We start from the raw sequence: 465,527 nt of genomic DNA on the forward strand, positions 1-465,527 counted from the left end.
AACAACAGATGGAAAAGAGATATTTTAAAAATGAATGGATCCCCAGGGACCTGTGGGATAGTAACAGAAGATTTAACATTCATGTTATCAAAGTTTCAGGAGAAGAAAAAGAACACTGAGCTGAAAAATATTTGAAGAAATAATGGCTCAAATTTCTCAAACTTGGCGAAGGACATAAACCTACAGATTCAAGAAACTGAATGTACCCCAAACAGAATAAACTTTTAAAGATTCACACACAGACATGTCATAATCAAATCTCTGAAAAGGAAAAACAAAGAAAAACTTTTGAAAGCAGCCAGAGCCAGAGAGAAACAACGCATTCCCAACTGGGGAACAATGAATCAAATGATAGCAGATTTCCCCTCCTTGAAGAACAGAAGGAAGAGGCAAACATTTTCCAAGTTCTGAAAGAAAGACATTGTCAACCCAGAATTTTTTATCCCGTAAAATATATCCTTCAAGAAAGAAGGTGAAGAAACACTGAGAGGCTGTATCTTCAGCAGACTTGCTTTAAAAGAATGGCTGAAAAACTATTCAGATAGAAAGGAAATGGCAATGAAAGGATTCTTGGAACATCATGAATGGAAAAAAAGATCAGTGGAATTATACAGATTGCATGCTACAGAACATTCTGGAAGTGACAAAATTATAGTGATGGAGACTAGATCAGTGGTTGCAAGGGTTAGGGTCAGGAGAAGGTGTGATTATTATTTAAAAAAATATTTTTTAATGTTTATTTATTTTTGAGAAAGAGAAAGAGGGAGAGAGAGACACACAGCACAACCGGGGGAGGGGCAGAGAGAGAGGGAGACACAGAATCTGAAACAGGCTCCAGGTTCTGAGCTGTCAGCACAAAGCCAGACATGGGGCTCAAACTCACGGAGTGCAAGATCATGACCTGAGCCGAAGTTGGATGCTTAACCAACTGAGCCACCCAGATGTCCCAGGAGAAGTATATTAAAGTGTAACACAAAGAAGTTTCTTTCTGGTGATTGGGTGATAGAATAGTTTTGGATCCTGTTTGTGGCAATCGTTACGAAATCTATGCATGCAGTAAGATTTCAAATTTCACCATTCAAAACGAGTGTATGTAAAGAAAGACTGGTGAAATCCAAATAAAATCTGAATTTGATTGAACAGCATTGTACCAATGTGAATTTCCTGGTTTTGGCATTTTATTATGGTTATAGAAAATATTACCACTGGGGCAAGATTGGGTACACAGAAACTCTCTTGTAATATTTTTACAATTTTTTATCCTAAACAATTTCAAAATAAAATGTTATTAGGACCTGTATCAATGGTTTTTAAAAATCTGATAATTGATAAAGGTCGGATAAGAACAGGTGAATGCAGGATTTGGAGAAAATCAGCTGAACTGGTATACGATAGATTTTGGTTGGTTCAGTGAGATCATTATTTGCCACACTCCCACTAATCTATACACACAAATGTACATGTGCATACTCGCAAACACACACAAACACAGTTATACTCACCTAGATTTCAGCATTTCCTTATTATCCTTCTAGCATTCTCTTTCTAGCCATTTACCTTATTTTTCTGTGCTTAGCATTAGGAAAGATCTGTCAGGAGATCTGACCCATTTAATTCCTCTCTGTACCTACTTCTGCTTCAACTCCTAACCCTTTCTGAAACCCTTATAGCTCTTGTTAGCATAAAATTCTAACCTCTATTTCTAACAATTATTTGCCAGCAGCCTACTTAACATTGCAATATTTACTGAGCCTTATTAGGTATGATGGGTATGATGAGAGGACACAGGCCTGACACAGAGGCCTGACTCAGCACTAAGTGGTGTGAAACAAAGGAGACACCCTAAAGCTGCCACATCTCACTGTCACATTTCTGGGAATCATATGTCCTCTGGATGGCAGGGGCTGGAGAAGAACTTCTCCATAAAAGTCTGCGGAAACCATTGCAGGTGAGTAGGAAGTTGGAGGAGAGGAAAAGAGTGGTGAGAAGGTAGCTTATTTAGGAGAACGTTATCCAGCTCAAATCCTTTGGTGATCAGGCTAGGACTGAAAAAGGATAAGAGAAGTCAAAATAATAGAAGGAACAGAACATTTCTTATAGCTAAAGGCTCTATTCCCATCTTGTTCTCAGGCTAAAGGGAAAAGAGGGTCAAGAATGGTAGACCCAGTTCTGAGGCCACTGGGAGAGGGAACAGAGAGAGCTCAGTTGCTGTGGATAACTTTGTGGATCCAGTCTGTATAGCAGGAAACCTTGGTGTAGTAGCCAATATCACCTTTCAAAATACACCCTGCTGACCAAGATAGGATCCCATGGAGCTGATTTTGGCACAGGATTGGGACAGCATCTAATTCCTGTTAGAAAAAGGACAGATGGGTCAGACAGGATAGCCAAAACAAAGATGACCTAGTGCCAAGTCCCTGAGGGGCCCAGAATAGAAAGACTTAGGGGATAAGGACAGGGAGAAATGTCTGGTGGACATCTTGGGCCCACCCAACTACTTCTAGGCCACATCAGAGTTAGCCATAAAGAAATAAGAACACTCTGAGATGTTTCCACCCTAGCATCTAAGTTCATTCATTATTGGAAGGACACAGTCCTTCCTGGATCCCATATACATTGATCTCTTCTTGAATGTAGAGACAGGAGATTGGAATGGTTGAGGGAAATATGTGGACCCCAAAACAGCCCCAAACTCAAATGGGCAGAGAGAAAAGAGTTACCTTACATGAGTGTGTGTTCTCCAGAGATGATCCTGCACAGAACATGTTTTCTGTGATTTTAATAGGAATTTGTCTTACAAGGGACTCTTGGCAGTCATCATTAGAAAACCAAAAGACAGTCTGGTTTATCTGGATATCAGGTTCTGGGTCTGAGCACATGAGTGTGCACACACGTGCACACACAAACACAGAGGGAGAGAGACAGAAGAGGCTTTGTTTCTCTTTGATCCTTCACATATTCATCTTTCTTTCTTCTCCCCTTCCCTCCCTCTTTTCTGTTATTAATCTCTCCATCATTCAGTGAATCATCATTCAGAAAAAGCCAACATGAAAAGGAACCAGAGAGGAAGAAAAAATAATGAAATGAATAAACCAAGTCTGGTCCCAGTGTTGCAAAACTGCATGCCTTGGGCTTGTGTGTACATGCTTTTATTTGTGAATGCTTGTCTATAAGTTACTAATGAATGAGCCACACTCAGCATCACCAGTAGGATTACCTGCCAGTCTCTTCCTCACCCAGACACCCATTCACCCTCACCTGGGTGATGAAGCAAGAACACTGGATTCCTTTAACAGCTACGTTACCAATTGGGGCCTCAATTTCCAAATGAATAAAACTAGAGGTTGAGATATTATAAGTTCTCAGGGCTCTTCCAGTTCTCATAATCTATAATAATAGTTATATGATAATCCTCTTTGTGTGGGTATGCAAGGAGCACTAAGGGTCTGTCTTGGGAGGGTTACTCACTGAAATTCCTCCATTCCCAGCCCCAGCCAGAGACAGTGCACTTTTCCCCTCTTCTGTCATTCGTGGTGTTGGGTAGAACCACCAGCTTGACCTGATCCTTGAGCTCTACGGGATGATTCAGCTTGATGAGCATGAGGTCATGCTCAGCAGAATCCCGGGTAAAATCTGGGTGTTGGACAATAAATGTGGGTCTTAAGTTCCCCATCTTGTTTTGAAAATTCTCTTTTGAAGCCGCAACGTTTATCTCAAGAAATCTGGAAAAGGCCATGAAGGATTAGTAGAAGAAGGAGATATTTTCCTATTGTTCAACTTGTATCTTTTCTACCCCAACTTGCTTTGTGACTTTGCATGAGTTCCTTCCATAACTTGGCAAGACCTCCATCTCCTTGTCTGGCAAATGAGCAATCGCTACTGCAGTTCTATAATTCTTTGATCTGTACCACATTGTATATAGGCTTTTTATCCCAATGGATTCATCCCCTAGTCCTCAGCTTCCCCAGATCCCTCAGTCTACATCATCCCACCCAAAAATCGAACTCATAACCACCTACATCTACTTCCTGCCTCCTTCCAATAACTTCTCAGGCTTGAGAGCCCCTGGGCAAGTCTCTTCAGGGCTGAGCCTCAGTACCCCTTTAACAATCTCAGTGACTAAGGGGGACCACTTTTCCCTCTAGGACTCCATTACTCACGGTAAGAAGCAGTGGGCTGCAGTGAGAACCCACTGTTTGTGGATCAGGGTCCCCAAACAAGGCTCATATTCTGAGTTCAGGAAAACCAGAAAGGTTGGTGCAGTTTCTATGCTCATCTGGTTGAACTGCTGGGCTAATTTTACTTGTGTTGGTGTTGGTATTACAATTATTGTTGTTACCACTGTCAGATAAGGGAAAGGAGAGCAGAATTTTAGAGACAGGTGCAGACATTCCAGAGGATAGAAGTTTGGAATATTTTATGTGGAAGTGCTTTGAAATGGTCAATGTGTTACTGATATAGGAGGTGTTATTGGACCATTCAGGGTCCTTCTGCTAATTTTCCCTTAGGCTTTCCTCTGAATTTATATACTCCTTATTCACTCCTCTTCTCCTTCCTTCCTTCTTCTTGATACCTCTCTATTTTCTTCAAGCTTTCTTCCTAGCTATATAGCAAAATCACATTCTTTTGCCAAGACCCACCATCCTTTGTGTCAAGTCTTATTATCTCAGTCTGAATCTTCTCATGCACCCATGGAGCCAGAGGAAAATCAGTGGGCTCTAGATATCTCTGAGTGTTCTAGGAAACTTCTAATCACTGGGTTCCTAAATTCTTATCTAAGTAATGTACTCTCTACCCACCTTATCTAGACCCATTTCCTACACTTTCCTCCAATATGACCTTTTCAAAATTTAAGCCAAAATAGAAACCTGCACTCACCAGTCACTGTCAGAATGCTGAAGACTAGAAAGAGGCGGTTCATATCTGTGATCTCCATGCTCTCTTGCAGTAAGAAGATCTGGGAAGGGAGTGAACTACAACAAACCTGGTCTCCTGGAAGCTTTGCAAAGGGAGAAATATCAAAGAGGTGTAGGGACATCCAAGGGAGCAAAGTTCGCTCAACCAAGGTAGTATGCCACCAAAGGGAGGAAAGATAGCCAGGCCAGATCCTATCTCTCTAGAGTGTCTGTCCTCCCATTGTAGCATGTGAAATTTCTCCAAGGTGAAATGCCTGACCACTGAGGGATGGCCTATAAACCAAGAGCTTTGCTATACTTTATTAGCAAAGAGAAATCTCAACTGGCCAGTTGTGTCTGCCTTATTCCACTGTCTCCCATAATACTTCAGCTCCCTGGTTCCCTTACATTTACTTACCTGTCCTTAGTGTGGCTGATCTTCACCTCTCTGTGTGACATTCACTAGCTCTCAACTTTCAAATAAACTCCCTCCTCTCTGAGCTACAGATCCCTCTCACCTAACAAGCTGAGTCTTCCCCCATGTCACATTGACTCTTGCCCTAATGTCACACTGGCTCCACCCCATGGCATCCTCTCATGTCACATTGTCCCCATACTATGTCATCCTCCCTCTAACCCCTAGATACCACTGGCCTCTCCCTGAAACTTTGCAGAGCCAAGTAGAGACAGGCAGGGCTCAATATGGAGTTCCCTTGGAATAGAGTCAAAGGGATACCAAAAAAGAATGTATCAGTTGGTTTTTGCTGCATAGAAATTTTCTTAAAACTTAGTGGCTTAAAATGGTAATCAATTATTTGTTCACAATTCTGTGGGTTGCCAATTTGGGATGGGCTTAGCTGGGAAGTTCTCTCAGCAGGACTCATTGATGTGTCTGTGATCAGCTGGCCATCAATGGTCCCACAAACATGTCTAGTGGTTGGCTGGCTGTCGGCTTTAGAGTGATGAGAGTAACAAGGTCATGTGCCTATCATCCAACAAGCTAGTCCAAGATCATCTATATGATAGCAGTTGCAAGGTTCCATAGATCAGAAAAATGGTAAACCCCAATGCTCAAATGTTCAAGCCTGTGCATTATCACATTTGCTAATGTCCCGCAGGCCAAATCAAGTTGCGTGGCCGACTCAGATTCACAGGGTAGAAAAGAGTCCACTGTTTGATGGGAAAATCTGTAAAATCGTATTACGAGGGCACAGATAGAAGAAGGGGATTAGTTTTTGGCCATTTTTTCTTGCCATTTTATTGTGTAAATTTTCAAACATGCAAAAAATTTAAAAGCACTGTACCATGAAGACTGCATGCCACCACCTATTTTTTCAGCTAACACTTTACTATATTTGTGTTACTACATAGCTATCCATCTATAGTTATGGCTTTTGTTACCATCTACCACATACAGTCAACCAGCTCATCACCTGCAATCTGGCTTCATCTCCCACCTCTCTGACAGCAACTCCTTTTCTCACAGCTGCTTCCCTCACCATATAAGTCCTGAGTTGCTGTAATAGCTTTTAAACTGGACTTCCTTAACAAGCTCTCTCTTTCTCTACCCAGTTTGCCAGATTGATTTTTTTTTCATTTGTTGTACTCTTGCTTAAAAGCTTGCTGTGGTTCCTAGTGCCCATTATTCCATGTCTAAACTCCTTTGCTTTGCTGCCAAGGCCCTCAGTAATCTGGTATTAATCCATGACTGTAGGAATATGACATAATGGGCAGAGTCAGAGTTCCTTGGCAATCTCAAAAGTAGCCTGTGTCCTTGAGAGATCTGTTGGTAAATTTCTCATCTCTCTCTGACCAACTTTAAAATTGGCTGTAATCAATGGCTTTTAGGCCTTTTAGCTTGGCCCCACCTGAACATCTCCCATCAGCACCCCATAAAAATCAGTTTCTGCTCTGACCTGGATATCTTCTTCTCCTTGGCTCTTGGTCAAAATCCCATAGAAGACTTTCATTCTTCTATGGTCTCTGTGTCCCTACTGGTGAGCAAGGACTGGCTCCTCCCCCTGGCATTTTGTCAAACAGTGGCCTTGTTTTGAATATATTCTTCTGATTGGCTATTAGTCCTTCTATCCTTGCTGGGTTCATACAAGAAAGGATTCCCATCCATCCTCTGATATGACTATACCCCTCACTACACTGAAGAGTAGACTTTACTCCCTATCTGTGCTAATTCCTGTCTGGTACCCACTGAGCTCCACTTATTTAGACTAGGTTTTAAGAGGCCCTCAGATTCCAGTTTGTGTCCACTGTCCCTCTCACCAAAGTGTTCCCTGGTACATTATTTTTCTCTCTTATGTACTATAGACTTTTCACTCTGGGCCAGGTAGTTTCTTCAGTGTTATTTTTAATTTTTTTTTTAATTTAATGTTTATTTACTTTTCAGAAAGAGAGAGAGATGGGGGGGGGGGGTGGGCAGAGAGAGAGAGGGAAACAGAATCCGAAGCAGGCTCCAGGCTCTGAGCTGTCAGCACAGAGCCTGACATGGGGCTCGAACTCACAAGGTGCAAGATCGTGACCTGAGCCAGTCAGACACTCAACCAACTGAGCCACCCAGGTGCCCCTCTTTGGTATTCTTCACATTGATCATTTTCCTACATGCTTCCTTTCATTCTTTGGCTCACTGTACAGACACATTTGGGGGCATCTACCCAACCCCACCTCTTGTTAGGGAGTCTGCTCCTGCCCACAACCCTTGCTAAGTGACTCAAGCTTGGATATCAAAGGGTCAGAATCTGGAGACACCTCAGAGACACCTCCTGGATCAATGTAGCTCTACTTCAGTGCCCAAACCCAGTTCTGCCTAACCTGGGTCTGACCTTTCCACATTCATAGCTCATCCCATCCTCACATGCTTCTGGATGGTCTCAGACTTAAGAAGTTCCATTTACCTGGACATACACTTTCTTGGGATGAATGAGTGAATACCACCTATCTCCTGACTTACAACTCCCAATAGGCTTCCACACTGACCTGACCTAAAGATAATCTAAGCTCCCTGGCTTGCCTCGGGTCACTTCCTTGAGTGTTAATGGGAAAAGCATTTCCAGATTATGGTCTTTGATCCCAAGGATCAGGTACTTGACACCATTGGCATGAGATTAAATCTTTTTTCTTTTAAAAGTTAATATAATGACATACAATAAATTGCACATATTTAAAATGTACAATTTGGTCATTCCTGAAAGATTTCTTAAGCCCTTCTGTGATTCCTCCTCTTTCCCTCCAACCCACCACACTATCACCAGGCAACCACTAATCTCTTTCTGTTACTATAGATTAATTTATATTTTCTAGAATATTGGATAAATAGAATCATTACAGCACAGTCTTTTTTGATCTGGCTACTTTCACTCAGTGTAATTAGTTTGGATTCATACATGTTGTTGTGTGACTCTAGAGTTCATTTATTTTCACTGCTGAGTAGTATTCCATTGTATTGATCTACCAAAATTTGTTTACCTGTTGATGGATATTTGGGTTGTTTGCAGTTTTGCATTATACAATTAAAGCATCTGTGAACACATAATATATGTGGGTCTTTATGTAAGCATATATGTGCATATGTGTCTTTATGTAAACAAATGCTTCCTCTTCTCTTGGGTAAATAAATAGAGGCAAAATAGATGGATCATATATAGTAAGTGTACATTTAACTTTTAAAGAAACCGCCAAATTGTTTTTCAATATTTTACATTCTCAACGTTTATTTATTTTTGGGACAGAGAGAGAGACAGAGCATGAACGGGGGAGGGGCAGAGAGAGAGGGAGACACAGGATCGGAAACAGGCTCCAGGCTCTGAGCCATCAGCCCAGAGCCCGACGCGTGGCTCGAACTCACAGACTGCGAGATCGTGACCTGGCTGAAGTCGGAAGCTTAACCGACTGCGCCACCCAGGCGCCCCTCAATATTTTACATTCTCACCAGAGGTGAAAGAGTTCCAGTTACTCTTTATCTTCACCAGTACTTGGTATGTTCAGTCTTCTTTTGAAAAAAAATTTAATTGAGATATAATTGATATATAACATTGTATTAATTTTAAGTGTACAGTGTGTTCAGTCTTTTTAATTTCAGCTATTCTCCTGTGGAATAGTGTTTCATTTCCTTATGACTAATGATTTTGAACATATTTTCATGTGCTTATTTGTCATCCATATATCCTCTTTGATAAAGTGTCTGTTCAAATCTTTTGCCCATTTTAAAATTGGATTGTTTCATTCCTTATAATTGAGATGTGAAAGGTTTTTAATATATTCTGGATAGGAGTCCTGCAATACTTCCAACAGCTGGAAGAATGAACTCCTGTAGATCTATCCACATGCTTCTTCTCTAGACCTGCTTGTTCCCAATTTTTGAATCTTTCTTCCAAACCCCTGACTAAGCAGATACACTATTCATCACATGAATCTTATATTTTAGGCTACTTTTCTTTCCATATAATATAGATGACCAGGTGTACCACTAAAGCTCTTCCAATTACTGCTACCTTCTAGGGCCATCTTTGAATGAGGATTATAATATAGTGGCTCATTTCTTGCTTCACCATATACCAAGCTGATCTATCTGTATATCAAAACAGGTTTTTTTCTTTTCCATGAAGTGATCATAGGGACTTGCCTGTCCTCCTTTCTACCATTCCCCATCTCCCAAAAAAACTACATGAGTGTAACCTGAGAGAGAGGCAATGGTGCCATAGAGGTGAATGAACCAGAAGTCTAAGCCACCTACATATGCAGCTAACTTGACCTCTGGCCCTGCTCATGACTAACCCTAAATGTACAATTTCCATCTCACTATGGACTTCTATTGGGCTCACATGACCTTATGACTTAGTGGATCTGACAGAACACACCTTGTAATGAAGAGTTCTGGCTGCATAGCCACTGTATGTCCCAAGATCAGGTGTTCTGTCTATACCAGGGCCTAGTAGCACATCAGAAACCATACTTTTAATGATGTCTGCTGTAGATGGTATAACATTGTTCCAGAACTCTAAAGTATACATAGTGATTCTCTTACTAGGGCTTGCTGTAAATTCTATAAAATGTCTTTTCCCATCACAGATACCTCTTACAGCATAGATCTGCCAGGAAGTATAGCTTAAGGTCTCTCATGAAGTTATAGGCAAGATGCTGTCCAGGGCTGCAGTCATCTGAAGGCTTGACTGGGGCTGGAGGATCTGCTTCTGACATGGCTCATTCACATGGCTTTTGACAGAAAGCCTAGATCCTTTCCACATGAATCTCTCTGAAAGGGATGCTTCAGTGTCCTTATCGTATGGTACCTGACCTCCTTCACAGTAAGTGATCCAAGAGAGAACAAGGAATAAAGCTGTAATGTCTTAGAAGACACATACTATCACATCTGCAATATTTTATTTGTTAGAATTAAGTCACTAATGCCAGCCCACACTCAAGGGAACAGGCATTAAGCTCTCTTGAAGGAAGAAATATCAAAGAATTTGTGGGCATATTTAAAACCACCACACATGGTACCTTCAGTATAGTGGATCATAGTGATATGCAGAATGCCCAGGCAGTCCAGGTTCCTTGGGTTATATTATGACAGAGGGTGAAAGATTTAACCCTTGTCAGGAGTGTAAATGTCTCTGTCATTCATATATTTCTGTTCCCATTCCTTGATAGCAATAGAAATGAATGTATTTGCTAATCAATGCAAGGTACCAGAGGCTGGAACCTCTGTTCCAGCAGAGATTACATCTGGCATAGCAACTGCAATCAGGGCAACTGTATGGCTGACTTTATTATTCCTTAGGATCAGACATTTTTTAAGGGCCAGACTGGTGAATTAAATGGGGATAAATGAGGGCCAGTATTCTTTAGGTCTTAAACGGTAGCATAAAACTCTGCCATTCCCTCAGGACATGATATTGTTTTTAGTTACTATCATGTGAAGGTGCAAATCAGTTTCAGATATTTCACTTTGTCTTCCCCACTAATACAACTTTTATCCCACAGTGCAAGAAATCATGGGGTGCCTGGCTGGCTCAGTCAGTTAAATGTCTGACTTTGGCTCAGGTCATTATCTCATGGTTCATGAGTTCGAGCCCCACATTGGGTTCTGTGCTAGCAGCTCAAATCCTGGAGGTTGCTTCCGATTCTGTCTCCCTCTCTCTCTGCCCCTCCCCTGCTCATGCTTTGTCCCTCAAAAATAAACATTAAAAAATTTTTTAAAGGAAAAAAAAAGAATAAACATTAAAAAAAGGAAAGGAAATCAATGTGGAGGTTCTGCCAGTTACCATGTATTCTATTCCAATTATACACTGGAGAACCAGAGAAATTATTCTTTCTTACTTTAGTTTTCTCCATAGCATTTATCACCATCCACTAATAGTACTTTATTAAGTATAACTTAATATACTTAATTCATTATACTTAATATACTTATTCATCTTATTTATTATCTGTCTCCCCAATGAATCTAATTTCCATAAGTACAGGCATTTTTTTCTTTGTTAAAAAACTGATTTATTTCCAATGCCTACAAAGTGTCTAACACATCACAAAAACATAGTTCTAGCATATAGCAGGCATTCAGTAGATATTTGTTAAATGAAAGATTATATAGTGCCTCTCAACATAAGTTCATTACTGTTATTGTTATAATTGCCCTAAGATTGATTTTTCCATCTCTCCCAGCAAGTACGAATTCAAGTGTGGAATGTTCACTCTGGAGCAAATTAGGGAAAGGTTTCTATAAGTGGATCAGGGATGACTGATGGCACTAAATGTCCCACAGAACAATGTATGCACTGGTGGTGGACTGAGAGGTGGAAGGCAGCCTGTGAGGGACACCACTCCAGGGTTCTCAGTACTTTTGCTCTCTCTCCTCTCCTAATGTGAACTGAAGTACATATATTTAATCTCTCACATTTTCCAGTGGTAATTGTTGGTGTTTTTGGCCTCTTAAAATGGCATTTCTTGTTTTTAAAGCATTGAATCATAAAATATTTAAATATTTTCAGGCTTTCTCTTGAAAATTTGGAATATATGGCTATTGACATATTTACTGGTGCTTAGCAGTGTACCCTCATATTAAATGGGCATGTGCTTTCCTATTTCATCACAGTCTTCACCACTCTTCATTGCCTTTTCCACTTGAAGGCTAAGTGAAAGTTGTCATTCACCAATGTATGAAAGAAGTGAAGAAAAAGTGATGGAGCTTTTATATCCAAGTCCATATAAAAATTTGGAAAAATAAAATGTAGACAGAGAAATACACATTTCAAGAAAAATGGGGAGAGAGTTTTTAGGAGGTAAGAGAGAACAGAGACTATTCCTAAGCATTTAATATGTAACATGCAGGGGTGCCTGGGTGGCTCAGTCGGTTAGACGTCTGATTCTTGATTTTGGCTCAGAGTATGCTCCCATGGTTTGTGAGATTGAGCTCTACATCAGGCTCTATGAATGGCAGCTCAGAGCTTGCTTGGGATTCTCTCTCTCTCTCTCTCTCTCTCTCTCTTTCTCTCTCTGCTCCTCCTCCACTCATGCCCTCTCTCTCTCTCAGAATAAATAAACATTTAAAAAATATATACTATGCAAACAAAGTAAGACTAGGAACATGAGTGCAATTCAAGATAAAAGGACCATGAATTTGCAACCCTTATTCTAATCCAATAAAGAGGAATAAATAATATATTCTACCTACTGTATAATTTGCAAGGTACTGATTTCTTTTCTTAAAAATCTGTAATTCACATTATTATGCCTGGAAATTTTAGTATTTTTATCATATTGACATTTTACCCCCAAGATACATACTGTGCCATTTCAACCCCCCAAATTTTCCCTTTAGGAATGAAAATACAGAAAGATTATTGCTAATTCATATGCTTCATCACTGTTGCTTTCTTGTTTACTTAAAGGTTTTGTAATTCTAGCTGAAGAAATATTTATTTAAATTCTTAACTAAGGACCCTCATTCTTTTCAATTTCAATTTGGGGAAAAGTAATTTACTCTTACTGTTGCTTTCAGTTGATGGTTTTCAGATCCAATAACAGTAAAAGTAAAATTGCATATTGTAATTCTGAATTCTGGGGTGTCTTTAGCTAGCAAATATACATGATGACTAAAAAAAGTAACAACATCATCTGGATGTTTTTTAAAAGGTCAAAACCAAATCCATCACAATCCCAGCATTAAGCTCAGTTTAAATGGTAGTTAGGGTATTGGCACATAGTTGTCAAACTCTCTTAAGGAAACAAGAGTGTTCTTATATTTATCTCAGTATGTCTTTCTCAGTCCACCACCTTTCTGATCTTCATTGAAGCAAGTTATAAAAATAAGGCAGTTATTGAGCCCAATATTCACTGATAGCCAAGCAGGAAGCTTCTGGATGTGAACCAGACTGGGGATGACTCATTGAAAGCCAAATGTTTGTATGGAAAGCTTCTCCTGAAATCGCACAAAAGCAAATATTTATAAACATGCTAAAAAAGCATTTTGGAACTCTTGGGAGAAAGGGTTAAAATACTGCCACCCATTCCTAATGACACCATTTTGATAAAACGTTGCATCGTGCTGACCCAGGCACTAAGTCTTTCAGAAACAAGTTTGCTATAATTGGTAGGGCTGTCCTGACTCACAGTATTTCTTATTTTGAAATATGATTCTATTTTGATAACCTCACCAATCTGTATTTTGAATGCATCAAAAATTCATGTGCTACTTGTGAAAGTTTTAAGTTTCCTATAGATATGCCTCAATTGCAATCTACATAGAATTCATAAGAAAAGAGTGGTTACAAATGGAAATTTGTTTCTTGCTGAGCAAACTTTGACCTCAAATGGTATAAGCATATATTGAAATTCTGTACTTTAACGTTGTCTGTTGTTTTAAAAAACAAGCAAATAAGAAATCGTTGTTTTTATTCTAACAGATATTTTTGGCACACATCAGGTTCCTGCTTAGATTTATCAGGCCTTCCCTTGCGACCCTAGAGCCCATGACTGAGACTGATTTGGGGCCTATGGGAAGTCAGCTCCTGTTAGAGGCTACCTCTGCAGATGATATGATGGTAGCAGTGGAAGTTTGGTGCTTTTTCTATCTGGTGCAGACAGGAAGTAGTCAGGCCAAGAGGCTAGCCCCTCCTGCTAAACCATGTGCAGGGGCCATGCTAATCTCTATAGTGTTCCAATTTTAGTATTTGTGCTGGTGAAGTGAGCACTTGTTGGCATAATTTAAAAAGGACATTGAGCCACACAGGCATCAATGATTGAACTCATCTTTGAAATAAACAGTGGTACTCTTGAAGAATTTTGTCTTATATCCAAAAAACCAATGAGAAGTAGTTAGAACAGTGGTTATAAAGAGATGTGAATACAGAGGCTAGTATCAAGGAGAGATAATACCATCTTTGATCTCCATATTTAGGGCTGGTATTATCTTTTTCTGTAAGAAAACATCCTAACCAGATTAGTGTATGGGGACTGTGGTTATAGATATAGCCCTGCTACCTTTAGCCAAGATCACGAGAAAATGGGTTCTCTAGATAAATGAATTTCCTAGATTTCTGGGGTTTCCCCCATTAAGTACCAAAATGTAAAAAAAAAAAAAAATTAACTATAGAAAATGGAAGGACATCTGTGAAGTATGATTGAAGGGGTAGGGGCAGTTAAACGAAAAGTTTTTACTTCTCTATGCTCTTTTATAAAGAATGAAGTTTTAAATAAAATGAATACATACTACTTTGTTATTTTTAAAAATTTACTTGAAGGGCACCTGGGTGGGGTGGCTCATTCGGTTAAGCACCCGACATTGGCTCAGGTCATGATCTCACTGTTTGTGGGTTCAAGCACCACATTGGGTTCTGCACTGACAGCTCAGAGCCTGGAGCCTGCTTTGGATTCTGTGTCTCCCTCTCTCTCTACCCCTCCCCCACTTGTGCTCTCTCTGTCTCAAAAATAAATAAATAAACTTAAAAAAAATAAATTAAATAATAATAAAAATTTACTTGAAACTTTTTCTTTATTTTTTTCTTTTCTTCCTTCCTTCTTTTTTTTTTTTTTTTTTTTTTTAGAGAGAGAGAGAGAAGAGAAGGAAGAAGAGGGGCAGAGGGAGAAAGAGAATCCCAAGCAGGCTAGCATGGAGCCCTACGTGGGGCTTAATCTCAAGACTGTGAGATCATGACCTGAGCAGAAATCAAGTCAACCAAATGACTTGCCACTCAGGCACCCCTGAAACTATTTCTACATAAATAAGTGGGTTACATATTTCTAACCTCCCAAACAGAGCCAAACTGAGTTTTCTACTGAAGATTCATTATCAGAATTATAAAACTCAATTCTCTATACTATAAAGCAATGATACCCTCAGGTAGTCCTGGAATGTACTGAATGGTTCATTCCTACACTGAATGTCCTCAGACTTTTAATTTATTTCTCACAAATTTCTTGCTGTCTGCTTTGAGATTGTCAGCTGTCATTTCAGACTGACAGAATTCCACCTATCTTTAGCAGCCTCTCTTTCAAATTTGTTGTTTTAATTTGATGCTCCTAATTGGCTGACTGGTTGGTAAGTCACATAAACAAACTTGTTAATAATCTATGTAAAATTAAATTAAATGGGCATAGAGTATATGTCCACGGGTCACTCCTATGAGCAATGTACCCCCCCCCCCCAAAAAAAAAGCTTTAGTGCATTTACTTGGAGATTTCAGTCTTATCCTTTCTATCTGGATCCCAGCTGTGATTCAGATACTAGATGACACTGGATAAAAGAGATATATGAGTGAAATGATGCTCTGCTGTCATTTAATGAAATGAAGTACATCCTTTCTTCCTTCCCTCATGAAAGTGCTCAATAGTCCAGGTAGATGCATGTGATATTAAACTGGAGCTATTCTCATTCTTCAGGCTAACCGAAATGATAGCCATGGACTTGTTGCCAGTTCTAGAATAATATTTTAAATTAGAAATAATTGCCAGCATTTGGATAAGAATTAATTTATAGTAAATGTTACCAAATGTGATAAATGTATATTTGGTCTTTGTGGTTCTTGACATAGAGCTTCTACTCTTAGAATTTCCTGAAACAGGTGCCAGGAGCACCCCTCTTAAGAATATCCTTTCAATCACACCTGAGTTGTATATGCTAATGAGATGACTCTGGTGGGCCCCTATGTGGCTTTAGCATGTGGGCTTGCCAGAGGAGCCAACCTTGTTAGTGAGCTAGAACTTTCAGCCCCACCCCGCTGACCTCCAGGGAGGGGAGAGAAGCTGGAGATAGACTTAGTCACAACCATGCCTATGTAGGGCAATCTCCATCAAAACCACTAAATGATGAGATTCAGAGAGCTTCGTGGCAGATAAACATATCAAGGTATTGGGAGGGTGATATGCCCAGAGATGGCATGGAAGCTCTTTGCCCTCCCAATCCCACCTTGTATCTTGCCCAACGTATCTCTTCCTTTTGGCTGTTCCTGAATTGTATCCTTTGTAATAAACCAGTAATAGCAAGTAAACTGCTTCTGACATTTGTGGGCCATTCTAACAAAATTAATGGAACCTTAGAAAGGGGTCATGGGAACACCTAATTTATAGCCTATCGCTCAGAAATATGGTTGGCCTGGGATGTGTGATTGGTGTCTAAAGTAGGGCAGTCTTGTGGGAATGAGCTCTTAACCTGTTGGGTCTGTGCTAACTCTGGTAGTTAGTGTCAGAATTGCATTGTAGGACACACCGTTGGTGTTTGGAGAGTTGGAAAATTGGTTGGTGTTAGGAAAAAACCCACAGATTTGATGTCAAAACTGTTGGGAGTAAAAAACTGCTCACCAGGCTTTTATGATCTCAAATGCTTGAATATGTATCAGGTTTGCCAAATCCATATTAAAAAAAAAAAAACATACATGTAGGCTCTCATCTGCTGGGTAGATCAGACAAGACTTAACTGACTCACAGATACAGGGAAATAGATCAAACAAGTAGCATGTGTTTGAAAGGAACATTTTAGTTAGACAAGGAGTGGGGATTTTTTGACAATTGTTCTAAATGTGAGTCAGAGTGTAGGTTTGCGTGGGTGAGTGTGTGGGTGGATACATCTGTGGGTGTCAGAAAGAGACAACCAGAGATAAATGGCTGTAGTTCTGTAGCTAGTAAAATGACTATAATAGTAAAGTAAATTTAAAGATATAGCACTGCATGAAACCCTTTAAAATAGTTTTAGACAGTCAACAGAAGGCTTATTTAAAATACCAATTGCTTCCCACAAAGAGTTTAAATTACCCCTCCTTACACAATACCAGGCAATTTTCATTTACCACTTACTTGAAATTTGGTAATTTATCACAAATGAAATCTTATGCTCCTGGTAGCCAAAACTTTTTAAAAATGGGAAAATTGAAATAAATTGGCTGAATTTCTTATTTAGAAAATGACCTTCAGCTGTTCATAGACTAAGGCATGGCAGCAAATAACTTGCAAAGGAAAAAGGAGCTAAAATGGGTAACAGGATAACAAGAATTTTATCTATAGCTATAACAAGATGATTTCTGATGTACTTACCTACATGTAGTAATTGGGCAATACAAAAGTATAAAAAGATAGGGAACTGGTGTTATAATTGGTTTCCTGTTTTTTTCTGGGAGAGTAATGATGCCAGTGAAGCGGAGTCTGTGCACAGAGACTCCATTTAACAAGAAATTCAGATGCTGTTTTTGGCAATTCTATTATTGCATCGCTGGACCCTGTTAAGTGTGAACTTACGGGCCAGTCCAGAGCCCATAAAGCTCTTTGGAATATTACTTGAAACAGAAGCAGATAATCCCAGAAATGAAAGAGATGATAGGTAAATATGCACCGTGTAGGTACAGTCATTCAATAGGCAACTCACATATTTGAGCCTCCATGAGGTGCCCCCTCACTGTGTTTGCTTCTCAAATTCCAATCCTGCATCTGCCCTCAAAGAATTCAGCTTTGAATTAAACAGTTAAAGAAGCTGATAAGCATTGTTTGTGTTAGGTGCTCTTGAATACAGGTCAGTGGAGGAAACAATTACGCATTCTTCATTCACTAACAGTGATTATTTTTCTTTTCAAAATAGAAATACATTTTTCTAATTATAAAAATAGTGCAAGTTCATTATAAAAAATTCAGATACAATAGAGAAGTATCATTCATTGATTTAAGGAAAATTCATTTAAAGCTATTAGATACTAAAGGAGCAAAGCAACAGTGCTTCATTTTGTATCTCTCTTTTGTAAACTAATTTCTCCACTCCTTGCCATACATCACTTTTCATTATTAATGGGTGGAAAATAGGTGATACATGTACTTGCCTAGCAGGGCAAGAAATCCCACTCATTCTTTGTCATTACTGTATGTCTCTACACCATCATCGGTTCTCACATAGAGTAAGTGTAATTTAAATTTATTTCATAGGTTACTTGGGGCTCAAAAAATCAAAACAACTACATCTACCTCTTGTTTGTGTTGGTAAGATCACTCTTGCACTCACAAGAAGGGAACTCTTAACGTCTCTCTATTCTAAAGTCCTATTCTTTACCTCATGTTTTCCCTCACAGCTAGGAAATCAAATCCCAGGTAATCAGTCTCAGGATGATGAACGGTGGCTTTGAGCTGCTGCTGTGGAGGGTGCAAGATACAGAGAATTGTATGAGCCTTGTATTTAGGACAAGATAGGTTTATGTTGCAGTTATCCAATTAATCTGAAATCCCAGTGTTTTTTTTAATAAAGTGTATTTATTTTTGAGAGATAGAGAGCCAGTGAGCAAGCATGAGCAGGGGAGGGGCAAAGAGAGAGGAGAGAGAATCCCAAGCAGGCTCTGCACTGTTAGCACAGAGACCAATGCAGAGCTGGATCCCACAGACTGCAAGATCATGACGTGCGCTGAAATCAAGAGTAGGATGCTTAACTGACTGAGCCACCCAGGCACCCCTGAAATCTTGTTTAACACAAGAAAGGTTTAATTCTTGCTTATGCCACATATGCATTACTGATGGGGAGGCAGTCTCACTTACGGTTGAGGATGATGGAGGCTCTGCCATCTTGTGGCTGCACAAGCTTGTTGGTCACTGCAGCAGAGAAACAGAGACAAGAGGATCTCAGGTACTTTTTTCACTACTTCCAACCAGAAGGAATATCTGGGGCTTCTGCTCACACTTCATTGGCCACATGGTCTTCCTAACTTCACAGGAGCTAGGAATTTGGGGAACAAATGGAATGATTAGTTAAAACTGTTTCCCTCGGGGTGCCTGGGTGGCTCAGTCGGTTGAGTGTCCGACTTCGGCTCAGGTCATGATCTCGCAGTTTGTGAGTTCGAGCCCCGCATCAGGCTCTGTGCTGACAGCTCAGAACCTGGAGCCTGCTTCAGATTCTGTGTCTCCTCCTCTCTCTGCCCCTCCCATGCTCATGCTCTGTCTCTTTCTGTCTCTCAATAATAAATAAACGTTAAGAAAAAAAAATAAAAAAAAAACAACTGTCTCCCTCAAACCTAAGTGTACATTTCTGACCACAGGCTGACAACATCCAAAATCAAGTAAGTGATATTAAGTTATTTACTTATGTCAATGTTCTACTCCTTTGGCATGAATATATGAATGTGAGATGTATGTATAGAAAAATACACCTTCCACATAAACACAGTTTTCTCTATATAATTACTGTATACATAATAGCTTATTATTTTCCACAATAGGTATTCAAAACAGAGGATGATGTTGTGAAAGAGAAAATAATACCAAGCCCTCTTTTTTTTTTTTTAATGTTTATTTACTTTTGAGAGAGAGAGAGAGAGACAGAGTGTGAGTTGGGGAGGTGCAGAGAGAGAAGGAGACACAGAATCTGAAGCAAGCTCCAGGCTCTGAGCTGTCAGCACAGAGCCCAACGCGGGGCTCCAACTCACAGACCGCAAGATCATGACCTAAGCCAAAGTTGGACGCTTAACCAACTGAACCACCCAGGGGTTCCTAAGCCCTCATTTTTTTTTTTTAACACTAATTCCAATGTGGGTTGACTAAAAGCAGCAACATGCCTGGATTTGTCAGAGTAGACTAATTTCTGTAACAATTAGTTAACTTCTGGTCTTCAGAATTCTGGGTAATTTTTTCTTTTCAACGTTTATTTATTTTTGGGACAGAGAGAGACAGAGCATGAACAGGGGAGGGTCAGAGAGAGAGAGGGAGACACAGAATCGGAAACAGGCTCCAGGCTCTGAGCCATCAGCCCAGAGCCCGACGCGGGGCTCAAACTCACGGACAGCGAGATCGTGACCTGGCTGAAGTCGGACGCTTAACCGACTGCGCCACCCAGGCGCCCCTCTGGGTAATTTTTTCTTTCATTTACCTAAATTTTACAGTTTTTCTATAATCTCGGTGGTTAAGAAAACATATTAACTGCATATGTTACAATTTAGTATGATGGGGATTTGACAAATGGTCTTCCATGAAGTGATTTAAGGACCTGGGCTCCTTCTTTCTGGGATGTTTCCATCTTCCAAAGTTTCAGAGGCCTCTGCATCAAGCAGACAAAAAAAGAGAACTGAGGAGAGGATCAGGGGCCAGGCTTCACAACATATGAGCATTCCCACCCACATTCTGCTAGACGGAAGTCATGATCATGCTTAGCCTCAAGGGAGCCTGGGAAATGTAGTCTGGCTGTTTGCATAGGAAGAAAAGAAATCAGTTTGGTGAGTGTCTACTACAATGTCCCTAACATGACCTAAATAAATAAATAAGAGGAAGAAAAACTAAGGAATCTGATTAGAGTTAGAGGTGTCTGGGAAAAAGAACATTATTTCTCCTGCCTTATCCTTATTTCCTTCATTTATAGTTATATGTTTCTTTTCCACAAGTCTTCATTTTATTTTCTTTTGAAAACAGTTTTTTAAGAATTTTAATATTCTGTTTTGTTGACAGTGTATAGAAATGAACATGATGACACTCAGTTGGTTGGAATGTAGATTGATAATAATCTTACTTTAGGGAAATTTATCTAAATGAATCAAAAACCTTAAAAAGAGTATAGTTAACAATTCTTCTAGAATTTTATCCTGGGGAAGTAAACAGTTCATATAAACAGATGCACGTACAAGTATGTTTTAGCATAGTACTGCAAATAATGGTGAAACACTTTTACGACATGTGTCCAGCAATTGAAGGTAAATTAATAATGCTACTTCTAATAAAATATCATGTGCCCATGAATGAGATTATAAATGTCTATATAGTGATATCGAAGAATGTTCCTTATATATTCTGTAAAAAATTATCAGTTTACAAATTTCTATGTCTGGAATATTACCATTTTTATTTTTTTAAAAATGATTATATATACACACAATATATATCTAATCAAATCAAAATGGAAATATTCTAGACATAGGTTTATAAACTGATATTTTATATATATATATAATTTTTTTGCTTATCTATGTTTCTCTGTTTTTAAATTTTTTTTAATGTTTATTTAATTATTTTGAGAGAGAGAGAGCGAGCAAGCCAGGGAGGGTCAGAGAGAGAGGGAGAGAGAATCCCAAGCAGGCTCCATGCTGTCAGCACAGAGCTGGATGTGGGGCTCGATTTCACAAACCATGAGATCATGACCTGAACCAAAATCAAGAGTCGGACGCTTAACTGACTGAGCCACCCAGGCACCCCTGCTTATCTATGTTTTCTAATTTTTCTATGCTTTTCTATGTTTTCTAAACAAGTGTTATTTTCCTAAAAAAGACATTTTGTTTTTACTTCAAAGCAAAAAATGAAAACTCCTAACATTTAAAACAGAAACACAGACTTTTAATCCATATACATCTTACAGAAAAACGCAAAACAAAATACCACCTGGTTATCCACACTGGCTGTATGTTTCAGGCCTCCTGGCCGGAGCACCTGGAGTAGTCCCTGTCATCAGGGTAGGGGGAACTGGGCAGGATGGGGGTTGGGGAATGAAGTTGGTAGGCCCTTGTCTCAGTGAGGGCTTAGGCGAACCGTGGAGTCCATGCCTAGCTGCTGGTCTTCATTCCTCACCTCCTTCACTCTGACAATGGTCTGCTTTCTTTCCTCTGAATAGGAAACCTACAGAGGCAGCTGGCTTGTGATATTTTGTGTAGGCATGTGAGTTATATGCAAATCACATGGAAAGACAGTCAGAATCTTTTCTCAGATGGTTCAAGTCAAGAATATTTGTCTTGAGTTTGTACTATATCTAAAAGAGGGGACATACTTCTAATGTTTCTCTTCCTTAATTTCTTCCAGAATTAAGTTAAGCTGCTGTCAGAAGAGGTTTCAGCTTTTTAAGTTCACTATTCATTTTGGAGTTATCCATGCATGCATGCTTACAAAAGTTAAATTATTTTCAAAGATAGAATAATTTTTCTACTACAATTAAATTCAAAGTAAGGGAAGAGCCAGAACATGATAATTTTATCTAAGAATCAACATCCTTTATGTTCAAATAACTTGTACTATGGACTTATAACAGCCGAATGACAAAAACATTTTTTAACTGCTCTCGGTATTGAGAATAGTGATTTCATGAACCATAGACTTCACCCAGCAAAATCATATATCTCTGGCACTTACATACACACAAACACCCATCCCAAATGTTATTAATATCTGTTAAAATTATAACAGTTATACTCGTTTAAAAATTCACTGAAAGTAGTGTACTTTGGGGGTGCTTGGGTGGCTTAGTCAGTTAAACTTTCAACTTCAGCTCAGGTCAGGTCATGATCTCACATTTCATAGTTTGTGAGTTCTACCCCACGTTGGATTCTGTGCTGACAGCTTAGAGTCTAGAGCCCCCTTGGATTCTCTGTCTCCCTCTCTCTCTGCCCCTCCCCCCCCTGCTCACGCTCTCTCTCTCTCTCAAAAATAAATAAACATTTTTTAAAAAGTACTGTACTTTTTAAAAAAAGATAATACTTATAGTCAAAAATCAAAGTCGATCTTGGCTTTCTATTAAAGACCAACTTCTATTCAATCCGTATGCTCTCTTCAGAAAATTACTGTATTATGAAACTCAGGAAAAAACAGAACACACCAAGATGTCACTTTGTTTGCTAAATTGTAACACCCTATACTAGCCTAGGCTGTTTTTCAGCGTTTCAAAACAGGTTAAAAAAGAGGAAGTACTGATAATTGTATGTAACTCATTCTGCTTTTATTGGTTGGTGGTGAGGATTCTCTTTCCAAACAGAGAAGGATAAGACGTTAATTCTCATGGTCATTCAAGATTTTAATAGGAGGTAGAAGGGAATTAGTTTCTGAAGAGAGAAAAATAAAGTGCCAGTGCTGAGGTGAAAAGGCCCAGGAAAGAGACTAGAGGCAGAGCCCTTGTGCCTCCTTCGTGATTTCCTGGCAGGCTCTAGCTAAGTACTGCCATAAGCAACTCTCTGCTGAGGTACAGCTTGTTTTCTGTTGTTCTTTTTTAAAGGTTTTATTTTTGAAAGAGAGAGAGAGAGAGAGAGAGAGAGAGAGAGAGAGAGAGAGAGAGAAACAGAGAAAGAGGGGGGAAGAGGATCCAAAGCAGGCTCTGCACTGACAGCACAGAGCCCAATGTGGGGATCCAACTGACAAAACGTGAGATTGTGGCCTGAGCCGAAGTCAGACGCTTATCCAACTGAGTCACCCGGGTGCCCCAGGTACAGCTTTTGCCTCCACAAAGGACACCAGGACCAACACAATAGGTATGTCCTGGGGGAAGTCTTGTGCTCAGGCCTCACTCCTGCTCGTGTTGAAGATCTTGTTTCTCTTCTCATTGGCTACTCCCCTTGAATGTCAGCTCTAAATGCTGATCACTGGCTCCTGACTCACCATTCCCAGATCACTTCCTCAGCTCAACCATCAGTAAAAAGATCTTGGTCAGTCTGGGACGTCCCTCCTCATCCACCACCCCCAGCTGGAGGCCAGTGGGCATGGGGCCTTCCCACTGCTGAATTCAGACAATGTATGAGGAGGATTCATTGTATCTGGGCAGAAAGAAGACAGCAGGAAGCTCACTGAACTCACCCGAGAACTCCTCTATAATTGTGTGGGGACCAGCTGGAAGGGCTAGTGTAATTATAAAGGTAATTGAATATATAGCTTGTTCTCTGATAACCAGAGATCATATAGTAACAGGTGAGAGAAAGAGTAAAACTTGGCAACTCAAGCTTATTCTGATTTGAATCTCTTTGACAAAGAAGCCGTATGATGTTTTCTTATGACAGCCACTCATCTTCCCACTCACCCATTTGACCCATCCTCCAATTCCCTCCTTTCCATACAACTCTTAGCTCCCAATATTTATCTTTTTTAAAAAAAAAATTTTTTTTCAACGTTTATTTATTTTTGGGACAGAGAGAGACAGAGCATGAACGGGGGAGGGGCAGAGAGAGAGGGAGACACAGAATCGGAAACAGGCTCCAGGCTTTGAGCCATCAGCCCAGAGCCTGACGCGGGGCTCAAACTCACGGACTGCGAGATCGTGACCTGGCTGAAGTCGGACGCTTAACCGACTGTGCCACCCAGGCGCCCCTCCCAATATTTATCTTTTTGCTCACTACCCAGATTCTCCTACCTATCAATCAGTGAATCCATTACATGCCCTTGAACCCTTTTGCTGTTACATCATCCATCATGGTTTCTGTGGGATGTCTTTCTGTGTGTGTAGGCATGTAGAACATGTGTTTCTGTAGGTTAACAGGTTCTTTGGCAACCTTTGTAGCTATGTTACATAATGTAGTGTGTAGGTGTGTGCACCTTTGTGTGGATGGTTGAATTCTGATGGAGGTTTAAAATCAACCATCTTTATATTTCAAGTGCAAATTGTAGGTATGTAACTCTTGTGTTCATCTGGCTATCAGTGTTTAGGTACTTAGTTGTGTTTGTGCATGTATAAGTCTGCGTCTGTATACATCTGCATGCATGTCTCAAGGCATAGCCAATAGCTTCCTATAATGTGAGAGCATCTGTCTCCAAATCTTCTTACCTAGCTGTGTTACCTTCTCATTTTTATTTTTTGGCAAAATGTTTATTGTGGTTAGAATATATGTAACATAAAATTTACCATTTTAACCAATTTTAAGTGTACGATTCAGTGGCATTACATTCACAACACTGGATGAATAATCACCATTTCCTATTGTCTCAATTTTTCAACACCCAAACAGAAACTCTGTGACCATGAATCAACAGTTTCCTTCTCCCAACCTCTAATCTACTTTCTGCCTCTATGAATTTGCCTATTCTAGATATTTCATAGAAGATATTTCATATTCTAATATTTCATATAAAGTGGACAATGGTATTAATTGTCCTTTTTGTGTCTGGCTTACTTTAATTCACATGTTTTCAAGGTTCATCCATATTGGAACATATAGCAGAATTTCATTCCTTTTTATGGCTGAATAATACTCCATTATGTGCATAGGCTGATGCAATCATTTGTTGATGGACACTTAAGTCATTTCCACTTTTTAGCTGTTGTGATAATGCTGCAATGAACATTGGTATACAAATATTTATTAAAATTCCTGTTTTGGGAGAGCCTGGTGGCTCAGGTGGTTGAGCATCTGACTGTGGCTCAGGTCATGATCTCACAGTTCATGAGTTTGAGCCCCTCATCAGGCTCTGTGCTAACAGCTCAGTGCCTGGAGCCTGCTTCAGAGTCTGTGTCTCCTTCTCTCTCTGCCCCATCCTCTACTTGCACTTTCTCTCTTTGTCTTTCAAAAATGAATAAACGTTAAAAAAAAATTAAAGTCCCTGTTTTTAATTCTTTTGGCTATGTACCTACAAATGGAATTGCTGAGTCATATAGTAATTTTATGTTTTGTGTTTTGAGGAACGACCAGTCTGTTTCCATAGTAGCTATACCATTTTACATTACCAACAGCAATGGAAGTTTCCAACTTCCAATGTTTGCCAACATTTTTTATTTTCCTTTTTTTTTTTTTTCTGGGGGTGTGCAGAGGGAGAGGGAAATGGAGAGAGAGAGAATCTCAAGCAGGCTCCATGCCCAACACAGGGCTTGATCTCATGACCAAGAGATCATGACCTGGCTAGAAATCAAGAGTCCAATGCTTAAGCAACTGAGCTTCCCAGGCACTCCTTCTTCTTTTTTTTTTTTCAATAATAGGCATGTTAATGGATGTGAAGAGTGGTATCTCATTGTGGTTTTTCATGACGATTTTAATGATCAGTGATGTTGAGCATATTGGCCATCTGTATTTCTTCTTTGGAGAATTTTCTATTCAAGTTCTTTGCCCATTTTTTAATTGGGTTGTTTGGTTTGTTTTAGTGTCAAGTTGTAGGAATTCTTTTTTATATTTTACATATTAATTCCTCATCAGATATATGATTTGCAAATACATTCTCCCATTCTGTCAGTTGGTTTTTCACTTTCTTGATAGTGTCCTTTGATGTACAGAAGTTTTTTATTTTGATGAAATCCAATTGATCTATTTTTTCTTTCATTGCTCATGCTTTTGGTGTCATATTTAAGAATCCATTGCCAAATCCAAGGTCATGAAGACCTACCCCTGTTTCCTTCTAAGTTTTATGGTTTCGGTGCTTATATTTAGTTCACTAAGCCGTTTTGACTTAATTTTTATATATTATGTGAGGTAGATGTCCAACTTCATTCTTTTTACATGTGGAAATCCAGCTGTCTCAGAACTTTTTGTTGAAAAGACTGCTTTTTTCCAATTAAATGGACTTGGTACCCTTGTCAAAAATCAATTGGTCATAGATGCATGGGCTTATTTCTGACCTCTCAATTCTATTCTATTGGTTCATATGTCTATCTTTATGCAAGTACAACACCATTTTGATGATTGTAGCTTTATAGTAAATTTTGAAATCAGGAAATGTGAGTCCTCTTACTGTTCTCTTTAAAAAAATTTTTTTTAAATGTTTATTTTTGACAGACAGATAGAGACAGGGCATAAGCAGGGAGGGGCAGAGAGACACACACACAGAATCCGAAGCAGGCTCCAGGCTCTGAGCTGTTGGCACAGAGCCCATCACAGGGCTTGAACTCATGGACCATGAGACCACGACCTGAAGTGAAGTTGGACGCTTAACTGACTGAGCCACCCAGGCGCCCATTACTGTTCTCTTCTTAAGACTGATTTTGGCTAATCAAGGCCCCTTGCAATTCCATATGAATTTGAAGAAAGGGCAGTTGGATTTTTGATAGAGATTGTACTGAATCTGTAGATTGCTTTGAGTACTGTCGCCATCTTAACAACATTAAGTCTTGCTACCCATGAATATGAGATGTCTTTCCATTCATTTAGCCCTTTAGTTTCTTTCAGCAATGTTTTGTAGTTTTCAGTGTATAGGTCTTTCACCTTTTGTTTAAATTTATTCCTAGGTATTTAATTTACTTTCTCCTTTTAATTGACTTGAAATCCCCCCTCATTATAATTACTAGACTATAATGTGTTCATAGTACACATAATAGTGCCTGATACATAGCAGACATTGAACAAATACTAACTGAATATAAGAATATCTAAAATCATAGGATCTTGAAACTTAGAGGAAACACTAATACCGACCTCATTCTTCTAAAAATGGGGAATGATGTTCAGAGAGGCTAAGTAAATTGCTCTAAATAGCACAGTTAGCTAGTGGTAGAACAAGAAGTTCATATCTCCTGAGAATTTTCTGTGGATCAAAATGCAACCATTATATGCCAAGATTCTGTCTGCTGGAGTAAATAAATGGGTGTATTCATAAACTTGGATGTTTGTCTTTATGTCTGGAAATTTTTCAGTATCTAGTTCCCTATTCTCTGAAATGAATCTTAAATAATTGGGTCCTTACAAAAGTAGCTTGCATTTAAGACAAAAGAATAATGAATAATGTACATATTTCAGCAAATGAGGTTACTCAAATGGACAAGTAGCTGAATTAATGGTTATTTGGATATATGTATCTATGCGGGCATCATTCGTGAAAGTCTCTATGAGTGTGTGTGTGTGTGTGTGTGTGTGTGTGTGTGTGTGTGTTAGATGAGATGACTGAGGGCCATTTTGGAAATGAATTTAGCCCATTAGATCTTTCCATGCTGAGAACAGATGATCTTCTGCTAGATTTTATCTCCTCAAGAAGTTGTTCCATTATAGGATTACTTCCATTTGGAGAAAGAGTGGAGAAAAGAGCAAAGATATGATAATAACTATGTCCTTGTTTATAAACTAAGGCATTCCTTAATGTGCTTTTTGTTTTTCTTAAAAAAGAACTATTTATTTGCTTTTTGGCCCTCTCCTGAGATAAGGGTCAATCAGCCTGGGACAATTTTCAGTCTTGCTTTATTCTTGCCCTCTTCTATAGTTGGTTAGTCCCTCTGTCGTTCTCTTACCTCTCTTGATATAGGCTTTCCTAGAGCCTCCCAAAGATGGCCAATAGTCATGGGTCTGGGAATTGTTTCTGAGTCAATGGTGCAAGACCAGCAACTCTTGACTCTGGAATTTGGGAGCTGTAGAGGAGAATTGTTAGTTGCCTACTCAGTATCCTTTTCCTTATTAATAGCTCCCCAATTTTGTTATGGGCAATAAGGTACTTAGGAAAACAAACAAAAACCCTAAAATGAACAAAAACTACATTTCCCACTTTTGCTTGCAGCTAGAGATTATCATTAACTCAGCCCTGGACAATTAGGCATAAGCAAAAGTTTTTGGATGCGGTTTTTAGTAAAGATCCTTAAAATGGAGCTGACAGTCCACAAACGCCTTTTGCCCTTTGCATTTTGTCCTTCTTCCTGGCTGGATTCTAGATGTAATGCTAGAGGTGGAGCAGCCTTATTACAACTATGGCAACAACAAGGAAAGGGTTAAGATGTCACAGAGATATCAACACTGACATTGCTATGCTGCTGAGCTAATGCCCACTACCCCCTACTTCTTGTTACACAAGAAAGACCCCTAATTTGTTTAAACCATTGGTTTTGGGGTCCCCTCAACCAGCAGCTCAATTGAATTCTTAACAGATACAGAAGCTTAAACAGAAAGATAAGATAATTTGAGTCAATGGATTCCTATATATCTTGTTGGTAAATTATATTTAGAGTAAACATTATGGAAGAATTTGAAGTAGCCAACACAACGGTGATGGCATCAATCTGAATCTACTAACATACTCCCTGACTCAAAAAAAAGAAAGAAAGAAAGAATGAGAAGATCAAATAACACTAGATAATGCCCATGCCTTCAACATAACTAGAAAACAGAGAATGTTCAAATTTCAAATTAACTTTACATAGGAAAATAAACACTGAAATCCAGCAAGCTGCCCCCACACTCTTGATGCAAGCCTGTCAGGAAAACAAATCAATTTGAGAAAAACTGTACAGAGTGTAGAAATGGGGGACTAGTGGTGGACTTAAGATTGATCTGAAACCACCACCCAAAGGAGAAAGCCCACCCTAAGTTTGAAAACACTGAAAAAACATGCTGGTAGATCAGAGCACTTACTACAAGGAAGGCACTTAACTGTGTGTGGAGGGTGCAAGAAAGCAGTTTTGGAAAGATAAAGTTTTGGGCAGAGGGATCAAACAAAAGCAGCGGTGAGTTTCAGAAATCTTGTAGGATGAAGGGAAAAAACTTGAGGGGTAAATTTAGGAACCTATCAGACCTTCTCTCCCTCTAAAATGGAAGGAAGCACAATAATTCCTCTTCTCCTATCATTCCTCTTCCATAAAATAATGATCAATCAATTAAAAAAAGAAAAAGAAAACAAAACAGTATACTTTGCTACACTAACAGAAGAGGGCACTCTTGATCTGGAAATCTTTCATCCACCCCACCATTCAGCCCTGTCCATGGAAATGCAGATCAGTCTTCATCTAAGCAAAATCATTATAATAGAAATAAAAATAATCCAAACAATAGAACTCTGTATCTATTTCTATATCAACTGAGAAAAACTCATCCCCCAAATAATGGCAAAGTGAAAGAAAACTCTCCTACTGTAACACAATTCTCCAAACTGAATTATTTATCCTTAACCCAGCATTTGGGACTATGAGAAACATTTTGAATCATAAATTCAAAAACTAAGTACAAAAACAGACAAAAAGTCAGTAAGAAATAAGACAAGAGCTGAGTGAACTCAGGAAAGAAATAGAATAACATTACACTGAACTACCTGTAAGATTTTAGATATGTATACTAAGACATTTTATATACACACATACATAAAATGCCATCCTTCAAGGTACATTCAAATGATTTTTCCATCATGTAGCTTTTCAGAATTCATCCTAATTGGGTATGACCTTTGAGACATGCAATAAATTGTGGCCATTTATTGTGCGAAGTATTACCATTATTGGTAAATGTGCCAATTATTACCATTATTGGAAAATGATTGTTTGAAGACAGCAGAGGAGTGAAGGGAATCTGAATAAATATATCTAAAGCAAAAAAAATAAAGAGTTTATCATACTCTAGTGACCACCTAGGCATAGGCTTGACTTTATGGATGAGGAGACTTTATGGATGAGGATTCAGGGAGGCTTTACATAGTGGCCCAAAGCCAGTTAGTGACAGGGCAATGGAAAAAAACCTTCCTTTCCTTCTCTCTCCTCATCTCTTCCTCTTGCTTCAGAAGACAAGGAGTGCTTCCTCCTCTCTGGATCCACCTTCCATCACCCCCCAGATGCTAGACTGCCCCCCTTAGCAGGATTTCTCTTTTATGTTCACTCTCCCCTTTTCCTCTGTTCCACCCCCCCCCCCCCAAACAGAAGTTAGATGCCTGTCACTCTCATTCTCAAAAGCAAATAAACCAAATCACCTTCCATTGATTCTGTCATCTCTCCATCATTAAAACTTCTGAAAGTGAATTATACTAGCTGTCAGCTCCCCTTCCCTACTCACTCCTAAACCTCTTGCGGCTCTTCAGAGAGAACCGCATTCTCTCTGAAAGCAGTCTTGTTCAGAAACTGCTGGTTATTATCTTTTAGACACTCTTTTTCCTTGTCTTCTTGGACCCACAATCTTTTTTCTCTAGGCAATTCTATAACTATTCATTCTCCTTTTCTGGCTTATCTACCTCCCTCTTAAATACAGGTATTCCCTATAGTTCTCCACTACCTTCTTTTTCTGCCCTGACAGCTAGATCTCCAGGCCCACCAGTTTCTTGGGTGCCTCTCTCAAGTGACCTACTAGACATTATCCCATCCCTCAGTTCCAGGAGACACCGGGGGCTCAACATGTCTGAAACTGAACTCCATACCCCCTTGAATTCTGCACCTCCTCCTATTTTCCAATCCAGCCTCAAGTGGTTCTTGATACCATCCTTTCCTTTACCTTCTGTACCAAATCATTCACAAATTAAACTAAAAACACCGAATACTTAGTACGTGCAGGCATTGGTCATGGGGCTGGGAATAGGAGGTGAATAAACCCACTTCCTACATTTGTGCTTACAGACTCAGTGAAAACATGTCCAATCAGCATACACAACTTTCATTCCATTCTCCCTGCTATCCTTTTCACCCTCACTGTCACCCTCCAAGTTCAAGTCAGCATTACCTCTTTCCTAGACTAACAAATCAGCCCCTCTGAAGCCAGCCTGGTTGAGCTGAGTTGATCTCTGTCCTCCTTGTACATTTTTCTAGTTTAACACATCTATTCCTGTTTTGATGTCTCCCCCTAGATGGAATGCTCTCCTTGATCTCCCCATGCTACACCTTATCTGCCCTTTAAGGCCCATCTCAAATTCTAGGTCCTCTGATGCTTTCCCTGACTTCTTGAGTCAGGAGTGTATCTTCATTTTCTGAACTCAGGCAGACTTGCCCTCTGCACCTATGATTTACGAGCCATCCCTTTTGCCCAAGCTGCTTCCTTCACAAATTATGATTAGAAGGTAGAAACCTCTTTCGTGTGATAGGAAGATGGATCAGTGATCAACTTCAAGAGAGATTATTCTATCATAGGCTTATTTGTATAATATCTTTTTTTGCCTAGAGATTTGATCAACTAAACTGCTAGAGAAGGTGAATATGCTTTTGTCCAGTGCTTCAAAAAAAGTAATGTGTGACTTCAAGAAAGTCACATGAGTTCTCTCGGGGTGCCTGGGTGGCTCAGTTGGTTAAGCGTCCTACTTGATTTTGGCTCAGGTCATGATCTCAAGGTTGTGAGATCAAGCCCCACTTCAGGCTCTGTATGGGGGTGTGGAGCCTGTTTAAGACTGACTCTCCCCCCCCCCCCCGCCTCTCTCTCTCTCTCTCTCTCTCTCTCCCTCTGCCCCTCCCCCACTTATGCTCACTCTGTGTCTCAAAAAAAAAAAAAAAAGAAAGAAAGTTACATGAGTTTTCTGGACCTTAGTTTCATTATCTAGAAAACTGAAAAGTACTAAATGATTTTCAGTACTCTTCCAGATCTAACATTCTATAATTAAGTTTCGAGGAGATTTGACAGGTGGCATGGTCTGTTGATACACTAATCCAACATCCATTTCCAGCCCATCTCCTTTTCTTGCCTTCTTTATAGAAGGTAGAAAAGCTAGATATCTTCTTCACCAGCTGTCCTTGTAATTAGCAGTGGACATGCAATATAGTTCTGGCCAATGAGAGACAAGCAGAACCGTATTAAGAGGAACTCTAAGAAGCCATTTGCTTTTCAAATGAAAGAGAGAGGCACAGATGACATCACTTCTGCAGTAGGCAGAATTCTCAGATGACATGCCCTGTAGGATCCTCTCCCTTTGATTCCCTCCCCATGGGGGATATCACCACCATGATTATGTTACCAATTGGTCAACTTTGAGTCAATCAAAAGGAAGATTATTCAGGGTGGGCCTGACATAATCAGGCACGCTTTTCAAAAGAGATCATTTCCCGTTGGCCTCATAAAAGAAAGCAAACATAGGGGCACCTGGGTGGCTCAGTCAGTTAAGTGTCCGACTTTGGCTCTGGTCATGATCTCATAGTTTGTGAATTCAAGCCCAGCATCAGGCTCTGTGCTGACAGTGTGGAACCTGCCTGGGGTTCTTTCTCTCCCTCTCTCAGCCCCACCCCCACTTGCACACACTCACACTCTCTCTCCCTCTCTTTCTCTCAAAATAAATAAATAAACTTTTAAAAAAGACACTCCCTTCTAAAAAAAAAAATAAAGCAAGCAGACAAATGGTCATGTTGTGAACTGCTTGGGAGCAGCCTCTAGCTGATGAGAGCCTCAGCCCTAGGAACTGAATTTGACCAACTATCAGTGGGCTTCTAAGAGGATCCTGAGCCTCAGATGGCATGCAGCCCCTGCTGACACTGTGCTCTCAATCTGGCGATTCTTTGAGCAAGAACTCAATTAACCACTGACCAGACTCCTGACCCACAGAAACTGGAGATAACAAAATTTGTGTTGTTTAAGTTTCTATATTTGTGGCAATTTGTAACACAGCAATAGAAAACTGATACAACTCTCTCCCACTTAATTTCAAAAGTTGGGCACTTAAAAAACCATCTTGTGGTCATAAAGGAAAGGCCAAGTAAATCACAGAATCTCTGGCCTTGACCTCTTGCATGTCTAAAACATGGTCAGCAGCTGCTTTTTTCCAAACCTTTTTTTTTAATGCCAGAAAAAGAAACATCTATTTGTATAAGCTAATACAAGTTAGCAGGTTTTTCTTTTTCTTGCAGTTGAAATCATTTGCAATCGAGAAAGCAAACTTCTGAAAGTAGCATGAGCAAATTTTTATTGGTTCATTGGTAAACATTTATAAGGAATCTATAATGTTCCAGATACAACGCGCGCGCGCGCACACACACACACACACACACACACACACACACACACACACAATTCTAAGGGCACCTGGGTGGCTCAGTCAGTTAAGCATCTGACTTTAGCTCAGGTCACAATCTCACAGTTTGTGAGTTCGAGCCCTGTGTCAGGCTTTGTGCTGACAGTTCAGAGCCTGGAGCCTGCTTCAGACTCTGTGTCTCCCTCTCTCCCTATTCTTCTCCCCCCACCTCTCTCTCCCTCTTAAAAATAAATAAAGATTAAAAAAAACAAAACTTTGCCTTCAATAGGCCCATAGGGTACTGTTGGAGGAGGGGTGGTGAGCAATAGTGGGCAGGGGTGGAGGGCACAGAAATCAGGATACAATTAAACTACAGAGTGATTTAGGCTATAATAGGTATAAGAAGAAGGTCTTAGGAAAGTTCAAAGAAGGGATACCTAGAACAGATTTTAGGGCTGGCTAGGAGGGAAAGGCTGGCTCTGGAGGTTCAGGATGTATAGCAGAATTATAAGGGATGAGTACAAGTCCCTCAGTAGGAAGTCTTGGCATAGATAGGAGTGGAGGTCAGTCAAATAATTGACAACTACCAAGCACCCAGTGTGAGGCTGGGGAATGTGCTAGATGCTATAGGCAAATAGAAACATAGGGTACATGGTGCTGGCCCCAGGTTCTTATAATCATCCCTCATTCCCTGATGGAACAGCATGAGTGCTCTCCCTTGTCAACTAGAGAAATGTAAATGGCACCTGACACCCCCACCCTGCTGCCCGCTCCCCAGATCAGCACCCTCAGTAGCTGCCCCAGATGTAACCACATCCAGACAGTGGCTTACCCACGGGAGAATCAAGGACAAGGTTCTTCAGGAATGTGTTGTGCACAGGGAATTCAAGAGAATAGAAGTGGAGTTGACAGGGAAGACAAGCCCTCCAGCTTTTGAAGTAGAATGTTGGAGGCGTTCAGGCTTAGTCAAACCACGTCATCTCTCCTCTCAACTTAGGGTTCTTACAGCCTAGGATTTTGCTTGGAAATTAGAAAGCTCCTATAAATCTCCTTTAAATAAATAAAGGAAGAAATATGTCAAAATAATAAAATGTGAATTCTGAAACAGGGCCTAGAGAAAAACACCGGAGGTAAAAAGACTTAAGGCAGATACTGTTGCAGGAAGTTGAGAGCAACAACAAAACAAACCTTATTTCATCCATTGACCTGTTTCCATCATATCAGAAGAACAAAGATGATTTGGAATGCTAAAAATAATAGGCAACTCAGGGGCAGAGGGAACTATGTGTTCTTACCTCAGAGGATGTCCAGCCCAGCCTCCCCTGGTTTTCCCAGGATGCTGGGGAAACTTCCTGTGTGGTGGCATGCAAGGAGCTTGCCTGAGACCTACAGGTTGTTTTTATTTTTCAACTTTTTAAACCATCAGATTTACTGAGGTTTAATATGTATATATATATATATATATATATATATACACATATATAAAAATATATAAATTATATATAAATATATATTTTATGAAACTTTTATATATTATATAAATATAATATAAATATTATAAATATATTATATATTATAAATACATATATCATATATAAAATATATATGTATACAGTAAAATTCACCCTTTTTCCATATACAGTTTGATGATATTTGACAAATGTGGACAGTAGTGTAACATACTATGAAGACAGAGGGCATTTCCATCACCCCCACAGATTCCCTACTGCCCCTTTGTAGTACCCCCTACTTGTAAGGTTGTAGTAACCCCCAACCTTACAACTACGGACTTAATTTCTATCCATATACTTTGTTTTTTTCCAGAATGTCATATAAATGGAATCAGAGTATATAGCCTTATATGTCTGGCTTCTTGCAGTTAGCGTAATGCAAGACCAATTTTTAAAAGCTTTAATGTTGTCTGCCAAGGTCATCTTTCCTTGTGATCTCAGACTAAGTGGATGAGCATCAATGTGCCTGCTTGCTTTAACAAATTCACTGGAGTATGACTGTAGACCCTAAAACAAACCTGCTGAATACTAAGTAGTTTCTCTTTGTCCTCTATTCATATGTGTGTCAAGCTACCCTTGTACAGTGAAAACATTAAAGGAGTAGTGAATTTATACATGAATGTTGCTCTATTTATTAGCACTTCAAAATGCATAATTGCATTTCAATTAATCCGGAGCTTTTATAGGTCTATACTATTGGCCTCAAGGAACTTGCAAAGATAATTAAAAAGACAGCATATAATTAGCTCATAGGATTTTATTGCTCAAAGGAGTTTTAGGAACCATCTAGTCATGGCATCACAGAATTTCACAGTTGGCAGTGTCCTCCAAGACTTCCCAGACCTACCCACCATCTTAGATTTGAATTTCCTCCACGGCAGCAAATTCTAAGAGAAGACAAGTAATGCAAATGTGTGAAACTAGCAGCAGAGAGTGATAGGACTTGAGGCAAACTGAAGAGGGCATGGTAGTATCTATGGTCATTCAAATTCAATTTGGAAAACAAACACTGTGAAAAACCGATAAATACACCTCTCTGGGCTTGCTCCCTCCTTGGGTTATCAAATTACAATCTATTTTCTACATTAGCCTTCTCAAGTTTTTAGCTAATTTATCAGATACTACTGAGACCCTGCCTCACACTCTTTCCTTCTTAGCAGTTCACTGTGGGCCAAATTGGCTTTCAATTGCCAGCATAGCACCAGGCAGGCAGAAAGTGGCAGAGGACTAATGGTTTCCTGGGGTAATTTTCAACCTCTACTGACGGAAATTTGTGTGTAAATATCTTAGCCCTCTCAGTTTGTTGGCAGGATAACAGGTGACTATTTTACACTGGCCTCCAGAATTTCCAAGTGGGATTAGAGTTCCTGTTTCCATATGGGACTCTCATGTGAACAATATATCCTTTCCTTGTCCTGCTTCTATATTTCCTACCACTCTTTTCTGGGATCACCTGCCAGATAAACTACCCTGGATCCTCATCTCAGGGTCTACTTCTGTGAGAAAAATCTCAAGTTAATGTAGCCACTGAATACTCAAACACCTCCAGAGATAAGGGACTTGCTGCATCTCAAGATGCTTGAGGCTGTTTTGGTAAATCTCTGACCTACAGAAATAACTTCCCCTTAACTGAAGTGAAACTGTCCTTCTATGACTGGCATCTAATGGCTCACTCTAGGGGACTATATACTGTTGTCTGGAAATAGCCCTCTTTAGAAAGAATCATTCAAGCCAATTCTTAAATTGTTTAATTATTCTTCAATATGTTCAACATTTCTTTCACTTATCTATGAAAGAAAAATTGTTAACTAGTACATAAAACCAGTAGTGAGAATCTGGAATGAAAAACGCCCAGGAGAGGGAAGGCTGGAAGAGGATAATGGACTTTCCTCATTACATGAGATGGAAACTAGATCCATAGCTAAATGTTAAAGGAAGGATCAATCCAGAAGACTATAGAATAAGAGATCATTTTGTTTACATATATAACGCATGTATTATGTGTACAATTTAGGGTCGCAGTTTCTCTCTTAGGAATGGATAATGAAAAAATGTGCTATGTCATCATTTTTAGCCTGACAGTTTTCTGCTACCTATGTTTCCCAGTCAAATGTTTAATGTTTGTTCTCACATATACTACCTAACAAGGCATCAGGCACTTTGTAAAGGTGCTGGTATGGTATTAAATTCTCACTTTCTTTCCAAGAGGCATCTTTGGGCCTCTTAAAAAGCAAGAAATCTTCTCAATTGCCTAAGCAATGTCCTGATAACATCTCTACCTATTCCTTCCCACCTTACAAGAGAAAGAGAGCTTTGAGAGAACAAAGAGCTGGGCGAAATGGAGTGCAAAACAGTATGACAAGTAGATTTCATGATGAACATCCCTTCTGACATTCTGTTTGAAAAAAGGTTCTTATCGAAGAGTTCAATGTACTAGTTTCTAAATTTTGAGAGTGTTTTGAGGACATACATGGCCATTTCCCCACAACCTGTTTCTGGGACACACTGAAAGGACTGATTACTTGTTAATATTTTTTTTCTTATACAAAAGTACTCTGTGAATATGCATTCTTGAGTATTTATGAATAGTTTTTCTTTTAAATTTTTTGAAAGAGAGATAAACAAGTAATTATTGAATTCAAGGCTACACCTATTCCTCCCACTTCTCCATCTGATATAATTACAATAAGTCTGGGTTGTACATATCTGAACATTTTCTGGTTTTGATTGTCAAGCAATCAAATAGCATTTCTCGCCCCCATTCAGACCCATAATTTAGAAGCTTCTCTACAGTGACACTTGGTACAGTTTAATTATAATGCTCTTCAATCCAGAAAGCTATTTAAAGGACGATGGAAGCTGTGCATTTTCCGTCCTTTCTCTTAAAAAAAGATTCAGAAATGTATGTGTAGCTGATCCCACATTGAAACTTGATACTTGTGTTGTGCATGACTTTGAACAGCAATACTTTTTCCTTTATGGAATGGCTGATATTTTAAAATATATGTTTCTTTCCACGAAAGAGTACCCAGCACAATTATATCATTTTGAAACATTTTCACCACGACACTAGAAGAATGCACGTAAAATTTCACAATCATCTGTATTGTTTTCAGCAAATACTTTTTCATTTCAAAATGAGATTCTCAAAGTCCCCCATGGGTAGGTGTTTTAATTCAGCACTGAAATAAAGAACTGCTTTTTCTGGACATATTCTCTTCCCTTCCGTGGCAGCTACTGGTACCAACTTGCTCTTAATTATCTCCCATTCAATGCTAGTCATAACCACCCGCCCATTTCACACTCAGGCAGGCCAGCCCACAGGACTCACCCAGCCCCCTCTGGCTGAATCATCTCCTTCCACCCACGTCCTTCTACTGCCGTTTCCTTCCTCACTTCAGTGCTCTTTTCAGAGGGACAGTCTTGCTTTTCCAAAGCTTTTTTCTTTATTCTATGTTATGCCCCCTTTATATTCTAGAAAACCACAACTCTAAGGGAACTTTCTTCCCGTTACTGAAGACAAATCATGCTTAACACATCACAGACTCTGTGCTTATTATTAGCTCCCCATTAATTCTTGTGTACTTTAGGGAAAAGGAGGATTTGAGAAACTGGACGTTCATTACCTTCACTCTAACATGCAAAAGGTAAAACTGAATCATTTTTTGGAAGTTTCTACCTTAGCATAGACAAAGGAAATCCCAGGCCTGGGCAATTTAAACAGTCAACCTACACCTGTTTCAACACCCAACTCTCACTGACTTTTTTAAAAAATCTGCAGGTTAAATCCTTTCAAATCATTAACTCTCAAGTCTCCGTATTTTTTTTTTTTTTAAGGCATAAATACTGACTAAATGGCTCCAAGTGTGGGAGCCTGACTAGGATCTGATACCTGAAGGTATCCAAGCTCTGATGAACAGAAACTTTGCGCTAATCCTAGTCCAGACCATGAAAACACAATTAAACGTTTCATCTGTATGCATTATTTGCTTAGTTAAGTTCAACATTTTCAAGAGGTATCCATGCATGAAGATAAATCCTGGGCATGTACAGGACAAGTCATTTGTCATTATCTCACAAAGGTTGCTTTTTTTCCCCCAAGGTTTTCACAAAGGTCTATGTCATTATTAGTAGGCAGTGCATTTAACAGTCAAATACATTTAAATAATTTACAAGTGACTGCATGACTGCAGCATTGGTTACTAGATAGATAACCAATCCAATAAGAAACCAGCTAACAAATAACTGTCTGAATATTTAAAATACAGCTCTTATTTAGATCATCCTTTTTTTGATCACCTTCTTGGAGGGAAGAAGTCTGCTGGTCACACTGGAAATATATTAAGGCCAAATCTTTTCTTTTTTTTTTTTTTAATGTTTATTTATTTATTTTGAGAGAGAGGGCACAACGGGGGGAGAAGCAGCTACCCCGGCTGGAGGGTGAAGTGAAGGAGACACCGTTCTGCCTGCTGCAACCCTCTATCCCATAAAGATTCCTAACACAGGGCTTGCAGTGACCCCAATAAGCAAAGGGGGAAAAAAGGGAGCCAAGGTCAAATAGTCAGTGATGGCCCCATTGAGGGGCTCCCTAGAAATTTACAGTTAAAAGAGAAACTACTTGGCCCAACTCTCCATTTTATATGAAAAAAATGAGCTTTAAAGGCCTAACTGATACAAGGTCATTAGGGAATCAGTTTAAAAAAAAAATTAGGGATGCCTGAGTGGCTTAGTCAGTTGAGTTCCGATTGCTGATTCCAGTTCAGGTCGTGATCTCACGGTTGTGAGACCAAGCCCTACATCGGGCTCTGCGCTGAGAGTGGAGCCTGCTTGGGATCTCTCCCTCTCCCTCTCTCTCTGCCCTTCCCCCACTTGCTCTCTCTCTCAAAATAAATAAATACATTTAAAAAATTAGAAATAGAACCCAAGTATTTCCACCGATAAAAGGAAATAGCTCTGTGAGTACCCAGTAGTATGTCCTTCCCTTTCATCATTTCACCAAATCCTCACAACAACCCCATGGAAAGCGCATCATTATCCCCATTTGATGGATAAAGAAACTGAGGGTCATAAAGGTAAGTAATTATCCCAAGTTCATAAGCAGATGGGGCAAGTGGTACTGCTACATGGAACTTCTTGCCGATGTTCACAGCTAACGTCTTACAGCTTTGTGCGCACTCACACAGGAAGTGCCAGGCAGTAAACTGAGCTCTTTACAATATCATCTGACTAAAGTCTCACAACAACCCCTGCGTTGTTATTTATGCGTTGATAATGTTATTGCCTTTATCTCCATAATGAAAGCATGGGGTTTTAGGTTTCTTTTGTGCCTTTTCCACTGTTTTGTTGTTGTTATTTTTTGTTTTGCTTGTCTCTTTAGACACAAAGACCATTCCAATATATACATATACATATAGCAAGCGGGCTCTTTCACATGTTATTGGCTGGAGTCCAAACTGCCAGTATGTTTTAGGAAACAAGAAAATAATCATACTCTTACAACCCTTAGCACTGAATGGAAAGTATTTCTGAGGGAAGATGGATGAGGGGTGAAAGATGGCAGCCGTGCCTATCCTTGGAAGTTTGCCAGGGGCGAAATGAACTGAAAGGAGGTGCGTAAGATCTTTGCTCTAGGTCTGACTGAGTGAGAATACTGAGATAAAGGGATGTGTTTTTACTGTTTTAATTTATATGCAATTACCAGGATATACACACAGCACAATCCCAACTGCTTAAGTTTTGACTTGTGTCACTAACAACCGACACATCAATAACTAAGTAGGGAAAATTAGGAGATACAGGTAATAAAAGTAATAAAATTTAATGTGTAGTTTCTTTGAAGATTTGTGAACAGACCTTCCAAATCACAATAATGCATTTTAAACGTGCACACATTAACTTGGTACTCACTTTATTCAGTCATCCCCCTCTGTCTCCAAACCTTTTCAATGCCCCACCCAATGTCTGGAACACATTCCCCTTCTCAGCTCTATGAGCTCATGCCTTTCAATTGTTCAATCATCCCTAAAATTATTACCTTTCAGGATGTTTTTTTGTACCAACTAGAAGCGTGGTGGTGATTTCCTTTGAACATCTGTCTAAACCAACCTTTTATTCACTTATAAAATGAAAGTCTAGATTACATCATCGGTAAAGTGTCATCCGGGTCTTAAATTTTATGTGTTTCTAGTGTAATGTATTAAATCAACAAACATGTATTGAGCACCTACTAAACGTCAGGCACTATACCAGAAACTAGGGGAACCAAGATGCAGTCCCTCCCCTCAACCACTTTATTCTATGGCAGGGGAGAGAGGATCAGAGATGACTATCACTCAAAATTAAAAATGATAAAATCAAGGAGTGCCTGGGTGGCTCAGTTGGTTAAGTGTCTGACTGTGGCTCAGGTCATGATCTCATGGTTTGTGAGTTCAAGCCCCATGTCATGCTGTGTGCTGACACCTCAGAGCCTGGAACTTGCTTTGGATTCTGTCTCCCTCTCTCTCTCTCTCTCTCTCTCTCTCTCTCTCTCTCTCTCCTCTTCTCCCACTTTCTCTCTCTCAAAACTAAATAAACATTTCAAAAATGATAAAATCGAGGTAGCTGCACAAGGATCAAGTGGCTAATTCTGTCTGGATGGTTGATTAAGTAAAAACACAGAGAAGATGGCATCTGAGCTGAGCCTTGAGAAATGAGTTGATGGGCCCAGATAAGAAGGAAAGAACTTTCTCTTTTTTTTTTTAATTTTTTAATGTTTACTTATTTAAAAAAAAATTTTTTTTCCCAATGTTTATTTTTGGGACAGAGAGAGACAGAGCATGAACGGGGGAGGGGCAGAGAGAGAGGGAGACACAGAATCGGAAACAGGCTCCAGGCTCTGAGCCATCAGCCCAGAGCCTGACGCAGGGCTCAAACTCACGGACCGCGAGATCGTGACCTGGCTGAAGTCAGACGCTTAACCGACTGCGCCACCCAGGCGCCCCTAATGTTTACTTATTTTGAGAGAGAGAGAGAGAGAGAGAGCAAGTGAGGGAGGTGCAGAGAGAGAGGGAGACACAGAATCTAAAGCAGGTTCCAGGTTCTAAGTTGTCAGCACAGAGCCCAACACGGGGCTTGAACTCATGAACTGTGAGATCATGACCTGAGCCGAAGATGGATGCTTAACTGACTGAGCCACCCAGGCACCCTAGAAAGAACTTTCTACATAGAAGGAACAGCATGAGTGATGGCATAGAAACATGTGAATATCTAGGTATAGCAAAGAGAGCATAGATGAGTGTAGAGGTGGGGCAGTAGGACTAAGACCATATCCTCTGAGAAGTCAGTTATCCAGTGTATTAATAATCTGGGGCTGCCATATAAAATACCACAAACTGAGTGGCTTTACAACAAAAATTTATTGTCTTACAGTTCTAGAGCCTGGAAGTCCAAGATCAAGGTCTTGTCAGGTTTGGTTTCTCCCCAGGCCTTTCTCCCTAGCTTGTAGACAGCCACCTCATAGCCTTTTCTCTGTGTGGACACACCTATTATCTCTTCCTTTTCTTATAAAAACACCAGTCCAATTGGATTAGAGCTCCACCCTATGACCTCATTTAACCTTAATTAGCTCTTTTCAAAACAATTTTTTTAAGTTTATTTACTTATTTTGAGAGAGAGAGGAGAGCAAGAGAGTGAGCACAAGTGAGGGAGGGGCAGAGAGAGGAGAGACAGAATCCCAAGTAGGCTCCCTGCTGTGAATCCAGAGCCTGATGTGGGGCTCAAACTCACAAACTGTGAGGTCAAGATCAAGAGTTGGACACTTAACCCACTGAGCCACCCAGGTATCCCCTAACCTTAATTAGCTCCTTAAAGGCCCTATCTCCAAATACGTTCACACTGGGGGTTAGGGCTTCAATGTATGAATTTGGGGCAGGGCACAATTCAGTTCATAACATCCAGCCACCTGCACTACAGACATTTATCTTTTTTGTTTTTTGTTTTGAAAGGGAGGGGAGGGGCAGAGGAAGAGGGAGAGAGAGAATCCAAAGCAGTTTCCATGCCCAGCACGGAGCCTGACTTGAGGCTCTATCTCAGGATTGTGAGATCATGACCTGAGCTGAAATCAAGAGTTGGATGCTCAACCAACTGAGCTATCCAGGTGCCCCTAGGCATATATCATTTTATTGCACATTGCTTTATTGTGCTTTGCAGATAACTGCATTTTTTTTTAACAAATTGAAGGTTTTGTGTCAACCCTGCATTGAACAAATTTTTGGCACCATTTTCCTAGCAGTACTTGCTTATGTCATTGGTGCTTCTTGCAATATTTCAAATATTTTCATTATTAGTATATGTATTTGTTATTGTGATCTGTGATCAGTGATTATGACTTGCTGAAAGTTCAGATGATGGTTACTATTTTTTAGTAATAAAGCTCTTTTAAATTAAGGTATGTACATTATTTTTTTCGACATAATGCTATTGGACACTTAATAGACTAAAGTATTGTTTAAACAAAAGTGTTATAAACACTGGGAAACCAAAAAATTCATTTGACTTGCTTTTTTGCAGTGATCTGGAACTGAACTCACAATATCTCTGGGGTGGCAGCAGATCTCTGGTGTCGGCAGGTTTGTTTTCTCCTCAGGCCTTTCTCCCTGGCTTACAGGCAGTCACCTTCTTGCTGCAACCTTTCATAGTCCCATGGCAGCCAGACTAGCTACCATCAGGTCAGTGTATTAAAACTCAGTCACCCCGTTCATGAGAAAATGCTTTGACCTCACCCAAATGATTGCATATTCTGATTTTACATTTAATTCTTAAAAGATAGCTTATTTGTTTTGCTATTTTAGAACTGAAACTCTACACTAAGTATGCGGAAAGCCTAGACGGAAAAGACATTGTTAATAGCAATAAAAATGGCTGCTGACAGACTGTATTTTCCAAAGATGGCTGCAACAATCTCTCCCATCCCTCATGCTCTCTCCCGGTGTAATATTGCCACTCACTGCCCCATCAAGAAGGGAAGTCTAAATCTTGTCCCCTTGAATCTGGGGCTGACCTCACACCTCACCTGTTACTAAAATGGCATGGTATGATTTCTGAGGCCATGAGAAAAGACCATGAAACTTCCACCTGTTTCCCTTGGAACAGTCATCCTCAAGAAGCCCGTCTTTGGGGCCTTCCCTCTCAGAACCCAATCACAAGCTGTGAACATCGCAAGCCACATGAAGAGGCCCTGTATAGGTGTTCTGGTCAATAGCCCCAGCTGAACCCGGCCGTTAGCTGTTCTAGTCCAGGTGCCAGGCAGGCGAGTGAGATGTCATCATGAAACTAGATGCTCTAGTCACAGCTGGTCCAGACTTCATCTAGTAAAGTCACTCCTACTCATCTGAGTGTTCCTAGATGAGGGGCCAGACATCACAGAGCAAAGAAGAGCTCTCTCCACTTGCCCATTCTGAATTCTGAGAATCAGAATCTGAGAGCATAATAAAAGGATTTTTTTTCATGCCACTAAGTTTGGGGTGACTTATTACATAGCAATAGTAACTGGCCCAGAGAGTTAAACCACTAAGGCAACAAGATTTTTTAAAATATTTTTTAAAAATTTTTATTCTTTTAGTAATCTCTACACCTAATGTCAGGCTTGAGTCCAAGACCCTGAGGTCAAGAGTTGCACGCTTCACTGACTGAGCCAGCCAGGCACCCCAGGAAACAAAATTAAAAAAAAAAATACTTATAATAGATGTATGGAATTGTGGAATCACTATATTGTATAGCTGAAATGAATATAACACTGTATGTTAACTATATTGGAGTTAATAAAAATTTTTAAATAAATATTTTAAAAAAATTATAAATTCTTATAGTAAATAAACAGATAAGCCAAAAATATAGTCTGAGTCCATTTAGTCTACAGAAAAATAGCCCTGCACACCTCAATATTCTTCCTGAAAAGCTCCCTATTTATAATACAGCAAACTATTTGATGTTCACAATAATATCCCAGTTTCATTAAGAAAATGTTAAATTTGGTTCAGGATACACACCTTTAGAAGGCAGAAGAAATAGATGATACATTTTAGAAAGATATACCTCAAACTGATTAATATTTAAAATGCTTTGGTGCTTTAAAAAATGTGTTTCCAATATCAGGAAAATTAAAACACATATATATTCTTTGATAATACTGGATAAATTAGGCTTTACTATAATTTTTAACTGAATCAATTTCATATTTATTGGTGTTTGTGTTTCTTGTCAAGAGTAAATCTTGGGAACTAGCATATTATTATTTATGTATGTACATTCTTTTTTTCAAAAAAAGATTTGAGCAGTCTTTGAGATTTGCTTACTCAGTTTTATACCCCATTAGGCATAACACATATGATAGAATCATTAAGAAATACACTTTGACAATAATAATGATGTTATGTTATGACCTCTTTAGAGACGAGGGCCATGCCCTATTATTCATTTGTGTATTCCCAATATTGCCTAGTTCCATCCTTTGTATGTAATAGAAGCTCAAAAGAGAGTTAATGAGTTGAATTAAATTGACATAATTGTGATTAGATCTTTAAAATAAATTATGCCTAAATTTTTCTTCCATATGCTATAGAGAAATCAGCAAAAAATTCTGAAATAATTATCCCCAAGTAATACAAAAAAGCCATGTAAAATACCACCCACTTCTAAAATGGATATATTTATGCATTACAATAAACACACTACATGATAGACTTTTCTAATTTTATTTCCATGGAGTTTCACACCATTAAAGTAGTATTATAAAGAGCCCAACTGCAGTTCAGCTCAGGACTAACATTGAATGAGGACTGTGCATATGGTTATATATGGCTGTATATATATGTATGTGTGTGTGCCTGTGTGTGTATGTTTAGAAGGGAAGAAGATTTTTTAGCAGAGGTAGAATTTCAGGTCTCATATGCCCATCACAAATATTCTTTGCAGAGAGCAGACAGAGACTGGGGCAAAGCAGGGTCTGATGGATAGCTCTAAGGAGACACAGGGCACAAGTAACCATGCTAACATTAAGAGTCCTAGCTTTCCTCCTGGAGACCAGCAAGGCCAAACTACTCTTCCCACCCCTTGAAGGCTCTCACCCTGAAGCTCCATATAGGACCCCCACTTAGCATTCATCCTAGTAGGACTGGGCCCCTGACTAGAGACACATCAGGTAGAGATTCTCTCTCAAATTGTTCTATTGTACAAATCAAGATTGCAAGGATGGGGTGCCTGGGTGGCTCAGTCGGTCAAGCGGTTAGGCATTGGACTCTTAATTTCAGCTTAGGTCATGATCTCATGGTTCCTGAATTTGAGCCCCACGAAGAGCCCTGCATTGGCGTTCGGCACTGACAGTGCAGGAGCCTGCTTAGGATTCTCTCCCTTTCTTCTCTCTCTGTCCCTCCCCAGCTTGCTTGCTTGCTCGCTCTCTCTCTCTCTCTCTCTCTCTCTCAAAATAAATAATAAATTTAAAAAAGAAAAGATTGCAGGGATAAACTGTTGACTGAAATTTTATCTTGACTGATAATTTAACTATGTGCAGACAGTATAATTGCAGCCAGGGATGCAATTAAAATTCAGTTAAAGCATTGTCCATATCCTCCACAATTTATAATCCAGTGAAAAAGATAGGCTCAGTCATTTGTAGCTAGCTAGTCATTTCTGACCGTAGAAGTCAGATGCTAGTCTATATATATGAGTAAAGTGCTGCATGGGGAAACTGAGGAGGGAGGCCATTACCTCTGATACTATGGAGGAAGATATACATTTCATTTGAATCTCACCTTTGGCAAATGGTTCTGTTTGTAACAACTAGCACTATGAATATATAAAATTCTTTTTAAAAAATTTTTAAGTATTTATTTTTGAAAGAGAGAGAGAGAGGGAGAGAGAGACAGAACACAGGTGGGGAAGGGGCAGAGAGGGAGACACAGAATCCAAAGCATGCTCCAGGCTCAGAGCTGTGAGCACAGAGCCTGACGTGGGGCTCAAACCCACGAGCCATAGGATCATGACCCAGGCCAAAGTTGGATGTTTAACTGACTGAGATACCCAGGTGCCCCTAAAATGCTTTAAAAAAAAATGCTTTTAATAAAACAATAATAAAATTGTTTAATTTATTTAATTTATACAAAGTCCAAGATACCAGCACTATGCTATACACTCTACTGCATTCCTCATTTTACCCTTAAAGAGCCCTAGAAGTTATTATCCTTGTTTTACAAATAAAGAAACTGAAGTTCAAAGAATCAACTTACTTAAGGTCATATGGTTAGAAAATGGTGGAGCCAGGATATCAGCCCACAACTGACTCCAGTGCTCAAGATTTAACTAGTATGAAATTCATGTGTATGTGAATGTGTATGTGTGTATGTGTGTATGTATGTGTGTGTAGAGTGTATGTGTATCTGTTTATGTGAACTCTATTTTATAGATGAAGAAACTGAGATTTGCAAAAGTCTAATGACTTCCCTATTTCCCCATCACTGGAATTTTTGACAAAGAAAGCCAGAAGACATTAAACAAACATAGAACACTATCTTCATAGAGTATATCCACAGAGATCAGGGTATTTCAAACCAAAGTTTGCATTGCTCAATGTCAAGAAAATCTCTGTGTTCCTTGTCTCCACAATACATGATTGATGTTTAAAAATATTACTGTGTTCTTATTTCCCCTTACCCTCAAGAAAGAAAAGAAATTTAACACAAGACTTAATTTGTAACTCAAGATTAATTTGCCTTTATCTACCTAAGAATATTAGTTTTCTGGAAGCTTTTCTAGTTAATTCCTAATTAATTATATATTTCAAATTGCATGTAATATGTCTCTTTAAAGAGTAGAGAGACAGCTTTATTGGTAGGTTACAATTATAAGATTATACAGTTCCCACAACTGATTTAAAAGTAATTAATGAAGTCTAAAGTTTTCAAAATGGCAAGAATATTATTTCAAAAATGTTAATTTCTAGCTCATTGGGAGCAGCAAGAAGTCTTCCAATATTTATCTTCAAAAGTGTCATAAAATTTCTTATATCAAAATACACAGACCACAATTTGTGAACAAGATTTTTATGACATTCTAGTGGCACAATGAGTTATATACCATACCATATCAACCATCCCACCCACCTGGAATAGGAGCAAGGAACTTTCTGTAGCTTGTATTATTTCCTTTGAACCACAGCAGACCATAATTTCTCTCCACTTGAGAAAAGAATTATAGCCTTGAACCAGAAAGTTAGTCAACTGATTCCTGGTGTCCAAATTAATCAACAAGAATACAAGTAGGGTACAATGCTAAAGAAAATGTACAAATGGACATCTGGTATCCCAGACCGGATTAAGCAAAGAGCAAATTTAAATATGTGCTTAGGGTACCACAAAATGCCAAAACAGATTATAAGTAGTCATTAGGGGGTGAAAGTAGACTTTAATGAACTATATTACACTGACTTTATGAATCATATTAAAAAAATTTTAAATACATATATGAGAGGTTGGGGGGGTAGGGAGGGCATCATAACCTTTTCGGTGGTTGAGGCTGCTAAAGGCCATCAACCTTTGTTTATATCTCAAAACAGAACTTGACATAACATACAATTCATCAGCCAGAATGCACAAACAAGTCTTTATTCATGACAAATATTGGAAACTTTTAATTCAGTTCATAAAATGGTTCTAGGCAACAACAGGGCCTATTTCTAAGTTACTGTCCTCATGTGACTCAGTGTTTAAACAAGGGGTTGTTTAAACAGAGGTTTCAATAGAGATTGCAGACATAACTTCAGTGGATGTTTGTTGAATGCATAAATGACAGAATGAACTAGAAGCAATAGACCTGGATTCAAAACACAGTTTTTTCCCCTTAAGCTGTGACCTTGGATCACTTACCTTGAGCTTAGGTTTTTATAGCCATAAAATGAAAATCAAATGCCATATATACTTCACGGAATTATTACAATGACTAAATGAGATAATGTAAGTAAGATGATCTCATTAAGGTAGTTAAATCTCTTATTTGGATGTGGGAGGATTAAGAATGAGACACCTTTTTGAGGAATTGTATTAAAATCCTTCATAATTTTCCCATAATCATTTATTCATCAAATAGATATAGAATTCCACAGGCATAGTATTAGGTAGAGAAGCTTTTGTGATAAAGCCTCAGGAAATAAGATGTTTTATGTCCATTTTGACATAGTCTACAAACTATGTTGTCTTTGATACAGTCTACAACAATTCATTGTACTTTCAACCTAACCATCTCTCCCTGGTGCCCCCTCCATCTCTAGAATAAGAGAGGAGGTGAGAGGGTCTGTTTTACAAATTGCCTAGTGATTTTCATAATCAAAGTTTAATGGTTTGAAGTTTTTTTGGAGTCATAAATAAGTGTGAATGTCACTATTGTTCAACCAAAATGTCACCCCCTCCATGATCTTGCAACCAACATATCATCTCCTCTTGAAGGCACCATCCTTCTCTCTGGTCTCTAAGATTTCACAAAAGCTGTCTCATGTCTGGATCACTCTCTCCTGACCTCTCTGCTCCAGCTCACTTGGCTCCTAACCCAACCTTCAGCACTCTCTGCAGTCATTCCCTATCCTGCACAGCTTCTCCATCCTCACTCCCTCCTGCCCCTAGTCTGGATAGGGGCCTTCCTCATCTCTATTAAATGAAATCAAGTTTTTTTTTTTTAATTAACTGAAAAACATCATCTCAAATGTATTAATGGAAACATTAATTCACCTTTGGAGCAGATTCTTTTACTTTAGGAAAAACACCAGAATACTTTTATAAACATAATAACCACCTATTGTTCTTAGACAAAAATGTTAAGTCCCCATTAATCTGAAAGCTAATACTTCAGATAAACATGTTAAATGTGCCATTGGTCAAGGTACATTTTGCTTTGTTTAGCATAAATACACCTTTGCAGAGACAGAGGCAGATAATATTTTTTTTCCTAAATATGGATTTAGCCTTGTACCTGAAAATGGCCTCCTTCCCTTGGGATATATGAATGTCTTTTATACAAGGATTTGCTCACAGATTGGTTTAGAATAGTCTATATCAGGAGCCAGGTCTTACCTTCTCTTAACATCATGCTTCAGTGAAGACCTAGAACAGCCTTGGAACAGCTGTACCTTGCCTTAACTGTTGGCAACCCACCCATGGGTTTTTTAAATTGAATAACCCAGACTTTGAGGTATGCCATTTAAATTGTTACTATCACCTTGCCTAAGGCTAAAGAGTACCTGGTGGATGAGGTTGAAGGAATTGGATGTTTCTATTGTCAATCATTCTAGGGTAGAAGATGAGGCAGGTCTGGGAATGGACTGGAAGAGGCCAGACTTCTCCCTAGTTATAGACAAAGGAGAGGTTTAAGTGTACGAACTCCACAATGGGAAGATGTCTGGGGGAACTGCCACATGGAACAGTCTCCAACTCACAGTATCAATTAATTTACATATAATATTCCTGGAAGATCCTAAGAGTTGTAAGTCTCTTTTAGGGGCAGCTAAGTTGCAAGTTATTTTCTGTATGGTGCTTGAGTTATCCTTAAACCTTCAGTTAAGTCTTAAATGTTATGATGGGTTTGGCTGTGCTCCAGGAATTAAGGGAGAACTTTGTGTACGCATCTAGTGTGAAACAAAAAAGAGCAGCAGCAGCATGGAAAGGCATTTACAGGATATCAAAAAATAAGTTGTGGGATCTGGAGCTATAATATCTATATTAGGATGGCTGGTCAATTGATCAGTGACCACCTGGATAGACTGTGGAACATGAAGTAATCCTTGGGGATTTATAGAAATTATTCAGGAAGAGAGTCCAGTAAAAGAACAGATTTCTCACAATTCTTGCTGAGGACCATTGCTATTGTTTGGGGGAGTATTGATGGAATAGCATGTACCTTAAAAAAATTTTTTTTTTGAGAGAGAGAGAGAGAGAGAGAGCACAAGTGAGGGAGAGGGGCAGATGGGAGAGAAAGACAGTATCTTAAGCAGGCTCCACACCCAGCACAGAGCCTGACATGGGGCTTGATCTCACAACTGTAAGATCATGACCTGAGCCAAATCAAGAGTTGAACACTCACCCAAACGACCCACATGTCCCTTTTAAAGGTTAAAAGAATTTGGATTCCATTCTTCAAATTCACTTTGTCTTTTCTACAAAGCCATCAATTTGTTGTAAATAAGGGACTGTGTCTTCTTTATCTTTGCATCATCACAGTTTCTAGAACAGTGTCTACAACACAATAGTTGCTTAAAAAATGTTTGCTGAATTATAACATTGTCTTCAACTTGATGACGTGACTTAAGAGCCTTATTTAAAACTGGTTATTAGGGGGCGCCTGGGTGGCGCAGTCGGTTAAGCGTCCGACTTCAGCCGGGGCACGATCTCGCGGTCCGTGAGTTCCAGCCCCGCGTCGGGCTCTGGGCTGATGGCTCAGAGCCTGGAGCCTGTCTCCAATTCTGTGTCTCCCTCTCTCTCTGCCCCTCCCCCGTTCATGCTCTGTCTCTCTCTGTCCCAAAAATAAATAAATGTTGAAAAAAAAAAAAAAATTAAAAACTGGTTATTAGGAATACACCGAAACAGCATTAGTAAGATGCCTTGATCCTCTTTATTATGAGGTTATTGCTGTAACTTATAAATTAGAAAATATGTTCTAAGCACAGATTTTTGCAAAAATCTGTACAATCATATCGCCAATCAGAAACTAGAAGTGGCCTGCAGGCCATATACTTCCTTCATCTAACACATGAGGAAATCAAAGCCCCAAGTGATAAAATATGTCACACAACTTACAAATTGTGGAGTCAGGGTGAGAATGTACCTGTTCTGATTCATTGCTCTCCTTAGTACTACATCATATGCTTCTACTAAATCCCACCAGTCACAGGTCCACGTCACTCTGAAACAATAGTTGGTGTAGAGATATTTTTACCATCACACTTTAATTTTATGAGCATTGCAGATGTTTAAAAGTCTTAAATACTGGTTCTCAAACCTAACTGCAAAAAGACCTATGCCAGGGTCTCATCCCAAGCTAGCAGGACTCAAGCATTGGTATTTAAAAAAAAAAATCCCAAATGATTCTAATTGCAGCTAGGATTAAAAATCATTGCCCTAAAATAGTTTTATTAAATGTCTTATCCATTTTCCAGTCCTTCTTTCCCACCCTCCCAATTTCTCCCTCATGCCCCACTCTATGATTAACTAGGATACATGAAGAATGCACGTCCTCATTTTGGGTTTTACTAATGACCAGTGGGAACTTCCTAAATTAGTGAAGTTCAATGCTAAAAATATTTAATTTGCATTAACCACAAAAGACATCACCAGTTGTGTGGGACAACACAGTATTGCATTATTTTGGAGAATAGATTTCCATAGAATCATGACCAGCAAGAAGCATATAATTTATATTTGAGCCACCAAGGAAATCTTTGCCTACAGATGTATGTCCTCTTTGTTAAAATTCTTCAAGGAGAAGTATTCCATATTTTCCTTCATCATTCTTTTTTTTTCTTTCAATGTTTATTTATCTTGAGAGAGAGAAAGCATGAGGGGAGCCAGTGGGGGGGAGGTTGCAGAGAGAGAGGCTCTCGAGAGAGAACCCCAAGCAGGCTCCGCAGTGTGGGGCTCGAACTCACTGACCATGAGATCGTGACCTGAGCCCAAATCGAGTCAGGTGCTGAACCAATTGTGCCACCAGGCGCCCCTTCCTTCATCATTCCTAGCCACATTGCTAAGAATGTTCTTTATTTAACCAATTTAAGTTGCTGTCTTCAGTGGCAATGAAGAACAATGAATACATTGCCTGTTTACTTATCTTTTGTTTAGTTGTGGACTAATGAAGTCAGAGCTTAGACTTTTTTCCTTCAGGGTAATAATAAATAACTTAACCTGTCATTATGGCCTATATTTTACAACCATTCAAATGTTTTCATTCTTCTTCTCTGAACATAATCAGACCACTGTATGATAAAGTATTTACCTTTGCTTTAACAACTCATCTGAAGATGGAAAATGTAATGAGGTCATTACTTTTAAGTATTATTACATCCATATTCCAGTACTTTCCATTTTTTCCCTTACTTTTCAGTTTTAAGACATAAAATATAGTCACTGGGTCATAAATTATAATTACCTTGCCTTGTATCTGAAAGCAGAATGCAAACATACTGTGCTTTCTTCTTTTGGTAATTTCTATAATTTACACATAGCATTAATAAGGCTCTGGGTATAACTCAAATACACAGATTGCACCCACAATATCATAAACATAAGCTTTTCTCAGAGCAAATTGTCACTGAAGCACCAACTCAGATAACAGAATTAGTCATTAACTCTTCATGCAGCCTTTACATTTCTTTATGTAGTATTTTCTATACCCGTCGTAATATTGTGCCATTTTTACCAACTAGTTAAGATTTCATTGTATAAACAGTAGCTGAATATATTCATGTCAAAGATAATCATTCCTTTAAAAGGTTTCTTTGTCAGGTATTCATTAAAGTAGGTTTCACTTCAAAATGATAGTCACTAATATAGGGCAAACATCTTACCCATTTGGCAGGTTTTCAAAAAATAATTTAATTTTATTAGCACTGTATCAAATCCTCAGCTTATATTATGCCTCCTATATTAATAGCACAAAGATCTGTTTTATGAATGCACACCATTGGCTGGAATACAAAATGAAATAATCTGTGTATCATATAAAAACCGCAAAACAGGAAACCACAAAAGAGATGATGTTCATGGGTACATCAGAAATTAATTATTGGACGTATCTATCTGCACCAATGCTATACTGTGTAAAGAGTGCTTCCACTTTCTTATATTGGCCTTCAGAAATTCATTTAGCGATAAATTCCCCACATAAAAGCTTCTCCCCAGCTGATGTTTACCACTCCAGGCTGCATGGAGGAAGTACTGGCATTTTGCTTCAAGACAGGAGGTAATAGGAATAAATACAGTGCCAGCTACATTTCCTCCAGATCAGATATGTGACTGTTATGAGCATTGTAATGGGTAGCGTGGGTGACACAGGATTTCACAAAAGCTCCTACACAGAATGCAGCTCTTCTTCAGAAGGCACAGCAGACACCATTTTGTCTCATTCCAGAGCAGTTCGCAATCTTCTCCGGTTTTTCAGTTGAAGCTTTCAGATACATTTTTTTAAAAATCTAAACCTGATATGATGTGATGAATTTTTAGGAGGGCAATTTGACTTCTAGACAGTGGGAGAGGGAATAGACAGGTACAAGAATTGAGGTCACAGCTGTAAATATACCTGAATTCTCTGAAAGAGTAAATAAAAGTGAGAATAGCCTTTATGTATAGTCACGTAGACACTGATAATCATCGATTAACACCAGTATAAAAATAAACCTCCATTCTTAGATTACTTCATAGGAGAAACCCTATTTGCCCTGGGGGCTTAGTGACAGGGGCGGGGAAGGGAGTTATGGGAGGAGTAAATTATGAATCCCTCCATGTCTTTCTGTGGAGATAAGTGAGAAACCAGCTGTGACTGCTCCGTAGGAAGCCCCACCCCCTGAGCTGACCTACTGGGACTCTGGCCTGTGAGTACAGTTAGCTGTTTATCACAAGATTATACGTTATTATTGGCTTTGTGTGCTTTTGCTTTGGGGGCGGGGGTTGATGTTGTTTTGTTGTCTTTTTGGCAAGCCAAAGCATGTATACAAGTCAAAGTTGGCTTTCAACACTGAAACCTGACATTTTCCCAAATTTAGTGTCACCCCTTAAAACACATTGGGGTGTATCTCTTAGAATTCCCTTCAACCCCAGTGGCACATTCTTTTCTATATCCTGAATACTATCCATCTTCATCCTTTGAGGGGAGATTTTATTTTATTCTATTTAACTTTATGTATGATTTGTTATTGTGGTAAAATACACATAACATAAAGTTTACCATTTTAAAGTATACAATTCAGTGGCATGCTATACTTTCATAATGTTGTATAACCATCACCACCATCTAGTTCAAGAACATTTTCATCATTCTAAAAGGAAACCCCCTACTCACTAAACAGTCACTCCACATTACCCCTTCTCCTGGCTTCTGACAACCAGTAATCTGCTTTCTATCTCTATCCGCTTTCTATGGATTTGCCTATTCTGGATATTTCACATAAATGGAACCATACAATATGTGTCCTTTTGTGTCTGGCTTCTTTCACTTATACTGTTTTCCAGGATCATCCATGCTATATCTGTATCTATTTTGAAGCAACAGGAAGTCATATGGAGCCCGGTCTAGTTAATAGCTAGATACGTATTATTTGAAAACAAGTTTAAGTTCTATTACAAGGTAATGATATTAATTTTCTTATGTGTCTCATGTTTTGTTTTTATGCCTTTGAGTATATAGGTTCTATCTACACTAAAAATACACAAAACTAAGTAAATATGACAGTACATTATAACCTACACTCGGAGTATTAAGTATTGCTCGGTTATCGTTGAGTAGACTTCTATAAGGTTGTCTTTGCAGGATACAGGAGTTGGTTAAAGGATATTATACTGAAGATGTTATACTGAAACTATGACATCTCCTTAATGAATAATGTGAGGTGTCCATATATCATATCTCAGAAGCAAAGCATTCAAATTAGGCTTTTGTAGTCTCTCTTCAAACATCATTCCTGTTTAATTGTCCCCTTTCCTAGTTCTCCTACAAAGGTGAAGTACCTAGTTAATAAAAAAAAAATCAGTCTAAAATATTTATGGCTCAATGAACTTGGAATCTAATGGAGACATCCTTGCTTTATTCTATAAAATTAATTGATTTTTGGTCAAGCAGTAGATAAAATATTAAGAGCAAGATCCTTCCTAGTCCCCTCAAATAACACCACATGGATCAGCATGGTCCTCAAACTTATATGTGTCTAAGAGTCACTGGGATATTTGTAAAAAAAATACCACAAAATTTTGTGTAAAAAAATACCATACTTTGTGAAGCACTGTCTTTGATAATTCTAAAATAACTGTGCCTGGAGACATGCTGATAAACTCATCACACTTCTGTAAATCAGGCTAAGCTGTGTGGTAGCCCGTGATAAAATAGCATGGCTTTCACAATGATGGAATAAAATAAAGTTCTGTCCCTAGCTGGGAAGTATCAATAAATTTCACAAACAATTTTAATAGGGTGCTATTTTAATATAAAAAAAAAAGCAGTTAAGGACCTAAAACAAATGCATACAAAATAATATTTTCTTTTCACTTTCAGGTGCATATAGAAATTTACAAATTATTATTGTAGATTCCATTTAAAGTAATACATCAAAAAAACCACCTGAAGCTCTAAGAAAAATCAGTTTAATGGCTCTGGGTTTCAATTAGAAAACTGATTCAGGAGTACAGCCTACTGGATATTTCTGATATTGCAAAGGAAAAAAATTGTCATGAAAGTTTTAGCATTTAATATCTTTCTTTTATGCATTAATTTCTTTCCATGTTTCTTTATAAGCATGGAATGATGGAAATGTCATGGATTTTGGAGGGTTCAAGCTCTTTATTTGCTATGTTATGTCACCTTGGGCAAGTTACTTAAGCTTTGGGTTCCTACACTGTATAATCGTGGAACACAATAATTTCCATCAGCAGGACCATTGTGAAAATTAGGGAATAAAAGTTAAACTCCCAGTACAATGCTGGACTTGTTTTAGAACCTATGACCTTTACACAGATACATGTACAGTGCATATATACATATCACCAAACAAATTTTTTAAAAAATCAATTTCTGATTTTTCTATGAGTTCCCCAAGTTTAATTCTGCTTCAAAGCAACATTTACCCGAACATGTGGGGGCTCCATGTTAGTGCTCCTCTGCATTTTGATTTCTGGTAGTTCTATGCATTAATGAATTAGGGAAGACTAGTCCCAGGTGTCAGGTGAAGTCACATGATTTTTGCTGGTATTAAAACTCAGTAATGAAATGATGCATTCCAGATAAATAATTTCTGGTAAGTAAGTTATATAAGCAGAATCCATACTTGGTGCCTTCAGTCAATTAATTCTTTGCTGTTTTCCCTAGAAGAGGACATTTGTAAGCTGGTCCTTACTTAAGATAAGCAACAGGAAATGACATCACATTAATGTCAAGGCCCAAACTGTAACGTCTCTGGACCATAGTTGTGCTTAGGAACTCGTCACATCTCCAGGCCCCCACACCACCCTTTTGATTCATAGAGTGTCCATGGTGGTCTCTTGTGTGCTTGGGAACTGGTCCATTCATGGTTTTTGCTCTAGCCTCCTGGTCAAACAATCGAGATGTGATTCAGTGACCTATAGTAGGGCTCCAGAATGTTCATTAAAACAAGTGATTCAGGAGATTCTGATGAGAGGCATTGAAGGGTTATACAGTATAGAAAAAAAAATCCTGCATTGGGAGCATTGCCCCAATGGTTTTCTGTTCCTGCTTGTTGTACTTATTGAAATAGAATTGAGCAGTACTTCTACATTCAGTGAGAACTCTCATTAGCTAGGTGGAATATCAGTTATGGTTACCAGGGGGCACTGTGGTTCAAGTTAAGTGTCCTTTTGATTCTAATGCTGCAAACAACCATGATTTATGAGACCCTTGTTGCAGTAAAAGACCATTACTGAAAGTGATACTATTCCTGCCTCCTTACCTGCTGCCCCAATATTAGAGTCAGATTGTTTAAGCTAGCTCAGGGCCCAGCACAGAGTGTGGCCCAGAGAAGTCATTCAATAAATACCTGTTGAATGGAATCCTTGTGGCGTCATAGTACCAGTTACATCAAAGAGCTGCGTTTATTTGGAAGACATATTTACTTGGCTCTGCATTCATGATCAAGCAGTCTTTCCAAGCATTGGTGCCTACCCAATGAAGCTCTACTCCAGGTAACTCAGAACTAGGGATTTGGGGAAGTTTGAGACCTGGTGTACCCAGAAAAGACTAGCTGAATTTTTATAATATAGCTCTGGCTCCTCATCATTTACTTATGGCTGCTTATCAAAATTCACATTCCGTCAACATTCTTTTTTTTTTTAATTTTTTTTTTCAACGTTTATTTATTTTTGGGACAGAGAGAGACAGAGCATGAGCGGGGGAGGGGCAGAGAGAGAGGGAGACACAGAATCGGAAACAGGCTCCAGGCTCTGAGCCATCAGCCCAGAGCCTGACGCGGGGCTCGAAATCACAGACCGCCAGATCGTGACCTGGCTGAAGTCGGACGCTTAACCGACTGCGCCACCCAGGCGCCCCTCCGTCAACATTCTTAAAATAGAGTTAGACTAGGGCTGTGTGAGGTTCACATGAAGAAGAAATTCATTGGGATTCAATGTTTTGAATAATTATATGGGTATTAGACAGGTTCTGTAATTAAAGGTCAAGTGATAGAGAAGTAAGTATGATTTCTTTTTACCTTGAATAATATGTGTTAGTGTTCTTAAGGTAATGTGGACTTACTTACACAGGTCATGTGATATTTCCCTCTTACTCCTAATCAGTAAATATAGATTGCTTCACTTTGGATTGCTCTATAAAATCTGTAAGTGGTAGATGACGGTCTACTAGGGTCACAATAATACAGAGTTATTAACTTTTATTTTCTTCCCCAAGTCAGGAATCTCTGAGAGTGATATCACTAAGACAAACCCTGACTTTGGCTCTCCAAGAACCCATATGGAAAAATGCTAGCCTGGAAAAATTAAAAATGAATAAAAAACAGCTTGATGAAAAAAGAATGGTTTTAATCTATTTTAAAAAGAGTTTAATAAACTTTCATCATATTCTCCTATTTACTATCAATTTTAAACCACATATATTTATTACTGCTTAGAAATAAATCATTATTAAAGAAGAAACATAATTACAAAGATATTACTTATAGAGTATTTGCTTTTAATAGAAAATACTCAGAATCATTCAACCATAGAAGCAGAAACTTCTTTTTATTGACTCTAGCATGAGAATTAGGTATTGTTATTCTAGGTTCTTCCTATGCCATCTAGTGGGAGATTCAAATGATTTAATCTGAGTTTTGTGTAGATTATCTACCATCAATTCATTCAACTTTTCATTTGTAGCAAATCAACCACATTACACCTACTAAATGGTGCACATTAAATTCTAGGTTGAACTCTGGAAAACAGTGTGGAGGTTCCTCAAAATATTAAAAATAGACCTACCCTATGACCCAGCAGTAGCACTGCTAGGAATTTACCCAAGGGATACAGGAGGGCTGATGCATAGGGGCACTTATAGCAGCACTCTCAACAATAGCCAAATTGTGGAAAGAGCCTAAATGTCCATCAACTGATGAATGGATAAAGAAATTGTGGTTTATATACACAATGGAGTACTACGTGGCAATGAGAAAGAATGAAATATGGCCCTTTGTAGCAACGTGGATGGAACTGGAGAGTGCTATGCTAAGTGAAATAAACCATACAGTGAAAGACAGATACCATATGTTTTCACTCTTATGTGGATCCTGAGAAACTTAACAGAAACCCATGGGGGAGGGGAAGGAAAAAAAAATGAGGTTAGAGTGGGAGAGAGCCAAAGCGTAAGAGACTCTTAAAAACTGAGAACAAACTGAGGGTTGATGGGGGGGTGGAAGGGAGGGAAGGGTAGGTGATGGGCATTGAAGAGGGCACCTTTTGGGATGAGCACTGGGTGTTGTATGGAAACCAATTTGACAATAAATTTCATATATTAAAAAAAAAAGAGTCAAATTCACTCTTGGGGCACCTGGGTGGCTCAGTCGGTTGAGCTTCTGACTTCGGCTCAGGTCATGAGCTCGCAGTTCACGAGTCCAAGCCCCACATCGGGCTCTGTGTTGACAGCTCAGAGCCTGGAGCCTGCTTCAGATTCTGTGTCTCCCTCCCTCTCTCCCTCCCTCCCTCCCTCCCTCCCTCTCTCTCTCTCTTTCTCTGCCTCTCCCCTGCTCATGCTCTGTCTTTCTCTCTCTCTCAAAAGTAAATAAAAACATTTAAATTCTAGGTTGAAAATGAAACTAAAGCAGATAAAACAGTGTAAACACTCCCTTATGTTACAAATAACTTTATGATAGAATACGCTCAGGTTTCCAGCTCACATCACTAATGACACCAATGAGAGATTCCATGGTTAAAATATAGGCCATTGCTGCTATTGGTAAATCATTATATTATGGTATGATGACACATACTGATTTATTCAGCCAAGAATATCCTCAGGACATAATTCCTAGATATCAATAGAATATAATGTCTTTTCACATTCTGTTTCCTGTCTTTCCTCTCCTCAGCCCTTTCCCTTCCCTGAATGATGAAATCTTACCCATCTTTTGAGATTCCTCTGATAGCATGTTCTCTGTAAAGCCTGCCTTTTGTCACAGTTTACCTGCATACACACAGACATAAACACACAGACCTGCATGACTAACTGGTCCTCTTTGTTGCATCCAGAGTACTTTGTTCTCACACTTCTGTTACCACAGTAACTTATATTATTATTTTCACAAATAGAGCTCCTTGAGGACAAGGGCTATGTCTTTTTCATCTTTGGATTAGACACCATGAATGAATGAATGAATGAATGAATGAATGAATAGAAGTATAGAGTCATCACTACTGCTCATTTCTCTTGGTTGCAGAAGTCACTCATATTCAATTCCCAGTGACTGGCTGGAAACAGATGGAGAATTATAGAGTGTGTGTGAAGGCATGGGTGGAAGAGTAGGAAGTGACAGATCAGAAGGAATAGTTTTCCAAGGGATACATAATGAGTTTCCCCTTTCTGCACCTTCTCCCTTCACCCTCTGTCCCTTTCTCCCTAAGACTGAAGAGACATCTCACAGTTGGGGACTTGGCTTAGTTCCACTTGGGCATGCTTATGGATGGCAGTGACAGTCACAGAAAACTCAAATGCTAACAGTGACAGTTCAGTTGGAAGTGAAGGAAAAAAACTGGAGTACTTCCCCTGAACCATAATGCATATTCATAAGCAAAGCCTATTTCTTGAGTCCAACTCCAGCTATCCAATCTTTCTGGGGGTTCTCTTTTACTTGCCCCAAGTAGACATTACAGCTATTACCATGACCATGTTCAAAAGGAAGTAGCCACCTCTCTTGAGAGCCCAGGGGAGAGCCATCATTGGCTGACCGCTCTAGCCTGACAGAGCTGGTTCATCTCCAACCCCTAGGGCATTTACAGAACCCTGACCTGGAGACACTGTGACCCTGAGTGCACCCACATTCAGAGGACACAGAGAGGAAAGGATCAATAAACATAAATCTCACCAGAGCTATGTGGTTATAAAGTATGTTGTAACCATACTCCAAATCAAGGTTAGCCCAGAACTACAGACATTTGTGATTAACATCATCACCTTTACTTCTTAATTGCAGACATAAAATACACAGTTCTTCTCTATCTTTCCTCTAGCTTGGTAAGAATGAGAAAAAAAAACAAACAAACAAAAAAACAAAACAAACAAACAAAAAAGAATGAGAAAAACAACTTAAATCCATATGAGGTTAAAACTGCCACTTTCATGTTTTTGAGTTTTACTTTATCAGATGTTCAGGCTGAGAGAGTGTAGGTCAAGTTTTTTCCTGAGCGTTAATGTGTGAAGTACACGTAAGATCTGTAGCATGTGGATCAGGCCACAGGTGATGAATAACGTGGTCTAAGGGCCACAGCTAAGAGATCATTCAGGACAAATGGAGCTAACTGGGAGAACTGCAATCAAGGGAGGATTTTGACAGTTCTGGTCTCCATCTCAGAAAATGGCATCTCTATTTTTTTCAGTGAGTTCAAGCCAAACCCCTTGCAGTCCTTGGTTCCTTTCTTTTCACACCCTTTCTTGTTCCTTTCTTTTGTCACACCCAACATCCAATGCACTCATACACCTTGCTAGTTTCACACACACACAAAATTTCTTCCAGGGTCACCCAGGTGGCTCAGTCAGTTAAGCATCTGATTTTGGCTCAGGTCATGATCTCATGGATCATGAGTTCGAGCCCTGCACTGGGCTCTCTGCTGTCAGCACAGAGCCCGCTTCAGATTCTCTGTCCCCCTCTCTCTCTGCTGCTCCCCACTCATGCTCTGTCAAAAATAAATACCTAAAAAAAAATTCTTCCAGAGTATATCTAGTATCTCCACTTCATATCACTCCAGTGCCACCAACCTAATCTAAGTCACCATCAGTCCCATTAGAACCACCTAAGTGGTCTCCCTGCTCCCACCCTTGCTGCCATCTCCTCCCACCCCCAGACTATCATCCACCCAGTAGCCAACATAATCTCAGCAAAGCATAAGTCATATGATTTGTATCATTTGAGGGAGCAGTAACTACTATAACAAAGAAACCCCCATATTTGAGTAATGTGGATTCTATCTCTCATTTGCCTAATAGTCCCATATAGGGTTTTTTTTGTCAGGGCCATGCTAGGATAGGGCAAAGCCTACTTATCTTCAATATGAAGTTAACATCCATCTGGCTGGTAGAAGAGGAAGAAAAAGTGAAGCAGGTACATCTATTTCTCTGATACTTGTGCCCAAGAGTGACACATAAATCACTCCTGCTCACTTTCCAATTGCAAGAATTCATCGATGGTCTCTCTTGATGAAAGGAAGATGCCCTGGCTGGGGAGCTGCTTCCCTGAAACAACTCCACCATCCTACAACTCTTTAGTGGGCAGCTGCCATCTGTTAAACTATAAGGCAGAGCTTATTCATCTGTTTACAACTGTCCTAGAGATTCCTGTCTAACTAAACGAATATCTAAAGCTTCCAGATCCTCAGGAGCTGACCCCTTCTACCTCTCTGGTCTCATTGTCCTCCAGCTTTACTAGCCTTTATTCTGATCCTTGCTTATTGCCCTTCTCAGGGTTTGCTGTTCTCTCTGCCTAGAAGATTCCTTCATTAGATCTTTATATAACTGATTCCTTTTCATCATTTACATAGATAAGGGGTGGGACCCGGGAATCTGCACTTTAAATGACACTCCATGAGACCCTGATGCAGGTGGTCAATGACCCATATCCTGAGAACATTGGGACAGTGGTTGAGAGTATGAACAGAGACACCTAATTCAAACACCACTAAGACCCTTATTAAGTCTATAACTTTGGGCAACCTACTTAGGTCAAATTAACTACATAGCATGGAGTCTGGCACATAGTAAGTAGCAGAAGGAGTCACTATATATGTATCATGTAGTTTTAGAAAAAGTAGGGATAGAATTAGACAAAAGGAGATTTGAGCAAGTGAATCTTCTTTTTCTCTTTTTTTAGAGAGAGAGAGAGAGGGAATATGTGCAAGGGAGGGGCCAAGGGTGAGGGAGAAAGAGAGTCTTAAGCAGGCCCCATGGTGTGGAGCCAGATATCACAACCACAAGATCATGACCTAAGCCAAAATCTAGAGTTGTATGCTTAACCAACTGAACCACCCAGGTGTCCCATAAGCAAATGAATCTTAAATAAGGAAGCGATGTGACTCCTGGAAAACAGTTTGGATATACTTTGAGGGATTATTGAAGGCCACTACAGAGTCTTAGGGAGTGGAGTGATGTTAGATGAGTGGTTTGAGATGTCCACTGTTACTCTGAGAAGCGGTTATAGAAGATTAGATCTGGAGGGGAGAGCCTACCCAAGAGCTTATACCAGTACTCAGGATAAAAGAAGATCCCATTGTATGGACTTAACAAATAAATGGATTGGAAAGAGGCAAAAAAAGAAAGAAGCAGCCAAAGAGGTTGGCATGAAAACTGAGGAGAAATGATTGAAGAGAAATATGTGTGATCTCAGTACGGGCAGAGCCTAATTGAATAGGAGGGCAGTGATTCCTAGCCTAGATTACACCCAGGAGAAAAAAGACTAAGGAACTCCAATAGATACAGAAAATAGTAAAATAGAATCCTGAAAGCACATGATCATGATCCCACAGAAGCCAGAGTTCAGTGGCCAAGCTTTTGAAGAAGTCATGTTAGTCACGACTGAAGGGAGAACTGGTGCACTGGTGAGGCAACAAGTCAGAAATTGAAATGACAATATTGGAAATTGTCCTTTGACTTTTCCATAAAGTTGCTGTTAATACCCGAGTTGAGGGGCAGCTCCTAGGGATGAGAGGGATACAGAAGGAAGGGGAACAAAGTTGATTAAAGAGAGTCAAAGCCATAGATGTAGTTGAGAGTTGGACACATAATTTTTTATTCTCAATTTTTTTAAAGTAAACTCTATAACCAACATGGGGCTTGAACTCACAACCCTGAGATTAAGAGTAACATGTTCCATTGACTGAGCCAGCCAAGACTCTGAGGTGGATACACCTTGTATAAAGTGTGTGTTCAAGGAACACTTATGTGGGGGAGAGAAATGGAGCAGCAGCCAAAAGGTGGCGAAGAATAGTAAACTTTGATTCCTTGATGCCTGTTTGCTAGTAGATAGGAGCCATTCTTTTATTCACAGATAAAACCTACATACGTGCTCACTCTCTCTCTCATGAATAAACTTTCCATTGTAAACATACAAAATCCCTGTGACTCTCCATACCAAAGCCATCCACTCTCCTGCATTATAAACAGATTGCTGACCTAGTTTTGAGTATAATGAAAATTCCACATAGTTAGGGTGGATCCAGGTTTTGTGAGGGCTAAAGCTTATATTACTTGGTTGATTCTTCTTAAGAAAAAAAGAATATAAAATACAAAATACAAATACAAAGTTGGGTACAAAAAATGAATATTTATTAAGGATAAGAAAAGGATTCATGACAAATTACCTTGGAACTTTGGAACTTTGGAAGGCCAAATCTCTTCCTTGTGACACTTCTCTGGGCAATTTACTAGAAATGTTTACATAGAAGTGCAATCTGGCTTCCCTCCCCCACTTAGAACATTCTACCAACCCCAGAAACTCCCAACATTCACAGAGGTCCAAGCAAGGGACCCCAAAGCTTAAGCTTCAATTACTTCAGAGTGAAACTGCCTTTCTGTCTAGATGTTTCTCCTTTGCTCTAAAGTGGGGAAACTCTAGCACCTGACTAAAAGGAAGGACTTCTACATGTCTTTTTTTAAATAAAATTACCATGTGTCCTTTCCTTGAAGGTGGAGGGGACTAAACACTGACCATCAGGAAAAACCTTGCAGAAAACTGTAATTCTGACAGGCACGACCTCAGGGTGGCTAGCAGAGGGTGGAGGCCTTAATTAAGTTCTTCCAAGATACGTTGCCGCATTCCTAACAGTACAGAAACTGCTTAAGCGCCAGCTGTACCTTAGGGAGGAATTTGCTTTCTGTGGTTTCTTCCATTAGCCTCTCCAGACTCCTTCTCTCCTCAGTTCTGTCCTGCTCTGTGCCCCAGGAGGCTGACCCATACAGATGTCAGCTGGCTCCCTTCATGCCCAGCTCATGGTCAGGTTTGGCAGTGAGAGGCACCAGCAGAAGAAAAGTGAGGCTGGGTTATTTCTTTCCCTGGCTCTCTTGCTGTGTGTTGGCTGCAAACTCTCCTTTCAGGCAGTCCTCTCCGTACAACCACCCTCTCCAGGGTGTGGAAATAGCTCCATATTCTCCATCTTCAGGCCTGCAGTAGTAATGCCTCTCCCTATCACAAGTCCTGGGGATGGTGCCATCCCTTGTTGGTTTCTGTAAATAGTGTCCACACCTTTGTGACCAGTTTCTTTATTGAATTCTCCTCAAATTACTCTGTTTGAATGCTCATCTGTTTTCTGCTTGGACTCTGACTGATACCATGTTATAATTAACAAGGAGGGGAAAGGCCTTCAAAAACTTTTGCTTGGGGGCCCAGAATTAATAATAAAGAGAAGTAAAAAAAAGCAGTAGCTGACACTCAATGTACCAGCAACAGATTGTGCCAAAAGGATGGTCATAGCAAGTACCTCTGGCTTCCTCTCCTCCTGGCAGGTGGGGGTGTTGGGAAAGCAGCAACTCTTGTAAAAGAGCAAAGTGCAGCATCAGGGCTATGAGGCCTTGGGTTCACTGTCTGCAAATCACATGATCCTCCAGACAAAAAGGACCTTATAAGGTAAAAGAAACCATTTGATTAGTTAGTCAGGTTATTGCATATTTTCTGCTTGAATACTCGCAAAGATGGAAAGTGTTACTGTACAAATAGCCCATTCTGTTATAGGGGCATGTCTAATTGTTAGAGCATTATATTAAGCAAAATCTGCCTTCCTCTAACTTTCCTTAGGTCTATTTCTTTCTTTTGAACGATATAGACTCAAATGTGATCTTTCTTCCTTATGGCAGACCTACAGATATCTGAGGAGAGCTGCCATTTCTCACCACCCTGGTGTCTTGAATGACCTCTGGTTCATCAATGTGCCAATAAAAGTACGGTGCACCCAAATGGTCATAATACTCTACGCAGAATCTTGCTTGAAATAGCCATATAACACTCAACTAGGCTTTTTCCATCATTCTTTCCCCACCCCTTAAAAAATATTTCTCTTACTTCTGGGACACATTTAAAATTAATCCTCTCTTTTAGCACCCATAGCTGCTACTTCCTTTAACTGTACTAAAATTATCTTCTCCTCTCACATCATTTCCTATTTCAAATGCCTCTTTTATAGCTACCCATGGTTTTTTCCATCATATTCAAGTTTCTTGATTTTACTGTTACTGCCTGACCCCAATCATTATTTTTACTGCTTGCTGATTTTCCTTTTCTCCTTTTTCCTCCACATCTTTGTTCCCTGTCACCTCTACTGAATATACTACTGATTTCACACTGAACTTTGTTTGAAATGTTCAGCCCATTTTCATCATCCTTTTCTATTTTAGAAGTCCCTTTTATGTAACTACCTCATAAAACTTAGAGAAAAATACACACATAGACACTAAATCCAAATGATCTTTTCTCCTTCAGAGTTCATGAGCATCCTCATGATCCTTGATCCTCATCAAGATCCTCTTGATCTTATTCTCTGAATTAAATACCAGTGTCAAGAATAAACTGTTAGAATCAAAATCATATCTTACAATGTTTCATAATAATGTTAGGCCCTTTACAATTATGTAAAACCTATAGAACTTGAAGTAACAGGTGAATAACACTCAAAATAATATTGATAATCATTTCATTGAAAGATGCATGATATCAATAATTTAAGTTATGTATAAATTTCTCATTAAAATACTTGTCACACAGGACTCACCTATACTTAGTTTTACTTCTCATTGTGAGGGAGGCCTACAGTTAAGGTCCCTGATGAAAATCTACTCGTTGTCCTTATTATTTTTTTTAATGTTTATTTCTTTATTTTGAGAGAAAGAGAGAGAGAGAGAGAGAGAGAGAGAGAGAGAGAGAGAGAGAGAAGGTGAGAGGGAGACAGAGAGCACGGCATGCACATGCATGTGTGCATGCACAAGTGAGCAGGGGAGGGGCAAGGGCGGGGAGAGAATCCAAAGCGGCTTCATGCTGTCAGGACAGAGCTAGGAGCTGGATCTCACACACTGAAATTGTTACCTGAGCTGAAATCAAGAGTTGGACGTTTAACCCACCGAGCCACCCAGGTGCCTCTCCCGGCCCTTATTTTAAAGGAAGGGATTGAGTTAAAAAACCCAATACTGGGCATATTCTGTCTATACCATGCCTACTTCTGGACCCAAGCCAAGTTAAAAAAGAATCTGAAAACAGACACAAAAGACTGATATACAATATTGCCATGTTTGTCTACCAGAATTCCTTTGGTTTATATGTATACAAGATTTTTACTGATGGAGCTCAAAGTCCTCCAGAGATATTACCTCTAGCATCCTCATAACATTCTCTTTAAGCAAGTAGAAACCAGAGATGATTGCATTCTTTTTTTCTTTTTTGTATCCATTGTTTTTTTGTTTTGTTTTGTTTTGTTTTGTTTTGAAGAACAGTCTTTAAGTAGAGGCAGCAGGGCCTTATCCCTGGGGTCATTCCTCTTGACAGGTTGATGGCTAGCCTTAGGTCAAGGTCACACACTAAGGTATTGGTGTTCCAAGAAAAGAATTCCAGTTTAATGATCCACCCAGGAGATCTGGCTGACTTCCATATGTACAAAGTCAGTCCTAAGACACTGCAGAGTAAGATATTCACTAGGGCTCTGTCTACAAAACTCACTAAGTTTTCTATTTAAATGTTTCTGGAAGAAGAATCAAACTTACAAGTCATATATAAGTACTAATCACATAGTCATGACTGCCACAGGCCCCATCCTTCCATGATGTCAAGCTCTCATGGATTAGTTATCTTCTCTGTTCTAGACTTCTGTATATGTACCCCCATCTTACCATCCCATTAACCTTGGATTTAGCTTTTCCCTGAACTATCAATGTTTGCCCAGAATGAGTCTGAATTTGCTACTCTCTTATCAGGACTTGCTCATGGAAAGCTAACCTTCTCCATGAATACTGTAGCCACCATTCCCATTTGGCTCAAGTTCATGTTAATTTCTTACTAACCCCTCTCTCTCCTGACTTACTTCCTCTTCCTCCTTGCTCCCCAAATGCCCTGCCACAAACGTCATAAAAGGGTATTATACTCCTTGTGGGTAGGCCAGACAGAGCCACCCCCACAGTATGTATATTGGGCTATTCATGCACTGCAAGTGGTTCTTCCCTAACCAGAAGTATATAAAAGAACCACGGCTGGGCCAGAACTTCTGTCTCGGAATGAGGTTCACAATTCAGCATTCTCATTGTTGACATGTTGCCCTAAATTACTCAACTGCCTGGATTTGGGACCCTTTATTGCCCCTGAATGCAAGTATTTCCTACTTAAGAACTGCTTCTTCACTGGGAAAAAAAGATTTGCAAAATATGTATCTGATAAAGGACTTCTATCCAGGATATTTAAAGAACTCACAGGTTAATAAAGGCAAACAACCCAATTAAGAAATGGCAAAAAAAAAAAAAAAAAGCAGATTTAACAAAAGAAGATATTCGAGTAAGTTCATAAAAAAGATGCTCAACCTCATTAATCATTAGGGAAATGTAAATTAAAACCATAATTAGGCACCACTACACATGCATCAGAATGCCCAAGTTGAAAAGACAAATAATACCACGTCCTGTCAATAATTAGAGTCTTTGGAACTCTCATACATTGCTGTGGAAATGCAAAATGCTACTTTGGAAAGCAGTTTGACAATTTCATACAAGATTAAACATGCACTTAACACATGACCTAGAAATCTTACTCTTAGGTGTCTACTCAAGATAAAAGAAAAAATATGCTCCATACAAAGATCTGTACTTTAATGTTCATAGTAGTTTTGTTTACAATAGCCCCAGACTAGAAACAATCCAAATATTCATTAACTGGTGAATGGATAGATAAGTTGTGGCATATACATACAATGATATACTACATAGCCATAAAGAGAAGTGAATTGTTGATACAAGCAACAAAATCAATTAATCTCAAAAGTGTAATTATGCCCATTGAAAAGAGACGGACAGAAAAGATCACATACAGTTTATAGAAAATTCTAGAAAAGGCAAAACTATAGTGGTGGAAAGTTGATCAGCGGTTTCTAGGGGCAGATGAGGAGAATGGATTGGCTGTAAAGGGAAATGAGGGCATTTTTTTTAGGTTACATAAGTGTTCTATATTGTGATTGTAGTGGTAGTTTTTAATAGGGTTTTTGTTTTTTGGGTTTTTTTAGAAAACTAAATTGCATGCTCAAAATTGGCAAATTTTGTTAAAGGTAAATTATATTTCAATAAAGATGATTTTTTGTTGTTTATTTTTGAGAGAGACAGTGGGAGCAAGGGAGGAGGGGACAGAGGAATTCAAGCAGGCTCCATGCTGAGAGCTCAGACCAGATGCAGGGAGAGGCTCAAATTCACTAACCGAAATGCGAGATCATGAGCTGAGCCAAAGTCAGACACTTAACCAATTGAGCCAGCCAGGTAGGTACCCCTAAAATGTAGGGTTTTTTTATTATTCAGGTATAATGAGGTCAATAGATCAAGAAAATGGCTGACACTAAAAAGATTGTTCCTCACAGTTCCCAAGAGGGAGGGACATCCAGGGCACAGAGGGCACATGGAGAAGTGTCAGGGTTGGTTAGGAGGCAGAGAGCCAGGGGGAAATGTGGGCAAGGGCTTTTATTGTGGCTCCCAGGGCAGGCAAGGCAAGGCAGGACAAACAGGTTTAGGATTGGCTAGTTTGAGTAATTTCAGCAGGCTCTGAGGTGTAGAGAGCTCGCTCTCTCTCTCTCTCTCTCTCTCTCTCTCTCTCCCTCTCTCTCATTGCCTGATACCTGGCCCTGGGGTGATTACAACAGAGAAATAGTGGCCCTGAGAGTGAAAGCCCCATAGAGGAGGTAGTCGGGGTGTGGGCTCTGGATTAATTGATTAGTTAGCAAATGAAAGGCAAGTCACTTTACTATCTCTAGGAATTGGCTAGTGCTGGGAGGGGCAGGCTCTCCAGATCAGCAAGGCAAGACCCCAGATATCAAAACATCAGGGATACAAAAAATAAAAAGGCATGAATAGAAAGATATGTGATAAAATAAATATACCAAAATGTTAATCATAGTATTGAGGTGTTAGGTATATGGGTGTTCCCTGTTTAATTCTTTCAACTTTTCAGTAGCCTGAACAATAAAAGTTGAGGAAAACATGCTTCTTTAGATATCTGAGCTCTTACCTAGTCATGGCTTCTAAAAGCCAGTTTCTCCACCTTTGTCTTACCTGTCCAGATTCCTGACTTCCTGCTTGTTTTGAACATTACTGTTGCCTGACTCTTTTAGTTATAAAATTTAGCTGATTCTCCTGATCAGCCAACTTTTTTGATTCTAGGAGTTACACCTGAACTAGCCATGACTTCTTAGTGGCCAAAGTCACTAAATAGGCAGGGCCATCCCAGGGCATAATGTGAATTAGGTAAATTCTATTTTCAAGTGCCTTAGATACTTTCTCCCTCAGACTCCAGCCCAACACACAAACACACACACACACACACACACACACACACACACACACACACGTGCGCGCTCTCTCTCTCTCTCTCTCATACACACCTCTGTTATAGATTGAATTGTGTCCTCCCCCAGAGTCTTATGATGGAGTATTAACCCCTAGGTCAAAATGTGACCTAATTTATGAAGACAGGAGTTTTATAGAACTAATCAAGTAAAATGAAGCCATTAGGTTGGGCCCTAATCCAATAAGACTGGTGTCCTTATAAAAATTGGAAATTTGGACACAGAGATACAAAGGGAAGATAATATGAAGAGACACAGGGAGAAGATAGCCACCTGTAATCCAAGGAACACCTGAGAATACCAGAAGCTAGAAGACAGGCCTAAAACAGATGCTCTCCCAGCACCTTCTGAAGACTATATGGTCTTGCCAATGCCTTGATTTTAAATTCTGCCCTCTAGGGGCGCCTGGGTGGCGCAGTCGGTTAAGCGTCCGACTTCAGCCAGGTCACGATCTCGCGGTCCGTGAGTTCGAGCCCCGCGTCAGGCTCTGGGCTGATGGCTCAGAGCCTGGAGCCTGTTTCCGATTCTGTGTCTCCCTCTCTCTCTGCCCCTCCCCCGTTCATGCTCTGTCTCTCTCTGTCCCAAAAATAAATAAACGTTGAAAAAAATTTTTTTTAAATTCTGCCCTCTAGCACTGTGACACTAATATCTTTTTGCTCTAAGCCATCCGGTTTGTGGATATTTTCTTATAGCAGGCCTAGAAAACTAATACAACTGCTATAGGCTATCTTCCTCTTTTCCTAGTCACCCAGTGCCCTTGTATCTTCTAAGGTACCCCACCCAGACTTGCAGTAAAGGACAGTGTCTCAAGTACCCATTCATGAAAACTCTAATTTCCAAAATGCCAGCACCTTGGCAAGTTACCAGGGAAGAACTAAGGTCTAATAAGCTAAAGTCAATGTGGGACCCAAGGAATTTAACAAAAATCCCCTACTCCTGGACAAGCAGAGCAAGACTAACTCCATTTTGTGCTACACCCACCATCTCATGTATAACCTCCACATGACCTACTTATTGCTTAAGACACTCCCCCACCCTAGTCAAGCCGCTGAGCACACCCTTATTGGAAACCGGCTCATATAGGAATGCGGAACCCCTAACTGCCAAAGAATGTAAACCCTGCCTTTTGCCCGCCAAACTTGCATGCCAATTCTGACCAGAGTGATAGGCTAGTTCAAACAGTTACTATAGGGTAAATTGTAATTCAATTGGCCATCTGCGTGTGGACTGACATGACTACGCAACTTTCTGTGTGTGTTACAATCTCATTGGCCACTGGCCCCTATAAAACTGCTACGCCTCTTAACCTAGGGGTCCAAGTCCCTGCTCCGTTGTGTCGGGTATACTTGGGCCCAAGCTCAAGCTTGCAAATAAACCCTCATGCGTTTGCATCGGTATCGGCTCCTTGGTGGTCTCTCAGATTCGAAATTGGGGGTATTACATCAAGCCAAAGAGTACTGACACCATTACAATGTGCCATAACTCTTATGGGGACTGGTCCAGATGCTTGTTAATTCATAGGAATAAGTCTATAAAGATGCAATCTCAGACAGTGTAAGAGGTGGGCAAGGAAAATAAGGGCTGTAGGAAACATCTCATAGTTTCTCAAATCACACCAGTTAAATGGCCATGCATTTTTATTCATAAGTATTCATGCTGGCAAAGCGACAACTTCTCACCCAGAAAAAGGTGCAGGTTAATGCACAGGTCAACAATTAAATGCCTGATTGCCGCCAGGGTGCTGCTCAGTGTATAAAGGTATTCTAATCTGTGGTAAACCATCCAAAAAATCCATATTGTCATTAGCCAACCTCTTATTCCCTTTGCTGCCATGCTAACATGAAATGCTGAGACCAGAATGGCATGTGTAAAAATGCTTTGCTGGTTCTATTTTGCCAAGGGAAGGGGAAAGTTAAAAGACTTTATCTCGTCTCAGCTTGCAGAGAGTTGTAAAATGTCTGTACAGAGGATTGGGGACACATTTGTCACATATAGCCAAAAGAAAGCATTTGGCAGAAACAAGCAGCAAAAGTGAGAAAATATAGAAATGACTGTTTTCTGTAGATTAAAAAAAATTAGTGAAGACTGACATTGAATTTCAGAGAAAGTACTCACCACTTCCAATAAAATTTTTTTTTTTAAAGCGATGTCTTAAAGAAAAAAGATGAGGTTCTAATCCACTACAGTGCTTTCAATCTAGAGATTTTGCCCTTTTGGCTATGTGGGGGGAAGAATAAGAGGCAATTCTTGGTCTTTTGGGTGCCCATATTAGATTTGGATGTTGGATTTTTTGGATTCCGAGGACAGATCTGTGAACATGACATGTTATGGTCTCCTAACAAGAGCAAAAGGGAGACATTTTGAAAGAACATGGCTATATTTAATTAAAGATAATATAAGTATACTTCTGTTTCCATCAGTGATGTCATTACTTTTTCAACACCTCATCCTTTGAACATTACTCAACACTTTAATGTTTTCAAAATAATAGTAGTTTTGCCATTTCAACAATCTTATTGTTTAATTTTACACCTACATGTATTTGATCCTATTCTCCTAGTTGAGGATGTAGTGTCAATTCACAATGGAAAGATAATTTGTTGATCATTTGCATGCATTCTTTGGTCACTCATTAGATGTGACCATATTCCATCCTGAATGAAGTACAGAACTTGAGAGCTTGTAATCCAGTGAGGTCACCAGAGTGATCAGAGGTCAGTTGTCACTTATGTCTTCTTTCCCTGGAGATCAGAATGACTGGCTTCTCCCTTCCTTCCATCCTTTCTCCCTCTCTCATTCCAGTTTGTGCCTGGCATGAGGATATGTGATCATTTAAGACACAAAGTCCCTGCTCTATAACCACTTACTGTTAGAACTTCCAATCCACTCCCAAGATTCAGTTAAAAGAATTCAGCCTTTCTCCCAAACTCCATGTGTCCCAATCCTACCTTAACTTCAGTGTCCTTTCAAGTCCTTTTGAACTAAAAGCTAAAAGCTTTTCTTTCCCACCTAATTCTCCTTGGAACAACCATGGTCACTAGTTATTTTACTTTGTACCATCATCTATTCTTGCATCTTGTTTTGCAGTTTTTAATCTTGTCTCCCATACTTGACAGTGAACTCCTGGGGGACAAGATTCATCTTCATATCCTCCCAATGGCTATTATATTGTTTTCTTCATAGTAGGTGCTTAAAGAATACCTACTGAATGACTGGGTACATCCAAAAATTAAATATTAAAAAGCAACATATACTTTTTTTGATAGACTACATCTTTAGTCTGACAATTTGCTCATTCCTAGAAGTCCTTGAATGAAAAGCACCAGGTGAAAAAGGTCTCTTAGAATTAGTGTGTAGTAATTTCAATGCCAACAAAATTCTAGCACATTGGCTTCACTTTCTGGAATTGGGTCAATTAAGGCTCTTGAGCTCCTGAGCAGGGATGGAGGGGTGTAGAATTCCAACTTGGTGTGTTCAGGTTAGTGAAAACGTATTCATCTAAAATACAATACTTAACTAAAGGTGGTTTCCTGATGCATAGTGATGAGGATAATGTTTGATTATTAGCAGTTCTTTAAAGTCACTCACTCCTAACAGAATTTTAGTTATCCCATTATTTTTCAGAGAACAATGTTCCAGTTAATAGATCAAACTTAGCATTATGCTTCACCAGTTAAACCTTAAGCTCTTTTCCTTAAAGACAAATTTGCACAATATTATCCTGCTGCTAAAGACCACTAATCCAGGAATGGGAAGCACATTGAATTTTGTTGCATAGTTAACTCTGGTGAACAAGGCTGAAGTTTAGTATTTACACCTCAGAGACTCTAGAGCCTTGTTGCCTGGATTCGTATCCTGCTCTCCAGTCTCCCAGTTTTATAATCTTTGTAATTTAGTTAGCCTTTTTGTCTCAATCTCTTCATGTTTAAAATAAAGATAACTGTCGACCTGTGCCGAAGATTAAATGAGTTTATGTAGCTTTTGGAACAGTGCTCAGAGCATAGTAAACACCATGTGAGTTATTGTTTAGGGTCTAATGGTAGACAGGAATGTGAATCCCTTCTCCTTGAATTGGAGGGATAATTCAGATGAAGCTGAATCTCAGTTTAAGGTAGGAAAGTGGTTCTTGGTAAAGGTTTCATCCTTTTTCTGACATCTGAACAAAGCTACCCCTAAGGCCTGAAAGCTATTTCAGCCAATGGAAGTCTTATCACTGGTATGTCTCCCTACTTCTTTTTAACGCTCTCTATGACATCTCTGTTCAAAGTGCTGTGCTCCCCCAGGGAGCATAAAGTTCTGTACAGGGGAAGCAGAACTGCAGTGTCACATAACAGACTATAAACCTATGTTACATATCACCTCTCTGATCTCCTGTGGCTCCCATTCACAGGTGAAAAATAAAATTGTAGCTATTTCTTGAGTATCAATATTCACAGGGCTTAAGCGGAATTAGCAGGATCTTTTAATATCCCAACCATTCACTCCATATTTTTCATATATAAAAAGAAGCAAATTAATGCCAATATTACCTAATTTAAAAATATTAAATAAAGAGTTTCAGAGATAGAAGTAACCGATGGCAACTGAGGTACCTCGTAGCTCACAGGCACAGGAGAGAAAAGGGCCCCTGATTTCTTGTGGGTGATTAGTTTCCAGACCTTGTCAGTGTTTCTCAATTGTTTGGCTTCCTTCTGTAAAATGTTGATTTCCAGGGCTCACCCATGCAAATAGGATTTCTGGTGGTAGGACCCAGCATCTCCACTTTTTTTCTTTCATAAAGACTTAAGTTTATTTATTTACTTTGAGGTGGGGGGTAAAGACAGAAAGAAAATCCCAAGCAGGCTCCACAAGTTCAGCACAAAGCCCAGGGTGGGGCTTGAATTCAAGGACTGTGAGATCATGACCTGAGCTGAAATCAGGAGTTGGATGCTTAACCAACTGAGCCACGCAGGTGCCCTCCCTGTGTCTCCATTTATAATATGTTCTCCTCAGGGGATTCTAGTGCCCCCAGCTCTACTGCTGCTGCCTCATTTCTCAGAGTGATGAATTAAACACCAAAAATTTGGGAAGAGGGGAGGTCTTAGAGGTTATCTGGGGTGCCCCCCTTCATACACAGGACTAGAAGGTAGTTAAAGCACTGGCCCAGAGTCAGATTGAATACTGTTAGCGCTTCTGAAGGGTTCCAAGAACTAAAGAATTGTGCACTCACAAAACCTGCCTGAAGTGCAAATTATGTGTTTTGCCAACACACATAGCATTTCCCCAAATATCAAGACAATGTTGTTTTAAAAGACTGCCACTGGCCAATGCATATATCTACATAATTCAAACCTCCCATAAGTAGTATGTCTTGGGAGTTTTCTAATTAGCTTTCTTTTCTTTTTAAAAAAATCAACATAACCTTATACTCTTTTTTGGTTTCTGTAGGTCAGGACTGCAGGGAGGGGCTCAGGTAGATAATTCAGGATCAGGGTCTTTTTAAAAATATCTTTATTGAAATATAATTCACATATAAAATTCAGCCATTTAAAGTAAAATTCAATGGGGGTGCCTGGGTGTCTCAGTTAGTTAAGTGTCAGACTCATGATCTCATGGTTTGTGAGATCAAGCCCTGCATTGGGCTCTGTGCCAACAGCATGTGGAGGCTGCTTGGGTTCTCTCTCTGCCTCTCTCTGCCCCTCTCTAACTCATGCATGCACTCTCTCAAAATAAATAAAAAACATTTTAAAAATCCTTAAAAACTAAGTATAATTCAATGGTTTTTAATGTATCCACAAAATTGTTCAATAATCACCACAATGTAAGTTTACAACATTTTCAACATCTCAAAAGGGAACTCTTAAGTCCCACCCCATTCCTCTGCAACTTCTCCCATGCCCCCAATCCTACCACCAACTACTATCTACTTTCTGTTTCTATAGATTTGCCAATTCTGGGCCTGTCATATAAATAGAATCATAATATACATGGCCTTTTGTAACTGGCTTCTTTCACTTAGCATGACATTTTCAAGGTTTATCCATGTTGTAACATACATCAATACTTCATTTCTGTGGCTGAATAACATCTCATTGTATGGATACACCAAATTTTGTTTACTCATCCATCATTTGACAGGCACTTGGGTTGTTTCCATCTTTTGGCTATTTTGAATAATGCTGCTATGAACACTCAAGTACAAGTATTTATTTAAACACCTGTTTTCAGTTCTCTTGGGTATATACCTAACAGAGGAATTGCCAAATCAGATGGTAACTGTATGTTTAACATTTTGAGGGACTGCCAAATTATTTCTCTAAAGGACTGCACTTTGTATTCCCATCGCCAATGTATGGGTTCCAATAGTTCCACGTTGTCACCAACATTTATTATTGTTGATGTTTTTATTATACCCAGATGGAATGTTTTGCTAGGGTTGCTATAACAGACTACCACAAACTGAGTGGCTAAAACAACAGAAAGTGTCTTATAGTTCTGGAGGCTAAAATTTTTAGATCAAGGTGTCTGCAGAACCATGCTCCCTTCAAAGATGCTAGGGAATTATCTGTTCCAGACCTTTCTTCTAGTTTTTGGTAGTTCCTTGGTTAGTGATAGTATATATATCTAATCTTCACACAGTGTTTTATCTGTGTGCATGTCTGTGTCTAAATTCCCTCCCCTACCCCACTTTAAGTAGGCTTCACGCCCAGCATGGAACCCAACTCAGGGCTTGAACTCATGACCCTAAGATCAAGACCTGAGCCAAGACCAAGAGTCAGCTGTTTAACTGAGCTACCTAGGTACCCCATAAGTTTCTCCTTTTTATAAGGACATTGGCCATATTGGATTTGGGGGCCACCCTGTTCCAGTATGATCTCATCCAAACTAACTACATCTGGGTTGCCTGAGTGGTTCAGTCAATTGAATGTCTGACTCTTGATTTCAGCTCAGGTCATGATCCCAGGGTCATGGGATCAAGCCCCACATTGGGCTCCATGCTGAGTGTGGAGCCGGCATAAGATTCTCTCTCTCTCTGCCCCTCTCTCCTCCTTGTGTGCACTCTCTCTCTCTAAAAATAATAATAGAAAAATAAACTACATCTACATTGACCCTACTTCCAAATAAGGTCATATTCCAGGGTTAGGACTTCTACATAGAATTTTAGGGGGACGCAGTTAAACCTATAGCACCATATTCATAAAGATAATTAAAGGATTTTAGTTGTGGTTTTGATTTGCATTTTCCAATGGCTAATGATGTTGAACATCTTTCTATGTGCTTATTTGCCACTTGTGTATCTTCCTTGGAGAAATGTCTGCTGAAATCTTTTGTTCATTTAAAAAATTGGATTATTTATCTTCTTATTGTTGCATTTTAGGAGTTCTTCATAGATTCTGGATACAAGATCTTTATCAGGTATATGATTTGCAAAGCTTTTTCTCCCATTCTGTAGGTCTTTTTACTTTCTCTCTTTCTTTCTTTTTTTTTCCTAACCTTTATTCACTTTCGAGAGAGAGAGAGCAAGCATGAATCAAGGAGAAGCAGAGAGAGGGAGACACAGAATCCGAAGCAGGGTCTAGGCTCTGAGCTGTCAGCACAGAGCCTGACATGGGTCTTGAACTCACAGACTGCAAGATCATGACCTGAGCTGAAGTCGAACACTCAACCGACTGAGCCACCCAGGTGCCCCTCTTTTTATTTTCCTAATAGTATCCTTCCATGTACAAAAGATCTTAATTTTGATGAAATCCAGTTTTTTTGTTTCTTGTGCTTTTGGAGTCATTTATAAGAAATCATTATCAAATCCAAGGGTCCTAAGATTTCTGCTGTGTTTTCTTCTAAGAGTTTTATAGTTTAAGAATTTAATTTTAATTTTAATTTTGAGTAATTTTTATATATGGTATGAAGTAAGAGTCCACTTCTTTCTTTTATTTGTGGATATCTAGTTGTGCCAGCACAGTTGATGAAAAGGCTATTCTTTTCCCATTGAATTATTTTGAAATTCTCATCAAAAATGAATTAACCATAATATAAAGATTAATTTATGGACTCTCATTTCTGTTCCAATGATCTGTATTTTTAACTTTATGCCACATTGTCTTGATTACTATAGCTTTTCTTGAATTTCCATATGAACTTTAGGATAACCCTGTCAATTTCTGCACAAATTCTACTTGGGCTTTTGACAGAGATTGCATTGAATCTGTGGATAATTTGAAGAGTACTGCCACTTTAACAGTAAGTTTTATGACCCAGGAAAATAAAATGTGTATATTTATTTTAGGTTTTTCTTAATTTCTTTCAACAAAGTTTTACAATTTTCAGTATATAAGCCTTGCACTTAATTTTGTTGAATTTATACCTATTTTATTGTTATTGACGCTATTATAAATGGAATTGTTTTCTTTATTTCATTTTTAGATTTATTGTTACTATATAGAAATCAAATTTATTTTTTTTAATTTTTTTTTAATGTTTGTTTATCTTTGAGAGCGAGAGAGACAGAACATGAGCAGGGGCAGAGAGAGAGAGAGTGGGAGGCACAGAATCCGAAGCAGGCTCCAGGCTCCGAGCCTTCGGCACAGAGCCCGATGCAGGGCTCGAACCCACGAGCCGTGAGATCATGACCTGAGCCGAAGTCAGTTGTTTACCTGACTGAGCCATCCAGGTGCCCCTCAAATTTATTTTTTAATATTAATCTTGTATCCTGCAACTCTACTAAACTTGTTTAATTCTAATGTCTTTTAATGGGTTACTTATGTGGATATAATAAAAATATATGTATTTGGTCTTTGCCCCTGGTTCTTGGCACAGAACTCAAAAACTCTTGGAATTTCCTGAGTGATAGGAGTGTCTTTTGTTATTCATAATCATATCTGAGTTTATGATAACAAGGTGACTCACGGTGGGCCCTCAGATAGTTTCAAGGAAGAAGCTCGCCACACACATAATTAGAAGGTTGGAACTTTCAGCCCCACCCCCCAATCTCTGGGGATAGGAGAGGCACTGGCAATTGAGTTCAATCATGTGGCCAATGATTTAATCAGTCATGCCTACATAATGAAACCTCAATAAAAATTCTTGAATAATGAGATCTGGAGAAGGCTCTGAATTCATAAAAACATTGATGTGCTGGGCAGGTGGTGCTCCTGGAGAGAGAATGGAAGCTCTCTGTTCCCATTTCCATACTTTGTCCAATGCATCTTTTCCATTTGTCTGTTCCTGAGTTATATACTTTATAATAAAAGTGTAATTATTAATGCTTTCCTGAGTTCTGTGAGTTGTTCCGGCAAATTATCAAACCTGAGTGGGGATCATGGTAACCCTCAAACTTCAGTCTGCCTGAGTCCCCCACTTGGGTTTGGTATCTAAAGTGGCAGCAGTCTTGTGGCAGCGAGCTGTTAACTTGTGGGGTTTGCATTACCCCTGGGTAGTTAGTGTCAGTATTGAATTAAATTGTTGGACACTAAGTTCATGTCAGGGAATTATTGTTGGAGGAATGTAACAATGTAACCTATTAAATTTACTAATTCTTATAGTCTTTTAATGGATTCCATAGGATTGTCTACACTTAAGATCATGTGATCTGCAAATAGAGATAGTTTTACTTCTTTCTTTCCAACCTGGATGTGTTTTATTTCTTTTTCTTGCTTAATTGCTTTGTGTAGAACCTCTAGAGAGGTTAAAAGATGCTAGTTTTATAAAATGCTTTTTCTGCATCTATTGAGATTATTGATTTTTGCCCCTCATTCTATTGTTATCTTGTATTACACTAATTTATATCCAGATGTTAAACCAACCATTCCTAAAATAAATCTCATTTGGCCAGGGAGTGTAATTATTTTTATATGTCACTGGATTTGGTTTCCTGGTGTTTTGTTAAGGACTTTAGTGTTTACATTCATAAGGCATATTGATAAGCAGTTTTCTTTTTAGGTAGTATTTTCATCTATGTTTGGTATTAGGCTAAAACTGGCTTCAATAGAATTATTTGGGCCATATTCCCTCATCTTCCTTTTCTGGAAGTGTATATAAGGGACTGGCATTAATTCTTCTATTAATGTTTGGTGGAACTCACCAGCAAAGCTGTCTCGTTCTGAACTTTTCCTTGTGGAAAGTTTTTGATAACTAATGTAGTCTCTTGTTATAGATCTACTCAGATTCTCAATTTCTATTTGAGATAGTTTCAGTAGTTTGTGTCTTTGTAGGAATTTGTCCATTTCATCTAAGTGATGATGTTGGCATATGCTTGCTCATGGTTTGTTGGCATATGCTTGTTCATAGTTTCATTTTTGTTGTTGTCAAAGTATTTTCTAACTACACTTGTGATTTCTTTCTTGACCCATTTGTTATCTAGGACTTTGTTGTTTAGTTTCCACATATTTATGAATCTCCCATATTTCTTTGTTATTGATTCTTAATTTCATTCCATTTTGGTTGGAGAACATACTTCATATTATTTCAATCCTTTTAAATTTATTGAGCCTAAAATAAGGTATACCATATAGTTTATCCTAGAAAATGTTCCATGTGCACTTAAGGAAAAAAAATTCTGTTGTTGGGTAGAATGTTCTATAGACTCATTCATATTCATGATCTATATGAATATATTTTATGTTAGATATGTTTAAATTCATATCTACCATTTTGTTTTTTTCCCCTAAATTTCATGTCACATTTCTCTTCCTCCTTACAGATTTCTTTTGTATTAAGTGGATATTTTTATAATGTAACATTTTAATTCCTTTAATGATTTTTTAAATTCTATTTTTGAGCTATTTTCTTAATGGTTATTCTATAGATTGTAATATACCTCTTAAAATCTACTTCATATTTTTAGTAAACAAATTCTAGTTAAATATGGAAAGGTGTGCTGCCATTACTACTATATAACTTCATGCCCCACCCCATTTTTGTGCATCATTTATAGTTATTGCATTTGCTTATTAATACCAATGTCATGGAGCTAACAGCACCCTCTCAATTGTTCTCCAACTAAAATTTTCTTTGTTTTGGACAATACCTTTAAGCATGAAGTTTCCACATTATGTTCCAAATAAACTCAGTCCCCTGAGGCAGAGGTGTGGGGCCCTTTGTCCTTATGGCTTGCCTCTTCCCCTGAACAGAATCTCAGAACCATTGCACAGGAGATGGGAGGAGGGACAGTAACTTGATTCTCCCGGAATGACACCCAGCAATATGTGCAGATGCTGGAAGTGGGGATGGTAGCCCTTGGTCTTCTCAGCTTGCCCTTGCCAATGTGGAACATCTGTAGGAGTAGTTCAGGTAGCTCGGGCAGGAGTAAACAAGGCCCCAGTAATTTGTGCTTGCTAAACCTAGGTTAAAGGTTCTGCTCTTAGGAAAATTTCAAGAGATATTAAGTGATTTTTTATAATATTTTTCACTAGTTATATAGTTGTTTTGCTGGGAAGAGGGTTTGCAGAGCCCCTCATTCTGGAAGTTCCAATCGCCAATTTACTTTTAACATTTTTTTAAAAAATGCTATTTTAGAGAGAAAATGAGAGAGAGAGAGTAAGCACAAGTGGGGGAGAAGGGCAGAGGGAGAAAGAGACAGAATCTTAGGCAGGCTCCATGCTCAGCATGGAGCTTAACGCAGGGCTTGCTCCTACAGCCCTGGGATCACGACCTGAGTCAGAATCAAGAGTCGGACACTCAACCAACTGAGCTGCCCAGGCACCCCAATCCTTAATTAGCTTTTAAAAAGGTACCTTTCATAACCTCCACTGGCCTGGGAAGTTTCTCCTATATTCCTCTGACAATATTAACTACAAATCTTATAAAATGACATCATTAAGCAGAGAAAAATAATCTGTACATTAGGAGGAGAGAGATTGCTGACTCAAGTCTGGACTGGGCCATGTCCCTAGGGATTAGTCACAACATCATGGGGAAGAATGCAGCTACAAACAAATGAATAAGTACATTGGTAGAACATGGTGTACAGAGTATAGTGAAAAGCAAGAGGAGGTAACCCAAAGTAGGGTTTAGTATCAGAGTAGTCCCAGAAGGTACATGTGTGAAACAATCTAATAAGTAATTTGTGAAAATCCAGAAAAGACCATACTATTATGTAGTAGTAATACCCATAAACACAAGGATGCAGGATTCTGCAAGACAGATAGACAGATGGACAGACAGACAGAAAGAAAAAAAGAAAGGGAGAGGAAAGGAAAGGAAATAAAGGAAGAAAATAAAAAAGAAAGAAAAAAAAGAATAAAATGGAGGATTTTGTGTTGTGAAAAAGGCAGAAGTCCAGTTTTTGGAATTGAAGAAAGAGGTAAGAACCAGCAAAGTAGTGTGCTCTGGACCAGAAGTCATTTTAGTTCTCCAGTCTAGGCTTAAATTACTCAAAGCCAGGAACAGTGCTTAGTCCCTGCCTGCACATTAGAATCATCTGGGGAGCTTTAAAAACATCCCAGTGACAAATCAATTACTTTAGAACTTCTGGAGTAGGGCTCAGGAATGAGTAGTTTTTAATGTTCCCCAGATCATTTCAAGGTACAGCCAGTTTAAGAACCATTATGATATGTGGGTGGGTAGGGAGTTCAGCTGCAATCAAAGGAGTGTTAGAAAGGGAGAGAACAGGCAGATTGTCTGTGGTTTTTTTCTTTTTGAAAATCTCACCCAAGGATTCTTTACACTTCCTGCCTTAGATTAATAAATTTCTATATATGTATGCCAGCCTTCTAAATTGATTGTGTTGTTACCTTACGTCTTATACTCTGCTTATTTTGAATGTTTACTTTTCCATTAGATATATAATTTATGGATTATGTAATTTCTAACATCATAATTTTCATTTCAAACAAATGTGACTTTATTATGTACATATTTTATTGACATACCCTATTATATAGCTATCCAGCAGGAATTCCAGAAGAAATTTAGGCACATATGGAAATGGCTATTAAGTTGGTAAGGATGGCCTATGCCAACAAATTGGACAACCCAGAAGAAATGGATAAATTTCTAGAAACATACTCTAGAATCTCTCTAGATCTTTCTAGAATCTCTCAAAACTGAATCAGAAAGAAATAGAAAATCTGAACAGGCCAATTACTAATTAAAAATTGAATTAGTAATTGAAAAAATGCCAACAAACAAAAGTCCAGAACTAGATGGACTGAGGAAGGAAATCTTCTAAATACATTATATAAGGCCAGTATTACCCTGATACAGAAACCAGACAAAGACACACACACACACACACACACACACACACACACACACACACACAAATCTACAAATAAATACCCCTGGTAAACATAGATGTGAAAATCCTCAACAAAATATTAGCAACCACATTCAACAATACATTAAAAGGATCATTCACCACAATCAAATAGAATGTATTCCATGGATGCAAGGATGATTCAATATTCACAAATCAAACACATGACACACCATGTTAACAAAACAAAGGATAAAAATTATATGACCATCTTTCTAGATGAAGAAAAAGCATTTGACAAAATTCAACATCAATTCATGATTAAAAACTCTCAACAAAGTGGGATTAGAGGGAACATATTTTTTTTTTAATTTTTTTTTTCAACATTTATTTATTTTTGGGACAGAGAGAGACAGAGCATGAACGGGGGAGGGGCAGAGAGAGAGGGAGACACAGAATCGGAAACAGGCTCCAGGCTCTGAGCCGTCAGCCCAGAGCCCGACGCGGGGCTCGAACTCACGGACCGCGAGATCGTGACCTGGCTGAAGTCGGACGCTTAACCGACTGCGCCACCCAGGCGCCCCAGAGGGAACATATTTTAACATGATAAAGTCCATATTTGAAAAACCCACAGCTTCATACTCAATGGTGAAAAACTGAGAGCTTTTCTCTAAGATCAGGAACAAGACAAGGATGTCCACTCTCATCACTTGTATTCATCTTAGTACTAGAAGTCTTAGCTACAGCTCAGACTAGAAAAAAAAAAAAAGGCATCCATATTAATAAGAAAGAAATTAAACTGTCAGTATTTGCAGATGACATGGTACTATACATAGAAAATCCTAAAGACTCCACATAAAAACTATTAGAAGTAGTAAGTAACTTTTATAAAGTTTCAGGATACAAAATTAATATGCAGAAATTGGTTGCATTTCTGTATACTAATAACAAAGTAGCAGAAAAGGAAATTAAGAAAACAATTCCATTTACAGTTGTACGAAAAATAATGAAATACCTAGGATTAAACTTAGCCAAAAAGATAAAGGGTTTGTACTCTGAAAACTATAAAACATTGATGAAAGAAATCAAAGGGGAGCCTGAGTGGCTCAGTCAGTTGAACATCTATTTGATTCTTGATTTTGACTCAGGTCATGATCCTGGGGTCATGGGATTGAGCCCCATGTTGGGCTCCATGCTGAGCATGGAGACTGCTTAAGATTCTCTCTCCCTCCCTCTGGCTTGTGCTTTCTCTCTCTCTCTCTCTCTCTCTCTCTCTCTCTGAAAGTAAAAATAAATAGGTAAATAAATAAAATTTAAAAAAAGAAGTTGAAGACAACATACACAAGCGTAAAGATATGCTCGTGGATTAGAAGAATTAATATTGTTAGAATGTCCATATCCAAAGCAATCGACAGATTCAATGCAATCCCTATCAAAATACCAACAGCATATTTCACAGAACCAGAACAAATACTAAAATTTGTATGGAACCACATAAGACCTTAAATAGCAAAGCAATCTTAAGAAAGAAGAACAAAGCTGGATGTATCACAATTCCAGATTCAAGATATATTATAAAGCTGTGGTGACCAAAACAACATGATACTGGCACAAAAATAGATACATAGATCAACAGAACAGAATAGAGACCCCAGAAATAAAACCGTGATTGTATGGTCATTTAATATACAATAAATGAGGCAAGAATGAAAAAATACAGTCTCTTCAATAAACGCTGCTGAGAAAACTAAACAGCTATATGCAAGAGAATGAAACTGGAGCACTTTCTTACCCCACACACAGAAATCAATTCAAAATGGATTAAAGATCTACACATGAGACTTGAAACCATACAACTCCTAGAAGAAAACTCAGGCAGTAGTTTCTTTGATATTGTCCATAACAATATTTTTCTGTTGTGTCTGCTTAGGCAAGGGAAACAAAAGCCAAATAAACTATCAGGACTACACCAAGATAAAAAGCTTTTGCACAGTGAAGGAAACCATCAGCAAAACAATAGGACAACCCACCAAATGGGAGAAGACATTTGAAAATAATTATATCCAATAAAGGGTTAATAGCCAAATTATATAAAGGGCTTACTTTTACAACTCAACACACACACAGACACACACACACACACACACACACACACACACACGCACGCACGCACACACATACATATTTAAGAAGAGCAGATGACCCAAATAGGCATTTTCCCAAAGAACACATAAGATGGCAAACAGATACTTGAAAAGATACTCAGTATCACAATTCATGTGGGAAATGCAAATCAAAACCACAATGAGCTATCACCCTACACCTGTCAGAATGGCTACAATAAAAAAGACAAGAAATAACAAATGTTGGTAATGATGTGGAGAAAAAGGAACCCTCAGGCACTGTTGGTGGAAATGCAAACTGGTATAGTCACTGTGGAAAACAGTATGGAGAGTTCTCAAAAAGTTAAAAATAGAAATACTCTATGATCCAGTATTCCACCACTGAGTATTTACCCAAAGAAAATGGAAACACTAATTATAAAAGATATATGCAATCTTATGCTTATTGCAGCATTATTTACAATGACCGAGACATGGAAGCAACCCAAGTGTCCATTGATTAAAAAAATGGATAAAGAAGATGTGGAATATATACAATGGAATATTACTTGACCATAAAAAAGAATGAAATATTACCATTTGTGACAACAGGGATGGACCTACAGGGCATTATGTTAAGTGCAGTAAGTCAGACAGAGAAAGAAAATGATTTCTCAAAACAAACAAAAATCAGAGATAGAACCATAAATACGAAGAATCAACTGAAGATTGTCAGAGGGGAGAGGAGTGGAGGGATGAGAAAAATGGGTAAAGGGGAGTGGGAGATACAGGCTTCCAGTTACAGAATAAATAAATCATGGGAATAAAAGATACACCACAGGGAATATAGTCAATGATATATAAATAGTGTTGTATGGTGACAGGTTGTGGCTACACTTATGGTGAGCATTGCATAATGTATAAACTTGTCAAATTACTATGTTGTACACCTGAAACTAATGTAATATGGTGTGTCAACTATATGTCAATAAAAAGAAAAATTGGTTAGGATGGTCTAAATGAAGTCTGCTCAAGGAGAGTAAGAGCTTCCTGGAGACAGCCTACCATCAGCAAGGAAATTATGGGGGTAATTTTATATATTAAATATTGACACACATTTGTCAGTATTTGATATATAAATATACCTTGAAAATCAATTAAAAATTGAACACCCCCATCTAAATGGGCAAAATACATGAACAAGAAAACTACAGAATTAACAAATATGGAATGTCACTAATTTTTTTAAAAAATTCAAATTAAAGAAAGAATGAAGAATCATTTTTTAAGCCTTTTATACTGGCAAAGATAAAAGAGTGGTAATATGGATATTATCTAGTGAAAATGAGCCTTATTTACTAGCCTTATTTCAAATAGCCTTATTTACATCTAACTAGCCTTATTTACATCTAACAGAGGGTCTCAGACCTTCCCAACCTGTCCTCCACACTGGTACAAACTCCAGATAATTCTCTCCTATATCCATTAAAATCATAATATTTATTTGCCATTGATTCACCAAATTTTCTAAGAATTTCTCCTAAGGAACTAATAGATGCATGTACAAGATATTTGCAACAGCATTGCTTATATTAGGCAACTATAAACAAAATAGAAGACCATTAAAAAGGATCTTACCATTTGCAACTACATGGGTGGAACTAGAGGGTATTATGCTAAGCAAAACTGGTCAGAGAAAGACAAATATCATATGACTTCTCTCATATGTGGAATTTAAGATACAAAACAAATGAACATAAGGGAAGGGAAGCAAAAATAATATAAAAACAAGGAGGGGGACAAAACATAAGAGACCCTTAAATACAGAGAACAAACTGAGGGTTGTTTGAGGAGTTGTGGGAGGGGGGATGGGCTAAATGGGTAAGGGGCATTAAGGAAGACACTTGTTGGGATGAGCACTGGGTGTTATACATAGGAGATGAATTGCTGGAATCTACTCCTGAAATCATTATTGCACTATATGTTAACTAACTTGGATGTAAATTTGAAAATTAATTAATTAAATTAAATTTTAAAAAAAGGATCTCACTGAATAAGTTATGACACATCTGACAATAGAATACTACATGACCATGCAAAAAATAATATGTAGATCTTTAATCTGAAATAAGTTTATAGAATATGATGATTCCATTTATATAAAAATTATAAATATATGTTTATATAGACAGTTAAGTGTGTGCCAAATTGTTAGTCCATTTTCACCATATTATCTTAAAAATTTCTTTCTATGTTCACATAGAAATCAGCAAAAAGGAGTAATGATGGAAGAGGTGGTTCTGAGCCATTTATCCCTGGTCCAGCCAGTCATATTCCTGTCTGTTAAAGCTGAAAGAGTTTTTTTGCTAACCTATGTATTATTTTTTGCAGAGTCATGTAGTATTCTGTTGTTGAATGTACAGTATGACATTCAGACACAGGCAGCTCCTTCTCATAAAAGAGTGTAAGGTAAGATAGAGAAAGGTGTCCTCCCCTACTTTGCCCCAGATCATAGCACAAATCTGGCTCCTCATGGGAAGGAAACTGAATTAGTCAGTGTTCTCCAGAGAAACAGAACAAATAGGATATATACAGATATATATAAGAGGAGATTTATCGTAGGAATTGACTCATGCAGTTATGGAGGCTGAGAAGTCCCACAGTCTGCCATCTGTAAGCTGCAGAACCAGGAGAGCCAATGGTATACGTTAGTCTGAGTCTGAAAGCCCAAAAACCAGGAATTCAGATGTCCAAGGGAAGTAGAGGATGAATGTCTTAGCTTAAGAAGACAGAGCACGAATTTGCCTTTCCTCTGCCTTTCTGTTCTATTGGAGCCCTCAGTGGATTGGATCATGCCCCACATTGGTGAGGGTGGATATTTTATTTTAGAGAGAGAGAGAACAAGAGCAAGGGAGAGCAGCAGAGGGAGACAGAGAGACAGAGTGAGAGAGAGAGAGAGAGAGAGAGAGAGAGAGAGAGAGAGAGAGAGAGAATCTCAAGCAGGCTCCACACTCAGCATGGAGCCTGAGGTGGGGCTTGATCCCATGACCCTGGGGTCATGACCTGAGCTGAAATCAAGAGTCAGATGTTCAACCAACTGAGCCACCCAGGTGCCCCACTCTCACCACTTTCATTCAACATAGTACTGGAAATCCTTGCCACAGCAATTAGACAACAAAAAGAAATAAAAGGCATCTAAATTGGTAAAGAAGTGTAACTTTCACTATTTGAAGATGATATTCCATATAGAAAACCCTAAAGACTCCACCAAAAAACTACTGGAATTGATAAATAAATTCAGTAAAGTCACAGGATACAAAATTAATGTGCAGAAATCTGTTTCATTCCTATACACTAATAATGAAGCAGCAGAAAGAGAAATTAAGAAAACAATCCCATTTACAATTGTACCAAAAATTATAAAGTATCTATGAATAAACCTAACCAAAGAGATAAAAAACCTGTACTCTGAAAACTATAAAACACTGATGAAAGAAATTGAAGATGACACAGAGAAATGGAAAGACATTCCATGCTCATGAACTGAAAGAATAAATATTGTTAAAATTACTATACAAACCAAAGCAATCTACAGATTTAATCAAAATACCAACAGTATTTTTGGGGGCATCTGGGTGGCTCAGTCAGTTAAGCATCTTACTCTTGGTTTTGGCTCAGGTCATGATCTCACAGTTTTGTGAGTCCGAGCCCCACATCAGGCTCCAGGTTGGCAGCACAGGGACTGCTTGTGAGTCTTTCTCTCCCCCTCTCTCTACTCCTCCCCCACTCATGCTGTTTCTGTCTCTCTCAAAATAAATAAATAAACTTTTAAAAAATTAAAAAAATACCAACAGTATTTTTTCCAGAGTTAGAATAAACAATCCTAAAATTTGTATGGAACCACAAAAGACCTTAAATTGCAAAGCTTGAAAAAGAAAAACAAAGCTAGAGATATCACAATTCCAGACATCAGGTTATATTACAAAGCTGTAGTAATCAAAACACTATGGTACCGGCACAAAAACAGACACATAGATAAACAGAACAGAAAATAGAACAGAAAATCCCATTATGCAATGGGAAAAGGACAGTCTTTTCAGCATGTGGTTTTGGGAAAACTGGACAGGCACATGCAAAAGAATAAAACTGGACTACTTTCTTATACCACACAAAGAAATTAACTCAAAACAAATTAAGGGCCTAAATGTGAGACCTAATCCACAAAATTCCTAGAAAAAAGCACAGGCAGTAATTTCTCTGACTTTGGCCATAGCAACATTTTTCTAGGTATGTCTCCTGAAGCAAAGGAAATAAAAGCAAAAATAAACCATTAGGGCTATATTAAAATAAAATGTTTCTGCACAGTGAAGGAAGCTACCAACAAAACTAAAAGGCAACCCACTGAATGAGAGAAGATATTTGCAAATGAATAAGCAATAAAGGGTTAGTATCCAAAATATATAAAGAACTGATACAATTCAACACCCCAAATAACCAAATAATCTAATAAAAAATGGGCAGAAGGCATGAACAGACATTTCTCCAAAGAAGATATACAGATGGTCAACAAACATATGAAAAGATGCTCAATACCACTATCAGAGAAATGCAAAGTAAAACTACAATGAGATATCACCTCACATCTGTCAGAATGGCTAAAATAAAAAACTCAAGAAACAACAAGTGTTGGCAAGGACATGGAGAAAAAGGAACCCTTGTGCACTATTAGTGGGAATGCAAACTGGTGCAGCCAGTATGGAAAACAATATGGAGGTTCCTCAAAAAGTTTAAAATAGAACTACCCTATGGTTCAGTATCACACTACTGAGTATTTATCCAAAAAATACAAAAACACTAATTCAAAGGGATATATGCACCCCAATGTTTATAGCAGCATTATTTATAATAGCCAAATTATGGAAATAGCTAAGTGTCCATTGACAGATGAATGGATATATATATATATATATATATATATATATATGGTGAAATATCACTCAGCCATAAAAAAGAATGAAATCTTGCCATTTGCAATGATATGGATGGAGCTAGAGTGTAATGCTAAATGAAATGTCAGTCAGAGAAAGACAAATACATCTGGTTTCACTCATATGTGGACTTAAAGAAACCAAATGAGCAAAGGGAAAAAAAAAGGGAGAGAGAGAGAGGGAGACAAACCAAGAAACAGACTCTTAACTATAGATAACAAACTGGTAGTTACCAGAGGGAAGGTGGGTGGGAAGATGGGTGAAATAGGAGATGGAGATTAAGGGGTGCACTTGTCATGTTGAGCACTGGGTGATGTGTGGGATTGTTGAATCACTATATTGTACACCTGAACTACTGTAACAGGGCATGTTGACTATACTGGAATCAAAGTTAAAAAGAGAAAATAATCTGTTTGGTGTTAATCTGGTAATATAGGAATGGCTAGTCACCCATCAACTATTCTTCTAATGGTATTAGCAAATAATTTTACTACTCATCATCATGTAGTGATATGTTGCCTGGTCTATAAAATGGGCTTGGATAAGATCATCTTAAATATCACTTTAAACTAAAATATTATTTTATTCTTTTAGTCTAAAATGTTGACTTTATTGAATCAAGCCATAACTTTTATCTAGTTTTATTGAGAAATAATTAACATACACTGTTGTGTAAGTTTAAGTTGTACAGCATGATGGTTTGATTTACATATATTGTGAAATGATTACAGTAGGTTTAATTAACATCCATCATCTCATATAGATACAAAAAAAACTAAAAAAAAAATTCCTTATGATGAGAACTCTTAGGATCTACTCTCCTGACTTTCCTCTATATCATACAGTAGTGTGAACTATGGTCATCATATTGTACATTACATCCCTAGTATGGATTTATCTTATAACTGGATACTTGTGCTTTTCAACCACCTTTCTCCAATCCCCCCCAACCACAAATTTTGTCTCTTTTTTCTATGAGTTTTTTTGTTTTTGTTTGTTTTGATTCCACATATAAATGAGATCATACAGTATTTTTCTTTCTCTGCCTGACTTATTTTATTCAGCATACTATCCTCAAGGTCCATCCATGTTCCTGCAAATGGAAGGATTTTTCTCATTTTTTATGGCCGAATAATATTTGATTGTATTTATATACCACAGCTTCTTATCCATTCGTGTATCAGTGGATACTTGGTTGTTTTCATGTCTTGGCTATTATAAATAATGCTGCCCATATATTAAACATGATATCTTTTCGAGTTAGTGTTTTCATTTCTTTGAATCTATTCCCAGAAGTGGGATTTCTGGATCATTTGGCAGTTCTATTTTTATTTTTTTGAGGAAGTTCCATACTGTTTTCCATAGTGGCTGTACAAATTTATAATCCCCAAAAAAGCGCGCAAGGGTTCTCTTTTTTTCACATCCATACCACATTTGTTATCATTTATTTTTGGATGATGGAAATTCTAACAGTAAAGTCATATCTTCTTTTGCTCTGATGTAATAAAACAAGACTGCTACTTCAAATGACTTTTTAGACCACTTCAAATGACCACTCAGAGTTTCATATTTTAAGGTCATGGCACTAAACATTTGTGGCACCAAGTCCAACCTCTGGAAAAAAAGTGAAAAGCTGGCTTTTTTGAATGTCAGCATTATGACTGATAGAGATTTTGTCAGGATTTTCCTAGAGCTTTAGGAATGTTTTGAAGGAGGAAGAATGGAGAAGACCACAGAGAGATAAAATAGCTGTTCTAAGAATCTAGAGGTCCAGACCTAGACCTCAGGAAACAGACCTAGTCTTTGCAGAATTAAGAACAATGGGTGGAATTTTTTTTAATCTTTATTTATTTTTGAGAGAGAGACAGAGTGCAAGTCAGGGAGTAACAGAGACAGAGGGAAACACAGAATCCGAAGCAGGGTCCAGGCTCCAAGCTTTCAGCACAGAGCCTGAGGTGAGGCTCGAACTCATGAACCGTGAGATCATGACAAGGAACTGAAGTCAGCCACTTAACTGACTGAGCCACCCAGGTGCCCCAAGAGCAACGGGTGGAATTTAAGGGCAGGCAGGTATCAGGTCATTGTAAAGAAGCTCTCTCTAAAATCCAAGCCGTCCTGATTGAAGCAGGCTGTTGCTTTGTGAGTCAGACAGCTTCCATGCTTGGAAGGGTCCCAACAGAGGCTAGTGAGCCATCATTTGGAAATGCTATGAATGAGACTCCTGAATTTAGGTCAAAAGTAGGATGAAACAAATCTAAGACTCTTTCCATACTTAGAAACCTTGGAATCATCTTCATCTTCTTCTTCCACATTATTAAGATGTACCCGTCATTTCACCTCCTCAACACCTCTCGTTTCCATTTTTAGCTCTGCTGCCACAGAGGCTAAAATCGCCTACTAAATCTTTACATAAGCTCCATGCTCAAGGCAAATTTTACTAGAGTCAGTGCTCATGCCTCCCCCTTGGTTGTGAATTCCACTATTTCTCATCATTCAGCTCAAAATCTCTTCCCCAGGGAAGTCTTTTCTGCCCCAGACTGGCAAAGTCCTTGACTACCTCCATTTAACAAAACAGTAGTCTACACATACTTCCACTATGCACTTATTCTATATTACAATTTTATATTTACACATTAGGCTTCCCTACTCAATGATAACCTCCCCCAGGGCAGAGATCATGCCTTATCTTTGTATTATCAGCACTTGGAAGAGTATTTTTCAAGGAAGTTGCTCAATAAATATTTAGTGAGTAAATAAATCAATAAATTAGTCATTGGGATTCCATATTTCCATTAAGACTTCTTATACTCATATGACACCTTTAAGAATGAAAATGGAATGTCTGGTATTTTTATATCTAAAGTAGTACCTCTCAGATTTAAAATTTTATGTTCCCCATATTTTGTAGGGGGAATTTGCTACAAATGACTAAAGGTAAGTATTGACTACAACAGTAAGGGGAAAAGTGAAAAGTTATTGCCATGAGCTTTTGGCTCTGACATGTTCCACCTGAAGGGTTACTTAACACTGATGAGGAAGAGGAGAAATCAGTAGATATAAAAGGAGAAAGGTAAGGGAAAGGAAGAAGAAAAGAAAGACAGTGAAGAACATACACAGACAGGAAAATATAAACATCGGAGGACAGAGTGAAATGAACCATAATTTTAGATTATATATATGAGTATTATTTGTGACACTCTGATTAGAAAGTGATGCTTAGAAGATCCTGGAAGTTCTCAGTCTATGGTCAAGAATAGAGCAGGAAGGGGTACAACACTGCTTCTGGGAAGGCTTTATGAAAGCAAATGAAGATGAGCCTGGAGACGTATGCTATGAAGGATGTTGAAACTCCTGATGCCTTCCTCTCCTCTGGCATAAGTAGAATCCCTTTCTCCCTGTACCATAAGAGGTAATTTTTGGCTCTCTTGGCCAGGAGCAGCCTGAGGGAAATTTTGGAAGTCAACAAAATTTAAAATTTATCCATTCTCTTTTTACAGCTCCTCCTTCCTTTAAAAAATTTTTTTTTAATGTTTATTTATTTTTGAGAGAGAGAGAATGTGAGCCAGGGAGGGGAAGAGAAGGAGACACAGAATCTGGAGCAGGCTTCAGGCTCTGAGCTGTCAGCACAGAGTGCGACATGGGGCTCAAACCCACGGAACTGCAAGATCATGACCTGAGCCGAAGTCGGACGCTTAAGTGACTGAGCCACCCAGGCGCCCCTCCTCCTTCTTTTTTATACCCCTACCATTATCTCCAGTTTTCTCTAACTTTCCCACTGCCTCTTAATTTCATGAGCTTACCCAGTTCTCGCTCCCCTATCTGTGACACCCCATCAGATGATCCCAGTTACTCCATTCTCTGGGTTTATTCTCTCCTAACCCTCTATGATGGCCATGGCACCATGTCCATCTTTTCTGCCAAAGCTGCTTGGCCAATCTGAGCTGAATTGTCAATGACTTTGATTCTCAATGTGTTATTCTTCACACACATGCATTCTGCTAGAGATTTTTAGTGGCTTAATCAAAACATAGAATAAATATTAAACACTAAATAAAGGAAACCATTTAAAATGCTAACCCTCACTATGCCTTAAAATGAAGGTCTCATCCTTAAGGAGCTTGAGACCTTTAAGAAATAGATTTCATATTTCATATTTCATTGAAACAAACAGGACACAGTACTTCAGATTTTCATTTCATGCTAGTTATTTTTTTTTTCAACGTTTTTTTTTTTTTTTTTTTTTTTTTTTTATTTTTTATTTTTGGGACAGAGAGAGACAGAGCATGAACGGGGGAGGGGCAGAGAGAGAGGGAGACACAGAATCGGAAACAGGCTCCAGGCTCCGAGCCATCAGCCCAGAGCCTGACGCGGGGCTCGAACTCATGGACCGTGAGATCGTGACCTGGCTGAAGTCGGACGCTCAACCGACTGCGCCACCCAGGCGCCCCCATGCTAGTTATTTTTGATAGCAGCTGTTGTTAATAAGGGAGGAGTATATTTGTCAAAGCAGCTCATTATATATATATATATATATATATATATATATATATATATATATATATATATAGTGCAACAGGAATTTGGAAATCTGCCCAGTATGCATTTCGAGACATGGATGGCAATGGTTGACATCTCTTTTTTGTGCCTCTTCCTGATACTCCCTCAGAAGGACACACCCTGCCTATTCTCAGGATGAGTCTACAGACAGTGTTGTCTAATACTGTAATGGCACAGAAATGTGTTGTCTCCAAACCATACTGAAGGAGAATCAAATGAGGCAACCATAAATTAACAGCTGCTCTTATCAACCTGCTCTTCAAGAATATAATACTGGCTGCTTTTATTTGTGCCTAAAAATTCTTTCCTCTGTGTTAAGAGCAAATGAAAAAAAAAAAAAAAAAGGAAAGAAAGGGAAAGTGAGAAAAAGAGGGAGGGACAAAATGAAGGAAGGAATACCCCACCTCTTTACTGATGAACAGTTCTATATCCCTGAGATGTCAACATTTTGAAATGAAAGCTTCTTAGAATATTTATTTTTCCCCCAAGATTTAGCCAACAAGGGCCTTGATTGGCAGTACTTGCTTACTTTATTTTCCATATATTTTTCAATAATAATGTACATATTTCCATGTTTCATTTTATCCTTTTGGGTGGCTCTGTGTTGGACATCTGTAATAGCTATTTCAGGCATTTGCTTTTCCTTTCTAATGAAGGAGATCTCCAATTTTCTTATGTATTTATTTATTTTTAAATTTATTTATTTAAATTCAAGTTAGTTAACATACAGTGCAGTACTGGTTAAAGGAGTAGAACCCAGAATTTCATCATTTACATTAACACCCAGTGCTTATCCCAACAAGTACCCTCCTTAATGCCCATCATCCATTTAGCACACTTCTCCACCCCTCAGTTTGTTCTCTGTATTTAACAGTCTCTATGGCTTGCCTCCCTCTTTGTTTTTATCTTTTTTTAATTTTTATTTTTTTTTAAATTTTTTTTTCAACGTTTTTAATTTATTTTTGGGACAGAGAGAGACAGAGCATGAATGGGGGAGGGGCAGAGAGAGAGGGAGACACAGAATCGGAAACAGGCTCCAGGCTCTGAGCCATCAGCCCAGAGCCTGACGCGGGGCTCGAACTCACGGACCGCGAGATCGTGACCTGCCTGAAGTCGGACGCTTAACTGACTGCGCCACCCAGACGCCCCCCTCTTCGTTTTTATCTTATTTTTCCTTCCCTTCTCCTTTGTTTTTCTGTTGTGTTTCTTAAATTTCTCATATGAGTGAAATCATGATATTTGTCTTTCTCGGACTTATTTTGCTTAGCATAATAGATTCCAGTTCCATCCATGTTGTTGCAAATGGCAAGATTTCATTCTTTTTGACTGTTGAGTAGTATTCCAGTGTGTGTGTGTGTGTGTGTGTGTGTGTGTGTGTGTGTGTGTGTGTGTGTATCACATCTTCTTTATCCATTCACCTGTCGACAGACATTTGGGGCTCTTTCCACAACTTGGCTATTGTTGATAGCGCTGCTGTAAACATTGGGGTGCATGTGCCCCTTCAGATAAGCATTTTTGTATCCTTTGTATAAATACCTAGTAGTGCAATTTCTGGGTCATAGTGTAGTTCTATTTTTAATTTTTTGAGGAAAAACCATACTGTTTTCCAGAGCAGTTGTACCAGTTTGCATTCCCACCAATAGGACAAAAGGTTTCCCCTTTCTTTGCATCCTTGCCAACATCTGTTGTTTCCTGAGTTGTTAGCCAATCTTAGTACATTATTATTGAAAATCTTGACCATTCTTAGCCATTCTGACAGGTGTGAGGTGGTACCTCATCGTAGTTCTGATTTCCAATTTTCTTTGGCCTTTGCCTATATTCTTTTGACATTAATCAAAAAACAGACCTAATAATGAAGTTTGAGGAGATGAACCTCAGAAATGGCCTAGGATTCAGAGGCCAGCATGCTATGGCCCACAAACCAAATCTAGCTGGCTGCCTATCTTACAAATAGTTTCACTGGAATGCTGCCATGCCCATTCCTTTACACATTATCTGTGGTGGCTTCCTTGATAAAATGACAAAGTTGACAGAAACTATATGGCCCTAAAATGTTTATTATCTGGCTCTTTATATAATAATTCATTGACCTCTAAGCCTTAGTTCATTGCTACCAAAAGTATGGTTCACTGACTGCAACTGGAAACCAAATATGTCATTATGCACATTATTGAATTCAGCTGATGTCCTTTTTGTGGCAAGATTTTCTTAATGAAGGAAGCAGTGTAGAGATTTATATTCTGGTGCAAGCTCTTTATCTCTCTATAGATGAGCATTTTCAGTGGCAGTGGCTTAGGTGACTCTATAAAACTTTATCTTACTTTAAGGAAGTATTTACTTTGTAACATTTAAAAAAAATTTTTTAAATGTTTATTTATTTTTGAGAGACAGTGAGAGACAGAGCATGAGTGGGGTAGGGGCAGAAAGAGAGGGAGACACCGAATCTGAAGCAGGCTCTAGGCTCTGAGCTGTCAGCACAGAGCCCGACGTGGGGCTCGAACTCATGAACCGTGAGACAGTGACCTGAGCTCAAGTTGGACACTTAACTGACTGAGTCACCCAGGTGCCCCAACTTTGTAACATTTTATAACTGTGTGGTTCATGGAGATACGAACTATACAACTACACGTTAGCTTTTGCTGTTTAATAAATTACCTCCCAAAACTTTGTGACTTAAATGGCAGTTTGGCAATTTGGACAGGACTCAGCTTAGTGGTTCTGGCCTTCACCAGTGCCCTGGGCTTGCTCATGTATCTGTGGTCAGCTGGTGGCTCAGCTGGGGTTGGTTGTCCTAAGATGATTCAAACAGAAAAGCCTTCTGCTCCACACAGTTTCTCAGGATGCTCAGGCTATGCTGGGCAAGAGTCTCAAGAGCAGAAAAGAGAAAGCTGGCCTCCCAGCTTCTTGAGGCCAGGTTTGAAACTCACAAAATATCATTTCCATCACATTCTTGTCCAAAGTAAATTATAAGCGCTGCCCACTTGATCTTTGGGTAGGGATACAGACTCCATCTCTCAATGTAAAGTACTATAGCCATTTTGCTTTGTTTTGTTTTAAATGTTTATTTTTGAGACAGACAGAGAGAGAGAGAGAGAGAGGGAGTGCACCAGAGGGGAAGGGACAGAGAGGGGGGGTGGACAGAAGATCGATCTAAAGTGGGCTCTGCGCTGAGAGCAGTGAGCTATATGCGGGTCTCAAACTCAAGAACTGCCAGATCATGACCTGAGCTAAAGTTGGACACTCAACTGACTGAGCCACCCAGGTGCCCTATAGCCATTTTTTTAATCAACCACGAGGAGGGAGGGAGAAAGATTACTATTCCTCTTCGCCCGTTCTTACATTTTTCCAAATTTTGATCACATTTCACTGTTCTCGTGACCATTATAATATTAGTTGGCCTGATCCAGTTTCAAAGTTATATGGGATCTTTTTGAAAGATTCTTATATCAAAACCATATATCTGATTTATAATAAGAGCAATAGAAACAAAGCTGAGGTCTGGAGTCCAGGCCTCTCTATCGTAGAACTTAAACTTCACAGTATTTGAAATCATAGGATTATAAACCTCATATGAAACATATCTTTATGTTGGATCACCTTTAGCAGATTGGCAGTGATTATCTATACAGCCCCCAGTGTAGTCTCTCCTACATGCCACATTGTGGAAGCACCAACCTTAAATAATGTGAACAGAAAATGCTAGATAATTAATAATATATCTTAGGCAGTTCTTTGAACTTCCTACTCCTATCACCTGGGTGGTATACTTCACATAAGTGTATATGACTAAATGTTTGGAGTGTTTGTTTCTATGGTAATATATGTGAGGATGTGTCAGTATTTTCACAAATATCTGAGAGGGAAGAAAGAACAGATGAAGGTTGGACACTGTATAACTTAGCATTCCTCACTTTTTTCATACTTGGAAACTTCTCTTAAGGCCACTGTGTTTCTTCAGGGAAATTAGTTACATGGACTATTTCTGGGGAATATATTCAGTTCTGTATTACTTTTAAGATGATCTGAAATGTTAGGTCCTTTTAACACAAAATTTCAGAAGGAAGATAATAGAAATACTACATACATATCCAGTATTAATCAAAATAGGTATAGCAGGAAGTCTAATTTTTACCCAAGTCAAATTTCTGCTTCCCAAGTATTCCTGACTGCTGCTCTGTTCTTCTGCAAGTCCAAGTTCATTACTGTCAGCCACTGAAGCCTCCTCTTCACCACCACAGAGATCCCAGGCCCTTCATTCCAATCTCTACGGTGATATCTAACACCAGGCTATAATCCTTGACAAGACTTGCCTGGTGGTTTAGTGAGTAATAGAAAGGAACTTCCCTGAGAGTTTAAACCTTTATGCCGGATGTAGTCATCCTCAGAGTCCACAGCTGAGGCCCCTCCACAGGAGTCCTCTGCTAGACATCTCTCACTTAGGTCCTTGGCTTGCCCACATGTTGTAGGTTGGCTTACTCCCGCGACATTGAGATTTTTCTTGAGTACCTTAATCTTTTCCAGAGCTGAGGCCCTAAAGGTCAAGGCCAAGAGAATGCAAATTTTTTCTCCTTGTCCTATTTCTTTTTCCAAGATCCTCTTTTCCAGTGACAGGACATCCAGGAGACAGGACATAAGCTACAAAGGGCAGTGATTTTTTAGTCTGTTTCATTACTGATCTATTTGCAGGTCTTCAATAATAATTGGAAGATTAAATAAATGGCTTTCATTAAAATTAATCAAGACTCAATAATGGACATTTCCAGAGTTCAGTTATTTCAGAACAGCACCACAAAAGCCTGGTCTAACTTGGGAATTTGCAAGACCATTCTCCCAATAATGGGAAATTTGCCTTCACAAAGATATCACAGAAGAATGGACATTAAACATATCAACTAAAATTTAGACTTGTCAAAAAAGAACTCAAGAAGAACACTTAAATGCCTTGATGGACTCAAAGACCAAAATGAAGACATTCTTTAAAATGGCTAAATGACAGTTCAGTTAAAGTATAATGACCACAAATTTGATTAATGTTTCTTTTAGGGGGGATTAGAGGATTTTAAGCCCCAATTTTTTTTCCCCAACAACCAAGTTAGAGTGATTAGATCAAACTGTGTTAATGCTCCTTCTGCCTTGCTCTAGCCAAAAGGTGCCATCTCTTGCTTCTTTAAAAAAAACAACAACAAATTTTCCAGTGGGTCCCATCTTTATGCCCAACTCTGTCTTGCTACAGCCAGTAGGCCTCTCCATGTTATCCCTCTGCAGTGCTCCAGGATGCCAGTATCTCCCAGAGGGAGCTCTTACATGTATCTGGTGCCCTGGTTTTCTCATCTGGTGTCCTAGTTTTTGTAGCTGCTACCCAAGGGATGGTCCTTGACCACCTGGCTCTGGTGGTCGGGTGGGGCTGTGTTCTGGATCCCACATTACTGTAACAATAGGAGAGACAGTTCCTGGCAGGCTACCATCCCCAGGGCACTGCACAGAAAACAAACTGAAGCACATCTCCAATCTTTTGATGAAAGAGGCCTATTTGCACATGTGGAAGCTTTGGCCTGAGGGGCAGGCCTTAGGTTTGGTGCACATCTAGGGGTCTACCGAGTTGCTCTCAGGGAATATTGGCCTATGGATGATGGATGCCATCTTTGGGCTCTTCCTCTGCCTTGCTACAGTTGACTGGTATCTCCCAGGAAAGAGCTTATACACTTGTCTGGAGTCCTGATTTTTGTGATTGCTACCCATAGGACACCTCCAGATCACGTAGCTCTGGTAGACAGCAGGGCTTACACTTGTGGTCCCACAGGACTTTATAAATTTGCGTACTTTAAAAGCTGTTGCCGGGGTGCCTGGGTGGCTAAGTTGGTTGAGTCGGACCTCAGTCGGTCTGACTTCAGCTCAGGTTATGATCTCGTAGTTTGTGAGTTCGATCCCCGCGTTGGGCTCTGTGCTGACAGCTCAGAGCCTGGAGCCTGCTCCAGATTCTGTGTCTCCCTCTCTCTCTGCCCCTCCCCACCTCACAGTCTGTCTCTGTCTCTCTCAAAAATAAATAAACATTAAAAAAAAAAAAAGCTGCTGCCTGAGGGTCTGCTTTCCAGCTAGCCTGAATAATTTAAGTGCTGATGGATATCCTCTCCTTTGGGACACTGACAGGTCTTGGCCATCCTCAACAACTTGAAGCTATTTAAAATATTAGAGGCTGCTTGGACCATAACAAGGTTTAAGAGACAGCCAAGAGCTAGGGCAGGGTCGAATGAGATATGGTTCATTTCCTATGCCAAGTCCAACCCTTTAAGATTCAAAAAGGTAGCTGTTTCATCTAATGGTGTAGAAACCAACACACAATTTCAGGCAAAATGAAGAAACAGAGGAATATATGAAAGAAAAAAGATAAAACTTCAGGAAAAAACCTTAATGAAATGGAGATAAACTAAAAAAGAGTTTAAAGTAAAAGTCATAAAGATGCTCATTGAACTTGGGAAAAGAATGAACACAGTGAGAACTTCAACCAAGAGATAGAAAGTATAAGAAAGTACCATTCCATCCAAAGACATTCAAAAAGGTCACTCCTGACTCCCCAAATAACCATAATTTCTGTTGTTATCCTTCTTGACATCTTTACATCATTTGACTCTATTGATCTTCTTTCTATAAACTTTCTCCTCCACTGGCTTCTTTGAGACCACTACCTCTCTGACTTCAATTTCTTAGTTTATCACTCTGGCTTTTATTGATTTAAAAAAGCCAGGGGGAGCAACACAATCTCACCTCTATCTAAGCTTTAGAGATGAATTTACCATAGAGTATAAGATCACTGAAAACTTGTATAAACTTGACATATTGATAGAAAATATATTTTATTTTATTGAGAGGAAATCATATCTAAGTAATGTATTAGGCTTCTTTTAGAGCAAAATTAAATATCTTAATGAAAGTACACCAGTAAATGTAATGTTTTTATCAGTCTTTGATAAGATTCCACACTAAAAACATTTCACAAACAAAAATCATCAGAGAAAAAAATTTTATGGATAAAGAGCTGTCTAAAAGCACTAAATAAAAGGTAAGGATAAATGGGCCCTTGCATGTATAATTAGTGCATTGAACAAGTACTAACTTATAGTCAGAAAAACTTTTTTTCTTTCATTGTCCACTTACGTTTATTCAATAGTTCTGGTCCTTCCCCTGCTTCTCTATAGAAACTTAGCTTTTCTTCTTACCCTTCATAAGAAGAGTTTACTTTGCTGATTTACTTTAAAATTAACTCTTGACTTGAGATTAAGGGGGTAGAGCTGACACTTCACAACTCTCTCTCTCTCTCTAAAAAATAAAAAAATCACTTTTACAAAGGCCCATTAAAACCACCCTTTTATACCCCTGATGTGAGGGAAGCACTGTAAGAGTGCTGTAACTCTAAAAGTCATAAGTTTACAATTAACTTAGGTACCTGATACCTAGGACATCAGCTGAAACGTTCACTTAACATTCCATTCCCCCTGAATGAAGAGGTTTAAACAGTGGGGTACACCAGGGATAGGCTCTAAGGCATTCTTATGAAATAGTTTGGTAAATGATTCAGAGGTGAGCATATGTGTGAAATCTCCAAAGTGGCATATGACATGAAACTTCCAGTTAGTAAAATGCCAAGTGCAGGACAGCCTACAGGAAGATGGCACCAGACTGGGCGAGTGGGCAGAGAAGTGGCAGATGAATGTTCAAGGATGAGACAGAAGGTACTTTCAGGGCAAATAATCCCAACACCATTCTCAGGGTAATTATCTCCAGCATACCGGCCATGACCCTCTGGAAGGACAGCCTTCAGAAAGGTACAAACCTGCACAGAAAATGAGGTCCCTACTTATAGTTCTTAAGTTACTGGAATCTTTTGCATGTTTGAACTAAGGATTTTTATCTTCATTAAAGTCATTCTTCTTTAATGACTTCATTAAAGTCATTCAAGTACAAGGTGCTTGAATTTTGAAACTGAATTTCAGACTGCATTTTCTTTATTTTTTAAGATTTTTTTGGGGGGTGGGGAGAGAGAGAGAGAGAGAGAGAGAGAGAGGAAGATGGAGTGGGAAAGGGGCAGAGAGAGAGGGGAGAAAGGATTCCAGACAGGCTCTGCACTGTCATCACAGAGCCTGACGCAGGGCTCCAGATCTGTGAGATCATGACAAGAGTGGAAACCATAAGTGGGATGCTTAAACTGACTGAGCTACCCAGGTGCCCCTATTTTATTTATTTTTAAATATTTTAGAGGGAGAGAGAGCATGCAAGTGGGGAAGAGGGGTGGAGGGAGAGAGGAAGAATCCCAAGCTCCATGCTCAGCCTGGAGCCAGATGTGGGGCTCAATCCCACAATCCTGGGATCAAGAGCCATATGTTCAACTGACTGAGCCACCCTGGCACCCAGGCTGTATTTTATAGTAGGAATTTACTTCAGTTTATATTTCCATATAAATTTGTAATTACTATAAGGTTTTGAAACCTAAATTTATTCTTCTTCACATAGAACTACTTAGATCTTTATTATGAATGTGCTAAGAAATTATTTTTGTCTCTATGAAGATGTGTTTGTATATCTTTCTCCATGTATTTTCTCTTTATTGTGCGCATGGGTGCACATTTGGTAATACAAGTATGTAATTACTTGAGGTATAATTAAAAGTCTTTAGGAGACTGTCTCAAGATCTTTTTTTTCTCCACTAAGAAGGTGAGACATTGGATAGCTGGTACAATTTCCACGATTAAAAATAAATGCCCTTCAGACAAGAATTAGATAAGCAGCTTGTTTCTGCAAAAGCTGAACAGCAGCCAGCTTCACACAAACTCATTTCATAAATATTTCTCTTCCAAAAAAAAAAAAATGAGAAGATGGATGGATTCAAAATTTTCCAGGAAGGTGCTGAGGATTCTGCTCAGGATTATCTCAGGGGGAAGCTTCCATCTGTTTGCTCTAATAGCTTAACTTGTTCTCCTCTGCTTCATATTTCTTAAAGAGGACTTTGGAGTTTCTGCATATCATCAAATATTTTTCTCATTTTCCTGTTTTGTTAAAATACACATTTATTTGAAAAGTCATTACCCTGTTCTATTGCTTACATTATTATCTTAGGGCAGAGAAAATATTTTGTCACAAAGATTTCATGGTATCTCTATGGCTACAAAAATATTTATGTATCTTTTTAAATGCCTTGATTGATTGATTTTAGATCATCTCAGATTCCATCTGATTTCTCTGCCTCCCTAACAAACCTTCTTCAATCCCTGTATAACTTCCTATTTAATCCCGTTCCCTGGCCCACAAAGGTCACCCTCAAAATATTGTCACCTTTATGTAATGGTCACGCACAAACCTAACCATCCCCTAAATGATTTCAATATGAACCATGACCATAAACTAATGTGGGTAATTTTCAAAGTGAACGGGATTTGAAGACAGTTCAGTAAAACAACTCCACAAATCTTAGCATTGGAACAAGTGTGTAACTTTTTTCTGCTGAGTCCTTTGAATACATAAATGTTGTAATATTTATTTACAAAGTCATTCACAGTGTTTATATTTTCATTTTGTACTTGGTATTAATATGCTGTACGTGTCTTCTCTTTAGAGTAAAACACTTTCTCATTTTATTTTTATTTTATTTTATATAATTTATTGTCAAATTGGTTTCCATACAACACCCAGTGCTCATCCCAACAGGTGCCCTCCTCAATGCCCATCACCCACTTTTCCCTCTCCCCTACCCCCCATCAACCCTCAGTTTGTTCTCAGTATTTAAGAGTCTCTTATGGTTTGCCTCCTTCCCTCTCAGTAACTTTTTTTTTTATCCCCTTCCTTCCCCCCTGGTCTTTTAAGTTTCTCAGGATCCACATATGAGTGAAAACATATGGTATCTGTCTTTCTCTGCCTGACTTACTTCACTTAGCATAACACACTCCAGTTCCATCCACGTTGCTACAAATGGCCAGATTTCATTCTTTCTCATTGCCAAGTAGTATTCCATTGCATATATAAACCACATCTTCTTTATCCATTTGTCACTTGATAGACATTTAGGTTCTTTCCATAATTTGGCTATTGTTGAAAGTGCTCTATAAACATTGGGGTACAAGTGTCCCTATGCATCAGCACTCCTGTATCCCTTGGGTAAACTCCTCGCAGTGCTATTGCTGGGTCATAAGGTAGATTTATTTTTAATTTTTTGAGGAACCTCCACACTGTTTTCCAGAGCAGCTGCAAACACTTTCTCATTTTAATATTCATGTTAACAACTCTCATAACAGAAGTGGGTAGATTTTAATTTTTAGAGGGTTTTTTTCTTTAATACATTCTCAATTTAAATATGAAAGTCATGAGAGTAAATGTCTAAAAGAATTTTTTTAATTTGGGGAATTTCTTGTATTATGTTTGTTTGCAAAGAAACTCTTGAGCACAGTAATCCATGGTTTTAAATTATTTGTTTGGAACTTTAGGTAATTTTCTACTGTTTTATTCTCCCAATTAAAAAAAAAGAAAAAGTAAGCAAAGTCCATATGAAGGCACTCTCAACATCCCTCTGGAAGATAATACTTTATAATAATACTTTTCTGATGGATTCCTGTAATTTTCATCACAAATTAGTATTCAAGTTCTTTTCAGGCAGACACAACTTTAATGTTCTCTAATACATGCTTGACTTTGGGGTAGGAATGGAAACCAGCCCAAATCACGTTGTACTCTCCCACTTTCTGCTCCAAACATTTTTATATGGGAACATCAGGTTAAAAGAAATCAACCTTAAAAGAGAATGAGGAAGCCCCAGAAAGTCACACCCAGTCTAGCCAGAGGGTATAAATGGAAGATAAGCCAGTCTTACCTGTCTGCCTTGCTGACCAAAGGTATGGCAGTATGTTGGACACTACATTCATATGTAAGAAATAGCCTCCCTGAAGTGTATTGAGAACATCAAGTTTTTATAGCCCTATAAGGCAGGTAGTATTATATCTCCATATTTTACAGATGAGAAAACTATATTTCAGGTCATTTTTAGCACCAGTTGGGGAATTGGCCAACTGCCTGAGTGAGTCATGGTCCAGATGCTCTATCCTACAGCCATGAGGGCTGAAGATAATTACCCAGTGTTTCTGGCACTCCTTGCTTTAGCTGTGCCCAGAACACACCCTGAATATTTGGTAATAAATGATTTAAAAACACTTCCATATTGTATTGATTATCATTCAAATATCTGTGTTATTGATACTTATTTTCAGTATTTGAATCACCAACTCCCATTTCAGTACTGATTTTCACTTTGGCCATTTGTGCCAATATAAGGAAGCATTGGCATGGATGTTGGAAGTAGGCAATTTGCCCACCCAGCAGGACCATGCTCCTCACACAAATGAGCCAAACACTGAAATTCACTATCGCCTCATCCCTTAAAACTGAAACTAGAATTGAGGAAAGCTACCACCAGGGGGCAATAAATATCACGTGGTCAGAAAAGGCAACCATGTTTTGTTAAAATGACATTGCACCATCAAGGAATACAATAATTGAACACCAATAGAGGGATCAACATATTTTTAAATGACAAAAATTGAGTTATAATTTGATATTTTAATTAATTATAATTTTATACTTTTTATAATTTGATATTTTAAACTAATATTTTTATTAATATTAATTTAAATTAGCTTATTCTAACTCTGTTCTTATCCACTGTTTGAAACAGAAATTTGGATATTCATCCTAAGTCCACATGCTGAAGGAATCAGGTTCTTCCTAGAGAGGCTATATATTTTGTTACTTCAAATGAGTTTGGCATCTGCTCATTCTTGTAATTGCAGGTAAAAGCAAGAATTGTTCAGTGGCCATGAGAAACTTGCTTAGATGGAGTTTCCCAACTTCTTACTTATCTTGTTCTCTCTCTAGCAGGTGGAAGAAACTGCTGGAGGGAACAAGAAAGACTGCATCCTCTTCCTTTTTTGCCTTCTCACTCTTCTGTGAGGTCATTCATAATCAGAACAGGCAGAGGGAGCAAGTGATGGTCTCCAAGGTCAAGGATGCCTTGGCTGTGATGATATTTCTCATTCCAGACACCAGACTGTTCTCATTGTTCAGGGTCAAACTTTCAGGTATTATAGAGAGATAGTTTGGGGTGGCAGACAGAACCCTAGTTTTTAATAAGAAGTTATTGATTTATTACTCTATTGCTCACTGAATATCCATTACTATTTACTGTAGTTTGAGGCTCAATTTTCTTGACTATAAGAGGGTAATAATACTATTTGCTCTTACAACTTCCCCCATGTTATTGTAAAGAATCAAAACCATACATGTGATGAAAACAAAGTGTAGAACACTATATACTACAAGGAAAGTATTACAATTTTGAAAATGCCTGAGAGGCAAACTGACCAAAGATTGCTATTTTTATAATCTTGAGGGTTTAGTAATTAGGATGCAGATAAACAAGATCCTTATAGTAAAAAAGACTTTTAGGTAAGAATTAGTCTTAAAGGGCGCCTGGGTGGTTCAGTCGGTTGGGCGTCCAACTTTGGCTTGGGTCATGATCTTACGATCCATGAGTTCGAGCCCGTGTCGGGCTCTGTGCTGACAACTCAGAGTTTGGAGCCTGCTTTGGATTCTGTGACCCTGCCTCTCTCTGCCCCTCCCCCACTGATTCTCTGTCTCCCTCTGTCTCTCAAAAATAAATAAATGTTAAAAAAAAAAAAAAGAGGGGCACCTGGGTGGCTCAGTCGGTTGAGCGTCTGACTTCGGCTCAGGTCATGATCTCACGGTCCCATCCGTGGGTTCGGGCTCCGCGTCAGGCTCTGTGCTAACCACTCAGAGCCTGGAGCCTGTTTTGGATTCTGTGTCTCCCTCTCTCTCTGACCCTCCCCCGTTCATGCTCTGTCTCTCTCTGTCTCAAAAATAAATAAATGTTAAAAAAAAAAAAAAGAATTAGTGAGTCATTGGGGAAGATGGGGCAGAAATCTGTCTCCCTACCTAGAAAACAACTGCACTTGCAGAATCCGTCTAATGTAACTATTTTGATATTATAAAGTCTATTGAAGGCTTAAAGCTTCCAGGGGAAAGCTCACTTAGTAAATTGTGGTTAATATTGAACAAGATCAGCTCTTAGCACAGTAGCATTTCCCATCCCCCACTCCTCAGACCTGTGGCAGACAGCTGTATACATGTTCTAGAAGAGCATGCATGTAGCTTGCCAGAACCAGGATGGGGGAAAAAAAAAGACATGTTCTCCAAATATCCGGGATCTGTTCTCTGATTGCTGTTTCTGACCTTAGAGGCACAGGCAAAGAGGCAGTGATCATTGTTGTTACACCTCTCCCATTTTTGCAAGACTCTCTCCCTTCAGCCAAAGGGGCTTCTGGGGACTTAAAGAACTGGAAAACTTTCTTCCCCTTTATTTTTTTCCTTTTCCCTTTTGGAAGCCATACACTAAAGACTAGGATATTCAAAAGCAATCACATATACAGGAGAAACTGAAAAGTCACCACACACACCCATGCAAGGCACAGGCTCAGAAAAGACCTGAAAAGACCTTAAATTTACACTTTAGACTGATTCTCAGCATAGAGACAGACTACAGCAAGCTATAATAGCAAACCTTGGGGAATGAGGGGAGAATCTTACTTTTCAGAGTTGCCAAATTATTAGATTCAAATGTCCATTTTTGAACACAAAAATCATAAGGTATAAAAACATAAAGGAAACTGTGGCCCATTCAAAGGAAAAATTAAACCAACAGAAACCGTCCCAGAAAAAGAACAGATGATGGATCTACTAGACAAAGACTTTAAAACAACTGTCTTAAAGATGCTCAAAGAACTAAAGGAAGGTGTGGAAAATATTAAGAAAATTATATATGATAAAATGGAAATATCAATAAAGAGAAAAGCTAAAGGAAACAAAAAAGAAATTCTGGAACTGAAAAGTACAATAACTGAAATGAAAAATTCACTAGAGAGATTCAAAGGCATTTTTGAGCAAGCAAGAAGAATCTATAAACTTGAAGATAGGACAATGGAAATTATTGAGCCTCAGGTACATAAAGAAAAAAGAGTGAATAAAAGTGGACAGACTGTAAGGGACCCATGAGATACCATCAAGCAGACCAACATACAGATAGTAGAAGTTCCAGAAGGAGTGGAGAGAGAGAAAAGGGCAGAGACAATACCTGAAGAGACAGTGCCCCAAAACTTCCCAAATTTGATGAAAGACATGAACATAAACATCCATGAAGCCGCAAGACCCAAGTAGGAAGAATTCAAAGAGATGCACACTGAGACACATTATAATCAAATTATCCAAAGCCAAAGACAGAGAGATTTTTAAGAGCAGCAAGAAAGAAACAACTTATCAGAAACTATGGAGACCAGAAGATAGTAGGCTGATATCTTCGAAGTGCTAAAGGCAAAAAAAAAAAAAAAAAAAAAAAAAAAAATCCCTGTTAACCAAGAATATGCATCTGGCAAAATTCCTTCAAAAGTGAGGGAGACAGGAGCACCTGGGTGGCTAAGTTGGTTGAATGTCTAACTTCGGCTCAGGTCATCATCTCCCAGTTCATGAGTTTGAGTCCCACATTGGGTTTGCTGCTGTCAGAAAAGAGCCTGCTTTGGATCCTCTGTCCCCCTCTCTCTCCCCCTCTCCCACTTGTGCTCTCTCAAAAATAAATAAACATAAAAAAAAGTGAGGGAGACAAAATGGATGACAAACCTAAATGTAAGACAGGAAACCATCAAAATCCTAGAGGAGAATACAGGTAGCAACCTCTTTGACCATGGCCACAGCAACTTCTTACTAGACTTGTCTCTGGAAGCAAGGGAAATAAAGCAAAAATGAACTACTGGGACCTCATCAAGATAAAAACTTCTGCACAGTAAAGGAAACAATCAACAAAACTATAAGGCAATGGACCAAATGGGAGAAGATATTAGCAAATGACACATTGGATGAAGGGTTAGTATCCAAAATCTATAAAGAAATTATCAAACTCAACACCCCAAAACCAAATAATCCAATGTAGAAATTGGCAGAATAAATGAATAGACACTTTTCCAAATAAGACATCCACATGGCTAACAGGCACATGAAAAGATGCTCAACATCACTTATCATCAGGGAAACACAAATCAAAACCACAGTAAGATATCACCTCACACCTGTCAGAATGGCTAAAATTAACAACTCAGGAAACAACAGATGTTGGCAAGGATGCAAAGAAAGGGGAACCCTTTTGCACTATTGGGCTTGCAAACTGGTACAGCCACTCTGGAAAACAGTATGGAGGTTCCTCAAAAAATTAAAAATAGAACTACCCTATGACCCAGCAATTGCACTACTAGGTATTTATCCAAAGGATAAAAAATGCTGATTTGAAAGTATACATGCACCCCAATGTTTACAGAAGCATTATCAACAATAGCCAAATTATGGAAAGAGCCCAAATGTCCATTGACTGATGATGAATGGATAAAGAAGATGTGGTATATACACACACACAATGGAAACCTACTTGGCAAACAAAAAGAATGAAATCTTGCCATTTGCAACAACAAGGATGGAACTAGAGTGTATTATGCTAAGTGAATTAAGTGAGGCAGAGAAAGAGAAATACCATATGATTTCACTCATATGTGGAATTTGAGAAACACAACAGATGGACATGGGGAAGGGAAGAAAAATAAGATAAAAACGGACAGGGAGGCAAACCATAAGAGACTCTTAAATACAGAGAACAAACTGAGGTTGTTGGACAGGTAGTGGGTGGGGGAATGGGCTAAATGGGTGATGGGCTTAATTAAGGAGGGCACTTGTTGGGATAAGCACTGGGTGTTATATGTAAGTGATGAAGCACTAAATTTTACTCCTGAAACCAATACTACACCATATGTTTACTAACTTGAACTTGAAGTTCAAAAAAAAAGTAAGGGAAAAATTAAGACATTCCTAGATAAACAAAAGTTGAAAGGGTTCATGACCACTGCTTGTCCTGCAAGAAATGCTCTTGGGAATCCTTCAGGTTGAAATGAATGAACACTACATGGTAACTTAAAGCCATATGAAGAAATAAAGATCTCAATAAAGGCAAATACATGGGCAAATCTAAAATCTAGTGTTATTGTTGCAATGAGTTGTAACTCCACTTTTTTCTACATTATTTAAGAGATCAACACACTTTAAAAATTATTAGCTTATGTTTTAAAAACACAATGTATAAAGGTATGATTTTGTGACATTAACAACTGAAAGGAGTAGGGATGGAGATGTAAAGAGTTACTGTGTGCTACTGAAGTTAAGCTGGCAAAAATCCGTATTAGAATGTTATAACTTTAGACTATTAAAGGTAATCCCCATGGTAATGACAAATAAACTGATATAGAATATATACAAAAGGAAATGAGGAAGGAATTTAAACATTTCACTACAAAAAATCAACTGAACACAAAAGAAGACAGTAATGCAGGAAATGAGGCACAAAAAAGCTATAAAGCATATAGAAAGCAAGGAGTAAAATGACACAGGTAAGCCCCTTATCAGTCAGCCTTAAAGCATGGATGAAACTTGCAGACACTATGCTAAGTGAAATAAACCAGTCATAAAAGGACATTGTATAATTACTGTGTTCATTTCTTTATGTGCTTGCTGATGTTTCTACCTCCATTCAGTATGAGCTGTATAAGAGTGGCTTACGGTGTGAGCTCTATAAGACTGTGATCTTTCTGCTTTGTTGACAGCTGTTTCTGTACCACATAGAATATAGCGGCATATGATAGGGATTAAAAAATTATTTGTTGAATGAATAAATGAAAACAAAGTTGATTCTGTTTTCAAGATGTAGTATCTTTTGACTTCATCCACAATTTATTTTTTTTTTAATTTTTTTTTTCAACGTTTATTTATTTTTCGGACAGAGAGAGACAGAGCATGAACGGGGGAGGGGCAGAGAGAGAGAGGGAGACACAGAATCGGAAACAGGCTCCAGGCTCTGAGCCATCAGCCCAGAGCCCGACGCGGGGCTCGAACTCACGGACTGCGAGATCGTGACCTGGCTGAAGTTGGACGCTTAACCGACTGCGCCACCCAGGCGCCCCCATCCACAATTTAAAGACCTAATGACTGACCTGTCACCTTGTTCTGTTATTCTTGGTTTATGGTTAAAAAAAAAAAAAAAGTGTTTTATATTAAATCCCCTATTTTGGGCCCTCATTTACAGCCCCAGCCTCCATATAACATTTTTTAAGTTGGCTTCACACCTTGTGTGGAGCCCAATGTGGGGTGTTAACTCAGGATCCTGGGATCAAGACCTCAGCTGAGATCAAGAGTCAGATGCTTAACCGACAAAGCCACCTAGGTGCCCCATAATATAATAACATTTCTAATCAATTACCTCCTCTTCCAACATATTATTTTCAAACCTATAAAATACTCAAAAGAAAAATACAAAAAGTATCCATATATTTTTCACATAGACTTAACACTTTTTAACATTTTGTCACATTTGCAATCTCTCCCTCTTTCTACACACACACACACACACACACACACACACACACACCTCTCAATAAATTATTACAGTGCTAACTATAAGTTGGTAATTTTCTTTTTTCTATCATTCCTTCCATATTTAATATCTGGCATTAGTCATAACCAACAGCTTCTTGACAATGGATCATATGGAAGAAGTAGACTCAGAAAAAACATATTTTGGTGGTCCTGATGCACTTTTGAATCAACCCCATTAGTACGGTCCCCAAACAGAGAAAGTGTGTGGAGCTCAAAAGCTCTGAAAACTGGAATTTACCACTATCAGAAAAAATGAAATTCTGGAATATTCATTTTTCTTCTTTCGTATAACAGTGTAAAAGTGTCCCTGTATTATTCCATTGTTATTCTATTGGATCATCTAATCTGGAGACATTTTAAGCTATTTTGCTATTAACATTAAAATAAAAAGGAAATAAATTGATATATGTTTGAGGTATGAGAAACATTTTGAAATTGCAAGAAAGCTCATTTTAAATGTACATAACATTTTCAAATGGCCCCAGAGAACTGAAGAGGAAAATTCAGAGCCAACATTTCATTATTGACACTAATTCTGGGAGGCACTAATGCATTACTTCCAGAATGCAGTCTAGATAGTCCCAACATAATTTCTTGTGTTTAAATATATTAAGTGGAATATTCCCCCCAGCAAGTTTGAGTAACTAGTTAATTTTTGCACAGGTTAGTATTAGAACTAGTTTGATGGAGAAAGCTGTCTGGAAGAGGAGTCAAGAAGAGTCAATCTGGAATTTGAATCCTCACATGTAATCTACTAGACTAATATAGAAATTGCTTATTTTCAGGGTTTTAATATTAAATTTACCACTAGTCAAATTATGTAAACTTGGCTTGCTTAATAGGGAGATAATATTTAGTTATAAAATGTATTCATTCATTCATTCATTCATTCATTCATTCATTCATCAAACATTAGCATTTCCTTTACATGTCAGATATTGGGAATCCCTGGGTGAATACTACAGTTCCTGCCATCAAGTGTCATCAGTCTCTTTTGACTCTATGTAAGTATCTCTCTAAGGAAGCTAAGGAAGCAGGATGGGGTGCAGGTAAGTATAGGAAAGGATTAAAGGGGGGCAGACAAGAATACTAAGGGGTCAACAAAGAGTCAAGGTAAATATAAAGATTAACAGAAAATGAAGATGGACCTCAGAGGTGAGAAGTCTTGAACTATGAGATATAAGTATGGCTTGCCACAGACAGCACTTTAGTCTGGGCATTATGCAGATGCTTGATGGAGAAGCCAGGTGAACTGAAATCCAGACTCAGTTTCACTTGCCAAACCTCACACTCCGTGAGGCATTAGAATTGGGGGGAGGATTTGATCTGCTAAAAACAGGCAACTTTTTTCCAATTCACAAAAAGACACTACGTAGGCTATTCATGTACTCGGATCTAAAGTTGTGCCTTTAACACTAAAAATATTTTTTGAGGGAGGTTGGGAGAGGCAGAGAGAGAGAGGAAGAGAGAGAATCCCAAGTAGGCTCCACACCCAGCACAGAGCATGAGGAGGGGCTTGATTTTATGACTGTGAGATCAAGACCTGAGCCAAAATCAAGAGTTGGATGCTCAACCAATGGAGCCACCCAGGCGCCCCTAAAACTAAAAATATTAAAGAGAATGACAGTGGTGCTGATAATCTATACTCAGTCAAAGGTCTGCTTGACAATTTTCTCACAAGTACAGGATTTAGGAGTATATTTTCAAGACTTGTAGGTGTATATCTTGGGCTTATAATGAGCTATAGCAATAGATTTTTTTAACATGGAGCTTAAATTCTTCATCCACTTTAAGAGTATACTTTAAGAATATTTGAGATGTAATATGTTAAATAAAACAAAATACTCATGTCTTGTTTACCTTTGTAGTGTGACATATTAAGAATCATCTTGTTGAGGCACCTGGGTGGCTCAGTTGGTTAAGTGCCTGCCTCTTGATTTCAGCTCAGGTAATGATCCCAGGGTCATGGGATTGAGCCCAGCATTGAGCTCAGTGCTGAACGTAGAGCCTGCTTGGGATTCTCTCTTCCTCTCTCTCTCTCCCTCTCTTTCTCTCTCTCCCCCCTGCCCCTCTCCCCTACTTGTGCTCTCCCTCCCTCTCTCTCTCTCTCTCTCTCTCTCTCTCAAAAAAAGTCATTTTGTTATTATTACTACTATCTATGACTTGAGAAAAATACCAAGTTTCAATGTAAACCATGGTCATTTATTATTTGAACAAGATTATTTTCATTTACATGGTTTCATATTTTAAAATGTGTGGTTCTATATAAAATAAGAGAAAGTGGGTTAATATTTTTAAATATAGAATATTAATGTGGAGTTTAAGGTCCATTTTTACAAATTTAAGTTTCCTCTGAAATACCTGGAAGCACTCCTCACACTTAAAGAAAACAGCTTGCACCTTCATGTTCACAAAAACTGTACTGTGAAACTAAAACACAAAACAAAGCGTTGTGTGGCCGTGTATTTTATTGAACCTAGAATCTAATAGCTGTTTGGCAAGTCAATCTAAGACATAATATTTTTGATTCCTTAAGTGTCAAAATGTATTAAGTGTTCACTGTACAAAGCATTGTGGAATTAAGCAGATAACAGAAAATATACTGTTTCTGCCTTCAAAGGGATAAGGTTATTTTGGCATTGAAATATTTCTTTTCAGAAAGCTGACAGCAGTGGCAATGTGGGTAGAATATGGGCAAGATCGGTAGGTGTCTTCTCCTGTTTGGATCTCTCTTTGAGGCACCTGTTAGCTCTCCTGGTCTCTTAGAGTTGCCTGTAGCTCACCTCTGGAAATTCTTCCCTTTCCAATTCCTTCTTTTATTATGCCCATATCAAAATTACTTGCTTATAATCTATTTTCTTAGGGATTAATTGCCACAGTGACCGCTAACTAATCTGATAAACTAATCCATGCTAAGGTATGTTCTAGTTTTATCCCTTTGAGTAACATATTTATGTTTTACTCTCTTTTTAGAGACATACCTTAATGCATTAAAGTGATTCTACTGGTAGGGATTTCTACATGAGTGATGGATCTTTTAGTGTCCCTTAAATTAACCTTTTGAGGGGCTGCCAACATTGTTTCCCTGTCCTGAGGGTAGAAGAGGGAAAAAAAATGGGCTAAGTCTTTGCATTGCGTGGAAGAGTTCTTAATTACATGCTTACCAAAATCCATGAGGGGGCAGGTGGTTTCTTCTCCACTTTGTAGGATCCTCTGTTTCAACAAGCCCAGCCCAGTTTTCCACAATTCTTATTGGAAGAAAATGTATTTTTCAAAATAAGGGTGCAAGCAGCATTCTGGGCAGGACAATTCTTTGTATTACAGGATAGTATTGTACATGGCAGGAAATTTTAGCATCCCTGGTCCCAACCCACTAGACTCCAGTAGCATCTCCCCTGCTACCCCACCTGCCCAGTCACTATGACAACCAATATACCACCCCCACATTTCCAAATGTGTGGTGATGATTATTAGGCAACCCTTTTAGAGCCAGTTAGAACCTTCTCTGTAGGAAGCACAACATACCCCATTAGCCACATCCTCAAAGGAGGCGAGTAGTGGTCAACCTCTAGTGACCATGTCTCTGTTCAGGAATACTGTGTACGACTGGGGAAAAGGCAGACATAAACTTTCCCCTCAACATTTTTCCAGTCAACTATTTTACCCTAAATCAGGTATTCAGACTAAAAGGATGGGAAATTCTTCTAAAAGTAAAGGCTTTCTTCAGATGGCAGCTTAATAAGGAATCATTTGGTGGTTTGACATTGATCTTTCTAATATTGTGACAGTATCCCTGAAAGAAACTATTCCTTTTGGGAGTAACATAACTTCAGAATTTCATATTACTATATTTGGAATCACATTTGGTCTCATTCAAAAGATCATTAAAAAAATTTTTTTAATGTTCATTTATTTTTGAGAGAGAGAGAGAGACAGACAGACAGACAGAGTGCAAGTGAGGGAGGGGCAGAGAGAGAGGGAAACACAGAATCTGAAGCAGGCCCCAGGCTCTGAGCTGTCAGCACAGAGCCTGACACTAGACTTGAACTCATTGACCACGAGATCATGACTTGAGCCAAGGTCAGATGCTTAACTGACTGAGCCACTCAGGTGCCCCTCAAAGCTCATTTTTTAAAGAATCAGTACATAAGGAAAAATGGGGACAGAAGTCCCATGTCTCAAATGCTGTGGTAACACACTAAAACATTGATTTTTTTTTATAAATTTTTTTTAACCTTTATTTATTTTTGAGACGGAGAGAGACAGAGCATGAATGGGGGAGGGGCAGAGAGAGAGGGACACACAGAATCGGAAGCAGGCTCCAGGCTCCGAGCCATCAGCCCAGAGCCCAACACGGGGCTCGAACCCACGGACCGCGAGATCGTGACCTGAGCTGAAGTCGGAACACTTAACCCACTGAGCCACCCAGGCACCCCTAAAACATTGATTTTTTAAAAACTGTTCACTTAACACAATTTTCAGTAAGTCAATTTGTATTAATTTTATTAATTTTTCATAGTCTTATGATTAAATGGCTTAAAGATAAAGGTAAAAATAAGAACTATGTAACATCAAAGCAAAATGCATTTCTAGTTTATGGTGAGTAGATCAAAGTTTCAGGGACCATAAAGAGTTTCATTGGGGGAGTAAAGTCCTTTTGTTTTCTTTTAGATAAGATATATGTATAAAGGGCTCATGAATGATAATAGTGCTGTTGTATTAAATAATGCTCAAAGAACATGACTGACAAAATTATGTTAAAATAAATTTTAAAACAATTTATTTAAAATAAAATTATGTGGGGGTGTCTGGGTGGCTCAGTTGGTTAAGCATCCGACTCTTGGTTTTGGCTCAGGTCATGATCTTGCAGTTCATGAGTTTGAGGCCCACGTTGAGCTCCGAGCAGGCAGTATTAAGCTTGCTTGGGATTCTGTCTCTCTCTCCCGTTCTCTCTCTCTCTCTCTCTCTCTCTCTCTGCCCCTACCCCGCTTGTGCTCTCTCTTCTCTCTCTCTCTCAAAATAAATACATTTTTAAAAAATAAATAAAAGAAAATTATGTGGGAAATAAATTTTGAAATAATTTGTTTAAAAGTCTGTGGTAACTTTAAGAGGATGGCAGGTAGGGAACATGGCTTTTGAAAATATGAATGTGTTCTTGCAATGCTAATGGTTATCCCCAAAGAAAGGGTTAAGACGGGCTTCTGTTTAAAAAAAAAATTAGGGGCGCCTGGGTGGCTCAGTCGTTACGTGTCTGACATTGGCTCAGGTCATGATCTCACAGTTTGTGGGTTTCAAGCCCCGTGTCAGGCCCTGTGCTGACAGCTCAGAGCCTGGAGCCGGCTTTGGATTCTGTGTGTGTCTCTCTCTCTGCCCCTTCCCTGCTTGCTCTCTGTCTCTCTCTCTCTTTCTCTCTCTTGAAAATAAAGATACATTAAAAAAATTTTTTTAAATAATAAATTTTTTTTTAGGTTTATTTACTTACTTTGAGAGACGCAGAGACAGCATGAGTGGGAGAGGGACAGAGAGAAAGGGAGAGAGAGAGAATCCCAAGCAGGCTCCACACTGTCAGCACAGAGCCTGATGCAGGGCTCAAACCCATGAAACCATGAGATCATGACCTGAGCCAAAACCGAGAGTCAGACACCTTACCGACTGAGCCACCCAGGTGCCCAGAGATGGGTTTCTATTATAAATATTTGTACATTTGGTACAAAATGATGCTGATGTGGTGCTATATGGGTGGTTAAACTATTGGTTATGTTGATAAGAAAGCCAATTATATTTCTTCACTAATGGTCTATGTGTTGGTCAGATGCCAACTTAGGAAAATGGTCACTCTGCTCTGAGTTCCAGGAATGCAGGGGCCATGTTAATCCCACTCCATCTCTAGTGACTGGGCACAGTTCCTAGCACACAGAAGGCCCTCATAAGAGCAGAGGAGTTGAAAAACATGTACTCATTTTTTTCTAGTGTAACAGGCACAGCCCTTGATGATTCTCTCCCTGAACCACTTTCAATACAACAACTTCTGACGGCTAATAACAACTCTCATCTCTATGCGTTTACTGTGTACCTGGCAATGATACCACTATTTCATTTAATTATTAAACCAATTTCATGGCACAGGCATTATTGCCAACATTTTCAGATAAAGAAGCTGAATCTTAGGTCAGTGATTGGCTTGGGATTACGTGGCACCAAAATGCAAATCCAGGTCTCCAAGGCTTGGGTCTATTTATTGAGTGCCTGTTGTGAGTGAGCCAATGTGGTAGGAGATAGATTTCATAAGATAAGCCTCTGCCCTCTGGTGAGGAAGAGGGTCATGTAAACAGGTCATTCCATTCACTATTAAAAGGGCTGAAACAGAGAAAGTTATAAGGCAGCAGCTAGTAAAATTTAAGGAGAGAGGAGTAATTACTTGAATTTAGAGATGTTGCTAATCACACAATGATAGAATAATAGGATTTATATGTTGGGTCTCCAATTCCCAGAGGCAAGCAAGTCATGGAAGATGAGCAAAACTATCACATCTGGATGTCGAACAATTCTGTCCCCAGGTCCAATTTGCCTTCAGGGAGCTCTGCACAGTGAGCCCACCATTGTATAATGAACAGTTTTGCTGTGCCTATACCACACTTACCTCAAACGCCCAGTGCAGTTCTGACAGCTCACACCACCCCCAGCAACTTGGAAAGCTTCTCCCTGTTACTTCTGAGAGTCACCGAAGGGGCACCTCACATGTAGAGACAAATCGAGCCGTTCTTCTACTCAGGTTACCTCTTGCCAACATCCACCGCAACTAAAGCTTCCTAAAGAAACCTGCTGCCACCTCTGCTAAGGACTGTTAAGCAGTCCGTGACCCATGACCCACTCACCCCTAATTCTGCCTTTACCCAGTAAAGCCATGAGAGGTGGGAGGAAGCCCCCCTCTGCATTCCATTGGCCTCCAAGACCTCCTGTCTTTCACTGTATAATTGTCTCTCACAGAATTTCTTCCCATCTTTATCACCTTTAAGCAAAAACTTATCTCAACAGGAAGAAAAAGCAGCAGTTTTCTGTGTGTTTCCTATCCTGTTTATAGACTTCCAAGCAAAATGTTTTCTTTCCCTACTACTGACATACAAGTAAACACACATATACATACACGCACTCACACAGGGAGTGTGGAGATAGAAATCTAGACGAAAGCTACACAATTGGCCATTTCCCTTACCAAACCGGAATGCTTAATGCCTTATATTTGTGTCATTAAAAGAAACCACTCAGGGTTTTTCCCCCCCAAAAGGAAAAAACAATTTACATTAAATATGAATGAATATTTACTTGTAGAGACCCAAAAACACACAAAAAAGTTCACAAATTTTAAATTTCAGTCTCAGCCAAGACACCCTATTACATATAGGTGAATAATCTAGAGTCAGGAATATTAAGTTTGGTGGTTAAAATCATCCAGGTAATGGCAGAGCCAGGGTCAGGATTTAGGTTTTTCAATCCCCAGTCCAGTGATCTTTCTCTTGGGGGGGAAGCGGGGGGGGAGGCAGGGAGGGAGGAGGAGGTTAAAAGAGGTGTAGTTTGATACTTTTTCCTCTCTGGAAGAAAGAAGAATGGGTTTCTCTGTTCTCCCTCAGCTAGTTTTTGGTCAGTTTTTGGTCATCTGCTAGGTATGTGTCATTTCTGGCTCTCGCATTTTCAACACAGCCGACTCTTGTGTACTGAGCTCTGAGCCTCCGTGGTTTTATGGAATGTTCAACATAAGCCTCCTCCAAAGGGAGACTTGTGCAGAGCTCCTCATTCTAAAAATATGCTGTTTGGGTTGAAATGGTTAAATTACTAAGGCTCCTTTTATTGGAGCTTGAATTGTGCCTACATTCCTTTTCACTGTTTTCCTTTTCAAATTGAGTCTTATAATCTACCTTTCCACCTCTATGTTTTTATTCTTTTGAACAAACTGAGCATGATATGCTCCACACAGCCTAGAAGCAGTTACTTATGTGTCCTAATAAATCAGTTTCTCTGATTGTCATTAATATTCAAACATTTTCCCTTAGTGTGGTTGCCTAGATATGCTGCCACAGGGCCTGGAACATATTTCACCAGTACTAGATGTAGTATTAATTTTCTGTTCTGCCTCCCTCTCCCTGGTCCAGGGAATGGCTAGCTCCTTTTCTTCATCTTCATCAGAAAGTAGAAAACTATGCGCATCTGCCACATTCATAATGCTTTTGGCTTCTTTAAGTGTGATGGGGGGGGGAATGTTGGGGGTAGATTTGTAGCAGCTGTTTTACCACATTCCTGTGAAAATGCCTGTAGGCATAGACTGTTCCACTCAAGCCACAAAAATACCTCTCTGGCCCTGGTAAATCTGCCTTGGCAGATCTGTCAGAATGCAGGGTCCCAGACTCTAGTCTGCATAAGAAATACCTAAGGGTGCAGATTGCTGGAATACACCGTCAGACCCTAGGACTCTGTCCATCTAGGGTAGAGCTGAGGACCCTTTAGCAACATCCTGGTGATTCTGATGCAGGCTGTCTACAGAGCATTCTCTGGGTTTTAGAATTGGGGTCATTTCTTTAAAAATTTTTTTCTTAAAATTGTGCCTGGATGGCCAGTTTTGAGGAATGTTATAGAGGGGATTAACAAACAGATGGGGGAGTGGGCCAGATTTCTCAAATCCCTCCCTTCCCATCTCTCTGATTCTATGATTCTGCATTTTTTGGATTATATATAATACATCTGAATCCATGGAATTTAAGCTCAGTTCGGAGAGATTTCTTGGCATCTTTTTCTCCCTACTGAAGCTCCTGCAAAATGAAGGGTTATGCTAAAATGTAGAAAATATGTGTGTAGACGCTTTGGGAACTTCCTGGGCTTATTTTTTAGTAAATAAATAAAACCACAGTCCACAGTCTATGGCCCCTCCCCGTTCATACCTTCTGGGCACAGTTTGCTTGGTTTTACAAGATTAGGACTGAAGTGGCGGGTAGTTTCTGTGAATAGGAGCAGAAGAGGAATATGCCCTGAGAATTGAGGTAAGCCTTACATCCTGAAGGGGATGGTCTGGAACATCAGGACACAGCAGGGCTCACTTACAGGTGGGGCAGACAGACCTTCTGTGATACGACTTTAGAAGAGACAAGGGCACTTTTGTATGAAATTTCTTTAGAAGGGGTTTTGGTGCCAAGGAGGACTGCCAAAACCTCATACTCTGTAAAGATAAAACTTAAAGATATATACCTGGAAGATGATTTCTTAAATTCACTCTATTACATATAAAGGATTTCAATGATTGTTTCCAGAAAGCTGTTTTTAATGTGGAGGGGGAAACTACCATAGAAAGTTGGAGTGAGGGGAGAAAATAATGGAAATGAGGAAGACACCGTAAAAATAGACAGTTGGCACCATGACTGTTCTTACTCTGTTGATTTTATTCAGTATGCAAGACACACCATAAAATCCTGGAGAAAAAGACCTGACCTTGTGGCAACCTCAGCTAATGAAAGAATAGAAATTCTATGTAAATTTGAAGACAGAGGGCCCTGACAAAGCAAATGCCACTGTGTTCTCATACACTAGAGGGAGGGCCTCCGGTTCTCACTCAGAGGCAGCCTCAGGTCTGGCTATTAAATGGTAATATACATTTAAACATTAACCTGGAATCTCTTCAAGAAATTCCCTATGAGCTGCCTTCCACATTAGGGGTTTCCAAACAGGGATAGTGTAAGGGATGATGTAAAACCAGGATAGAGAGAGGAATCTTGAAGAAAAATCAAAGCCAGATAGGAAGGAAGACTCAAAGCAGACAAGAAACTTCTAGATCAGACAATCTAGACAGACAATCTAGACAGACTACAAAGGCCAGATAACGCAGAAGGGATGATACCTAGCACAGTGCTTGGCACTTAGGGACATTTCATAAATTGTCATGGAAGGACGGGAAGGAGGACAGGGCTTCCTGGTAAAAACTTTCTAAGTTATCAGAAGAGGCTGTGGGCTACAAAGTGTGTTATTATGACTAAAAGGCAACTGGGTCTAAATCTAGAATCCAAACAGCAAAGGGTATTAGTACTTCCTTTCAGAGACCTATGCAGAAGCACAACTCAGGAAACCAAAGCAAGTGGCTTAGCCCATTGGTAAATGATCCAAAGGCAATGTGACACAGACTAGAAACAAGGTTCAAGGACGTACCTGGTTAGGGACATTTCTGCTGAGAGCTCAGGAGAAGTGCCTTGAGGCAGTACTTGTGGTTTATCTCTTCTTTCATAGTTAGTGGCCCCTGCACTTCCTTTTTCTCAAATCCCTCTTTCTACATAAAGTTTAATTTTGCTCCAGAACATTTGTGAATGTTGAAATCAGTGAACAGGGTGAAAGAAAGGAAGTGAATTAAAGAGGAAGTAGGAAGAGGCCAGGTCCTTGATGGAGGCATTTTCTTTTTCTTGGTTCCTGCATGTGGCTCAAGGAAGACCCCCAAAATTTGACATCAGGTTGGCTAGAGTAATGTTATCCAGTTGTCCATGGGCGGTAGTGGGGGTGGGGGTGGGTCTTTCACTATACCTTCTGGTGGACTTTATTGGTTAGTAAATCTTGAACTCCAGCAGCAAGTATTTCCTGTATGCTTTCTGCATGCCAGACTCTGGCCATGAGAGAAGTACCCACACTATTCTGCCCTTAGAAACCTATAGTCTGGTAGGGGAGAAATAGTCATACATTTTCATTTGCTTGAAAGAAAAGAACAGGGTGCCATGAGAGTTCTTAGCAAGGAAACATATGTGAGGAGGTGACATTTAAGCTGAGACCTGAAGAGTAAGATTTCATCAGTAATAAAGAGAAAAGGTGAGGGTTTCAGGCAGAGGGAACAGCATGTGCAGAAGCAGTGCCAGTTTCCAAATCACAATATAGAAGGGCCTTAGAGGCAGCAATTCGAATGATGGGCTAGAAGCTATTTTCACATAGCATTTTACATAAGATTTATAAAATATCAATTGTGGATATCAGAGGAAAGATGGGCTTGATATATATTATAAGAGATACAGCACCCCAAATCTCCTTTGTGCTACTACTATTCAGGAGACATGAGATAGGTCAGGCCTGTTTGAAGACCCAAAAGAAGGCAATTGTGGCCAAAGCATAAACCTCAATGAGAGACTGGCTGAAGATGAAGCCACAATTCAGGTAGAGCCGAGGAGCCTTACTGGGCAGGTTACAAATTGTTAATTTTATCCTAAGTGTAATGGGGAGCCATTTAAGGGTTTTAAGCTGGAGAGTAACATGATCTGATTTTACAGTTTAAGATCACTTGAGCTTCTTGATAGAAATGAATTGCAAGGGACAGAAGCTAATTGCAATGGTCCTGTCCCTGAGCAATACATATGTATTCCTCATTTAATTCTCACAACAGCCCCCCAAAATGGGGGAACTGATGCCCTCTGAGGTTATATAAACTGCCCAGCATAACACTAGGGGAAGAAAAAAAATGTATACAATTTGTTTTATTATTGTGCAGTTAAAGCATGGGACATACCAATAAAATCTCAATGATTGTTTTGTCATAAAATTCTGTCAGTAGGTGATGGTCATATCCAGAATGCAGTGATCCCAAAAGGGTTTATATGTGTTTTTGCAGCAAGGAAGTTCCTGACCCCGGCTGCTCATCCAAGAGATAGTAGATACAGCCATGTATGATTAAAGCTATTATAGGATTTTGCTCTTAAAAACCTTTCTTATCATTGTTAAATGTGCAAAAGACCTCTTTTCACTGTTTGGACCTTTTTGTCAGGTTGTTTTCCAGGAAGTGGTTGCTAGGAGTGAAAGAGTTTTATTATTTAGAGCTAAGGGGAGCCTAGATATCCCATCATCTTAAAAAGTACAAAAAAAAAAAAAAAAAAAACCCTACTCTGCAACACCATTTGTACCAGTCCACCTGCTTTTTATTTATTTGTGGTTATCTCTTTTTGCTAATGATTCTCTGAAAGCACACACTAAGGCTTGTACCTAAATACTGTCCTGGAGACTGCTGGAGGAGTCTGACTGCCAGGGCCCTTCAGAGCCAACAGCTGCTTCTAATAACAGTGAGTACATGCATGCTAAGTGACTACAGAGGCCCCTGCCAACAGTGTGAGTGCCAGCCGCCTGCACAATGCATGACTTCCCTTGAATATGGTTGCCTTTACATTCTGATGATGCTTACCACTGGGGGAAACCCCACCAAGACTGAAGTTGTACCAAGCACGTTACAGAGACACTGTTCCACATCTGGGACAACTTCTCACCCAGGTCCTGAAGTTCTTAGCTGGGTATCCCTTTGTGCCCTCTCATACTACCCCTTAACAGTATCTTTGCTTATTAACCTAAGAGTGTGTGTGCCCTTTTGCTCTTATAAAACTGCCATGTGCTAGGCTGTTTATAGCTTTTGTCTAGTCACTAAACTTAAAACATTGTTTAACCTTGTTTGATATTTATAATGTGTCACCTGCAATTATTACGGTACCTGTTGGAAACAAATAGACATAAGACCCATCAGTAAGTGTCTAATAATCTCTAGATAAAAGTCACAACTACGTGTAACCAGAATCACATGCTCAGAATCACAGTTCAGATCCACATGGCACCTTTGAGGTCACTTAGGCCAAACTTCCATTTAATAGACGAAGGAACTGAGGCAGTGACAGGTCAGGGGATTTATCCAGGCCAATCAGCAGGGTAATGGGCGAGCTGGAGCTATTCCAGTCTCCTCAGTCTCAGTTCAGAAAGCCTTTAGAGGTATACATATATTATTAAACTTTTTAATATATAAACATAAATTCAGTCCTCAGAATTGGACTTAACATTTATTTACTGGATCTCTTACTGTACAAGGACTGGATTTGCCTCCCAACATTTGGGCAGATACTAGCAAATATACACACTGAAGTCACTTCCCTTGGCCCATGTCATAAATTATTGAGAGCAAACTGCAATTATGATGGAGACTAAGTTTATCTCCAGAATGTCCACCTTTGTTCTCCATCCTCACTTCTCTCTTCTTTCTTTGGTATTCCTCCCAGCCTTGCTGATATCTTTTTTTTTTTTTTTTTTTTTTTGAGAGAGAGCGAGAGAGGGTGCAAGTGAGTGAGGGGCAGAGAGAGAGAGAGAGAGAGAGAGAGAGAGAGAGAGAGAGAGAAAGAGAGAGAGAAGTGAGGCTCATCCGAGGTGGGGCTTGTGCTCACCTGAAACAGGGCATGAGCCTACCTGAAGTGGGGCCTGAACTCACAAAGACCTGAACCAAAGTCAGATGCTTGACTGACTGAGACACCCAGGCACCCACAGTCTTGCTGGTATCTTAAGATACGTATCCCAACCTATACGTGGGCCCTTGGCCTTCCACACTTACAACATAAGATAATGCTTTATGTCTAGACCTTTTCCCATCTCATTTCCTCCTTTGCCTACATAAACTTACCTATATAGTACACACTTTCCTCTTAGTTTCTTCTCTCAGGTATGATGTTAGCAAAGCTCATGTGCTAATTACAACATAAATGTGTTCCTGTCTTTGCCTATCATGAGATGTTATCACTTTATCAGTCACTGTCTTGAATTACGATATTATTTCACTCTCTTGAGTTACGATATTATTTCTAGAAACCTCTATTAAAATGTAAGCAATGATGGAAAGAGCCCAAATGTCCATCAACTGATGAATGGATAAAGAAGAGGTGGTAGATATAAACAACGGAATATTATTTGACAATCAAAAAGAATGAAATCTTGCCATTTGCAACAACATGGATGGAACTAGAGTGTATTATGCTAAGGGAAATAAGTCAGACAAAAACAAATATCAAATGAATTCACTCATATGTGGAATTTGAGAAACAAAACAGGTGAACACAGGGGAAGGGAAGCAAAAATAAGATAAAAACAAAGAGGGAGACAAACCACAACAGATTCTTAAATACAGAGAACAAACTGAGTGTTGCTGAAGGGGTTTTGGGTGGGGGGTGGGCTTAATGGGTGATGGGCATTAAGGAGGGCACTTGTTCGGATGAGTACTGGGTGTTATAAGTAAGTGATGAATCACTAAATTATATTCCTGAAATCATTATTACACTACATGTTAACTAACTTGGACTTAAATTAAAAAAAAATAATAAAAGCTACCTAAATAAAAGCTACCTAATAAAAGCTACCTATATATACACATACACACACCCAACGTTAGCCAGGAGGTAAAATCCATGAAGGCGGTACCATGTGAAAACAATACATCCTGCTAGAATTAAACTGTAAGCCTGTCCCTCCCCAAGTTATAAGCACTTGTGTCACACCTCTTTCAGTAGAAATATAATAGCATCTGGTGCTCAATACAAGTGTATCTAATACATACCAAGTCTATAGATGATTCTGGATGTTTTCTTTTTCTCCAGCTGGAACACATAGGTCAGTGACTACGCAACTGTAAGATTAAATAAGGGATGGATTATGAAGACATCCTTTTTTTTTTTTTTGCCTTGATTCAAATTATATTTCTTAACTTTGGAAGTTAATTGTGGAAATATGAACTGCCAGTCAGAAATGGCATTCAACTGAAAAAGCATAAAATATGCTTATTTGAATTCACAGATTCAAATATTTTGGGCACACACTTTTGGGCAAATGGTCATTCTATAGGCTGACCTTTATATGTGCAGCCAATTATGATCGGCTTCTCTATTATCTAATGTTCTTTCTCCCACCTTCCTTTCATACTAGATGGATCAATTACGACAATGTTTTCTTGTGGTAAAAATAGCCCTCAAATCACAGAAGCTTAAAATGACAAAGTTTCTTTCTCTGACCTCAGAGACCAAGGTAGACAGAGAAGCTACCAATTTTAAGCATGAACAGTTATAGTGACATAGGGAAAGAGAGAGTAGAAAATAATGCATTGGCTTTTTAAGCTTATAGTATTTCCCCAGCCACAGCAAGTTGCATGGATACATCCAACCTTTAGGGAGCACTCCAACTTTAAGATGTGCGATCCAAAACAGTTGAACACTGAAAATATTTAGTAGAGAGTGCTAATATCACTTCAGATTACTTGTAATTTCCTAAACCTACCATTTAACTTAATTCTTTTTTGTTCTTGAAAGAATGCTTTTGTCAGCCTTATACACCTGGATTTCTACCTCATAAATGCCACTTTTCTAGAATATTCCATAATCTCCCTGATAGAATTCACTTCTAGATCATCTTTATTCATTGAATATACACATATATGTAATGTTTACAGTATCTAGACATATATATACATATATATATATTTTTTAATATTAATTAATTAATTTAGAGCATGCACATGTGAGAGCAATCCGGGGAGGGGCAGAGGGAGAGAAATAAAGAATCCCAAGCAGGCTCCATGATGTCAGTGCAGAGCCTGACACGGAGCTTGATCTCATGAACCATGAGATCATGACCTGAGCTGAAATCAAGAGTTGGATGCTTAACAGACTGAGCCACCTAGGCACTCCTAGACTAATATATTTTAATAAGGAATTTATGTTTATCTGAGTTTCATCTACCTCCTCAAAAGACCATGTTTTCCTTACTCATCTACATAATCTTAGTTCCCATCATGGTGGTTGGTGCAAGTAGATAGTCACTAAAAAAAGGTGTCCATAAAGTCCTTTTGCAGTTTTAATTTTTTTTCAATATGTGAAATTTATTGTCAAATTGGTTTCCATACAACACCCAGTGCTCATCCCAAAAGGTGCCCTCCTCAATACCCATCACCCACCCTCCCCTCCCTCCCACCCCCCATCAACCCTCAGTTTGGTCTCAGTTTTTAAGAGTCTCTTATGCTTTGGCTCTCTCCCACTCTAACCTCTTTTTTTTTTTTTTTCCTTCCCCTCCCCCATGGGTTTCTGTTAAGTTTCTCAGGATCCACCTAAGAGTGAAAACATATGGTAACTGTCTTTCTCTGTATGGCTTATTTCACTTAGCATAACACTCTCCAGTTCCATCCACGTTGCTACAAAGGGCCATATTTCATTCTTTCTCATTGCCACGTAGTACTCCATTGTGTATATAAACCACAATTTCTTTATCCATTCATCAGTTGATGGACATTTAGGCTCTTCCCATAATTTGGCTATTGTTGAGAGTGCTGCTTTGCAGTTTTAATTTTTAATACTTCTTCTTTGCGAAATAATAGAGAAGGAATTTACTCAAGATTCAAATAAAATTGTGAGATGTTCATTTTTCTAATATATTTCCTTTATTTTCTTGTTAATAAACTCCCGTTACATTCATTAAGGCTCAACTGAATTACTGAAAATGATATTATTTAAAATGATGATGGAGACGTTGAAAGCTAAAAGATCTACATCCTCTTGTCTAGTCGGGAGATATCTGCACATAAATAGAGTAATGCAATAAATGAAGATATTACCAAGTAAGTCCTGATCTGGAGAGAAAGAACCCTTTAACTCTGCCTAGGGAGGTCGGCGATGGCTTCCCAAAGGAGATGACATTTGAGCTAAGTTTTAGAAAAGACAAGAGATAGTCAGATGAGAATAGTAAGGGGGTAATGGTAGGGGTAAAAGCCACAGCATCAAGAAATGTGTGCTACTTTTACGGCAATTCACTGAAATGTTGAACAGATTAACATTTCTGTATCAATGTTCTCATTTGCAGACTAAGATTGTACCTACCTGCCAATCTCAAATGGATGTTATGAGGGTAACAACTGTTACGAGGGTAAATGTGTGGTTATATAAAAATTTGGAGAGCACCAATGTACATAAGATGGAGACCTTGTAGGGTCAGTGGAATTTTGATGGGTAGGGAAAGGGGCTTAAGACATACCATCTTACCATATAAGATGGTAAGAATCGGGTAAGCATGACTCCAAGGAGAAAAGTTGGTTAGGTGAGGGAAAATCGATCCTTTTAGCAAGGAAGGAGGATATCAAGTTAAAGTTCAAACACTAATCAATCAGGCACAAGTATAGAAGTCTAGTTTAGCAGCAGAAAAAGCTGGTTGTCTTAATATGGCTCAATATTTTTTTGTTGGAAGAGAAAGGAAGCAAATCTGGAGTTATAAAAGTGATTCAGAGTCCAAATGGGGGTAAGCTTCTTAATGCTCATTGTATCTCCAATTCCATGCCTTTAAATCATGCAAGGCTATTTATCATATGTGGCCCTCAAACAATATGCAAATAGGTTAAGCACAGATACATAATTTAGTAGGGTTAAAAAAATGAAAAAGGGAATGTGATAAATTGTAATTCAAGGAAAAGAGAAAGACACAAAGAATCTTCTATAGTGTGATACTGAATCAATCAGGATGTCTTAACGGAAACCTAGATTCAAACTGATTTAAATAATAAGGAAATGTATCATATATAACAAAGGAGGGCAGGCATCAGAACTGGTTGATCATGAATATAAGCAGTAGCTCAAGAATATCATGGGGATTCCAAGAGTCCTTCTAGCTCTCCACTCTCTTGGCCTAGATGTGTTGGGTTTGTCTTAAGGGTAGCTCCTCTCTTTCATAGCAAGATAGCTACAGCAGTTTCAAGGGGAATAGAATTTCCATGGCTGGCTAGGACTAATCATGTGGGGTAGAACATGTGCTGGGGAATAAAGCTTAAAGAAACTTACACTGCTATCATCATCTGATTTCTCAGGACAGAGTTGGAAACATGGCAGCCAATAGGCCAAATTATCATTGCAGATGTTTTGTTTGACTAGTGTGCTGTTAAAAAAAATTGAATGAGCTGCTCACTTGTGTAAGTCAGAAGATTTTATTTATTTTTAAAAATCATACTTCTGTATTATCTTAAAGAATCCAAAAGTCTAGCTAATTGTGCCTGCATTCCACTTATCTAAAGCTGGCTGGAGTACATTAGTTATATCCCCTTTAGACAGAGCATTCCAATTCTAACTTACTGGAGCCTCATCATTCCCTAATATGTAATAACCTGGCCTGCTTTACTCAAGTTACCTACTGAACCTTTCATTGGGGAAATTATTCCCAAAGATTTTTAAGAGCTTTGTGGCATTTTTGTAATCATGAACATGTCTCTTACAGGCATTTGTCCAATGGTTCAAAAGAATAGAAGGCAAGAGCCACATCTAGCTGGAGAGTGTGTCTTTGCCAATTCCATTGTACAAATTGAGTGACTTTATTAACTTACAATTTTCATAGCCATAAAACTTAGCATTTGACATCCGTCCCCAATAGAATTGTTACAAAGATAAACAGCTTCTTTACCTTCAAAGGAAGTAAGGATGTATTTTTATTCATATTTTATCAATGAAAGAATTGCTTTCATATTTATGCTTGATAGCCAAGAAACAAATATTTTTTTCTATAAGATTTTCAGTCAAATATTAGTCATTCTTACCTTTGTAAAGCTTCAGTTCAAGGATACTGTCTGTTGGTTACACTCTTGAAGTGTATTTACAAAGTAGCTCTATTACTTACTAGTTGTATCACTCATCATTGGTTAAACAAAATTAAATAAAGTTTAAAAGGAACCATTAAAAAGTGATAATTGGGGGTGCCTCGATGGCTCAATAGGTTAAGTGTCTGACTCTGGATTTTGGCTCACGTCATGATCTCACGGTTCGTGAGTTCAGGCCCCGCGTCTGGTTCTGTGCTGGCAGAATGGAGCCTACTTGGATTTCTCTCTCTCTCTCTCTCTCCCTCTTTCTGCCCCTCCCCTGCTGGTGCTCTCTCTCTCAAAATAAAACTTTATAAAAAAAGTGAAAATTGGATTTGTAGTATCTTCTACACTTATAATTGTTAGAGAAAAGAAACAGCTTTCAACATTATAATAAGGCTTTTCTTTAATTATGAAATATTTCAAACAGAAAAAGAAAGAGAATATAACAAACACCTGTGCATCAACTACTAAGGTACCATATTTGCTTCAAATTTTAAAAATTATTTTTTAAAAAATCAATCATTACAGATATAGTTGAAGTTATCTGTATACATCTCTTCAATCCCATTTCTCATTATAAACACCCAGAAATAACAGCCACTACAATGAATTTGATGTTTATTAATCTTACGCATATTTGAAACTCTTAAACCATGTATCCATAAATCTATAAACAATGTATTGTTTTGCATGTCATACAATTTTATAATCATGGTATAATACACATATTCAGCTGACACTTGCCTTTTCTCAATATTATTTTTGAGACTTACCCACTTTAATACAGGATACTGTATTAATTTTAATGTACAGTACTCTGCTATATGCAAATATCACATTATTTTAATTCATTCTCCTACTGATAAACATTTAGGCTGTTTCTACAGAGACTTTTTTTTAAGTTTATTTATTTTGAAAGAGAGAGAGTGAGCATGTGGGAGTGGGAGAGGGGCAGAGACAGAGGGAGAGAAAGAATCCGAAGCAGGCTCCACACTGTCAGTGCAGATACTGATGTGGGGCTCGAACTCACCAACTGTGAGATCATGACCTGAGCTGAAATCAAGAGTCGGATGCTTAAACGACTGAGCCACCCAGGTACCCTACAGAGATTGTTTTTTAAATACATCAGTTTGTTGTACTCTTGGGGGTGCATATGAATGAAGCTGTGCCTCAGAACATATCACATGGTATTGTTACTGTGAGAAGCAGCTCAATCATGAATCAAACTTTCGTTTCTGGAGTTGCGTTGCTTCTTGTGACATAATTGGACAGAGGGAATCACATACTATAAATGTCAGATGCTTAAAAAGTATAGACAGATTTGAAGGAATTCATGCTATACAGAGGATAAATAGTGATTCCTCTTTGCCCCAGAACATCAAAATACATTACTGTGGATGATGACTGTTTTTAAAAATGTCTGAATTTTGAATTTAATTCCATAATTTCAGTGAAGTTCAGTAATTGGTTTCTGGATTAGTAATATGACTTTACCATTGGGTGAGCATAAATACACAAAATCCAGGCTCATTTTTCTTTTTCAGAGCTTAGAAAAATGTGACAAATTTCAGATACTGAAGCAGCGTTAGGTTTCATAGCATAAAACCAATATAGCATAATGGATATGAAGCTCACACTTTAAACCACTAATTTTCCCTAATTAAATCCAAATATAAATCACATATTAAAATATCACTCAAATATTTTCTACCTGAACTTTGGTTTTGATTGTCCCTGAAAGAGAATGACTATTCTGACTGTCCCCTCAGTGACAGTCAGTTTCAACTGCTCTGGAGGTTAATGCCTATCTTTTAGAGGTCTCAAATTCTCTCTGTAGTCCATATTAGTCTCATGGCGGCCTAGTCATCTTCATTGAAGTTAGATGATATACCAGTCAACCTAACTTAAGTATTGTATAGTAATAATTCCTAAATTGAAATTACTTACAGGAAGGATTCTTTCTCTTCATATTATTTGTCAATCACAGTCATCTTCAAGTTTGTTCCATTATTCGGGGACCCAGGTGAAAGGGGCATCCCATCTTTGGGACATGCCATTCTTGTCATACAAGGAAAAGAGAGATGTCAGAACTATGTGGCAAACATCACTTCCTTTAATATTTCACTGAACAAATCAAGGCAAAGGGCCAAGCCTGCTATTAAAAGTAGGGAGGTAAAGTCCTCCCATTAGAAGGGACATAAATATTTGGGAACAGTAATTCAATTTACCTAGAGGTTGTTTTCATTCTCAAGAAGGTATCCTTTTGATTGACTTTTGCAATGTTTATAAAATCTTTTTTTTTTTTTTTAGGTTTTCCTAATTATACAAGCAAGACTTTATCTCTGACATGGGGTTTAGTCCAATTTAATATTTTCTACCACACTACAAAAAATAAGAGTTAAAATTACTTTCAAAAATAAGTAAATATCTAGAGAACCTATGCATAAAATTGTGATCTAAGTGTAACCAATATTAACTTATAAGCTGATATAATTTTCCTCTGAATGAAGGAAAGTAACTGATTACCACCCCACTCCAGTTCCAGCCATCAGGGGGCCCACAAAAAAAATTTTATATGGTTGTTATTTAGGATGATACCATATAAGTAGTCTCTTCAGGTCTCATGAAAATTTCACCATTTTTGTGTGATGTCACAAGGAAGAGAGGTTTAACATACATAGGTGGCAAATAATAGATTTTTAGATTTAATTATATATGACATGCACATTCAGGCAATCTTTTCTTTTTAATCTAGTAATTCTTCCTTCTGTATTACTTTTTAAAAGTTATTTGTAAACAGCTGGTACCATGGGCACTGAATCCAGCTTTACTTAATCTTACTGTCTTTGCAGCAGTCCAAAGATACCTTGGAAATTATTGGTTTATTTTCTAAAAATAAAGCAAATGATCTCATTTTGGGGAGCCAGCTTCTTCTTAAATGATATTTTACAATTAGATGGTTTAAAACAACTCTGTTTGGCTTTTTAATAACAAATGTGACAATCATGTGCAACAAAATTTATTCACTTATGGAATAATAATAATAATATTTATAGCTAACACTTATAGAATGCTACTGGCATTGTTCTCAGTGCTATATATATATATATATATATATATATATACACACACACACACACATATATATATATATTCTTTTAATCCTCACAACCCTGTGAGATAAGATACTAATATTATCCCCATTTTATACATGAGGGATCCATAATAACTTTAATACATATCTGAATTCAACTTTGGAATAGTACGTCATGTTTGACAGGGTTTATCAGCAAGACTAGGAAGCTGGCCAGTTAAAGCAGGAAACAAACAGAAGAAAGGGAAGTAGTAGCAGAAGCTGTTTAGAGGTTTCCTGAATCTTACTCTATTCTCTTAACAAAATTCAAACAAACAAAATAGTGAGTCAATTCTTTTAAGCTATTAGGCAAAGGAGAATTATTTTCCACTTAGCTTTAGGTCAACAAATAATAACCTTTTGGTTCTGGTGAAAGGCAAAATCTGGAACTTATACATATGTTACATTATGATCTTGAAACATTAGTCTTTTTTAATCTTCAAAAGAACACAGGAACTCTAGTTAGATTGTTCTTCTAGTTAGAACAGAAACAAAATGCATAAATTCCAATTTTTCCTTTGGATGGTTCATATCTGCTTAATGGCTATGGGACTACAACCTCTTGTGGGATAGCTGCACTTATCTACTGGCAAAGAGGAGTCTAAGAGTAGCTCTGACAATCCAGCCACCTATTAATCTGGAGATTATCTATTTGTAGTTATTTTAGTGGACTGTTGTATGTGTATAAAATGTTTTTATAGGGACAGATTTTGTTTTACATGATGATATAATTTAACAAGTAAATAATTAATCTAATGGAAATAGTAATTAACTCCAATTCATGGTAGCTCGGTTGTATTTGATTAAAGAAACATTAACTGAAGATTAAAAAATATTATATATGATGAAGAAAGGAATCAAATTAAAGTATGAATGACTCAAACTTTAATTCTGTTTATAGTACTTTTAATTTGCTGTCTATAACTTTTTCATGGTTTTCACAAAGAAAGGGTTAAATTGCATCAGACTCTAAGTCCTTCTAAATGTTAGGACTAACGTGTCCATTTTTACTAGCTCATGCATGGAAGCAGAAACTCTAGAAAATAATATATTACTAGGTTTGCTTTCCATACTTGTTAAGTATACTATAAAGCATTTAAGCCTTTAAAAAATGAAAGAAATTTACAAAGAATTTTCATAGGAAAATTAGAGAAGCTAAGAGAAAAGCTAGGAGGCAAATAAGAACTGGATGTCAATAGCTTGGAAGTGGAGAGAAAGGAAACAGTCAAAACTGATAACCAGTTATATCTAAGAGGTCACACAATATTCAGGTTTATGTCATTGACAAGTCACTGGAAAGGTTAGGCAGGGCTGATATTCGTTACCTCTCCTCCAAAAGTTGATGTTCCTTTTCCTGAATACTGTATATTATTACTTTGACTCTTCAAATTTTAGTGAGAGGTAATGTTAAGTAGTAATAAAAGCCCTCTAAATAATTTGCAATTGTCTGAACTTTTTTTTTTTAAGGCGATACTTAACCGATTTACACATGATAGCCTTTTCCAGGTTCTTCCGGTTAAAGAGCAGATAGAAAAAATTTAAACATGAGCAAGACTCTGACATGCCAAAGGTCACAATAGCCTGTAGGGTACAGATTTCCTATTAATCTAGTGCAATATTTTAAGATTCATTAGATTACTAATGCACCTAGTTAATGCACCTGACGCACACCCTTCCTGGTTCATAAAAATCATCCCCATTAACTTTTGTGGATCTATGCATTTAAACCTAATTGTTTCAAGAAACAGTCTAAAAACCTTTTGTCGTGAAGTGCATAGGTAGGCTCAGAGAAAAACTCAAGAGTGTATCAGATCCTTGGCTCTTTTCCCACAGACCAAATAGGATAAACAACAGATACTAGGCTGAAACGATTTAGAGAACCAGCACTCAGATGCTTCTATTTTAAAATGATGAAGCAGCTTTTAAAATACAAAAGTATCTACAATTATGCTTTCCAGCAAACTAGTGTCAAGGGAATCCTTGCTGTTCAAAAATATTTTTGAGATACCAGTGTACATTAAAAAAATAATTTTTAAAAAGGAAAGCAGTCGTATTCTGGAATTTCTCTCGCTCTTCGCCCTCCCCCGATCTCCAACCTTCCAAATGGCTAAGTCGCATAGCTGAAAGGATTTTGCTCATTTTTTCCAAAACACTTCACATCTGGGGAGTGGCCAACTATGGAAAGTTTCAAGTAAATGTAACATTTGGGAGAGAGACGAGGCTCGTCTGGGGCTGCCTTTCCTGGACCGCGGCCCTCAGAGGTGTCTCCTCACGTCCTCACCGGATAGCCCGGGCCAGCTGCAAGCTTGGACCAGCCAAGCTCCGACGGCTCGGCCAGACGCCAGCTCCGGCCAATCCGACTGGCTCCCGGCCACTCGGCTGCAGGGGCTCTTGCCGGTCAGTCTCCCCGACAGTTCGAGGCCCCAGAGTCCAGGAGCCAATCCGCTTCGTAAGTGACGAGACCCCTGACTCCCCAGTTTCCAACTAGGGCAGCCTCGCAGTTGGCGAAGCGAGAGGGAAGCGGCCTCGCTAGAGCCCCTCCTGGCTCCCACGCCTCACACGTCAGTTCGATTCCTCTCCCCGCCCCCTGCCAATCTCCACCCCGGCTCTCCGCGCACCCTGCGCGGAGAGAAATTTGACTGCTCCAGTCACCAATCAGGAGAGAGATCGAGAATCTGAGCCAATCGTAGCAGGGGAAGGAGGGAGGACGCGGGCGTCCTCCCGCCCCCGAGAGGGTGAGCGCGGAATGTCTCTGGCCCTCCCCTGCGCTTCAGCCTCAGTGCGGAATCCTCGGCGGCGTGAGGTGAAGCGGCGGCGGGCAGCCTCCTGAGCAGCAGCGGAGGCTGCGGGAACCGGAGTCCAAACCACACCCACGTCGCTGCTTCTATCCACTTCTGCCCTCTCGGTGTCCCACCGGAGACTGCGTTCCTAGAGGAGAGCGGCCGCCCACGCCCCGAGCATCCTCCCTAGTCTAGCGGGCGCTGACAGACCCGGCGGCATGATGCGACTGCGAGGCTCGGCGATGCTGCGGGACCTGCTCCTGCGGCCTCCCGCCGCTTCCTGCGCAGCTCTGAGGCGGGCACAGCCCCTCGTCACACTGTGCCGGCGTCCCCGAGGCGGGGGACAGGGGGCCGCGGGCCCAGCGGCCGCCGCGCGGCTTTACCCGTGGTGGGGCGGGGGCGGCCGGCCGGCGGGGCCCCTCGCGCGGGGACTGTCTAGCTCCCCTTCGGAGATCCTGCAGGAGCTGGGCAAGGGGGGCACGCAGCAGCAGCAGCAGCAGCCTGGGGCGTCGCCGCCCGCGGCCCCATCGGCTCCCAGCCCCAAGGACGGCCCCGGGGAGACGGATGCGTTCGGCAACAGTGAGGGCAAGGAGCTGGTGGCCTCGGGCGAAAAGTGAGTGTCTCCGCTAGGCGGAAGAGGCCTCCCCCGCGTGGGGCCCGGAATCGGGCCCGGGAGGGGCCTGCGGTGGGGCGGGATGGGAGCGGAGGTTCGAGAAAGAGAAAGAAAGAGATGCCGGGCGGCCTGCGCAGTCTGCGCCATGTGATTAGGTCCGGCCCCGCCCGCGCCTTCCCCGTCGGCGCCCCTCCGCTCGGCCCCCACTTCCCTTCCCCGCCCCTGGCGCGGGCCGCCCGGGAGGAGCCGCGGAGGGGCCGGAGCGGCCGGCCTGGGCCATTCCGCCCCCGCCCCCCCTCGGCCCAGTCCTTTGGGGCTGCGGCTGCCTGGCCCGCGCCGCGTGCTCTGCTCCCCGGCTCCCGGCTGCAGCTCCTGGCCGCCTGCCCAGCTCTCCGTGGGTGATGCCACACGAACATCTCCACCGGGTGACATTTAGGAGTCGGGTGTTTAGCATACACTGCGCCTTCCTGACTCGTCATTTTTCAGGCTCAGGTTTCTTTCTCTCTAAGCCTGCCCTCCTTCTATCGCTCTGCCACCATCTCTTTAGAAGCCTAACGTGGCAGAATATTCTTAATATTTCTGGAGTGGCTTTCAGGCGTGGTGTCGAGCCATCTGGGGCACCGGAAATAATGTTTTCGAAAGGAGATTAAGGAGGAAGAGAGTCATGTGGCCGAGAAGGGGCACGCAGTACAAGACTACCTGTTTGCACTGGGGACCAGCTTTGGCCTGTCTAATGTCTTCCATGAGATGGGCGAATTTTTTAAAATAACCAAAATAGCCAAGATGAAATGTGGCTGGTAAAACACTAGGAAAAATCCGAGTTATGTAGTTTTTGTGATTTAAATACTGATAGAATGTTAAGTCATCTATGCCACACAGCACTTTTGACTTAAAACGAAATTGGTTTTTCTTAACAAATGGGAAGCAATTTCTTGGTTATTTTGTATAAATATAAATGGACCCCAACTTTGTTTTCCGAATATGGGTAAAAATATAACCTGTATGCTTTCTTTATACTCTACCGTTTTGCTGACATTGTACTGACATTATGTGACCCGTTTTGCCACCCTGTCACTCACGTTACTGTCTTCAGCTTCACATCACCTTAAGTCAAACTGAAAGTGTGGTGTGATTTTTATACTGAATCACAGGCCTGCTTAATGTTTCCTGTAATTGAAGTTGGCACCTTCCTAAAACATTCCAAGCTTAAGTTTTCCCAGACTGAAAAATGTTATTTTAATGATGGGCAAAATTTGTGGTATTCTGGGATAATGGTTTTGTGTCACAAAGTCTTAGGAGCGTATAGGTAGGTCATTTAACATCTTTAGTTAGATGATTTAAATCCCTTCAAGGTCTGAAAAGCTAGACTTTTGTTAAATTTCTATCTCTCATGTTTTTTAGGGTCTAGAATGTGTATGCTTAATCTCATCTGGTACTCACTTGTACCTTATCATCTGGTTTACCAGGCATGAAACTAGTTTAAATACCTGAGCCCAGGGTTACAGAATTACAAAGTGCAATTGCTAGCATTTAAAAGTTGTCCTTGAAGGCTATGGGATGGGAATTGTTTTCTATTGAAAATGTCTTCCAGTTTGTGTCTTTTCAGTGGCACTAGTGTCCTTTTTTTTCCTTCTTGTTAGATAGGAAATTTAAGCTCATAAGAACTTTCTAGCTTCATTTCCTTCCAAATAAGAAATCGTCTCTTAGCAGTAACTTTGAAAACACTATTTTGGTTAATACTTACTGACAACGATACATAAAAAAAGGTCCTGTACTGTACACCAACCACCAAAGAAAATCAGTCTAGGGAGGGAATCCTTCAAGAACATTTGCTCAGCTGACCTGGGAATTTGAATGGCCAATAAGACAATCTTGTTTACCTTAGTTCAAAGGAGTTTCTTTTTCTGCCACTAAAGTTTGGAATAATAGCTAGACTGGCTCAGGAGCAATCCAAGTACTATATATGATAATCCTGAGAGCTTTGAATCGAGGATTTCAAGAGTGAACCCCAGCTGTCTTGAATTCATATATACACTTGAAGAGCACTGGCCTCAAGATTGTTAAGACATTTTTAATCTTTTTAAAGATTATATTTCCTGAATGATCTGGTTTCCAAATGTAGTTTTCCTCTTTTGACTCCTTCCATTTTGCCTTTGTGTAATAAACATTTCTCTCATTCTGGGAGGTAAGCTTCCAGTTAATCCTGTTATCCCTTCTAATGCTCAGCTTCCAAAATATAGTTCATCCCTCGGTCAGCAAGCCACCTGGAATGCCAGCACTCACGACTCTGCCAGGTTTTATGGAAGATTATTAAAAGAAATAACCATGTGAAATTAAATGAGTTAACATTTTGTAAAAGGCTTAGGACAACAATTTGGTATGTGTTAAAATAGTATATAAGTGTTTATTAAATAAGAATAAAACTGCTTCATCTTCATGTTGTAAAACATGACAAGGACATTATTAGCCTTTGAATTTTAGGCGCATACATGAGAAATTTCTTTTTGTTTTTTTAGTTTCCAGAAAAAATTTCTCTTGAAAAATTATTGTACTTCTATTTGATTTGTACTGTTTGTCTTTTTGGCCTACTTACTAGTAAGCTTAGAGAATTTAATACTTAACCATAGCAATTTTATTAATTAACATGGCTAACATGTTTGCTTTTCCTCCTTTCCTTGGTCTGACTATATTTTATTAACCTTACTATATTATATTTTGGAAAGAGGTGGAATATAAGCAAGTTACCTACTTACCTTTTTTCCATAGTCAAATTCTTTGAACCAGTGTCATCCTAGGCTGTGCCATCTCCTTCAACCAACTTCAGTCTGGTTTAGATTCCTGGTTTAACTTAAGATTTTACTACTGTCTTAAATACCCTATAGAAAATATGATTTTTGCTTAGTTTTCCCTGTAGTGCACTTACTTAATTTTGTTGCTATCATTTTATCATTTTGAAAATCCACTTGGCTGTCTTCATTTTTTAAATTGTCCTCTTTGCTTTCCTGGCACTTTTTGGGTTTGCTCACTGAGTAAACCCTGAGGCTAAGGTCTTTGCTTCTTTCCCACTTGTCTGCCTTCTCCACAGCATGTGCCTTCTCTCAACTTTGCCTCTCATGATAATATTTCATCTCTCATCCAAACTCTTCTCACGTTTATGTCCATGTATTTGATGACCCAAATTAAAAGTCTGTACCCCCATATCCATTCTTTTGTCTCATTTCAGTCTTTTGAGATTGTTTATAGAGTTTTAATTTCAAACTACCACTCTCTTTCTAAAATACCAATACAGACTGGAATGAGCATTATATCAAAATCACAAACCATGCTGTAGCATTCAATATTCTTGATCAACCTTTATGCCGAATGCTTGCCCAGCATGGACATTTTACCTCACTGTTTCTTCTCCATCAAGCATGCCATGCTTCATTTCTATGAAGCTTGTGTGTATCCTATAGTGAAGAGTCCCTGAAAAGAGTTGCCAGGTTGGGATGAGGGACATTTTTGTTACCTTTTGTTTAGGCATTTTATTATTTAGTTAGGAGGGAAAATGATACAACCGAGAAGGACTAGGCTTGGAAAATATCAGCACATGTATGCTCTTTAGTAAAAGGGTAATTCATATAGGGTACAATATTGACAATACAGGATACAGTATTCCATTAAAACAATGAGATCATTTTTTTCCCTATCAGATTGGCAGATGTTAAATCAAGTGATGCGGAGGGTGTGGGGAATAGGAACTCTTACATTGCTAGTGGAAGTATAAATTAGTTCAGCTATTTTGGAAGGTGGTTTGGTAGTATTTGTCAAAAACTGCATACCCATGATGAAGTAATTGAATGTTTGCTCATCTACGTGAAGTCATGGCATTTAAAAATATATTTTGGATTAAATATGCATAATTAAAAATGTATTAAAAGTGAAAGGAAACATTTTTATACTGGCTTCAGATAGTATGACTTTTGGTAGGTCATTTTTTTTTAATATTTTAATTTTTAATTTTTTAGAGAGCGAGCAGGGGAGGGAGGCAGAGGAGGAGAGAGAGAAAATCTTTAAGCAGTCTCCACACTCCGCGCAGAGCCCGACACAGGGCTCTATCCCATGACCCTGGGATCTTGACCTGAGCTACCCAGGTGCCATGGTAGTTCATATTTATTAAATGGAAAGTGAGGGGCATAGAATCATTACATTGTATGCTGTGAGAATTGAATCTCAAGATTAAATGCTTATGCATTGCAGCAAACATTGAATTGGTCTATAGAACAGTACTTGATAATGAAGTTGAGACAGTGTTTGGCAGGTATAATTTCAAAGTGAAAGAACGTCCATGAAATAGGTGACAAATTTTGTCATTCTTTAATGCATTTCCTTTTAAGTGTAAAAGTGAATGTATTTACAGTTCACTTAGAATCAAGATTGAAAGTATATTTGAGGGATTCCTCAACACCTCTGATTTTATTTGTGATTTCTTCCATTAAAATTTTTTTCAGGTTACAGTAACCAGTGAGCTTTAGTTTAGTGGCCATTTGAAGCATACACCATAACATTTTTTGCTGCCTGATACTTATATTAAACCATGGGTATCTATTTAGTCATGGCTATATCTGTGGTGACCTGTAATTAACGAACTGCATGCTACTTAATAATTTTTAGATGAAGTGCACTGAAAGCATAAATTAGATCCTCAACTTTAGTTTCTGAGTTTTAGCTTCTTCTTTTCAGGCTTTACTGTTTACAAAGAAGTCTGCCTACTTCAAAATCAACTAACTCAGGAAATGACTACCACACTGAATTCAATTTTTTTATGAGGCGCTATGTAGGGAAAAGTAACAAGGGTTGGAAGGGCACTATTTTAGTCTGAAAAAAATAAGTGTCACCTTTAAGAGAACTTTGTTGAAGATGTTTGTGGGTTTGAGTTTCAAAAAATTACTTGAAATAAGTAAAAAGCTATACTTCTTCCTTGTGACTATGAAGTGAAGAAAAATTATGGCTGTAGAAACAAGGTCTAATTGTAGGATTTGCATTCTTTAAGGAGCACACTCTTTAATTCCTGTATAAGTCAAGGAGTTGCCTGTCTGCCTTTTCACCTTTTAAGTCATTTGCTAGGAAGAATACTTAAGAAAGCTGAGTGAACAGATATATTTATAAAAATAATTTGGGGCCCCTGGGTGGCGCAGTCGGTTAAGCGTCGGACTTCAGCCAGGTCACCATCTCGCGGTCCGGGAGTTCGAGCCCCGTGTTGGGCTCTGGGCTGATGGCTCAGAGCCTGGAGCCTGTTTCCGATTCTGTGTCTCCCTCTCTCTCTGCCCCTCCCCCGTTCATGCTCTGTCTCTCTCTGTCCCAAAAATAAATAAACGTTGAAAAAAAATTAAAAAATAAATAAATAAAAATAATTACTAATTATTGATATCTCTGAGGTAAATAGCTTTCAGGTAGAGATACTTAGGATTTTATCCTGGAATCTTTCTACTCAGGTATAAAATTGCTTTGCTTATGAAACATGGTGCATATAACTAATTACTGTACTTGTTACTTTTCTGGCCACTTACAACACAGTAGAAGCATGCTAATGTGTTTTCTTGGCTTCCTTTGGGGAGTATTCTCTGGTTTGTATGTAACATTATTGCTTGTTGCTTTCAAAATATACGTTTATAGTGAAAACACTAACTTTAAAACGGAACTAATTTTAAAATGGAACTATTAATATTGCATAATGAACAATAACTTGGTAGATTTCAAGATTTGAATATATGTATGTGTGTGTGGGTGGGTTTTTTTGTTTTTTTGCCTGTTAATTTCTACTACAGGCCTCTAAAGATTTTTAAATGGTCATCTTCATGAAGGTGTGAGTGACATAGGCACTTCCTTAAGATTCTTGGTGGGAGTTCTTAAGAGACAGAGAGAGAGAATCCAAGCAGGCTCTGCAGCTCATCACGGAGACTTGATGTGAGGCTCGATCTCACAACCATGAGATCATGACCTGAGCTAAAATAAAGAGTTGGATGCCTAACTGACTGAGCCATCGAGGCACCCCAAGAGTACAGGCTTTTTAAGAACAGTTTTAAAACTGTGTGAAACTTTAAATATATTCATACATTTTTAGGAGTCTAGGCTAACAAACTTGAGTTGTAGGAAGATTTATTCATTAATACTTTTGGTACAGTACCCTACATATTAGAGAAGAATGGAAAAAAAAACTTGTGTTCAACATTAGTGGAATGGTTGAGTAAATTATGATACATACATACATATGAGAGTCTCTTATTCAGTCATTTAAAATGTATACAGACACTTTTGGGAGATGTAAGAAAATGTTAGGCCAAAAGTTAGAATATAAAATTTCTGTGCAGTATGATCTCAAGTGATCCTTAAGCTTTTTTTTGTTTTCCTTAAGCTTTTAAAACATGCTTGGAGGGGCGCCTGGGTGGCGCAGTCGGTTAAGCGTCCGACTTCAGCCAGGTCACGATCTCGCGGTCCGTGAGTTCGAGCCCCGCGTCAGGCTCTGGGTTGATGGCTTGGAGCCTGGAGCCTGTTTCCCATTCTGTGTCTCCCTCTCTCTGTCCCTCCCCCGTTCATGCTCTGTCTCGCTCTGTCCCAAAAATAAATAAAAAACGTTGAAAAAAAAATTAAAAAAAAAAAACATGCTTGGAAAAAGTATTTTGAGGAAAACAAACTGAAATGATATCAGCAGTTGTGGTTTGTGAGAATGGACATTTTTTTCTCTGCCTCTTTAGAGTTAATTTTAAGATTTCTCATTATGAGTACAATTGACCCTTGAATAATGTGGATGTTAGGGGTGCCAGCCTCTTCTCACAGTCAGAAATTAGGTTACTTCCCCAAAACTTAACTACTGATAGCCTACTGTTGACTGGAAGCCTCACCAATAACAAACAGTCAATACATATTTTGTATGTTATATGTATTACAGACTATATTCTTACAGTAAAGTGAGTAAGAGAAGAGAAGATGTTATTAAAATCACAAGGAAAAGAAAATATATTAGTACTATACTGTATTTATTGAGAAAAAGCCACATGTAAGTGTACCCACATGGTTCAAACGCTTGTTGCTCAAGGGACATCTGCATTTATAACTTCCATTATTAGAGGAACCACATCTGTTAATTTTAAAATTGTAAATATCTACTCTGCTAGTCTGCTATTCTAATATACTGTTTCTGGTACATATAACAGGAAGTACCATTACATTAAAAAGTTAAAAAAATGTACATGGATTTGTACAGCTCTTCTCAGCATTATCCAGTTATATTCACTATTTGCAAACATCAAACTTTTTCTAAACTATTCTTAGTGTAAATCTCCTTAGAAAATGTTGCATATTTTTTGCCACAGTAAAATATAATGAAGAGTTTAATGTTTCTTGTTCCATCTCGGATTTTACCATAAGGGAGCATTACTATAGTGATGTTCGCAGGCAAGTGTTGGCAAACTTTTTCTCTCTGAAGGGTCAAACAGTACATATTTTTGGCTTCACAGGCTATCTGGTCTGGGTTAATACTATTCAAATTAGTTGTTATTAGCAAAGCTGTCATGGATGGTTGGTAAATGCATAGGGACAGCTGTCTTGCAATAAAACCTTATTTACAAACACAGGTGGCACTGCTCTAGTTTGCTGTTAGTGGCCCCTGTACTAAACTGTATTTAGTTGTGTGATGTGTTCCCTCATATTATGATTAGTTCCACTTTGAATGAGTTTGTTCCTTTGTGGATTTTTGTATCTTGTATCTTTTGCTACATCTTGTTCTGTTCTTCCTGTCTCCACTTTGACTATTTTCTCTTACTCTCCCCTTCTAGACCCAGTTCTCCTCAGCTTTTAAAAAAATTGCAGTAAAAATACATATAACAAAATTTTTTATCTTAACTGTCTTTAAGGGTATGGTTCAGTAGCATTAACTACTCTTTGAGTCTCTTTTTTTTTTTTAAAGAACTTAAGATAGTTAGACTTTAGGTATAAAATGTGTGTATATAGGTCTTCTGTGTATATGTAGGTCCTGAGTGAGTAAAGTTTATAGTCTTTAGTATGGGAATTTAGGAGGACCGTCTATTTTAGCAGCTCAAAAACTGAAAATTGGAGTTGAAAGTGACTTTAAAGACATCTAATTCCACTTCATTGTACGTATTTTATAACTTTGGCCACATATACTAACTGACCTAACTAAATGACTGAAGTTCATAAATATTAGGATTTATTTTGTCTTTTCCTCTACCATTAGATTAATAAATTACTGTACTGAATTGATTACTTTCTAGGTACAATATTGGAAGAGACCTTAAAAACCCATCTCCCTAGTTGATTTTTTTTCTCTTCTGTTATACTCCTGCAAGTTGTTACTCATCTCTGAGTGAATACTTCCTTGACTAGAGTTCACTGCCTTGGAACATAGCACCTTCCATTTTCAGAGCTCTTTTGTTTTTGTGTAGCTGAAGTCTCCCTTTCATTAACCTATATATTTTAGTTACTTCAAAGACATCATCTCTAGTATGGTATTAAAGTGGTTAACAGAATTCACTGTATCTATTTTTACAACTAGATTGATGTATTAAAGGATACTTGACCGAAGGGATAGGTGGACTAACAGAGCTGGACATCAGGGACTTGGTCTGACCAGGTCCTCATCCTCCCCTCAAAGGCAAGCAGGCCGCCCCCTGGGCTGGACTTCTGAAGTTGTACATGTGGACAGTTTGCCATCAGCTGATAATGGATAGCTCAGCCACTAGCTTTTGTGCTTCTTACTTTGGTATGTTCTTGAATAAATTTCAGTAAAATCCAATTAGAACAGCAACCCTAATTTAACATAATCTCATCCTCACTTTTTATAGGATTTAACAAGGTGGAACAACAGTTTAGTTCTCTAACATAAGTAATTTCCCTATTAGCATTTTGGTTAGAAATTCTTCAAATATAAGGAGTCTTAACCTTTAATTATTCTGAACGAATTCTAGGTATTTCTCCTAAAATGGAGGGCTAATAATTGAGCACAATTGGTATGGTATACCAGGAAGTATATAGAAACTAAAGACCAGTTTTCCAGGGCTAATTCTGGCACAACCACTTAAGAATTGTGTGATATTAGACATGTTGCTTGACTTTGAGACTCCGTCCTTCCCTGTAAACCTTACTTTAGCACATAGGGTTTTAAGATAGCAGGAGATCCTTTCTTAACAGTAAAGCCTTAAACTATGTCATGTTTTATTTTTAAATTTCACCAATAATTAGACTTGGGGCAGAATGACTTGGAGAATAAGCAGAATTCATCACTTTGTCAGTCTTATGATGTATATGGTCAGCCCCCATCAGTTGAACTTTCAACCCCATATACTTATTTAATTAATTTTTATTGAAGTGTAATTAGCATACCATATTATATGGGTTCCATGTGTACAACATAGGGAGTCCACATTTATATGCATTGGGAACTGATTACATTAAGGCTAGTTACCACCTGTCACCATACGGTGTTGATAAATATTACTGACGGTGTTCCCTATGCTATATATTACATCCTAATAGCTTATTTTAGAACTAGAAGTTTGTATTTCTTAATCCTTTCCCCCTTTTTGGCCCCCACCTCCCAACCCCTCTCCCCTCTGATAAATACCACTGTTCTCTGTGAGTCTCAACTTACTGTCAGCCAGCTCACTTTAAATTCAGAATGATAAACCAATTTAAAAACAATTTTTTTTAAAGATCATTGTTTTAAAATGAAATAAGTAAAAACATCAAAGTGTTCTTTTGTATTGTTAGTGGAGCTTTTTTTTTTTTTTAAACTTAGTTGGGGAAAAAAAGTTTCTGACTTTCTGATAGGTTTACCATGCTATACTAGGTGTTTGAGTTCCATGGGCTTGACCCCTGCAAAAAAATATTAAGGAAGGTAATATGCCAGCCTTGAAGGTTTATAGTTTGGAGAAATCAGGTAATATGAAATATTATTTAACAAGATAAGACTAAATATTATTCGTTTCAATTTTTTTCCTTCTCATTTTGCAGTTCTTAAAGACTTGATGATTTTCCTTTTCCACCTTTCATTTGATACTAGAGTTTTTTAACTTCTAAGATTTTAAACTATGAGGGAGAGTTTGCAGTGTTGCTCCTAATTATGTTATACTTCCTTAATTTCTCCCACCTGTCAAGGCACAGTTGAATGCTTACTTTGTACTTCCTAATACTTTTATTTATTTTTTATTTAAAAAAAATTCTTTTTAATGTTTATTTTTGAGACAGAGAGAGAGAGACAGAGGATGATCAGGGGAGGGACAGAGAGAGAGAGAGAGACAGAATCTGAAGCAGGCTCCAGGCTCTGAACTGTCAGCACAGAGCCTGACGTGGGGCTTGAACCCATGAACAGTGAGATCATGACCTGAGCCAAAGTTGGATGCTTAACCCAGGCACCCCTTCCTAATACATTTTTTACACTTATATCCTAGTACTTGCCATAGTCTTGGCTCTCCTAGACAGCATCCTTATTTTATTCATCTTTACATAGGCTGTATAAGAAAAGTACAAAACTTAGTGATACAGCCAGGGAGTGCTAAAAAGAGTATAGAAAATCTGGTTGGGGAAAGCCCTGTATAATGATTGAAATGATGATTTGATACCTTAAAAGATTAGGAAAAGGAGGATTATAAACAGAAGACTTATATGGATTAAAAAATAAAGGTAAGATAGCAGGATTTATTTACAGATTCATGAATCTAGTTAATTAAAAGTGATAAGTTAAGAATAGATAGTACAAAGCCATGTATAGAGAACTGAATACCAGATGGAGGAGCTTAAATTGTCCTTTGGTATTGGGTAACTGGTTGATCAATAAACAAAGTACCTCTTTTTATGTTGCAGAAATTGGCCCTGAATTTAAACACCATATGTAAATTTTTAGGAGGTGGTCTCCTCATTTATTGTTTAATTTATATAGATCTCTCTCAGCCGTGAAAATTGGGTATTTTAACAGCTCATAAATAGAAACAGCCACCCTAATTCATATATCTTATGCTCTCGCAGTTTGCTGTTCCTTGTAAACACCCAGTGAATGCTTACCTTCATTGTCTTGGTCATTCTGTTTCCTTTGCTGGGAATCCCTTTCTGTTGCCATGTTTTCAACTCCTACCCATCTTTCAAGTGTAGCTCAAATTCCATGTCTTCTAAAAAAGCTTTACCTTATTAGTCCATAGTGAAGTAATTTTTCAGAGTGTATCTCATTTTCTCTTTCTTGTAATTACTCATTATGTACGTCTTCTTTTTTCAATTTAGACTGTAAGCAACAACTAACATAATGCTGTACATGTCCTAGATGCCAGTTAAATATATGGCATTTTTTTTTTGTTTTCTTAAACAATGATTTCTGTGTTTTAGGCAGGTATTTTGTGAGGGTAAAATAGAGGAAGGAATGGGTAAATGAAGTCACAAAATGATGGTGAAAGGATCTTAAGGACCGTAATTAGAAAGGAAGTGAGGGAAAATGGAAGGAATAAAAAAGTATGAACCAAGGATTTATCTGGATTTACTAATCTTCTATATGTGTTCTATTTTAGTTGCTGAGTGTCATGACCATTTTATATTTTTCCCCAGGGAATCTGGCGGGTTCACTTGGGTTTCTCAGTAGTTGTAATGATTTGAAAGCCTCCTACAATCTAGTGTTTTGTTGTTTTTTTTTTTTTTTGTCATTAAAATTTAAATACTCCTCAAGGATTTCCTGGTTACTATATGCTTAAAATATAGTTTTTAGCTTTAAAATTTTCATAGCAAAATACATTACTGTGACGTGTTGCCACAAATCCATATTAAATTTGGGGGGAGAAAAGGGGGTAATATCAAGAAAGATCTTTGGAGTAATTTCTACCTGTTTGAAAGTTGGAGAGAATCTTTTCATTTATTTGTTCACCAGAGTGTTGAAGCTAACACCTTCTCAGATCAGAGTCTGAGATTTTAAATGCTGAGATAGGTAGTATTCTTTTTATCAATTTTGACCTATTTATTCTGTGAGCATATTTTTTAGAGATGACTTAAATCTCTCCTCAATGGATAAAAATTAGTCTCTTGTCCAAAAGCAAGTAAATATTTACTTTTTTTTGCTAGCTCTGACAATAACATGGTCATTTAAATTTTTTTGTGCTCTGTACCATAAGGTAAAGAAGTGTATATTTTATGCTATTTACTTAGCTTTTAGGCAAAGCAAATACCATTTACTGGTGTGGTAAATACATAGAAAGCTTATTCTGCAGTTTTTTAAAGTGACAAACTACCACTATCTAAAGTTTATTTGACAAACCATTTTATGTAAATAATTGGTATGTTATTTTCCACTGATGTTTTGATGGCTGACTCACTTTTTCTTTAAATATTAAGTCATCAGTATTGTTGAATGCTGTTTAATGATTTTGGATCAGAGTAAGACCTAGAAAAATTGTACCTTATGAGAATAATAACTAGGTAGTAAGTTTGAGAGCCAGCATACTGTAGTGGTGAAAAATATGGACTCTGGATTCAGAGAAATGGGTTCTAAATCCATCTCTGCCACTGTGCAGTCTTGGGAAACTTCTTGAACTATTTGAACCCTGTTTCATTTTATATATATTATATATACATATATATATGTATATATATATGTATATATACATATATATATGTATATATATATGTATATATAATATATATATATTATATAAATAAATTTATTTTTCCAGGATATGTCTTTAAATTGTGGTAATCTTATGTGTTAGTTTTTAAAGACTTTAGCATGAAATTGATACATTTTAAGGTTTACTTTAAAAACGAAAAGTTGGTGTAACAGCTTTGAAAGCAAGTATAAATGATATTAATACCAATACTAATGTTTCCTTTAGGAGAAATTTTATATGTGCGAGTATAGCTGTTCATGTTCTGTGAACCAGCTCTATATTCTGTTGTCTTTTAAGATAGAAATATATGGACCCACTAGTAATTGGAAAGTAATTATATTAGGAAGTAAATACATGTGGTTTTACTGACGTATAGGACTATTAAGTAATCTTTGGGTAATTCAGGAAATATTTAGATAGAATATCTAGAAAACTCTTTTTAACAGTATAAAAACACAATTTTATACAGACCTATGTTCTGTGAGTTTATTTTATAAAAATAATGTGTACAATTTTCCCACGAAACCTATGGCTAGTCCAAAATTGTTCTGAAATTAAGAGAACGAGTATTCCATCCTTTCTTTCTCTTTAATTTTTTCTCTTACTTTCTTGAAATATAAAGTCTTTTCCAGAATATTTTACACACACACACACACACACACACACACACAAACACACACACAAACACACATACAAACACACACTGTATGTATTTCCCCTTCCTGTTTTAAAAAATACTGATAGATGGGGAGGGGATTTGTTTACCTTAGATCTGTAAGTCTTATAACATCACTGTAATACTTATGATAGTCATTGATGTTCAGAATATTGAAATATGTTATTGTGGTTTCAGAGCTAAAAAAAAGCATTAAATAAGTTCATTATAATTTGTTTAGTTGAAAGCTTTTCAGTGGATAGGAAAAAAATTCCTTTCTTGTTTAAATGTGTGGTTAATTACAGCACCTTATACTAGTTTATTAAGATTATAGTGTCCTTTTATGGTAAAAAAATTTTTATTCTAACAATCTTTGTGATTTTTGTGGCATTTGGTCTGTATATGTAAGCCAAGATCACTTTAGAAATATTAACTACAACTACCATCAGTTGAGTCCTTATTCTCTGCCAGTCAGCATTCTAAATGTATTGAATGTACCAAGTCAGCTGATCCTCACAACAATCTGGTGAGGTAGATGCTATTATCTCCTCTCAGATGAGGAAACTGAACCATAGAAAGGTTCTTTAATTTATCCAAGGTGACTCAGCTAGTAAGTATTACAGCTAGGATTCAAAAACTGGTATACATACTGTCCAGTATGTAATTGCTGTCTCCCCCAGATTTTACAATCAGGGTAACTATTCTAGTAATACATAAATATAGTCATCGTATTTAAAGAACACAGAATAAAGTGTTGACTCTTGCCTGAACATTGGCTGAGCTCTATAATTAGGATTGGGGTTGTATTAGGCTGTACAGGAAGGTATCACCATAACAGATGTGTAGGCATTAATAGTACCAGAAATGGTAATCAGGATTTTAAAACCTGAGATTAAAAATATTTATATTCGTTAATCATTTTTTACTTTTTCAGTGTGGTTTCAGTAATACTGGTTGTAGTTTTGGTAAATTAGCATTTCTCAGGACAGTCTTGATGAGATCAGGTCAGATGTAGTTTGATTCAATGATGATTTAATAACGATATACCTAAAATCCATTAGAATGTTCTCACAAGGATTAATTTTGTTTTCTTTTTTCCCCTTTAGTAAAATAAAACAGGGTCTGTTACCTAGCTTGGAAGATTTGCTGTTCTATACAATTGCAGAAGGACAAGAGAAAATACCTGTTCATAAATTTATTACAGTAAGTTTTTGTATTCTTCTATTTTAAACTTTTTGAAAATCAGTAATACTGAATCCATAATACAGGAATATTGAAATGTAGTCTTAAAGATCATCTGACCTGTAGATTCTGACTGACACTGTTTCTCTTATTATGTTTTCAAATTTTCATCATGCTCATTTCAAGGTAATCAGTGAAAGAAAATGAAAGAAACAATGAGAAACTTGTCCAGAAAGTGGGTAATAGTGACCCTAAAATGCCCATATACATATTCAGGTTCTGGGTAGAAGTTTTTATATACAGGAATAAAAACTTGTAGTTGGAATAAGCATATACATTATTTGCACTATGTATTTACAAACTCTTATTTTTTTAAAAACAGGCACTCAAATCTACAGGATTGCGAACGTCTGATCCCAGGTTGAAAGAGTGTATGGATATGTTAAGATTAACTCTTCAAACAACATCAGATGGTGTCATGCTAGACAAAGATCTTTTTAAAAAGTAAAAAATTTCTGCCAAACCTTTAATGGTGATTTGCTATGCTATATGGTGATTTTTCTTTTAAAACAAAATTGCATCTTTGAAGGCCAGTGCTTCCTGTGTAACTAAAAAAAATAAGGGGGGAGATTTATAAACATCAATTGTTTGAAGAACATGGTGCACATAGGTTCTATAATACACGGGCTAAGGGTAGACTTTCTTTGAAATTGCTCTATGGTGTAGGCATGGATGTTTCCAGTTTACAATTATCTGGAGATTGCATTCAGTTTGAATAGAGCACACTCTGTCTTGTCACAGCTTAAATTGATCTCCAATTCATATGCCTGTCTTGCAGGTGTTTTCAATATGGTCTCTGTTTCTTTCCTACAAGGTGATTTAGATGACATAAAATGAGAAGGCTTCAGACAGCATGTATTCCTTAGATTCACATATCCCCATTGTCTGTTTCTCTCCTCTCTTCAGACATATTAATACCTAGGCTTTTGACTATTTTCATTTCCTTCAAAATGTTTAAAAACTAAAGAACACTTTGGAGATTAATGCCTTGATTTGGTTGAATGAGCATGTTTATTTTGATTTTCCTGGTTTTGCCTATTTGTTTACTATTTCTCTTCATTAATATGTTCCTCCTATTTGTCTGATTTCTTAAAGATTTAAAAGATAGAATGTTTATAATGGATCCCAAAGAGGTAAACGGTATTTTAAACTACTAAGAGTTAGGTAAAAACCAGTATAAAACTGTAAACACTACTGTAACACATTGGCTTTTTCCAGACCATAGGCTTAGGTTGAGGTAGATCCAAAGAATTCTAGCATCTACCTTGAAAGTTTATTTGTATGTATATATGTACTTTTATTTATTTTTCTTTTATTTTCTTTGGGGACTAGATGATTTGTCTTAGATATCTCCTGAAAATATCCAAGAGTGTTAAGTCATTTGAAGGTATAAGTATTTAAACTCCTTCAGAGTTTCCTGGCATGCTGTGAAGCACTGCCAACAGTTTAGGATTCTTGTCTTTTCACTACAAGGTTCTTGATTCTATTAACTCAGCTGACCTTATAGAGATTTTAGGTTCATGTTGGAATTGGTGTTAGGAATTTTTTTTTGAATTATCAAAACATGTTTCTTTGTGCAGGGGAGGAAATAAATCATTTCTTATTAGCTGTGTCTTGGAGTAAGGATTATTTTATTTTTAGTGTTCGTAAACTGTCTGTGCAAAGTACTCTTGATTATGTTGCCTTCTGAAGCATTGTTTTGGTATATCCGAGAATGAAGTTGTCAAAGAGATGGTAGGGAGATCTGTTGATAAAAGTATGAGGAATTATTTTGGAATTTGAAATGAAAGCAGTATTTTATACCTTTTTAGTACTGTTTAAAATTTTTGTGCTTTATAAACATGTTGCTGTGTTTATATGAAATTAAAAGTAACTTAAATCTACTGATTATGAAGCCAGGAAACATAATCATAAAATTTTCTGCCCATAATTATATAAAAGAGTAACAATTACCATTATTTTAATGCTAATCTTTAAAATGATTTTAATGCTAATCTTTTTTTTTTTTTAAGTTGATGATTGTAATATAGGCAGTTCCCAACTTGATAAATGCTTAGTGCTGTGTATGTGCAGGCAATGGAAAAAGTCTCAGTCTGAAGGCATAATGATTTCTCTTTTCATCCCTAGAATGAAGTGATTCAAAACTTCTATTAACCTTTTCAGGTCACCTAGAAAGGTGTCCAGAGAGGTTTTCTTTCTTTTTTTTTTTTTTCAAAAGAAATTTTCTTGTTTATTGTTGCCTTAAGTAAACTATCTCATCTCCATGCAGGTGGGAAGGAGATGTTACGGTGGAATTCATTTTCCCAGAGAAATAATTTATAAAGGTAGATAGGTTTGGTTGAAGTCAGTGTGTTGATTTTTCACCTAAAAAACATTGTTGATTAATATATTTAGCCTTTGAGGATAATCTGAGAAATAACTATTATGTACGGCTTTTTTTTTAATGGGAAAATGAGTTCTAAGCATGCTGTTTGGAGCATAACCTATTTGAAAGTTGGAGACTGCCTGTACCCATCTAGATAATCAATTGTTTTTAATGCTAATAATCCTTAAAACTAGAAGTGGAAAATTGTATTGAAAACAAATGGATTATTTATTTATGCATTTTTAACCATATAAATATTAGAATTATTTTTATGTGTGGTCATAATTTTTTGGTCTTTTTTACTTTGGAGGAAAATGAATGGTAGTCTTTTGCATTTGTATATTTGATTTCCTTTAAAAAGTCACATCCATTATGTTATTTTACTAATGAAAAATTGTGAGTATTATCTAAAACATGTTAATTACAGTTGTTAATCATAAACACTTAAGAAGATGATTATTTTTCCCAGTTTACAGATGAGCAGACTGAACAAAGCTTGAGAAAGATGTGACTTGCTGAAAAGCATGAGCCCTTCCTCCTCCTCAGAATTCATTTTATATAGGACTTTTAATTTTCTAGTTCAATTCATGACATCCATATTAAAATAACTCCAAAGAAAAACACTTGCTACCTGTTAATGTTCATCAGTTTGAGGTAGATACTCTTTTGAGTGGTAAGATTGCCAGTGTTGGCCACAATAATTCACCAGTGAAGTCAGTCACCACAACTTTACCAGTACCTTCTGATAGTTTCACTGGCTGTACAGTTTTGTTAATTATAAAGCTTCCTTTTAAAAGTGCTGATTGATTTTAAATAGTTGAATAGTTAGTAGTAGGTTAATAATTTAAGTTTGTTCAGCAGTCCTCATATTTCTTCATGTATAACTTCTTGAAAAATGAGGATTTAGGTTTGATACAGATACAGTGATTTAAGATCAGGCATTGTCTTAACTTTTTTCTGCTGAGAAATGTGTTCTTTAGTATATATTTCTTATAAGTCTCGTGTACAAATTGAATTGCTATTTAAAACATTAAATATTAAATCAGGACACTTAATTTTTAGATTAACATTGAAACTATAAGAAAATAATTTTATCAAAATTTATTGAAGTAAATGTCATCTCTGGGATGTCAGTTACTTCTATGTCTATTGGTTAGTAATGGAAATTAGGACTATAATTTTTTCATGGTGTAATTGGCGCACATCTTTATCAGTGGAAAACCAATATTACTTTAAATCAGTGTTTTAATTTTATATTGACAAAGCTACTGTATTCTCTGAATTTTTATTAATAGTTAAAAAAGTGAAATCTAGCTTTTAATTTTAATTGATTCATTGAGAACAATTTTAATTAAAATATTGAGTCATAAAAATTTCTTTATTTAGAATTAATGCAAGTTATTTACTTGCAGGACAGTTTTCTTACCTCCTAAGTGAGGAAATCATCTTTCTTAAAGTGTTGATGTTTTCAGGGTTGAAGAGATGAATAATACTTGAGACTTTTTTTTTTTAATTGACAATTTGGGTTTTTTTCTTGCCAAAGAAGCTGCTAATATAGTATCATATCATTTACCTGTGAGGAATCCAGTTATATAAATAACTTCCCATAGTCAGTGGTTCGACTTTGTCTTACTGAGTTACTTAGAGTCTCTTAAGAAGATTAGCTTACAGTATATGATTGACTGTAACCTATTTACAAAACTCTTCTTTAAGGTTATAGTAATACATTAATTTTCTGGCTTAAGTCATGCTCTCCCATCTTTTTAAATAGTTTTTAACAATGAGACCTTTTATTCTACGTTGTATTATATATTTTATAGCGAATAGATTTATACAATTTAACTTTTTTCGTAATTCATATAATAAGAGTTAATTACTATACTAGTTTATATATAATTTTATTTAAAATAATATTTATACAAGCATTTGAATAAGTATTTTATTCTAGTCTGTCTAAACAAGATTGATTTTATCTCCACTTGTTAGCTTAGAAATATAGGTTTTTCAAACTAATTCAGGGAAAATATGTTAAAATACAGAAAGTTTAGGTTTTTTTGTGAAATACTACTAATAGTTATATAGGAACTAAAGGATGTATTTATGAAGTTACTTACTGGTTAAATAAACAGGGTCTCAACTAAGACATATTAAAGTCCAAGTTTTGTTAATCAGATGTCATGCTGAATGCTTATCAACTCTGGTAGACCTAAGAAACTTGTCTTTTAGATGCTCTTGATATTTAACCTGTTGGAATGCTCTGCTATTTTAATCTTTGACACAGTTTTTAGGCAATCTAATTTATTTATTTAACTTGTTCAACAGCTTACAAGCAACTGCATGAAAGACTGCTTGAAGGAAAGGAAATAATATAGAAAGTATAATTTTTATGGATTTTAGTTTGTTGTATGAAATGATGAATTTCTCTATTGTTTAAATATTTTCCTAATTAATATTGTTATCACCAAGTATACTAGTATTTGAAAGGCACCCAGTCAATTAATTTTTTTCTTACATTCCACAGATGTGTTCAAAGCAACATTGTTTTGTTGACACAAGCCTTTAGAAGAAAGTTTGTCATTCCTGACTTTATGTCTTTTACCTCTCACATTGATGAGTTATTTGAAAGTGCTAAAAAGCAGTCTGGAGGAAAGGTAACATTTTTGATGTGAATATTTTCCTAAACCAGTTATTCAATAAATTCACTCAACTTGAGTTATAGAAATTAAAGTTGTAGAGTTTTCTTGTGTTTTGCTAATTAAGAAATTTAAGTTGAAGCTGCTGGATTAAATTCTTTTAAAATACTTTATATGTTCAACTTTGTTTTTGGGCTACAAAGAAGTCTTAAGTTTGAGAATTCTTTTTCATTTTCAGATGATTGAAATGGCTGTAAATCTTTAATTAATAAAAAAGTAACTTTATTAAGAATTTCTATACATGTGATATCCTCGAACATTAAATGTGTCTAGTTTTAAAAATTCTCTAATAAGGACTGTTTTAATTTTTTTCTGTGTCATACTATGAAACCCTGCTATCATAACTTTGATTAAAGAAATTCTGTTTCTTTATCTTTAAAAAAAATCAAGTCTTAGTTTCTTTTTTAAACTGTGCTTTTCTAGAAAGAGAGAATGCATTGAAAAACATACAGGATGACGGAGACTGAGAGAAGTCAGTTAAATCTCACCTATAATCCTCAAGTCTCTTCTGCTTTTAGTTTTTATGAATATTGTTATAAAAGATAGACCACAAAGCCACTGAGTACTATGAAATAGCCTGGCTAAATTGAGATAAATTTTTTGGTAGAAGAAATACTATTTGCTTGTATTCTGTTATTTTGTTCTGATATTTTGTATAGGTTGCGGATTATATTCCTCAGCTAGCCAAGTTCAGTCCTGATTTGTGGGGTGTATCTGTGTGTACAGTAGATGGACAGAGGTGAGTTTATTTCAAATTCATAAAAACCAACTTTAAGCCTTAAATTTTGCATAACAGTGAGCATGAGGGAGAAAGGAACATCTTCCTTCTATGATGGAAATTAGCCCTAACATGACAGAAATTCAAGAATGTAAATAAGTTTAGATTTTAATTTAATTTCTAAAAGCTTAACTGAAATAGTCTTTAACTAAATTTTATGAGGCATTTCATCTTTTTCACAGTTGTAGCCTTCTTATTTGAGTCTGTATTGTTCAAGTACCTGCAATTACAGTTTCCTTAGGAAAAGCAGACTTGTCAAAACATGAAATTCTTCACTAAGGAACTGACCACTAATAAAATGTGTTCCCATTTCTCAGCTTAACATTAGTTACCCAGTCTGTTATTGTCTTTGTTCTTCATGCTCCTGATGTGAGTGGCATGATAGTTAAGATCGTACGGAATGATAATAATTTATTTCCGTCCATCATTTGCCAAGTCAAGAGTCATTTGCAAGCTTGTAGAATCTTGTGAGTTCATGAAAGCGATCTTTGGGAAGTGTTCACACTGTAGGCACAGCCACTGACAAATGAGGATATAGAAGAATTATAAAAAGGATAATGAGGTGAAGGCACTTCAAAGAGACTGATTGGTTTTAAAATCAATGAATTATGTGAAGCCCTTGAAAAATTGATAAAGTTCTGGAATATTTTTTCAAGAATGACTCCTTTTATTATGCTGTGAGTCAGTCATAGGGATTTATGATTGTGTTATAATTTAGTTTTGTCAAGTCTGAAAAATTATGCCAAAAAAGAAAAATCAATTTTTTAAATTCATTTGAAGACTTAGCTCAGAGTTATAATCTTCGTGTTTTATTTTTGTTTTAGTTTTTACTAAGGTAGTATTTCTTTATAAAAATATTTTTTTAAGTTTATTTATTTTGAGAGAGGGAGAGAGAATTTCAGATAGGTTCTGCTCTGTCACCATGGAGCCCAATGCAGGGCTTGAACCATGAACCTCAGATCATGACTTGAGCCAAAAGCAAGAGTCGGACACTTAAGTGACTGAACCATTCAGGAGCCTGGTATTATTATTTTTTTTAATTAAATGTAATTTGCATAAAATAAGGTGTGCAACCCCTAAATATTTACAGTTTGATGAATTTACATCAGAGATGTAATTTTATCCTAAGTTCTGTTAAAACCACAAGTCATTTAGCCTTATAATGCCTCATCTTTTTAAAGATAATATCCCAGTTATAGCTTTTCCTCCAATTTATTAAGTTTTGATCTTTTAAGTACCTTCATTCTAAGTGATCTTTTTATTTTTTTACTAATTTTCTTTCTCAAGTATTTACAGTAAAAAGATATATGGCTTAGCCCATTCATTTTTAAGGTACCTGAGGCCCACAGTTTATCTAATATTGGCAGAGGTAAAACTAATACCTAAGTTTCTTAACTTCTAGTTTGTTGTTGCCTCCATTATGATAAGCTTTTATCCTAATGTGGACCTGTAAAATGTGTTATAAACAGTCACTGTGTGTTGAATTAAATGTTGGGTGCTATGAAAGGACACAAATACACGAGAAGACATGGCTTTATTCTTATGGATCAAATTCTAGTTGGGAGTGATAGTTCTGTTTTTGTATTTGGAGGAAATGGTTATCGTGTAATAGGAATTTTTATGTTTGGAGGAAATGATTATAACACAAAGCTTGTACTTGCACATGATTTCTCTCTCTTTTTTTTAAGAGTGAGAGAGCAAACAGGCATGTGTTCATGCATGTGCATGACTGTGGGAGGGGCACTGGGGAGGGTGAGAGAATGTTAAGCAGGCTCCAGGCTCAGTGTGGAGCCTGATGAGGGGCTCGATCTCACAACTGTGAGATCATGGCCTGAGCTGAAATTGAGAGATGGACACTTAACTGACTGAGCTACTCAGGCGCCCCTGTTCTTTCTCTTCTTAAAGATTCTGTGTGTGTAAAGATGATTCTTTTAGTTTAGTTTTCTTATGTGGATAATTGTAAAAGTTGACTTCAGACTAGAACATATGTATTTTTATTTATTTAAAAAAAATTTTTTTTTTATTTATTTTTGAGAGCAAATGGGGAAGGGGCAGAGAGAGAGAGAGAGAGAGAGAGAGAGAGAGAGAGAGAGACAGAGTCCACAGCAGGCTCCCGGCTCTGAGCTGTCAACACAGAGCCCGATCTGGGACTCGAACTCACGAACTGTGAGATCATGACCTGAGCCGAAGTCAGACACTCAATTGACTGAGCTACCCAGGCACCACAGGCATATGTATTTTAAATCCAAAGGTAATAAGACAGGCTCTTGTCAGGTTTTAGAATGATTGTCAAGTTGGACTTAGAGTCTGAATTAGAAATTATTCATAAACATAGGAAAAATATTATATACTTTTGCTGTCTATGCATGTGTAGTTATATTCCATAATATACTTAGAGGAGAGGTGGCCCTCTGATGTTTCTTTGCCCTCTGATGTCTCCTCTAATCCTTTTTTGCCCAGGAGTGGTTATTAATAGTACCCAGTTTCACTATGAATGAGTTTCACTCTGAATGAATGAGTGCCTGGTCTGTGTTGGGGCAAAGTTCAGGGCATCTGGGATACCAGTGAATAAAACAAAAGATCTCTGCCCTTGTGAAGTTTACATTATAACAGGGTCAGTCACAGGTTTTCCATTTTTTAACCTATTCTATATTCATATGCATCCCAGTTTGGTAACATAAAGCTTTCTTTTTCTATTGTTTAGAAGTGATAATGGTGGTAATGATGCCATTAATGCCAGCTCTAACACAGTTTATGAAACTGGATGCTATTTCTTTTAACAGGGCTGGAATTGTGCATAGATATGGATGAGGCATTTACAGGCAAGGTTTCAGAGAATGGTGTTGAATCCAAACTGAACTTTGTTTAAAAACTAATAAGCATGGTGTAGTCATGATGAAAGCTATGAGTGAAGAGGTGGTGACTGATTTCTAAAAGGACTAGTTCATTTTATGTGATTTAATACAGGTAGGAGTAAGGAGGGCCATACCCTCTTGCCTTCACAGGAAAATTTTCACATTACTTAGTTATTATCTAATTCCGAACCATTCTATTACCCGAATAGTTTTAAGCTTTTGCCTATTTTGCAGCATTCTTCTTAAAATTTATATTTATTCTTTAATATCCAAGTTAACTTGTGGTTGAATTATGGGAAAACCTTTGTAAATTAGAATTAACATGTAAAAATAACTCCAGTTATTTAGATATTTTTCCAGTTGATTTTAATTATTTTTTAAATCTACTTTTAAATAGGCATTCTATTGGAGATACCAAAGTTCCATTTTGTCTTCAGTCCTGTGTAAAACCTTTGAAATATGCAATTGCTGTTAATGACCTTGGAACAGAATATGTGCATCGATATGTTGGGAAAGAGCCAAGTGGATTAAGATTCAACAAACTGTTTTTAAATGAAGATGGTAAGAATTACATAAAAGCTAGAAAAAGAAATACCTCATTTTCCTATTTAAATCTAAGAAGTTTTTTTTTTCTTTTTTGAAGAAAATTAAAAGTATTAATATTTTTGTGTTCATTTCTCATGGAATTTCTGTAAAACCCATATTACTACTGTTAAAAATGTTATTTTAGGCTTCTCATACCACTGGAAGTGAGCTAGGGGAAGATGAGAGCAGGGAGTAAAGTTTTGACTTCACTTCATAAACACGTATAGGAGAATATCTTGTAGTAAAATCTCACAGTATCTGAGATTTGCTCTAAAATAATTCAGTGAGTATAGCTGGGAGTGCTGGGTGTGATTATAACTATATGTTGGTAATTCTTAAGGCTAACTGTAAGGTGTTTCTATTATATTCTTTCTACATTTCTATATTATATGTATTTGAAAACTTCCAACATAACAAGTTTTTATGGTGGCCCCAGTTGAACTAATGAATAATTGTGCTTTTTTTCTCTTTCATAACATTTAATATTTGAAAGAACCATCTTGCATTAAATAGTTGGATAACTAACAAGTCTTACTACTTAATGGGAATTCAAAAGGAAGTGGGAGGACAAAGGTAGTTATTTAGTACTTTTGATCTGGTAGAGGTTTTAAATCTAAACACCAGCCTGTGTATTGGTTGCTATATTTTAATCTTTCAGACATATGCTAAGTTCTTTTTTTTTTTTTTTTAAGTTTAGTCATTTATTTTGAGAGAGAGCGCGTGTGTGAGTGGGAGAGGGACAGAGAGAGGGAGAGAGAGAGAATCCCATGAAGATTCCATACTGTCAGGACAGAGCGTAACTCAGGGCTTGAACTCATGAACTTTGAGATCATGACCTGAATCAAAATCAAGAGTCAGAAGCTTAACTGACTGAGTGAGCCACCTGCCCCACCCCACTGGGTTCCTCACTTGTGTGTGATGAGTTAATACAGAATTGAAGAAAGAAAGAGTGAAGGAATTCAGTGTTGCAATAATGGTTGTGAGAAATACTCTTTTGTATTTTTTGTTTGTGCAAAATGAAATGTGCCTTATACTTATTATTGTTTTATTTTTTTAATTAAGTTAAAAGAATGATATTTCTTTGTGCTTTTCTATTTTGTTTTTGGAGCTACTACATTTTCTTACCTACTTTACCATAATCTTTCTGTCTTGATGCTACATTTGATTTTATGGAGATTATCATAAACTAACAATTTCAGGAAGGACATCATATGCAGAAGTACCTTATTTATCTATTAAACTCACTGACATGCAGATTTAATATGGAAATAATTGATATTTTTTTCTATTAAGATTAAACATTTTATAAGAAAAATTAATATTTTCCTATGTAAGTCAGAATAGAATAATCTAATTTTTTTTTAATGTTTATTATTTATTTTTGAGACAAAGAGAGACAGAGCATGAATGGGGGAGGGTCAGAGAGAGAGGGAGACAGAATCTGAAGCAGGCTCCAGCCTCTGAGCTGTCAGCACAGAGCCCGACATGGGGCTCGAACCCACAGACCGTGAGATCATGACCTGAGCCGAAGTCGGATGCTCAACTGACTGAGTCACCCAGGCGCCCCAGAATAGAATAATCTAGGTGGTTCTGGTGAATTGATTGATTTTGAGAGGTATTTAAAGAATAGAAATGAGCAAATATAAGAATTTGAATGTGAAGACATATTTGGGAAACAAAAATAAATAAAATGGGCATGGAGTAAGTGAACTTAACATTATAGTCATATATTTTTTTGCTCTGTACATTTATGATTTTAAAAATTATAGTTTACTGATAGTAATCTATAAGAAAAAAATCAAGATAAGAACTCAGGAATTTAGCACTGGTTTATAATAATTGAAATATGAAGTTTAAAAAGAGGTTTTACCTTGATATTCTTTGACTTTTTCCAAGCTAGTACCTCCCACCTGAGCCAATACCAGAGTCTTACAAGTAATGGGAAAGTGAAGACCTCACTATTCCCCTTCTTGCTGAGTTCTCCATAGGTTCTGTGCTCTAGAATTTTGGTTTTGAAACTAGCCTCAGCAAAAAAACAACTATAGGTCTTCTTCATGTTTAAAACTTCAGTAGTAGGTTTATGGTGAAATTATATGCCTTATGTGTCTGTGTGTCTGTGCATTTAGCATTATTATAAAATTAAAAATAAAACAAATGTATTTATATTGTCCTAACTTTATAAGATTGTAGTAAGTTAAGAGTAATATAAATATAATGGATAAAGAAATTATAGTACTCTTTTTTATTTTAGCGAGAAAGAGAGAGTGTGTGAGTAGGGGAGAGGGGCACAGGGAGAGTGTGAGAATCCCAGGCAGGCTCCATGCTCAGCGTGGAGCCCAACACAGGGCTCTGTCCCACAACCCTGGGATCGTGACCTGAGCCAAAATCAAGAGTTGGACCCCCAACTGACTGAGCCACACAGGCGCCCTATAGTACTCTTGTAATATTGGTAGTTTTACAACATAAAAATGTTTTAGTCCTCTGGTAGAAAGTTGGTTGATACTTTCTGTCATTATAGATGAGGAAATAAGTTACTTGATGGAGATACCAATTTGGAAACAACCATCTCCTAGTGAAGTCTTTATCTATCTTATAGTAGAAATTAGATTAATCAACACATACATATATAGTCTTCTTCCCGTTATTAATAGCTGTGGAGGGTAAATAGACCTGGGTTCTTGAGTAACTTATCTAGCTAATACTAAAGGATATGGGTAACAATTACATACATCTAATGCATGGAGAAAAAAGACAGACTTTTATAAGTGTAATTGACAGAAGACAAAATGTATATGTTAGTTTATATTGTAGAGGATTTGAGAAAGAAGAGGAGTTGAATTAATTTACGTGAGGAAGACAGGACTGAATTGTATATACAAAGAACAAAGTTTGGTTGCTTGGGTAAGTGGGTGGTGTGGGATTAAACCATATATAGAATATACTTTAATTTTTATATGGTTCTTAAAAATTCCAGTATAATACTTAAAATATAAATATTCATATTGAACTGTGAAATTAATACTTTTTAGGTTCTTCAGTATATGCATTAGCAACTTTGACTTAGCCTCGGTTATGAACCTCATCTTTGTAAGGTTCATATTTGATTAGCAGTTTGAAAAGCTTTTGCTAGTATAATATAAAAGAACTTTCTGCATGTTTTTTTTCCTTTGGAAAGAATAAGTACTTACTAAAACAGTTTTGTACCTTCTAGTTAAAAGTGTCCATAAATTTCAGATGCGGCCTATGACCATTTTGTCATTATACCAAGCTAATATATGCCATTACTTCAGTTGATAGCTTTTATTAATTAGCTTAAGTTTTATTTCTGCTGTCATGAGTATTTTTAAATTAAAAATTCTAAATGGAACCTTTTACCTCTCCCCTCCTCCCTACAGTGGAGAAGGAAACAAGTAGGTTTCACAGTGATAGGTTTTAGACTGAAGTTTCAGACTGCAGTAATGCTGGTGTTATATTATAATATCTGGTGTATTTCCAAATACTGAGGTATCTGCCTTTTGAGCCAAAGGCAGAGAGAACAGTTGCTTACATCTGAAAATTGCACTGTCATCCCATGAAATGCTTTTAGTGTTCTTTGAAAGATCTTCTTGAATGCAGCTTATGTGGTATTTGCAGAATCTTTATGATTTAGAAAATACTAAGTGCACACATTTATGTGGTACCATTTGGAATGTACACATTTAACTGCCTTCTGAGGCCCTAGGGCCTATACATGATAATGTCAAAAAACCATGAATGGACAGACACATAAACATATACACAAATACAAGTATAAACTAATTTAGCACAGCCTGATTTCTATATTCTATTTTCTGTCTCTGTTTTTTTTTTTTTTTTTTTCAGGTGAACAATACTGGAAAATTTTTGTTCCTTGGCTCCCTTTTGCCATGTAGTACTTTGACACTAATTGCTCTCATTTTGTATGATCTCAGAGAAAGCAAACTTCTCTTAGCAAGATTTGGAATAGGTGAAATCTTGATTGTAAATACTCTGGTATTATACTAAATTTTAACATTTGGAACTAATTGTCATCATGGTTAACCCAAAATGTATAGTGTTTAAGGCATAGCTACTAAACCACATTGTTGATCTTACGTTGAGGGAAACTGGTAGACTGTATGTTACCTAATTTTTTGTCTTTCTTTTTTAAGTGAACGAAAATTTTAACAACTATATTGGGAAGTACTTTATATGCCATATAATTCACCCATTAGAGTATACAATTCAGTGGCTTTTAGCATATTCACAGAATTGTGCAACCATCACCAAAATTCATTTCAGTTTTTAATTTTTATTTATTTGAGAGAGAGTGAGCATGAGAGTGGGAGGGGAAGAGAGAAAGGGGGGAGAGAGAGAAACCTAAGCAGGCTCTGCGCTGTCAGTGGAGAGCCCAATGCAGGGCTCGAACTCATGAACCGTGAGATCATGACCTGAGCCAAAGTCAGACGCTTAACAGACTGAACCACCCAGGCAATTTTGGGACACTTTTGTCACCCCAAAAAATACCCTGTACCCAGTGAGTACCCATTTTAATTAGTTGAATACCCATATGTCTTCTACCCCTGGCACTAGTTATCTACTCTCTGTCTCTATAGATTTGCCTATTCTGGACATTATATATAAATGAAATCCTATGATATTTGGTCTTTTATGACTGGCCTGTCTTACTTAGCATGTTACTTTTAGAATTTTTTTTTTTAATTTTTATTCATTTTGGAGAGAGAGAGAGTGAGCAGGGGATGGGCAGAGAGAGAGGGAGACAGAATCTGAAGCAGGCTTCAGGCTCTGAGCTGTCAGCACAGAGCCTGATGTGGGACTCGAACCCACAAACTGTGAGATCATGACCTGAGCCAAATCAGACGCTTAACTGACTGAGCCACCCACATGCCCCAGCATGTTACTTTTAAAGTGCCTTTATGTTCTGTATGTATGTATCAGTATGTATGTATCAGTACTTCATTTTTTAAAAATTGCTGAATAATGTTATCTTCTATTGGTAATAATACCACATCTTATTTATCTACTCATCAGTTGACAGGACGTTTGAGTTGTTTTTCACCTTTGACTATTATCAGTAATACTTCTGTGAACACTGGTGTACAAGTATTTGTGTGCATGTACATATTTATTTCTCTTGACTGTATACCTGGGAATGGAATTGCTGGGTCAAAAAACCAACTCTTGGTTTCGTTGATCTGCTCTACAGTTTTTTTAGATTCTATATTGTTTATTTCTGCTCTGATCTTTATTCTCTTCTTCTGCTGGGTTTAGGCTGCCTTTGCTGTTCTGCTTCTAGTTCCTTTAGGTGTGCTGTTAGATTTTGTATTTGGGATTTTTCTTGTTTCTTGAGATAGGCCTGGATTGCAATGTATTTTCCTCTCAGGACTGCCTTCGCTGCGTCCCAAAGCGTTTGGATTATTGTATTTTCATTTTCGTTTGTTTCCATATATTTTTTAATTTCTTCTCTAATTGCCTGGTTGACCCACTCATTCGTTAGTAGGGTGTTCTTTAACCTCCATGCCTTTGGAGGTTTTCCAGACTTTTTTCTGTGGTTGATTTCAAGCTTCATAGCATTGTGGTCTGAAAGTATGCATGGTATAATTTCAATTCTTGTAAACTTATGAAGGGCTGTTTTGTGACCCAGTATATGATCTATCTTGGAGAATGTTCCATGTGCACTCGAGAAGAAAGTATATTCTGTTGCTTTGGGATGCAGAGTTCTAAATATATCTGTCAAGTCCATCTGATCCAATGTCTCATTCAGGGCCCTTGTTTCTTTATTGACCGTGTGTCTAGATGATCTATCCATTTCTGTAAGTGGGGTGTTAAAGTCCCCTGCAATTACCACATTCTTATCAATAAGGTTGCTTATGTTTATGAGTAATTGTTTTATATATTTGGGGGCTCCGGTATTCGGCGCATAGACATTTATAATTGTTAGCTCTTCCTGATGGATAGACCCTGTAACTATTATATAATGTCCTTCTTCATCTCTTGTTACAGCCTTTAATTTAAAGTCTAGTTTGTCTGATATAAGTATGGCTACTCCAGCTTTCTTTTGGCTTCCAGTCGCATGATAAATAGTTCTCCATCCCCTCACTCTCAATCTAAAGGTGTCCTCAGGTCTAAAATGAGTCTCTTGTAGACAGCAAATAGATGGGTGTTTTTTTTTTTATCCATTCTGATACCCTATGTCTTTTGGTTGGCGCATTTAATCCATTTACATTCAGTGTTATTATAGAAAGATACGGGTTTAGAGTCATTGTGATGTTGTATGTTTTATGCTTGTAGTGATGCCTCTGGTACTTTGTCTCACAGGGTCCCCCTTAGGATCTCTTGTAGGGCTGGTTTAGTGGTGACAAATTCCTTCAGTTTTTGTTTGTTTGGGAAGACCTTTATCTCTCCTTCTATTCTAAATGACAGACTTGCTGGATAAAGGATTCTCGGCTGCATATTTTTTCTGTCTAGCACCCTGAAAATCTCCTGCCAATTCTTTCTGGCCTGCCAAGTTTCAAAAGAGAGATCAGTCACGAGTCTTATAGGTCTCCCTTTATATGTGAGGGCACGTTTACCCCTTGCTGCTTTCAGAATTTTCTCTTTATCCTTGTATTTTGCCAGTTTCACTATGATATGTCGTGCAGAAGATCGATTCAAGTTACGTCTGAAGGGAGTTCTCTGTGCCTCTTGGATTTCAGTGCCTTTTTCCTTCCCCAGTTCAGGGAAGTTCTCAGCTATTATTTCTTCAAGTACCCCTTCAGCACCTTTCCCTCTCTCTTCCTCCTCTGGGATACCAATTATGCGTATATTATTTCTTTTTAGTGTATCACTTAGTTCTCTAAATTTCCCCTCATACTCCTGGATTTTTTTATCTCTCTTTTTCTCAGCTTCCTCTTTTTCCATAACTTTATCTTCTAGTTCACCTATTCTCTCCTCTGCCTCTTCAAGCCGAGCCGTGGTGGTTTCCATTTTGTTTTGCATTTCATTTAAAGCGTTTTTCAGCTCCTCGTGATTGTTCCTTAGTCCCTTGATCTCTGTAGCAAGAGATTCTCTGCTGTCCTCTATACTGTTTTCAAGCCCAGCGATTAATTTTATGACTATTATTCTAAATTCACTTTCTGTCATATTATTTAAATCCTTTTTGATCAGCTCATTAGCTGTTGTTATTTCCTGGAGATTCTTCTGAGGGGAATTCTTCCGCTTGGTCATTTTGGATAGTCCCTGGCGTGGTGAGGACCTGCAGGGCACTTCCCCTGTGCTGTGGTGTATAACTGGAGTTGGTGGGCGGGGCCGCAGTCAGACCTGATGTCTGCCCCCAGCCCACCGCTGGGGGCCACAGTCAGACTGGTGTGTGCCTTCTCTTCCCCTCTCCTAGGGGCAGGATTCACTGTGGGGTGGCGTGGCCCGTCTGGGCTACTTGCACACTGCCAGGCTTGTGATGCTGGGGATCTGGCGTATTAGCTGGGGTGGGTAGGCAAGGTGCACAGGGGCAGGAGGGGCAGGCTTAGATCGCTTCTCCTTAGGTGATCCACTTCAGGAGGGGCCCTGTGGCAGCGGGAGGGAGTCAGATCCGCTGCCGGAGGTTTGGCTCCGCAGAAGCACAGAGTTGGGTGTTTGCGCGGAGTGAGCAAGTTCCCTGGCAGGAACTGGTTCCCTTTGGGATTTTGGCTGGGGGATGGGCGGGGGAGATGGCGCTGGCGAGCGCCTTTGTTCCCCGCCAAACTGAGCTCTGTAGTCCGGGGGCTCAGCAGCTCTCCCTCCCTTTGTCCTCCAGCCTTCCCGCTTTCTGAGCAGAGCTGTTAACTTATGACCTCCCAGATGCTAAGTCGCGCTTGTTGTGGGAACACAGTCCGTCAGGCCCCTCCGCTTTTGCAAGCCAGACTCGGGGGCTCTGCTTGGCCGGCGAGCCGCCCCTCCGCCCCGGCTCCCTCCCGCCAGTCCGTGGAGCGCGCACCGCCTCGCCGCCCTTCCTACCCTCTTCCGTGGGCCTCTCTGCGTTTGGCTCCGGCGACTCCGTTCTGCTAATCCTCTGGCGGTTTTCTGGGTTATTTAGGCAGGTGTAGGTGGAATCTAAGTGATCAGCAGGACGCGCGGTGAGCCCAGCGTCCTACTACGCCGCCATCTTGACTAGAATCCTCTAATTTTGGAATTGCTGAGTCATATGGCAACTCTTTGACAGTTGAAAACTGCTAGGCTGTTTTCTAGAGCTCAGAATTATTTAGTCATAGGTTCATCTTACAGAAGATAACTTGCTTAAAATTTAAGGAGGCTAATAATGTAGCAATAACTTAATAAATTCTGTTGGATTTGTCAAGTTAGATAAGAACTTGTTCCCCCCCACTCAAATGAAGCACTACCACAAACAGATAAATTAGTAATCGTACTTTTAAATAAATGTTTTCAGTGCCCTAAGAGGTTTGTGTTTGGCATTTGTGCAGTGCCATGAATGGAATGTAATCAGTTGAGATTTGAAATTCTGTTTGTTGTAAGAATTAGAAGAGGTAGGATTTGAGATGAATTTACATTTTAAGTAATTTTTAAAATAAATCTTTATTGTCAGGAAATATAGAAAGAACAGAATACAATTCAAATCCCCTGTAATATTTTTATAATAGATATATCTCTTTATAGTGTTTCTGTTTTCTTTTTCTGCGTGTGTATGTGTATATACATAAAAACAAAAATAAAGCACTTTTAAAAAGCAAGATAGGCTTTTTTCAAGGTTATTTTTATAGTAACGTTGTATGAATGCCTAAGGATGTGCCATATACATTTAAGCATTTTGTGTGTGCTAATTCATTCAAGCATTATGTTTCAATGGGATGTTGGTGCTATTTATTACTCCCAATTTACAGTGATAAAATTGAGGCCCAATGAAATTCAGTTACTTGCTCAAGATCAGATAGGTAGTAAATGGTAGAGTTAGGAAATTTGGATGTACTCTTATACTATTATTCACTATCTTTCTGTACATGAATCTTTGTTTTCCTATATAATTATTATGGAAGTGTATTACTGGTTTGTTAAGTAAGTGACTAAATGTATCCCTTCACCCTTTCTTTCCCTCCCCCCAAAAGAACTGTAACATTATCTTACATAAAGAAAATATATTTTCACGAGAAATACCTATATAATGGAACACGATATCAAATATTCGAAAAAATGCTGTTGTTTTTATATTTTACAGATAAGCCACACAATCCTATGGTAAATGCTGGAGCAATTGTTGTGACTTCATTAATAAAGGTAAAATGTTGACAATTCCTTTTAACCTAGTAAGTTTTTAAAAAGCATAAAGATGAATATTGGGTTATTTATGTAGAATTGTGAAAAGTTTTGGTGTTACACTTAATCTTATGGTGAAACCTTAAGATTCATATTTACTTTGAAATAAATGTAATTTCAAGAACAAAATTTAAAACCGATGACTCATTGTAAGAGTTGCTCAGTTACTCTTGACCTGAAGATCTGGCAAAAATCAAAAAGAAGTCTCTGCTGAACAATAGGCACAGAGGTTTTTCTTCCTAAAGTTTTGATATATTTTTTTTTATTCCTGTTCCTTTTGGCTCTTCGAGAATGAACAGATGTTAACACAATTAAAAGCATTTTACTGTTTACTGTTTGTCATCAGCATATGTAGGAACAAATGTTCTGGTACTTTGTGTTAAGACAAAGTACATTTACCCTTGAATATTCTGAAGTCCTTTCTACTCAAGAGCTACATTCCAATTTTCATTTGAACTTCTTTCATTTGTTTTGCTTATTATCATAACTAAAATAAGTAAGACTTATTCCAATTATTAAGTTATATTATTTTTCTTATGCTTTGTTTTACATTGTACGTTTTAGTTGTTTTAGTGTCTACTTTGCCTTAATAATTGGAAGCTCTGTTGTTGTTTGGAATAAGTATTTGAAAATGGTTTTGTTGTGTGATACTATTTAGATTTTTAATTTCTAATTATAAATTTCATTTATATTCAAATATATTTCATTTATGTTTGGAACATTTATATACTTCAGTAAATCTATGCATATCTTTTCCAAGCACGAAAAAAACATAACTACATGGCTTTGTAGATGCATTAGTAAGGATGTGATACCCTGGTTACACAAAGAGTGTTTGGATATGAATTATGCCCTTGGCCCAGTTAATAAAAATATGTCTAATTTGTATGCTAGAAATCGTCTCCTTCATGAATTTTAAATGTTCATGAGAAAAGGCTTTAAAATAGAAGACTACTATCATAAGAATTATATATGTTTAGTTGTTATTTTAGGGCAAATACTTTGTAAGCTTTGGCCCTCTTAATCTTTGTAACTCTAGTGAAGTAGATATTATAGCCAAGTATTAATTTTTATTGTAACTAATTTTAATAGGCTATGGAAATTTTTATTTTGCCTATTGTAATATCTATTCATGACTTTCACATTAAGTAAAAGTTGTCAGCTTGAGGTAACATAGTATTTGTTTATTGTAGAAAATTGTAATACAAACCTGTACTAGGCACAGCCCTCCCTTCAGGTACCTTACCTTGTAGAAGGTAGACACGAGTAAATGGGCCCTTACAGTGAAATCCAGTAAACACTGCAATGAGAAAAAGTCTAATTAATAATTGTTTAGATTTGAACAAGTTAACTTAGAGGTAAGGAGAGTTGGGATAGTATAATGTATTTGTTAATGCTTAATGAGAAAACCACTAGAATGGTTCCAAACCTTTTTTGAGTGTTTCCAGAAAAATGTTTACATACTGTGATTTTTCTGTAACCTTTGGGGGAGTTCACAGACCCTTTGACGCTGATCCACGAATCCCAGTTTAAGAACTCTTACATTGGAGAAAGATTAACATAGCACACCAAATAGTATTTTCAGGAAAGGGCATCTGTATATAATTAAAAGCCTTCCTTAACTGCATGCAATTAAACATCTTCTGTTGATTCATGGGTTTCATATATACTACACTGAAACGCTGCATGTGAGAAATGCATGTCTAGTCATATCACACCATCACTTTATTAGTTTCACTTATGTTTAGTCATGAGCCATGAACGGTACATTGGGCCACATTAATGAACACTTAGAAACAGTTAAAAAAAAAAATGCATACACATAAATGTGGTTCAGTATCCAACAGTGCAAAAATTTAACTGAGTCATCTTGTATTTATAAATTTGATCAGTGATTTTAAAGATGCAAACAGTTTTAATTTACTGACAAACTTGAAAATAAGGCTTTTGGGGTATAGTTCATATTTAAGGTCACTTTCTTAGAATTTTTGTTTTGTTTTTAGAAGTGTTTCACAAGTTTCTTTCTTTCTTCCTTTTTTATTGAAGTTCATCTAAATCTTGGAGGGGTAAGCCTTATATATCTTTGTAAAACTGCCCCAGAATGTAATACCTTTTTTTTAGGCTGTTTTTTAAAAAGAATTCAGATCTCCTCTAAATATCTGTATGTGATCTATGCAAGTTGTTGTATGATCACATAATTATTTATGAATTGGTAATCGAAATTGAGTTAGCAAAACCATAGCCAAACAAGGGTCTTCAAGTCCAGCCTTCTTTATATAGTTGCAATGAGGAAACTGAAACTAGATAAGGGCTAACAGCAGAAGAGTTGGGCTTGAGCTAAATCTCCTGGTTTGTTTACTCTTCATTAGAATTCACTCTGACTAATTAATGTAGGTGTTTGCTGTTTCTCTTGATAACATCTTTGTCTTTATCTAGCATTGTTAAATTGTCCTAAAGGAAAAGTTTTATTTTCTTAATTTTAACTTGTACAAATAATAACTTACTGGCTTAAAAGTCACATCTAATTTTTAGTGGGGGTAATGTAGTTATTCTTTGGACATTAGTCAGTGCCGACTATCTGTAAAGGAACTTAAACCTTTTCTCAAGGAGCTTGCATTTGAGTATCCAAAGCATGCATATTTTACCATGGCTACTAGATGTGAATTTTGTTTTTTAGCTCTTAGTTGATGACCTTAAGGCTATTTTTTGCTTTCAAACTTAAACTCAATTATGGTGCTATTAAAACATTCTCCTCATGTTAGTCTTCTCTCTCTCTCTCTCTCTCTCTCTCTCTCTCTCTCTCTCTCTCTCTCTCACACACACACACACACACACACACACACACACACACACACACACAAATTAAGTAGAGTCTTTAGTAAGACTCTTTATTTCTTAATTTTGTAGTATTGATATTTTTTCCTTGTAGGATTGGAGATGATCCTCAGGAAATGGGGGAAGAGGCAGAGCAAATGTTCAAAAGGATTAGCAGATTGTGGAAAAAAGGAGGATTTGGACAGAAGGAACCTGTTGCATAAATTCTTAACTACTAAACTTATAGAAAACTCCAATATTTAAAATTTTAAACAAAGCTATCTAGGTAAATACCTTCAAAAAAAAAAAAAAACAAATGTCATTTTGTACTTAAAATGCACAAAATTTTAAAAACTTTAAAAGTAAATTCTTTCTTTTTCTTTGTGGTAACTACTGAATTAAAGGAATACTTTTTGATGTAATTTGTTTTATCTGATAATGATAATATGGTTGCTTAATTTAAAGGGAAGAGTAAACAATTTGAAAGGAACACAGTTACTCTGGATGAAATAGCTGTATATTTATGTAATTTTTTTCTTTGCAGTGGTAAAAACTTCAACTAGTTTTAGTTTAAAAGTTTAAATCTTCTAATAACTTGAGGGTTAGGGTGGGAAAATGAGGAAAACCTACTAAAAGATAATTGCCATAGGTCTGCTATTTTATTTTATTTTCTTATTTTATATTTATTTGTTTTTGCTTTTTCACTTTAAAGGGAAATAGTAAGTTACACTGTCTTCTGCGTGTATATCTCTTTATTCTAGTGGTACTTTCCAGTTTTTGTCATTTGAAGAAGCTTGATTTTTTTTAATCAGAAGTCTTTTTAAATTTAAAAAATCAGATTTTTCTGTTATTAAAAGATAATTTAATTGTACTCCATGAAAATAAGATGAATTTAGTTAGTATGTATGTAGTGCTTCAGTTTAGTTATGTTAGCAATAACTTGTTGGACTTGTGAGCCATACTTTTAAGGTGGTTTGTGGCTCTGGGAAGTACTGGATGATGCCTTGGACTTGATAATTTTATTGTGGTATTGTTTTTTCACTCCATGTTTATATCAGTTGGTTTGTTTGAATTTTGTTTTTTTTAATGAAAGGCAGATAGTTGATTGACATCAGAATTCACTTTTCTCTTTATATTTAGGGTTAATCTATATAATACTAGATTTAGAACATTTTTTACCTGTAATATCTATTTTAAATCTTCCAACTATTATTTAGCTTTAAAGCATTTTCTGTGGCAAGATTAAATTAAAAGTATTCTATAAATCATTTTCAGTTACCTCTTTTGCCTCTTTCCTCTGTGATCTCTAATTTTCTTTTTTTTTTAATTTTTTTTTAATGTTTTTATTTATTTTTGAGACAGAGAGAGACAGAGCATGAGCAGGGGAGGGGCAGAGAGAGAGAGGGAGACACAGACTCCGAAGCAGGCTCCAGGCTCTGAACTGTCAGCACAGAGCCCGACGCGTGGCTAGAACTCACGGAGTGTGAGATCATGACCTGAGCTGAAGTCAGACGCTCAACCGACTGAGCCACCCAGGCGCCCCTGTGATCTCTAATTTTCAGTTGGCTTTTACACCTCCATACTTTATGAATGGAATCAAGTGATTTACTCACACATAACTCTGATTAATGCATTGACTTCAAATGAGTCATGTTAATATTAAACGTATTAGCAGATGTCCCTATTAACAGTAATGTTTTCACCTGTGTTTTAATGTATAATATACATAATTCGGGAGTATATTGTAAAAAACGGTTATAAAAACTCCAATATAATTATATTAATTCTTTTAATAGCCAGTGTTAAAAAGTCAGTGCCTATTTATCACATTTTCATTCATAAAATTTTCTTCAATGAAATGAAAATTCTTTAAGTTAGAATAGGTATGTTTACAGAAGAATTAACTCCTAGAATTTTCTAATCTCAGGATCTGATTACTTAACTACCCTTTTCAGACAAACCTTATAGTTTGCTTTTTAGAAGTCATTTGATCTCCACGATTCTGGAAGTCGTCTTTAACATATGAAAAATACTTTAGAAACTTCCTTATCTCTACTTCCCCAACTTAAAAGTAAATAATCAATCACTCCTCACAATCACAGTATAGTTCTTTCTGTCCATAGGTCCTGTCCCCTTGCTTTAATAAAAACACTTTTTATCACTGGAAAAAAAAAAAATCATTTGGTGAACGGATTTGGCAAATCATTTGGTAAATATATTTTCTCCAATTTAGTTTTTAAGTTTTCCTGCTGTACTTACCTATATAGCATTGTAGCTTTTTCTACAATTAAAATAACATATATAATATTGGTTGTATAGTGATTTAAAAGTGGGATAAACCTATTCCTGGTTATGGGAAGTTTTTTCCAAGAGATAAAGGGACATTGATAATTTTAAGACCAGTTTCCAAATTCCAGTTTTCATATATGTGTTTCTTAAAATTAGTCTGCCTTTGGTCCATATTTCCTCCCATTTTTCAAAAGAAGACATACTTCTCATTTGTACCAATTTTTACTGTGGTACACTTTCAGGTTCTAAAAACCTCTTGGGCACCAGTGAAAGAGAACATTTTGAAATATTGGAGTCAGTGTTATTGAGGACATGAATCATTGTAATGAGTGGGAACAGCCCTCTTGTATATAGATTGTTTCCAGGTCTTTGGTTTCAACAAAATGGACAGAGGATCTAATCAAGTTGTTAGTTAATAAGAACATTAAGTGTAAATTTTAAGGATGGATTGCTGTGTGACTTTTACATGTAATATAGATATGTAAAAGAATTGAGTGATATCGCTGTAACAAAACCTTTCCTATTTCTATCTACTCATCTGTTGTCAGCAAGATTTCTCAACTCCTACCTCTGTAAAAATTTTAAATAGGAAGAGAATCTCTTTATTCTAGCAATAGAAAATATCCACTTATACATGAACTAATTAAAAATCAATTACTATTTCAAAGAGAAAAGAATATTCTAAAATAAGTTTTGTAAATTAACATGGGACATTATTAATAAATAAACATTTTTTCTTTAACTTTTTATGAAAAATTTCAAACATACTCAAAATAAACATAGTGTAACTAGCCCCTATGTACCCATTCCTGGCTTCTAATTTTCATAGTATCTTGTCCTCCACTTCTCTGTACCCCACTACTAGATGATGATGGATTTTATTTTTACAGTTTGTATATTTGCTTTTAGGGGGTTTACTCTATTTTGTACGTGTATGTGTATTTTTTCTAACATTTTTACAAATAAACTTTCTACTGTTATTTTTTTGAAATTAAAATAACTTGACATTTTATAATGATTATTAGATCCCATATATTCCTGGGGTACATGAAATCTTTCCAAGAGATACAGGGGCAAATATATTTTGTTGACTTAAGTAAAATACTATTTTCAGTGTAGATAGTAAGAACAAACATTAAACAAGTGCTTTTACATTTAAATGGGGAAATTTTGGGGAAAGACTTTCTTGGGTCAACAAAATCAGTTAGTTTATTTTGTGTGTTTTTATATAATCTGCCTAGAACATTTCAAGTAGTTTATCCAAAAGGTTATGTGATTGACAATGGTAAATATCAGTTTTTTAAAAAATAGCTTAGAAGCAAAACAATTTTAATTATGCTTTAATTTAGTAAGCTACAAAGTAGGTCAAGCTTGTGACCATAGTCTAGAGTTGAAACAGGTTTTTTTTCTTTTTATTAAACATGACAGCTTAATAAAGAAAATTTGTATTTGTTCTGTAGGGCACAGTTTAGGTCAGAGAATGGAAGTTCAGTATAACTTGTTTATTTTACATTGATTAATTGTATAATGGTAATTATCCATGTAACATCCCAATGCAAATGCTGACATCCTTTTCCAAAAGAGTTGTTTTTTTTTTTTTTTTTTTTTTGTGCGTTTTCTAAGGTTAAAAAGGTTTTTGTGGTTTAAATGTTGTTACATATTTTACAGCATTAGGATCTATGGAATATTTTGACAACTGCAACAGTTCAATGAAGTTGGTAATTTCTTCTTTTAATTATTTTTCATTGAACAGCTTTGGAGTTACATTTCTACATTTTGAGTTCTGGTGTATTATAAGGAAAGAAAAATTAAAATATGTCAAAGGGCACTTTAGAGAAAATACATAGATAGTGATTACAATATGGCTGTAGCTAAATTATCCATCATTATCTTGTTTAAGTTTTGTTAATGCCTAATTTTGATGAAATAGTGTGGTGTTCTTTTCAGCTACTGATTGTATATGTGATTGACATTCTTTGGTAAATAAGTTGATCTGTAAGGTTTCACAGATTATCAGCCAGATCTTAATCCACTTGTAAAGTGGAGAATGAACCTGGCTTTATTCAGTTAAATAATTCTCTGGTACAGGTTTTCCCCATCATAATCAAATTTTAAAGTGTAATGTTTTGGAATTTTTAGGGTAAAGTTTAAAATCTTTGTTTTAAAATTTTAGTTGTCAAATTATTTTAAACCTGTTTTAAAAATTAGAGATGTATTGTTTCTATTGGGTGCATATCACCAATTAATACGTTTGATTTCAGATCTACATCTTACTGCTTTGTAAACTTCGCCGAGGTAAAAATGAAACCATTTGGCTACTTGAACTGATCTACATTACATAGGTTTTTCCTATTGACATTTGCAGTAGCTAACATGTCAGAAATAGAAGTGATGAAACAATACATCTTCCATGCTCTGAATTGGCATAATGCTAAATTCAAATGTAGCTAATTGTTTAGAGGCTATGAAATATATATATTTTTAGTTCACATATTGTTAAAACAAATGAGATACAAAAGGTAGAGCTTTCTTTATACTAGCAAAATGTATGCAGGATGTTTGCATATATAGAATTATAAAAGATTAGTTTAGTTTTGCAACATAACTCATCTTCCTAACTCTAATACTGGTTTGAGGTTATTTTAAAAATATGAGTAGATTGTTCTTACTTGAAAACCATAATTTATACTCAACTCTTTTCTAAGGGTGAAACTTTATTTTAAGTTTTTTTAAAATATGAAATTAAATAACGTATGTTCTAGCAGATTATGTGTTGTCATGAAAGATAAGGGAATATGGGGTAACTAAAATTCTGTAACTTTGGGTTGGGTAAAGCTTATACTTAAAATAAAGCATTCCCTTTGTAATTCAGACCCATTGTCAACATATTGGTATTAATAAAAGAACATGTAAAAAGTTTATGTAAATATTGAATTATTTTAGAAGTATTTCCTAGATTTAAAAGTACTAATGTACAGTATATTAATTATGATAGCAGTTTGAAATTTTGATAATTATACTCAGTTAAAACTTAAACTGTAGTGATGCCTGTATTAACATATTTATCTCATTTCTTTGCAGCAAGGAGTGAATAATGCTGAAAAATTTGACTATGTAAGTGCAATGTAGAATTCAGTTTTCATGCTTTATTTATATTCCTTAAATACTTGTTTTTTAATTACTGATACTTTCTAATTCTGGTTTATAGGTGATGCAGTTTTTGAATAAGATGGCTGGCAATGAATACGTTGGATTCAGTAATGCAACGTGAGTCTAATTTTTGACTTAGGTTTTTATAATGGGCCAGTCCTCTTTAAATTAACAAAAATATCTAGAGTATAGAATTCTATTAAACATTGTTTTAAAATGTTTATTGATTTTTGAGGGACAGAGCATGAGCAAGGGAGGGGGAGAGAGAGACAGACAGACAGACAGACCGACAGACAGAATCTGAAGCAGGCTCCAGGCTCTGAGCTGTCAGCACAGAGCCCGACATGGAGCTCGAACTCATGAACCGCGAGATCATGACCGGAGCTGAAATCGGACACTTAACCAACTGAGCCACCCAGGGACCCCTATAGAATTCTATTTTAAATGCTGTTTTGTCCCCACCCCCCCCCCCCCAACCTCTCCCCTTTCTCTACATATATAATACATAGTGTATTTAGAATTAATCTGGTTTGGTCCTAGGGCTTACTTCAGCTAATAAATAATTACTTAAAATTTCGTCATTAAAGGGAAATGAATTATTTCTGAATTACCTGAGAGAACACTTAAATGCTTTATATAGGTTGGATAAACTTCTTGTGGGTATAAAGTTAGAAGGGACCCAACTTTCCCTTAAATTACTGAAAGTTATTCAATTTTCTTTTTGCCTGTAATACCTGTCTTACCTCTCTAAATCTCTCTGCCTGGCTAACTTGATTTTAACCCCAGTTTTTTATTTTGAAATTTGCCAGTCTGTAGAAAAGTTGAAGGAGTAAGCAATGAATATCTGGATATCTTTCACTTATATTTTCTGATTAATATTTTTGTCTCATTGGCTTTCCCTCAACCTCTTTTTTTAGATAACTGTTTAAAACATGTGTATTTCTACACACACACACACACACACACACACATATGTAAATATACATTTTTTTTCTCTGAACTGATAGAAATAAAGTTGTAGACATCTCAACACTTCACCCATAAATAACTCAACATGTATATTCTGAGATAAGGACATTCTCCTACATAACCACAGTACCATCAACACATTAACATTAACATTAAGATCACTAACATTAATCGTAAGATGTCATTAATACATAAATGTACCAACTGTCCACCCCCTAAAAGCCTTTTATGACCTTTGCTTCCTATTAAGCAAGGTTTGCACATTACATTTATGTCTCTTCTGCTTTTTTAAAATAGAAGAGTCTTCTTGCCCTACACCTTTGCTTTATAAAATTTTATTAAGTGGCTTTCTTTGAAGAGTGCCAACCACTTGTTTTACAAAGCAGGAATTAACTAACTTTCTCTGTGAAGGACCAGATAGTAAATTTTTCAGACTTGTGGGCCATATGGACTCTGGTTGCAACTACCCATTTCTACTGTTTCGGTAGGAATGCAGCCATGGACAATATGAGGTTGTGTTTCAAGAAACTTTATTTATAAAAACAGGCAGCAGGCTACATCTGGCCCATGGGCTATAGTGGATATTCCACATTTTGAATAGGTCTGGTTGTTTCCTTGTGGTTACATAAAGCTGAAACGGTTTTGGCATGAATACTAAATAGGTGATACTTTGTACTTCACGTTTCAGGAAACAAAAATTTTCAGGTTGTCTGCTCTACCAACTTTTATTCATCAATTTAAGTATCTTTCTAAGAAGTTTTTCATGAATCTCATCTCACCTCTCTTCTGTGCTATTATATTACCATATTTAATTGAGCTTACTCTATGTCTCACTGCCTCATCACCACCATAAGACTCTGACTTCCTTTAGACCTGGGTAGAAATGTCTTCCAATTCATTTTTGTATTCCTGTTATCCAGCAGATAATAGCCACTTGATAGTGTTTGGTGAACAGAACTATATGCTAGGCACTGTGATCATTGCTAAGCAGTTAGTTCTTTATGTACACCATGTTGAGGTTTTTTTTTTTTTTTTTAAGGTATGGCAAGTTGACAAGTTTATTTTCAAGAGCTTTTTCATATCCACATATCCAACATTGTTTTTCTAACCATAGAAACATTAAAATGTATAGTTAGGAGAGACTCTCCCCACCCCCCACACACACCTTGTGATTGATAATACAGAGTGTCTGTCACCCACAGTTCCTCTTTTGTCAGCAGCCTTATGGATGCTTGCACGCAAGTTAAATCTGTCTAAATTAAAACTCATTCTCTTTCTTCTCACACTACTCTTTGCTTCATGGATCCCCACGTCAGTTGATATCACTGTCCTTTCAGTCGACTGGATTAAAAATCTAGACTTTTGTATCAGACTTCATTCACCATTCCCCCTTTTTCCCATTAGGTTGAAAGACTTGCCGAAGTGCTCTCATGTTTGATCATAGCTCTCCTTCCATTCCTGTCACCACTACCTAAGTTCAGGCTTTCTATGGCTTTTATTACTTCGGTTTCCTAATAACATAAGTCATCCTTTCTTTTTCCCCTTTCCCAGACTGATGTCAGAGTTATCCTTCTAAAATGTAGGTCTCAACAAGGTAATTTGATGGAAAGCCTTCAAGCTTTCATTTGGTATGCCATCAGGAGCCATTTTTACATTTATCAGTCTTGATAATAATGTGGTCCCAGTCTCCTTTGTTAGTTTGATGGTTCTCCACTCTTCTCCATGAACCCTATTTCTCAGATACATCAGAACATACACCATTCTTCAGTGCAGTCCTGTCTTCTATACTTTTATAACTTTGTTCATGCTACATGGGATTTGCCACTGCCTAGGCTTCCCCCTGAAATCTGTTAATCCAACAAATGCTGAAAGGCCCATTTCATGTGTCCTTCCTTTAGTGAAATTTCCATGGATTCCTGCAGTTGGAATTGATTATTGTACTTTTGGAGGACCCAGGAGATTCTGCAGTTTCTTAGTGTATTTTTTAATGGTGGAATACTTGGTAATTTTAAAATTAGCTTCTTTATTCACAAAATATGAAGATTAGAAAGGGCCTAACCCATTTCAGTCCTTTCACAGCTGAGAAAATTAAGACTGAAAGAATTGTCAATTAAATGACTTCCCCAAAAACCACATAGCTAGCCTATTGACAGAACTGGGATTGAAACCCAGCAGTCCTGACTCTTAGGTCAGTGTTCTTTATACTATACTTTGCTATACAGTTACACTACAGGACAATCATACTTTTATAGAAAATAAGTAAATAGAGCAATTTTTTTCCTTCTAGGTTTCAGTCTGAAAGAGAAAGTGGAGATCGAAATTTTGCAATAGGATATTACCTAAAAGAAAAAAAGGTTCTTGAATTTTTTTGTTTCTATTTCAAATGATTGTTTTATTTAATAAAATATGTAAACATGTATGCTAAAAACTCAACAATAGGTTTTAAGTAACTGTCTATTACTATTTAATGTTTAGAAGTTTTTGCAAAATGCTCTTGAGTTAGTCGTTTCAAAATGTTAATATTAAATCAATTTAATATCTGGCAGTATTCAGATATTTTACTAATTACATTGATGCAAGTTTTTCTTAAGGATTAGCCCATTTTTCTGAAAGTGTGATGCCAGACTATTATTGATTACATTTGGTTTTTAAATTTTAAGTGGGTGGTCCAGTAACTTGCTTTATGAATTATGAATCAGTTTATCATTGTTAAACTAGTATCTAGAAATCTGTATGTAATGTAGTTTTGCTTTATTGTTCTTTATTATTTCATGTAAAAAGGGTTGTAAGCCTTTTTATAGGTTATATGCTATTTTGTTACCAGTTAATACGAGACATTTGTATACATTTTAAATTTAGTCTTTATGTGTCTCTTACTTATGTGCATATATTCTTGTTTTTAATTGCCTTTCTATTTTTTCAGTGTTTTCCAGAAGGCACAGACATGGTTGGTATATTAGACTTCTATTTCCAGGTAATTTACTTCAACTCTATGAGTTATGTATATAAATGGATGTGTCACACTGTGCAGAGTATAGATGTCTCTGAAATCATGGCTCTAGATTAAGATAAAATATATTTACCACTCCCCTTCTAAAAAGAGTCCTCATGAAAGGCATTCTCATGTTTTTTTCCTCCTAAAAATCATGCCTTAGAATGTAATAAGGAATGTTTTTTACTTTAAGAAGTATCAAAAATGGTATATAATTCCAGAAATTGGTTTGTCCTTATTAAAAACTAAGCTGATTTCTTAGCTTTTAAGTTTTGTTTTGAGGATTTGTTTGTTTCTTCATTGGAGTGTTCATATTCAGCATTTTAAAGTAGCAGTTTCTCAGTTGGTTTAATTCATTTCTGCAAAGTCATATGATGCTTTTTTGGTGTGTTTTTTAATGTTTATTTTCGAGAGAGAGCATGAGGAGAGGAGGAGCAGAGAGAGGGAAACACACAGAATCTGAAGCAGGCTCCAGGCTCTGAACTGTCAGCACAGAGCCTGACGTGGGGCTCAAACTCACGAACTGTGAGGTCATGACCTGAGCCGAAGTCTGCCACCCAACCGATTGAGCCACCCAGGCACCCCTGTGGTGTTTTTTTTCTAACTTAGTATAGTTTCTCCACATTCCTGAGTGGGCCACTCACATAATCTGCTGTGATTATAGAACTCAGTTTTAGAGAGCCTTCCCCGATAACTCTCTTTTCTCCCTGTATTTTCAGTTCAGTTCATTTCTACAGATTTAATACCATCGGTGCTAATATCAATGGGCTGTAATATCAAGCTAAATAGTAAATTAATTATTATTGATTTCTAGTTAATCTTACTTTTGCCTGCCTTTACTTTTTAAGGTGCTTTAATTTCAATTTTGTAGTAATGTTAAAAAATATGTAAGGGGGGTTGATAATGTAGATTTTGATGACAGTTTGTCACCTTCCAACGTGAGGAACTGTGAATTGAGAATCCAGACTGTCAGTATAAAATCAAGGTCTAATCTGGCCATTTTTTAGCCATGTGACATAACTTCAGTAACTTAGACCTAATTTCATTATGTGTAGCATATGCTAAACCTAACTGTCTGCATTATCTTGAAGATAACATGAAATGATATGTGTCAAATTCCTTTGAAGCTGTAAGGTGTTCTATAAAATAATAATGTCATTTATTTTTATTTCTTCCATACGTTAATGTTTGTTTTCCTTCGGTATATACACTTTAGCTGTTATAGCCTAGGTGCTACTAATCTACTATGAAATTTCTGCACTTCAGGGTAAAAATCAAGAGAAAGCCGTAGAATAGAAGCCTTACTTTTTTGGAGAAGGGCTGCATGTAATTGAACATCTGATCAGGGTATCAGAAAAGTACTGTTAAATTGGGATTTGTCAAATTTGGTATATATATCATATGACAAACAAAATTCCAGTTAATACTAAGTATAAGTTAGGAAATGATCATTGGAGTTTAAATTTTAACTTCTTTTAGAAAGCATTTCATGATTACATCTACATAAGTCTTTGCTATCTGGGTCAGTATAGTGATTAGGTTCTGTAGTTTTGGAGAAATAAGGAAGAGGTTTTAATATAAACAAGCAAAAGTGAAAGTCAGTGAAAAAGTGGCTCCCAGTCAGTTTCCTAATGCACTGTAGCTTATAAGTTTTCCTTCTTGCTCTTTCCAAACCCCTTTGTCTCTTGTGGAATCTTGAAAAATTAGTAAGGAAAGATTGCAAGTTGGTAACTCAGCCTTTTCTTCCTGCTCCCCCTTCCCATCTTCTTTCTCATCTACTTCCTCCCCCACCTCCCCATACACACCCTGCCCCCTAGTTTGGATTGCTGTTAATGAAAAGTAAAATGGAGCTTATTTATTATTTCTGTTTTATGGATAAATTTGGGTTTGCTGTGGTAAACTTATTTCCATTATTTTGATTATTTTTAAATACTGTACTGTACTCTGCCTGGACTTTGCTTTTATTTATTCAGTATATTCTGTCCAGCACCCATAGTCAATATCAAATAAATATTTAAATATTAATAAGTGGTTTAAAAGGTAGTATTTTGACTTAGGCACTCAGAGTATCCAGGCTAGTGCTATCTTGGTTTCCATTCCTTAATTTTTTGCATGTTACTACGTAGGAATGCTGAGCTTTGTTATAGTGAAAATGTCAGTCATTTTAGCATCTTTTTTTCCTAAAGTAGCAATTTCTAATGTAAATGCTATCTATCATAATACTAATGTATGTTGCTTTGTGTTAAAAATATATCACGGCTCCTTTTCCTTTCAATTTAAAAATAATTATGTTTGTATATCCTACAGAAAGCATTAATATTTAAGCAACTTTGAATATCACTTGGGACCATTATAGATCTTTATGCTTAGGGGCTGGCTCTTCCTATCCTGGTTTTGCCATTATAAAAGACTCGATAACTGGGCAAATCAGGATAAACCTTAAAGGGGCTTGAAATTTGTTCAAATTTAAATCTTTGGAATGTTATCAAGTTATATTAAAATAATCCCCTTGAAGGAAAGATTTCAGATCTGTATGAACTACCAGATGAAATATATTTTCTTAGAAGTCAATTGTAGTACAGAAAATAATGTCAACCTAAATTTTCAGAATTCAGTTTTTTCTTCCTTCTAGCTATGCTCCATTGAAGTAACTTGTGAATCAGCCAGTGTGATGGCTGCAACACTGGCTAATGGTGGTTTCTGTCCAATTACTGGTGAGAGAGTACTGAGCCCTGAAGCAGTTCGAAATACACTGAGTTTGATGCATTCCTGTGGCATGTATGATTTCTCCGGGCAGTTTGCTTTCCATGTAAGTAATTGTTTAATCTTAATTTTCTACTGCAAGAAACTAGTCTGGACTAGTTCTTTTAAAAATACAGTTTGAACTTTGGTTCTAAACCTGCACATTAATTTTTGAGAGAGAGACTTGTTTTTAAGGTTAATTTGTTACAGACTTGTTAAGGAATAGAGTTAAGCAGGCTACCCGATATTCTTAAGAAGTTGGAGTTTAATTTATAAAACCTCATCACTTCTACTTGTAAGGCATTCCAGTGTGCAAGGTTAGTACAGACTTTCTCTACTATTTCTTATTAATATAACTAAGCCTTATGGTGATTACATACCTCAAAAGCTCCTTAAGTTCAGAAGGAGCGCATAATTGGGATGTTTAACACCTTTGGTTATAATCATAGATATTTTAAAGCACTTAAAGTATATTAAGTTAACAAAAATATACTCTTAAAGCTCTCTTGTGCATTTTTGAACATTTGTGTACACCTGTGAAATATGGACTTTCTTACCTCATTCTGCTTATGTCAAGATATAATGCCCTACAAATTTTTTTTATTTGAAAATTTTAGAACAGAAAACTAGATGCATTTAATGTTATCCACTACTCAACTTCAATAGTTATTAGTACCTTACCAGTTTATCTTTATTTCCAATTCTTGCCATGTAGTTGAGTGTGTAATTCTAAATGATAAGGACTTTTTAGAAAACAAATGAACAAACATAGCACCATTATTATATTTGAAAAAAATTTTTTCATTTTTAATATCAAAATATTTAGTGTTCAGATTATCTGGATTGTCTTGTAAATTACTGTTTTGTGGTTTTTTTAACCTGGGATGCAAATAAGGGTCATGTGTTAATGATCGGTTATATCTTCTTTTATTATTACTTTTTAAATGTATGTTCTCTTCCTTGACCTCTCTTTCTTTCTTGTTATTTTTAGTTGAAAGAACTGGGTAATTTATCCTGTACAGTTTTTCAGTCTAGATTTTCTTTATTACGTCCATACCATTGTCCCTTGTATCTTGTATTGCTGGGAAATTGGTTTATCCCATTCAGGTTTTTTTTTTTCCTTAGTATTGTGCAAGATTACTTCTAGCAATAGGTATTCAATATATGAATGTTAGTAAGCCATTAGTGAATACTGCCCTGATGATACGAATTTTGTCTTTTTATCACAGTTACTGTCAAGTGTTACATAATGTGAACTTAAGTGTTTTGAAGAGGATTAATTTGAATTACTTGTGATCTTATCTCCTCAGAGAATTCTCAGACAGTATACCACAGAAAATCTTCTAAGAAGATACAATTTCTCATGTTTTTTTAGTCATAAAATATTTTTTGAAAATGACTTTTCATACTTTAATACATGTTTATTATAGAATTAGCAAATCTAGTCCAGTAGTGCCTGTGTGGCTCAGTCAGTTAAGTATCCAACTCTTGATTTTGGTTCAGGTTATGATCTTGTGGTTCATGGGTTTGAGTTCTGCACCAGCATGCTTGGGATTCTCTTTCCCTCTCTGTCTCTCTCTCTGTCTGTCTCTCTCTCTCTCTCTCTCTGCCCCTCCCACATGCTTGTGCGCACTCTCTAATAAACTTCAAAATATATATATATGTATATATATATATATATACATATATATACACACAATCCAATATATTGTATACAGTGTATACTATATATATATATATATATATACACACACACACACAATCCAAAAGAATAAAATAAAAACATGCATAGCCCCACAATTTAGATGTAATCTACCTTAATCCTTAAGAGTGTATCTTTTCAAATGTTTTCTGTATTTAAATACATCTCAACTGTTTTATAAGTGTTTTCTCATTTACTGTATTATAAACATGTTAATAGTTATCTACAACACTTGTAATGTTAGAATTCTGTGTATACGTATACCATAATTTCTAAACCAATTCCCTTATTGTTGGACATAATTTTCCTTATTTTAAAATGTTAACAAGAATATCCTTTTTTTTCAAATTATTTTCAGGTTGGTCTTCCTGCAAAATCTGGAGTTGCTGGGGGCATTCTTTTAGTTGTCCCTAATGTCATGGGCATGATGTGCTGGTCTCCTCCTCTGGACAAGATGGGCAACAGTGTTAAGGGAATTCACTTCTGTCATGTAAGCATATTTTCTTAATGAAAATAATGATCATATAAGTGGAACCATCCAATGATTTGATTTTTAAAATTTTAATTCTAGTATAGTTAGCATACAATGATGTGTTAGTTTCAGGTGTACAATATAGTCTTTCAGTTCTTGTATACATTACTCAGTGTTCATCATGATAAATGATTCTTAATCCTTTTCACTTATTTCACCCATCACCCCACCCACCTCTCCTCTTTGGTACCACCAGTTTGTTCTCTGTTGTTAAGAGTCTACTTTTTGGTTTATCTTTCTGCTCCCCTTTGTTTTGTTTCTTAAATTCCACATGAGTGAAATCACATGGTATTTATCTTTCTCTGATTGGCTTACTTTGCTTAGCATTATACTCCAGATCCACCCATGTTGTGGCAAATGGCAAGATTTCATTCTTTTTTATGGCTGAGTAGTATTCCATTGTATTTACCTACACCACTTCTTTATCTGTAGATGGACGCTTGGGCTGTTTCCATAGTTTGGTTACTGTAAATAATGCTTCAATAAACAATAGGGTAGGGGTCCATATATCCCTTCAAATTAGTGTTTTCGTATTCTTTGCATAAATAGCTGGTAGTATGATTTCTGAATCATAGGGTAGTTCTGTTTCTAAATTTTTTTTTTTTAACTTTTTAAGGAAACTCCATACTGTTTTCCATAGTGGCTGCACCAGTTTGCATTCCTACCAACAGTGCGTGAAGGTTCCTTTTTCTCCATATCCTCACCAACACTTGTTTCTTGAGTTTTTGATTTCAGCCATTCTGATGAGTGTGAAGTGATACCTCATTGTGATTTTTGATTTGCGTTACTCTGATGATGAGTGATGTTGAACATCTTTTCATGTGTCTGTTGATCATCTGCATGTCTTCTTTAGAGAAGTGTCTTTTCATGTCTTCTGCCCATTTTTCAATTTGATTATTTGCTGTTTAGGTGTTGAGTTGTATCAGTTCTTTATATATTTTGGATACTAATTCTTTATCAGATAGGTCATTTGCAAATATCTTCCCCCATTCAGCAGTTTGTTTTTTTTAGTTTGGTTGATTGTTTCCTTTGCTGTACAGAAGCTCTTTATTTTGATGTAGTCCCAATACTTTTTTCTTTTCTTTTTTTTTTCTTTTTCTTTTTTTTTTTTTCTTTTTTTTGCTTTGTTTCCTTTGCCTCAGGAGACATATCTAGAAAAATGTTGCTACAGCCAATGTCAGAAATTACTGCCTGTGATCCCTTCTAGGATTTTTATGGTTTCAGGTCTCATATTTAGGCCCATAATCCATTTTGAGTTGATATTTGTGTATGGTGTAAGAAAGTGGTCTAGTTTCATTCTTTTGCATGTGGCTCTCCAGTTTTCCCAGCACCATTTGTCCAGTTTTACCAGCACTATGTTTTTAAACCATTGCATATTCTTGCCTCCTTTGTCGAAGATTAATTGACCATATAATTGTGGGTTTGTTTCTGGGTTTTCTATTCTGTTCCATTGATTTATGTGTCTGTTTTTGTGCTAGTACCGTAATGTTTTGATAACTACAGCTTTGTAATATAACTTGAAGTCTAGAATTGTGATAACCTCTGGTTTTGTCTTTTTTGAGATCGCTTTAGCTATTCTGAGTCATTTGTGACTTTATAAAAATTTTAGGATTGTTCTAGTTCTGTGAAAAATGCTTTTAGTATTTTGATAGAGATTGCATTAAATCTGTAGATTGCTTTGGATAGTATAGACATTTTGATAATATTTGTTCTTATAATCCATGAGCATGGAATATCTTTCCATTTCTTTGTGTTATCTTCAATTTCTTTCGTCAGTGTTTCAGAGTACATATCTTTCACCTCTTTGGTTAAGTTAATTCTTAGGTATTTTATTATTTTTGGTGCAGTTGTAAAGGATTTTTTTCTTAATTTCTGTCTGGGGTTTCATTATTAGTTTCATTAAATGCAATGGATTTCTGTGTATTGATTTTTTATTTGTGACTTTACTGAATTCATTTATCAGTTCAAGTAGTTTTTTGGTGTCGTCTTTAGGGTTTTCCTGTATAGAGTAACATGTCATCTGCAGATAGTGAAAATGTTACTTCTTTCTTACTAATTTGAAAGGCTTTTATTTCTTTTGTTGTTTGATTGCTGTAGCTAGGACTTCAGTACTATTTTGAATTATAAATGGTGAGAGTGGACATCTTGTTCCTGACCTTAGGGGAAAAGCTCTGAAGTTTTTCCCCATTGAGTATGATGTTAGCTGTGGATTTTTCATATTATGGCTTTTATTATGTTGAGGTATGTTCCCTCTAAACCTGCTTTGTTGAGGGTTTTTATCATGAATGGATGTTGTATGATAATCATGTAAGTGGAACCATCCAGTGATTCTGATTTTTAAATCATTTCAGTAGTTTATTGATTGTTGGCATTCTGCCTACCTGTCTGCAAGTTACTAGGTTAGCCATGGCAGTACTTATAAAGGATCTTTAAATTGCTTCTATCAGCTCCCATATACTCGTGCCCATAGGAAATTACATTTGTTTGATGCTGATATTTTAATTGTCATGGTTGTATATAGTTTTCAGTTTCCAAAAAACCTCAACAAAAGTTATTAAACCTGGAAAGATATAAATTTAAATCCCAACATAAATTAAGATTATTATTGTTTATTATATCATCATTAATCTGTATGTTTGAATATCTTTATCCATAAACTATCTTGTTTTTTTTTTTTGAGGACATAAGCACTACAAAATAAAATTGTTTCTAGATTAGTTCAGTATTTTATATAGTTACCCAAGTCTTGCTAATATTTCAGCTTCCAGTTTTATGTGCAATTTACTACTTTGTAGACTCTGTATTAAGTACTATAATTTTTCTGCAAACTTTCTCAGTTAAAATTATTTATTTTTCAGTTTTTTATATTTTGCAAAAGCTATAGAATGACATTGGATGCTTATGGGTTATAATAGATTGTGACCAGAATGTTTATTTATATTTTTGTGGTGCTTTATGGTTATTTGCTAGAATAGTTCTTTCATATGACCTGTTACTAAAGGCCCATTTTATAGGAAATGAAAGAAACAATTTGAGTGGTTTAGCCCTAGCTAGTAAGCCCTAGCTAGTAAGCATGGTTCTCAATGCTTACTCCATGTTCTCATTCTGATTTTATCCATGTTTTCATCTGATTTTGGTTCTCTTCGTGATACATGCTGCTTTTTGCAGTGGTATTTCCCATGAGATAGTAAGTTAAGTTGGACAATATTAGTGTGATTTGTTGCAATATGAAAAAAATAGCCAGTGAATAGCCAGTTTCTTATTCCTGTCCTGTTTATTTACAGGATCTTGTTTCTCTCTGTAATTTCCATAACTATGATAATTTGAGACACTTTGCAAAAAAACTTGATCCTCGAAGAGAAGGTGGTGATCAAAGGGTAAGCAAAATTCATATTTAGATTATTATGTAATATTTTTCTAAAAGAAAGAAAATGAGATTCACCTGTTTGAATAGAACTTAGTTTGTTAGTGCCCTCATATATTTGCTAATCACGAATTGAGTATACACAAGTTACTGACATTTTCATCCTGGCGTCAGGAGTATATAAATAATAATTATTGCTGTTTTATTTAAATTTAAACTGGTTAACCTGGCAGCAGGGTTCTCCACCTACCCACCCATTTTTCTGCTATTTTAAGCAATATTTTAAAGAATTGATTCTGTTAAAAAAAAAAAAAAGAATTGATTCTGTTCAAAAAAACACTTTGGAAAGTGCTACATGCAGTAAAAAGAAAGCCTTGTTTTACTCTTAATCATTTGTCAGTAGTAGTCTTGAAGTTGATTTTGGCATGGATGGATATGTAAATAGGAAAGAGATTATAGTATTAGTGAAAGACCTTACAAAGCCTCATAATTTTTATTGGCCACTATAGATGAAATATTTTTTTATAAAAAGTGTTTAATGCAGAGTTCTTGATACTCTTAAAGTAATATTTGTTTATCATTGTTTGGCTTCATAGTATTGCACATACATACTTCTCTTAGTGCTAATATTTAAGAGTCAGGACTTAAATTTCAGGAACAAGATTTTTTGTCTTCATAGTTGTTCACTGGACTTAAATTTCAGGAACAAGATTTTTTGTCTTCATAGTTGTTCACTGGACTTCATAGTTGTTCAAAACAGGACTTGTTTTGAATTTTAATTAAATTCCTTTGCATCCCATCTAGAAAATGTTTATAGTAAATACCTAATTAGACTTGAAGCTGATATGAAGCACTTATAAGTAGAAAATATTTTTAATGCATACGAAGTAAATTTTCCTATTGTTAGTTCCAATCAAATAACTTACAATATGTGAGAATTATGCAAAGCTAACAGAATAGAAACTGCCATGGGTGTCAACATGAGTAACATGGAACAAAACATCAAATGGTGGTGGGTGAAAATGTTAACAGATCTTAATAACATTCATTGAAAAATACCGTTTTATAGCTTGGACCTTTCTTCACTCAAGTGCACTAATAAATTATGTATGTTGCTTGAACAACTAGCATTCCTTTGGACCATTGGACTATGAAAGTCTCCAACAAGAACTTGCTTTAAAAGAGACAGTATGGAAAAAAGTGTCACCTGAGTCAAATGAGGACATCTCTACAACTGTAGTATATAGAATGGAAAGTCTGGGAGAGAAAAGCTAAAGAAATGGGTTCTAGTTTCAGAATGTTCTTCATTTACTCTTTCAACCATCTTTAGCTTTTTTGCATACTATAAATATTTATTTGAGTTTTTTGTGTTTTCAACCTTGGGTGCTGGAGCCATAAAGCTTTTTTTCCTTTTAATCTTTGTATAAAGATAATAGATTAAAAAGTGGATTTGTTGGTCTTTAAAAAAGTATTTACACATAAGTAAAGCAAATTTGCTTTATTTTTAAAGACGCAAAAAGGAAAAAATTCCTTTAAATTTTTTCATGGTGTAATTAAAGTTTTAACTTAATCTCCATTTTAAAATGGTAACAGAAATGTCATTTTTGGTTCTGAAACCCACACATTGAACTCATAAGTTTCATTGCATTTTGTTTTTTCTTTCCCAGTTTTAAAACTGACATGATGTCTGTAGGGGCAATAGAAAGTCATCTCTATGCTAAATACAATGAAAAGGCAAAATTAATCCTAAATTACTTAATACAGTGATAGATTATAAAATTAGCTTAAGTTTATATTTTATGCCATTTTTAGTGATAAATTTGCTTTAAATTTTAAAAATTCATTTTAAATTTTATCAAACACTTTAAAATATAAATCATGTCTTTGCTTTTTTACTTTGCAACTTCTCTGTGTTCTGTCAAAATTGTCATGTACAGGAGTGTCTTATGTTACTAAAACATTCCAGCCAAAGAATTTCAGAAGTAGGATAATGACATGTTTTACTGTTAAAAAGCTATAATGGTTACTCAGAAGGAGCAACAGTGAGTGTCTTCAAGTGAAATGTTTACCTGAACAATTTTATTTTCGTATTATTCACGTTACTTTTTCTATGTTATATTTAAGTGTGAATGGTGAATCTTGGGTTTTAGTTTTTAATATTTTTATTATCGTAATAATTCCACAAATGCTAATGAATCTTTTATGATAAATTATAATAACATCTCATAGAGTTTGTTTTATTTGAACTCTAATTTTAGAGTACTTAGGAAATGAATTCAGTCTGATAGTAGTAAGTATGCTACTAAAATGTGTTAGATCTGAATCCTTTTGTTTGGTTATAAAATGCAATATTGAGAATCAAAACTTGTTTTTAAAAGAAGGACTATTTTGGATAATTTACAATGTTTAAAGTCTGTCTTGGCAAAGTGATTGTAAAATTCTGTAGGACCTATTCACACTTCTTCCTTCTTCCAAATAACTCTTCAGTTTTCCCCACAATTCCCCATAGCCACAAGGTGTTTTTTGTTTTGTTTTGTTTTATTCATTTTTAAACTTGTAGATTTTGGAGGGGCAGAGGTGGGGTCTGGGGTCTAGAAGGAGACTTGGTAGTTTTTTAGTGTCATGGCATATGTGGTAGGTCACATCTATAAAAGTAAATCTAGTAAAAAAGATTTCACTGAGTAATTTCGATACTAGCGCAAATATAGATACAGAAAACCTGATCAAATGATGTCTCAAGCTTGGGAACTGTGATATTAGAAAAAGAAGTTCCCTTCCAAAGGTGTTGGTCAAAAGCTTTTTGGGCTAACTTATATATTTAAATAATTATGTGTTAAGTTTTGGAGGACTTACCAAGGAGTTTATTGTTACTTAAATATTTCTCTAATATACAAATGCAAATCTAAGTGGATACTTCCACTTTGGCCATTTTCTGGGGGCGGATGGTAGGGGGGAGTGTTTTTTTTGAAAGCCTCACCTCTGCAACAACTTTAAACAGTATCATTTGTATTATTAGTTCCACCAAAGCCATTTGCAGTTTGGGGAACTGAATGTCTTAATTGATAGATTGGAAAAAAGGCTTTATTTTTTTCCCTGTGCTCTAAATTGTTATGTTTTACTATTTCATTTGGAGGTGGTTTTACTTTATAAAATGAAAATTCAATTTTTCCTATTGTGTCCTATGTAGATTTCAAAATTATGTTGTTAATTTGTAGCTGACTGTATTGTAGCTAATCTTATTAAGGATGAGCATCCAGAAATTTTTGTAGGAAGGTATATAAATGGAAGAAGAGGGAAGATACTGTGAATAGGCCCCTAAACTTTAATTTAAAAAAAAAAAAAAAGGAAAATCTTTGCCAGATTTAAGAACATTCTTTAAATTGATTCCTTCAGTATTTTTAATACCTTTTCAAATAAAGTTCTTGAAAAGTACCCAGTATTGTGGATTTAATGTTTCATGCCATTACTGATTCTTGATATTCAAGCATTTAGAAGTTAGCACATTTGTTTTTCTTTTTTTTTTCATTATTAACATTTCGTTTGAAATGCATATCCTTCCTGAAATACTTTATTTTTAGCATAAATGTTGTGCATTTTATCTTAGTGTTTGGATTAAAACATTTGTGTTATTTAGCTTTCTTTTATTTGCTTTGTATATTTAATAATGTACCTTTTATTTTCCAGTATGCCTACTTTTTGTATTGTACAATAAATTTATTTTAAGCTGATTTTATTGTTTTTTTTTTTTTTTTTTGATGAAAGGAACTCTAGCATTTTAAGTACAACAACTAGTTGGAATTTTAACTTCAAAATAGTAAATCTTTATGAAGATACTATTAAAATGCTTTAGATTTTTACTTCTGAGGCTATTGTGAAGACATACTAGAAATACTCTCTAAAGGGCTTCATTTGATTTTTTTTTTTAACAAAGTATAGAGTCGGTGGGCTTTTTGAGGGAGAGTACATTTTTCTATTGGTTGTACTAGAAGTATCTGAATAAAGACTTTTCTCCCAATTTTTTTTGTTGTTTTTCCATTTAACAACTTAAAAAAGAAAAAAAATCTACCCTATTTGCTGGTTTCCTGGTTCAGCTTTCTGAGGAAGAGTATCACTGGTGTTACTCACTGTGTCACTGTTTTATATGTTGTGTAGGGTAGGAAAACATTGCTGAATCAGATGAAGAGTATTGTAATATTACTTTAGAATTGTGAATCACAGTAGAATATATATTAAATGGAATAACTATACTACAGAAATTCACCTTATTTACTTTTTAAGGAATTTAGTCTTCAGAAGGAACTTTATATTTCCACAGCATAGTCCAAAGTCTAATGAGGCTCCATGCATTGTCAGACATAAACAGTATAGTTGACTCTTAACACAGGTTTGAACTGCATGGCTCCACTTACTTAATTTAGTAAATTATAGTACAGTACTGTAATTTATTTTATCTTCCTTATGATTTTCTTAATAACATTTTCTTTTCTCCAGCTTACTATGTAACATACAAAATGTTTTACTGAACTGTTTATGTTCTTGGTAAGGCTTCTCGTCAGCATCAGCTATTAGTAGTTAAATTTGGGGGGGAGTCAAAAGTTCTATGCAGATTTTCAGCCACTTGGGGGCCAGTATTCCTAAGCCCTCCCACATTGTTTAAGGTCAGCTTTACTTTAAGTTTAAATTTTACTGTTTGATCAGATAACATCATTTGTATCCAGAGAAGTCGTCCCAAATATATTGTAGACTTTTAAAACTATTTGAAGGGGAAATACCATTGTTTATACGATTTTGTATTTATCTAAATGGGATTTTTTTTTTTATAAAGTTCTTTTGGGACTAGGAAATAAGTTTATGTGTCCTGATATATTCAGTATGTAATTGATTTATGATTGCTTACTTTTAAAGACACAGTTGGATTTTTTTTTTTTTTTGCTTTTAATCCATTTGAAGCAAAGGGGAGAGGTGGCTCAGCTTGGTCATCTTGGCCTGACAGTGTCAAGTTTTGTAGGCATGTATGTATGTGAGAAGAAACACTGATGTATACTGATATGTCAGTCTATACCCTGATAATTTATATACATGTGTGTGTTATATACATATGTGTTTGTGAGTGTATCTGTCTACCCAGATAGACATTTTTGCTGTCCCAGAATTTATAAAATATAACATGTTTTACTTACTCAGTTTGACTCTGAAGATTTGTGGTTTCTTTTGTTGTGCCCATTCACTACCTGCACTGTCAGGGTAAGAGAGTAACAATATTGGAGAACTTCATAAAAGGGAAAGCAAGAATATCAAATTTCATATGGAAATTGACTTTAAAGCAGTCTCCAAAATTTATTATATGGGAGGATTATATTCAACTTAAATAATGTATTTCTCATTTTGAACAGTTTATGGAGCAGTTTTATTCCAAAAATTGTACATAATTTTTAAGAATGTGTTTTACTATTCATTTTGTGGAAATTTTGGTTTTTAACCAATCTTGAAAATGCTAGAATGTAATTTAAAGAAAAAAGTAACATAATTTCTGCTCAATTCCTTTACTGCTTTATATTAAATGCAGTATTTACATTGTATGATAACACCAAAACCAAACATTAGAGATACAGCCACCGCCTGGGTGGCTCAGTCTGTTAAGTGTCTGACTTTGGCACAGGTCATGATCTCACAGCCCATGGGTTCAAGCCCCACGTCCAGCTCTGTGCTAACAGCTCAGTGCCTGGAGCCTGCTTCAGATTCTGTGTCTCCCTCTCTCTCTGCCCCTCCCCCGTTCATGCTCTGTCTCACTTTCTCTCAAAAATAAACATTTTAAAAAAGGCGAAAATAGGAAGATATATTCAAGTGTATCAAGTTCGACTACTTTTTTCTCTTATCTCAAATTATAACATACTTAAAACATTTGTTTCTTACACTACATAGAAATGGAAAGAATTTAGTTGGACTAGGAGACGTTCTCTTATCTTTCTTCTCCCTTCTTCTGCCAAAGTAGTTTATTGAAGTGAATACCACACAGACTTGAAGAAATTTAGAGTTATAGTCTGTTTTAGTTTAGTTTTTAAAACTAAATTATCAGCATCTAGAACAAAATTTATCCAACATAAAACATTTGGCAAACTTGATGTTTTTTAGACTCCTAAACTTCTTAAACAGTAATAGAAAAGGTACTTATTTTTTAGATGCTTAGACTGATCATAAATCGTTATTTTTAATGAAATGATTCTCTTGTACTGTGGTTTTAAAATGTTCTTTATTATTTTATATTTTGATATATGAAAGGTTACTAATTTTAAGGTTGACTTTTAGTTTACCATATGTTTTGTAGATTATAGATCCACTTTAGTGATTTTTATACGTTGCACCTGTAGAGACTTTTAAGATGTGCAAAATGTGTAAAGCCTATGTTGATTAAATTTTTATTATGGCTTTCCAGTCAATTACATTCACCTTTAACTGAAATGAATAAGATATAAATTAGCATTTGAGTGCATTACTTTTTTTTGGTGGTGTCTGTGGTAGTTTTTGGTAACTTCCAAATCTTTTTTATTGAGAACTGTTATGTATTAAGTAAACTTAAAAAAATTATGATTCTTGGTGCCAAATGCTGTGATGAGCGTCAGGATACAGACTCCTAGGAAAGAGGAATGAGATGACACATTTGGGCAGTTGATCTCATAACACCATTGTTAGACCTTGAACTCTAAATCTCAGTTACTATCAGAAATACTTTAGTTAAATCTTGATGAAGAACAACTTGGCTTGCTTATTTATTTATTTAATTAATTTATTTATATGTATTTTCAGAGAGAGAGAGAGCGTGAGCAGAGGAGGGTCAGAGAGAGAGAATCCGAGCCAGACCAAGGGCTTGATCTCACAAACCGTGAGATTATGTATGACCTGAGCTGAAATCAGGAGTGGGACACTTAACCCCCTGAGCCACCCAGGCACCCCATGGTATATTTATTCTTAAGCCAAATTTTAATACCTGAGGACATGAGTCTTCTGGACATAGTATTATTAAAAATGATGATTTTTTCCATTAAGTATTTACCTTGCTGAAATACCTCAGATGATTGAAATTACCTATCTGGAAGGCCTAGGTTTTATTTTTTTTAATGTTTATTTTTGAGAGAAGCACACGTGTGCACGTGAGCAGGGGAGGGGCAGAGAGAGAGGGAGATCTAGGATCTGAAGTGGGCTCTGTGCTCAGAGCAGAGAGCCCAAAGAGGTGCTCAAACTCCCGGAACTCACAAACCTCGAGACCATGACCTGAGCTGAAGTTGGATGCTTAACCCACCGAGCCACCCAAGCAGGCGCCCCGGAAGGCTTAGCTTTTAAAAGGAAGTGTTCTTACCTGAAATAGTTTTAGGTTTGTTTCCATATTACACGTCTGGCAATTTTTGTTTATATAATGAAAATCTCTCTGGTCACTTCCACTTGGAACCCTCACTTATGATTTTAGTTCATATTCTGTAAACAGCTAAAGAATTTGTTTTTAAAACATAGCTCAACCTTTCTAGGTCTTTGTTCTTTCATTTACCATAATCTTATAATTTATTAGAATCCCATAATTGAGATTGAAAGCAATCTTAGAGTTTATGTGGTGCAAACTCCCGCTTCAGCCAACCTCCTTTCCAGGTTTCTTACCACCTTGCTTCCTCAGTTAACACATGTACAATATTTTTTTCTCTTTTTTGATGGAATTGTTCTATTGTGTGTTTTGTTACATCTTTTGTTTGTTGGTTATTTGTGATGAAAAGCATAATTGTCAGTAGTTAATACAACTCTTAAGTTATTTGGCAAACATTGTTACATCAATGTTTAGTAAAAACTACTTAATTGTATTTCTCTAGTAAAGAGTCTTACGCCACAACTTATAAAGACTGGAAAAATTAAGAAGTGAATGCTAACAATTATACAGTAGTTCTAAAAATAAGAAATTATCCTGGAGCCTTTGAAAGAAAGTATAGGAAAAATGAGACTGTAAAAATAAATGTTGCGCCATTTGCTTTTAAAATAAATTCCTTTGGAGTTAAGTTAAATATTGAAAGTAAAAAGGTTAAAAAAACAAAAGGCTATTGGAGTTCTAAAGAAATATTTTCTAAAAGAAAAAAATTTTTTTTCAAGTCAGCTTTTCCTAGCACATACTATGCAAAATATCTACCTTACTTCCTTTGTTTTTATTTTGCATATTTGGATCTCTAGGTGGCTTCAGAACAAGAGTTTATTACTCTATCATGTATGTTGTCCTTAGTACCAATCTCCATTTCATACTTCTGGGATTTATTTTTTATTTTTGAAGGAAATTTATATTGCTGTTCTTGAGAAGTGTTACTTTTTAAACGCCTTTGTTGACTTAGAAATGTTACAACTTAAATATTGTTATTCCAAAAAACAGTACGGGTTTCTTCTCAAAATTTAAACTTGCATGTTATATAGCTCTTTTCCCCATAAGTTTATATAGATGAGAAGCTGAACTTTAGGATACTGGCTCTTACTCAGTATAAACTCTGTTTTCACATTATACTTATTAAAATTAGAATGATGCTGAAATATTAGCATCAGTTATGCTAGTATAACTATTCACATTTGGATCATTCCATTGTAAAATTCAAATTGAAATCTTCAGCCTTTTGTTCATCTTTTCTTTATAATTATTAGTTTTCATTATTTTGTATGTGCCTTTCACAAATCATCATTAAGGAACAATTACAGATTATCCTTTGAGGGGATAACATAATACTTGTCTTGACTTTGTTTCATTAGATGAGATTAATTGTGTTGTGTAAAACCATGGTATAAATTATTGACTCCATCTATACTTTGTTGTTTTGTTCTTTCTCACAGTCACTCATGATTAAAGATCCTAATTGAAAAATTCAGACTATGTTAATTTCAAGTATTCTTTCTTTTTCCAACTTTTCCAATAATAACTCATTTTTGGCTGAAAATGAGGTAACTTAAAAAATATATGAAAGTTACTCATAAAACGTGTTTTCATTTTCCAGCCTTTGTATTGCTGATATGTTCATTTCCAAGTCTTAATATTGTTGACATTTACCATTCTAGAGTTATTTTCTTTAAAAAGTTAAAAAAAAATGAGTGTTAATTCAGACTTTTTTCATTATAATAAAAGTTTATTGTTAATAATTCATTATTTTACCTTCAGCTTTGAATACATGTGTCTGTGGGTCTAGGTCTGCACAAGAGTTATAATACAAATAAAGGAATGAACTAAATAATACTGTTTCTACTTTGAATTAAAATGAATGCTACATTTTTTACACCATGAAACTTTATTAACATCTCTTGATGAAATTATAGAACAAGTGATTTTGTTAAAATTCTCTGGTGACTAATAGTATTAACCCTTTTTAATCATACCAATAAAATATTCCTGCCTTAATGTCTCTTCTTTTTACCTGAAAGAGAAGTTTTAGAGAATGGTTTTAAGGAGGTGGGAAGTAGAATTTAACTTTCTATTTACCCATTTGTGAAGTGTTTCAGCTAAAACATGCTATTACAACAAAACTTAGAGTATGTATGTTTTTTTTTTTCACCTGAAGGAGAAACAGAAAGAAAACTAGTTTGCTGTGTTTTTTAGCCAAGTAATAAAAACTTGAGAAGCTTTAATTTTTATTTTGTCTCTGTTGTGCCAATTTTATTTTACATCCACCATATATGTCTGCCACAGAATCAGCACTGCAGTTGATTTGGTATCCCTTACATGTTGGGCTTTGTTATGTAATGGTCTCATGTATTAGTGCATTTACCTTATATTTAGGGGCTCTGGAGAGAGGGCTGTTGCTGTGTTTGCATATTGTGTTTTGTAGTTTTTGTTTTGCAAAAATTCCCATTCGCTGCCATTGTGAATTTTAGATTTTTTAGTTAAGAACTTGGGATCTTCTGCAAAAGTTCTTAATAGAGTGAAACTGTGGTTTACTTAGTGCTTTTGGGACTTAAATAGGATCAGTGAATGCTGGGCAGTTGGGTGTAGGATCTGGATAGGTAATGTGGTAGACCATAAGGCATGAACTTCTGAGGCTTGTTTTCTACCTTAAAAATTCATATAAATTTTGTTCTGTTTCACCTGTTTTAATACTTTTTTTTAAAACGTAGTATTTATAAGGTCTGTGACTAACCTTTATCTTCTCCAGAATTGGAGTAAAATGGACTTCAGGAAGATGTGCCACTCTTATTCATTCTGACATAGGATAGTAATGGTTAATCTGTAAACATTCTTAATCATAGGTTTGAAGTTACCATTTTTACCTAAAATTGGCAGTAATTTTAAAAAGAATGTCTTTCATCTAGGCCTGCTGCCTGTGCCCAAAGACCTTGGAAGTCTAGAGTTTCTTTCTCAATCCCTTATCACAAGAGACTTTGCAGTGTGTAGGCTAATCGCTAAATATACAGTGATCAGTCCTCAAAGGTGTAGGCCAAAATTGAGGTAATCTCAATTTGCTAAGGCCGTCCAGTTTCCTAACCTAGAGGATCCTGTGGTTTTCTGTAGTTTGCTTTCAATGTCCATAATTTCAGTCAACTCTAGCAACAGTGCATGCCCAATACACCATCAGCAGAAACCTGATAACATCAGAATTTGAATAGCATGACTTTTAGCACTCACTGTGACTTACTATGGGTTAACCATCCGTGAATGTTTTGAGAATTTTTTAATCCCCCTGAAGTCTATGAAGTAGGTATTACTACCTCTGTAGATTTATATAGGTCTTGTAAATTCACTAAGGTCACAGAATTAGATCCTATATAGAACCAGGATTTACACCCAGGCAGTTTTGGTTCCAGAGCTCATTGTCTTGACCATAGACTATATTATTTCCCATTGCAAAATGTAAGCAGAACAACTTATGTCTCCTTATTAATAAAATCAAGATACTCCATGGAAATTTAAGGACAATACAATTTCAGAGTGTCTTGATAGACCAAAAAGGGAAATTTCATATTAAATAAGGTTATCCTGTGATACTTTGCATTTCCTATACCTTATATAAGGCAATGTCTCCATCACATACCACCAGTGTCCTACAATTTTTATATGTGCATGTAATTATTTCAGAGAAAAGTTCCTCTCCCCAGAGATCCTTTTACTAAGAATTAGATATGTTGGGAAACTATTAGGGGTTTTTTGGCAGACAGCACATTTATGTCTAAAATGTCTTGGGGCACTTGGGTGGCTCAGTCAAGCATCTGACTCTGGTTTCGGCTCAGGTCATGATCTTACGGTTTTGTGAGTTCGAACCCTGCATCAGGCTCTGCGCTGACAGCATGGAGCCTGGTTTGGATTCTCTCTCTCCCTCTATCTTTCTGTCCCTCCCCTACCTGTGCTGTCTCTGTCTCTCCCAAAGTGAATAAATAAACTTTTTTTAAAAAGTCTTAAAAAAAAAAGTGTTGATATAAATGGGAAAATTAACTCCAATATTACTTGACTATAGAAGATAACAAGTCAGCCCTAAATATCAGTGAAGTCATTTTTAGCTTAGCTCTTATAAGTCTTTTTCATTACTTAAAAAGTTTCCTTATTATATATTCCTAGCATTAAATATAAATCCGTACACTAGCACTAAAAGCCAATGTTTATTCTAACTCTTTAAAACTTAATTTTAAAGATGCACTTTTAAATCCTTTTGTGTATTTCCTCTAAATGCCTATCAGCTAACCTCAACTTATCAAAACCTTTAAAAACCCTGATTCCATAAAGCTTTCCACAGGGTTCATTTGTAGGGGTTTTCACTAACCTTATTTATATGTAAGAATTCTATGATCTGGATTTGGATTTATTATCCAAAAATTAATGTATCTTTCTTCACATCTGCACTTGTTTTTAGGGTAAAAAAATTTTTTTGGAAACCAACCAGAATGATTCAGTGATGAAAAACAAATTTTGTATTCTCATCCACAGTCATTTATACTTGTTCTTGTATATATGATTTTAATGATAATGTTAGATATAAGCAGATTCCCCCAAAATATGTGTACTGGACTATGAAACAATTCTGCTGTTAAAGTATATCTAAAAAATAACTTCCACCTATCCTAATGCCCTTACTCAGGAGAGCTGGTAGTAAGTGTTCCCATTTTCCAATTAAATTGTTCTTCCATTATTGTTTTTATAATAATGTAGTAGGGTACAAGGTGAACAAATAGTTCATTCTTTCAGTGAAGTTGTTTTTCCACTAAAGTTGCTATAAGAAAGTGACCAGGACTCTTCTGAGTCTTGATTTCTAGGTTTCCAAATATTGTTATGAAACAATTTTTCATCCATTCTAAATACCAAGCATTTTGTTTTTCTCTTGTGTGTGTTTTCTGCTCTTCATTCCTGGTATTGCATATAAATCCCCTACCAATGTGTAAGATTAGATCCCAATATATAAATGCAAATGTATAACTGTTCAGATTATTTTTTTCTACCAAGAACCAGTTATCCCTCAATATTTCACTAGTTTTTGTTTACACATACACACAGTTTAAGTTATTTAGCCAATTTAATTTGACAGAGTAGTTCTGGTTTTATATAAATTAGCTTTAGTATTCTGTTTATTGTTCATTCGCTAATTACTTCTTCATTTAACCAATATTTATTTGTTCCTTGCCTGTTCCATGCCAGAAACTGCAAAGTACTTAGGATATGCGGGTAGTCGATGAGTCTGATCAAGCCCTTGATGTTTGCAATCTAGTGGGGATGTAGATACTGAATAGTTAATAAAATAGCAAAAATGGTGATAAGTGATTTGTTCATACAGATACATGTAGATCTAGTTCATTTTTACTTATAAAGGAGGTGAAATGGCATATACCAAGTGATTTATACACCTGTAACAGACTTTGTGAGATAAACATACATTGTAATTAAAGTATAAGAACATGCACACCAGTCTTCAGTAAAACTTCCCTCTGAGAAAGAGGGGGATGAGTGCTGGGGGAATAGTTAGCTATAACATTTTGTATCTTGAAGAAATACACAAATACAATAAATGGTAGACATGTACAAAGTTCCAGCAGAGTATAACAACAAGATTTCATTTTTTGATAAAATAGGTATGGCTGATTTTCCCTGAAAGGTGATAAATTTTGAATGAGTTAGAGGAAGGGTGAGGATTAATAAAATACTCTGGCTTGAAGGCCCGGGGACAGGAAGGAGCACTTTGGAGATGGTAAAAGAAAGCAAAAATGATGGGAGAAGAGTGAGGCAAGGTGTGAATGGAGATTGGCCCTGGATGAGTATAAGACATAAGACCACATGATGTAGGATAGCCCTTCTTGTCTCTCAATGTACACTACAGCTGTTAGTGTGTCTTAATTTTATTAACTTTTAAAAATTATTTTTCAAGTAGACTCCACGCTGGGTGTGGAGCCCAACATGGGGCTTGAACTCATGATCCTGAAATCAAGACCTGAGTTGAGATCAGGTCTCAAACGCTTAACCCACTCAATCACCCAGGTGCCCCAAGTGTGTCCTAAGGCACAATCTTGGAGATTGGCTTAAACACCTGCATTTTTAGTAAGCACCTTGGGTGTTTCTGCTGTAGATGGTCCTCTGAACACAGTTTGGGAAATATTTATGTAGGATCTTACATGCCACATTAAGAGTTTTGTACTATTCAAAGTGTATTTGGCTTGTATAAGAAGGGGAATGACGTGATTTGGTTTTAAAACTGTTCTGTGGGGAATGGATTAGAGGAAGACAAAAGTTGAAGTTTTAGGGCTGAGGTGAGATGTGATGGTAGCTTAGAATAGGGAAATAGATGTGAGAAAGGTAGGTATGAGATGTGTTTAGGAGATGAAATTGGCAGCACTTGGTGATAGTATTTGGTGGGTGAAAAGAATGACCTGTTAAGTGGACAATCAGGTTTTAGTATTAGCAATAGGACTAATGTAGCACTAATGGTGCTACATTATTAAGATGGAGAACGCTGGAGAAGCAAATCTTGGGAGTACAGGGAAAGATTAATTTTGGTTGTACCAATTAAGGGGTCTTTTGACTATAGCTATCAAGAGGATGATTAATAGAGGTCTCAATGAATAGGGCTATCTTTGTATTATAATAAGTCTGGGGGTAGGCAATCCAGGATGTGTGCCATCAGTAAGATACACTTCTGCTGCAACCAGCCTTCGTGTGTTGGGGTTAGACATCATGCCTATCACCATGTAGTTGAAAAGTGTTCCACCTTTAGCCTCACGTGTATGGTCAAAGTGGTAGAAGAAAAGAGTGATACCTAAATCAGGTAAGAGAAGTTTCCTAGAAACTCATCTGACACTCGCTGGCCAGACTACCTACAAGGGAATCTAGGAAAGAATTTTCAGTTGGCGCATTGCTACCTCCAACAAGTAGAGATTCTGTTAGCCTAGATGGAATAGGAAATAGATCTTAGGTAAGCAGTTGGCAGTTGTGAGAAAACTAACTTCTGTTTGACATATTTTTATTTCTGAGATATCCAAGTAGTGACAAGTGTCAGATACAGGCCGAAAACTTAGGAGAGTGGTTTGAATTGGAGATACAATTTCGTGAGTTGTTAGCATGGTGAGAGTAGGTTTGAAGCTGTAAGTTGTGTGAGATTGCTCCTGTAGACCGTGCAGAATGAGAAGGAACCTTAAGGAACTCCCACTTTCAAAGTAGGATAAGGGTGCCTGGGTGGCTCAGTCAGTTGAGCATCCAGCTTTGGCTCAGGTCATTATCTCACGGCGTCATGAGTTATGGCCCAACGTTGGGCTTGTTGCTGTCAGCACAGCCTGCTTCGGATCGTCTGTCTCCCTCTTTCTCTGTCCCTTCCCCACTTGTGTTCTCTCTCTCAAAAATAAACATTTTTTAAAAACGAAGTAACATACTCAAAATTTAACATTAAAAATAAAAAGTAGGATAGAACAGTAGGTTTCCCACTGGGGAAAAATGTCCCATTAGGAGAAAATCCAGCATACCATAATAGAAGTCCAGGAGAGAAAGTATTGCAAGAAATTTGGAAGAGTCAACCGTACAAAACAGATAAGCATTAAATAAGATGAAGGTGTCCCTTTACATAATGTCTTTCCTACTTTTGGTGCTAAAATGTCTTTTTATTTAGTAAATGATGTTAGTAGATAGTAGTCTTCTTTATTGTTTGTGCTCAGAAAATAAGAAATGGGTGGCCCATATTGGTAATCTCCTCTCCACTATTAAGAAAATTTTCTTGGCTTTGAGATTTGAAGGCTGGGGAACTACTGGAATAGAGCAGGGTTGGCTGCTGATAGAAAAGACCCAGTAAAGAAGGAGAGCTTAAAATAGATACAAGAAAGAGGAAACGGACAACAAAGTGATGTCTCTGGAAAGAGATGGAGCTCTCGGCATCAGCGGAGGATTTAGGTATGGTAGGAGGAAGAGTATCTCCTTCAATAAAATAGGACATTGAGAGGCAGGCAGGTAGGTAGGTATGCAGTAGGTAGGTATGGTAGGGAGAAGTTGAGGAAGTTTCTGCCCGTTGGCTTCCATTTTCCTGAAGTGGATGAAAGGCTTTATGCTGAGAATAAGTTGTGGAGGTGGAGGGAGGCTGTGCGGTTTCAGGGCACAGAGAAGATAGGAAATGTTTATTCTTGGAAGGTGGGGCAGAGCTGAAGGAAATAAAGCAGTAGTTGTCACAATACTATTGAGGTTGGTACCATGGGTTTGCAGGGATGCTAATCTGCTCTGTTGCCACCTGCCCGCCCCCCCCACCCACCCCATTATCCTGTGGCTGCATTCCAAATTTAGGTTCAGGAGCTGCAGAAGATCAGGCAAGGGATTTTAGAGCATTTACCGGATAGTGATTTTAAAAGTAGGCTTTGGAATCTACTTTATACGCTCCGTATATAGAAGACATGAATGTAGGCTTTTCTCCTTTTAGAATTTGATTCTACTTAAAGAATTTTCAACTAATGTAACTTACACTAACAGGTGAGTGCTGTATATAATTTTGCCATGTCCATTCTCCTTCCTTCATATAAAATATTACCGATAATAATTATGAATGTTAAAATACAGATACATGCTAAGCAGTCTCATGATAAGGCCCTGAGAATGGTGATGGAGTGATTTTTTTTGGCCTAATTATATATTTTTTTTTCATATAGTCTTGCATTATTTTTGAGGGTCTTAAAAATATCCTTAAAAATATATTTTTTTCATATAGTCTTGCATTATTTTTGAGGGTCTTAAAAATATCCTGTTCTCCAGAAGCTCCTTGTATTATGTGCTAGAGGAGCCTGTTATCATAATTTGATATTACAATGCCTATGAAAGTCCTTTGAAAATTGAAAACACTAGAGAAACATATTGTTATTGTGCTTGTTCTGTGTGTTATCCATAAAGCTCGCATGTCACACTTCCCGCAATAGAACTGTAAAATAGACATTGAAGAATGGAGAAGATTAAGTATGGCTCTCTGGAGACCAACAAAAACGAGAAATTTCTAAAATCAAAGCAGTCAATAAGAATGTATTGTGGTTGGAATGAATATTCATGTCCCTGTGCCTTGCTTTGTTGTAGTAGCAATATTTAGGACATACGAAGGAGAGAGAGCTGGATCCTTTAAATTGAAAACATAATTCTGGGTTTATTGCTGCCAAATCTTTGTTTTGTTTTTTGGCAAAAAGAGAGCCCCATCTCTTTTCAGGGACTTGTGTATATTTATTTTTAAATTTATACCAGACAGTGTGAGAATCTTTTGATTGTAGTTGCCCTGATCCTTTTTTTTTTTTTTTAAAGTATTATGTACAAAGATTTGGTGACCAGTTTCTTTTCTTCCTGTCTTATTCTTTGCTTTTAGTTTCTTTGACTTTTTGGGGTTTTACATACTTGTTTTTTTAGTTCATAATTATAAATGAACGTGACACTTCATCATCCCAGAAGTGTGGCACTTTGTCCTGTATTTGAACACACTAATGTAATGTTAACTAATCTTCATGGAGTTTTACAAATATTTGTATAAGAGAGAAAGAGAACCGGGAAGAAAGTGAATATGAAACTTTGATACTTGTCTGTGCAGTACAAATACTCTTAGGTTTGCCACATGAAAAATGCACTTCTGTTCAGAGAAAGCTGCCTTTGTCCCTGCTCGTTTTGATTTTTATCCTCTTTTGTTGCTGACTTGTTAATTAGGATTGCTCTTTGTCATGCCATGCAAAGATAGGTTGTTAGCTGCTTTTATGCTTGGATATAAAAGGAGGGTTGCTCATTGGCTCATTGGTATCTTTTTAGGCCATTCGTTGGCATTTACCAGACTATCATGAGCCACTGAGATAAGAAGTTATTTGCTGCAAATTCTGTAGCAATAATATATTTGCTGTATTCACATTAACCCAAAACTCATACTTCACTTTTAGATACTTCAAAGCAAAGAATGAAGATATCTTTAACTTTTTTTCTGTTTGTGGCATTGATATGCTAAATTGAATATTTGTTTGATCCTCTGTTTTCTTTTCAATTAACAACAAAATACCTTTTGGTTAGTTTGGTTAGCACCTCAACAGAAAATTAGTATCTCTGATTTCCCCGTGAATTTTCCCGTAGTTGCCCTTTTCTGATTTTAGTCTTGGTATTGTATTGTGAGGAAATCTCATCTCATGTTTTGTCACGAAATCTCTTGGCCCAGGAGGTCCCTTGTAGTGGGTAGACAGCACGAATCCCAGCGTCAGGCTGGTCGTGAGCTCTCACTCTGCCACTTGCCAGCGTTACTACTTTGCTCAAGTTAACTTAAATGCATTAGCCTTCAGTTTCTTAATCCTTTGAGTAATAATAGCATAATAATGCGTAGAACATTTAGCTCAGTCCAGAGAGAGTAGGTGCTTCATATTAGCTATTTTTTCCCTAACTAGTGTATAATCTGAATTTTTATCTTCACGGGTTGTCAGATTTCTTTGATAGAATCGTGACTTCTTAGTTTAAGAGTAAGTAAAAATATTTCAGATTAATCTGTTCATTGAGAAGTTTTGAAAATGGTATGCTTAGGACAGTTTGTTTATTCATTAGTCAAGAGCAGAATACAATATTTGGAGCTGCCATTTTGAGGTTATATTTTGTAAGTGAAATTTCTGTGCTCTTTTGAGTAAAATTTACTGTTCAATTTATTCCTCTCTATTAAAATTACTGTATGAGAACCTAACCTCCTGCATTTGTGTAAAAATTTGGAAATGTCATGAGATTGCTGAACTGTTATTCCGTTAAAGGATTTTCTCTAATCCTCTGATCGTGTCAGTTTGGATTAATTCTGTCTGTATATAGTAGATTAATATTTGTGTCTGAATAAGTCAGTGGAAAAGCTTAGGAACATGTAGCCTCATACTCATGCTCGACTTTCTAATCATAAAAGTAGTATAATTTTGTTTTACATGTCCATATGATAATAAATAAGCTCACGTTAAATATTTATATGAATATTAAATAAGGGAAAGAGGAAATGTTTTCACATACACATTGTACAGGTTTATATCTCTACCCTTGTTGGCAAGCGATTAGTTTACATTTGCTGACAACTTAAAATTTGTCTTAGCTATACTATAATAGGTTTGTATTTCTTAACAACCTGCCCTTAAGAAAAATATTTATGAAAGAAGGCCTCAAACTTCTTTTCATTTAAAGGCTCTTAAAGGCCAAGTTGGCGTGAAGCTTTTAAAACAAAACTGGATCCGGAATGATGATGGTTTATTTAACAGACGAAGAAGAGTATCTGTTCCACAGCAACAGATACTTCAGTGAGCTGGAAATGAGAGAGCAGCTTACGTCAAACTGGAAGTGGTGGGAACACAAGGATGGCTTTTCAGTTACCTGCTCTTTTTCATTAAAGCCTTTCCTAACCAAAGGGCTGAATTGGTCTTTGTATTTAAGCAGAAACTAATGATGAAAAACAAGGGAAACTACAGTGTTGCAGTTGGTAGCAGAGTTGGAAATAAAATACCTGGAGTAAAGTGTAAAGCTAATGAGTCAATCCTCTCTCTCCCTCTCTCTTTGTCTCTCTTCTCTGCTTCTTCCCTTCCCCCCTCCCCTCTTTCCTTCTAATATTTAGCAAAGGACCTTTATGGATTAGAGCTAAATTGCTATTTAATCCTTCGGTTTCCTTCTGTCCTTTGGATAACAGTCTGAGGTCTATTAAGGACTCACATCACCGTGGTCTAGTTGTACAGAATTGAGAATGTAGCCCAGCTATATTACTAATTCAAATGCTATATGAGCTTGAGCCAAGGCCCTTAACCTCAACGGTAGTAATAAGTAAAAAAATCTATAATTATATTTTACAGCCAGCCTGTCAGGAATGTTTAAAAACAATTACAGCTTTTCAAAATGTTGACTTTTTCAAGGTCGCGCAGTATATAAGTGCAAAGTGATATGATCATGTAATTCTAATTGCTACTGGTACAGAATTAAGACATTTGAGACGAAGAGACAAAAGTCACATAATTCAACTCTTAAACAGGCTTAAAATGAATAGAATGATAGGATTGGAGGTTTGGGAATGTCTTGTTTGGACTTGTAAAATTGACAGAATCTCTAACTGCTTCTAGCTGTTTTGGAAAAAAAAAGAAATGCTATTTGGCTATGCCAAGCATGCTAGTGTTAAATGACCTCATGTGAACTGTAACATTTTTGTCCTACTGTTGTCATGACTTTGTATAAATAAACTAAGATAAGGTTGTCTGGTTCTGGGAGGTTCTGACATAGAGATTTGATAAGGAAAATGTAGTAGAACTGGAAAAGGTGCAGTATGAAGGGAAAACTGGTTGACATTTAATTTGTCAAGGTTTAGTGGCTCCATGCCCCGGTGAAGTTTCTCTTTCCTATGGGGAGGCATACATTAAACTCTGGAGCCCTTCCTTTCTGTAGGCCCCTGTTGAACTATGTATGCTCTGCTTCTTTGTACTGAGGAATAATGCATCAAACCAATGACTCTGTCTCAGCAGTTACTGTTAAGTCATTGCTTTCTAGACTGGCCTTCTTGATATCAAGGTATTTTAAAAGTAACATAACTCAAGTATCCATTGGGGAATTAGGAGAACGAGACTTGATCAATGGTTAGCACACCCACATCCATTGAAAGAGCTGGCTTGGGTTGCATGAGTCATCATCTAATAGGGTGTCCTCCTCCTTCAGTCTGGTTTACAATGCTAGTCATCCCAGAGGGTGTGACAGGATAGCTGGGAATATTTGTGGTGCTCTCTTAACAAGACCAGGGACTGGACTGTCCCTAAATGAAATAACACTCAATCTGCTGTCTGAAAACTGTTAAACTTCCATTTTCTTTCTTGGCAGTCTACCCATAGCTCATTTCGTGATTTATGCAAACCTTAAAAATATATGTGACTATTTGCTGGAGTAAATGTGGCTTTAATTTTAAATGGTGCCTGTGCCTGTGTTTTTCTGTCTTGGAGTGAATGGCACTCATTTTGTGATCAAGCTCATTCCTGTCTTGATCAGGGACTTGTACTAAATCAGCCCTGCGAGTAGCCTTTGTTTTCACGGGAAGAATACTAAGCTCCATGTTATTCTTTAATAATTGTTTTAACGCAAGCTAGTATTCCCTCCCCCTCTGCCCCCAGCCGATAAGTCACAAAGCCTCTGTACATTACAGTGTTCTGATTTATTCTCATTTTATGTTTCTCTCTCTGAGCTGAAACATGCTTATGAATAAAGTATTCTTATACTCTCAATGAACTGATTATATTCTAAAATTAGCCTTTCTTGGGACTTATTAGGAGTCGTAGAACTTCGGAAATACTGAATAATTGATACATACAATATATAATAAAATCCCTTCAAACTAGCTTGGTCTAAATTCAGAATTTAAACAGGATTTAGTGCATGCATGCAATCACTGGAATAAACATCAAGGATATATTGCTCAGAAGGACTAATATACCTTAAAGAATAAGAACTATGGGTGGTTAATATATCAGTGGTGTGCACGTCAAAATTCTGGATTTCTCTTGAGTAGTAAAGAGGAGATAACATACATAAGTAAATATATAATGTGTGATAGTGCTGCAATGAGGCAAGTGTAGGAGAAAGAGATGATTTCTGACCGGAGATTGTGAGGTAGGGCTCAGGAAGAGGAGCTAAGAATGAACACTGTAATGAAAAATGGGTGGAGAAAAGATGATTTCAGGCAATAAAAAGTATGTACTGTGGCTTAGTAGGAGCGAAAGGTACATTAAGGGTTGTAGAGGAAGATACGGTATCTGATGACTCCTTGGCATATGCCGTCACAAACACTATGTAGGCAACTGGCAACAAGTCACATGGAATGCTGGATGAGATGCCTGGGGAAGTGTGGTAGCAAAGAAGGGGCTTTCAAAGGCTTTCAAGCTGGCCCTTGAGGGAAGGGGAGGATTTGATTAGGAATCTTAGGTGTTCCCAAAAGGAGAAAAAGGAGTATAGACAGATAAAAACAAGAGTAGTACTAAGACCAGTTTTGTTGTGTTGAGGTGGAAAGAGAAAAATGAGTTAGCCAGAGTGAAGATTCTTGAATGCAAGGCTAAAGAATTTAAACTTTGTCAAGATTGATTTGGGAACTTTTTGACACTCTCTTGCTGAGAAACCTTCAACTGATCAGAACAGTATTTTGAGATGGGTAGAAATATGTGGGAAAGTTCTGGCAGGTGGAAGAACTAGAAGCAGAGGCAGCAGTTAGGAGGACTGAATAAATTTAGTAATGATATTTGAGGTAAAAGTTAAGGGAGGCAGAAGAATTAAAAATGATTATAATTTAATCCCCCAAGTGATGGTAACAAATTGAATATGTTTGATGTTTTGGGAGAGAATATTGATTTAGCCAGTAAATGGATTCTTTTCATTGCAGTATAATTGATGTATAATGTTGTGGAAGTCTAAGGTGTACAGTGTGTTGATTTGAGTCAACACATATTTAATGAGCACCAATTATGTGTTGTAGGCACTGGGGTATAGTGGGGTAAAGATTAGGTCTCTGCCCCCATGGAGCTTACATTTAATGGGCGAAAGAGACAACAAACAAGTTTAAATATATATATATGTGTGTGTGTGTGTGTGTGTGTGTGTGTACACACATATATATAGAGTCAGATATATAATGTCAAATATATAATTACATATATTTGATTATATGTATAGATATAGATAGATACATAGATAGATAATGTCAATGATAAGTGCTCTGAAGAGAAAAAGCAAGGTAAGGGATAAGGGATGATGAAAAAGAGGGCAGTGTTTTAGAATCTGTGAGGTAACATTTGAGTAGAGACCTAAATGAAATGAAGGCGGGAGCCTCCTCACTCTCTGGGGAAGGGGCATCCCCAGCAGCACAGCAAGGGTAGCCCCCAGACCAGCAAGGAGACCGCCTGGCCGGTGGAGAACTGCACAGGGCAGAGTGATCGGGAATGAGAAGAACAATGTAACTGGGGAGTAGGGCATTTGGTGTCCTGAAAGCCATGGGAAGAGTTTGAATTTTTTTAGGTATGATGGGAAGTCACTGGGAGTGCTATTATGATCTATGTTTTCAAAAGATCCCTGTAGCAGCAGAGTCGGACAAGGGGAATGAATAGTTAGGAGGCTATGGCAGGCCTCCAGGTGAGATAAGGTGGTGGTTCAGAGCCAAGGGTGATATAAGGGAGGTGGTGAGAAGTGATGGGATTCCATATATATTTTGTTTCCTTCCATGTATATTTTGGAGGTAGAGCAAATGTGTTGATGAACTAGATGTGGGTTATGAGAAATAGACTCAAGGAATATCGCCAGGGTCTATATGATGGGTTTGTGTGAATTAGTTCTGCCTTTGCATAAGCAGACCCTCTCAGCACATTTGTATGAAGAAGGCTCCCTTCCTCCCATCAGATGTACTTGGGTGCTGGACACCACAGCTCAGTGAGAGGAGCTCAGGCTGGGCGCCTTGGTCAGGCATCCTTGAGGAGGGGTCAACCTGTGCGGTCAAATGCAGCATGCTAACTCAGCTTTTGGCCTGAGCAACTGGGTGACTGGTAGTGTCATCCCCAAATGAGGGAGACCAGAAGAGGAGCTAACTGGGATTGGGGGTGGAAATCAAGTTCTATTTTGTGTGTAAGTCTCAGATGCCTGTTAAACATCCTAGAGGCAATGTCAAGTGGGCAGATGGAGATGGACTCTTGGTGGGGAGCCATCAGAGCCATAGGGAGGTTTGCTATTTCTGAGTTTGAAATGGCTGTGTGACAAGCAAGTGGAGCTGTTAAGGCTTAGGAACAAAGATTTAGATTAAAGACGTAGATTGGGAAATCATTCTGGCAAAAGGAATGTATGAGACCTTTGAGGAAAATTAGACTTAAAAAAAAAATGGAGACTGCCTTTGGCGTATTATTCGGTAGTGGAAAGTGGGAGATAACTGTATAAAAGCAAACCAGAGGAAGATCTGGGTAATCAACACTGTGTAAAGACAAGGAGTAAGAGGACAAGGGCTTGTTGGGAAGGTCATCAAGAAGCAGGGCTTCAGAAGGCCGCTGGAGCTTTTGAGAGTACAGGTAATAGTGGGTGTGGAGGCAATTGGCAGGGAATTAATAATACAAACTACTTTCAGAAAATATGCACTGAAAGGAGGTAACAGGGTTATATGTTGGTTTTTCAAAACAGGCTGAAGTTGTGTCTGTATTAAGGCAAAAATCAGGGTACCAGTGAAGGAGGGAAAGGTTGAAGGTACTAGAAACAAAAAGGATAAATGAGGGAGCAAGGTTAGGGAATCTGGAGGATATATGTTTAAAGGAATAGGTAAAGAAGTTAGTCTCAGAGATGAGAAAGGATAGATCTGTTTTGCTTTGAGGTTTGGAGAGAAGGAAGGGAAAATGGGTATCAGAAACAGATGTTTTGCATAAGAGAGGAAGGAGAAGTGAGGACAGTTGGTTCTCTTAGTAAATCTGTGGTCAGGGTCATCTGTTTTAGGGGGCACCACTGGTATTAAAGGCCTGAAGAAAGTGGGGATGGGAATCAATAAGAAAAAAAATTGTCAAGCAATGATGAGAGACCAGCTGGAAACAGGAATAATTTCTAATAGCTCATCAATATTTTTTCTGTGGGCACAAGAGCATAGGGGAATTGAGAATTTCAGAGAAAGAAAGAAAGAGAGATGTTGTATGGAAACTAATTTGACAATAAATTTCATATTTTAAAAAAGAGAAAAGAGAAAGGAAAAAAAAGGAAGGAAGAAAGCAAGCAAGAAAGAAAAGAAAGAAAAGTAAAGAGAAGAGAAAAGAAAAGAAAAAAATTAAGGGCACTTAGAACCGTGGTTTGTAACCCAGAAGAGTGCCTATCAAAACTACCTGGGGACATTTTTCAAAAAGCTGTTTTTCCTGAAATGTATCAAATTGAGGTGTGGGAATAGGACAATTACATGGGAGGGGAGATGCTTATATGTATTTTTAGAACATTCTGTGTGATTCTGTTAAGCTTTCCCCTCCACCTCTAGTGAGAAAAGTGTTGTGGATTTAGGATTAGCAGGAGATTAACTACAGAGTGCAGGCTGGGCGGGAGTAGTGAAGGGTGGCTGCAAGGGAAGCAAATGAACTGAAGGAATTAGAGTAAGGTTTTCTGGAGTAATGTCAACAACAATAGTAAAATTTGGGGAGTGTGGTTAGCTAGTTAGGTTCCTGTACTGCAGAAATTTACAGAGACTGCATATGCCCATGAATGTCTAAGAATGGGATTTTAATCTTTTAAGAAAATACCTGACTACAGGACCCTCCCCCGCCCTTGTTTTAATGGAGCATTTGTGGACAATTTCTACAGAGCGCATTGTGAACATGCTGACCTAGAGAGGTCCAGCGATGGCTAGTTCCAGATTGATTTAAAAGGAAAGCCCTGGGGAAAGGGAAGCCGTTGTGGAAAGGGGGAATGTCCAGGTTAAGCTATTGAAAGCACAGCTCCCAGGCCTATGGCTTTGTTGGTGGATAGCTGGGTTACTATCTATCCTTCCATTTAAACTCCTGTTTTCTACCGCCGAGTCCAGTGTCCGTTGGAAGTTGCAAAAGACAAAAGTCGGAATTCATGAAGTATTTACATGCGTTATTCAATAGTTTCTCAAAAACAGGTTTGGATAAAGTCTCTATGAAAGCAAACCAAAATCTAAGGACCTTTTAGGATATCTAGCCTTTTCCTTAACTTTAAGGACAAACAAGTGGATAGCTGTCAAAAGATATACTTTGAAGTCTTGGAGCACTCACTAGCAGTGACTTAAAATTGGGGGAGTTTACCCACTTTTTGAGGAGAGGCAGTGTCCTAGGCTCTGAGAATGCCCCCAGTTTATACTACCTGGGCATTGGACGGACGACTGTTTTTCCAGTGTAGTATAGTCTGTGAGTTTAAGGTGATTAATACTGAATGTTGTCGCATAAGATTTCCAAAGAAGACAGTGATTGGTGATTGGTGAGGACAGTGATTGCTGGCAGGGATTGGGTGTTTATATTGCGTGATTTAGTTTCTAACAAAGATGTGATGTGAATCTTACGAGTATACAAGTCCACTCAAAATACTGAGACAAACCAAATTAGAAACGTTCTGAATAGTTTTCATTTGCCCTGTGTGTGTTTCACAGGTTCCAAGTTCCCACGTCTGTGCCAATATCATTCCGTTCCTTCCTTCACATAGCTTATCTTTATTGATGAGTTTTCTCTATTTCAATAAAAAAAAAATCATACATGGGTATTCTGTTTGGCTATAGATGTGTACTTATGATAACTGCGTGTGACCCAGCTGAAGTGTTCAGAGCACATGGAAGTCACTTACTGGTGACAGAAATACATTCTATATGTTTATTTTCCCCTGTGGATGCCTGAACTTTCTTTTCTTCACAGGTGAAGTCAGTGATAAACCTTTTGTTTGCTGCGTATACTGGAGATGTATCTGCACTTCGAAGGTATGTTAACATGGTGGCATATGGCTTAGCATCCGGTTTACAGAGGTTTATAAAGTTGCTTCTGGGCAAATGGCCATTTTAAGGCCAAAGTCTCATTTCCATTTCTCTCTAAGGAAAATGACCCGAACAAATTTATGTTAAATCCCCATCTCCAGTGACTTAGACTTCCTGTGTAGTCTTGTCCTTTTCTACCTCCTGAAGAGCCCAGACCTCTTTTCTCCCAAGTGGAGACTGTTCAACAAATCTGGCTAATTAATGTAGTGTTTCATTGGAGTTGAATAATGCTGTCTCAGTCCCCATTTACCTTCCCTTTCCCATCTTTGGAGGTGAAGGGGGAGTGAAGATAGGGGCATTTAGTGCTCTGCAGATCACCGGGGTTAGAAAGGTTGCATAGGACTGTGTACTTTACATAAGATCTCTTGTATAGAGTTGCAACTGAATTTTAACATGGAAAAATATCTGTGCTTATTTTCTACCTTTGTCTAAAAGTCAGATTATACGTCTATCAACAGTACTTTATTACAAACTTCAGAGTTGCTAAGAGAATAGATCTTAAGTGTTCTCACCACAAAAAAAAAATTATGTGATGTTGTAGGGAGGGTTAGCTAACACTACTGTGGTAATCATATTGCAGTATATAAATGTATCAAACCCAACACGTCGTACCTCAAACTTACATAATGTTCTATGTCAATTGTTTCTAAAATGTACTTTAAAAATTAAATGGAAGTCTGTTTAGTACTTGTAAACTATAGTGTAAAATGTTTAAATAGTGAAAGCATTTAACTTCAGTAAAAGGTGTTCATTTCTTGCCCTTCTGAGGCACAAACTTCAGTATGCCACTGTTCTTTGAACAATAATGTAATGAAGCTGAATTCTGTGAGAAATGAACATTTCCCTGTATCCAAAAAGAGAGGAAGTGGCATTTGCCCCAGAGGCCCTCACATCCCCATCAGTGAGCCTGATAGAGGACAGCATCTGTGACACAAGACCTTAGATGGAACTGATGGGGTAAATGTTACAGGTGTGAATTAAATTTTATATGTAACGAATAGCCGTTCTTACACATTTTCAGATTTGCTCTATCAGCCATGGACATGGAACAGCGAGACTATGACTCTAGAACAGCACTGCATGTAGCTGCTGCAGAGGGTAATCCATGAACCATTCATCTTTTTTTCCAGATGTAGTTTCTACTCAATACTAAAATCTACTTGTTTTGTTTTGTAGGTCATGTTGAAGTTGTTAAATTTTTGCTGGAGGCATGCAAAGTAAATCCTTTCCCCAAGGACAGGTGAGAACTTATGTCGTCCCCTTCTAATTTATAAATGGCAAGTCAGTGTTTTATTACAATCCAGGGCTATAACATATGAGTGAAGGTGTTCTTATTAAATCCACCATGTATATATTGGAGACATTCTTGAACTCGCAGTGGTGCCTTACAAAGGCAACAAACAAAACCTTGTTTCTGCTAGGGTGATCATTCTCCCTCCGTATCCTATTTCTCATATAAGGATAGTCTCTTATTTAGAATTTTTCAGATTAGTCTGTCAGTCAGTACACTGTATGAAGAAAACAATACTTATGTTTGGAAAGAGAAAATGGGAATTTTGTCCTTGTGGGGCTTCTAACTACACAGGGTAGACAAGATGAACGTTTACAGGAACATATTAAAAATGTGCAAGAAAACTACTGTCACAGAATGCTAAAATGAATATTTTGGGGTTTCTTGAAATTCCTAGATTTGTTTGGTGTCAGTTTTAAAAGGCTATGTGGAGTTGAATTTTAATCGGTGCTTTGGGGAAGAGATGCGATTTGAAGGCACGGAAAGAAGAGAAGGGCACGCTGTCTTCAGTGGGAGAGATCTGCCTGGAATACATTTTGCTCCTCTCCTCTCTCTCCTGATCCACATGGCAAACTTCCATTCATCTTGAAGTAAATGCTGTCCACAACACGGACAGTGATGGAGGCTTGAGAGTGCAGCTTATATATGTATGTATATACATACGTATATATGTATATATATACATGTATGTGTATATGTACATATACACGTATATATATATACACTTATGTATATATACATACGTATATATATACATGCGTATATATACGTATATACGTATATATATATATATATATGCGTATATATACACGTGTGTGTATACATATATACCTCAACTCTGTGCTCATATACTTGCGTGTTATGTAGTTGGATGAGCCAGTAATGAGAATATAGGTTTAGAAGAATTGAAGGAAAAAATACTTGATAGGGAGGTTTGTTAGGTATGATTAGGAGTTTTGATTGGATATCTGAGGGTTGTATTAGTAAGTCTGGAGCAAGCTGATTATACTCTAGCTGTTAGATCTTTACTATTTTTTAAATTAGAAGTTTGGGTTTTATTCAAGCTGGTTGCAAGAAATGCAGAAGAGTTAGGATGTGTCTGAAAATTGTTAGCAGTTTTCTAAGTATAGTAACACTTGGGTTATCTAATCAAGACCTTTGTTGGCAATGTTCTAAAACCTCATGTCAGGGGGGGCAATCCTCCCTTTTATCCCCAAATGTAATACCAGCTCTTTCTAGAGCAAGAAGTTGAAGAGTGTGTTTCCCTTACCCAGACTTGTGCCCTGTGTTTATAATCCCAACTAAAACACTATTTAACACAGGCTGGAAACATTTACTGTGCTTTATAAAGATTAAGACGTTTTGCTTTTGGGGGTTTTTTTGGTTTTTTTTTGTTTTTTGGGGTTTTTTTTTTTTTGCCTTAAATTGGCCTCTAGGAATGTGCTTTGTATGAAACGTTTTGGTTTTTGCTTTAAATTGGCCTCTAGGAATGTGGAAGTAGAAGTACCCATTTGATGGGAGAAGTTAGCTAAATAACTAACTTGGTAACTGGGTATTCAGCTATTCTAGAATATAAGCCAAACCAAGACAACTCCTTTCTCTATTTTGTAGAATCTGTGTCACCTCAAATTGTAAAATAGGCTTGAGTGAATTTAGTGATGTTCTTTAAGTTGACAATTTGTATTATTTCATGGAAGAAGAGTTGTCAAAAAGATAGCTTGCAGTTAACGTTCCATTTTCTCAGGAAGACAGGTAATTATATGTTGTAGATGACTGGAAAGTCCCCCACCTCCCAGTGTAAGGCCACGGACTCCCTAAATTAATGAAGGCCAATATGGAAAAGGAGCTGGTTTTTGAGAAACATACAGATACATGTAAAATATGACTTACCTGATTTAAAAATGAAGATTACCCAATTTTATCCAAGAATATTTTTTGAGACTGTTTAAAAAACCTTTCGGTTCCATATTGTGACCCCATAAAAATGGGGGTAAAAGGTTAAAGGCAGAGACGGAAAGGAAAGGAGAAACGGAAAGAGAAAAACCAGAAGCTGATGAGAATGGACCATGAAAAAATGGAGTCAGAGCGTCTGGTAGCCATGGACAAGTGACATAAGTGGAGAGAGAGGCTTCATAGTTTGTGAAGTATTAGGGGACGGATTCTCGCACTCTCATTTACTTGGGTTGCGAGTTTCATAGTATCATCTCCTCTCTCAAAAGGCTGATCAGCTGATTGATTGCTGCTGGCAACCCTTCTTTTCTCTCCTCTTCAGTCTTCATCTCTGTCACTCTGAAGAGCACGCGCCAGAGACACACTTATAGTGGAAAGGGTAGTTATTTTTCTGGTTGCGTAGTGGTCCATTTGAGCCCCTCAGATGCCCATCCTTACCAGAGATGATGAAAATGTTCAGTTCCTCTGGGGCCGATCTTGCTCCTCCAGTGTATGTTTGGGGCCTAATGAGGTCAGAGTTCTTTCCAGACTTCTGAGATTTATCGTGATTTTTGAATTGTCAGGAACACAAATTTTCTATCAAAGGATAGGGTGATGGATGTTATATACCTGAATTTTCCTTGAAGGTTTTATTTAAAGGGAGAGCCTGTGGGCTTTTTATGAAATTGAAAACCAGGAATCCAGAGGAGTCTATTGTATCTGTCAACACGAGAACTTCCCCTCCCACAGCACTTAGATATGTAAACAAGATCCATCTGTAGAAGATCGTTTTCTCTTCCTCCCCATTTCTCAAGTTGCCTGTAGGACCACTTTTTGAATGATGAGCCCCTTTCTGTTTTTCTTCAATTAATTTTTACTTGTAACGTTGCTAAAATGGCTAAAGTTGAATGGCTCTTAGATCTGCACTTAGTATGTAAGGATGCTGAATTATCACCTTTGTCCAGGAATTATCTAATGACCCAGTGCACGTTCTGCTACTTATTTAGGTGGAATAACACTCCCATGGATGAAGCGCTGCACTTCGGACACCACGATGTATTTAAGATCCTCCAGGAATACCAAGTGCAGTACACGCCTCAAGGAGATTCCGACAACGGAAAAGAAAATCAAACGGTCCATAAGAATTTGGATGGATTGTTATAAAGGTCTTAAGCCCAAAATATAAATCACTTACCTATTTAATTGTGGAAAATGATTATGAAGAACATGTGTATTTCTATCTGGTAGTGATGTCTATTTTACAACATTTGTCATTTCAGTGTTACTGGAGTTTTCTTCACTGTACACACAGGACAAATCTGATCTCTTTGGGAAAAAATAGAAATAAAACAATCTCCCTCCATAATGTGAGCAATATTTACCTCGTGCATTGTATAATTTGATGTAAAAGAAATAGTTACCAATGCTAGCTTAACTGTGTGGTGGTCTTCATGATATATTTATGTGTGTTTTGTGAATTTTTCAATTTGTATGATGAACTTAGGCATTTATAAATTAAGTTTTGTTGTACAGTCTGTCCAAACAGGTCAAGGCTGCCTTTAGAAGCAAAAGAGTGTGATTTTCAGGACTTCAAATGTAGAGTTAGAGCGTCTGAACAACTATCTGCACGTAGGGTTATGTGTTTTAAATGTCTCCCATCACCCAGCTTCATGACGTGACTCTTTAAAAATTAAAATAGTTAACAACTTGTTAGTGGCATAGACCAATTCTGATTAGACTTCATCAGGGAATCTGTTCAAGATATGTTTGGTGACCAAAATATCTATGTGAATGTAGTTATATAATACTTTTGAAAAAAGTTCCTTTTTCTATATCCCCTTTAGTCCAGCCTCTCTTCCCAGACATCTAGCTATTTGCCTCTTCGCTTTAGCTGGGAACGTGGGTGCTGGCACACTATGCAGTTTTCATGTTTTCCACCGTAAGTCAGAAAACGCCTCAGACATCTGGCATCCGAGCTAGAACTATGCCATTTGTCAATAGGCGATGAACCAGACACGGATGACTAAGCTAAGTACAAATTAGCCAAATTTGGAAAAGGAAAGCATGTGCTACCACGGCTCTTTAAGGTCTGTTTCAGCTTTCAGGATAAAGATACATTCAGATAAGCGCTCTAAGCTACCAAAGTTATTAGGATGGTATGGGAACTGTAACAGTTAACATTTATTTTTTAAACCTGTCATTAAAAGCCTGCACCTATTTGGGGGACCCCTAGATCACTCCAGTTTTCTCCTGCTTCTCTATTGTATAATTTTTGGTGGACTGATAATAAGAAAAGGCCATTTAATTTTAAATTGAGACCCGTTGTTTGTCCTAGGGAGGAACCGCACATATGCTTTAGCCTATCGTACTTCAGAGGTAAAGGGGTTTGCTAATGAGGATTTTTGGTATTCAGCACACACACAGGCACATACACAAATGGACTTCTCTGAGGCCGTGTTTTGTGAAATGCGCAAAATCCTCAGCTACGTGAATGCTACTAGTTGTTGCAATGTGGCAAATTCAGCAAGTTCCTTTTTTTTTTCCTTTTGTATCCGCACACACTGCTGCTTCCAACCTTTATCATGCCTAATGGCCCCTTTTCTGCTCCAGCAGCCTCCAAATGTTTTGGGTTTTGCTTCCAGTCTCAGTTGGTGGCTTCAGCCATTGCCCTCCTAATACCTACACAGCACCTCCTTTGGTGGAAGCGTGGCCAGTGTTCCCTAACAGCTGCATCAGGCACGAAGCCATTCCCACGGGTGTGCTGTTGGGGGATTTGGTGGACGGGCATCGGCCCTGCTGCTGGGTTCCCGCCCCACGGGTCTACCAAGCCGTGCAGACAGGCAGTATTTGCAAAATGCTGTAGAGGAACGGCATTATCCCCAGAGATACTATGGGATAGACATTCTTTAACTGAAATCAACTGAAATAACTTTGCTCAAACAGCAGCTTGCTTTGTGTGATTAAAATGAAACATTAAGATGATTCAATTGTGTGGCTTAAAGGTTACCAGCAATTTGGAGGCTTTAATAAAAAGAGGTTCTAACCATTAATTTGGAACAAAGAGAGTTTTCATCTTTTTTTCAGATCAAAACTATTTTGCAAAATCTGTGTGGTTTAGTCAAATGTGCCCTTATTTACCCATAAGGTTATTTATTTATGACTGTAATGCCGGGTCCTGCTCTGGCTGTTTGCTGTTGGCTGGTAATAACAAGTACACTTGGTTTAAATGCTTTTGACTGTGCTCTTAACTGCTGCCATCAGTATACTCCAAAGATCTCTTTGTTTTGGCTTTGGGATCATACGTGCTTTTTCTGTGTCATGAGAGCTCTCTATATGGTCATGTTCATTTAAAGCTGCTTACACACTGTTGTTTTGGTAGTCTCAATTCTAATGACCTCATTTTTGGGCGTAATGTGCTGTATCCCGCTACTGCCCCACACTGCCCTTTAGCTGCACAGCTGGATTAGCTATCAGCCGTTTGATGCTGTTATCTGTCTGGCAGGGGCTGAATGACCTGAGGTTGGATATAGATTCTTCCTGGGGACTGTACAGCTATGAATGTATTTGCTTCCAGAACCTCCCAAAGTGAATCTAATCTTGAAACTATAAATTGTAAGTATTCTGAAATTGGGAAATATTTATTTTAAATGAAATCAGGTAGTGTTGCTTTTTACAGCATAATAAATACATGTATCAAAAAAAACCCTGTAAAAAATGAATTTTTTTTTAAAACAACCAAGGTTCTCTTACATCACTGGGTTGGGAACTCTGCTGAGCATATGGACTGTCCCCGGCTGGTTCAAATCCATTTCTAATGCCTACTCTGAGCCAGGTACTATGCAAGGTGTCACCTGGGGTTATCACAATAAGAAGAGAATCTGGTAAGGAGTTCATCCTTGAAGGTGGGAGGGTGGACAGGAATATTTCCAGTGCTCTAGAAGCTAACACTATCATTGTGCAGTTAGGACATGCTCAGTAAATATCTGGAGAACGCAATCGTTAAACATGTCCTTCACCAGGAGGGGTTCTAACCTCCTTTCATGAGAAGAGAGGCTGTTTCCACAAAGCCTTGGCATCTGTTTAGGAGGCTGAATCTAGTCCTGTCACACTAGGGTCTGCTTGGGCTGAGTTGTAAAACTGCAGCTCCTTACCGGTTCATGGGGATATGGAATGGCATTCACGTCCAATGCCAGAAACCCCTGGTCTATGGGCTTAGGGTTAGCATATGGTTTTCCAACCATAGAGATGGTACATGAATACCATGGCTGCCATTTTCAACTGTAAAAGTTGTTTGTCACAAAATAATTTGCTTTGCTACAGTAGTCAGACAGTGTTAATCGTCTGCATTACTGACACTTTAGGACTGGAAGAGACATCAGCCATCTGTAATTGAATCCCACTCTTTCATAGATGAAGCTGAGACCCAAGAGTGAGCTGTGATTCAGAACTCTCAGTCTCATGTTCTCCAGCATCCTAACACACTGTGCCCACTATGGACAGAAGGCTACTTGCATATTAGCTAAAACCTCTCTGTGGAATTTTAAAGTGAAGTATAAATGCTACAATGTTAAGCCCTGCAACATGTGGTTAAATTGAGCTATGCATATATACATGTGCAGATAGAAGCAGGACATCAGTGCAGGGGAAACAAACAGATGAACAATACCAAATATAAGAAATTAAATTATTCTTGATACAACATGAGTATCTTATTTTGGTGGAATTTTTTTAACGGCTGGGTAATCTTCCTAATTTCACTTGCTAACCCTCATAGTGAAATGAGTAAATTCATGAGTCATACACCAGATAAGCACAGGGAAGCAGCCCATGAATGTGTTAGGTGGTACTTAAAAAATGTGTTAGGTTAGGAGAAGGGGTATTTTGTAGTTATATAAAGGATGTGATTTACTAGAAGATTAGGGAAGGTATGTGTGTTTTGGGACGGGAAGGATGAGAAAATTAAGTCCGTTTTTACAAAGGGGCAAAGATTGGGCATTTTATTTCTATTCTGGAGCCTGAACCTGATTCCAGGCCTCTACGCCTTCCCCCAGCTGCCTCTCCACATGTCTTTTAAAGAGTCTACTGGAATTGAGTCCGACAAGCAGTTGTGGTAACAAAAGATTGCTTCATGTACATAAAACAGGGAAAGGCTGCAGACACACCAACACTAGGGTGTTCAAGTGGTGTGATGGCATTAAAAAATATAGAATGTGCGTAGTTTGATAATACAAATTTGACAGCTTCTTGTCAAAGGTACCATTTAGGTACTTTTACATTTGTATGCCCGATATAAATTTAAGAAGTCTAAAACTGCTTAAGTATGTTCTTTTTTTTCCAATTGGTCAATCTTGTAAGATGTTTAATTTCTCAGTATAGCATACACATAACCGGAGGCTAGTTCACCAAAGTTTGGAAGCTTCAGTGTGATCGATTGTATCTTTTAAGAGCTATATAGGGGTGCCTGGGTGGCTCAGCCGGCTAAATGTCCAACTTCGGCTCAGGTCATGATCTCACAGTTTGAGCCCCGTGTCAGGCTGTGTGCTGACAGCTCGGAGTTTGGAGCCTGCTTGGGATTTTGTGTCTCCCTCTCTCTCTCTGTCTCTGCCCTTACCCCACTTGCACTCGGTCTCTCTCTCTCTTTCTCAAAAAAAATAAACATTAAAAAAATTTTTCTTAAGAGCTATATAAATTCATCTTAGAAGGTTCTAAAAACCATTATTATCTTTAGCCTTGCTATAAGTGCTTTAAATGCCATTTCTATGAAATTGTGCATATTTTTATATAACATTTAAGTTATCTTCAGCTTTTGGCCATGTCTGCTTCACAAAATCTTAAGTTTTCATAAGACGCTTGTACTAGAACATATCCAGTATCTCAAAACATCTTAAGTCCCAAAAAAGTGGGGTCTTAGTCTGGTTTTGTTTACCAATGTTTCTCAAAATCTAGAATAGTGCTTGGCTCATGGCAGGTGCTCACTATGTATCTGATGAACTAATAAGTGAATGAATCTTAACTAACCAAAAGAAGCCACTCAAGTACATATCCCTTACCTTGGGAATAGCATCCTAGTTCAAATAGTTACCACAGTTTTCAAAGCAAATTCTAGTTTTTCCTGTTTTCCCTGGATTAGTCATATGTGAAAGGAGTACTTTGTTCATTAGGACTTAATATTCCATTCTAGGTCATGGGCAATAAATAGATTTCAGTCATTTAATGCTAAATAAATAGCTCAATCTATTTATTGCCATCTCTGAAATCTCCTCCCTTAATATATTAGGAGAAACTTTTCCCACGTGGTACATAAAAGCTCTATGCTTAGCAAACCCTCTACAAATACATAACTATATAAGAAGTACTCTTAAACCACACAAATATCCCTAAGCCAGGATCTACATGGTGGTGACTCGTTATAACGATCAATTATATGAGAATACAAACTTCTGTTGGCTAGGCAGGGCCTTATCTACTGTAGAAATACAGTTCTCTATGTTTATTACAAAGAAACTTTATATTTCCTAGATGTAAATACTGCAGATGCAGAGATGAGAACGGTCCTATTTGTTATGATGCCAGAATTCAAGTCTCCACCACTCTTCCCTGACGACTCTTCAGATAATAGTTAAGTTTAACCTGCCACATTTATGTCTAAGTGGCGATTATGTCTTTCATCACACTATTTTTTTTCCGGCACACGGTGCCTTTTACTTTGAGAAGGTCATGGCTTTCTAGTTTCCAACATCTTTGGAGAAAAATGGCCCCTTTTGGCGTGGGCGCAGTGACTCCTCAGGAAGAGCTAGCTCCTCCAATCCTGGGATGTGGGGCTGAGATGCGGCTTTGGAGACAAGCCAGAGTCCCACTTTACATGTATTTTTAAGTTAAAAACTTGTATCAGCAGTACCAAAATTCGTTTCAAAATAACTGCCAAATGATTCGTGCGTTTGGAGGCAGCTGTGGTCAGCAAGACTGGAGCACTTTTTTTTGTTTGCTTTTTATGGTGCACACTGCAGCTTATTCCAATAATGCCTCCTGCCTGCTGTCTTCCCCTGTCCCTTCCGCCACTGCGGTTCTGACTGTGAGCAGGCTGGGCAGGGGCAGCGCTCAGGAACGCGCTGTTATTAACCTTGCTTAAAAATAAGAACTCACACATTTTTACGTTTAATCATAAGTAGGAAAAAATGAGAAAAACATCAAAATGTACTTAATGCCAGTAACTTTTAAAATCTTTACACCGAATGCCGTTCATAAGAGACTAACAATCGAATTTCAATACTTGTTAAGAGTAAACAAAACCTCTGGGCTGGCGCAGTAAAATGAAACCGTGCCAGGTTGTTCTCCAAGGGCAAAAATATACCAAATAAATGCCAACAATGAGAAACAATACCTTTGTTAATGTGCTCTTCTGTGTTCCTTCCTCATTTCAATTTAAAAAGTCCATGCAAAGCCAGCCAGACTCATGTGGGTCTTATGTAAAAACCGAGAGGAGGAAAGCGCCATGTGCATATTGTATTAAACGCAATACGTGAACTTTGGTTTTAGTTTTAAAAATAGACTTCAAGAAACTTCATCCCCCCCCCCAGAACAATATGGCATTTTCACACAACAGTGTAACTGTGGTGGTGACAGCGGGGGGGAAATGAGGGCCCGGCTACAAAGCCAGCAGTGTGTGAGAGTTATCTGGAGGAGCCTGTCAGACCCGCCCTGCTCAACCACTGACCTGTGTCAGTGCAGGTGAAGAAAGATGGTAAATGACAAAACACACTTCACAAAACATCAGAAAGCAGTCTAGAAAAAGCACAGGAGAGATAATGGAACCATTTGCAAATGTATTTGTCAGAGACACACATTTATCAGTGAAAAACATGCAATTCTCAATGCAGTTATACAGGACGAGTTTTCAAATGATTTGATTCTCATATTATCTCTGGTTAATTATTTGTCAATTACTATTTTTTCTTCCAGATTTGAAAAGTTTATGCCCAAGACTAAATACCAACTAATAACAATAAAGACAAATTAACCCATTTAAGAAACAATGAATTAAATTTCTGAGTTGGTCTTAACTTCAACTTTTTGCATAAAAACAGGATTTTGCCTTGAGAGAGCTGTTGTTAACAGCCTGGCTCCCTTGAATAGAAGTGGGAAGACAATTTCATTTACTAGGGACCATGATAAAGGCAGGAGATAGGCAGCTTTGGATATTCAGGTTTAAACAGAAAAAAACTACTTATGAATTTGGAAAATATATTTCCTTCTACTGATACTAGCCAGTAACATCATGCCATAACAAACAGAAAAGCAGATTCTCCCAAGAGAGAGAATTTGCTTTTAGCTTTAAATGGCTAGAGTGGAAGAACACAGCTTGTATCCCTGCCTCTAGATACAGGATGGCTACCTTCGGTAAACACTTTATGTACTTCTATTCAACTTAGCTTTGAACTATTCCATAGGTAAACCAATGGAAAACGTCCAGCCATATTTAAAGCAGAGGGAACAAATAAGAATTCTCCAGAATAGGAGTGTGCCAATCCTACATCAAGAAGTTCCCTGTATGACCATGTGGTCTACCCAACAACCTGTAACAGCTGGGCATGGACTTTGTGCACAGCATTTACTAAATGCTACTAAGCCACCATCCCCCTCTCCCTCTTCCCAAAGGATTCTCATTCTAGTCCTCATGTGTTCAGTGTTATCTGGATATTCTTCATTTCTAAAACCCACTCTATGGGGAGGGCCTTTCAATTTTACCTTTCATAAGATGCATGAAGCCCTTCAGAGTAACAGACGTTTGTGAAATTAGGGAAAAATCCACTTGCTATCAACAGGTTGCAGCAAATTTGTTCACCTTTGTTTCATTTCCCTAGAAACACAGGATGTGAAGGAACAGAGTAGCAGGAGGGAATCACAGATGGGAAGGAAAAATGTCGCCAGAGAAGATGAGAAAAATTCATGGTCTATACTGCATTCATCTGTGAAAAGATAAAATGTGGTTAAGTTTATTACACTGCTCTCATGAAATGCAGATTCATTTATTTAACACCCCTTGTCTGTTCTACAGTGGGGTAGCAAGCAGGAAGACACTTTGAACAGCAAATAACCACCATGGAATTAGAGGGCCTTCAGCATGTGCTATGCACCCTTTTTCCTGGACTAATCGAGACCTTTTTTATCTAAGCTGATGGATTATTCCTCTGCAGCCTGCCGGCTTAATTCTGTCAGTTCGTCCAGGCCACATAAAGCTTTCTGCTGTTGTGCAAGTCTGGGGGCAGAGCAACGTGGCAAATCTGCTCGTGTAAAAACGGGTGAGGCAACGCTGCGCGCTATGCCAGAGGGAGGACGGGATGTGGGGGAGGTGGTGAATCTCCTTAAAGGCCACGCAGTAGGAATGATAAATGAATGTCTTTCAGGCACACACTAGAGAAGCAGAATTATTAGGAGTCCCTTCGCCTCTTCCGGCAGTGCCGCCTGGCCAGCTGCACTGAATGGGCCCCTGTAGGCAGTATGCTGCTCACCCAAAGAACACCAGCCTGCCACTGACTTCCATCTCAGCTCCATGCTGGGCTCTCCCCTTAGGCCAGGCGCTCTCTGCTGGGGATGACTCTGTCCTCTGGCAATGTCTGAAGACATTCATGATGGTCATGACTGGGTGTGTCACGACCCACAACTAGTGGGTAGAGGCCAGGGATGCTGCTGAACGTTCTACAACAGCCACGCCACCCAACACGAGGAAATCATGTGGGGCCCAGAATACCGACAGAAACACAGGACTAGGGGTGCCTGGGTGGCTCAGCCAGTTAAGCATCTGACTTCGGCTCAGGTTATGATCTCATGGTTCAAGCCCCATGTGGGACTCTGTGCTGACAGCTCAGAGCCCGGAGCCTGCTTTGGATTCTGTGTCCCTCTCTCTGTCCGCCCCTCCCCTACTCTCTCTCTTTCTCTCTCCCTCTCTCTATTCTCTCAAAAATAAATAAACGTTAAAAAAAAACCCACAAGACTAAACTGTTAAGCATAAAGGTACGCTGAGAGGAATAAATCAGGTAACATGTGCAATACCTAGTGTGGTAGATGGGAAATAGCAGATGATTAACCAATGTTCCTGTTGTACTTGTCAGCTTTGACCAGAGGCCTCTAGGAGAGTAGACTGTTTCTCATGTAGTCCCAGAGGAAAAAGTTTATTGTACAGGAAATCCAGACTAAACAAATAAGTCATCCTGCAGAAAACACTGGTGCTCTGTCTCTCTTGGACAATTTCCTCCGGAGCCTGCACCGCTCCTGTTCCTGACCATAGTCCAGAGCTGCCGCCTCCAGACGTGGCGGAAAGAGCCAGCTCTCAGAGAGGGAGCTCCATTTCGGAGCATCTGCCCTCACGCCAGGAGACGCTGAATGGAAATCGTGGCCACGGTTGAGGACAGATGATGTGAGACAAAATTTGGAGAGTAATCCAATTCTTATTTTGTCTAGCCAGTGCCATGCCCATATTATAGCCTCTTCTAGCTCTTTTGGTCTTCTGAAGATTTAGGCTGGAGGTGTGTGTGTGTGTGTGTGTGTGTGTGTGTGTGTGCGCGCGCGCGCGCGCATGCACGCGCATAAAATAGGTTTATTTCCCCCTACAAATGGAATGAAGGAAATCATCTGGAATGGCATGGAATGGCCATGGGGGGTCATCCATAGACCATAAAACCATTTCCTGGCATTTATTGAGAGTATTTAAATTGCTCTTACAGTATCATTCCAAGAGCAGAGAGAAAGCAGTCACACTGCTTGCACAGAGTGGGGCAACTACTCCATCTTATTTTCTCAAGGTCAAGGGGAATAATGGTGATGACAGAGTTGGAGCTCTGACTTCCAAATCCCAAACACAGGCCTCTCACCCAAAACCTACTCAGTCCTGTGCAAACAGCTTCTCTATGGTGGATGTTTTGAATGAAACAAAGCTCTGCTTTTTCTGGGAGGCATTCCAGGAGAGTGGACAAGAGCATGCACACTAGAGACACATCAGGTGGATTCAAATATTCATGCCATCATTCACTAGCTGTTTGATCTTAGTCAAGTTATACAGTTTTGGGGAGTGGGGTGGCTCTTTACCACACTGTAAAAGTGAGAATAACAATAACACCTAACTCGGAAGGTGGTTGTGAAGACTGAATAAGTTCCTACCTGTGGAGTGCCCGGTACACAGTAAGTGCTTAGTAAATGTCACCTATTAATGATGGTCACGATGATAATGTAACTTGCATAGGAACAACAAAGAGGGTGCAAAAGAAGATCTGCCATTTTGTGGTGCCACCAACAGATGGTACATCCTTGGAACAGGGCTTTCTACATATTGTTCCATTTCTGTGTCAGGCTCATAAGGCACTTTTTAGCAGAGTCAGGGGATACCTTCCAACAGAGGGTGCATCCTCGCACATATAAAAGGTTCATTTTACACATGCCAACAGGAACAGAAGTGACTTTTTGTCATTCTCAACAATCAGGAAGGTGTAAGAAATTACAATCCCTGAAGATTTTATCCCGTGCTTCTTCAGGTGAGAAAAAAGGACCAAGAAAAAAGTTACATTCCAGAAACTTGACTCCAAACAGGTGCTACGGTCACACACACGCATTCCCTGAACACGTGGCTGAATGACCCTGGGCATCTGAACAGCAGCCCCTCTGCCCCGCTCTCCTTTGCCTTCCCTGACCCCCTCCCTCGTTACTGAGCACACGGTCTATGCAGGCCCCAGGTACACAGTGATGAAGAAATGATAGCAATAACTCAGAGAGAAGTTTTTTAAAGGATTAAACACATGTTTAAAAACACACTGGAATCGCTTCATGTGGGAAAGAGCTTAAACACCATCAGCAAAATTCCAGCCAACTGAAAAAAGGCTTTAGGAGGAAGGATTTCAGTCTGACAGGCAAACAATACTATTTGATTTACTGAAACACTCTCCCAGAGGGAGATCCTCTCTATTGTGGACAGCCCTGTTCCTATTGTGGTCATGGCACTCATAACTCTGTCACTCCTGGAACCGTCTATTCCTGGCAGGGGCGAGCCGTACAGATTAGCTCTCAAGTGTGAAGCAGGTGAAGCCGCTTCATCGCTGCTGGTGAGGCGTCTGTCATTATCATAGCCACCAAGGGCCAGTCCTCTCCCTTAAGAAAAACGGCACTTCTTTACCCAGACACAGCGCTGAAGTAACAGGCCGGAGGAAAACAGTTTCTTACCAGAGAAGTCTTAGCTCCCTAATATATGAAGAACTTTACAAGGACAACTTGGAAGGGCAGAAGGGGAACTTTTAAATATCTGAGATGCCATTTGGTTCTCGGAAGGGCAGAGAGCACCGGGAACAAGGCTCCCGGGGACCACGTGGCCCGTGTAAGCACACCAGGCTCCGACGCGTCACGCGGATCTAGAAAGTGCCCTGGCTGGCAGAGGCTCCTTCCAGCATGCAGCGGACAAGCCAGGGGTCTGCGGGCGCCCTCCCAGCCTCACAGAGCACGCGGTCCGTGAGCGCGGAGAACACCCTCGCCGGTACTCACCATAGTGTCGAATTCTACAGGACCCACTATCCGAGACACCTCGTCAAACTCCTCAGGAGACATGGGGAGAAGATTGTCTGTGGTCTGAAGTCGAGAAGGATGACTAAAACGGGGAGAAAGGAGAAGGAGATGTTAATGTCTAGAGGCACACTGGGACACCTCATCCTCGGCCTGCGACAGAATCATCACTGGACACTTTCAGTTCAGCTGAGTGCATACACTCGGACGGTACGTCGGGAAAAGCATGGATCGCGGGAGGTTCGCGTCCCCAGCCCAGCCCCTTGGGAAACGTACGGGACTCTAGAGATGTGAGTGGGAAATAGCCAGACTGGACCCTGTGCCGCTTCTGCCTGGTTGGACCTGTGTGGGAGCGTGTGCGGGGTGTCACCCTGAGAGGATGATGCCTCGGGGCGGCCCGTGGCCCCAGAGGCACCAGAGAAATGTCTGGGGAGTCCCTCATCCCTACCTTGAGGTTTGTATGCAGATAAAGCTGCTCCAGAGTGTTTTTACATGAAGGCTACATCCATTCACCCCAAGACAGTGCTGCAGGCCAAATAACTGACAATGACTTTTCCAAATTTTTTTCTACCTTTTACAAAATGAAACAACAAAATAAAAGCAAGCGGAAAAAGTGTATCTCAATCATCACTTTGGCCTTTCCTCAATTGAAAAAAACTACTTTCCCACTCTGATCAATTTTTGTTCATTTTATTTATACTTTTTCAAAGTATCAGTTTGGAGGGAACTTATAAACCTTAAAAACAAACTTGGGTGGTTTTCTTTTCTTTTCTTTTTTTGTTTGTTTATAAAGGCAGTTTAATTCTGATAGGCAGTGACACCGGGATCTCTATTTAGGATCTTTCCAACAAGTCCGACCGTGGCGGCAGCAGCAGCAATTACAACGAAAAAGCAAAGTACAAGCATCTTCACCAGGCCCCAGCCAGGAGCAGGGCTGGATTGAGGTGTTTAAACATGGCACTCTTCTGTGTTCACTTACACTTCAGACACAGAAATCAATTCAGTCTTGATGTATCCAGTTCCTTTAGGGCCATCAAGTTCCATTGGTTCTGGAGCTGGAAGCAAACACATCGGGTACAGCTTTCCGTTAGCAGACCTCACACAACAACAGATGGTCAACATTCTTTCATGAAAGTTTTACCATTTTTCTTGACAGTCAGGTTAGAGTGCCGTAACTTTAAGGGGTTGTGACTTCCCTGCCTGGGTCACCTGAAATCCTGGGGGGAATGTAGGAGCAAGTCAAAGGGAAGGGAGGGGAGCTCAGTACAGAAGTCAAGCTGAGAGGTTTCTCCTTCCCAGGCTTGACATCCCGCAGGAGTTGGAGCCCCAGACGTGTGAAGTTCTGTCTGATGTTCTGGTCCTGGCCTGGCTGGTGTGATACACACAGCTGTCAAGGTGAAGCTGGGGGCGTCTTCTTCCCAAAGCAATTGCGCTAATATTGAGATGCCGGCTTCTAAAATGTAATAAAATTTGTTGGCGTGTTCCAAACCAGATCAGTCTAACTTGAACGTTCTGAAATGCAATTCAGTGAAGATGGAGAAGCAGGTGACCTGTGTTCTAAGCCTAGGTGTGCTCTTAACAATAATCACTAGAAATAATACGATCTAATAGATTAACTGGATTACCTTGAATGAACTGTTTTCCTTCTCCTGGGCCTTAGTTCCCTAATTTTACAGGAACAGGCTGGTAATAAACGAGTTGGCCATGGTGTTCCTGCCATTCACCTCTTTCCATGTAGAAAAGGTAACAGTGTAACAAATACACAAGACCAAAATGGACTTTTTCGACACCCCTTAAAATAAGACGTTATTTGTTCATTTCTTACTATCCATATCAGACCAAATAACATGTTTCAACTATGCTGCGTTTATACCATCTTTGGAAAGCCTGCTTGCAGCGATTCAAAAGAAAGTTCTGGGTTAATGACAGGGCGTGGGTGAAGTCTATGCAGGCACCGCGTACTTACAGGAAGGTAAGAGCAGTGTGTGTTATTAAACCCTGTCTCTAGCAAACCTTTGGATTAACAATAAAATGAGAACATAGGCACCAGGAATGACTGAACTGTGCTATTGCTCATCAGGGCAATGATTACATGCTTTCCCCACATACCTTCCTTTGGCCTGGAGTAGTATTTCCCAAAGGCATGGTCCTTATCAATATTTGGATACAGATACTTCAGGGGATTCTCTGGAATATTTTCAGCCGCCATGACTTTGTAATTGCGAATAATATCAGGGAAAGTAACAGCAGAAAGTTCTTTCTTCGTGTAGGGTTCCACTGCGTGGAAGTAAGGTTCTGAAAAGAAGAGCTCAGTGAGTCCCACGGACTATCCCAAAACACTAGAGGAGAGAAACAACACATTGCAGAGTTTGTGGATGTGAGTGAACCTGGTTAGAACTAAGCACAGTAGAGGATTTACAATACAGTACGCCCCTCTACTTCTAAATTATAATCCTTTCTTAGAAACAGGAAAAATAAAGGCAGCCATTTACTTGCTAGTAATGCAACAACACTGCATTTGTCATCATTTGGTGCAACTTGTAAACCTGTCAAGGAGAGGATTATTAAACATCTTTAGCAGCCTGAATCTTTCATGATGCATCCAACCACAGGCAGAAAAATAAATACTAATTTGGCCACCTTGGCTCAAGTCACAGAGTAAGTTAATAAAAAACAATTTCACTTTCTGGTTGTTTTTCTTTTCAGACTGGAAAATGAAATTTTTTATTGAAATAAATGATGCCAATACGTGGAAAACAATTTTTTAAACAAATAAAAAAAAAGACCCTATTTACTACTTTTTCTTCTAATCCTTACTGTAATAAACCAGTTTAATTCACTCGTGGACTTATTCGCAGACTTCATTTGAATCCTGCTTCCTAACTGATCCAGAAGCTCGCTTCTGGGTGCACACATTCCAGGGGCTGCTGGTCAGGTGCTATGGGGGCTCTGTTCTACAGCTTCAGACTACACAGGCACCCTAAAGCTCGCTAGCTGGTGCTGGCCTGCTTAGGCTTTCTGGTTGCCAAGGATGTCCTCCTCCATGCCTGCTTTGCTAGTTCCATCCCTCAGTCAGCTGAGGAAAGGCACTACCTGCAGACAAGGTGAAAAGGCAGCTTCTAACGTCTACTGCCTACACTGTGCCCTAACCCCAGCTTTCCTGTATTTTTATTTGGAGAAAAAAAAAAAAAAAACCAGAACAAGAAAAGTATCCCATCTTGTTGCATCCTTCCATCGAAAGCAGAAGAGACATTGGAACAAATCAGTTTCTCGTCCAGTCCCTCAAATACAGCAAACTATAAGCAACTGAGAAAAGGAACCATTTTGTCTCTGTCATTCTCCATCTCTGCTGTTCAGCCTCCTCCCCAGAAACCTGTTCCATAATGCGAAGGTGTCCGGGGCCTTTTAGCCACAGAAACCCAAGGCAGAGCAAAGACGAACTTGCACTTGCTCTGTTTGAAGGCAGAGTGGAGGGCTGCACCCAGTCCCCGGGACCCCTCACAGAGCCTGCCTGCAGGTGTGCTGCCACATGGGATCCCCCACAGCGAGTCTGGAAGCATGTGCCTGTACAAAGTGGGTTTCCTCCCAAAACTGGTTGCCAGTCATGCCGACTCACATCCTTCATCTACAGATAACAACCCTGACGAAAAGAGAAGAACCTGGCCCGGTCTTTTATTTATTATTTAAAAAAAAATGTTTATTCATTTTTGACAGAGAGCAAGCAGGGGAGGGGCAGAGAGAGAGGCAGACACAGAATCCAAAGCAGGCTCCAGGCTGTGAGCTGTTAGCACAGAGCCCAATGCAGGACTTGAATCACTAGCTACGAGATCACGACCTGAGCCGAAGTCGGACACTTAACCGACTGAGCCACCCAGGCACTCCTGGCCTTGTCTTTTAAAAACCATCATTTCCACAGTACGGCCCAGGCAGTGAATCACAAATATTCAAGGCAATGTATTAAATCCTATCTGGGAGGCTCAGTTGGGGGTAAGTGTAGGATCTGTAATTTTATGTCAAAAGCTCGTTATTTGTACAAGTTGATTTGCAGCGATGAGGAAGGACTTTCACGCGCATGGTGCTAATGGAGGCACAGGCCCTCACTTACCCCCTCCGTTCTGGGACCGCTCCACCCACGTGAACGTGATGGCCCCTTCCCGGCAGCTCTCGCTGAACCGCAGCAGGAACGTCCCTGGCTGCTGATCCTTCAGCAGGGCACGCTCTCGCTCCTTGCTGATAAAGCCCACGATACACCTGGGTGTGCAAACAGATTGAGGAAGTACTCTGAAATTCAGCCAGGTTTTGAATTTTCATGCAAACTTACAAGTGAACTAGATTACTGAAACTTGACAAAAGAACATAGGATAAAAATGTGTATTTTAGATGTTTTAAAACCTATTTAATTGACACTTGGGGACGTATTTCACTTAGATACTTGTATGCTTAAGTCTAAAAAAATCATTAACACAGTGCCAATAGGATGCGACAGATGATCAATAAATATTTGGTGGATTAATGAGCCTTTTATGTTTATCTGATGACCTTTTTTTCATTTGATGATTTTTACAGGCCATGAAAATGTCTGAATTTCTGCATCTTATATACTGGAGAGAAAAATTCAAACAATATATTTCTATGTTCTAGCACTTCTGACCAAGTTAAAGCCTTGTTGAAGCATCAACTGACCGTGGAATAAGTTAGATAAAAACAACTCACCAAGTTAAAAAAGTTTTTCTTCTTTCCTAAGGGCTATATAGTACATAGGTACTTAAGAAATTCCGTTAAATGAGTGAACGCATGAATGGCACTAAAACGTTTTTAATTAAATGTTAAAAATACATATGCATAATACTATGCATATGCATAAGTTTAATCTGATGAGGTTCCACTATCATGAAGCCCTGAAGGGATGGCCTGGAAGCATCCATTTCTGTGAGATGCACACCAGTCTTGTCAAATAATGAGGTCTGTCCAGGTCAGGCCTGTCTCAGCCTTACAGTAAGGAAGTGTGTGCTAAAAATAGGTTTCAAAAATAAATCTATCCGTGGCCCTTACCCATCATTCCAGAGAGAGAGCAGGTGTTTTTTAATGAGTTCAAGGATGCTTTCAATCCAAAGCCAGAAAGGAAAATTTTTGTCATTTATATTTTCCTGCAAGTGTACAAACGCACACATTAGGAACAAGGAAATTCAAAACAGTGACTTACCAGGCCTCTTCCCACCATCAGATTGGATTTTAATTTGCAAAGCCTGCCCAGCTGCCAAAACTAACGCTGTCCCCTCCAGAGCCGCCCCTCCCCTTATCAGCTTGCAGACACCAGGCTATTTCCTGGGCCAGGCTCTGCTTCCCTCTCTAAACTGCAGCGAACCAGCCAGGGAATGACCTACAGGGTGAACGCAGAACAAAAGCTGCCCTCGTACTAGTAAAATGCAGTAGCCTGAGCTTGTCAGCACCGTCTGGTGACCCCCATGGGGTCTGATTATTCCCTCCAACTGGTCCCTCTGCTTGAGCAGGGTTGGGGAAACTCATCTGGCCCATCAGGCTGTGCAATCCGGCACAGAGCACACATTTCTCATGAACGGGGCTAAAATGCTGCCAGGCAAGGTATCCGTGTGAGTAAACACAAGACTCATTTCAGATCTGAAAGAATGTTATCACACACACAGGCCCTTCCTGTCCGACTCACACTTGGAGACTGACCTTCTCCACTGAAGGAAAGTAAACAACCTGCCCAAGGGGTTCCATGGGCCAGAGACAAACATGCCAAAATAAGCACACAGTTAAATCACTACCACAGCAAAAACTACGAGAACCTCAACAGGGAGCGAGCACTCAGAGAGGGTACGACCCAAGGGCACCCACCTTGCAGAACCTCGTCCACGGAATGAGACCATCGGGGCCAGCATTAGGACCTAGCCAAATAAAAATAAGCTGTTTCAGGAAACAAAACACTGATTCTGAAGCTTTGGTTACACTGATAGCTCTTGTATTTCCTTTCAAAGAAAAGAGCCAACACCCCAAAGAGGAAGACTGTATGTACGCGGTTGATATTCTCAGACACATTAATGCTAATCAACTATGCTTTCTGGAGAAGCCTCAGTCGTCCCTCCCAGTGCAGTATCCTCTCCCACTGCCTCCTCCTTCCTCAGCAGGCTCCTCTCCCAGTGGTCCTCCAGAGCTCGCTCAAACTTCTAACTAAGACCAAGATCACCCCTAGGTGATCTATTTAACTGACACTTGGCTTTTCAAGCTTATCTTGGATATCATTTGGCACTTCTCTCGGCCCTCCTCCAGATGGGACACGGACTCGGGAGGCTGATGCAAATCAAAAGTCAAGGGAGAGAAATGAGGGGGAAGGAAGCCTAGGGGTTGCCAGCTACATGAATTAAAGCAGCCAACGCTGTACAAGGTGGTGAACCCATCACCTCTCTTTGCAGAGAACCACAAATAAGCCTTTATAGGCAGAAATGATAAGTCTTAATTCACACCAAATAAGGAAATGGAGCAATGTAATTTCTTACATCTTCTTAAATAGTGTAAGACCCCACTGTGACAGTTACATGGCCATGAGAAAGCACTGCTGAGAGCTACGTAGTTAGGAAGTCTACTGGTATTTGCAATACACACAATTCTCCTGTACAGAAAGCAAATCTGGAAAAAAGCTGCCTATGGATTTTTAAAGAAATAGTTCAGATAGTCCCATTCATCCAAGATTTGACCTTGAGACTAGCAGGTCTCGGATCGCCTTATGTGGAAGACTAATAAATTCACGATATTAGCTCCTGAAAGAGAATTATCTATCATGGCTGGATCCTGCCAATCACGCAAAACTGCTGCTCAAGGATTTCATCCTGATGTGGACAGTGTCTCCATGTACCTGGGCCACCTGAGGCAAGAGTCTTGGGTGTATGCTATGCGGTGGGTGGCCCCAGGACCTTACTTATTATTCTTACCATGCTGGGTACTTGGCTTTTTTTCTCCCCAAGGTTAATAAGACTTCATCTCTCTTATCAAGGAACTTCTTTTAGCCACAACTAATGTATTTTACGTAATTCAAAAATATTTCCCTTAGGAAACCTGCTCAGAAATGTTAATATGAGATAATCAGGAAATGACTCATTTAAGTCTTTTATCAGATCTATACGTCCTTCCAAGGTGAGCTATAGTTCTCATTTAGCTATAATAAGCTGCAGCTGGAAAAGCCCACACATTTTTTTTTTTGACACTCTTCTATCTTGAACAAAATAGACAGCAAAGAGGGAAAAAGAACAAATTGAGATATTTTTATAAATTTCACTTTTTATATACATAAAAAGTTCATACCAAGTAGCTTTTCTCCCAGCATGTTCAGCTGGTCCACATTGAGACCTCTTTTGGTGACAGAAGAAAACTGCCAACTCAGCACCTCTGAAAGCTGAGACCATCGTGCACAGGGCGGGTTCAGGAAGAAGGACAGATTCTGGAGAGAAAACACCCAAAAGGTAAGGTCAGTGGTCACAAGCAAGGCACTAAAACATGGATCTGTCTCAAAGTTCAGTTCTGGTTTCTGTGACACACAGTTTTCACAGAAGAGAAACACAGTTGATTCTTGTTATTTGCAGATTCACATTTGTGAATTCAACCTACTCATTCAAAGTTACTTTAACCCCCAAATCATTACTCACGGCACTTCTGGGCTCATTTGTGAATGGGTGGACATATCAATGAGTAGAAAGATTTGAGTCCCCAACACGTATGTTTCCAGGAGAGGTCAGAAAAGCAACACTTATCAAACAGAGCAACTGCCTTCTTGTTTCAGCTCTTATGCCATAAGCAAGTGTCCTTTTTGAGGTCTATTTAGTGCCATGTTTTTTGCCTTTTTGTGGGTTTTTTTGGTTTTTAAAAATTTCATTTTTAAAATGGTCCCAAGTATAGTGCTGAAGTGCTGTCTGCTGTTCTAACTGCAAGATGGCCACAATACACCTGTATGGAGAAAACACATGTGCTAGAGGAGCTTTGTTCAGGCATGAGTCAGAGTGCTGTTGGCCGTGAGTTCAATATTAATAAGACAACAAATACATTAGGAAGGTGTCTTTCAACAGGAAACACACAGCAACAAGGCCATGCGTTGAGCAGCTCAGTAGCAATTGCTCAGTATTTGCTAATTCAGTGTTCACGGTGACTTTAAAGAATGTAAGCGCATACCATAAGAGACTCTTAAATATAGAGAACAAACTGAGGGTTGATGGATCGGGGGAAGAGGGGAAAATGGGTGATGGGCATGGAAGAGGGCACTCTGGGGAGGAGCACTGGGTGTTGTATGTAAGTGATGAATCGTGGGAATCTATCCCCAAAGGCAAAAGCACACTGTATACACTGTATGTTAGCTAACTTGACAATAAATTATATTAAAAAAAAAAAGAATGTAAGCGCAAGGAATAACAAGAATCAACCACAATTAATCAACAGTGACTATCCACTTTAGAATGGAGCATGCGTAAAAGAAAAAAAAATGAATGAAGCATGCTTGTTTAGCAGATGTATACATTTTTAAAAAATAAAAGCAATAAATGAACTCTTCCCCAGTAAAAGTTGTAAGAAATCTATTGCCTGAGCTTATTCACATAGAAGGAAAACCATAATTCTCATTTCTAATACATATACATGCTTCCCTAATCCAGAATTACTCAAGATCCCTAACAATGTCACTCCAGTTATGTCACTTTTCTCTCAACATCTGGTCTTCAGGGACTCTTTGAGATGCACAGAAGCTAGACCCTGGGGTCTTCGGTTAACATCTATACAAAAGCAGGCATGTATTCCATACCCTGGGTTCTGTCACCAGCATGTTGTACCACAGGATGGAGGCCCAGCCACTCGGGAGCTGGCTGACATTGGAGATCACCACGATGGGCAGAGAGGTCGTCTAAAAGATGACAAAGACCTTGAAATCGTCAGAATCACAGAAATATCACCTTCAGACTGCTGTGTAAGCTCAAAACCAACCAAGGGATTACTTGTAAATTTGCACGTATTTTATATTTGAAAACTAAAAATGTAAAGCTAAGTTCTTTTGTTCATAGTTATTTTTGTTAGATTTTTCAGTTAAGAAACAAGTCTCCGTGCTTTGTATAAAAAAATCAGCATAGGACATCTCAAGGTGAATTCAGCTCTCCAGCTTCCTGAACCATTCAATTAATGTCAAGGTAGTATTAGCTGAAAAATACCATCTTTTTTTAGCAATTAAGTAAATGTGTCTAAAACAAAAATTGAGAACAAACACTGCGCCTAACAGTTAAATGTAAAAATAAAGTTTTCCGTGTCTGAAGCACGGAAGTCTCACCTCGAGGTCAATGACCAAACCAGGCTGGCACAACTGGGTTTCAAAACTAAGGGAGTGAAGCTCTTCTGTAACGATGAGGGGGCCCTTAAAAGAGACAAGGAAGAAAAAAGGAATACAGTGATTCACACACACATCCTGCAGATTCCAGGAGCCTAATATGCACTGCAACAGGCAGCAGGAAGCCTGAACCCAGCTGGCTGCAATTCAGAAAAAAATTCCCATGTTCAATAATGTATGCCCCAGTTCTAACGATCGTATATCAGTGTTCTCTCAAAGATAAGATTTCTGTAACCATGGCAAGGGTTATAGATTACCAGAAAGAAATGTGGATAGGGAAACAGCAACTTGTGATGGGTTTATTTGTGAGGTGAAGCTTCCTGGCTCTCAGCCCTGCTCTGCCCGCTGCCCCGCTGCAGCCTGAGGCAGACAGGGCTGGAAAGCGTGCGTTCCAGGTGTGATTATTTACTGGAAGGACTGATTTGCAAAAGCCTGGCAGGTCATGAGTCCTTGGTTTAGGTAGAAATACAACAGAGTTCTTGAAGTGTTTTGCTACAAACGATCGCATGCAGACATCATGACTTAGAACCAGAGGGGAGCAGCCGCTATCTGTGCTTGCAGGAGAAACTAACCCTCAGAAGGTCACAAAGAGAGCAGAGATCAAAACCAGGGCTAGATAGCACATCTCTGCACTGCCCTGGCCGGGGCTTGTCCCACTCTGCCACACGAGCACTACTGGTCACGGCATGGAAGGATGGTGTGCTACGTGGGCATAAAGGCTGAAAACGTCCCAAACCTCTGTCTGTAGTTCATTTCTGAATATTACATTACAAATATAATTCCTCGAGGATCCGGCTCTAAAAGGGAAACTGACAGAAAGACCATTCCGCCAGGCAGGGAATGCAATGGAGAGAAAACCCTCTTGCCACACTTCATTTTCAGCATGGGAGTCCCCAGACGAGCCTCTAATCCCAGCTCAGACAGTAATTCCCGGGTACCCTTAGCAAAATCTTACAAAGTTCCCATGATTCACTTTCTTCGCCTGTGAATTGTGAGTAGCACAGAAACCCATTATACCTGTTCCACTGTGCTGTGAGGGTCCAGGAGTTGTGTGCAAAATCTCTGACAACCATAAAGCACGAATGCAGTGTTTTTACTGCTACCACGGATATACCGTGTCCTAAAGCTCACTCACTGCTCTTCCCTGCTGGGTCTGAATCCCTTTTTGAGGTGACCCCCGGCCACCAGGGGTACTGAGCCAACCTCCCCGGACAGACCTGCTGGTTAGAGACCATTCACAACAGAGAAAGACTCACCTCATTAGTTCTGGTGCCAGCATTTTTCTGTTCTTTCAGTTGCTATAGAACAAGAAACCATCTTAGTAAACAGCATGATAACAGTCACAGTTGCTGTTTTCATCTACAAACAAACCAAAGTCAGGACTTAGAATAAAGGATGTGAAATTATTTTCAGGGTGCAGAACAAGATATGAAATGACCCTTGTGTGGGCCCAGGAGCCTAAGTGTCTTTTTCCAGCAGCCTGACATGACACTATGTGAACACCAGAGTTTGGAAGGATCCCGGGGAATCATATCCTGCTCCCCTCCCCCATACAAGCTTTTCCAAATGATGCCCCTTAACTTTCATCAGTTGTTTCATGGTCCTCAGGCTAAGGGCACAGCTAAGACTGCCCTCCCACGGACTTCAATCCCAGAGGTTTTAAGGAAGCATTTTGGAGCCCTGAGAGCAGCTCTGGGCATCCTCAGACTCCCGAGTCTGGAGTGAGGCTCTCCTATGAGGTCCAGCTTCACTCACCATGGGTTTGCTGGCTTACAAAATGGTTGCCAACGAAAAGGCTGCAGGTTCCAGCCCAGGGAACACACAGGGCGCAGTGCCAACACATCTGCACAACAACCGGCAGCCCCTGCTCCCCACGGAAGCAGGCAGACAGGCACCGCTTGCTTACAACCCCTACTGGATCCCTACCCCCTGGAGGAATGCAGTGGAGGTAGTGGTTGTGGGCAAGACTACCAGGAAGAAGGGTGCAAATCCTGGGCCGATGAGAGACTCCTGGGGTCGGTCTCACCAGGAGCCGCCAGGATATGGGAGCAGTACTAAATCCCGAGGAAACTGCAGGAGTCTAGAGTGAGCAAGGTTGTAGAGCACTGAGAACGGACAAGTTACGCGCACACTGATTTATACGGCGTGTGTTACCGAGAGTGCCACATCCCGAAGAAGTATCTCTGGGGGACAGACTGGCAGAACACAGTAACAGAACAGTCCTGGGGCAAGGAGGAGGAACAAAGGTTCCCCCACATGCTGGGGAAGTCACCAGCCGCAAACTCTAGGAAGCCTCCCAGGGAGTGCCGTCCGCCTCGCACCATGAACCGAGTGCCACTGCACCGGAAATAAAGTCCTAGCAAGCCAGACGCCGCATAAAACACGGAAAACTGGTCTCCCTACCAGGTGTCGAAATTCGGCGGCCAGACTTCCGTTGGTGGATTCCTCCATGTTCATCACTTTTGTATGTGTGCCCAGAATGTTGAATTTTCTAAATCTACAACAGAATATACAGAGCAGAGATGCTTAAAAGGCTCAGAACTATTAAACAAAGGTAGTAAAATATAGTACAAAGTACTTGACATACCCTTTTACTGTATTTCTCTCGTTCACATCTCTGAAAAAAAAAAAGAAACAGTCATATATGTATATTTAAATTTTGAACTGAGCTTTAACAAAAATATGAAAGTATACCTATAAGTAAAAGACCAACACGAAATCTACACCTGTGGGTTTTCTGCCATTTCATTCACTCGCTCCCTCCCTCCCTCAATCAACCACCACTAACTCTGCCCAGGGCGGCGGAGGGACTTGCAGCAGATAAACTCTCTGGGCCTCACGTTTATCATCCGTACCATGAGGTGCCAACAGCACCAACCTTACAGGATTTGGCGAGGGGTAAGAGACAACGGGTAAAAGAGCACAGAGCACACCCTCCATAAACGTAAGTCAGCTACAGTTAGGGCTACGTCCTGAGCAATCACATACCCGGTGTGAGGCCCCATGCTAAGCACTGGGGCAGCAGAGAGCAATCTCTGCTCTTAGAAAACTAAGGGAACTTCCAATGTGACAGCAGAAACCTTCTTTTTATTCTCTACTACCTTTAATGCTTTTATGAGAGTGCAAGAATAGTCAATTATTGGGGGAAACTGTCTAGTTTAAGTTTTAAGTCTGAGGTTAAATCTTGAGCAACTTTGCCTCTTATATAAATTTAGTGGTTACTCAGTCACGTTCCAGAATACCCACGTTATCTGTGAGGAGTAGGCACAGACTAGAAAACATCAGCACACTCACAGTTACATGGGTTAGCTTCCTTTCCTATCTCAACCAGAAATTCAACATTTCTGTGAATGACCATCACCATTAGCTATGTGAGTGACCAATTTTCCCCAGTTTTAGAAAAGAAAAAAAGAATCTGAAATGAAGGGAACGAACAGTGTGACACAAAGCTTCCTTGTCAGAGCTAAGAAGAAAACTCAGAGCTGGAACGAGAGAAAAGACAAAAGAGCTGTAACAAACCAAAAGTGAGACTGAGATAGAGCACAGTGTGGTAACACACATAACAGCCATAAAATCTCTGCCACACTTCATTTCAAGACATTGAGAGTATTTCCCTTGAACTTTAGGCAACTCTGACTTGGTTTTGCCAATAGAATGGATGGGAGGGATGCTGTACAAGCTCCAAGTCTCGCCCCAACAGGCCTCTCATGCTGCTCTTCTTACCCACCTGGGATGCTGTCACTATGCGATAAAGCCCTGGCTCGCCCTTGAGAGCCACGTGGAGAAGGGCTCGGTTATCCCAGCCAGGACCTCAGACATGTAACAAGTCCATGCTGGACCACTCAGCAACAAACAAGCTGATCCAGCCCAGAAAGACCACCTACTGCTCACAGAATAAGAGAAAGGATAACTTTTTGGGTTTTAAGCCACTAGGTTCAGGGTGATTTGTTATGTAGCAAAAGCTGATACACAGAGAAACCAAAGATGATGGCAGGAAAGACAAGGGCACAGACTATAAGAAAGAATATTGTCGCAGGGCGGAAAGCTAGAACACCAGAGGAAACCTGGATTATCATAAATGGTGTTGAAACTTGCTAAATCAGTACGTTACACACAAAAAACATTAAATGTATCAAGGGTGGGGCAGAGAGGGGAGACAGTAGCTAGGTCAGTGCTAGACCAGGTCTAAGGTCTAGGGCAAAATGGGATGGGACTGCTCCATCTAGACCCCCTCTGAGAGACCCCACCCATTCCCAGGTCCCTACTGCCCAGAAGAGACAAGGGTGGATCCAGCAGGCTCCACACAGTCCCCGCAAAATGCTGTCATCATCATTCCAGAAACGACCCCACAACTGGCCGCAGAATCACTGCAGCCTCGAGGATCCTCAGCCTGTGTCTGATCACAGGCCTCTCCTCCTCTGGGGCTGGCCTAGGAGGGAGGTGGGGTAGTATGCAAGACTTGATCATTACAAACTCATGTGCATAAAATACACTCATTCTTTTGTTCACTTATAGTCTCAAAAGGCACCAGCATGTTATCAGCTCTAAAGGAAGCTCCCAATGTCCAGAATGGGAGCTATCAATTTACATCTCCTAGGATCACTTAGGGGCGCCTTGGTGGCTCAGTTCGTTAAGTGTCTGCCTTTTGATTTCAGCTCAGTCATGATCTCATGGTTAGCGAGTTTGAGCCCTACATCAGGCTCCGTGCTGACAGCGCGGAGCCTGTTTGGGATTCTCTCTCTCCCACCCTCTCTCTGCCCCCACCCTACTCATGCACTCTCTCAAAATAAATATATAAACTTAAATTTTTTTTTTAAATCTCCTGGGATCACTTATAAATAGCTCTAGTGCATCCATCCATGTTTGGTTAACAAAACCAGAATTTCAATAGTGTATGTATATTAGATAATATTAAAGATAGCTTACTTATCAAATAAGACTTTGACTTTCAAATTATAATTCAGCTCCTGCAATTTCACCAACAGTCTGGAATGAAAAATAAAAGTCATTGTTACTTTAAAAAATTATTAGAGTTTATTTATTATATCAATTCCCTATTGGAGAAGGTTTCATGAATCCTCACTCCCTCCAGTTATTACAAACAATAGAATCAACATTCATGTATGTCAACTTGGAATATTTTCTAATTGTATTTGCAAAATAAATTCCTAGCTATGGAATTGCTGGGGCAAAACTGTAACACTAAATTCTGATAGAAAGCATCACTGATTTTACATTCCCACCAAATGTGAGTGAGGGTACCTGCTTCCCTATATAGCCTTGCCAACACTGGGTTTTATCAAGATTTCTACTTTTGGACAATTATATGGGTGAAAAATTGCAAATGTACTTTTTACTAAAACTTGTGACTAATGTTTGTTCTCTTGGGAAAAAATAAGAACTCTTATCCATAATCAAGAAAAACAGGTTAACATCGGAAGGAAGGAACGTAGGGCTAAGATGTGCATGTGTCTTCTCTGATGAGCTACAGACCTCAGGAAGGAGCCCCTCACTGGTCTGCTGCACTTAGTGGGGCAGGCAGATGGGATTAGAGTTTTAGTGTCCCTTCTGGCTGTGAGTTCTGGTCCCCCGAGGGTGCTTGAGTGTGGTGCTATAAGACCAGCAACCAGGAAGCAGCAACTGGGGACCTCGCTCAGCAGCACCCCAGGAAAGAGGACCAAGGCCAATTCTGAAGGCCAATGTAGCTCTTCAGAGTCCAGCTGCTCATCAGTAGAAGACTAGTTAAATAAATCTGCCACTCAAAAAAAGAAAGATAAGCCATGGTCTCACATGGAAACGCTTCTACGATTTCTTACTGAAGAGAAAAACAGGCTGAAAAACATGTATAGCAGAATCCTTATTTTTAAAAATAAAATACTGTATATTATGTGCATGCATATGTGTGTATCTATGTATAAAAACATATATGTGTGTGTGTGTGTGTGTGTACATAGACACACATACATACATACATAAATGTATATATGTATTTGCATGGACATGGACAGAAATCTGAGAGTACTGACACTAGGCGTTTACCATGGTGGTCTACAGACAACTTAGATCACATGCAACTTTGAAAAACTGATGAAAGCTATGAGCCCATTCACTAAAAAAACATATGTGTCATGAGTCCATATTCACACACACCACATATGGTTGCAGGGGTATGTAAAGCCTAGGTTACAAGCTTATACTCAGGAGAGCATGAGGCTGCTGGGAACTTTTACTCTCTACTATTTCAGTTCTGCAATTCTGAATTCCTTTCTATAGTGAACGTGCATTACATTTATCACGGGGGAAAATATCAGGTGTGTGTACATATGTATCTGTTATAGCTCTTATTTTATTATTTTATTTTATTTTATTTTATTTTTATTTATTTATTTTTTCAATATATGAAATTTATTGTCAAATTTGTTTCCATACAACACCCAGTGCTCATCCCAAAAGATGCCCTCTTCAATGCCCATCACCTACCCTCCCCTCCCTCCCACCCCCCATCAACCCTCAGTTTGTTCTCAGTTTTTAAGAGTCTCTTATGCTTTGGCTCTCTCCCACTCTAACCTCTTTTTTTTTTTTTTCCTTCCCTCCCCCATGGGTTTCTGTTAAGTTTCTCAGGATCCACATAAGAGTGAAAACATATGGTATCTGTCTTTCTCTGTATGGCTTATTTCACTTAGCATCACACTCTCCAGTTCCATCCACGTTGCTACAAAGGGCCATATTTCGTTCTTTCTCATTGTCACGTAGTACTCCATTGTGTATATAAACCACAATTTCTTTATCCATTCATCAGTTGATGGACATTTAGGCTCTTTCCATAATTTGGCTATTGTTGAGAGTGTTGCTATAAACATTGGGGTACAAGTGCCCCTATGCATCAGTACTCCTGTATCCCTTGGGTAAATTCCTAGCAGTGCTATTGCTGGGTCATAGGGTAGGTCTATTTTTAATTTTCTGAGGAACCTCCACACTGTTTTCCAGACAGGCTGCACCAATTTGCATTCCCACCAACAGTGCAAGAGGGTTCCTGTTTCTCCACATCCTCTCCAGCATCTATAGTCTCCTGATTTGTTCATTTTGGCCACTCTGACTGGCGTGAGGTGATATCTGAGTGTGGTTTTGATTTGTATTTCCCTGATGAGAAGCGACATTGTGTTATAGCTCTAATTTTAATAGGACAGACAGACCCTTAGATACTCTAAATAAGAATTCCCATTGAAATGCCTATTACAGGGGCAGCTGGCTGGCTCAGAGCGTGAGGCTCTTGATTACAAGGTCATGGGTTTGAGCCCCACATTAGGTGTGGAGATTACCTAAATAAATACAACTTAAAAAAAGAAAAAAAATGCCTACTGCAAAATTGCCTCCTCTAAAGCACTCTATATGACAGTGTTGTGAAGGAACTGAGGGATGCAAACTTCATGGCAGAAGGCGCAATGATTCCATCTTTTCTCAATTACCTCAACTTCACGGTGAACTGGACCCCAGTCTTCAAGACTAGTGGCCTCTGAGGATGAGTTGGCATGCAAGGCTGTCTTTCCACCACAAATGAGCTGTAAGTCCCAAGCAGAGTGCAGATTAGCATTTCCATTAATGCTGAGGGAGTATGAATTATTTTCCCTAAACAGGAGAGGGGGTTAGAGGGCACAAGCTCAAACTCAGTTTGGAAGATTCGAACGAGTTGATAAATAAAGTGAGGTTTGCTAGTCAGCACAGAAATCCCCACACCGAATTTATACTCAAAAAGATCAGAGTAGTTACAGCGAACTGTGATACTGTCAATAATGAAAACCTTGAGTTGGGTTATGTTCATTTATGAATTTGCATGAAGAACCAAATTTGCTAACCAGACTTACTGTGGTGATCACTTTGCAACATACACAAATATCAAATCATGATGTTGTACACCAGAACCTAATGTAATGTTGTATATTAACTGCATCCCAATTTTAAAATAAAAATAAACAAAAAGAATAAATAAAAAGAAATTTTACTACAGTTGAAAATGTAAATAATTTTGTAACATATTGTAACATATTGCCTTACTATCATAATTTGAAATGGATATTTTGGTATCCTTTGGAAAACTGTTCTTCTAGTAAAATTGTTTAGTAATACTTATTATCTATCTACTAAACATTTCCAAGCCTTAATTTTCATTAAAAAAAGTATCGGATTTGCATTCCAAAACCCTAGTAAATAAATATCCTTGATAATTTCAAAACAATAGCACTGAGGCATTCCTGTTTGGACATTAGCCACATGTCAAGTTAACATGAAGACTAAATTGCAATATGAACTCTATGCTTCTTTCTACTCAGTGCCACTTATTCATCTGCTAAGCATATGTGGAACACCTGCCCGTGGGCAAGGCACTGTACAAGGTCCTTATGGGGGACAAAAAGATGACAAAGGCACATGTCTGTCTTCCAAGAACTTCCCAATTTATGTCACAGACAACAGAAATACATACACAATTACATAATAAATCCAGAATGGGACAAGAATGAAGACTGAACCAGGCAGATCTTGAATGGAGGTAACATATTTGGGAACTCTGGAAAGATTTCATGATTAGATATAAGCTGAAATTTACAATTTTGAGACGAGGTTCAAGAGAGAGGTGGAGGAAATAGTTACGAGAGGCAAGGCAAAGCGACTGTATGTGCTGGGCACGAGGTCTGCCAAAACGAGGCATGTGCAGAAGCTCACCCTGGAGTGGCCAGCTGGGACTGTGGACATAGGGTACAAGTGTGTAGTAGGGGGCTCCACCTGGATGAGCAGGTGACAGAGAGACAGGCTGAAGTCTGCTCTGGAAAGCACAGGGTCACAGGGACTAGGGAGGCAGGGGCTGAGAAGGGAAGCACTTGGGAGGTGACCATGTATGAGTCTAGCAGAGAGGATCTGAGAGCTGGAGACAGGATGAGGCCTTGGTGTGGGAAGGAGGGGACACCAGGATAGACTTGACAGGTCTTGGCACACAGTGGCCCAAGGAGTAAAACTGACAAGTTATCAGTCTAGATAGCCACAAGAATGGAAAGCCAATGGCATAGACAGGAATTTGGAAAGAGGTGACTGCCCTAAAAATTTTTACATAACCTATTAAACACTTCTAAATGATCTGAATCACCATAACATTTTCCCGAGTGAAATAATTGCAGAAGATACAAACCAATCCCCCTCAAGTTACCTCTGAATGAGCTGTTGGAACAGGTTGAAGGTGCGGTCCCACAGCCCTTGTTTGTTTTTTGTGATAGGGTCGTGTTCATAGGTGTATTTCTGTTCCAATTCCTCAAGCTTTTTAAGCTGCTGACGAACCTGCTGCAGACTCTCGGCAACTATGGTGAACCTGGGGAGGGAGAAGACACAAGGGTCTCAATCGCAGGCTGTCATAAAGCAGCCTGGATCACAGGGAATCATGGAGATCAACAAGAGGTTTTTACGGGCAACACACGATGTTATCTGCATGGCCACACACTGCAGGGAGAAACAGAGAACAAGGTTCATCTTGGTGTTCAAGGGCAGTTATTCAGGGAGAAGAAACCAACGGCACTGATTACAGCCCAGATCAAAGACCTCCCTACACTTCGAGACGGACCTGAGGAGATGGGGCGGGGTGGGGTGCGGCCCGCTGGGGATCTGTGATTTCCACTGACCTGTAAGATAATTGAGATTTAAAGGGAGAGGGTAAAGAGGAGGGCAGAGGCAGGGGACACAGCGAGGCAGACTCCATCAGAGGTGATGCAGGAGGCAGCAAGGAGCCCACATATAGGAATGGCAGGCCCTGGGGAAGGAGGAGAAGAGGGAACCAAGGTCATGGTTTCACTGAACTGAAAGGAGAAGGCAAAGCACTCAATCCAGACACTCAAAATATTAGCCAAGGAGGAAACCAGAGATTGCTTCAGTTTCCTCCTTGCCGACTGTAAAGTGCCTCTGAGCCAAGTCAGGTTGTGGGACTGTCACTTGACTAGCTGGAGTAATGACAAAAGAAAATCTTCTCCCAGCGAAATACATTTCCTTCACTTCACAGTTCCATTTCCCGAATGCTGTTCAAGGCACCCAGAGAGCAGCCCCTGACCATGAAAGAAGGTAGGCTAATGGTGGGTGGGCAAGTTCCAGGTGGATTCTAACCCAGGGCTTCCCCACTGTCACAAGAAAATGACAGTCTATGGACAGAACAGTGGAGGACACTGGAGGGCATCTGCGGCTCTGGAAGAGGCTCCCCGTGGCCTAAATGACCACAAGAAGGCTCCAGACAGCCCAGGGCCTCCCAGAGCACTAGGAGGACAGGGGGGTCAGTGCCCCTCAAGGCCCACGGAGGCACACTGGGCTAGGAAGCTCCGTGCTAACCAAAAAGAAATTTGGAATATGAGCAGGCAATCTATAGAATAAAAATAAATGACTGAATATTAATTGTGAATTTTTTAAAAAGTAGCATCCAGAGAACCTCCCGAGATCTCTGGTCCTTGGGCCCCTGGGAATTGTTCCAGGCCACCATCCCCTCATCTCCTCTCTGATCCAGTCTCCCACCCATTCTGGTCTGTTGGCCCTCCCCCAAACGACACTAACATGTTCCCAGTCGCCCAACTGGCTTTTCTGTCTCTAGCCTTTCCTCCTGACTGCTGCCAGAGTGACCTTTCGAAGTAAAACAAAAATAAAACAGAGAAGTAAATCTCCACTTAAACAAAAAGCCTGCCTGGCTCACCAGCACCCACTGGACAAAGTCCCGTTCCTAGCACTGTGTGGGAGCCTCCACAACCAGGTTCCAGCATCTTGCCACCTCCGCTTTCTTCCTGTCCTCCCCGGCACCCCACTCTCCCATCATCCAATATGGGGTACTGCAGACCCCAATTCATGCCCAGCCGCTCCTCTTCTCTGCCTCAGTCCATGATGGTCTCCTCCCTGGTCTCCACGAAGTACTCGTCTTCACTCTCAAGAGTCTGTGCAAGACCACTTCCTTTCAGAAACCTGTCCTGCTGACTCCTTCCCTCATCTTCCACAGAACTCTGGACAGACCTTTGTTAGAGCACTGGTAACATTCTACTGCATGGAATGATTACATCTACCTCCCGCCTCCACACTGAGAGGACCAAGAACCATTCATCACGTGTCGCCAGATCCTAGCCCAGTGCCGGGCATATGGCGTTTAATAAGTGTTTACTCGATGATGAGCAAATGAATGGTCCACGACAAACTATGATCTCATGGAAGCCTGGAAAATGTCTCAGACTATTTTGTTTTTAAGAAAACATCAGGGCTCAAGTTGTTAAGTGTGTTTAAGTGACGGCGACGTCACCAATGTTTTGGCACAAATGATGCATCCCACGGTACACGTAGAGTAGGGAGAGGAGTGCTCCAAACCAAGCAGAACTTGGCTGAACTCGGCCACATGCATGACAAACGTGTGCTTTGCAAGTGAGTGCTTCCAGGGCAAGAAGAAGCTGGACTACATCAAACTCTAAACCAAAGTTTTGACAGGGTCCTTTCACTAACAACAACTCAAATGTGCGCTTCAGGAGTTCGTGGGGTTAGCCAGCCAGCTTTGGAGAATCTTACCAGTTTTGCAGCTGATCAAGACAAGCGTTGGGGGGTCCCCCAATACAGGCACTCTGCTGTCTCTGCTTCCACTCCACCAGTTCATCATTAATCAGGGCTTTCTGGGTAAGTTCGGTGATGTTCAACAACTCTATTATTTTGTGAACTACTTCCTAAAGAGAGAGAAAGAAGTAAAGTGAAGTAAGTTCATCTTTAATCACTGAATTTAAAAACATTAATTTTTAGGGGCGTGTGGGTGGCTCAGTGAGTTAAGTGTCTGACTTCAGCTCAGGTCACAATCTCATGGTTTGTGAGTCTGAGCCCATAGCACAGAGCCTGCTTCAGAGCCTTTTTCCCCCCTCTCTCTGCCCCAGCCCTGCTCACTCACGCACACACATCTCCCTCTCTCTCTCAAAAATAAATAAACAATAAAAACATTTTTTAAAAGCAAAAGCAAATATCTCAACTGGGGCTCTAAGCCAAGTGGTTATAAAAATAATTCTTCATCTATTATACACTTCATGTCCATTATTTCCAGCCTGTGACAGAAGCAACATGTTATTCTGGAAAGCGAATCACTACCTTTCTCTTACTGTCAAGCATTAAATACATCTTCTTGATTAACATCTGTTCTTGCTTCTGATCATTCTTTGCCACACCATTGGTTTCATGTTCTGTGAATTGGGAGAGAGAGCAGATAAATATAAATGTAAAAAAACCAAAACCAACTAAATCCAAGATTCACAAACACTTAGAAGAAATATAATCCAAATGCTATCTGGTGATAGATCAAAGTTTGGTCTTCAGTTTGTACTGAACAAAATAAGAAAAATGTCCTAAGAATAAAAACTGACAGGCTGAAACAAAGTACACTTGTTTTCAATGACCCATGGAAACTGGGAACAGTTACCGACTGGTTCTTAAATCACTGCCAGATTACCTAAATGCACATAAGTGACAAAATTCAAAATCTCATGTAAAAAATTTACACAAAGCATATCCGTAGCTTTGGAAGAGAAGTATTAGGAAGTAGTAGTTGAGGTTCCTTTCTCTCCTACTATTCTTCAAATTATACTAATCATCTCTCTACATTAACCTTGGTATCCTCCAAATGACAGCCAGGGTTACAGCAGTACCTAACATATTTTACACAATGCATGCTTTTGGGTTCTTTTTAGTCAATGGCCTGCCATCATGAAAAACAAGCAACAAAATAGAGCAAAACCGCTTTAAAACATGAAGAGCAATGCTAAACTTCTCTGCAGAGTATACATGTGGAGTTGCAATGTTTGAAGGAGCTTCTGGCATTCGCACAGGGAAACCCCGCACACCTGTCAGTCTACGTCCATCAGTGGCCCAGGTACAAGAAGTACAGTGAATAACACATAACCAGGGGTTATCAACTGGGGGTGGTACTCCCCCGACCCCCACCGCAGAACATTCGGCAAGGTATGGAGGCAGTTTTGGTGGTCACCACTGGGGATTAGGGAAATAGTTCTACTGCCATCTGGTGGGAAGAAGTCAGGGATGCTGCTAAACGTCTCCTGTGTAGGACAGCCCCTCACAACAAAAAAAAATTATCAGGTTCAAAATGTCAACAGTACAGAGGTTAAGACCCTGGCTTGAGTCATCAAGAAGCCAAGACTAGCAATTCAGAGTCATAAAGCGTTTGGCAAATGTGAAGACATACTTGTCTTCTTTATCTAGTGTAAACAGAAAAAAAAAAAGACAGCCAATGGGCACTGTTTCGATGTTAACTCTTACCTCTGTTCTGCAAGGTCTTGCATTTAAAGTCATATTCATCTTGTAAGTCTTCTAGTGTCTTGATTTCATGCTCTATACACTACAAACAAAAACATAAACAGGTTTTCACCCATCTGCTTCCAAAGACTTTAGGAAATAGATTGTTTCTATAGGACCCAGAAAACCATGGTAACAATCCAGCTCCCTCAAAGATGGATTCAACTTGCAAAATTCTAATCACATACATAATAATTTCAATGTCCTTAATAAGTATGTAAGAACTTTTTTTAGAAAAGAAAATATATGGCTATTTCCAGACTGGGCTTACTTGATTTCTACTTTAATGAAGTGTTTCCTTAGAAGGCTGCAGGATAAAGTTGCTTCAAAGAATCTGGAATTCGGAAAGGCACTGTCTGAAGCACAAAGTCAAATCCACACTGGGGTGACCAATATCCAGATGAGATCACACCTCTCAGCTGGAAGGCCTTTCCCACAGATACAGTCCTGGTGTAAAGCAAGTCCCCTTGTCTCTTCCCCCGACTTAGCTCTCACCGTAGAGGGGGGTGAACACAGGCCACCAAGGGCACCAAAGCAGCTCTCTGCTTTCATATGATCTTACAGGTTTTATCTTAAAATTGTTGTGGATATTTTATTCTAATCAGAAATGTATCAGAATTTCTTTCAAGTGAAATGTTTTTGTTCCCTTTTCAAGTTTTAGAGTAAAACAAGTGCTTGAAAAAGATGAGCTATGTTCATGCTGGAGCTCTGTGTAATCCCAGGAACACCCCAGATTTGAGAAGCATAGACGTAAAAGGCTATTTAGAGCAGCAACATCTAGTTTATTGTGTGATGGGGCAAAGTCGACAGTTTCTGCACAATCTCGCAAGGAAGAAAGAGATAAACTCAATGTTTGGAAGTTATAAAAGGGGCCATAAAAGTCTATCTGCTCATTGGTTTAACCAATTTGTTTACTTATGGTCTGGAACTTCAGCAAAACTTCTCTCTCAACTACTTGAAAAACAAATTAGTTACCATGTTCACACTCGAGTAATCGAAAGCTTTTTCCTTTACAAAAAGAGGCTAAATGTATATATTTACTCAATACTTACCATAACTTTATCCTTCACATTTCTGACTTTACTGTCAAGCTCCTTCTGTTTGTCTAACATCACAGTGCTCTGAATATTCCCCGACTGCGCCTGTAATGGGAGGTGCGTGGTTAACGAGTATCATTTCTTCTAGCATATTTACCCGCTGGTTACTCTCCAAAGTCAAGTCCATACCCTGTGCTCTTACCTACCTCCCAGACCTTCCAAAACCTCCTACAAGCTTCCCACATGGGTGTTGACAAGAAATAGCTCAGTTCTCAAGGACCTGGAAAATGCTGATAAACTATTAAAAAGGCTACAGAAAGACTAGGCTCAGTTCATGCCTAATATAAACAGAGTATTTCTGGAGTTTTCCATTAATTCACACAGTTGCATGGTACCACATAAGAAGTTTATTTCACGGTTTCTCAAATTCTGTAGACAAGATTATTCTTATTAACCCTGTACTTGTTTCAAAGCTTTGTGATTCATGGTGTGGTCCCAGACCAGCAGTACCTTACCACCTGGAAGCTTGCTGGAAATGCAGACTCTCAGGTCCTAATCTGATTACTGAATCAGAAGCTCCATTGTGACAAGATCCCAGGTGATTCAGAGGCCTATCAAAATTGAACAGCACTGCCACTGAAGGGCTTCAATGAGTAGCGGCTACCCTAAAGCAATAATGACTGTCAACCCAGACACACTGATAGTATTTGGTCCCATCCTCGATAATCAGGACATGGACATAGCAGTGTCTACGTGTTCATTGCATAAGGCGTTCCATGACTCACATAGTATGACTTACAAGAGACTAAGTCAAGGTCAGGCAACGTCCTAGGCCCAAGTGGCAGAGGGGGAAACACGAGACTGTTCTCATATAGATGAGATTCTAGAAAGATGCTATTTTTGTTTAGAGTTAAAGCCCCTTCCCATGGCAAAAACTATGCCCATCAAACTTTCTTACATAGAGTCCTACACAGCACAGATTCTACGTGGGTATTTTTATATATTCAAATCTATCAGTATTTTCTTCTTTCATATCTGGATTTTCCCTATTGGAAAAGCCCTTCTGGACTGACAGATTATAAAGGAGTTCACCCATTTTTAACCTAGACCGTGCATAGTTTCTTTTTTTCTTTTTTACTTTTAGATCTCTGATCCATTTGAAGTTTATTCCTGTGTTTACTGTGAAGTATGGCTCCAATTTTAACTTTTTCCCACTTGGTTATCCGTTCATCTTAACAACATTTAGTGAGAAATTCGTATTTTCCCCAGAACTTTCAGTTGCCACTTTTATCACCCAAATTTTATGTACCTGGTTTCAACTCCTAGATTTTCTTTTCTTTCCCATGGGGCTTTTTCTTCATAAGCCTGAGCGCCTGAACAGCGTTTCATTACAGAGGGTTTGGAGTATATCTAATAGGGCTGGTTCCATCTCACTGCTGTACTTTTTTCATGCATTTCCTTGCTATTCTTGCAGGTTTATTTTCCTGATGACTTTCATAGCTTCAGAAAGCAACTCGGTATTTCTATTGGAATCACATTAAAATTATGAATAACTTAGGGAGAGCCGATATCTTTATGATGTTGCTTTTGATTCTTATGCTTCTAATGGTTTTCTCTTGCCTAACTGCATTGGTGAATACCACCAATGTAACGTTATCTAAATATTAGGGGAAACCGTGAACATCCTTGCCATGGTTCTGACTTACTACTGTTTTCCAAACCAAGTAAGTTACTGTTTATAGAACTGAGAGATGTATATTTTAATAGGCTAAAGAGATATCCATCAATTCCTATTTTACTTAATGTCTCTTATCAGGGTGTTGGATTTTGCCAGCCCTTTTCAGCAACTGTAGAGATAAGCACATGCTTTTTCTTCTTTGTCTCTGTTTACATAAGGAGTTGCATTAATGAATTTCCCAGTCACAATAAACTCTGTAATTATTATAATCTGGAATAAATCTTACTTGGTCATATTATTTTCTTACTGTATTATTTAACTTTGATCACTAATATATTTTATTTAGGACTTTACATTGATATTCATAAGTGAAATTGGCCTATAATATTCTTTTTCGTTCCACCTCTATTAGGTTTCAGTAATCAAAGTTATTCTTTGTTTACAGAAATCTTTGGAAGCCTTCCTTCATTTTATATATTCTGGAATTGCAGAAGTTCAAAACATCTGAATTGTATCTATATAAAGCGTGTATTAAAAATGCCCTAAAATGACTGGTATCCCCAGGTGCCACGTGTCACCAAGGAATAAATGGGGCTGCTCTGGCCATTCAGAATGAGGTATCACCATGAGCAGCTCCGTAAGCCTTCCCGTCTCTGCGGAGGAATTTCTGCTGTTGTCTGCTAGAAGTACGGCATGGATGCCGTTGTCCTGTGGGCTCTCCTAAGAGCCGGGCTTCTTCACCCAGAGGGGCTGGGCCGTTGGAGGATGCTGACTTCCTGCTCCTTTTTCCTACACTGTCAAAGGTTAGTTTAGTAAATGGGGAAATGATGGTTATAAGAAGGCAGCTGCACTCACAGCTACCCCATTCTCTTCCTGCTGTCACACTAGGAAATGCCTGGCAGAAAAAAATCTGGTGACTGTGGCAAAGGCCCAAGAAACCTCCTGCTTCAAACTTCAGCAGTCCTTCCCAGTTGCTAACACACTCTGGTATTCTCTTTCTTATTCCTTATTCTCCTGCCCCACTTCATCCTTCTACCCTACTCCCAAATATTAGGTGGCTGTTAAGTATTTTACTATCAAGTACTTAAAAAATACCAGCACTATAACTATAACAACCCTACACTTTTGAGTCTGATACTACTTCCAGGGTGAGTCTTTAACTTTTTAAGTTTCTGACAAACCAGGAAAATCAGGAAACCACAGTAACACCAAACATTAAAATTGGGTATGCAAGCGTTGAATCACTGTATTTTATACCTGAAACTAATATTACACTGTATGTTAACTAACTGGAATTTCTTTTTTAATTTTTTTTTCAACGTTTATTTATTTTTGGGACAGAGAGAGACAGAGCATGAACGGGGGAGGGGCAGAGAGAGAGGGAGACACAGAATCGGAAACAGGCTCCAGGCTCTGAGCCATCAGCCCAGAGCCCGACGTGGGGCTCGAACTCACGGACCGCGAGATCGTGACCTGGCTGAAGTCGGACGCTTAACCGACTGCGCCACCCAGGCGCCCCAACTAACTGGAATTTAAATAAAAACTTTTAAAAAATGTTGAAGTTGGAAGAGACCTTCGCGGTCCTTTACTCCTATTTTCTCATTGCACACCTGCACCTTATAGACTTTGTTTGGATGGTTTTAATTGGAACGGAGTTACTTGCACACCCCAGACCAAGGAAAAGTCTGCTGAGGGAGGCTTTCTCTTCAAATGAATGAGCAGATGTCCAAGTAAAAGGATCTGTGACAGGCACTCAATGGGTGTCAGAAGTCCCAGTCAGAACGCCATCCTATCCCACCTCACATATCCAACACCCGAAGACAGATCAAAAGACTTCTGTAATGAATAGGTTTTAGAGTCAGACAATTAATTCTAGGTTTAAATTCCAAACCTCATTAGCTCTGTGGCCATGAGCAAAGTGCCTGCTCTCTAAACCTTAGTTTTTTCATCTATAAAATGGGGATAAGAATACTTAATTTCAGTGACAGTTTTGAAAACATTTATTCAAATGAAATAATGTTTATATAAATAAGTAAGCATTCAGTATATGGTAACTCTATTATTACTGAAGATCACAAAGACAGAACAGCTACTTTATGTCTGTCTTTCCAACCTGAAAGAAAAGATCACTGCCCACTGTGGCAAACCCTATGGACCTTAATTTTGTCCATACATATACATACAACTTTTTCAACATTTTGCTGTTCTATAATGGCAGCAAACAAAACATTTGTAGTTTACTAAGAAATATCTACATATGATATCATATTCTCTTAACTGTACTTTCTAAAAGCTCTTCTATTAAATAATGATGGGAACAATATTCTCCTATCTCAACATTTCTAACAGAATTTTGTGCTCTTTAAATGCGGTGAACAGACTGAATTTTGCATGTTTTAAACATGCTGAACTTCTTGAATCCCTGTGTACCTAGAAGTTTCCACACCTATCAGTCAATTCATGGACATTCTTGTTTCATCTAGATTCTCTCCATACATCTGGTCCCAAATGGAGTTCCTTTGAATGAAATACAGACATCTTATCATCCCATACATACAGATGTCAGTATGAATAAAAGATATATTATCAAAATGTAATTACTTCAGTAAGGGGAGAAATGGCAAAGAACTATTTCTCAGTTTCCCAGCCTGTAGTGGCTGGGTAACTTTGGTGACTTTTCCCTTTCCCTGATGGCCTCAGACATCCACATCCTTCCCTCAAACTCTCAAAAGTCTTGCTTCTCTTGTTCTCAGCTGGACAATCAACTAAACCCCCTTAAAGGTGTTCACGGATACCTCATGTGTCTTCTGAAAGGCTTAAAAAGAACCTCTCCCCAGATTACCTACATTTTTAAAGGGGAGACAAAAGTTTGCAAGCTTTTAAGACCTAAAGCATACCCAAGATCTGGGAGAAGAGAAGTCAGTCCCCTTCTCTGCCTCCCAATGCCAATTCTGGGCCTCAGGGCTGAATGTGAGGTGAGAAATGCTTGAGTGCCAAAGTAGTGGAAACTGTTTTTCTGCCTGTCTCTGCTTTTGGCGGTCCTCCCAAGTTTATTTGAGACACGGGAGTGGCCAGCCCATCGCACAGTGGTGTTAAGACGAAAGTCACACACAATCAAAATTTCTTGCTTAAAATCTCCCAGGTGCAGAATGCCATGTTGAAGATGGGCATAGCTCCTGCAGAGACCAGGCAGCCAGCGCTGATATGCACTTTTGTCACTAGGACCGGTACCAGAGGAACTAGATTGAGTTGAGAACAAATAAGTATCTTTAAATGCTTAGTGCAGCAAGGTCTTTCAATGTGACGAGGAGGCAGGAACTAAATGCCCAGGAAAGCAGCAGATTCACAAACACTGGGGTCAAATGCCCAGAAAGCAAATGGAGAATGGCATTCACCACCACTACTTAAATTCTAATACTCTCGCATTCTCCACCGCCCCCCCCCCCAACCACCCTGCCCTCCACCCCAGCCTCACATTGGAAGGGTCTTAACCAGAACAACCCATCCAGTGGTTTCACAACTGTCTGCCTTCTGGGTTGTTCTCACCACTCCATCACTCACTCAAGAAAGGAATGAACAAATGCCATGGCAATTTAAAAAATCTGAACCCTGACTGATGGGAAGGTTTGTATTAGTATTAGCAAAACCATGATGAAAAGTCTTGGAACTAAAACAACTCTGACTCGTTTCCTGTTTGGATGTCTTATGTATTTAAGAGGTAACTCAGTCCTATTTAAAACAAAGCTCTTGATTCTCCCATCAACCTGTTCTTCTCCAATACATACTATGTCCTATAAAAGTCCTACTCCAGTCCTTTCCTTCTTCCCTAACTCAATAAACAGTATCTCCAAGTGACTCAAGTCATAAACCATGAAGTCATCTTTTTTTTCACTTTCCCTCACTCCCATATTTGATCCTTCACTGTAAGCCCCGTTGATACCATGTCCAAAGCATAATCTGTCCTTTTCTTCCCACCTCTACTGACTGCACCTTTCCCGAGTACACTTCTGCCCTCTCTCCCTTGGACTGCTGCAAGAGCCCTCTGTCTGCCGGCTTCCGTCCCTGCCCCTTGTCTCAGAGAAGCTTCCGGACCCTGATTTAAAGAAACAACCCCATCCTCCAAATACTCCATTATTGTATCACAGTATCTTGCTTTGGTATCCTCATGGTAATTATTACTATCTGAAAGTATTTTGTTTACATATTACCTCTCTCCCTCACCAGAATGACTTCTATTAGATATGGTGCTTTCTAAAAGCCTGGATCTATAAAATCTCTATATCTGGTTTTTCCCATTCTTTGGGGCCATAAAATCAGAGAACTATACAACATTGCCTTGAACAGGGTGTTGACAATATTTGTTGGATAAATGAATGAATTTTTACTATTATCTTTAGTGTTCAATTAGAAAAAAAAGTACCTGATTGAATCTCTGGGCATTTTCCAGGATCTTCCTTTCTTCCTTCAGACAGTTATAGATAATCATAGACATCTGTATTGGGTCTTCCTGAAAATTATCCTAGATATCCGTTGTCAGAATAAAAACAAACTAAATTTCAGAATGTTTAAGCCATTGTATATTATAAATTGAATTCACTCCTATTCACTGAGAAGCCTCATCTTGTATTTATTAAATTCTATACAAGCCATTTTTGGTAAAGTCTAAATATTATTTTTACAAATTACGACAAAAACTTCCAATCAGTGCAGATACGTAAATTATTTCTTGATTAAAAAATCAAGTATTTTCATACATGGTTCCTATAATATTTTTACTTTAATTTCTGTTGTTCTTGAGACCAATTATGTTCTGTTAGGATCTTGAGACCATGTAAATGGTACAGAAATTATCCATGGTATTTCTCAATTAATGTATCTACTGGTCTCTGCTTTGAATTAGATTAAAGATACTCTTTTCAGTTTTTGTATTTCCTTGTCAAAGCCAGTTTACAAAATACTGGCAATCACAGCTCTTTGTAACAGGCATGTGCAAGCCAAGTCTATAGGAGATCAAATTTCTATAAACTTAATCTGACTTCCCCCTGTCATTGGTATTATAAAATCATAGATACATTCCCACAAAAAAGAAAAAGCTCCTAATTACCTAAGCTGAAGAGTTTGGTGACATGGTATGAAACAAGAAAATGCTAGCTTTCACCTCCATTGAAACAGAAAAGTTCCATTAATATAGAAATAAATATGGTAGCCAGGCTTAGGGGGATACTGGGAGTACTTTTGAAAAAATCCTAAAACTTTGTAGCCCATTCTCTCCTGCCTGGGACTCTCTTCGACTTTCTCTTCCCTGGGAAGGTAATTCCTCCAAAAGCAAGGAAAGGTGGACTCCTAGTTCTAATTCACCAACTCAGTATCAGGCCTCAGGGTTATCAAACCTTTCCGAACTTATTCTTCATCTGTATACCAAGGACTCAGACTGGACTCATCACTAAATCTCCTTGGAGCTTTGACATGTTTCTATAGGCCACTGCTTTTAAAATGTAACCCTTTTTCTTGGGCTTAAATTTCAACAATTTCTAGCAAAACAAGGTTATAGCATCACATTTCTCTCAGAATTATTGATGCCTAACAGGTGATACACTTAAACCTGAAAATTCCTTACATGTTTACTAAATGAATTCGTATTTTACTTTGCTTATGCTATAAAATTATTAGCCATATAAAGGTAGTTTATTTACAGTCTCTGTAACTTTTAAAAATACCAACGAGTGCATGCTCAATAAACTGTTATATGAGCCTGGGAACATTTTGACTGAAACACAAAATCCAGGTCATACCTGAAGATTACGCTTGCTTTTCCTTATGTTATGCTGCAACAAAAAATTATTTTCCAAAGAAAAGCGACTGTACTGATCATCCAGCTGTGATAGGAGGTCATGAAAACGGATGGTGGCAAATGAAACATCATTAGCAGCATGCTCCCTAGGAGATTTGAAATTTATACATTTCATTTTAGAAACTACTTTAAACGTACAAAATAAACACTACTTTCCTTATTAAAATTATTTAAAAAAAACACAAATTTTAAGTGTGTTCTCAGGTTTTGCTCCTTCTTTTAAGACTGATGTTGCTTTCAGAACAGCAGTTTGTACAATTTTTCTTTTTTTTAGATTTTCTTAATGTTTATTTTGAGAGAGAGAGAGAGCACGTGCATGTGTGCACAAGTGAGGGGGTGCATAGAGAGAGGGAGACAGAAGATCTGAAGCGGGCTCTGCACTGAGCAGAGAGCTTCAGGCAGGGCTTGAACTCATGAACTGTGAGATCATGACCTAAGCTGAAGTCAGATGCTTAACTGACTGAGCCACTCAGGCACCTCTAATTTTTCTTTTCTTTTCTCTTTCTTTCTTTCTTTCTTTCTTTCTTTCTTTCTTTCTTTCTTTCTTTCTTTCTCTCTCTCTCTCTCTCTCTCTCTCTCTCTCTCTCTCTCTTTCTCTCTCTCTCTCTCTCTTTCTTTCTTTCTTTCTTTCTTTCTTTCTTTCTTTCTTTCTTTCTTTCTTTCTTTCTTTCTTTCTTTCAGGGAGAGAGACAAAGCATGAGCAGGGAGAGAGAGAAATCATGAGCAGGGAGAGGGGCAAAGGAAGAGAGACTCTCAACAATGCTCCAAGCCCAGTGTGGAGCCTGATGCAGGGCTCGATCTCACCACCAATCTCACACCATGAGAGCATGACCTGAGCAGAAGTCAAGAGTCAGACACTTAACCAAATGAGTCACCCAGGCACCCATATACAATATATTATGCACAATTAGCTTGAAAAATTCTAGAACTCTAGATTGTGCACAAAACTCTTAATGCTAATCTCTGGAGGAAAAAAGACGAAAGGGGCCTTCACTCCATATTGTGAATACTTTTAAAACATTTAAAAATTTTGCAATCAACAAATGGTAAAATTAAAAAAAAAAACCACGTATCAGTTTTTAGGGATATCCCCCTAATTTTATTACTTTCTTCATATTTCTAATCAATGTTCTACCATAATTGGGCTATAATTATTTCTTTTAACTTCTTCTTTCTATAGCTTGGATCCTAATGTGGAAAATAATTGGTTTCAGCATTATCTAACTCGTCCAAAGCACTTAGGAGTATGCATCATAATTAAATGGACAAAACAGCATAAAAGTACTTAATGACTAATGAATTTAGCTTTGTAGAGACACATGCCATTTTTCAAACCAATACATTTTTCTGCAACAGATAGTCCCAAAGGTCACAGTGTGATTCATCTTTTAGTCAATGTCTTTCCAAGTCACTTAATCAACAAATTATTTTAAAAGCATAGAAAAACTTCAAGTGGGCTTTTCTTACCAGTCTTGCTTTTCTAGCCACTGTGCTAGGTACTGTCTGATTTCCATGGGAAAACTGTCATCATAGAGCTGGTGAACCTGTTCCAGGAATTTGGAGTCAAGCTGCTGAAGCTCATACCACTGAGACATCCTATAAGGGAACAGAACACAGGTTGTGAATGGAAGACCATAGTTCCAAAGAAAGCACATCCAGCGTTATGCTTTCTTAAATATCTTTTTTTTTTTTAAGTTTATTTATTTTGAGAGAGACAGAGACAGTGTGAGTGGGGGAGGATCAGAAAGAGAGGGAGACAGAGACAATCCCAAGCAGGCTCTGCACCCCCGGTACAGAGCCCAACATGGGGCCCGAACTCATGAAACCATGAGATCATGACCTGAGCCAAAACCAAGAGTCAGACGCTCAACCGACTAAGCCACTCAGGCACCTCTGCTTCTTTAAATATCTTAACCCAAAACATAATTTGTCTCTGAAATATATTATTTAAATGGTGCTTATATTCTGAAACCTGTTTTTTACTGAGGTTTGGGAGTTCATATTTTTTTTCTTCTCCAGAAAACAGATCTTCAGGCCTTTGCTCAAATGTCAACATAAAAGGGAAACCTTTTCTGGACACCTTTTTTAAACTGACATCACCTCTCACTTTGTAGAATACTATCCCTCTGCCCTGATGCATTTTTCTCCATAGCACTTACCACCATCTAACCTACCATATGCATACATATTTTTTTTAATGTTTATTTGAGAGAGAAAGAGAGAGCATGCATATGTGTGAGCAAGCGGGAGAGGGGTAGAGAGAGATGGAAAGGAAAGGGAGAGAGAATCCCAAGCAGGCTCTGCACTCTCAGTGCAGAGTGCAACCCCAGGGCTCAGTCTCACAAACCGTGAGATCATGACCTGAGCTCAAATCAAGAGTCAGATGCTTAACCGACAGAGCCACCCAGGTGCCCCTATTGTCTTTTTTATTTTGATTACTGTCTGTTTTCCCCACACAAAGGGAAGAAATTGGAAGGTGGGTGGATTGTTCACCACTGTATCTCCAGAATAGTGCTGGGTATATAATATGCCTTCAAAATGAATCTGCACTTTTATCAAATAAAACATGGAAAACATTATTTAATTACATTTGCTTTAGGACAAATCATAAGAACTTTCCACAAGCTGTCCTCTTAAAAATACAGTACATTTATAATTTAACTCAAAGAGTTTTAAACTGGTATTTTACATTTTGTGATTCATATGGTAAAATGAATTATTTTTGTCTTCTACCTTTTAAAAAAGATATATTTTCTTTTTGGCCTACTACAAACAATAAAACTGGCACAACTCTTAATCTCAGTAATAATTTTTATTTTTATTTATTTTTTATTGTTTTTAATCAAAGGGCTTTATCCCTATGCTTTTTTTTAAATTAATTTTTAAAAATATTTATTTATATTGAGAGAGAGACACAGATTGTAAGTGTGGGACGGGCAGAGACAGAGGGAGACACAGAATCTGAAGCAGGCCTCAGGCTCCGAGCTGTCAGCACAGAGCCTGACACGGGGCTCAAACTCACAAACTGCGAGATCATGACCTGAGCCAAAGTCAGACCCTTAACCACTGAGCCACCCAGGCGCCGCTCAGTAATAATTTTTAAAGACTGAAACAACATTGTGAAATATAATTTCAAACAATAAAGTAATACTACCTATTTGGATAACTGTGAGTCAGTTTTTGCACAGCAGTTCTAAGGAAATGAAAACAAAAACCTGATTTAAGGAAGTCCTCACATCTATGAGGAAAACAAAGAGCCTCTCATTACCACAGCGTAATTTAGGATTAGTGCACAGCTGGCAATATGCAGAGTGGGTATATATGAATCTTGTCTTCCCAGGCCTCTGAGGAAGGGTCTGGATTTTTAAGCAGGGTATGGAAGAGTCACGAGTCCTGGCTGGCCAGCACACATGTGCAGGCATGAAGTCATGTCTACTCCACGAATTTCCTTCCAAAGAAAAGTAAGGATATGGTGGGACTATAAAGCTAGTTACCTTCACAAATCCCAGTAGAAATGGACACAAACCCACCCTTTTGGCACACCTGCTATAGGAATTTGATTTTTCACTTCAAATTAATTTTACCTGAGTGAGAGATTCCAAATCTGTGGCTCTCTCCCATCCTGCAAGGTGTTTAATAAGTATATGCCTAAAGTAAATAGGCTGGCCAGAGCGTCAGCCAGAGGGGGTACAGCACCTCTTATTACATGCATGACCTCAGGAAACTCACTTCCCTATCAACGGTGTGGTTGTTAAGACTGGATGAACTCATACAGACACAGCGCCTGGCATGGAACAGGCAATTAACAAATTCATGTTAACAAATCTAGAAGCCATATCATCTTCTCACAAAATCTGTAACCAACGCAAAGAGTGACAAGATCATCCCCCAGGTACCTGGCTCAAATTCCAATGTTAGGCTGACTCCCCCTCTATAGTCTCAAGACCTTGGGTTGATTTCTGTGGCCTAGAAAGGGTTGTTTGGCTAGGGTCAGCCCACAGTGATCCCTGCAGTCTCCGAAGGCCTGCAACCCACACAATGGCTAAAATATGGTATATTATGTGAACTATTCACTTTGGATTGGGCTGGGCCCTGTTAGGCCATCCAACCTGGCTAATCACTGTGGGGGGGGGGATGTGGAGGGGGGACTGAGGCAGGAGACAGATACCTGGGTTTTCAGAGGGGTAAGTTTAGCCCAGTCCCCAAACACCCCTACCCCAAGCTGTCAAGCTGTGTAGTGGGCAGGAGCTAGGCTACCAGGGTGTGGGACATAGCCCATGCCTCTTCTGGGGTGTTGTTCCCTTCCTGTGTTCTGTGAGGAACCTCCTGTCTAGGAGCTTGTTCTTTGAAGGGTGCTGGACCCAAAGTGGCCACAGTCAAGTGCTCCCAGCCCACTGGCCTGATTATAGGGTCCTCACTTGGACAAAGGGGAACCATGCCCCACCTCCTTTCCCATCCCTTTGGATTTGTCACCATTTTGCACTCTCAATTTTTTTAATGTTTATTTTATTTTTGAGAGCACAAGCAGGAGAGGGGCAGAGAGGGAAACACAGCATCTGAAGCAGGCTCCAGGCTCTGAGTTGTCAGCACACAGCCCAACGCGGGTCTTGAACTCACAAACTGTGAGATCATGACCTGAGCTGAAGTTGGATGCTTAACTGACTGAGCCACCCAGATGCCCCACCATTTTGCACTCTTAACATCTGCCAATAAAGATTGTCTATGCTAAAACAAAACAAAACAAAACAAAACATTCCAACATTATCTTTCAATCCAGCCTCCTGCTGTACACATAGACTACATCCCTGTCTTGCTTAAAACTTCTAGTTTGCCCATTCCTAGGCTGATTTGCACCCTTACCCTATTTTCATCCATTAACAGAGCAAATCATTCACCAAATTCTCTACAGTGTTTTGGCTATGCCCACCATTTTTGCTTTGCTCCAGCTGTCACTCACCCTTGAAAACAGCCTCCCCACAAAGTTCTGCCTCTCTAAATCCTACCGGCATTCAAAGGTAGATATGGTGCCCCCTCTTCCTAAAGCTAAGACTCATCCAGAGACAGCTTTCTTTGACTTGTGCCTCACTGCATTCTGTACCCTCTATTAGACCATCAGTTCCTTATTAACCTCTATGATTTCTCCCCTGCATGATGTAAGTTTCAGAGTTGCTGGGACCATGTCTTCTTACTCTCTTTTTGTTTAAGCATTCTCTGTACATTGGACAGTGTCCTGCACACAGTATGTACTGTTTGAATTAAAATCTGGTATATTTCATAGTGAATTAGAATGTAAAGGGCCAACCATATTATACTTCACCAAGTTTGAGTTCTGCATCCTCATTAAGCAGCAGTCGCATACTGGATTGTGCTGGAGGCTCATCTTATTTCTGTCCCATAAAAACCTCTCCAACTTACACAAACAATATCCAATGCAGTCAACCATATATATGTGCACATACACACACACACACACACACACACACACATACACACAAACTCTTCAGTATTAGACACAATTTTTTCAAAGACTAATATGGGGGTTTGCAGGAACTTTTATATTCCTGAAAGACATTAAGTTCCTTCATCTTTTTTAAAAATATTTTTTTTAAGTTTATTTATTTTTGAGAGTGAGATCGAGACAGAGTGCAAGCAGGGGAGGGACAGAGAAGAGAGGGAGACACAGAATCTGAAGCATGCTCCAGGCTCTGAGCTGTCAGCACAGAGCCCAACGCAGGGCCCGAACTCACAAACCAGGAGACTGTGACCTAAGCTGAAGTCCAAAACTTAACTAACGCTTAACCGATTAAGCCTCCGGCGTCCCTACATTCCTTCATCTTCAAACACAGATGCAGGGGTGCCTGGGTGCCTCAGTCCCTTGGGCGACTGACTTGGGCTCAGGTCTGATCTCACCGTTAGTGAGTTGGAGCCTGCGTCGGGCTCTGTGCTGACAGCTCAGAGCCTGGAGCCTGCTTCAGATTCTGTGTTTCCCTCTCCCTCTGATCCTCTCCCACTCCCACTCCCACTCTGTGTGTGTTAGTCTCTCTCCCAAAAATAAACATTAAAAAAAATTAAACATAGAATCAGAATTAAATTTCCAAAATTATGCACTCATTCATTCGCTTCCATGAACAATTACTGACCTGTCACCTGTGTCCCAGCAAGGGGCTAAGGATCCAACCCAAACAGCAGCTATTCACGTCAGGTGCCAAGACTGTTGGGTTTGCATGCACAGGATGTGAGCGTCTAACCTAGACAGCTCTCCAAGGATGGCACGCGGCAAATGAAAACTTTTCTGTGAAAAGAAGAAAAGATGACTGTCGTGGAAGGGGGCGGGAAGGAGGAAAAGGTGGAGGTAAACGGGGAAATGTAGTGTTTTATGTGGGAAAATTCTATTTCAGAAGACATCTTTACTGCCAGAGCACGACTGCCAGGAACAATCGAGTTGTCACCAAGAACACCTGTGATACTGGGTACGCATTCTTTCCGGGATGACGGATTCACCTGCAAAGCCCGTCCTCTCCGTCCGGCTACCAGGCCCCGACAGGGCGGTCCTGGCATATCACACCCCGGCACCCGGAACCTCATGCCTACTCACTCTGAGCGCTGGGTCGGGCAGCAGTGGGCGGAGGCGCAGCAGTGCTGCCTGTCCCGGGCACCCGGGTCACCTCTACTGGGTCTGGGGTCTAACGGGCGTCGTCCCGGGTCCCGCGGAGCCACTCCGCAGACTCCGTGCAGGAAAACGAAAGTACCAGCTGGGAGAAAAGACTGCACCCGGCGCCCCGCCTTCTTCCGCTTCCGCCAATCACCGAGAGGCTGCTGCAATCCGCCAATCGGACGTGGCTGTTCCGCGGGCGGGCTCTCTCCCCTCCGGAGCCGCCGCTCTGCCAGCCGGCAAGGTCCTTCCCTAGTCTTTGAGCCGAGCCCCGCGGTGGGGGTTGGTCGACGTGAAGCTTCCCCTGTGTGTTGCAACTCGGCCGACTGCCGGTTACCTCTAAACATTTTAGAGAACAAGTAAAAGGAAGTCTGTATTTGCAGAGGCGCAAACTTGAACCCAAGACAAAGGACACAGGTGGGGACGTTGTCTATCTAGAAGCAAAGTTTAGCAGCTGACCTGCGTGTTGTTGAACCCAGGGGGGCGCTTTTTCTGTCCTCACCTTACTGGACCACTCAGAAACAGTTGGCGCCTCCATTTCTCAGCATTTCCTCCATGACCATGCAACGACATCCTGCTTGTTTCTTCCCACCTCTCAGGCACACTTCTTCATCTCTGCTTCACTCCACTGCCAAACCGTTCAGTGTTAAATGTTGTCAGGGTCCAGATGTTGGTTAGCTTTACCTACATTTCTCACACTGTCAGTGATGATGTCACCCACAACTTCAATTTCCCTCTAGATGTGAAGGGCTTCTACATGTGGATTCTGTCCACACCTCTCCTGTAAGTTTCACGCATGTGTATAGTCTTCCCTGGACTTAACACATGGATGTCCGGTAAACTGTGCAAACTAGTTCTATTCAGAACCAACTCATCATCTTTCTCTTCAAAACTGCCACCCCCCCTTTTTTTTTTTACCTAGAGTTAGCATGTGTCAGAGAGCTAGGAGTCATCTTTGATATTGCCTTCTTCTAGGAGTCATCTTTGATATTGACCCACCACACCTGGTCCTCGAGCCTTGCTGATTCTTCCTGTTAAACATTCCTCAAGTCTCATCGACTTCTTTACAACTCTTATACCATCTGCACTTTTTTCTCATTTGGATTATTGCGGTAGATTCCCAAATGGCTGCTTCACTTAAGCTCTTAATTCCACCCTTTTTTAAAAGTTCATTTTTATTTTAGTAATCTCTATACCCAACCTGGGGCTTGAACTCACGACACTGAGATCAAGAGTCACATGCCCTACCACCTGAGCCAGCCAGGCACCCTGCTCTTAATTCCCTTTTAACCCATTCTTCTAGAACAGTTTGAGTGATTTTCTTTTGGATTTCAAAGCAGAGCATGTTTGCCAACTTGAAAAATCCCATGATGACTTCTTTTTAATGTCTATTTATTTTGAGAAGGAGAAAGTGCATACGTGCATGTGTACCTGCACCTATGAGGTGGAGGGAGGAGCAGAGAGAGAGGGAGAGGGAGAAAGAATCTTAAGCAGGTTCCACACCCAGCGCAGAGCCCAATGCAGGGCTCAATCTCATGAACTATGAAACTATGACCTGAGCCAAAATCAAGAGTCAGATGCTGAACCCACTGAGCGACCCAGGTGCCCCTTATAAATTCAAAATTCTTAATAGAGCGTACAAAGCCCTGGTTCCACTGTCACTTTCTCTAACCCCATCTTGTGCCACTCTTTCCTTTCCATACTTCAGCATTTTTGTTTTTCAAATATGCCGAGCTCTTTCCCCAAACTCAGGACGTTCTCACCAGCAGTTCTCCATTTGGAAAGTTACTTGGGGCAACATCCCCTTCCCCCATCCTCTTTTCTGGCTAACTCATCTTTTATGTCCTAGCTAAAAACTCAGCTTAAATGGCACTCCCCCAGGTAGGCATCCCTGAGTCCAGCCTAGATCAGATCTTGGAAGGTATGCCCATATGATAAATTGACTCCTTGAAGCAAAGGGAACTGGAATAATAAGGCAACTTCAGGTAGGAAAAGGATCTAAATAATTTTCCAGGGATGTGTTTATACATGTGTCTATTATTTTTCTCTTCCCACATCTATATACTTCTTCTTGTCACATATTCACCGACCTGTGATAACAATGACCCTTGTTACCAAAGTAGCAGCCTTCTGTAAAAAGAGATGCCAGTCCACTGTAAAAAGGCTTTCCCCTCCTACTCACCTGCAGAAGGGCCTAGACCATGTTTGAGTAAATGTGACTCTAGGAAGTCAGCACTTATTATCAAGTTCTGTGGGTGTCTCCTTCCTGTGCCTTTATCCTCCTTTGTTTTACCATCATTGACCATACTCTGTAGCTCTCATCACTTCAGCACTGGAATGTTACCATAAGTACCAGGTACACCACCTTCTTCCCATCCCTTTCTTCTCCACTATATTTGCCAAGTTAAGTTCTCTAAAACTTTAACCACACTGATACCCTTAATCCATGCTCAAAGGCCTTGATGACTCTTACTGCATTTATGATAAACACAAACTTTGTCTACTAGTCTGGATCTTCCACAGAATGTCCTCACTTTTCTTTCCAGTCTTGTCCCCCCTGTCCCATTTACCCAACTAAACTCTATTCCCTGTCTCCCCCCCCCCCCATTCAAGGTTTTAATTTTCCTGTTTCTGTCCCTTTGCCCATACCATTGACGAGTACTGCACAAAGTAAATGGCATGTCCTGCCCCTTAGTCACTTTACTTATGAAATCTTTACCCAACTTTTAAAACTAAGCCAAAATCCTGTATTCTCCTTCTGGAACCACCTCAGCCTGTGCTGATTAATCTTGTCTCTGAAATAACCTGATATATAAGTGTCTCTATTTATGTTGACAGTCACCACATACTCCCTATATAATGGTTTTGGAAGTGTCCAAGTCGTATTCCCTCTAAGATTCTAAGTTCCTGGAGGGCAAACTATATGTATTTTGTAAGTGGGATTATTTAATATGCCGACTGATGAAAAAGCAGCCAAAAAAACCAAACCAACCAACCAAACAAACAAACAAAAACTAGACAGTCAGAAATACAAGACCCAAATGTGTGATGGCCCCCTTAGAACAGTCAGTTTAGGAAACTCTATCTCTATATCAACAGTGTCAACTTTGCAAAAGACACAAATCTGGAAAAAAAAAAAAAAAGCTAATACCATGTTCGGTAGATTGCCTTATTTTCATTTTTTTTTTCTTTCCCTTCCCACTCCTTGCCTCAGTTCACTTTGGCCTTGACATGCTGAGTAGTGGAATATAAGCAGATGTGAGGCACACTCCAACCAACCTGAGACTTTGAATGGTCCATGTGATTGACTTGTCTTTATATGCTCCTTCTCTGCTCTAGGAGATGGCAGGCTCAAGCAGCCACTGCTCCTCCGGGTTGAGTCCTAGGAGAAACGCTGCGTGGAGCCCCCTTACCCACCCCCGAACGTACCAGAACTGGTCTAGCCTAACCACATACCCATGAGTAAGATATGTTTGTTTGCTGTCATTGTTGTAAGCCCCTGAGATTCCCCCTCCCCCCACTGAAATAACTAATTCACAAATGACAGAATCAAAAGTCTAAATTATCTTGGGGTAGAATGTTGCTGTGCTGAAACCAACTGGATAAAACTTGAAACAGTAAATGCAAAGACCTGTATTTGAGTTAAAAAAAAAAAAAAGGCAACAAATGACAGGGTACTCTTTGCTGCCAGTGCCCAGCTTCTGAATACCTTTCCATGTTGTATCTGGTAAGTCACGGCAATCAATCAGAAATGGCAGGTAAGATAAAACTTATTATTTGCCATCCCTCAACTGGCATTTATTTAAAGGGCAAAGATGGTGAGGAGTCCAGATGCCAGATTTTATTATTTATTATTTTTTTATTTTTAAATGTTTATTTATTTTTGAGATTGAGAGAAAGAGACAAAGCGTGAAGAGGGGACGGGCAGAGAGAGAGGAAGACACAGAATCTGAAGTAGGCTCCAGGCTCTGAGCTGTCAGCACAGAGCCCAACACAGGGCTCGAACCCCCAAACCAAGATCATGACCTGAGCCAAAGTGCAACGCTTAACCGACTGAGCCACCCAGGAGCCCCTAGATGCCACATTTTATGATGAGTTATTGAAAGCACTGTAGTAACTCATAAATTCCCATGATGATACAGTGGAAAGATTCTTAGAAACCATCCCAAACCTCCTATTTGAAGCAAATTTATTTTTGCTTGGGGAAGTCATCAAGACAGTATCATTCCTCTTCTTTTTTTTCTAATTTTTTAAAAAGCTTATTTATTTATTTTGAGAGAGAGAGAGAGAGAGAGAGAGAGAGAGAGAGAGAGAGAGAAAATGAATGAGCAGGGGAGGGGCTGAGAGAGAGGGAGAGAAAAAATCCCAAGCAGATTCTGCACAGAGCTCAATGCAGGCCTCGAAGTCACAGACTGTGAGTCCATGACCTGAGCCAAAACCAAGAGTCAGACATGTAACCAACTGAGTCACCCAGGTACCCCTATCATTCCTATTCTTCATTCATCCCTTCTTGTATTTCCAGTCGCTCAGTTCTATTTATTTAATTATATCTACAATAACTAGTAATATAAAAATACAGTGCAGCCTACAAACCAAGGCAAAAAGATATTATCAGTTATATAATTCTCATTAGAATTAATTAGGAAGGATGTTTTGGTAGATTGTTTTCAATAATGGCCACATGATCCTCTTCCTCTTATGCACTCATTTGCAATGTGACTCTGTAGCTGCTTCCAGCAAGAGGCAGGGATGATTCTCCCACCCCTCATATCTGGGCTGACTTGTGACTTGCTTTGCCCAATATTGCACAGCAGATGTGCCATTGTGCCATTCTGAGCCTGGGCCTCTGGGGCCTCACAATACTCCATTCCACAAACCCTGCCCTGCCTCCAAGGCAAGTCAGCCTAGCCTGCTGCGGCACAAAAGCCCACGTGGAACACCACTGAGTCTGCAGCTGTCAGGGCTTAGGCCTCAGGCAAGTGAGACAGCAAGATCAGAGATCTGACCCAGATGAGCAGAAGTGCCCAGTCTACCAAAGACTCACAGGCAATGATAAATGGTTGTTGTTTTATTCCCCTCTGAGTTTGGGGGATAGTTTGGTTTGTTACGTAGCAATAGATCATGGATACAGATCTTATGGGGGAAAGCAAAGCATCCTACTACCGAATTAGAAAGTGGAATTTCTCAGGTGGTGCAGGACCATTGTCCTGCAATGAAAAACTTACTCCTTCTGTGTTTTGTCTTTATGGTCTTGGCCTGTCTCAAAATGGCAACTATAAATCTGATGAAAAAAATCTATAGTACCATATTGCATTTTAGGCATATTTTTCCAATTTTGTAGTAATGTTGGTAACTGAGATATCTAATTGTAGGAATTACACTTCATCGGTATAAGCCATATTTGTTAATCTGTTAATATAACAGGATTAAAATAAAGGATTTCTAAACTTTTTTTTTAAGTTTATTTTCAAGACGGGGGGAGGGGCAGAGAGAAGGAGACAGAGGATCAGAAGTGGGCTCCACACTGTCAGCTCAGAGACAGATGGCAGGGCTCTGTGCGGCTAGAATTCATGAACCATGGATCATGACCTGAGCTGAAATCAGATACTTAATGGGCTGAACCACCCGGGTGCCCTCAAAATAAAAGATTTCTAAAATTCCCAGTAATTCTCTGGATTTTTGATACTCATATGCTAGAATATGAAAGTTATGCTTTCAAAGATTATTTAGTTACACTGGAAAATACCCACGTATAAAATTAAATTAAAATGCAGTATAGAGGGACGCCTGGGTGGCTAGTCGGTTGGGTGTCCGACCTAGGCTCGGGTCATGATCTCACCGTTCAGAGTTAGATCCCTCCATTGGCTCTGTACTGACAGCTCAGAGCCTGGATGGAGCCTTTTTCGGATTCTGCGTCTCCCTCTCTGTCTCTGCTCCGCCCCCACTCGTGCTCTATCTCTCTCTCAAAAATAAATAAACATAAAAAAAATTTTTTAATGCAGGATAGAAAACATAGAAGGTATTATCCTATTGCTGTAAGAACATATAGAAATGTAAACACATGGAAATAGAAAGGGAAAAAAGGAGAGAAGGAAGGAGGGAAAATATTTGAAAGTGTTTAAGTTTCTGGGTGGTGGGTTACTATACAATTTTTTCTTTTTTCCCCCTACAAATGTCTATAGTGAGCATTCATCATGCAAACACCGTCGTGAACAGCTTTTGAAGTCCTGTGCTTTCTGGAGAGCAGCCCATGCCTGCCCAGGATGCGGTACACTGGGAGGTGCAGGCAGTCCGGCTCTTTGAAATGTTTCCAAAACAGCCGGCCCGGCGCCCGGCGGGAGGGACTCGGCTGCTCAGAAGAGCCGCCCCACGTGCTTTCGGGGAAACGGCCCGGGAGCGAGAAGGAGCAGAATTGGGAGGAAACCGAAAAGCGAAAGTCTAGAGACGCAGGGAGTAGTGCGCAGGCGCGGCCCGGGGTTTTCCCACAGTCTGGTCGCCTGGTCAGCGGTTCCTTCCCACAGCCTCCCGGAGGAAGGAGGCGGGATCCGCACGCTAGTGCCAGCACCAGCCCTGCCACTTGCCCTACGCCATTCCGGTCGGCAAAGTCCTTACAGTAGTGGTCCTGGACTAGATGAAAGGCCGAGGGGGTGGGGGGTGGGAAGGAAGGAGGGGCATGTTTTCTAACTCCTGAAGGTGCTGGAAACCTTACTCTTCCCACTTGCATCTTTTCATTCTTCCCTTGGCCTGGAGACGACCCGTTTTCCTCCCTGTCTTCTTTCTACACAGTCTGCACGCGTGCTAACTCAGACCCTGTTTTCCAAGCTCTGACCTTCACCCAGCTGGTGTGAAGGTGAAGTTGAAGGGCTGGCTGGCTCTTCAGGTGTCTCTTTGCAGTTATCTGCAAAAGGGGCTTTTCTTTTTCTCCTGGGATTTTCTTGCACCCCCCCCCCCGCCTCCACCCGCCCTTTCCCTTATGGTGATTATACCAGAAGGAGTGGGGGAGAAGTATAATGGAAGAGCTCCAGCACCAGCACCAGCAAAGAGCCATAACTACGTAGGGTGATATAGGGACCAACCCAGGACCTCCAGTGTGTGAGGGGATCCATCTTACCGTACCATAGACTCCAGTCTCATGGGAGAGTGAGCACCGGTCCCCATGGGGACCAGTAAGTGTTCCTTACATAATTCCTACAACACGAATGAACGTTTATCTTCCCGTTAGAAGGACAGGACAGGCTGGGAGCCTGGGTGGCTCAGTGGGTTAGTGACCGACTTCAGCTCAGGTCATGATCTCCCCATTCTTGAGTTCAAGCCCCACATTGGGCTCTGTGCTGACAGCTCAGAGCCTGGAGCCTGCTTCAGATTCTGTGTCTCCCTCTCTCTCTACCCCTACCCTGCTGGCCGTCTGTATTTTTCTCTCTCTTAAAAATAAACATTAACAAAAAAAAAAAAAAAAAAAAAAAAAAAAAAAGGACAGGGCAGGCTGTACAATTTGCAGGACCCAACAGTAGGGCATTAAATCAAGCATGGAGCCCTTGCCAGTGCTGGCCCTGTGCAACTGCTCAGGTTGCACCACCACGAAGCTCCTAGTCCAGGAATTGAAGCTGAGTTTTTCTGTAGAAACCTTGTTATATATTTACTTGAAACAAATGAAAACTTCAGTATAATGAAGAAACAAAAATAATACCACCACTCTTTCCTATAGCACTTGTAATAAAATCCACAGCCTTCAGCTTTCCCTCCAGACTCCTACATGATCTGGTCTTAACCCTCTCTCCTACCCATGTTGCCCCAGTCACTCCATGTCTCCCCATGCTCCACTCCTTGTGGCCTCCCTCTTTTCCTCAAGCACTCAAGATTTGATCAGCAGGGGTCTTATTTAGGTACTGTTCTTTTAGGATGCTGTGTTCCTGGCTGCGTCTATGAACTTGCTCCTTCTCATTCTTTAGGTCTCAGATCAAATATCTCCCCAGAGAGACCTTCATTGACCACTTCTTCCAGTTACTCTAGTCTTCATAGCACTTATTAAATCTCTCATTTATTGCTTGTCTGTTTTCATCTCTCCTCACAACAGGAGGGACTTTGTACTGTGACAGTCTGCCTCCTCCTAGGTTCCGTGGAAGAATTAAGCCTAATGCTCTGAGGCATCTGTGTATGAACTACTGTCTCTCCTATATACCTCAAATGGCACTGCATACTATTTTCAACTGGGAAAATAGTCAAGCTAATTACTTACTGTGCCTTATGGTTCAGATGGGAAACTCTAGTTGAGAAAGGCAGTCCCTGATACACAATCTCAGTATTTTTATAATATACATTTTTTAACGAGTGCATAATACCACCAACCAACACTGGAATCAGGAATCACAGGTTAATTCAACCATTCAGATATCAACACTGGCTCTAGACTTCTTGAGCTAGAATTGAGGGGAGGAGAATAAAGGACATGTATACTCTTAACTCCCCAAAGGATTTTAATGAGAGCACCACTGTTCTACATCCTTATCAACCTCTTCCTCATCTCCACCCTGTCTAGACAGCCTCTAGGGTTCTTCCCATTGACAGCAGTCTGTGAGACATCTAACTGGATGACTGTCAAGCGTAATGTAAGAGTGTTGTGTAGGGCTTTCCCCAGGAGTAGTAAAGGCAATGAGTTTAATGAAGGCAGAGTTAAGGGGAAATTTCAAGAGCACTTGGTTCATCTATGGATGAACAGAAGTCTGGGATGTTAGGCACGTACGTATAAGGTTTCTAAATTAAAGAGAAGTTAGAATAAGCAGATAATCAGACAATCTCATCCAGAGCATTTCTACAGAGTTTGGAAGTTATGAGTGAGGTGAAGTAGAGGGAAGCAATGGCAAGCATGTTTTGGTTACTAAATTTGAAGTATAATATTAGTGACTATCCCATAATTTTAGAATTTGGAAGGTTGTATGGAAAATTCTAGCTTAGTCTTGCAGGCAGGTCAAGGAGCAATATAAAGAAAGGAACTAATTACTGTCTTCTATGTGTTCAAATATTAAATCATTAACAAATATTTATTAAGAGGCAGAGATTGGGGTGCCTGGGTGGTGCAGTTGGTTAAGCGTCCGACTTCAGCCAGGTCACGATCTCGCGGTCCGTGAGTTCGAGCCCCGCATCAGGCTCTGGGCTGATGGCTCAGAGCCTGGAGCCTGTTTCTGATTCTGTGTCTCCCTCACTCTCTGCCCCTCCCCCGTTCATGCTCTGTCTCTCTCTGTCCCAAAAATAAATAAACGTTGAAGAAAAAAAAAATTTTTTTTATAAAAAAAAAAAAAGAGGCAGAGATTACACTAGATTTTAGGGATATAACTGTTAACAAAACCTTCTTGGTCCCTGTCCATAGAGAGTTTGCTTAGAGTCTAATGAAGAGGACAGCTAATATGCCTTTACAACAAGGTTGATAGGAACGGTGCTGGTGAATCTGGAAGCATGATGTGACCTGGGGTCATTCACATGTGCACATGGGAAGTGTGGGGGCAAAAGGCTTTCTAGAATCCTCAGGATGTATGAACATTATCCAGGTAGCAAGGTGGATAAGGTGGGGTTGGAGACTTGAGAAGATGCAGTGGAGGCAGGCAGGAGAGCACCTGGGCCATCAAAGAAATGGAGAGTAGCACAGTCTTGTGTGTGTATGTTTTGGAGAGTGAGAAGCCATTGTTGGGGGAGGTGATGAGAGAGGAGTTGAAGACTAAGAAGAGACTAAATAATATATGACTTTGGAAAGATCCCTTGAGAATTATGGTCATCATCCCAGAGTTGGGATTCTTAAATTTTTGTGCCACGGGCCCCTTCAGCAGTCTGATGAAGCCTATGAACTCCTGCAAAGAGTAATGTTTTTAGTTGAATAAAAGAAAATACATGAGGTTAAATGGAAAAGCAACCACAGTGAGATGCAGATATCAAAATATTAAAACCAACTTTGTGATATAGTGATACAAGTGCCTCTTTGTTAATGGCATTAAATAGGCTCTAGCAGTGGGTCTGATGACAATTTCAAAATTGTGCTTAGCATAAGAAATATTTCGAGATAATTGTAACAACTCTAATGTGAGAAAAAGGTGCGGGTTATAGTTTGTTGCCTTTATTCATAATTGAGGGAAATTCTAAGTTTCAGTTAGAAGTCTGTGAAAACTCTTTTGCCATCGAAACTCATGAATACCCCAGGTAAGAACTGCTAATCCAGAGCACCAGAAACCATTTGAAGGTTATAAACAGAGGGTAAAATGATCTGATTTATTTTTTTTGAGTAGGCTTCACACACCCAGCATGGAGCCCAATGTGAGGTTTGAACTCACGACCCTGAGATCAAGACCTGAGCTGAGATCAAGAATGGGACTGAGCCACCTAGGCACCCCCCTGATTTATTTTATTTATTTATTTTTATTTTTATTAATTTTTTTTTAATGTTTATTATTCTTGAGAGAGGGAGAGACAGGGCTGGAGTGGGGGAGGGGGAGAGAGAGAGGAGACACAGAATCTGAAGCAGGCTCCAGGCTCTGAGCTATCAGCACAGAACCTAACATGAGGCTTGAACTCACGAGCCATGAGATCATGACCTGAGCCCAAGTAGGACACTTAACCCACTGAACCACCCGGGGTGCCCCTCCCTGCCCCCACCCCCAATTTATTTTAAACAGAGCTGTCTGCCTTCATAGGAAGCTGCATGGAGTTGTTTGTTGCATTTAAGGATGTTGCAGAGAATGTCCTTACTCATGTTTTTCTAGCGTCCTCTTTGTGAGGACTCTGGTGGAAATGTTTTTACAGTGGTAGTTACACAGCTGTATGGGCTTGTCAGAAAAGGGTGAATTTTATTACATTATACTTCAATAAGCCAGACTAAAAAATGCAGTCAAATCAATGAATGCTCATGGTCAATTTGAAAAAAAAAAAAAGTATCTGTGAAAAATTGGAGTGTGCACAGAGGCAGTTTGCCAAGTCCAGACTACACTTATCTGCTGTTGGAATATAGCTCTGATTGGTTTGACCTCTACTCTGTTCCTTCTTCTGTAGGGAGTTCTTGGGTCTCCTGAACATGTAAAGAAAAATCCCTTGGGTTTGCCAGAAGCATACTCATTCTTTATGGGTCTCTGGGGGTCTTCCTTGCCACCTGAAGACTTTGAGGAAATCCACTGACAGCTGCCTTCTTTCAACATTATAGACAAAGGCATTGATATTTGGGACAATTGGTCAAAATGAGTCTACATGAAAAAGAATTTGCAAAGGGTTTAGCAAAATGGACGTCTGTGATTGGTCTGGGATGGGTGAGGGGAGAAGTGAAAATGTGATTCGATATTTAAAAAGTAAATCTACACTTTGTTTCATTAAATGCTACTTATTTGCTGCCGCCAGTTGTGAAAAAAAATTTTTTTTGAGGGAGGATTTGTTGGAAGTGTGGTCTAAATTCCCTTCCCATTCATTGCACTTCATCTCATGTGGCACACACCTTGCCCTGAACTAAACAGGGATATCCAGGAATACCCTGCCAAAATCCTGTTACTCTCACAAACATGATTTCTGGAATGCAAGACTCACACTCTTGGGAACTAATTCTATACTGGGATCAAGAGCTTGGTTTTGATTTTCTGAACTGAAAACAGGCACATGTTGAACTCTTATTCTTACTACATGGCTTCTGTTTCTATTATAGGGAGCAAACTACAGATGTTCTTGTATTATCTACCCTCAAATAACGATGGTTGAGATCATACATGAGACCTTGGCATTCTGCTACCAGGCTCTATATTAGGCAGTTTCTAAAAATTTTGCTGAATAAGAGTGCATAATACTATTAATACATTCCAGGGAATGAAAAGCTTCTGAAACCTTTTTTAGCTTCTAAATCCAATTGTTTAAGAGTATTTCCAGGTAGATTTCCTGGAGATTACTTCTTTAAGGTTTACGATGGTTTACTCTAATGTTGCTGCCAATTGATATATTTGAAATATATTCAAATATATCCGAAAATATATATCATATATATTCAGAAAATGGGGCTTATGGAAGAGAGACTGGGAGAATGCACCTCAAGTTAGCCTGATGGTCTTCCATCCAATAGACACCTTGCCCATAAGAGTACTATTCAGGAGCTTGCAAAGGAATAAGGGAACTGGCCTTGGGGCAGGTGCAGAGCTTGCCTCTCAAAGAACAATATAAGATCCAGTTGGGCGCATGTGAGTGGGTATAAAGGATGAAATTGGTAAGATGGACTCTCTTTAAGAGAGAATACAGGTTATATTAAAACCTTTTTTTTTTCTTCTTTGTAACCTTTTCCATTACACATTAGCCTCTCTGTGTGTGGCTTGCCTCAGGGATAAAAGGTGGGCAGAAGAAGTTACAGAGAGATCCTCTAGAGGGAATGGTCATCTCTGATTCTGCAGTCAGACCTCACCTTGAACACCAGCAACAAGAGTTTTTGTAGTTGGCAGATGTCTTGGTATTGTGACTTCCTCACCTGGTTCAACAACTTCCCTAGGGCTTATAGACATAGACACCTCTCCAGGTCTTGGGTATTGGGGGATCCTGCATTAGTAACTAAGGGCAGTATCTGGGCAATGTCACCACTAAAGCAAGGCAAGGATCAGAAAAGATCTGCAGCTTATATACTTGTATTAGCATCCAGTAAAACCCGTCCCCTCCCTCATCACCAGAGAAAACTGAAGGGATGGAACTTCTCTTCATCCTAAACTGCTTTCCCAGACTCAAGTTGGATTCATGGGACTGGAGACTCAGAGCTGGAAAGGATCATAGGACTCACCTAGTCCAAGCCCTTCTAGAGCCCTTGCTTCATGAGATTTTTACCTCTGTACCTACTTTCAGTGCAATTTACCTGAGAATACCACCAGAGAATGATACTGAATTCCTTCCCCTAAGGAGAGGTCGTCCCCAGCAGTGGTACCAACAGCTGTAAACCCCAAAGTTGGGACAGTATTGACATGGCAATCACGAGGCTTCATAATTCATTCCAGGACACCCTGTGAATTGCTGTTGTTCGTGTCCCACTGTTCCTTCCATCTGGTATCTATTGTGACGACTCTTACCTGCCAAAACTCAGGACATTAGCTTATTTGGCTTTTCTCTTAGGCCTTCTTGCTGGTTTTTGACTGATGTAGGTGTGACTCTATCATTCTTGACCTATTCTGAAATCTTTTTTTTTTTTAAAGATTTTATTTTTAAGTAATCTACATCCAATGTGGGGCTCAAACTTACAACCCCAAGATCAAGAGTCACATGCTCTTCTGACTGAGACAGCCAGGTGCCTCTATTCTGAAATCTTAATACTTAATCCTTCTGGAGCCAAAATCATAAGTAACATGTGAGAAAAAAATCAGAAATGAAACAAATATATACAAACGAGTCTTTTGTTAATGTTATATTAACAGTGGTTTCTTCAAGTGTCTTATCTTGCAAGTTTATCTGAAGCTTTGGTTTTTAGCATTCCAATCAAAACATTCCCAATTGGTGGTGTCATGCCAGTGAAAGGAGAGCTTCAGACTTCAACCATTTCCTGGAAATTGGTCTACACAAAGCTGAAGAAATAAGATATGATTGTTGGCAAAGATCAGTCTTTAAGCTTTTTCATTTGCTTCCTTCATTTGAGTGTCAAGGGTTTATCCTGTCATTCAGCAGAATATGGAGACTTCATCTAAAATTGGAAAATGAAAATGATTTTTGAGGAAACTATTAGTTTTGCAAATAAGCCATAATTTCTTAGGTAAACAGTCTCTTATCTACTATATACATCATAATATTTCTACCAATTAGCTACTAAGTATTCACAAATTTCATCCCACAAAAATGTAATGAGGAAATGCTTGCAAAGTGTAGCAAAAGTTCTCTTATAGCTAAATGATTTAAGACAACGAACACTGAAATAAGCTGTCAGAGGGGACTATGGATTTTCCATCCCTGGAAATCTTCAAGAGAAGGACTAAAACTCACTTGATTTATAACCTGTGTAGAGGAGTAATAATATTTTCCACCCCAAAATGTGTCTTTTTAGCATGTGGATTATTTTAGGATGATGATGATTATTTTTTTTTAATGTTTATTTATTTTTGAGAGAGACAGAGACAGAATGCTAGTGGGTTAGGGGCAGAGAAAGAGGGAGACACAGAATCCGAAGCAGGCTCCAGGCTCCAAGCCGTCAGCACAGAGCCCGATGCGGGGCTCGAACTCACAGAGCTATGAGATCATGACCTGAGCTGAAGTCAGACGCTCAACCGACTGAGCCACCCAGGTGCCCCTAGGATGATTATTTTTAAGAAACAAAAGGCTCAGGAAGAAACTTTGACTTTCCGCCTGTCTAAAAGCATTTAGATAGAGGACCTGCTCCAGGAAGGGAGCTATCACCATAGATAACTACAGTATAATATGAACTAGGTATGGTAGACAGGGAGGAATGAACACTTTGTTAAAATTCTGCTCTGTGTCCCATCGTTTCCGTATGGTCCAGCAAACATTTACTTATGAAATGTTTACTCTTTTTCATCTTCCTGTGAATTGTCTTCATTCCTTTGAAGTCCCATACTCCTAGCCCCTTTTCCTTGGCTCAGAATGGCATATAAGCCTCAAGTGTCTGACTGTGAGCCTCAAATTCTAATGGCCTCCCTCTTAGTACTTCATTTAGTTAGTAATTATTTGGCTTTCTCCTATTCATCCGTTTCATGTCAATTTAATTCTTAGATTAGCCAAATGAATCTTGATGGGTAAAGTAAAAATTTTTCTCCCAACACCAGATAGAAATCTCTTGGGGCTCAGGGTCTCTCCAAGATTCTATTATTCTAGTATGTTCATCCGTATGTAAATTGGGGTTTGAATCACCTGATGGTATTGAGGAACAATAATAGATAAAATGCATCCTAAATCACATTTCGCGTTTAAGATTGTGACTCACTTCTCAGGAGGGTATTATTATGCTGCTATTGATTGTAATTCATATACTACTTGAAGACTAATGTAAGTGACAATTAATCAAGAAGAATTGGAATTTGTGATGCGTGAACTAAAATAAATATTGACCAGTGGCCAATGGTGAAAGTAGAGACAAAGAGAACATGAGTGAGGCACAGGAATACTTCACCCTTTAGTGGCTTTTGATGGAAAGAACATAAAGCAGTTCAAACGAGGGAAGGTGTCTGCTTTCAATGCCCATAATGTCAGTGACCCACAGCAACATACAGACACACCCAGTGTTATGCACATGGAATTGTTCCAACAAATGTGTTTTCTCACTTCTCAGGCAGAACTTGAGCCCTTTTGAGTAACAGGTACCACATTTGCTTCGTTAGGAGTGCCCCTGACCAGCAATGGAAAAGAAAGGGAACATACTGCAGTTTCAATTGTTGTGGGACTCAGGTTTTCTCTCAGCACTGCATATACACTTGGAGACATGGGAAGAAGATCTGTTGGAGAATGTGGCTCAGTTGAATCACTTCGGCTTAAAGAGATAACAAAGTACATATTGAAAAGGATTAAATGGAACTCATTTCTAGGGCTTCATCTATTTGTGACATGGAGATGCCTAATTCATTGTTTGAAATGAGAGCACTCAGCCTATTATGGAATATACAGCATATAGAAGGGCAACTTTATAATTCCAGGTATGGTAGACTATGGAGCATTCTGAAGAGTCGCTTTATGTATTAAAGAAAATGGGACATTGAGCATTGAAATGCTTTATTGTCAGGTATATGTACTCTGCTCTATCCTTCAATTTCCTGTAGAGAACCTTAGTTTTTAAAAAATAAATTCAATAGTAGATATTTTACATGTGGCTAAGGTTACTTACATTGTTGAAATGGGGATAAATACAGATGGAACATAACCTTTGTCCCCCCTTTCTGTTGGTCTTGAGACTAGAAAAGAAAGCCAGGATAAAATGTTACCAACATTATTGATAAAATTATTAAAGAGTCTAGAAAAATATAAGTAATGTTAAAAAGAAGAGAGATAATATGATTGTTTAGCGATCCACAAAAATTTTTAGCTGAATAGATGAAACAGTATTTTAGAGAACCTGAAATGTGCCAGAAGAGAACAACAAGTATCTTGACAGGCCTAATCTGACTTTGCATATTACTGTCTCCAAAATGCACGGGAAAAATTGAGAGTGAGCTATATTACCTATCTTCTATCTTCTATGTTATGTTTAAGTTTGATTGTAAAGACTGATTTATTTGTGTGCTGGAGGGATTTAAGGTAACTCTAGGGCAGCAGCAAGTCACCATCTGGGAGTTAACGACGGCAGGATATTTCACAAGATGGTGCTCGTAGATTTAGTGGCTATCCATGAACATTGTAATGGATCATATACGCTTTTATTAGAGACACAGAATGGTGAACTTACATTACAGTTACATAGCTGATTTTATTTATGTCCTGTCATGTATTTAACAAATATTTACCAATTGCTTATTTTGATCAGGTGTTATTTAAGCCCCTTTGCAACCAGGAAAGGCAGGCATGTCAAGACTTGTTATTGGTAGGCCAGCGGTGGTGGGGAATGAAGCACAGACCCCTTTGTCCCCTCCCTGCCAAATAACCAAACAATCTGAGTTGTGCGATGATAGTAGGTAAAAAATATAAAGCTTGTAAACCCCAGGCTTCTTTTGCAGAAAACAAACTCGCCTAACTTGTGACAGCTTTCTAATCATTACTTCCTCATTATTTTTCTTCTCCCAAAGTCATAGAGGTGAAGTCAGCACCACTTCTATTTTAGGAAGGAGAAAACTCAAACTCTACAAGTGGCTATAAGAGGCCACCATGCCATGGTTAAGTCCTGTCACAACTATTAGTTACTAACTACTCTGCTGGAGTTGGACAGCCCCAGCCATCCCTCCTCAGAAACTGACACACTACTTCATTTCTAAGGCTTTGACCTCCATGTACCCCCTAGGTCTTATGATGCTCAAAGTAAACATAAAAAGAGGAACTTTGTTTACTTTACTCCAGTATGAGGTCATTTTCCAAAATCTGGACAAAATAAGCAAACCGAAAGAAACTAACCTTCGCACGGCTGGGAGCTGTAGTGTTTACCAAAGGCTTTGTCTTTGGGAATGTCAGGATAAAGGAACTTCAGAGGGTTTTCAGGAATGTTTTCAGCCATAATAACCTTGTAGTCTCGAAGGATGTCAGCAAATGGCAGAGCAGACAACCGGCCTTTATTGTAGGGTTCTACAGAGTGGAATCTCACTTCTCCTGGAAAAACAGAAAGGGTGAGGGGCCTCTGGGTGGCTCAGTTGGTTAAGCATCCAGCTCTTGGTTTGGGCCCAGGTCATGATCTCATGGTTCGTGAGATCAAGTCCCACATCATGCTCTATGCTGACAGTGTGAAACCTGCTTGGGATTCTCACATGCTGCTTCTCTTTCGCCCCTCCCCCATTCTCCCTCTCTCTCTTTCAAAATAAATAAACAAACTTAAAAAAAAAGGGCGGATGAGGGGAGGAATATTCAGGCTTCTGCAGGGCATTCTTTGCGGGCATTCTTCCTACCCACGTTATCTTTATGTCACTGGCTATAAAACAATGCTAACCCTTTTCTGCAGGGTGGATGGTACGTATGGCCATGTGATAGAGGACACCCACATAGGCTGTGAAAAATTCACGGTTCTCTCTTCTGGGACAACTGTAACAACTAATTTTCAAGCTCACCGAACACATGAAAAACAGAACACACACTACACACTTCTGCAAACTGAAACACCAATAGTCAAAGTCAATACTAACTTCACATGAATAAACAAGAGTAAGCATGTACCATTTTCAGAATGGTCTACCCAGGTGAAAGTTATTCCTCCAAGGTGGCTTTCACTGAATCTTAACAAAAAGGTTCCAGGCATTTTATCCTTTAGCAAGAGTCGTTCCTTCTCTTTGCTAACAAAGCCCATGACATACCTAAAAATAGAACAATGCATAGTTTTATCTGATCAAACACTATGATTTATTACACTTGCATTTATTTCATCCACAAAGAACAGATTTGTACTGAGTGTAATAAAAGTCAATGAAATAGTCTTCTAAGATTAGATATCAGTACTCTGTGAAGAATGTAGGAAACCGAACCATTCCCACCCCCCCCCCCCGACACTAAACATGTTTAAAAAGAAAAGAAAAAGAAGGGAAAAAAAACAACAGCATAAAAATAAGAACCTAATGAACTCTTATGGAAAATAGAACCTGTAACTCACCCATCGATCCAAAGAGGAAGAATGTGTTTCTTAATTAGATCTAATATTGCTTCAAGCCATGTCCAGAAGGTAAATGATTTACCAGGTAAGTGTTCCTAGTGGAATAAAAAAACATGTTAGGACAATGATTATTTCAATAGTAATAATTGAATATTATTTCAAATACTATTTCAATAGTAATTGATATAATAATTCAAGTTACATTTTTCAATGAAATATTTCCTCTAAGTCAGACAATAGAGTTAAAAAAATAACTGCATCCAGGAAACCCTTAAAACCCCAATTATACTATGGAGGCTTAAAAAGAAGCACTACTAAAAAATGATCTAAATGATATTCTTGTTCCCCTGTTTGTACCTTGCAGAACTTGGCCCAGGTGAGATGACCATCATTGTAGCTAGACTGGACTAAAATGAAAGAAAAGAATGAGATTTTTATTAAACAATTAAACTCTTCAATATGGTGCTCAATTTAGATTTTGCCCAGCCCCTTTCAAGAATTTCTTAAGCACCTGCTATGGGTTTACAGTGTGCTTAATACTAGGAACAGTAAAGATGTAAGATACAAAATTTATCATCTAAGAAAAATTTTTTTTAGTGGAGGAGCTAAGATAGTTTTAGGAAGAGGGTGAGTTTTTAGGACCAGGTCCCCAGTGAATGAATAGGATATAAGTTATCACAGGAGGATGAATAAACCACTCCAGTAGTAAGAATAATGCAGGATGAGGCATAGTGGACATGAACATGGCTTAGGTAGGAGACAGTAAGAGCTGCCTAATGTTGGTAAATAAACATAAATTTATGTAAGTTAGATATAGCCAGATTACCAGGAGTCCTGATTATTGCCATGAAAAGAATGAACTAGAGATCCATTAGGCAATAAGGAGCCTTTGACTACTCTGATCCAGGGAAATGAAAGGATACACAAGTTTCTATCTACATTTTTAAGGAAATTATAACCCACAAGGATAATTTGATAATAATCTGAAAGGGTATGGCCACTATCTGTACTATATATTTAAAAACTTTATTCAATCAACAAATATTTACTGAATGCCTACTATTGAATTCATAAACTAAAGTTCCAAAAGCATATTTACATTAACTAAATTTTTCAATATTCCCCAAAGGTCTGATTTATTTATTTATTTATTTATTTTTTTTTTTTCAATAGGTCTGATTTATTTATTAAAAAAAATTTTTTTTTCAATGTTTATTTATTTTTGGGACAGAGAGAGACAGAGCATGAACGGGGGAGGGGCAGAGAGAGAGGGAGACACAGAATCGGAAACAGGCTCCAGGCTCTGAGCCATCAGCCCAGAGCCCGACGCGGGGCTCGAACTCACGGACCGCGAGATCGTGACCTGGCTGAAGTCGGACGCTTAACCGACTGCGCCACCCAGGCGCCCCAGGTCTGATTTATTTAAATACCTATTGATCACATAGTAGGTACAAGTGGCAACCCAGCATCACTTGCCAAATTACACACGATTTCACTGCTGTTGCTCAAATCCATCTTTGGCCCTACTTTAACTAGAAATGCATACAAATCCAATGCTAAATGTGTTCACCCAGACTTGTCAAAATGTAGATATCTTTTGAAATTCTTTTAGAAAAATCTTACACTATAGTCACTATATGAAGTACCAATGACTATTTTGCAAGTTTAAAAAATACTAGTCAAAACTGAAATTTTCTTGATACGGAGGATTAAGTATTGCATGGGTGGCTTTGAATTTCTAGTAAATTCCCTGGTCCTGGAATCAGCTATTGTCCAGTTGTTAATGACCATTGTGATATTGACATGAAGGATCAAGGCACCATCAAGGCTTCACATCACACTCAGTGGAAATGGCACAGAAACACCCTGGAGACTGGAGAGTGGAATGGAAAGGAAGGGGCTTTGGACCTGGACAGACCTGGCCCGTGTCTTGGCTCTGCTGTGTACTAGCCACGCAGCCATGGCAAGTCACTTAACGTCTGAAACTAAGTACCCTCATCTATAAAATGTAGAAAACAATGAGATACCCTTTCTGAAGAAAGAAAACATAACATTTAGCTCTGTGCCTCACAATATGGTAGACAGTCAATAAATTATGACTATCATTATTATTATTATTGGTAGTAGTAATATCACCTTGTTCTCTAAAATACTTGAGTACCCAAAACAGAGGCCAAGTCTTCTACATCTACCAGCTCTCACCTGTAAGCTTCTCTGCCAACATATTGAGTTGATCTGAGTTAAGGCCACGACCTACGTATGATGAAAACTGCCAGCTCATCACTTCCAGGAGTTGACTCAAAGTGGCAGATGGAGGATTATTAAAAAAAACCAAGTTCTGAAATAGAGTTTTTAATGATGATTATATTCATTAATTACATTGAGCACACTATAATTCAATATATAAAGTTCCTGTTTTAAACTCTTTATGCCAATCTAAGTTAATACAGAATATTGTCTCATCTCCCTTGTGCCTTTCATTTTTACTTCTTTAGTTTTTTAAAGTTGGGGTATCTTTTGAACTGCTTTTTTTAAAAGGGTTTATTTTATTTTTAGAGAGAGAGAGCATTAATGGGGGAGAGGGGCAGAGAGAGAGAGAAAGAGAGAGAGAATCCTAAGCAGGCTCCATGCTCAGCACAGAGCCAGATGCAGGACTCAATCCCACGACCCTGGGATCAGGAATTGAACTGACATCAAGAATCAGGGGCTTAACCGACAGAGCCACCCAGGTGCACTTCTGTTGTGCTTTTTAATTGAACTGATTTTGTCTTTTCCTAAAGAGTTCCTTAATCTTTGAGTCCAATAACATATATGGCTCCATCTATCCTTGAAAGAATAATTGGGCATCTTTTAAATTTCCATAGACTATGGGCTATCAATTAACTCATATAAGTACTTAACATTGTCCAACAAATCATCGGACAAATACTCTTTTCTGAACTAATAATCTTAAACAAAACCTGTATCAAGTTATTAGTTTATCACGGGTTGGTACAAGTTACACCTTGAACAAACAAAGCATCCCACAGCACAAAAATGGTTAAGTCTCAGGCTAAAGAAGGTGACCCTACAATATGAATTCATAATTCACCTGAGTCCTGTTTTATGGATAATAAAGTAGTCTTTTCTTTTGATCTGGACAGGAGCATCTTCTGTGTGATTAACTGCAAACAAGATTGCTTGTACCAGGAACTGGGTCAACATTAATGAGAGAGAAGACTTTATCTCAGAGTACTGGGAAGCAGAAGGTATGAAAGCCAAAAAAGATGTCCTAAGGAGAGTAGCAGGGCAAGAATTAACTAACCTAGTGCAGTGCAGGGAGAAGGCCTTTGGTGAGCGGGAACTAAGCTGGGCAGCAAGAAAAAGAATCGATCCAAGAGATTTCAGAAAATGGGACTGAAAGAAGACACAGCACCCAACCCCAACAAAGAGTGGGAGATAGGAAGGGGAGGAATGGAGAGAGAGAGTTTCTGGAAAGACAGTTTCCCCTGAACCAGAAAATTGTGTCTGGATGAATGACCAAAAGGCATGGAATATAATCAAGGTATAGGAGCTTGGGTTTTGAAGCAGAATAGAATAAAGAAGAGAACCAGAGTTCACTGTTATGCTGAACTCTAAGTAGGCTGTGCATCCAAGTTTTAGGAGCTCTATATGATCTGCATCTCCAGATTCCTCATCCAGGAGCAGAGTAGAATCTAGGATGGTCAGTATGACAACTTTGGTGGCTTTCTTACAGAAGAAGGATGCTGAGGAAATCTTAGTGCAACAGTACTGTGCCAAGGACACATCCTACATCCTGGAGTTGAATGAAAAGCTCTGAGTATGTGTAGCTCACAATGGGAAATGGCATTTATTTCCAGGGGTGTAGGCTCTTCTTGGCTTTAAAGACCGGGTGGCTTCTCTAATGAGTCCTGTTCTCACTATTATCCTGAGAGGAAGCGAGGTACCATGTACCCTGTGCAGCCTTCCTCTCTACAGTTTATCTGTTTCCTCTCTACAGTTAATCTGTTTCAGATGCCAGGGCACCGGAGGATGAGAAAGAATAAGGCCGAGTCATTTTCCATGTTGTTTCCTTATTAGGCCCACTTTTAAAAAAGAGAAAGAACACTTAGAGCCAACTCATTATGTCTGTTCTTATTGCTAGAACCCAAGGTAAAAAAAATTCTTCCCTTAAGAGTGAATATTTGCTTTGAATTAGGAAGAAATGTTATTTACATTTGACCTATTTTCTCTAGCCCTTGGTGGTTTCCAGGACAACAACACTGAGGTTTTGTAAGATGGAGCAAAGGGAAGGGCTGACTCATCATTTTTGCCACTCCCTTCGCTGGTTGTCTTATAAGAAGAGCATCTGTTTTGGGCTTGCTTTGTAACTTAGGGCCACTTTTTGATCTATTTCTCAAATAACCACCAGGTGGCATTAAAACCCAACTTGAGCCTAGAATGGATTAAATCTATAATCAACCTGAAAATATTTATAATCAGATGGTAGGTTAGGCAAGATTGGTTAATGTTCTAGTCACTTATTTGGAAGCCAATTTTCTACCTTTGTAGAAAAGTCTCTTTGGAGGTGTGGCCAAAAGTAAGGAGGTAAACACAGCAGTCAGATACTAAATTCTAGACCAAGAAGTCTCCCCAAGCCCAATTAACAGAGCCACAGGATGGGCTTAGAAGTCTCTGTGACACACATAGTTGGAAGCTGACCAGACCCTCAGAAGAACAAATACCTGTCTGTCAGTTTTGCTAGTTGGAACTCTCCCAGCGTCCAAGCCCATCAGAATATATTGCTTTAAATATAACATGAGAGAGGATTCATACAACTAAATATATTGGAGTTCTGGAATAAAATAACCCAAAAAGTCATGCCAAATTTCATATATATAGATATATGGATACATATTCAAAATTCATGTCTATATATCTATCTCTCTATATATATCTTTTGATGCATATGGGTTTTATTGACAATAAAACAAATCAAATATAATTAAAGGAGGAGAAATAGGAATAGAGACTCTACCTGGGAATCATTGGTTGACACATTGTACCAAATGATGGATGCCCAAGCATTAGGTAACTGACTGACATTGGAAATCATCACCACAGGTAATGAGCTGGTCTGGTTTAAAAAAAAAAAAAAAAAAAAAAAAAAGCACTGTTATTACAGGTAGTTGCACCTTGCACTGATTTTATACTTGACTCTGTCCCCTGAAGGACTATCTAAAGGCAGCTCCACTCCTTTAATCCTGGTGTCTACACTGCCTTGGATACTAAAATGACTTGTGAAGGTACGGGCACTTTCTGAGCATGTATGAGTCAAAGTACAGGGATGAATGGAGCCATAGAAACAGGAATTCTTTCAGACTGCTTGGTCAGTTAGGTTCTCCAATATCTTCCCTTGACATCATACAAATATTTATATTTTCTCATATATATAGACTAAAATGCAGCTAATTAGAGGTTGTATTGATTTTGCAACTGTCCTCTTAATAAGTTACTTGAAAGAATTTAATTTTACATTTATCTCTGAAATGGTCAATATATTCAAGTTATGACCTGACAGTCTAATTAATGTCAGTACTAAATATGGGGCTTTTTAACTGCAGAAGATGGAGAGGTGAGCAATTCTGGAGAAACATAGCTGCCTGGCCTGCTGTGGAACTCACCCTAGTAGTACTGGTACAGAGTTTTCAACCTCATGGAATAAACAGGCTTTCACAGATAGTATGTGGAACCAATCAGCCTACATTAGTCCCTTCCCCATAACAGGTTAGATCTTTGTAGACAGTAAAATACCCAGCTTAAGAGGTCACAGAAATAGAAGTTTAGGGAAAAGAGATGAGGAAGGCATTTATGGAAACATTTTACAAATTTACATTCATCAAGACAACAAAAGAAAGGCAGGACTTTAAAACAATACATCCCACAAATAAGATCGTATCTGGGGTGTGTAAAACCGTGTTTGTTCATTCATGCACTGGTTCATTCATTTATTCGACAAATGTCGAACAGCTACTATGTGCTAGACATTGAGTGAGTCACTGGTAAGGAGTGACAAAGTCATGATGTCCTGCCTTCAAGTAGCTCAGAGTCAGTCATGTTCAATTTAATCTTCAGAATTTCTTTATTCCTTTTTTGAGCACAACGGTGACTGTTACAAGAGAATCAAAACAATGCACTGTTAAAGTTCCTATCATTTGTCTTTACTCATTATGCTAGAAAAACCTTCCTTCTGAGGGATTTTATGTAAAGGTTAAAATTTTGAAAATACATCACTATGTGACATAGTTTAAGGCTTTCCACTGAGTATTCATGACTCAGAATAGTCCAGAAAACGAAACAGCAAACATGCAATATGGGTAAGAAATTCAATCTGTATCGAATTGATAATGCCCATGAGATTTTATCATTTATATTTAACCAGAATAGTATACATTCAAACAGTAGAATGTTGACTAATTAGTAACTGACATAATGATTTTCCAAAGAAAAACAACAACAACAACAAAATAGAGAATGTACTAAAACCTAGAAAAGACTCAGCTTTCATCTACAAATGACAACAAATTACTGAAAATATTATTAGCAAAGAGTTAATTGATACCTACCTCTAAATCTATGGTCAGGCCATAGAGGCAGATCTGTGTTTCAAAGGTTATAGAATGAAGCTCTTCAGTCACCATGTGACAGCCCTAAGGAAGAAAGAAGTAAGTTGTTATCTTACAAATGTATTCCTGCTATCTATTAGTAGGCCTGCTTCTATACAAATTAATACATTCTTGAATGCCCTAAACATTCCCTATTATGGAATATTCCCTTTTATTATTTGAAGAAGTTATTTAGAGTATTATACAGAGTGAGAAATCTTCATTTCCACAAACAGAATGATTTTAAGTCTCCATAACAATTTAACTTCTGACTCAAAATTCCAGCATACTTTTGTCAGTTTAAGTGCAGACAAATAATTATTTATTTTTAATTTTTAAAAATTAGTCCTTTCAACTTACAAACTATTAATAAAAGCGAGGCATATGTGTGTAGATATAACAGAAACAAGTGAGTATCATAATTAATTTATTTAAAAAGCAAGCAAGATTTCCTTCTGGTTAAACATGGCAGGTGGAAAACATGTATTTTCCTCTGCTCCCTCCAGAAACTGCAATAAGTTTTGTTAACTTTTTAGTAAAGTAAAACTATAATCTAGATGCCCAATGAGAGGTGGGGGAGTATGGAGTGAGGGTGGCAATGAGGGGCAGTGTCTCTCAGAACAAGGGGTTGGAAGCATTGAGGCCCTGAGGCCAGAGTGAAGAGGGCTGAACAGGGGAGTAATTTTGAACCCATGTAATGAGGTCCCCACCCCTCCCTGTCCCTGGAGTGGGACAGAAGGTTTACTCTCTAGAGTGGATGAATAAGAGGAACTAGAGAGGCTATCTGCATTTCAGATCCAAGGCCAAACTGAGGGAAGGGATAAGATACAATGCAGAAAAGAGGAAGATCCTGTAAAAGTCTATGAAGAAGTCTGTGCCCCTTTCTTTGACATCTCCAGGAAAGACATCTGGGAAGTGGTCAAGATCAAGGAGACAACTTACAGACATTGCCTTTGGGGCCCCCCAATAAGACATTCAGGTCCTAATAATCACCCTTAAGTCTACAATTCCCAACATGCACATAGAGCTTCCAGACTTTTAGTGCCTTTCTCCTAAATAGCAAACATTTGACAATCACCAAACATAACAAAACCTGTTACATGAATATTGATACAAAAATCAACAAGAAAGAACTCAGAAAAAAGAGATACTGCAAAAAAGCAAATGAAGAGTTTACAAAAAATGTATCAGGGTCAGTTTTATACATTAGCTTAACAAATAAATGGCATAAGAATGGGGCAAATCAACCAATCATAATGGGTGGACATCAGTTGGATACTGATTTGCACAAACCAACTGTAAAAAGATCTTTTTGAGAAAATGGAGAAATTTGAATAATGGAGTTTTATTAAGGAAAGATTTTAAGAAATTGCTATTTTTTTGTTTTTTTGTGTTAAGTGTACTGTGGTTAAGGTTTTTAAAAACCTCTTATCCAGAAGTTTTGCCTACCAAAATATCAATGAGTAAGATGTTATCCTATCTGGAATTTAAGTACTCCAGAAAAAAAAGTGTGTGTAGAGGGGGAAAACAGATGAAATAAGACAGGCAAATGTTAATCATTGTTGAAGTTGAGTGATGTATAAATGGAAGGTTCATTGTATTTCTCTCTCTCCTTTTGTGTGTGTGTGTGTGTGTATTCACTAAAAAGCCCAAGATGTTTAAAGCTCTTTATTAATATCCTTAAAGATGTAACAAATATATTACATCAGTGAAACAAGACTAAGATTCTATCAAAAGGAACATTCAGAAAATAATAATTAATAATTAAAAATATAATAAGAGAAATAGACAAGTCAGCAGAAGGACTGGAAACAACGTGGAAGAAATGTCCCAGAAAGTAAAACAAAAAAAAAAATGAAGAAATTAAAAAAAAATAGGATAGAAAAGATAGTAAAGAATTAATACACAAACTCCAATAACAAGCTAACAGAAATTCCAGAAAACTAATAGAGAAAATGGAATAGAAAAAAGATCAAAAGCATAACTCAATGATAACACTCATACACTGCTGATGGGAGTTGGTAACATCACTTTACAGAATAATTTCTCAATATCTAGTAAAGTAGAAAATGCACTTCCTAGGATGATGGTGAAAGGAATTAAAAAAACCCAAAAAATAAAAAAAATAATTGTGCACAGAATCATAGGGCAATCAGCCCAAATTAGAGCGAGTGATGGAGGATTCCCAGAGGGATGTTGCCAAGAAAAAAGAAAAAAACAAAAACTCAGATTGAGTTGTTTGGCCATATTGCAAAAAGTTTTCAAGTTTTGAAGAAGGGTTTTGGGCTATATTAGTGACAGGTACATAAAATAAAGTGATGAAATAAAAAAAATTGAGGCAACTAATAAATCCAGGGAAAATTAAAAGTAATACAAGAATGGAAATACAATTATACTATGATATATGGTCAGCTGTTAATAATTTTTATATACTCATAGTAATGTAAACATTGAATATATTGACTAAGCCAAAATATATTATATAATGATACTGTGAAGGTGGGGGGAAATTTACATGTATGGAAATTTGCTATAAAAGAGCCATAGTTTAACCTTTTATAGAAAGAATTCAGGAGTTGGATATATAATTTAAAAAAAAAATCAAGAAATGGTAGGGGCATCTGGGTAGTTCAGTCAGTTAAGAGTCCAACTCTTGATTTTCCTCAGGTCATGATCTCACTGTCGTGAGATTAAACCCTGCATTGGGTTCGGTGCCAGGCATGGAGCCTGCTTGAGATTCTCTCTCTCTCTTTCTCTTTCTCTCAAAAAATGCTAGTATGATGTTAGTATAATACTTCAACTCAAAAAATGATCACCTCTGAAAAGTGGGTTTAGAGTGGGAAAGAGTGGGACAGAGATTGCTGTTTTCCTTGATGAAACCTTACAGCACCTTGCTATGTGCCCAAGACCAGCAGCACTGTCATATAAAAGCTTGTTAGAAAAACAGGATCTCTGGCCTTATCCTAAGCCTACTGAATCAGATTCTGCATTTTAACAAGAACCTCGGGTGGAATTTGTGAGGCAATGAGTCTCAATGTGCTGTATCCACATTATGTTTAGTCTCAAAAGAGTTGTGGAAAATTTGGAGACGGTATAAAAGCCTTCAACAATTAAAAAAAAAAAAGCCTGTGGGAACCTGTAAACAGAAGTGGAATTATTGAGACTAGAAAGTTAGGGTAGGATTGGAGGCAGCAGAAATGACCTAATATTGAATATGTATTAATAACAAGTTGGAATCTTCTTGTATTAAGTTTCAAATAATAAAAATAGTTCTAATATGATGATATGAAGGACAATTACATGAAGACTTTATTGACAATGAGGAATGTTAAACTTAAGGATTTGTTCCTGAAAAGGAAGCAGAAAGTTAAAGACTCCTCTCTCCCTTGGGTTAGACCCGTGTGATATCTTACATTGTCTTCAGGTAGCTGGATTCATGGGATTGCTTCTTACTGGGTTAGCAGAAATTATGTTAATGGAAATTTTGCTTACAAATCCCTTAGACCATCCCTAAAATTACTCCCAGGACATCCAACGCATGAAATAGCTAGTTTCCCCCCAAACCTCTCCTGTCTTGAAATAAATAAATTGCTGTTTCTTCGGTTGAGCATGAGATGAAGGAGTCAGGTTGTGTTTAGGCACCAAGTTGAACAAAACCCACATTTTTTAAACAACAGAGAATCTCACTGCCCTATATAGGGTATTTACACTATGCAAACCCTGGGACAAACGAAGAATCCACAATTTCATGTTCACTAACGGGTGCCTTTCACATTCTCACTAAGTTCAATGGCAGACAGGATGATATAAGCCTGCGTAGAACATTTAAGAGGCTTGAGGCAAGCACAGGTGGAGACCCGTATACCATATGTCTAAACATTTAACCATTATAAATCAAATTAACAAACTGATATATGATATAGCTTCCTGCCTTGACATCTAAGCTTTCATATTACCTAACTGGCCAGGTTTCAACTCCTCAAAGTTCCACTGGAACATGGTGGCCTGGAGAGAGGTGGGCCAATCTGGACCATTGCCCATTCCCCCCACCCCCACTTCCACCTCTGTGAGAAACCTCACTGACTAGTGTGGCCCATTGGCCTCTGCTTGTGTCTAGAAATATTTGCATTGGTGGTGCCATCTGTGCTTGGGACTCTGGGAAAGCACCCTGCCTTGATCCCACAGACATCTTTCTCAGTGTTGGGGGGGGGGCACAGCTGGCAGACAGCTAAAGAGAGCCTTTTTGAGTATGAGGTCCTATCCATCCCCTATACTAATAACCTCTATAGTCTAATTTATACAACTAAATGTAAATATGATATAATTATTCATGATTATAGATGATTTCCTCAGATCTCTGTGTTATGGCACCTGTGTATTCACACTCCAAAGTGTGAGAAACCAGGACTCCACAGACAGAGCAATGACGCTTAGAGTTGTCCATTAACATTGGGAAAAGGCTTCGTGCTTTGGTTATTACTTTACTGAACTGGAATGTAGATGGTGAGAGGTTTCTTCAGTGATTCAAACTAATATCTAATGATTACTTAAAACCTCTGATGCAGTTGTGAGGCATACTGAGAATGAAATCCAGCAAGGAAGCTGACACACAATACACATGACTGGAGAAAAGTGCTCTGACAAAAGGAAGCGTCATTAACTTTCAAAGCTTGCATGGCCATCAGTCAAAGTCTTTATTACTTTGTCAGTGTAGTCCAAGCCAGGGACGCTATTCAATTTCACATTCTCAGGGTCTATTCTTTATAGACTGGGGAAAACATTGTGGAGAACGTGCACCATTAATGGCTGTGTTAAAAGCCATCCTAATCAGCTGAGATGATTATGGATTTAAAACATCCATATATATGATATTTGTATTATATGGCACTGAAAATATAAATGGATTGACTTTATTATACTTGTAAAGAAAAGCACACACTGGATAATCTGCTAAGAAATTGGAAAAGTGGCAGAACAGCTTGACCAGGCTCCATCTGGAAAAAAAACACACAACCTCAGGAAAGGTAGGTATAGATGTCACCATATTCTTCTTTTCTCTGCTCAGTGCCAAATAATACACCCTGGAAACCTAGACTATGTTAACAAATAGCTATGGCTTTTGACTTGACAGGAAACCTCCGTTAAGAAAATATGACTGGGATAAAGCTAATTTTCACCTAAATTCCTTGCTTATCTCTTAACAAGCCATAGTCTATGATAATGTTTCATGGGGAAGACTACATGGAATAGAAAACAATCATCCATTCACCTAGAGTGTATTTGTTGACTACCTATCATGTGCTAGACACTGGCTTAGATGCTGGGAAACAATGATAAAAGGGGAAATGATGGTACAATCACAGGAGATACAGACCCCAATCACAGAATCATAGGAAATAGATGGAAAATGGCAACTAATTCTCAGCCTCACACAGTAAATAAAATAAGGGGACTGTGTGGAGGGTGCCACATAAAAAGTTAACGTTTTTAGTGTTATCCTTGTACTGACGTCTCTTCTAAAAAGTGTTGCAACTTCTTAAATTGTTCAGAAGGAAATCAACTTCCTGTGACAATGCATGGGCTAGTTGGCGTGTGAGTAGTGGATCTGTGTCTGAGAACCCTGAACCTTGAAAGAACATCTGTTTGGCTATTCTGTTCAATGAAACTCAAGTCACCCAGGCTTTACTAATAGCTTCTTTGTGCTTCATGACTTTCCACCACATAAACAAAATTACCCAACACCTCAGTCTAAGACTAAAACTGTCATTTATCAGTTAAAGCCTACCAACAAAGAGCAAACTCAAGAGACTGCAATTCCAGCTTTCCTGTTTGAACAGTTTCCACATTTCAACAATCACTCTCTAGTCAGCATTTTGCCAGATAAGGACCTCTGGGAAAGTCTCCTTCCTGGGAATGTTTATCGTATAGGGATGAACTGATCCTTCCAAGTTTGGCCCCTTGGTAGGTGATGAAATTGTTTCTTCACAGTGGTTCTTCCAAGGAAAAGAACAAAGGTGGGAGAAAGAAGGAGTAATTGTTAACCTTGATTCTGTGACAGCGTGTCTACAGACTTCCCAAGGGATGTTGTGAAATTCCAAAGCAAATTATTGAAATTAAATTCATTTTTTTTCAAAAAAGTAAAGCTCCTACGCCATGTTGCACTCTTGCAGATTATAGAACCTTAGTCAAAAAAGCTTCAGAAATTGTCTAACTCCAATGGTTTGCAAATGTTTTTTTAACCTTGAAACACATTCTTGAAAAGAAATTTTCCATCTGGGTTCCAGCCTGTAAAATATATAAAACAGAGTTACCTTGACTAAAACAGGGGTGGGGGACCCAGAGCTCCACCATTCACCCCCCCACCCCCCAAAATCCGGAGGTGACTTCTAAGGTACCTCTTTGGTCCTTTTGGGACGGTATGGGTCTAATGCAACTTCTTCCCTTCACCCATTCCTATAGCCAGGATCCCTGTACAACCAGACTGATCACCTCTTTTTGGATAATGTGAGTCAAAGAGGCATGGGGGTGCTAGGGAGGTCTGGAGTGGTGCCCCTGGGGAAACTATTATTCATGACATCTTAGTCTGTTCTCAATAATTTAGTAATCATTCAGTCCAAGTTCTGACAACCACAAAAGCAGAACTGAGGGGCCCCTGTGTGCCCCGTGTGTGTGTGTGTGTGTGTGTGTGTGTGTGTGTCTGTGTATGCACGCGTGCCTATCAGACAGGGGGTGGGGACATGTGGGGTGGTAGTAGGAACCCGAGATATGTGATCCTATAAGAAGGGCACACATACATGGTGCTTTGAGGTTTCAGGGACCTGGGGCCAGAGAGGGATGTACTCAGGGGCCCTAGAAAAGGAACATCTGCAGTCGAGCACTTTGGCAGTGGGCAGAGAAGGATAAGGATCAGCAGTTTGTCCTGTCAGGTACCATCTTTACAGTCATTTCTCCACTTGTGTAAATACCTGTTCTTTACAAAGGGGCAGCCTGGAGGGCTGATCAGGAAGAGCCATAGCAGACATCTATCGCACAGCACAGCACATCACAGTTGATTCTCACACATACCATGCCATTTGGTCCTCTTAACAACCCTCTAAGTGCAGATCAACATGATGCCCATTTTACAGATTAGGAATTGGGAGTTAGTGAGGGTAAGTGGCTTGAGCCAGGTCAGTTGCCTATAGGGGGCAGACCCCAACATGGTGCTATTTCCATCCCCCCACTGATGCACGTTAAACATAAGGGAGAGGTCAAAAACAACATTTTCTGAGAAAGAATTCTTTTAAATTTCTTCTAAACTTTATAAGGATTCTGGCTGAGGTAGCTACATGATTTCTGCGTGGGTGGGTACAGTGGGAACAGTAACAGCAGCGGCTGGAGTAGAGAAAGGATGAGATGCTCCTCACACACCTGCAAAGACCTCCCTTCTTGGAATCCCAGCAAAAGGAGGGAACATGATGAGGTAAGGGGCAGGAGGAGGACAAAGGTCAGTGCCAAGCGATAATGCTTCTCCCAGGGCAGATCTTCTGATCCCAGAGGCAGCATTGCCTAGTGGCCAAGAGCATGGATATGGGAGCCATGCTTTGAATCTTGGCCTGACCGTTCTGTGCCTCAGTTTCCCTAACTAAAATAAGTACACTAATAGCATCTGCTTCATAAATCAATGTTGCAAGAATTACATAAATCAATGTCAGTGAAGTTCTTAGTGCCCAGTATATAGTAAATGCCATAGGAGGATTTGTTAAATAAGTTCTTATCGGGCTGTGAACTCCTGCTGCAGGTGCTCACAGATAAGGAACAACTACTATTTGAAATTTGAAAATGAGGTATCATATCCTACCTTCCTGTTTTCCTGACATTTTGATTACTACAATCTTTGGCCCTATGACTTTATGAAGTCCATTTTATCACTAGATCTTCCCCAGGCTCTTTCCTGACTTCCTTTGATCACTCCTACTGCCTGGCCAACCCCTTGGGTTTTTTTGTTGTTGTTGTTTTCTTTTTGGCCCAACTTTCTGAGCCCACTTTGTATATTTTGTGACTTCTCGGTTATTCCTGTAGTACATAAAACAACTTTCAGGTCTATGGTTTATTTTAAATGTACCTAGGAGTCATATTACAATTCCATCAACAGGGGGAGCTCAAGGAATAGCTTAAATCAAATTTTCTTGCTCTAGCAAACTTAGGGGGAAAAAAGGAAGAATACAATCATTCTGACACAACAGTACGATTTTGTTATTAATCCAAAAATAAGAGGAAATACATTCGACGTAATATAAGTAGACAGTGTTAATAAGACATTGCTTGGTTATCATACGGTAGTAGATGATGTACTTAGATTTCTTCTCTAAGGAAACCGGGGTAAAGATTTTGATTTTACATTTATAAAGATGACAACGTATTGGAGAGTTGACTATTTAGATTTATTTCCATTTGATCTGTTTTACTTGAGAAATGTTAAGAAGCATTGTGTTTCGTCTATTCACACTTAGCAAGTACTATTCAAGGATGTTATGCTGCTTGAAGTGTTTGCAGCTTGGTCCAGAATTCCAGTGAGATGTGTGAAATAGGTTTTTATTTATAATGTGCTAATGTGGTCAGAACAATAACTCTACTTTCCGGTTTACTAGAATATCCTTAAACTCAAAAGCTCTGCTCCTGTGATATCTGGGTGGTAGAGACCCGTTTGCAGCTCTGGCTTAAGACAAGGCTTACCCTGGGAGGAAGGCTTAGTTCATCTTTGGTGTGGCTGTAATATTTGGCAAATGCTCTCTAAGCCATTAGAGAATAAAGAATTTTTGGAAGAGAAAGCGTAGTGTATTAAACCTGTTGTGGTCAATCATTGTGGTTTTGCGGGGAGAGCTAGATTGATTGCAGTTGAAAGCTGGATTTTATAAAGTGCTTTTTCCTTTCAAATAATTCAAAGAGATTTCTCATGGAAGCTGTGACTGACTGTAAAGCCAGGAGATTGAATCCATATCAACCACACCAGAGATAAACCTCACTATTTTACAACTGCATTGTGTAGATGATCTTGCATATGCAGCATCTCTGAACAGAGAGCGTTGGGCATTATACCCTGATCTGTAAGAGGAAAAAATTTTCTCTATCAGATCATTTGCCAAAGGTCACATTTTCAGTCACTGTCAGAATACTTTCAAACCCAGGCTTTCTAATTCCAAATATGTTTTAAGTTTTAGTATATTTAGTCCTAGCATCTAGTCCAACAAAACAGATGATCCCCAAGGCCACTTCCAACCCAGGATTTGCCCACTCTGTCATTTACTGACTCAAATGTAAATACTGGAATGGCATCAGTTTGTTCTGTTAATCAATTTCATCCAGTGGAACACAAGCCTGAAGTAAAAAGACAAGGTAACTGATACCATAAAGTAACAGGGCTGTTTTTCATGTCTGATTTTCATATAATATGTCATGAAGTTTGAGACTTAACTCTTATCTGTGGAAAATGAGTGATTTTAAGATGTTTTATAATAAGGGAGAACTGACTAAAGAAATTACAGCACACCTGTGAAATGCAATTCAGTACAGGCAGTTTAAGTGATGTTCTCTAGGAGTATTTAAGGTTATGGAAAGCTGTTCACCTTACATTGTTATGTGGAAAAAAAGCAGGTTATGAAACAATGTGTACATATATTGTAAAGTAATATATACATAGATAAAGGTCTAGAATGATGTGAACCAAAATGTTAAGTTTTTCTTTTAAAAGGGTATTATTATATGCAATTTCTATTTTCTCCTCTTTAAGACAAAATTTCTTAGACTGTTTGCACTTATCCAGCTTTACGTTTGTAACCAGAGAAACATGAATTTGACTTTACATAAAACTATAAAGGGCAGTTTAAAAGCTTTGTAAAAATAAGATATTATAGAGTTATTTCCTAAAAATAATTATCTTGTAGAAATCATTTTGTACCTCATTTCCTTTGCTTCCAGCACTGGACTTCATTTCCTTTGGTTGCTTTGCAAAAAAGGAATAACAGCATTATCAATTAAATATCGAGTCGGTCATACCTATTGGAGTGATTTTCTGGGCCACAATTCTGCTTTCTAGAACAGTAACCCAGATGTCTTCTAATTACGGAAACCTGACACAGGTGCCCAGATTCAACAGAAAGAAGCTGATGGTTTCATCTCATGGGATGTCACTTTAGAAACTTTCACTAAGGGACATGAGGAAGTTGCCATACTGTTAAGACTATGATTTTCAGCCCACGTTTAGGAAAGAGGAAATCATGCTGGGATGTTTTAAAATCTACTCAGCACTCCTTTGTACCTGGAAAGCATCACCTGAGCTAAGCTGCAATGGTTCTCAATCCCTGTGAAACCAACACAGAGGATTGGGGAAACAAACAATGGGAGGTACTATGCCACAGGACACACCAAGCTACTACATGGCGTTAGAGACTCAGGGACATAGAAATATTCATGATATAGATGACTTCATTTTTTAAAAGGCAGACAACAGTTTACATAGTGCCTACAGTCTGATCTCACTTAAAAAGTACATATACAAAAGTTAGAAAAGAATGAAAACGAAAGTAAAGATGTAATAGTGCTATAAGGTAGTGAGATTACAGATGATTTTTAATTTTTTCATTTTTTGCCTCTCTGGTTTTCTACATTTAGTTTTGTATTAAAAAGCAACTAGAAGTTCTTATGCGGGGCGCTTGGGTGGCTCGGTTGGGTGAATGTCCGACTTCGGCTTAGGTCATGATCTCACAGTGAATTCGAGTTCCGCATTAGGCTCGCTGTTGTGGACGCAGAACCCTTTTTGGATCCTCTGTTCCCCTCACTCTGCCCCTCCCCAGCTTCAAAAATAAAGGTTTTTTTTTTTTAAGTTATTATGCAAAAGATAATATGTATAAAAACGCTTTGTAACTAGAAGAGCACCTTAAAAAGTAAGATTTTATTTTATGTGTTATCCCTCCTGGAGTAAAGACCTAACCACTTTTTGGTATGTTCCTTGTCCTTTCCACATGACCTTTATTGAGAGGTAGACATCTCTAAGTTAAGGTCTTTTACAGCTTTATTTATTAGCAAACATTGTCCATTATTGAAAATTTCTTAAGAATAGGAAATGAACCTATGTGAAAAGAGTATTAGTTCTAAGGATGTATAATACATAACTCCTCCTTACATTTTGTTTATCAGTCTCACACTGGAGGGATTCAGTGAAAAAGAAATGTACCCTTCAATACTACAGACCAAATAAAAACAAAATTAAAAACAAAAGCCAGCATACATTTGTATATGCAGATATCTATTAACCTAAATTTTATCTTTTAGAAATTAGACCCTTTGAAGCCCACTTAGTGGTGCCCCAACATTCGGGTGAGGTCCTTTCTAAGTGCTAATCATGAGTATCATGCATCTGGCAAGAAAAGCAGTAGAGTCTTTGGGAATCTAAGAACTATACAAAGAATTAGAAAGAAAGCAGGAAGAGAACTCTAGGTTAAGAGGAAGTGGTATGAACAAGAAGCAGCAGGTTAAGGCTGGGTCAGAAGCTTTCTAGACATGCTAAGGCAAACTCTGTGCAACCGCCAGACCCAGGAACATCCTACCTGCCCACAAGCTACTCTAAAAATGAAAGCACCTTCGGCCAGACATGTTGTTGCTGGATATCATTTCTTGGGCACATTTAAAAAATGAAACCAGGAATTCCTATCCATTACAAGACCGATTATGTCTGTTATTATTTCCAAAATATATTGACCAATTGCTGTATATACTTAGGTACTATTCTCACCATTTTTGAGAACTTGGACTTCTGAGTTAAGTTACTGTGGTCTTTCTAACATTTTTAATTCTTCAATAATGGCATGTTTTATTTCTCAATGTGGCCCTTAATCTCACATAAGAAATTCCAGAAACCAAAATATATTTAATTATAAGGCCTATTCTTAAGGATGTGTCTGATTTGGGAGGGGGAGTAGCTTGTGTAATTTTACTGTTGAACTCACCAAATGTCGAAATTCTACTGAGAGACTCCCGTTAGAAGATTCTTCAATGGACATGGCTTTGACATGAGTTCCACAAAGAACAAATCTTCGATTGCTAGACAGGAAATCTTAGCTATTTACATGGTCTCAGGTAAAATACATTTATGGGACCATCAAAAAATATATAAAATAAATTTCTTACCTTAGAGTTGAAACATTCCTGTAAAACCAAGAAGATTCCTTAAAATGAGCTATTTTATGGATCTAGTAAAAACTTTCTTTGATACTTTAGAGAGTAGTATAATATAGTCATAAATTTTCATTTCAAGACTTTATAGTAAAATTTTTTAAAGAAATCTTCATTGGAGTTCTATTAAATGTTTGAACTTCAAAGTCAAATGTTTGAAGTACATTGATATGTAATGTTAGAGAAATATATTTAAAAGTTTGAAATAATTCTATAGAATGAGGAAAGTTCTTTTTACAAAGTCTCACATTTTCATGTTTCAAAATGAAATTAGAAACTTACTTGTCAATAGATGCTTTCACCTTTACCTGATAGTTCAGTTCTGGCAATTTTATTAGTAGTCTGGAAAGACACATAAATAAGAATCAGAGCCAAAAATTAAAAGTGCTAAGAGCCTTTTTATATTTAAATATATAAATATATTTATGTCCTATACACATAAATTGAATTTAGGTTATCTTCAGTTATATGTTAGTGTGATTCGTGGTTGAATCACTATATTGTACATCTGAAACTAATATAACACTATAGGTTAACTATACTGGAAATTAAAATAAAGTAAAAATAAATAAAAATAAAAATGTACAATTCCTCTTTAGTTTGTCATGTTACTAATATTGACACCAGCCATTTCCTATCGTATTGACAAACATTTGTGAAGTACTTCCATATTGCTTTAGTTGATGTATGTTGGATAATACATTGGCTAGGTCAGAAAAATAGCTATATATTTTGGCTAAAGCTCAAATTTGGGTTAAGTGTATAAATATAAGAAAAAATTCAAATGTATCAATATGGCTCCATTTTATTCTCATATCATAAAAAAATTTAAGCTTGGCAAAACCAAAATGTTTTGATGATAACTGTTTTATGGCAAAAAGTCTGAGAAAGACCAGGCCTCTGGGATCTGAAAAATTCCAATTCAGATGTATTTGCAATCTTTAAGTACACTATGTAAGTCCCAGCAAAAATGTTCATAACTTAGAAAGATTTAATTCCAAACAAGTGATTAAAGATCAGAGTAAGAATTCCTTTAATTTCTTCTTCTGGTGTCAGATACTTTATTCTTTTGCTTTTCCCAATCGTTTGAGTCATAACCTCTAATATACCCTCTCTGTGGGTTCAGTCGATTTCAGAGATATTAATCCAATCACTCACTCACTCATCCCAATCATGCACTCATCCCAAAACTCATTCATTCACTCAGCATGTATTGAGCTCCTCATGTATGGCCAAGACAGCCCTAGAAGTGTGGACGTAGCTACACATAAAGGGAAGAGGTCCAGCTAAATATAATAGATGGAATATGGAAAATGGAAATAAGCAACTGACTGGCATTGGAGAAATATAATCATAGATGATAGCTCAAACAAAAGTGTGGGTAGAATGTGACAAAGGCTCCTTAAAAATCCTGCATGAAGCACAGGTTTGGTGTTAGGGTTTGGAATATGATAAGCGTGTAGTTGTTAGTAGTGAAGGGTGAGGAGGTCATATGAAATAAGGCAGCAAGTTTTCCCTCTCTGCCTTCCTATCATACTTCAGGAAGGATCTGATCCACTGTGAGATGCTGATGACTAAAGGGAATCCCATGTCACTGTTCCTTTTGAAACAGGAGGCTGGAATTCTTTGGGAGGGAGGGGTTTTAGGGAAAAAGTTTGAATATTAGTAAAGGATCATCTATCAAGACAGTGAAGAACAGGGTACAGAGAAGGATAGGGAACCAACAGTCAGGTGGAAGAGGAAAGCAGGAACGCTGCTTTCAAATCAGGGACTAATGGTCTAGGCTCCTGGCAATCAGTTCAAACAACATGTAAGGTGATGCCCATTCAGGGAGCTTCTTGGCTAAACATTGGCTGAACTCTTGGCTGAGAACATTCCCTAATCATCTCCCTTTTTGTCCCAGAGAGCATCTTAGACTTACCATTTCATCTCTGGGGGTATCTCAAGGAAAAGTAGGATGTCCACCACCCCTCTATCCTATTTCCCTTTAGTGTTACTGTCTTCTGGGTTATAGAAATATAGGGATGAGGAATGAATGAACAACTTTTGAAAATCATGAAATTTTGAAAGGGAACCTGGCCTCTGCCTTTTGTTCTTGGTTCTTAAATCTTAACTACAAAATTCACACAAAGGAAATGATTAAGAATTTCAAGTCAGGTATTTAAAATGCAAACTGAAGAAAAATGCCTTCCCTTTAAAAATGGAGTTCTGAGGTGATGGATGTTAACTAACCTTTTTGTAGTAATCATTTTTCAACTTATGTAAGACAAGTTGTTACACTGTACACCTTAAACTTCTATAGTGTATGTCAGTTACATCTCAATAGATTTGAAATGAATAAAATAAAATAAAATAAAATAAAATAAAAATAAAGTTCCAATAGTGATGTGTGATCAGGGACCCTATTGTGGGGCCCTAAATCACTATCTACCATGGCATCATTACCTCTCGTATGGTAGTCAGAGGTGACTTAGTGATTAGGAATTTAAAGCTTGGGGGCCTTGGAGATTGATGCATGATGAAAATCTTTGAAAGTTTGAGTTCAAATTCATTATTTTAAGTGTCACTAGGGAAAATGATACGTCTTGGTTTCTCATGCTAATGGAAAGGATCACATGCACAGACAAAGCAGCAATAACACAAAAGTCATATGTCTTTAAATCAGGTACATGGTAAGGATGTATTGAAAATTACAGCATTATGAGTTTTTGTGGAAAATCTTATAAGCTAGCTGCTGGGCAATCAGAGGGGAAGAACATACCATCATATTTCATGGGTAAGATATTCAAAGCCTTTCATATTCTGTCCCCAATCTACTCAAGTCTACCTCGCCCTATTTCACATGCTTACAAAACAGACCCAGAAAGTCATTATTTCTGTCGTCTCGCTCTCCTACAATCCCACTCTCCTTCCTGTCTCTGCTCTTCCTGCAGGGTCCTTCCTCATAGGGGACCACAAGGCTTTGCTAGCCTCTACCAAGTCAGCCTTTTCAGCCATTAATCCCATGATGCCCGACGTTGGAATTCCATACTGTCATGATAATACCCTTCAGGCTTTCATCTTTATTGTCATATTCTTTACAAGCAGGGCCCTCATATTAACATTTCTGAGGGTATCTACCAAAGCTCAGTGCTGGGCATGCAGGAAGTGCATAATAAAGAAGAGTTGAATGAAAGGCCTTATGAGAGAAATGAGTTGTAATTAACGCAGTGGCTGAGGCTCCACAAACAAATGAAATGATAGAGCACATTCTGCCTACCTTAGCTTTACAGTGAACTGAATGAGAGTTTTAAGTACCATCGGTCTCTGAGGGTGAGTTGGCATGCATGGCTGTCGTTCAACCACAAATGAGCTAGATTAAAAGGAAATAAAGCACGTCTTGAAAACATTGAAAATATTGACAGGCTGAAAACCACAGAGAAACAGGATGCTGTCCTCTTAAAAGATCCAAATTTTCTACACTTCGAAGACATTCAAATGTCCATGAAGTTCAAATCTTTCCAAAGATTTCTCATAAATAGTTACCAGGAGATGGAAAAAATGCCTAAAGATTGTCCCTAAATAACAATGGTAAATAATTCTTAATTGTTATACTTGAGTCAAGAATAAAAGTCTATTTTTATCATACTAAACATAAAGGAAAAATTAATTTCATGCCATCTTTGAACTGGATATTAGAATTTCTGGATATTAGAATTTTTTTTAGATGAGCTAATACACATAAACATGGTCTCCACCCTTCATTTCTTGGATATATACTTAAGAAGAAATCATTGAAATCTTGTTTTCTAAAACGTGAAAAATGAACTTCAGCTGGATGATGTGCTTGGCTCATGGAAAACTGAGTCAGTTCTTGGGAGAAGTGTTGAATAAATAGTGAAGAGCAGAAAGGCTTCTGGAACTCTCTGTAGCTTTATTCCCTTTACCCTGAGGCTCACTGTTTAACACTTGCCTACCCCCCCCCCCACCCCCCCATCACCTTAACACTAAAACCCCAGCCAGGGTGTCCTTACAACCCCACAAGACTGAGGCTTCCATGAGGCATTTAAATGGATAATACTTTACTTACTTCTTAAAAAGGTTGTAGATCAAGAAGGTGACTCTTTCTAGCAGATGGGCTCTTTGCATGGGGATGGGATCACCTTCATATGTCATTTTAGTCGACTGCTCCTCTAATTTCTCCAATTGCCTTCTGAGTTGGAACAGACTTTCTGCCAACAGTGTAAAGCTATTGAACAACAAATGAAAATCAGCAGATAGTTTTCCCATTTAACAAGCTACCGTTTTAACTATTAAACACATTAGCAAACAATAAATTATTAAATAATTATTCAATTAGTACAATCATTTACTTAATTCCATTAAAAGTTAGTGACAGTTCTGTATGTTTATTTCCCAAATTAGTTTTTCCTCCAGGATGTATGATGCATGGGAAACGTTTTCAACATTTTCTCATTTTTACCTATAGTTATAGACATCATTTACAAAATTTTGTCAACATCTGGAAACAAATCCCTTTTTTTTGTTTACAAGTCTGTTAAACATATATATGTTAAGGATATGGTACTCACTAATGGGTAGAGAAAGCAAATTTAAAACTTTAAAAATACATGATATGAAGAGTGTTATGCATAAGAATAATAAAGAAAAAATACAGTATGAAATGAACTGCCTTCCCCACTCCAGTACGTATTTTTCAAATCCTAAGTATTAGCCAAAAATTATCAGTGTATCTGTCTGGAGAAGGTACGTGCTTAGAGTTTTACTCACTATGTGGCGATCTCACCTCAGAAATGGAGGTGGGCTCTTGGGCCTGAAGTTTAAGAAAGAGAGAGGCTGAAATGGACACTGAAGGGACTGTCCACTCCCAAGGAGGCAGGATATCTGGGCAGACTTGCTAAGTTTTTCTGGCCCTGACAGCAGCTCTTTCTACTTAGAAGTTTATTCCCTGCATAGTGCTATGAAAAGATCTGTCACCCCCCCCCCCCCCCCCCCCCCCAGAATTTGGTGTAAGCACGCTTATCTGCTAAATTCTTGATGGCTTCCTTTGTTGTTTATCTTGTTTTCAAAACAAGGGATTACAGTGAGGTTAGGGAATTAAAGCATCTCCCCAAGGGAAATCAGTATGTTTTAAAAAGAGCCCAATTCCTTACTCTTCTTAACAAGTGGGACTGGCGGGGTGCAAGTGGCCCCAGTTATGTCATATCTCCCTTGTATTGCTCTGTACCCTTTGAAAGCAATTTTAGATTTCAACTGAACATTTTCCTTCTTTTTCATTATTTTTTCTAAGTGCTCATTCGATCAGATAATTTTATTTGGCACTGATGAAGAAGAAAGCCCTATCCACATTTTTTTTTTCCAATACAAAGGATATCTGTATATGATAGCCTATGTGTATACTGTAGGGGATGCCCTGTTGTATTAGCCATTTGAGATATTTCATTTAAATACAAAAATAAATCACTTTGTTGAACACACAAAACTAACGTTGAACACTGACTTCTTAAGATATACATTTAAAAACTAAGATATCTTTTTTTAAGCTTTTGAAGTTAGTGCTTCTTATGTCCTTATAGAAAGCTATATTTATTGCAGGTTTCAAAAATTCACTTGAGTCTTTTAAGATTTATATATTAGATGAGAAAAAGTAAGCATTTCTGATGCATTCTATAGACTTCTATAGATACTTTGTTTTTGCCCCAAAGGAATAAAATTAAAAACACATAGGGGCGCCTGGGTGGCTCAGTCAGTTAAGCATCCAACTTTGGCTCAGGTCATGATCTTGAGGTCTGTCAGTTCAAGCCCCGCGTCAGGCTCTGTGCTGACAGCTCCGAGCCTGGAGCCTGCTTCAGATTCTGTGTCTCCCTCTCTCTCTGCCTCTCCCCTGCTTGCATTCTGTCTATCTGTCTCTCTCTCAAAAATAAATAAACATTAAAAAAAAACACATATACATCTCTGGCTGAGCTACACTGAAGGTTTGTACTTCCTGTGGTTTTCACCAGAAACTGAAGTCAATTCGTTTTACCAGTTTTGAAGCTGGTCGAGCCCATTGTGGAGCGGTCCTCCAATGCAGGCGATCTGCTGGCGCCTCTTCCAGTCCTGCAGCTCTTCCATCAGCATGCTGTTCATTAACAAGTCCGTTTCATTGACTATTTGTGTCATTTTACTGAGGGCTTCCTAAAAACAAAGGTGACTACTGAAAAGATTTTCAGGAGACACAACCAAAGTCACTTATAATTCAACCTGTAAAACAATTTGTCTGACCTGGAAGATATAGGCTTGGTTACAATTCTCACTACATACTTTATGAAATACTACCTTATAGTTATCATAGCACTGCCTTTTCAAACTATTAAATTATCACAAATAACATCACAAAGAAAGAAGCATGACCACAGTTAGCAATCTCATAATGTAATATCATTTAGTGTAAATATATTGAGTTTGTACCTCCTGTGACAATATTGAATCTTCTAGTCATACAGCCATTTCTCCATTATTTAAAAAGACACAGATTAAATTTATATTCTTATAAATATGTTTATTCATTTATTTTTAAATGCAATGACTAAAATTGTAGTCTTTCTGTATTAGTTTTTATTAGGACTTTATCTGAATTTAGGAAGAAGTATAGCTTTCAAAGGCCTAAGGATTAGAAGTTGTGAATTCCTATCCTGGTTCTGTGACAAGCTATGTGAATTTGGATAAACCACTTAATTTGCTGGAACTTTATATTTTGATCTATACAATCAGGTGAATGGACAGAATTATTTCTGGTTCCTTTTGTCCTTAAAATCTTATTTCTGAAGTAGAATAAGATAGCATGCATAAAACATATAGTATAGATTCATTATGCATAAAAGCATTAAGCTTATCTTGGATTAAATACTTGCATGCTTAAAATCTGATATCTGTTAAAGTTTATAATTTAGGGTGAAAATAAATTTTACATTTATCTGTGCTCACACAAATTCCTGTACAAAAAACGAAGCCAAACTTTTAGAAATAAACTCTTGACTTATCAGTAACAGCTCAGATTTCAATGCATTTATTTTCAAGGAGAGATAGAAAGTTGAAATAGAAATGTTTCCCTTTTTTAAAAAATATTTCATTTTGTCAGAAAGGAGTTCTTCCTCTCCGTGAAAGGAGGTTAGATTGAATACGCTCAGTTGTCGATGAACTATCCTGAAATCTAAGAAATTACTTAGCATGAGGTCATTTTTCAGAGTAGAAACTGGAACATTGATTTTTCTATTAAACTTTTAGTAGTCATCAAATAATATTTTAATTATACATGTGTAGGAGAACCCACATCAGCATATTAAGTACAGAAACTAAGACAGTCATGTCTGAAATAGTGGCAAATAAAAATTGGGTAAAACATTCACCTTGAAATTAATGGTAGCTACAGTAAATGTACAGCATAAGCAAGATAAATAAACTCGCAAGAGGTCCAACTTTGTGAACTTAGCAAGAGAAGCATGGCAAACAGCATGGCACTCTTTCTAGAAACATTGCCATTTATTCATTCAGCTTAAATAGAACTGAAGGAATCCAAGAGCATGATTCTTTTCAGTAGGATCAAATACAGGAAAAGGAGAAAAACGGGCAAAAGGCCAAATTAAAGTTCTTCACTAACCTTTCTCTTGAAGTCGAGACTGTTAAGCATTTCTTGCAGAGTCAAAACTTCCTGATTCATTAGGGCATTATTCTTGTCCCCCTGATCTGTGAAGGAAAAGAGATGAGATGTGGAGTCCACTCCAAGGCAAAGGTCTCTGTTCTGAAAGCTACATCTGCTGCAATTCCCATCCTTAAGTCTTAAGATACAGAAGCCTAATGCGACTGTTAGAGATGAGCGTGAAAGTCAGTCCCTATCTGCTCATTTGCCAGGAAGGATCACCACCGAGTAAGCCAGTGAGCTCTCTATCATACAGACCTTGACTGAAGACCATTCTTCACACCATGTTCCTTTTTGGGGCAGAGAGAGAGGTAAAAAAAGTTTTTGAAATGTATTCCTTTTTAAGATACCTCTACATTGATAGTAACCCTAGCTGGTTGGCGTAAGTAGGAAAGGGGCCTGTCTTTGTGCCCATTAATCATATTTGACTCCTCCTGATGCCTTTACCCATCTGCCTCACTCTACTTGATACCCAGGAATTATGGAAAACTGCCTGAAGAGTTGCAGTTTTACCTACTTAGTCTCATGAACTAATAACGATGAAGTCCTTTGCTTTCCTTTTTGTCCTTTGCAGAATGAGCTTGCCTCACAGTAAAACTAGAAGCAGGAAAGAGTTACAAATTAAGAAAAATCTCTGACTGAAAAAAACCTGAGATGGTTTATCCTCTTAAATGGGAGATGTGCAATAAACGTTGTATTATTTAACTTGAAGTGGTTATTTACAGTAACTGCTCTTGTCGGTGAAAAGTGAAGGGTGGAAATGCCAATCTGACCTGTGTGATTGTGAAAAAGAGGCCCCCAAACAACGTGGGGCCCAATTTCTCTACAAAATAGCACTGACCTCCAGGAAATCATTCTTGGTTGTATTCACAAATTCACTAACTCCTAGATCCCACATGTAGCAAAATCTGGCTTCTACAGCATTTTATTAACTCAAAATTCATTAGCTAATACTTTTCGGTCTTCACCAGCAAGATATAACTTGTGTTCATGTGTCTTTCATTTCACTTAAAACATTTCATTTCACGGGGTTCATGGGTGGCTCAGTTCAGCTAAGAGTCTGACTTTCCAGCTCAGGTCATGATCTTGTGCTTCGTGAGTTTGAACCCTGCATTGGGCTCTGCGCTGACAGCTTGGAGACTGGAGCCTGCTTCGAATTTTGTGTCTCCCTCCCTCTCTGCCCTTCCCCTGCCCGCGCTTTCTCTCTCTCTCTTTCTCTCAAAAATAAATAAACATTAAAAAAAAAACCATTTCATTTCACTTATAATCAACAAAATGAATACTTGTTGATTTAAGTGATAGAATGATCAATTTGATTCTTCGTAATGCTCATGAAGCACTGATAATATCAATATAACTCTAATATGCTAAGTTCAAAGCAATTCTATCATTTAATGTATTTTGTTACATTCTACTTCTTTTTTAACAACTTTTTTTTTAATTAAGTGGGCTTCATGCCCAACCTGGGGCTTGAACTCATGACTCTGACATCAACAGTCACATGCTCTACCTATTGAGCCACCCAGATGTCTCTACATTCTACTGCTTAAATTGGTGACTCACATATGAGATTTGGGATGAGACTGCATTCAATGGACTGGAATGCTGGATTAAATTTGTATTTCTAAACCTTTTTAGGATCATGGACCCCTTTGATAATCTGATGAAATGCATGCTTGTGCCATTTTTTCTGAAGGGAAAAATTATACATATAAGCAACTATGACTATTTTAAACATGACCTCATAGGAGCCAACACATCCTGAAGATGCCAGGAGAACACGTCACTTGTCACCTATGCCAAACAAGATTCCTATCCGAGTATCTTTGCTTTTATTTTATTTTTTTTAAACGTTTATTTATTTTTGAGACAGAGAGAGACAGAGCATGAACGGGGGAGGGGCAGGGAGAGAGGGAGACACAGAATCCGAAGCAGGCTCCAGGCTCTGAGCCATCAGCCCAGAGCCCGACGCGGGCTCGAACTCACGGACCGCGAGATCGTGACCTGAGCTGAAGTCGGACACTTAACCGACTGAGCCACCCAGACGCCCCCTTTTTGCTTTTAAATCTTAGATGACAGTTAAGCATTTGGTCACAGTCATCCATAGTTCCTTCCAGAAGTTTTAAGCTAACATCTCAGTAGTTAAAAATGCTTCAGTAAATAAAAGATTTCTATCCGATTTGTTTTGAAAAATTATTTGAAAATAATTTCAGAATTACAAAAGAGTTGCGACAATAGTACAGTTTCCATCTGTTCTTTATCCAGCTCCCTCTAATATCTTACATAAGTGTAGTACAATTACCAAAGCCTGCAAATTGTTTGGTACATCCGATTAGCTAATCTAGACCTAATTGGAATTTCCTCAATTGTCCCACTAATGGCAGTACACTTCGAATGATCAATCCGTTGTTACTTGTAAATTTTAGACCTTATAAATATTCTCATTCTTTCATTGCTTTTTTCCCTTTCCATTTTTTTTTTAATTTTTTTTTCAACGTTTTTTATTTATTTTGGGACAGAGAGAGACAGAGCATGAACGGGGGAGGGTCAGAGAGAGAGGGAGACACAGAATCGGAAACAGGCTCCAGGCTCCGAGCCATCAGCCCAGAGCCTGATGCGGGTCTCGAACTCACGGACCGCGAGATCGTGACCTGGCTGAAGTCGGACGCTTAACCGACTGCGCCACCCAGGCGCCCCTCCCTTTCCATTTTTTAAAAAACATCTAATTGTAAACAAACTCAGTGTTTAATCACAGAGATAATCAAATAATTGCAGTGTTCTTACGTTCTGACATTCATACAATTATTGAAATTATGTCTTTGAAGATTTTTTATGATACAGGGAAATATTTAAATTAAAACTTCAGTTTAAAATGCAATACACAAAACTGTGTATTATTATTATTTTTGCAAATAAATAGATATGTATGTATTTGAATATATAGGGAAAAGGCTGGAAGGAAGTATACTAACATTTTGACAGTGTTTATAGATGGTGGAATTTTGTATGATCTTTAATTTTTTAATGCTTTTGTCTACTTCCCAAATTTCCTACAGTGAATCACATTTCTACTTACAATTAAAAAAAATTTTTTTTTTAAAGGAGGCTCTACGCCCTAGGTGGAGTTTGAACTCATGACCCTGAGATCAAGAGCCTCATGCTCTATTCACTCAGCCGGGCAGGCACCCTATATTTCTACTTACAACTTAAGAAATTATATTTAAAACACTCATTTAGGGATGATATTAGTAATTTCCTGATCATGCTAGGAACTATTATTACTTTTCTTAGTTGTGATAATGATATTTTGATTCTGATTTCTCTTGAGCTGTATAATTTACTTTGAATTGGTTGGTATACACACACACACACACACACACACACACACACAGACACTCACACACAGAGAAACAGAAAGAGGGAAAAGGAGGAAGCAAAATACTCTCCTGCACTTTCTCTTCAAAACAAAAACAAAAGCACTTCACTTAGGGAAGTAGATCAATTTATCAATTTTGTCAGTAAAGAATAAGTCCTAGTCATGTTGTCTTTATGTCCCTAGGTAGAACTACAGACAAAATAAAAACTTACCCATTGTCTGAATTGTTTTATACCTGTAGTCAAATTCATCTTGCAGGTCTTCTAAATATTTGGTGTCTTGTTCTGTCATCTTTTTACAAAAGAAAACATAGTCTGTTGTTACATGTAAGCACATCAGGGAAATATCATCATCAGTGTTTCAAAATACACTATTTGGGGCTTCAGTCATGTCCCAGACGAAGTGTGTACAATCTACATTTCTAAAGAGCTAATTCCCATGAAGTTTGAATAGCACTGGAAGAACCAGACAAAATTTTCTCTTCATTTTTCCTTCCTGATTGTTTGAAAATCTTTCAGCATCTTGCCTTTTATCTCTCACTTCCAAATGATGCTACTAATAACTTTTTTTTATTATTGGAGAATATGGATACCTTTTCCCTTTTAGTTCCCTACAACTCTGCATTAATGTATCAGTTATCTTTTCACTGAAAGGCTCTATTCTAATCTGCTGTACTTTATGACAATTCAGCCTACAGTCCCTCTCTGCTTCTTAGAAAAATATCTATGCTTCCTCTATGTCTCCTGTTTGTTTATGTTTCAAGATTTCACTTTGCTTTTCTCCAAACGTGGTGATATCTTTCTGCTCAGACATAATAGGTATTAAGTGCCAAGATCTGGGCTAATGGCTTTCCTTACATCATCTCATTTGTCCTCACAACAAGCCCGTGGTGGTGGTTATCCTCACTTTTGCAGATGAAGATGCAGACATTACAGATGTGAAGGTTAGAGGCTTAGAATTTGGGGGGCGGGGAGCTCCAGTCTCCAGTAAATTGAAGTTGAAAAGTTTCCCCCAAAGAAATCTTTTCTAATATGAACATAGTGTGTGAGAGATAGTTATCTTATTGACAAGTTACCCTATGATTTCTGTATGTACTAGCTTTGGGCACATAAGAAAAAGAGGCACAGTTAGGGCCACCTTGCTAATTTTTCATGAAACACTCACCTGCACACTATTTCTAATGGCAGTCACTTTGTGCTCCACATTCCTCTGCCTTTCTGAAACTGAAGAACTTTGTAAGGATTTCTCCAAAGGTCCCTAGAAAAAAGATGTCTTGAACTTTCAGTGATGTGGAAAAAACAAGTTTATAACAAATGTAGCATATGTAGCATACTTTGAACTGAGGCTTGGATCAGTATGATATGGAACATTCTACAGCTATTAAAAAGCATACTTTAGAAAAATATTTAATGACATTTAAAGTAGCACTAAGTTGTTAAGAAAAGGAGCAAATTATAAAAACACCATGTGTTTGTGATCTCTAGTTCTTATATATGTATATGTATGTAGAAATATATGGGTATATGCATAGACATGTGAACTTAAGTACATATGATTGGAAGAACACACACACTAAAATGTTATCAGTATATAAGTGAAGTTACGGATGATTTTATGACTTAAACTTTTTTTCCTAACATTCTACAACAGACCTATTGTTACTTTCGAAATTCTATAAAATGAATACATGTAATTTAAAAATGAGTATAGGGGCGCCTGGGTGGCGCAGTCGGTTAAGCGTCCGACTTCAGCCAGGTCACGATCTCGCGGTCCGTGAGTCCGAGCCCCGCGTCAGGCTCTGGGCTGATGGCTCGGAGCCTGGAGCCTGTTTCCGATTCTGTGTCTCCCTCTCTCTCTGGCCCTCCCCCATTCATGCTCTGTCTCTCTCTATCCCAAAAATAAATAAAACGTTGAAAAAAAAATTAAAAATGAGTATAGTGGCTACGTTAAGTTGGACTTAAATTCAGAATTAGGGATGTTGAATCTGCTGGGATGAGATTTACTTTTACACCGGAACAAAAGGGAGCTCACTAAAGAATATCTGAAACTGTTAGCCTAGTTAAACAGAAAGGTGCTAACCAACTTTTCCAAGCACCATTTCTTGGCCATTCAAATAATCTAACATTGAGTGTTCCTCAGATATAAAGAAACTGAATGCGTTCCTTTGGTATCAAAGTATACAGATACCCAGAGATGAGAGTTAGAACATCAGCAACCCCTTTACCTTATAGCTGGGCCAGGAGCTACGGTTAGAAAGGCTGACGACCTGACCAAGCAAATCGGGTGGAACCTCAAGTAGAGCCGATGCGGGTGGCTGGCAGTCAAGTGTTCTTTCAACTACACTACATTCTTCAGATTGGAAAATATTTATAAAGTTCCTTCTCTCTCATTTTGTCTTCAGTTATTTCTCTCTGTCTCTCACTCTCTCTCTATCTATAGATCCATCCAGATAGTTGTATATTGGTTTGAAGGTTTGAAATTTACAACAGTGCTTCTTTTATGGTAGCATGTGGTACCATGTTGTGGCATGCATCTGGGAGATTATTCGTAGCTTCTAATTTGACTGATATCTGACATTTAAAGACAACAACAACACACACACACACACACACACACACACACTACAATGACTAGAGATAAGAGGGATATAGAAAAGCAGAGTTGAGGATATATAAGAATATCATATAATAGTAGTCATAGAATTTTAATTTTTACCCAATTATGAATCAAGCTATATTTACTTTAGCAGCACTATACTTTAGATTTTAAATTAAATAAAAATGATACTGCCCTTCTTCATCTAAGAAAGAAGAAATTGTTAAAATTTCCTACTTCTCCCAAAACAACCATAACCTGACAATAGTTAAATCTAAAAATTCTTAACAGTTCCAAAAAAAGATACTTTTCTTGGGCTTTTAAAAATAAATATAGTGGTGTGATTTACTAAATTATGGAGGATGTCATTTGGAAAACTGATTACTTACATATTCTTTCCTTTTTATAAGGATTAACTGAAAAAGTATTCCCAAGGGCTTCATTCTTTCCTCTATGAGTCTTGGTTGGGGGCTCTGAATTCATTCAGGATAGGTGATAAAATAGAATCTAAAAAATGGCAGGTGCAAAGTATATTGAAACAATCCACAAGCAGGTATTTGTGGAGTTTCTAAAAGATAAAGTTTTTGCTTGTGGAGTAGTTTTGGACTTGTGGGGTAGGAAATCGGGAGATATAGAAGGTTTTGAGCAACATCAATCCCTAAGGATAAACACGCTGAGGGAAGCAAAATCCAAATGGTAGTTAGGAATTCAACTAGGAGATAGTTAACTATATTCCCCAACTGGTGTTTTAAGATCGTGAATCAGAGGGTGACCAATGGAAACAGAGAAGAATGTATAGATAGAATTCCAAAAACAAACTCTAGACGGATGAGGTAATTATTTCAGTATGAAGGCAGGGACAAAGAACTACTCAAAAATGATCCTATGACCTTGATTCCAAGTGATCGGAAGGATGGTTGGCACCATTAGCATAGGTAGAAGGAGCTGGATGGGAAGAAGATAAGAATTTATCTGTCTCAGAAAAATTGAGTTCAAGGTGATAACAAGATCACAAGCTCAGAAAATATTACCTGAACGGGCATGTTGGCTGCAGCCAATATCCTCCTCTCTTCCCTTAAGCAGTTTGAAATGACCACAGCTACATGCATTGGATTTCCATGAAATTTTCCCTGAAAAAAGTGAGCAAAAACAACATAAAAGCTTAAATGTATACATCATAAGGAAACATCGCTACTTGCAAATCAAAAATAACCTTTCGTTAAATATAGGAAATGACTTGGGATTTATTTCAACAATTTGCCCTAAAGCCACAGAAACTTATATTGTGAATGAAACTCCTCTGTAGCATATTGCTGTGTCCTCAAAAATCATTTTTAATAATTAAAGAGTTCTTGAACACTTCTGTAGGAAAGGCTCTGAACACACACTCAGGAGGTTCCATTTATTTTATGCGTAAGGTAAGTTTTAGGTAAAAGAGTTACTTCTTTGTAAATTATTATGAACCAGGTGGTCCCAGCTGTTCACTTGTTAACTCTGTACTTTATGGTATGCTTCAAGCATTCTTCGGTCCAAGCCTTTCATGTCGACTGGCTTATAACCGTGAGTTTACTAGAGTGGAACTATCACACATTTCAGCAATAATATGTTTTTTTTAAATATTTATTTATTTTGAGAAAGATAGAAAGATTTATTTTGAGAAAATATTTATTTATTTATTTTGAGAGTGAGAGCAAGGGAGGGGCAGAAGAGACAGAGAGAGGGAGAGCACTCTTGTACTGTCCGTACCGAGCCCAACAGGGCGCTCTGTCTCATGAGCTGCAACATCATGACCTGAGCTGAAACCAAGAGCTGGATGCTTAACCAACCGAGCCACCCAGGTGCCCCTTAGCAGTAATACTTTTATGACACCTAAGCATATACATTTTTTATTACCTATGCAGACATTGGTGCAGACATTGGCAGCTGGCAGTCTGTGGGTTTAGTTCAGCCACTAGGTATGTTGTGTAAGTTCAAATATTGTAATCCCTTCGGGGGAAATGTGTGCCCGATTGTCCACCACTGAGAAATCCAGGCACTGATTTACCTCACTTGCCAGGGCCCTGCAGGGGTCTGAGATGTCTTGGTTTATAGAACTATCTGCAACAACACCATTATTTTAGGAGTATTAAACTTCTTTGTTACGAGGACTTTTCCAAGCCAGGGTTAACAGGATGCTTAATAAATGTAGAAAAGTATTTAGTTTCCCTCCACCCTCCTCTCTGAAGGTGGTGATAACTATCTACGAAACGGTCAAAAGGTCAATAACAGAAAAAAAAAACAGAATAACGACCCATAAAGTGGAAAATTGGCGATTAATCAAAAGTAAGATTATGCAGATTGATAAACCAAAGGATCTTTCAAGGAAAGAAATGAGGTTGTAAACATTTTTATGACCTTCACTGCTGCCATAATTTTATTAGGTGATGCACATCAGTTGGGACTTTTATTTGTAAACCTAGGGTAAACACCAAGTTTCTGAGTTCCTGCTCTTCCATATTCTACAACCTGCAAACACCTTTCTTCTCTCTTAAATCAGAAAGCTCCAAAAGAAAAAAAAAAACAACAAAAATAAACTGACAACAGCCCATAAGGTAAAGAAATGAAAATGATTCTATTTCTTTAGCAAACATACCAAATTTCCCATTTCTGCATGCTGACAATTTCAGACAGTCTGTAGTTAGAAATTTGCTCCTGTTGTTAATTTTCCTATCTATTGATTTTTTTCCAAATAACTCCTGTTCAACTTCCCAAGAAAGATAATGCTTTCTCATTTTGCCTTTAATTTTTAAATATTCTGGTTTTAAAAAGAGAGGGCTTCTTCTTCTAGGGCTCATTTGGAGGCTCTGTTATTTATGTAAACTTGAAAACTCTTCCCAAGATCTGGAGTTCTGCTAAGACCCTGAGAATCACCATTATTTGTCTTTGTTTTTCTCACCCTTATGGGAGCTTTCCCGTGATCATTCAGATACTATCTTTCAACATTTCTCAGCTCTGTTGTGTACATTTTCATTTTCCTTTCCTGCTTGAACTATTTTACCTTCCCTTTCAGATTCAACTTCCCCTCATGTCTTATAAGGTTAAACTGTTTTTCTCCCTTAGTTAAAGAGAGCACAGCATCACCATTGTTTTCATCTAGCCTATCTTTTCACTTTTCCTTCTGCATTTTTCTAACTTAGTCCCTCACTTAAATGTATGAGACAAAAACATCTCATGGAAAATTGATCACTACAGATTCAAAACCAAATTACTGCTTTTTATTTTGGTAAATATCAATGATGTACTCCTGTTCATCTTTCAGTTACCACGTGTATGAACCTTAAGAAAAAAGAAAAAAGAAAAGCAATCAAAACCGAAACCAAACGCAACCCAAACAAAACAGAATAAAAAACACCCCTGACTGTGTTGGTGGGAGGAAGGAAGGAAGATAACGCCAGAGAGAGAAAGCTGCCCATTTTCTGTTGGGTGTGTGTCTGTCTTATATATGGGTAGCACATTATCTTCTGCCCTGTGGCTGTGCTTTCATAAGTGCCAATGAATAGAAGTATTTATTTTGGTGAAATCAAACTTATTAATTCTTCCCTTTATGATTAATGCTTTTTATGACTTAGGAAGTTTTTCCCTAACCTGAAGTCATGGAGGTTTTTTCCCTGTTACCTTTTTATCGTATTGTTTTTCACTGTAATTCTCTTGGAGCTTGTTAATAATGAGAGGTCCTTTTCACATTTTTCTATGTGGGTACCCAGTTCTGACAATATTTACTGACTTCTTTCCCCCACTGTGCTCTGCTGGGCTGAGTCTCATACATCAAGTGTCCACATGCGGGTGGGTTTGCTTCTGGACTCGATTCCATCTAGGATTCTACCTATCTCTGTTTTATCAACCAGCTATCTTAATTACTAGAGCTTTATAATAAGTTTCGACGTCAAGCAAAATAGGTTTCTTTGCATTTCCATATAAATTTTAGAACCAGCTTGTCTGCCTGCAGTCACGCACATGATCATGTTGAGAATTTAAATGTTGCTAAATCTTTAGATACATTTGGGATCTTTATAATTGTGTTCTAATCCATTTATTTAGGTCTTCTTTAATGTCTCTCCATTAAGCATTATAATTATCTATGGAGATCTTACACATTGTTTTGTTAGGTTTATTTCTATATAACTGGTATTTTTGATAATAGAATAAATTATATCTTTCTTTCCTAATTATTTTTGCTGGTATGTAGAAATATATTTGACTTTCGTATATTGAATTTGAATCTAGCAACTTAGCAAAAATCTTATTGACTCGAATAATGTGTGTTTTTTTTTAACTTTTAATGTTTATTTATTTTTGAGAGAGAGAGTGCGAGCAGGAGAGGGGCAGAGAGAGATGGAGACACAGAATCGGAAGCGGGTTCCAAGCTCTGAGCTGTCAGCACAGAACCAGACGCGGGGCTCAAACTCACAAACCGTGAGATCATGACCTGAGCCTAAGTCTGACGCTTAACTGACTTGGTCACCCAGGCACCCCTCTAATAATGTATTTTTAATATCTCTTAACAATTTCTAGCAATTTATCTGTAAACTCTCTCAGATTTTCTACATACACAAATCATCTCTTTTGTGAATGTTGATAACATTTTTCTCCCTTTTCTATCATTTAACTTCCATCAGGATTTTACCTTCATCCTACGTCTTGTTTAGAAATAAATGTTTTGGTTAATTTCCAAACATAGGGGTTTTCTACTTCTCTGGGTTTTTTTTTCCACTCATTTTTTATAGATTAAAAAATTCTAATCAGAGTAGATGTTCTGAGTGACTTTAACCACTTAAAATTTGCTGAGACGTGCTTTGTGGCCCAGCAGACGAACCTTCTGTAAATGTCCCATATGAGCTTGTGGGGAATGTGAAGTCTGCATGCAGTGCAAATGTCTTACACAGGCTCATTAGCCCAATGTGTGTCAGTTGTTTTGTTCAGATTTCTGCATCTCTGTTGATTTTTTTTCTGATTAATTTAATCAGTTAATGAAAGAGGCATGCTAAAATCTATCTTGTGGATTGTTCTCCCTAGGGTTCTCTCAACACACATTCAGACGTATTATATACTAGTGAGTCAATCCTGCCATTTCTGTGAACTGAACTTTAATGATGCGTTTAGCTTTGAAGCAAAAATATAAACTATGACATAATGCTTTTTATCACTTGGAAATTTTATTTTATCCTTATTGAAAGAACTCTGGATTTATTTCTATAGAGATATAAATATTTAAAATCACATATCAGCACTGTGCATATATAAAAAGGGTAATACATGTGAAGTAAATTGGTTAATGTATTCCTAAAACTTCTTCACTTACTTAGAATTCAAATTTTCTGAATCTCTTTTCAACTTAGTCCCATTGGCATTCATATTATTCCATAAAACAATGTCCTCTGGGACATCAGGAATGTTGGTGATGCAGCATTTCTTTAAAGTGTGCACAGCTACTGTCTCCATTCTGTAAGTTTTGATGCTAGCACTTTCTTGATCTTACCAGAAGGTCTTAATAGAAAACCTTCAAACAAGAACCAGGACTCACATTCCTTCTGCAAATGGTCCTTAAATGGTTTGTTGACTGAAACATTGAGGGGTTGTAGTGGCCTGGTCATGCCATCTTTATTAACAACTATATCACTATGCTTTTAGGTGGAATTATTCTTTAACTATTCAGAAACATGTCCATAAAATCATTGAGGACAAGAATATATAGTAGGTTCCTGGATGTCTATTCCAGAAGCCTACTAAGCAGTCCTCTATCAGCTGGCCTGTCATCTATATTTTTTTGGTCCACTCGATAATATCTTTTTGTTCCTTCTTTCAAGATTTTATTTAGAGGCGGCTGGGTGGCACAGTCGGTTAAGCGTCCGACTTCAGCCAGGTCACGATCTCGCGGTCCGTGAGTTCGAGCCCCGCGTGGGGCTCTGGGCTGATGGCTCAGAGCCTGGAGCCTGTTTCCGATTCTGTGTCTCCCTCTCTCTCTGCCCCTCCCCTGTTCATGCTCTGTCTCTCTCTGTCCCAAAAAATAAATAAACGTTGAAAAAAAAATTAAAAAAAAAGATTTTATTTAAATTCAAGTTAGTTAAATATAGAGTATAGTGGTTTCAGGAGTAGAATTTAGGGGTTCATCACTGACCTATAACACCCAGGGCTCATCACAACAAGTACCCTCCTTAATGCCCATCCCAATAATGTCTTTGAAGAAGTTCTTATTCTTAGACATTGTTTAAATTAAATTAAATATGGCAGTAACTTCAGCAATTGGCAGGTATAAGATTACAGTGACACACTGCTTGTCATAATCCAAACTCATACTCTTGATCCCTTTTGCACTGACAGTGTAATTTTAAGTCTCATCAAAGAAAACAAATTCCCCATCCCAGGCATTACCTATTTGATTAAACACGTATTGAACTTTTTCCGCAATGGCATCATGCTGGAAGTTAAGTGCATTGTGTTCCAAATCAGCAGGAAGTTTCTGATAAATAGATACTATGCATCTTAAAGATCGTTCCATGCAATGCATGATTTGTTTATTCTAGTTTGCTGTTGCACTGATATTTCATTCCTCTATTGTGAGGAATTTGGCAATTTCTCTTCCCACTGTTGCTTTGTGTATGATAGGCAATCCTTTTGCACGAATCTCAAAAACAAAATGTAACACAACTTCTTTTACCTGTGTGCATCTTCCTTTGGTTCATCCTGTAAAGCACTTTACTGTTACTTTCCATGGAAATATGGAATTTAGGATCATCCATCCAGTGACAAATAATTTGCTTAACAAATATCACATTTATACCCTGCTGACTTGTTCCCAACCCATTTTGCATAATTGATAGCTATTTGTTTCAATCCTAAATCAGTATTATACTGATGACGCTTTAAGCAGCAATTAAACTCAACATATGCTATGCCAACAGTGCACATAATTCAACTGAAGTGACAACAATGCGAATAGCTAATGACCGAGTTTCATATCACAGGCAATGACAATGACATTGTGTTTGCCACCTGACAACCGTAATTAAGAGATGCTATTGATTATAAGATGCATTTTCATTTCAGAGATTAAAATGCTGAAAAAAGGTATTTTAGGATTAATGAATATGCTGTTTTATTCTTTTTGCTACTTTATGCCAAATTCTTTGGCTTTCCTTCAAATTCCTCTTCTCCAGCCCTTCCATTTAATTTCTAATTTTGACTTGTCACTTAAAAGTGACTAGTTAATCTGCTTGTTTTCTCCCAAATGGTCAAGGAGTACCAGAATCAGAGGTAAAGGATATGAGAAGTCTTGCTCAAAATAATCTCCTCCATTCAGGTGGCACAGAATCTGAGATTTCACAACTAGACATTCATTCACTCCTTTGAGTTCTTTCTCCAAGGATCCCCTTTAAAATGCAAACACATGAGGAAGAGTTAACACTACATTTAATTAATTGCCTCTGCATTGTGAAAGAAGAATCGGATGTTGTTTTCTGGCTGCAGTCAATGACTTGGCAACTACAGGATGAAAATAATGAGTCTCAGGTCAAATAAAGGGGGAAATTTCATGAGAGCCTGGAAAGAGGGAGGCAATAGGAACCAAAGGGGATGTAGGATTCTGAAGAAACATGTAATCAACAACTGTCTGAGCCTGGGTTCCTCCAAAAGCTAAGCCTGAAATAAGAATTTGATGCAAAACGTATAATTGAGAGTTGATCCCCAAAAACAGTTATGGGAGGGGGATAAGTGAGACAAAGAAAAGGTATCCAGTAAACCAGGTGTTATCAAGCCATTGGCTAAGATGGGTTAGGAACCAGTGGAGAGAGCAGGTGACAGAGCTATCTACCCAAGGGCTTTGGGAACTGGAGCATTTTTACACCAACTCTTATCTTCATTAGCCCTGAAGCAAAAAGAAAAAAAAAATGTATGTGTATATATACAGATGCTAGCACTTATCACTCCACTGGATTGAACTGAAATGATGGGGCCCAAGGGGATATGGGTAGGGCACCCCTTGGTTCTGCTATACCAGCTCTTCTTCTAACCTCAATTAGAGAAATTTTGACTTCTCATTGTTTTTAACTACCTATAACCATACTGCACTCAAATGTTGATATTTCCTCTTTTATGGTATCTCTGGGATATGAAGCAGTTGTCTCCAATTATGGAGTCAAATGTTTTCATTCACATTTTTATTGGCAATCTGCAATCTACTGCACACTTCTGGTTGCCAATGAGCTCTTTCCCCTTTTACCATCCCAAATAGTGCTCTTAAATCATTTTTATCCTTGCCTCTTACCAGTGCCAAACACAGTGGCCTGTTTCTACTTGACAACATGTTCTCAGCTTCAGCCTTTTCCTATTTCCTTCTCTTTGTTCTGGGCACATGATTTCTCTTAATAGCTTCTACCTAGTATTTTCTCACTAGAATCATAAGAACATGTCTATGGCAGAAAAATCCCAATCAATTTGAAGAGCTGACCTAGTTGTCTTAAGGCTGATTAAGATGTAGAAGGATCAGTCTAATAGATTTAAAAAGCAATTATCTTCCAGGATAATTAAAACAACCATGAGATACCACTACACAGCTATTGGAAAGGTTAAATCCAAAACACAGACCACACCAAATACTGAAGAGGATGTGGCACAACAGGAACTTTCAAATGGTACAGCTACTTTGGAAGATAGTTTGGCAGTTTCTTACAAAGTTAAACATACTCCCACCATATGATCCAGCAATCATACTCCTATTTACCCAAATGAATTAAAAACTTAGGGTCACACAATGTGGGGGATAAGATTAGGAATCCCCTGGGCTTACACCAATGGGTTAACAACGCATAAAGAAATACAAAGCCATAAAATGCTCACACCCGAGTTTGGGTAAACCAGATTGGCACCCAAGAATATGGGGTGCAAAGGCACCCCAATAATAGGGAGGCGCAAAGACACCCCAAAATAGAGAGGGCGTGAAGAGCCTCAGAATAGACAGGGAGAGGCAAAGGCCTAAAATAGGAATGGTGCAAAGGTACCAAATACATAGGTATATGAAATAAACAAGATTAGATATTCAGGGTGGAAGCACCCCCAATTTAGTACTGTAGCAGAAAGCTACTTTCACAGGAGAATAGGGCCAGGTTAGGTAAATTGGTGAATTGGACTATGGACAGCTGTGCTGCAGGCAAAGCAGACCAGAGCGAAGATGGTTAACAAAAGAAAAGGTGCCTTATTAACCCTGAGGTTACTCTCCCTATCTGTCTCATCCCCTAGGCTAGCTAAGATAAACAGAGGTGCTGCCTCATGTCCTCTGTAAACAACATTTCTCCCCGACTGTCTGGCGCCCAGATTTTGTTTTGTATTGACCCAAACCCCAAACACTGTATGTCTTCAAAACCCTCCTCTTCCTTCATGCCGCCAAGTTAATGTTCACAGTTTCTTTGTCTCTTTGTGCATGCCCATCACGTTTGTAAGCCTTCTGATCTGAATAAATATGGGGCAAGGACCCTTATTCAGGGCTCTTGTCTTTTCCCAGACATTAGTCATCTCTCGCTTTCAATCCTGCATCCCGCTCTCTTGCTAGACAAGAGAGAACTTTAGACCCAGAGTCTACGACAACACAAAAGCCATGATACGATGGGGTGTCTGGGTGGCTCAGTCAGTTAAACCTCCCACTTCCGCTCAGGTCATGATCTCATGGCTCTTGGGTTCGAGCGCTGAGTCGGGCTCTGTGCAGACAGCTCAGAGCCTGGAGCCTGCTTCAGGTTTATGTTTCCCTCTCTCTCTGCCTCTCCCCTATTCACACTCTGTCTGTCTCTCTCTCAAAAATAAATAAACATTGAGAAAATAATTTTTAAAAAATTAAAAAAAAGCCAGGATATGAATGTTTATAGCAACTTTATTCAAATTATCAAAACTTGGAAGCAACTGAGATGTCTTTCAGTAGGTGAATGGATAAACATAATGTGGTACATCTATACGATAGAATATTATTCAGTGATAAAATGAAATGAGGTATCAAGTTATGCAAAGAGAAAACTTAAAGCCATTGCTAAATGAAATAAGCCAATATAAAAAGGCTAGGTACTGTAAGGCAAAACTATGGAGACAGTAAAAGAATCAGTGTTTTCTAGGAGTTGCGGGGGTAGGAAGGGAGGGAGGGAGGAATGAAGAACAGATGGAACACAGGATTTTTAGGGTGGTGAAACTTTTCTGTATGAGACTGTAATGGTGGCTACATGATATTATGTGTTTACCAAAATTCACAGAACTATGGAACACAAAGAATGAATCCTAAAATAAACTATAGACTTTCTTTAATAGTAATGTATTACTGATTCATCAGTTGTAATGAATGTGCCACACTGAATGCAAGCTGCTAACGACAGGGGAAACGCACTGACACGGGGGAGGGGAGGCTAAGGGAGTAGATGGGAAATCTCTGTACTTTCCACTCAGTTTTTCTGTAAACTTAAGACTGTTCTAAAAAAATCAAGTCTATTTTTTAAATTGTCTTATTGAAGTCACAGGTCTCACACATCCTTATGCTATTTCTTTTGCCGGGAATGAACAAAAGCAAATGAATAGAGTGGCTTGCGTCTCCTGTTCAGTTAGCTTTATTTTTTAATTTTTTTAAAGCTTATTTATTTTGAGAGACAGGGAAGGGCAGAGAGAGAATCCCAAGCAGGCTCCGTGCTGTCAGTGCAGAGCCTGACTCAGGGCTTGATCCCATGAACCCAACTGTGAGATCATGACCTGAGCCGAAATCAAGAGTCTGATGCTTAACCAACTGAGTCACCCAGGCACTCCCTTGTTTAGTTAGCTTTAAATCCTCTCATCATCACAAAGAGTTTCTTGATGAAAGAGAGGTGAGGTACAGATTCTCCATGGATGGAAATGATTAATGCCTTATTTCTATTTATGCTGATAATAATGCATCCATCTTAAAATCCAGTAGCTAAAAATTAGCTGCAGGTATATATAGCTTGTCTTAGCTTACTCTTTTAAATGAAAAGAAAACACTTCTTAAAGGAATCAAGTATGTCTTCTATAAACTCTGAGTGTATTTCCTAAACTATGTTCTATGTCTGTGAAGGCTCGACTCATCCTGGACAATTGACTCTGTGAAGCTGCCTGAGAACTCTCTAAGAAACTGAGGGTAACTGGGTTTGTGACAGTGGCTGTGTGACCTTAGGCAAGTCACCTTTTAACCTTTATTACTTTAATTGTCCTATTAGTCAGTTGGGGGAATAATGCTTGCCACTCATCACAGAGTCACAGTGAGGAGCATGGCAGACATTTGAGAAAGAGCTTTGTAATCTGTAAAGCACTCTGTAAACATAAGGAGTTTTCTTTGTTACCTCCTGGGGGTGTTAGGAGAGCTGAAAGCTCATAATGGCAAGTCACAGAAGATAAAAATCTTCCTATTAATAGGTTTCACAGAAAGGAACAAAAAAACTATTATAAAGGCAATGAAGACCGAGCTATGCGAGCTATGTTCTAGGAAGTATATTTACATGAATATAAAGCCCTAGAAAAAGGAAGACTATGTATTTGGGGCTTTCGACACATCAGACAGGAGGGACTTCCTTGTCTTTTCTTTAGGACTAACTTGTGCATGCACACAAACACACTAAAAGCTGCTTTGAATTAAAAAAAATTAACCCACAAGCTCGTAATTAGAAATAATAATAATATAGTGCTTTCACCTCAGCATAATTCATATAATCTTTGGAAGAAAATAATATTACACTTTCTATGCATAGACATAAAACCTGGAATGAACACATCACACTCTCATTAATGATTCTCCTTGGGGAAATGGGATTGGGAGGAATGGAAATTTTACTTTTCCCCAATTCTTTGGTATTAGAAGTTTTAAAATAATTAAGCATGTGGAACTTTTATGATTAAAATGAAACAAGAAGTGACAGATTACACATATATAGTTCATATCAGATCTTTCTCTTTGCTTTATTTCAGCAAAGGTTTTTGTAGAAGATGAATGTTGGCTTTGAAACTTTGTCATTCAGTGAAAAGAGGAAGAAAGAGTTGGAGGCTAGTTAAATCATTAGGATGACTAAAATTCAATGCTCTTTGGTAATTCACAGCCCTGTAATTAAGAGATAAATGAACTGCTTAATTCAGAATGACAGGAAGAACACAAGGTAAATGTTAACAAACTCCACTTACTCTTTACATGTTTGAACATAACAATAATGGAGCATGCGCGTTATTGAATACCGGTTACATGCAGGGTGCTTTATACAATTTGTTTTTAATGCTGACAATAGCCTGCAAGGCACATATTAGGAAGCCCAGGGCTTAAATTATTTGTGAAAAGTCATGGAACTGGGAAGTTAGAGAGAAGAAACTCTTCAAATTGGGTGTATTTTATTCGATAAACGATGACCTTTCTAAATCATTGCTGCCTTTTAAAAAAATGCATTCCTTCTTTATTTAGCCAAACCCCTTGAGCCACAGCTGCATTTTGTTTTATTTTCCCTGGAAATTAGAATAGTTTCTTTGATAAATCTGTTCAAGGACTAACCATTCTTCATGAAACCTCAAGACAGCTGCCATGGTGAAAACAAACCAACCAACAGAAAATGAGCCTGTGTTTGGTTACAAGATTATTAAATGACTTCCTGAGACAACTGGGGCCTTAATACCTGAGGCAGTTATACTTGCTTTTGGTAGAGGTAATCTGCCGTGGACCCTGGGTGTCCCTGCATGATCTGGCTGGATATGGCAACAGTGCAAGGCCCTGACAATTCTTTTACTCATCTCATTTTTCAGAGTTGTATTTGTAGCAGGCAACCTTAATGAGGTAAAGGCTTCCTCAGCTAAAGAGCAGGCTTGATTCTCTACCTATAAAAACAGTGAATTCTTCAAGTTCACTGTTCTTCCCCTGTAACGCAGGATGGGATCCTCACCCAGGATAAGCACTATCATTGGTAGTGAGGCTGCCCTGGGGAGGCTTGAACCATGAAAGCTGTCCCCTGAGTGGGTTCATACCCACGCTGAGTCTCCAGCTTTCTGTGTAGTAGGACACATCTTTTATTGATGGTAAAGGAGTCAGGGTCCTGTGCTTATGTCTGGTGGGATCCTTTGGTCACCCTTTTACCACTACTCTTGTGATAACAAGGAGACATCATTATCATAGTTAAAGAGTATTTAGACAAGAGTATAAAGACGGGAAAATGGAGTATTAAATGTAAATCTTGGTAAAGAAGGTATACACACATCTCTCCTACTGATGATATAACTGTATGTACAGTAAAACAAAAAAAAAAAACCCAAGAGACTCTAATAAAAAATGCTAGAAGGAATAAACAAGATGACATTTTTTTTTCTACAATGGCAATAACCATCTAGAACTAGACATGGGGAAAATGTTACAATCAGAATAATAAGAAAAATAATTTTTAAAACAGGAATACATTTAACAAGAAAGGTGCAAGTCATATGAAAGTCATTGAACCAGAGTCATACTGAAGACTTTGAACAAGATCTAAGAGGGCATAAACTAAAAACATAACACAGAACAAACAGAGTTCCAGGATGTGACACATAGTATCATAAAAATTTTAATTGGCCCAAAATGAATACATATATTTAATGCAGTTGAAGTTAAGACTCCCAAGAGTTGCTTCGAGAGGGTCTGGGTTGACGGGAAGAGTCAATGATGTCCATAAGAAAGAAATCCTGTACAACAGTTAAGAAATGACAAAGGCTAATTTTTCAGTGCTTAGCATATGCCAGGGAATTTTCCAAGTGTTCTATGTTTTGCTCCAGTTAATCTTCACAACAACTGTTTGTGACAAATATTATCATCCCAATTTATCAGATGGGTAAACTAAGATATAGAGATGTTGACTGACTTGAAACCAGGATTCAATTTGACACCAGAGTGTGTGCTTGCAATCAATTAACCACCAGATCATTGTCTCCAAGTTGGGGGAAGGAAGGCTTGTCATACTAGGTATCGACATACACTATGACTTGTAGTATATGTCTAACTCATAAGTATACATTATAATCAATAATATTGACATATAACTAATCAGCAGAGCATAACAGAGAGTGGTGGAGAATTATCATATGAGAAAATTAACATAGAAAGCTGGTATTTCAGTTCAGTAGGATTATTAAAAAAAATCTTGCTGGTATACTTGTCTATCAATCCAGAAGAAGAAATTGGATTTCTCTAAGAATTCTATCTAGATGAAAGACTGAGTTTTTAAAAAATGTTTGAATAAAATTTAGGAAAACTTGTATAATTTAAGAGTTAGGAGACTTTTAGCCAATGGCAAGATCCCCAGAAACTATATGAAAAAGATGGATTTTTCACTACATTTAAATATTTTTTGTATGGAAAAAGATGTCATAAATCCAAAAGGCATATTAGACTAAGGAAAATATCAACTCATGTGATAGTTATGTACTGTGAAAGATATTTTTAAAAATATTTAAACATTTTTTATTGATGTGTAATAACCAGTGTTATATTAGTTTCAGGTGTGTAGTATAGTGATTCATCAATTCTATACATTATTCAGTGTTCATCATGATAGGTGCACTCTAATCCCCTTTATTTCACACCCCCCCCACCTCTCCTTTGGCAACCACCAGTTTATTCTTTGTATTTAACAGTCTGTTTTTTTGGGAGGGGGTTGGTCTTTCTTTTTTTCTTTGTTCACTTGTTTTGTTTCTTAAATTCACATATGAGTGAAATCATATGGTATTTGTCCTTCTTTGTCTGACTAACTTCACTTAACATTATACCCTCTAGGCCCATCCATGTTCTTGCAAATGGCAAGAGCTCATTCGTTTTTATGGCTGGGCAATATTCCATTGTACGTATATACACCACATCGTCTTTATCCATTCATCTATGGATGGACACTTGGGTTGTTTCCATATCTTGGCTATTGTAAAGAATGCTATAATAAACATAGAGGTGCCTACATCTTTTTGAATTTAGTATTTTCATTTTCTTTGGGTAAATACTCAGTAGTTAAATTACTGGGTTATATTGTACTTCTAATTTTAATTTTTTGAGGAACCTCCTCACTGTTTTCCATTGTGGCTGCACCAAATTACATTCCCAGTAACAGTGCATGAGGGTTCCTTTTTCTCCACATCCTCACCAACTCTAGTGAGGTGATATCTCATTGCAGTTTTGATTTGTATTTCCCTGGTAATTAGTTATGTTGAGCATCTTTTCATGTGTCTGTTGGCCATTTGCATATTTTCTTTAGAAAAATGTCTATTCAGGTCCTCTGCCCATTTTTAAATTGGATTATTTTTTTTGTTTGGTGTGGAGTTCTGTAAGTTCTTCATCTATTTTGGATATTAATCCTTTATCAGATTTATGATTTGCAAGTATCTTCTTCTATTCAGTAGGTTGCTTTGTTGATGGTTTCCTTTGCTGTGCAAAAGCTTCTTATTTTGATGTAATCCTAATAGTTCAGTTTCTCTTTGTTTTCCTTGCCTTGGGAAACTTATCTAAAAAAAGGTTTCTACAGCTGATGCCAAAGAAATTACTGCCTATGTTCTCTTCTTGGAATTATATGGTTTCAGGTCTCACATTTAGGTCTTTATTTTTATTTTTGTGTGTGGTGTAAGAAAGTGGTCCAGTTTCATTCTTTTGCGTGTAGCTGTCCAGTTTTCCCAGCACCATTTATTGAAGAGATTATCTTTTCTCCACTCTATATTTTGCCTCCTTTGTCACAGATTAATTGACCATAGAAGCATGGGTTTATTTCTAATATATAAAGAATCCTTTGGTATTGATGAGAAATCCCAATAGAAGAAAGTAAATAGGAGATTGACAAAAGAGCACATTCTAACAACCAATAAATGTGAGAAAGGATCCCCAGCCTCAGTCAGAGAAAAGCGAATTTAAGATAGAAAGAGAGATATTATTTCTCAACAATCAGGTAAGCCAGAATGAAAAGGAATGAAAATACCTGCTGCTAATGGAGATATGAGGGAGAGGCTCCTCAGACACTTTACTGATGAAAATGTACATTCTACAACCTATTTGGAAAGCAACCTGACACTATTTCCTAAAATTTAAAGTACTTATAGCTTTGACTACTAAGCCCATTTCTAGGAATCTATCCCATAAAAGCAAGAGCACTAGCCCATAAGGATGCGTGTACAAGGTTGTTTGTTACAACACTGTTTATGATAGAGAAAAATTGGTGGTGAAGTGCTTGCTCACCCAGCAGGAATGGTTTAATAAACTGTGGCACGTCCACTCCACGGACCATTTGCTACCATAAAATCTAGAGATTTCTGTGATGTGAAATTTGGAAAGCAGAGAAATGAGAACTAAAACTTCATTTTTGTAAATGACAAAATCTTGACTTCTCCATTTACAAAATTCCACAAATACACATAATATATCTGGGGATAAATTGAACATTTTCCCATGTTATTTAAGTAATCAGGTATAGGTACGGAAGAGCACACGTTGGTTAACAATGATATCTTGGGGGGTGATGGCGTGGATAGAGATAAGGGGAAAAAGAGAAAAAGTTTACAATAAAAAGCAGCATGTATCATACCTAATTTATGGTAAATTATATGAGTGTGTATGCAGTAAAAGCATGAAAAGGCAGTGACAAAAATGTTCACGGTGGCTTTCTGATTTTGGTGGAATTTCAGGGGATTTTTAGTTTCTTCTTAGACTTTTCATTATTTGATTTTTACAAAGTTTTGTGTTATTAAGCAATTGGAAAAACATTTTAAAGCCATTTTCATAACAAAGATTCCACTCGTAAAAACTTTTTTATTAATTTACATATTGTGCAAAAGATCAGAAAAATAGAACTCCTAAAGCGAGAAATGGAAAAATCATTCCAACTGAAGAAATAAAATCATTCTCTGAAGATTGTTGACATTTACAAAGCAACCATCAAAGTGTCCCTGTACATTTTCCATTGAACAAAAGTCTGAAATCTATTTTGAAGTGCAACAGAAGTATTAATACAAACTATCCAGCAACTGAGAGAAATGGAAACTGAAAAACTGCTAATAGTTCATAAATAGTGGAAAGTGAGTGTCCAAATGGCCCATCACTCAACCATGAGCATGAAGCCAGGTCGCAGATCCAGTGATCTGAATGAATCCTAATGTTGGTTTGCAGATACCCAGGGTGACATTCAAAGTGATCTTTAGTCTGGCCTAAAATGCAAATCACACAAACATGTTTATACTTAAAGTATCTTTCTTCTCCCAGGGTACCTCTAGAAAAGATGCTAACTAGGTAAAATTTGTCCCTCGGGTGATAGAACCTTTGAAGCTGACCAGCTCTGGCTTCCCATGACTATTTCCACTTTCAACTTCCATCAAAATGTATTATCTTATTCCCTTAGCTCCTTGCTCATTTAGAGCTAATTAAATATTGTCACCTCTTTCTCCTACTGTCTTGGATGCAACATCCTATCAGGCTGTATGGGTTTATTACCTCAGGGTCATGATCACTTGACATGCTGAACCAGCAGCATTTGAACATGGCCTTTGTGGAGGCATGGCTTACCCAGAAGAATATCCTGGAAAGTCCTCAGGATTTGGGGTCAGAAGTCAGGGTTTTACCCCAGCCCTGCTATTAACTATAACATTAATTAAAAAAAAAAAAAAAGCAATGTTACCTCTCTGAGCCTTGATTTCCTCCCATATGAAATCTGTACCTTTTCTCTTCTACATTGTGAGAATCAAGTGGGATGTTTGTAAGATCACAGTCAATCATTAAACAAAGGTCAGTTATGTTTTTCTCTGATTGAAGAGGCAAAAATACCCTTTGAAGAAAATTTTCAAATGGAAAAATCACTAAGAAAATAATATCACCCATAATCACAAGATCTGGAGATGACTGATGTTAATGTTTTGGGGTACCCATTTAGTTTCTTTTCTTTGTATATATATTCACATATGTTTTACACACACTTTCAAAAATAACATTCAGAGCACATCCTATATATCATTATGTATCTGTTCTTCCATTTAATGTATAATTATAATGTTTTTAAAACATTTACAACATCACTTTAGAGATGTTAAATGGTTACTCTAGTCCTAGCCTGATTTATTTAATAAATTCTCCACTGTTGGCATTTAGATTATTTACAATTTTCACCGTTAAAATGATGTGATATATTGCAAACTTCATTAAATTATAGCATTTAGATCTTATTCATTTGTTTTTGCCTACTTGATAGGTCAGAAACTAAGAAAGTATCTCACCGCTACTTGATTTGTCTCATCCCTTCTAGTGTTTATTATGTTTTTTACCTCACATGTTGATTCGAAATGATCTGTTGCACACTGATCTGTGAACGGTATTTGTTCACTTGAAATTGCCTCTTACGGTCGTATCATATTTATCCTGGTTATTGCTTTTGGGCTGGAATTTGGCACTAACAACCTCATAACCGTCATGAGGATTAAATGAGATGTTATATGTCCTTAATACTAAATAAATGTCAGCTATTATATCTCATTTCTATTTTATGATGTTATTATAACATCATATATAGTGACCGTGCCTTCTTTTTGTCTGCATTTGCCTGATATATCTTTGCCTTGCTTTTTACTTTTGACTTTTCCAGCACCTCATTTTATGGGTTGCTTGTTAACAGCATGTTACCGAATTTTCTGTTTTGATTCTAAGTGAGAATCTTTTTATTTTTTTATTTTTTAATGTTTATTTATCCAGTGAGTTTATTTATCTTTTCCTGTGTTCAACACAAATTTAATTCTACCCCAGTTCCTCTTTTTACCTCCTGAGAAATCCTCCCTATCTTAGGTACCATCTCCTTCTTTTCATATAATGCTTTTGAATTTTTAATTTCAATCTACTTGCCTCTGTCAGTCTTTGAGATCCATAGTCTTTTTTTTTTTATAAAAAATTTTTTTTAACGTTTATTTATTTTTGAGACAGAGAGAGACAGAGCATGAACAGGGAAGGGTCAGAGAGAGGGAGACACAGAATCCGAAACAGGTTCCAGGCTCTGAGCTGTCAGCACAGAGCCCGACGCGGGGCTTGAGCTCACGGACCGCGAGATCATGACCTGAGCCGAAGTCGGCCGCTCAACCGACTGAGCCACCCAGGCGCCCCTGAGATCCATAGTCTTAAACCTTGGTTGCTCTCCATAGAGACAGAGCAACTGTTACTTAGTATAGGAGCAGATGTTTGAAAAGGAAAGGTAAAAGCAGATCTGGTACTATTTTCAGGAAAAAGGCCTGCTATACCCAGTGGTCTTTGTTTTTGTTTTGTTTTGCTTTTTTGTTTAGGCTCCTCACAAGTTACATTGATAAAATAAAGATAAAAGACATATTTAAATCCCCATGTAATAAATAAATTGATAAAATTTATATAAAAGACATATTAAATCCCATATAATAAGTAGGGAGTTTTGGGGGGTTCATCACAAGTTCCACTGGTAAAATATATGAGACATATTCAAATCCCTATATAATAAATAAATTTTAAAATGGTTCTTAAAATCTAACATCATGATGTATAACTAGCTAAAATCCAATTCTTCTCACTACCTGTTCTACCATTACCATCCTTGTTTAGTTTGGCTAAACACCACAGCCAGAGTGACCTTGTTAAAATCAAGCCACTCCTCCACCAAAGCCACCCAGTGGTTCTCATTTCAAACTAAAAGCCGAAGTCTTTATACCTTCTGACCCAAGCCAAAGTCATGAGTAGATGGCACATGCTTCATATATCATATTCATGCTGACATGCTCTTTAAAAGAAAAAAGGATAGTTCATAGAGCTATGACTCCCTTCTTCCAGTTGATCATAAATACACTGGATTATTTGAAATAACATTCTTTGTCTTCCAGATTATAAATCGAATCCATATCCACAGAATAAAATATATAAAAGTATATCTAGGAAAAGTATACATAGAAATACAAAAAAATCATCCCTAATTTTACCTACCACAGAGAAGCATCAATAATATTTTCATGTCTTTCCTTCCAATGTTTTAAAATTATTTTTTAAATATATACAGTATGAAATAAAATTGATATGTAAATTTGTATTCCACAGTTTTCACTTAATAAATAACACACCAGGATTATTTTTCCATGTCCTTAAACAGTCTTCAAAACATGGTGTTAAATAAACGTACACGACTCAGTTATCTGCCTAGGCACAATCTGTGGAAACATTTCCCTCTTATGGACATTTGGGTTGTTCCTGATTTTTAAATATAGTATTTAATGATCCTTGCTAGTAGACGTGAACTGACAATAAGTAACCCCTAACTTCTGGAGTGGGATTTTGTTGGCATCAGCAGCGTGGGCTTGCAAGGGTCTGAGATTGGAGGTGGTATCACTGAACTTTCTGTGAAAATTGCAGAAGAAAGAGCAGGATAAACACCCTCAATCAGCTTTCTGTTCCTAAGGAGTTTTGGTCAGGTCATTACAGCCTCAATTGACTCATCAGTAACATTAGGAGTTGGAGTAAAAGGTGTTAGAATTCTAGCTCTCTTAATTTTTGTTTTGCTATCAATCTGTCTCAAGCCAAAAATAATTAGCCATCCGTCAGAACACAGATATTACAAAAGAACTTGTAACCCTTAAGGGTCTCATTTGTGCTTTTGCGGTTTTGTTGGCAAATAAATCACTTGCTGGGAACTTTTCCAACTTGGCAGAGCAAAAGACAAATCAAAACACATGCCTAATTCTGTTTAAGTTTCACGGTTTAGTGGCTGCTTAGAAAAAAAAAAATTAAAACGTGTCCAATTCAAGGAGCTTTCTTGAAAAAAAAAAATGTGTATGAGTCAACAAATCATTTTAGGCAAAGCAAACATACATCCTTCAGGGCCAGAGCCAGATTGCCTCCCTGTGACACCCGTGCCTGTGGCCTGCATTCGAATTAGGCCAGATCCCGTCAAGAATAGCAGGGTATGTGGAAAAATCTCATTTTTATGGCGGAGCATTCCTGGAATCCTCCAGGTGAGAAAGACAGGGAAGCCTACACAAGGATGCTGCTGCCCGAAAAAGCGACATGTTCAGTGCTTGGTGATACACCTAGAGCATCAGTCAAGTGATACTGAAGTTGACATTCATAATTAACTTTACAGAATTCAAATACTAAACAGTTAACCTCATCAGTAGAAACCTATGATTGGACAAAATAAATATAGGTTTTTATTTTATTTATTTATTTATTTATTTATTTATTTATTTATTTATTGTCCAGGGAGGTCAGTAAGATGAATACTGTTTAAAAGTTTCAGAGATTCACGTTCTTGTTCTTTGAGCCCTTTGGTGTGATAGTTCTCCTTTTATCCCCAGGGTTAAACCTCGTGAGTTGACCGCAGTATGTGCGGGAAACATGTTTATGGGCCGAAACCCACCAAATCATCCTTCTTTCTTCTTTATAATTGTCCTGCCTGTACTAATCTTTTTTTTTTTTAATGTTTATTTATTTTTTAGAGAGGGACAGAGACAGACTGTGAGCATGGAAAGGGGAGAGAGGGGAGACACAGAATCCGAAGCAGGTTCCAGGATCTGAGCTGTCAGCACTGAGCCCGATGCGGGGCTAGAACCCACAAACCATGAGATCGTGACCTGAGCCCAAGTCGGACAGGTAACCGACTGAGCCACCCGGGTGCTCCTGCCTGTTACTAATCTTAAGGAAAACATGTCCTGGGGCGCCTGGGTGGCGCAGTCGGTTAAGCGTCCGACTTCAGCCAGGTCACGATCTCGCGGTCCGTGGGTTCGAGCCCCGCGTCAGGCTCTGGGCTGATGGCTCAGAGCCTGGAGCCTGTTTCCGATTCTGTGTCTCCCTCTCTCTCTGCCCCTCCCCCATTCATGCTCTGTCTCTCTCTGTCCCAAAAATAAATAAACGTTGAAAAAAAAATTAAAAAAAAAAAAAAAGAAACATGTCCTTTATACTCAGTTCTAGATAACCATACTATTTATTAAATAATATTTACTGAGGGCTTCCTGAGTGCCAGGCACCACGCTTTTACGAATTTTGTCATCTAGCTCTCTAACAGCACAGTGATAAACACTGCGCAGTACTATCGCTCTCTCCATTTGATGGTGAAGATGAGGAAAGCAGGGAGCAGAGGGCAGAAGTCACTTAGGCAGTAAATCAGAGCCAGGATGCAAGCTAGATAGTCTGATTCATGAACGCATGTGCACTTAAACATTAGGTTATTACTATCTTTCTTCCAGAGAGAGAGCGAGCGGGGGCGGGGGTGGGGTGGTGAGGGCCAGAGGGAGACAGACAGAATCATGCAGGCTCAACACTCAGTGTGCTGCCTGACACAGAACTTGATCCCATGACCCTGGGATCATGACCTGAGCTGAAATTAAGAGTTGGATGCTCAACCAACTAAGCCACCCCAGAGCTCCTTATGCTGTTATTTTTAAATTCCATTTCTACGATTTGGTTTTGATGTAATATTTTTCCTTAAGTTCATTGTGTGTGGCTTCAGTTTACCCAGCCTAAGTGGAAATATTCAAGGCGTGATTTCTTTCTTTCTTTTTCTTTTTTTGTTTTTATGGTTGTAATACAGATTATTACCATCCCTTCCTGCTGTTCTAATGTATGGTCACAGGAAGAGAATCACAATGACATCTCTGGTTTTTCAGCAAGTATTTATTATGTGGGGAAGTCCCCCAAATTTCTGCACGCTGAAGAGCCCCAATTTCTATAGAATGTTTCTTTGTTAATGACCATATTTTACAAAAAGAGGTAATTTCCATGTTCTCTGAAAACAGTGATTATGATTTATGAAGCACGCCAAGGATGAAATAAAGAAATTACTCACTGTTTAACTTACATAGACATAAAAAATCAGGGAACTTATTTAGAAAGAAGTAGAACACATGACTATAAAAGTAATAATAGTTATGGTATTGTTCTAGATAAATATCCTTTTGGAAACATGTTTTTTCACGTACACACAGTGATACTTTGAGAAACATGTTCAGAAAATGATTTTGGAGTGTTAGGACAGGTAAATCAAATATGAAATGAAGAGGACGGGGGCGGTGTGGGAGGAAGAGGGACAGGTGAAATATTGCTTATTTCACTTCAATTCATGCATGCACGTTATATAAAGCTAAACAGATGAATTTTTTTCTTACTTAAAAAAGGAAATCTTCTGGTCAGCATCAGCAAAATAGGGGTGATGAATAGGTTAGAGGGAGAGAAAACAAGCCTGTGCCCTGGAGCCATGATTCTGTGGTCAGACCTGACAGGTTTAAACCAGCCGAAAGGTCACAGCCAAAACAAGCCCTGTTCACTGATGGAAACTCCCCTAAAATTCTAAAACACAGGGTAGTTGCCCTTAAAAAATTTGATAGAGATTCACTAACAAAATCATTTTTCTTAATTGAATTTTCCATGTATACTAAACCATGTGGAAAAATAAAACTGCATGCGTGACAAATCTCTTTCCATTTGGCAAAAACAGAAACCTCTTGGTTTCAAATGGAAAATTACCAAATATTAGCTTTGTTTACTTTCCTATTTATCAAAGCCACTCTGCTTATCTGAATTATTCACACACTGACAAGCCTTAGCAGCTGTTGTTGAGAAAGGAGCGGTTTTAGATGCTTATTGAGCAAAGGTGTACCTGGTGTGCACCAAGTACTTTCGCTGATTTTCTGTGGTTCTCACGGAGTCCCTGGGAGGCAGGTGCAATTGTCCCCATTTTACAAATAAAGAACTGAGGCTGAAAGGAAATTCTAGTCGTTTTGACGAAAATTCTTCGAGCTTTTCATAGGCACGTAAAATACGATCAAATATTGTTTAAAGAGAAGGAGGGGAGCCAGAATGCTTCCATTTGGATAACTAAGAGGAAAAGGCCTCCTTCAGTCTTCTACACAACAACGATCTACTGAACACCTTCTATGTGAGAAGTTCTGTGTGTGGTTTGTCTCTCCACACTCCGGTCCCATTTAGTTCTCTTCCAGATAGTTCGGTTAGACAGGTACTATGAATTACTAGCTCGCAGATGGGAGAACTGTGCATTCTTGAAGCAAGATGGCCTCCCTGGGCCATTTACCTTGTTAGAAGCCAACCTGGAACTCAAGCCAGGTTTGACCACCCCTCCAGAAGTCTTCTGTAATAGTGGAAGGAACAATTTAGACACATTAACTGTTTTTTAATTTTTAAATCGCATTGGATTTCTCTTATTCCAGTGCTTCTTAAAATGTTTTCATCCTCTTATTTCCCATGCCGCACTCCATCTTTCGAAAGCAACCCCACTGTTGGCTTTTGGAGTCACTTAGAGTTCTGACTCTGGCTTTTGTTTTTGGCCTCCCACGTCTGTGAGGGGAAGGCAGCAAGACAAGGCACAGATGACGGAGGCCCAGGACACACAGCGCACGTACACTTCTCACCAAACAAACCATTGCTGGGCAGTGGCCTGACTGCAGACCCACAAACTGTGCTGGAGCGAACCTGCTGATTTTGGAAACGATTTTGCCATTTTCTCTTTCTCACTCAACATGGTTAAGTTTCTATGTTTTTAAAGACTCACAAGGGTCTCTTGATGGACTACCTGGAAACTTACTCGGGCTTCTCACAATAGCAAGGTATCTGGTTTACTAATGGAGGGTGTACCAATCTTCTAGCTACACTAACTGGTCCTTAATAAGATGTTACATTTCCCAGTGGGTTCCATTCACAGAGAAAGGCCACAATAATCAAACCCTTGGTTCCCAACCTGCTCTGTCACCTCCCACAAAGGCTCTAACCACCGCACCATCTAACAAAGCCCTGTGCAATGCCAGTCACACCACTGCCTCAAGCCCCAGGAAAAACTCCTTCGTGATTCTCGTGGGAACAAGGTCATGAAACAATCCCCTCCAGTCCTCGGTCTGCACAGCCATGGATTTGTTTTGATGCCACTGCTAGGAAGAAAAAGTCTCCTTTGGGCATTTATTCAACAAATATCCCAGTGCCAGGTTCATGCCTGGCTCTGTCATAGATGCTGGTAAAAAAAAGTGTTTGCAAAGTGCTGAAAAGGAATGGGTAAAAGCCCTTATACTTCCTGGGAGCCTGAAGAAGTCTTAAGGAAAAAGGCCTTGGGAGGGGCAGGAGTAGGAAAATACCATTTATCAATATCTCCTATGTACCATGTACTCTCAAATACCTTCTTACTTAAAGCCCAACACAGCCTTCCTCCTTGTTCTCAGGGCAACTGGGGCTCAGGGGAGCCAGATTCCAGCCCATTCCACTGACATCCACAGGCTTTCCGCCACACAATCTGGAGCTGGGTGTCATATGGATTGCAATCTGCAAGTCCGAAAAAAGAGTCACCTGTCTTTCTTTAAAGTATTCTTTCATGGTATAAATGTACCTAACATGGAAGAAATCACTGACCACTTACAACTGTTTGGCCAAAGAAAAGATGTATGAATTTCAGTGGCTGTATCACAGAGAGAGTTTTTATGGTTTATAGCACCACATTGGATTACTTTGATTTGAAATAGTATTTCAATTTTAGAACTTTACATATAGAATGCAAAAATATAGATTTGATATGCATGCATACAAGGAGAAAATTTCAAAACTAACTTATGGCTTTAAAAAATTGGAGTGGTATTATACCCGGGATACAATTCTTATCCATTCTCTCCTCTCTCCTATCTCAACTCCCTATGTCATTCCTTTTCAATTTAGATACCTACTTCATATTTCAAGAAAACGTGTACAATAAAGTATTAAAGTAAATATAAATTAAGTAATGGAATACTACCAAATTTATGAATGTGATTGGTGTTTTTACTTCTTCCACATTCTAGAGTATAGAGAATTGATAAAAATTATCATAAATAAACAAGTTTCAGTACATCCATACAATGCAATACTACTCAGGAACAAAAAGGAATGAACTGTTGATGCATGCAGAAATATGGATATATCTCAAAATAATTATGCCGAGTGAAGAACCCAGTTAAAAAGGAGTGCAAAATATAGAATTCTATTTATGTTGAAATTCTAGAAAATGCAAACTAATCTTTAATGAGCAAAAGCAGATCAGTGGTTGCTTGGGGGTGGACCCAGGACAGGGAGGGGTGGGAGGAACAGATTACAAAGTGGCCCAAAGAAACTTTTAAGGGTGACGGATATGTTCATTATCTTGATTGTGGTAATGGTTTCATGGGTGGATACTTATGCCAAGACTTGTCAAGTTGTACACTTTAAATAGGTGTTTATTGTATATCATCCTACCTCGATACAGTTGTTAAAATTATCATAAACTGTATTTCTTTTTCAGAGAAATATAAAGATAAAATTTGGAGAAATTATCTACATGTGTATATTTGGGATGCAGGCTCTAGATTCAGAAAAAGTGAGATTGTGTCTTAGTTCTCTCACCTCTTAGCTATGTAACCTTGGTAAACCTCAGTTTTCTCATCTGTAAAATGGAGGAAATAGCAGTAATGACCTCACAGAGTTGTTTTGAGGATTAAATGACCTAATGAAAGCAGTTAGCACACCACACCCAGCATCCACTGAGTGCTCACCATTATTCTAAGATGTACACATATGTATGGATATATGTATATGTATATATTTTTTACATAAACAGATAATGTGGCACAATCTATGTGCAGTGGAGGATGATGATGAGCTCCAAAGGAACAATGAATCAATCTGTGAAAAATGAAGCTTTTGTTATCACTGTGACCTCTTTTCCATTTTATTTATTTTTTTTTAAATTTTTTTTTCAACGTTTATTTATTTTTGGGACAGAGAGAGACAGAGCATGAACGGGGGAGGGGCAGAGAGAGAGGGAGACACAGAATCGGAAACAGGCTCCAGGCTCTGAGCCATCAGCCCAGAGCCCGATGTGGGGCTCGAACTCACGGACCGCGAGACCGTGACCTGGCTGAAGTCGGATGCTTAACCGACTGCGCCACCCAGGCGCCCCTTTTCCATTTTATTTTTAACAACTAGGTGAGGAAGTCTTATTATTACCACCATTCTCCAGCTAAGAAAATTGAAGCAGAGGGAGAGTAAGGTCAACCAGCTAATGAGCGGTAGAACCGGAACTGGAATACAAGACACTAGGCTTCAGGGCTATGGGTGTTCACACAAACCATGGGAAGAAAAGTTAAGGTCATTTCTCAAGGGTAGTTAATAATTATTCTGTGACTCAGCTTAGACACACACTTTCTAGTCTCATAGTAGAGCAAATAGTAAGAAAAAGAATCTTTCTGCCCTACACCCCTATGCCAGTTCCCTGGGCTCCCTCCCATGAAGGCCGTTGCCATGGTGCTCGGGTGCTCTGGCCATCTTCCCACAACTCAAGTGTGTGGGCAAAGGATGCCCACAGATTCCCCAACCCAGGCTTTTATGTCTCCCCAGACTGCTTTCCTATCACTGTGCCTTTGCATACACAGTTTTGCCCACCTGTAACACCTGCCCACACCTCTGTTTCTGAAGGTCCTACCCACACACTTACAGCCAGTGACATTACTGATGCCACCCATTCATTTGTTTGTTTAGTCCATAAATTTGTACTGAACAATTATCTCCAGACACTGATCTGCGTGCTGAGAAACAAACAAACATCATCTCCTCCATCTTTCCCTTTTTTTGAATCTGAGCCTCTCTTTTAGTATCTACATTGTAGTTGTTCCTTTACCCCTGAGGGTTATGGTAGGGGCACAGAGCAGGGCCTGAGGCATGGGAGACAAAAACTTATTCAAGATGCATTGAATTTAAGAGAAGGGAAATGCTAAATTCATACAATAAAAATTTTTTTGATATAAATAATACTCAGACACTTAAACAAGGTAACCAAATCTGAGTAAGGCTGACCTGGTTTAAGAAAATCTAGGAAATTTTTGGCCTCACAGGGAGATGCAGGAAGGCAACAGGTGCCACCAGAGCCAACTTTTGCCTTTTGTTGTCATTTGGAAGATGACAATGGTAATTTGTCCATTGGTAAACAGAGGAAGTTTACCCAAGGACAGCAGAGAATGTTATAGTTTTTTAAAATAGAAAAAGCGATTTATATAGAGAAAATGTTTCCATACATATCATTTTGACAGGCTTCTCCCTTCTGCTCAAAACTACCATAGACAGGAGGAGGTTTCCCTTGAATTTCTAGCTATCAAATCTGATGTTTAAATACATCATTTCTTAAGAAAGCTGTGGTCTGAGCAAAGGTGTGACATACAGGAAGCTGCTGTTATAATTTAGTCCAGGACACGATTGTTTTATAACTTAGGCACCTCTTCAGACTTAGTTTACCTAATTGAATTACGATAGAGATGGGGGGATAATTATCAATGAAAGTAATGAAAACCTCCAGCCTTAACTGTTGTTGTACTCAATGTTAAGCTGCTAATATAATTTTTAAAGCTGAATAAGACATAAAACTTAGAAAAATGTATAGCCTGAAGTCTTACCAAAGTCATGGTAAATGAGACCATATGCCAAGAGAATGTTCGTTTCCCTAAAAAACACATTCTGCTGGTTATTTGTTGCATATGTATGCATTATGTCTAAGGTCTTTTCCATGACTAAAATGTTATTTCTCTAAGATACATAAACATAGTGTAATAAACAAATCATGTAGTAGACTCTGTAGACAGTGTAGAGAGTGGAGAAACCAAAAGAAGAAACAATTCATCAAAAAGAAGCATTTAAGAATAGTTTCTCTCTTACTGTTCTATTCTCACCTCCTCCATAATGTTGAACAGGAAATCACAACTCTCAGTTGCATAATTCGTGTTTTCCATTCTCTGTGTATTTTTCAGCTGAACATTTATTAGAAATATGAAGTCAGTTCTAGTGAGAATGCCATCGCAACATACGTCATCACATGTGACATCACTTCCATTTGCAATCAAAGCCTGGGGGCTCTCCGGCCACAGTATTTCACCTGCCACAGGGTCACTGCAGGTGATGATGCCCCTTAAGGGGTACAGAGATTAGGAGATGCCTTAGGAGTTAGGAGACAGTAAATATGAAAATTGAAGAGGATGACATTTTGCTTCCAATTCAGTTTGGTAGCCATGTAGTGTTTTGTGGGGCCAGTGGAAAGGTAGATTCCCACCCTCACTGGCAAAATTTCATGTGTCTGCATTTCTGTGTTGTCATCATTGCGACTGTTATTTTTTTGTTCCCAGAACTGATGTGCTGATGTGCACTAGTCTGTGTGCTTGAAAACGTAAATTTATTGATTTCCCCCTCTATATTCCATACTTTGATTTTATGTTTTGACAGCAAGCATGGAAATGCATTATTTTTATAAACAGAGAAAATGTTTATCTGGTTTTCAATTCCACCAACACTTATGGAGAACCCCGCTGTATGCCAGAGATTATGCTAGGTATTAGAGGTCCAAATTGAATGAAATATAATTCCACCTGCAGGTGAATTCATCAAAAATCAGCTCACCAGGAGCCTATTTGTCAAAGTGATTCCTGACTGTTTTGCTCTCAAAAACTCACAAGCTAATACAAAACGTAGATGTGTAAGCAGCCATGAGATGGCTGCTTTCTTAGCAGTGTGAACACAGCTATTGTTCAAAGCTCAGAGAAGAAAATTATTCCTCTTTGGGGTTAGGAACTGATCCAATGAGAAAGTGTGACTTGATCTGGGCTCTGAAGGAGGAGTTGGATTTAATCTGTGTTTTGTCCTTTAGGTTTTTTGTTTTTTGTTTTTTTTGCTTTTGTTTTTGTTTTTTTGTTTTTCCCATGACTTCAAGCAGGGAGACAGAAAGGATATTTTTTTAAAGGCCAGTTTGAATTCTAGATTTTCTTCCAGACTAAGCACAAAGGTCTTCCTTTCACTTATGTGCTTTCACCTAGTGCTTATAAGAATTCCTAAAAGTATTTGAACACAGCCACCTCCTCCACACAGGACTCACTGAAGCAAAAAAGCACATCTCCATTCTTCCAGCTCCTGGTCTGTTGGTCAAGCCGTTTCCAAGATATGTATATACGGGCCTGAAGGTGGGTGGGCTTACAAGTTCTGACCTCAGCAATGCACTCCAACTGCCTCTGCTATTTGTACCCTTCTTCTAAGCAGTGCCCTACTAGCTGGTGGCCATATTGTACCTCATGATGTCAGTCAGGTTTATAAACAATACTGACCCAAATGGTCAAGAAACTGGATGTATCTCAGCTGAGGAAAGTTAGGGCTCACAGGCAGATAAGGAATTAAGGAAAACCAAGGCAGCTATTAGAGAATATGATGACTGAATGTGACCTACCAGAAGGCAACCTGGGCAGTCTAGCAACAGGACACACAGCTTTCTAAGGGCAGTCTCCCACGTGTCCCTCTGCTTGGTGCATTCCTGCAGACTACACCCTGTCAGTTATGCCTGAACACCTTTGAAAGTTCTACTGCTTTGGAAACTTCCGCTTTGGTTTTGTGCTTGATGCTCCTTTATCAGGCTCCCCCAAAGGCCTCTTCTACTGTGTCTCATTTGGTCCTTTTTGATCTGTGCACAGAATGCAAACTTTCAGTAGCTTACAGCTCCATGTTACCCGTAAGGATCTTAGGATGCATTTAGTATTTTGGACTCTGGGCTAGTACATGACCTCAGGCCTCAGAATTATCAACTTCCTACCAATGCCCAGATAATGAAGAAACTCTTACTAAGTTAGGGATCTCCTTATATATGTGACACCAGAAGTATAGTAATCAATATACACCAGCTCTTGGAGGTCTAAAAGCATGCTCTGGTTTTACATGCTAGCCAAGCAAGGCTGCCTAGCCAAGCAGGGCTACATGAAAAGGTCAGATAAGGTTGTGTCTATTATACAGGGCTGCTCAATACTTGCAGGAGTAAGGGATTAGTCCACTGGGACTGATGAACCTGAGTTCAGGAAACCCATGGTTCAAATGAACTTTATGGTCACGGAAAAGACTTTGAATGCTTCTGGATCGTCAGTAGAAGTTCATTTGCTTGGATGTACTCTGCTCATAACATGAAACCCTTTGGTAACAGCCATCACCGACAGAACGGAAATCTTTATGGTTCCCTTTTATTGTTTCCCTTCCCAAGGTGAAGCAAAGGTCACATGTGCCCTTCGTCCACGGGTGCTGACAACAGGGAAACCGTTTGATGACGCAATGCCTTTAGAACTATGACCCGGTACCACCCTTCTCTACAGGATCATAGAGCATCCATTACATTCCAAGCTGGGCTCACGTGCCCTCATGAGCTGGCCTTGTCGCTCTACAATTACTCTGCAATCTAAAGTTTACATAAAGAAGAATCACCTCAGCCGTAATAAAAAATAGCCTAATGAAAGTTGAGAAATGTTACTTCAGGTTAGAAAGAAATAACCCTGAGTAGCCTACAAAATTATCTTCTAATAACATAATTGTAGATTTACATTCCATTAGAAGGAATAACCTCATAGAAAAGGTTTTTTTAAGCACATTGTATTCAATTTGGACAAACGTGGCATGTTTTGAAAATGGTCCGTGCTGGTTAACTTTCATAGTTAAAACAGGACACCACTGGAGACTACTCACAAACTCAGCTTCAGTGCAGTTACTTATTTAACTTCCACCTTCTAGGTCACCCATATCACGAGGGCAGTGTCCCCAACATGAACAGTGCTCCTGACAGAGAAACTCCTCAATGCATACTTGCTGAGGATTGAATGACTGAATAAATGAAAATAAAGTTACTCAAACATCTCACAAATGACAAGAGATTTGAGGGAGATAGTAAATAAATCTCTGGGAATCCATTACTTCCTCTAGAAACTCAAATATCCCCTCCTCTTAAAATAGCAAAGAATAATGAAATACATGTGAGATCTACACAAGGTGTTTTTTTTTTTTTTTTGCATGACTTCAGACAATGAGTCTCAGTCTTAGCTATACATTAGAATCATCCAAGAAGCTTTAAAAAAAATCCCAATTAAAACAGAATCTCTGGGGTGGGGCTGAGCATGGCTCATTTTTAAATGTGTGTCTGATGATTCTAATAAGCAGACAATGTTGAGAACATCGGTGGAGAGGTACTCTTTTCCAAACTTGTCTGATCATAAGAACCACCTGGGTTGCTCAGTCCACAGCCATCCCTGAGTGGTAGCAAGGATTTTTCATCTTTGCCATTTTGGAAGATAAAAAGAGACCTCTGCTTTGACAGAGCAGCACTCGTTTCTAATTCTTTAAGGCTGTGTGACTTCAAATTTCACCTTCTATAGAGCTGCCATTGTTTCTAATTTAGTGTCAACACAAAAGTAATTTATTGCAGGATTATTTTCCAGGCTATCCTGGGGCATTTCTTTTTGTCCTGAAATAATACTTCTCCAGCTTTCATTAGACTATATCTTTATTACTGTAAGTCGATTCTCATCTATCTAAAGTAATTGCAGCGTGTGATTAAGTGTCAGGATGAGCCGTTTGGACATCGAGGGCCGTAGGAGTGCAGGGGGAAAGAAATCGATGTGAATTTTAATGACAAGTAGAAAGGACTAGGGCTGGAGCTTGGTGGATGCTAGGAGGCCAGAAGAGCTGCGTCCTGGGAAGAGGGTAGGGCAAGTCAGAAGCAAAGGGTCTATTCTAGGGATATGAAATACCCATATTCTAAATCCACTGTTGTTCCCTTTTCTTCTGATGCTCCTGCCTGGGATGCACCTGTCCTTTGTAAAGTCTCTGACCCTATCTCTCCTGTCCATATTCCCAAACCCTATCCTGGACCTGATCAACTAGAATTGGAAGTGTGGGGGGGGGGGGGAGGGGGGGAGGAGGTGCTCAAAATCTACATTTTTAACGAGTTCCCAAAGTGATTTTTATAATGAAACATTAACTTAGGGGGATGAATCTACCCAGTTCAAGAGAAAGACAGATGGGACAGAATGTCCCCTAAAGAGAACCAAATGCAACAAACCAGCGCTTATGTCCAAATAAATCAGATATACCATTTTTCATTTATCAAACTGGCAAAGATTAAAACACTTTGCACCACTCATTGCTGATGATGGAATGAGCTTTTACACACTGCTGGTGGGAATGTGAATTGGTACATTATGAAAGGACAATTTGGCAATTCTTATCAAAGCTTTAACATTTTTCATACCCTTTGACATAGTAATTCCACTTTTAGAAATTTATCCTAAGGCTGTAGTCTCAACCTTGGCAATTTATCAAAATCACTTGTGAAGCTCTTATGAACTACAAATTTCTGGGTCCCATCCCTTGGAGATTCTGATTCCATAGATTTGGGGTGAGGTCTGGGAATCTGGGTTTTTAAAATGCTGATGTAATTTGGGGTTATTTTTCAAATTTCAAGTAATAAAAAAGTTTAAAAAATTGGTGAGAGGGGCACTTGGATGGCTCAGTTGGTTGAGCGTCCGACTTTGGCTCAGGTCATGATCTCACAGTTTGTGAGTTCAAGCCCCACATCTGGCCCTCTGCTGTCAGTGAGGAGCCTGCTTCGGATCCTCTGTCCCCTCCCTCTCTGCACTTCCTCTCTGGCTCTCTCTCAAAAATAAACAAAATATTTTTTAAAAAATTGGTGAGACCCCTATCATCTTCCACTTTCTCCCCCCACTCCCTGTGTGTAATCAGACTGGGCATATTTTTCTATGTTTTTCCATTCGATAGCATACATTATGGTCATCCTTACATTTCAAGATATACAGATCTAATATCTTAATAGTTATTGCATACACTGAAATAATTCAATGTATTTAGCCATTTGTTGTTATAAATAACAGAAACAATGAACATTCTTGTGTGGATATCCTTCTCTTTACCTGTGTGAGAATTTCTGTAGGAAAAATATTCAGAAATGGAACTACCGAGTCACATTAAACTTTGTGGATACTGACAAATTACTTTGCAAGCTGGTTTTGCCAAAGTAGCAGCCATACCTAACTGTCCACTAAAACCCCTTCTTCCTCTCTGGTAGGAGGCAGTAAGTCCTTGGCAGGGCAAGGGGCAGCCCATTCATAGATTACATTTCTTAGCATTCCTTGCATGGTTCGGGAGGCACACAACTAGTTCTTCCTAATGGAAAGCAGAGACAGTGTGTCATTTCTAGGCTGAGGGATCCCAGATATGGCTGTGACTTCATGCTCTTTCTCTTTATCTCCTAGCTATGAAGACATCCAGTCTCCTTTGGAACAGCTGAGCCACTCTATGGAAGGAACTTGGGCCCTTGAATCACAATGAAAAGGAAAAGAATAAGGTCTTCTTATCCACAGGATAGCCAAACATTAGACTGTTACGTGCAAGATAAATAAAATCCTATTGTCTGTTGTTTAATAGAGTAACTAGTGTTATCCTCATTAACATGTCAGTTTACATTCATGTCAACAGTTGGTATCTATATTAAAAACAACTCTCTACAAGTGATTTTGATGCATGGAGTTAGGACCCACTGTCCTGACAGAATAATCATCAATATGAATGAGCTTTTAACAATAGATATGTGCACTTCATTTGTTTATATCGGTGAAGAACAGGAAAAATTAATAAATGCCCAATTAATAGGTGAATGCAAATGATGCTGAAAAAGAATATTAATGGCATAGAATGCCATCCCATGGTTGGTTGATCATTTAAGTAAATGCATTAAGCTTAGGGAAGAGGTAAGTAAAACAATAATAATTTTTAAAATAGTTAAAATATAGATGTAAGTAGGGGCATGTGGGTGGCTTAGTTGGTTAAGGGTCCAACTCTTGTTTTTTTAAGTTTATTTATTTATTTGAGAGAGACAGAGACAGTGCGAGTAGGGGAAGGGCAGAGAGAGAGGGAAAGAGAAAGAATTCCAAGTATCCTCTCCACTGCCAGCACAGAGCCCAACGCGGAGCCCAACGCGGGGCTCTAACTCAAGAAACCGTAAGATCATGACCTGAGCCAAAACCAAGAGTCAATGCTTGACTGACTGAGCCACCCAGGTGCCCTAAGGATCCAACTCAGTTCAGGTCATGATCCCAGGGGCATAGAATCAAGCCCTGTGATGGGCTCTGTGCTGACAGTGTGGAGCCTGCTCAGGATTCTCCCTCTCTCCGTCTCTCTCTTCCTCTCCCATGCTTGTGCTCTCCCTCAAAATAAATAAAAAAACATTAAATATGTAGAAATATCAGCAGGACATATACAAAAATGTTAACAGTGGGATGGGATTGCAAATGAATTTGTAAAGATGGGATTACAGATGAAAGTTTTCCTTTTCATTTATTTTTGATTTTCTGAACTTCCTTTATTGGATACATATCATCTTTGTAATAAGAAATAAAGTTATTTAAAGATCCATTAATATGATATTAAACTGCATTAGCAAAAAGATATAACCTAAGGAACTGAGATAAACCATCTAAATGGATTTGTGTGGTTTGAGGCTCAATAACATATGAAAGTTGGCTACCTCTGGGAGGAGACCTGAAACCAATGTGGTTCACATGCTTGTTAAAAGGACTTATGTAGAGCAGTTTACCAACAAGCACATGCTTGTTAATTCATTGGCAAGATTGGAAATCAGGACCTATATTTGGAGCTAAAAAGAGTTATAGACAGCTACAGACATGGGAAATTGATAGTCCCCCAAATACAGTTTCTGTTTTCTAATGCACAAAGAACTAGTTTTTAGAAATGAGAAGCAGATGTTCTTCCATTCACTGATAAATTCTTTCAATTGCTTATAAGTGAACAATGGGAAAATGGGTATAATTAACAGCACAGTGACAAAAGAGACTTTTTCTGATGACCATGTTGGTAAGGCTTTGGAAAGGCTCTGAAGTCTGTTCATGCAATACCTTTCCCTAGAGATTTTAAATAACAGGAAACAGATTGAGGTGGTTCAGCTGTGGTTTTAAAACCCAAAAGATCGGACACTGAAGCAGGGGGGCGGGGGAGGGGCTTCTTTGCTCTTTGACTTCTTGCTTGTAGATGAGAATGTAGGAGGGGAGAATGAGTGGTGTAGATACCAATTATAGCACTTAAACATGACAAACAAAAGTTAGATGTGAGGTTTTAAATTTCGTTGTGCTTACAAAGATGAAATAGAGCAAGAGCGAGAAACTAAAGGCCCATTTCTGCAGGACTGATTAAATTACAGTACATCCATAAGATGTGAAAGACCTATATAAGAACACTGGAAAACCTTGCTGAGAGAAAGTAAAGACCTAAATAAATGAGTGCTTCATGTGGTTACCAGAGACAGGCAGGGGTAATGTGGAACGGGAGACGTGGGTCAAAGGGTACAAAGTTGCAGTTATGTAGGATGATTAAGCCTAGAGATTGAATGGGCAGTATGATGACTATAATTAATAATACTGTACTGAATATTGGAAATATGCTGAGAGAGCAGATCTCAGGTGCTCTTATCACACAAAAATGGCGATATATAAGGAAATGATATGTTAATTACCTTGACTGCAGTATCTCATTTCATTACGTGCAAGTATATCAAATCACCATGTTGTACACCTTAAATATACACAATTTAAAATATATACATATATAATATACAAAATTAGAAAACTGGACTGTGTGTTTGTATCCCATCTGGGAACTCAGCTTCGGAGCACAAGAGAAGAGGTAACAGTTCCAACTCATTTTATAAAGTTGGTATAACCTTGAAATCAGAATGAGACAAGGACCGTAAAAGAAAAGGATATATTTGCAAGTAGATGAGAATCTTATATAGAATATTAGCAAATCATTCGGCAGAATGAAAAAACCAAAAAGTTTATCTCAGGAACATAACAATGGTTCAAGATAAGAAAAATCTGTGTCACACACCTAAGTGTGGATTAAAGGAGATAAGTATAGAATTATCTTAATAGGTGCAGAAAATTCATTGGATAAAATGTGGTAGTCATCAAAATTTCTAAAAACCTCTGTAAACCAGGATTATAAGGGAATTTCCTTAACATCATAAACCTACAGCAAGCATAATCTTAATAAAACATTTCATCTGTTATGACTGCTTCACTTTGATATAGGAATGAAATTCTTAACTGATAAGAGAAGAAAAAGAAATAAGCCTAAAACTTGGAAGAGAACTAAGTCTTTCCTTATTTGCAGATATGATCCTCTGGAGAAAATAAAAGAGAATCTGCACTAAGTTGGAATCAATAAGACAGTTCAGAAAGATTTGTATTCAAACATCAGTAGTATTCCCACAGACTAGCAGTAATCACATAAAAGAATGTAATAGAAAAAAATACCATTCAAAATATCAATAATGTGTAACAAAAATCTAGGGGTTTTTTTTACATTACCATGACTTGTTTATTTTATAATAATTCATATTTATTAATTTATTCTATAGGAAGTTTCTACCTTTTGACCCAAATTACCAAGTTTTTTTTTTTTTAATTACAGTGTAGTTAACATACAGTGCTAGATTAGTTTCAGGTGTACAATATAGGAATACAACAGTTCCGTGCATTGCTTGGTGCTCATGAAGACAAGTGCACTCCTAATCGCCTTCACCTATTTTACCCATCCCCCCTCACCTCCTCTCTGGTAACTGTCTATTTGTTCTCTATAGTTAAGAGTCTGTTTTTTGGTTTCTCTCTCTCTTTTTTTCCCCTTTGTTTATTTTGCTTCTTAAATTCCACCTAAGAGTGAAATCATATGGTATCTGTCTTTCTCTGACTGGTTAATTTCGCTTAGCTTCATACTCTCTAGCTCCATCTATGTTGCTGCAAATGGCAAGGCTTCATTCTTTTTTTATGGCTGAATAATATTCCATTGTGTGTATATAGTATGGCATATATATATGCATATATATATACATTCTATATATATATATGCACAAATACCACATCTTTATCCATACATTTATCGATGGACATTTGGGTTGCCTCTATAGTTTGGCTATTTGTAAATAATTCTGCAATAAACATAGGGGTTTATATATCTCTAGGGATAAATTTAAAGAAAGATATGCTATAATTTTATGGGGAGGATTTAAAAACAGCATTGAAGAACACAGAAGACCTGAATAAATGTATAGTTGACCTTTGAACACATGGGTTTGAACTGCTTGGGACCACTTATATGCAGGGTTTTTTTTTCAATAAATATAATGGAAAACTTTTTGGAGATTTGCAACAATTTGACAAAGCTTGCAGATGAGCCATGTAGCCTAAAAGTATCTAAAAATCCATATAGCCTAAAAGTATCTAAAAAATTAAGAAAAGTATTTTTAGGAAGTTCTGATTTCAACAAGAAAATCTTATCATCTAAATTTCACTGATGCGCTCTAAATTATAATAATGACATGGCATTTATTCCATTTAGTTAGGGATGCTCATTGAAAAAAAGGCATTAATCACATTTGTAATGTCAGCTTAACTCTTCATTTATTAAACAAGACACTGAGCCCTAGTATGTGCTGGGCTCTGTGTTAAGCACTTGGAGATGCAAAGACGAATGTGCTCAAGGAGCTCTCAGTCTTGTGGAAGAGACAGTTAAGTATGTAGACGTAATAGTTCCAGTTACCTCCTGTTAACTTCCTACTGCATTCCACTTAGAACTGATCAAACTCATCTTGCTAGCCCACTTCCTTCCCCAAACCTAATCTTCATTATGCATCAACATCCACATAGTAACCCAAACAAAACCCCTCAGTCATCTCTTATTTCTCGCTCTCGCACATTTCATATCTATTCACTCATCACATGCCCAAACTTTTACCAAATTACCTCACAATTGCAGCACATTATCCCCCGTTCTCATTGTCACTGCCCAGCATCCAATTTCCTTTCCCTTTAACTATTGCAATTATGTCCAAATAGGTCTCCATGCCTCTGTTTTCACCTAAGCCACACTATCCTCCACATTGTTCCTGTCAAGTCTCTATCTCTATCTCTTTCTCTAGGAAGGCTTGTTATTGTTCAGGAAAAGAAATACAAGAATCTAAAGAAGATGTGGTGAGCTGATGATGTGCTGAGCTACAGAAAACCAATGAGATATTAAGTTTTTCCAAAATAAACCCTGACAGATATGAGGTGAGTTATGAGAACCTGGTAAGTATGAAAGGCAGCTAGCCACTTCTGTTTCTCACCCCTGTATCTTTCTACTGAGACAGAGATCACAGATTAGATGATAGAAAAGAGGACCCTTCTTGAAAACAGATAGATAAAAGGGTCTTCTCATTTTTTAGCCACCAACATACTTGTCGGCTACTTGTACCACATTAGTACCTCATTGTACACGTAGGAACTCACTCAGCAGTGGCAGTGAGATCTATGTTCCCCGCCAAAGTAGCCAATCAGAGAATTATGGTAATAGAGTGTTGAAGATCAACCGTGTGCCAAGTACTGGTCTCCAGATCCTCATTTTTTGGAAGAAGTAGAGGGGAGAGAGAGGTTTCAACTGGGCAAATCTTTTGTCCTTTGGTCATCTCTGGAGAAAGTAAGTAAGACGAGTTTGGCGGGTGCCTGGTGGCTTGGTGAGAAAGGCAACTTCTTTCCCAATCCTGAACATCTCATTGATAAGTTAAAATGGATGCCCTTAATGTGATTTGGATCAGTTAAAGGCAGTCACTCAATGCCTATGTACTGAAATGAGTTATCTACTGAGTTCAGATATCTACTTGATCATGACTCAGTCAAACCACAATTTTAAATATAAACAGAAATTAGTTTCTAGATGACAACTGGTTTCTAACTTGTTGACAGGTGGATTTGGTTTTGCTCCAATTTTTATGCTTTTGTTTATTAAACCAACTTCCGCAAAATGTACATAAAAGCGTTTTGAAAGCAAATGTTTAAGGTAACAAGTCTTAGGAACTGTCTTGGTTTTGGTTAAGTATCTTTTTGGAAAGCTTCCAGATCACAACGGATTCGGAACAGTAGGGACAGCTTTCCTATAGGCCTTCATCTTCATATGAGAGGGACAACTAAAACAGAAAACATTTAAAAAGGAAAAACTACTGGCAGAACAACACAATTCTCCTACTTTTAAGGTGAATATCTGCTCAATTTTTTCTTTGCAACCACCATGACCCTCCTAGCAAATGAAACCAATGGATAGTAAAAGTCAACATGTGACTCTAAACATCTTCATATCCTCTTTTTCAACTAACATCTGTGTCTCTACTCACTTTCCCAATGACGTGGGTGTCCCAATGGTGTTGCTCTGGGGTTGACAGCCCCTCTATAAGCTTCTGCTATAGTCAATCAGGCCAACAGGTTCAGAGGCCACATCAGTATGTGTGGAGTTTCCATGTTGGTTCCTGGGCAGATTATGTGGGCTTCCTGTTTCCCAAACCAAGAGTTGGACCTGACTTTCCATCATATGAATAGTTGAGGGTTTTTTTTTCCTTCGGTGCCCTACAGCTAGTTTTGTGTTAAGAAAATTAAAATGCATTCAATTTCTGGCTCAGTTCTCTAAATTCAAATAATTTAAGGAGAGGGAATATAGCGGGTGGAATGAAGAAAGAAAAAGCTTTCAACCTTAGGAGGATTTTCTAATATTCCTTTGCCTATAGCAAATAAGGGGCAGGTTGTCCTACAGAGAAAACTAGCTCTGGATAGGTTTTCAATAAAAACACATATTCATGCCACACTTTGGCTTAAAAACCATCGATTGCTCCCCATTGCCAAAGTCCAAACTGCCTAGCATGGCGTTCAAGATCCTCATATAACCCCATTTTAATGCTTTAGGTGTCTAGATTGTTTGCAAGATAGGCATTCTCTTACTATGTTCCCACTCTTGCTTTTCTTCTCTGTACATGACTCCCTTACTTCCCTTCTCTTCACAGTCCTGAATCATCCTTCCAAAATCAGCTCAAATGTTTCCAGTTCTGACCATTATGATTGTATATACTTCTACCACGGTGCTTACCCCACCACATCATAAACATTTGCACTTTTGTCTCCGTTTTAAATTGCAAACTTTTTGAACATCAGGGTTTGATCTATGTCCTTTTCACCTTGTATGCTCAATAGAGCCTGATGTTAAAATCCATATGATGAAACCCATATTCAGTCAACAAATATCTATGGAGTAGATACCCAGTATAGCCCAAAGCAAATTATATGAGCCCTACTTTAAGAAATCCAAATCGTCATTTGTTGTTTTTTTTTTAATTTTTTAATATTTATTTATTTATTTCAATATATGAAATTTATTGTCAAATTGGTTTCCATACAACACCCAGTGCTCATCCCAAAAGGTGCCCTCCTCAATACCCATCACCCACCCTCTCCTCCCTCCCACCCCCCATCAACCCTCCGTTTGTTCTCAGTTTTTAACAGTCTCTTATGCTTTGGCTTTCTCCCACTCTAACCTCTTTTTTTTTTTTTTTCCTTCCCCTCCCCCATGGGTTCCTGTTAAGTTTCTCAGGATCCACATAAGAGTGAAAACATATGGTATCTGTCTTTCTCTGTATGGCTTATTTCACTTAGCATCACACTCTCCAGTTCCATCCACGTTGCTACAAAAGGCCATATTTCATTCTTTCTCATTGCCACGTAGTACTCCATTGTGTATATAAACCACAATTTCTTTATCCATTCATCAGTTAATGGACATTTAGGCTCTTTCCATAATTTGGCTATTGTTGAGAGTGCTGCTATAAACATTGGGGTACAAGTGCCCCTATCCAAATCGTCATTTGGACACAAAGTAATTATTGCATAAAGAAGCTCTGGACTCTGGTATAAACTTCAAAGAGAATCAGAATTCAGAGAAAAGACAAATCACAATGGACTCATGCGATAAACTGTTAGAAAAGACAGTAAGGAAGGAGAACAATCCAAGCAACCTTGGATAAGATAAGAGAAAGGTTTGGAGGAATATAAACAAAACGCTTCAAGCCTGAAACTTCAGGTGGGTGGTATCTTGAGTTGATCACACTGGATTCCAGGTTAGTGGTGATGTGCACAGGACAAGGAATGGCAAAGCACACCTTCTGGTGACTATCCCAAATTATGCAGCAAACAAGATCTTGACAAGTAATTCATGTGCCATCTTAAATAGCACAATAGGCAGGGGTGCCTGGGTGGCTCTGTCAGCTAAGTGTCCAACTTCGGCTCAGGTCATGATCTCACAGCTTGTGAGTTCAAGCCCCACGTTGGAGTCTCTGCTCTCACTGCAGAGTTCACTTCCGATCCTCTGTCCCCCTCCCTGCCCCTCTCCTGTTAACATTCTCTCTCAAAAATAAACATTAAAAAAATATTTTAAACAGCACAATAGGCAGGTCTCTGAGCCTATGAAATAGAAGCATTGTGATACCAGCATCCGGCCATTATCTCAGATGAAACCAGATTTAGGGTGTGTGTGTTGTGTGTGGGGGTGGTACTTGGGGAAATAACTGTGAAGTGAATGACAAACAGGCTGCAGCTCATGAGCTGCAAGGTGATGTGAAGGACTGAACCCTCCACTCAGCTCTTTCAGAGTTAACACAAAGTGGTGATACAGGGTTGTTTTCAGGTCATAGGTTGAGGTCACCCCTTCCCTTCCCTTCTCTTTATGTGTGTGTGGTCTACAGACGGGAAGGAAGAGGAGTGAACTAAGAAAGCAGCATGAGTTAAAGGGGAAGATCTGGCAAATTCAGAGTGGACCCGTAGTTAAAGTGGCTTTTTTTCTCCCTTTATATTGCAAAAATGTTTTGAATCCTCCACCTTGTCATGTTAAAAATCTCACTGCACCTGATCCTCAGGCCCACAATAGGACTTCTGCAGACTAGGCAAGAAGGAACCCACCATCTACTCAACTTTCGAGGAGCTTTTAGCTCCAGCACATATTTTTGTTGGGGCAAACCCGCATGAGAAACCCTCTGAGAAAGAGGCCACCATGATGCAAAGAATAGAACTTGTGAGGTTACACTTGTAAGCACCCCCTCACCCACAGGGTTTAAAACTCTCACTAACAGAATCGTTCTCCTGGTGGGTGAAAAATGCTCTGTGGGTGGTGGGATTACTAACCACAGAGTTAACGCCAAAACCCTGAACACATTTTTTTCTATCATCAGACAAGATTGCTGATGCCTTCTTTCCCTTACCTCGCTAACACTCATTTTTGAGGAAGGCCCATGGAAGCTCCTGTAAGTTAAAAAACAAAACATAGGAGGTGTGAATTGTTTAGACTATAAGCTTCATGACTTCCTCCGGTAGTATCCCTAGTGCTTGAAATGGGATTGGTAACACAGTAAGAACTCATTCAATATGCATTGACCAAATAATAAGATTGTTATAGAATATTTATAAAAGGCATAGCCCAGTACAAAGTGATGTAGGGAAGTATGAAAAGGAAGAGATGAATTCATTTACTGGTTACCAAATGGCAACAAAAAGAAAACCACACCATAAAAGTTCAAGATGAAAAATGGTCAGTGGATCAAAGAAAGGTATTTTAAATTGTTTTTTTAAAGTTTAGTCCACCAATATTGCCTTATATCTAGGCTCCTCACAGCATATTAACAAATACATAAAGTCAAAGCTTCTGAAGTTTAGAAGTGGTGATAAATCCACCATAATAGAAAAACATTTCAATATGTTGATTTTAAAAAAAAAATCAATGAATTTTCTAATAGGTCTCTCCAAATTCCTCTTGACTCAGAACAGTTCATTTAGCAGCCAGAGTGAGCTTTTTAAAACAGAGATTAATTCATGTTACACCCCCGTTCAAACTTGCCAATGGATTTCCATTTCATTCAGAATAAGACTAAGATTCTTGGTCAAGATCCCCAAACTTCTCTACAAAACAGCCCCAGCACACCTATTTGATCTTATCATCTTTTGTTATTTCATATTTTTACATGAATCCTGTAAAATTCACAATTTCTCTAATAATTAATTGATGAGTTTTGTACATTTAACAGACATTATTTGGATTTTTTTCTGATATTTCATTTTGTGCTTTCAATTTTTTTTTTTACAGATTCTAAATATTTATTTTTTTATTCCTTCAATTTCTTCTGCACTCTATTTTCATTTGTTGTCGTGGTACTTTTGAAATTTTACCATGCATGCTTAACATCTGCGTCTAATTTGCATTAGTAGTATCTGCATGGTGAACTTTTAAATTTGTATAATAACTTAGCTGGGTATAGAATTTTAAGTTGGCGGATATTGTACTTCAGCTCTGTGAAGAAATTATTCTACTCTTCTTTCATTTCTGTTTTAAATTGGGCTTTTAGGTTATCTCTCATTTCTGTGTAGGTAACATATTTGTTCTCTCTTGCTACTTTTGGGAACTTCTCTTTCTGATGTCCTGCATGCTTGGGAATCTGAATTTAAGAATCCAAGAATGTATTATAGTACCCAGTGTAGTTCCTATTTACAGCGATGTTTTATAGTTAAAAATTTTTTTTTGATTCTAGAACTTCTTTTAATGTGATAAGCTTGCCTATGCAATTAAAAGCCTGTTATATTTGGGGCAACTAGGTGGCTCAGTAAGTTAAGCATCCAACTTCAGCTCAGGTCATGAACTCACAGTTTGTGGGTTCAAGCCCCACATCGGGCTCTGTGCTGATAGCTCAGAGCCTGGAGCCTGCTTCAGATTCTGTGTCTCCCTCTCTCTCTGTCCCTACCCCAATCATGCTCTATCTCTGTCTCTCAAAAATTAATAAATGTTAAAAAACTTTTTTAAAAAGTCTGTTATATTTTATCTAGTATTTATATATATTTTTAGTGGGATGGTTTTTTAAGTTCATTTAGAAATTATAAGTCCATACTGAAATTATGAACTATTTCAATATGAACAGTAAAAGCACTACATATTAAAGTACATAAAAAGTACCTCTCAAAAAGGTACAGAGTTAAATTTATTTATAAGAAAAAAAAAGAAAGTTTCAACATAAAGCACTTGAATAAAAAGTTAGAAAAGAACAAAAAAATAAGCTGAAGAAATAAGACGGATACACCACCAGATTGATATGTGGTATATGACCACTACAAGTATGTACAACGATATGGAGCCAGAACTCTTACTCTGTTGGGAGAGTGTAAACCGGTATCACCATTTTGGAAAACAATTCTGGCATTATAGTGCAATTAAAGATGTGTATACTCTGTGATTCAGCAATGCCACTACTAGTTATCTATCTTAGAGAATTTCATGCACATTTCAAGCACCAAAGAGCACACACAAGAATATTCAGACCAACATTGTTTGAAATAGTGAAGAGTGAATAGTGAATAGAAAAAACCCAAATGCTCATCAATAGTAAAATGGATAAACTGTGATATATTCACACAATGGAATACTCATAGCAATGAAAACGAATAAACTACTGTGACCACATCAACATGGATGGATCTTAGGAACCATGTTAAGTGAAGAAGGAAAATTATGAAGAATAAATACACTTGATCCCATTTATGTAAGGTTCAGTAACTTGCAAACATATATTATGTTGTCTAGGGATGCTGACCTATGTGGTAAAACCATAACAAAAAGGAAGAGACTGACAAGTACAAAATTTAGATTTAGTGGTTACTCTGGCTGGAGAGAGAGCAAAGTGGAGTTACAGAGGGGGCGCAGGAGACTTCCAAGATTCTGGTAACCACCAGGCCTTTTATCCACATATGTATGTATAGACATCTGGAATGACACTCATCAAATATTAATATAGTTAAATGTAGGCAGTGGATTTTGAATTATTTCCTATTTTCTTTGCATTTTTTCCTGTACTACTTCAATTTTTTATAACAAATATGCACCATTTAAATGTTTTAAAATGTCATTCTGAAGGAGACAGAGAGGAAGGTTGTTATAGCTATGTGTCAGGCACTGTTGTAAGCACCTTGCATTTTTTTTTCATGTTTATTTATTTTTGAGAGGGAGAGAGAGACAGAGTGTGAGCAGGGGAGGGGCAGAAAGAGAGGGAGACACAGAATCCGAAGCAGGCTCCAGGCTCTGAGCTGGTAGTACAGAGCTCCATGCGGGGCTCAAACTCACAAACTGTGAGATCATGACCTGAGCTGAGGTTGGATGCTCAACTGACTGACCCAGGTGCCTCAGAAGCTTGTTGTAGATTATTTGTGTCTTCCCAAATTCGTATGTTGAATTCCTAACCCCTAATGTGAGGCTGTTAGGAGGTGGAGCCTTTGGGAGGTGATTAGTTCATAAGGGCAGAGCCCTCATGACAGAATTAGCACCTTTATAAAAGAAAACCTAGGCGTGCCTGGGTGGTTCCGTTGGTTAAGCATCAGCCTCAGCGCTGACAGCAAGGAACCTGCTTGGGGTTCTCTGTCTCCCTCTTTGTGCTTCTCCCCCTACTTGCTCTCTCTCTCTCTCTCTCTCTCTCTCTCTTAAAATAAATGAATAAACATTACAAAAAGCCAGAGAGTTCCCTCCTCACTTGCACCATGTGAGGCCCAGGGAAAAGACAGCAGCCTCTGAACCAGGAAGCTGAATCAGACACCGAATCTGCTGGCCCCTTAAACTTCCTTGCCTCCAGAACTGTGAGAAATAAATGTCCCAGAAAAAGACACAGTGAGGGAGATGAGTAAGGAAAAGAGCCCTGCGGGAGACAGCCCAAGAACAAAGATCCAGCAATCAAGCTTCTAGGTATTCACCCAAATGGGTTGAGAACTCATGCCCACACAAAAATTTGCACATGAATGTCAATATCAGTTTTATTTGTAATCGCCAAAATTGGATCAACAAACTATAGTATATCCATACAAGGGAATATCGTTCAGCAATAAAAAGAAATGAGCTATCAAACTACAGAAAGACACGGAGGAAACTGAAAAGCACATTACTAAGTGAAAGAAGCCCATCTGAAGAGTCTATATACTGTATGATTCCAACTATATGACATTCTGGAAAATGCATAACTAGAGAAAAATTTAAAAGATCAGTGGTTGAGGCACCTGGGTGGCTCAGTTGGTTAAGTGTCTGACTCTCAGTTTTGGCTCAGGTCATGATCTCACGATTTCATGAGTTTGAGCCCTGTGTCGGGCTCTGTACTGACAGTGCAGAGCCTGCTTGGGATTCTCTCTCTCTCCCTCTCTCTCTGCCCCTCCCAGGCTCATGCTGTCTCCGTTTCTCTCAAAATAAATAAATAAATAACTCAAAAAAAAGATCAGTGGTTTCTAGGGGTTTGGGATAAGGGAGGGAAGGATGAACTAATAGAGCAGAGATTTTAGGACAGTAAACCTGAAATGGTGGATACATGACATTATGCATTTGTCAAAACCCATAGAACTGGGCAACATAAAAAGCAAACCCTCATGTAATCTCGGACCGTAAGTTAATAGTAACATATCACAATAGGTTCATCAAATGTACTAAGTGTACTACACCAATCCAAGATGTTATAATAGGGGAAATGGGGAGAGGCAGGTAGAGAGGGAGTATGTACTTTCTGCTCAACTTTTCTGTAAACCCAAAACTGCTCTAAAAAAAGTCTAAAAAAAAAAGGCCCAAGAACATGGTGAAGCATTCTTTTTTTTTTTTTTTAATTTTTTTTTTCAACGTTTATTTATTTTTCGGACAGAGAGAGACAGAGCATGAACGGGGGAGGGGCAGAGAGAGAGGGAGACACAGAATCGGAAACAGGCTCCAGGCTCTGAGCCATCAGCCCAGAGCCCGACGCGGGGCTCGAACTCACGGACTGTGAGATCGTGACCTGGCTGAAGTCGGACGCTCAACCGACTGCGCCACCCAGGCGCCCCGGTGAAGCATTCTTGAAATATCTAAGGCAGGTATTTGTTTTTAGCAAATCCTGACCTTACCACGTTCTTTACAATTTTTTTAATGCTTCTAACACCCCTGGGGTCCGTACCAGTGTGATTCTGCTCACACTACTGAGGAAACAGAGGCCAGAGAGTGTAAACTTCTTGCCCTGGGCCATGCAGCAAGTAAGTCACAGAGTCAGGATGCAACCTGGGGAAATCCTTGCTCCTGGCCTTGACCTGAAACTGCTTTCCTGCTAAAGGGGCTAAGGTGAGCTGGACATCAGTGTTCAACTGCTTCCCATCTCAGAGGAAATTAAAATATGGAAACTGGAGACCTCGGCTGCTCTGTAAAGAACTAAAATAAATCTGCCTTATACTTGTTTAATTCTCCTGGAACTGTATCATCTGTGCTTTTTTGCTATAATTGTTTAAACGGATTGTATTTGAAATATCAGAGGATGAAAATGTTCAAACCAGATAAGCACAGTGTCAACAGTGTTTTGATAGGAGGTTTTTTTCTCTTTTAATTCTTGGGGAAGCAGGGGATATTGTTTTCTCAAAAAGATTTGTCAAAAACAAAAACAAAAAAGAAACCATAGTGGGAATATGGTACATTAGAAAGAAACATTAAATGCAGGTTTAAGTCTACAAACCATAGTTGACAATGTTCTTTATTGCTATTTTTTACTGTATTCTGAATTAATGCAAATGCCCAATAAGTATCACTTATAAAAGGAAGGAAAGAGCAAGTGTTTTGTCAATTCAAAATATCTTAACCAACCCAACTGTTTTTTGAGTTCCTAGTTTGTAGTAGAACCACAGTGGGTACCAGAGGGAGTAGAGAGGCCAAAAAAGGAGGTCAGGCTTTTACTTCAAAGAGCTTGTGACCTGCTTAGACACATCCAGCACAGAAGAGATGCTGGTTATCTTGCCACTTTTAATCCATGAAGGATGAGAATAAGGGCTAAGGTGGTGAAGATTTCCTTGGTGCACTGGGACATCCATAGGTCCTCCAGGAACCACTGGAAACTGGGCTGCAGTAAGAGGGATGGTTTTGCATTCCTGGCCATGGTATAGTCATGAGCGAAGGCTCCGAGTCTTTCAAGAGTGAGTTTGATGTGCTTAGGAACAAGGAGAAGATGTATTCTTCTGAGACAGGAATGTTGAGGAGCTTGGAGCAGTTTGTTGGGAAAGGTCTACAGAGAGAAGATGCTGGAAGGCCAGTGACATACGCAGAAGAGTTTGTGCTTGAGTCGAAATGTGAACAGGAGTTATTGCAGGTTCTTGAATTCCCTCAAAACTTACCTCCACCCTCCAAAAAAGATGGCCTTAAATTTACTCTTCATTTACACTAAGAAAGTCCTGTTCTTTTTCTACCAACAACAAAAATCCTTTATTGGAAGCCTATTTATTTTGCCAGAATAAAAACTCCCATATTCTTTACAATCCCAAAAAGTAAATAAAGATCATACTCATTTACATGAAAAGATGTGAGAATTCAGAAAGATTAAGTGATTACCCAAGGTCACATTTTGAGAATTTCAAATTTCAGAATGTCCAAAGACCATGCCTCAACCATTTTATCCATCTATGTCCCTCTAGCAAAGTGACCTGTAGGACCTTTGCTTCTAGACCAGATAAATGTTATTGATACACACACACACACACACACACACACACACACACACATACACACACACTACACATACACATTTTGATTTTAGGCTTTAGGGGTCACTCTGTCACAACTGCTCAACAGTGCCACTGCAGTGCAAAAGCAGCCATAGTCAATATGTAAATGAATGAGCATGGCTATTTCCACTAAAATATAAAAATTTGAATTTCACAGAATTTCCATGTCACAAACTTATTAATATTTTTAATTCTTTGTCAACCACTTAAAAATGTAACAACCATTCTTAGTCATGGGCTCTCCAAAGAAGCAGTGACCACATTTGACTTGTGGGTAACGGTATGCCCACCTCTGTTTTAGGCTTATTGATTACAGCACTAAGCTAATGAAGCCAAGGTAAAATGTCTTATCTCTGTAAGAGATTGTTTGCTTTATGCTGTGGGAAATCCTGTTTTGTTGGCAACAAGCTATTTTCCTACCTAGGCCGAGTGTCTTGCAAATTTGTAGGGCATTACAAGGGCAAAAATGGCTCAGTGCAATCCAAACAATAGGAAAACCAATGTATATGCCCTTCCCACAAGCGTTAATAACTTCCAGCACATTTTTCTTATAGCCTAGATGAAATTTTCTAAAAACGTATTCATCGGAACCTTGGGATTTTAAGAATGCCTCACTGAAAAACGGCACATGCATTTTTCATGTTGTTTAATACATTGTATAGACACTCAGGAAATATTACAGCAGTTCACATTAAGAGTTTGTTATGTGTGTTAGCACCTCTGGGTTTAACTCAGTATTAGCCTGCCTTTAATTCTTTAGATCCCTGTTTCACTCCCTTCATTCATTCATACCTTTAATCAACAAATAGTACACACCTGCTATATATCCAGTCTTGTGATGGGCACTGAGAATTCAAAGGTGAATGCTAAACTCCACAGTTTTGGGGAGAAGACAAACACATATTTGCCTGGGTGAGCCTTTGGAGACCTAGAGGCTAGAAAGCCAGAGATAGGGGCTAGAGAGTACCAAGGAATGCTTTTGGAGGAGGTGAGATTTGAACCAAATCTGAAAAGATACATACAACCACGATACCTCTATCCATACATGAGAACAATACTAACTAAATTGTTACATAAGAGAGAAAGGCAAGGGAGGCCTGGTGGAGAGCCATGAACCTATTGTCTTTCAAATCCTTGTTCCGGGGAGTGTCAAATTTGAACATAACTAGTAAATAGTCACATGCGAATCACACACACCCTCCCACTTATAGTGTATTTCAGATTCAGAATTTCATGAAAAACACACATAAGTTAAAATGTAAAATGGTAAGAGAATTCAAATTTTCCTTCTTAAATATGAATTGAAAATAATATTATAAGGGTACATATATTTTTTTAGCTGAATTTAAGACACAAAAATCCAAATATTTTTGAAAAAGTAGAATGCATTCTCACCTGGAGGACTTTCCTAATTCTTTTTAGATTGTGTATCAAGAGCAGATTTTTCTCTTTGGAAACGCGACCTAACTGTTCATCCAGTTGTATTAACAAGTTTTGAAGAAGAATTGTTGCCATGGTTTCATTGTTGGAAGCCGCCTCCCTAAAAAACAAAAGTGTTATTAGTCAGCAGGAAACAACGTCCAGTAAAATGTCTACTTCTTTACCATACTAGTTTTAAAGAGAGATAAATGTATTCCACAGTGATAAGCATTTAAAAGCTTTTGAAACTTAAATTTTACACATCCAAGTATACTCAACATCACTAATCATTGGGAGATGCAAATCAAAATGTGAGCTACCATTTCATACCTATTAAATGGATGGCTATTATTGAAAACCCAAAATAACAAGTGTTGGTGGGGATGTGGAGAAACTGGGGCCCTTGCACATTGCTGGTGGAAATGGAAAACAGGATGGAGATTTTTCAAAACATAAGCATAAATTACATACAGCAATTCCGCTTCTGGGTAGATACCCAAAAGAATTGAAAGCAGGAATTTGAACGGATATTTGTACATCAGTGTTTGCATCAGCTTTAGTTAGCCACAATAGCCAAAAGGTAGAAACAGCTCAAATGTTGGTTGACAGATGAATAACCCAACAAAATGTGGCTTATATATACAATAGAATGTTATTCAGCCTTAAAAAGAGAAGGAAATTCTGATATATGCTACATGAATGAACCTTGAAAAAACATGTGACATAACATACATCAGCCACGAAAGGACAAATATTGTGCAATTACACTTACATAAAGTACCTAGAGTAGTATATTCAGAGAGACAGAAAATAGAATGGTGGTTGACAAGTCTGGGCTACAGAGAATGAAGTTGTTTAATGAGGACAGAGTTTCAGTTAGGGAAGATGAAAAAGTTCTGGAGATGGATGGTGGTGATAGTTGTACAGCCACATAAGTGCACCGAATGCCACTAAATTGTGTACCTACAAATGGTTAAAATGGTAAATGTCATGTATATTTTCTCACAATAAAAAAGAGAACTATTCAAAGCAAAAAAAAAAATTAACTGTACAAGGTAAACAGAGCTTTAAAGAATGACTGTAAAACATAATAAAAATAATTATTTACATGGGTTCTGTGTTGAAAATTGATGTAAACAATAGTTTTATTCCTTGGCTGTTTAATAGTTAGGAATTACTGGGATTGGGCTTACCAAAAAACCCAACGCTCTAGAAGCATTAAATTTTCATCTACAACAGATGAAACCAGAAAAGATGATGATTTTCTTCCTCAGAGGAAGCTTTCCAAATCCTTGATGAAAAATATGCATCTACCCAGTCAAAAAAAGATCATAGAATAAATCCACATGGATAGAGCATAAGGCATTTGTATATCAACCTCTAGGGAAAATACAATAATGTTTGGTCCTACCAGTCTTGATTTTCAATCCACTGAGCCAACAGATGTCGAATTTCCATAGGAAAATTGTCATCGTAGAATTGATCTACTTGCTCCAAAAATTTGATTTCTAATTGTTGGACTTGATTCCACTGAGACATGCTATAAATGAAGGGTAAAATTAAAGTTTACAAATGTTAGTAACTGTGGTACATGTGTTTTTTTTCCCCTTAGATTTCAGACAAAGACGATGTTGTCCATTAGTTAAGTAACTGGTGAAAAAATTTTCTTTCATAGTCACCTTATTTAAGAAAACAGCAAAGAGAAAATGCTTTCAATCCAAAGATAAAAGCAATTCTCAGCTTTTTCCCAAGTCATCCCTAATGCACGGAACATGATTCTTTCTCTTTTCCCAAACCATGTCCTGCTTTGCTCTAACAGGAACTCCAGAACTTTCTCCAGAAAGATTTCATTCCCTGTCAACACTCCTCACCTTACCCCCATTCTGTCCTGCAAATCTGTGTTCTCAGCAAGCTCACTTGCTCCCTCTGCACTCTTGACTTTGAGCAGCCTGAAGCAAATAACATACTTAACTGCACCTTCAAAGACCTTCTTAGGGCTTTCCATATGAGGAGTACCCAATAAAAGCTTCCTGCGTGTCGAACTGCCCAGTCCTTTTTCTTTTATTTCAGATTTGTCTGGCTTCCAGAGTCAGCTTCCTATTCCCAGACTTCTGATCAAATTTGGTCTTAGCTTTTATGAAGAGCTTCATGTATGCATTTTCATGGGCTCTAATTCTTCCAGTTCAAAATATCTGTGAACCAATGCATATTTATATTTCTCTGTTTGATGATACACTATGAATGGGCAGAGCTTTTAAGGTCTACTTTTAATTCATCCCTGATGTACAACTGACAGTGGTTAAACCCTCAGGTTACTTAAGGAGGAAGAAACCACACTTGAGATGTATGTGGCAGCCCGTCACAAAACAAAAGTATGTTTTCCTATGTTATCCTACGCTGGCCAGTTTAGAAGCTTTAGACATTTCCTAACTCAGGGAGATTAATATGACTTCTTGAAGTTATAGTACTTTACTTGTTCCAAAGTCAAAAGTTCTGATTGTTTTATCGGCAATTTTAGATCAAAGGACAAAACTTTTACATGATTAACCACCATAATATTTCGGCCTATCTTGTAGGTAAGTTTTCCTTTTGCTCACAGAAGGTCACGATAATAAATTTCATGTATTTCACACACATATTCCTCAGGTTTCAAATGGAACAATTCAAATTCAGATTCCCTGATCTAAATGTATAGAAGAATGTTTTTCTAAAAGAAACTGGCAAAAGAAATAATGTTTTATTTTCATATCACTTTGTGTCTTGAAGACCTTTACACGCACAATTGTAGGCACGTCGTGGGGGCTCAGTAAGTGCTTGTTAAATGCAGAGTGAGTGGCAATCTTGATTTTGTTATGAATAGGGCAGGTGGATAGTAAGTTTGACCCCAACTTTAAAAATGACAAACGTCTGAGGAACAAGTAGGCAAAATGACCCCTGCCTAAGATGCACAGCTCCTAAGGACGGATCTGAGGTTGTCTTTGCAGATGCTGGGCATATATACACACACCACACAAAACTGGGATGTTTGTGGGGCGCCTGGGTGGCTCAGTCGGTTAAGCGTCCGACTTCAGCCAGGTCACGATCTCACGGTCCGTGAGTTCGAGCCCCGCATCAGGCTCTGTGCTGACAGCTCAGAGCCTGGAGCCCATTTCAGATTCTGTGTCTCCCTCTCTCTCTGCCCCTCCCCTGTTCATGCTCTGTCTCTCTCTGTCTCAAAAATAAATAAACGTTAAAAAAATTAAAAAAAAAAAGAAAAAAAAAAGACAAAACTGGGATGTTTGTTCCCATGCCACAGTGCCATTGCCCTGCTCCATCCCTGTTTTATTCTAGTTAATGGTGAGAGCACATGAGCTGAAAATGCCATTACAATCTGTTTTCTAACTAAGAATTAACTGGACTGAACTGACCCCAAAGTCAGAAAAATTACTCCTAGGACCGGGGTCCACCTTCCTGAGAGCTGAACTTAAGGGTTCAGCTGAACCTGAAGGGCTGAAGAAGGGAAGGATAAGGTGTGTGGTCCGAGGACCCTCTTCTCTGTTGCAGCCTCTAGAAATGCCTTTACTCATCCTTCCCTCCTTTGCTTTCACTCTCTAAGCGCTAAGTCTCCCATCACAAGAAAACTATAGAACATTTCTTTTGAAAACTGAACGCCTCTCGATTCTCTTGAATGTCTGGCCCTAGATAAAGGGGCATTTTGTCGCGCTGTCTGGGGGCTAATAGTGCCACGCTGGCTCCGTGACACATAGCTTGCAAAGGAGATGACATGTCCGAAAATACCCCCTCTCATCAAAGCCACAGCCACTGTCCAGCCTAGCTCCAGACTTTTCTCTGAAACCCGTGTACTCAGTCTAATGTCAGACATTATAGCTCAGAGAAGCTGGTTAAGAAAGAGAAGGGGGGGCTCACTTTCAGCACTCCGCGAGGACACACCTCCGCATCAGCCACCACGGTCCCTCCCGCCGTGCAGATGTGCGGGCTGAGCTCCCGAGTCTCACGCACAGACCTGCGCGGGAGCGCATCTTTGCCTCATGGAGTCGGACGCTGTTCAGAAGAACCCATCCTCACACCAGTTAAAGTGAAGTGAACTGTCACACCACCAAGTGCACAGCCTCGGCGGCATTCTGCATAAGCATTTCCTGACCCGCGCTCCTCCGGAGAGGCAACTCCAAGGTGTGATCTGCCTACTTACCTGGCTCCCTCAGCCCAGGTCCCAGGCGGTGCCAAAGTCCAAAGTCGGAATCGCCCCTCACAGTCCCCGGGACAAAGCCGCTGACGCCATTGTCAGTAGGGGATTTGCATTTCTCCTCCCACTTGAGGCTTTCCTGTGCGTCAGTGGTAGAGTCTCTGGGACTTTACTTGAGTCGGTTCCCACCCACTCTCTATTCTAGAAATGCTAAAGAACAGAAACAATCAGGCTGGAGCCCCTCTGTAGGGCGCCCTCTCTTTATCTCCGCCCCCCCCCCCCGGCCGCCATCATTCCTGCGACTGCAGGTGGTCTGAGGGTGTCGCGAGGTGAGTGAGTAGGTGGAGTTACGCGCATTCATTTTCCTCAGGGGGGTCCCATACATCTGAGACCCCCTGCAGACTTGTCTGGAGCTAAATTCCTGGCTTCCTGGCTTCCTCCTTTGAGGCTCCACACTCACCCTGGTGAGCCAGCCCCTGGGATGGAAGGGGTGCCAGGACTGAAATATCAAACTCCTAGACTTCACTGTGCTCCTCCAATTCCAGCAGGGTCTGCTCACTAGGAAGAAGACAACCTCACCCAAAGGTTTGGGCCAGCTCCTGTGTGGGCCACTCACGCCCACCCTCACTAGTCCAGGATTCTCCTTCCCACTTGCCAGGTAGCCCTGTTCCTGGTCACCGTGGTATGCTTTTCTCCCTTTGTGACATGGGCCTATTCTAGAATCACAGAGCTGGAGGGAGCTTTGGTCTCATCTGATTCTAACACCTCTTTCATATCTGGAGAGACTGAGGCCCAGAGAGGTGACAGGAGCTATTCAATGAGCCTGGATAAGAGGCCAGGGGTTCCATTCCCTCCTTGGTGGTCTTTTTATTTCATCTTCTCCAGGCTAGATGTTAACCCTCAGCACACACGAGTTCTATGAACGTTCAGGCAAATAAAGACAGAAATAAAGGAAGATAGACCGAACAAGGCAGAAAGAATGACTCGGTTTGCTTACGCCTGAGCCTACAGCAATACACCAAAGTAAAAGGCCTGCTTCCTCACTCTTGGACCAGCCATCACACATGTGCACTGCCCCGGATGCTCCTCTCCCAGGTGACATTATCAGGTGCTTTAAATTCACTGCCCCTCTCCCTCCCTCATACACAAAAAGTCAGTCAACTCCAAAGTCATACTCTCTACATCACTCTACTCTGATCAGGTAGGCCTGGTCTTGGCTGCTTGCTTCCTGGGCAGTTTCTGGGAGCTTCTACTACTCTGTCTGCACCCGAAGAAAGTGCCTAATTGAGGGTATTCCAATAAGCTAAGGAGCAAAGTCTGGTTTGCTCTGGGGAAGCAGTCACTGCCTTTAGGAAAAAGTCCAAATTCTTGGTACTCGAAGTGCTGTACAGTTTGGTCCCAACCTATCCGGAAACTCCCCTCCCCCTCCTCCTCCCCCTACTCCCTACCCAGAAGCCTGAGATCTGAGGCAGACTAGTCTGTTCTGCTCCCTAGATTAACCTCTCCTATTTCTGTATTGATTCAGTGTTGATTCTCCCTTCAATGGCAGCTTCCTCCCCCAATTTGTGTAAATTTTTAAACATTTAATTTTAATTCCAGTGTAATTAACATACAGTGTTATATTAGTTTCAGGTGTTCCATAAAGCAATTCGGTGAGTCCATATATTACTCAGTGCTCATCAAGGTAAGTGTGCTTCCAACCCCTTTACCTATTCACCCATCCCCCCACCCACTTTCCCTCTGGGAACCATCAGCTTATTGTCTATAGTTGAGAGTCTGTTTTTTGGTTTGTCCTTTTTTTTTTTTTTTTTTTTTTAAGATCCTGTCCCTGGTAAAGATTTCACTGTTGACCCCATCTCACAGCAATTTTCCCTTGCTCTGAATTCTCATCACACTTCTCATACAAACTAGCACTTTCCAAGAAAAAAATGAAATGCAAGCCACGTGTTTAAATTTTCTAGTAGCCACATTGAAAAAGGTAAAAGGGACAGACAAAATTAATTTCAATCATCTAAATAATCCAATAATACAGAATATTAACATTTTTCAATATAAAAATATTAATGAGATACTTTGCATTCCTTATTTCATACTAAATCTCCAAAGTCTGGTGTGCAATTGACATTTTCAGGAAATCTCCATTTGGACAAGGCACACTTCAAGTGCTAGTCTCCATTTGGATAGCCTCATGTGGCTAGCGGCTACCCTATTGGACAGCACAGATCTAGACCACTCATTTAACACTTTTCACTTCCTGCCTTTTACTGTTAGTCATACTGGTTTTGTGTGTCTTTATTCAACTGTTGAGTGCCTGCTATACAAAGCAGACTTTGTTCTCTTCTTCCTTTTAAGGACCTCACTCCAGGACTCCCTCAGCAGCTTTCAAACTGATCTTATGACACATTTATCCTCTTAAAATTGTTGACAACTCCAAAGAATTTCGGTGTTATTATTATGTATTAAATTCCTATTTACTGTATTAAAATTTAACCTGAGAATAAAATTAAAATGTTTATTTGTGGGAAATTATAATCATAAACCCATTATGTGTTAAACTTTTTAAAATATTTATTTATTTATGTATTTATTTATTTATTTATTTATTTAGATTGGGGGAAGGGCAGAGAAAGAGGGAGAGAGAGAATCCCAAACAGGCTCTATGCAGTCAGCGCAGAGCCAGATGTGTGTCTCCATCCCATGAACCATGAGACCATGACCTGAGCCGAAAACAAGAGTCAGACTCTTAACTGACTGAGCCACCCAGGCCCCTGTGTTAAACGTTTTTAAAATTAAAAACAAGTATATTTCCAATATAAAAAAAAATTAGTGAGGGGGCACCTGGCTGGCTCGGTCAGTGGAGCATGCAATTTGTTGATCTCGGGGTTGTGTGTTTGAGCCCCATGTTCGGTGTAGAGATTACTTAAAATTAAATCTTTAAGGGATCCCTGGGTGGTTCAGTCATTGAGCATCTGACTTCAACTCAGGTCATGATTTCACAGTTCATGAGTTCGAGCCCTACATCTGGCTCACTGCTGTCAGCTCAGAGCCTGCTTCGGATCCTCTGTCCCCCTCTGTCGGCCTTTCCCCTGCTTGTTCTGTCTCTCTCTCTCAAAATAAAATAAACATTTAAAAATATTTAAAAAAAAATAAAATCTTTAAAAAAAATAGTGAGAACGAGTGGCATTGATTTACATTTTGAAAATCTGTAATGTACGGCTTGAGAAAAGACTGGATTCTTATATCTGCTTTTGCATTTTATCTTTTGCAAGATATTGTTTTGGTTGATGTATTTGAAGAAAAACTGGACTCGCACAGTTATGTAATTGGAAAAGGAAGAGCATTTTAATAGCCTTTTCAGATAAGGTGGATATCCTTCTTTGATGCCACAAAACTCAACAAGTGGTAATTTTTTAAGGATTGGTTGCCCTGTGGGATGTGAAACTCTATCAACCAACTTTACATATACTGTTACGTGAAAATCTGTTAATATATCTTCTAGTTCAAATAGAACTTTACTCACACATGATTTTGTAATATCACACATTAGTTATTTGGAAAACATGAGTCCACTAAATTACACATCCTGTAAATGCTGACACACTTCATCGTACAAATCAAAATCATATTAGCTAATACCACCACTGATCTCATTAGAAAAGTATTATTTATTTTTGAGGGAGAGAGAGAAAGCAGGCGCCTGTGCATGCACAAGTAGGGGAAGGGCAGAGAGAGAGAGAGGGAGACACAGAATCCAAAGCAGGTTACAGGCTCCGAACCCGTAAACTGTGGGATCGTGACCTGAGCTAAGTCGGGTGCTCAACCGACTGAGCCACCCAGGTGCCCCTGGAAAGGCATTTTTAAGTATTTGGAAGTTGTAAGGTTCATAGCAAGGATACAAGTTTTCCAAATTCTAGTTTTTGCTTGAGAACTCTAATTTTATTATTGGAAACAGACATTGCCAATTGTTTTCCCTGAAATGACGGTCACACTTTGTTCATTTTCAGGATAACGTCTTCCAAATACCCTAGTTTGAACAACCACTTGTCAAGTCATTCTTCCAAGTAGAAATGATGTTCTATGACAATCATACAAGTGCTTTTCCTTGAGACGATCATCATGCCTTAACATGTGTACTTCTCATTCTGTGACAGAATATTAAGGAGACATTAATTTAAAATTTAATAAAATTAATTTTCCCACTTCACTGAGAACATTATTAAGTCAAACTGGTATTTAAACATTTTTAAGTGTTTGGTGCTAAAGAGTACAATGACTTCTAGAATAATACGGCATCACTGCCTTGGTTCATGCTAAGGCACTGGCATTACCCACCATTGCTTTGGTACCATTAGTGCCAATGTCAACAGAGTGAAAAAGTAAAACATTATTGTTATAAAAAGTTTTATTTTCAGATTTCTTTAAAAAAAAAAGTCTTAGGACCTACGCCCGGGAGTCCACAAGACAACATTTTTGAAACCTCTCCTCTGCCCACCGTATCCTATCTACCATAGTCAGTTTACCCAGTAGTATATTATGAGGGAATCTGCCCAAATGAACGCTTTATTTCTTGGTTAAAGCATCTGCCTTAAACCTCTGTCTGCCTTCCTGTTTCATGAACTGAGCCAGGCTTCTGAGAACAGATTCTTGATGTCTACTTCTTTCTTAGAATCAAGTCTAAATAGCCACGTCACAGTATTTTGGCCCTACATCTACCCTGGCTTCATCATTCCCAGAGAGCCGGGGAAGAGAAAGAAAACCAAACAAAAGCACCCTAAAGTGAAATCCCTAGTTTACCAAACTCAAAGGCCACCACAGATTCCACTCCCCCATATAATTGATGCCTCAATTGTCCTACTTAGAAGCCCCACTTCTAATTTTTTTCTTGCCCCATCTTAACAGGGAGATATCAGATTATACACTTGCAGAAAAATAGATTCTAGTTCTGATTGTGCCACTTCCGAGCTGTACAAAGTCAGATCAGCTACCTAATGTCTCTGAGCCCCAAACTCTCTGTAAAAATGGGGATATTACATCCCACATGGAATTGCTGGGAAGATTCAAAGATCTAATAGAAGGAATGAGATGAGAGAAAACACTCAACAATAGCTACTATTAATAGAATAATAATAACCAAGTTGTGAGGAACTTCGAAAGTTATTAGGTTAAGCCTCCTCCTTCCCTTCTCTCCTACTGTATAGATGGGGTTTCAAATGGAGATGAAGAGAGATCAGGTGAGGTGGGCAGGTTCACATGCGTGTATCAGAGTCAGAGAGAATTCAGCCAGTTCTTCTTGACTGCTTTTTCTACCATGTCTAAGTAGAGCTGCTTGTTTAGGAGTTAGCAAGAGAAGAGAAGGGGATATCACTGTCCCTGCTGCAAGTTATAACCCAGATCCACCTTCTCCCAATTTTTGTACAAAGAATAAAACATTTGTTGGTTTTCATTTTTGTGGAAGCACCTTCCCTGTCCTGCCCAAGCTTCTCTAACATGTCCTAGGAAAACCAGTGTGAGTTAGAGTTTGATGTTGGAGAGAGGGCACATGGGCATACAGGACATACTGAGTCTTCAAATGAGTGGCACAGCAAAGATAACTGGGACAAGGCAGTCTGGTGTGTATCTTACCAGCTCATCTGTATGCAGTTTCCTCAAGCTCCATCAGAATAGGGACAACGTCTCTCATACAAAAGACTTTAAATACCTATCTTCTTAGTTTGCTCAAGTCCAGTTTCCAATGACTGTGCTCCCTCTACTGCCATCTCAGGAGCATTACAATTTATAAAGGACAACATTCTTTCCAATAATAATAGGACTTTTTCAGCTATAACTCCATGCAAGACAAAGTGCTGAGATTTACATGCATAATTTACCCAATTGTCAAATGCCCCATAGTAGTAAGTATCATTCTTATTTCCAATTGACAAAGAAATTAGGCTTAATGAGGCTCAAGGACCTGGTCAATGGTAATCAGATGGTAAGGTGCGGGTTCTGGAGTCAAACTTAGGACTCTCTGGCTCCAGAAACATTTGTGACCATTTGTCTTTGCTAAAAATCTTATCTGCTCGTACAAGAAAAGTAATAAATTTCTCAGAAACCTATTGAGGAAGTTAGTTGAAGGATCCAAACACAAGTTCCAAAATAGAGAGGCTCATTGTAAAGGCTATTAATTAAAGATGAGGCATATTCTCTGATTTTCCAGCTTTCCCTGGGAACATATGGACAGTTAGCCATGCATTTAAAAGTCCTGGGTGTGTCAGGATGGTGGGCACATTGCCAACAGAGTTCCAAATCGTTTAGCAAATTATGTGGCTCTATAACATCTTGTTTCTATTGTACATAAGGTGACTGTTTCTGCTGAGTCACAAATTAGAAAATGAGGTCCAACAGAAGGCTAGGATAATTGAAGTATAGACTCTTCCAAAAAAAAATTCCATGTTTCTGGTCAGTTAAATAACCCTTAACTGCCCTATTCCATTTAATGTATTTTTCATGTGTTGGTCTCTCTCAGAGTTGAATATTTAGAGCATCAGACCTAAATGTAATTTTTCTTTGTATTACAGTGCCTGGCATAGAGCAGCTATTTAAGAAATATTTACTGAACTGACAGAGGGCTGAAGGAGTGCCCGTTTACCTTCGTCGGTCCTGAGGAGGGCTTTTTCAGAAGACTTGCCTTGTCCAGGCACTTCATTCTCACTAAGGTTGTCACTACCCTTGATAGTTATAATACTATCTCACATTTATAGGTTTATAAATGGTTATATAAAGTTTATATGATGATTTGATGTACATCAATTCTGTCTAAACACCAAGTTGAAGAGGGTAGAGGAGGTTATCTTTCCATATCTCTCTCAAATATTTTAGGGAGAGGACTATCTTTGCTTAGGAAAAGAATTTGGTTAAGCTGCTTGAGATAGTAAGAAAAAGTGAAAAAGACAGCTAAATATGTTCTATTTAAAGACAAATAGAAACTGGGAATGTGGAGCAGATAGCAGAGAAAAGAAGAAAGGAAGGAAAAGAAAAAGATACAAAGGGAGCTAAAGAGGAGGAGAGAGTGGGAGAGAGAAGAAAACATGGCACAAAACTTGCAAAGAATGAAGGGGCTCAGTATAAAATTTCTGCTGGTGGAATCTAATGACATGTCTAATGATTTATATCAAATTATGTTCTGTCTTTGTTGCATACCTCCTCCTCCCTCCTCAGTCTTCAAGAATGACTGGTATGGTTTTTACTGTGGTCATATTGAAGGAAATGAAAGAAAGAAAGGAGTATTAAAAAGAGGTGTGGTATATCTTTCCATTTACATAAGTCTTATTTGGTTTCTTTCATTAATGTTTTGTATAAAAATCCTAAACAGTTTTTGTTAGATTTATATCCAATTACTTTTTATGGCTTTTAAAATTTCAAATTCCAGGGGCGCCTGGGTGGCGCAGTTGGTTAAGCGTCCGACTTCGGCCAGGTCACGATCTCGCGGTCCGTGAGTTCGAGCCCTGCGTCGGGCTCTGGGCTGATGGCTCAGAGCCTGGAGCCTGTTTCCGATTCTGTGTCTCCCTCTCTCTCTGCCCCTCCCCCGTTCATGCTCTGTCTCTCTCTGTCCCAAAAATAAATAAACGTTGAAAAAAATTAAAAAAAAAATTAAAAAAAAAATAAAATTTCAAATTCCAGTTGTTCATTGCAAGTAATTTTTGTATACTGACAGTGTATCCTGTGACCTTGCTAAACTCCTCTATTAGTTACAGAATGTTTTTGTAGATTCTTTGGAATTGTCAGCATACACAATCACATTATCTGTGAATAAAGACTGTTTTTTTCCCCTTTGTAATCTGTATGTCCTTTATTTCTTTTTCTTGTCTTATTACCTTATCTAGTTCTTCCAGTGCATTGTCAAATAGGAGTGATGAGAGAAGACATCTTTGACTTGTTCTTGATCTTTGGAGGAAGGCATTCAGTCTCTTACCATTAAGTATGTTAACTGTAAGTTTTTCAAATATACCCTTTAATATATTAAGGGTATAAGGTTAAGGAGTTCACTTCTATTCCTTGTTTTTGTTTTTGTTTTTGTTTTTTTCTTCTGATAATTTTTATCATGAATGAATGTGGAAATAGAGGGATTTTTTTGCATCTGTTGATATGGCCATATGTTTTTTTTCTTGTTTAGTCTGGTAATCTGATGAATTACATTCGTTTTCAAATGTTAAACTAGTCTCAGATTCTTGGAATAAACCCCATTTTGTTGTGATGTATATTCCTTTGTATATATTGCCAGATTTAATTTGCTATTATTTTACAAGGATTTTCAGCTCTATTTTTATGAGATATTAGTCCATAACTTTCTTTTCTTATAATGTCTGTGTTTTATTTCGTTATTAAAGTAATACTGGTCTCAGAATAGGTTAAGAAGTGTTTCCTCCTCTTCAATTTTCTAGAAGAGATTATGTAGAGTTTGTATTATTTCTTCCTTAAATTTGAACCATAGATCATGACCTGAGCTGAAGTTGGATACTTAACCAACTGAACCACCCAGGTGTCCCTATTTCTCACTAAAATTTGAAAGAATTCACCAATAAAACTATGTCTCCCTGGAATTTTCTTAGTGGAAAATTTTTACTCCACAAGTTCAATTTCTTTTTTTCTTATTGAGGTATAGCTGGCATATAGCATTATATTAGTTTCAGGTGTACAACATAATGATTTGATATTTGTATATATTGCTAAATGATCATCACAATAAGTTTGGTTAACATTCATCCCCATGAATAGTTACAATTTTTTTTTCTTGCAATGAGGACTTTTAGGATCTACTCTCTCAATTTCTGTATTAGACATAAAACTGTTCTGGATACCTAGTTTGTATCATTCAAAGAATTTGTTCATCTGTTATATTTGTAGGCATAAAGTTGTTAAAAATATTCTCTTCTTATTATTTTAATTATGATCTATAGTAATGTCACCTCTCTCAATCCCGATATTGGTAATTTGTATCTTTTCTTTTTTCCAGGACAATCTGACTAGAAGTTTATCAATTTTATTGATCTGAAAAAACAAGCTTTAGGTTTCATTGATTCTCTATATTGCTTTTCTGCTTTCTGCTTCATTGATTTCTGCTCTTGCCTTTATTATTTCCTTCTGCTAACTTTGGTTTCAATTTGCTTTTCTTTTTCGTGTGTCTTAAGGTAGAAGCTTAGGTCATTGATTTTTCTAAGATAAACATATATGTTTCCCCTTTCCCATTGCTTTAGCTGTATCCCACAAACTTTGATATATTATAGTTTAATTCTCAGTCATTTTGTTCAAAATACTTTCTAATTTCCCTGTGATTTCTTCTATGATGTATGCATTTGTTTTGTTTTGCTTTAAATCTGTGTCATTTAGTTTCCAAATATTTGGAGACTTTTCTAGATACCTTTTTTTTTTAAATTTTTTTTTTTTAACGTTTATTTATTTTGAGACAGAGAGAGTACGAATGGGGGAGGGGCAGAGAAAGAGGGAGACACAGAATCGGAAGCAGGCTCCAGGCTCTGAGCCATCAGCCCAGAGCCCGACGCGGGGCTCGAACTCACGGGCCACGAGATCGTGACCTGGCTGAAGTCGGACGCTCAACCGACTGCGCCACCCAGGCGCCCCTAGATACCTTTTTATTATTTATTTTAACTTAATTCCATTGTGGTTAGAGAATTTTTTTAATTTGAGTTATTTTAAATTTATTGATTCTTTTTTTAGTGACATAATATGGCCTATCTTGGTCAATGTTTAGGGTTCACTTAAAAGAATGTATTCTCTGTAGCTGTTGGGAGGAGTGTTCTGTCAATATCAATTAGGTAAAGTTGGTTGATAGTGGTATTCAACTCTTGTATTTCACTCCAGATTTTCAGCCTATTTCTTCAGTTATTATTATCAGAGGAGTGTCGAAATCTTCAGCCATAATTCTGCATTTTCCTCCAGTTCTGTCACATTTTGTTTCATGTATTCTGAGGCTTCATGTTTAGGTGCATAAACATTTAGGATTCTCTTGCCCAATTGATGATTTTTCCCTTCATGATTATGAAATGACCTTTTTTATCTGGGATAAATATTTTTTGCTCTGAAGTCGACTTCATTTTATATTTATATATCCACTTCAGCTTTCTTTGATTCATGTCAGAATGGTATATTCATTTCCAGATATTTTAACGTATTTATTTTATATTCGAAGTGGGCTTCCCATTGGTAGCGAATAATTGGTCTTGCTTTTTTACTCAATTTGACAATTTCCCCGCTCTGCCTGTTGACAGCATGTACTAAGCGCTGCGTGAGCTAAGTTGTTCCCCCCACTCCTCTCGAGTGGTTTTATTCCCCTAACTGTGGGTAGTTCCCTCACACACATGCACTGATCAGTAACTGAAGAATCAAGGGGAGTGTTCAGCAGTCTCCTATCTGGTGCTCTGCCCTGTGAATTTTGGCCATCTTGGTCTCCCCAAATTCTCAACTCTGTCTTCTCATCTTGGGAGACTTCCAGGGTCTGTTTGAGTTCCCGCTTTCTGTGTTGCGTCCTGGAAATGTTCTCCAGAAAATAAGATGGAGCAGAAAGATGTCTCATTTCTTCGCTTCTTCCAGGGATCATTCTCTTGCACTGCTTCTGTTTGCCAATGCCTGAAAACCCATTGTTTCGTATGTGTATTTTTTCTTTTTCTGTTAAGGGAGGAGGATAAACCGACCCCTGGAAGGGCTGCCAGATTTAATAAAACAAGACTCTCAGTTAAATCTGAATGTCAAATCAACAGCAAGTACTTGTTTAGTATATGTATGACCCATAGTTATAGTATAAGTATGCCTGAAATTCAAATTTAATGGGTCTTCTTGGATTTTATCTGGCAACCCTAATCCATGTCCAATCCATCATGTTCAAAGCAGAAGTCCCCAGATGCTCTTTTAAGTGCCAGAGCTATATACTTGTTTGGAAATCCATTCAATTCAGTATGAAATATTTACTGAACTGCTACGGTGTGCTTATCACAATGAGAATGATTCTAGGTCAGAATCTTCTTGAAGATACATCACGCTGGCAGAGAAGACAAAATAAGGATATGAAACTATAAGTGCTCAGTTGACCTACAATACTAAGCACAAATGTCACAGGAATTCAGAAAAGTTAAAGGCTAAAATGAACCGAAGAAGTCTGAAAATACGGAGATGTGGTTAACAGAAAGAGTGAAGAATGAAAGAATTGTATTCGGTCAGGGGAAAGGGCAAGGATGTTCTACCTGCCTAAAGAAGGTAAGACTGGCAGCCTTCCAGAGAGTGAGGAAAATAACCTGGACAAAAGATGCTTTGGGCAAGTCATGATAAACAAGGTTAATTGGTACCAGGACATTTAGGAACAGTTGTTCGATTTGTTCATTGCATAAGGGAGCCCGGTTGGGAGGATGAGTGAGGACTGAAGTCTGAACTGCTCCAGTTCCCAGGACATGAGCCTCTATGCACGGCCTCATCCAATGAGAGAAAGGGACGCTTTTTTCTAATGCTAAGCTGCTTTGTGGGACATTTAAGGTCCTAGGTGGGAACTTCAGTATCTCCCTTCTGAGTAGTCACAGTACGTCTATGACTGTGACTAGATTCTCCCATGTTGGAATCACTGTGAGGAAAAGTGGGTGGAGATGTTACAAGGTGCAGCATCTCTGAGCTACAAACATTGTTTTACTGGGCTACTATGGAATAAAAAGAGTGGGAAGGGACAAAATAAAATTTCATAGTTTGAAGGAGCAAAGTAGGTAAGCAAGATTGGAGTTGATAGGGTTTTGGATAGAACCCCTCTGAAGTTCAACATCAGCGCTGAGTAGTCTGTCTATTAGCAGAAGGTTATCCGATGAAGAATGGCCCTAAATTCAGTGCTGTAAATTCAAAGGCCTCCTGGAACAGGTAGTTAATGGACTTGTGGAGAACCTTTCTAACAGGCACCTGAAAATCTTTTTTCTCTGGAACATCTTTCAGGAGGAGCTGCAAATCAAGACTTTTAGGGAAAATGGAATCTCAATTTTGGCATAATTTTTAAAATGTATACCCCTCTATGTATATCTCACAAAGCACAGTGTAGACTTACACTGTTCCGAACAGATAATGCAGATCTGTAGACCTGAATGCTACTGGTGCGCTTTCTCTGTTGTAAAGCAGTATTTCCGGGGAGCCTGGGTGGCTCAGTCCATTGAGCATCCAACTCTCGATTTCGGCTCAGGTCATGACCCCAGGGTCCTGAGATCAAGCCCTGCGTCTGGCTCCACACTGAGCTTAGAGCCTAAGAGTCTCTCTCTCTCTTTCTCTATCCATCTCTCCCCCCTTCTCTCCTTCAAATAAAATAAATAAATAAACAAAAAATAAAATAAAAATAAAGCTGCATTTCCTAGCTCTAATCATGGTACACACTAGCTCCATGACCTCCCCCAAAAAAGAAGAGAAAGAGAAGGGGGAAACAGAGGAGAACCAAGGCAGACATTACTCTATATATCAAGACAGGATGAATGCAAATATTTTGGAAGCCATAAACCACAACAACTACTTCCTTTTCTCTCCTCATTTCGTCAGTTTGATCTTCTTAAAAGGATGAGGCAACCCAATGCAGACTTAACTGGTTGGAACAATAGGCTCATGTTCAGTTTTATCACCCACATTTCATACTAGTATCCCTGTCTGGAAACTCTGAGGGTTTTTATTACTCATCTCTACGGAAAAAGCCTCTATAAGATCTTCACCAGCTTGGAAATCCTTGCTACAAGAAAAAAAAAAATCCCCAAAGCAAATAACCACCTGTAACAAATAAATGATTTGTGAAAAAAATGTCATTGGAAGGGTGAATCATTCTTTCTTACATATATAGAAATTATCAAGGACTGTGCAGTCAAAAATGAAGAATTGCTGGGGCTCCGGGGTTGCTTAGTCAGTTAAGTGCCTGACCGGCTCAGGTCATGATGTCACGGTTCGTGGGTTTGAGCCCCGCGTCGGGCTGTGTGCTGACAGCTTAGAGCCTGGAGCCTGCTTCAGATTCTTTGTCTCCCTCTCTCTGCCCCTCCCCGACTCACGCTGTCTTTCTCTGTCTCAAAAAAATAAACATTTGAAAAAATTTTGTAAAAAGTGAAGAATTGCTATCTTCTTTCTCTGAAGAATTGTTCGACTTCTCAAATCGTTGCTGATGAAGGGGCAATAAATGCATGTCTTACCTTTTCGGCTACTGCCTGGGTCGATCCTTCTGTGTGGACTACCAAGTTCCTGCTTAGTTTTATACTCTATTAGAGCAAAGGGGGAAAGTCTAACACAAAACTAACAACACAGTTTTTAATGGAAAAGTGCTATTTTAAGGACAGCCAGTCCTATCACATAAAGCTGTCTATATTGGTCAAGTTGTAAAGGTTTTCTTTTCCTTAGTTTGAAGGCTAGAACCTTAACTGAGCACCAGAGGGTACTCTTCTCACAGGGAAACCAACTGGCAGGGAGATAAAAAATGAAGGCTTCTGAGTTTCCTTCACATGTAAAACAGATGAATGTTATTCTCTAGGCTTTTCTCATTCGGGATTGTGTAATGGCCTTGACCCTGAAATATCATGGTGTTTACAGAATTAATAAACTAGGCCCCACGACCTTGCTCTGTGGCTCTGGCGAGGGTATGGGACAGTACTTTACAGCAGGATGGATGTAGGGGGAAGGAGAGGGGAATGTGAACAATAATACTTAGGTCAAACGATTACAGAGATTTATTCCGGGTTTTGCTTAACTCGAATACCTGAATGGTGACATTGTTAGATTCATATCTAGGTGAGATCTGAGCCAGGAATTTGGTCAATTGAGATAAAACCTTTCTTTGCACTGTATTTATTTAGGGTTGTCAAGTTTACACAGAGTGGTAATGCCAAGGTATCAAGGATCTCTTGCCTTTCCATAACACTTTCCATAGCAGTCCCCAAGATATATCATCAGAGTAAAGGTGGTGTACTTGTTACACAAATGCACCTTCAAGACAAGTCCTCTCCCTGTCCCCTCCAGATAAGTGGCCACTTTTAAATCCTCTCTTTTTGGAAATTCTAGAGCCACTACTGCTTATTGGCTGGTTGGCTGCTTTTTTCAGAGAACGTTCTCTAATAACCCAATCCACTTTTTATATAAAGGCAAGGTCTCTGCATTCACTACCTTATTTGCTACAGGGAGTAGAAAAATTTGCAAGGAAATCACAAGAGAAGTATTAATCTTTAACAAATGTTGTTATGATACAAATGATTAATAATCATTCATTACACAAAATAACATCCATTCTCAAATCCTGACATCCGTGGTAATGTACTGAAAAGCTATCCTTTCAAACTCCCTTTTCAGCCACATTCAATCTGCAGATTCTCTCGGGGTGGAAAAGCTGGTCATGTGTGGTCGTATCAGATGTAACGTGAAACTTGACGTGATTGCACAGTGGTAACTTGGACCAGAAGCGCATTGTCCTCTTGCCCACACTCTAAAATACTGCCCCGTTGTAAACAAGATGTCTGGCTTACTTGGGACATCCTTTCAAAATGTTTAAACTAAAATAAAAGCTGACATCATAGGGGAAGTCTGTATTCCCCGTGTATTTCTAACTTTGTATGCCATTCCCAGAGAAAGCCACTGGATGTTGCTTAATGATGATAACAATGGATCACATACAGTGGTTGGCAAAGGGGAAAAAAAAAACAATTAGTCATCCAGTCAACTCATCTTCCCAGCAAAGGGCAGAATACTTAGATAGGGAACCTAACACTCTATTTAAGGCAAATGGCCAAGTATTAAGAACTACACTGACATCGTTGTCTCCTCTAGCAATACTGACCGAGCACCGAATCTGTGTTAGTTGGCTGCACCCATGCCCTACTTGATTCCTTAAATGGAAGGTTCCAATACAGTGCTGCTCTTTTCTTTGGAGATAGCCAATAGAGTAAATGTTGTCTGGTGGAAGGTAATTAACTCTTGTAAATGATGCCTGCGCAAAACTCAAGGTCAGGTTACTACAGAGAATACCTTGACAAGCCAAGGCCAACACAGAGGAAAAGTCCTGGAGAGTCCTCCTCTCTGGAGAGTTTATCACCTTTGCTGTGAACTGTATTGTGTAAACTCTGGCTCAGAAAGGGCTATTGTTTCAGCCTTGCTTATTCACCTGATTGAGTTTATTCAAAAGCACAGCTGAAATGCGTGGTTTCTCACCCTGAGACTTTGGTTTTTATACTAATTGGAGAGTCTACCTTGTTCCTAGGTATATTTCGTTTTAAGCTCAACTGTATAGGTAATTCAGATTCTCAAAGTAGATTTTTTGTAATATTTGAGGGTGGGAGACTAGAACTATCCAGAATGGCTGCCAGATTCCGATTTCACTCTGGGCTTTGTTGTGAAGAACATAGAAGTCTCCATCCAGCAATGTTTTATTCCTCATTGTGACCCAGGCTCTTGGGCCCATGGTGGGACCCCAGTCAGGGTACTCAATCTCTCTGGCTCTCTCTTTGGGATGCTGACTGGTAAGGACCATGTAAGCCACTTTCAGTAGCCTCTTCTATCTATGGAAGATGTTACTGAATAAAGACAACATGTGTCCCTGGTTCTAGTTGTATCCATGGCCCTGGACCCCTGGACCTCCCAGTTAGCCTTGGACACCTAGTTCCTTTTTTTTTTTTTTTTCCTTAAGCAACTTGGGAGTTGAATTTCTATCAGAAGCAGCCAGTTATTGCCTGATTGGTAATCAATATAGTACCACACTATGGACTAGAAATAAGGACAGAGAACCCAGAAAGAGAATGGCAAACAGACAGTAGATTGTTTTTAAAGAAGCTGTATTCAAAGTTACAAGGAGTGTGACTTACTTCACAGTGAACTCGCTGAATTGGTTGACGTTTTGCAGGGTTACATCTGTTACTCTTTAACATTTCATGGAGGACTGAGGAAGTGCCAGCACACTGGGAAAAGAGCCAACATGAAATGGTTGTATAATAAAAGGGAAAAAGGTTGAGTTCTGAAAGTTAAAGACCGGTAAACTCAAGTTCTATAGCAAGGGGAAGAAATGCCACAGTGAATGATGTGAGTAGAACGAGGTATTGACTTTACATGAACTACGTTTTCCCCCCACGCCAATCTAATATTTTAATCTATTGACAAACGAGAGGCAAATTATAGCTGGGTGTCAGAGCTGGAGCTGGTGGTGCAAATCCCACAGCCCAGCCAGAGAGGCCACGAGAAGACTGAGAATTCCAGGTTAGAGGAATGCAGATAGAGACCAGAACTGGGGACATATTTGTGCCAGGGGTCTAGAACCAAGATTAAGACAATCTAAGATGCCATGCCGTTTTCTGTCCCGTAAAAAATTGCATTTTCAAGCATGGGCCTATGAAGATTGTTCCTTTGAGAATAAAGAGCGGTCACCAGGTGACTGCTTTGCACGTTGTTAATTATTCATGTGTCACTCATTCACCAAACACTTACTAAATGCCTTGTTTTTGAAAGGTACCTTAATAGGTGTAAGAAAATAAACATGATGAACAGTTGGTGAGGTTTCTCCCCAGTGACAACAGCTGCATCAGGGAGCATTTGGATTATGATCTCATCAGTACTAACTATTCTATTTTAAAAATTACCAAACTAAGTCAATTACTTTTTCCTCTACTTTGAAAATTTGATACAAGATAGGACAAAAATTCAAGAAAAATAATGTTTTAAACAGCTCTTTTCATCACAACTTGGCTCCTTTTTAACTTAAAAAAATTTTTTTTAATTTATTCATTTTTGAGAGATAGAGTGCAAGTGGAGGAGGAGTGGAGAGAGAGGGAGACACAGAATCCCAAGCAGGCTCCAGGCTCCGAGCTGTCAGCACAGAGCCTGACGTGAGATCGACCCATGAACCACGACATCACAACCTGAGCTGAAGTCGGATGCTTAACTGACTGAGCCATCCAGGTGCACCTCCTTTTTAACTTTTTTTAAACTTACAGTTTAAAGTATGGTTCCACCCTTGTCTGTAGGTCCCAGATTTCCAATTTTTTTTAACTTACTGCTTTATACAGTTTCAGTATGTTGCTAACTAGTACCCTGTTCCTACCAACTAAAAGTGCTATCTTTTATCTGCAACTTTGTTTTTTTCACAGTCAGAAGCAAAACAAACATGAAACAAAACATATGGGGAAAAGATTATTTCAGACTTTTCACTGTTCACTTCTATTTTTACTTTTCTCATAAATCAGTAAACTGTTATTCTTCCAAGCATGTTTCTACATCACTCATTTTCTGGGGCTTTTCATTCCTCTATATGTTCTTTTGCATAATAACTCATTAAATAAATCTCATTTACAGATCTCTGACAAGCTTATATATCTTGAACTCTCATGCTTCATTATGAACTTGATGTAAAACATCCAGTTTGAATACATTTTAAGCTGTTACTAAATAATTTCCTTATACCTGAATGCAGGTGTCTGTAAGATAAGTCAGCGGGAGGTTTATTTATTCATCTATTAATTCAGTAAATTACTGAGAACCAGCAGAAACAATGAGCTGCATTAAGTTAAAACGAGGTGGAAAGTCAACTTGGTCAAGACATGTCCCTGCCATCAAATTTGATCCCAATTGCTGGAAGAGACAAATGTTAACATTGAACAAAAATACCTCAAAACAGGTAATTTGTGACTTGTATCAGGTAATTTGAACAAACCAAGGAAGGCTGGGTGGAGATAAACCCTAAATGGTGGTTGGGATTTTTTTTTTTTTAAGTAAGCGTCACACCCAGCATGGAGGCCAATGTGGAGCTTGAACTCACAACCCTGAGATCAAGACCTGAACTGAGATCAAGAGTCAGACGCTTAACCAACTGAGCCACCCAGGTGCCCTGAGATTTTTGAGAAGGGCTTGGAAAAGACATCATAAGTGAAGAGAAAGGTGTCAGTATAAGGTGAATAGACAAGAAAACACTGTGTTCGGGCAAGGTAAAGCAAGGCACATCAGCAGAAGCTAAAGCTCCATATTAGCAAGTAGAAGATAAAGCCAGCGAGCAGTGAGCATTGTGATGTTTTGAATGTCAAGCTCATGAATTTGGAGGATTTCTATGGCCCAGTTGTCCTCCCCTAACTTTGTTCTCAGCCACTCCAACCCATCCTCAAAACTTTTGCCAAAGTGAGTCTCCTAAAAGATAAAGTTAACATATGCCCCCTCTGTTGAAGACTTTTCAGTGGGTTTCTTAAGCCCGCTCAAGAATGGGTATCTATGAGACTGTTCACAGCTGAGCAACAAAATGAAGGCTCCCTCTGGCTGAACTTGGCCCGTTAAGGTCCCCTGTGACCCTGTCTGGGATTGTAGGTAGCTGGGTAAATGAGACCACTCTTTAGCCCAAGCAATCGTCTCAGACAAAGATGGACAAGGGCCCTACAACCCATCATGTCATGGCAAACGGGCCAAGAGAGCTCTCCAGGAGCTGAGCTCCTGGGACACTTATGCCACGGAACTGGATATCGTTAGCCTCACTGAACCCAAACGGACCTTTGCATAACTATGTCAAATTCACATTGTCAATGCATTTAATCTCAGTGAAACATCCATTCTATTGAATTTATGTTGTTTATTTGAATTTTACAGATTATATTTTCATTTTAATTTGACTTTAAAAATTTGTGTTGTACGTGTTGGAAAGTAGGGGTGGGTGTATGTCTTAACGAATTTTTGTCTAGTTTTATATGTGCACACTTAAGTAACATTATGATAAAAATAATTTAAGTAAACAGTGAATTTTACATAATCATTTTACTTTAAAGGAGTTGTGTATATTATCCAAATAGGGAACATAGCATTATCTCATTTGGTCTTAAAATAATCCCTGCAAGATAGTTATCACTATCTGCATATTATAGATGAGGAGACAGAGAGTGAGAGGGTCCAAGTAACTTAGGCAAAATCAAACAGCAGTTGAGGGGCAAAGTGGTGATTTTAACCCATCTCTGTTTGATGTCATTTCCTCGGTGCACACAGATTCAAAAGTCACCTTCAGGGACATGAGAGTAAAATTTGGGAACAAGGGTTCCTAAGACATAGAAGCATAAAAGTACAAGAACTTAGACTCGTCCACAAAACCGATTTCCAGGCTGCATCGCTTCAAGAGAAAACTATGGATTATAGTCTCATTAAGCAAGGAATTCTGTTGGATGACTTCATTTCTTCTCTTACCCACTGAATTCTGATTGCTTAACAGATTTCGACTCCCCAAACATTTCAGTTTCGAGAGCTAAGTTGAAACAGTGAAGAATTCTTTGACATTTGGAAGGAAATGCCTTTTCTAGTGATAGGTACCTATTTCCCCAAACACCAAAAGCAGACTTCAAACACCATCCCCGTGGCTGCTCTTTTCTGTCCATGTCTCTTTCAAAAACAAGTAACAGCAGCCACCAAAACCCAACAAAATTGGCTCTAGCCTGCTTGGAGTTGAAGCCAGATCTGTTCTTGGTTTCCCAAGCCAAAGTGGGAGATGTAGTTAGTTGAGTTCTAAGCCCTTCACAGTGCTAAAGAACAATGGAGTGAGAGTTTCAAAATTAAAACCATGCGTTCAGTAGTAAACAGCTCCAACTGGTGCTTGATTACTAACTAGATGTTCTATTTCTGACATGATTTGAGCAAACACAGGAAACCTCATAGGCGTGGATGGAGAGATGTTTTCCCTTTCAGGACAAAAAAGAGAAACATCGGATGGAGTTATGATCATCGTGATTCTTTTTTAAAATTAAAAAAAAATATATTTATTTATTTTTGAGAGAGAGAGAGGCAAAGAGAGAGGGAAACAGAATCCGAAGCAGGCTTCAGGCTCTGAGCTGTCAGCACAGAGCCAGGCATGGGGCTCAAACCCACAAACCGGGAGATCATGACCTGAGCTGAAGTCAGATGCTCAACCAACTGAGCCACCCAGGTGCCCCTGATCATTGTGATTCTGGACACCATCAAAAGCCAATGGCTTTGAAGGGGTTCTCATTTTTATGGCCTCAGAGGGAGCCCTTTTCTTTCCCAGGAGTCCTCTCCAGAGGGAGAGGCTGTGTAGAGTTTTCCTGAAGGTAATGAATGTCAGCACATTGCCAGCTAGGCCACGTGTTCCTTTCTTATCAAATGAAACTGACCTTTCTGACCCAGCATGTTCTCCTTGTTCATCACTGTGATTAATTTCAAGTTCATGGTGAGGCAGGTTTCTAGATGAATTGCGTGGTTCACTCCAGATGGTAAATATGTACCTCTGGCATCTCCTCACCCTTCTGGAGAGGTCATGTGCTAGCATACAAGAACGAAGCCTTTTAAAATAGTTGGCTTACACTCAGATCTGCACCCTACAAAACACTCTGCCCAGACTAGCCTCTGTCCTTTCAGCTGGCAGAGATCTTCCCCTTCCTACTCATTTTCCATTAAATGCCAAGCGACTCAAGGGAGTTATGAGCAAAATGAAAATGTTTAGCACATAATTCAAGATTTTAAGGTTTTTTTTTTTTCAGCCAGTGGAAGAACTAGGACTCATGAGAGTTCTCGAATTGACATTCACTAGGCCCCAAAATCATGCTTATCCACTAGAAATTTCCAAGTTAATTTTCCTGATGCATGCTACTGCATTTCCTCTAGCGAGCGAAAATCTTGTTCCGTTGGTCATCACTGTCAACAGGGACAAAATATGCAAAATAGATTTTACATATTTATACAAAATTTGCTGGTCAGAAATTGCTCTATGTATATTCATTTCTGCATCAGGAGGATAGTTTCAACATTGATTGTACTCAGAATTTCCCCCCGCAAGCTTTGTTGGAGGCTATAAGTGGTTCAGGTCATGGAGAATAAGTTAATTCACACTTCTGTCTTCTCCCTTTTCAAAATTAAGTTTCCATATCTAGGCATTTTCTTAGGATTCCAAATAAAAAGGAAGGAGATTGTTCTTATGTGCATCTGGGCAGTCCAAATACCTACATGGACGAGTGGCTGCTTCAGCCCATCTGTCGTCTTTGCAGCCCACAACCATCACCTCCAGAAGCCTCTGCTGAGGTTTCCATGGAGCTTTGGGAAAAACCTGATTGGAGCCTTTAGAGGCTCTGTGGATATAAATGTGGCCGAAGACAAGACACTGACAATCTGGGAGCAGAGTGTGGGGATGCAGAGACCTACCCAGGGCTGGCCCACCTGCCCGGGACGCCCCGGTTCTGTAGCTGTTGCTCACCCATTACATGCCACTCCTCAAATTCACTGACAACACACCCACTGAGTGCCTCCGAGATCAGTGGGAAAGAGTCCTTGTCTTCAAAGAGCTCGCGGTCTAATGGGGAAGGTAGGAGCTTTGTAATAAGCTAACCATGTTTGAAGGAGGTGAAAAGGCACCAGGGAGGTGATTTTTGAGCTAGGTTTTGAAGGCTGAGTGTGAGATTGCTACAAACAAAAGAGGGAACCACATGTACAAAGACGAGGGGCTGATCTGCTCGGAAGGGGTATGAGATCTTCGGGGGCGGGGTGGTCCTCGTAGAGGTGGCAAGGCAGGTTGGCCAGATCAGGAAGGCCTGTGGTTTCATACAGAGAGGAAGAGGTGGGGTGAATAGCCATAGTGTTGAGAATAGACCCAGGCGGGTGGGTTTTAGAGGGAGAGAGGCCAGGTTGAGGGTTTTGCTGTAGTCTCAGCAAGTGCTCATGAGGGCTGGGAATAAGGCAGTGGCAACAGGATGAGAAGGGAAAAAGCCACTTCAGAGATTGTTTTTGAGGCAGAGATTGGATGTCGATGAGTGAGAAATCCACAGAGGTTTCTAGTTTGGGGGAGTAAGCTGATGACGGCCATTCTGAAAGGGGCTTCTCTCTCACTCACACACGCTCTCTCTGCCTGTTTGTCTCTCCCAGTCCTCTCTCTTTCTCCACCTCTGTTCCATCTCTTTGTCTACTCCTGTTGTTCCCTGTGATATTCCATCTCTGTCTTTGTCTTTCGTTCTCTTGTGGTGCCGGCTTCTCTCTGCATATCAGCTCTGCTCTCCTCTGTAACGACCAACTTCTTTACTATCCACATGTGCTCTGCTCCTTGGTAACTTCAGATGACAAGTCCCTTTGACATTGCATAACCCTGTTCAGTCCAATTAAATTCTGTCACTTTCCATTGCACTGCTCATTATAAAGTTCATTCCATTTTTCTTCGTTCAAATTTGCAATAGAATCTAATTAGACCAGTTCTTCTTTCTATGCTAGCCCAGAGAGTCTTTTGTCCTGGATGCTTCTCAGAACCACCTAAAGGGCTTAAAAAAAGTACCAGTGCATGGGTCCACCCTTGGCCCACTGAATCAGAATCTTTAGAGATATAATGCATAGCATGTGCATTTGCTTTAAAGTTCCACTGGTGATGCTGATGTACAAATAGGACTGAATCCACTGCCGTACGTGACAGGTCATGAATCATAATTCATAGCACAGACCTTGGGTCAGGGGCTCTTAACGATTCCAGTTTCAACTGGAGGGGTCGGTGGAGTGGCCTGGAGGGTCACACCATGCAAACATGGCCATCCAGGGGTTGTGAGTAGGGAGAGCCTCTTAGAATAGTCTGTGGTCATACAGACGCCATGAAATGTGTTTGCTAAATTGGTCTTGCGAGGGGTAAAATGTGAAAGCATGCATTTGCAGTGACTTCCCATGGGTTCTGTGGTAGGATGCAGAGGAGGGGCCCCTAGTCTCGATGGGAGGAGTATGGGATAAGGAGGTGACTCCTAAGTTGAAGCTTGGGGGAACACTAGCAATTTGTCTGCTGAAGAAGATGAGAAATGGGACCACAGGCAGATGAGAATAGTGTATTCAAAGCAAAGAGATTTTTGTGCAGAATGGCATTATAAATTCGTACTTCAAGCGTCCGTGGCCACCCTTCCTAGACACATGGTAAAAAGCTCACAAAACTCCTTAATTTCTTTGTCCTGGAAGTCTGTTACGTTCCTGGCAGAACTTGTAGAGATAGTCAATCCAGAATGGGGTGCACTATAAGGGGGCCGTGAGAAACTAGACTGGAGAGGTATGCAAGGGCTCCATTGTGAAGCTTCATGGTCAGTTTAGTAGAACACTAGCTACCATTTATCAAGCAACTACATGCCAGGCACTTTATGTACATTACTTCCTTTCATCCTCCCAGAACTCAGAACGTCAGGATTTTTACACTCATGTTATACACCTGGAAACAGAGGCTCAAGTAGCTTAAATCTACTTGTCACAGTCACAAAGCTAGAAAACAGCAGAGCTGGAATCTGACCAAGTTCTCAGCCTTAAAGTGTAAAAAAGAGAGGGGAGGAATGCTGTATTTAGAAATGAAAGAAAAAAAATGTTTATATGTATAAGATATTGCATAATGGGGTCATTTCAGCCCTCAAATGGTTTAAAATAGTCATAATCATATCTGTATGGGTAAATGTTATAAATACTCTGAATCTCATATTTTTGGTCTTTTCAAACACCCTAGCAATATAGAAAATATTTTCATTAAGCAAAACTTGGTGTGTATACCCAGAATGCAAAGTAAGTAAATAAAAGGGAAGTTGTGCAGGGTACTTGGAAGAGGGAGATCAATGAGGAGCCAGCGTCCTTCCATCTCCCCTGTCAACTACTTTCCCTAAATTCACGAACTCCATGACTCTAGCCTATAGCCCACAACAATTTCTAGAATCTTGAACATTTTTCTACATACCATTCAAGCCTGTGGATCCAGGAAGCCATCAAATATCATGTGCGGGTGACAGAGTGTACCTTTGCCAAGGTGGAATGGTGTGGCTGTGCGGGAAGGCTCTGGCCACCTGGTAGACCCACTCCTGTGTTGTCACGGGTGCTCCTATGACCTAGACGAGGGCAGAACCAATCATGGACCTGGTTTAGTGCCCACTACTAGGACAGCCATCTTTTCTCAGAGCCACAGAAACAAACAGTGAGCTTAAATCCTGTTTTGGATGAGAACTCACCAATACTGTCCTTGGTGAAGTCCCCAGTTAGCCACAGCACATGATAAAGTCACCCAGGGCAATGTCCCATTGCTGGTCCTCTTTGCTTGTTTTAGGATTCTTCTCAAGGAGGAAGCATGCTAAAGTAATTCACACATGTTTAAATGTAAATTATTTTATGTGGCCAGCACAAGCCACCCCTAAATCCTTGTTCCTTTTGGGAAGTAAAGAAGTTTTAAGCACAGCACCCTATGGTGACTGGTGTCCTGAGGAGTCTCTGAAGGAGTGGAATTTTAGCACCCAAACTGAAAGAGTCCTAGGAAAACAAGACAAATTGGCCACCTTCTAAACCCACCATACCACAAAACTTTAAGTGTTAACTGACCACACTTAGGGCCAGATACTGCTTTGGAGTTCACAGAGAACAAATTACATTTATGTATATTAAATGTGCTCTTTAACAACCAAGTCAAAACATTTGTCTTGCGAACTCAACAAATACATTCATTGTCTCAATGAAAAGAAATAACTATAATCCAATTAAATATGCTTGAATATTCACTTATTATTGGTGATGGTTAATTTCATGTGTCCACTTGTCTAGGTCACAGAATCCATATATTTGGTCAAACATTGTTCTAGATGTTTTCACGAAGCTTTTTTGGATGAGATTAACATTTAAATTCATAGGCTTTGAGTAAAGCATACTACTCTCCCTAGTGGGGGTGGGCCTCGTCCAATCAGTTGAAGGCCTTAAAAATAAAAAGGACATATACCCTCTGATAAAAAAGAAATTTTGCCAACATACTGCCCTTGGACTCAAATTGCAATTCTCCCTTGGGTCTCTACCCTGCCAGCCTACCCCGCAGATTTTGAACTTCTATCTCCACAGTTGTGTGAGCCAATTCCTTAAAAGAATTATCTCTCTCTCTCTGTCTCTCTGTCTCTCTGTCTTTCTCTCTCTCTCTCTCACACACACACACACACACACACACACACACACACACACCCTATTGGTTTTGTTTCTCTGGAGACCCCTAACAATGTACTGTTAACGCACCATTTAAGTCATCTTTTCCAAGTAATTAGTTTTACAATTACTAGAAACTAATAACCTGATAATGTTGTTTGTTTGAACCTTTATAAATTCAGAGGTATTTTCTAGCATTGCCCTAAAATCTTGTAGCAACTATTCTTCATTCCATAAGTATTTATTGAGTCCTCCCATAGCTCATCACACATCTTTGTATTTTGAATACAAAACTAACCTACTACCTAAGCAAAAACTGTGGGGGTGCTGTGTAGGGAGATCCTTTATAGACACCCAGCTTAGGTCACTGAAACTTGACTTGTCACATAGACTGAATTAATCTGGACTCTGGGTTTATTGTCTTTACTGAGTCCCAAGTACAGTCCTTTCCATGGCTATCTGAATCTCAATCCAGTGGTTTATCAGTGGAGACATTCCAATGCTGAAAAAAGCTCTAGTCTGTCCTTCCTCTTCTTCAATTCAGATTTCAACAACCTGATATATATATATATATATGCATATGTATATATATATAAGCACTCATTGATGTCTGTGTGTGTGGGGGGGTGCGGCTCTGTGTATATGCATATCCACACAAAACATTTGAGTTCTTATTTAACACAAACAAACTGTGCAATGGTCTTCTCATTTTCTTTATTCTGCCTCCTGGTTCGAAGGCAGCTGATCTTGTTAACAAGAGGTCTGTTCTTCCCTCAGTGACTGCATTTCTTGGAGAAAACTTGCTGAGCAAGCATCTGCCCCACTGCACATCAAGAACGTTCCAGACTTTGAGCCAGTTTATACCCTCAGGGCAGCACGTGCAGGCTCTTCTTGCTGTTCTTAAACCAACGTTAGAATCAAGAACTGGCTCTTGAATTACTCCCAGCTGCCCGTATCCACCCTCCCCTGATCTGTGCTTCCCTAGTTATGCTTTACCATGAAATACTGTTTGGACTGGTTTCATTGAAACACCTTGATTCTTCCCTCGATGACGGTAAGCATTGTGACAGAGTCTGAGGGTGTGAGTGATGATGGCAACATGGTAGCTGTCATTTCACACGCAGCCCAAAGAAGGAGAGGCTGTCATGATCCTTTTCTTGGGCTGCTAAGATCTGATATCCTGACTTTATTAACCATATGATAATAAGTTCTTACTTTTCCCATAAGGAAAAAAATACAAGTTCAGGTCTTTAAGGTAATGGCCCATTGCAATCCCTTAAAAGGCTTAACGAAGGTTAGCAAATCAAGCTACAGCCTTTGCGGCTGCAGCTGATCCCAGGGCAGCACAGATACTGGTGAGTCACGGTGCCCTTAACACCCATTCTAGATTTTCCTTACCTTTGACAAACATTTTGATCTGGTTCAGTTGCATGCCCCATGTGGTGACAGAAACCTTCACCCCTGAGGGGTTTCAGCCCTGAGTTGTTAGTCTTATTTAATCATTCTTGATGCAACTTCCGTTAATAGAGATTATTAGACTCAGTAATAAGAGAAGACCAAGAGAAGCCCCAGGGGATCCCCTGGGTTCTAGATAGATACACCTGTGTGTAGCAGCAGCCCTTATTCTTCAAGGGAATCATCATCGATCATGCCTTCCAGCATAGGAACTCCTTTTGTTGCCTGTAGGTTCACTGACATAGGGAGCCCAAAGTGGCCAGATGGCAGTTGTAGCCCCCAGTTCAGTGAAACTTATGGCAGAAGAGTTCCTGCCCTGAGATCTAAGACCTCTAAACTAGCAGAGACTAAGTTTGTGGAGACGAGAGTCTCAAATTCTGCAATTGTATCTGTGAGTCACTTGGATTTGTGGTGAAACAGAGTTAATCCTATTTCATACGGGTTGACAATCTATCTATCTATCTATCTATCTATCATCTATGTATCTATCTGATCAATTACACCAGGAAGGACAATACTCCAAGCCCACAAGGTGTTGTCCCTTTGCTGGCACCTTAGCTGAGACTTCTACAGGCCATTCCACTATTCTATTAAGGTGGATGCTTCTGAGCGATGAAATACATGCTAAAACTAGTGAACTACACAGTCATGAGCCTGGTATTACACTTCCTTTGCTGTGTAGGGAGATCCTTTAATAAGTCCTTTACTCTGAGCAAATGCCATTTATCTGTGAGTAGGTCAGACATTTTGTACGTCCTTAGATGGTAGTGTTTGCAGAGTTACTGTGGGCAGGAAGGCAAACCTGTCTCCAGAGTATCATTTAAGGTAAGTATGAATCACTAATTTTACTAAGGGATCTGATGTAACTGACCTGCTACTAGCTGACTGGCAGGTCTTTCCAAGACCGAGGCCGTGTCAAATGCTCAACGTCATTCTCTGATCCTGGAAGTAGAGAATTCAGTAGCAGCAGGAGCTAGATCCGCCTTAGTGAGAGGGAGCCCATGGGTTTTGATCCATGCTTAGTTTCCATCTGTGGCACCATGGCTTCATGGCCCCATGGCAAACAAAAGCACTAGATGACTCAATAAGCAGCTAACCAATTCATTGTCTACTTGGTTGTTGAAAGCTTTATAGAAGATAGTTGATCTCTAGTAGGTTTTAATATGTGATAAAAGATCTGCATGTACTGTGTTCACTCCCATTAGCCTATGTGCATACATTTCTGCTGGCCATTCTTGTCTCATGTCTCTGTGCCTTGTTCCTTGTAAGTACTGATCATCTTATCAAATCATTTCCCACTGATCAGGAGTCAGGATATATCCTTTCCTCAGGCTACTTCTCCTTCAATATGAAATGGATAATCAAGTGTATTGCTCTTAAATCTGCCCAGTGGGAAGATTTCTTTTTTTTTTAAATTTTTTTTTTCAACGTTTATTTATTTTTGGGACAGAGAGAGACAGAGCATGAACGGGGGAGGGGCAGAGAGAGAGGGAGACACAGAATCAGAAACAGGCTCCAGGCTCTGAGCCATCAGCCCAGAGCCCGATGCGGGGCTCGAACTCACGGACCGTGAGATCGTGACCTGGCTGAAGTCGGACGCTTAACCGACTGCGCCACCCAGGCGCCCCGGGAAGATTTCTTTTAACCACTTGCCTTCTGGGGCAGTCTCGAGGAGGGCTTTTGTACGGTAGTGGCTCAGTCCTGGCTAGGGCCAACATATTACACCTACATATTTTGTGAACCGTATCCAAGTTCTTCCTACCTCTGTCAGTTGGCCACAGGGAATCCCCAGTGATGCCATAGATGTAGATTAAAGGAAAGGTAATGGTACAACAGAGTTAGGGGAAACGAACCTGGGCCACTTGTCTATATAATTTACTCAGGTGTTCTGGACTGACTTCAGTCTAATCCTGAATGTACCCCTTCCATTTTGGAATGGACTACTGTCATACCCATGTGGCCTTAGACTTGGTGGATCTGATAACACTCAGCTCACGATGGGCAGCTCTATTTCATAGTCATTTGGTATTCCATGATGAGGACTAAATTTTTATTTGTGAAAACTGTCATGCTATCTAAGTAGGGACTTGTTCTCTCCCACAAAAGATATGGCCTTTACTCCCAAATCTTTAAGTATCTGTTTTATGATTCTTCTAATGAGGCTTTTAAGAAGTTATATGCAATATTCTTACCCACAGACACCTTTAGAACTTTCAAACCAGATGAGTCATATGGCTTGCGTGGCAGGACAGCTTTCACTGCAGCCTGAACTTGCTACAGGTCCCTTCTTCCTCTGGGCAACATGGAAATTGGCCCTTCCTCTGTACATAAGTATAATTAGATAAAATGAGAGAGAGAATCCGACATTCTAGCGGGTTGTCCATCCATCTCACTGCTAGGAACGTCCTGATCTTCCATCACCAGCGGTCCGTGTGAATCAAGGCATTCCCCTGGCCAACGGGGCAGATCTTGAGGAGCACAAGTGTCCTCATATAAGACTTCAGATGAGATCACTGAAATGTCTCAGGACAAGTAGAAGTCCTTCTCTTCTGGGGAAGGAGAAAGGGCTGTTTCTGCTAGCTGGGAGGGGCCGGGACTCTTGGACCTTCACAATGATCAGGCTTGTCTACCCATATGCGCTCATTCCAGGTCTCAGTCTCCTGCTCCTTCCCTATTAGGGCTCTCACTTTGACATGGGAGCGTTTGGAGGCTGTGCATTTTGTCTCCTTTGTAGGTTTGCCACCCAGAACATGTGATCCTGGACATGATTTTCTTCCTTGTCTTTCTTGCATCTGCAGGAGACAAGCTGCGTAGAAGCCCTTTGGCTTTCACAGCATGCTTTAAGTGGGCAATTAGCTTCTCTGAGCCTGTTAATTCCTTTTTTGCAAATCTTCCAGTGCCATCAAAAGCAGCCATCCCACAAGACAATCCTTATAATTATCTTTTCTCCTTTACTGATGAAGGACAGCAGCCACGTGACGTACCAATATCTTGCCAATTAAACCCAGGTGAACATTTTAGCAACTGTGACATCAGTGCATTCCAGGGATGAGTGACGCCCAGTTTACCACCATATATGGGGGCCCAGAATTCTATCCTGAAGGTCTGCTTTCTAAGGGCACTCCGTGTACCACTGTCTTGGCCTGGATTCCTTAGAAAACAGGACCTGGCAAACAGGCAAACAACAGGCAAAATGTTGTTATGTTAACACTCGGCCGAAATCCCAGCGGAAAAAGAGAAATAATGCAGGGAAGGAGGAAGAGCCATCACAGGGAAGTTCATGACCAAGCTAGGCAGAGCTTCACTGCAAACACATTAGCTGCTCAGTCTTGAGCAGACATCTCCAGAGATACTATACAAAAGTAATTGCATTTGGAACAGTCTGGGGTGGGGGGGGGGGGGAGCAGGAGGAGGGAAACAACTTAAGCACATATGGTCTCTCGTTTCTTGTCTCCCATTGGTCAGAGTTCATCCATTGTGTCAATTTCCCCACAAGTCAAGTGGCATCAATACCGCCTCCAGGAAGCCACTGGAGCTTCCGAAGGCCCAATCCAGGCATTGTGTGGTCACAGTGTCTGTCTTCCTCAGTTAGCTGTGTCTGTTAAAGCTTCTCAGCTGTGGTGATAACTCCAGCATCAGCTACCAGGTCTTAAGGCTGCAAGAATGGGTAGGAGGCTGCTAGGCCCTTCCTGGTTGGCCTTCCAAAGCCAGGCTCTGGAAAATAGGTGAGAATGAGTGGATCTGGGTGGCACATAAACCGGGCCTAGTATATTCATTTTCCCTTCGAGGAAATAAAGCTTGATTTTAAAGTTAAAACCCCCTTTGTTTTTAAAGTGTATTTATTTATTTTAAGAGAGAGGGAGAGCATGTGCATGCAGGGGAGGAGGAGAGAGAGAGGGAGAGAGAGGGTCTCAAGCAGGCTCCACGCTGTCAGTGCAGAGCCCGATGCAGGGCTGAAACTCATTAACTGTGAGATCATGGCCTGAGCCAAAATCGAGTCAGATGTTTGACTGAGCCACCCAGGCACCCCAAGTTAAACCCACTCCTTAATGGTATAGCAAGTCAGTGTTCAACTTCTCTTAATGAGAACCTTTCCTCTTTTTAAAATTTTACAGACGCACAGGACTGGAAAGTTCTGGGATAATCATTTGGCTCAGCCGCCGTATTTTTCAGATGAGAAGCATGAGCTTTAGAACACTTAGGTGACACTTTCAAGTCACGTGGAAAATGGAAGAGAGAGACTGCCCACCTCCATCTCAGGCTTCAGTCCACAATGTCATGAGGCAGGTGAAGGGGGAGAGTTGTTGGTACCCCCACTTTTGCCTTTATCAACGATTTTTGATGGTGTTGGTTTCATGAGGTAATGTCTAGAAGCTATTTTAAGAACATTCAAGAAAAGATGTCATGTAATTTTGAAGCAATATTGTTGGTTTTGGAACACAAAATTTGAAAACAATACTAGCCAGAATTGTTGTTGAATCAAAGTGAACTTTATGAGAATCTACATTTCCGGAAGCAAGCCCTGGTCTTTGGAAATGAAAAAGAATATGATACAGAGGGGAAGTGCAATAAACAGAGGTGAGTGTGTCAGATAGAGTTATTGCCTTTCTTTAATTCTACAGATTTCCTCGACTCACAATGGGTTTACATCTCAATAAACCTGTCATAAGTTGAAAATATCGTTAAGTCGAAAATGTGTTTAATATACCTAACGAACCCAATGTCATAGCTTAGCCTAGCCCACCTTAAATGTGTTCAGAACACTTACATTAGCCTATAGTTGGGCAAAATCACCTAACACAAAGCCTATTTTATAATAAAGTGTGGAATATCCCACGTAATGCGTTGAATACTGTACTGAAAGTGAACAACAGAATGGTTGTCTGGGTACAGAAGGGTCTTAAGCATATGGGTTGTTACCCCCATGATCGCAGGCAGGGCTGACCAAGAGCTATGGCTCACGGCGCTGCCAAAGGTCAAGAGTATCATACCACATATCACTAGCCTGGGACAAGATCAAATTCGAAATTCGAAGTACGGTTTTCTACTGAATGTGTTTTACTTTTGCACCAGAAAAATCTAAGTCAAACCATTGTAAGTCAGGGACTGTCTGTAAAGTGTTTGTGTTAAACAACTCTGAAGGATTGGTGCAGAGGTCTTCTTCCTGTGATCTTGTGTTCAGACCCAAATGGAAACACAGCATGCTGCCCTTTCTGCCCTCTTTAGCACAGCGATGGCGGCAGCATTCATAGCTGTCACGAAGGAAAAATATGCTTCTTGAGCAGAAACCCCTTGTTCCTTGAAAATAGCCCCATTCTTAGCAAATCTGCTTGCTTTCCCGTTGGTGGATACGTTGACTTTGGTGCCCTCCTGACATGAGCACTGACAGTATAAAGACCTGAACTCTTTCTTCTGACAGCCTCCATTTCTAGAGTTACTGAAGCTACCTTCGATGTACCGGTCTCCTCTCATTGTATGTGCTCCCAATAACATCCTAACTTTTTGTTTTTATTTCTCGTCTAAGAAAATTAAAAAAAAATAATTCTGGCTTGCTCAAATCTGTTTCCTATCATGTCTTAAATTAGCCTGGCACCAATCTGTTTGAATATCTGCCCCGGCTCTGTGGGAGGAAACTGATGAGCTGGCCTTGAATTTCCACCAGTGGATGCCAACCACGGTGTATCCTGGCGAGAGTTTCGGCTCCTTTTTGCCAAGGGCAGAGTTTCACTTCTGATTTCATAGAGAATCAAACCCTGAATGAGAAGACAGCTACAGACAGGAGGGAAAACAGCATCTCTTCAATCTGTCAGCTCTCTTCTCCTTCCATCCCTCTCCACCACAGAAGGATCCATTGATATGCAGCAGGAAAAATACAGATGAAGTGCAATTCAGTGAAGTGTGGGGAAAAACAACAACAACAACAAAAAACCTAGGTAGTTTCCAGACAAGGCTGTCACATTAGCAGTGCAAGTAAAGCATTTCAACTAGAAAGGATTTTCCACCGAAAGGATTCTCGCTTCCAGGGCCTGCCAGGTGCTACGCTAGATGCTAAAAACCTCTCCTTCAATGGAAGGAATAGCACACTTGCTTTTGTGCATGCAGAGTTTCCTATTTTACCTCTTTTAGTCTGAGAAAGACTATTGCCCTTCTGTGGCACAATCATGCTGAAGACTGAGAAATATATAATCATGCACTCTTTTTGTTGTTGCTTGAGTTATGCAGGGTGTTCTTTCCAGTGAATTCTTCTTTGGAGCCTTTCTGAAATGTCAGGTCTATGACCTCCTGCCCAGGAAAATCCATTACGGACTTGCACAGACGGAGCCAAAAAAAATGAGACTTTCCCCACTAATGGAGACTGAGCAGGGGCTGCAGAATTGAACCCTCTGCAAGTGCTTTTTTGGCTTTCTCTCCCCTTCCTTTTATAGTAAGGAAGTTTGTTGAATGCACATGTTTCTCAGAGCTGAGAGGTGTGGGAAAGCCCACAGAAGTCCGGGAGGGACAATCTCCAAGTCTTAAATAGATATTGAAGGATTCTCTGCCTCTCCTTGAATATACACCCTTAGTGGAGCGATCTGAGTAACAGCACTAGAGATATTCCTGGGTGCCTCTGGGATTAGAACAGATATTGGGGAGCCCGACCTCCTACATGACCACGGATGCAGAGTGATAACCAAAACGAGGAACAGGAATGCTCGTGAGCGCTATGCACGAGGATAGATGAACCATCTTGTACGTGTATGTACAAATACAAAGCTGTAGCATGATATAACTGGGGTACTGGCCTTGATACAGTCTCCTGATCATATTTATATGTATAGTAATGGTGTTACTCATAAAATATAAATTCCTTTAAAAAGGATATATGATAAGAAATGAAGGATATTTACGAAAGTATATGCATGGAAGAATTAATTATGATACGAACATGGCAAAAACCAAGAGTAAATTGTATTATGGCATAGCTCTTAAAGGCATACTATTCAAGTTATTGTCAGTGGTGAGAATGGAAGTGATTTATTTTATTTTCCTTACTTTCATTTCTATATTTTTTCATGTTTTCTACAATTAAATAGTACCCTTATGATAAAAATATAAACCATTTAAAAAAAGGAAAGAACATTTTCCTTTGGGTATGATAGGAACACAGCCTGAGAGTGAACATACAAATATCTTGAATGGTCAGAATTACCTTTTTCTTTCTTTCTTTCTTTCTTTCTTTCTTTCTTTCTTTCTTTCTTTCTTTCTTTCTTTCTTTCTTCTTCTTCTTCTTCTTCTTCTTCTTCTTCTTCTTCTTCTTTTTAGAGAGAGAGAGCAAGAGCAGGGTAAGGCAGAGGAGAGAGAGAGAATCTTAAGCAGGCTCCACATTTAGCATGGAGCCAGACGCAGGGCTCAATCTCACTACCCTGAGATCATGACTTGAGCCAAAATCAAGAGTTGGACACTTAGCCAATTGAGCCACCCAGGTGCCCCTCAGAATTACCTTTAAAATGGCCTGGTTTTGGGGCGCCTGGGTGGCGCAGTCGGTTAAGCGTCCGACTTCAGCCAGGTCGTGATCTCGCGGTCCGTGAGTTCGAGCCCTGCGTCAGGCTCTGGGCTGATGGCTCAGAGCCTGGAGCCTGTTTCCGATTCTGTGTCTCCCTCTCTCTCTGCCCCTCCCCCGTTCATGCTCTGTCTCTCTCTGTCCCAAAAATAAATAAACATTGAAAAAAAAAATTAAAATTTAAAATGGCCTGGTTTAGGAGGCTGGCATGTATTGTTAGTTTGGTTGTTACTACCTCAATCATGTACACATATACATACATACATATATATATATATATATATATATGAACCGTAAATATATATATATATATATATATATATATATATATATATATATGAACCGAGGTAATTATAGTTCACATGCCATTATAAGAAACAAGGCAGAAAGATCCCTTGTACACTTTACCCAGTTTCCCCCAATGGTAACCTTTTGCTAAACTATAAACTATATTATAAAATAATATAATATCACAACCAGAATATTAACATTGACACAAAATACCAATCTTATTCAGATTTTCCCAGTTTTACTTCTGCTCGTGTGTGTGTGTGTGTGTGTGTGTGTGTGTGTGTGTGTTAAGTTCTATATGATCTGATCACCTGTGTAGGTCTGTGGCTACCACAGCTAAGAGACTGAACAGTTTCAACACCAAAAGTATCCTTTCTGTTATTGCTCTCTTATCACCACACTCACCTCCCTTGTCTCCCCAGTCTCTCATCTAGGGCAACCACTAATCTGGTCCCATTTCTAAAGTTTTGTCATTTCAAAGATTGTTCTATAAATGTCTACTATGTAACTTTGTGGGATCTGCTGTTTTCACTCAGCATACATCCCTAGAGAGCCCAACCCCTGTTGGTACCGCCATCACAGTAGTCTGCTTCTTTTTATTTCTGAGCAGTGATCCATGTTGTGTATGGAACACAGTTTAAGCATTCACCTATTGAGGGACATCTGGGTTGATTCATAGTTTGGGCTGTTACAAGTAAAGCTACGAATATTTTCTATACAGGTTTTTGTGTGACCATGTTTTTCATTTTTCTGAAATAAATACTTCAGTAGCACAATTGCTGGATCAAAAGACAGTTGCATATTTTGCTTCATAAGAAACCTCCCAACTGTGTTCCAAAGTGGCTGTATCATTTTTTATTCCCAACAGCAATGTATGAGTTACCCAGTTTCCCCACATTCTCCCCAGCATTTGGTATTATCAGTTTTTAAAACACTTTTTAAATGTTTATTTATTTTTGAGAGAGAGAGAGAGAGAGAGAGAGAGAGAGAGAGAGAGAGAGAGAGAGAATCAGTGCGGGAGGGGCAGACAGAATCTGAAGCAAGCTCCAGGCTCTGAGCTGTCAGCACAGAGTTCGATGCAGAGCTCAAACTCACACACTGTAAGATCATGACCTGAGCTGAAGTCAGACGCTTAACCAAGATGACCCAGGTATGATCACTTTTTTATGTTAGTCATTCTGGTAGGAGTGTGATATCTCACTTGTGGTTCCAATGTGCACTTCCCGAATGTCCAATGATGTTGAACATCTTCATGAGCTTATTTGCCTTCTATATATCTTCTTTGGTGAAATGTCTATTAGTGTCTTTTTGACCCTTTTCCAATTGGTTTTTTTTAACTCATGAGTTTTGAGAACTCTTGACCCATGATAGGTATTAGTCCTTTGCTATATACGTGATTTGCAAATATTTTCTCTCAGTCTGTATCTTTTCTTTCTTTCATTTCTATCCTTTTCACATGGGCTCTCATAGAGCAAGAATTTTAAATTTTATCATGCCCGATTTATTGATATTTCCTTTAATGGATTGTGTTTTTGATGCAGAATCTAAGAACTCTTTACCTAGTCTTAGGTCTCAAACACTCTCTACTATGTTTTTTTTTTCTAAATGTTTTATAGTTTTACATGTCACATTTAAGTCTATAATCCATTTTGAGTTAATTTTTACAGAGTGTGAGGTTTAGGTCAAGGCTTCTTTCTTTTCTTCTTCTTCTTTTTTTTTTTTTTGGCCTTTTATTGAATTGCTTTTGCACCTTTGTCAAAAATCAGTTGGGTATATTTGTGTGCGTCTATTCCTGGGTGTCAAGAGCATTTTTAAACAGCATCCAACTTCACCTGGAGAGATGGAGCATGAGAAGTCACCACTTCACTGTGCATGAAAAGGGAGGGCTCTCTGTGGGGTTATTAGTGTAATAGAGCCAAATGGAGAATCAGTGAGTGAGCACACAACCTAGCCTACAGAGGGAACATCTGCTTGGAAATTGTTGAAACATCAGGTCTGAGCTTTAAAAAAAATCCCTCTTGCTTAAGGCATACAGTGGAAGATTATAGTGAGTTCTCTGCCCTCCCATTGTTTCTCACTGTTTTATCACTTAAAGGAAATGGGGCTGTTTTGATTCCTCACTATTTTCTCTTATAGATGATCAAAGACTAATTTTTAGGATATCTCTTTGAGCTTTCAGTGTCCACCAGAGGCTACAATGATCACCTTCAAAGTGGTGGTTTCCCCTCTCAGTCCCCTGCTGCTCATGTATTTGCAAATGTCCAGACTTGTGGCTGAGTGGGGTGCCTCTCAGATTTTCCCTCTAAGAGGTCCCTATGAATCTGGGGGACCCCATGAATCATTTTCAAAAATCCTAGTTATGACCCACTTACCTCAGGCAGCTGTCTCACTATATTTTTTTTGAATCAGTATGATTAACATGACTTTGTCTTAAACTTATTCACATTCTTTGACATCGGAGAGGTCTTTGAGGGATAAATGATCTGTAACCTTGAATTTGCCCCGACCATAATTACTGTCACCTTTGCTTTTTTAACCTTTCTTTCAGGCATTTAACTCTTTATACTCAGAATAACCTACAACGTGGATGTATGCACACAACAAATACTTAGAAATTTTCTTAATTAATATAAAGGGAATAAATCACCTTTCTCACCTCCTTCTCCATAAGATATTTATACCACCCCGTCCTTTGACATTTTCCCATGAGAGCCTCTCGCTTCCTTGTTCATATGTCTCATAACACAAATGAGAAAAAAATCTCATCCTCTTGTGTGTGTGTTTCTCTCTCTTTCTCCCTTTGTGTCTTCCTCTTCCTCATTACATTTTCTTCATATTTCTTCGTGTCTTCCTTTCAGCAAGGGTAATGAATTACAACTTCTGTGGTGCGAAATATTTATGAGGACCGAAGAAGGTATTTCCTTCATAGATCCTTAAAATTCTGGCTTCTTTGACTACATGAAAATAGTTTGCACATGCAGGTCAAATTAATTCTCAAACTTCCAACAGTGGTAAATGGCACTTGTTATTCAATCCATTAACAACTGTTTACTATCAACCTACTGTGTGGAAGGTATAGTGTGAGCACTGGAAGTTATGAAACAGTGCAATCTTCTGGGCATCTTTGGTTCATCCCAATCCAGGCCAGTCTCATTGTCCTGAGAAGCCCATGGGGATGTCAGCGAAGACACACCAAGACACACTCACTCGTGGGACACTTCATGTGAAATGTATGGCAAAAGCTTCTCATAGGAAAACACCCCTGTAATCCTGGACCTTTTCTGCTTAGACCACAAGGCATTTGGCTTTGCTAAATCATGCCTTATGGTGATCCCTGCAGTTTCTTTGACCTCTTAAACAAATCAACCAAATAGTCAAATGAACAGTTATTTCTCAAGAGATAATTTCCAGTCCTTAAGAATTAACATGCTAAGGGCTTTGATACATAATCTAATTTAATCTTCACCTTGAAGTCAGTAATTTTATTATCCCCATTTTATAAATATATATATTTTTAATTTTTTAAATGTTTATTCATTTTTGAGAGAGAGAGAGACAGAGCACAAGTGGGGGAGGGTAAAAGAGAGAGGGAGACCCAGAATCCAAAGCAGGCTCCAGGCTCTGAGCTGCGAGCACAGAGCCCAATGTGGGGCTCAAACTCAGGAACCACGAGATCATGACTTGAACCAAAGTCGGATGCTTACCCGACTGAACCACCCAGGCGCCCGTATTATCTCCACTTTATAGGTGAAGAAACTGAAGCATAGAGAGTGTGGACACAAATGAAGGTGACCCAAATGAGAACAAGCACAGGCTATTCATTCAGAACTTGCTGTAGCAAAGGAGTCAGTTTGCATCACTTGCGTGTGGCAGAGACTCAAAGGCAAGTAGAAGGGTGGGAAAACTTTTCAGTGGAGAAAAGGGATGGTTTCAGGTCTGCCTTGCTTTGAGGCTGTTGGCATAGGGAAGCTGTGGACAAGCTAACTAGAAGCAATCATCCTATGTGATTGATTATGGGACCGTATTTGGCTTTCTCTGGTTTTTCTTTCTAAGTTGGAGGTGGGGGCAATAATTATGGAAGTTGTCAGATATCAACCAAGTCCTGACCATTTGAAGTCAATTGTTACAGAGGTATTATTTGGTTTTGTGAGCTGCTTGCTAGAGATAATGATCTGACTTCCTGGACTGGTTACTATAGGCAATAGGTTGGCTTTCTGGGCTGTTTGCTGCGGACTGTTGGTCAGACTTCTATTTTTATATATTGTCTGGTCATTGTTCATCTATATAATGATGAGCCTTTCAAGAGTTTAAGCAGCTTCTCCATCAACATATAACAAGATTAAGGTTCAAACTCATGATGCAATGAGAGCATGAATTTTACCACCTCAATATAGTCTGTGGAAGGATCCCCAGGGAAAGGGTGGCAGACACAGTCAAGTTGGCAAATATGGTTGCACTTCACCTGACACCTGCTAGTGGACACTGTTGGTTGTTTACCTCTCCAACCCCAATCCTCCTTCCTAAACAGACCCTAATTTTATTTAGGTATTAAGTACTTTTGCCATGAAGCCAGATTGCCTCAGGAGAATTGACTGCTTCTCTCACTCCAAGAACCCTAATTTTTCTAAGCCGAACAGTGGGTGGCATTGCCTTGGTCACTTTTCACCTCTACCCCCATGTGGAGCTAATTTGGCCCAGAAAGAATGAAGAGGGTGGGTGGATTTGTTTCTATCTGGGTGGCAATAAAGGGGCACATACGTACCTTTTGCTACTGGTTGCCATCCCTGACTATAACAGCAACTAATCTTATGTGAAGTCAACCCTGTGGGGAGCAGAATCAGAAGGCAAGAGACATCAATGAACTAGTGGCTTGACCAATTCTGCAGCTGCCCCTCCTCTTGATTTCTATTACATGAAGTAATAAATTTCTTCTTTGTTTAAGCCAGTTCGATTTGGGCATTCTGATACAGAGAGCCAAAAGTACCCTAGTGAACACAGCAGCCTAGCAACGAATCTTTGCCTTCATACTCTGTCTCAAGTCCAGTGGCAAAGCCTTTGGACATTCAGCAAGATGGCTAAGAGTCATTGCACTGGGCACAGAACATCTGCATTGCAATTCAGCTTCACCTCTTGCTAATAGCTGACTTCAGGCAAGCTACTTAATTTCCCTGTACTTCACCATTTTGTGAGTAAACTAAAGATAATGATAACATCCAACTTTCAGGATTGTGCTGATTATAAGAGCTGAAATGTGTCAGGTGCTCAGAACAGTGCCTGAATCATTGTAAGAGCTAGAATGGTGTTCAATGTTGGTATTATGAGAGACTCAGCAAATATTCCCTTACCTTTGTTTCTTCCAGAATTAAAAAAAAAAGAAACTTTCTTTTTATCGTTCAAAACCTTAAAATCATTTTCATCACTGAAGCCAATGAGTCCAGTTCAATGTTTTCACTTCTGCTTCAAATGTATAGCCAGGCTCCAGCATCCCAGGAGCCAGCACATCAAAAGGGGCCACTCTGCCTCTTTCTTTACGTGCCTCATGTTCTGACAGCTCATGACTCACCTTTGCTTTCACTCTGCCTCTTCTAATGTTTTTTTAACCATCTTAATAACTACCATGTCAACATCTTTCCTTTAAAAATTGTTGAAAAGCCACCACTTTTAGACAGTGTGTTCTGAGGGAGCTGACATGTAGTCCATTTGTGATTACATCAATGTTCTGTCTCCTTTTTCAGTGGGGAATGTTCAATAAAGAAATGAGAACCTACTACTCAAGTGCTCACACTGTGCCAGGTACTTTGCTTAGACAATACATTTCTATTAATGACATACACACAAATTGAGTGGTTTTCTCTTTTGAGGGTTTTGTGTCAGTCAGAATAACCTGGGTTATATATGAGTAACAAATGAGCCCCCAATTCTTGTTATTTTAAAATAACAGAGGCCTGTCTCTCCCTTTAACCTACATGTCCTCCTCGAATAAATGTGGGTGGAGGTTCAGTGTTCTGTATCAAGGGTCGGCATAGTTTTGCTTAGAGGGCCATTTGGTAAGCATTCTAGGCTTTCGGGCTATATAGTCTCTGTCCCAACAACCCAATTCTGCCATTGTCACTGGAAAGCATACATAGACAAATGGGTATGGCTGTGTTCCAATAAAACTTTATTTATGAAAGCAGGCAGCCAACCTGGGGGCTATAGTTTGCTGATCTGTACTCTACATAACCTCATTCTGTCACCCAGGCTGGTGGAGACTCTGTCACTTGGAGTGCCACCCAGCCAGCTGGTGCAAGGAGAGAAGACCATGGAGAATCATGCACCAGCTCTTACATGCCTTACTCAGGAGTGACCTGCATCCCTTGCATGCACATTTTGTTGATTATAGAAGATCACATGGCCACATGTAAGTTCAGCACAGGGAGATGGTAAGGCAGTCCTCTGTGGGTCTAGAAGAGGAGGACCACAGACACTGACCAGCGGCAGTGATGTCTATTGCATATTACATCATTCTTCCATTCATCTCTTTCTGTGGCTCCATTTTTGCTGCGCTGTTATAAATGAGTTCTAAGCAGTGGTTTTGTCTATGTTCTTACAGGTGTATTAGTCAATTTCTAGATAAACTGGGCCTCTTCCTCTTTTTCTTGCTGTTCTTGCTCAGCTTCTAGGCTTGTTATTACTCAGCAACCAGAGCACTAAAGAGCCAGATGGAAAATGATGAATAAAATGCAAATTCGTCCACCTCAAAGGTAGTTGGCTTTGTGCTACCACCTAGGAAAGTTTCTTCTGGGGCTCACTGTCAGGTTCAGGGTGGGACATGCAGAAATTTGCATATTATTGATAATACGCAAATAAATTAGATAATTCTAATTTATATAATCTATTCAAAGTAACCATTCTTTGTGGCAATATCTGCCTTGTGTTGGACAGCTGTGTGTATTAGAAGTGTGTGTGTGGGTGTAGGATAAATATTAAAGAACCAATTTGGTCAACTTTTTCCATAGTTTAATTTACATCTCATTATCATCGTACTTTCCTCTATTTCCTCTTTACATTTTCTCTCTCTTTTCTCTTAATGAGCCCATAATTTTTTGTAGAGTCAAAGTTAGGTTGGAGGGAGTGGGAGTTAAGGATGACTTTTTAGTTAAATTCCCTTTGCCTGTGTGCCTGATCATACCTTTCTCCAAATTTCTTTCTCTCATCCATTCATCTACCCATCCAACATCTGAATGAGTACCTACTATTTGCCAGGCCCTGTGCTAGGCATGTAATGGGGCTATAACTGCGACTAAGAGACACAGTCCTTGCCCTCATGCAGCTGAAAACTTGAGTGAAAAAAAGATTGTGATAATTGATGAAAGAACCAAGGAATCCTGGAAGTTGGGGATGGTAACAGAGCATGTGGTGGGGATGTCAATCTCCTGGAAGGTGAGGCATCGGAGGGGAGAGTTCTGATTACTTTGCATGAGTGGAGGCACTATTATTAAGGGATTTTATTCGAATATTTTTGTTCTTTAACCTTTTGCTTCCATTGTTTATACCACTGCTGTCTTTTGCTCTGTTTGGAGAACGGCATATAGCCAGCAAGTTCTCAGAAGATTTCCCGTTTGTAATAGGTTTCTCATTTATCTAAGTCTGGCTTAAAGATCAAATTGCCTGTAGGCTTGCTCCTGCTCCTTGCCAGAAGGAGCTGGCTCTTTTCCCACCCATCTGCGTACAGCACTGCTCAGGTGAGAATTCACACAATTTGAATAGGAGCCCTAAAACTTTCCAGGAAATAAAGGGAGCAAGAAAGGTGTAGCTTCTTTATTTTGTTACCTTCAAGGCTCCAGATTGAGATTTTATGTTCTCTATCATTTTGTAGCTTTCTTTGGTTTTAATTTTTTTATCTTGTGGGGGAAAATGTATAACTAGTTGGAATGCTGACCAAATAAAATGAATACAACACATAAATGTAAGGGAATTTTAAGAAAATAATTCTTTTTTTTTAAGTTTATTTTTATTTTTGATTGAGAGAGAGAGAGAGAGACAGAGTGTGAGGAAGGGAGGGGCAGAGAGAGAGGGAGACAGAGAATCTGAAATAGGCTCCAGGCTCTGAGCTATCAGCACAGAGCCTGACGCAGGGTTTGACCCCGAGATCATGACCTGAGCCAAAGTCAGACACTTGACTGACCAAGCCACCCACGTGCCCCAAGAAAATAATTCTTAATAAAATCAGCACAGTGTTCAAACTGACAGAACCCTACACAGTGACAACTCATTTATTTTGCAACCTGGAAAAATCCGCTATTCCATATTGCAGAATTTTCAGAAAACTTACTACTTTTCCTTCCTCTTTTGTGAACAAAATAAAAAAAAACACTAAACTATTTAGAATTAAAATATTTCTATGGCATTTCATATTTCTTTTTTTCTTTTTTCTTTTTTTTAGTGTTTATTTGTTTATTTTGAGAGACAGAGACAGAGTGCAAGCAGAGGAGAGGCAGAGAGAGAGAGAAAGAGAGAGAGAGAGAGAGAGAGAGAGAGAGAGAGAGAGAGAGAGAGATGTGGGGCTCAAACGCACAAACCATGAGACCAGGACCTGAGTGGAAATCAAGAATTGGAAGCTTAAACAACTGAGCCAGGTGGCCCAAGGTATTTCCTATTTCTTATACCAAATATATTTTATTCTTTTCTTGATGACTCCAGGTATTATTAATTCAGATGATTCTAATTTCCTATAGCATATTGATACCCTTGGAGCCTACCTAAGAGGTCTAGGACAATTTATTTCAATAGGTATGGCTAGAATGCTATGCTTTAAAACTATTTACATGAAAACCCATTATAGAGTTTATTGATTTTTTTGTTTGTTTTCTGGTTTGTTTTGTTTTGTTTTTTTGGTGTCTCCTTCACTTTTAGGAGACACCAAATGTTCAGATGTTCCTTCTCCCAGGTAAAATGTGTCTGTCTTTAGCAACCACAAAACTAAAAGTTTATTATTTTTTATTTATTCTGAGCATAGTTATTAGGATAAACTTGGATGCGTTTAACATTTAGAACAAAACTAACAGTGGCTAAAACAAGATAGGTTCTCATGCATAAGAATTCCAGAGATAGGCCATCCAAGATGAGCATAGCACATCTTGAATTTCTTAGGGATTCAGGCTCCTTCTAGCTCTCCACTGCAACATCCTCAGGGCATAGCTCTCACTGTCACAGCTCCAGATGGCCCCTACAGCCATCATATCAGGGTTCCAGCCAGCAGACTGCAGGCAGGAAGGCAGAAAGCTGGGTCTCACCTTTATGGGATACTTCCTGGATGTCTTACAAAACATTTCCGCTTGTATTTCATTGGTCAAAGACTTGGCACACTTATAGTTGTAAGAAGACTGGGAAATATCGTCTTTACCTGGGTGCATGACTTCCCTGAACAAACTTGAGGTTCAACTAAGTTGAAATGGAAGAAAGGATGTTGGGGCCTACCACTGGCAATCTTTGCCATGTTCCAATACCAAATATCCACACCTATTAGAAAATTGTGTAGAGACTTTGAGTAATGTGGGTTTCTCCTAGGAAGTAAAATGAATGGCATTTAATACACGGACCTGTTTTAATCATTACAGGCCTTTGATCATTTTCCAGATTCTCAGCTGGGTTCTGAATACTACATGTGCTACATAAATGGCATTTGCACAACTGAGGAGCCATTGTGGCTGAAGTGATACTTACATATAAAATCCAATTGTAGAATTCAAAAAGTTCTAGTTTGCCCTACCATATAGATGCATTCTAAATATAGGAGTTTCTTCTCAAAGTATGTGCTTCAAGTACATGGGAGAATTGTATGCTGCCTGAACAATTTGGATTGGAACCTTTTACATTCTGTTACATCTACTTCCCTTATCACTGTTTATCAACTTACACAATTTATGCCAGGACTTACTAGGAATAATTTTTTCACATTACATAATTTCTAAAGTATAAACAAAGTCTTATATTTGGCTTATTCCCTGCATTTTATCTCTCTAAATATGTTCCTTGTGATATTTGAAACGTTGGGTGAAGTACATGTGAAAATAGGATGCCAGTTTGTTTGTATAATATATTCGTGTTTGGCACAATACCTGTGGATATTATTTCTTTGGTTTCCTAACATTTGGTTTAAAACAAAAACAACACTTGGGGCACCTGGACGGCTCAGTCAGTTAAGCGTCTGACTTCAGCTCAGGTCATGATCTCGTGGTTCATGGGTTCAAGCCCTGCATCGGGCCCTGTGCTGACAGCTCAGATCCTGGATTCTGCTTCGGATTCCCGCTCTCTCTGCCCCTCCCCCACCTCTCTCAAAAAGAAATAAAAACATTAAAAAACTAAAGAATAAAATAAAAACAACCCTTGCATGAACTGGACACGTATCTGATTCAGACCTGGCTTCGCGTCCCCAAGTCCCTGAGTGACTAAGTTCTCTGAGTAACTCTTACGGCAGCACACGTACTCTTCTGATGAATTGTACAGGCTGCTGTGATTTAGCTGTGACCACAAATGTGACTTTTGCCTGTGAAGCAAGTGTGGACAGTGGAATCAGCAGTTAGCTCACTCCAGGGCTGATGAGTAACTGCTCTGCTCTAATACAGTGGCTCTGGTTGTCTACAACTGACCTACCTGGTGTTAGATATTTTGAGTATCTCCCCTATTAAGGGTTAGATAGATCTTCCCAGTCCTATACCAAGGACTCACCAAGGCAAGATTTCTAGCCGACCTAGGAGGAAGTTTACCCCCCACACCACCTTCTGCATCTCAGGCTGTCCACCGGGCAGGAGTCTGGCCAGTGTCAGCCAAGCCTGAGGAGACAGGTGCCTGAGCTGGGGCAATGATGCAGAATTTTTGTCTTCCACATTTGACATGGCCATTGTTCACTGTGTTTTCACTCCGGCAGCTCAGCCATTCCTGGCCTCAACACGTTCACATGAAGTTTTAGCAGTGGGAGTAAATGCTTTTTTGATCTACCATTAAAAGTAAAAGGTAAAATAACAAGATGGCATAGGCATTTGCCTTCTGCACCCTCTGCAGGCATCTGCCTCCACTGTGTGTTCTGCCTGGCCCTTCACACATTACTGCGGGAGAAGAATCTGCTAAATGCTAAACGCAGACAGCTGCCTTCTTGCTTCTCTTCACATGGCATTTGCTCGGTCTGTGCACCGGGGGGAACAGCCTGGCAAGCTGTCTGGTGTCTCTTACAGGAATACGAATCCTATCAGACCCTAATGAATTGATGTAACCTTCATTACGTTCTTACTCCAAATACAATCACACTTGGGGTTAGGGCTTCAACATAGAAATTTGGGGGAAGACACATTCAGTCTATAACACCCGGAGTTCATCTCAAACACCTGGGAGGGGCAATGGCTCTGTCTCCCCAATTTCATTCTTGTTGTCTGGAAGGTTTACTTGAAAACCAATGACTTCTTCCCTTGAATTGTTCCCATTTGCATGACCCCCTACCTCCTAGTTTAGACCCTTAGCCTTAGAAGCTACTTCCATTTGGGTGGATGGATGATGGTAGAAGTCCCAGAAGAGACCCAACTAAATGCCCGAGTGGAGTGGAAGTGGTGACATCTTGATGATCCTCTGGGCTGAAGTTAAGAATGACCACATTTCTAGCACTAAAAGCAGGGCAGATGTCCAGATTCATACAAAAATATTTAAAGTTGGAATTTCTCCAGATAATACATAGTTTATGGTTGCTCTTGGGTGGGTGCAGGAGACAGCAGAGGAAATACAAGACTATGTAAAGGTAAAGAAGTGAAAGAGAAAGGAACTTAGCTGAGGAGCAAGGTCTAGCTTTTATCCATAGCTCTAAAAAGGACCTGAGGTTTACATGTATATTCTTAGTCCCCGTATGTTCAAGATCTATATCTCACCCAGGATACTTCTTTCTGTGCCTTCCTGGCTTTTAAGACTGCTCTCAGGGTTCCCTCAACTAGACTTCCCATGTCTCGGTCTATGTATGTGAACAAATACTGTGGGAATTTTTTGCTCTTCTCCTCATCCTTTCCCTAGTTGGTTACTGGAAAGCAGGTGTGGTCAGGGAAAACCAGTGGACTGAACTTGGATCTCTGGGATGTGCACTGCAAAGCTTTCTAGGTCCCCGTTCCTGGGGATATTGCTCAGGTTTCTGTAACTCTAGAAAAGGTATAGACCTCTTCTAGTTTTGTGGTGTAGCACAACCCCAGAGGGTACAATTTGCACCAAAGTCTACATGAAAGGTGGCCTAGGGTTGTGTCGTGCCTAGGCTGCAAGTTCATCTGAAGTGACCCTGCCTCTACGCAGTGATTCTCTAGTCCTGAAGAAATCAGTTTTTGTACCATCATCTCTGACAATAGCAGGAATGCAAACAGGGCCAATAATGACCAGGCCAAGGTTTATTTGTGTGCTTGTGCAAAAAGTTTGATTTTCCCTACCATTTTTTCCCTAGTACATACCTTGATGTTGGAAGTGACCTGTACTTTCACGGATCTCCACTCATCAGATCTCTTCTAGCTTTGCAAGGGGCAATTTGCTTAAGAAACCTATTTATTTATTCTGGCTAAATGCTGCTTTCATTCCCTCATCTATCTAAATCTCCTGTGGGGGAAAATAGGTTAATAGTTGTATTTACAAGCCTGACTTTGTGGTGGACCTAACGTATGCAAAATTATTTAAATTAGGACAGGAAAGTGCAAGGTGTTTCTGAAGCTTTCAAAGCAGCGAAAAAGAGTTTTCCTTAATTATTTAAAATCTAGCAGTGATGCATGCTAATATCCAAGAAACTCTAAACCAGTGGTTCTCAAAACGTGGTCCCTGGAACAGCATCACGAGGGAACTTGTTAGACATGCAAAGTATCAGGTTTTACTCCAGACCTACTGAATCAGAAAAACTCAGTGTGTGGGGGGAGGAGCAGGCAGTAATCCGTGTTTTAACAAGCCCTCCATGTGAGTGTGATGCATGCTCATGTTTGAGACGCCGTGCTCCAGGTCTAGGAACATGGTCCTCAGTCTTGGGTAGATATCAGAATTCCCTGGGGAGCTCTTAAAAAATCTGATGGCCAGGCCCCACCCCAGATGAATCAGACTCTCTAGAGGGGGAACGGAGGCTTAAGTTTTCCAGGCGATTACAATGTCTCTTTGAGGTTAAGAACCACTGCTCTAGGAGCAGCCCTTTTCAAACCTCAGCTTGTATAAAAAAATGACCTGGGGGACTCATTAAATACGCAGATTCACCCCCAGCGATTTTGAATTAGTGGACCAATGGTGAGGCCCAGGAAGTTATCACTTTAGCCAATAGCCCAGGTGACATGGTTGCAGAAGGTCCATCAACCACTCCTTACGGAACGCTACCTTAGGGCCGGGATTGCTTACAGAATCGTGAGGAAGGGCTGTGTTTGTGGGCGGGAGTGAAGAAGCCAGAGCTCTGAACACTTAAAGTGCAGGCTAAAAGAATTCAACAGATGACTGCATGGAGGAGATGGGAAATGAAACTGCAGAAAGGTGGTGAGGTTGCTTCATTACGATGTCCCTGTCAACCACTGCTTTTGCTGACCTGGGGCGCTAATGAGCTCTCATTGTGAGCAAAATAATGATACCGGGAGGCTGACCCAAATAACCCATTAAGCAAGCCACACAGACCTGTGCCTGGGTGGCTGCTGCATCCTAACAGAGTGAACACCCAAACCGGGAGCTGGGCAGCAGCATGGAAACAACAGACTTCAGACCTGGATTTGAACGTGGAGGTCACCACTTGCTGGCTCTGTGACCTTGGGCAAGTTCCTCATCTCTCTGACTCTGTGTTCTGACCTGTCGACTGAGGATGTGGCTATCTCCTTCACAGGGTCATTATGAAGATTAATACGAAAAGCACTTGGCACCCACTAGCCTCACAACAAAGGGTAGCTATTGTTACTCCGCTGACCGTTTATCTACCAGAGTCTGTTTTCTAATGTATTTGTGCCAGATGCCGTCCAGTGGCTTTGACATCTCGAGAAGTTCCTCCAGGATTCTGCATAGACTCGCAGAATCCACAACGAGCAGAGACACGGAAAACTGCCATGGCCTTTAAAACCAAATAAAAGCAAGCAAGACTAGATAGTCTGGGGAATATTTTTTTCCAAGACTTGCACTTGCTCAAGTCCTCCAGACGATTCGCCTCCAGTCTGTTGAGCAAAGTATACCTTTAGCAATTTAACCGGTGAAAAAACAAACTTGGGGAAAGAATCTTAAATACTTTCCCAGCTGTGTCCTAATTGTACGTTTAGGAAGAGTATATACAGTACATGCGTTTTTTTTTTTTTTTTAACTGTGGTAACATCAAGGCTAGCTGCCGCTACAGAGAATTTTAACAGTGATTCATTCAGACTGTGTTTCCTTATTCAAGAAAGCTCTTTCGAACTTTCTTCTCATAAGCCCAAAGGAAATGAAAGAGAATATGGTAGAGAAAAGCAAGAAGAATTAAAGTTGGGATAGAATTCAAGGAGTCACCCAGCTTATTTCTTTGTTTCACACAGAAAAGTGTAGCCTGGCCCGCAGCAGACAGGCTTCTGTCAGCCTGAAGTAAAAAGTCAAAAGCTCCCTGTTGCTGGGCCGCATTCCTGCTGCCAGTGTAAACGAGGCCGGTGGGGAGGGTAGGGTGCGGTGGTTTTGGGAGGGAGAGCAGCTGGGTATGGTTCCCATCGTAATTACCGCTCAGATCCTTGAAGATGACAATTGAGTCATCCCCTTGTCCTTTCTTTTTCCAGGGAAAAAATCCAGTTCCTTAAAATTTGCCTCATAGGCTCTGTCTTCCAACCCTTTAATCACGCTGGCCTCTGTGAGCCCTGGCCACGCTCCCTGCTTGTCTTCTGCGCCTTGGCTGTCCCAACTGGCCCTGGTCCACGGACCAGCCGCGCTGGCGGGAACAGGAAAGCCCCTCTGTTTCCACAGGCGCTTGGAAGCCAAAAAAGATGCTACCAGGGGTCGCCCGGCACCTCCCAGGCGTTGCTCTGGGTGTAGAAAACTGTCGTCCACGCGGCCGGGCAGGGACGTAATGGGACGGGAGACGACGGTGCCAGGTGCGAGCGGGCGCATTCCGCCAGCCCACGGCGGGCAGCCCAGATGGCTCCGTAGCCTCTGGCCTCGAGGCCCGTTGTTGCCAGGTCTCCCTCTTTTTAAAGATGTACCGCATTGTCACTCTTTTCCATTTGAGCTGTAATCGACGTAGAACATCATAGGAGCTTCAGGTGTAGAACATAAATGATTCATTATTATTATTTTTTTTTAACATTTATTTATTTTTGAGACAGAGAGGGACAGAGCATGAGTAGGGGAGGGGCAGAGAGAGAGAGGGAGACACAGAATCTGAAACAGGCTTCAGGCTCTGAGCTGTCAGCACAGAGCCCAACGTGGGGCTTGAACTCATGGACCGCAAGATCATGACCTGAACCAAAGTCAGACGCCCAACCGACTGAGCCACCCAGGTGCCCCTAAATGATTCATTATTTGTATACCCCGCAAAATGATCACGATAAGCCTACCGAACATCCCTCACCGTGGGGTTCCTTCTTTTTTCTTGTAATGAGAACTTTTATGATTTACTTTCTTAGCGACTTTCGAATATACACCACAGTAGTATTAAGTATAGTCGTCGAGCTGAACAGTACATCCCTGTGACTTATTTCTTTTATAAGTGGAAGTTTGTACCTTTTGACCCCTTCACCCACTGCCACCCCCTGCCTCTGGCAACCACCAGTCTGTTCTCTGCATCTATGAGCTTGATTTTGTTTTTGTTTTTCATTCCACATAGGAGTGAAATCGAATGGTGTTTGTCTTTCTCTGTCTGACTTATTTCACTTAGCATAATGCCCTCAAGGTCCATCCACGCTGTTGCAAATGGCAAGATTTCATTCTTTTTATGGCTGAATAATATTCCGTGATATATCTTATGTATTTGTGTTTGTATGTGTGTGGGTTCTCCCCACTACTATCTTTTTCCATGAATGGTAGTATTTTATATTGCTGTTTATTCCTTGTTTTTCTTTTTAACTTAGGAATGTAATTTGTTCTTTTATAAATTTTTTAAATGTCTTTTAAGTTTATTTTTGAGAGACAGAGATAGAGCACGGGTAGGGGAGGGGCAGAGAGAGAGGGAGTCCCAGAATCCACAGCAGGCTCCAGGCTCTGAGCTGTCAGCACAGAGCCCAATGTGGGGCTCAAAGTCGGGAACAGCGAGATCATGATCTAGGCCGAAGTCGGACGCTTAACCGACTGAGCCACCCAGGAGCCCCTTAAGAATGTATTTTGAATAACTGTAACATTCTTTTTAACCAGATCCCTACTGATGAATACATAGGTTGTTTCCAGTCTTTTATAAGTAACACTTCAGTGCATCATCTCACACATGCAGAAGGAAATCTATTGAATAAATATAAGTGGAATTGCTCAATCCAAGGGTGTGTACATTTTTAATTTTTAAAGCTTGCCCAATTGCCCCCTGATAAAACCCAATTTATACCCTCACAAACAATGTACAGAATGCTGTCATCCTATTTTGTAAAAATCTACTTTCTAGTTTATTCACCTACCTGCATGGTCACACTCCAGACAATCCAAAGCCATTTCATTTCTGAAAGCCAACATTTGAACATGCATCACATCTCTGTTACCCCATAATGGCCATGTTTTGGAGTACAAAAAGTAGCAATAGATTTCAGAGTACAAAAAAGTGCCTCAGAAATTCCATTACGAAACATTTATCATTATTAAAATCAGAGATGTACGCAAAGATGTATATATATATATATATATATATATATATATATATATGACTAACAGTCTGTTGTTCTTAATGGCAAAGCATTGAAAATAACCTACAACAGCAGGGTGGATCAGTTAAATAAATTATAGTATAGTAATATACTACAATACTATGCAGCCAATAAAATTTATGCTTTTGAAAATATTTAACAATTTGGAAAAATATGTACACTATACCATTAAGTGAAGAAGCATGTGACAAAAGTTACACGTAAGCATGCTCCCTGTTTTAAAAATATGTATGCACAAAGAGGGGTGCCTGGGTGGCTCAGTCGGTTAAGTGGCCGACTTTGGCTCAGGTCATGATCTCGTGGTCCGTGAGTTCAAGCCCCGCATCGGGCTCTGTGCTGACAGCTCAGAGCCTGGATCCTGTTTCAAATTCTGTGTCTCCCTCTCTCTCTGACCCTCCCCTGTTCATGCTGTCTCTCCCTGTCTCAAAAATAAATAAACGTTAAAAAAATTGTTTAAAAATATGTATGCACAAAGAAAAAGACTAAAAAGCACCCACTAATATTTTAATAGTTGTTATCTGGTTAGATCGTGTGTGATTTTCTTTTTTTTATGTTTTAATAAATTCTCAACCACAAATATGTACTTTAACAAGCTGTTAAAATGAATACTTAGAAAAAAGAAAAGAGAGTGGAAGGGAAGCAGGAACAGGAGAGAGAAGAGAGGAGAAAGAGAGTAAGAACAGGGCTTCGGGGTCAGGACAGCTGAGTTTGGATTCCAGCTCTATTAAGAGGCCGACTGTTTTAGGCCAACTCATTTCATCTTTGTGTCTCAGCTTCTCTCTCATCAAATGGGAATAACAGGACTTACCTTGCATCATAGAATTGTAAATATAAAGCAGTAGCGAAGGCGCTTGGGGAAGGTAACTGTATTTTGTAACAGAAGGTGGCATTATTGTTATTCATATGGAATATTGTTTAATCACAACTACCTTTTCTGTAACTTGCGTTTTTGGACAGATTTTTTTTTTTTCATCTAAAATGGTTAAATCGAATGTACGATTTCCCATGGGGCTTTCCAGGCATTTGAGAGAGAGACTAAAAGGTTCAGTTGGTCAATAAAGGTATCTGTTTTATTGAAACAAAACATAAAAATTTGTCCCACTTTCCAAACTATCTGAAATCCCCATCTTCTTCATACCTTTGGGATGATGTACTAAAAGCTGCATGCCAAAGTCAAAAGTTATTTGAAAAGGAGAATATTCTGCAGAAAAAAACATGTGGTCAGTGGCTTGTGAAGAGAACAGGGAAGATGCGTCAAAGAGCTGAATCGCAGATCACTGCTCTGGGGAAAGGTATTCCTCACTCCATCGAGAGGGTCTGAGTAGCCAGCAGATCCCCTACAGCTTCAGATACCTGCAATTAAACTACTTAGACTAGCATTTAATACTCTCCATGGGTTAGTTTCTAAGTGCCTTTGTAAGATTATTTGTAGTCCACACTCTACCCTTCAACCAAACTAGAATACATTGGAATCTTATTGTTTGAACTTTTAACCTTTTTTTTGGTATTTTTGCCAATCAAATAAGTATAAAATGGTATGTGATTGAGGTCTTTATCTGTACTTCTCTAATCACATATTGAACATTTCTTCCTATGTTTATTGGATTTCTGTGTTTCTGCTGTACTAATTTCTTTTGTTCTTTTTTCTAATTTTAGGTATTTTTCTTACCTGATGCAGGGCTCAAACTTGCAAACTGTGAGATCATGACCTGAGCCAAAATCAAGAGTCAGATGCTTAACTGACTGAGCCACCCAGGTGCCCCCAAATCTTAAGATTCTTAAGAAATCTTACGAAATTGCAAGGTTTTTTTTTCTTTTTTAGTGAGGTATTATTAACATGTAGTGTTGTATTTTTTAGTTTCTGGTGTTCAATATAGTGATTCAATAATTCTATATGTCACTCAGTGCTCATCAAGTCCTTATTACTTCATAATGGCCATGCCCTTCATTTTACAAAGATATTTTTGCTAGGTATAGAATTCCATGTTGGGGCTCTTTGTGGGGAGAAGGAGAGGATGGTCTCTCAGATCTGAGAATTCTGTGTTGACAGCATTTTTGTTTTCAGCATGCTAAAGCATATTCTGCTTTACAGTGTGCTAGAAATGTTACTACCTGCTAGCTCATGTTAATTTTGACAAGAAATTGACTATTATTTTGTTCCCAATTACTTACTTTTCTCCTGGTTAAAAGTCACATTTCCCTGCCTCTTCTGTTTTTAGTATTGTATTATCTGTTATTATCTATATTATCCAAAATATTATCTGACTTTTTAATATTTTTTATTAGATGCTGGACATTACCCTTTTAACATTGTTGGGTGTCTAGATTTTGTCATTCTTCTGATTTCTGTCTCCCCACCTCCGTGAGTCCTCTGAACTCTGCTTGGGTTCCCCTGCTTGCTGCACAGTCTATAAAGTGCCTCCATGAAGAAAGCCAAAGTGGTCATAGATCAACTTTATTTGAGCCAATTTCCTCAGGGATCACTTCCCTGCACAACTCGTTTTCCAATATCTGAAATCTTGGTCTTTTCCTACACTTCATCCACTTTTCTAGTTGTTTACAGAGAAAGCGTAAGTCCAGTACCAGTTACCCTGTCATTTTTTTCCAAAAGCAGAAATTTTGTTACATTGCAAAAATAACTATCCAACTAATAAGCAAATAAAGGTATCCATGCATTAACCAAGGAAGAGTGTTATCATGAACCATGAACTATGACTAGTTCAGTCCCATGACCTTGAGGCCCTTTGCAAAATAAACTGAAAACACCAACTCCACACCTGTATTGTCTGTTAATTGCCTTCAATCCTGAAAACCCACTTCTTTTTGCAATATACAACTCTTGCTACAATGCATTGCTGTGGTGCTGGCATAGGACTTTTATTTTTCTCTGTTGTAAGCCTAACTCTCCTAAGTATCATAAAGAAGTATGAGATGCTATAGGAGTATTTATTATTTGGGATAGACTCATAGGTTTCTGGATGAATTCTTCCAGAATAAAAAGCATGTACTATGCCCTAGATTTTCTGAATTCACTCCACGCTCACGTTATTCCTTCTCTCTTGCATATCTCATTGCATATGTCTGTAGCTATTAAATTCTGCACCTTCCTCAATACTCAGATGATATATTACCCCCTTTATTCTTTCCTTGTCAATATATTTAAAAGATTTTTTTATGTTTATTTATTTTTGATAGACAGAAAGACAGAGCACAAGTGGGGGAGGGGTGGAGAGAGAAGGAGACACAGAATCTGAAGCAGGCTCCAGGCTCCGAGCTGTCAGCACAGAACCCGACGTGGGGCTTGAACTCACAGACCGTGAGATCACGACCCGAGCCGAAGTTGGACTCTTAACTGATTGAGCCACCCAGGCCCCCCCCACCTTTTTTTTTTTAAGATTTTTTTTCCTTGTAATATATTTAAATTGAGACTTTGTTTTCTCTCCTCTATGTTTCCACTTCTTTTGATTTATACTTCACAAAGGATAATTATCAATTCTAACCTGTATCATCTTCATACAGCTGTCACATTTGCCCACCCACGCCAGTTCATTAAAGGAAGGACCCAGGTGTAATAACCTTTGTGATTTCCTAGCACCTTGGCCCAGGCCTGTCAAACAGTAGTGCCCAGTAAATCATTGTTGAATGCACGATGTGAGTAAATGGAAGGGCCTCTAAGATGAGCTGCCCTTGATCCACTTTTTTACCAGAATCCAGCTCTGTTCGTTGCAGTCTCTGAATGCAGGCACCGCTGATCTCTGGATGTGTGCTTCAAAGGTCAATGAGCCTGTTGTGGTTATAGCTCATGCCAACTTCTCCTTACCCTGGGTTGCCATGGAGACAGCATGTTCAATGGAACTGGTGGTAAGACTTCATGTTTCTTCTCCTTTTCATCTGTTGTATTCCTCTGCCAATCCCCTGCCCCATTGTCAGTCTCCCTCAATCACTGAAGCTCTGGAAGCTTCTGTGAGCTAAGGATAACAGTGGTTTCCGTATGCGTACTTCCTCATGGAGAGGAGGTATAGATGTGCTTAAATGATAGTTTCTCAGTCCCTCTCTGATGCAGTTTCCAACACTAAGGACACTCTTTGCTCAGGGGCCTTTTGCCTCTGTAACTTCTCCTCTCTTTAGTGTGTTGGCTTATTTGTCCCTGCCCACCGTGTGATTGCAGAATTAGTCTTCAAATTGCTGTATTCTTTGGGAGTCTAAGTGAGCTGGAGGTCACAGTGCTACTCAAACAGAGGAAGGTTTATTCATGTACTTTTGGATATTTGTTGTGAGCAGTCCGTCAGAGATTTCTTCATGCCATGCAATGCCCTCGGTACTGGAGATGCAAAATTGAGTAAGTTTTGGTCTCACGAAATTTATCACTCAGATAGAAACGTTGACAAACAAAAAGTAAACATGCAATGCATGACTGCACTAGCAGAGGATAGGTAACAGGGTGTTCTGGAAATGTAAAGAGGAAATAACTCTGCCTAAGGAAAGTAGCCTGGTATCTCAGTGTCCTTGGGAAGGGAACATTTAAGCTGGGTTTTCCAGAATGAATAAGAGTTCATTAAGTGGAGACAGTAGGGGACATAGTTCAACAGGAGGAAATGACATGTGCAAGGGCACAGAAACATAAAAGATTATGATGTATGGTATGTTTGGGAGGGAGGAAATTGGTGGGAAAGTAAACATGACTAAGACTGTACTTTTTATGACCTAAGAAATATGGATTTGTTTCCATAGGCCCATGTTTCCTATATATTAGCCTTTTTTTTTTACCACCTTCACATTATCACCATGTATACAAGCAAAAAGTTCTAACTTTAATTTGGGTTGTAATCAATAATTCTCCTAATGTTTACTTAATACTTTCCTTTGAAACAAACTTCACTCACCTTATTTAAAATCGTGTGTTCTGTAGTATTTGATTACTTTAAAAAGAATATATATCACATACATAAATTCTGAATCAGAATAGTAGAATGGATACTGGTAAACTCATTACTTAGTATAAGAAGTAAATATTGCTATCCAACTTAAGAACTAAAACATTTCCGGTTCCACTGCTCTAATTATATGCCTCTTCCCTGTGTCATCTCCTTGCCTCCCCTAAGAGATTACCACTCTTCTGTATTTTGTGTTCACTTTCTCTTGCTTTTTGAAGAATTTTATCTCCCACGAATAGATTCATAAACAGTATATTGTGGATGGAGCTGGAGAGTAGTATGCTAAGTGAAATAGAGAACGACAAATACCATATGATTTCACTCATATGTGGAATTTAAGAAACAAAACAGATGAACATATGGGAAGTGGGGGAGAAAGAGAAGAGAGGGAAGAGACTTTAAACAATAGAGAACAAACTATGTGGGTTGTCAGAGGGAGGTAGGTGGGACATGGGCTAGATGGTTGATGGATACTCAGGAGGGCACTTGTGATGAGCACTGGGTATTGTATGTAAGTGATGAATCACTGAATTTTACTCCTGAAACTAATATTTCACTATATGTTAACTAAAATTTAAATTAAAAAAATTAAAAAGAGGGGCGCCTGGGTGACTCAGTCGGTTGGGCGTCTGACTTCCGCTCAGGTCATGATCTCGTGGTCTGTGAGTTCGAGCCCCGTGTCGGGCTCTGTGCTGACAGCTCAGAGCCTGGAGCCTGTTTCGGATTCTGTGTCTCCCTCTCTCTCTGACCTTCCCCCATTTATGCTCTGTCTCTCTCTGTCTCAAAAATGAATAAACGTTAAAAAAAATTTTTTAAAAATTAAAAAGAAAATAAACCTAAAGACTTAGTATGGAAAAAAGAATGTAAATATCTCACCAATATATTTTTTTAATTTATAAAAAAAACCCAACCAGGATGTTGTTTCTCTTTGTTTGGTTTTGAGCTTCAAGTTTTTGCCCTGTGGCAGCCTTGTGGAAGAAAAATCAGCACAGGAGCAAGCTTGGAGGTGGGTAGCCCATTTAGAAGTGATTGTCGTCATCTGGAAAAGAGAGGAAATGGAGGGGAAAGGGTCAATATGAACCATGTCAAAGACAAGATTGCTGAAACCAAGGAATCATATAAAAAATATCTAGTATTGGCTTCTTTTTTAAAAGTTTATTTATTTATTTTTTGAGAGAGGGAGAGAGAGAATCCCAAGCAGGCTCCACACTGTCAGCACAGAGCCTGATGTGGGGCTCAAACTCACGAACCGCGATATCATGACCTGGGCAGAAATCAAGAGTTGGACGCTTAACCGACTGAGCCACCCTGGTGCCCCCTACAGTGTTAGCTTTGTTAGATATCTGCCCTTTGTAATATTTCTGATACTAAAAATACAAAATTCTTTGTTTAATTTATTGATAAAAAGAATTTGTATTTAGACCCTTGATGTGCTAATGGAACAGGCAAAAGCAAACCCATATGCCTCCTTCCTAGAAGGTCTGCTGTGTGACCTTTAAAGACAAAGAAAAGCCATGTCCCTTTGAGTGGTGTTTAAGGTGTGGTACCTTACGATACTATAAGGTAGCTGAACCCCTACTCAGATTATTTTTTAACTCCACAACAAGTCCTTCTCTCTAGGTCATAATTTCTTCAATTTGCTTCGTAATTCACCACACCCAGACTTTCCCATATCTGTTTCTCAACAAAAATCTCACCATCTTTTTGTAATTTGTCGATACAGCATTGCTATTGTTTTCAGAGTAACTTTGGAAAGACCCAGCAGTTTGGGCAATAATTGCAAACTGTGGTTAATTTAAGGCTGTCTACACCACGGGAGATTTTTAACTTTAAAATAATAAGTTGAATTAGCCAGTCTTATTGAGACTTGAGCAATTAACTTGTAATTTGTGGTTGGCTCGAAACGACCACACACTGGAAGGGGAGTCTAGGTACTCCCCCAAGTCCTCACCGTGACCTGAATTGGGCGATTTGAGCAAAGCAGAGTGGCCTGGAAGAAGCTCTCTCTAGCCAGGAGGACATTCATGCTATACCAATTAGACTTGGAAACTGGTTCAACTCACTGGAACAACCACACAGCAGGAGTGTAAAAAATACAAAGTGATTACTTGTGAAAATGCAGGCAGAATACAGTAATTGTCAGGTTAATTTAAGTCATCTTTGCAGAGTCAGTATCCCCTCCCATATCCACCATCATTTGATCAAGCAGTTTTCTTAGTTTGTGCCAGAATGGTTTTCAGCAAACTATTTGACAGACTAGGAAAGCCAGTTAATGGGAGAAAAACATCTTGGATAAATTAGCCATGTGTCATCAGTGGTGGAATTCGGACAGTCTCTAGTGGTTCCTCATGCCTCCACGTGGCTATGCCCTCTTAGACAACTCAATTCAATCACTCTAACATTTATTTAATGCCTATTATGTAGAAGTTCTGTTCCTGGTGCCCTGCTAATGCCGTATTACTTTCCTAACGAACTGGGCAACTTGGGAAGATCTCCAACAGGTTATATAATAGGATCCTCTCTCTCATTCTGAGGAAGTGATATTATTTGTCTCAAAAAAACAAAATAATTGGGCAGATTAGGGAAAGGAGGGAGGGTGTGGGCCACTGCGAATGGAGAGGTTGAGGAGAGCAGGTCTGTTGCTTCATCCTGCCCAGTGGAAATTCTGGCAACTTGAAGCATGAAGCCTAGTGCAGAAAGGAATTTGGTGGTTTGGGGCCTTAGGAGGTATGATCTACTGATGCTAGATAAAAAACCTGGGATTTAATTCTACCAGAATATGATACATTCAAGATTTTGTGGCCACCTTGATGGGTTGGCACACATCCCTTTTGAATCCCTGTTCACTCAGCCATTAATTTTATTTGATTATATACCTCTATTCTGGATTTTTCCTCTCTGAATGAGAGTTTAGCTCTGTTTTTATTTTTTATATCCTGGTGATTGACGGTGGGGAGGGGAAAGATGAGACAGGAAGCAGATAGATACGCTGACAAAAAATGACAAAATATGATTTTAATGTTTAAGTCAGAAGAACAAAAAGCTCTTTATGTGTTGTGATATTATTTGGTACTAAAGAGGAACACAAATATAATTAAGTCTTTCAACTCTATGTTTTATCCAGAGAAATCTTTTCAGAGAGTCAGGTAGTATTTATGTCATAAAAGCAGGCCTGTTTTATGGAGCTCATTTATGTGACAGCTGTTATAACCAGCATGTCTGGGCCTAGGAGCCAGAAATACGGTCCCAAATTGAACCTCTCAATATCCGTGGCATAAGGGAGTAAGTTATACATACACAGGGGGAACAATATCTCACATCTGCACAGTGCTTTTTGCTTCTTTCAAAGTGCTTTCACGTCCATTAGAACATGAAATTACGTTGTTTGCTAAAATTCATTGTTAATTTTTTTTTTCTGATGGTCATTTGGCCACCATTTTCTAGACTGTGTGGTTTAGCTGAGTTTAAGTAAGAATCATAAGGTTGGAAAAGACATTTGGTGACATTTCGGTCTGGGTCTTGGACTGTGAGTAGATCATCTATAGTTCTTCCCTGAGGGGCGTCTGGGTGGCTCAGGTTGGGCATCTGACTTTGGCTCAGGTCATGATCTCGCGGGTTTGGGAGTTCGAGCCCCACATTGGGCTCTCTGCTGTCAGTGCAGAGCCCGCTTCGGATTCTCTTTCCCCCTCTCTTTGCCCCTCCCCTGCTTGCACTCTCCCCAAAATAAATAAATATAAAAAATTTTTTTCAAGTTCTTCCTTGGAATGCAAATGCCCCTTAGAAGGCTATGTGACTAGGCAACAGCTGAAGATGTGATTGTTCACATCTTAGCTTGGATTACTTGGCAGTGACCTGACAAAGGAGAGAGAGAGGGGGAGTTGCAAGGTGGTAAAGAAAGTTGGCTAGAGGAAGAGGATACCTCCGGGAGGGAACGGAACACTCAGCAGGACTACCAGAGACAAAGTCTGTCTCTCCAAGGGCAAACTGTGGCAGGTGCTTCTCTGAACAGAGCGACGTCACACTTGAGTAGGTTGGCCTACTCATTCTGTCCCAAGACTCTAAGTTCTTTGCAGGCAGGGACGCTTGTCCCTCATCATTGCTTTTCTGTTCTCCTCAGCATATGGTGGAAACTCAGGAAATATCTACAGCATGAATAAAAACTTTAGCCCATAACTGCATGCCTAGTTGTAATAGTTAAGCTTCTCTCTTATGCCATCCTTGTTTTCAAAAGGAATGACTCCCACGGTGCCCGGGTGGCTCTTGAGCATCTGGATCTTGATTTTGGCTCAGGTCATGATCTGGGGGTCGTGAGATCTAGCCCTACGTCAGACTCTGCACTGAGCGTGGAGCCTGCTTGGAATTCTCTCTCTCTCTGTCCCTTTGCCCCTCCTCCTCGCTCATGTGCTCTCTCTAAATTGGAAAAAAAAAAAAAAAAAGACTCTGGAGCATGCCAGACTTTGAAATGTTTCTTTGTCGTAATCCTCTAGAACAAAAAGTATCCAATTTCCCTGTGGGATGATACAAGTAATGGACAGAGGACATTTACTGAGTGTTGATCAAGAGTCTGGCAAGACCCTCTCACTTCATACTAATCTGTATAGATTAATTTATTTCATTCTCGCCACAGCCCTGGGAGGTAAGTGCTACTATGATCACCATTAAAAAAAAAAAAAAAAAAAAAGACACAAAATTTAAATCTAATTGCAAACAAATGTTGCCTTTCTTATGAAAAAAGAAAAAAGTGCTGAATGACAATGACAAAGGACTTTCTTCTGTTTTCTCAAACTTCTGTGGAGACTCAACAAAAATTAAATGTGATTAAAAAAAAAAAGACAAAAAGAGGTATTCATCCCTGAAGAGCCTAGCATAATGCCCAAGTATATCATTGCATAACAATCTATTAACAAGTTCCTAAAATCCACCTGAATGTGGAATTGCATTAGAGATAACAGTTAAGAAGTGGAGGAGCCTGGGGCAGCTGGGTGGCACAGTGGGTTAAGCATCTGACTCTTGATTTTCTTTCAGGTCATGACTTTGTGGTTCGTGAGTTCGAGCCCCACGTCCGGCTCTGTGCTGACCATGTGGAGCCTGTTTGGGATTCTCTCTCTCTCTCTCTCTCTCTCTCTCTTTCTTTCTCTCCCCCCCCCCGCCCTCCCCTCCCTCAAAATAAATAAATAAACAAACTTCAACAAACAAAAAAAGTGGAGAATCCAAGCAAGATAGCACAACAACTATATCCACCAGGTGGCGCTAATGTCTCTATATGTGGGGCTTGCGAGAGCACACTTCCGTTGTTCTGTCAACGCCCTGGGCAAAAAGATTCAGGTTTCCCAGACCCTTGGCTTTGTATCCAGGGCTAATCTAGGAGATGCCAGACATCAGCGCACTCTGCCTATTGTGCTGTCAGAGGAGGAAAGTTCTCAGGTGCATAATCACCGTGGTGTAGTGGATAAAGGCAGGTCTGTTTCAAATGCAAATTAAAATGCAGGCTTTTTTCAAATCCAAGCCCTGCTAGTTGCTATTGTATGACCTTGGGCAAGTTACTTAACCTTTCTGTGACCCAAGATCCTCATCTGTGAAATGAGGACAATCGTGGTACCACCCTCATCCCGCATCACCTGTTACAGGAGTGCTCTGCTCACAGAAGACCCAAATGCGTGTTCTATGAAATGGAATTGATAATATGACCTTTAGTAGCTGGACACTTAAATGTAATCAACATTCACTGGGCTCAGAATATACCATCAAGAAGAGGAGTTTTAGTCTGAAGTGCTAATGTAAAGCTGTGGCTATTTACCAGATGTAAGATGGTCACTAGAAGCAGAAATAGGGACTTAGCATTTGCAATGAGCTGGTCATTTCTCTGTGTCCTGCTGCAAAGATAAGCAAGGCAGGTATTAGCCTCCCCCTCATGAAGCTTCTAACCTAGTACGGAAGATGCGTGTTAAACAAATACCGACACAAAAGTAAACAATTGCAAAAGTGCAAAGTACCAGGTCTTACAGGAACATAAAACGGATGAACCTAACCTTGGCTTCAGCTCAGGAAAAGTGCCCAAGAGGAAGTGATAGTACAAGGTGCTCAGGATAATTAGCCAAAAGGAGGGATGTGCATTCCAGGCGAAAGAAATGATATTTGCATAGGCCCATAAGCAGGAAGTAGCCTGCTCAAGGCAAACAACTGAGAAGGTTCCAGGATATATAGCTCAAGGGGAGAAAAAGTGGGACAGAGAGGCCAGAAGTTGAAGAGGTTGCCTGCTGGGCAGTAAGTATTAAAGCGTTTTAAATAGAAAAAAGACACGATCGTGCGCATTGTTTTTAAAGGATGTTATGACTGAAGTGGGGAGGCTGGGTCGAATAGGTAAGACGGGATGGGAAGGAACCAGTGCAAAAGCTTTTGTTTTACTTTAGCCAAATGATGATGGCAGCCTGAACCAGCATGGCAGGGTGAGAAGAAGGGAGATGATTCATTCTCAGAAATCCCAAATAAAGGCTGTGCTAACTAACAATAGGTTTACAACCTATTGTTATGTACAAAATATGTACGAGCCCATCCCCCCCAGTGGAGTCCCAAACCCTTGGACACTTCACTTCCTGATTCTTCTTTCCCTCTCTGTTTCACGGGCTTCTTTTCACAGGCCTTGCAATGAGTATGAACCTAAGAACAAAGGGAGGAGAGACTGAAAATCTCCGTGTCACCTCAGGGAATGTACATTTGTTCCAGTTAGACTACTCTTTACCTTGTATGGGCATGGGCGACCTCCCAGTAAGGCTGTAGCCTATGTAGTACTCAGCCAATGAGAAACCGGGGGGGGGGGGGACGGTGGGGGGGACTTGCATGCTAGGAGATAAATTGTCTGCTGTGACTGTCCAGGGTGTGCCTGTCTTTTGGACACCTGCTCTTGCAAGAACATTGACTAAAGCCCCACTTCACTGTGCACTGTGCTCTGGGTCGCCACGTCTCTCCTTTGATGGGGCTGATGGGCTTATTTCTAACAGCAGGAAGCGAGGGGCTCTGAGAGCCATTGACAGCATGGATTCATTGATGGGATGTGTAAGAGGGAGGAGTCAAGGTTTCTGGCTTGAACAAGAAGATTGATGACATTGCCAAGGTAGAAAATACTGGAGAGGTAGCAATTTTGGAGGAAAATTCTTGTGTTTATTTCAGGATATTTTGAGTCTGAGGCACTTAACACTCAAGAGGAGTTGTTAAGAAAGCACATATATATGTGTCGAGCTCAAAAGAAAGATTGTAACTGTTCATCCAGATTTAAGTCTTATCAATATACAGGTATAATGGAAACTCTGAGGAGACCTTCTAAGGAGCAAGTCAAGTGGGACAAGGGACGTTGTCCTGGGACAGTTCTTGAGGGAACTTCACCATTTTCCAAATTGCTAGCGATTAGGAATCAATAATCAGTAATGAAAACAGAGGCTGAGCTCAGAGGTATAGAAGGAAAACTGGGAGGTCCAGTTCCCCTCCCACCGAAAAATGATTATCAAAGAGGAAAAAGTCAATGGTATTGACAGCTATGGAGAAGTCAGGGGAGCTAAGAACTAAAACGTGTTCTTCGGATTTGGGGACAAGGAGGTCACCGGTGAGCTCGGTGGGATCAGTTTCTATGGCACATTGAAGGCTGGGGCCAGAGTGCAGTGAGATGAGAAGTTAAACATGAGGTAAAGAAATGGTGATAATACATGCTAAAAACATTTTCTAGAAATTTGGCTAGGAAGGTGACGTAGAGGAGGGAGGTTTTGTTTTTCCCCATGGGAGAAACATGAGCAATTTAAAAAAAAATTTTTTTTTCAACGTTTTTATTTATTTTTGGGACAGAGAGAGACAGAGCATGAACGGGGGAAGGGCAGAGAGAGAGGGAGACACAGAATCGGAAACAGGCTCCAGGCTCTGAGCCATCAGCCCAGAGCCCGACGCGGGGCTCGAACTCACGGACCGCGAGATCGTGACCTGGCTGAAGTCGGACGCTTAACCGACTGCGCCACCCAGGCGCCCCAGCATGAGCAATTTTAATGCTGATACAGCAAAGCTAGTAGTTCAAGAGAGAGAGAGAGAGAGAGAGAGAGAGAGAGAGAGAGAGAGACATTGAAAATGCAGGCAACAGAAAGATTCATCAGAAGGCAGCAGGGGATTGGACCCAGGACCCAGGAAGAAGGACAACTTCCTCCTGAGAAGCACGAGAATGAGGTAAGCTCAAGAACGCCTAGAGCATCGGTAGCCGGAAGTTGGTGTGGTTGTCTATGTGGTGCTGGCGAGTGGCTCTTAAGCACAAAGGGTGTCATCAGCTGACAGTCAGCGAGGGTGGGGTGGGAGCAGAGGGAAGATCTGAAGCAGTCGACGTGCTAACTCAGCAAGATGAGCACCCAGGTGAAATTGCAGACCCCTGACGTGCAGTCACACGGATAGAAGGTGAGCGACGTCTGTGGCCCAGAGGTTACCCAGAGATGGTGAACCGTTGGGCGTGTTCACTCTCACATGTGCATCTGCTCCGTGCCAGCCCCTCTGCCGTGTGCCAGGTGCTGCCGGGCAGATGTCAACAGGACAGATGATGGCAAGGTAATGCTGGGTGTTAACAAAAGAGTGACTTCGGTCAGGAACCACAGAATCTGAGCCGTGTGGGGGAGGAAAGACTTTTCCTTTGGCCTCGAAGATTCTGAGCCTGGGCCTGGGAATTAAAGTGACAAAAGACGAGCATTCGGGTCTTGCTTGGTGTGCCTGCTTTCCCGTGGCACAGGAGCCTTCAGAGAAAAGACAGCCAGACCCGAAGGAGCTGAGAGTTCAGAGAGCTCACAAACCACTTCAACAATGAACCCTATGTTGCAGAGATGTGACAAGACCAAGAAGAAAGGGTTTGGGGCAAGGGGCAGTACGTTGTAAGACAGTGACAAGTACATATATGGGGGAAACTCATGAAAGATAAGGGGTTTTTTTAGTGGTCTATTTATACAGATTCATCTCGTTTCCAGTGATAAGGATGTTCTCCTTTTCCTAGTACAGAGGGCATCTCTCTCATGGGATATTTATGTCCTGCTTTTAGGTAGAAAGGGCGAGGGCAGAGGGCCCTTTCGGCACATGCTGTTTCTTCTGCTCAAAATAATCAGTGTGCCCAAGTGGCGTATTTGGGGGTGGCAGGTTCTGATCCCCTTCTGCTAAACGGGGGGAAAGTGAAGGAAAGAGAGAACCAATGAAAATGTAGACAGCAGAGTGAGAAGGCCACTGGAGGTCTCCATGAAATGAAAGAGAGGGTATCCTGGGGTATTTGTTATCACCGCAGAAGAACAGCATTTTGTGGCCAGTGACTGAGGTTTCTGAGTGACTGACGTGAACTGTTAATATGGCTGTAAGAACTGGTGGCTGAGGTGAAGGAGGGATGATGTCCCAGCAAACAGAGTGATCATTTAAAAAAAAATTTTTTTTAACATTTATTCATTTTTTGAGAGATAGAGAGAGAGCACAAGCAGAGGAGGGGCATAGAGAGAGGGAGACACAGAACCCGAAGCAGGCTCCAGGCTCTGAGCTGTCAGCACAGAGCCCGATGTGGGGCCCGAACTCACAAAACGCTAGATCGTGACCTGAGCCGAAGTCAGACGCCCAACTGACTGAGCCACCCAGGCGCCCCAGAGTGATCATTTTAACATACAAATGTAAACATGTCACACTTACACATAAAACTCTGGGTCGTTCTTAGGAAAACCAAACGGCAAACAAACACACAAAATTCTTAACACTTTCTGTAAAGTTATGCTTTCTGCTTCCAGCTTCACCTCATGACACCTCTTCCCAACCATTCTGGTCTCTAACATTTGAAAAATGCTGTTTCTTTGACGTGGGCTCCCACTCTCTCCTACCCCTCAAGTCCTGTCAAGTTAACCCCTACTCAACCTTCAATATTTAGGTAACCGCGTAATGTCCCAAAAAGAGCCTCCTTTGCCCTCAGGCTAGTTCCACAAACTTTTCCCTCATAGCAATGATTGTATGTTATCACGTATTTGTGTGATCCTTAAAAAGTTATTTTTGAGGGGCGCCTGGGTGGCTCGGTAGGTTAAGTGTCAGATTCTTGATATCGGCTCAGGTCATGATCTCATAGTCATGAGACTGAGCCCCGTATCGAGCCCCACATCGGGCTCCATGTGCACTGTGGAGCCTGCTTGGGATTCTCTCTCCCTCTCTCTCTCTCTTTTTTTTAAGAGGTTATTTTTGTGTCTCCCCCACCAAATCACAGGCCCCGTGAGAATAGCAAATATACATGCTTTACTTCTAATTGTTTCCCAGTCATGAGTCCTGTGCCTAGTACATGCTATGTACTCAATAGCTATTTGTTATTTAGTAAGACTTAATTGGATAAAAGGTGAACTTACCCAAAGCTGTTGATTGGACTTGCTAAGAATAACAACATTAATGTTTATAAAATGTGCTCATTAAATTTTATACCCTTGTGACGTTTGCATGTATGTCACAATGGATGAATGACACCAACAGGCATGACTGATGGCAAAGAATATGAAAACTAAAGCAAACAAAAAGAATACAAAAACTTAGAGATAGTGATGTAACACGAGAGGTAACACAGCATGGAGGTTTGATACCCAGGAATCTTCCCCAGGATTTTGCCTGTAGAATGAGGGTTGCAACAGAGCAAAATGACCCCTTTTCCATAATCACAGGAGGCTGTATTCTATTCTGATCTTTCTTCCTGCCTGACCGTTGTGGAAATTCTAGCCACCTACATACCTACCGACCAAGAACAAGTAGCATGTGTGAGACAGCCAGTGCACATCCTTGATACTCGACTGCCAGGCTGAGTGAGGAGGTCAGGTTCTCAGGGGTATCCCCCAGCAGGCTCCAGGCCTGTCTGAGGTCTAAACCTGCCCCCTCTCCTCCCTTATTGTCTTAAGCATTCATTTAAACAATTGATAGTGCGATAACTCTGACCTATTACTTAAGAATTGTGTTCATGTGTTTTCTTGCAACCCTATGGCACTTCTCCCATTTTGTAGCTAGAGCACAGGCCATCCACTGACTCAGACAAAAAAAGAAATATTTTCCTGACTTGAGTTCAAATGTATAAACCCTACAGAGAACAAGGTGTTCTCAGGTGAAGTTAATGGATTTGAGAGCATACACAATGATGCAGGAACAAGATTTTGTGCCCCAAAGGATTGTTTAATGAGTTAAGAGTGAGAAGTTTCCCTGAATATCGGAGGGGAAACAAAGAACATGAACTACCAGCTTATTCCTAGAAAAAAGGCAACTCCCCCACCCTCGGTGTTGGATGAGAGACAACAGAAATCCCAAGTAAATACAGGTAACTGCAGCTAGTTACAGACAGGGCTTGAAGAAGTTTCAAGATGTCAGAATAGAAATGGCTATGCAGTTTGTCAATGAAATGTGTCTCAATTCATCGGCCTGACACTGTCTCGCAGAGGGCCTCCCAGCCCAGACTTGATGTGGTTTTGGGGAATGATTCCAGTTTGCTCATAAAGAGCACAGAACTTCTGGAGGACCTTGGACAGTCTTTCAGGCCACAGCACCTGACATTCAGGCTTCAGGAAGGGCTCTGAGAGCAAGGACAGTCCCCAACCACGAGGGGCCCTTTGGATAGGAGCGAGGTCCAGCCAAGCAGCCATCTGGCTGGCCAATCCCTAATGACCAGATGAGACAACAGACCTCAGTGGATGCCAGCTTGGGCACCTACCTATGCCCCCATTCTTCCCCCATCGTGTCAGCTTCCTCAAACCTACAGCGGTACCATGGACAAGGAGAAAGAAGGTCTTTGAATTGTCTAGGATTACATTTCTGCTCTTGGAAGAATCTGAACCTGATATCAACTGAAGAAATGCACCTTTTTACTATTATTCAGGAATAAAACTTCTGTTTCTTGCACAAGTGAATTTGTGAAAAGAGATGAATTTTCTATACACATATTGCCGGTTATCTTTTCTTGCATTGATGTCTAGTCTCTACAGCTGGACTGCAAGATATCCAAGGCTGGAAAGTTGCCCTTTCCTGCCTTCTTTTTTTCCTATTCAGCACCCTGTACATGACAGGCCCTGTTTTTGAGAGAACCCCTACAGAATAGGATGTGCATCGCTGTTTCATTTACACATTATTGGCCAGACCATCAGTTTAAGAGTCTCTTGGCTCTGACTTCATTTGTAAGTTACCGCAGATATTCATTTGTCACATTAAGAGATAGCAAATATTTGTCAAGCCCTTACAACATACATACAATGCCTTACTTCTACCTCTTCCTGGGGTGCAGTCCTTGTTGCTAAGTAGCTCATTATTGGAGGTGCAGACAAGATGTAGTTGCATAAATTGAACATGCATTGACTTTAGGAAAACACCTAGGAGGTTTGTTGCTCATTATTTTAAATCCATGTATAATTTGATTACAAAACTAACAAATGTTTATCTGAGAAAATTTGCAAAATTGAGAAGTAAACAAATTGCACCCAATGGCGCAGAACCTGTAAAATTAGAAGTAGTCAATGTTAACATTTTGGTGTATATCACTAGGTATACATTGTAAAAATGTATCCTTATGTGTTGGAGTGTGTTTAAGAAATCCCTGATACACTAGGGTGTGTGTGTGTGTGTGTGAGAGTGATTTTTGCTTCCTCCTTTTAAGAGAATGGTATTTAGGGGATGATGGTATTTGAGAGTTTCAGTGACTAAATGTATTCAGTGACCAAATACAGTAAATCAATAAAAGAAATTTGAAAATGTATTGCTGATTAGAAAAAGTTAAGGGGCACCTGGGTGGCTCAGTTGGTTAAGCATTTGACTCTTGATTTCAGCTCAGGTCATGATCTCATGGTTTGTGAGATCAAGCTCCACATTGGGTTCCTCATTGACAGTGAGGAGTCTGCTTGGGATTCTCTCACTCCCGCTCTCTCTGTCCCTCCCCTGCTCGTGCTCTCTCTCCCTCTCTCTCTCTGTCTCTCTCTCAAAATAGATAAATAAACTTTAAAAAATCTTTACAAAAACAAGAAAAAGTTAAAAATTAGATTTCTGGTGACTGGGTGGTGGAAAACCAGATAAGGCATATATTTGAGTCTAATCTGTGATGTATCCATAAAAATAGCTCTGTGGGTTAACTGAAATGTCACCCCCTCCCTGAGGCTCTCCCATTTTTCCTCTAGCTGGGTTAGCCAACTGACCCCTCTATGCTCCCAAACATTTTCACTCTCTATGTTTTACCATATATTCATTATTTTAACACAAATAATAGATACTGCTATTTCTGTATTATATTTTAGGGAGGACGCATAGTGTTGTGATTAAGAACATAGATTTTGAATTTAAACAGCCCAAGTTCAAAGTCTAGCCTTATCATTTGCTAGCTATTTGGGCTTGAACAAGCTACTTAGCCTCTCTGAACCTGTGTCCCCATCTGTAAAGTGGGAATAATAGCACTTACTTCATAGAACTGTGGTGACAGACAACTAGGACAATATTTGCAACAATGCTGACCCGCCCCCAAACACAGCCAATAAATAATAGGTATAATTATTTTTATTACAGAACTTGCCATGTTGCATTGCAATAACTGGTTTAGGAATGCTTTTGTCCCTTGACCGTGAGCATCCAGAGAGCAGGCCCTGCGTCCTGACCTCTCTCCTTCCCTGCAGAGTAGCTCATAAACAGCAAGCAAAAAGTAAGTAAATCTATATGCGTTTGCTGGAAGATAAGATAGTCATGGAAAGTGCCAGACCAAATGCTTTACCCTCCAGGGTACTGTACCCTTACTGAGATTTTTAGAACAAGTTCTAACTACAAACCCTTGACTCTTAAAATCAATATTATACAGGGCCATTTCCACACTTAACATAAGCTAACACTTAATGAGCACTTACTGTGTGGCAGTTTTTATCCCAATGGTTTACACTGTATTTAAGCCATTCTGTGAGGTAGATATTGTTTCTTCTTTAACAAATGAGGAAATTGAGGCCCAGAAAGGGTGATGTGAGCTCTGCGATTTCTGAGATTTTGTTAGGGTCCTCAGGAAAGTCCTGGCTCTCTATCTTTCCACTTGAGCTCCTAGGAAGGCAGTGAAGAAAAGAAGCGCCCAGATGTTTTTCTTTCTCTTTAGTAAAACATTTTATTTATTTTGCATTCCCTTGTCTCTTCTGGAAAAACAAACAAAAGAAATTCTTGCTTCATTCATGATTTTACCCCTGCTGAGGTCCAGGGCAGAATTTCTTCCCTGCAGGGCCCCATTAGGGCACTAATGAAGGTGACAATACTCCGCTGAGTACCCCAAGCAGTAATTATTTTTTTAAGACCGGTTTGAAATAGACTTTCAATACATTAAAATAATAATAGCAATAATTCATATCCCACCTATGTGTATAAAAACAAATCACCTGTGAAATCGTAAAACTACCAATCAGCTAAATGAAATTGAGGGTGGAGGGTATTAAGAATTTTTCAGAAAGCAACTTACTCTCAGAGAAATTTTTTTCCCACGTGCTGGTGCGGTTCCATTAACGAAATTTATCAGTCACTTGTTCGTGTTGCCTACACGAGTGAAAGATGTTTTAGAAGTAAGAAAAACCTTAAATTTATTTTACTTCAAGGAAGCTGATTGGAACCTGTCCAGATTCCACATTTGTTCCTATTGACCAGAAGTCTTCTGACTTGGGAAAATATTTTTACTCCTCTCCCCCTTTTCCAAATGTCCTACAAAGACCTGCGTTAGGATGGGAAACATTTTCTGAGTCCCTAAGGAGTCTTCCATTGCCTGAAAGAGACAGTGGAGCTGCGTGCTGTGAGGGGGCCCCTCAAGGACGAAGATGTCTCAGAATAACCTTTTCAAACATTCTATGCATATTTTCTTCATTCATACTAACATCTGCCGTACGACAGACAAAATGTGATTCTGGACAGCATTTACGATTTCCTTCCACATACATATTAAAAGATGCCCCCCCACCACCACCATTGTCACTTTTAAGACAACTATTGCATGGGGCCTGGCATATTTATTACTTAAAAAGCTGATTTCAAGTTTACTTCTGGAATCAGAGAAATAGCAGAGGCCACTACATTAGAGAGAGCTCAACTTTTATTCCTCTCTCAGGAAATAAATAAATTAAGAGGAATGAGGGAAAAGACCGACCAGTTCCTTGAAGTGGGAATTTTGCCTTAGTTTTATTAACATTCCCATAATAGTAATAAGCTAGAACACATTAAGTAGGAAACTGAATTCCATCTACTGAAACCAACTTTTGATGTACTAACAAGAATTCACACGTGAAATATGTAGTGAATTTTTATGAATCAGTTGAATCATAACGGTAGCTGGTGTCATAAAGGTAGCAGTGTTTTCTGTAGTGAAACAGGTAGCCCTCCTTTGGAAAATTACTTCGAGAAGTACTATCACTGTAGAATTTTGTCCTGAATTTGAGGATGGGGTTGCTTCTGGCTTTAACTCTTGGAGGGAGATGATATTCTGAATGGATGAAATAAGAAGCGTCGTGTACTAAGAGTGGCAGATAATGTCTTCACTCAAGCTACCCATTAAATGTTTGGTAAATGAATGATGGAGAACGCTATTGGTTGTTTGGAGCATGAGGGTTGCCATTTGGGATACTCCAGAAGCAATGTGTCTCATTTACTTCCTTTAGGAATAGGTTCATTCTTCCTTTCTTCCTTCATTCATCTGTTGATGCCTGCTGTATGTCAGGATCTGTCCTTGGAACTGAAAATACAACTATCACTCTTAGAGACATTGCTCTTAGAAAGCTGACATCCCAAGAGGTGGAGAGCAAAACAAACAAACAAAACTTTAGTCAATAACCTCAGGTCGAACAAGCGTTCACGGCTCTGATCCTGTCTGTGTCAAAGTTAGGACGTGCCTGGTATGAGAAGCAGCAAAGATGGCCAGCCTCTCTTGGGAGCTCCTGTCTCTGGACCTTTCTTAGGGGGCTGATTGGCTCAAGCTTTATCATCTGAAGCTTGCAATTAAAACACTGGAATCAGAAGAGGGCACTGCACTGAGAAAAACCCAAAATTGTCAGGATAATAAATGAATCTCTTATGCCTTCTTCTTTGAAAAATGCTCATTTAGGAGTGTTAGGCTTTAGTTTACTTGGTTGTATCCACCATCAGAAAAATCGGTCATTTTATTTTATTTTATTTTATTTTTTAAAAAATTTTTAACGTTTATTTATTTTTGAGACAGAGAGAGACAGAGTTTGAACAGGGGAGGGGCAGAGAGAGAGGGAGACACAGAATCTGAAATGGGCTCCAGGCTCTGAGCTGTCAGCACAGAGCCCGACGCGGGGCTCGAACTCACGGACCGTGAGATCATGACCTGAGCTGAAGTCGGACGCTTAACCGACTGAGCCACCCAGGTGCCCCAAAATTGGTCATTTTAAAGTGAATGTATTTCCTTGAAGAGAATGGATATTTGATTGGGTCTATAGAACAGTGGTTATCATACAAGTTTCCTGTCTTCCCTGACTGCCCCTTCTCCCTACCCTTATCATCACCATCCTTCCTTGTTTTGCTTTATATACTATCATCAAGTAAAAAGGAGGGTTTGGAGTCTGCATTTACAATGAGGCTAGCCCACATCATCTTCTGAGACCAGACCATTTTCACTTCATTTGTGGCTCTGTAAAAAGGGTGCTATGTCCCTCTAGCTTTCCATGTAAAAGTAGCCATAATTTGCCTTTTTAAAAAAATAAATGTTTTATTTATTTTTGAGAGAGAGGAAAGAGAGCGGGTGCAAGCCAGGGAGGGGCAGAGAGAGAGGGGGAGAGAAGATCCAAAGTGGGCTTTATGCTGACAGCAGCAAGCTTGATGTGGGGCTGGAACTCAGGAACCATAAGATCATGACCTGAGCCAAAGTCAGACACTTAACCAACTGAGCTACCCAGGTGCCCCATAATTTGCCTTTTATGACCAATATTTTTCTACCATGCAGAGAAGGAGGGAGTCAAAGTCTGGTTTCGTTTGTTGCCAGTGGTTCTAGTTCAGGCAAGCCCTTCAAGTAGCTAGCTACAGATGGGGGAGGTCCCTAACCAAGAGATTGACTCTCAGTCTCAGATTTTAAATGTCTGGGCTGTTGAATTAGAATTCCTATGTATGACTCTAGTGCTTGGATGTTATTGCACAGTGAGTGTTTATTTATTTTCCAAGTGGGTCCACGGTTGTCATGTGTGAGCCATTGTTACCTTTCCTATGAACCGGCGTGACTGGATCCTGAAGAACAAGGGCACGGAATGGAGCCAGTCCAGCAGCGCCTGGGGACTGCTTATCCTCTTCTTAGTGCTCTGGGCAGGACCATGCAGAGTCAGGGTGGCAGCAGGAAATCCAGGCTGCTGTAGGGGAGCAAGCGCTGGTGGCCCAATTTCAGGCCAAGCAGATGGAAGAAATGCCATCAGTCACCTGACGTACAATTCCGGGCCGTGTGGCATAAGTGTGGGAGGACTGGCAACACCAAGATCAGGACACTTCTTAATCAGAAGGGAGGTGGCCTTGGGGCAGTTGGGTGGCTTAGTCGGTTAAGTGTCCAACTTGGGCTCAGGTCATGATCTTGCAGTTTGTGGGTTCGAGCCCACGTTGGGCTGGGCTCTGTGCTGACAGCTCAGAGCCTGGAGCCTGCTTCAGATTCTGTGTCTCCCTCTCTCTCTTTCCCTCCCTACCTCGTGCTCTATCTCTCTCTGTCCCTCAGAAATGAATAAACGTTAAAAAAATTTTTTTTAAAGAAAAAAATAAATAAAATCAAGAGTTTGAATCTCAGCCTTCCTACTCTATAATTGTATAACTCTTGGGAAAATTACTTAATATCTGTGAACTTGAACCTCCATTTTTTAAAAAGTGGGCATGATTAATTTACCTTCCACTTAGGGTTTCTGTGAGGACCGGATGATGTAATTACAGTACCTGGCTTGTAGGAGGTACTTGAAAACTTGTGGATATAATGATTACCTTTGTAAGGAGCTCTCCGGGGTGCAGAAGAGAAAAGAACCACTGAACTGATAACTCAGGTTGGTCATTTAGCTGACCTCATAAACTCGGAATAGTATCTCATGCTCTCTGCTCTACCAACATCTCTTATCCCTAGCACGGACCCATACGTTCATGAGTTTGAAAACTGTGTCCCGCAAATCACAACAGGAATGGCCAAGGTGATGTGTTTCAGAAATGGCATGTCTTCAACATTCGAAATGGTAGAACCAAAGCTACTGTTTTAAGAAAACCCGTGGAAGAAGATCATTGGCCGTTTTAATGCTAGGAACTCATTAGTACCTTAGAAATGGTTGCCATGAACTACTTTCTATTAATAACTCAGTTGATTAGGCTGAATATTGAATGGGAACTTTCCCATAGCAATAGTCTCTTTGAGCGGCTCAAAACACAAAAAGCAAAAACTAAAACTATTCCTGGATGAGGTCTCGATCCTGGCGAAATTATTTTATAAGACACTTTAGAGCTGCAGGCAGGCTTTCTGCTTCCTTTCTCATGCAGTTGAGCGTAGCCGGGTGAAGCGAACAAGGAGACGGATGGAGTTTGTACAAACTCCACGCCCACAGCTCAGATGTGCCCTGCCTGACGCTCCTCCTACCCTGCTTTACAGGTTCCATTTCACACCAGCCAACTGGCCTCCTTCAAAAAACCTGTCACATGTTTCCACATGGCCATCTACTAGGCTCTTAACTAAAGTACATGGTTGGGCCCAGACATCTTTGCGCATCTGACGGAACTCACATACATCATCCCACACAGTAGGGTCCATGGAGCCCAGGAATCCAGTACTGGGCTTTGAAGTCCTACTCAATGGTGCCCAAAGGAACAGACACAGGTTCCAGGGATGCCTTTCTTGCTTCTCCTAAAAAGATAGTCTCATCAAAGGCCCGAGTAAGGAAAGACAAAGATAGCAGTTATTTATCTGCATGAGCAGATTAACAGGAAACGTTGAGAAAAATAATGCGGGCAGAATTCTTTGCACAGACACATTAGCATCACAAAATAAACAGGCCAGGTGTGTGAATAGACCTCTTTTCCCCACTTAAGCACAGGCAGTGCTGTGCTCTTAGCAAGAGTCTTCTCTTTCTCAAGGAACTTCTTTATTTATTCTCCATTCCAAAATTAGTTCCCTAATTTGAAACAGCAATAAACAAACATTACTGAAGAAATCCCTTGGGCTGCCTTCTCCCACACCCTCTCCCCCCACACACATTTTTTTTTCTGCCGCTTTGTTTGTTCTCAGTTCTCTTTGCCTTTGTGCCCAACACAAGGGCCTGCAGTGGTTTGACTTTCTGAAATCTCTTTAGAAGAATCTCAAAAGATACTTAAATTCCATTTTGACAGGAGGGAATTAAATTCACATTAATTTCAATCAATTACGTATTAAATCCAAACAAATCTCGGTTCCATCAAAGTAAGGATTTTAGTACTCTACTGGTTTTTAGGGCTCTGTAATTCTTCTGTTGGCCCGTTCTAGATACCGCTGTACAGGGATACAAATGGAGCCTCTGATCTAAGCAGTTACTGGAGCAGACTTGGAGAGAGATCCTTCCCCTCCCTCCCATCTCTTCTTGACTTGCAATCTTTGCTCCCTCCTCTTTCTTTCCCACCTTTCTGCCTTTGACCTCCCCTCCTTCTCTTCTCCCCACCAGCAAAGAATTCCATAGTCGTGTGGCTTTTCTCTTCAGGCTCATCTGAGCACCGTCGTCATTAAAAGAACCCGCTGGTCACTTGCCTAGTTGCTCTGGCATTTCCCCTGCTCTGCTGTGTCACAGGGGACTACATTTTCTGGTTTCTTTGCCTTCTGTCTCCCGCATAGGCTGAGCCAAAGGGAGGGATAGGTAGAAGATCGGGGGGTGGAAGGACGGGAGAGCCAGGGAGTTTCTCCTCTTCTCTTTCTGTTTGGAGCCATGTCTCTGGCAGTGGCTCCTTCTCCTCCATGCTTCCAAATGCTGTCGGACAGCCCCTCCCTTCCTGGTCTCAGCATCTGCCAGGAATCCTCCTCTGCGCTTCCGACTTCTCTCTGATGGTTCCATCTTCCAGTCTCTGATAGCCCCACCTTCTCCCTCGGCTCCTCCAGCGCTAGGGGTTAGCGCATTCTGATTTTTGTTAAACTTTGGGTTATCCTCACCATCTCTGCTTAACTCCTTGGTTCTGGTTCTTCCATCACGTGTTTAACAAGTTCCCGTAATAAAATCCCTTTGCTTGAAACACCCACAGTAGTTTCCATCTTCTCACCTTGCTCCTGACTGAACAGAGGGCTAGCGATGGTAACAGCAGCTAACGGCAGAACCTTCTAGATTGGTGCACACGTGGAAGTGCTGGGAGAGGGGTGTGCTTGAAGAGAGCGTGAAGTTCTGCGCCCTTTTCCACATACTTGATCCTTTGTGTCTCTTCCACCTGGCTGTTCCTGAGTTATATCCTTTTATAATAAACCAGTAATTGGGGGCACCTGGGTGGCTCAATCGGTTAAGCGTCTGACTCTCGACTTTGGCTCAGGTCGTGATCTCACAGTTCATGAGGTCAAGCCCCGCATCAGGCTCTGTGCTGGCAGTGTGGGGCCTGCTTGAGATCCTCTCTCTTTCTGCCCATCCCCCTACCTCTCTAAATAAATAAAGAAATACATAAATAAATGTAAAAAAAATACAAACCAGTAATCTAAAATCAATTTAAGAGATTTATGACCTTCTCTGAACCTCTCAGTTCTCAAGTCTTACAAAGTCTTCACGAACTGAATCCAGATGACAAGAAGTCAGAGAACGGCAGAGCCTTAAGATGGAATGAACCCTAAATGACCACATGGAGGAGGGCAGCCTACCGAACTCACTCACCACCTCAAACTGGCCCGTGCACAAGAAAGAAGCTATTACTGCCTTTGTGCAGTTGTGTATTTGGATGATTATTTGTTATAACTGCTTATTCAGCTCCACTAGAGGAGAAAGTGAGCTGTCTGTGGAGAAAAGATAATTCTGATAATTCTCAGACAACAGCTTAAATCTTGAAAGTATAATTTTTAGGCGTGCCTGGGTGGCTCAGTGGGTTAAGCATCTGACTTTGGCTCAGGTCACGATGTTGTGGTTGGTGAGTTCGAGCCCCATGTCAGGCTCTGTGTTGACAGCTCAGAGCCTGGACCCTACTTGGGATTCTGTGTCTCCCTCTCTCTGCCCCTCCCCTGCTCATGCTCTGTTTTTCTCTTTCTCTCTCAAAGATAAATAACATTTAAAAAGAGTAGCTTATATAAGTAATCATAAAATACATATTCAACTGTTTACTGACTTTTGGACTAATAAGCTCATCAAATTTACATATGGTAATGAAATTTTCCTTGTGTATAACTCAATCAGCTCAGCAAATGTGTTTGGACTAATGTGTTAGTAGGTCTGTCAATGTTGAAAAAGGAATACAAAATTCCCAGACACAAGGGGTTAATCATAATTTTGATGTAGTAAAACAACAAATGTGAAAAGAACAAATAGGGGCACCTGGGTGGCTCAGTCGGTTGAGCGTCCGACTTTGACTCAGGTCATGATCTCATGGTTCATGGGTTCAAGTCCCGCATCGAGCTCTGTGCTGACAGCTGAGAGCCTGGAGCCTGCTTTGGATTCTGTGCCTCCCTCTTTCTCTGCCCCTCTCCTGCTCACACTCTGTCTCTCTCTCTAAAAAACAAATGAACATCAAAAATAAAAATAAAAATGTCTCTCTCTCTAAAAAACAAACAAACATCAAAAATAAAAATAAAAATGAATTAAAAAAAAAAGAAAGGAACAACAACAAAATAGCGACATCTCAGATCAATGGTTCTCCAGGATGGAATGCTGCTATGGAGGACCTTATTCCATGTCCCTTTGGGGGTTTTATACATGCAATAAACCTTATAAATTTTTTTTGATGTTTATCTACTTTTGAGAGAGAAAGGGAGAGAGACAGAGCACGAGCGGTGGTGGGGCAGACAGCGAGGGATTCGCAGAATCTGAAGCAGGCTCCAGGCTCTGAGCTGTCAGCACAGAGCCTGACGCACGGCTTGAACCCACAGACCCTGAGATCCTGACCTGAGCTGAAGTCAGACACTTAGCTGACTGAGCCACCCAGACCCCCCAGGCAGGAAACCTTATAAAACTAACAGCTGTCAAAGGTAGGTTGGGGTGCCTCTGAGGGGTGCCCTAGGGAAACAGGTGAAGCGTCTTTTCCTCTGTGTGCCTGGGGCACCCTGTTGCTTGCACTCTTCTAAACATGGAGAGGAAGATTTTCTGGCCTTACCTCGCTAATATTTGAGTTTCCAGCAAAATGTTATGTGGAGTTCGTGAGTGATTTTCTTTCTCATTCCCATCTGAGTGGGCAATCCCAGCTGCTCGGCACCACTGTCTCAAGACCCCAGTGATGTGGTTTTGTTCACCGCTGTGTTCCATAATCTTGAATCTCAGCTGACAGTAGCATATCTTTGTTTATGAACCTGGGAAATATTTGCCAAAGAACAGTGGTTGGTAACTCTTTGTGAGTCGAAAGTGTTTTGGGAGAATCTGAAGACTGGTCAGAATCCTCCCCCAGAGAAATATGCATATGTGCCATAATTATAAGCAAGCATGTGCACACACAGGGGCATGCACATGTGCACACACACACACACACACACACACACACTTTGATATAAATCCCAGTAGGCTTATTGATCCCAGATTAAGAATCTCTCACTCCCCTACCCTGCCACATATTCTTTGGTCATATATTGTTCTTCTATCCATAATCAAGATGCCCTGGGTATGGCCTATGTATGTAGCTGCAGTTTTATAAATAATTTATTTTCTTCCCATTCATCCCCCTTTTTTAAAAAAAATATAAAACCTATTAGACACTATTTGGAGAGAGTCTTCCTTATTTTGGACTTATCCTAAGGCAGATAGTTCCATGTCTTACTTATGTTAAAAGATTTCTCTACAGCGATATTAAATGTTTCTGCACATGAAACAGTAATTTCTTCCTGCTGTTTTAAGATATCTGTCTTTCTTATTGGCACCACATGAGATAAAGTTCTGTAACTGGGACAGAGATTTATGGAGTGTTATTGTTGAATGTATGTTTATGTTGCTTTCCTGTGGTGAAAGACCCATAACACAAGACTTCCGTTTGGGGATTGATTTGGGGCCTAGTGTAACATGTAGGCTGTAATAAGTCACAGCAGATGCTGCTTATTCAGTCCCTGCTATCCCATGTGGTTTCCAGGGTGGATAATTTTGCTCATTCTTTTGGCCTTTGCTATGGCTTGTCAGGGACCGGACTCACGTTCATAACTCTGAGAAGTGCTCGGCTGTGAAATAAGTACTGAAAAGATGAAATGCAATTGATCCCGAGCCATTGTGATCTTTCAATCCCATGTAAGCAAGAAATAAGTATTTAAAGCGACCCAATGCATCTTTTTGAGTTTAAAAGTCCATAGATTAAAAATATTTATGAATTGACTTGGGCAAGAAGGCTGGGGAAAACATACTGTATTGGTTCTGCAAATAGATGGGAAGAAAGCAGTATGGAACATTGGTGATAAGCTGAATGAGGTCAGCCTACTGTATCTATTTCTATCGAAATAAGACTGCTTTAGCATTAAAGTATTCTTTAATGTGCATCAGAAGTATAGGAGATGGCAGTTCCAAGATGGATTAAAAATGAAAAATTGGCTTTACAAAAACATTTAGAGCTGTTTGTTGTATTTGAGCTTATTAGAAGAGGATATGACACCAAACATCTTACTATAAGAGGAAAGTGACAATCTTTCAAATTGAGCAGTAAAAGCTGTACAGGAGCCACAAAAGAAGATCCTGGAAAAACTTGGTATTCATTCACTCATTTCACATCATCCTTTCTCAGAGGAGGTGATGTTTTCCAGAATGAGAAGGCTTTGGCCAGGAGAAGAGGGAGGGGGAGGCATCTCAGGCAGCAGAGACAGCATGTGCAAAAGGTAAGTGGGACTGAGAGGTCCGGAGCTGGGAGGACTTGGTGGGAGAAGCCTGGGCTGGGGGACTGGTGTAGCAGTCACAGGTATGCCAGTGGAATATCCTGAAGTCAAAGGCTTTAGGAGAAGAAGGCAGAGCAATGAGTATGGAGAAAAGAGCATGGATACTTGTGTCAACTAGGAGGTAGAAAAACAACAGAACTCCCAGAGAGGCAGAGTCAGACGATAACTGAGAGAGCAATTTAGGATGACGTTTACCTCCGGCTTGGGTTACTGGATTGATGGAGGTGCCAGTCACCATGACTGGGGATAAAGGAAGAGGACTGGGGTTGGGATGGGTGGAGATGATGATTTCTCTTTTCATGTAGTTTCTCTTCTGAATACATTGAGCTTGAGGTAGGTGCTCAGTAGATACGCGAATATTTGGAACTTGAGCTTAAGAGATAACAGATTCGGGAGTCATCAGTAGTTGAAGCCTTGGGTGTGGGTGAAATTAGGGAGAAGGAGGGTTGACAATAGAATCTAAGATAACATCATATTCAAAGGAAAAAGGCAGGGAGAAAGGAATGATAAACAGTATTGAGAAAAAGCAGTGAGACCATTAAGAGGACAAGAAAGGGAGGTAGCAAACAGAAGCCAATAAAAAGAGGGTCCAAGAAGGCAGTTGGGAGTCATGTGATACAAGGACGTAAAACTGCCTTTAAGATGTGACAACTGAAAGATTGCTGAGGACGTTGGTGAGATCAGTTTTACTGTAGTCATAGGAGAAAAGGATTGAGGAATGAAAGGGAGGAGAGTAAGCAGATGAAAACCTACTACACTTTTGTAAAACTTGACTGGTGGGAGAGAGAGCTTTTAAAACCCAGGCTCCTTTTCCAACAAACATAAGAATGCAACCTTATTACCTCAAAATTCTGATCAGGTAGAACTCCCTTCTTGCAGGGGATCATGGCTCAATCTTCTGGATATTTCAGTCAACCAAGCAGATTGTTTCTAACTTTACTTATAATAATTTATACTATAAAATAATATTTTTCCAAAAAGATACTTACAGTATAGAACAAAATATCATCCGCTCCCCAAGACTTTGATATGCCCTGCTACCCATTGAGGTTGCTAATGGAGACCTCACTTGGACAGCTCAGCACCGTGATAGGGGCTTGGGGGGTTGCTTACACTCTTTAAGTTTCAAGGTCAGTTACAAAAGCAAAGAGTCATGGATAAACTATTATTAAATGGAAACCACGTAGAACTACGGTGTCTTCAATAGCAACTAGCCTAGGAAACAGCTAATTGGGAATTTGAAGATCCCATATGTAAGTTCTCACATGTCTGTAGTGAGCCAGCCACTTTTGAGGTTTCTAAGAGACACATGTCCTGATGCCCCATCTCTATCAGCTCTACCTAAGATCTTGATTCCATTTTTTTCCTTTGCATTAAGGCAAGGCCATCACACTGGCCCAGGGATTTTGGATGCATTGCCCTTGGCAGATGTGTCTCCACAGCCGTCATTCTCCTTTGAGGTGACCATCATAGCCAACCACCAAGACCGTGATGGTGAGACTTTCCCGAGCGCTCCTTCTCACCTCTTATCCTTCCCACACACTACCCACGATCTGTGGGCACAAGACAGATAGTGAAGCAGAAAGGACCTCTTCCACTGAAGAGTGTCCACTAAAGAAGTCCAAGGACCTTGCATTTAGAGCAAATGCTGTGTGTCCTTAACACAATCCCTCACTCGGCAGGAGTTGGTTATCAGATTTGCCAGTTTCTGACATATCCTGATGGAAGAGATCACCAAGTACGGAAATACTGATGGGAAGGTATTTTTAAAAAGTGTGTGTGCAATATTTATTTGTTTGTTTACCTACTAGGGCCAATTCAGAAAACACCACCACCCCCCAAATTTATAGGCTACATATTTTGCCCAAGATAAAAATAGCTTGATTATATTTTTCTGATTATAAATTAATACATGCTTAATTACTACAAAAACTTGGACATCATTTGTATGAAGAAGAAGTAAATGTAGTTTGAAATTCCAAAGCCCATAGGAAGCCATAGTTTAAAAGACAATTCAAGTGATTTCTTAAATATTTTACTTTATGACTAGAAAAATGTCAATGAGTGCCTTTTAGCCACTAAATTTTTGAATATTTGAAAATTTATATTTAAATGTATGAAATGGAGGAACATAAAGGCAGCTTTCTAATCTTCCATTGAGAATGGAAATCCTGGACTGCACTGTAGCCATCGATCAGTTGCCTATCATGATCAAAAAAAATGCTTGGGGCAGCATATGAAGGGCTGGGTGGATGGTGAGGCCTGAGGGTCTGCAGGGGCAGTATCAGGACTCCCCATTGCCTATAGGACTTGGAGGGCATTACAAAGTAAAAGGGAGTTATATCCATGGGATGAAGGTGCCAAAAACCTGGAAAGCTAGACCGTCCATTCCTGGAAGTTTCCAGACCCTGACCATCATGTTCACCATCCCATCCTAGTTATGGACCAGCACAGGACTGAGTAGGCACTCAAATACTTCTTGATGTCGGTCAAGTTCCATCTTCTTCACTATTTGGCCCTGGGGTAATGATGGGAGTACCCAATGATGGGGCAAGAATGGGAGTCCCCAAGATTGAGCTTCTTCCATGGCTGATAATCTAGAGCAATTATGTAGCAATCAAAATCATTCAGTGGGACCAGACCATTTAGGCATGGAGAGCCCATGTGCCAAGAAGTAATGAGATTCTTTTTCCTATGCCCAAGCTAAATCTGGATGGTGACAACTGCTTTAGGCTGATAAAGATTCACAAAAAAAAAAAATTAAAAAGTTTTAAGCATGCTTTCGGATTCATTTGAACTGTGGAAGCATCCTGGACCCTGCAGGACCCCTCCCGGAGTAGATGCTAGGGTTTTTATTTTTATTTTTAGCTTTTTAAAAAAAGTTTATTTATCTATTTTGAGAGACAGAGAGAGCACGCGTGCAGGGGAGGGGCAGAGAGAGAGAAAACTTCAAGCAGGCTCTGCACTGTCAGCATGAGTCATGGCCGGAACCCACAAACCACGAGATCACGACCTGAGCTGAATTCAAGAGGCCTACGCTTGACCAACTGAGCCACCCAGGGGCCCCGATGCTAGTTTTGATACGAGTTGTAAGACGACTTCAGGAGGTTAGGAACTCTTGAAGCAATTTATAGGCCTAATGCACCACAGAGGAAAAAGCATTTGAGACCCCTGTGCTGTGCGGTGTCAGGGTCATTTTAGGTGCAGACTCAAGATTTGGGGAGAACTTGTCAAGCACCCACTTGCTGAAATGGGGACTGGTGCAGGTGAGGCTGAGGCATGGCAAAAAGGCCCCAAGGGGGTCAAAGACATAGGCCTGTGCTCCCTTCCCTTAATCATATTGACACGTATGGATTTGGGGAGAAACATCCACATTTTGGTATGTCTGATGGGAGAGGAGGGTATGCATCTTTTCAATAGAAGTTACACTTGTTTTGGAAGTTGAGTTACTTTCTAGTGTCCTGGCCCATGTGGTCTCCTTCTTCCTCTGTATAGGGTGGACTATGCCTTGGTGGTATTCTCTTTAAAGTTTTTCTAGCTTTATTCAGAATTGAGGTAGATCATCACTGTGAAGCCATCACAGGACTTGTTTTGTTCTACCTTGCTGTGAAAGTCCTTGAAATTGCTCTGAGATCCATCTGGAAATAATTACTGAGATTATAGGCCAGTTCAATTTACTTAAAATAATAGTACACGAAATTCGTTTATCAGTTCAACAATATTTATTGAATATCTTGTATGTTCCCAGGCTCTGGGGCATACAACAGTGAACCAAAGAGACAAAAATTCTGCCTTCGTGGAGCCTCTCACACAGATGTCAAGATTGAGAACACTGCGGAAGCAATGAGTGAACGTGCTATGAAGCCTTGGTTTATATTTCTAAGTTACATTTCAGTTGATTAGTCAATAGTACCTCAGCCTGGATTATATCACCTTGGTTGTTAATAAATTATTTTTTTTTTGTTAAGCATTTTCATATGCTAACACTAGTGAGGAGTGTCTACTGGACTCAAATAAATGGGCATCTAGTTTTGGGGACCTACAGCAGAAACAGAATATTTTTTCACGTTTGCTAAATTGCTCTTCATTTGGGATAGACAGCCAGTACTCTTTCCCTCTGCCCTAATATTTGCTTTTCCTTATGGTGCTCCTTGAGTCTCCTCAGCAACGAGATGACAGCTCCCCAGTTATCATCGGAAAAATGAAAATACTTTTTCAAAAAGATTGGACAAAAGTCTGGCTGTTTTTCAGACAGATTTATTGTTTAACAGCAAGGTTTTGCCATAATGCTACAGCTTGAGAGGAATTTAAAAAGACAATTATTTTAGTAGTTAAAATGACAGAATGCCAAATTATAAAAATGTCAGGGGAAAAATGCAGGCAATTTAAATTTCCTGGCAATGGGTCTATAATTTATTTGTAGGATCAGAGTATTCTGAGCTACGGACAAATGCAGTTTGTGGAGAGAAAAATTACACCCAGAGTTTCACTGCCTGATTTTAGTGCTCAATTATACTGTTATGTTTTTATAAAGAATAGTTGCTTTTAATCTTCACGTAGGCTAATACCTATAAGGAACCCTATCCGTGAGACCTTTGAATTCTTCTTCTTTTTTTTTTTTTTTTTCATCTTCAAAAAGCTTTAGGGACGCCTGGGTGTCTCAGTCAGTTAAGCGTCTGACTTCCGCTCAGGTCATGATCTTGCGTTTCATGAGTTCAAGCGTTGCATCGGGCTCTGTGCTGACAGCTCAGAGCCTGGAGCCTGCTTCGGATTCTGTGTCTCCTCCTCTCTCCGCCCTTCCCCTGCTTGTGCTCTCTCTCTCTGTCTCTCAAAAAATGAATAAATGTTAAAAAAAAAAAAATTTAAAAAAAAAAGCTTTAGTGCATGTTCCTGCCCAGGAGAAATTCTATCAGTCATTTTACCCTCTAACATTCTTGTTGTCATTTATCTACAGTTTTTAATTTTTTAAATTAATCTTAGTTTTTATTGATGTATAATTGAAATTGGTATAACATTAAAGTAGTTTGAGGTGTACAATGTAATAGTTTGATATTTGTATATATTGCAAAATGATCACCAGTTGACAGTCCAGTTACTGTTGTATTTTTTTCTTCTGATGAGAATTTTCAAGAGCCACTCTCCTAGCCGCTTTCTATATACAGCTTCTTAAATACTTAAAGTAAGAGTAGTGTTTTTTGTCACGGAGGCTGAAAATGCCAACAGAAATATTTTTTACAATACCTAATGTGAATTTCAAATAATACTTTCAGTATTAAGCATTTATTTTCAAAGCACTCTTTAAATACATAAGAAAGATTTTCTTTCGCAGGAAACTACGTAAGAAATACTAATTCAGTGTTTACTGTATTTAGAGCATTATTCTAAACTAAGAGATAAATACTAAAGAAATAAGACAGTACTTGTTTTTTGACATAAAAGAAACAAAGAGCTCACAGATTAAATGCTCACAAATGTGAGAGGAGGTATAGGGTCCCGAGGTGAGAGACTGTGCCCTGAAGCAAGACTGGCTAGATTGAAATCCTGGCTCTGATGTTACCATTGTGTAACCTCACGCGAGTAACTTAATTTTCCTCTGCCTCAGTTTCATCATCTGTAAAATGGGATTAATAAAAATTAAAGTAATGATCGTATTTGCTGTAATTATTGTGTATAACAACAATTTATAATTAATAACCCACCTCCTTGGGCTGTCGTGAGGGTAAATAATGAATTAACATACATTCAGAGCACTGAGGACACTTTTGAAAGCAGAGTAAGCTCTCTGAGATCATGCTTATTGTAATGGGCCTGGTGCTTTCAGACTACATTGTTCATTCATTCATTCATTCATTCATTCATTTTCATTTTACAAGAGGGAGAGAGTGCCTGAGGGAGGGACAGAGAGAGAGAGAATCCCAAGCAGGCTCCGCGCTGTCGGCCCAGACCCCGATGCAGGGCCTCGGACTCATGGACTGTGAGAGATTCTGACCTGAGCCGAAATCACAAGTCAGATGTTTAACTGACTAAGCCACCCAGAAGCCCCTGAATTATTCCTTTAATCTAGATATCCATCATCTCTAGTTGGAGAGGCCAAACATTTATAAGAGAAGAACTAGAAAGAACTGGAATACAAGAATAGGTACTGAGAGTCTGTGGCATTAAGATGTTACCCTGGAAGAGAATGCAGGATGCATTTCAAGAAGATGGTGAGGATAGAGGAGAACGGAGTTTGGTCGCAAAGGATAAGTAAAGCGGGTGAAAACTAAGTCTTTGGGTAGGTAAATGAAGAGAGAAAATATGGCAAAAACCAAGATGCTTAGGTTTTTTAGAACTGGAAATCCCTTAACACATTCAGGATGATGTAAAATAACTAAGGACAGAAAGCATGAAGCTTCTGGTTAAGATTCTAAAGCTGGCTGCAGATAGGGCCAGTGAGAACATGTAAAATTATGACTTCTGGCCCATTATTTCTTTTGCTACACCAAAATGAGGTAGAAGCAGGTCATATGGTCGTTTTGTTGTTCATTTCCCCAAAACTGAATTAAAATAATTTTTTTAGAGGGCTCCAGTTAAAAACAACTAGGATAAAAGAAGAACAAGAAATCCTGCGCATTTAGTGGTGATTCTCTTCCTGGGACACACAAATGTGCTTTATATATACATTTCCCACAAGGATGGCAGGATTTCCCTCGTTTTAATTTAAATCGCTGCATGTTTTCATTGAGGTGACGTGCACCTCTTATAGTCACTTTACTCCTATAATTTGACAATTTATGTCTCTCACCCTAAAATCATAGTGAGTCCTTCTGCTTCTTCATACATTCTACTTCCTTTAAATAGACTGATGGGAAAGTAAAAAAAAAAAAAATGCTTTTGTAGTTGGTGGATTTATTATCCATGCTTGACAGTTATTATACCTGTAGTCTGCTTCTCTTAAATTCGAAAGTTGTTGATTGATTGACTTTTGAGAAGAATGGCCAGGAAGGTGAAAGTATTTAAAAACTTCATGGTATGTCTTCAGGAGTTGGATTTTGAGATTTATGAAAACTATAGGTGAATGGTGTTTTTAAAAGACAGGCAGAACTTTGCTCTAGAAACCCTTTTGGCTTTCTAATAGCTTCTTGGTTCATTTTCTCAATGTTTATCGGGATGAGTTCAACAGTTTCTCATATTTTCTTGTCTCAGGTTGCTGAAAAAGAGGGAGAGAGCCTCAAGTGTCCCCACTATGATAGGTCCTTCCAGAGGCAGAATTGTCCCAACGTAACCAAGTTCCCAATCTTTACCTTGGGGCAGGAGCTCCGAAGTCTTCCTAAGAGCCCCTCTCTCAGTAGTCCTATTCAGCACATACTTGTCCCAAACCTACTTTTGAAGAAAACTTGGCCTTTTTCAAAGGTGAAAAGGTTATAGAGTTCCCCTACTCTTTCAAACCATTTGTTCACATTTTGTGTTTGCAAACCTGCCACTTGAATTTCTGTTAATGTTTGAAAAGCTGGACTGGATAGAGAGGTCAGGGGCCTCCTTATTGCCAAACTGCTCTAAGCCGTCTGTTTGGAACCTGATATCCAATGCGCAAAATGGAAAAGTGAGTCTAAACGTGTCATCAGATGGCAGGCCCATACACTGTTGTGAACGCTGGTGTTCATCAGGCTGGGTTATCAAGGTCTGAGGCAGTAGGATTGTGGCGGAGACTGTGGAATCAGACTGCCTGGGTTCAAATCCCAGCTCTGCCACTATTTTCAGTTCCAGTTGCTATGTAACGACCACTCCAAAGACAATCTCTTTTTATGGTCTTCTCTCCTGATTCTGAGCACGGACTAGATTTAGTTAGGTTTTCTAAGTCTCTCATGCAGTGTGGTCAATCAGTGAGTGAGGCTGGAGTCATCTCAAAGGCTCAGTAACTCACATATCTGACTGCAGGCTGGGTTCTCAGCTGGCACCATCAGCTGGAGCACCTACACATGACCTTCCATGTACACCAGGCTTCCTCTTAGCATGGCAGCTGGGTTCCCAGGGTGAGTGTTCCAATAAAGGTCCCCGTGAAAACTGTAGCTCCTTTTATGATCTAAAATCAGATCACATAGCATCACTTCTGCTGTGTTCTTTTCATTAGAATCAAGTCACTAAGTACAGCCCACATTCAAGAGGAAGGCAATTACACTCTTCAGTGGGAAGGGTGCCCAAGAATCTGAGAACGTGTCTTCAAACCATCCTTGCCACTTATTAGTCGGAAGACCTCTCTGGTTTTGGCTTTCCCGGTCAGTAAAAGAACAATGAGAGTAACTTATCTCAGGATTTTGTGAAGATTAAACAAGAACAGAA

At 39.0% G+C, this 465,527-nt stretch overlaps 4 protein-coding genes and 1 long non-coding RNA gene across 22 annotated transcripts; 2 read left to right on the forward strand and 3 right to left on the reverse strand.

Annotated features, from left to right (window-relative positions):
* Nucleotides 1-2,090: 2,090 nt before the first annotated feature.
* Nucleotides 2,091-135,015, reverse strand: LOC101084304 (serine protease 58-like). 7 transcript variants are annotated; one of them, XM_045034156.1, is made up of 8 exons: nucleotides 133,861-135,015; nucleotides 127,870-127,938; nucleotides 66,025-66,162; nucleotides 18,909-18,962; nucleotides 4,161-4,341; nucleotides 3,469-3,722; nucleotides 2,721-2,869; nucleotides 2,091-2,351 (listed from the first exon to the last, which is right to left on the reverse strand). In XM_045034156.1, the coding sequence occupies exons 3-8, from the start codon at nucleotides 66,098-66,100 to the stop codon at nucleotides 2,202-2,204; spliced, it is 864 nt and encodes a 287-aa protein (XP_044890091.1). In that variant the 5' UTR covers nucleotides 66,101-66,162; nucleotides 127,870-127,938; nucleotides 133,861-135,015; the 3' UTR covers nucleotides 2,091-2,201. The 7 variants fall into 7 exon arrangements, with proteins under 7 accessions (XP_044890091.1, XP_044890092.1, XP_044890090.1 ...); XM_045034157.1 differs by lacking the exons at nucleotides 127,870-127,938; nucleotides 133,861-135,015 and adding exons at nucleotides 50,388-50,490; nucleotides 51,968-52,045; XM_045034155.1 differs by lacking the exon at nucleotides 127,870-127,938.
* Nucleotides 135,016-137,790: 2,775 nt separating this feature from the next.
* On the forward strand, nucleotides 137,791-224,290 carry GLS (glutaminase). Of its 5 annotated transcripts, XM_023259558.2 has the most exons (18): nucleotides 137,793-138,439; nucleotides 152,836-152,932; nucleotides 153,294-153,415; nucleotides 157,858-157,987; nucleotides 158,689-158,768; nucleotides 162,060-162,223; nucleotides 171,450-171,508; nucleotides 179,732-179,764; nucleotides 179,859-179,917; nucleotides 183,057-183,123; nucleotides 183,693-183,743; nucleotides 186,394-186,570; nucleotides 188,564-188,695; nucleotides 192,022-192,114; nucleotides 217,905-217,966; nucleotides 219,042-219,118; nucleotides 219,197-219,260; nucleotides 222,248-224,290. In XM_023259558.2, the coding sequence occupies exons 1-18, from the start codon at nucleotides 138,045-138,047 to the stop codon at nucleotides 222,402-222,404; spliced, it is 2,019 nt and encodes a 672-aa protein (XP_023115326.2). In that variant the 5' UTR covers nucleotides 137,793-138,044; the 3' UTR covers nucleotides 222,405-224,290. The 5 variants fall into 5 exon arrangements, with proteins under 5 accessions (XP_044890085.1, XP_023115328.2, XP_023115326.2 ...); XM_045034150.1 differs by lacking the exon at nucleotides 192,022-192,114 and having other exon boundaries at nucleotides 137,791-138,439; XM_023259560.2 differs by lacking the exons at nucleotides 217,905-217,966; nucleotides 219,042-219,118; nucleotides 219,197-219,260; nucleotides 222,248-224,290 and adding an exon at nucleotides 193,171-193,311 and having other exon boundaries at nucleotides 137,792-138,439.
* Nucleotides 224,291-229,043: 4,753 nt separating this feature from the next.
* STAT1 (signal transducer and activator of transcription 1) lies at nucleotides 229,044-271,801 on the reverse strand. Its single transcript, XM_006935443.4, has 25 exons — nucleotides 271,659-271,801; nucleotides 271,204-271,355; nucleotides 266,531-266,659; nucleotides 265,005-265,149; nucleotides 263,633-263,731; nucleotides 257,550-257,639; nucleotides 256,462-256,540; nucleotides 255,280-255,371; nucleotides 254,719-254,870; nucleotides 252,353-252,511; nucleotides 250,623-250,715; nucleotides 248,083-248,142; nucleotides 245,744-245,773; nucleotides 245,560-245,653; nucleotides 244,413-244,454; nucleotides 243,100-243,183; nucleotides 242,584-242,682; nucleotides 241,101-241,236; nucleotides 239,640-239,689; nucleotides 238,833-238,927; nucleotides 237,886-238,031; nucleotides 235,890-236,075; nucleotides 234,760-234,835; nucleotides 233,763-233,865; nucleotides 229,044-230,206 (listed from the first exon to the last, which is right to left on the reverse strand). Exons 3-25 carry the CDS (start codon nucleotides 266,656-266,658, stop codon nucleotides 230,192-230,194), a joined length of 2,253 nt encoding a protein of 750 aa, XP_006935505.1. The 5' UTR covers nucleotide 266,659; nucleotides 271,204-271,355; nucleotides 271,659-271,801; the 3' UTR covers nucleotides 229,044-230,191.
* Nucleotides 271,802-285,078: 13,277 nt separating this feature from the next.
* Nucleotides 285,079-401,112, reverse strand: STAT4 (signal transducer and activator of transcription 4). 8 transcript variants are annotated; one of them, XM_023259574.2, is made up of 26 exons: nucleotides 400,963-401,073; nucleotides 397,409-397,556; nucleotides 393,131-393,223; nucleotides 374,526-374,654; nucleotides 373,091-373,235; nucleotides 323,455-323,553; nucleotides 320,993-321,085; nucleotides 320,041-320,119; nucleotides 316,414-316,499; nucleotides 314,800-314,951; nucleotides 312,844-313,002; nucleotides 312,034-312,126; nucleotides 309,057-309,116; nucleotides 308,730-308,747; nucleotides 308,549-308,642; nucleotides 306,502-306,546; nucleotides 296,526-296,609; nucleotides 294,938-295,036; nucleotides 292,123-292,258; nucleotides 290,278-290,327; nucleotides 289,921-290,015; nucleotides 289,491-289,627; nucleotides 288,741-288,932; nucleotides 287,524-287,590; nucleotides 286,968-287,172; nucleotides 285,079-285,378 (listed from the first exon to the last, which is right to left on the reverse strand). In XM_023259574.2, exons 4-25 carry the CDS (start codon nucleotides 374,651-374,653, stop codon nucleotides 286,971-286,973), a joined length of 2,313 nt encoding a protein of 770 aa, XP_023115342.1. In that variant the 5' UTR covers nucleotide 374,654; nucleotides 393,131-393,223; nucleotides 397,409-397,556; nucleotides 400,963-401,073; the 3' UTR covers nucleotides 285,079-285,378; nucleotides 286,968-286,970. The 8 variants fall into 8 exon arrangements, with proteins under 8 accessions (XP_023115342.1, XP_023115341.1, XP_023115343.1 ...); XM_023259573.2 differs by lacking the exon at nucleotides 397,409-397,556 and having other exon boundaries at nucleotides 400,963-401,112; XM_023259575.2 differs by lacking the exons at nucleotides 393,131-393,223; nucleotides 397,409-397,556; nucleotides 400,963-401,073 and adding exons at nucleotides 377,304-377,507; nucleotides 377,758-377,904.
* Nucleotides 377,971-409,543, forward strand: LOC109496892. Its single transcript, XR_002744893.2, has 6 exons — nucleotides 377,971-378,405; nucleotides 378,924-378,981; nucleotides 383,855-383,992; nucleotides 385,160-385,254; nucleotides 402,957-403,233; nucleotides 407,750-409,543. It is a non-coding gene; the product is annotated as an uncharacterized LOC109496892 (long non-coding RNA).
* Nucleotides 409,544-465,527: the final 55,984 nt, after the last annotated feature.

This window comes from Felis catus, chromosome C1 (assembly GCF_018350175.1).
Source record: "Felis catus isolate Fca126 chromosome C1, F.catus_Fca126_mat1.0, whole genome shotgun sequence".
Classification (NCBI taxonomy): Eukaryota; Metazoa; Chordata; class Mammalia; order Carnivora; family Felidae; genus Felis; species Felis catus.

Excerpts from the sequence above, each read along its gene's own strand:
- LOC101084304 (XM_045034155.1), bottom strand. The coding sequence starts at position 66,100 with ATGCTGCACTTTGCTCTTTTACAAGAGTTGCTGCTTTCCCAACACCCC. Across the intron at positions 4,342-18,908 it reads AGCCTCCATCATCCTCAACC|TGGTAACAACAATAATTGTA; the intron begins GTAAGTGAGACT and ends CTTATCTGACAG. Across the intron at positions 2,352-2,720 it reads AGAACACACACTCATGTAAG|GAATTAGATGCTGTCCCAAT; the intron begins GTAACTCTTTTC and ends TTTTTCTAACAG.
- GLS (XM_023259558.2), top strand. The coding sequence starts at position 138,045 with ATGATGCGACTGCGAGGCTCGGCGATGCTGCGGGACCTGCTCCTGCGG. Across the intron at positions 162,224-171,449 it reads ACTGTTTTTAAATGAAGATG|ATAAGCCACACAATCCTATG; the intron begins GTAAGAATTACA and ends TATATTTTACAG. Across the intron at positions 219,119-219,196 it reads GCATGTAGCTGCTGCAGAGG|GTCATGTTGAAGTTGTTAAA; the intron begins GTAATCCATGAA and ends TTTGTTTTGTAG.
- STAT1 (XM_006935443.4), bottom strand. The coding sequence starts at position 266,658 with ATGTCTCAGTGGTATGAGCTTCAGCAGCTTGACTCCAAATTCCTGGAA. Across the intron at positions 254,871-255,279 it reads TGCTTGACAGTAAGAGAAAG|GAAGTAGTTCACAAAATAAT; the intron begins GTAGTGATTCGC and ends CTCTCTCTTTAG. Across the intron at positions 234,836-235,889 it reads CTACTCCAGGCCAAAGGAAG|CTCCAGAACCAATGGAACTT; the intron begins GTATGTGGGGAA and ends GTTTGCTTCCAG.
- STAT4 (XM_023259571.2), bottom strand. The coding sequence starts at position 400,991 with ATGGCTTCCTGGATCCACAGGCTTGAATG. Across the intron at positions 309,117-312,033 it reads CAGTTCACTGTAAAGCTAAG|ACTACTAATAAAATTGCCAG; the intron begins GTAGGCAGAATG and ends GTGTCTTTCCAG. Across the intron at positions 288,933-289,490 it reads GGTAGACCATTCTGAAAATG|GAGAAGTGAGATTCCACTCT; the intron begins GTACATGCTTAC and ends CTGTTTTTCCAG.